The sequence below is a fragment of the Pongo pygmaeus genome, chromosome 5 (assembly GCF_028885625.2).
Source record: "Pongo pygmaeus isolate AG05252 chromosome 5, NHGRI_mPonPyg2-v2.0_pri, whole genome shotgun sequence".
In the NCBI taxonomy this organism is placed as follows: domain Eukaryota; kingdom Metazoa; phylum Chordata; class Mammalia; order Primates; family Hominidae; genus Pongo; species Pongo pygmaeus.
In genome coordinates, this window is record NC_072378.2 from 148499286 (window position 1) to 149028019 (window position 528734).

At 42.3% G+C, this 528734-nt stretch overlaps 2 protein-coding genes, 1 long non-coding RNA gene, 1 other non-coding gene and 1 pseudogene across 9 annotated transcripts; 3 read left to right on the plus strand and 2 right to left on the minus strand.

The window, feature by feature from the left end:
- Positions 1-45922: 45922 nt before the first annotated feature.
- On the plus strand, positions 45923-46965 carry LOC129039592 (small ribosomal subunit protein uS2-like). Its single transcript, XM_054493510.2, has one exon. The coding sequence runs from the start codon at positions 45999-46001 to the stop codon at positions 46884-46886; it is 888 nt and encodes a 295-aa protein (XP_054349485.2). The 5' UTR covers positions 45923-45998; the 3' UTR covers positions 46887-46965.
- A 38877-nt stretch (positions 46966-85842) lies between these two features.
- LOC134739664 (uncharacterized) lies at positions 85843-91084 on the minus strand. Its single transcript, XR_010126534.1, has 2 exons — positions 90983-91084; positions 85843-87432 (listed from the first exon to the last, which is right to left on the minus strand). It is a non-coding gene; the product is annotated as an uncharacterized LOC134739664 (long non-coding RNA).
- A 114000-nt stretch (positions 91085-205084) lies between these two features.
- SASH1 (SAM and SH3 domain containing 1) lies at positions 205085-486744 on the plus strand. 6 transcript variants are annotated; one of them, XM_063667098.1, is made up of 20 exons: positions 205085-205303; positions 325208-325336; positions 374788-374838; positions 374967-375016; positions 403408-403448; positions 406243-406329; positions 408945-409057; positions 422376-422477; positions 449227-449359; positions 454433-454779; positions 460164-460238; positions 462320-462460; positions 466381-466516; positions 467668-467837; positions 468639-468848; positions 469611-469761; positions 475135-475248; positions 478379-479526; positions 480723-480854; positions 482998-486744. In XM_063667098.1, exons 1-20 carry the CDS (start codon positions 205283-205285, stop codon positions 483259-483261), a joined length of 3615 nt encoding a protein of 1204 aa, XP_063523168.1. In that variant the 5' UTR covers positions 205085-205282; the 3' UTR covers positions 483262-486744. The 6 variants fall into 6 exon arrangements, with proteins under 6 accessions (XP_063523168.1, XP_063523169.1, XP_063523167.1 ...); XM_054493512.2 differs by lacking the exon at positions 205085-205303 and adding an exon at positions 276894-277573; XM_063667099.1 differs by lacking the exon at positions 374788-374838 and having other exon boundaries at positions 205221-205303.
- Positions 211545-211651, plus strand: LOC129039673 (U6 spliceosomal RNA). Its single transcript, XR_008503396.1, has one exon. It is a non-coding gene; the product is annotated as a U6 spliceosomal RNA (small nuclear RNA).
- A 15299-nt stretch (positions 486745-502043) lies between the features above and the next one.
- Positions 502044-502346, minus strand: LOC129039170 (small nuclear ribonucleoprotein E-like; annotated as a pseudogene).
- Between the last annotated feature and the right edge of the window lie 26388 nt (positions 502347-528734).

The following is a 528734-nucleotide window of genomic DNA, read 5'->3' on the forward strand; positions in this document are numbered from 1 at the left end:
CCTACATGTGGTGTCTCCATGTGGCCTGGGCTTCCTCACAGCATGACAGGTGGATTCTAAGAGCAGGAGTCCCAAGAGAGACACCAGGTGCAAGATGCATCACCTTTTAAAATCTGTTTTAGAAGTCACCTGACATTTCTTCCTCTGTAGTCACAAGCCCACCCAGAATCAAGGAGCAGGAACACAGAAGTCACTTCTTATTGAGAAAAGTGGCAATTCAACATTGTGAGAAAATCATGCAGGATGGGTGATCTTGTTGCAGCCATCTTGGAAAATCCAGTCTGGCCATAATAATTCTTGAGCTGAAATTACCGAATCACTCTAAGAAGTTGGTGTTTATCTATAATCATATAGCAGTTTGTCAGTGGAATCCAAAATAAAATTCATATTTTTCCTGTTCTCAATCTGTAAGACCAAGCTCTAGGCTAAAGAGCTTATGCCCAAATATCAGAATTAACAAAGAGATGTATGAAACTGAAGAAATTTATTTTTCTTATTGTGTTTTAAGGTCTGAAAGACACATCACAGTGGATAAATCCAGTGAAACCTTACCATGTGGTTAACTTGATAAGACAGGCGGGATAGAAGCTTGCTTAATACAATTGGATTCTCTATACCTTCCCCAAATCACCCATGATGAACTCAACCTGCATCAGAGAAAGCACTCCAATCTCTTGCATGTAAATACTGATGCAAGTCCTTGAAGTGGAAATGTGGATCACAATATCACAGTCAATATGTGTGCTTTAAGTGTTCATAATTTTCAAGTGTGAAAATTTTATTTATTTGAAGCCTATTCCAGAAGAACTAGTTATAAGAGAGAAAACCACTGTTGCAGGTACCTGTTCTGTGAATTACCAGACACTCAGACACATCTACAAGCCCACAGGGCTCCATAGGCACCAGGCTGGGGGAGGCTTGAAGTCTCCAGTGTCTTCAGGTTCAATTCTTACTAAGCCGCTGGCATCGTTACTGAAATAACTTCTCCCACTTCCAAGCAAGCAAAGCTTAGTGTTTCAAAAAGGTTTCATTCATTTTGAAGCCTCCCTGGGGCACATGTGCTGATGAAAACCCCTTGGAATCTTACACTTGTGGCCTGAACCAAGAAAAGAGTCTAGTTGGGCAGAGAAGGGAATATTCAGTATTCTACATTAATTCTCCCAAATATTAAGACTACTACCATCATTCTTTTTTTAATTGAATTAGTTCTTTCATGTCCAGTATCATTCAATTTCTATCAATACCTCTTTTAAAAAGAGAACTTGTTTGAACTAAGTTCCAACGTTAAAATTATCTTTATTGAATTTCTACATTTCTTCCATCTTGATTGTGCTCCAGGCACTTAAATCTGCATTCCAGCCCCTAACCCCACCCAAGCTTCAGTGGGCACACATGACAGATAGACCTTGCCCCGAGAGAATTTATAATCTAAAGAGGGAAGTAGGTGTAAGGAGGAACGGGGAAGATGTAAGACACATACGTGACCATTAACAGAGCATTGGACACAAAGTCAGAAGAACCCTGTTTTAGCCACTGTTTAGGTCTGCCATTAAGTAGTATATAACTTAAGGCAAATCCCTACATCCCCTTTACCCTAAGTTGCTCCATAATTAATAAATACTAATTATTAACACAGTGATAATATCTTCCTCATAGATATTTTTGTTAAAAATGCCTGAATTGGCTCATGTAAAATGCTTAGCACGGTTCCTGATACACAAAATGCACTCAGTAAATGTTAATTTCATCATGGTGTAGTAGTAGTGGTGATAGGAGTACTTGGAAATACTTTGTAAATTGTGAAGTCATATCAACATAAATATTTCCATTCGTAAAAGGCAGAATACGTAACATCCTATTGAAATCTATCATTCTCTGCTCACCTTCCAGCTCTCCCAAATACTACCTTGTCATTACTGACATTTTAGACTGGGTAATTGGGATAGTCCTTTCTGGCAGCAGGCCATCCTGCACATTGCAGGATGTGTAGCAGCATCCGTGGTCTCTGCCTACTAGATACAAGTAGCATCACGCCCTCAGTCATGGCAATCCAAAATGTCTCCGGATATTGCCAAATGTCCCCTGGGGGGAAAGTCCCCTCACCTCCCAGTTTCCCCATTCCCATTTGGAAATCACTGAACTAAGCTGAATAGTACGTGGGCTGAACTTCATTATTATTATGGACTGAATGTTTGCATCCTTGCCCCATGCCCAACAAAATTTATATGTTCAAATTCTAACCCCCAGGTGATGGTATTAGGGACCTTCTGGAAACAATGAGGTCATGAGGGTGGTGCCCTTATGAACAGCACTAATCCTCTTCGTAAGGGCACCAGCCTCATGACCTAGTTATTTCCAGAAGGTCCCTCTCTCTCTCATTGCTCTCCACCATGTGGGGATACAACCAGCTGTGTGCAAACCAGGAAGCATAGTGAGCCTTCATCCAACACAGATCTGTTGGCACCTTGATCTTGGACTTCCCAGCCTCCAGAACTGTGAGAAGTAAATGCCTGTTGTTTAAGCCATCCAGTCTATGATAATTTGTTATAGCAGCCTGAGATAAGACTATTACTTTACAGAATACAGTTTTGAATCAAAGAAATGTTTACCTAATGAAGTTAGAAAGTAATATATCAATTGTGAAAGATTCTTTTTCTCCCTGGGTGAGTCCTCTGTCCCTTAAGCTCACCCTGACTGGAACACAATCATCTAAGGCTTTGTCTTAGGACTGGGATAGATGATCATTAAAATGTCAGAGCAGGAAATGTAATATTATGGTTGTGTTACACGGGTGTTCCTGAAATTCAGAGCTACATGTTCATCAAGATGTATTCCCCCGTCACCATGGCCACCTCGTGTTGCTTTGGACTGCAAAGAAAAGACAAGGAATGATTGAATGGATTTTTTTTCTGTTCATGTATTGTACCTGAGTTCTGTCTTAGTCTGCTTCCTAAATAGAATAATCAATGCCATTATCTCTTCCTCCCTCATCTAAATCACATCAGGACTCTACAGTAGATCAATAGTTACAACAAAGAAGGCCGGAGCTTTCATTCCAGGGGGACTCATTACTCTGCCGCCCAGTATCTGGATATAGATTCCACATAAGGTTATCTACTCTTCAGTAGGAGTTAACAACAGCTGTCAGTTATTAATCCTGTGCCATGACCCGGCCTTCCACCACTATGTGTGTGCAGAGAACACGTCCAGAACAAAATAAGCCTGCTTCCTTCTTTCCCTCTTCTTTTGGCTTCCTTTTCCTCTTCGTATTATTAAAAAATTATCTTGTCTAGCAATCTAAAAGGTTTGGGACTTCATTGAGATTCTTAGCAAGTACAGGTTGCATTTAAGCAGACTCACATCTGCTGCAATATTACAAAGACTCATTAAAATAAATTTAGATCTTAAATTAGTCCTTTCAGTAACATTTATTGCCTAAGCTGCTGGGGTGATAAAGTATATAATTCAGTTAAGTTGAAGAGAAAAGTGATATTTGGATTATGTTTCCTGACCAGCCCCCAAAAGAAGGGTAAGATAAGAGAATAATTATAATCTCAGTTGCTAGTTTTCCCAGTGGCAATTATTTCCCCCTAATGATTCTTCTTAGCCAGGGAGCCCTCTTATTTGGCTGCCAGGAGGAACTAGCATATCTGTGGTGTGAGCTAAACAATGCTGTGGTCAGATCAGAGGGCAAACCTCTCAGTAGACAGGCTGGTCACTACTTTCTCCAAATCCTCTCGCCACCCCAAGATTCTGCAATGGCCACTGTTCAGGCCAGAGCCCTCACAGATGGATATGTTGTTAGAAAAGGCCTGAAGCCGGGCACGTGGCTCACACCTGTAATCCCAGGACTTTGGGAGGCTGAGGAGGGCAGATCACGAGGTCAAGAGACCGAGACCCTCCTGGCCAACATAGTGAAACCCCATCACTACTAAAAATACAAAAACCAACTGGGTGTGGGGGTGTGTGCCTGTAGGCCCAGCTACTTGGGAGGCTGAGGCAGGAGAATCACTTGAACCCAGGAGGTGGAGGTTGCAGTGAGCCGAGATTGTGCCACTACACTCCAGCCAGGCAACAGAATGAGACTCCATCTCAAAAAAAAAAGAAAAGGAAAAGAAAAGAAAAAAGAAAGCGCCTGTAAATCAGGGAGAACCAAAATTATGTTTACTTGTCCCCCAGTCTTCAAACCCTTCATATGGAATTTTTTTTTTTTTTTTTTTTTTTGAGACAGAGTCTCGCTCAGTCGCCTAGGCTGGAGTGCAGTGGCGCGATCTTGGCTCACTGCAAGCTCCGCCTCCCGGGTTCATGCCATTCTCCTGCTTCAGCCTCCCGAGTAGCTGGGATTACAGGTGCCCACCATCATGCCCGGCTAATTTTTTTTTTTTGTATTTTTAGTAGAGACGGGGTTTCACCGTGTTAGCCAGGGTGGCCTGGATCTCCTGACCTCATGATCCGCCCATCTCAGCCTCCCAAAGTGCTGGGATTACAGGCGTGAGCCACTGGGCCCGGCCTCATATGGATTTTTTTAACCAATTGCCAAAGTGATATTTTAGTAATTTAACTCTACAGCTGGAATTGAGTACTGCTGTGGCCGGCTCTATGAATCCCATTGCGTGAAAGTGAGTTTCCCATAGACTTCAAAGAACTAATCTTTGCTTTATCAAGTAAGATTCATTTTTGAGTTCAAGCAACTGTTACTGGGAGTTTGCAGAGTCCTCAAATTCTGGCCTATGTATATTTATTGCTCTTTGGGGGGATCGTTTTAAAGAAAAATATAGCAAAGAACAGAAGTGCCATGGTATTTTTATAACTCCATACAACTATCCACATAGTTTCTTTTTAATACTTACCAGCCAAATGTCCTTGACATGCTCTGAAATACCCTGGCATAGGCGGCCAGAAAGCAGGTCCATTCGATCTATTATGAGTTGGGCTGTGTTGCTGTTACTGTTGCCACTGGAGCCCAGGGCCTATCATGATATCCCCCTCTCTGACACCTCAGGAAGACATGGAGCAGTGAAGCTTGAGCCAGGTGCGGTTCCCAAATGTACAGTGATCAGAGCGGTTGGTAGATCTACCATCACAAGCATGCCTTGGAAATGGGACCAGAAAGCTCTAGATCCCTGGAACTTCAAACTGTTTGAGTCCCTTGAATAGACAGACACCTTCGTCTCCAGGGCTCTGGCTGATAACTGGGCAAACTTGGCTAACTGGAATTCAGGCCATTCAGAAATGTATTAGGTTGTAAGAGTTCCTCTGAAAATGTTGCCTCTTATGAATTATATATTTTTTTAAATTCCCTCCATTCCCTCTTACAGTATTGTTTAAATTAAACTTTTTTCTGTTTTCCTTTTTTTGTTTTAATTTTACTTTAAGTTCTGGGATACATGTGCAGAACTTGCAGGTTTGTTACATAGGTATACGTGTGCCATGGTGGTTTGCTATACCTATCGACCCATCATCTAGGTTTTAAGCCCCACATGCATTAGCTATTTGTCCTGATGCTCTCCCTCCCCTTATCCCCACGTCACCTGACAGGCTCCAGTGTGTGATGTTCCCCTCCCTGTGTCCATGTGTTCTCATTTTTCAACTCCCACTTATGAGTGAGAACATGTGGTGTTTAGTTTTCTGTTCCTGTGTCAGTTTGCTGAGGATAATGGCTTCCAGCTGCATCCATGTCCCTGAAAAGGACATGATCTCATTCCTTTTTATGGCTGCGTAGTATTCCATGGATCTCATTCCTTTTTATGGCTGCATAGTATTCCATGGTGTATTATGTACCACATTTTCTTTATCCAGGCTATCATTGATGGTCATTTGGGTTGGTTCCATGTCTTTGCTATTGTAAATATTGATGCAATAAACGTATGTATGCATGTGTCTTTATAATAGAATGATTTATATTCCTTTGGATATATACCCAGTAATGGGATTGCTGGGTCAAATGGTATTTCTGGTTCCAGATCCTTAAGAATCACCACACTGTCCTCCACATTGGTTGATCTAATTTACATTCCCACAAACAGTGTAAAAGTGTTCCTATTTCTCCACAGCCTCACCAGCATCTACTGTTTCTTGAGTTTTTAATAATCACCATTCTGACTGGTGTGAAATTGCATCTTATGGTGGTTTTGATTTGCATTTCTGTAATGATAAGTGATGTTGAAGTGTTTTTCATATGTTTGTTGGCCACATAAAGGTCTTCTTTTGAGAAGTGTCTGTTTATATCCTTTGCCCACTTTTTGATGGGGTTGTTGGTTTTTTTCTTGTAAATTTGTTTAACTTCCTTGTAGACTCTGGATATTAGCCCTTTGTCAGATGGATAGATTGCAGAAATTTTCTCCCATCCTGTAGGTTGCCTGTTCACTCTGATGATAGTTTCTCTTGCTGTGCAGAAGCTCTTTAGTTTAATTAGATCCCATTTGTCAATTTTTGCTTTTGTTGCAATTTCTTTTGGTGTTTTAGTCATGAAGTCTTTGTCCATGCCTGTGTCCTGAATGGTATTGCTTAGGTTTTCTCCTAGGGTTTTTATGGTTTGGAATTTTACATTTAAGTCTTTAATCCATCTTGAGTTAGTGTTTGTATAAGGTGTAAGGAAGGGGTCTAGTTTCAGTTTTCTGCATATGGCTAGCCAGTTTTTCCAGTACCATTTATTAAATAGGGCATCCTTTCCCCATTGCTTGTTTTTGTCAGGTTGTTGAAGATGAGATGGTTGTAGATGTGTGGTGTAATTTCTGAGGTCTCTTTTCTGTTGCATTGGTCTATATGTCTGTTTCGGTACCAATACCATGCTGTTTTGGTTACTGTAGCCTTGTAGTATAGTTTGAAGTCAGGTAGCCTGACTTCAGTAATGCCTCCAGCTTTGTTCTTTTTGCTTAGGATTGTCTTGGCTATATTGACTCTTTTTTGGCTCCATATGAAGTTTAAAGTAGTTTTTTCTAATTCTGTGAAGAATGTTAATGATAGTTTGATGAGAATAGCATTGAATCTATACATTACTTTGGGCCGTATAGCCAGTTTAAATTAAATTTTTTAAAATTATATTTTTTAACAGTTCCTTCTAAACAGCATTGCACGCATGTGTATTAACTTAATATGTCATTATATTTCCCTTGAAAATGATTAGCATTATACTTATTTATTCCATTTATCCTTGGCCTTAATTATTCAACAGCAATTCTTGCTATACATTCTTAATGTTTCTCTCCATTCCTTTGGTGTTTCCACTCTACCTGTTTAAAGTTGAAAGATAGAACTTTGTGCTATAATGTTTTCCTTTGTGATTCAACTCAGCCTTCTTCCCATCCCCCGAGAAACAAAGGAAGTAACAAGAGTAGACTTCCCATGTGTCTTCTTACCTATTTCTTGGAATGCCTCCATTAGTAACACCTCTGGCTTCTCTCCACTAGCTGCCCCACCCAAGGGATCATGGCATGAATGCACTGCCACACTCACTTTTAGTCTTTGCAGATATAAAATATTTTCATTAGACATTTTTCCACACATTTCTCTGAGGCCTTTTCTAATTAATCACCTGCCACCTGTCTCCAGCACTTTGGGAGGCTGAGGTGGGCAGATCACGAGGCCAGGAGATTGAGACCATCCTGGCTAACACAGTGAAACCCCATCTCTACTAAAAATACAAAAAATTAGCCAGGCGTGGCGGCGGGCACCTGTAGTCCCAGCTACTCCGGAGGCTGAGGCAGGAGAATGGCGTGAACCCGGGAGGCGGAGCTTGCAGTGAGCCGAGATTGCACCACTGTACTCCAGCCTGGGCGAGAGCGAGACTCCTTCTCAAAAAAAAAAAAAAAAAATGCTACCTGCCTTCCTGTGGTGAGAAAGTAGAAAGTAGATTAATGGGGAAAGTCTTGCTTTTCTGGGTATTTATTTGATTCCTGTGTTAGCATTTTATTTCAAAAGTGATTTATATCCATTTCTAATTTCTCCTGTAGTTTTCTGCTTAGAACTTATTCTTCCTAAGCTGCAATTAGAGGAAATAGTGTGAGCGTATATGTATGTGTAAACACACACACTCACACACATTAAACCGAATGCATTCGGAAGCATTTTGGGATAAGAATATGGTCCCTGATACTCTGCTCTATCTTGCTTTAGGATAACAACCACTAAGGGAAGTGCTGGCAACTCCCTCATGACCCTTTTGGAAGTCTTAATTAGAGTTAATTTTTAAAAATAGACCTTGTCAACATTATTTGTTTAGAAAATGTCCAAAAAGCTGAAAGACTGAGAAATATTTTAATTTCAGTAAAACCACTGGCCTGAATTGACCACAAAGACATCCTCCCTCCATAAAGTATTTCCCAACCCTAAGATCTTGCAGGTCTCTGGGGGTAGAGTTTGGCATGAAGGGGTTCCTTTTTTCGTTCCTATTTTTTGTAACTTTTTCTGATTATGGGATTCCAGTGTTAGATAGTGACTGACCAATGCCTGTGTGCATTTTCACCAGACCCCTCCAATTAGAGGCTGTTTAATAAATTGGGACTGTGTGCTGCCTGCAGCTTTTTACTTTTGCTCCCCGAATGTCTCCCATTAATCCCCTTGCTCTCTGGTGTTGAAACCTTTCAACTTTGGGAATTCACCAATTCTGGTTCAATTTGTGGACCTTCTGAGCTTCCTCGAGCCCTTTAGGAGGTTTCCTTGTGCTAATAACCATCTGTCACTGCCCATGTTTCACGGATGCAGCCGTTACTGCTAGAGACCAAGTCAGGGCCATAAGCAAACGCTTGTACCTTTAAATCAAAGGGTGATCATTAAGTCACAGCCCCCGCCACCAGCATCTTGTCGTATAAAACTGCAAAGTTACATTAGGTGTAGCACTTTAACCTTTGCCATATTGAAGAGGTAATAGTATCAAAATTTAGCTTCCATCCCTCAAGGGCCCATAAACACACTGTATGGAGGCCAGGTGATAGATCACAGGCTTGTAATATGTACAGTTCTCCCGGTTTCTGTACCTCTATTACTTTTAAAACAAGACAACTGGTAAATTACACCACATCATGGACAATCTGCTTCTGCAATGCACCTCTTCAGGTTCATCTGACAGTGTTTAGCATTCGAAGGAAGGATAGCTGCCAGCATGCTTGTCTGGCACTGCTCAGCACTGCCTGAGATATTGACCTTCTTCCCCAACATGGCCTGCGGGCTGGAGGTGTGTTCTGAGTTCTCAGGAAGTATTGAGTGCCATTCAACTACTTCACTGTGTCAGAGTTCCCCTTTTCAAGGTTTATGAAAGGGAAAGAGAAAAAACAAACATAAAAAACAAACTCCTTTTTTTTTTTTTTTTTTGAGATGGAGTCTCGCTCTGTCACCAGGCTGGGGGAGTGCAGTGGCGCGATCTTAGGTCACTGCAATCTCCACCTCCCAGGTTCAAGCAATTCTCCCGCCTCAGCCTCCCGAGTAGCTGGGATTACAGGTGTGTGCCACCACACCCAGCTAATTTTTTTTTTTTTTTTGTATTTTTAGTAGAGATAGGATTTCACCATGTTGGCCAGGATGGTCTTGATCTCCTGACCTCATGATCCACCGGCCTCAGCCTCCCTAAAGTGCTTTTGCATACAATGTTTTTAGGAAAATTTAAATAATTCAAGTCATTTTAATTAGAGAGATTGGGACAATGAGGGTTGGGAGAATACATTAACTGCAGAAAGATCCTATGTTCAATTCTACTCTAAGTCATCATAGCCCCAGGGCAAATATCTCATGAGATTTCAGAAACATAAGCAAAAAAGTCTCTTATAAATATCAAAATCTGTTATAAAGGTCAACGCATACTATGCATTTCTCCCTCCCTCCCTTATTTTTCTTTCCTTTCCCTCCCTCCCTGCCTTCCTGCCTGCCTCCCTCCCTCCCTCCCTCCTTCCTTCCTTCCTTTATTCCTTCCTTCCTTTCTTCTTCCCTTCAGTTTCTCTTCCTTCTAATGCCCCCTGTCCTTAAAAATGTCTCCATGCAGGCACTATGCAATTTGTTAACTCCACTTCTCAAAGATAAATTTCTGGTCAGAGTGTTCTATTCTTGCTGTTTTCATTTTCCCACCTCCTATTTACTCTTGAATCCACAGGAATCTGGGTTCTACTCCCAACAATTTGCAAAAGCTTCTTTTACTAAAATCACAAATGGTACTGCTCCTAATTAGGAAATCCAGTAGACAGTTTTGAGTTCTTATCTTATTGTTCTCCTCCACATTGTTTGAACTTCTGAATTATTTCCTCCATTGTAGACCTCTCTATTTCTTCAGAGTTCAAAGCTTCACATTCTCCTTACAGCTCACTACCCACACTCCTTCTGTTTCCTACATGGCCTCTGCCTGTGTCAAAAATGGGAAAGAATAGAGCTGTGCTACTTCCATAGAAACATGAGGGAGTATATTCATAAATTCTGCAAGACGTGTACACATAAAAAATTAAACAACAACAAGAGGAATGTGCTCAAGAGAGTACATGACAGGAACTGTGGTTCAGAAGAAGAGCAGATGGAGAGTGTGGGTAAGAATAGTTCTGTAAGCATCATGTTGATATGGGATGAGTGTGGCATTGGGGCTGCAAATGCCACTGCAGTGGGATCCCAGCACTGACAGCCATAGGGCCTTGGGCAAGTTACTTCGGCACAATGAACACTCTATGGGAATAGTAATAGTTATGTCCTGGGACTGTTGAGAAAATTAAACAAAATCCTTAAGTCATTATTTGCAGTAGTACCTAGTATGTGCTTCATGAATATATGCTCATTTTCATAAAGAAAGGGAGTCTTGAGAACACTTTTTTCTCCTCTCTCCTCCATCCAAGCCTGAAGAGGCAGAAGGAGCTCCAGGAGCTGAATGGAAGAGCACAGAAGGGAAACAGTGAGCATCATTACTACTGCACCCTCATCCCAGCTATGATCTGCTAATCCTCAGACAGCCTGAGCCGGGGTACGGAAAGTGTTAGACGACCAGCAGGTTAGACAAGACCTTTGACCAGTGTCAGAAAGGTGCCTGGAAAAGGTGTGGAACCTGGCGGAGATTTCATCTGGGTACAGAGAATAATTTAAAAAGCTTGCTGGAAGGCAGTGGTATGATGAAACCATGCAATTCTTGTTTAATTTTACCTATATCAGGTCTGTCTTGTTCAATAAATGAGTTATATGTACTTACAAATCATTAACAGGTAGTACTATCAAACCATACTTAAAATATTTGTGAGTTTTCAGTTATTTCCTTTTCTAGATAAAGAAATAGCAATAGAGGCACCCCAGTGGATGTCCCTGCACACCTCCACTTCGGGGCCTATTCTAAGAGCAGGACCCCAATGGAGGCTGCAAATGCCACTGGAGGGCAGGTGATCCATGACCAGTGAAGACAGAAAAAGAGGAGAATGTGGTAGTGATGGAGGTTGATATTGCTGTGGTAGAACATGTGGAAGGAAAATGAAGATACGCAAAAATTGAGGCTCTTCAGATTCATTCCATGTAGGGGAAGGAGGGGGCAAAAGTAAGAACATTGTTCAAGAACAACCAGGTAGAAACAAAAGGAACAGAGAATGTGTTGGCCTCCAAGGGAAGGAAGGAAAGCAAAGACATTTGTATTACAGTCCAAAGAAGAGGAGAGTCCAGAGTAACAAGGGTGGAGTATTTGAGTATCTCCAAGAGGCTTACAAAAAGGAACTTTACTTATAGATAAGCAATGATAGGGTAAAATTGAAAAGAACAAAAGAGAAATAAACTAAGACAGTTGACACCCTGGAGAAAAAGTGTATGAGCCCCTACTACAGTCATGCATTCTCAAAAGAACTGCTAAACAAATTAGCCATCTCAGTAAAGCAAGACTGGGTAAGAATTTAAGAATATCTCCATCCTGGGTTGGCAAGTGATGGGCAGAATAATTGGCCAGACCTCCTCCAGCTCAGTTCCTGGGATGCAGAGATGCTGGTGGAAGCACTTTGCATCACAGCAAGGTGAGAGTTTGAAGGGGCTTCACTTTCTGAAAAATCTCTCTTCATAATCCTGTTTTTCCATTTCAGAAAGAATTTAAATCAAAAACCTTAATGTTCTTGTCATCTCTGAACACATGCTGAATGCAGGGGAAACACCCTGCAGTAGGAATTTCTGATCTCCCTCTTCCTTTGTTGTCATTCAAGAATACCAACTCAGCTTTTACAATTTGATGTCCTTCTAACTTGAGGAAACCATGCCATTACGAACACTCCCCTTCCCTTAGAAGAAGATATGTGAGTTGGGTCTTAGGTAGACTAAGGAAAGAAAACTCTCCTTACTGGGGACAAAGAGTATCCTAGAACACTGGATTCTCTATCAGTAGCTTCTGACCCCCGGGGTGTCACACAGAGCTTTGGACTTAGGAAAAGTCACATAGCATCTTTGAGCATGGAGTCCCAATTGGTAATTATGATGTATGTTGCTGCCTGATGGTTCAGGATATTTCCTTGAAAGACTCCTTTCCATAGCGCTCTGATTATGCTGTTTGGGATTAACAGAACAGGCATAGCGATTTAGACAGGAAATTTTAAGAATGACAAATTAAAGAATCCTGGGAAATACACAGTACATTCTGCCAAGGTTTGTCAATATGGATGCTGGCATAGTAATGAGAATAAATCAGTAAATTCTTTTCACAAAATGAAAGAAATAAGTTACTATGTACCCTTTAAAATGTGTTGCATCAGTGCATGATTTGATTGTAAGGGTCACATCTTCAAGACATGTGATACCACCCTTTATACCACATTATAGCATTGTATAATGTTGTAAAGTTTATAAATTGCTTTCACTCAGTCTTCATCTGATTCTCAGAATGACCCTATCCAATTGGGAATATGGGTTTCATTAGTCTTACATTACTAAGGAGATTCAGAGAGTCTCAACTGGCCAACATCATGCAGTTAAAAATGACAAATGGGGATTTTGAACCCAAGTCTTCCTGACCCCAGAGCCCGTGATCTTTGTACTACATCATGCTTCCTGAGAAATTAAATGGACCTGTCTTGCAGAACTGTTCTTCTTCTAACTAGGGATCTAGAGGAGTCTCAAGTAAATAGGCAGATGGCCTTAGGGGGGGATGTCTGGAGGCACCTGTTTGGAGTCCCAGCAGGTTGGCGGTGCTCTGTCCATAGGTCTGGCAGCTGGGCATGGTAACTTAGCCATGGCAAAGGGGCTGCAGGAGGAGGTCCTCAGTGCTCAGACCCAGTGCAGAGGACTGTGTGGCTCCTGTTTGTTTCTCCAGATCTACTCTCTACACGCCTTCACCCTGCTCTCTGTTTGGGATGGAATCAAAGGACCCCTTTGCCTCCTGGCTTATGGTTGCCTTTTGCCAATGGAAGCAGTGACAGAGGATCAGATCAGAGGTAGAAGGGGAGTGAGGAAGGAGAGTGAAGAGGGATAAATTCTCCTTCTGCATCTGATCCTCTGTCGCTGCTTCCACGCCACCTCCTGCTTCCATTGGCAAAAGGAAGGATGCCGTGAGGTTGCCATGAGCGTGCTGCAGCCCTCCAGTCTCCTATAAGACAGGCTTCCCCATGGGGTCCTTTTCCTATTCCTCCTCTTGCCCCTTCTGACCTAGCCCCAGGTACGGTACTGTATTACTTATCTTCTCTTGTACCTTTTCCATACCTTTGTCGATGGTCTCCTTGTTGGACTCCTCACATTACCCAGTTTAAGTGTGCTTTCTATTTCCTGTTGGTCTCCTGGCTGATCAGACCTGACCCCAGAGGACCTAGGTACCAGAATCTAATATCTGGATTAAGGCACATGAGCAAGACACAGACCCTGCGAATGGAATTGAAATTACAATGACCTAGAACAAGGGAGACAGGGCCAAGCATGCCCTAGTGAACGAGGGACCCAAATGGGGTAGGACTGGGAAGAAATCTGACTTGAGACTGATGGGCCAGGACTCTGCTAGAAGGGCCCTTCTGGTCTTCCAGGAGACAAGACTATTCGCAGACACTGCAAATAGGTGGTGCAAGGAAGGCAGCAGGAGCTCAATAGGGTACAGAGTCTAAGGAGAGCCGGAGGCATGAACCAAGAAGAGTGGCTGGGTGTTTGAATCCTTGCCTCTAGTGGCAGAGACTGACTGGCTATTCATCGAACCCATTTTTATTTCCTCCTTGGCACATGGACTATGGTCCTCGTGTTCTTGAGTTCTGGCCAATGGAATGTGGGCAGAAGGGATGTGCTAGCCTTTAACACTCCTTACTCTCTCCCACCTCTTGCCAGCTGTAATGAAGAGTCACAATAACATCTGTTATTTACTTATTCATTCATTCATTTATTTTATTCATTCCTGGAAACAAGAGCCAAGGGTACAGCCTCTCTAGGAGGTGACTCTCATGCCCTTTTATTATGCTGGCTTAATACGAATGGTGATGCGGTTGACCATTGCTAAAACCCCTGTTGAGACACAGCAGAGCTGGCCAGCGTTCTCGTGGTACTTCGGATGTGGATCCTGTGATGGCTACAGCATAAAACACTGCAATAGCCTCCATCTTCTATCCTTTTTCCCTTCAAAAATGATGATCATTTCATTGAGTGCCCACCCTGCACCAGGTGCTTCTGACACTTTATGAAATATGGTGTTTTAAATATGAAAATGGAGGCTTACATAATGCTGTGACTAATTTGAGCCTTGCTCAGCAGTTAGGCAGCTGCAATCTTCTTCTTAATATACAGGGAGTGGTTGCTGATAATAGGCACCTTTTCAAGCCCAAAGGCATCTTGACAGTGCATGCTGAGGATTGGGAGAAATAGGAAACCTCCAAGGAATACTCCTGATATCTTTGCATCTGTATACACATATGAGTTGTCTTAGTGTTTTTACCATAGAAGATCCTTAAAAGTTGACACAGGCAGGCTCTGGGTATGTGCATCAAGAGATATTTCCCAGAGTCTGCTTTTTTGACATCCTTTCACCATTATTTTATCTCTCAGCAGGAATCAGTTGCCCAACAACTCCTGTGATCATCTGCAAGCCTCTTTACAGTTTTCAGTGTCTCAGGGTAATATATAAAGAAGGAAGAAACAAAAGATTATGAGTATCACTATTCATGGATACTAATTACCAAATGTATTTTTTTGAATTAAATCCTTGTTTGAATGGAGGTTGCACAGAGATGGATGTTTTGTTAGCAGACTTCCTGAGGCCATGGCAGGTTTAAATAATTTTGCGCCACAGGAGACAAATTTTCCTGATGTTGGAATCCTAATGTGGGTGAACCATGTGAAATGCTGCTTTCAACAAGGAGCTGACTTCCCAGGCTCCCTTTTCTGAGGGAGTTGGGCAGAGTTGGGGTGGTGACAGTATGGTGGAGGCAGAAGCTTCTATGTCCTGATTCCCTTGTACTAGAAATTTCATTACAGATACTTTTGCACATCAGATGCATTGTTGGATCAGAGTGTCACATGTTCATTCCTTCACAGATGTTATTTCAGATTAAGCCACAGACAGCGGGGAGTGGACGTGGCATGCATTTTCCTCTTCACTTGGTAGCATCTCATCTCCCAGCAGTCATTTGCAGAGCAACATTACTTGCATAACAATTGAGCCGATCTGATATTTTAGGTTATGATGTCAAGATATATTATACTGCAGCCTACTGACTTTATAAAAAAGTGGCCAAAGAAAGAAAACGATTAGGGCCGAGTTGGGATTGAAAGGGACCTGAGGGAATGTCATATGTTATGAGAATCTTAAAAGCTTCTAATGACCTGTTATTCCCCAAGGGCGCTTGCTACTGTGACGATTGAATTTATTTTGTACTAAACAAGCTTTGCATTTAATGCCATCTTTTTTTATGGTCTGAGACCCACAAGAATGTGTTTTACTATTTTCTGAATAAAATACTGGTCAACAGTTTATCATGCAATCATCTTTCTTTATGCTTCCATGACTATATTTAGTAACACTATATTTAGTATTATTAAATGTATTTATGAATTCTTCTGTTACAATACTTTTCTGTTTAAGAATGTTTGACAGTGTATATCTTAAAGGCCAAGTGTCATCTTTGCTTTTGTAAATATATTTTATAGTCTTAAACTGAAGATGTTGTTTGTGGGCATTTTCATGGCATAGAATGCATGCACAAAGCTTAGGATTAAAGTAAGCCTTTTAAAAACAGCAACAGTGATTATCACCAAATCACAGTGTTTTTAGGGTAACATGGACTATGGTCCTCATGTGCTTCATATGAATAATCCCACCTCCCTTCTGCCTCGTAAGCTCTATGACAGAAGATGCTGTACATAATAGGTATTCAATAAATATTTGTTGGATGGATAGATGCATTAATGGATGGATGGATGGAGGAAGTAGATATGTGTGTGATTTGGGCTTGAGGGCTGTGCTTTTTCTGTGAGTCCAGACTTAAGTCAGGCTGTTTTGCATCACTGAGCTTCACAAACATTTACTGGAAGTCAATGTCCTGCTGTTCATGTGAAGAAACAAAAGTGCAGAGGGCTAATGAACTCTTAGGAGGATGGCACTGCTTTCCATTAAGCAAAGCCAGTTTATTTTTGGCTTAGAAAATGAGTTCAAATTTGAACTTGTTTTCTCCAAAATGATTGCAGTCTTTCAAATTACAGAACCCTCCTGGAAACTGGAGAGTAAATAAAAATGCAAGGATCCTTGCTTTGGTGAGTAAGCTCACAAGGATGGAAATAGGCACAAAAAGTGGCAGTGCCCCTGAATTATCACTGAATGTGAGTTTCTAAGAGAACAAATCACTTTCATGCAGCCTTGACAATCACTTGGTTAGCTCAGCCCCAAGAAAGGCTATGAACAGGGCTGGGAAGCAGAAATAATATATTATTTTGTTGAGCTTATTAACATTTGGGCAGAAAGGATAGATTCCTTTTACATAGTTAGGCATCATTTTAACATGTGCATTATAGGTGGTGGCTTTTTTGTAACAGAAATAAGTGTAGTTATCCCTTAACAGGAGCAATTTCCCTTCATATTTTTTGCAGCTCTTGTCCCATGAGGCGACAGATGAGTATGTGATAGCAATACCGATTCCAGTGCTGAGATGCCGTCTGATCCACTGGGAGAGCTGGTGGATTCAAATCAATGTCAGCTCATGCCTTCTGGGCAGCAGTCTTTCAGTGCAGGATTTGCTCTATGGATCAGAAAAACAGCTGGTGACTTGCAATATGTTATACAAAAGACCTTTAAAATGTTTTGTTGTTTCCAGCTATGATGTAGTGTGAGTCACTTCAATTTTTTTTATTTGTGTGCCTTTCTGATGGAACAAAATTCCGTTAAGCAACTGGTGAAAACATAATAGTAATTTAAACTGGTGTCTGTAGAATATTGAGGCTGAAGAGTGATTAGAAATAAGGTTTTGCTTTAATGTGCATTTTTAATGTAAAAATTTTACCCATGGAAAGCATTTATTGGAAATCCTCTCCTGAGATTCCCTGTAAAATATAAGCATATGCCAAAGCCAATAATCCTTGTAGGTTACTTGGAATTCTTGGAAAAGAATAATTTTTACCGAGTTATTTTGCTAAGTTGTGGGTTACAGTTATTTGTTTCCAGGGTAATATTGTTTGTATATGACAGAATTTTGGACTTTCTTCTTTCCTTTAGGTCAAGTTTTTTCCCCATAAAAGATGTATAGTAATTCATATTAACATTAAAACATTTATTTTGGGAGGAAATACTCAATGCTTTTAGTCCCAGAACTAGTCTTCTTTCCCTCACTGAGTCGTTTTTGGTTTTTATACTTTCGTTTTTCACGGGTTTCTTTAGATGAGGTTTCTTTCTCACTTTAAAAACAAATTTATTTTCTGTCTCTGTAGTCCAAGTTTCTGGTAACAATTAGGATCACTAGTACAGAAATACAATATATGTTTAGAAAAAGGGACAAAAATAAACTAGCAAGATTCTTGGATGGTCTGGATACCTAAAAGACAAGGGATTTGAAATTTTCTGAGTGTTTGGTGAGTCCAGTTAGTGGCTATTTGGTATCAAGTGGGCATCCCAAATCTGATGTGATTAGCCAAATTTCCACACCAATCATCCAGAGCCGATGCCAGAATGACGACCTCACATGCATCAATTCAATGGCTATGGTTTCCCACTTGCTTTCTATAGTTCTCAGTTGAATACTTTAATGAAATAACTGAATAGATGCCAGCCATCTTGGGCATCTCTGTGGATGAAGAGCTGTGTGAAATACTATCATACTCAATATTTATAGGGGGTGAGTCTTAAGTCTGTGGTCCTGTCAAGGAGTTCCTCACTACATTTGACTGCAAGCATAATTAGCAATTGGTGTTCAGGGTGCAAGGAACTTTGATTGATTGGGCTGTGTTTTAGGCCTTGTCAACATGAACAAAACATATCATCAAGTTCATCCATCTTGCTTAGCTGCTTTTATATGTACTTGAATATTCCAGCAATACTAATTTCCACTGATCAATTAAGGAAGCAATCCTAAAGGAAGATGAGATTAAAAGAAGGAAAAAGAATCACAAACCAAAAGAGCATTTCCTGAAGTGTGTCCAAGAACACTAATTATTGGAGAAGTTATTAAGATTTGGGTTGAGGGGAGGTGGGTAACCCAGTGAAATAAGTTTGAGAAATGCTGAGATAAGCCAAGTTAGCATTTTTTTCCTATATTTTAGGGCTCATCAGAGCTTTTAACATGCCATGAACATTATAAATCTCAAAAAGGGAGACCTAGCTTCCCCAACTTAATGGAACACCTCCTCTGCATCCCACCATCTGATTTTTTTCCCCAAAGAATATTTTGAAAAACAACCTTTTGGGCTGTTTGCTTAATACATGTGGACTTACAATTAAATAATAATTACAAATAATTACATTCAGTTGTTTTCTTGGTGTCATAAATTTATTTGACTTATCATTTATTGAAAGCCTGCTATGTGCCAGACACTGAGCTAAGTAATTTTACATATATTAAAATTGTGATAGCCCCATGAAGTAGGTGCTATTTTACCATTTTAATGAATAAGGCACTGAAGCTTAGAGAAGCCTGGTGATTTTCCCAAGTTTGCAGAAGTAGGAAGTAGTGAAGGTAGAATCCAAACTTAGGCCAGAACTGAAAACCATGATACTATAACAAATAGTCTAAATAAAATAATAAAAATTGTGTGTTTATGTCTGTAAGAGAAAGCTGGACCACAGCTTTTTAGATCCAGAGAAAGGTGGACCTAAAAATTTTCAGGAATTATTAAATCCAATTCTCAATGTTTAGAGACCCAGAACAGTGATGTCATTTTCTAATGATACACCACTAATTGATGAACAGAAAGGAGCTGGAACCGTACTCTTTTTGACTCTTTGATGATAAGATGCTACATCATTCTTGATGGCTTTTTAATTAGTTGACTTCAGGAAATGAAGCAAGATAATATTGCTTTTAAAAGTTTAGATCTGTTTTGTTAGTGGATTATAGGAATTTGCTATTAGGTTCGTTGTTTCATGATGAAACATTGGAAATGTTCACTGGAAATATTTCACATCAAAAAACAGACTATAAATAAAAGGTTATTTAAAATATTTAAAATCATGTGAGTGTGAAGGTGAGTGAGGAAATATAGTGTCCAGGAAAAGTAATATCAAACAATAGCATTTGAATAATAAATGACTCAACTGAAGTAGAATATAGGCTTTTTTTTTTCTTGAGGATCAAAGCATAACCTCAGCTTTATTTATAGGGGTAATAGTCATCTCTGTAGTGTGAGATGAAATGGGGCACTATTATGTTGCTGCACAGTCTAAATTTCTGCTCTTACATACATTATATTACATTAAGGCAATATGTTTCAGTAGCCATCTGTTTAAATGAAAATAACTCTGGAGCAGAAATACATAAAGCAGTTTCTCAAATATTAAACCCAGTCTGAGCTTGGGCTTGGCATATCTCTTTTTATTGGTGTCAGGAAATATAAAAGATAAATTTTGATGGGAGGAGGCTCATATGGAAATGGTCAGAAAATGAAAGAATGGCTGGGGCAGGCAGTCTAAGTACAGGCAGCAATTTATCCCAGAAGAAAGGAATGTAGGAAGTGAGGCACCCAGAGGAAAGATGATCCTAGGAGATGCTGGATGGTGCTAAAGACAGTATTCAATATTGTAACTTTCAACAGTATAATCCAATCTTAGGGATTGACTCTTTACCATAGAGAAACATATATTTACAAGCCTCTCAGCTTTTGTAAATTGTTACACTTTTTTTAAATGGTTGGATAAAGGAAAGTCTGGAGGAATCTAACTCTAGCACTGTCCTTGAGCAGCTCTCATCGAGTATAACAGCTGCTGTGTATGTAGGAGAAGTGGGGGATGACTGGGAAAGTTGTTCCAGTGTGATCTCCTGAAATAGATAGAAGACTTGCAATTTCACACCGAGATCCACAGCCTGGCCTTGTTTTCTGGTTGCAAATCTGAAGTAGTAGTAATCCATCTGTCAGCCTGACATCATTTTATGCTCCCTTTCAATCACTCCCAGAGGAAAAAAAAATATTTTAGATTGATTCTGATTTTGGCAGCTTTCTTATTGCCTATCACTTTAAAGACATTAGAAGATAGTAGCAGATTTCATTTTCTCTCATCCTGCAGGTTTTTAGAGTTGGAATTTTACCCATTCTATTTGGGTCCTGGGAATAGTAATATAACTGACAGACAACTGACTAATAAATGAACTGGAGAACAACTATTCTGTTTGTCTTTACATAAATTCTTTAAAAAACGATAGAATTGGTTTATTCATTCACTAAACAGACATGAACCAAGCACATAACGGAACACTGGAAAGTTAAATTCCTATGAGGGAGATGTCATTCTGGGCTAAACAAGGCTGTGCAAGAAGAAACGGGACCAAGAATCTGACTAAGAACGAAGATGATGATGGGCACCCTGTGTGGATGCAAAGATCAGTAGAATAGGTGTCTTGTGCCAGATAGATTCAAGTGGAAAGAGTGGTGGGTGATTCAGGAAAATCCTCAAGGGCCAGGAGACTAATTAAGGTCAAGTCCTATGGAGAACAAAATCCAGGAGATGTATCATCATTTGCCATATGAGGAAGTGGGGATTTGCGACCTCAGATCCCAAAAAAAGAAACTCTTTGCTTTCCATCTCACTTTGTTTTCTCTATTGTGTTAGGATGATCCTTATACATGAAAAAGCTCAAAAACTGGCTCAAGATTCCAGGTTTTGGAAGAGAGCCATTCATGCAATGCCAAAGTACACATCAAAATGTGCAACAGAGTGCGGAGTGACACCATCAACTAAAGAACTAGTCAAAGTTCCTATGAGCATGGCGCCATAGAGCCCAGCTTCCTTCTTGGTTCTCAGTGTCTTTGAGGGTAGCTCAAAGGGTCACTGTCACAGGGTCACTGTCACAGTGACCATGAACTGTACAGGAATCCTGTAGACAGTGAGAAGATCAAGCCTTAAGAAACACCACATTTATCTATTTGGAGGTAGAGTATTGTTTGTTTTGGTTTGATTTGGGTTTTATTTGATTTGGAGGTTTTGGCTATAAAAGAGTTTCATTTTGTGATTCAGAAATAGTCACTCTTTAAAATGTTGGTTTCATTTTTAGCATCCTCACATTCTTTTGGTTCCTTTTATTAGAATCCCATCTTATAACCTAATCCTATTAATATTTATAGGGTCCACATGAATATGAAATTAACTAGTAGGTTCCATTTATGAAAAGGGTTCAACTATTAAGTCCTACACTTTGTTCTTTAACTTTGGAATTTGATTCATGGTATCTTGTACAGCTTTGAAGTCAACTGACAGTATGACAGATTTACAAACATCTGTTTGAAGTTGGAGGCCTTTCCATCTCTTCTGATTGAAAGTAATTATACTCCCCTTCTGCACCTGTTGCATTGTTTTATGTTGTCATATACTCGTTGAGTGCACGTACACATATCTGTCACTTCACTTAGATTGAAAGCTTCTTCCAGCCAGAAATTTGGGTCATTCATCTTTGGATCCTCAGTGGTAATCAGAGTCTGGCATATAGTTTATGTTCAGTGTATTTCTAAGGAGGGTAGATTCAAGGAGGGTAGAGATGACATCATCATAGTAATAAATAAGAGTAACTTTTCTTAAAGACCGGATTTTAATACTTGGGAAATGGATATTACTTTGAAGGGGAGAAGAGAGTGAGAGCAAGAGTGAGAAAAGAAGAAAATGAATGGAGTTCATGAGCACCTAGGAGTTGTTTGGCTAGAATAAAACAAGTGTTTCATTACAGGAAATGAAGATAATATAAAGAGCAGCTTAAACTTTTTTTTAGTGGACTAAGTTGAGAATCCTGTGGAGTGTAGAGTTTTCGTCTCTGGGTAGTCATGGCTTCCTTATAGTTATGGAGGGTTAGGTATGAACAGGGAACAGTTAACCATCTGAGTTGACCATATTAACCGAAAATGGCAGTAAAGTAACCATAAATGGCAGTGAAGTAACCGTGCCTACCTAGGACACATCAGTGATAAGAAAATGCTTCTTTCAACTTTTTAACAGATTTATTGAACTATAATCTACATACCATAAAGTTCACCTTTTTAAAGTGTACAATTCAAAGGTTTTTAGAATATTCGCAAAGTTGCATACCTGTCACTGTAACCTAATTTTAGAACAATTTCATCATCCTCTCCCCAAAATAATCACTGCCCATTCTCCCCCTCACTTAGTCCCAAATCCTAGGTAACCACTAACCTACTTTTCTCTGTACATTTGCCTATTCCAGACATGTCATATAAATGGGGTCGTATAATATGTGATATTTTGTGACTGGCTTCTTTCTCTTTGCATAAGGTCTTTGAGTTTCATCTGTGTTGTAGCATGTATCAGTGCTGCGTTTCTTTTTGTTGTCAAAAAATTCCATTGTGTGGATATGTCACATTTTGTTTAATAAGTTGATGAACATTTGGATTTTTTCAATTTTTGGCTATTATAACCACTTTGTTGAAATCAATAAACCACAAATGTATGGGCTTATTTCTGGACTCTTAATTGTATTCTATTGATGTATATGCCTATCCTTATGTCAGTATCACAGAGTCTTAATTACTGTAGTTTTATAATGAGTTTTAAAATTTGGAAGTGTGAGTGCTTCATCTTTGTTCTTTTTCAAGATTATTTTGGCTATTTGGGTTCCTTGCATTTCTATACAAATCTTAGGATCAGGTTATTATTTTATGCAAAAAAAGGCAGTCAGTATTTTTATAAGGATTGCATTGAATCTGTAGAGGAATTTAGAGCACATTGCCATCTTTGTAATGTCAAGTGTTCCAGAAGAGTAATGTCAGCAAAATGGAGGAATATAGGAGCTTTCTACCCTCATCTCCCTACAGTGCACCAATTTAGACAGCCACCCATGAAAAAGATTAACTTTGTGGGAGTCTGAGAGTCCAGAGAAGCTTCAGCATGCTGTTGGAGCAAAAATCGAAGAATTGATGCATTGAAGAGGGTAAGAAGAACAGTTTCATTTTACCCACATTACTCCTCCCCCAATTTGGCATAGGTCAGTGACAAGAGACACCCACGTGGTCCACAAGTTTCTCCCATGAAGGGAAGTAAAAAGCATAGTGAATGAGCTCCTGGCCTTCCCAGCTGTGCAGAATGCTGCTCAAGAGGCCTATCTCTTTCTTGCCCCACCCAGAATACTGAAAAAAAATCAGCATAACTGAGTTGCTGGGGGAGCCTGGGAGCAGGGAAGAGAGGAAGGGATTCACAGCAACTAACCAGGAAACTCAGCAAAGGGCCATGTAACCTACTAACCGTCTTCTCAGATTCCATCAGGTAGTCCACTTAAAAGTCAGTTAGGATGCCTCAACAGCACACCCACCCCAAATGGCCCCATGAGGACTTCCAATGTTTGTCATGGCTCACCTTCACACACACTCTGTGACTGGATCCCTGCGCATTTCCCTCTCACCCTCTCCAGTCTTCCTCCCAGTGCACAGTGAGTATGAGCCTTTGCAGATGGCTCGGGAGCCTGCACAGTCAGCCAGCTTGCCTCTGCAAGACTGGGAGAAGGCACATAAACTTGAGCATTTTTTTCCCTAGGGCATCACCCTAAGGAAAAAAGCAGAGGCACTGAGCATCCACTGTGACTCAGTGAGACTGCGAGAAGGCATACAATCTTAAGATACGAAAGAGAAGATGAGAGTAGGATGGATGCAACCATAGCAAAGGTCTGAGACTATGTACAGTGGTTCATGCCTGTAATCTCGGTATTTTGGAAAGCCAAGGCAGGAGGATCACTTGAGCCCAAGGGTTTGAGACCAGCCTGAGCAACCTACTGAGACCCTGTATCTACAAAATAATGGTTTTTTTTCATTAACTGAGTGTGGTGGTGTGTGCCTATAGTTCCAGCTACTCCAGAGGCTGAGGCATGAGGATTGCTTGAGCCCAGGAGGTCAAGGCTGCAGTGAGCCATGATTACACCACTGCACTCCAGCCTGGGCAACAGTGCAAGGCCTTTTCACAAGAAAGAGAGAGAGAGAGAGAGGAAGAAAGAGAGAGAAAGGAAGAAAGAGAGAGACACAGAAAGGAAGGGAGAAAGAGAGAAGGAAGGAAGGGAGGGAGAGATCCAGAGAATACCTAGCTGGGCTGACTGACCAAGTTATTTCTCTCCCTAAGCCAGTCAGTAAGAATTAGAGGAAGCGACTGCTTATTTAAATGCAAAGACAGCAGTGCAAAACTTCAAGAAACATGAAAAACTAAGGAAACATGATATCATCAATGGAACACAATAAATTTCCCGTAACTAACCCCAAAGAAAGGAAGATTTATGAATTGCTTGACAATAGTATTCAAAAATCATTGTTTAAAGAAAGCTCAGTGAGCTATAAGAGAAGCACAGACAACTAAAAAAAAAATCAGAGAAAGTACGTAAGCAAAATGAGAAGTTTTGTTTTGTTTTGTTTTGTTTTTTCGGAGATAGAGTCTCACTCTGTAACCCAGGCCGGAATGCAGTAGCGTGATCTCAGCTCACTGCAACCTCCTTCTCCCAGGTTCAAGCGATTCTCCTGCCTCAGCCTCCCAAGTAGCTGGGATTACAGGTGCCCACCACCACGCTCGGCTAATTTTTGTATTTTTAGTAGAGACAGGGTTTCACCATGTTGGTCAGGCTGGTTGCAAACTCCACACCTCAAGTGATCCACCCGCCTTGGCCTCCCAAAGTGCTGGGATTACAGGCATGAGCCACCATACCCAGCCAAGAAGTTTAACAAAGAAACAGAAATAATTAACTAAACAAACTCTTGGATACAATGAATGAAATAAAAAATGCAATAGAGAGGCAACAACAGACTTGATGAAACAAAAGAAAGAATTTGTGGACTCAAAGACAGGTCATTTGAAATTATGCAGTCAAAGGAGAAAAGAAGAAAAAAGAATTGAACAAAGAAAGCTTATGGGATTTATAGGTCACCACCAAACAAAAGAATATATGCATTATAGGAGTCTCCAAATGAGAATAAAGAAAGGAAGGAAAATAAATTTATTTAAAGAAATCATAGCTAAAATTTTTCCAAGTGGAGTGAAATAGGGACATCCAGATACATGAGGCTCAAAGGTTCCCAAACAGGTTCAAGCCAAAGAAAACTTCACCAAGACACATTATAATCGAATGTCAAAAAGCAAAGATGATGGATTTTGAAAGTAGTATGAAAAGAGACCTATCACATGCAAGGAGACCTTCATTAGACTGTCAGAAGGTTTCTTAGCAGAAACCCCAGCAGACCAGGAAAGAGTGGGATGATATAGTCAAAGTGCTAAAAGAAAAAAAAAAAATGTCAACCAGAAATACTTTATCTAGCAAAGCTGTCCTTCAGAAATGAAGGAAAAATAAACATTTTTCCAGACAAACAGAAGCTGAAGGAGTTCATCACCACTAGACTTGACTTACAAAAAATGATAAAGGGAGTTCTTCAAGCTGAAATGAGAAGACACTAATTAATAACATCATTGGTCAAGGTAAGTAAGAGTAAGTAAGTACAGTCAAATTCAGAATACTCTAATACTGTAATGATGATGTATAAATCACTTTTAGCTCTAGTATAACAGTTAAAATACAAAAGTATTAAAAATAACTATAGCTATTTGTTAATGGATACACAATATAAAAAGAAGTAAATTCTGACATTAAAAACATAAAATGAAAAAGTAAAAGTGGAGAGTTGTTGTATGCAATTGAAGTTAAGTTGTTATAAGCTTAAAATACACTGTTATAACTATAATATGTTATATGCAAGCCCCATGGTAACCACAAAACAAAAACCTATAGTAGACCACAAAATATCAAGATAATCAAAACATACACTATTTTTTTTAAAAATCATCAAATCACAAAGGAAAATAGCAGGAGAAGAAGAAAGGAATATAAGAACTACAAAACAGTCAGAAAAGAATTACTAAAATGTCAGTAGTAAGTCCTTTCATATCAATAATTACTTTAAATGTAAATGAGCTAAATTCTCCATTTGAAAGACAAAGAATGGCTAAATGGATTTTTTTTTAAATCTGCTGCCTAGAAGAGACTCACTCTAACTTCAAGTTACACCTAGGTTTATGTGAAGGGATAGGAAAAGATACTCCATGCAAATGGAAACCAAAAGAGAACAGGGGTAACTATACTAATATCAGACAAAAAAGAGCTTAAGTCAAAAATTGAAACAAGAAACCAAGAAGGTCGATATATAATAATAAAGGGATAATTTCATCAAGAGGATATAATAAGTTTATATACATCTAACATGAGAGCATCTAAATATAAAAGCAGTTTTAATGTATCTGAAGGGAGAAATAGAAAGCAATACAGTAACAGTAGGGGACTTCAATACCCCACTTTCAACAATGGGAAGATCATTCAGTCAAAAAAATTAATAAGGAAACATTGGACTTCAACTATACTTTAGACCAAATGGACTTAACATACATATACAGAACATTTCATCTAACAGCAGCAGAGTACACATGCATGTCAAGCACACATAGAACATTCTCCAGGATCCTTATATGTGTCTTAGCCCTTTTGGGCTGCTATAACAAAATGCCATAAACTAAATGGCTTTTAAACAACAGAAATGTATTTCTCACAGTTCTGGAGGATGGGAAGTTCAAGATAAAGGTGGCAGAAGATTTACTGTCTAGTGAGGGTCCACTTATTGGCTCATGGACAGCTGTCCTCACTAATGGAAGGGGCAAGAGCTTCTTATATAAGGACACTAATCCCATTCATGAGGGCTCCACCCTCATGATCTAGTCTCCTCCCAAAGGCCCTGGCTCCTAATTATCATATCATCACACTGATTATTACATTTTAACATGTGAAATGTAGGGAGGCATAAACTTTCAGTTTATAGCAATATATTAGTCTACAAAAGAAGCCTTAACAAACTCAAAAAGATTGAAATCATAACAATTATCTCTTCCAACCACAAAAGTAAGAAACTAGAAACCAATAACAGGAGGAAAACTGGAAAATTCACAAATACAAGGAAAGTAAACAACATACTTCTGAACAAACAATGAGTCAAAGAAGAAATTGAAAGAAATTTTTTTTAAAATTGAACCAAATGAAAATAGAAACTTAACATACCAAAACTTACGAGATGAGGCAAAAGCAGTTCTAAGAGGGAAGATTATTGTAATAAACACCTACATTAAGCAAAAAGAAAGATCTCAAATAAACAACCAAACTTTAAGAAACCAAAAAAAGAAGAACAAACTAAGCCCAAAGTTAGCAGAAAGAAGAAAATAACAAAGATTGGAGCAGAAATAAATAAAGACTAGAAAAACAATAGAAAAGGTCAACAAAACTAACAGTTGGTATTTTGAAAAACAGAATTGACAAGCCTTTAGCTAGACTAAGAAAAAAATAAGAAAAGTCTCAAATACATAAAGTAAGAAATTGAAGAGGAGAGATTACAACTGATATCACAGAAATACAAAGGATAAGAGACTACTATGAACAACTATATGTAAGCAAATTGGATAACCTAGAAGAAATGAATGAATTCCTAGACACATACATCCTATCAAGAATGAATCATGAAGAAATAGAAAATCTGAAGGTACTACTAATAAGGAGGTTAAATCACTAATCAAAAATCTCTCAAAAAAGAAAAAGTGAGGACCAGATGGCTTCGCTACTGAATTCTACCAAGCATTTAAAGAATAAGTAATACCAAGTCTTCTCAAACTCTTCAAAAAAATTGAAGAGAATGGGAACACTTCCAAATGCATTTTACAAGGTCTGCATTACCAAAGACAGACAAGAATACTACAAAAAAAGAAAACTGCAGGCCAATATCCCTGATGAACATGGATGCAAAAATCCTTAACAAAATAGTAGCAAGCCAAATTCAACAGTATATGAAAGAATCATACACCATAATCAATTGAGGTTTGTCCCTGGGATGCAAGCATGGTTCAACATAGACATGTCAATAAATGTGATACACAACATAAACAGTGTGAAGAATAAAAATCGTATGTCCATCTTAATAGCCACAGAAAAATCATTTGACAAAATTTAACACTCTTTCCTGATAAAAACTCTCAACAAACTAGGTATAAAAAGGAATAGACCCCAACATAATAAAGGCCATGTATGTTAAACCCACAGCTACCATCATCCTCAATAGTGAAAAGTTGAAACCTTTTCTTCTAACATCAGGAACAAGACAAGGATGGCCACTCTCATCATGTCTATTCAACAGAGCACTGAAAAGTCCTAGCCAGAGCAATTAGATAGGAAAGAAATAAAAGGCATTCAGATTAGAAATGAAGAAGTAAAATTATCCGTTTGCAGATGACATGATCTTATATATAGAAAACCCTAAAGATGCCCCAAAAACGGTTAGAACTAACAGACCAGGGCTAGGCCCTGGAAACATAAGGAGGAAGAGAACACTAGTCCCTGCTCTCTAGGTGCTCATGGCCTAGTGGGGAAAGCATGGATCCAAATGAAAATCACATCATGCAAGAAATGCCATCAATGGCATTACCAGGTGTGATAAAATTACTGTTAAGAGAGTGATTGGGCTGACTCAGATAGTTAGAAGAGATAACGTTTGCATTGATCAGAATTTAGTTCAATTTTTAAGAATGTGAGAAATAGGCATGGGCATACTGTAATTGGGGACCATTCTGTTGCCAAGGCACAGGCACTATGGGGGTAGGAAAGTTGGAGAGGTGGAGAAAGAGTGGCAAGAAATGAGTCTAAAACGATAGCTTCCGGCTAGAATGCCATCCCAAGGAATTTGGAGCCAATCCAGGGGGCAATAAAGAGCATTGCAGGTCTATAAACCAGAAGACTAGTAAGTTCATATTTTGTTTTAGGGAACTGACTCTAGCAGACCCATGTGGGAAAGATTGGAGGAAAGAGATGAAAATGGGAGATGGTGAAGGCCTGAGTTAAGACAATGGCAGCAGGGCTCAAAGAGGAGGGGGTGAAACTGAGACAATATTGTTGATGTAGCTGGGATGAAAACTGAAATGTGTCAAAGATGGAGTCAGAAATTAGAAGATAACATAGTTTGATGGGAAGAACAGTACATGAAGTCTGCAAATCTGAGCTCAAGTTCCAGCTTAGCTGTTAACTAGCTGCATGTCCTTAATTAAATATTTATTTTATTTTATTTTATTTTGATTTTGATTTTTTTGAGATGGAGTCTCGCTCTGTCACCCAGGCTGGAGTGCAGTGGCGCGATCTCGGTTTGCTACAAACTCCGCCTCCCAGGTTCAAGTGATTCTCCTGCCTTAGCCTCCCGAGTAGCTGGGACTACAGACACACAACACCACACCTGGCTAATTTTTTTGTATTTTTAGTAGAAACAGGGTTTCACCATGTTGGCCAGGCTGGTTTTGAACTCCTGACCTCAGGTTATCCACCTGCCCTCAGCCTCCCAAAGTGCTGAGATTACAGGCTAATTAAATATTTAACCACTCTGTTCCTGTTTCCTCAGCTACAGAGAGACTGAGTAGATTATCTCACAGATTGGCTTCCAGAACTAAAATACAAAACTAAAAGGAAGAGGAGGAGGAGAAGGAGGAGAGAAATTGAGACAATTTATGTAGATATCGTCCAGGATAAAGATGACTAAAGAAACAGAGCAATTGGAGGATTATAATTTAAGAGAGTTTTGTTTTTAGGAGATAAAATGTCTTGTAGAAAACGTTTACATAACACATTTTTAGGTGTTCAGGATATGCAAATCCTGGCACTTGTTCTTCTTACCTACAGGGTTCTCTGCCAAAGAACACCTACAAAAGGATCAATAATCAAATAAGAAATCCAATGTAAATTTTATCAATATCTGAATAGCTCCCTGAAAATCCAAGGGAAGGCCGGATGGCAGGTGTAATTTGGGACAAAGAAGGAATGGAGTCTCTTATGTCCCATCCAAAATCTAGACCTTGGGATCCTATGCTCATGTGTGGGAGAAGGTGTATATGCACATGCACTCTCATGTTCAGAGAGTTGGTGGGTGGAGGGAGAGGGAAAAGGTGAGCCCAAGGACAGCAGAGAGAAAGAAAAAGAACCTAAGTATATGGGCATGCTCACCTGTCCAATATCAGGCTGAACTGAGCCCAGAGATACCCATTACATTTCTGTGCAGCATTACTGATCACTAGGGGAAACATGGCCCCATAAATAACAGATTTAATCAGATAAGCAGCTCCTCTCCCATGAGAACTAGTTCAGAACTAATGTAAAGAGCTGGCTGTGAGGGATTCATCCAAGAATCCACTGAGCCATGCAAGGATGGATGTTTTCTCTTATGAGCTGAGATAGAAAGCTGGGAAGAGAAGGGAAGTGTCTCATCCTTACCCAACAGTATTATTTTGATTCTTCAATTTTTATAATATGATATCCTTTGATGGTGGGAAGTGTGTCTTACCCATCACTGCTCCTAGCTTACTGAACTACAGTGAATGTTAATTGAATCAGTAAATGTATTAATAATCAGGATTGATTGGATTTAAATAAGATTATTGCAACTCAAAGAATCCTCAAGAGGGCATCATCCATCTTCACCATTTGTTATGAACTCTTCATGTGTATTAATTCATTTAATGCAATAACATTATAAGGTGGGAACTATCATCATTCCCCCATTTTACAAATGAAGAAGCTGGGGTCTGGAGGACCCATCTCGCCCCATCACACAGTTAGCAAGTGGCAGAACAGGAATGGGAAGCCAGATATTAGATACAGAATTTATGCATTTGCAACCACACACACTGCCAGCCACAAACACGCTTTTCCTCTCCAAGAGCACAACCGCTAGCTTTCCTTATTGGCTTACGAAAACTGGAAACCCAGTTTTTAAAAGACTGTGAAAAAAAATTGAGCCAATATGCTTATCATTTTAAAAGGTACTCTATTTAATTGAGGATATATGTTTTCATACTTTTATTCCCAAATGTTTATCACTTCCTTAATTAAATAATGCCTCAATTATATTTGTCTATAAATATGTATGTGTATATATATGTGTGTGTGTGTCTGTGTGTGTCTGTGTGTGTGTGTGTGTGTGTGTGTACCAGGCCCTCAATAAGTATTTGCTGAATGTTTCTTTTCTGCAAAATCAGTGTTTGCTAAATTAGTATACACAGTCTTTCTACTGTTGTTTAGAGGGAAGGTGAGATGATTTCCCATGTTTTTAAAATCAGATGGTTCAATATGTTCATGCCACATTTAGAGAAGAAAGCAATTCACGGTAGAGTATGAACTCTCAAAGACTTTAAGTCTCAATGTAATTTATCAACTTTATATATCAACAAACTTTTATTTAGTCCTCTCTGTATATAAAAAGCTTATTAGCGATCACATTCTAAAGCAGCTTTTTAAATGGCTAGAGCCTTAAAATGCCCACAGTATAGTCCAGAAAGAAGACATGAATAAAATTGGATTATGTAGCATAGCATTTAAGGGCTTATTCACACTTTATGCTCTCCCTCTTCTATTCCTACCTATTCTTCTAGCACACAGGGTCAGGTCCTTTCCAGCTGCCTGTCTTTCCTCATGTTACCTTGGCACACTTGACCAATGTTGGTGCCATGAAGAGGTTACTCATGCAGATAGGAAACTGAGGAGGAGGTTTTAGAAAGAAGCTGATGAGTTGAGTGATGGACATGTTGAGTTTAGGTGCCAATGGGAAAGTACAAGTAAATGTATTGAAGCACAATTGAATAATAATGCTTTAACAATTTGATAACTATGTGTGGATTAAGGGAGAGGGAAAGCTTTAAGCCTAGGATATTGGAAGAAGGATGATAAAAAAGTAGGAAGTCAGTGGGAAAGTTGATTTGCAGAGAAAGATGCTGATGTTAGTTTTGGATTTGTTGCACTTCAGAAGATGATGAGACATTAAAACTGATATTGATAATGTAATCTTCGCGATGAAAATAAAGTAGAGATTGAGGAACTGATCTAGACTGAAGGAGACTAGAGAGACCTGGAATTGGGTGCAACCCAGGATCCTGGAGCACTGCTTTTGCTATGAAGGACGGGATTGAGCCAATTGGCAAAACTTGATTGCATCTTTGGGCAAAGGGTATCCAGGTTTTTTAAATGAGATGATTAAATAGTATCCATTGTACTATTCTTATCATTTTTCTATAATTTAGAAATCATTTTAAAATGAAAAGCAGGAAAAAACAAATGTCACCACTTTGGCAACAAAAAGTTGGCATTGTCAATATATCTTAAGATCTACATTAGATATGTAAGAGGTCTGTATCTTAATCTAGATGTGTGTGTTCACAAACTTTAACCTAGTAATTCTACTTTGAGACACTATCATAAAGAACTGATAATTTATGGGCATACTTCATTTTATTGTGCTTCACTTTACCGTGCTTAGCAGATATTGAGGGTTTGTTTTTTTTTTTACAAATTGATGGTTTGTGGCAACCCTGCATTGGGCAAGTCTTTTGGTACCATTTTTCCAACAGTATGTGCTCACTTCACATCTCTGTCACATTTTGGGAATTCTTCCAATATTTAACACTTTTTCATTATATCTGTGATCTATGATCAGTGATCTTTGATGTTACTATTGTAATTGTTTTGGGGTACCACAAACCATGCCCATATAAGACAGCAAACTTAATCCATGAATGTTGTGTGTTCTCCTACTTCTCCAGTGACCAGTCATTCTCCTGCCTCTTTCCCTTTCTCCAGGCCTTCTTATTCCCTGAGACACAATAACATTGAAATTAGGCCAATTAATAACCCTACAATGGCCTCTAAGTGTTCAAGTGAAAGAAAGAGTAGCATATCTCTCACTTTAAATCTAAAAGCTAGAGAGGATTAAGTTTAGTGAGGAAGGCATCTCAAAAGCCAAGATAGGCTAAAAGCTAGGCCTCTTGTACCAAACAACCAAATTGTGAATGCAAAAGGAAGAGTTTTTGAAGAAAGTTAAAAGTACTACTCCAGTGAACACACAAATGATTAAAAAGTGGAACAGCCTTTTTGCGGATACAGAAGAAGTTTTAGTTGTCTGGGTAGAAGATCAAACCAGCCACAACATTCCCTTAAGCCAAAGCCCAATCCAGAGCAAGACCTTAACTCTCTTTAGCTCTGTAAAGGCTGAGAGAGGTAAGGAAGCTGTAGAAGAACAGTTTGAGGCTAAAAGAGGTTGGTTCATGAGGTTTAAGGAAAGAAGTCATCTTCATAACATAAAAGTGCAAGGTGAAGCAGCAAGTGCTGATGTAGAAGCTGCAGCAAGTTCTCCAGAAAATCTAGCTAAGATCATTGATGAAGGTGGCTATGCAAAACAGCAGATTTTCCCTGTGATGAAACAGGCTGCTGCTGCTTCTTTTTTTTTTTTTTTTTTTTTTTTGAGAGGCAGTCTCCCTCTGTCGCCCAGGCTGGAGTGCAGTGGCACAATCTCAGCTCACTGCAAGCCCCGCCTCCTGGGTTCACGCCATTTTCCTGCCTCAGCCTCCCAAGTAGCTGGGGCTACAGGTGCCTGCAATGAAACAGGCTTCTCTTGGGAAAAGATACCATGTAAGACTTGCATAGCTAGAGAGAAGAAGTCAATGTCTGGCTTCAAAGCTTGGAAGGACAGGCTGCCTGTCTTGTTAGGGGCTAACGCGGTTGGTGTCTTGAAGTTGAAGCCAATGCCCACTGACTATTCCAAAAATCCTAGAACCTTTCAGGATGATGCCAAATCTACTCTGCCTGTGCTCCACAAAAAGAACAACAAAGCCTGGATGACAGCACATCTGTTTACAGCATGGCTTACTGAATATTTTAAGCCTACTATTGAGACCATTTCTCAGAAAAAAAAAAAAAATGATTCCTTTCAAATGTTACTCCTTATTGACAATGCACCTGGTCACCCAAGAGCTCTGATGGAGATGTACAAGGAGATGAATGTTGTTTTCATGCCTGCTAACACAACATCCATTCTACAGCCCATGGATCGAGGAATAATTTTAACTTTCAAGCTCTGTTATTTAAGAAATACATTTGATAAGGCTAACCTACCATAGATAGTGATTCCTCTGATGGATCAAGGCAAAGTACACTGAAAACCTTCTGGAAAGGATTTATCATTCCAGATGCCATTAAGAACATTTGTGATTTATGAAAGAAGGTCAAAATATCAACATTGACAGGAATTTGGAAGAAGTTGATACCAACCCACCTGGATGACTTTGAGGGGTCAAGACTTCACTGGAGGAAGTAACTGCAGATGTGGTGGAAACAGCAAAGAGAACTAGAATTAGAAGTGGAGTCTAAAGACAAGACTGAGTTGCGGCAATCTCACCATCGAACTTGAATGGATAAGTTGTTTCTTATGGAAGAGCAAAGAAAGTGTTTTTTGGTTTTGTTTTGTTTTTTTAAGACAGTGTCTCAATCTGTCGCCCAGGCTGGAGTGCAATGGTGTGATCACAGCTCACTGCAGCCTCAACTTCCCCAGGCTCAGGTGATCCTTCCACCTCAGCCTCCTGAGTAACTGGTACAGGCATGTGCCACCACACCCAGCTAATTTTTGTATTTTTTGTAGAGACGGGGGTTTCACCATGTTGCCCAGGCTGGACTTGAACTCCTGGGCTCAAGTGATCCTCCCGTCTCAGCCTCCCAAAGTGCTGGGATAACAGCTGTGAGCTACCATGCCTGGCCAGAAAGTGTTTTCTTGAGATGGAATCTCCTCTTGGTGAAGATGCTGTGAACATTGTTGAGATGACAACAAAGGATTTAGAACATTCCATAAACTTAGTTTAAAAGCAGGAGCAAGGTTTCAGAAGATTGACTCCAATTTCAAGAGAAGTTCTATCGGGAGTAAAATGCTATCAAACAGCATCAGATGCCACAGAGAGATCTTCTGTGAAAGGAAGAGTCCATCAATGCAGCAACTTCATTGCTGTCTTACTTTAAGAAATTGTCGGCCGGGCGCAGTGGCTCATGCCTGTAATCCCAGCACTTTGGGAGGCCGAGGCATGTGGATCACTTGAAGTCAGGAGTTCAAGACCAGCCTGGCCAACATGGTGAAACCTCATCTCTACAAAAATAGAAAAATTAGCTGGGCATGGTGGCGCATGCCTGTAGTCCCAGCTACTCAGGAGGCTGAGGCAGAAGAATCACTTGAGCCCAGGAGGAGGAGGTTGCAGTGAGCCGAGATCATGCCACTGCACTCCAGCCTGGGTGACAGGGACTCATCGAAGCAAGATCACCAGCTAAAAGATTATGACTCACTGAAGGCACAGATGATCATTAGCATTTTTAGCAATAATGCATTTTAATTAAGGTCTGTATATTGCCTTTTTAGATATAATGCTATTGCACAATTTTAGACTATAGTATAGTGTAAACATAACTTTTTTTTTTTTTGAGACAGAGTCTAGCTCTGTCACCCAGGCTGGAGTGCAGTGGCATGATCTCAGCTCACAGCAACCTCCACCTCCTAGGTTCAAGTGACTCTCCTGTCTCAGCCTCCTGAGTAGCTGGGATCACAGGTGCACACCACCACGCCTGGCTTTTTTTTTTTTTTTTTTTTTTTGTATTTTTAGTAGAGATGGGGTTTCACCATGTTGGTCAGGCTGGTCTCAAACTGCTGACCTCAACTGATCTGCCCACCTCAGCCTCCCAAGGTGCTGGGATTACAGGCCTGAGCCACCACGCCCAGCCTTGCTTTCATGATTTTAAAGGTATTTTAAATCAAAAGGTCAAGAAGTGCACAAACTCAGGATTAATGATTTGTATTTAGGATTATTTGCCATAGCATTGACCAAATAATCATTTGTGGCCAAAGTCTTTGAAGAATAGACTATAGAGAGAGGAGATCAGAGTGGGCCAATATGGAGCCATGCAGTGACCCACATTTGGAAATGGAGAGGAATGTGCTGAGCGGAGTTGATGGATGATTAACTAGAAATGACTGCATTGAAAAGTGTGTGTCTGCTGGTGTTGCTGAAAAAGGCTGGAGTGTGGGTTTATCACATCCCGAAAAAGGCTAAGGAGAAGAGGAACTGAAGAAAAGACCTACCGATTCACTAAGGATTTCCCACCAAGAGGCCTCAATAAAGACAAACTGGCTTTTATAATTCAATTTAAACACAAATTATTTTTTAAATTAATTCCTATGGTTTGCATTGATATTTTAACATGAGAAATGGAGTTCAGAAACTGCAACAAAAGGGATTTGAGCAGTGATAAAATATTTGTAAGCCTCTCCTGATGACCTTGGTACTGAAAGAGACGGTTCTCCTGTATCAGGGAAGGTTCTGGACTGCCTTTCCAGCAGCATTTTATCATCAGAAAACGGCTCACTTCATAAGGTTTATAACCTTCCATAAAACTGCAGAACATTTTATTCTTTTTTCATTAAGCCACCTTTGGAATCATTTTAGTCCCTTTATAGTCTCTTATTTAATCTGTTTTTTCATAGACTAAAGGGAGAAAAGATTCTATCAGTGGTCAAAATAGTAATTAGATAGTGTAAATCACAGCCTAATGGCTTCAAGGCATACATACTTACTACTTATCTCCTCCATCTGCCTTCATCAGTGAATTCTGTTACTCCCAAGCACATCTTTACCTTTTTCTTAAACAATGGAAAAAAGAAACTACCAAACTGTGCATTTTCCCAATTATAACAGTTACTAATGTTTATATTCTTTTCTATTAAAGCATCATTCCCATGGTGTAAAAGCTCTTTTACCAAACCCTAAGGAAATCATGAATTAATAAAACATCAAGAGATTTTATTTCCTATATTGAAAACTGCTATAGTTGCATAAAAACAACTGAATCTTTTGGAAATACATGTAATCACAAGGAGAGGAACATTAAAAGAGAGAAACTCACTACAAAATAAATCTTAAAACCACTTTCATGTTTAAAAAGAAGAAAATATCAGTTCTTCTTATTCCTGAAGGATTTTTTTTTTAATCTTTTAATTAATGACAGCCCTCAGGGCACTGAGCAATTGTTAATTAAAACAAGGAGAAAAGGAAGAGGAAGTAGGCAAAAATGCTAAGATGAACACGTTTCCTTTTCTCTGCAGGGGAATAACATTACCAAATGAACATTAATAAATATGAATACTATTGAGAAGAAATACATTTAAAAAAAATTTTTAACTCCCACCTCAGCTTGACACACACTAGCAGCTACATAAATTAATTGGGGCGCCTCGAGAATTATAAACCCCTGGGTGTCACCTTTTGTCTAATTGAGTATTGGTAGCCATCACCCCTACCCTCATCAGGATGGATTGTTTCTTTCTCGGTGCAAGCTGACTTCTGTCAGGGAATAGCACCTGATCAAAGGTCTTCTAAGGGATTTCATTCGCTTTCATTCCCTTTCATTCTTGCAGTGGGCGGGCATTCACGCAGGCAACCGCCATCATTATGAAACATTTCTTAAATGTGAGTTAGGGAGCTAGACTCACTGCCCATTCAATTCATTGGTCTTTCCCTTTGCAGCCATTAAATTTTTACTTAGAAAAAAATAATTATCAGATCTTTTCGTTCACCCCCTGTGCTTACCTAATTTGGGCAGGTTACTAGTAATAACATTTTCCTGGTCCTTCCCTACCACTTTCCCCTCTACCTCACATGAAAAAGGCTTTTATCTTTCTCATAAGCTCAGAAGTTCACTCAACAAGCAGAGCTTTAGAAGCTAAGAACAAGCGGAAAAAAAAAAAAAGGTAAGAGAATCCATTTTCTACTTTATTTGGAGGGAGACAGAAACCCAGAATCCCAAAGGCTGTATGTTTAGCATGAAAAAAAAAGTCATTATTTGAAATTAGGACAACCAGGGATAGTTTTTCCCAACTTTTAAATGACCCCAGTTTTACGTAATTTTATGGGCTTTTCATCAAAGTTGTTTTTCAAAAATAGAACTCAACCCCTTAGGGTTTCAGAGTTTTTTCCCCTTTAGTGTGCATGCACGCACCCCTCTGATGTTCCGCATGCTAGCATATCAGGGTCAGCGCATGGGGGCCAGTGTCATTTACAGAATTTCTCAGATGCCAGCTAAGATCAGTAGCTAGGAGACAACTTAGAATTTCATTTTGCTGTTTGTTCAGATACATTCTTCACCACAGATAAGATCTTACCTCCCCAGCAGTCTATCTCTAAAAGAACAAACTCTCGGTAATCAAAAAGCTATATTCTACCCACCCCCACACCAAAAAAAAAATTCTGCTTATTTTAGCTAATACCTAGTCAAGCATAAATGCCAGGGTAGAAAAAAATAACGTATCTTCTCTTTCCTTGCTATAATAATATATATCAGTTGAAAACTCTTGATTTTCCTCAGACGACCTGAAAAGCTTTGTCCATTGCTTGTGCTCATGTAGTAGCTAAAGGAGGTTATTTACAAGGCACAAAGGAAAAATACATAGCCTGTCTATACTGCATCACTTTTTTGTTCTCTTCACTTGTGCATGGTATCTACTAATGACTAGCTGGGGATAATAATTTACGTAACATTGAAATGGAAAAATCAAAGGAACACTTTTTGCTCCGTTTTTCAAAGTGGACTTACCTACGAAGCACTACCACGCTCCTTAAAAATGCTTTCTTGGTTCTCCCCGCTGACATCGCCAATCTGGGGGCAGGGCTCAGAAATCTGTTTTTTGTTTTTTAGAGCAAGGCAGGGTCTTGCTCCATAACCCAGGCTGGAGTGCAATGTTGCAATCTTGACTTACTGCAGCCTTGAATTCCTGGCCTCAAGCAATCCTCTCACCTCAGCCTCCCAAAGTGCTGGGATTACAGGCACAGGAATCTATTTTTTTTAACAAGTATGAGAGCCATTCATAGGCCAAATTTATTTATTTATTTATTTATTTATTTATTTATTTGAGATAGGGTCTCATTCTGTTGCCCAGGCTGGAATGCAGTGGTACAATCACAGCTCACTGCAGCCTCGACCTCCTGGGCTCAAGTGATCCTCCAACCTCAGCCTCCCAAGTAACTGGGACTACAGGCATGCACCACCACATCTGGCTAATTTTTTATTTTTTGTACAGATGGGATTTCACTATGTTACCCAGGTTGGTCTCAAACTCCTGGGCTCGAGCGATCCTCCCACCTTTGCCTCCCAAAGTGCTGGGATTACAAGAGTAAGCCACCTCAGCCAGCATGTTTTTTGTGGGATCTCATTATTTTTAACTGTCTTATGCAATATCTAATAATAAAATGTATATCTTCTTCATTTTATTTCTATATAGAGCGTGTTTTATTAATACAAGTTGTTACAACATCTAATTGCAAATACATATGAAACTCTATCCAAACTCCTATCCAATCTCTTGGTAGTGGCAAGTACATCAGTCACAGGAATAGAACCCAGAGTCAAGGTCCTGAAGTTTGGGCCTTGGCTGGAGAGCAGAGTAGACTCAGGTCACAACACCAAGATGGGATACCTGGAGGAGAAGGAGGAAGATGCGGGGAAAGGAAGATTCTAGGTCTGCCGAAAAAGATCAGGCAGGTAAAACTCAGAGACCTTCCAGGAAGGCCCAAAACACCACTAGCCACATGAGAGGTTTCAAGCAATTGACTCATCTGCCCCTAGTGGGATTTTTAAACTACAGACTGGTATTGGAGGTGACCTGTTTAGACTTACTCTCAAACCTTCTGTCTTGGGCCACTCCAATTTAGACTATACTTTGCTGAAGTTCTGAAATTCAAGAATTGCTTCTCACCTCCTTGTGACCTATGAAGAGATGTCATTATCTGGGTCCACCCACATTCACTTGGGAGTTCATTCAATAAAACTTTGCAGTAAAATGTAATGGGTGTCCCATAGGGATTCGGGGCAGAAATATTTTTAACTCTCATTTTGTTTCAAGTACAATAGACAGTAACTAAATTTTCCAGAAAACTTTAAAGATGCTTTTATCTCTGAAAGGTTTTTCTTTTTTAACCCACTTCAATCCCACTGATGTTTTCACTAGCTTGCCTCCAGGATAATGCATTTGATATCCGTGAATGTGAATACACACTTCCAAATGCTTTGTGCGGGCTGATCCACTAGCTCTCTTTAGACTTTTGCTAATCAGAAATTGCTCAAGAAGGAAATTTGTGAGCTGTTTCCAAATTGCCTACTGCCTTAGACTTATGTAACTATGACAGGTTTATTGATGCAGCTGGGAGCAAGTTTTTAATCTTAAAAGAAAATATTTATGTATAAATAGAGGTGCATATACTTTTCATAAAAGTATTTCTAGAGGCTTTTTAAAATGCTTTGATGGTTTAAACTAGTAGAAATAATAATCTTTAAATATGCTTATCAGTAGCATCCCCAGAATTCACTTCTTTAGTCTTTGTACGAATTAGATTTCCTGGCTAAACCTGTGAAAAATCTCATGGTATTAGGAAATTTGAATTTTGTTTCTTTGTATTATTCAGGAATTATATATTTTTAATTTTTAAAAAGTTAAATAGATGGAGATCATGTTGCAGTCTGAAAGGGCAGCCCTGAGAACTTATAATCAGTGCTATGGTGGCTGTCCTGCATTCTTTGGGGCAGAGCTTCCTGAGTTAGTCCCCACAGTTACTTCCTTTCCTTCCTCGCCTTTCCTCTCTTGCTGCTCTCTCCTTCCCATCTTTACTAATTTCTCTTCCCATGTCAACCCCTTAAATTCTGCTGCTCTTTCATAGAAATCACCTCATGGTCCCACTTCTCCACCACTCACATTCTAGGTTGGCAGATATAGACCATCGAGATAGTCTGCCATGGCTACCATCAAATATTTTTGTTCACTTCATTGTACGTAGTTCCTACTAGTTATTCATTGGGAGTAGTAATTTGCAAATCATTTAAAAGGAAAAATTAAAAGGAAAAACTCTGCTGTGCTGTAGTTTCTTTTTTTTTTTTTTTTTTTTTTTTGAGACAGTCTTGCTCTGTCGCCCAGGCTGGAGTGCCGTGGCGTGATCTCAGCTCACTGCAACCTCCGCCTCCTAGGTTCAAGCAGTTCTCCTGCCTCAGCCTCCCGAGTACCTGGGACTACAGGCATGTGCCACCACGCCCAGCTAATTTTTTGTATTTTTAGTAGAGATGGGATTTCACCATGTTAGCCAGGATGGTCTTGATCTCCTGGCCTCGTGATCCACCCGCCTCAGCCTCCCAAAGTGCTGGGATTACAGGCGTGTAATATACTGTGCCCGAGCCTGCTATAGTTTTCAAAGTAGACTTACATCAGAATCACCTGGAGTGCTCATAATGTGTTTCTGGTCCTTCTCCCCAACTTTATTAATCTGGGGCATGTCCCAGGAATCAAGATTTTTCACAAGGATTCCAATGATTCTCATGCATACTCAAGTGTGAGATCTACTGAGAGGTCAAATGTTTTCATAAGGTAACATTTTTAGGTTGTCATCACCACCTCCTCATTTTTTCTCAACCCAACCCCATATCCAGTAAGTCTCAAAGCCTTCTTGATTCTGAATCCTCCCCCTGTACCCCTCTTCTCTGTTCCATCCCCTGTTTTGCTCTTTTTGGATCCATCATTCATTCCATCTGGTACATGTGCCTCCAGATTACCCCTCCAACCTACATCCACAGTATCTGTGTGGTTTTGGTTAACACTGAAATCTGATCATGTTTCACCTGCTTAGAATACTCACTGACTCCAGATGTTCATAAGTTAAAACCCAAACTCCTTCATGTTAGCTTGTAAGGCTTTGTCACCTGCCCCCAAGCTCCCACTCATGCTCATATGATCCTGCTTGGCACCCTCTCTGCATAATCACACTGCATAGTCTTTCAGTTTCTGAAGACACACTCTCTCTCACCTGGATACCTTCACATATGTTTACATGCCAGAAATAACCACACTCACCCTCCCACCTCTCCACTGCCCTTGTCCACTTGGGGAAATTCCATTCAGCTCTACAGTTTCTGCTGTGGTTTGAATGGCTCACCTCCCGAATTCAGGTGTTGCCAATGTGACAGTTTTACAAGGTGGGCCTTTAAGATGTGATTACACTATAAGGGCTCCTCCCTCGTGAATGGGATCAGGTGTGGGAGGAGTTCACCCTCTCTTGACCTTCTGCCTTCCACCACATGAGGACACAGCATTGTCCCCTCCAGAGCGGGCACCAGATACCAAATGCCGGTGCCTTGATCTTAGACTTCCAGACTCCAGAACTATGAGAAATAAAACTCTGTTCTTTATAAACTACCCAGCCTTTGGTATTCTGTTATAGCAGCACAAAATGAACTAAGACATTCTCCTCCTCTTTGATACGTGACTCTACCAGACTGACTTGGGTGCATCTTCTGTGCACCTATAGGCCCTGTGTAGATGTGTAGACCTCAGACCTCAGCCCGAGCTCTTTCCACACCATGTTGCAGTTGTGCGCTTGTCTCCCTGTGGCCCATTTCCCATTCATAGGCTAAGGGAGCAAACAGGCATCTGGGACCTGGCCAGATGGGGTGCCAAGGGCCAGATAAGAAGAAAGGTATCGATCCTAGGCAGTCAGAAACAGCTTTAGTCCCAGAAGTGAGTGTTCATTGAAAGAAGGAAGAAAAATTTGGTCCAAGAGAGAATTGTTGTCTTTTAATTTAATGAAACAATGCCACGGAGTTATTCATTGTGTCCACTTGGGCTTAAATTAAAGCAGGGTGTATTTCAATTAGACATGTGAAAGATGGCTTTACTGCAAAGCTGATAAAAGACTGAAATAAAGTAGCAAGAAAAGTTATGGTGTAAGACTCTCTTCTAGTCTCTCTTTAAAATGAGACTAGGTAGATGTTTATCTGTTTGTGACCTTGGGAAAGGTATTATATTTTACATTTTCAAATCTTTCCATATATCTTGAACAATGTTGAATTTCATTGTTAAATGTGTCCACATTTTTTATTATTTCTGTAGGACAATTTCCTAGAAGTAGAATTAATATATCAAAAGATATAAACATTTTGAATGTTCTTGATATATATTGATAAGTTGTCAATATTTTCTCTTCTGATAAGTGAAAATGGTACTAATTATTATTTTATCTTTTATTTCTTGATTAATTGTTAAGTATTTATATGCTTATTAGCTACTTTTATATCTTAGTTTATAAATTAACAGGATATTTTGTTTTAGTTTTTGTCCATTCCTGTTCTGAGATCTTAGCATTTTTCTTATTTATTTGAAAGAGTTCTGTGTAAGTAAAAGCAATTAACCTTTTATCTCTGGCATTATTTCTTTATTTGTTATTGGACTTTTTTATTAATGTTGTTTTTGACATATGGAAACACACCAGGTTTACAAATTCAGGCAATGTAATCTTTCAGTGTGCAGATATGTGGTATGTTTATTTTACCTGTAATTATGCTGGTCTTCCTTATAAGCTCACAGTCACTTGGTAGAGAGGCAGAAATGAATGTTAGGCCTTTTTTATTTTTTAATTTAGTCTGAACTTATCCTGTAAATAGCCCTTGGTAGTAATGTTTGGTTTTTTGAGGTAATTGCTTAGTCTCTCTTGTTCCCAACTCCTTCCTGGCTGTGTTCCAAGGTGGAGTTAAGTGTCTTAAGTGGAAGGGACTCAGGTAACCTCTGAGTGCAGTGAAGAGCAACTTGGATTCACATGATCATTGGGCATGCTGCCAGCCCTTCCACCTAACATCTCTCCCTCCCTTCCTTCCTCTCTCTCTCCCTACTTTCCTCTCTCTCTCTCTCTCTCCCCCCATCTCCCTCCCTTTCTCTCCCTCCTCCTACTTTCCTTTCTCTCTCTCTCCCCATCTCCCTCCCTTTCTCTCCCTCCCCCTACTTTCCCAGCTGACTGGATTCTTCTTGAATGGCTGCTCTAGCACCCTCTGCCTCTCTGCCTCATTCTTCTGGAGATGAAGCTGTCCACCCCCATTCCCTGTGGAGAGGTCTCCTCACCTCACCATGGTAAGCCTGTGCTGGGCCGGCGGGCTCTTAATTCAGGTCCAAGACTCTCTAGTGGGCAGGTCCCCAACACATCATATGGGAACCAAAAGGTGCCCAGAAAAGCTACACGTCCCAGCCTCCCTGTGCCTAAGCAGCCCTACCACTTAGCATATCATGAGGCCATACCACGCAGCGGTACCTTGAAGCGGCTGCACCTGAGTAGGTAAAGGAGCAGCCAAGGGGCCATCTGTTTCTGAAGCACTAACTGGAAATTGAGACAGAGATCTCTCCACCCTCTGAATTCCTCATATCATTGGCCAAAGCAGGACACCCACTTCTAACCATTTCTCTTCTCCTATTCCTTGTTTCCCTTTTCCTCATACAACCCTCTGGCTGTTTATTTTTAACTTCCCCTGTGTTGGATCATCTTTCTAGCATAGAACAATAGGCCTCCTGGCCCCATGGGCAGAAGTACATCTTCTTCACGCCCTGGGAGAAGCAAAGGATCTGATGGGTCATGCCCATCCGATAGGTTCAACTGTGACTGAACAGATTTCAGCATCTAGCAATCCTCTTTCTCCTGACTTTCCAGCATTGCTCAAGACAGCAAATGAACATCCTCCCCTGCTCTGGGAAGTCATTCTTGCAGCTTGGCCTCGGAGGGGTGAGGCTAAAAATAGGACACAAATAAGGTGGGGCGGGGCGGGGGGGAGGGTATCAGGATGCACCTATTTAATCTTTACAAAATATTTTCCTGGTTATATAGATTTTTCAACTTTTATGTAGCCATATCTCACATTGTGTGATGATTAATTTCATGTGTCAACTTGACTGAGCTACGGGGTACCCAGATATTTGGTCAGACATTATTCAGGGTGTTTCATTTGAGGATTTTTTTCCAGATGAGATTACTGTTTAAACCAGTAGACTTAGTAAAGCAGATCACCTACTCTAATGTGGGTGGGCCTCACCCAAACAATTGAAGACCTCAGTAGAATGAAAAGACAGACCCTTCCCCAAGTAAAAGAGGATTCTTCCTGCCTGACTGCCTTCTGACTCAGACTGAAACATCAGCTCTTCATGGGTCTTGCGACAGGGACTACATCATTCATTCTAGTTCTCAAGCCTTTGAACTCAGACTGGAACTGCCCCATCAACTCTCCTGGGTCTCCAGCTTGCCAGCTCACCCTACAGATCTTGAGACTTGCATGCCTCCATAATCTCATAAGTCAATTATTTATAATAAACTTCATTATATGCGTGTACATATATAAATATCTTTATATATGTGTATGTATATATACATAATGTGTATATATATGTTTATATATGTATCTATATAAATATATAGAGAGATTTATTATAAGAAATTGATGTGAGATTATGCAGGTATGAAAGTCTCAGGATACATGTATATCTGTGTGCATATATATCTCTTATTTGCTCTGTTTCTCTGGAGAACCCTGACTAGTACACTTTGCTTTTACTCTTAGAAAGTTTTTTCTCATTCTAACATCAGATAAATATTTATCTGTAGCTTCTTTTAGTTTTTAAAATTTCTGTTTCTCTTTAAAAGTCTTTGGTCCGCTTTCCGCGCTATCTGCAGAGGGGTCCATACGGCATTGTTCTGGATTCCTGTCGTAACTTAAAGGGAAACTTTCACAATGTCCGGAGCCCTTGATGTCCTGCAAATGAAGGAGGAGGATGTCCTTAAGTTCCTTGCAGCAGGAACCCACTTAGGTGGCGCCAATCTTGACTTCCAGATGGAACAGTACATCTATAAAAGGAAAAGTGATAGCATCTATATCATAAATCTGAAGAGGACCTGGGAGAAGCTTCTGCTGGCAGCTCGTGCTATTGTTGCCATTGAAAACCCTGCTGATGTCAGTGTTATATCCTCCAGGAATACTGGCCAGAGGGCTGTGCTGAAGTTTGCTGCTGCCACTGGAGCCACTCCAATTGCTGGCCGCTTCACTCCTGGAACCTTCACTAACCAGATCCAGGCAGCCTTCCGGGAGCCACGGTTTCTTGTGGTTACTGACCCCAGGGCTGACCACCAGCCTCTCACGGAGGCATCTTATGTTAACCTACCTACCATTGCGCTGTGTAACACAGATTCTCCTCTGCGCTATGTGGACATTGCCAACCCATGCAACAACAAGGGAGCTCACTCAGTGGGTTTGATGTGGTGGATGCTGGCTCAGAAAGTTCTGCGCATGCGTGGCACCATTTCCCGTGAACACCCATGGGAGGTCATGCCTGATCTGTACTTGTACAGAGATCCTGAAGAGATTGAAAAAGAAGAGCAGGCTGCTGCTGAAAAGGCAGTGACCAAGGAGGAATTTCAGGGTGAATGGACTGCTCCAGCTCCTGAGTTCACTGCTACTCAGCCTGAGGTTGCAGACTGGTCTGAAGGTGTACAGGTGCCCTCTGTGCCTATTCAGCAGTTCCCTACTGAAAACTGGAGCGCTCAGCCTGCCACGGAAAATTGGTCTGCAGCTCCCACTGCTCAGGCCACTGAAGGGGTAGGAGCAACCACTGACTGGTCTTAAGCTGTTCTTGCACAGGCTGTTAAGCAACATGGAAAAATGGTTGTTGGAAAATAAACATCAGTTTCTAAAAAAAAAAAAAGTCTTTGGTCCATATGGGATGTATCTGAGCACATGTCGTAAGTTAAAAGTCAAAGCAGTTTTAATTTTTAAACATAAGTCAGTGTCCTCACAACCTTTAATATGTTCGCTTCCTTGGCATGCACATGCTACAATTTTCTAGGATTTTATTTTTTCTCCTTTCTTTCTGCTCCTAAATGTGAACATTCCATATGTCTCTCTCATTTTCCATTTTCTTCTCAGCCCTCTTTCCTTTAATATTATGCACATTCTATGTCAGCTATCTTCAATATGTAGGGACCGAAAATGATTCAAAAGGCTGGAGGCTGTGTTTTAATCTACCTATTGGACTTTTCCACTAGGATCTTGCCCGAGTCCTGTGACTTACATGTATTAAAGTTACAGGACTCTTGAATACAGCCTTTTTGCTGCCAAACTTCAGCCTGTCCCTGTCTCCCCTGCCCCATTCTTGTTGATGGCATTTGAACTCTTGAATTCTTTTGTCCCTTGAAATCCTGCGTGTTCTTTGTGGCCAATTTAAAAGGTATCTTCTTTCTAGCACTTTCACTTTTTGCTCCTCCCAAATCAGAGCAATCTCTATTTATCTAAATTATCACAACACTTCATACTTTTCTGACAGAACTTATCTCACTTGACCTTGTATGACAGTTATTTATACATGCCAATTCCTCATTCTATATTTATATTCTGTATCTTGTTTGTAAAATTTCTAAAAAGAATGATACTTTCTAAACAAAGCTGATATTTAGAAGTAGGAAACCTGTAGAATGAGTATGGGATAAACTGATCTTACAGAATTAATAAAACTGTTAATAATGTAGATGAAGTTCATGATCGGCTTTTGACCATGGCATGGATTCTCTCCATCGCCCCCTCTCCTCTCTGACTCCGCTTTCCGTGCTCAAACTAAAGGACAGAATCTACATCATACACTTTTGTCTAATCTGCATTATCAGAATGGTACCTTAGATGCAATAGAACCTGAACACATATTTGGGGAAGGAAGGAAGGAAGGAAGGAAGGAGGGAGGGAAGGGAGGGAAGGGAGGGAGGGAGGGAGGGAAGGAAGCAATGGTCATCTACAAATAATATGTGATGTGTTGATACAGGACAATATTAATACACATTTGTAAGTGTTCTCCCACCTCTGAAGATTCCTCCCTACTGACTCAGTGAGTTGGTATGGGCACCTCTGCCCTGCCTCTCAGCAGCCCAGGGTTACAAGCAAGGAGCCTGCCAGCCTAGGGCCCTTTTTCCCAGGTCCAGCCACACATATGTAACCAACCTTTATTCATGAGTTTCATACTACTCACCCTAGGCTCCAAAATATTACTTGTAAGAAATGACTAGAGCCATAAATAACAGAGAGTGGAGGAGTTCACTGGAGGTGTGGATAATGAAACATAAAACCAGCTTTCATATTCAATGAATAAAATAATTCCATATAATCAAAATTTACACGTAAGCCAAAGCCTCCCCCACAGTATGACAGAGTGACAGAGTGACTGGTGAGTCAGCTTGTGCTGCTTTTTTTTTTTTTTTTTTTTGAGACAGGGTCTTTCTCTGTCACCCAAGGCTGGAGTGCAGTGGCGCAATCATGGTTCACTGCAGCCTCAACCTCCTGGGCTCAAGGGATCCTCCTGTGTAGCTAGGACGACAGGCACACACCACCAAGCCCAGCTAAATTTTAAAAAATGTTTTATGGAGACTGGGTCTCGCTACATTGCTCAGGCTGGTCTTGAACTACTGGGCTCAAGCAATCCTCCCACCTCAGCCTCCCAAAGTGCTGGGATTACAGGCATGAGCCACCGCGCTTGGCTGACTGTTTTCCTTTGTTATGACCACTATTGGCATTTAAATGTCTGATGAACCTCAGTAGTAATTATGTGCCACCCAGATAGGCAGAAATGTTAGTAGACAAACAAACAGCCCCTCCCTAGTTAAGAGGGCCAGGCTTCCACAAAGTAATCCCTCCCGATTTAGCTGTAAATGGGTTGCTAATCAGAAAGGCCTCAGGACAAAGGTAAGTGGCATAAATTCCTATTTACTGAATTAATATGACTGGTTCCCTGGGTGCCCTTCTTCTACTTGGAAGCACTTCTGGCAGTCTGATTTGGGATTTTTATCTGGCACTGTTCTGAGACTGGGGCTTTGGGGCCTATATTAATTTTAGATCCTAGTCTGTGGAGATGAGTCAGTTCTATGAACTCTAATGTAGTGATTGAAATAGTTTTCAGGAGCAAAAGTGCTTGCTTATCCGATCCATACTCTTCTGTGTGGATTCCACCTTAACATTCTATGTTAAGGATGGGTATGATTAATTCATTACCCAAGATTACAGCAATATGCTAAAAGCTACCTGGAGGCATTTCTTTTGGTGTGAAATATTAAAGATTCAACATTTTTATCAGTGCACCTAATTCATATTCCAGAGTCTGTGGGTTGAGAAATGAACTTGGAAATATTCAGTCATTTTTTACCATCAGCGTGTTAAAATGTTGAAGAAGGTTATTGTTTTAACTACCTGTGGATAAAAACAAGGAGAATTCTCTTCAGGAAGGCTAAAATACAAAGACTAAAAGCTATAATGTCTTTTATTTCTTAAAACTGATATAGGCCAGGTGCAGTGACTCACACCTGTAATCCCAGCACTATAGGAGGTGAGGTGGGTGGACTACAAGGTCAAGGGATCGAGACCATCCTAGTCAACATGGTGAAACCCCGTCTCTACTAAAAATACAAAAATTAGCTGGGCGTGATGGCACGTGCCTATAGTCCCAGCTACTTGGGAGGTTCCTGAGGCAGGAGAATTGCTTGAACCAGGGAGTCGGAGGTTGCAGTGAGCCGAGATGGTGCCACTGCACTCCAGCCTGGCAACAGAGCGAGACTCCACTTCAAAAACAAAACAAAACTGATATAGATCAGGTTTTGACAATAGTGTACCTTGGAGTACTTGAACAATAATACTAATAAAGGCTTTCCTGACAAAGAGAATGGTTAATAACCTTATGATCTCTAATAAATACAAACTGAAATATAGAATCCCGTAGGGAGTAAATATGAGAATACATTGTCAGCCTTTTCCAGAGCAGGGAACAGGTGTCTGGATAATGTAAGTGAATTTCCAAATTCCTGTGAGGTGGCTTTAGAAATTTATTTTATTTTATGTATCTATTTTTGAGGCAGAGTCTTGCTCTGTTGCTAAGGCTGGAGTGCAGTGGCACGATCTCAGCTTACTGCCTCCCTTAAACCTCTGCCTCCCAGGTTTAAGCTATTCTCCTGCCCCAGCCTCCAGAGTAGCTGGGACTACAGGCATGAGCCATCACACCCAGCTAATTTTGGTCTTTATTGTAGAGCTGGGGATTTCACCATGTTGGCCAGGCTGGTCTTGAACTCCTGACCTCAAGTAATCTGCCACCTCAGCCTCCCAGAGTGCTGGGATTGCAGGCGTGAGCCACTGTGCCTGGCCAGAAATATATTTTAATGCTTACATTTGAATCCAAATGTGACAGAAATTCACCATCACTTCAGATATCATATTCTGAAGAATGAATTTAGCAGCTGGAAAAAGGACACAGCTTCCAAATTCTGCCCTTTTGCTCCAGGGTCTGCTAGAGAAGGCCAGGATGGTGGAGCTGACTTCAAGAAGAGCCACGCAGGTGATGGTCTCATTCTCACCTTTTGGTGGGTAAGCAGGGGTATCATTAGGCATATAGTTAGGTGATATTTTCTTTTCTTTTTAAAAATCAAAAAAGATGCACATAAAAAAGTGTAAAATATATTTGCCAAATTGTGAGAAAATTTTAATGCAAACACTTGTGTGGCTGCCACCTATTCAAGAAACAGAATCATGCCAATCTGCATGTGCCTCCTCTGTCCAGTTTAGGTCCCAACGGAGTCTAAACTAGAAATATTTTCTAGAAGCTCAAGTGGAATATTGACTTTCTCTGCTCTTTCAAATCATTCTCCCACTAAAAGTTTTCACTGAGCTAGAGATCTTGTATAAAAGGGTCATCATTGACTAAAAATAAAAACAACGTATTCTTCCCTGAATGGCAAACATTCAAAGACTTCTTGAAAATTAATCCCTTTAGAAGTAGTCTTTGGGAACAAATCATTGAAAGACCATGGAAAAATCTGAGTAAAGTACATGTATAGAAGTATTTTAAAGGAATTCATACAGCCAATGTGTACCAATTCAAATTATTAGGCAACTGTTGAGCATAGTATTAGGGTTCTCCAGAGAAACAGAACCAATAGGAGGTACATACATTTAAGAGGAGATTTATTACGGGAATTGGCTCACACAGCTGTGTGGGCCAAGAAGTGCCACAATCTGCTGTCTGCAAGCTAGAGAACTGGGAAAATCAGTGGTGTATGATTAAGTCCAAGCCTGAAGGCCTGAGAACCACGAGCGCTGATGCCAGAGGGCAGGAGAAGATGGATATCCCAGCTCAAACAGAAAGAGCAAATTCATCCTTCTTTCAACATTTTGTTCCATTGGGACCTTAATGGATTGGAGGAGGCCCACCCACACTGATGAGAGCACTGTTCTTTACTCAGCCTATCAATTCAAATGCTAATCTTCCAGAACTGCCTTCACAGACACACCCAGAAATAATGCTACTTGGGCATGCGTTGGCCCAGTCAAGTTGGCAGATAAAATTAACCATCACAAGCAACATGGAATGCAAGACAGTATGCTAGGTGTTCTAGAGCATGTGAATAGTTATTAAAACAACTGCCACACACACACAAAGTTTCTGTGGCCAAATGCATTTTCTAAAATTTTTCTTTAAAGAAAAATTTTTATTTCTGAAACAGGTATATAGCATAAAATGATTCCCCAAGTTTTCTGGCTAAACATGGCTAACATGGTTCTTTCTCTTTTTTTTTTTTTTTTTAAATAGTCAAAAATGCTGATGTTTTACAGAAATACAGGAAAAATCAAGGATAGCAATATATATTATCAATCAAGTGCTTACAGATCCCCAAATCCAACTTAAAGTAGACTAAGTGTCTCAGTCTGTTTGTGTTGCTATAAAGGAATATCTGAAGCTGGATAATTTATAATAAAAAAAGAGGTTTATTTGGCTCACAGCTCTGCAGGCTGTACAAGAAGTTTGGTGCTAGCATGTGCATCTGGTGAAGGCCTCAAGCTGCTTCCACTCACTGCAACGGGGGAAAGAGAGCCAGCACGTGCAGGGATTGCATGGTGAGAGAGGAAGCAAGGAGGCAGCGAGGGGCCAGGCTCTCGTTAACAACCAGCTCTCTCTAATAGAGTGAGAGCATTTCCCCTGCCCCCACCGAGGAAGGAGATTAATCTATTCATTAGGGATCCACCCCCACTGCCCAAATACCTCCCATTAGACCCCACATCCAACACTTCGGATAAAATTTCAACATAAGACTTGGAGACAACAAATAAACCAAACTATAGCCCTAGATCTTTAAAAATCATTAAAAAAAAAAAGTATAAAGATGATTTGAGCCATCAAAAGAAATCTGGAAAATGGTTGGGTCATTGTCTTTCCATTAGAGCTGGCCACTCCTATGAATGAGATGCCACTGGTGACGCAGTCTGGTGGAAAGAGCCCTGGCTTATGAGCCAAAAGTTAATGTTAACACCTCTGTCACCTTGTACAAGCCAACCGAACTTTCAGGGGCTCAGTTTTCTCATGGGTATAATAAAAAGATTTAGATGGGATTATTCTAAATTACCTAAATTAATGCCTTGATTATTTTTAAGAGTTGAAGTATCTCAAACAAACTGGCTTTTGTTTCAAAATAAATGATCCTGAACTGAAAGAAATCATGCAGCAAACCTATGGCATTTCAATGTTTTTAGTTTTACTTTTGTGGTGGTGGTATTTTTTTGTCCTACTGATTGTTTAATTAAATGTAAGCATCTTTTCCAAGCCTTAGGTAAATCAGCACATGGTGGATTTTCTTATAAGCCACTGTGTAGTTTTGCTGGTCATTCCTGGAAGGTGTGAGATGAATTGGAACCAGATTTCCACATGGCTTAGCGGGGATGATGTGCTTGTTTACCAGATTGCTCTTCACTGTACATAAATAATTAGTTAAGTCTTATCAGACTCTAAGGGTAATTTGTCAAAATAATGTGTGTTTTTCCATTTTAGTGTTAAATCCCATTACACATAATTAATAGATTATTAACTTAGTTTAAACAGTTTAGGGAAAACCATTCAGTTAGATTTATTTGTTTTCCAACATTTTAATGGGACAAGAAAAAGTGATCTTAAACTACTGAGCAATTATACACAGTTCACAAAATTTAGAGCAAAAATTAAAACATCTAGCTCATAACATAAGCTGGCCAGAGGGTATTATTTAATCAATCACAAATTGTGAACTCCAAGAAAAAAACATTCTAAGTCCAAGGCAATAGCAGTATCCCATGGAGAATAAAACCTGGAAAATATAAAAATGGAAATGGAAAATATATAGTTGAGTGCCTTCTTTAGTTAGAGCAAAGAAAATAGAACACCGTGTTTGATTTGCTTTGGGTTATTAGAAGACTTCTAGAAATGCTGGCCTTTCAGAAATCCTAGGCCAACCTTAGTTGGGAGAAGAATGGAAAGTGCAGTTTTGCATTTAACTGAAATATTCAATTACTATTTTTCTTTCTTCAGAATTGTGGTCAGAGCAGCACATGCTTTGGGGACAGGAAAAGACCAGATCGATTAGTAATAAAGATCTGCTTTTATGCTTGAGTCATGGCTTTGGGGAATAAGTAGGAGATCAAGATGCATTTTCACAGTTGAGCACAGACAAGCAAGACAGATTGCTCTGGAATGGTTGATGGCTCTGCAAACATTGATGTTAAAAAAAAAAAAGCAATGATATTACTGGAGAGGATATTTACAAATGTAAATGCATTCAGCTGTGCTTGTGAGCACAGGGCACCTGGCACTAATATATTTGCTTCTCTGGTGAAGATCACTAGAGTATACTATTAATGGGAAAATAGTAGAGAAATTACGTGAAATTTGTGATCTGATATGCATTAAGAAAATGTTTACAAAGATTTCAGCAAAGGATCTTTCAATACTTCAACAATAGGATTGTCCACAGGCTTTGGAAGGAGAAATGAACGCCAAGAGGTGAAATTCATGTTCCAGTAACAGTGTAACTGAAGAAAGTGGGGAATGGAATTTTGATCCTTCTCAGATTTGCTAACAGATTTCTCCTTCCACGTGGCATGGACAAGGAAATCAGTAGTTTCAGTTGTAGATTTTTAGCCACATCTCCTCCTGCGTTTTTTCCTAAGAAAAAGAGATGTGGTCTGTGTTGTGGATTGAGGTACAGTGTCACATAAGTAATTCATAAAGTTGCTCAGGGTTATATCTCTGTGTGATGGGGCCACAGGTGAGCTAGTCAGACTGAGGATAACACTGTGTCAGTCAGAAATACTTGGTCGTGGTATTAAGCTGGAAGATTTGCTACCTGGTTATTTTGTATCATTATTTCCTTATAGTATCTATTATAGTACATGTTTACCTTTTAATCGTTTGGTAAAGTAGGTTCTATGTTGAAGGCACAATATAGACCACCCAAGTGTTAAATCTGGGCTCTTTGGTAAAAAAGGGTCATTGATTTCCTGGGGATAATTCTTGGGGTTAAACCTGGATAACTTCTATTTGGTGGTGGGGGTGGGGAGTTGCTGGCCATTTGTCATCTCTCTTCTTCAAGTGGGATCATAGTAAGTTTGAGTGGGATCATAGTAAGTTTAGTGCTAGGTTTGCATTTTAGGAGATTCTGTAAACTTTTGTCGTATATTCTCAGTTCAGCATTGCATATGATTTCTATTATTGACAACAAAAGGAAAAATATCCCTTATTGTCTGGGATTTGTTTTGTTATATCTACAATTGAATATAGATGTAAGAAAAATATTATTTAAGATTTCTTTTATGGTTGTTGAAAATTTGATTGCCACCTTCATTGGAAAACAACAACAAATACAACAACAAATCTTGTGCAAAACTGTGCACCGATTTCAGAAAGTGAAAGTATCACATCCCCTTTGAAGAGGGAGGAAAATTGTTATTGGAAGTTAATCTAAAATGAATACCTTGGTTATAATGAAAGCCATCTGCTCTCAGAGTGAGGCAGACTTTATTGTCTTTTCAATCATACCTACTAATCAACGGGACCAAGATTTCCTGGAAATTTAACTGTAATGTTTAAAAATTGTATTTATCAATCTCTATTTTTTTCCAATTTGTATTCATAACAAAACTTGAGTAACTCAAGTCAAAAAACAATGGCCCCTGGATAACAAAATCACACCTGAGAATGAAACTAGATTATTAAAAACATATAAAGTTTTAAACACTCTAAATTGTAGATCTCACATTAAGAAATTTTTGAAAGGAAAAGAAAGAAGCTCTATAATGACATCTCTCAAAGATAATTGCTATTCACAGTTTAATTTTTATTATATTTATTTTTTATGTTTTTTATAGATATAATTAAATATATATGCTTAGCTACATATTTTTAACTTAACACTAAAACTTAAGTTTTTCTTTGTTGCAATATAATGTTCATAACCATTTGTTTACTGGCTACCCTGGGTGGATTAATACATTAAAATAATCATTTCTTTGTTGTTGAACTTATAGGTAAATATGACCAAACCTCTTAATATACATATTTAAATGAGACTCGATCATCATTGGAAAATGTATTGTATTTACTAAGTAATAAAATGAGTATACAGCAGCTGAGATACCAAGACAAGGGCTGGTCCTGGGTCAGGTGGGTCAGCACAAGCAAGCATCTTGCTCTGCTTCCCCAGGGCACCTAGTATTCTTGTTGGTTTGATTTGAATTGCATTTTCTTCTATCAGGCTCCGTTACCAGCTTAGGAGTAAAGAGAGAAGCTTCTTCTATCACTACACATCTTCAAATTTTATTTTTGCTTCTCTTCCCTTTTTGAAACTTTATTATAGTGCCCTATCATCTTACTCTACTATGAAACAGTGTAGTAAATGTCTCTCATCCAAAAACCTGTCTTTTTAATGGGGAAAAAGTTGAAGGTAAACTTGGCAGCGATACGTTCACCACACCCATGCATTCATCTTATAGAAAATTACAATGGTCTCGATCTCCTGACCTCGTGATCTGCCGGTCTTGGCCTCGAAAAGTGCTGAGATTACAGGCATGAGCCACCGCAGATTGAGACCATCCTGGTCAACACGGTGAAACCCCGTCTACTAAAACTACAAAAAAATTAGCTGGGCATGGTAGCACGTGCCTGTAGTCCCAGCTACTCAGGAGGCTGAGGCAGGAGAATCACTTGAACCTGGGAAGTGGAGGTTGCAGTGAGCCAAGATCGCACCACTGCACTCCAGTCTGGGTGATAGGGCAAGACTCCATCTCAAAAGAAAAGAAAATTAGAAATGGTGCATCTATTTCAACAAGGTAGTTATGCTTTCCTTCCTGGGGCACTGTTGCCATGTCAGTCCCACAAATACATGGAAGATCCAAAATTTCTGCTCTGGTCAGTTAGGGCGATAAATAGTTAATCCCTTCTGTGAGTTAAAGACTACTTAGCACAACCTTTTCCAAGTATCTTGCAGAAGAAACAAGTCCTGTGGCTAAACAAGTTTCAGAATCCCTGAATGCTCCAGCTGTCTTTCAAAAATTCAAGCTATGAGGGGTCCTGCAGTTTAAAAAATCCCTCACTTGGTTTAACCCAGTGCTTAGCAGATTTATTTCACCATGGAATCCTGTTTTCAAGTTAAAACCTTTTTTTTTTAATTTATAGTGTATCTAAAACCTACCACAAAAAGCATACGTGTAGTGCAAAGCCATATTTTGAGTTACACATTTTTGAAATGGCACATTCCTCCTCATTCCTTCATTTGTATTCCACAGTATTAAGCACTTATTGTTTACAAGGCCCTGGGATGCCCTTGACCTTCTTTCACAATCTCAACCTTGATGTGCTCTCCAGACAAAAGAGCACTCCCAGGAAGAAAAATGTTGTAACGACCTTGCAGGCACCTTTGACCGTGTGACTTATCTTTGGAAAAGCCACAGGAGATTTGTTTATGAGCAAAGGTGGTGCTCTAGGGAAGGAAGCTAGGAAAGAGAATCCTCCCCACTCACCTTCAAGGACTTTTGTCTGGCGATGTCCAGGGCTTGCGTCTCCTTGGGAGAATTTTAGACTATTAATCATGAAAAGGAGTTCCCTCTCCTTTCATTCATTCCCCCAGGGGATGGATACCAATGGGTACCAGACCTAGCATTCCTTTCAACACAGGGGATTAAGGGGCATGTGGTAAGAGGATCCATTTCAAAGAGCTGGTAGAAGATGATCAATGATCTAGGAAATCAGAGTTGAAGAAGGAACATCAGTGTCTTGAAATGTTCCCTAGAGCTCTGACCCCCACAAGGGTTTTAACTAAATGGCTACTTAGTTTATTGGATTTACCCACATAGCACATATTTAAATGAAATGGATGGAGGAAAGAATCTGTGCACTACATGGCAGAAAAATGACAAAAAGCTTTTGAAGGTCAGGGAACATAGCACAATCACTTTAGACTAGTGAGAAAATGAAATTCTTCTCAAGACCTTGTAGACCTGATGGTGCTATCAATTTTAAAACGAATATAGTGCTGTAGGAGGCGTGTGTTTCATACTAAGTGACTTGTACTGAATTGTAATAGCTTTGAGCATCCACTTGAGACCTTAATGAATGAGTTACATAAAATGTTAATATCATTAATGCCAGAGAAATTATTTATTTATTATTATCATCACATATTACAAAGCAGAGCTACCAAATCCTTGGCAAAAAAACAAAACAAAACAAAAAAACCCAAAACTCAATCTTATTTTAGTGATTGTCTTTAACAGAGGAACAATCCAGTAATATTCACCTAAAAGGAAAAGTTGACTAATTATAGAATTCATTTTTGCTCCCAAAATTCTTTGTTAGCCAATCTCATCTATGTATAACCCTGCACGTATAAAATATTATCTGAACTTTTTTAGCAAACTGAATAAACATGAAGGAGTTTGTATCTCTCGATGCATTTTTTTTTTTTTTTTTTTTTGAGACAGGGTCTCCTCTGTCACCCAGGCTGGAATGCAGTGGTGTGATCACAGCTCACTGCAACCTCGATCTCTCAGCCTCAAGCGATCCTCCTGTCTCAGCTTCCTGAGTAGCTGGGGCTACAGGTGCATACCACTACACCTGATACATTTTTTTTGTTGTTAGTAATGACATCTCACTATGTTGCCTTGGCTGGTCTTGAACTCCTGAGCTCAAGCAATCCTTCTGCCTCAGCCTCCCAAAGTGCTGGGATTACGGTATGAGCAACAACCCCCAGCTCAATTTTTTTTTTTATGTAGTATTTTCCAGGCTTAACCTACACATTTTAGTATGAGATGAAGACATCTATCATACATAATAACAGTGCACCAAATTCCAAAATAGTTTGGTGAAGGGCTATTTTCCATGTTTGGCAATGCTATTAAATATATGAAGAAGCTTTCAACTGAAGAAGATAATCATCCGTGAGGAGTGTGTGTGTGGATATGTAGATGAAAGCATCCTTTGCTAGAGTGTTTGTATATGTGTATATGTATGTGTAAGTAACGTTTACTAGGGCTACATTAATCAAATACCACAGACTGGGTGGCTTAAACAACAGAAACTTATTTTCTACTTACTCCAGAGGTTGGAAGTCCAAGATCAAGGTGTCGGCCTGTTTGATCCCTTCTGAGTTCTCTTCTTCCTGGGTCCTCACATGGCCTTTCCTCGGTGCACCAACCCCTGGTGCCTCGATTTTCCATCCAAGGTTTCTTTTCTTATAAGGATAACCAATACGACTGGATTAACACCCACCCTAAGAGTCTCGTTTTAAGCTAAGCACCTCTTCAAAGGCCTTGTCTCGAATACATTCACTGAGGTACCAGGCATTAGAGCTTCAACCTAGGAATTTGGGGAATACAGCAACTTAGCCCATAGCACGTAGTATATATAGAAATGCATAATTGGAAGGAAAATTATAAGTACTGTCACCACTGTTGATATTTTTCCTCCGTGTGTGCCATCATTTAGACTGCTCAAGTGAGATGCCAGTGTAAAAATTTTCACCTAAAATTAAGTGATGATCAATAGTTCATAAGGAAAACTTTAGTCTAAACAGTAGTTTACTTAAAACCATTACTCCAGGAAGCCTTTTGTATTCTTTCTTATTTAAATAATTATAAAAATAATTTGCGTCCATACATCGTTAGTTAGGAAATGGGGAAAAATGCAGAAATATGATTTCAAAGAAAATGTTGACTTCAGATGGAGCAGATGAGAAGAAATTCTAATAAGTATATTGATTTAGCTTTGGAATAGTATTTCAGCAGTTCCCCCATTATCCATGGTTTCACTTTTCACAGTTTCAGTTATTCGAGGTCAACTTAAGTCCAAAAAAATTAAATGGAAAGTTCTAGAAATAAACAATTTAAAAGTTTTCAATTGTGCACTGTTCTGAGTAGCACAATGAGACCTCACACCATCCTACTGCATCCTGCTGGGGATGTGAATCATCCCCTTGTCCAGTGAATCCATGCTGTCTACACTAGCCACCTGTGGTCATTTAGTAGCCATCTTGGTTGTCAGATTGACTAGAGGGGTATTTCAGTGCTGTGCTCAAATCACCCTTATTTTACTTCATAATGGTCCCAAAGTGCAAAAGTAGTGATACTGGCAATTCGGATATGCCAAAGAGACACCATAAAGTACTTCCTTTAAATGAAAATGTAAAAGTTCTCAATTTTAAAAGGAAAGAAAATATCATATGCTGAGGGTGCCAAGATCTACCATAAGAACCAATCTTCTGTCCTTGAACTTATGGCAAAGGAAAAAGAATTTCATGCTAGTTTTGCTGTTGTATCTCAGACTTCATCATAGGTATGTATGTATAGGAAAAAACAGAGTTTATATAGAGTCTGGTACTAGTCAATGTTTCGGATATCCACTGAAGGTCTGCAACTTATTTCCTGTGGATAAGAGGGGACTACTATATAGCTTTTTGTTTGAGGGTGGACCCTCTTTAAGAAATCAGAATATCACATAGAAATATTAATAATGTTTCAGCCGGGCACGGTGGCTCACGCCTGTAATCCCAGCACTTTGGGAGGCTGAGGCGGGCAGATCACGGCAGATCACAAGGTCAGGAAATCGAGACCATCCTGGATAACATGGTGAAACCCCGTCCCTACTAAAAATACAAAAAAATTAGCAGGGTGTGGTGGCGGGCGCCTGTGGTCCCAGCTACTCAGGAGGCTGAGGCAGGAGAATCGCTTGAACCCAGGAGGCGGAGGTTGCAGTGAGCCAAGATCGCACCACTGCACTCCAGGCTGGGCGACAGAATGAGACTCCATCTAAAAAAAAAAAAGAGAAAGAAAGAAATATTAATAATGTTTCATATGTGAAAAAAATTACATTTCTCAGTAGTTTTATAAATCAGTTTAACCTTAGATTTCTTTAGCCATGATACAGTCTTAGGATTTTAGGGTTGACAAATCTTCAGGAATTCCAGAGAAGGGATCCTAAAACCCTGTTGCTCCATAAAAGGCCTGAGAGGCCTGGGGGAGGGAGGGAGGGAAGGATGCTGAGCACTTGGGGTTCTTGCCTTTATTTCAACCAGAGTAGCTCCACGCTTATGTATATTATATATTGAAAATTCATGCAAGATTTCTTGTGAAATCAGTTTCTGCTGCTTTAAAACATGAAAGAAAACCTCTAACTTAGTGTATTTGCATGGCACAGCCAGAAAACTGAGGCTCAGACAAGTTAAATCACCTGCCCAGGGTTACACAGTTAGGTTCTTTGATTCTCAGGTCAATCTGTCTTCCCTGGACTATACCAGATTACTTAAATACTGTTCGATTCATTCTTTTTTGTTGTTTTTTTGAGACAGGCTGGAGTGCAGTGGTGTGATCTAGGCTCACTACGACCTCCACTTCCCGGGTTCAAGTGATTCTCCTGCCTCGGCCTCCGGAGTAGCAGGCACCAGCCACCATGCCTGGCTAGTTTTTGTATTCTTATAGAGAGGGATTTCGCCATGTTGGTCAGGGTGGTCTTAAACTCCTGACCCCAGGTGATCCACCTGCCTCAGCTTCCCAAAGTGCTGCAATTACAGGCATGAGCCACTGCACCTAGCCTGTTTGATTAATTCTTATACTATCCATACAAATGAGATTTTACTGTGGTTTTGCTTGACGGGTAAAAGCAAAGGTTGAGATTTTAACTTTACTATGATCTTTTGGGATATGGACGGAAAGCCAGGATAGGATGTGATCTCCTCATTTGTCATCCTTGGATGACGCTTTCTTTTTTTTTTTCAATTAATATGATTTTAAGTACTTTTACTAGTTCTGTATTACCCATTATTCAAGTGTTATTTCCTCTCCATTGGCAATTTTTTAAGTAGATTTGGGCTGAACTCGGATCCAGGAAATTGCTCTGATGGGACTTCTTGCTGAAGTTCAGCAGAGCTTGTGTCTGTTTTGTTTCGTTCAGCATTCTCTGAGACCTGTATTGCTTTGTCCCTGGTTCCAAAACAGGTACGTTTGATATTGTATGCAGGTTAATGTATGTAAACCTATACAATGAACCAAATATGCTTGAGTAAATGTATTTCCAGAAAAAAGACACCCCATGACCCTGCAAAGTAACTACATATTTTAGAATAATGTTTGTTTTAATTAAATGTTTCCAGAGAGCAGAGAGAAATCCTTACCTTGAGTTCTGCTACTATGGGATGCTTTCTGTCCTCCCTTCCTGTTTGGGTACCTCCTTTTACTGGGCAGTGGGAGGGAAACAGAACAGGAAAACCTGGAAAAGATTTGCTTATTCTGAAAAGGAAATCTCATAAGCCTCACCTTCTAACACTGAATTCAGAATATCTTTTTTTCTTCAGACAGTTTGAAAACTCTTCCCACTTTAAAAGCAAAGACAGTTTTATTGAAGGCAATTGTTGTTGAACAAATATTTTTAAGATCTACTCTTTGCTAGGTATTAGCCCTGTACCTGGAAACTATTTTATTTCTCAGTAACAATTAGAAATCAAAATAACTCAAGCAATGAAAATAATATTAACTTTGTAAAAAGGGGTTATGGATAGATGAAACAAGATTGGCGAAATTGATGATTGTCGAAGCTCAGTGATGAGCTCATGGAAATTTATTGTTTAATGAATCATTCACTGTGTAATGATTATTTTCCTTTATGCACATTTTAAAACTTGACTCATTGAAGGATTTTAAAATATATAAGCTTGGTGAAATATGGGTAGGTAAGAGCTCTATACCAAAGGTAGAAACTCTGGTGTCAGGACCAGAAAAACAAAACAAAACAATGAGACTTAAGAGGAAAGAGTCAGATCAAAGTAAGAAAAAGGAGGAAAAAAGGTTCAGAGCCCACACAGAAATGAGAGGGTTCTCAGTAGGGTTTTGCAGCCTTGTGCGAAGCAGAACCAGGCTAAAGCTGTGGCTGGATATCATCTCTAGTGCTCAGTGCGTATTTGTAAGTAGGGTAACTGCTCTGTAATTTATATCTAGTTCTCTTCAAAGTGTACAATACTTCTTTTCCTCGGGCCTTTTTTAATCTCCTGAAGGTCAGAAGCTGTATTTTGCTTACGATTTGAGCCTCAATAATTAGATCAATAATTGGCACATACTAGATAATAGTAGTCCCCCTTATTGGAGGGAAAACATTCTAAGACCCCCAGTGAATGCCTGAAACCACAGAAACTACTGAGCCGTACATACGTGTGTGTGTGTGTGTGTGTGTATATATATATACACACACACACACACACACACGTATGTATGTATATATAGGTGTATATATACATACGTGTGTGTGTGTGTGTGTGTGTATATATATATACACACACACACACACACACACGTATGTATGTATATATAGGTGTATATATACACATATAAAATATATTAAAAATATATTAAAATATATATATTATGTTTTTCCTGCACATACATACCTATGATAAAGCTTAATTTACAACTTACACACAGCAAGAGATTAACAGCAATAAGTAATAATAAAATAGGACTATAACAATATGCCAGCATCACTACTCTTGAGCTCTGGGGGCTTTACTATAATATGGGTTATTTGAACACTGCAATACCATGACAGTCGATCTGATCACCAGGTAAGCAACAGGCAGGTGATCCGTGTAAACAGCGTGGATCTGCTAAACAAATGGATGATTCATGTCCTGGGCAGGATACAGTGGGATGGCCCAAGATTTCATCACATTACTCAAAACTTTGTGCAATTTAAAACTTATGCATTGCTTATTTCTGGAATTTTCCATTTAATATTTTTGGACCTTGGTTGACTGGTGAGTAACTGAAACCTCAGAAATCCAAACTGCAAATAAGCAGGGACTGCTATATTTAACAATAGTTGTCGAATAAACGTTTTGAATGTCCCTGTTTAAAAGTTCTTGTCATTTTTCCCTGAGAGGAGCCTGAGCCAGTGACCTTATTAACAACATCTTTATGTGTAATTCTGGAAACCATGTGGGTAGGGCAGGTACACAAGTACTCCTAGGGAATGTGCCACAGTAGCTGTTCTCTTTGGACTAAAGCGTGCCTTGCATCTAACCACAGATTAATCTGTTTCTCATCATACCTTTTCCCTTTCTGGTTCTTGGACGGGTGGTGAATTACAATGTCCTCACGTTTGATTTTCAACAGCAAGCAAGATTTCCTCTGTGCAAATTTAGCAGCATTGATCCCTTTTTACTAGGTTGGTGAGCATGTCCAATTGTTGGCATCATTATTTGATGAGTTTATTATTACTGGCCAGGGAAAGCCTCATAGGATGTTCTAACCTGAAACTTGAGTTAAATGGCATTTTTATTATTTTTTAAGAGACTCTTACAAGTCAGTCTGCAGGATTTATGGAATACTCACTCTGCGGAGTCCTATTCAATGCCCTGAGTGCATGCAAAGAAATCAGAGAAGCGGTCCTTGCCATCTTGTTTGGAATTTTCAGCCTGTCTAGTGTGAGTTAAAATTACGCCCTCTCCTTGAATACTATTTTCTTGTATTAATTTAAACTGTGATTAAAATAGGTTGATAACTGGTTTATAGCCTTCTTTATAGAATTTTCATTGTAGCTCCAGGCCTGGAAATAGCAATTTAATTAGAGACTTACAACCATGCATTTCATCGTGATAAATGCCCTGTGAATTGTTTAGACTATTAGCAAAGGTAAAATATTTTTGGCTTTCCTTTAACTTATTTAATACTCTTCTTTCCTGTAATTTACTTCACAAGCGGATTTCAAACTGTTATTCCAGAGGAAAATAGTGCCAACAATGCTCTATTTTGAGGATACGTCTAACACTGCTACTTCCCAAAGAAACCCTATGTCAGGAAAGTTCATTGTTACATTTTTCCTATAGAAACATTAATAATAGAAATCTGTAGGCCGGGCGCGGTGGCTCAGGCCTGTAATCCCAATACTTTGGGAGGCCCAGGCAGGCAGATCACCTGAGGTCAGGAGTTCGAGACCAGCCTGACCAACATGGTGAAACCCCATCTCTACTAAAAAATACAAAAATTAGCCGGGCATGGTGGTGGGCTCCTGTAATCCCAGCTACTTGGGAGGCAGAGGCAGGAAAATTGCTTGAACCCGGGAGGCAGAGGTTGCAGTGAGCCGAGATCGTGCTATTGCACTCCAGCTAGGGCAACAGAGTGAGACTCTGTCTCAAAAAAATAAAATGAAATAAATCTGTAAAAAGAAACATTCTCTATGCTCTTTATTTAAAGGTTTACTTGCCATAAAACTCGTTATACACATACATATATGTAAATATATATAAATATATAAATATTTTTATAAATATACATTTATTTAAATAAAATAAATAAATATTTATTTAAATATTATATATAAATAATTTAATATAATTTTTTATATTTAAAGAATAAATAATTTAAATAAAAATTTATGTAAATATAATATTTATAAAAATATATTATATATTTATTGTATATTATATACTATATATTATATATTTATTATAGATTATATACTATATATTATATATTTATTATATATAAAATATAATATATAAATAATAAATATAAAAATATTTAAATATTATTTAAATAAAAAATATATTTAAATATTATTTAAATAAAAAATTTATTTAAATATATATAAATATATAAATATATAATATAAAAAATATATAAATATATAAATATATGTAAATATATGTACATATATGTATGCGCATATGTGTATATGCATATATGTATGTACATATATGTACATGTATGTAAATATATTTACATGTATGTACATGTATGTACATGTATGTGAATGTGTGTGCATATATGTAAATATATACATATATCTCATATATGTCCATTCTGTTTGAGAAAGACATGTTTAACAAATATCCAGCTATTATATGAATGTTTAGTTTTAAAATATTTCTATGACATAAATATATAGTGCTCCAGAGAGTATTTTTGCATATGTTATTTCAACTCTTTAATTAAAATAATTTCTGACCAGTAATATTTCAGCAAGAGCTGGTACCAGCCACACACAGCCATTCTCTGGTTTCCAGCAATGGAATAAAATCTGGGTCACAATTTTAGAAACAGGGGCTGTGCCTCTGTCTTTGTCACCACCAGAAATGGGAGCAACCCCAGGGCTACAAGTCTTCTTAGTTTATACACGTGTGTGTGTGTGTGTATGTGTGTGTGTTCAATATCTGGAGTGCCCATGTGGGATGCACATCTACCTGTACACGCAGACTTCCCTGCTACATTGCTTCATTTCCTTTTGCTTTCTTCCTCTCCACCTGCTGGTGAGCACCCTCATAGCCCTGAAGGTGTGTATGAGATGCTCTCAGTTCTGGGAAACCACCTCAGCCACTGCTGGAGCTCTGGCTGCCACCTCCTCGGCTATGCCGTGTGCACCATCTTCCTGTCAGCTGAGGAGACTGCCCACATCCTGGTCAAGGCATTCATCCTTCCTGCCTGCTCAGCTACAGGCTGTGTCTGCCCCATGTGCAAACCAATTGGAACAATCACCTTAAAACATTTGATCTCCCACATACTCTTCTTCCCATAAAAAACAAGACTACCTTCTATAATGGAGAAGCTACAAAACGCCAAAACGTTGGTTTTGCCAACATTTTTGTAAAACAACCATTTAGTGTTTACTTGCTGTTTTATTTTAGCTCCATTACCTTAAGATTCATGTATGAGTCCTGGGGGAGTTGAATCTGTAGTTTCTTGGCATCTGACTTGAACTGGACAGTACAGTAGTTCCTTTGTTTGAGACTTAAATTGAGAGCATATCAGTCTCAGAATTGTATCATCAGCCTTAGAAGCATATCCTTTATCTTCATTGTCTTATTATAACAGAAGCTCATGCACTGTGCATGAGTGTCCTTACTTACCCTCTGGGCCCCTCTAGGATGGTTGCCGCCCAAACACAAGAATGCGGGACTCATTATAAGTCATGGAGGACACAGTTCTGTGCAGCCTACCACTGCCCAACTAAGAAGCTGATCAGTCCAGCCCTGCATTCACACTAGTTTTATATAACAACCAGTCAACCCATAACTATGAGGAATGAGTAATATTTTTATTTCATACATGTACCATTCAAATGGTATTAACCATAGTGCTGTGTTCACCTGTTTATCAAATCTCCCAGCAGTAATCTGAATTAAGGACTACTCTGCAACCTTTTTTTTTTTTGAGATGGAGTCTCGCTCTGTTGCCCAGGCTGGAGTGCAGTGGTGCGATCTTGGCTCACTGCAACCTCCGCCTCCCAGGTTCAAGCAACTCTTCTGCCTCAGCCTCCCAAGTAGCTGGGATTACAGGCATGCACCAACATGCCCAGATAATTTTTATGTTTTTAGTAGAGATGGGGTTTCACCATGTTGGCCAGGCTGGTCTTGAACTCCTGACCTCAAGTGATCCACCAGCCTCAGCCTTCCAAAGTGCTGGGATTACAGGTGTGACTCACCACGCCCAGCCCTGCAACTTTATGAAAAAAAGGAAAAAATAAAACTGGCTATCTTAAATAAGGATTTTTAAATCCAAAATTTCCTTGAGGAAAACTCTGTCATTAAGTTTTTCAGAATAAAAATTATATTTACTTTACAAAAGAAGTATTTACCAAATTATGCAGACAGTATATCTATCTTTGGAACTCTGAATGTAAACATTTGAGGAATTCCACATGTCATTCCCTTAAAGGTTTGAATTTAGCTAGTTGTGAGCTTTTTTTTTTTTCTTTTGATGACTCTGGATATTTTCACCATGGAAAACACAGCTCCCTCTAAATCCTGTTTGTGGGAGAATAACTGGCCTGGTCATGTTCATATCCTTAAGAGGACAACATTTAAAGAAACAAAAATCTGCTGCTCTAAATATGTTACATTCTTTTTTTTGGAGACGGAGTTTTGCTCTTGTTGCCCAGGCTGGAGTGCAGTGGCGCGATCTCGGCTTACTGCAACTTCTGCCTCCTAGGTTCAAGCAATTCTCCTGCCTCAGCCTCCCAAGTAGCTGGGATTACAAACATGTGCCACCATGCCCAGCTAATTTTGTATTTTTAGTAGAGACAGGATTTCTCCGTGTCGGCCAGGCTGGTCTTGAACTCCCGACCTCAGGTGATCCGCCCACCTCAGCCTCCCAAAGTGTTGGGATTACAGCTGTGAGCCACCGTGCCCTACATTTATTTTCATGCTATTTCAACTTCAGTATGAATTGCCTGGGTAGAAAACATTTTTGTTTCATTAATAACCTCTGGATTTGTGGCTCCAATAAATAAATTTCTTAGATTTTTTCTAGTGTAGATTTCACTAGTTTTCAAGGAAGATAATTTTTGAAAAACAAAATATAGGTTTTTGCATAGCCCTACTATCACATGTGACGGTGACAGCATTGTATAGATTGCCATTGACAAATTTGCTGTACAACATGTAAGTACCATAGACAAAGTTATGACCATAGGCAAATCTTACCGGGTGTGACAGGCACCTTGCTATCCACGGAAGTAGTGTCCCTCACCAAGGGCCTCTTCTTGTGCATCTCCTTTTCCCTTCAATATTTTTGTCCAGGGGGCCTCTTGGTCACTCTCAAAAGGGGACCCTTTCCCAGCATCGCACAGTATTCGGAATACTAGTTTGAACACAACTCTGGTTCAAATGGAAATCCTGTATCTTAGTCCATTAGGGCTACTATAACAGAAATACTATAGACTGGGCTGCATATAAACAACAGAAATTTATTTCTTACAATTCTAGAGGCTGGGAAGTCCAAGGCCAGGCACCAACTGAATCAGTGTCTGGTGCGGCTTCCTGGTTCACAGGTGGCGCCTTCTTGTTGTATCCTCATATAGTGGAAGGGAGAGGACAATTCCTTGTCTCTTTTATAAGACACTAATCCCATGCCTGAGCCCTTGTGACCCAATCACCTTTCAAAGGCCTCACCTCCAAATACCATCACACTGGGGATTAAATTTCAACATGAGTTTTTGGGGTACACACACATTCAGTACATGGCTCCCTGCTACATATATTATACACATTATTCTGTCACCATATGCAGTGGAAATATGTACTAGGTGATTGAGTATGGGAGACCTGAGCTCTTAAAGAGCATCGGTAAGAATAGATTGCTGGCTTTGCTATTTCTCTGCAAATAGCAGTCTTTACAACCTTCTTGGTTATCTGTGTCCAGAGAGGCAGAAAGTGGTCTTGACCCTCTTTAGAAGGGTGGTTTCCCAGCATCAACCACTTATAATTGTAATGAGGCACTTAGTACCCCACCTGCAGTCTTAAATACTAAAGGTTTCCAGCTTCTTCCCTAGTAAACATGAATCATTATTTACTTTGTGTGACTAAAACATTCCTAATTCATTTCCTGTTGTACTAAGCTTGTTACCTTTTAATAACTACATTCAAACCCTCTGTGAAAGATAACCTTTTCCCTTTTGAAGATATGCGTTGAATTTTTACGGTAGACTCCCCTTTCATTAAAAAATGATCTGGGCTGGGTGCGGTGGCTCACGCCTGTAATCCCAGCACTTTGAGAGGCCAAGGCAGGTGGATCACCTGAGGTCAGGAGTTCGAGACCAGCCTGGCCAACATAGTGAAACCCCGTCTCTACTAAAAATACAAAAATTAGCCGGGTGTGGTGGCAGGCACATGTAATCCCAGCCACCCGGGAGGCTGAGGCAGGAGAATTGCTCAACCATGGGAGGCAGAGGTTGCAGTGAGCCAAGATCATGCCACTGCACTCCAGCCTGAGTAACAGAGCAAGACTCCATAGATCTGTCCCCACGCACAGCATCCCATGTTTGCATGCTTGGCTTGGCCATTCATGTCCGGTTGCAGACCGCAGCACTGTCTCCAGAATCACGTTGCTAGATGTGGCCATTGTGTCTTTAGTCAATGTTTAAGCAGAGGTTAAACAAGAGCCCTATTTGTAGGGGCATTACAGGTTACTTTTATCATGATTCATAATTCTTCAAGGAAAGTATACAGCAGGTTTGTCCTATAGCTTCAATGTTAAGGGCTTTGGGTTCCTCCTCGTCTTCCACATGCTTTAGACGAGGTTCATTCACACTACTACTCGCCCCCATCTACAAGGATATAAAGGAAAATGGATTCTGTAAGAGTTGGAATTCCTACAGAGATATGAGCCATCTAGATGTAAAATGTAGCATCTATTTTCCTAATAGCTGAAATAACAAAATAATGGTGAAATGGTTTGTGTGAGCTATTTCCCGGCATATTATCACTACCCCTGAACAGTAAAATGCCTCTTCTCCAGCCTAGAGAACAGCCTATGAGCCAAGCTGCTCCTAAAAGTAGCTGGGATGCATTAAGAGGTGCGGCTGAATCAGCTCTTCGCCTCCAGTCATCCCATCACCTGCTGCCTTAGTCCATTCATTGGCTGAGAAGGCTTTTGAGAGTAGTTTGAGTGAAAAAGGAATAGTATAGCTGCATAAAGACAATTTCTTTCCTAGTCTCCAACCCCGGTTTTTACTACTACATCAAATGCTACTTTTTGACCCATGTTCCTTTTATTATTTACATGCAAAAAAAAAAAAACCTAAACTAAAACTTGGCTGACCTTTGGGATCAGGGATGAGGACAGAGTGGAAGCAGTACTGAATTTAATTTAATGTTCTGTAACAAACAAGGGGGAAAGATATAGAGATACCGATTTTGAGGGAAATGTTAATTATCTAAAGCTTAATTACAGATAACATCATGAGGAGAATACATAAAAGGCTTGAAATGCAGCCAAAGTATTTCCCTAAGAACATTAAAAAATGATTGTTGTTTACAATTCACAAATCGCACAGACATAAAGTTGAGATGGGAAAAACAGAGTCAGGCTTGAAGTAAGAGCCCAGCCTGCCATTTTAAAAACCAGTTCCGGGGAGAAGCGATAGTATTTGGAGTTAGCTCATGCTTTAGATGTAAATGAGATTCTGTCCATGTTTCCCCTTTAAAATAAAAATTAGCAGAACACTGGCGAACACATTGAAGTAAAATCCTAGGAGACAACACAACCCAAATAAAAATAAAAATTTATGAGATCTTAGAATGGGAACTACAAATAAAGCAGAACACACAGACATTTATCTCCATGTATGTACAATAGAAATAAAGAAAAGCCAAGAATTTTTCGTGCCTGTCACTTCATTACCGAATCCAGTGATAAAAAAATATACACCTTTTCACTCAAACGTAATTTTTACTTGGCGTAGCAATGAATGGCTTACGCTTATCTAGTCTACTCTTTACTTATGCATTTCTGTCTTTTTGTTGTACGACTGGTATCTATTAATGTCCCATTACCTTTAAAGGTGAGTTTTGGGATAGTGGAATGTGGCATTTTGGAAGTTTGCTTTTAAGGGGGTTTGAAAAAATAAGTACCAGGCGGTTCTTATTTCCCTAAAGCCAGTGAGACACATGTTCTAGGGAAGGACATATTCCCAGATTCCAGAGTCTTGGGGGTGAAGACCAGAGCTCCAGATCCTGGCAGGCTGGGCCCTCAAGGTGCTGCATTAGAGTTACAGGACAGGTGTTGGGAAGCTTCGTAAAACAGAGTTGTAATTGGAGGTCTCAACACTTGATACTTTTATAAAAGAATGGGAATGGAGAGAATGTTTTTGTGTCAGAAGGATTTGTGTGTATATATTTGAGTGAGCGATCAGAGAGAACTGGGTTATCAAAGGGGAAGGACAGGCTGGGCACAGTGGCTTACGTCTGTAATCCCAGCACTTTGGGAGGCAGGCAGTTTGCTTGAGCTCTGGAGTTTGAGATCAGCCTAGGCAACATGGTGAAACCCCATCTCTACCAAAAAAAAATTAAAAAATTAACTGGGCAAAGTGGCACACACCCATGGTCCCAGCTACTTGGGAGGCTGAGGTGGGAGGATTGCTTGAGCCTCGGAGTTAAGGCTGCAGTGAGATCCAGCCACTGCACTCCAGCCTGGGCAACAGAGTGAGACCCTGTATCAAAAGCAAAAGGGGGTAGAGAGGAGGAGGGGAGGGAGGACAGTGACAACTATAAGATGAATTCACATGTTTTCTGAGATGACAGTTAGAGATACAGCAATGACAGTTCGCTGAGCTCAGAGAAAATGCACCAAAAACAATTTTTAAGCTCAATAGACATTTATTAAATGAATGAATGAATGACTAAAGAGATTGGAGGTCTCTATTTGATGACAGCTATTGAGAAAGAGTGTTTTTTTCTCTCCTCATTCCTCTCACTTTTTAAAACTGAGGTAAATTCATATAATTCGCTTTAAGCCATTTTAAAATGAACCATTCAGTGGCATTCACAGCGCTGGGTAACCACCACCTCTATTTAGCTCCAAAATATTTTGATCACACTAAAATATATCTCCTGCATCATAAATGACACAAGAAGTTTAAAATAATGAATTGATTGAAACTTATAAAAAACAGATTTTAAGAGAAATTGGACATTTTAATTTTTTAAAAAAAGGTTTCAGAGGAGGACATGTCCAGCTGGCTTAAGGGAGCTGCTGACAAGTTCTGACTGTCCTATGGCTCCTCCTGCGGTCCAGCTACAACCCCTCTTCACCACTGAGGCCCCTTTCCTCCTGTGGGGTCCCCAAACTGTGGCTTCACAAAAAAACAAAAAACCTTTTCCCCTGAGCTTAATGGCTAGGGTCGCGAGTGGTGTAAAGGGTCCATTTGGGTCCCTCGACTTGGCTGTGTCCCATGAGCACACACACACACACAAGCTGCACATCCCTCGGTTCACAGCTGGCTCATTTTACCATTCCCTCAGCAAAGGATTATTGAGAGTCTCATCCCTCAGGTCTTTCTTGGTTTGGTGATTAGTCACTCTGTCCCTGTGATTTTCCTGTCCAATTATAAATTTGAGGGATTATTTGTTTTGTTTACTTGCAAGGCTTTCTGGCTTTATAACAAAGAAACATGTTGCAGAAGGCTGGAGTCCCTTTGCTAATAGGTTAGAAATACAAGGAAAGGGGCACGAGCTAACTAGACGACTTTTTATTATGGAAATATGACTATTTGCAAATGTTAAAAAGAAGAAGCAATTTTTCATCAATTCTAAAATCAGACTGCTTTTGTCAAGAAATTGTTATTTAAGCCTGCGTTAGAATTACTGGAAAATGAACTATCAGTATCATACTTTCTGATTCAGAAATGTAAAACAGTTGGTGAATGATCCAACAGACACAGCAGTTTTGAGGTCTTACAACTGAGACAGATAGTGTTACTTGTCTTATGAAAATTGCTGATCGGTCTCCTCCAGAAAAATTGAATGAAACTGCATGGATATATTCAGAGCAGGTATCACAATGAAGACTACGTTCGTCTGTAATCTGGAAATCGGTTCAGATTGAGACCTGGTGACGGGACAACATTTGAGCCTTTGTTTTAAATAAGCCGCTGGTGGAAATAAAAGGAGACCAACCAAATGAGAACAAGCAAAGGCTATTTATTCAGAGCTTGCTATAGCAAGGGAGTCAGGCTCTGTGTCAGTTGCATTTGGCAAGGCTCACAGGCAGGCAGAGGAGTGGGAGAGCTTTACAGTGGAAAAAAAAGAAGGTTTCAAGTATGGTCTGATTGGAGGGTTTTGGCATGGGGAATCTGGAGGCAGATTCTATGCCTAGAAGCAGGACATCCTATGTGGCTGGTCAAGGCTTTCTCTAATTAGTCCTAAGTTGTAGGCAGTGACCAAAATTAAGGAAGCTGTCAGTTACTAATGAAATCCTGGCCATTTGGGGCAGATTGTTAGAGGAGTTATTGTTTGAGTTTCTGAATTGTTACTAGAGATAGTGGTCTGATTTCCCATGAGTCTGACCTGCAGAGAGCAGGCTGGCTTTCTGGCCTGGCTGCTCTAGATAATAGATTGGTTTCCTGGGCTGGTTGCTGCAGACTGTGGCCATTGTCCATTTGCAAATACAGTGTCTTACCATCAAACTGAGCTCCATGTGCTCATCTCCCCTTCTGAAGGTCACTTTCATCCAGGATTCATATGTATTTCCACCCTTGCCAGAAGCTGTGAGCAGATTCTACAGGGACCAGTAACACTGAAGGCATCTCTGCTGGTGTTGAGTGGGGTTACCAAGCAGGGGCTCCATCATGGAGCAGAACTGCTGCCCAGCTGCTCAGCCTGGTACAGTGCACTACACACCATGCTCCATAAAGAAACATCTTAGATATAAGAGGCCCAGACTTTTTAAAGAATTGCAACAAGTAGGATGTGATGAATTCTTACTGCATGCCAGCCATCGTAAGAAGTATTTACAGATATTTTCTCACTTATTCCTCCCAATAAAACTATGAAATAGATACTACCATTTCCAATTTATAAATGGTGAAACTGAGGCTGGGAGAGATTAAATAATTTGTCAATGATCACACAGCTAAGAAGTGGTGAGTCTGGTATTTGAACCCAAGTGGTTTTAATCCATGTTGCATCATTATGCTACTGTGGGAGAAAGAGAGGGAAAAATAAACCTCTTTCTGTACTAAGCACCTAAGAAGGAAAGCTCATCAGAGTGCTTTGCTTCAATAAGTAAAGGAAGTGGAAGCCTTGTGAAGTCTCCAGGAAGAGCTGGTGATAAAGATAGCTTGGCAGTCAGGGATCTCAGAGCTTCCTGTGGGGTCGGTCCTCTGAAGATACAAAGAGGTGTAAGAAATAATTCCTGCCTTCAAAGGTTTTATTTTCTGGTAGTGGAGCCCAAACTAGCACAAAGGAAGCTAGTCTTGAAAAATTAAGTGCTACCCTTTGTATGTATCACCAGTAAAAAGGAACTAGAAAGATGAAAAACAGATAAAGGCACAAAGTGGAGAGGATTTGATAAGAAGAGTGGTCTGAAGCTGAGCTCTAAAGGGCAAGCAGACTAGACAGGCCTGGCTGGGGATGAAGAACATTCCAGAAAGGGTCTTTTAGGTTTAGCACATGGATGTGAGACAAAATGTCCATATAGAAGGGGTTAGGAGAGTTCTCCATGGTGTAATGCTTTAGTCTCCTACGTAAATACTTTCTTTAACTACTGAAGTCATTTCCATTGTCATTATTTGAAACTGTGGCCTCTGAAGTTTTCTCACCTTCTTAGAAATTTCATGGCTGTTTTTTTCCTTTTTTCTTTCTGATCCAAAATAAACTTCTCTGCTGTCTTGAAAATTGTAGTTTCATAATGGAAAAAAAAATTGCTATTTCATTTTTGGAAAACTGAACCTTTTGTCAAGTGTAATTGAAGTGGCTCAACTGAGTTTTTATCTGAAAGTGCAGTTAATCCATGTTTGAACAGAGACAACTATGTTTTTCTCGTTGAGTTTAAAGTTTAGAAATGTTGTTCTCTTCTTGTGTAGTAAGCCACATTGTTCTACATCTCATCCATGCCACTGGGAGACCTTTGACCATTAACTTTTCTAGGCCTCCTTTTTTAGTCTTTGAAATAAAATATATAGTATGGATCAGCCAAGTGCTAAATGGAGCTACTTGCATTTATGAAAATACAATAAGAAAAGCAGTGGCATCAAAACATTTGAAATAAAAGCAGTAAAAATATCTATTTTACTTTATTTTAATTATTTTATTTTCTTCTACTATTAAATTAATTCATGTGTAGTGGAGAATTTTTAAGATTTTACTTACTTTACTCAAAATTGACAAAAAGACAAATTATATTATCCTGCTTTTAAAAATTCATAACATTGAGCTTTTATTTCATGAACTATTACATAAAATACAAACATGATGTGATTCTCTTGCCGACATTTGATAATCAAAGTGTGATGTGGTAAACCATTCTTCAAAGTGGCTTGTTGGCCCAGTGCAGTGGCTTATGTCTGTAATTCCAGCACTTCGGGAGGCTGAGGCAGGCAGATCCCTTGAGGTCAGGCATTCGAGACTAGCCTGGCCAACATGGTGAAATCCTGTCTCTACTAAAAATACAAAAATTAGCTGGGTGTGGTGGGGCACACCTGTAATCCCAGCTACTTGGGAGTCTGAGGCTCAAGAATCACTGGAACCCAGGAGTCAGAGGTTGCAGTGAGCCAAAATTGCACCACTGCACTCTAGCCTGGGCGACAGAGTGAGACTGCATCTCAAAAAAAAAAAAAAAAAAAAAGGCTATTTAATTTGCAGTAGTTCAAAGTGGCAGATCCTTAACAAAGGCACCAAAATGCCCATTTTAAATGCCACTATAGTTTATAACCAACTTTTTTATATTTAAATGTTCTTTTATTTAGTGAATATTCATAAAATGGATACAATTTTATACCATATGCCTTTTCCACATTGCTAACATTGTTTTTTATTGAGTTTTTGTATTTAACAAAGCAATGCATATAGATAGTTTTAACAGGTTAATAGTACAGCAAGCTTGATAAAGAAAAACAAGTATTCTCTCTCATCTCCTTGCTCCTAATTTCCCACTCTATAGAGACAATCAATTTCAAGTCCTTTAGTATTTACCCCCATATCAGTACATTACATGCTTAACTGGATGTATATTTATTTAATTTTTTTTTTTTTTGATTCGGAGTCTCACTCTTGTTACCCAGGTTGGAGTGCAGTGTCACAATCTTGGCTCACTGCAACCTCTACCTTCCAGGTTCCAGTGATTCTCCTGCCTCAGCCTCCCAAGTAGCTGGAATTACAGGCATCTGTCACCATGCCCAGCTAATTTTTTTTGTATTTTCAGTAGAGACGGGGTTTCACCGTGTTGGCCAGGCTGGTCTCAAATTCCTGACCTCAAGTGATTCACCTGCCTTGGCCTCCCGAAGTGCTGGTATTACAGGCATGAGCCACCACACTCGGCCAATGTATATTTATTTTTAAATTATACGCATTATTGACTTCCTTCTTACCCAGTCTCACCCTTCTTGCCCCATCCTCACACACACACTACTTTCCACCATACTTCAAATGAAACTTAATTACAGTTTTTATTTATATCAATGCTATATTGCTTATAATTATGTAAGTACTGTTCACAGCTGAGTCATGTAGTTTACTATCATTTTCTTTTTTTTTTTTCTTGCTCAAGGTTATGTTTTCTCTGGAGTTAATCATTTCTTTGGTCTCTTTACATGTTTGTTTGCTTCCTTTCCTTTTTATTCATCATGAATTCAGCCCTAACTTTTCTAAAAGAACTATAAAAATTTTTCCTAATGTTGTCAAACCATCAGATAATAAAATAACTTCCCTTTTTGTTTTTGGAAGCATTCCTTCTAAACCCCTTGCTCTTTTGCTGCACCCTACAAACAATATATGTTCTGGAAGCTACCATCACCATCATTCAGGGAACTCCCTTCCCTTTGCTCCCATATGGGATTTCCTGTTTCCCTGATTCCATCTCCTTCTGTCGTGTGACCTGCTCTTTCATTTTGGTGGTGCACGCTCACCAGCAACGTCCTGAGAATAAATACAACAGGGGCAAATTTTTGTGTTAGTATTACTATTCTGCCTGAATATGATTTGTTTTGAGTCCTACATTTGTTAGTTAGATCAATATTATATTCTAGATGGCACATCATTTTCTCTTAGAATCACTGAAATCTTTGCACTATTTTCAAGCTTCCTAGTGATACTATTGTTCAAAGATATTTTGATACCCAATTTCTTGTATGTGATTTAGTGTTCCCTGCCCCAAGAAAAAAACATTTAAAGAAGTTCTCTATAAACCGTAAAATTTCACAACGATATGCCTTGGTATGAATTTTTCTTATTTATTGTGCTACACATGTGTGGGCTCGTTCAATCTATAAATGCCTGTTCCTCATAAGTTTCTTCTCTTTTCTTTATCTGGCTTTTTGAAACTCCTGTTAGTTAGATATATGATCATATCTCATCTATGGTATTCTAGTTTTCTCATCTCTTCTCTTCTCCCCTATTTTTCATCTTTTTGGCTTTTTTTTTTTTTTTTTTTTTTTTTTTTGAGTCTTGCTCTGTCACCCAGGCTGGAGTGCAATGGTGCAATCTGGTTCACTGCAACCTCCACCTCCCAGGTTCAAGCTATTCCCCTGCCTCAGCCTCCCGAGTAGCTGGGATTACAAGCACCTGCCACCATGCCTGGCTAATTTTTGTATTTTTAGTAGAGACGAGGTTTCACCATGTTGGCCAGGCTGGTCTTGAACTCCTGACCTCAGGTGATCCACCCGCCTCGGCCTCCCTAAGTACTGGGATTACAGGCATGAGCCAAAGCGCCCAGCGTGACTTTTTTGTTTTACTTTCTAGAACATATACTAAACTGTGTCATCCAGCTTTTCTATTAAAGTTTTAAATTTTTTTATTATTATTAGTGTTTTCTTTTTTAAAAACTTAGTTGATATGTTACAATTGTACATATTTTGTGGGTGTCTGTGATATTTTGATACTTGGGTACAATGTACAATGATCAAATCAGGATAACCAGTTTATCCATTACCTTAAACATTTGTCTTTTTTTGTGTATTGGAATCATTACAATTCTTCTAGTTTCTTCTCTTTTTTTGAAATTTCTAAGAGCTCTTTCTTATTGTTGTGTGCTTTTTGTTTCTTTCTCCTTTTTGTTAATGAATGCTTTCCTCTTATAACTTCGTAAGGACACTAATGATAATCCTTTAGGAAATTTTTTTCTGCTCTCTGAATTAATCTGTTTCCTCTGAGTTCCATCTAATGTTTTGGAGTTTTCTCACAAGTCCCATGACCTTAATAGCCCATTAGTGTCTAAGAGAGAAGTGTTAAAATTCTGATCAGATGCTCTTTGTGCACAAATGAACTTCGTATCTTACCAGTGGACCTAGACATTGCTTTAGAGGACCCCAAGTATTAATCCCCCCCATCCCCTTGCTGATCCATTGCCCCTAAGTAAAACACTCTTAATCTCTCCTGAATAGAGGTTATCAACTCAGATTAGTAGTTGTCAGACAATGTTCTGAGATGCAAATGGGGCACAGAGGTGGGGAGGACATACCTTCTCCCAACTCCTGTGTTTGCATGACCTGTCTCCTTCCTATTTCCACAGCCTCTGTGATTCCTCCTCTCCAGCAAGTAAACCTGCTTCCTCTGGGAGCTGAAGGGACTGGCTGGGGAAGGAGGATGGAGGGTTCAACTGCATCAATTCAGCGAGTCCCATTTCAACTCCGGGTACCTGTGGCTTCCAATTCCTAGGACATGCTGGAGTTCTGTGGTGCAAAACACATAGTTTCTTGTTGGCACTCCACTACCAGCCTTGAGTTTTGGGTTTCTTCTCTCTGCTCTGTCTGTTACTCCCTGTGTTCAGCTGTCCATGTTTCAGAATTTAATCATCTTGTCTGCTCTCTCATTCTCTCTTATCCCTTGTGTGCTTGTATTATTTTTGTTACCTTTATTACCTTTTTAGAGAAATCTGGACAGAAGCAAAGATAAGCACAGGGGTTAACCTAGCATAGCTTAATTAAAAGTTTCTCCCTCTCTTGGATTTATACTACTTATTTTCCACACTCAAATATCCTCAAGTTTTCTTTCACGTCACAGTTGTGTTCCGAGTGATGTAAGATATTCCATGGGAAAAAGGGGGGTTCTGTGGTCAAGGAACAGGGTACACTATTCCCTCACCTCTTGCTTCTAGTTTCCTTTGTGACATCTGAAATATTATGCTCTTTATTCCGATTTAATTTTTGGTTGTTGACTATGTATCCCCAGCTATCGTGTAAGCCCCCTGAAGTTACAATGCAATGCTTGCTTGTGTTTTCCATTACACTTGCAGACCACCCTTTAGATAGATCTGTCACTCCTGCTTAGAATATGAGCCCGTTGGACAGGGACAGTTCCTTATCTGTCCTCTGTATCCCCAGCACCTGTCAGAGTAGCTGTAATATCACAGGGATCACTCAGCATCTGCTGATAAGTGAGTGGGGGCATGCTGTCTCCTACATTTCATAATCCCTTTCTCACCGCGTGTCTGGGGAGAGTCCCTGAAAGCACAGTAGATGCCGTGGCATCTTTCAGCTGAAGTATTTACGTGCTCCTAAATGCAAACTCATCTAATACTGAGCATTCTTCTCATACGGTAGGACAGGCGCAGGGTAGTGATTTGGGGAAATGATACGAATTCTGCCTTTTTCTCCTCACCCATGCACATGCCAGCCCTTAAAGAGTATCTGCCTGATCACTCCAGCCAGACCCCCTGCAGCGCCCCCAGTCGGAAGCTAGATGGTCTTTCTACTTCTCTGAAAGAGAGGAGTGTTTCTGGTAGTCCTAAGGTAAACCTCAGAATTCATTTTCCCAGACAAATAATTATATAAGTGGTTGGCCAACGTTAGTAGAAATGGTACTGTTAGTAAAATATTTCCAATTCAATCTGGGTTAAATTGATTTTAGGGGTTACCCTTGGAAACTAATTATCATATTTTAAATTTTTTTCTGTGGGAAAATGTATTTTGAGTTCCAAATGACTAAGTTATATATGCACTTTAGGAACACTGTTCATTCATATGTTAGGGACTGATTATATTGTATTTGTAGTCCATCTGGAGCTATGAGAACAAAAAGAAATCAAATCATCAACTGGATAATATCACCACTGGGAGCAACAAATCTAAAGTAACAAAATAGTCCATAATATGGAATATCACATCAGAATAAAAATGAACGTATTTGACACGGTTTGTGATATTTGTGGGCTGGCTTGGTGTCTGCAAGAAAGAATGTCTCATAAAATTGTACTGAGTGGGTCTAATGAGATTATGTTTGATTCTGTGCTAGGGCCTGAGATAGTATAACTTAGTTATGAGTCCAGAAAAAAGTGATGATGGGCACTGTGCCATTTACCACCTATATAGAGGCCTGAATCATTACACAGTGTATTTTTAAAAATCTTTTGAAGCCTTGTGAATGGACTGAAATTGACTTGGTGGTGGAAGATGGAGCTCAGAGGTTAAGGTCCTCTCTCAGTTTTGTTTTGTTGCTTTTTTATTTTGATCACATTAATATGGTCATATTAATAGTCAACTCAATGTTTCAAAGCAAAATGGAGATGGAATACTGGACATTCGGAGTTCTGGTAGAACAAACACTTCACACCAGGGGGCACAATAGAGCCATTGCTTTTTATACACACAAGCACATTGATGATGTCTAAGAGCAGCGACTGGGAGGAATAGAAGAAAAGGAAAAACGAAATAGGAGAGTGTTTCATAAGAATAAAGTCTACAGAGAGACTAATTTCTCCTAAAATTAAAATCATGCTACCACAGGCTTTATGTCCAATTATATGTCATTTGAGTGGCCTGAATACTTTTTACTTCATGATTTATAGATCCAAAAATAGGTACAGAATGAACATATGTTTATTTTGCTTAAAGCCTTTAAGAATTCCGTTACCGTTATTGTAAAATAATTCATAATCATGAAACAGATTCATTATAACACCAGCTCATTTAGTTATTATTTACAGACTATATATGTATAATATTTTAAAAGGTATAGATGACATAAAAATTCGATGTATTTATTAGGTACAACATGATTTCTCAATGTAAGTATACTTTGTGAAGTAGTTGAAGCAAGCTAATCAGGGAACATATATTAACTGAATACTTTATTTGGGCCAGACACTGTGCTAGCTGCAACCTTTAAATTAATTATTGGGGCTACAGCATTTAATAAAACCATTTCATAATCTGTTGCTGCTGGGGTACAAAAAGTTGAATGACCTTACAAATTCAGTATTTCTATATTTGTCACTTTTTGTATTGAATATGTTGTTTCCTGGGTAGTCCTAATATGTTATATGAGTTCTTTTATGCTTATATTGTGCCTGCATTTTTAATTGAAGAAACATTTGCCATCTTTCACTTTTTAAACTAAAGCCAAAATACAAGTATGCTTAGCAGTTTATTGTTTTCAAATTTTCAAATCAGGTAAATTTGATAATTTCATTTAATAAATGAAGAAGAGATTGGGTACGGTGGCTCACACCTGTAATCCCAACACTTTGGGAGGCTGAGGCAGGAGGATTGCTTGAGGCCAGGAGTTTGAGACCAGCCTGGGCAACATGGAGAGATGCTGTATCTCCAAAAAATAAAACAATTAGCCTGGTGGTGCACTGCTGTAGTCCCCGCTACTCAGGAGGCTGAAGTAGGAGGATTGCTTGAGCCCAGGAGTTCGAGGCTACAGTGAGCTATGATAGTACCACTGAAGTCCAATCAGAGTGGCAGAGCAAGACTGTCTCTTAAAAAAAAAATGAAGACAGTAAAACATTATGCAAAGTTACTAACCAGATACTTGCTAAAAGGTAAATGATAGATTTAAAAATATAAAAAGTCTTTGACTCTTAGTATCCCATGGAAGCACAAAAATTCACAGTGGTTTGTAGTTGGTGATAATAATTTTTTTTTCTTGGCATCTCTAAGAATATATTACCTACCATAAAGATTGTATACTGTCAGGAAATAAAACATTTTAAAATAATATTTTTTAAAAAAGCTAGTCTCATGAGAGGCAAAAGTTTTCAAGTATTAACTACAAAAAGTTCAATTGGAAATTTCCCCGTCTTCTGAGAGGTATCATGAGCTGAGTCAGTTCCTAGCTCTGACCTTCATGTGACCTCATACATCACCTTCATCTCTCTCAGAAAATCTATTTCTTCATTCTTAAAGGTAAGGACAATAATCTGCTTTGCATTGAGGAAGGGGTCAATTAAAAGATGAGATTACCTGTGTGTAAGCATTTTGTACAGAGGAAGCACTTTTTTTCTTCCTCTCATTATCATCATTGCCTTGACTCATTTCCTGTTGTGCCCGGAAGGCGGTGGCACCTGTGAAATTAGAATGCAGCAGGGCAGGGGGTTTTCACTGGCTCAGTTCCTGCTGGTGCTGCTGGGTAACTTTGCTCATATCCTGTCTGGAAGGACAGACAAGGGTCAGACTGGATGCAGGCTGGGACACCATCAGCTTCTCACAGTTGCTTTTTCTCTCCCCATCATGGGTCCGGCCTGCTCTTAGAACTGAGTCATCGCTGATTATTCTCCCAAACAGGAAAATCCAGGATAACCTAGTGTACCCACTTTTATGTGCTGACACATTGCAAGCCTCACACTTCATCCATAGTTTTAAGGATCCCCTTGAACCGTGGAAACGTGAGGGAAGCGAGAGGAAAGAGGCAGTGGGCGGCTCTGGCAGCAGGTGTTTTCATCAGGGGAGACCAGTTCTGCTGGGCCGCATCCCCATCACCCTTCAGACTGATGAGCTCTAAAGAAGGGATTTGCTCTACAGTGTGTCAGTTAAATGTAGTAATCATTTTTCTTCGAAGGAAAAAGAGGCAGTAAGCAGCACGTGCTCACTCACCAGCATTACAGCTTTTGCTCCCTGATCACAATAGATTTGGGCTGATTTCCTATTTTCAGCAATCAGTGATGGGAGGAGAGGGAGCCATTAGCAGGTGCCCTAGTTGACCTTCAGCTAAATTATCGTCCCTTTCCCCTCCTGCCTTTCTTTCAATACAAGGAGAAGGGGTGGGGGGTGGGGGGAGAGTAGCTCTCCATTAAAAAAAAAAAAAAAAAAAAAGGAAAAGGAAAAGGAAAGGAAACAGGTGCATGGTCAGAGCTGTCTAGCAAAGGGATATAATTGATGGTGACAACAGCATTCTTAATCTGACAGCTGTTTTGGTTGTTTCATCCCTTTGTGTCATAGAATAGGAAAATAATTTATTAGAGCTATTCATGTCAGAGATAGTCAATAAATATCAGTTGGACTATAAGTATATGGGATATTGCTTGAAAAAAAGGAGGATTTTTTGTTTTTTTAACTTTTTTTAAAATCTGTAATGTTAAAGGCAAAGGTGCAGTCTAGTCAGCTTTGGCATCCCAACACAGTTCCTGCAAGTAGTTTTTCCAAATAAAGCACTGCAACCAAATGACAATCAGCAGATTTCAAATACATCGTTTTTCACTCTTGCTCTGTCAGAGATGGTCTATCCAAAGAGAAGATGGAGATCAGAAATATTGAAAGCTCAGTTCAATGTCATCCCAAATAAATATCTCTCAGGCTGTGCAAATTAGTTACCAGTAAGTACAGTTTGAAACTTAGATAGAAGTACATTACTTTCCAACAATTGGTATTGAAAATAAAGCTACTGACAAATAGAGCCATTTATGGAGATTGGATGTTCTCTTGTTATAACTTTTGGTGCATTTTATATCACTTGGGGAAGACTTAGAAGTGTTTTTCAGTCGTGCTGTGTAAGATGAATTCTTCCTAATAGCCTACCTCATTGTTATTACACATGAGTTCAGCATGAGTAGTCAAGGAGGTAATATCACTGCTAATGGCACTCAGTGCTAATGGGTATTGGGGTAGCTTAGGTTAACATAAAAAGCAGTTAGGTAAAGTGTGGGGCAGGCCACAATTAATCTCAAGTAGAACCCAAATAAAGACAAAGACCATAAACATCAATAATTCTCTAGTAGTTCAAAGGAAGAAAAGTTGAGAATTCTTTTTTTGTTAAATAGTTTTAACTGCAATATGGAAAATCCCCATATCATTAAGTTCTTGATGTCAATTGACCTATAATAAGTCTACCTCCTGATGCTCATTACACATAATGATCATCTCTGTGAACTTTCTAAGTTGACTGCTAAAAGTTGAAATCAAGCTATAGATTAAAAGACGATCAATATTCTATAGGTTTTCATTAATGCATTTTATAAAGGCAACATCTTTTGTTTTCATAAAATGTTCGATACATATACATTTTATATATAGTATATATAAATTTATATATGCTCAAATTACAAAGCAGAATTATAAAAAAAAAAAACCATGAACCCATTACTCCACTTAAGAAGCAGAACATTACCAGTACTGTTGCAATTTTCTGAGAGTTCCCTCTCCATTCTTATCCCTCTGCCCCAGCTAATTGCTATCCTGATATTGTTGGTTTGCATGTTTTTTAAAAATTTCCATCCACTTTGTCATTCATTTCTTCATTACCTTTATGGTTTCCCATGCACGTATGTATGTGTCCCTAAACAATATACTGTTTGGCTTTATACTTTATAAAATATGTAATACTGTGTATATTCTTTTGTTACTTATTTTTAACTTAGTTGTTATTTTATCCAAGTTTCACAAACACATAAAGTAGCTAATAGCATCCCGTCTTGATATAAAAAACATCAGTTTCTACCCAACACTCACCACAATTTTCTGCTCCCTGGAGGCAATTGCATTCAACTTTCTCAATGGATTTTTTAAAATACTTACCTAAATATCTTTACATAGTATGCTTATTTTGGTACTAATTGGTTTTTTTCAAATTTAGAAAATACCTATTTTCTTCTCTCTTTGGAATACGAGAATTTCACTCTTTCATATATTTCCCACCTTCCCCCTCCTCTCAGCAGGGTTAGATCATATTTTGGGTAGATCATTAGCTGGAGTTTACATAATTATGACTGTATGAACACTATTCACAGCCTAGCCATGTGGTACAACATGATACTACAATTACTTTTTTTTTTTCAGTGCAACGTTGGGCTTTCCCTAACATTAACAATTAACTTTTGTTTGATTCATTTATTTTTCTATATGACCATCATGAATTTAATTCCCAAATGTTCCCCAGTTGTGTAAATCTCCTTTCACAATGTTCAAGCCTATTAAGCAGTCTGTTATCTTTACCATCTTGAAGAAATCTTCTGACCTGTTCCAATCTGGATGGCTGTGTTAGTCTGTTTTCATGCTGCTAATAAAGATACACCCAGGGTAATCTGTAAAGGAAAAGAGGCTTAATGGGCTCACAGTTCCACGTGGCTGGGGAGGCCTCACAATCATGACAGAATGTGAAAGGTACATCTTACATGGCGGCAGTCAAGAGAGAATGAGAGCTAAGTGAAAGGGGTTTCCCCTTATAAAACCACCAGCTCTTGTGAGACTAATTTACTACCATGAGGACAGTACGGTGGAAACTGCTCCCATGATTCAGTTGTCTCCCATGGGGTCCCATTCAAAACACATGGGAATTATGGGAGCTACAATTCAAGATGAGATTTGCATGGGGACACAGCCAAACCTTATCAACAGTCAACAGCTGTCATTAGGGATCTCCCTTCACAGTCACTCTAGGGACTCCCTTTGTGTTTTTGCTGCATTGGATATCCTGTTTCCTGGGTTCCAGGTTTTTCTTTCTCTTGTTTTACAACCTTGTCTTTCTGAAACACGTGCCAGTAGCTTTGTAGGAAAGGATGATAGATGATTAAATTTTTGATATGTGAATGTCTAAATGTGACTTTATTGGCTGGTTGTAGGATTGTAGGTCGAAAATTCTTTTTTTTTTTTTTTTAACAGCCACAATAGTTTATTTACAATTTAACTCTTTATAAGATATTTACAAGACAACCAATTTTACACATCAGAAATGGTATCAAAAGTTATGAATTACAACACAGACAACAATATGAAATGGGCATAAAACAAAGCTGAAGTAGATAGACAAGCAATTTTTTTAAATTTATTAACACTAGCTTAAACCTTGTTAAAGAAAAACAAACAACTATGTTTTGGGAGAACTGCAGGGCCTTAAGTTGAAGATTGAATTCACAGTGTTGTATCCCATGTAGGGAAAAATAAGACTAATTTTCCCCCCACACTCTAACACACTGTAATTTTTCACTTGGAACTTTGCTAATCTACTGTCCAACCTCCTTCTCAAAAAGTCAAATCAAAGGAGAATTAACCTAGAAGAGGGGACAACAAAATAAGAGGTCCTCAGGGAGAGGGAGAACCAAGGAAACAGAGTCTACTTAAGTCTGGCCAGATAGCACCTCGTGGATTCTTCTCAGTCTACTTCAAGTCAGAAACCGGGGAGTCCCCTGGGTAGGGCACAAACATAATGGTTACATTTGCTAACTCATACCCAAAATTAGGAATCCGGTAGGTCGAAAATTCTTTCCCTTGGGAATTTAGAAAACATCTACTTCCAGTCTTGCTATTGAAAAGTCCAATATTTCTGTACTTTGATTCTCTGTATGAAAGTTGTGTTTTCTTCTCTGTAAGTTTGTAGATCTTTGTTGCAAATGATCTGAAATTTCTGGCAATGTGCCATTCAAAAAGGGGCTATTTTCACCCATTCCGCTGGGTATTTGGTGAGCCTTTCAACCTGGAAAATCATGTTGTTCAGTTCTGAAGAATTTTCCTTCCACTATTTCATAAATATTTTTCTTCTGTTTGGTTTCTCTGATCTGCTTACGTTGGGCCTCCTGGTATAATTCCTGCATTTTCTTAGTTTTTTTATTTCCTAATTTCTAACCCTTTGTCATTTTTTTTCTATTTTCTGGGAGACTTTTTCAACTTAATCTTCTTATCCTTCAATTGAGCTTTTCATTTGTGCCATAAAAGCCTTTGCTTTTTCCAAGAGCTCCTTCTTTTCTTGGAGTATTTGTTTGTTATAGCATCTTGTTTTTATTTAACAGATGCAGCTCTACATGTTTCTAAAGATATGAATTATATTTTTTAAGTTTTTTTCTAGCATATTCTCTGCATGCTGTAAGTTTTCATTTTTCTTTTTGTTGCGTTGATCTTTGTCTTTCACATATAATGCTTTCCTCAAAGCCTAAAGATCTTTTTCTGCCTGCTCATCTTTGAAAGTGGTGTGCTAAATAGAATTACAATTAGAATTCTAGTTGAATGTGTTATAAATATATTTCCCAAATTTATGGTTTGTCTTTTTGCTTTCTTTATTCTGTCATTCCATGAACAGACTTTCTTAATTTTAATGTAGCATTTTTTTTCCTTTAGGTTTTTTGCCTTTCACTTCTTGTTTAACAAATGTCTCTTGATCTTCTCGTCATAAAGATGTTTTCCTGTGTGGTCTTTTAAAAGTCTCATACTAATAGTTGTGATTCTTTAATTCACCTGCAATTAAATATTTTATATGGTGAGAGATAGGCATCCAATTTCATCCTTTTCTCATATGGATAACCAGCTGCCCCTGCACCGTTTACTGAAAAGTCCATTCTTTCCTCTACTGGTTTCAGTGGCAAAAATGTCATAACTCAAGTTTGTAGTCGTGTCTGTTTCTGGGATATCTATTCTATTTCATCGTTCTAATTGACAATTTCTGTATCACCTTTATATAGTTGTATGAGACTTGATATTTAATAAGGACAGGTTTCCCCCACCTTATTCCTCACCTAGAATAGCATTCTGAAAATAAAGGGGAGAAAAATCTCCTAATGTGAAAGAAATGATGAGCTTAACTTCATTCATTCATTAAGAATGTATTAAGTACCTACCATATTTCAGACAAGGTCTAAGAATTGAAAAATCAATAAGAAAAAAATCCCTGCCCCAAAGGAACAAACAACCTAGGAGGGAAGGCTGATAAAGAATTACACTTTAATTCTATTATGAGCAAGAATAAAGGATACATAAGAAACTGCACAGAGAGAATGGAAATAATTATGCCCGGGGATCATTAGAAAAGTCTTTCCAGTAAGTTGTAGTTTCACCTTGGTCTGAAGACATAAACTGGCATTTTATAGGAGAGAAAGGGAAAGGAATTCCAGGCAGGGGAAGCTCCATAGAGATATGAAAGTGCATGATCTGTTTCCTAACAAAGGATCACACAAAGGAGATTAGGGTGGAAAGGAAGTTATGGCCAGACAGGGGTGGGCCTTGTCTGCCCCGCTGAGATGTTTGAACTTTATACTGAAGACAGAAGTAGACGCAGAGGATTTGCAGTCGAAAGGCAATGACACTCTTGTCCTGTATTTGATGATGTAAAAGCAGAGAAAAGCAGGGCCTAGGGAGGGCACTATGTACGGGAAGCCCAGTTTGGAGGCTGCTGCATTCTCCATGGGAGAGATGCTGAGGTCTGAGCTTATGCAGGAGTCAAGAGAAAGGAGAGACGTAACAACAGGTCAGAAGACATTAAAAGGGAAATAGAACAGGGCATGGTGAGAGTTGTCGTTAGATGTAAGGGAATGGGTAGAGTAAATGACAATAGTTGCTAGCTTGGGTAACTACACGGATGGGGACATGACTCACTGACCTTTGGAAGCGACAGGTGCTGTGCAGAAGGAATACCACAAGGTGTTTGGCAGAGACAAGGGACAATCCATGACTTCCAGTTTGATCAAGGCATGTGAATGGAGAGATAGGTAGGCAGTTGGAGGCATAGGTTTAGAGCTGAAGAGTTATCCACCACCCAAACCTAAATCTCCAGTGCCCTCTCGTTAGGCCATTTGGAATAACCTGGATCCTCAAATATGTTAAACTCTTTGTCCACATCCCACAGCTGTTAAGGACAGATTTTCCAGATGATTGTACTCCGGGTTTTAGAGTATTCATGCTTTGTGCATTTTCAGCTTTAAGACATATATAGGACAATACCTTACTCTGCTTTTCATGGGGAGGCTGGGGGAAAGGGGGGACCAGCTCAATGAAGTTCTAGGGACTTAGTAATGAAAGAGGTGCTACCGTGGAAAGAGTTGAGTATCAATTCCTCAACACTTAGAGTCTCCTCCGCAGTGAGAAGAAGAGAGGTGGCATTTACCTGTATACCTAGCCCTTCATCTCCTATAGATGCTTTACCAGCCTGCTTTAGAGGACCTTTGGGGGCCCTGAACGCATCATGGAGAGAATGATAGTGGGACGAGAAAAAGCACTTGGAGTGCATGAAGGCAAAGGGGTTTGTTTAGTTAAATCCTGGTTTATTAATAAAGGTTTCTATTGATCGCCATTATGCATTGAATTTTAAAAGGGCCTAGCCTGATCTGGGTTGAACTGCATCCCCTTCCCCAAATGCCCATTTTGAAGTAGCCCCCGGTACTTAGCGTGTAATCTTACTAGGAAATAGGTTGTTGCAGATGCAGTTACTTAAGGTGAGGTCATATGAGGAAGTAGGGTGGGCATCTAATCCAATATAGCTGGTGTCATTATAAAAAGGGGAAATTTGGACACAGCCAGGAAGGCAGGGAAAATGCCTGTGAGCACAGGCAGAGATGGGGTAATGCATATACTGGCCAAGAGATGCCAAAGGTTGCGAGCCAACCACAGGGAGCTTAGGAGAGAAGCATGGAACAGATTATCCCTCACATCCCTCAGCAGAAATCTGCCTTGCCAACACCTCCGTTTCAGACTTGAGACAATAGCTTTCTGTTATTTAAGCCACCCAATTTATGGTATTTTGTTAGGGGAGCCCTAGCAAACCAATATTTAGCCTATGTCCTAAAGAAGGAGGAAGGAAATGGTGAGGTTATTATTATCCATTCATAAAAGCAGAAATGACAACTTTCTAACAGAATAAAATTAATCATTCTTAGATTATCCACTTTATAGCCTTCTGATTCCTAAAATTGTAATTGCCATGTGTAGTAATAGAAATGGAGTGAAAAAAAGGTCTGATGGGAACATGTTCTTTCCATGAGTGATGTACATTACACTGATAGATGGTTGATGGATATATTTGAGAGAATGAGGCCCTGTTCTAGTAAAACAGACTCAGACCTGCATATAATCTAAACATATTGGTGCCAAGGGCCCAATACATAAAGCTTCTGCTTTGACATTAAACTGATGCATGTGTTTAAAATGTACTAAAGGCAAATGTTCAAAAATAATCTTAGACCAGTTTTCTATTCATAAAGAGGAGGAACCCGTGTATTTTGCCCCTGCATAGCTACAATCAGAATTGAATGTGAAATACCAACCATACTGGAAGGTGAAATTGACAATGAAATAACTATTCTCTATTCTCAAGGTTCAAGGGAGGGAATTGAAAGATCACAAGTTTTGGAGTCAGATGGAGCTGGGTTCTGTTCCACTTGTACTACCTTCTACTTATGTGACCTTAATCAAGTCATTTAACCTTCTAAGATTCTATCTGATTGCCTGGAAAATGGGGAAGATTTTCCATTTTCCATTTTCTCCCCTCAGAGAACTGGTCTAAGGATTAAATGAGATAATATTGGTAAAGTGACCGGCAATATGCCTGGTAATATACTCAATAATAATGTTCAATAAATGGTGGCTGCAAATTTCATATTTGTCTCAATTAGTATTGGATGCAATTGTTCTGCATTCGGGCACAAATCACTTTGGCAGTTCTGGACTAGGAGATCCACTTACTGGTATCTAAATGGGGATGACCATGGTGAAGCCTAGAAGAATCACTGAATTGCTACTAACATGTCCCCTTTTCTTTTCTTCCTTCTTTTCTTAACCGCAGTACATATCTAGATTGTGAACTGAAGCCCGAGTACAGCATACACTTGGGTTTGATTCAGCCTCTCTTAAAGTTCATCCAAGTGAATCTTCAGTCAAAAAAAACTCTTATTCTGAAGGACAAATTAAAATAAACTAGACCCTGTTCAAGAAAAGGTGATTCAGAGATAAAGTTTTGGAGAATGGAGACTGCACAGCAGGGTCTCCTTAGCTTGAAGGCAGTCTTTCTTTCACTCACCTGAATGTAAGCCATGCCTTTAAACTCGATTCCAATCAGTGTAGTCTCTGTGTGTAGTCTCTGAAAACGGTGGGCTGTGAAAACTGGAAATACAAAGTAGGCAAAAGGTTTGAAGGAGAAAAGCATGTCTCTCCTGATCATCTCCAGTACATCCCTGGGCAGACTTTTTCTGCAAGGAAAATAGCTATGCTCCATTCTGATTTCCAGTCAGCAGACTGGAAATTATGCCAGGTAGTTTGGGGTTTAAGATAACGATTTCATGGGGAAGGAACTAGCCAACCAACTCATTTGATGTCAAGGCACCACTTATTGTAGGGTTGTGCAGTGAAGCTTCTGATACAAGTGCCCTCTTGCCATCGGGCAGCTCCAGTTCTCAAATGCCCCTTTGGTGTTTGAACTCTGTCAATTCAGCGTTGCCATGTGTTTTCCTGTAAAGAGGTTAATACTTTCTTGTTTGAATCTAGTGAAATACTCCAGGTAACATCCATCCATCCCCTTCTGCCGACCCTCTCTACCCCCATGTCCCCTGCTGTAACTGCCCATTAATCAGCCCTGAGCTTGCCAATAGGAAAATGCATCCACGGGACTGTGAACTCAATGGAATTAGAACAAATTAGCCTGTGATGTGCAGGGACAGGCTCAGGTTGAGGGACAAGCCTGGAATGCACAACTGGGTGGACAGAACACCCTTTAGAAGGGGCTTCAGCAGAGCTGTGGATGTAGAGCATCCATTTGTCTCGTACAGAGACAAAACGAAATCAGAGCTGCTTAACGAATTAAATAAAATACAACTAGGATAGCTTTTACATTTAGCACTGCAAAACCAGAGGAACTTAGACAACTGAAGAGCTAGACGGGACCTTACTCATATCTTATCTACGTTACTTACTTTATAGATGAATAAACTGGAGTCCGCCCTGGGAAAGTTACCATGTATAAGGTCACACAGGACTAAAACCCCACTCTCCTCCTTCCTAACTAAGGAAATTGATCCAGGTTATCAGTATAGGAAAGAGTTCATTCCAAGCACAGCATGTCTAGATTCTAATGTTGCCTTGCAAGCAAGTTATCCATCTGCTTGTCCAGTGACAGAGGCCCTCCTTGCCACAGGAGGTACAGACTTAACAGAGCAGGTCAGGGCCCTGTCTTAGTTTCTCCCTTTCCTCTTCTGTAACAGGGCACTTATAGTACATGAAGAGCCGGGAAGTTCTTTCCTCCCCTACAGAGGGATTTCAGGTTCTGTCCTCATCTGCTAGAATCTGGGCTATACAACATCCCCAGCACCTAACACATCGTGAAGGGGCACATTTTAGACTCCCAGAAAACCAGCTGGTTGTCGTTTCTCTCATGTAATAACATGTGGTGGGCGAAATGGCCAGAAAGAAAGGTGACCTAATGACTCACAGTCAGGAAGGCAGTGGATGCGCTCTGCTGATAAGCAGCTTACTGGCGACACTGTGATCCTTCTTTCCTGTGGGTCTTCAAAAAGGCCACCATCACGGCCGGGCGCAGTGGCTTATGCCTGTAATCCCAGCACTTTGGGAGGCCGAGGTGGGCGGATCACTTGAGGCCAGGAGTTCAAGACCAACCTAGTCAACAAGGCGAAACCTCGTCTTTACTAAAAATACAAAAATTAGCCAAGCGTGGTGGTGCACACCTGTAATCCCAGCTACTCGGGAGGCTGAGGTAGAAGAATCGCTTGAACCCAGGAGGTGGAGGCTGCAGTGAGCCAAGATTGTGCCACTGCACTTCAGCCTGGGCAACAGAGCAAGAGTCTGTCTCACCAAAACAGAACAAAACAAAAAAGCCAGTATCACTAACACTTATTTGTCTTGATTATTAAAGCTCTATCTGGAGTTGGAGAGTGGAATGGATGGATGATACTATTAAGCTCCTGAGAAACTTGAGAATAAATTTCTTTTATGTTAAAGAGAGAGGTTATTAGGGGTGCAGTGACCTCCAGAGGGCCTCCGCAGCTGGAAAAGAAGGCACAAGGTCAGGCCCCTGGGGCTAGTGGACCACAATGCCAGCTCTGTGTCTCCCTGCCAGCCCTCTTTACCTGGCATTTCCAGCTGCCACTTTCAGATTTCTCAGAGGTTGGGGTAACCATTCTTAAATACATTTACTTGGAGTACAAAATCAAGAACATCCACATCTGTCCTTAGGACCCTCTCTCCTCTGTCACCACACGATTGGTGAGTAGCCCTGTTTCTGGACCTCTGCTTATTTCACTCTGTGATGTAGAATCACTTATTTACATGCTTGTCTCCTAGGAGACAGGAAAGCTTTTGAGGATAGAAATGATATGATAATAGTTCACTGTTCGCACCCGTTACTTATTATAGACTGCCGCACTTTGTGTAATTTTACTTCCTCTTAAAAAAGAAATTCAATTCTACTATGTGAAGGATTTGAATGGAATTTTAAAATCTACTCTTATTATATTTAAAATCTACTCTTAGATTTTAAGTATTTGTTAGAATACAACCCTGCTGTTTAACACTGCCCAAAATTACACAGAAAAAAACAGAAGTTTTTGGCAGGTGGTTTGTGACATTTATTACTGGAAGAGCCTTATTGTGACAACTTAGTTCTTTCATACAGGTAGCAACAACTTCCAGCAGTCACCAGGATGGTAAAGGAACTAGGGACTGTCTTATATGTCCATATGTGGGCTGAATCTTTGAGGATCAACATTCTACCTACCACCCAGCCACACTGCAGCTTGCAGTGTGGAAAACTATTCCAGCTAGCGGCTTGCTGGGCACAGGAGTCGTTGCCACTGGCTCTCACGTGCATGGCCCAGTGGGTGAGAGACTCCATAGAGTTTGCACCCCAGGCAGGCCCGTCACTTGTCTCACACTAGTCTCAGCCCTGATCCTATGTTAATTTTGAGCCCTCTATTCTCATCTTGTGCAGTCTCACCCTCATTACAACATCTAGTGCAGTGGTCAACATTGCCTGGGGACTTCTTATAAATGCAGATTCTCAGGTCTCAGCTCAGACTTGCTGAATCAGAAATTCTGAGGGTGGAGTCCAGCTATCTGTATTTCCCTCTAGGTGGTTTTGATGCAAGCTTGAGTTTCAAAGCCACAGGTCTAGAGATGGGGGAGGTGGGTATTGATTGTTGATACAGATTGGGGCCTGGCATGATGGCTCCTGCCTGTCATTCCAGTGCTTTGGGAGGCTGAGAACCAAGGATGGCTTGAGGCCAGGAATCTGAGGTTACAGTGAGCTATGATAGAGCCGCTGCAATTCAACCTGGGCAACAGAGCAAAACTCTGTCTCTAAAAAAAAAAGAAAGAAAATAAAAAGCAGCCTGTCCAGTTTTCTGACTGTGAATCTTCGGATTGCCTCTCACCTCATCAAGTAGTCCCCAAAGTGCAGCCTGAGAACAGCTGATACCTCTCACCCCCTGCCTGGCTCAGGTTTCTGGAGAATATGGTAACCCCCCATCACCGCCAGTTTCAGAGCCTTAAGCTCCCAGTTGTCCGGGAGGGAGGTCCGGATATGTAAAGAATATGAGAAAAACTGAAGTTTAGTCTAAGAAAGGAGAAGATTAAGGACGTGATACGTGACTTCGGATATTTTAAGGACCATTATGTAGAAGACTTAGAATTTTTCTGTATTTGTACGTTAGAAGCAGGACCAATAGATAGAAGTTATAGGAGCTCAGATTTACACCAAAGAATAAGGAAAATCATCCTGACAATCACAGGTCCGTACATAGAATGCATGGCCTATACAGATCATGGGTTCCCTCACTGCTCTAGTTCAGGCAAGGGGATAGGATTCTTGTCAAGGATATGGTAGAGAAACTTTACCATACGACCAGGGTTACCTTAGATTACCTTAAGATTTCTTCTGACATTCTGTAATTTTAGTACCTTACATTTAATAGATACTCAACATACATAGGAAGGAAGGAGAGAAGAGGAGGGACAGAAGAAAGGAAGAAGGGACAATGTGAATCATCCAAAAAGTATTGGTATCATGATTATTTGGTTTTCACTGGTATTCATTATGTAACATCACGCTCACCTTCCTACTATATGTTGAGTTTGTACAGTGTTACTTTTTATAATAAATATGCCTCTGTGAGCACGTATAAACTATGATTGGGAGAAGCAAAGGGGTGATTTATTGATTTATGCAACATATGCAGAGACACCTCTGGAGCCAGGCATTGGCAAAGTAGATGCTAGGGATGCAAAAAAGAGCAAGACACTGAGGCTCGGGCCTGTCTGAGACACGTCCACGTAGACAGCTCCCTAAAGAGGGAGGCCCCAAGTAGATGAGAATTAAGAAAAGGGCTGAGTTCAGAAAGATGTGATGGCTAATCTAAAAGCAAAAAATAAAATTCACTAATTCTAGATTCATTTTCTTCTTCTGACTTTTCCAAAATCACTTTTTGTATTAGTTCGTTCTCACATTGCTAATAAAGACATACTCAAGACTGGGTGGTTTATAAAGGAAAAAGGTTTAATTGACTCACAGTTCAGCATGACTGGGGAGGCCTCAGGAAACTTACAATTGTGGCAGAAGGGGAAGCAAACATGTCTTTCTTTACATGGTGGCAGCAAGGAGAATAGTGAGCAAAAGGGGAGAGAAAGGCCCTTATAAAACCATCAGATCTCATTAGAACTCACTATCACAAGAACAGCATGGAGGTAACTGCCCCCATGATTCAATTACCTCCCACCAGGTCCCTCCCATGACACATGGGGACAATGGGAATTACAATTCAAGATGAGATTTGGGTGGGGACACAGCCAAACCATATCACTTTTAGTCCTTGCTTCCTTGGGGAATTTCTTTTTCTTATGTCCTGTACCTTCAGTAACCTCATAGCCATATCTTCTACTAAATTCCCAGCACATTGTAGAAAATATTGCTTTTAACCATTACGTTAGTGTTTTTAAAATAAGAAAGAAAACTGGATTTGGCAAAAAAAAAAAAAAAAGAAGAAAGAGTTGTATAGTACTTCTATAATATTTGTAATAAAAGAATAGTTAATATTTTTGTTATTAGAAAATTGAAGTTACTGGTGGTTTCCCAAAGCTGTGATCTTACCTTTTATATTTGTCTTCAGACTCCCTACTTTTCCCCAATCCCTGATGTTTGAATCACTTCAGACTCTCAGGAAAAGGATTTTAGATGTTAGAAAGTTTGGAGACCAAATGCAGATTCATACGCAGTTCCAAATACAAACATGGAAGTGAAGATGGCCAGAGATTTTACTGTAAAATTAACCTACTTAGGAATGTTTTAGCTTCCTGTATTAAAGGGCATAAATTCCTGTCTTAACAAATACACATATATGTTCATTATATGGCAAATGCCTGTTGATGCAGAAAGGTTGGGGATGTGATATGCTGATAAACTGAACATTCTAGAAACGAATTCACTACATTCAGCACATGAAATGAAAATGTCCACGTTCAATGCAGAACACTGAGCAGTATCACAAAGACTTTAATCTCTGGCAATCTGAAGGCACATCAGGGTCCACCCTCCAACCCTAATCACCCCTCTCTGGGCAGCAGCTGTCATTGTCCAGTGTTGTGGTCCTGGAGATTAGCCTGAAACTGCCTGATCTTACCCTGTGACTGCTCTGGAAATTGCATCCACTCCCCAATAACTATTTTTTTGAATCCACTCCCCAATAACTATTTGTTCACTTCACATTTTTGAATCCACTCCCCAATAACTATTTGTTCACTTCACATTTTTCCTTTATGCACAATGATCTAGTCAGAAATGGGTGGAGAGAAACCCCCACCACTGTGTTGCTTTCGTTGCTGAGATGGCATTGGGACTGAGAACTGGGTCTTCAATGATGATCATGAAGCCTGTGCTACTTCCACACTCCCAGTGGCTGTGGCTCTGGGAGCACACGTGGTGGCCTGGGCCTCATAGGTCACCACCAGCGGGAAAGCAGCTGGGAGCCCAGCTCCTATGAGGCCCATAGTAGCCATCTTTGTATACAAAGACCTGCCTGTGTTGTGTCCATTCCAATACTGCATTTAAGAGCCTTTCTGCCTTCTCTGGCAACGTTATGTGTGCTGAATACTACATGTATCAAGAAGAAAGGAATGGAAACCTCCATGACAGTATTCAGCTACCTCTTCAGATAATTTACCCAAATCTTTCAGATACATTTAAACAATTCTTTTGTCTATGATTTAAATGTTACAAATAATGCCAGTGTTCAAATCTGAAAATATTCTTCACATAGCTGGCGTTGCCATTCTCTACTTACAATCCCACTGTCACTCTAGGCATATAATGTTCTTTTGCATAAAATGTTCTTCTGTCTTTATCTCTCTTCTCTGCTTCCTGCCAAGCTTCCATTCCAATGTCCCTCCATTCCCTTTCCAGTCAGAGACCAGGTGCTTCTCTGCCTGCCTTGCTAATCTCTCCTGTATCCATTCATCTGTCTCCATACCCCTGCTATTATCCTAGCCAGGCCTGTAAGTTTTAGAGCTGAAAAGAACCACCTGATCCAAGCCTTTGCTTTCGAATGAGGAAAATCACCTAAAGAAATGAAGTTAATGGTCCTTGCTTCAGGACCGTAGCTTGAATATGACCATAACACCACCTCTCTCTAGACCTATACACACCATCACACAGCCAGTGTCTCTCCACCTCAATACATCCTGCAGAGATTCCAGGCTGTTCTTTCTGAGCCACTGCCACTAGGCTCCTTCTCAGCTCAAAACCTTTAGTGATCCTCCATTGCCTCCAGAAAAAAATCCAAACTTCTAAACCTCGCATTCAACCATCAAGCTCACTCTCTTCCCAATCCTACCCTTTAGATACACTTTGCAACCAAGTAAACTGACCTATTCATCCCCAGGTATTCTTCACCTGTCCAGGTGAGCTTTTACACTCACACCTGTGTGCAGGCAACTCACAAGTCTGGGTCCCACTCCTAGGTCAGAGCAAATATTGAGTGCCCCACTTTCCAAGAATGTCTTCCTCGTTCCCGCCAATTAAAAATCATCTCTCCTCCACTACTAGTGACACAGTTTCTCATTCATATCTCCCTTATGTCACCCATTAGCTTGTATAACAATTTTGTGAACACACTCACTTGGATAGTCTCTGTAGGTCTAAAGCTTCTTACAGAGAAGATCCTAGTGTGTTTCACTTTTGCATATAGCACCCACCGCTCTTGCTTATAGCAGCTACTCACCTAGGATTCAGAAATGAACCAGTTTGTTCATATATTTTCAAGTTATTAGCCAGTAAAGTTAGAACTCTCTAATTTCTCATAATCAAATGTTAACTTTTTGTTCATCCTTTTTGTTATATGCAGTTGAGATGGAGACTATATTATTTTTGTTAGGATACACAGCTGAACTGTTAGGATAAACAGTGTAACTGTCACCCACTTGAAGGTATTTTAAATTAATTATATACTAGTAGACTTATTTGACATAAAGTGTAAAACAGTGTAAAACATCAAATAAATAAAATTTTTCTTCTAAAGGAAGTCTCACCCCCACCCCCTCCACACACACACATTTACACACAAAAGACTAAAGTTATCGTAGAAACTCATCAAACGTTTACTGCCATCTTGTGGACAGACAGACGTTAGCAAAATACCCGAACGAAATAACAGCCTTTTATTTGCCTAAGCAGCCTCTGCTTAAATGTTGTATGATTAAACCAAAGGAAGCAGCCTCTTCGTTAATTAAACCATTTGCCCAGAAAGTGGTTAGTCAATGCCAGGGAAGCCTTTGTTAATTGTTCTTTATCATTACAGAACCCTAAAATGGTTGTCAGAAATGTGCATACAAATTATCTTCGTGTTCTCATTCCTAATATCCAAGAAGGGGTGGGAGCAGGGGCAGGTCAGGAAAAGGTGACTGGGTGCATTTGTATAGGCTTTGCTTCCTGGAGCAAAAAAGCACAAGAAATCTTTTAATTAATGCATTAGCAATTAGCAGTTTGCACCCCAAAGTACACAATTTACTCTTGATGGTTCAACAGTCTCCTTGCTAAATTGCTCCCAAACAAGTAGATCTCGAAGATGAAGAAATGCCTGTTTCTCCACATTACTATAAAATCCGTGTTTCACAGAAGGGACTACCAATGGCCGTATTATTACCACTTGCATATTGGAATTTAAATTAATCCATAAGAAATGGGCATGAAATAGGGATAACAAAATAAAATATTACTCAGCCTCCCGAGTAACTGGGACTACAGGCATGCACCACCAAACCTGGCTAATTTTTGTGTTTTTAGTAGAGACCAGGTTTTACCATGTTGGTCAGGCTTGTCTCGAGCTCCTGACCTCAAGTGATCCTCCCGCCTTGGCCTCCCAAAGTGCTGAGATTATAGGCATGAGCCACCGCATCCGTCCTGGAAGGTTTTCTTTCTGTGTTAAATATAGTCCTTATTCAAATACAAAGCTGGACCGTAGCTCCACACGTTTTCATGCTATTACTTTGTCTCCAGGGTACTTTATTGCCTTCTGTTGGCCTATAATGAAACTCATATTTGGCACTGAATTTATCTCAAAGAAATGATTTCTTATATGAATAAAACTAGACCTCAAAGAGAACCAACCAAGGGGTGTAGAGCAAAGCTGACCCATGTAGCAGGTACTTTCCCTGCCGTGTCCCCACCCCTCTGCCCTTCCCTGCTTTGGCTCTCTGGGCCTCAGGATCACTGTGTTTTGCATTTCTTTCTTTCATCCTTGCCTGCTTGTGTTAATCACTCTAGGAAACTTGTTTGGACATTAGCTGTCAGATAAGGCCATCCCCAGCAGTCAGAAGAGAATCGAATATTCACTTATTTATTCATGGAGCCAAAGTGTATTGACCACTTAGTAGGTACCAGTTTCTCTGTAGACATAGGGATCTAAAGGTGCAGAATCACTCACCTGCATCTGCTCAGGCTGAGGGGAGTCAAATAGAAGACAGGACAGAACGACCTGGTAGGTGCAATGCCAGAGGTCTGTGCAAGGGGTTGGCAGCAGCTTGCTGTACTAGATTCAAGGTGCATGGGGAGGAAATCAGGGGTGGCTGTCCTGAAGAGGTCAAGGAAAGCCTCATGCTAAACTACCTTTGCTCCATGTCAGGGAGCTTGACTCTTATGCTCCCGGAGAGTGGTGGTTGATGGTAAGTGACATGGCCAGAGTTTCAGTTCACTTCTTTGGGAGCAATAGAAATTAAGAAGGGAGAGGATACATGCAAAGGGATCAAGACTGGAATCAAGAAGAGTCAGCCGGGCACAGTGGCTCACGCCTGTAATCCCAGCACTTTGGGAGGCCGAGGCGGGCAGATCACCTGAGGTCAGGAGTTCTCAAACACCAGCCTGGCCAACATGGTGAAACCCCATCTCTACTAAAAATAAAAAAATTAGGCAGGCATGGTGACGGGCATCTGTAACCCCAGCTACTTGGGAGGCTGAGGCAGGAGAATCACTTGAACCCAGGAGGCGGAGGTTGCAGTGAGCCAAGATTGTGCCACTGCAGTCCAGCTGGGCGACAGAGTAAGACTCTGTCTCAAAAAGAAAAAGAAAGAAAGAAAGAAAGGAAAAGAGTGGTTATGAAAGTCTTCCATAAATCCTGGCTACCGTGGTCATACCCTGAGGCAGGCAGTGGAAATGGAGAAGACGGATACTCAGCTCTTAAAGAGGTAGAAACAGCAAGGTTTAGTGACAGGTTGAATATGGAATCTGACTGCAAAGTGTTGACAATGACACTCTGGTTTCTGTCTTGGGTGACTATGTGAAGTGTGGCACTAGGAGGGAGAAAAAGTAATATCTTTTTCTCACTCATCACAGTTCATGGCTGAGACCCCTATCATAAAACACAAATTAACAAGAGGAAAGCATAGAGATTTATTTAACCTAACTTTTACCTGACACAGGAGCCTTCAAAAATGAAGACCCAAAGAAATGAGGATATCTGCGTATTTTTATGGACAGTCCTGCAGAAGTATGATTGGAGGACAAACGGGTATGATCTAATGATAACAAACTGGGGGAAGCGGAGCAAGGCCTGTTTGTTCAGATTCTTCTGGGCATCTCTGTGTGACAGCCTTTCCCACCAAATACAGGACAAGAAAGGGAATAATTAATGGTGAAAGCTCTAAGAGGAAGTGGGAGGAACAGGGGAGTATTTGAAATTAGCTTTGAATGGAAGGAAAGATATCTGGAAGTGAGGTTACAAGAAAAGATGAGTGTACATACAATTAAGTTTGTAGATGGGAGGGTGAGAAGACTCTTCATTATCAACATGACAGTAATTAAATGCATCCTCAAACAGATCAGTTTGAAATGCCTCCTACTGTGAATAAACAAACTTGTTACAAAAACATCTCAGGAGACTCCTTGCGGGAAGGATGGGTAGATAGATGCTCAGATTCCTCCCGGTTTCTGCTTTGCCTTTACTTCCCTAATTCTCACCCCACCCCCAGTGCTAACCTGTTTTCAACTCAAAGTGGATCTTGCCAAGATAGGTAGTGTTCTTTTTCTATATCCATTACTATGTTATCTTCTTCATCGCCTTCATCAGTACACATTTTCATGCGAATGCTTCCATGTTAGGTTTTGTGAGAAGCCATGGAGGCTGCATCCTGCCTTCTGTACAATGGTGATTTGACAAACAGCAGTGATCTAGATGGAGGAGCTAAATATTAAACATATGACGATGCCATCGAAGATTATCTCAATTCTGTGTCTGTGTGCAGGTTTTGGGGAGGGGCGGGGTAACCATTGCCTCCGTTTGCAAAGCTCAGTGCTTTCATTGGCGCTACCTTTTCATCCCAGGACAGTTTTGCTCACACGCACCAATTGTAGCTCCTTTTAAGGCACTGAACTCTGATGTGTCGGCTGCTAGTATTGCCTGGAAACCAGTAGCACTGTGGTCATTCTTCAAGCTCCCTTTATATTGTTCTAGTAATATCCCCTGCTGTGAAGATTTCTCTGGCTCCGTCTGCTACAAATGAAGGGAATAGATACGATGCTGTCTCAGTCATTGTCACCTTTCTGAGCAGTACAGGCAAGCTATGCAACACACGTGAAGTCAATTTAATAGACATGACCGCTCTAGAAACTTTGGAGAAACAGCCAGCCTGGCCTCCTCACAAACTGTCTTTATTGGCCAGATTTCCACACTCAGAACCATCTCTGATTGTTTCTGTCCTGTTAAATCTGAAATTGAGAAGTTCAAATGACAGCAAAGTGAAGCTTTTTGTACTTAAAGGTGTTGAAACTTACTCTTGACAAGGTCTATTTTAGGCTTTCATTTCATAAAAAAAAAAAAAACATGATCCACAATAAACTTTGATGACCCCACACATTGATCTGTTAACAAGATCATCACCTCATTTTCCTGCTAGAATCATCAAACACAATCTGTTCCTTTGGGGAGTGCTTTAAAAACATATAACCCTCATTGGAACTGTCTAGAGGTGTTTTGTTAGTTATCTTTCAGCCCCTTCTTTAAAAGCTGCATATTGCTACTGATAAGCACAGAAACTTTGGAATCAGAGAGACCTACTGACCCACCCAGACATGTCACTCCTGTCCCAAGCCTGTCTTCATCTATCAGAAGGCCAATACTATTTGCCACCCTGTCACAACTGTGTTATCATCATGTACTGAAACCCTATAGGGAAAGTAACTAACACAGTGCCTGCCTCATAGTGAGGGCTTGGTAAACATTAACTTAGGGAAAGACTTATTTATTTATTTATTTTTTTAACTTTAAGTTCTGGGATACATGTGCAGAATGTGCAGGTTTGTTACATAGTTATACATGTGCTGTGGTGGTGGTTTGCTGCACCTATCAACCCGTCGTCTAGGTTTTCAGCTCCACGTGCATTAGGTATTTGTCCTAATGCCCTCCTTCCCTTGCCTCCACTCCACAACAGGCCCCAGTGTGTGTTGTTCCCCTCCCTGTGTCCATGTGTTCTTATGTTCAACTCCCACTTAGGAGTGAGAATATGTGGTGTTTGGTTTTCTGCTTCCTGTGTTAGTTTGCTGAGACTCATGGCTTCCAACTTCATCCATGTCCCTGCAAAGGACATGATCTTATTCTTTCTTATGGCTGCATAGTATTCCATGGTGTATTTGGGCCACATTTTCTTTATCCAGTCTATCATTGATGGGCATTTGGGTTGGTTCCAAGTATTTGCTATTGTAAGTAGTGTTACAGTAAACATATGTGTGTGTGTATCTTTATAATAGAATGATTTATAATCCTTTGGGTATAGACCCAGTAATGGAATTGCTGGGTCAAATGGTATTTCTGGTTCTAGATCCTTGAGGACTTTTATTGAGGGAAGACAAGGGGGAGGAGAAAGTAGGATACAGGTCCTGCAAAAGGAAAGAGCCTAGGTCTTTGTTCTGCTATATCCCTTATGGGCTACTATAACAAGGAAAAATTCTTGTGTATAAAAAGTCTTGTGTCAGGCAGAGTTTTTTACTTGGACTATTGAAGATTTTTTTTCTTTCTTTCTTTGTTTTTACCATATAAATACTGTGACTCTTGCAACTGATCATGCTTTCCTCTTCATATTTTATGCCAGAAAGCCAACTACAAGCAAAACTCTTTTTTGATACTAATCTCACTTCTGGCACTATCTGATTTTCATGCACATTTTTTCCTTGCCTTACTTTTTGTTTTTATTTTAAATCTATGTGAGATAGCTATATTATGTGCAACCATGTAAGCTGCTCTAAATGACTTTTTGGATAAAGGATATCCTTGATAAAAGATAAATAATGGATAGCCATATTTTTCCCTTTGGGTTCTAGTTTGGAATAATCCATTATTTATCTCAGAACTCAGCAAGTCAGAATCTTGCTCCAAGCCAGCAAAATCATCTAAGAGAATGCCCCAGAATTACTGCAGAGGTCACCTTTAGGCGTGAATGGACAATGCATTTCAAATGGCCCATTCATTCTGTCCTTGGCACAGATGCTGTTGTGGATAATTATTTTGATGCTAATATATGTGTATATCTTTTTTAATGTGGATACTAGAATGAAAAATTGGACTGAGACCAATAATCAACAGATGGCAATCACTCGGGGTCATGACTATTCTGGGCCACATTTTCACTAGTGACTTTCAATTATATTGAGACTTATAGTCCCAATCTGGCCTAGCAGTATCTCCCCCATTGTCTGCATACTCACTCAGCACCATCCCACTGTGACAGTCTGTGAATACTCTCCTTACAAGAAAAAAGACTTTCCTGTATATGACCGCACAAGAGTCCCAAAGTAAAGATTGTAGAAATATTTCACCATCAGTGAACTTGAAATATCCCGTATTTTTATTTCTTAGTGTTATTACACTTAGTGTAAGTGATGCTTCAAAACCTATTCTTTTTAAAAAGCATCTGTCTCAAAGAGTATCATTTGGAAATAGCACAAAAAAAGTGTCGTATGTCATTGCAAAAATAGATTTGACCTCTGTCAGTCATATTTGAATGATTCGGTTTAATCTCACACTTTGCTATTGAACACATACTCTTTTCAAGCCACTCTGTGTGTGCTACAGGATGACAGCTCTGAAGGAGTCCATGATTCACGTGGGTACAACATTGTCTCATTATGATATGTAATACGGAGGACATAGTGATGAGGATTTCCCACCATGCCTCCCTTTACTGTTTAGAGCCATATTCATGCAATAATAGGAACCAGCTGAGGCAGCTGTCATCCCAGAGGCAGCTCAGTCATGCCCCAAATACCTTGGTTGGGACCTCTTGAACAAGAGTGATAGGATATCCAACTCAACCTAGATTAAGCAAAAATGGGCAATTTACTGGCCAATGTAATGGAAAACTCAGGGCCTGGAAGCTACTTCAAAATATTTTAATCTCGTGGCTCAAACAATGTCACCAGGATCCCATCTTCCTCTCTCAGAACCTGTAGCTCTGCCTGCCTGTGCTGGCTTCAGCCTCAAACACATCCTGGCCACTTGGCAGCCCCAGAAGCTCTATTGTTACTTCCTTACAACTATGAGGGAAAAGGCATCTTCTCTTTCCCAATTGCTTCAATACAAGTTCTGGGATTCATTCTGATTTGCTGAACTTGATCATCCCCATATTAGTTTGCTAGGGCTGTGCAACAAAGTGCCCCACACTGTGTGGCTTAAACATCAGAGATATATTGTCTCACAGATCTAGAGGCCTGAAGTTGATCAAGATGTCAGCAGAGTTGGTTCCTTCGGAGGCTCTGAGCCTCTGCTCCCTGCCTCTCTTCCAGCTTCTGGCAGCCCTGGCCTGTGGCTGGCTCTCTCTCTGTCTTCACATTATCCTCTTCTATGTGTGTCCAAGTTTCCCCTTTTATTAGGACACCGGTTATCCTGGATTAGGTCCCACTCAGTGACTTATTTCATTTAAACTTGATTACCTCTATAAAAATCCTATATTCAGCCAGATGCAGCGGCTCATGCTTATGATCCCAGCACTTTGGGAGGCCGAGACACGTGGATCACTTGAGGTCAGGAGTTTGAGGGCTCCAAACAAGAAGAAGGAGAAGGAGAAGAAGGGGAAGAAGGGGGGAGGAGGAGGAGGAGAAAGAAGAGGAGGGGGGAGGAGGGGGAGGAGGGGAAGGAGGAGGAGGAGGAGGAGGAGGAAAAAATGTATATCGAAATAAGGCCACAGTGTGAAGTACTAAGGGTTAAGACTCCAACCCATCCTTTTTAAGGAAGACACAATTCCCCATAACAACCCCTAAACCAAACACTACGCAAGAGGAACAAAAAGCACTTATTGGCTGGTTCCAGATCACTTGAGCAACCCCAGAGCTGACAGTGGTGTCACCTCCTTAAATATAAGGGGTAAGAGTGAAAAAGGATTGGTTCTCCCAGGAAAAATCAGACTAATCTACCCAAAGAAGGAGAACCAGATGCTGAGTAGGCAAAAGCAATATTAATTATAGTAAATATTTACATCAAAACAAAGGCCTAAATCTTATGCACATACCTATATCTGACCTACATCTGAGTAGCCAAATACATTACTGAGTGCATATACTGTATTATTTAAATAGAATCATAGCATTCACATTTCTCTCTACTACTCCACTGGTTAAGAGAAGTCTTGCATTTGAGCATCATTTTAATAGGATGAAATTGCATTGGGCTGCTTAGATGCCAACAATGGGGAGGGAAAACCTAACAAGAACAAGAAGACAATATTGATCGCCTGCTTCCATCAGTTACCAAAGAACAAAGCATCGATGGTTCAGGAGCTGAGGGATGGGCATGGCATCACCTTTGGCTGGTGTCTGGCCATGGATGAAAGCAGGAAGGAGCAGCTGTCAGGCAGGGATGTTGAATTTACAGCAGGGGGTCTTCCCATCCCCCTCTCATGTCACAGTCAGTGTTATGCATCAACCAAGGCATTTGTTTCCATTGAGCCTCCATAGAGCTCAGAACCAAGCATGTGTGTGGTCTCGGTGTCTGGCACACCCAGGAGTCATGCAGCGCACCTCTTCATTCCCACACCTAGCAGCCGCCAGTTTCTTCAGGCCAGGCTCCAGGTAATCTTTACTACCCAATCAGAATTGGCTCAAGAAATTCAAGCCGCTTGCCTTCTGGGCCTTAAAGCCTCCATCGGGCCTTCTAAGATTTCTTTTTTTTGGTGGGGGGAGGGGGTGGGGAGACAAGGTTTTGCTTCATTGCTCAGGCTGGAGTGCAGTGGCACAATCACAGCCAGGCACAGTGGCTCATGCCTGTAATCCCAGCACTTTAGAAGGCCAAGGTGAGAGGATCACTTGAGCCCAAGAGAGTTCAAGACTAACCTGGGCAATATAGTGAGATCCCTGTCTCTACAAAAAAAAAAAAAATTTTAATGAGCCAGGTATCGTAGCATGCACCTGTACTCCCAGTGACTCAGGAGGCTGAAGTGGGAGAAACCCTTCTGATATTTCTGCCCTAAGAGTGCTTCCTCTCCTGATCTCTTAGGCCCATCTTGTTCCTGGATGCTTATTTTATGTGCATCCAAATATGCACAAGACATATATTCAGTATCACCAAATAGTAGTTTTATTGTATGTAATAAATCCTTGGCTTGGTGCACTCTTATATAGATTAGAAACAGTATTCTTTATGTTAGCGAATGTCACCACTTCTGTCAAGTACTTCTAGTTTCTACAGGCTCAAGAATACCTTTTCTTGACAATGGTTCAGGATATAGGCTGGTATTCTGCCAGCCTTCTCACTGTTAGTTCATTTCTTTAATAGCATCTTGGTGAGAGTCTTTTCAGAACCCAGGGACTCCAGCCTCCACCCCTTCTATTAACTAAAAATCCCTCAATAACCCTCCATATGGTGCTGCCATGGCATTTGATAAATACCTTGCTGATTATTTATCTGACTTTACATTTATTTTGACAGATTGAGCACGTTAGTCTGTATTGAAACCAAGCTCTTGTTGTAAATGTCTTCCTACGGCTCTCTGGCGCTGTGTTAATCTACTGAACTTCTGCCACAGCAAACTTGGGGCAAATGAGGAAAAGGAAGGCACACTCTGAAACAAAAGCAGACAAAAGCAATTCTGAAAAGCAAGAAAAGGGACAGAACTCCATTGGAGGTCCTGGTGAATATATTTGTACCTTCTGTCAGCACATCTCGTGACTGTAAACTGCTTTAACTACCAGGATCAATAAAGGGCAAGGTCTTGAGATAGTAATTATGCTAATTGGTAGTGACTAGAAAACACACAGCCTGCAGGATAAGCAGACAGTGTCTCCGGAGAAACAGACACATTTGTTAAGAAGGGCAAGATCTGGTACCCTTCGTGAGACTTTTCCTATAATCAGTTTTCTAAGAAACACCACATGCATCAGCCAACATAGTTTGAGTTCTTCCCTCAGTAGAAGATTGTACCAGGCACTGCAAAAGAATATCCAAGAAAGAAAGACTCAGCACCTGCCTTCTGGAAGCTTACAGCTTAGCTCATTCTCCAGGCATGCCCAAGCACGTGCACACATGCACATACACACACACACACACACACAAATTGAAAGACATTTTTACTGTATAAAAAATTGTTACGAACTAAGAATCTGCCAGACATGGTGACTCATACCTATAATCCCAACTACTTAGGGATGCTGGGATGGGAGGATCACTTGAGGCCAGGAGTTCAAGACCAGGCTGCCCAATGTAGTAAGACTGTCTGTTAAAAAAACAATTAATTTTATATTAGCTGGGCTTGGTGATGCACACCTGTAGTCCCAGCTACCAGGGAGGCAGAGGCAGGAGGATCACTTGAACGCGGGAGTTGAAGGCTGCAGTGAGCTCTGATTGTACCACTGCACTGCAGCCTGGGCAACAGAGTAAGACTCTATGTTAAAAGATTTTAAAAAGAGAGAACTAAGAACATAAATACCAGAATGCTATCAAAATGAGAAGGGACCAAAGTCAAGCGGTTTGTAGGTACCATGTTTGAGATGGGGCTTTGACTAGAGACTGGATGAAGGCATCTCAAGGCAAGAGATTTTTGTTCTTGGTAAAGAAAGTTAAGAATCTCTGACACAGAAGCTTCCCAGTTGTCATTGTATTACAGTATCATATTTCAGTGTTTAAAGAAAATTCTGACAGTTCTGATTAAATAGCTCAGATCCGAAGGATAAGATTCACCATACAGCTCTGGACTCCAATGTATGTCTTTTAAAAGAATGTCCAAACAGCACTATCATGTGAATTTCGTGTATTGGGTGTTCCGTGATGTTGGGTAGTGTAGAAAGAGACCTGAGCTAAAACCTGTGATGATAAGTCATTTCCCCTCCAAGGGCTGGCTGCAGCTTCCACTCTGCAGAAGGGATGAAGTTGGGCAGGGAGAGTATGACCTGGATGATCCATGAGAGCTTTGGAGTTCCGAACAAATGTTGGAAACGGATTTAGGGAACATCTGTTTGCAGGGTTGCATAACTGCTACCAGCAGGGGGCAGCACGGCTCAGATAATTACCATTTCTTGCCCTTCCTCATTTAGGAAAAACCTATGGAAAATAGTGACTTACCCCTCAGCCTTCAGGAGTCCTGTAACATATAATGGACCAAAGCCACGGACTGCCCTTGCCTCCAAAGGGTTTGATTTTTTCAAGGCACAAACACCCGATAGGTGCACCGTCAACCACATTCCCCACGGACGCCTTCAGTGATGGTGTGACTTAGTGTTGACTTTCCTTTTTATCTTTGTCTTCTCTTTATTTCCTAGTTTCTAGTCAGACGAAGGATAGCTTTATACGGAAATAGCATTTTTTAAGTAAGAATTCTTTACCAATCCTTCTTTCTCCAACATAAAATCTCCTACTTGAAGTGGAGGTTGAGGTAGGGACTCGAGACGTAGTGCCTAAAGAAAGCCACACACTGTACAATGGAGAGCAGGGATGAAAACATTGTATAGAAGGAAATGACTCTTCCTTTTGTTAGGAAAGGAAAAAAGAAAAAGAAAAAAGCCATTAGCTGAGCAGTGCTGCCCCCTGCAGCTGAAAGGAAATGAGGAAAGAGGCTGAAATAATTGAGCTCCCTTGTTCTGTGAATTGTGTTTTCTTTGCAGGATCAAGTGTTTATTTAAAAATCCAACTTGCATTATAGCAGAATACTAAATTCTGTCTTCTAATTAATTTTTAAAGCTCAGATTTGATAGCAGGATTAATCTTAGCCTTATTTTCAAGACAATTTAAAAATTACTAGAGAACATTTGTTTCATTTAATAAAAACGTATTACCCTACAGTAAATTGCAATTCAGATTATACATTGAGCTTCCATTTGGCTGAAGTATGTACTCTTGAAATGCTTTGTCTAAAATTAGAGACCATTTTCCTATAAAACAAGAGTGCTTGAGGGCTTGAACATCCAAAAATGTTACCTAAAGAGTAACGGGCTGTGGTATAGAAGAAACTGCCATCATCAGATACTTACAGCCACTTAAATGAAAGCACCTCTATCCACCCTTTCTTTTCGTTCCATCTTCCTTTTCTATGGGTGCTGTTCACATGCTGTCATAATTCCAGGGAGAGTTGCACAATGAAAAAAAAATAATAATAACCCTGTGCTTTGAGCTAGGGATCCAGGGTTTAACACCCTACTCTGCACTTTACAGTTTGTTTGACCTTGAACTGGTCACACAAGTATTCTGAGCTTATTTTTGCCATCTCTAATATAGGAGAAATAATAAGACCTATCTCACCAGGCTTTTGTGACAATTGACTGAGAAAACAAAGAGCTCCTATCAACCACTGGATGATGGTAGCTGGGGGACTTCTCTTAAGATAGGAAGTCAGCAAGATGGCTGCCGCGGATTCATCTTCTCCATATGCGCATATCAAGAGACAGAGGCTAATTCTCCTCTTCTGAATCTGGGCTGGCCTGAGTGACTAGTTTAACTGATAGAACCAATGGCAGTGACATTCTGGGACTTCTAAGGCTGGGCCATAGAAGTCTTAACAGCTTCCACCTGAGTGCCTGCTCTTACAATGTTATAATCTTTCACAACCCAGCCACCAGGCTGTGAAAAGCCCAAAGCACATGGAGAGGCTATGTGTAGATATACCAGTTGGCAACCAAGCTGAGCTCCCAGTCAGCAGCTAGTGTCAACACAGGCCACAGGAGTGAGCCATCTTGGGCATCTATCCCACTTGGGCCTTTAGACCCTCAAGCTCTAGCTGTATGACAGATCCTGGACACAGACTACCCACTGAGCCCAGTCAACCCTCTGGCCTACAAGAGACGAGCATAAACTGTTACGTTAAGCCACTGAATTTTGTGGTGTCTGTTACATAGGCAATGAAAGATAATCGGAGAAAGCTACAGGGCAATTTTCTATTTTAAAGAACAAATAGAAAAAACCCAAAGAAACACCCGAGAGGCAGGGGGGTCTTACTATATGCATTTATCTGTATTTCATCATTTTGCCTCTCTAGTCATTGTTTCAAAACTTCTAGATAAGTTCGATTAGATTTGGAATGGACATAGTGGGAGTTGAACAAATGTTGGTTGGATGACTAAGAAAATGAGCCAATGTATAAATGTTTCCTACATTAGTCCTCTAGTAGAAAGTATCTAATGACCAACAATCAATCAAAAATTTCCTTAAGAATTTATTATTTATAGGCTATTTTAGAATATAACCCTGTCCCAAAGAAGTTCAAGTCTTATAAATATCAATTAAAAGGACATTCAAAATAATGACGTGGCCGGGCTTGGTGGCTCACACCTGTAATCCCAGCACTTTGGGAGGCTAAGGGGGCTGATCGCTTGAGCCCAGGAGTTCGAGACCAGCCTGAGCAATATGGGCAAACCCTGTCTCTACAAAAAATACAAAAATTAGCTGGGTGTGGTGTCACATGCCTGTAGTCCCAGCTACTCAGGAGGCTGAGTGGGGAGGATCACTTGAGCCCAGGGAGGTAGAGGCTGCAGTGAGCCATGATCACACCACTGCACTTTAGTCTGGGCAACAGAGTGAGACCCTGTGTCAGTACAGATAGATGGATGGATGGATAGATAGATAGATAGATAGATAGATAGATAGATAGATAATGTGCAGATTTGTTTGGTAGGAGTTACAGATGGAAGATGGATTGGGGATGAAGAAATGCACTCAGATTGCTAGAGCTAGGAAACACCTTTTCGGGGATATGGATCACGCTGCACTCAGAAGACTAGGTGAGATGACAGAAGGAGTACTCTGGAGGCTGGATGTGGTGGCTCACACCTGCAATCCCAACACTTTGGAAGGCTGAGGCAGAGGATCACTTGACACTTGAAATTCAAGAGTCTGGACAAGATAGCAAGATCCCATCTCTATTAAAAGAAAGAAAAAGAGGGAGGGAGGGAAGGAGGGAGGGAGGAGGGGAGGAAGGAAGGAAGGGAGGGTGTTCTGAGTGAGATGTTTGGGAACCAATAAGAAAGATTTTATGATGGGGATTAGTACTCAATATGAGTAGGTGCCCAACATATGCAATGAACACAGGATTACAAGAGGCATAAAGTTCAGCATAATCAGAGCCCTGTCAGAGCCATAACAGACCAAAATTCCCCTCTGTGGGGCATTCAGTACAATCTGGAGACAGGAAGAAGGGGAGAGAGTGAGCTGAGAAGCTTCAGTCCCTAGGGGTTGGAAGTGTGAAGGGTGACCCACACATTCCCCTGAACCAAAAACTCTGAGGGAATTGGAATGGAGGGGACACTTATTCATGCTAAGAGGAGCCTCATAGTGTAAGGATGGTGCATCACCACAGGTATATGATGCCATGGACATTTTCAGAAGATCTTTATTTTTACTGCAATCTCTCTGAATCCTGTGAAACAGGGACAATAGAAAACTGAAAGTAGGGGTGTGGCCCGCCCAAGGCCACCTGACTAGTTAGTAGACAGCCCAGACCCAGGTCTTCTGCCCTGTGGGTCAAGCTCGCACCAAACTGCTCCACCCTCTCCAGATTTTATTTTGTTCAGGGCCCACCAATGTCTCCAATGACCTTGTTTACAGCACAAAATAATGCGACCAGGCTTCTCTTTAAAGCCGTTTTGAGAAATGGCATATTACTCTCTGTTAGAAATAATGATTCTGATTGCTGGACCAAAATAGAGCATGTCTATCACCGAAATAATTCAAAAAGCTATTTTTGTGGGTCACATTCTATGTGATAAAAACTGTCATTTTAGTTGACTTTAAAGGACACGTCTCTGTAAATCCATAGAGCGTGCTGTAGTCTGTCGGCTGAATGTGACACCTTCCACAAAGAGTATATAAATGACTCTGATTCAGAACGGAGGTTGAGCAGATAAATAAAGTTGACAGTTCACAGAAGAGGTCTTCATTACTAAATTATTTGGGGAGGTTTTGTAAGTCAGGAAAACTAATCTGCAACTAATGCTCCTTTGGTGCCACTTATCCCGTAGCCATCTCCTCACACTGACTGCAAAGCAAGCGCATGGAATTTTACCTCCCCATCATCAATTACAAATATGTCCTTTTTTTACTCCTCTCTGTGAGATTGCATTTCTTATAAATTGCTCTGCACCGGGGCCTTGTGAAGCAAACATCCAAATTTCACAGGCATCTGTGTCCACCTTAGCCAGCAAGTGATGGCCACCTTCTTGGAGCAGCTGGAGCCAGGCTGGCCCCACGCGTGGTCAGACACAGCAGGAGGAGGATGGAAGCCACGTGCTAGGTCACAAAGCTGCGTGTCCACATCCCATGTGATAGATCTGCAGAGGCTGCTTGGCTTGTCAGAAGCTGATGACCACGGGCACAAATCAAGCTAGTACCCTTCTGCCAGAGAATCAGCAGAATCTTCCTACACCTGTTTGGTGGCAAGGGTCAGGGACCTTCTGCAGCATAGATGGCAGGAGAGCTGCTTATGGAAGCCACAAGAAGGTAGACATCATTGATGGATGTCCACTGGAGGCCAGTCCCCTACTGGAGGAGCTTCATGCTCAGTCCATCAGCTGGGGAAACCATCATTGCACACGGTTTAAAGACCTGAAAGGATCAACTCTGTGTGTTGCTGTCAGTCATTTGCTGGGTGAAACAAAGGGTTGAAGTGTGTGTAGGAGAAATCTTTATTTTGAAATCTAACAAGACCATCTAAGAATGTTCACAGGATGGTTACAACAAAATGGACTTAAATATAATGATTTACACTAATTTTTAGAATTTATACCTGCATAATTAGAGGATACAGGAGAAAATATAGTATATGAAGATAATCTATATTTTTTCTTTTGATTCTTTTTTTGATTTTTTTTTTCCAGACAGGGTCTGGCTCTGTCACCCAGGCTGGAGTGCAGTGGCACAGTCTCTGCTCACTGCAGCCTCCACCTCCAGGGCTCAAGTGATCCTCCCACCTCAGCCTCCTGAGTAGCTGAGACTATAGGCACAGACCACCATGCCCAGCTAATTTTTGTATTTTTGGTAGAGACGGGGTTTCACTATGTTGCCCAGGCTGGTTACAAACTCCAGAGCTCAGACGATCTGCCCACTTCAACCTCCCAAAGTGCTGGGATTATAGGCATGAGCCTATAAAAGGCTATACCTGGCCTTTTAAAAACTTCTTATGCTTGGCTCCACGTATGTGCTCCTATCGGAAAAACCTATTTGATTTGCTTCCCTTCATAAATATTGTGTGTGTAGTAGAAATGGCTTGATATGCTACACATCAGATTCTTTTTCCCTTCTAATTCAGTTTGGTTTCCTTGTGTTTCAATGGTTCTCAAAAGTAAGGGCACAGTCAACATTTGACTTATAACATGTTCAGGGAATGTTTGTGCTTCTTCAACCAAAATGTGCCCTTTGAAGTTACGAAGAATTAAAAAGATTATCAACTATTTTATCAGGTTCTGCTTGAAAGAACATGAATTGGTCCACAACTCAGCTCAAAGCCCTGGTTTTCTGGGAGGTATAAAGGTACTTTAGGCTGAGTTCATAGGAATGGCTTACTTTTTGGGCCTTTTCTAGGGTACCAGGAAACAATGTACTTGAACTTCTTGATGTTCTCTAAATTTGGAGTCCCTTTTTTTTTTTTTTTTTTTGAGATGGAATCTCACTCTGTCGCCAGGCTGGAGTGCAGTGGCACCATCTTGGCTCACAGCAACCTCCGCCTCCCAGGTTCTCCTGCCTCAGCCTCCCGAGTAGCTGGGACTACAGGCATGCACCAACATGCCCAGCTAAGTTTTGTATTTTTTAGTAGAGATGGGGTTTCACCATATTGGCCAGGCTGGTCTCGAACTCCTGACCTCGTGATCTGCCCATCTCAGCCTCCCAAATTGCTGGGATTACAGGCATGAGCCACCATACCCAGCCAACTAGAGGCTACTCTTAAGGTGACAGAGGATAAGTCTTGGCGGATATTGATTAGTACGGGTTTGAAAGAAGATTGTGGTTTCTCTTTGTGGGAGTTTAAATGATCAGGGCCAGATCTGGTATTCCGTTATTGATGTACCAAGCTAAGGAATGCTGGGCATCTCCCTGTCGGTGGCTGCGGGGGCCGCTGTCCCATTTCCAAATTAACTCCCAGCCTGACAAGAGAAGCAGAGACAGCAACCAAAGGCAGCATTAACCCCAGAATTATGGCACTTCCTCCTGGTCTTACAATGACTTTACGTGCCTTGTTCCAGTAAGCCATTCCCACTCTTCTCTTGCTCCAAATAGTACTGAATTCAGCACACCTTTTTAAATGGTCCTCTTGCACCTTTTATGAAAAGAGATGTGGATCTTTTTTTTAAGATAGCTTATTATTGTAATACCCACAAACTCATGCTTCCATGGAGAACAGCTGAGTTTACTAAACTGGGCTTAACAAGGTTGAAGACTGCTGGTCCTCTGACTGGCTTGCTGGACTTTTATTTCAATTACCAAAAAGCCATTTTTCCCCTTGGATATTACTAGCAGTTGGTTTCGGTTTTTGAATCAACATGTTTAAGAAATTTATACTAACTAGAATTTCCCAACAATGAACATTGACTTATAAAAGCAGTGTATTCCCCTTGGAGAATGCCCTTTGGTGATGGCAAGATAACCAAGGTAACGGGTTCTGTTTTTTAAGGCTGAACTCCTCTCCCTGTTCTAATTGCCTCTGCAATAAGTTCTTCTGTGCACATTTTCCTTCAGCACAAACGAGTCTGTAGAAGGCCAAACAGGAATCAGAGTAGAGCTCAAAGGAAAGGAGGCATTTGTCAGAATGTAGAAACTTGACTGGGCACAGTGGCTCATGCCTGTAATCCCAGCACTTTGGAAGGCTGAGGCAGGCGGATCACTTGAGGCCAGGAGTTTGAGACCAGCCTGACCAACACAGAGAAATCTCGTCTCTACTAAAAACACAAAAATTAGCCAGACGTGGTGGCACACGCCTGTAATCCCAGCTACTCAGGAGACTGAGGCAGGAGAATCGCTTGAACCCAGGAGGCAGAGGTTGCAGTGAGCTGAGATCCTGCAACTGCCCTCCAACCTGGGCGACAGAGCGAAAAAAAAAAAAAAAAAAAAAAAAGAACCCAGAATTCTGATTTTGTTGTAGACATAACTAGAGAGATAAACGATGTCTTTGTGGCTCAAAAACATTGAAACTTCATGTAATAGCCTAAGAAAATACACTGGGAATTGGGATGAAACTGATGGAACGTTCTTCTGCCTTAAATGTCCTGTAAGAGGTTTCCATGAAAGATGATATATACATTGCAAAGAGCTACAATGAGAATTGAGGATTCCGTATCCTGGCACACCCATCTTTGTCTATCAGAAACAGAGTTAGAATATAATGCAAAAGCAAGAAGATTGCATCAGTACAAAATGGGACCAAACTGTAGTACCCTTTAGGATTCTCTATCATCGCTAACAGTGGGTCACAAATCTGGTTTCAATCAACTTATCAGCTATTGCCGAGAAATTTAGACCCTGTCCCTATAGCACATTTTAGACTACATTTTCCTTGACTTTCTGTATGGGTAGATCTGATTCCAAAAATATATTTTAAGATCATCGGAAACAAAGAAGCTGTTTAAATAATAGGTGACTTGTTTTAATGATTAACTTCTCTTTCTTCAAGGAAAGGAATGAGCAGAGCAAACAAAACAGCAGAGAGATATTGCCAAATAACTGTGCCCTGATATGTCCACACCTGGCAGGAGGGGCGCAGGAGGCCAGCTCAGGGCTTCTGTTTCTGACAGAGAGCACCCTCAGCATCGAGAGCTGGGTTGTGATGTTCCAGAGATTTACTCTGTATCCAGCACTATGTCTGTACATAGTTAGGTTCCAAGATCCTGACACTGTTCTCGGAGAGGCATGAATAACAGACATTTTCTACTCAATTATCCCTTTCCAATTTTTAATAAACCTATCTCTAATATTTATATTTTAAGCTGTGAAATATAATTCAGAGTAAAATATAAAGAACTATGAATAAGTAAAGCAATATCGGCCAGATAGTATTGGATATCTGTTCTCCTGTGGTCTTCAACCATTGTCAATCACTATTTAATTTAACCTTGGCACAATTTCTGTGCTTATATGAAATAAATGAATCTGACTTTCTTAACCTAGAGATAGGTCTTTCCTGCATCTTTTCAGTGACTCTAGCACGCAACAACTTCTACCAACTTTTTATCCTAGGCCTTCTTAGACATCCTCTGGTTAGACTTTTACCTTTTCTTTAAAAGAACAATATCATTACTTACAACTTAGAGGGCAAGGAGCATCATGAGATAATGGAAAGGACATGAACTTTGAAGCAAATCAGCCTGGGTGTGGATCCTGGTTTAATATCTAAATGACCACAGTCATGTTATTGAAACAGTCTGAGATTCTCAAACTGTACAATTGGCATAGACCTTACTTGGTTATTGGACAATTAAATGAAATAGGTATTTAAAGCTCCCAGCACATATAGAAGTTGTGGTCTTCCTTACTACCGGCAGCTCAGCCACCTCCAATAAGTTCACTATTACAACTACTGCCAGCTGACTGACTGTGAGAAATCCAGGTAACTCTCTAAACCTCAGTTTCCTCTTCAGTAAAAGAAAGATAATGTCTGTTCACAGGGTTATGAAGACAATGAAATGCTAACACCTAAATGGTGCTAGGAACATGGCATGTACTCAACAAATTTTAGTTCAAAATCTTTTTCTCCTTTCCCGTCTTCTTAAAAATAGCAAGAACTCTTCAGACACTGTTGATATTCCCAGGCCAGTAGTTCATTCTGATCTTGAGATTCGATTACAGCCTGGAGGGGCATCTTAAATGCACTTTAAATTAGACCTGATACATGTCCAGAAAAGATTCACACACTACTACCAGGCTTGCTAGATCTGAATCCATCTTTAGGCTACAGAGAAAGCAAGAAATGTGTGTAGCACATGAATATTCTATCCATGAGCAGATCTTTCTCCTTTTCCTTCAGGGACTCTGCATAACCAATGTCCAATACCTGAAGGATAGGCAGAGATTGTATCTACACCTTTCCCCAGGCTCCTGCCTGTGCTCCGTGTTAAGAGGGTCTATCCTCCTCTAGATGTTTCCTGGCCTCACTCACCATCTTCTACTGACAGAGCCAAGAAATAGACCACCTTTTCACGCATACTGGGATCCCGTAGTGTCCACCAACAGCAACCTAATACAGGACAACATATAGCTGACCACAGCAACTTGACAATTGCCAGATTCTTACACTTTTTGTGGAAACAGTCGGTGAAAAGGAAGACACAGCCTTGGCATATACTTTATCTCACGCCCACACATAGGCCATCCATTCCCCTCCTCTTTTGCTCTTGTGCTCTGTGTATTAATACCTTCCTTCCATGAAGGGAGAAGGCTGGCTCTCCTTGTCTGTGCTTGTGTGGCTTCCTATAGGAGGGAGTTAAGGTTTAGCTCTTGGTACTCATGTAAGGCTTTGTAAGTTTCATCTGTTACACTTCTATGGATCACTTAAAGAAGGCTGAAGAAGATCCGTTTTGTGTTTGATAGGCTCAAACCATCATGGCAGGGCTTCTGTTTAGTTTTATTTTCTATTTATATCTGTCAGTGGTCCTGGAAACTACTTGGCAATGAACATAGGCAATACGTGCAATACATTTTCAGAAACCACTGTGCTTAACACTGGAAGAACAAGGCCAGGTTGACTTCTGGGGTGACAGTTCCATGCTTATGGGTCCTGTGGGGTACTTGGTCATTGAGATCTTAAATGGATCTATTTATTTATTTACTTATTTATTTATTTATTTTGAGATGGAGTCTCACTCTGTCACCCAGGCTGGAGTGCAGTGGCATGATCCCAGCTCACTGCAACCTTCGCCTCCCGGGTTCAAGTGACTGTCCTGCCTCAGCCTCCCAGGCGCCCACCATCATGCCTGGCTAATTTTTGTATTTTTAGTAGAGATGAGGTTTCGCTGTGTTGCCCAGGCTGGTCTCAAACTCCTGACATCAGGCGATCCACCCGCCTTGGCCTCCCAAAGTGCTGGGATTTACAGGCATGAGCCACCACATATGGACTAAATGGATCTTTTTTTCTGCCATAGAATTTTATTTAGTAAGGATGTGCTCTCTGTCATTTACAGTTCAAAAACCAGAATCAAAATTAACATGATAATCTCTTCTAATTCAGAAATTTCACAATCTGTTGTTTCATCCTCTGCCTCTTAACTCTTCAGGGTCAGGAAACAATAGCAGTAAACTCCACACCTTGGATCCCAGTGGTAGAGTCAAGGTGCTCCGCAAAGACTTCTGGATGACCTTGAGTCTGGGGGTAAAGTTACACACAGCACTATCTGGTAGGACACTCTGGTTCTCTAGTTATAATGCTAGGGACATGACTGCCTGCTTACTCCTCAAAAAACTGAGCAAAAAATTGGCCTCACCCCAGTGTTTGGCACCAGAATGAGTACCCAGTATGAATCTTTGTCCTCAAACATTTATATTTGTTTTAAAGCCACTGTGAGCCCCTAGCTGTTCTTCATTTTTGTCATTGTTGAGCTCTCCTTTCCTTCCCAGAGCTGCACCAGATTTAAGGAAGCTTATACAATACCCAGTAAGGCAAACGACCTTGACTATTGTCTTACCAGCACACCCCACTGTCCCAGACCACAGTGGCCCCTTTGATGCCCAGCAGCTCTCTGCTTCCTCCGTGCCCTCTGCAAGTAGGAGAATCTTTGTGGAGGCTGTGAATCCCAGTCCCATCACTTCTCTTCCTGCGACATCCCTCAAGTCTTCTTTCCTAGGGCCTTCTGCCTCCCAGAGGAAAGCCCGGGAGCCATGCTTCTCTACGACCTTTGCACCTTGCCCTCCTCCTAGACCAGGGGAAGCATTTTCCTACATGAAGGCACCACCACACCCCACCATGACTTGTTTCACAGAGACATTCTTTCCTCAAATTCCATCTCCCCTTTGGAAATCAGGCTTTTAGAAAACACTAGGAAGCCTTGCACTCTAGGTCTCTTTTCTACCATACTAAGGCACAGAGGCATGGAGAGACATAGGAAAAGGAGAAAAATACACAGAAGGAGAAAATGAGGGAAAAACTCTAAATTAAAACCTCTGAACCCTGTTGCTAATATGTATGGTAGTGATAAACATAGCACTTTGCATTCCTCAGGAGCATCTAGCCTGCTCTTCAAGAAATTGAATCAACATTGTGCAAAGAGAAGAAACTTTGGGTTTATTTTTTAACTTAATTTTATTTATTTATTTATTTTGAGACGGAGTCTCGCTCTGTTGCCAGGCTGGAGTGCAATGGCACGATCTCGGTTCAGTGCAACCTCTGCCTCCTGGTTCAAGCATTTACCCTGCCTCAGCCTCCCAAGTATCTGGGACTACAGGCATGGGCCACCACGCCCGGCTAATTTTTTTTTTTTTTGTATTTTAGTAGAGACGGGGTTTCACCATGTTGACCAGGATGGTCTCAATCTCCTGACCTTCTGATCCACCCGACTCAGCCTCCCAAAGTGCTGGGATTACAGGCATGAGCCACCACACCCAGCCAAACTTTGGGTTTTCAATGCCTTGGTTTTGTAAAAAAGGGGCGGAAGGGTTAAAGGTTCATTTTCAAGGCACCACTGACTCACCCTTTACAGATTGCTCTTAAAATCATTTTAATTTTTTAGAAAATGTAAATTGATTTTGCATCCTCTTTTTCTTGTAAATTGTCTGCACGCAAGTAAAAGTCACTAATACTCAAAAAGACTTTTTTTTTTTTTTTTTGAGATGAAGTCTTGCTCTGTTGCCCAGGCTAGAGTGCAAATGGCACGATCTCGGCTCACAGCAATCTCTGTCTCCTGGGTTCAAGCGATTCTCCTGTCTCAGCCTCCCAAGTAGCTGGGATTACAGGCGTGCGCCACCATGCCTGGCTATTTTTTTTTTTTGTATTTTTGTGGAGATGGGGTTTCACCACGTTGGCCAGGCTGGTTTTGAACTCCTGACCTCAAGTGATCCACCCGCCTTGGCCTCCCAAAGTGCTGGGATTACAAGCATAAGCCACAGTGCCAGGCCTAAAAAACTTCAATAACTCTCTCTGGAAAAGAATCAGTATTTACCTGTAGAGCCACTTTTGTGCTCCAATGACCTTAGCTGAGTTCGTCATAGGCCAAATGGGCTGAGCTGGTGTCCCTCAATTTAGTAAAACACAGTCTATAAAATCCCACACTTGTAAAACATTCATTTGGCAAGTGGTTTTGCAAAAGCTGTAAAACCTTACAAGTGGATATGCCAGGGATTCCTTTAAGTATCAAGATGTCCTTGAGCTTTCAATAAATATGACTCAATTTAGAATCATGGATTTATTGTAGCTTTTCAAAAGTATATCTTTGTAAAAGTACACGTACCTGTACTCAGTGAAATGAATGTTAGGCCAGATAGAACATGAGATTTCACCAATAGGAAAGAAGAAAACTCCCTGCCAGACCTAAATAGTTGTTTCACATATTTGGAAGAGTTGCAGAGTATGCAAAAGTGACTCACCAAGTCACAGACACCAGCACAGAGGTGGACTCGGTTATAAGGCAGGACTCGTACAACAGGTTCCGAAGGCCCAGTGGTTAATGAAGTGGTTAAGCTAAGGGTAGCCCTCCCCAGGCTCCTGAGGAAGGAAAGTCAACAAGGACTTTTAGATATCTCCCCAGCAAAATCATATATTTCCTCTTGAAAAGTTACTGTTTTTTGACCAGGTTTGCATTCTCCTTGGTCTCTTGGTTTGGAAATAATTGTTTTCATGCATTTAAGCAGTTAATCTGGCAAAGCTAATACTAATTTAACATAGCCAGAGAATAGAGCAAATGTAGCAGACATAATTGTTTTCCTGGGTAAAATTTTATAAAACTAAGCATTTTAGAAAGCCCTACTCAAGTGTAGATGTGGGAGGGATGGACTCTCCCTGCAGGAGAAAAACTGTCCAAGTGGTGAATTCCACATTGGAACAATATGATGTTGGCTTCTGATTTTCCACTCCAGGCTTTGGAGGTAAAGCTCAGCATTTGACCACAGTTATGTTGTGCTATAAAGGGCCACTACACAGTAAGGCCTGTGGAATTAGGAACTGGCAAAGGAAGGGAGATGTGGTTAGAACACTTGGGAGAAGGGTTATTAAAGGGTAAAAGCAGTTTCTGCATTTGAGTTTTGCTTTTCTTCATAACCTTTCCCAATTTCATTGGATCCAAATGTCCGAGAAATGTTCATTGAACGTGTAAAGTCCATAGAAAGAAAGGACCAGAATTCTTCCAAGTCTCTCCCATCAGGCTTCATCTGGGTTCTACCTTTCCTTTTTTGTTCCACTTGCAGGAATGGTGGGTAGGAGCGTTAGACTTCTCTGTTTATAAGAATGTTTCTTTTGAGTATCATTAATCAGCACGGATGAGGATGAGTTGTGCCTAAGATAATAACCACAGATCCAACTCTCAAGGATATTTTAAGGAAGTTCTATCTTCTCCTGCCTCTTTTCAGAAAAAAGTGAGAATATTATAAGCACCTATATTTTTATATGGCTGTTTAAAATCCTAATTGACCTGTTCTAACAAAGTAGCATGGAGGATGAATCACTTGGTAGCCAACTTTGGTTAATTTTGCCCATAGGATTGCCAAAAGTTGCCTTCCTGAGCTTGCACTTCTGCTCGCATTCCAGGTGTCCATTCTTGTGTACCGAACACACCTTAAAGTGAGCTGAGAGATTTGTAATTACTAGAGTCAAAAAAAAAATGCCAGAAGGAAACGTCACCACCCACTGAAGGATTATTGTTGGCATGATGACTGAGGCGTGGCGCCTGTGCACATGGCAGTGTCAGTTGCCTTGCCATAAGTGGCAGTAATGCTAGGGGATACTTTTCTTCTTTGACTTATATTATTATCTTCTTGAATTAGACATATCTCGATTTTGAATCATAACTGTGAGAAATGCCCACACCCATCTCACCTCCACATATGTAAATTCCATTTCTCCCAAGACTCCCAGCTATGAGAGAATGCAACAGTCAATATTATGAAAGTGGCTCAGCTGAAATGTTTGCTTCCCTGTGCTCAGTCACTTGAGCAGCACAAGTGACACATTTGACAAGGCAGAACAAGAAATTTATCCCTTCAATATGGAGCATTTTACAAGGGAAGCTGAGTTTTGGAGCAAACTAATGGTAAGTTGAATAAAGTGTTTAAATATCAAGGACATCATGCTGGGCATTTTCCTTGTGGCTTTTTATAAAATAAGATGAAAGGGAAATTTATAATCAAAGGATTGCATTCTTGCTTATTACTTTAAGTGAAACATGCCTTCTACATATCAAATTTTGTTAGTGATAAATGGCTTTGAATGAATTGTTTGGGAGGAACTTTTTCTAATTCTATTGATAACAAATACTAACAGCTATGGGCATGTAAGGCTTTATGACTTTGTGGAAGCAATATGGTTCGCTAGTGGAAAGGAATTCTAAGCTAGATTTTTAACATAAATGAAGCATTTCTTGGAACTCTGTGTTGGATTTTTACTTTTGGTTTTCTTTAACTGTACCTCTTTTAAGATTTTCTCTAAGATGTGTATACATAAACATGATCAGAAGGGCGTAATAAGGGAGGATTCTAATGTCTAAGACTAACCTTTATGATTTCTGAACTGAACGTATTCGTACCTGCCATTTTCCCTTTATGTGACCAAGAACTGCTGAGTTTACTTTAGATGACTTGGTACAGTCTTGAATGCATCAAAGAATGCAGAGATTCCCTGACTTTGGTGATTCTAGCTGATCATGTCATTTTATAGTTGAGTAAACTGAAGTCCCTCTATCCAAACAACCCATAGTCTGGCTACAAGATCACAGACCCCACCCCCAATTCCAGTAGGGTTTTTTTTGTTGTTTTTTTTTTTTTTAGTTATCTTTCACTGTCTCATAGCATAAAATTTTCATTTTGTTTTCTCCTTTCTAATGTAAATTTCAGCTTCATTGGAAATAGAAAATTCTGTTGCAAACAGGTAATTTTTAGGTTGGATGATATAACAAATTATCTTTTGGTGGCAACGATGTGACTCATCTGTCTTTTCCCTGGCAGTATGGCCTATACTACCATCTTTTATGACACTAAGTTTATTCTGTGAGCACACTGAAACATTGGTTTCTAGAGTAGTCACTTCTACTCATTAAAGAATTGTTCAGGGACAGGTGTGGTGGCTCACGCCTGTAATCTCAGCACTTTAGGAGGCCAAGGCGGGTGGATCACGAGGTCAGGAAATTGAGACCATCCTGGCTAACACGGTGAAACCCTGTCTACTAAAAATACTAAAAATTAGCCAGGTGTGGTGGCGGGCTTCTGTAGTCCCAGCTACTCGGGAGGCTGAGGCAGGAGAATGGCGTGAACCCGGGAGGCAGAGCTGGCAGTAAGCCGAGATCGTGCCACTGCACTCCAGCCTGGGTGACAGAGCGAGACTCTGTCTCAAAAAAAAAAAAGAACGTTCAGTATCTCTGATGTCTTAAATTATAATGCTATATCTGAGCTGGTAAGCAATTCTGTGTGATGTCTTTGGAGAAAGGAAGGTAAAAAAAATGTATTATTATTTCTAAACATAACTAAAAAGCACAATTTTTAGATCAATATTCAAACATTTAATACATTTACTTTTGTTTATCCAATTATTTCACTCATTTACCTAGCACGCATATCAATACATTGTATTCTGGAAGCTCAATCATTTCTATGCTCTTACAATACTTGGGTTTTTTTAAATGTCTTTATTTTTATTAAGAGTTCGTTTTGATGAACTATAGAAAAATTAAAAAGGTTTTTTCTGCATGTCCTCCAGGCAGAGAGGAGCATCTGTGCTCCAAGGAGCTGGGAGCTGATGTAACAGCAGGCTCTGACTGGCTCCACAGTCCTAAACCTGTGGGGACTGGGCAGAAGCCCATGCTCAGGAAATACACAAAGGACTGACATGTAGTCATTGGTCCTGTCCACCCAGAACTGCTCAAGGAGTTTTCCAAATCAGATAGTCACATGAGAGAACTATCGGACTTATAAGCAGCTACCATGCAAATTCAAGGTAGCCTGTTGCTTTGTTAAATCATGGTTGTCCAAACTGCCATTTTGAAAATTCTCCCCTCATTTTGAACCTCTCTTTCACCCCTGGCTCCAGCACTGCCACTACATGTTGTCACCAGTTCCCCTGGCAGGTGGGTGGTGGCTTCCCATGAGAGAGCTAAGTCAGCAGCCCCAGAAAGTGCCTCAGGGAGCTGGTGGCAACTCATTAGCCTCTCTTACGCTCCTTCCAGTCTGTGTCATGGACAGAACACCTGCCAGCACAGACACCCAGTGACAGGCACAGCCCAGGGCAGGAGGGACTGCAATTTACTGTGAACCAATGGCTACTCAACCTGTGTGAACCAACAGAAATGGATTTTGGAGGGCCTGGTATATTTCCACAGTGGCTTTCTATTATAATTAATGCACCCAACCTCTCCTGTGGTCAGCAGGTTGTTATCTGAACTGTGTAGATTGTGAGACATAGAGATTTAATAACAGGCTTGGCGCTCTCTGGTTAATGAGTGGGCTGGGAGTGAGAAATCTAAGGCTCTGGTGATTTCCTACAGAATGTTGGACATTGTCTCTCAGCCTTCTCCACCAGGAGGATCAGAGTGGTTCTTCCATCAAGAGTTCTCTCATCATTTTTTGCTCTTAGTGCATCTGAGTTCTTGAATGTCTTCACTCTTGCAGAATATTGGAGTCACTTAGAAGTTCACTTCCATGTCAGACATAACTGGATCATGCTTCTCTCAAAGAGGATAATAGTAACCCCTGGGAGCTCAAATTCAGAAGCTTGCCTCCAAGTGCAGCTTTAAGTCTCAAGGCTATGTGCTGGTCCAGGACAGTTGGTGGATCAGGTCTCCCCTTGCATACAACCCAGTGCAACAATTCAACCTAGCACAACTTCAACAAGCAAGAACCATATATGAAAGTGCAGGCAGGAAAGAGCATGATGGCCATGCATGATTATTTGGGAAAAGTGGACAGTAGTAACTCTCTGCATAGTCCTCTCTGATCATCTCCTCCCAAGAGACCCCAGCCATCTTTCTTTGCCACCATCCTCTTTCTCCCAGTGAGCTCATCTGAATACCTGCCTCATTGAAGCATCAGGCAAGTGCTCATCGAGCCCAGCCTCTATGACTAAATCCACTGTTTCTATGGAGAATACAGAGGAAGAAGACGTGATCTTGACTCAGGAAGGTCAAAATATAATTGTGAGACAACACAAACATCCATGAAACAATTAGAGAACAGAATAATATATAATTGAGTGGCAGAGGGCATGATTCAGAAATTAAGTGGAATAGCAAGTCTGAAGTCAGGGAAGTCTGGGAGGCCCAGAAGAGTCAAAGAAGGTTTCATGATGGAAACTGATGGATAGAATTTGAAAAGGAGAGGGATAGGCACCCAGATGAAGGGGATGGTGTCGAGTAAATGCCAGGAGGCAGAAACGCCTCTGGTGACAGGATACTACTGAGTGATTGAACAGGAAATGGGTGTGAGGGACTGGGGAAAGACAGAGAATTGAGCAGATCCTGGAGAGTCTTGAAGGCCAAGCAGAAGATCTTAGACTGGGTAGGACGTGGGCGCCATGGAAGGAGTCAGAACAGTAGAATGACTTGATAAAGGCAGCATTTAGGGAAAATGAGTCTGGCAAGGTAGACTGGATTCTGAAGATTCTAGAGGCTGGTCAGAAAGCTATTGTTACAGGACCTACACATGAGATGGCAATGGCCCCAGACCAGTGTGGTACAAGCGGAGTAAGGAGAAAAACATATCTTTGAGGAAAAACATGAAACACCAGTCGGCTGATAGGATTGTGTAGGATACAAACTACACCAAGTCAGCACCTTATGGATATCTTCTGCAGACAGCAGTCTATTGTTGCTCAGGATAAGAGAGGAGTCTAATTATTTTCCATAGATTTACTCCTAAGACCAGCAAACCTGTCTCATACTTCCCTCCCTGTCCCTTGAGTTAACCAAGCCCTTTCTAGAAAATTTTCCAGGTTATCAGTCCCCATCCTGAGAGTTCAGGCCAAAATTTCTCTTGGAGGCCACCCTCCTGCCACCTGGAGCATTCTGCTCCCTCAAAGCTTCTCCCTCCTCACAGCTGGACTCATGCTTCTGAGGGTCATTTTCCTAGGATCTGCTCCTCAGCTACCGTTTGATGAACAGGAAACATTTTTCCTCTTTCTTCCTCACTGACCAATACGGTTTGGCTCTGTGTCCCCACCTGAGTCTTATCTCTAATTGTAATCCTCAGGTATCGAGGGAGGTAGGTGATTGGATCATAGGGTGGTTTTCCTCATGCTGTTCCCCTGATAATGAGTGAGTTCTCACAAGATCTGGTGGGTTTTGTTTTTGTTTTGTTTTGAGATGAAGTCTCGCTCTGTCACCCAGGCTGGAGTGCAGTGGTGCGATCTCAGCTCACTGCAACCTCCGCCTCCCATGTTCTAGTGATTCTCCTGCCTCAGTCTCCAGAGTAGCTGGAATTACAGCTGCCCAACACCACACCTGGCTCATTGTTGTATTTTTAGTAGAAACAGGGTTTCACCAAGTTGGCCAAGCTGGTCTCACACTCCTAACCTCAAGTGATTGGCCCACCTCAGCCTCCCAAAGTGCTGCAATCACAGGCATGAGCCGCCGTGCCTGTCTGATGGTTTTATAGGGGATTCTTCCCCTTCACTCACTCCCCTCTCTTGTTGCCATGTGAAGAAGGTCTTTGCCTCTCCTTTGCCTTCCGCCATGATTGTAAGTTCCCTGAGGTCTCCCCAGCCATGTGAAACTGTGAGTCAATTAAACTTCTTTCCTTTATAAATGATCCAGTCTTGAGTATTTATTTCTAGCAGTGTGAAAATGGACTAATACCCTGACTTAGTTTTATTTCTAGTTTGTGGGCTTCTCCCATCTCTCCCTTCTGTCTTTATTCATATTAAGGTAGCTGCCCACTGATATTTGGCTACTTGGCAGCATACTTCAGGTCAAGATGATTAACTTTTCTAGGCATGTACATAGTTATATTTGACATAAATAAAGTGTGTGCTACATACAGGAAAAAGAGGTACACAGTCCATCTGATGTTTTGAAAGGGGAAGCAAGCCACCACATCTGGAACACAAATGATGAAAATCAAGATGTTGTATGTTTAGACTGACAGGTCTTAGACAGGCTTCAGGAGAAATTTTGAATCACTGAAGGCAAGAACTCTAAAACGTCATCAACATGTTCTGTTTGACCTACATATGGTTTTTATAATTGTTGTTGTTTTATTTACATTTTTAGCAAATATTTAAAATTAAGACATTTTCACATAACAATCCAGGGACAGTTTTTTTGTTGTTGTTTTGTTTTGTTTTGTTTGAAACAGAATCAAAAGATGACAATTATCAGCTAGTGCTGAGTATAGCTGTCCCCTGTAGACAGGGCAAGTGTTCTCCTCCTTACCTACATTTTGAGTACTTATTGGGGCCTGTGAATATTTCAGCTGTGACCCCTGATTTAACTAATCCCTCATTTTACAAAGAAGGGAGACTGAGGCACAGAGAAGTTAAGTAACTTTTTCAGTATTTCCCAAGAGGCTGCTATCAGTACGGGGATGAGAACTGAGCTTTGCTGGCGAGGCGTGGTGGCTCACACCTGTAATCCCAGCACTTTGGGAGGCCAAGGCAGGCGGATCACCTGAGGTCAGGAGTTCGAGACCAGCTTGGCCAACATGGTGAAACCCTGTCTCTACTAAAAATACGAAAATTAGCTGAGTATGGTGGTGGGTGCCCAGCTACTCAGGAGCCTGAGCAGGAGAATCACTTGAACCCGAGAGGCAAAGTTTGCAGTGAGTTGAGATCATGCCGTTGCACTCCAGCCTGGGCAACAGTGCAAGACTCCATCTCAAGAAAAAAAAAAAAAAAGAACTGAGCTTTGCTATAAGGCCTCCCTCCCTTTTCTCTCCTTTTGAGGACTGTAGTTGTTTCTCGAATACAGGATCCAAAAGGTTGATAATTGGGACCAGGGGTTTGAAACCAGCCCGAGCAACATAGTGAGACCCCATCTCTACAAAAAGTTTAAAAATTAACTAGATATGATGGTGCACACCTGTAGTTCCAGCTATTCAGCAGACGGAGGCAGGAGGACTGCTTGAGCCCGGGAGTTTGAGCTGTGATGAACTCTGAGCATACCACTGCACTCCAGCCTGGGTGACACAGCAAGACTTTGTCTTGGGAAAAAGAAAAGAGAAAGAAAGGAAGGGAGAGAGAGAGAGAGGAGAAAGAAAGAGAGAAAAAGGAAGAAAAAGGAAGAAAGAAAGAGAGAGAGAGAAAGAAGAAACAAAGAAGGAGGAAAGGAAGAAGGAAGGAAGGAGAAAAGAAAAGGCAACCTGGAGACAGGCAAAGACCAGCATGTGTGAAGATGCTCATCAGTCAAAATTGATATTCTGAATATCAACTGAGGGATATTGAATAGGTCACCCTGAGAGCCAGAATCTGAGAAAACCCAGAATAGTAGTATTTCTCATCTGCTACCCTTGATGGAATTGTATTTTAAGTGATTGCACTTGCTACTTACAATGCCAAGAAGGAACATACTTCAGAATTAGCTTTTTCCTTTGATTATACTTTATTGGGTTAAAAAATTTAAAAGTGGACTTGCAAATATGGCCTTTGTGATTATAGCATTTTAAGCATTTGTATTGAAGATGTCCCAAATTTCTAAATGAAAGTTACTTATAAAAAAATCCGTGTGTATTTTCCTGTTCACTTTCCTCTCCTAACCTCATTTTGTGTCTTTAGAACTCTAGCCTGAAACGTTGGTTCAGCCAGTCTGTCTTGAATACGTTAAAATGACATTGGCTGTTGGCTAGAAGCTCGAGGCTGCGCTGCCTCCCACAGACTCAGCGGTGCTCTGATCTCTGCAGCTCACAGGGCTAGCGGGAGGGGGCCGCGATCATCTGCTTATCATTATTGATGTGGCTTCGGCGACCTCTGCTGTGTTTCTGTCCAGTGTGATTCTGGATGCAATTCAGAAAACACCTGCTGAAATCCTGGCAAGAGATCCAAGTGCGTGCCAAGGCGAGGTGATTGGTGTGGCTCTTGAACAATGTGAAGGTCATTGGCTCTCCTTTAGTAGTTATTTTAATGAAAGTCTGAATTCTTTACTGAGTGAATTTTAACAGACCTCGCACAGGCTGGCATTTCTACTTTTTGCATTGTAACACTCAAGATAGCCTTTTGTCTAAAGTGGAAGAAGGATGGAGATTTTACAGGGCATTTACAATTGGAGGACAGACGTAGAAGAGAGATTCTCTGTGTTCTTTGAAATATAGGGAAGCTTTAAAATTAATTTTTGATCTTTCCTTTCACTACTCCACCCGTGTCCTCCTCAAAGAAATTATACCTCTGTGACTGCTTTCTTTTATTCTGGGGAAACTTTCTTCCTCCTCCTCAAGCTCTTAGAACTTCTGGCTGATGTGACAAGATCACTTCCTCTCCACTGGTGAGGAAGTTTCAGCCCTATCACTTATGCTGTGTATTCAATACAGATTCTGCATTTCCATCTACCACGTAAATATGTGAGCTGTAAATGAGAGATAAAAACACTGTAGAGATATTTGACTCTTAGAGTGATAGTAGAAGGTTACTGTACATAAAATGGTCATTTGACCTTGGACCACACTGATGTAATAATGTTAATGATGACACGATCATAAAAATTAACATGTATGGCAAATTTAGCATGTGCTAGAAACTGTGCTAGGTATTATCTAATTTTGTCTGCGTAATGCCCCTATGTTCCTCTAAAATGAATAAGGGGGTTAAGGTTTCGTTTTAGGGAGTGAAATTTAAGAGGGATACAGGCAAACCAAAGCTCATTGCCATCCAGGGTGGGACCAACTGAATAGAGCAGTGATTCTCAAACTTGTCCCTGCAGTGGAATCTCCTGGAAGGCCGATTAAAACACAGATTGCTGGGCCCACTACTGTGCATCTCCCCGCAGAGTTTCTGATTCAGTGGCCTAGGGTGGGACCCCCAAATTTGCATTTTTCTAAGTTGCCAGGCAATGCCGATACTGCTGATCTCGGAGGCACACTTTGAGAATTGCTGTCCTAGAGCTCAAAATTTATCACCCATGGAACAGCTGCAGAAATCCAGAATGCTTTCCTTAGAGAAGAGACTGCTCTGGGGTGCCCAGAAGGCTCCTGGGGCCTGTCGAAGGCCTAGAGGGTGTTCGTGATACCAAGGATCTGAACCAGGACCAGTGGAAGTGACATTGAGACAAACAGCCTGAGGATAATGGAGAACAGATGGAGTGGGTCCTGCCGGGGGAGGCCACAAAAATAAAAGAAATGGGGATGTGCTTGAACATAAAGGGTGGAGGGTTGCTGAGCCGGGATTGCGCACTAGTGGCCCTGAGGCTGGACACAGCCTGCGGATGTTCTCCGGTGGGAATGCACAAGGCTGTGAGGCATTTTAGCTTGAATGCTATTGAAGGTGTATATCCTCCAGTTCACCCAGCCCATATTATCTCTTAGCCCCCACGGAGTCACCCACTTATACTTACCAGCCTGACCACGTGTGGTCCTGGAGCTGAAGGGTGTACATGCAGCAGGGTGGTCAAGCAACAGACAAATGCTGGATTCAATTTTTTTTTTTAATTATCTGTTATTTGAACTCCAAAGAATGAAAGTCAGGATGCTAGGTGAATTGTTCGCTTGTAGGTAGTAAACCTGCAATTGTACGCCAAAAGAGAGGACCCACTAAAAACGACTCTACAATGGAAGCCAACTCTAACATTGCCTGCCAGGACAGAACTTCCTAGTGTGCCTTTCTCAGTAGGACACAGCGCTGGTTCCACGTTAGAAGAGCTGACCCACAGGGCCCACATAGCAAAAAGACATCCAAGGACTGCAGCTGGACTCACCCTTTCCATCTCCTCCTGCACACATCACCCCAGGTCTGCCCTCCCTGAGCCCTGGTGGGCTGGTCCACCCTGCTAGGAGACAGGAGGGCTGCCAGGAGGCTGGAAAACCAGGCAAGAAGTCTTAGAAGGCAATGACCAAGGCTTAGCAGGAAGAGAGATAAAGAAGGAGGGTTTAGGATTGATTACAAAATATCTGGCACCAAGAGTGGAAGATTCTTGTGAAGAAAAGCTTATCATAGGAATTTCTGGGGAAAGAAAGAATATAAGGCGAGGAGCAGTGGCTCATGCCTATAATCCCAGCACTTTGGGAGGCCGAGGCAGGCAGATCACCTGAGTCAGGAGTTCCAGAACAGCCTGGCCAACATGGCGAAATTCTGTCTCTACTAAAAATACAAGAACTAGGCAGGCATGGTGGCATGTGCCTGTAATCTCAGCTACTCAGGAGGCTGAGGCACAAGAATCGCTTGAACCCGGTAGGCAGAGGTTGCAGTGAGCAGAGATCGTGCTATTGTACTCCAGCCTATGCAACAGAGCAAGGCTCTGTCAAAAAAAACAAAACAAAACAAAAACAGAAAAGAAAGAAAGAATATAGAAAAATTGAAATGACAGGAAAAAGTAACAAGACCAAATTAAGAAAAATTAAGAAATGGGAAATATGGATACATTGTTATGAGAACTATATTGACTTGACTGTGATGGACTCTTTGTCCTTGAAACATTCCAAATAAAATCAGAGAAAGAGCTGGAAGTATGCTTCAGAAGAATCCTTCACTGTTGTGTCTAAATGGCCTGATTCCATCTTTTCCATCTTTGCCTTCTAGTTTTGGTCACCAGGTATTTGGTATTATAATCCCCAGGCCAACACACTGCTGTCACCATTATGAGAATTCTGGGGTGGAGGGACAGTGATTTTCCCCTTCCTTACCTCATGTCTTCATTCACTCTCTTCCTTTTCCTTCTTTTCCTTCCTCCCGTCTTCTCTCCCTCCCTTCCTTTCTGTTTCTCCTTTATCACATTAAATGCAGCTGACTACGAATAAGGAAAGGAAAACTTGGGGAACGCTGTGGTGTGGGTTTCTTCCAATAATAACCTTGGCAGGTAATTTTTGCACATACAGAGTGAGTCATTTTCTTATAACTGAGATCGGGGGCTGGATTTCTCCCAGGAGAAAAAACACTTATATTGACATGTTTATGTTTTGGAATAATAATATTTGTCCGTGTGAAAATATGTGTGAGTCCTTTCTGCCACACCATCTGGCTTATAACTATTCATAATCCAAACAGTAGCAGCTGCTGCAGAGCATGAGAATGAGTTTTCTTGAAGTAAAAATGGGCTAACTATTGGATGCCACACATAGCTTTCACAGCATCACCGGTTACTCACCAGAAACCTACATAGCAGTCCCTTCCATTAATCCATTAGGTTCTTTATTAATATCACAAAAGCTCACTTTGCTATCTTCTTCCATTCCATCCAGTAGAGAAACTCTATCGTTTAACCTTACCCTCAACCTGTGGCCCTTGTACATTGGGAACATGCGTGTGTTTTACCCAAAACTGTTGGCAACTGAAGGTGTCAGTTTGGGTTTTGTTGACTGATGACAGCTGCCAGAAAAATTGCCGGGAATTTTTGCTGCAGTTCTCCACCGCGGCTTCCTACACTGCAGAACCACATTCATTATGTATTTGTGGCTAATCAGACACATGGGGACATGGCAGCAGTTGATGAATCCCTCTTGAGCCGCTTGGCAAGGCTCTGATGTAATGGAAAGTGTAGGGTAACACTTTCTACAGATCATTTGAATGCGGTTTGAAGAAACCCTTGGGGTTTAAGAAGGAAGTGGTTTGCGGAATAGGTGCTAGATGCTGCTGTATAGAAACCGCCACAATCAACAGTACAAAAGAGACCAATTTCACAGGGAAGAATTATCTGCAAGACTTTTTTCATTACATAGCCATTCTGAGTCTCCCCCAAAAGTTGGAGGTTTTTGAAAAATAAAACTCTTGGCTGGGTGCAGTGGCTCACATCTGTAATCCCAGCACTTTGGGAGGCCGAGGCAGGCAGATCTCCTGAGGTCAGGAGTTCAAGACCAGCTTGGCCAATGTAGTGAAACCCCATTTCTACTAAAAATACAAAAATTAGCCAGGCATGGTGACAGGCACCTGTAATCCTATCTACTCAGGAGGCTGAGGCAGGAGAATCGCTTGAACCCAGGAGGTGGAGGTTGCAGTGAGCCAAGAACATGCCATTGCACTCCAGACTGGGCGACAAGAGTGAAACTCCTTCTGGAAAAAAAAAAAAAAACTGTTTATGCTGATTCTACACATCACTATAGTAAGTATCCAGACCATTTAGTAAAAAAAAAAAAAAAAGTCCTAACCAAATGCCCCAAAACTTGTGCCCCAAATGAAAGTATATAAAATTGCTTTAATTTTCAACACTTCAGTTGGTTGAATCATAATAATACCTTACATTTGCATGAGCTGTCATGGTCCTCAGGGTGTTTTCACATATGTTATTAGTAATTAAGACTTTTTTCTGAGAAGGTTGTCAGGTGACCCACATCAATGGGCATTCAGGAGATTGGGGTGTTATCTCTGTCCAGCATGCTTTGTCTTGTTCTCCTCACAATGGGTATCGCTGATTTCCAACTTGTATCAGTCGTCTTCAAGCAGTCATTTGTCTTTTCAGATGTCTATTGGTCAGTCCTTTAAGTACCTGCTGCTTTTATCACCAGTTATAATGGGGCAATTTATCAATGTCATTCACCTCGCTCGGCAACAAGAGAGCAACTATGAGATATTATAGAAGTGGTCCGCATACCTGGCCTTTAACCACTCTCCTTCGACTTGAAATGGCTCTTATACCTCTGTCGTCCCCGAACTTGTCAAGAGGTCTCAGGTCAGCCTTAACTGGGCCTTGCGCTTAGTTGCCCATCAGCCTTTGCCTTCAGGGTGCATTAGATAATTTTTTCATAAACTTCTTTTTTCCAAAAGCAATATCTGCCAGCATTCCCAAGTCCCTTTTTGTATTTAGGGGTTGCGTTATGTGTGTCTCTGGTTCTCACTTCTGTGTTTCTTATCATCATAATTGGCCTGACTCAGGCCAAGTAGGTGTTTGTCTCTATACCCCTGTAATGTCAGGGCTAAGTAGTCCTAATAGGTCTTCCTAATAGAGGATGCCCTAAGTCCTGCCTTTCCCATCCTTGCCTTTCCCTAGTCCCCAGAAGAACTTCACCTTGAAGACTCAGCTCTGACCACCACTCCCCCAACCAATTCTGACCAGCAGGTAGTCGTCACAAAAGTGGTGACTAATCCAACTATCCTAAGCCTGCTGTCTGGTGGGCCTAGACTAAGCCCTGGGCACCCTGTCTGCTGACCTGCCCTGAGCCTGTGCCATACTTAGCAGATGAGCACACATGGAGCATTGCTCTCTGATTGTATTGATGCCCTCCTGCTCAAATCCAGCATCTCCACCCCTACCCACTGTGGGTGCAGCTGAGCAAGCTCTATCTTTTTGCATTCCATTGCCTCAGAGGTTCCTTCCCGGTTTGCCTAGGAATAGGCTGCATTATGATTTTCATGGGCTTTAGGCACTTTTGCCTTCAAGAACCCCTTCCTTTGTAAAAATATACATATAGAAAGTTGCATTTTACAAATGTCAGCATAAAGATAAATAATTAAAACATTTTCTTTGCCATTTATTTTTTTCCTGACTTAATCTCTTTAAGAGAAAATTTATTAATATATTTTCATGGGCCTTTGCTGTATTGTCATTAACCTGCTAAGCCTAGAACATGCCAGCTGTCGGTGCTATGCCTAGAGCACCTGATGGAGAAGTCAGCCCCACCTAGAAACATACCTTCATAGCAGATCCTGTTGCCTTGAATCAGGGTTTCTCAAAGCTCAGTCTTTTGCAAACGATATGAAACTTTATCCCATATTGCATTTCACTAGTACTAGTTTTCATCTAATATTTTTCTTCAAATTTACTTCCTTTGAAATTTTGATAGCTGTATATTTAAGAAATTTAATGTCACTAGCATAAAACCAATATAACTTGCCATAAATAGAAAATTTACATTAATACAAATTAACAGGCCAGGTGCAGTGGCTCACGCCTGTAATCCCAGCACTTTAGGAGGCCAAGGCAGGCGGACCACCTGAGGCCAGGAGTTTGAGACCAACCTGGCCAACATGGTGAAACCCCATCTCTACTAAAAATACAAAAATTTGCCAGGCGTGATGGTAGGTGCCTGAAATACCAGCTACTTAGGAGGCTGAGATGGGAGAATCGCTTAAACCCGGGAGGTGGAGGTTGCAGTGAGCCAAGACCGTGCCACTCCACTCCAGCCTAAGCAACAGAGTGAGACTCCATCTCAAAACACACACACACACACACACACACACACACACACATTAACATAAATACATTATGCATTACAAAAAAATTCAGCTTGTTCATGTTCCACCAACTCCAGGCATTTTGCTGTCCTCAGCCTTGTCCTCTAGTGTTCCCTGTGGAGTTAATAATTGGGTCAATCCCTAGCACAAATGTGCCCCCTCTGTTCAAAGTTTTTTGTTTGCTCACTGTCCACCCACTGACACCCAGCCCCTCTCCAGGCTCCTGCTCCAAAATGGATGAGCCAACCAGAGCTTCCCAACCAAATTAAGCATTGGCAGAGCATCCCATTACATTGGGTTTTCCTGGGAACAGCACTATCTGTCCCACCCTGATTTTCCATGTCCTCCAGAGCAACACTGTCCCCTGGCTCCTCCCATGCTGATGGAAATGTCCGGTCTCTGCATTTGCCAGCTCAGTATACCCAATAGGAGCAGTAACTACTGAGCATTTGTAATGTGCCAATGTGACTTAGGAACTAAATTCTTCCTTTTATTTCATTTTAAATCATTTAAATGTAAACTCTATAGACTCATGTGGCTAGTGGCTACCAGACTGAACAGGGCAGCTCTGGATGCTGTGAGTTAGACTGATGACAGTCCTCTTAGGTTCTAGATCTCCATCCTGATCAGTTCTAAAATTATTTCCCTTTCCCTCAGTTCTATTATGCCACACAGCCAGGCTTATTAGTGAAATGATGATACTTTTAAGCTGCTATTAGTTGTTTATACCTTAGTGTGAAAGAAGGCTCTGGGAGGACGTATGACAGAAGGACACACAAAGAGAATACAGGAGCCCCGTGTGCTGCCTCGAGATGTTGGGGGGTGCGCGGGCACAGACAGAATGAAGAGATGGATTCATTTGCCCCTGCTTTTCAGTTATGGAAGAATACCCAACATCTAAACTGTATTAATATTTTATTTCCTGAACATTCTCCTCTTTGTCCCTTTTAAAACATTTGTGAGTCAGAGTCAAGATTCTGGTTCAGTGTAAGCCATCTGCTCAGTCATTTGTCATTTACCTGCTGAGCTCAGAAACTGTGCTTGAGCTGGCTTGAGTACCCAGACTTTAGTATTCAAGTCTGTGAACCTGATGGTATTGAATTAAATTCATGACAAAACCTGGCGCTCTCTCATCAGTCCAGTGAGGCCCCGGAGACCCATGACCGCATTTAAGTAGACCTTTAAGGATCACAGCAATGGCACACATTTGTGCAGCACACACGTGGATGACCATCCATCCATTCCTGCCGCACCTCTTCCTGCTTCCTCATCAGCTGAGCCCCCATTTGGTGTGGTGCCCAGCCTCTTCAGGGAGACCATAAGCTCAGGACGGCAACACAATATGGAGCTCGTGGGATGGGATGGTAAAACTCATTAAGCCAATCATGGAATTTCTCTTCTCTAGTCGCTTAATGATTTTGGAAGAAGAACGTGACCTAATGCTGGCCAGTGCGATGCTAAGGGAAGTCTACTAAAGGACTATTCGGAAAACATTCCTACTGATAAGAAGAGATGCACAGGACATGATCCTTCTCCCTCCGTTGGCATTGTTGGGTTCACAATGAAGTCAGAAACTACAGCAGCCATTTGTCACCCTTGAAGTACAGGCATGACCTCTGGATGGTGGATGGGAAGAGGGGACAGGGTCCTTAACAGCATAGCAGAACTGTTATTGTGAAATAATAAACCTCCTAGGAGGTTAAGCCATTTTGGATTTTTCTTTTCTTAGCAGCTGATATCATTATTATTGATAAAAGTGTAATAAATCGTGGCATTTCTGTTGCGTCTAATTTGACTTAAACTTTTGCTTCCCCACCCCCAGAAAATGAACGGGGGATAGGTTTAGCTTTTTCTTGTTTTGTGAATTGGAGAAATTGTCTTTTCTGACACTGTTTGTTATTTTACTTCTGGAATGCCTTTCTATATAAATCAAATAGGCCAAACTGTACCTATTTCTTCATGTTTGACATGGGAATAAAGGACTAAACGACTACTCTTTCAACTATATAGAAACTGACTGAATACGGTTACTAATAACAATAAATCCTAAATGACAAATTCTAAATAGCAGTAATAAGATGTGGACATTTGCCTTTAATTACAAATATAAAATACTGTTTTATTTGCATCTTTAAAAATAAGGCCTTTTTCTGCTGGGCATAGATATTGAACACTTATTCAACAGGCACAATTCTACTTCTATTGCACAAAAGGCACAAATAGTAGCTTTCGCCCCAAAGCAAAAACCCTTCAGGGAATCTGTCTCCACTAATGCATGTATTGATACACATGCATATTTCCCATTAATACTAACAGAACTTAATGTGCCTTTATAAATCACCTGAATTTTGATTCAGCGTGAATCTGATGCCAGATGATTCAAGATGAACTGACAAAATATATTTGTCTGGGAGCTATTCCGTAATACACCTTCATCTCATAGCCGAATTCCCGTCCTGTAACTGAAATATTAATCAAAAGCTGTTTCTTCTTGCTCTCATCTCCCACACACTGCCTCTTGCCATCAGAAGAGATGAAGCAGACTCATCTATGTGACTGCGCACCTCTACTCAGGCAAAATTTAACATTCTATTGAATAAAATAAAGAGGGAATGAACAGAGAAGAGAAATTCATAGGAGTTTTTCTTTTTGTGGGAAGAAGTATCTGGGGCCTGGTTAAATCAAGTGTACATGTGTTCTTGAGTCCTGGAAGAAGTGCTGGGCCACACAGGCCAGTGTGAGCAATTTACACATCTTTATTCCCCTCTTTGTCCTCACCCGTTGTCAGCCGTACCAAGCATCTTACCTCTCTATATCTCAAGCCTCTGGAATAGCAGATTTTGTATCCAGCATCCATGTACTCTCTGGGAGAAATGCATTTTAACACCTCTCAGAATGGTGAAGGGCTCCTCAACCCGTATGCCTCCCTCTTTCAAGCTTGGCTGTTCTGGTTGCATCTAACCTCAGCTTCTTTTCCTCTCTGATCTTTCCCCTGTCTTACTAGGATTCTAGTCATAGTGATCACCCTTGGAGACTGTCTTTGGTTTTACTCTGTTATAGGCAAAAAAGAAAGAGTGTGCTCTAAGAAAAATGAAACACATACACACAGTGTATTTTTTTCCCCAACGTGACTTTCAGAGATAGCAAAATTAAACATCAGACAGAAAGGAAAACGTAGATTGTAAGCAAAAGCCCTACATAATCTTCGTTTATGGCTTGACCACATATTGAAATTATGAAACATCAGCACTGAAAAGGGCCTTTGGCAGTATATTACAGTAATGCTCCACCCAAGAGCTATGACTTTTCACAGTGGCCAAGCCAACTGTGTCACCAGGATGTTTCACACAGCGTGGTAAAGACTGCTGATGCCCCTTTTACAGATAAAGGAACTGAGATTAATTGAAAATGCTGCAAAAACAGACCAGGCATGGTGGCTCACACCTGTAATTCCAGCACTTTGGGAGGCCAAGGTAGGCGGATTACCTGAGGTCAGGAGTTCAAGACCAGCCTGACTAACAACATGGGGAAACCCTGTCTCTACTAAAAAAATAGAAAAACTAGCCAGACATGGTGGCACATGCCTATAATCCCAGCTACTTGGGAGGCTGAGGCAGGAGAATTGCTTGAACCCAGGAGGTGGAGGTTGCAGTGAGCCGAGATCGCGCCATTGCACTCCAGCCTGGGCAACAGAGCAAGACTTTGTCTCAAATAAATAAATAAATACTGCAAAAACAATATCATTGCTGTCTATATTAATGAGTTAAAAGTCATTTGGTTTTTTCCTCTGTTCCAAGAGAGTTGGGGAATAATTAAATATAGAGCTCCTTGAATGGCTTTTAAATCCAAGGTGTCTTAATTCCCAAAACCTATGTGATACCCTGGATGAATCTTGAGGTCTACAAAACCTTTCAGAGTTGGTTTGGTCATTATAATCTGCTTGAACCCAAGGGAATGTTAGGATTAATTGAGCTCTAATTACTAGTAGTTGAAGATTTGTGACAAAGGTATAGAATTGTAGTAGATCTTTAAATATTGCTCTAAATGGACATTTTTTCTGAAATGGAACACTTTCATGTTGGTTATTGGGATTCGTTGCTCAGTATATAAAATATAAAGTTCTGTTAAAAAAGAAAACGTTGAGTGGAAGAGCTTGTAACAGTCTAACTCTGTTATCCATATCCAAGGGAAATATGGTTATTTGGATTATGAAACTATGGCCCAGCCATCCTCAACCTTGTGGCCTCTTATCAAATAGTGGATATCAGATTTAGGAGCAACTAAAGATGTGCTACCTACCTCAGAAACAATTACATTCATCCAGTGATTCATTCAACAGTTTATTACCTGTCCGCTGTGGACCAGACCCTGTGCTAGGAATAAATACAAAGAGAAGACAGGTTCCTACCCTTTGTGGGTCTCCAGGGCTGGCAAAGAAAAGCCTTTTGAAGGGCACTAAAAGAGGCTGGGCATGGTGGCTCATAGCTGTAATCCCAGCACTTTGGGAGGCCAAGGCGGGCAGATCACCTGAGGTCAGGAGTTCAAGACTAGCCTGGCCAACATTGTGAAACCCCATCTCTACTAATAATATAAAAATTAGCCAGGTGTGGTGGCACGTGCCTGTAATCCCAGCTACTTGGGAGGCTGAGACAGGAGAATTGCTGGAACGTGTGAGGTGGAGGTTACAGTGAGCCAAGATTGCGCCACTGCACTCCAGCCTGGGCTATACAGCAAGACACCATCTCAAAGAAAAAAAAAAAAAAAAAAGCACTAAAGGAAGGTACCAGTTATTTATTGGGGCATTTATATAGGTTAGTCCCTATTTCATAGCTGAGGCCCAGAAAATTTAAAGTAACGTGCCCAAGTTCACACAGTATGTGAGAGAGCTGGAATTGAAGCCCCTGTGTGTCTCATCGTGCTCTTTCCACTACACCAGTGATACACTGCATGATCCCCACAGCCAGGTGCTATGATGTGGGTGGCCTGTGATGGCTGCTCCCTGTCATGACTGCCACCATGCACTGGAAGCAGCTGTTATATGGATGCTGGAACCCCCACGTTCCTTCTTTCAGGACACTCTAGAATAGGGAAGAGAAGCCAGGAGTGCTGGCCTCAAGAGGATCTGCTGCGTCATCGTCAAGCCACCTGGAAGCCGCTCTCGGGCATACTTGGGTGGGACTGAGGAATGTCCCCTCTCAGCTTCAGGAAAAGAGTGTTCTTCTAGCCAGTGAACCAACCAGCGTCACTGGGAGACACTTTGATAGCTCCCCGAGGATACATTGGGCAGCAGACAGCCCTGGAATAGTGGAGCTGTCACCAGAAGGGTTGCCCAGGGAATTGGGAGTTTAGGAGAGCCGGGAGAAGAGGGAAATCATCTTCACCCAGAGCATCGGCAGGAAAAAGAAGCCACCAGATTAAGCAGGACACTGTGCAAAATGAGCATGAAGGTAGGAGAAATACACCCAGCAAGCAGGTACAGCCATGGGGCAGCGCTGATGCCAAGAGATAGGGAATATGGGGACAGGCCAAGGTTGGTGACTCAACAGTGATTAAGAATTAGGACCTTGGGGGCTGAAGAAAGTAGGATTCAACCAACAATTGTTGACAAAAGACATCTATAATTGCTTCTTCTCAAAGTCCAAGATGCTCTGAAAGCTGAATATTTTTAGTGGCAAAACCGGTCCCGAATTGACGTAAGGCTGTCTGTAATCTTCATTCCTCTCTCTTAATGTGACTATTCTTACCATTTTGCTACAGAAATATGCGTATATCTGATTATGGATGATGCAGGTGGTATTATATAATAGAGAAGATAAGAATAGAATTACATGTTTGAAACTCCAAAGCCTGAATTTCTAAACACATCTATTCTCAAGGGTTTCTGACAGTGGACTGTGTGTCACGCACTCACTTCCTCATTATCTCATTTAATCCCCACAAGAATCTTGAGAGGAAGGTTTATTTCCCTCATTTTGTAGATGAAAAAAGTAAGATAGAGGGGCGTTTATTTGACCCAGGTCCCACAACCAGTGGAAAGTAACAGAGTGAGGCTTGAACCCAGTTTCTGTGCCTGAGCCATGCAGTCCACTGATGGGGACAGTAGAGCAGCAAGCAAAGGCTTCAGGGGAGGGGACTCAGGGACATCACTAAGCTTCTCCTGGTAAGAACAAGATAGCTTGTGATCCTCCTTTTACATTCTCCTGCCCCTGCCTGTGACATCTCCCACAGTTATTTTGGGTTTTATTTAAAAAGAAACAACTGCTGGACTAGAGCCTCCTGTCAGCATGCAGTTCTAGCAATGCTGAGTTAGAGTGAAATCGAATTTTTGTAAAAACTCTAGTGTCTTTCAGATACATGAGAAGACCCCTAAGACCATAGTTTTAAAACTTTAAGCAGTCTCCAATTCCTTTGCAAACTTGATGAGAAGAACCCTCTCCGTGAGATATTGCACAGAGACCGCCCCAGACTAAATTTTTCACTCTATTTCAGAGGCTCCTACCCACGAACCCCAGATGAAGAATCTCTGTTCTCCATTTTTATGGAATACGTAAATTTTCCATGACAAAATTAATAGCAAAAAACAGTTCAACTGGAAAGAGTCAAGATTATTTCAATTAATATGTCAATGATTCTGTGGAGATGTAATTGCTGTAGAAGCCTGGAATTCCCTAGCCAAAGGGTGTGTGTGTGTGTGTGTGTGTGTGTGTGTGTGTGTTTAAAGTGTTGAGAAAAGCACGGGGAAGGGAGGCTCAGGTGATTATTCTCATTTCTCAAGAAAATTACCCATACAGGTATTATTAAATCCTTACAGTTCTTTTGACCTCTCTGCTCTTATAAACAACCAACTGGTCAGTCCTGAAAACAGGCAGTAGATTAGAGGTCACTTTCAGTCCAGGATCTCGTCATTATCTCTGGTCAGTATGTGCTTGGAGACTTTGGATCTCCTAGGCAGGTTCCTTTTCATCATCTGCAATACTAAACTTGCAAACCACTGTCAGGGCCCCACTATAAAAAATCTCCAGCTGGCATCTTAACTGTCTAGTTTATTTTCCCCTTGCTCTTTTGATTTACTAGGGTTCTAAGCCATTATTTTCTAAAACTAAATGTTTCCTAGTCTTTTATATCTCTGCTTGATAGTTATGATAACCTGCTCCCAAGAGTATAAAACTAGAAATGATGAATAGAAGAAGCGTGTTCGCCATTAGCCAACACAGAAAACAGCTTCTTCTCAGAAATTCAGAAAGTTGATAATGGCAGATTGGGGTTTTTACATGATTACCTTTATGACAGTTCTGTCACTCCGCACCAAGTGCAATATATTCAGGCTGGCTTTTTTCTGACAGGAGTATCCATCGCTCATGACACTGGACTAAGGTCTAATTCTGATTTGTGCATTTGGTAATTGACAGAAACTGATGGTGCGTGCATGTTGACGTGAAGTTAAAAAAATAGGCATGTTCGTACAAAATGCTTGTATGCCCCTCATTTTGCACGTGTTAATAATATAAGATGAAATGATACATGCAGTTGAGTGAAAATGGTTAGGTTCTTGAACTCTGTAGTTAATTTAACCTGGATTTGGATACTGAACCACTTTTCTGCTATATAACTACAGGTAAGTTACTCTATATCTCTATACTTCATTCTCTGACATTAAAATTAGTATTACCCCATAGAGGAGCTTTAAGGATTAATTGAGATAATGCATGTAAAGCACTTAGGACAGTGTCTAGTTCAATATGTGTTTTCTCTCATCAATATTACCTCTCAGAATAATAATGATTTCCCAGCTCTATTCTCCCACCAGATCCCTCTCCAGCATTGTTTGGGCCTAAATACAACTGAGCCCCAAAATGTGCCAAGCTGTATATTTGGTATTTCTCCCAGCTCTGATATATTAGAGAATTCGTGCTTGGATGAGGGAGCGGGGAGGCAAGTCTTATGTTGCCATAGTGCTTTGCATGACATGAGATTTCATGCCTTTATTACCAACAGCTTTTTTATACTGTATAGCAGTCTATAGGGGCTCAATGTGTTTCTGCTGAACTGAGCTGAAACAGGAGACAAAGAAAATGACTGTGTTCCTTGCACCTGCTTGCACTCTGGGGCCATCCCTGCCCTGGCATCACTGGTAGTCATCACTGGTAGATGGACGTAGAAGAGCTATTCCAGAACAAAACATTCTGAGGAGTCTGGCGGGCTCGTTCCTATCGCCCCGGTACCCAGGAGCCCAGAGATGCCTGGTTCATCTGGGATCATCATGGGAATTCTGCCATGCTGTCACTTGGCCCTGCAGAGAGTTGGACAGAAGACTGTGAGGGGTTCTGCCAGCACCTGGACAGGCTCCCTGTGAGAAGGGCCACTCACCTCGCTTTATGTTTTTGTCAGCTTTAAATTGCTTTCGGCCTAAAACCACCTGTCTTATTCCAACTGAAATTCAATAAGCATCTGGAAAAAAACAACCCCATTTGGAAACCGGTAGGAAACCCAGTCATTACCTTTCTTAGTTTGGCCAAAGTGTGCAAATGTTAGTTTCTTGTGAAACTTATAAAATTTCAAAATCTATGTCCCACTGAGGCAGTCATTCTAGAAAAGGAAAGGTTGATAAGACCTAATATGTTTAAATCACGCTAAATAAGTCTTGCACAACTTGGCTCAGCAAAAGCTAACACTCTGGGCTTCTTCTATTTGGGATGGGTGCCCTGGAGGGGGAAAAAGATTATCCTCATGAGGACAGATGCAGACATTTTGCCAGACTGCTAATGAGGGAACTTGTAATATTTTAAAACCTTTAAAAATGGGATTCTCAGTAATAAACAGCCCTGTACGAGGTATCATAGAAAGCAACATTGTAATGACTATCTTATTTCTGATGATAAATTGTGGTGTCGTTTCATCGCATCCCCAGACGTCAGGTTCAACTGTAAAATCAGTTAGAGTCAACTTGCTGTGCTTGCTGCAACTTTTCCACAGCACTAAAATTTTGCTATGGTGTATAGTGGGCAGAGCTGGCAGAAATATCTACTTTTTTATTTATTTTATTTTATTTATTTATTTATTTATTTTTGAGAAAGAGTCTTGCCCTATCACCCAGGCTGCAGTGCAGTGGTGAGATCTTGGCTCACTGCAACCTCCACCTCCCGAGTTCAAGTGATTCTCCTGCCTCAGCCTCCCAAGTAGCTGGGATTACAGGCTCCCACCACACCCAGCTAATTTTTGTATTTTTAGTAGAGACGAGGTTTCACCATGTTGGCCAGGCTGGTCTTGAACTCCTGACCTCAAGTGATCTGCCCACCTCGGCCTCCCAAAGTGTCCTAACTTCTTTTTATAAAAGAAAACCTTTTCCCTGGCAGAACTATACCAGCAATACCTTCTAATACGTAGCAGTAGACATTAAGTTTCTAGAATATGGACAACATGAAGGAATTTATAGTATTACTTTTCCACATCTACTTGTATCACATTTTAGCTTCTGTTCTTTTTCCTACTACTTTTATTGTCTAAAGAGAAATACTCGGATTTCTTGCTTACTTGGACTTCTGTACTTCGTTGTGCTTGTGCAAATTGGGTTTTTAATATTTATTTATTTTGGTAACTTTTTATTATGATAAGACTGGCTGGAGGCGGAAACAACATGAAGCATATTGAATTACTTACAGTGGCAAATGATATTGTTATTCTAATACCATGAACAAAAACAAAAAACAATGGGCTGGAGTCAGGACATGTTGGTTCTAACTCCTGTGTCTCCAGGAAGACCGCTGGCATCTGGGGACATTTGTGTGAGACGACCAGTCAGGTCCGTCCAGCCCTGAATGGTGGGGAGAGTGTCCCACAGTGCAGAGAAAGAGGTTGAGGTGCCAGTGCTGAAGCCAGCCTCTCTCAGCAGCATATTCCCTCCCTGACCTCATCTCTTTTTTCTTTTTCTTTTTCTTTTTTTTTTTTTTTTTTTTGAGACAGAGTCACACTCTGTCTCCCAGGCTGGAGTGCAATGGTGCGATCTCGGCTCACTGCAACCTCCACCTCCCGGGTTCAAGCAATTCTCATGCCTCAGCCTCCTGAGAAGCTGGAATTAGAGGTGCTCACCATGCCCGGCAAATTTTTGTGTTTTTAGTAGAGACGGGTTTCATTATGTTGGCCAGGCTGGTCTCGAACTCCTGACCTCAAATGATCATCCTGCCTCAGCCTCCCAAAATGCTGGGATTATAGGCATGAGCCACCATGCCCGGCCTAATGTCTCTCATCTCTATTAGGAAGATAGTAATAGCATCCCTCCAAGCACTGCTAGAGACTTAGGTTATGGAGTTAAATGAAATCCTGGGCTGTAAAGCGCTTACCGCTAGTCCCTGACGCTGAGTCCCTGAGTACACACTGCTTATTATGGACCACATGGCCCCACTTAATCCTGAATAGCAACCTAGACAGACTCTGGAGCCAGACTGGCTGTGCCACCTTGGGCAAGTTATTTAACCTCTCTGAGCCTTGTCCTTAACACAGTGATAATAATATGCATAGCATAGGATTGTTGTAAGGACTTTAAAAATCTTGATAGGAATATTGCTTATGTTTGGCACGTGCTGTGTGCTTGCTGAGTGACACTCCATAACCCAGTGGCAGTTATTGAAGCAAAGTGCTTTACCATGTTATCACTTTCCATCCTCACAGTAGCCTATGAGGTACTGTTTTGTTCTTATCCCCATTTTACAGACAGGAAAACTGAGAACATCATCCAGATCACACAGCCAGCCTGTGGTGGAGGCAGGGTTCAAACGCAGGTCCTCCTAATCTAAAGCCCACCAGCCTTACAGTCTGTGCTGGGCCTGTATCCCTCAGGAAACACCCAGGGCAGTCTAAACTGCTAAGATGCTTCCAGCGCAGGCCCAGGCACCAATATCCTGAAGAAGGATGTCAAGAATCTAGAACACTCAGGCCAGACGCACTGGCTCTCGCCTGTAAACCCAGCACTTTAGGAAGCTAAAGTGGGAGGTGGGAGGATCGTTTGAGGCCAGGAGCTTGAGACCAGCCTGGGCAACATAGTGAGATCCCATCTCTAAAAAAAAAAGAAAAAAAAAAAATCAGCCAGGTGTGGTGGTGTATGTCTTTAGTCCCAGCTACTGGAGAGGCTGAGGTAGGAGGATCACTTGAGCTCTGGAGTTTGAGGCTGCAGTGTGCTATGATGGCACCACTGCACTCCAGCCTGGGTAAAAGAATGAGACTCTGTCTCAAAAAAAAAAAAAAAAAAAAAAAAAAAAAAAAAAAAAAGAAAGAAAATCAATCTTGGGCACTTGTAGTTCAAGAAGCTCCCGTTCCCAGGCACCCCAGCACCCTCATTTGCAAACCAGATTCACGGCTGAGTGTAGCAACACTGCCAAGAGGGCACTGCATACACTCTGCTTAAAAGTCAAGCACTTTTGAAAACATCTGCTTGAAATTGTGAGCCACTGATTGAAATGAAATGAAAAAAAAAAAAAAAAAAAAAAACTTAGCTGCCAAGCAACCATGGAAAGTGGAAGAGCAGAAAAGAACCAGCGACAAACAGCTAGTAAACACATCGCCACAGATGGTCACACAATAAGACCCCAACCCAAAAACATAACCTATCATGTAAAGATGACAGAGGTTTTTGCCAAAAGTTATTTTACGCTTCAGTAAGGGGAATAGAAAACTGTTCTTTTTCTGTTGAATGGCACAAATCTACAGGGCTCATTTTCTTTAGTGAGACATTCCTCTAATTTGTTGGTTCTAACACAACACAGCTGCCCCAGTGCAACTAAGCTGGTGGGTATCTGACTTTTGCAGGAAAAAAGTTCCCTGGCCTTTGTCCTCACTGCTCTGGTGACAGAAGGAGAGCTAGTGCTGGGACCTTGGAGGGAGAGCTTCCTCCTCCCTCCCAGCTCCCACATCAGGACAGAAAACTGACTCCTGCTAGCAGTACTTTGGAAGAAGTTCTGCTCTGGACTTTGTAGGTCACGCAGTCAGAGGGATTTAAATCCAGGCAGTTCAGAGTCCACACCACCTTGTGAACCCTTCTGCTTCTCTGTGATGATAGTTTAACCTTATCCGACCTTGGCTAGTGTGCCTGCCTCAGAAAGGATTTGTTTATCCTTAATGAAAAGGATCTTGAATTTTTATAAACTCTGAAATATCCCTCTTCCAATCCAAAAAGAGCATAACTTAGAACTCAGAGCTGAAATTGCATGTTCATGCTAAGCCTGAAAGTGGATGGGGGTGCTGAGGTAAGGACGGGGCTTCCTTGGAAAGACCTTAAGGAGGACCACAGGCTCATGGGAGCCAGGATTGGCCTTGGTTATAGGAACAGTGTTCAAAATACGCCCACACAGCATCCTCACTTCTCAGAAAGAGAAGAGCCTTCCCAGGAATCAAACAGCCTGGCCACATTTTATCTTGCGAAACTATTTGGCCTAGGTTCTCCATCTCCCTCACCTCCTACATCTAATTGATTCTCTCCTCATTGTAGAAATTCCAAGAGCCCCTTTCTGCTTTCACTTCTTTTTACTTCATATCTTAAACTTTGCAGTAACCTTGCCAATCTCTTTGTTTTCTCTCCTATTTTCTCATCCACCCTGCACAGAAATGTCTGATTATCTCTTCCCCTATGCAAAAGAATTCAGACCTCCCCATTCCCACTATGATCAAAGTTCAAAGTCTTTATCCTCAAATTCTTCTGACGCTATGATGATTCCCACTCAGCTGCATGCATTATCTCCTCCAAACTCGTTTTTCCCTAGTCCCTGAACACGCCTCATGATTCTCACCTGTTACCCGTCACCTTTATCCTCCCAAACAACACAGATACAGGTGAGATGGGCCCTCACTCTGGCTCCACACTTAAAGGGACCCTCCTCTGGCCTTACTCCTCCTTTTCGGGCAAAAAATTGGCAGAGCTAAGGGAATGTACCCACTCTGAGCCCACATCCTGCTATCTGGTCCATGCTTGGGACAACTGAGACCCTGCTGCAATGGTTCAATGGCAGCTTTCATGGCCTGTGCAGGTGATGGGGAAATGGACTGAGTTTAGACTTACAGGCCTGGGTGTTTCCCCGTGTGCATAGGAGGCTCTTTACAGCACAAGTGGAACCTGAGGAGAGGGTTCGGGATGGGAGTGTGACGTACAAAATGGTGCATGGTATTGAGGAAGCCAAAAGAGTTTCAAGAAGAATGGAATGGTGGATAGTGGCAACTATAGCAAAGGTGAAATAGGACATGCACTGAAACATACATGTGGGTTTGGCAATTTGGAGGTCTCTTCATCTAAGCCTGGGAAAGCACCTCCAATAATTCTTCTCATTTTGAAGTCAAATCTATTTTTCTTAGTCTGTTTGTGCCACTGTAACAAAATACCACAGACTCAGTAATTTATAGAGGATAGAAATTTACTTCTCACAGCTCTGGAAGCTGGAAAGTGCAAGATCAGGCACAGACAGTTTCAGTGTCTGGTGAGGGCCCCGTCTCTGCTTCCTCAATGGCACCTTCAACTCTGTATCCTCATATGGCAGAAGGGATAGAAGAGCAAAAAGGGGGATAAACGCTATGTGCTCACATGCCGGAAGTGCAGAAGAGCAAAGAGGTCTGAACTTGTTCCCTCCAGGCACTAATCCATTCATGAGGGTGGTCTTAATCATCCATGACAATCACTTCCCAAAAGATCCTACCTCTTAATACAACCACAATGAGAATTAAGTTGCAACATTAATTCTAGAGGGACATATTCAAACCATAGCAGTACTCATATTATTACAACTACACTACTAGTTGAACTAGTAGTTGTGGTAATAGCAATGATTGGACAGGGAAAACAGGAGTGAATTACCCTAATGATGTCAGAAGGGATTATTCTAAGGAAAGTCTCTGAAGGTAGAGTTAGCATGAAAGACTGTGATGGACGCTTCACTCATCAGAACTACAGCAATCCACTCTATGAGCTGATTTCTTAAAAGTGGCCAATACCAACAGATACATGAAAAAATGCTCGGGCTGGACATGGTGGCTCATGCCTGTAATCCCAGCACTTTGGGAGGCTGAGGCAGGCAGATTGCTTGAGGCCAGGAGTTTCAGACCAGCCTGGCCAACATGGCGAAACCCCATCTCTACTAAAAATACAAAAATTACCAGGCATGGTGGCACACGCCTGTAGTCCCAGCTACTCGGGAGGCTGAGGCATGACAATCACTTGAACCCACGAGGCAGAAGTTGCAGTGAGCCGAGGTCGTGCCACTGCACTCCAATCTAGGCAACAGAGTGAGACTGTGTCTCAAAAAATAAAATAAAATAAAATATGACCAATAGACCCCATATCTAACAAATGATTTCTGTGTAGTTCATCATTAAAACAAAATCCCTCTTTTTTCCCTCCACTTATGTAAATTTAATTTATTCCCGTTTATTAAAGCTACTTTCTGGGACTTGAAAATGCTTTCTAAATGTTCATTCCATTTTTACATTCGCAATCCACTCCATTCAACACGTCTTACTGCAGATTGAATTGCTCGCTAAATTTGAAAGAGATCAATAAATAGCAGCAGAAACGATAGGAGGTCATTTATTATTATTTTTTTATTAACAGGCCCAATAAATCTGAGCCTATTTTCTTCAAATAAATCAGCTGGAAATAAAAAATTGCTTTTGGGCAATTTACAAGGTTAAACCTCAAAATAAAATTTTACTTTCATTTGTGACTGGTATCAACATGACAGAGCCTCAACAGAGCTTGCTTAGTACTGAATTTATGTCCACCATTTGCACAAATATCTTTTGCATAGCTGTATGCAAGGAAGTGAATAGATCTGAAACGGAACAGAGTGAGACTAAAAACACAGTCAATAGGCAGAAGTCCTCTGTATTTAAAGGGTTTGGGGACCATATGATAATTCTGATTTTTATACAACATTGCTCCGAGAAGTTTTCATTTTGAAAATGACCTGGATCCCATAGAATTTACAGTGGCTACTTTAAGGCAGGAGGAAGGCGCCTGTAACTTCCAAGGCTGATTTGATTTGAGTTCATCTAGACAAGGGGTGATATTGCTTTGGCTACAGCCCAGAGCATAATTTTCCCTTTGGTGAGCTGCGGTGGTTGTGAACAGTGATTAATTGGCTGATTAGAATTTCAAAGGGCACTGATAACAGTGGTGAACAGAAGGAAGTGACAGGAGAAGTTCAAGTCCATTAAAACACTTCGCAGTGACTGAGTCTTTCTCCCATTCTGCAAGATGCCTTTCCCTGAGGGTCTCTTAGCCTGTTCTTTACTTCTCACTCTTCCTCGTAGTAGCCTTCTTTATGTTTCTCTTTACCTCCTTTCTTCAGCCTCTTCCTTTGCATCTTTTTTCACTACCCTTAAAATAAAACTGAAAAACATTCCTCTCTTCCTTTATAAAGTTTTATTTTCCCTCTTCTTAAATTCAAAAGCAAGGTGAACTTCTTCTCCCCTTCTAACCTATGGTCTCCCTGGTCTATGTGTGGGACACCTTGAGTTTGCTTTTCCTCCTTCACATTAAGGGGCCACAATATCAAATGTATTCCCATGCAATGGAGCCCGTTAGGTAGCTGAGGAATAGTGTGAATTTGTTTGGGCAGATAAATCAACAATTAGGATTTTTCCCAGACACAATCCCTATCTATGTCTTTGATACCATAGCCACATAAAAATGTTTCACACATTTTCCTTCTTGCCTTAATTAAAACTATTTAGGCAAGTGAATGAAGCGATTCCTGAGGTGGGGAAGGTGCTAGCACAGAGGCTGGAGGTACTCCTCTCTCTACAGGCTCCTAAGCTGGAAAGGAGATTGGGGCTGCACCCTCAGGAAGAGATACCAAGATCGCTCAATGCCGTGTGCACTTCAAATCACTTCTGCCCCGTAGAGCTGCTGAGATTTTGCACCAAGAAGTGAACTACGTAAACCTCTGACTTGCAGAAAGATTTGCAACTTGTTTGTCAAGTTAGTACTGAAAACATTACGGTTATGACTACATATATAATACACATAAGGAAATGTTGAATAATTGCATAATAATTCCCCACATAAGGAAATGTTGAATAATTACATTGAATCATTTTGCTACCATTATCTTATAAATTTGATTATTGCAAAGGGTTTTGTGTTTTAGGTTTTTTCCCCTTCCTTCCTCTTCGATCTCTCTCTCTCTCTCTCTCTCTCTCAGTCCCTCCAAATATGTTTACTAAGCAACTCCTAGTAAACAAGGGAATGGAAACTTCTCTTATCATTACATCACAGGGCTGGGAGCTTCTGTTTCTGACTTTGTCTTAGTTACACCTACCGGACCTCTTGGTTCTTGCTCTCCTTATTTATATAATGAGGATAATAGTACTTCGCATGCGAACTGAGTCTCAGATGAACAGTAACTAAATGTTATTAAATATGATCATCATCCTGAAACATTCTGGGCACGGCCAAGGCAAACAAAGGATGATGCTGACAACTCTCTTAAAAAAGACCCAAGAATTGAAAATGTTCCTGGAGAGGCAGCAGAGCATGGTGGATAAGAGCCTAGACAGAGAGAGCCGAGCTGTCTGGATTTGAATGCCAGTCCTGCCTCTAACTAACTAGGTGGGCCTCCAATCTCAGTTTCCCCAAATGTGAAATATAGGTATATCTGTGACCCCCCTTAGAGGCCTGTAATTAGGATTACATGAGTTAATATTTATAAAGTTCTCAGAACAGTGCTTTGAATATCAAAGTGCTGTGTAAATAAAAATTTCACATTTCAGATTATGCTGGAATCAAGTCCCCGCTTTGTCCGAAAAGATGCAGTCATGATTGTTGTCACTCATAAACAAGTCTGAGTTCAACCAAGAGGCTTCCGCTGATGTGGGTAAGAAGTGACCACATGACAGAGGACACAGCAATCCATTGACTGTTGGTCTTTAAACTATTTGCTTCTCTGCCTCCTAACAATGTTTGCCCATGTAACCCACCCATTTTAAATGTGATGTCTCAGTTTATATTATAACTTCACGTGAGTTTATTTTTTTAACTAGGAGGTAGAATATATGCAATGAGATAAAACAAGGAGTGACTAATTACAGAACATATCTCACGACTCAATTTGAAAAAAATAGACTTTGCCTACTTTATTCAATAAAGCATGACCAAGCTCAAAGAAATGACATAAAATGCTGATGTGTAGATTTATCAATTATTTCACCAAAAACTTTGGTAGACCCACAAAACATTCTTGTTGCATTTGAAAAGATCAGCCTCAATAATCTATACTGCTTTGGCTCTTTGGAATTGAGAACATCCATCTCTCTATATATGTATAATCTAAATTATCACTTTACCAGCACCAAGATTTTACAGAATTTTGTATGTAACAGAGAAAAATAAAAAGTCTTACTTGGGCCAGGCACAGTGGCTTATGCCTGTAATCCCAACATTTTGGGAGGCCAAGGCAGGAGGATCACTTGAGGCCAGGAGTTTGAGCCCAGCCTGGGCAACATGGTGATAGCTTGTCTTTACCAAAAATTTTTAAAAATTAGCCAGGTTTGGTGTCTCACACCTATAATCCCAACACTTTGGGAGGCTGAGGCGGGAGGATCACTAGAGCCTAAGAGGTCCAGGCTACAGTGAGCTATGATCATGCAACTGCGCACTCCAGCCTGCCCCTCCAAGCAACAAAAAAAAGTAGAAGAAAGCCTTATGTGTTTAAGTTGCCTTGATGCCTTGATGAATCATTAAAGAGGCTTCCCCCCAACCTTTTTTTTGAGACAGATTCTTGCTCTGTTGCCCAGGCTGGAGTGCAGTGGTGCGATCTTGGCTCACTGCAATCTCTGCCTCAGGGGTTCAAGCAATTATCCTGCCTCAGCCTCCCAAATAGTTGGGATTACAGGTGCCTGACACCACACTTGGCTAATTTTTGTATTTTTAGTAGAGATGGGGTTTCACCATGTTGGCCAGGCTGGTCTCAAACTCCTAGTTTCAAGTGATCCGCTCTCCTGGGCCTCCCAAAGTGCTGAGATTGCCGGAGTGAGCCACTGCACTCGGCCTCCATTATTTTTATTTATACCTTTATTTAGCTCTCTAGCGGTTTGCACACCCCTGAGCAACGCACCATAGTAATATTGGGAATGAGTAATGAGATGGGAGAGGGGTATAGTTTTATTTTTTATAAATTGATAGAAAAAATGTTGCCTAAATGTTTTCTAAGCAATTATGAACCAACTTTTCCTGAAAGTAGATCATCTTAGGAAAAAATCATTAGGCAAGTTGAGAACATCAACACTGATTCCTTCCCAAAAAATCTGGCCCTTTGTATAGGTGACCCATCGTGGCTCCACAGCTTCCTTCTTGCAGACAGATGGGGGAGAAGTCGTTCCCAAGGACCGCTGGGGTGGTTAGTGGAAGTGAGTAGGAAGAAATATTATGGTTTCCTATTACAGGTGAAGATAGAACCAACTGGAAGGCAAACAGAGCAAGAGGAGCCCCTGGTTACAGGTGGAAAGAAGTCCTGTGATTGTCTTAAGCATTGGAGTGGCCACTGTTAACATGACTCCATCACTTCCTTCACCCTGCACACTTCAGATACCAGTCATAACTGTGTTCCTAATTGCAATACACCAAAGGTTATGGATAGAGTTACACTTACAGAAGTAATTTATGAAGAATACATATTTAGGTTTTTTACAAATCCAATTATTTATCATCTGTACTTTACAAATAAAGATTGAGAGTGGATAAAAAAATGTGGTATATGTACACCATGGAATACTACTCATCCATAAAAAGGAATGAAATAATGTTTTTTGCAGCAACTTGGATGGAGCTGGAGGCCATTATTCTAAGTAAAGTAACTCAGGAATGGAAACCCAAATATCGTATGTTCTCACTTATAAGTGGGAGCTAAGCTACGAGGATGCAAAGGCATAAGAATGATATAATGGACTTTGGAGACTGAAGGGGAAAGGGTGGGAGGGGAGTGAGGGATAAAAGAAGACACACTGGGTACAGCATACACTTCTCAGGTGACAGGTGCTCCAGAATACCAGAAATCACCACTAAAGAACTTGTCCATGTAACGAAAAACCACCTGTACCCCAACAACTATTGAAATTTTTAAAATAAAATAAAAATAAAGCTTGAATTGCTAGATAACAACCCAGTGAGGTTGTTACTGCCTTTCTGGTCTTTCTCCAAAAAATAAGAAATCTATAAATATTCAGAAGCTTTGTCTACATCAAAGTGACCAACAGAACTTTGCAAATGAGAAACAGCAAATATTTGCAAGATAATTGGCATTTCATTCTTAGAGAAAGCTGTTTTCTAACAATAGTTTAGCATTTTTGCTCTCATTTTATTTAAAAGTAGACCCAATGGAGAAACTGTAGTTTAGAAGAAAAGACAGTATGAAAAGGAAGCCACTTTCCCCTCTCATCTCCATACATAATGTATGCTTGTGGGAGAGCTCTCTGGGGAAACAAACAGGCAATTGATTGCAATGACTATTCTCTATTTATTCCAGTGATAAAAATGAAAGACTGGGCTCAACATCAGATTTTTTTTATTAAAGAACTTAAAGAAAAACGGTTTATTTGATGTCTTATTACATCATAAACACTTAACAAATTTCTAAGCATTCATTTTATTTTAGCTTAATACCACTACTTAATGAATTGATTTTTTAATTGTAGGAAATTCAGGTATTTGTTTTCAATCCTGATTGTTTTAAATTCTATAGTTGCTTTTCCCTGAAGTAAAAATAAATGTGACAATCATAAATGGAGTGGGGAGGTAATGCATGCCTACATACACATTTAATCAATCAGTCAGGATGCTCATTATATATGTGCATTTGTATCTACTTTTATCTGTCAAAATGCTTTAGGCTGCTGGTAATAGAAAACTCAGCTCAAAGTGGTTTAAACAGCAAGGAAAATGCATTATCTCCCACAACGCGAAGTGGGGCACCTCCGGGGTTGGACGATTCTGTGGCTCAACTGTGTCATCAAGAATATAGTTTTCTCTCGGGAGGCTGAGGCAGGAGAATGGCGTGAACCCGGGAGGTGGAGCTTGCAGTGAGCCGAGATTGCGCCACTGCACTCCAGCCTGGGCGACAGAGCGAGACTCCGTCTCAAAAAAAAAATAAAAAGAATATAGTTTTCTCTCTTCTTTCTTCTGTGCCTTCGAGGACATGTAGCCTGTGTACCCCCACTGGCTTCTTTATGGTTGCAAACTGGCTGTTGTAAGTACACTTGTGTCACTCAGGACACCATCTGATTTCCAGTGGTAGAAGAGTCCATCTCTTTTCCGGTATCTTTCTCTTTTTAGGAGCCAGGCAACCTCTCCGGAAGCTCGGGTCCTACCTCAAGTCTCATTAGCAAGGATTGGGTTATATGTCTCTGCCTGCAACAGCCACAATCAAAGACAGTAGGAATGCCCTGATTGGTTTAGAGAGTTCAGGTTAACCCTTAAGCTCCACTGGGGGTGGGGAAGTAGTATATTCAACAAAATTTTGGATTGATGAGCAGGGAAACTTGGAGTTGGGAAGTGATCTGAGGTGGCTGTTGGGGAGGCAACAATACCAAACATTTATTAGCATAAGTATAGCTCTATGAAGTATGAATGTTACTAATTCTGAAATGTTCCTTGTGGTTTTAGGCATCCTAGCCTTTAAAATGAGCAACCTAGAATTCGGACACCACGTTGCTCTATTTTCTTAATGACTATCAGAAAAGATTTATGTACAAAGTTGTTTTTTGTCTCTCTCCTCCATTAGTAGTAAATTCCTGGAGAGAAGAGATTGTATTTGTCTTGTCCATAGCTGCATCTCCAACATCTAAAACAGTTTAATCAGCACATGGTAGGCACTCAGGAATCTTTTTTTTTTTTTTTTTTTTTTGAGACAGAGTCTCACTCTGTTGCCCAGGCTAGAGTGCAGTGGCACAATCTCAGCTCACTGCAACCTCTTCCTCCCAGGTTCAAGCGATTCTTCTGCCTCAACCTCCCAAGTAGCTGAGATTGCAGACATGTACCACCACACCCAACTAATTTGTGTATTTTTAGTAGAGATGGAGGTTCACCATGGTGGCCAGGCTGGTCTCAAACTCCTGACCTCAGATGATGTGTCTGCTTTGGCCTCCCAAAGTGCTGGGATTACAGGTGTGAGCCATCATGCCCAGCCAGGAAATATTTATTGAATAAATGGCAAAAATTGCAATTAGAATGTTGTAATTCCTCTCTAATCACAGTATATGTTTTTATATTGCAAACTGAATATGTACATTCCTGTATCTTTTTGTACACACATGATTCCATTCCATCACCTGAAATGGGAGAAAACCACAATAGTTATTGTCCACTCTTTCATTAAGGTGGTTCTGTGACATGGTGCAGAGAAGAGGTTTGATCATGTCGTACTCCAATACAACCTCAGGATAGAAAAACACAGCTGGAAAAACACCTGTAAGCACCACAATAACATAAAAAAATTACCCAAGTATTGGGCCAAGACTGGCAGACACAAAGCAGGGAAAATTCAAGTGCAAGAAACATTACATTTCAAGCTAGTACAGACTGGTTTGAAAACTGTAAGATGATTCATCCTCTAACCTCTAAACATACAATTTTTGATGTGCCTGCAAAAATTATATCATGAATAATTGAAGTCAATTGGGAAGAGTTACCTACTCTAGCAGGGTTTTTGATATGGACATTTCAATTTATTTTAGAATTTATATACATACATATGATACATTTTTTCAGATACGTAACCCCTGGAGGTGTTGAGATTTAATAGTATTTTTAATAGCACTGAATATTATACTTATCCATTATTTCTAATACTTATTAAGCACCCTCACCCTTAAATTCTAAGAGACAAAACTGTCAAAGAAATCACAATTCCTCCTTTTAAGTATCTTATGGTCTAGAATAAATGCTGAGACACCCATGTGAGCAATTATAATTCAAGGTTGTATGGGATGTCTCAAGAGTAGTACAAACAAAATATTGTGGCAAATTCAATAGAAGATAGACATTCTGAGAAGATCAGAGAATAGCCCATGAAAGAAGTGGTGTTGGACCTGAGCTTGTCAGATGGATATGGGGAGGTGGATAGAAAGACTCCCCCAGAGGTTCCAGCCACAGGATTAGATCATGGTACAGTTAGCTGGAGCTATTACCAAGGCGTTCTTCAAGTGAGCGTTTTATGCTCCACCAGCATTTGACTTTAGCTCTTTTTCTCCATAAAAACATTGTTCTACAGTTTAATGTTTTTATGGAGAAAGACAGCATGCTTATTTAAATTGGTTTATAATACAAAGCAGGTAGAAATAGAGACTACACTTAATGACAGAGAAAAAAAATCCAAGAAAATCTTGGCTGGGTGCAGTGGCTCACACCTGTAATCCCAGCACCTTGGGAGGCGGGCAGATCACTTGAGGTCAGGAGTTCAAGACCAGCCTGGGCAATGTGGTGAAACCCCATCTCTACTGAATAATGCAAAAACTTGGGCAACATAATGCATACCTGTCGCCCCAGCTACTGGGGAGGCTAAGGCAGGAGAACCACTTGAACCTGGGAGGCAGAGGTTGCAGTGAGCCAAGATCGCACTACTGCACTCCAGCCTGGGCAAAACAGCAAGACTCCATCTCAAAAAAACAAACAAACAAACAAACAAACAAAAACTTAACTGGCTAAAATGACTGATGGGTTCTAACATGATAAAAATTTTGAAATAAATGTAAACTCTTAACTTTGATTTTTTTCAAGAAATTTCTGCCCAAGTACAGGATAGAATTGCCCTGGCTTAACAACAACTCACATAAAAGACTTGGGGAGGGTTAGTTGACTACATGTGACATGTCTACCCTAATGCTGATGCAAACCGTATTCATTTAGCCTAAAATATATCATTCAACAAACATTTTTAAATTAACACTCGGCAAAAAGTACTATACAAGGAAGTGGAGGTTTAACAATTGGTAAAAATGATCCCAGTCCTTAGAGACATACAGCTTATATAGCTTATGATAGAGGTGAACAAACAAATACTAAACGTATAACACCAGAGTTATATCTCAATAAAGCTGTTTAAAAAAAAAAAGTGATGTCCAAATTTAGCAAACAGCTATATTGAGATATAACTTGTATGCCTTATAATTTATTTATTGAAAGTATACAATTCCATGACTTCTCATATATTCACAAAGTTGTGCAACCAACACCATAATATAATGTCAGAGCACTTTTTTTTTTTTTTTTTGAGACAGAGTCTTGCTCTGTCGCCTAGGCTGGAATGCAATGGTGCGATCTCGGCTTACTGCCTCCAGGTTCAAGCGGTTCTCCTGTCTCGGTCTCCTGGATAGCTGGGATTACAGGTGCATGCCACCACGCCCAGCTAATTTTTGTATTTTTAGCAGAGACAGGGTTTTGCCATATTAGCCAGGCTGGTCTTGAACTCCTGATCTCAGGTAATCCACCCGCCTCGGCCTCCCAAAGTGCTGGGATTAAAGGCATGAGCCACCACGCCTGGCCAGCACTTTTATCATCTATAAAAAAGACACAGTAACCATCAGTAGTCATTTCCTGTTCACCCCTAACCCAGCCCCTAAGCAACCACTAATCTACTTTCCATCTCTATAGATTTGCCTATTCTGAATATTTTGTATAAACGAAATTATACGATATGTGGTCTTTTGTGACTGGATTCTTTCACGTACCACAATTCTTTGAGGCTCATCCATTTTCTATCTTGTGTCAGTGTTTCATTCATTTTTATTGCTGAATAATACCTCATTGTATGGATATACCACACTTAATATGAACCTTTGAATATTGATCAATATAAGAGATTTTTGTTTCTTTTTCTTTTCTTTCTTTTTTTTTTTTTTTTGGAAATGGAGTTTCACTATATAGCCCAGGCTAGTCTCCAATTTCTGGGCTCAGATGATCCTCCTGCCTCAGCCTCCCAAGTATTTGGGACTAGAGGTGGGTGCCACTGCTCCTAGCTATAAGTTTTTATTCCAATATATGTTTTATTTCTTTTAAGTATACATCTAAGCCATATAGTAACTCTGTGTTTAACATTGTTAGACATTGTCGAATACTGACAAACAGTTTTCCAAAGTGCACCCTTGCAGCACCCTTTTACATCCTCACCAGCACTGTGTAAACAGGTTTTGAATTTTTCCACAATCTTGTGAACACCTGAACACCTGTCAATTTCATCTCTTTTATTATAGCCACTCTAGTGGGTGTCAAGTGGTATCTCATTGTGGTTTTGATTTGAATTTCTCTAATGCACTTTGTCCATTTGTCTTCTTTGAAAAAAATATCTATTTGGATCTTTTGCCCATCTTAAATTGAGTTATTTATCTTATTATTAGTGATTTTTAAGAGTTCTTTATTTATTCTGAATACAAATTCTTTATCAAATATATGATTTTCAAATATTTTCTCCCATTCTGTAGGTTGTCTTTTCACATTCTATTTCGTACTGTTTGCTACACAAAAGTTTTTAATTGTATGAGATCTAACTTACCTATTTTTTCTTTTGTTGCTTGTGATTTGGTGCCATATCTAAGAAACCACTGCCTAACCTAAGATCATGAAGGTTTACTTCTATGTTTTCTTCTAGGAGCTTTATGGCTTTAGCTCATATACTTGTGTCTGTTATCCACGCGGAGTTAACTTTTCTGTGTGGTGTGAGAAAAGGGCTCAACTTTATTCTTTTGCATGTGGATATTCAGTTAATTCCAGCATTATTTGTTGAAATGTCTATTCTTTACTCACTTAATTGTTCTGACATCCTTGTTAGCAATCAATTGACCATACACGTTAAGGTTTATTTCTGGACCCTCAACTCTATTCCATTGATCTATGTCTCTTCTTATGCCAGTTCCATGCTGTCTTGATTATTGAAGCTGTGTACAAAGTTTTGGAATTGGGAAGTGTGACTCCTCCAACTTTGTTCTTCATTTTCAAGATGGTTTTTCCTAATCTGAGTCCATTGTATTTTCATGATCAGCTTAGGACAACATATTTTTAAAAGAATATTCATAAAGTGGAGTGGATCCAGAGGACATTAGAAGCAAGATTACAACAACTTGTGATGTTTAATCTGCAAGATGAAATATAAAAGTGGAATGCAAGAGATGACTTCACAGGCTTAAAATGTTGCTGTAATATAGAAAATGATTTCAGTGAATTCTTTATTGCCCCAGATAGTTAAAATGATAGAAAGGCGAACATCAGCTCAGTATAAGGACGACCTTTAATACAACTAAACTCATTCATAAATAACTCACATTTTCTCACACACTGGCCCACCCAACCTTGAAGAGATTCAAGTCTAGGCAAGATGACCTGTTCATCAGGAATGTTGTAGAAGAAATGTCATCATTGGAAGGAAGAAGATATAACTCTTTGATATGTAAGCATGGATAGCAGTGAGAAATGGATGCTGTCAGTGGCTGTTATGTAATTAATCGTCCAACCATACGAGATGGATACTATTATTATCCATTTTGCTAGATAAGGAAAAAGGCTAGCAACTTGTCTAGCAGCACACAGTTAAAAAGTGACAAAGCTTTTCCTTGAACCCAGTTCTGTTTGACACCAAAGTCCATGCTCTTACGCGGTATGATCTGGACAACAGTTGTAGTGGCAGATAGAGGAAAAGAAATTAATTGAAAGATCACATCAAGGAAAAGGGACAGGAGCCATTAAATTGGCTGAATGTTGTCATTGACTAAGAGTATGTTACCAAAGATGAGTTTGAGGTTTCAAGCTTTAGTAAGTAGGAGAGAGGGAGGATTTATTAATAAGAATATGGAAAGCAATAGGTAAAACAGGTTTTGGTGGATGTGAAAAACAAGCTCATCCATTCAACAGGCAACTGTCGGTATTCAGACTTGGGCTCGGGCCTACTGGCTCAAGAAGACATGGTTTCATCCTTCTTCTAGGTGAGTCAAGGATAACTGATTCTGAGGCTCTGAACCTGGAGTTCTAGGGAACAGAAGTAAGATTAACAGAAAGATAATCTGAAAGGAGACACTCTTTGGGGAAGAAACTGATACTCGGTGTTGTCGGGTATGTTAAATTTGAGCTGACAGTAAAACATGCAACTATGCAGACGACAATTAAGATGTGGGACAGAGCCTTAGATGAGTAGATGGGATTGGCCCTCAAGAGGTGGCTGAAGAGAAAGTATTAAATCTCTAAGCCAAAGATTGTGAGGAAGGAAAATCAGAGGACTTGGCACTTAGCTTTTCATCCTACAGCCCCACTGTGCATCACCTAAAACTTGCAACATGTACATCAAAGATTTCCTAAAGTCAGTGCCCACAAGAAACTAACTTTTAGTGTTTCTTTATTCAGAACTCTGAGCCTGGCACCTAGCAGAGAGCTTTTATATATAGTACATTATCTGGTATATGTAACAAAGATCGTATGCAGTTGGTATTCTCTCCAGTATATAGATGAGGAAACTGAAATTCAGAGAGGTTAAATAGTGAAGGAGGCCGAGGTGGGCGGATCACCTGAGATCGAGAGTTCAAGACCAGCCTGACCAACATGGAGAAACCCCGTCTCTACTAAAAATACACAATTAGCCGGCGTGGTGGTACATGCCTGTAGTCCCAGATACTCGGGAGGCTGAGGCAGGAGAATTGCTTGAACCCAGGAGGCGGAGGTTGCAGTGAGCCGAGATCGCGCCATTGCACTCCAGCCTGGGCAACAAGAGAGAAACTCCATCTTAAAAAAAAAAAAAAAAAAATAGTGAGGCACAGCCAAGGGTAGAGCGAAGATTGAAACCCAGTCTGTCTGACACTAAAGTTCATGCTCCTTTCAGTACTGCAAGGCACCATGCTGTAGGGCTCAGTTTCTTTGCCCTCTCATCTGCCAGAGAAAGAGGGGGAAACTTTCAAGCAGACCAGAACCTTTACCCACCCAGTGTCCACCTTTTTTCCTTTCTTCTTTCTCTCTTTTTATTCTTTCATACATTCATTATCGTTGAAAAATGTGTATTGTGTATGTACTATGTGCCAATCATTGGTGATACAGGTAGGAACAAGAATCAACTCCTGCTTTCATGGTGCTTACAGAGAAGAGAGAATTAAAGACATTAAGCAACAAACTACACATTAATTAAAACTATCTAAATCAGCCAGGCATAGGGGCTCACACCTGTAATCTCAGCATTTTGGGAGGCCAAAGAGGGAGGATTGCTTGAGTTCATGAGTTTGAGACCAGCTTAGGCAACACAGGGAGCTATGATGGCAGCTTCCTCTCTAAAAAAAAAAAAAAAAAAAAAAAACACAAAAAAAATTAGCTGGACATGGTGGCACACACCTGCATTCTTAGCTACACGGGAGGCTGAGATGAGAGGATCTCTTGAGCCCAGGAGTTTGAGGCTACAGTAAGCAATGATGGCACCACCGCACTCCAGACTGGGTGACAGAGTGAGACTCTGTTTCCAGAAAAAAAAAATCTAAATGTTCCTCCCTTTATGTGATCTGCAGAGAAAAAGAAAAAAATACTAGAAAAAGATGAAGTGAGCATTTGCTGTGAAATGAGTACCACTTAGGTTTTTTTTGGGTGGGGATAGGGGTACAATTTGAGACAGGGTCTCACTCTGTAGCCCAGGCTGGAGTGCAGTGGTGCCCTCATAGATCACTGCAGCTTTGAACTCCTGGGCTCAAGGAATCCTCTCACTTCAGCCTCCAGTGTAGCTGGGACCACGGGCACTCACTCCACCATGCCCGGCCTACCACTTAGGCTAATTGCAGTATCCTAAGCTTGCCTTAGAATTACTATTTCTGTTGAAAAGTACATTCTGAGTTGCAGTCCTTTTAAACCATTTCTTTAAAAAGCTAGCAAACTTAGCAAAGCTTTTTTTTTGTTAGTTGCTTCAAGTGGTAAGTTTGAATTTCATTGTGTGCATGTGCGTGTGTGTGTTTATACTGAATATCGTATTTGGCTTCTATCAGTGAGGTTTCTGCAAAGCATCTAGGGCTTGGCAGGATCCCTTCCTTCGCTTAGGGCATATCTGGGCTAGTCTGAGTTAACTTGGGGTGGGGAGGTGAGGATAAGAAGAAGGAGGAACTGGCTGGGCGCGATGGCTCACACCTGTAATGCCAGCACTTTGGGAGGCCAAGGCAGGTGGATCACCTGAGGTCAGGAGTTCGAGACCAGTCTGGCCAACATGAGGAAACCCCATCTCTATTAAAAATACTAACAATTAACCAGGTGTGGTGGCAGGCACCTGTCATCCCAGCTGTTCAGGAGGCTGAGACAGGAGAATCGCTTGAACCCGGGAGGCGGGGGTTGCGATGAGCCGAGATTGCGCCATTGCACTCCAGCCTGGGCAACAAGAGCGAAACTCCGTTTCAGAAAAAAAAAAAAAAAAAAAACAAAAGAAGAAGGAGGAGGAACTGAAAGATCAGGCCAAGAAGCTGGAGAACCTGGTGGGGTCTGAAAGTGCTTATTCTCTAACATCAGAAATATTATCTAAAATGTACCCGTAATGGGTCTGTGGGCTGTCTTTGGTCCCAGGTGAAGTAGAATAGTATCCATTTTGGGATAATCTGATAACAAGCACGGACAATACATGGATTCTCCCTCCTCCTCACTCAATACCGCCATTCTATGATTTTAGCTCAGAAGTTTAATAAAAACAATGGTCTACACCCCAGGGACATTTGCGTCATAACGTGTCAATGGTAATCACGTAACCAAACCCAATTCTGCAAAGAACGTAAGTTTTGAAAGACAATTGGTGTATGTGTATGGTGGAGGTGGATGGGGGTTGTACGGAAATTAACAGCCCCTGATTGCTGACCTTATCTTATCATGTCATCTTAATCATTTGGCGTTAATCTGGTCAAATGTATTTAACTCACTGAAAGAAAAGACAAACTCAGAAAAATAAAATATCTCTAATCAAAACGATATTTTCTGTTACCATCACTCTTTATTGTCCTTTTTAACCTACTCAATCATGGAGGGATAGCTAACACTATTATTTTTTCAGCATGATTATTTTCCACAGTATATGTTAAACTGATTAGAAACTGTATAATTTTTAAAATATGTATTTGTACGTGGTTTTACATGTCTAAATTATACATGAACTCAGCAGTTTCCAGGATATAATAACATGTCCAGGAGCTCTATGGTTGACTCTTACACATATATTTTGATGAGTCAAACCCGCAACTCCTTGTATTTCAGCCCACTTATTCACAGGGACCAGTACAAACATGTTTGTAGCAATGCTGTTCAGTAAATAATAGTAGATGCAAAGAGTTGGAGAAGACTTGTGAGTTAAGACCTTGAATCTCACAAGAACACCTACTCTTCCAAAATGGCCTTGAATTTTCCCCTTGGCTAGTTACATGTTATTTCTAGAACCTCTATTTTAAGTTTACTGGTGGACAAAGTCAATCAAACCTTATCATGTCTCTCACTATTAAGGAAAATGTAAAAGATACATGCAGAGACACTGTAGGCTAGTTTTCTTCTTATATTTTAAAATTTCTTCTTTGTGTTCAAGGACTCTGAAGGACCCTGTTCATCCATTATGAATATTAGGATTCAGAAAATAATAGTCTAACACAAGGACTCTTGGAGACTTCATAGCACTTTGGGCTTTGCTTTTGCATGGCAAGGAGGGGTGTGGGTAGGAAATGGTGGCACTCAGGAAACTATCCCAAGCTATTCCAGAGGTCAGGGAACAGGAAGGAACACAGACTAAATTGGGCTGCTTAAATCACACAGTTTATTAAATTAATTTTTTTTTTTTGAGATGGACTCTTGCTCTGTCACCCAGGCTGGAGTGCAACGGCACGATCTCGGCTCACTGCAAACTCTGCCTCTGAGTTCCAGTGATTCTCCTGCCTCAGCCTCCTGAGTAGCTGGGATTACAGTCACCCACATCATGCCTGGCTAATTTTTGTATTTTTGTAGAGACGGGGTTTCACCATGTTGGCCAGGCAGGTCTTGAATTCCTGACCTCAGTTGATCCGCCTGTCTCAGCCTACCAAAGTATTTCGATTACAGGCGTGAGCCACCGCACCCAGCCTCACACAGTTTATTAAATTAATTTAAAACACACAGGGAAAAGCAAGGGGAAGGAGATAGAGTCAGTTTGTAAGGATAGGTTGCAGGCAGATGACAGCAACTGCTACTTGACTTCTGGACTGTGCAAGCTCCAAACGTCCTGTCTTTCTCTACACTAACAGTGTGGTCAGGAGACCAGAGTTGAAGTTTGAGCAAGGGGGCCCACAGACAGAAGGCCTGCTGGGCCAATGACACACATTTTCTATGTCAGAGAGATGCAGGGATGCTATGGTTTGAAGGTGCTCCCCAAAAAGCATGTGCTGGAAACGCAATCCCTGATGCCACAGTGTTAGGAGGTGGGGCCTCTTGGGAGGTGTTTAGATCACGAGGGTTCCATCCTCATGAATGGATTAATGTGGATTATAAAAGGGCTGGGGGCTGTGAGTTCCATTCTCTCTCTCCAACTTTCTCTCTGGCCCTTCCACCATGCTATGACAGCAACAAGACCCTCACCAGAGCTGGGCCCCTTCCCAACCTCTGGAACTGTGAGAAATACATTTCTATTCTTTATCAATGATCCCATCTGAGGTTATTCTGTTATAGCAGCAGAAAATGGACTAAGATAAGAAACAAGGACCCCCTGGCCAGTTCGCTTACTGAACAGTGAAAGGTTTTATCTGCATTTTTTTTTTTAGCACAGTTCATGTGAAACTCAGAATGAGACCATATTGAGTTACCAATGAATGGCTAATCTAGAGATGACTGAGCTGTCAGCCTAGAGGGAGAATGATCAAGACATGTGACTTGACATTTCTATCTATCATATTCTTCTTTGTTCCAGCATATATTTCATGCATTCTGTTTGTCTGTAACATGCCTCAGTATATACTACATTACTCTCTATCTGTACTTAATACATCCTATAAGTTTTGCCTATATCACATAAGGTACCTGCTTACTTACCAGCTATGCCCAGGGTTTATGATGGATTTCATTTTTCCATTTTTTTTGCCCTCTACAGCAGAATTGAATATTCTCAAGTAATGTCATAAATTCACATTATAACCAGTGTCGATTCTGATAGAAATTTTTATTCCCACATTCATCAGGGAGCTAGAGAATTGAAAAAACCACCATGCAAAGACACATTACTTGTACATCTCCCTCATGGAGCTCACTTACCAACTATCAAACCCAAGAAGGCTAGACACAGCCTACCTGCTATTAGGGCATGTGGTACCAGCAGACATGGGCAAAGGGACTGTCTAAAAATTCCCTGGACAGTCAACTAGCTTTCCAGCAGAGCTAGTTGAAAGAGCCTGAAAGTACCTGGCCCTCCATTTTCTCTCTGGCCTCCCCCTACCCTTCCAGGCCTCCTTGCTGTTCCTGCTTTATGACAGGTCTGCCATGTTTTCCAATGCACATTGTTCATAACACAATTCCAGTGGACACCACTTACATAGGGTACCATGAGAATAGCACACCCTAAAAATGGGCATCAGGGTGACCCTAGCTAGAGCTTCTGCACTTGCTGTTTGGGGGCCTGGAATGCTCTTCCCCATATGACCTTACGGCTTGTTACTTTTTCTTCAAGTTTTTGCTCAAATGTAACCTTCTCACTGAGTTTTATCACTTTATTTAAATTACAGCTATCACCTTCCACCTCAAAGCCTCCTATCCCCTTTTTCTAGTTTCACCCCATAGTATTTATTTTATTTTATTTATTTATTTTTGAGATGGAGTCTGTCTCTGTTGCTCAGGCTGGAGTGCAGTGGCACAATCTCGGCTCACCACAACCTCTGCCTCCCGGGTTCAAGCAATGTTCCTACCTCAGTCTCCTGAGTAGCTGGAATTACAGGCATGCGCCACCATGCCTGGGTAATTTTTGTATTTTTAGTAGAGACAGAGTTTCATCATGTTGGCCATGCTGGTCTCAAACTCCTGGCCTCAGGTGATCCACCTGCCTCAGCCTCCCAAAGTGCTGGGATTACAGGTGTGAGCCACTGTGCCTGGCCTTTTATTTTCTTTTAATATACCAAATGAAGTTTTCCACATATTTTGGTGATTATATCTTATCCACCCTGTCCCTAATGTGTGTATGTGTCATACACACACACACACACACGCACACACACATCCCAAATTGTAAATTCTATGAGAGAAGGGATTTTTATGACTTTGCTCATTGCTGAGTTTCCTGGACCAGAAAAGGGCTTGGCGTACAGTGGGTTCTCATTGAATATTCATTTAATACATCTACCCCACTCTTTTGTCACATCTAGGCACGTTCCTCTGCTACTCACCCAGCCTCCATTCCAGGTGAGTTGGGGAACTACAAATATGGGTAAGCTCAAAAATAGCTCCCAAAAGTCATTCTGGGATACGCTGTCATTCTATGACCAAAAGAGCAGGCAGATTGCAGGGAGCTGGGCAGAGGTACGGTCGGATAGAAGCAGAGACAAAAACTGTGAATCTGCAAAGTACCGAGTATTCACTAACCCATGAGTTTGCCATGCCAGATGGTTAGCTCAACTAGGGACATTAGACTTACTGAAACTCTATCACAGGACCTCATTTTGAGGGGCTTCTGAACTTATTTGAGGTAGGGCTTTGCGCTCACTGATTCTAAGTATATTTGTTTGACTGAGAGACATATTTCTTTGGTCTAAGGTGAGGGTTGTTTGTTCTGTAGGGACTCATAATGACTAAGTAGTTTGGGGATGTGGGCATTTCCTAAAGGAAATGATAACATAACAGTGTGATCCTTCCAATAGGAATATAATAATCCTGTCCCATTGTCACCATGATATGGCCTTAGGATGTTTTTCTAGAGGGAGTGTTGGCTCAGGGCTGCCCTCCCACACGCTCCTAGCACCGTGCTCTCCCGTAACAGGGCGTGGATTTGAAAGAAGCCTGACCAGCTGAACCTCTGTGAAAGGGAAGCTGGCTTAGCTTTTGAAACCTTCTTCATTCTCAAAATCTGGACTCCTTTTCATTGTCAGAGTTCTGGAGCATGCACCAGACATGTTGAATTCTACTCCAGGTCTGGCTCACACTTGCCAATCAATCTCCAGCAAATCACTGTGCGCGAATCATTGTCTTTCTTTTTTTTAGTTCTTTCATCTGTAAAAGTAGCACCTTGCTAATCAATGTCTCAGCCATGACATATAGATTGGCTTTTTTTTTTTTTAAGAACCAAAAATGGTTCATAAAATGACTTTAGGAAATGTTGTCATTCTATCATAGTGCTTCTTTTTTATTTCTACTTGCAAAACGTGTCTTCATTCCCTCCTCTGCCTAGCTAGGACGCCTAGGGAACGCCTAAACTTCCAGCAAATATTGTCCCTGCCTTGAGCTACACTCGAGTGCTCACACACAAGCCAGATGGGAGCTGATGAGTGTCAGTGTTGACCAGTGCTCATGCCCCAGCCCTGGCCCTGTCACCTCTTCGGCATCACCTGCATCTGGTTCATCTCCCAGGACACTGACGTGTGGCAGTAAGACAGAAAGCTTGTACCATGTGTCATTCTGTCCTGTAAAAAAATGCAGAGTTATATCAGATCTATCATTCAAAGGTTCTAAACAAAACAATTCCTATGCCTAAGAGGAAGAACATTTCTGTTGTTTTGTTTGCTTTTTTTTTTTTAACCTGAACCAGTGTCTCACTGGAGAAAGGAAACACTCAAATGCTCAAAGCCTAGGTCTAAACATTGTCCCCACACAGTGTTGACCAACACTTGGCTCGAGGTTGCACTGCAGTTTTAGTTGTCTGGGTTAAGTGTAGGGTAAATTCAAATTCTCACTGTTTTCATGGAATAATTGCTAATGAATATAATCATCTTTCAATGTCATCTGTTTCATTTGAAAGTTGGCAGGAATGAAGAAGGCAGCTTTCTTTAGAAATGATTAGAACATGGTTATTAGGGTGAGGTCATTGGTTTACAATTAAGTCATTTTTTTCCCCCTACAGTTATAATAACAGTGATGGAACCCAGAATCTTGTTGCTGGCTCTTTGGCAAAAGAAGGAGATCAAATTTTCAGAGTCTGGGCTGCCTTCCCTTAGTTGAAGGAATATTTTCCCACACCCGAGGCTGCTGGTGGGTGGCTGTCCCTCATACCACGTGCATTTCTCTGTGCGTCAGGGCTCTGCGGGCCAAGACGACTCCCAGTATTCGCCAACTTGGAGCTGAAGGCTTTTCAACATGATAAAGAGGAAGATATTTTAAATTAAATTCCCGTTTGGCATTATTGTCATTTGATCTGTCCTGGGCTAATAAAGGGAAGAGCTATTCTTTAAAGAAAAAGAAAAGGCGCAGCCAGTGATTTTGTGCTCCCCATGAAAGAAAAATATCTTCTTGCTGGGTTTAGGAAAAGTTATCAGCTTCAGACCTCTAGGCAGAATTTAATTTCCCACATCATTATTTTTGCCTGCATTGTCACCATTTTTTTAAAGTTATGTTTTTATCTCTTTTCCTCTCTTACAAACAAAACATGTCAAAGTCTTCACAGACCTATTTTTGGCAAGCTCTGAAAAATCTGTAAAATATTTAAAGACCATCAAGGGGAAAAAAATATCCACTGGAATTAGAACCATCAGATTCTAGGTACTCATTGAAATAAATACAATTTCAAATTCTGTTGCCCCATTAAAGATTGCTTTTATTTGTTTGCGGGTTTGAGATGAAGAAATAGTTGGAAGAGTCTGGAAACAGGAACTGAGACTCGCCTTCTCATCCAGGCTATGTAGCTAACTAGTTGTCAGGCCCTGAGCAAGTCACTCAGCCTACCTGAAAACCTGGATTATATACATATTAAGAACTCTAACAACCCAAATGCCTCCAAGCAAGTGGGCACATACAAGTGCTGAAGTCATACATTTTGCAGTTGCACATCTAGAATTGTCTTAAAATACATGCTTTGAGATGAGAACTAGGCAAATGGCATCTCCTCTTGCTTTTAAAACTTGAGATTTATAGACCCCTTGAATTGTGTCTAAGAAATTCATAGCAATATGCCCATTGTAAAGTCTCAGGGTACACATTTATATTCTGTATAAATATTTAAACAGAGAATTTGAACACAGATAGTCATCAGAAATGAAGCGAGCTGCAATATCATATAGCTGCATAAAGCAGTAAAACTTCATGGTTAAGAGGGTAGGTTCTGGAGCCACGCAGTTGGGGTTCAAATCTCTGTTCTGACATTTATTAGCTCTGTGATCTTGGGAAGTTGACTTAACTCCTTCATGCCTCAATCTTCTTATCTGGACATGGGGCTAATTCCAGTACCTACCTCGTATGACTGTAGATCATACATTTGTATCAGTTACCTCTATTACTGGCACAACAGCAAGCTTTCACTAAATGTCAAATGTTATTTTTATAACCTGAGAATTGGGTCAAAAATGAAGAGCATGAGACCCTCATCCATGAATTATTACTTTCATCTTCTTATGATTTCATATGATAGAAAGAGTTAAACAAACTGGTCATGAATGATCTTTGTTAGTTTCTTGGTGCCTTAGTTGTTTCCACACACAGACGTTGTAAGATAATGTAGGACTATTCAGGTTTAACTATAGTCAACCAGTCTCTTGCTATTTACATGCAACTAACAAGCAAATGGTGAGGACTTGACTAGTAGTGCTAAGGGACCATTTTCCTTGTGTAAGTAACAAGCTAAAATAAAGTCATTGTGATTCAGAGAAACAGAAAGGGTGGGAAAATATGTGAACGACTTCTCCATTCCAGTGGGAACCTGGATGGAAACCCTCTTTTTGGAAGCCAAGAAGGCAAAGTTCCATTTTTTCTTGGCAAGGCACTTTACGAGACTCTGAGTGTCTTTGGACTCTGTATTTTGGTAGCTTGGAATTAGCCTGGGAACACTTTCATGCCCAAGTGATTTGAGAATCTGTCCCTTAATAACAAAGACTCCGATTTCTAGTGTTCAGTCTTTCTCAAGGCCAAGGAAAGCGTCCATTTGCATCTATTTCCAGTCCCCTTTCACTTGCTTTTCACACCCCAATGTTTATCACAGCTTTCAAAGAAAGCACGTTTATCATTCACAAGGTTATTTACAAGTTAAGAGATGACCTCAATATTCCATTGTAATTCTTTCAAAAAGGGTAGCTGCCACTATAACAAATACATATTGCAATTTATTCTGATCGCTGGTGGAATATACTCTGGGGGCCTTGAGGTCCCTTATGCCATTGGTTCATCTACAGATAGACACCATTTTTTTAGGATTCTTTTTCTGTATGAACTAGCCCAAGCCAAAAGAGGGAAAATCATTTCTTCCTTAAGGACCATGGGCTCTGGCTCTATGCTGGGTAAATCTGTGTTCTCCAGTTTGTTGGCACTCAATATGTGATTTTTTTTTTAACTCTTACTAATGGTATAAATCCCATAGGTTGGCTACCTCTAAAAACAGGATGTTTTGGCTGGCTGTAAGGGAGAATTAGAATTCCATGTTGGGTAGGTACAGTGGCTCATGCCTGTACTCCCAGCACTTTGGGAGGCTGAGGCGGGTGGGTCACTTGAGGTCAGGCGTTTAAAACCAGCCTCGCCAACATGGTGAAACCCCATCTCTACTAATAATACAAAAATTGGCCGGGCACGGTGGCTCATGCCTGTAATCCCAGCACTTTGGGAGGCCAAGGCAGACGGATCACCTGAGGTCGGGAGTTCGAGACCAGCCTGACCAGCATGGAGAAACCCCGTCTCTACTAAAGATACAAAATTAACTGGATGTAGTGGCTTATGCCTGTAATCCCAGCTACTCGGGAGGCTGAGGCAGGAGAATCGCTTGAACCTGGGAGGTGGAGGTTGAGGTGAGCCAAGATAGTGCCATTGCACTCCAGCCTGGGAAAACAAGAGCAAAATTCCATCTCAAAAATAATAATAATAATAGTAAAACAAAAATTAGCCAGGCATGGTGGCATGTGCCTGTAATCCCAGCTACTCAGGAGACTGAGGCAGAAGAATCGCTTGAACCCAGGAGGTGGAGGTTGCAGAGAGCCAAGATCACGCTCCAGTCTGGGCAACAGAGTAAAACTGTGAAACCGTGTCTCAAAAAAAAAAAAAAAAAAAAAAAATTCAATATGATCAGGAAACTTGAAATCCTGCTTTAAAGCTGGACTTTCACGTTTAGCTCCCTAAACAAATGTGACAGCCATTATTGAGCTTTATAAACATGTTAGTAATTGGGAGACTATGGAAATGAGGAATGGCCAGTTTTATGTTTTAGAGAAACGATGCCAGGAAGACCACACTTTCATTAAATCAAATCTGATCCTCCACATGAGGCTATGCAGGGATGCTTGCCATGTGGGAAGCCCCTGGCCCACCTGGCCAGGATTTGGAGTCTCTCCTCTGACAACTACACCAGCCTCAGGGGACATTGCCTGCCTCAACTCTATTGGCAACCGCTGATGAGATTGGTTTCTGAATTCCCCAAAGCACTCTGAGACTAGGCTGGAACATGTAAAGAAAACCCCATTAAATGACTAGGAATAGCAAAAAAGAATAAAATAACCCACGATTTTGTTCTTTGCTCTCAACACAGCACTTGACCAACTTCCCCCTTTCCCAGCTCTAAGCCTGCATCCATGTGGCAAGACCATTATTCCCCTCCACCCGGCAGGACCCAAAAGTATGCTTAGACTCCTGGGAGCCTAGACCTTACCACCTACTAAGTTTTGGTATCCTGTCTTCAAACATGTATTTTCCCTGCATATTTACACTGGAAAATGTATCCCTATCATGCAGAGGAGACCGGCTTTATTCACAAGCCTTGGTCTTTCCCATGGCCTCAATAAGACAACCACATCAGAACACTACATTCACATATTGATGGATGAACATGCCCAGCAGTAGGACGTTGTTTTATTATAAAGGGTTATTATGATGATACAAATGTCACAGACATTTAGAGAGTGGGCCAGTGTTCCTGGCTGCTGAGGCGTCGTTTGCAGCTCTAGTGGGAGGCAGAGGAAGGTACACATTGTAGGCCTCCATTTCTCTAATAGGGAAGACCCTCTTAAAGAGGGTGCAGCAGTCTGGGGAAGAAGCTGCTGCTGTTGTTGTTGCTTCTGTTGTTTCTCCTGGGGCCACGTGTCTGACTGCTGCTATTTCAGAGCAACTGGGTCACAGCTGTGCTGCTGGCCACAGGGCTTCTGTAAGCGTAGGCCCCAAGGGCGACATGAGAAAGGCCACCTGACAGAGTGGATTCTTGCTTTGCCTGGCTGTAAGGAAGAAAGAACTTCAGTTGCCCTGAGCTGTTCACAGGTTCTGGGGCCTGGGGCCTGAGGCCTGGGGCGGGCGTGTGTGTGTGTGTGTGTGTGTGTGTGTGTGTGTGTGTGTGTGTGTGAGAGAGAGAGAGATTACAAGCTGTATCTTGGTATTCCTTTTTCAAATCCACATTCCATTACCCCATGTTCAACTCAGTTGGTTTCCAGGAGCCCTCCCAAGAGAAACAGCTGCTTGATGCCTTAAAGAGGAAATGTTAAAAGCTCTTGAGATTTAGAATTTTAGAATCTGCACGGTTGATAACTTCCTCTCTGCTTATGAAAACAAATAGCACTAACTCCTCTTTCTCGACACAAACACGGTTCCCAAATGATTGTTTTCCTCTTTCAAATACAGTTCTATCAAGGAAGAGCAGATAACACCAGGTAGCCTGCAATTAAGTTGTAGATGCTAATAATAAAATCAGTTCTTGGTATTATAGCATGGATACTGTTCATCATTATGCTGCAATTGAAAAGTGATACAAAGATAGAGACCAGAGAACTTCCGCTTGAGGCTAGATGGTTTCCCACCTTTGAGATACAAAGGGTCAATCTAACACAAGTGATTACTGATTTGGGAACATTAAGTTAGAACAATTAATTATCCCATAGTAAATGCATTACTGGTTGTCTCTCCTGGGGTTCTTTAGTAAGGTGAGTTATAGAACTGGCAGTGTAGCTCTTAATAACTGAAGGGACTTTTTTCTTTCAGAAGACATGTTAGTGAGAAGGAGATAGTGTTTTGGTACGGTTTGGGTTGGGTTGAGTTTGCTTGCCAAGTTTGAGAAAACAAGAATTAAGCTGGGGGCCAGGTGCGGTGGCTCACGCCTGTAATCCCAGCACTTTAGGAGGCCAAGGTGGGTGGATCACAAGGTCAGGAGATCGAGACCATCCTGGCTAACACAGTGAAACCCCGTCTCCACTAAAAAATACAAAAAAATTAGCCGGGCATGGTGGCGGGCGCCTGTAGTCCCAGCTACTCAGGAGGCTGAGGCAGGAGAATGGCATGAACCCGGGAGGCGGAGGTGAGCCCAGGTCGCGCCACTGCACTCCAGCCTGGGCGACAGAGCCAGACTCCATCTAAAAAAAAAAAAAAAAAGGATTAAGCTGGGAAACATCTGTTTATCTGTAACACATAGACAAACACACACGTACACATACATGCATACTCGGACTTTATATTTTTCTCTTCTCTTTTCTTTCTCTGTCTCTCTCTCCTCTCTCTCTCTCTCTCTCATAGATTACCCATATTCTTGAGAGCTGACAGAACGGTAGATTCAGAAACAAGAGCTAACAGGAATAAGTAGAAGTCTTTTCATTGTCATTTATCTTATCGTCATTCAGTTCATGTATTTTCCTCTGGCAATTCTTTTTAAACAGAATATTTCCTTTAGAATTGTTTCTTTCTCTCAACTTCAGCCTGAAAATTTTAAGGTAGTGGGGTAATGTTTATGTGTGTGTGCTTTAAAACAAACAGTAGACTTTTCTGGGTGTTGAGAATGATTTGCGACAGCATCAATACCATTCATTTGTGTTATTTCACACATTTTTCCATAAAGGGATTCATCCCAGGACTCATTTATTCTTGATTCAACTTGTTTCTCATCACTAGCTTTTGGTGCCAAGTATAAAAAGAGTTTCAATCCTCCTAAATATTTGCAGATCAGATAAACATAAAATAATAGAGAGACTATTCTGTAGTAAAAAAGAAAATATTTTAAGGAAGGGATTACTTTGTATCAACCACGGTCAGGTTCGTAATTTATCTGACATGCTTGTAAACAAACAGCTGAAAGATCTTCAGCCTCCAAAGTATTAGGAATACTTTTGCAATGAAAAAGTAAATGTGTTCAAAAACAAAATGATTTGTAAATTTAACTAAAAGTTTGCATCGCTACGAGTTTACTGGTATCCAAAGAATATCACACACTTTTTGTTTCCATTTACTGATTCATCAAATATTTATTGAGTCCTTAACCTATGCTATGTACTTGTACTAAGTGTTTGGAATGCAGATGGCCCCGCTCTCAAGGAGTTTACAATCTAGTGGGGAGACAAATAAACAGTTCCAATAAAGTGCTGCTGAAAATAAGGGAAGAAGGCCAAGGGCGATGCAATGGACTGTCTATCCCTGAGGTCACAATGTTTATTTTAGTCAATTTGCCATGGTCCATGGACTAGCTTCACAGACTTAGAAACCTTAGCATAGGTGAATATTGTCTCTCAGAAGTGAATTCCCATTGGCCAAGTAATTAGAATAACTAATAGTAAACTAGAATGCGAATTTATTAATTTGCCCTGAGAAATAGAACTGCCCAAGAAACGAGATCCTTAAGTTTCAAGGTTCAGCACACCATAGGCAGCCACAGTGCAGCTAAATTGCAATAAGAAGGCTTCTTGGTAAGCATGAAATAGAAGAAATTAACGTTTGATGAAAGATCCTGAGAAATTATAATGACACCAAGCTAAGATAGCCTGGTACATCCATCTCCTAAAATGGGGAGACCTGACGCTGTGATGGCAGAAGTCAAAGCTGGGGACAAGAGCACCTCCTCTAGCAGACAGTGAGCACCTTCAGGCCACAGCCGGAGTTGGCCCATCCTGAACCCCTTATGGAGACACCTTTAACAGTTGCCATCCACCTTTATTGGCTGGGTTGATACTCAGCTGGAATGCACTTATGGTCATATCAGGGGTCTAAAATCTGGTTTTATCGGGGCCTAAACCTTATGCAAGTTTGTGGGGCCTCTTAAAGAAACAATAAGCCTTTATGAGTAAAAATTAATTATGAAAGTAAATATTTATTTGGAAAGTTCCCATGCAAGTGGGGACTCATTTATTTCATTGAAAATAAAACCGACTGTTAAGTTATGGAAATACTTTCATGCTACTGTAGTTGATAAAGCGCTGCCACCCTGGCCACTCTGGCCCCTCCCTGGGAAACCCTAGACCTCCTCAAATTCCAGCAATTAAAGGATTAAAGGCTGAGAGTATACCATCTGTTCTGAGCATAGTAATTGGTAAATATGTTTAATGAGTATCTCTTTTTTAGACATTGGCATATATTTATGATGTAATGCATTATGTATTGATTTTGCCATTTAATTCTCAATGCTGAGCCCTTATTTCAAGTTCTTGGAAACCTCACAGTCACCCCTGAATGCTAACAATTCATACAATTCCGAAATATTTAACATTTCTTTTACAATCCTCCAAACTGCCAAAGAATGGAGCTGAGTGAAAGCTTTATCTCTTAAGCAGTACTGGTTTCTAGGGCATTCCCAACAAGATCTCCTAAGAAAGAAGCTTGGTGAGGGTGGTAATTGGTGATAGCACAGCCTAGGGTCCTGAAAGACTAGGAGAGAAGGCAGTAAGGGCATTTTCCTGTTTGTTTATTTTAATCCAAGAGCCGGTACAAAGCTTTCCCCAGGGGAAATTTGATATGTTATTAAAAGAAGAAAGAATGGGTGTTCAGTGAACAACAAACAGCAAACACATCCTCAATATTTCTAACTCTTTGCGGCATAACATGCAGAATTCTGCCATAAGAGTACAAGTCCTCCAAATCTACCCTCTACCTGATATAGGTACATTTGTCAGGGGGTAGGTGGAACATTTTTCTTGTATCTTTATAAAGAAGCAATTACCATATTTGACTGTGGTACTTAATTTCCCACAAATTTCCCATCAGCTTGGTGTAATGTTGCTCTTTGGAACATTTGCAACATTTTCAACTTCATCAAGTCAAAAAGAACAGTTTATGAAAGCAGTCACTTCCCCCCACAAGCCTCAGAAGGAGCTTCATTTGGTGTTAAAGCATCTCTATATGATTTGTAGCTGTGTTTCCCAAGGGGAAGATATACAAAGGACACTGTGAGAAAATCTGCTCTTTATTTAAACTGTGGAGTGTTGATACAACTATCTTCTTCTGACAATCAGTGAGGACTACTGGGGATGTTAAATTCAAACAAGCAAACATTGTAATTTTTTTGTATTCTATCCTTTTAAAACTAATTTATACAAAATCTACAATTCAGATTCAATATTTTACATACTGAGAAAACATAGTGTGTGGTTCATAGACATTTAACAGTTTACATAGTATAGAACCTGGCTCACAGTGAATGTTTGATGAATAACTGATGAATGAATGAATGAATGAGTGACTAAAGAAGCAGGCCAGCAAAATGGCTTTCTCCCTGAGAAGGCTCACAGATTAAAAAAAAAATTTACATTTTTTACTTATTGTCTAACAAAGAATACACAGGTCCCAGAGCAGTGGATGATAATTTTGCTAAACGAATGAATGACAGCATAATTTCCCTGAGGAGAGAAGCTGCTTATCAGAATGAATACTCCTGCAGAGACTGTAGATGTGAGTGCATGTGCACGTGTGTGTGTGTGTGTGCACGTGCATGCGCACACACACATGCACACGTGGGCTGATAGGGGAGACTTGGAGGAATTGGGAAGTGGCATTTCAGAGCTACAAAAAGGCTCATGTGTAAACATTCTGTGTGATCAAGCCAGGTGTTCAATGCTTCTAGGAGCCAGGGTACCAAGGTACACTGAGAAAAACATAAGCTTTCGGTCTAGACAGATAGGGGTACGAATCTGCAACTTACCAGCCGTTTGACCTTGACCGATTTACCTTACCTCCCTACGCCTCAGTTAACTCATCTTAAAGCAGTGATAATAACATTTACCTCTCCAGGTCATGTCTGAGAAACAGAGGTAATGATGGCAAACTCTATTACATGCCAGGCACTGTTCTAAGCACTTTATGTACATTACCCCGTTTAAACCTCACAAGAGCCATCTGAGACAAGACACTGTCTTTGCAAATGAGGCAAACTGAGACAAAGAAGGGTTAAGTAATTGCCTAAAATATATAGCCTAGGGCCTGTGCACGGCGGATTCTCAATAGACAGTAATGGTCATTATTTATGTTCACGGTTGTAAGTGCTTTACATTCATTGTCTCATCTGATCCTCGAAGAAAACATATGTGCTTAGAATGGTGCCTGGCATAACGCAGGTGCTTGATAAATATTTAAGTGAGTGAATGAATCTTCACTTTACAGCAGAATTAACTGAGAGTTAAATACTTGCCCAAAGCCACACAGGCTGAATGTGAAGCCTGCAGATGAACTCCAGGGCCTGTGCTCTTAGCATTGCCAGTCATTTACAGTCTCTGCCCTCATCCCTCTGGCATCAGAGACAAGAAAGGTGCAGATAGGGGGAGGGGCACAACACCTGGGCATATCAGAATCATCTCAAGAAACCAAGACAGACCGTCTTCAGGGTTGTTTAGAAAACACGGAAGCATTCATCTTTTCCTTCCTCTTGTTCTGTCTTTTACATCTCACCCTGGATATCTGCCTCGGCTCCTAAAAATCTTTGCTCTGCAACCTCCAGTTTCTAATTCTGGCTAACAGAGAGAAAAATATTAGAAATCGTACTCTCAGCTATCCATCATTCAGCTAAGACTTCTTAAGGGTTCTTAAGTAATCAGCCATTTGAGGTTTAGGATTATATTTGAGAGAAGAGTGCTGTGATGAGTGAAGAAGTATGCGATCCATTTGAATACACAATTCTCACAGGCTGCAAATAACCAGGACTAAAAAAGCCTCAGTTTTAAAAAAAAAAAAACTGTATTTAAAAAAAAAGAATGAAACATTACTGAAAATATGATACAGTGGCTGTAATTGAACATTCCTGTTGAATTAATTATTTTGACATGCATTATTTCTATAGTATTGATAGGTGGACAGAGCTTCCAAAAACTATTTATTTGATTTAGAATTAGAAACCATCATGGGTATTTGCTTCTAGCTTGGTGGACAAATTGTTAAATTCTATCATCCCTAGTGTTTCAGTAACTTGGTGTGATTAAGCATGGATAAAAGCTAAAATTTTAAAAACAAAGAAAAGCTCATTACCAAATCCTGAACAGCTTCAGTAACTTTGTGCCGGTCTCTGAAGGACATTCGTGCCTTGTTATGACAAGGAATTATTCATAATGTGTGCCTAGCATATAGATTGCATCCTTTATTTGAAACAATAAAAGAGTCATCCTTAGTAGCTGATGGAAATAAACAGGCAGGCAAAATTTAAAAGGAAGAAAAAAAGACCAACCAATAGGCCCCTATAATAATTGCTTGTCAGTGTAACATCAAGTAGTTCATCCTTTTAGGAACTCGTTATGTGGCTAGCCCATTATGTTCTCCGGATAGAAAAGAAAAAATGCAGTAATTCACAGAAAAGCAATGACAGGATTCTGCCAGTTTACCTAATAGTATTGACTAGACAGGAGAATTATGGCTTACAAAGAGTGATTCTGTATTTGGAATTGTTTTGCTCCCTTTTTGTCCAATCAGAATTTTTTTCATTTAAAAAATATCAATACCCCTGAAAAATATCAAATATACCACCGACAGCTTTTTGATCTGACTATAAGAGTGCACAGTTTCTAGATTCTTGCTCAATTACTTGCTTACCGAAACCTCTGCTGTGGCTAGGAGAAAATAGATGCTATACTTTAGTGCCCCTTGCTGGTCAACCTGAAGAAAATTGGAGCATAATGACTCCAAGAACCCAGGTTTCAATAAATGGAGTGTGGCAAGTTCTATTCAGACAGGTAAGAAGCCAAACTGATGTGGCCAAAACATCTGCAGTTAGTATGAAGAATCATTACGGTGAGATGAGGCATTTGGAAATGCACATATTTTCTTACAGAGGAAAAAGTGCAATAGACAGAAAAGCTACATGTTAAGTCTTAGCCTAACTTAAATCCGGGAAATGCATTCCTATGAATGCACCCATATGAAGTAAACTCTTTCTAGGCTTGAAGTATGACTTTGCTTGATTATGTCTCCAAAAACGTATCTGGCCTCTCGAAAACCACAAGGGAAATGATAGATACCCACAAATCCCTAGTGGAATTCTCAGTTCAGATTAAATTCCAAAAATAATGCAAAAACTTCTTTCTACAGAGGAAAAAGAGTATATCTACAGTAATGCATTAGATAATTGAAAATGACATTATAACCTATAACAAGTGAATTCTGATTACGGTGAATTTTCTTCCCTGTTTGCCATTTTTTTAGGATGTGATTATATTACTTTAATAATTCAAAAACAACAGCTACATCGCGGCTATACTGACACCATCAAAGCTAATTATTTGTTTTTTATTGTTGTTGTTGTTGTTTTGTGTGGGTTTTTTTTGTTGTTGTTGTTGTTTTTGAGACGGAGTCTCGCTCTGTCGCCCAGGCTGGAGTGCAGTGGCACAATCTCGGCTCACTGCAACCACCACCTTCCAGGTTCAAGCGATTCTCCTGCCTTAGCCTCCCAAGTAGCTGGGATTATAGGCGTTTGCCACCACGCCCGGCTAATTTTTGTAGTTTTAGTAGAGACAGGGTTTCGCCGTGTTGGCCAGGCTGGTCTCAAACTCCCGGCCTCAGGTGATCCACCCGCCTCGGCCTCCCAAAGTGCTGGGATTACAGGCATGAGCCACCGTGCCCAGCCCAAAGCTAATTACTAATAACTCTTAGGATTCCAGAGTAAGCCATCAGACCTAACACATCAACCCTATTTGGAACACTGTGAGAGCTGGACTTAGAATTCCATCTCCTCCCTCACAAGGTACCCATCAGGAATTTGGATTCACAAGATCCAGCTCTAGGGCCCAGAAAAAGTCTATTCAGGCAGACTGAATAATTCAGTGGCACAGGGGGACTAGCCCATGGGGCAGCCTCGGCACACGTGCAAGCCAACCTCAGATGCTCAGCCTGCAGATAGACTCTGGAACCAGGCACCAAAGATAGATGGTCCTTCAAAAGCCTTGCAAGCTTCATGGGACCTAGAATAGCCAAAACAGTCCTAAAAAAGAAGACCAAAACTAGAGAACTTTCATTTTCTTATTTCAAAACTTACTACAATGCTACAATGTTGTGCTGGCATAACAACAGATATATAGATCAGTGGAATCAAATTGGGAGTCCATAAATAAACCCGCATGTTTATGGTCATTTGATTTTCACCTAGAGGGCCAAAACAATTCAACTGGGAAATGAATAGTCTTTTCAACAAATAATGCTAGGTAACTGAATGCAAAAGAATAAAGCTGGATCCCTACCTTACACTATATACAAAAAGTTAACTCAATATTAAAGACCTAAATATAAGAAAACTATAGAACTATTAAGAGAAAATATAGGAGTAGATCTTACCTTAGATTTGGCAATGATTTCTTAGAGATGACACGAAAAGCAGAAGAAACGAAAGAATGTGATTTGACTTCATCAAAACTAAAACTTTTGTACTTTAAAAGACTCATCGGCCGGGTGTGGTGGCTCATGCCTGTAATCCCAGCACCTTGGGAGGCCAAGGAGGGTGGATCACAAGGTCAGGAGTTCGAGACCATCCTGGCCAGCATGGTGAAACCCCATCTCTACTAAAAATACAAAAAATTAGCTGGGCGTGGTGGCACACGCCTGTAGTCCCAGCTACTTGTGAGGCTGAGGCAGGAGAATCACTTGAATCTGGAAGGCAGAGGTTGCAGGGAACTGAGATTGCACCACTGCACTCCAGCCTGGTGACAGAGTGAGACTCTGTCTCAAAAATAAATAAATAAATAAATTTAATTAAAAAATAAATAAATAAAAAGACACCACCAAGAAATAAAATATAGGCCAGGCACGGTGGTTTATGCTTGTAATCCTAGCACTTTGGCAGGTCGAGGTGGGCGGATCACCTGAAGTCAGGAGTTCAAGACCAGCCTGGACAACATGGTGGAACCCCATCTCTACTAAAAATACAAAAATTAGCCAGGCATTGGTGGCGTGCACCTGTAATCCCAGCTACTTGGGAGGCTGAGGCACAAGAATCGCTTGAAACTGGCAAGTGGAGGTTGCAGTGGGCCGAGATCATGACACTGTACTCCAGCCTGGCCTACAAGCGTGAAACTCTGTCTCAAAAAAAAAAAAAGAAAGAAAGAAAAGAAAATATAACCCATTAGATGCAACAAAGTTTTTGCAAGTCATATATCTGATTAAGAAACTGGAACTAGAATATACAAAGAATGATAACAACTCAATAATAAGACAAGGTAAAAATTAATTGCCACCAGGCACAATGGCATGCACCTGTAGTCCCAGCTGCTTGAGAGGCTGAGGCAGAAGGATTGGGAGGTAGTGCATTATGGTCACACCTGTGAATAACCATACTCCAGCTTGGGCAATGTAGCAAGACTCTATCATTAAAAACAAAACAAAACAAAATGCCAATTAAAAAATAAGCCAAAGATCTGAATAGATATTTCTCCAAAGAAGGACATATGAATGGCCAATAAGTACATGAAAAGATGCTTAACATCACTAGTTATTGGGGAAGCAAAAAATCAAAACCACAGTGATTTGCCATGCCACACTTGATAGGATGGCTATAATAATAATTTTTTAAAAAGATAGTGACAAGTGTTAGCAAGAGTGTGGAGAAATTGCAACCTCATTCATTGCTGGTGAGAATGTAAAATGGTGCAGCCATTTCAGAAAACAGTGTGGCAGTTCTTCAAAGTTATACCCAGAGTTTTCATGTGATCTAGAAATTCTACTTCTAGATACATACTCAAGACAAATGAAAACATATGTCCATACAAAAATTTGTGCATGAATGTTCATAGTAACATTATTCATAATAACCAAAATGTGGAAATAACCCAAATGTCCATTAAATGATGAATGGATAAACCAAATGAGATGTATTTATACAATGGAATATTATTTATCAATAAAAAGGAATGAAGTACTAATCCATGTTACAACATGGATTAAACTTTGAAAAAAATGTGCTAAGTGAAAGACGCCAGACACAAAGGGCCACATATTGCATGAGTCCACTGTGTTAGTGTGCTAGGGCCGCCATAACAAAATACCACAGTCCGGGTGGCTTTAGCAACAGAGGTTTATTTTCTCACTGTTCTGAAAGCTGGAAGTCCAAGACCAAGGTGTTGGTAGCTTTGGTTTCTCCTGAGGCCTCTCTCCTTGGCTTGCAGACAGCTTCTTCTCCCTGTGTCCTCACGTGGCCTTTTCTCTGTATGCACACATTCCTTGGGTCTCTTCCTCTTTGTAATGGACACCAATCCTACTGGATTAGGGCTCCCAACCCTTAGGAAGCTCATTTAGCCTTAAATACCTCCTTAAAGACCCTATCTCAAAATATAGTCATATTGAGGTTTCAGCCTTCAAAATACGAATTTGGGGGAAATGCAAGTCAGTCTCTAACATCGTCTTATAAACAGGCAAATCTCCTTTTCAGTTGTGGCACATGACTGGACTTGGTTGAGTTTTGAGATGCTGATGAGCTTAAGGTCTGAGGCTTGAAAGAATCAGTGAAGCTTTTTTTTATTTGTTTTTTTTCTTTTGAGACAGGGTCTTTCCCCATTGCCCAGGCTGGAGTGCAGTGGCGTGGTGCCATCTCTGCTCACTACAATCTCCATATCCTAGGCTCAGGTGATTCTCCCACCTCAGCCTCCTGAGTAGCTGGGACTACAGGTGTGTGCCACCATGCCCAGCTAATTTTTGCATTTTTGTAGAGAGGGGATTTCACCCTGCTGCCCAGGCTAATCTCGAACTCCTGGACTCAAGCAATCTAGCCGCCTCGGCCTCCCAAAGTGCTGGGATTACAAGCGTGAGACACCATGCTTGGCCAAAGCTTTTCAAGTAGATAAGATATATTTAAACAAGTAATCTTTAGTATCTACAGAATAGACATTTTTGCTTCTTTTGTGCCTTTCGTAGTGGTAGTAAGGGTGAATTTGTCATGGCCTCAATTATCTATAGGAATATTTACTTGACAATTTTGTGCCTCTGCCCTATAGCTGAGTTGGTCCCATAGAAAATTTCTACGGAATTCAATTCCATTATTTAAAGTAGTTTTTCTATGAACCAGCCATGGTCTGTAACTTGACAGTGTTAACACCAAATAGCAAGACCTTAATCATGGTTCACATACTCAACAAAGATATGACTCATCTTAGTTTTTCAAGTAGATCAGTTTTAGAACACATTAATTCTAACTAGACTATTTTACAACTATCTAAGACAACTTTATAAAGTGCTTTAATTTATAAAGTTTGTTTTAAAATCACATTCTTTTGACTCTTCTAAAGATTGTTATCTTACAGTATCTTCTTAAATATGTGTATTCTTAAATACAGTATATTCTTAAATATTCTTACATGGTAGACTTTGATGAATGCACATCTGTAGTACAATGTTAAGCTGCCTTCATTTCGTTGGTATGCTAAAGAAACTTTTCAAAGTGTCTCATGTTAAAAATTGGTTTGTGTGTTTTGTATGCTTACAAATTTTTCCATAGTACCATAGATCATTTTAGTGACAAAATTTGACCCTTTTGATAGAAAAACAGGTCAGTGAGTTCCTTGGGATCCAAAAGGAGTTGACTGCAAAGAGGCAGAAGGGAATTGTTAGAGTGATTCTATAATTGTTCTGCATCTTGATTATGGTATGACTATGCATTTGTCAAATCTTATACTTAACAGGGTGAATTTTACTGAATGTAAATTCAGATTTCAATAAACATGACTTTAAAAACTTACAAAATAAATAAATAGGCAAATCTATAGAAATGAAAAGTAGATTAGATCTGGGGTGATGAGAGCTTTGGGGGTGACAGATAAGGGGTGTGGAGGCTTTTTTTGCATAGTATTCTGAGGTTAACTGTGATAATAGGTGCACATCTCTGGAATATATTAAAGCCATTAAATTTTACACTTTAAATGAGTGAATCGTATACTATGTGAATTAAATATCAATATGGCTGTTAACAAAAAATACAAGCTTAAGGGCAAAAGAAGTCATCGGCGAAGTCTCTAAGAGGTAGCAGGATTCTACCCAGAAGCACGGAGTTCAGGGCCAGGACTAGAGTCTTTACCCACATATAAGGAAGAGCCCAGTTCCGATCTTAAACCTTATGGATTAAGGAATCCCAGGTAGAAGGGCAGGCATCGGATCTCTGGCCCATGTTTAGGGCTTCCCTGGTAGCAAATGTGGCTTGAACCTGAGTCACATAGGGTTGGCCTAGGGCTTTTTTAAGGAATTTTAAAATTCCTATCCAAGGCTGGCATTCATCTTAGAGACCAAAGTTGACATCTGCCTGGGAAGAAGAGAGTTCCCGAGGCCAGGCCTCAAGTAGTCTCTCATGTGTTCCTGGCTTCCGTCGCCAATTCCTTTGGAATTTGAATACTAGACTTTAGTGAGCATGTAATCCTTTCAGTATGCTTCTCCCACAAGCTCTGGGTTTTCAAAGCGTAAGTCTGCCAAACTGCATTTATTAAGTACACACGCTATATTGTCATTGTCAGTTTACTTTTTTTTTTTTGAGACGGAGTCTCACTCTGTCACCAGGCTAGAGTGCAGTGGTGCGACCTTAGCTCACTGCAAACTCCGCCTCCTGGGTTCAAGCAGTTCTCCTGCCTCAGCCTCCTGAGTAGCTGAGACTACAGGCACGTGTCACCACACCCAGCTAATTTTTGTATTCTTAGTAGAGACGGGGTTTCAACATGTTGCCCACGATGGTCTCGATCTCTTGACCCTGTGATCTGCCCACCTTGGCCTCCCAAAGTGCTGGGATTACAGGCTGAGCCACCACACCTGGCCGTCACTTTACTTTTGGATCTGCTCCACTAGTCTTTAAGATCCTGGAAGATGGGAACTGTTACTTTTATACCTGCACTCCCACTGCTTTGCCCACTGGCAAGCACATAAAAATGTTCCATGTTGTTTGATGAGTAAATGAATAGATGAGTACTTGGCTTTCCCTTTTTTTTAAGAGATGGGGATCTCACTATGTTGCCCAAGCTGGCCTTGAACTCCTGGGCTCAAGAGATCCTCCTACCTCAGGCTCCCGAGTAGCTGGAATTACAGGCACACCATCATACTCAGCTTTCCATTTATTATGTGTTAGAATGCTCGTACCATCTTGCTAGATTGAGCCATTTTCAAAACTAGCAAACTAAAGAATCCTAAATCATTGATTTTTCCAGAGTTGACATAATTTTCCATAATAATAGCTTAACATTCATTGAACATTTTTGGACCAGGCTGCACTAAGCAATTTAGATTCATAATTCCTTTGTAGTCCTTATGATAAACCCCTGAATAGATATTTTTATTACCCCCATTTTACAGATGTGAAACTCAGGATCACAGAGATTAAGTAATCTGCCCAAAGCTGCAGAGGTAATATCAGTGGAACCAGGATTCAAAGCTGCCTCAAACTCACACAGGAATGTTCTGAGATTACCTTACTCCATATGTAAAAATTACTGTCTAAGCAGCCCCTTATACTGAAAAGGTTACCACAGAAATAAGGCACACGTGGAAAGAATGGGTGGGCTTCTTTCCCTGGGTCATAGATTCAGGCTGTAACCAACCAAAAGCAGAAAGCCTTCTCAGATAGTTTTCACTGCCTACTGACTCACGGCTTCCACAGTTTTCATTTTATCCTCTTTCATTCCCCTTATACATTTTAGCTGCACTTCACAGAGTTCTGCACAAAGGGAAAACTCAATACAAGTTGAATGCTTACCAGAATGGAACATCCTGACATTTCAGAACAACAGGCTCAGCTTGAGGTGTTTCAAAACGGCATGCACCAAGTGTCCTGAAAGTTGTTATAAGAGATTCAGCAGCTTTCACGTTGACCTCAATGAACAAAATTAAATGTTTGCTCATTTCATGGTTACCATGTTCCAATGCAAACAGCCTAGTATTTTTCCTGTTTTCTATTTACCTCCGTTACCTTGGCCATGTCTATGTTATGACTGGATGGTACTCAAAGATGGTTGTCTGTGAGGGATGAGGGAGAGATATTTATGCCCAGAGTGGGGGCACCTCCTGTTCCAGGAGAGCTTGGAATCACTCCAGGCCAATGCCTACAGATTCAGAAAGTTAAAACAGAACCATCAGAGTTAATCCTCACACTCAAGGCGTTCAGTGTGTCTAGGACTAAGCCAAAATTCTATGAAGGGACAGGGTTGCCAAAGCCCATGGTGTAAACTATTCCCAAACTGTTCCCAGTTTGTTCTACTGAACTGCACGGCTGAAGAGAGAGGAAGTCCAGATAGCACTCTTGAATTTTTTCAAAGCAAGGGCAAAATGCCCCCACTCCCCTACCATCCTCACCAATATACAAAAGTAGGTGAGCCACTCCTGTTGAAGGCGCCACGAAGAGCATTCGGTCCTTCACCCATCCTGGCCCTGGTTTATGGCTGTGCTTGTATCGCTGCCTGTCGCTGGGTGCTCCGGGAAGGCAGGGCTAGGTCTGTCCTGCTCATGATTGTACCTCCAGAACCCAGCACACGCCTAACTTAATACGCTTTCATTCATTGCATAAATGAAATATAAGGTCAATGGAGAAGAAATGCCTGGGAAATATATGGCTGGGAACTGACTCTGCTTTCATAGAGACTTTTGGATCCCACAGAGGGTGTCCCTTATACTAAGAAGGGAGTACTTCTGTTGGGATCATAACCTCTTTTTAAAACTAAGGTTATTTTCATCATTTTAACACCATTTGAAAGCACTGTAAAGCTTGGCTTTTTACTGGTTTATTTATTTACTTTTTAAGAGACAGGATCTCACTCAGGCTGGAGTGCAGTGGTGGAAACACAGCTCACTGCAGCTTCGAACTCGTAGACTCAAGTGATTCTCCTGCCTCAGCCTCCTGAGTAGCTAGGACTATAAGGCATGTACCACTGCACCTGGCCAAGTTCGGCTTTTTAAATGATTCTTACCCAGTTTTTATTTCAGAACAAAATGGCATATTTAAAAACCAACATTTTTCCTTCATATAAATTTGAATATAATATGCATATATATTTGAAATATATAATCTTTTGAAAATACTAAAAGAACAGAGATCAGAGGATACCATTTTCATAATGTTTTTCTCAATTTTCATGAAATTTGAAGAAGCTTAATTTTTATATTATGAAATATTTGTTGGAAAGTGTTTCTATTTTAAATCAAGATTATTTTTAAAGCTGGGTGCCATGGCTCATGCCTGTAATCTCAGTGCTTTGGAGGCCAAGGAGGGAGGATCATTTGAGCCCAGGAGTTTGAGATCAGCCTAGGCAATATAGCAAGAATTCGTCTCTACAAAAAAATCAAAAAATTAGCCAGGTATGGTAGAACAGCCTGTAGTCCCAGTTCTTGGGAGGCTGAGGCAGGAGGATCACTTAAGTCTGGGAGTTTGAGACTGCAATAAACTATGATCATGCCACTACACTCCAACCTGGACAACAAAGCAAGACCCTGTCTTTAAAAAAAAAAAAAAAGATTATTTTAAAATATTGCTTAAATTATCACGTAAATCATCTTATAGTTGCTCCCCCCAAAAAATCTTATGATACAGTTTATGCATGTGATATATAAATATAATAACATTAATCAGTTTCTCATGTGTCTTGTTTAGAATCTGCATAATGTTTGGTAAATCTCCTATAAGGGCTTTTTTTTTTTTTTGAGACAGGGTCTTGGTCTGTGGCCCAGGCTGGAGTGCAGTGGTGCAATCTTGGCTCACTGCAACCTCTTCTGCCTCCTGGGTTCAAGCAATTCTCCTGCCTCAGCCTCCCGAGTAGCTGGGACTACCAGCGCGTGCCACCACACCCGGCTAATTTTTGTATTTTTAGTAGAGACGGGGTTTCACTATGTTGGCCAGGCTGGTCTCGAACTCCTGACCTCAGGTGATCTGCCGGCCTCAGCCTCCAAAAGTGCTGGGATTACAGGCGTGAGCCACTGCGCCCGGCATAAGGGCTTTTTAAATACTAATATATTGTCCAAATTTTCTACTATTGAGTTAATCACCATGAAGATTTCCACCTGGTATTTGACAAAAGAAAGTCCATGGCAAATCCCTAGATAGAATAGTCAATCCTCACTCCTCTGCATTGTATCCAAACAGCCTCTCCTCATTGGAGGGAGTGGCTGTACCGCCCAAGCTTCCTGAGTCGGAAGTGTGTCGGTTTGACTCTTTCTATTATCTGCTGGGTCTCCATGTCCTTGCCTTTCTCCTACTTATAAAACATGTGCCTCTCTCCCTGTGAGAAAGGAGAGGTGATCAGAATATTTCAAGGGCCGAGTGGAAATGCAAACAGGGCAATCTATGTGGTAAGCGGAAGTGGAACACGTCATGAAAGCTACACCTGGGAGGAGAGATCGGAAGCATCTCTCAGCCTTAGCAAAGGATTTCTAGATACAGGTGGCGGACACAAATTGCCTGTCAAGAGATTCACTTCATAACGAGGCCAGCCATGTAGAACAGTCCCAGCGCCACCAGCGGACTGCCGCCACCAGCCCATATCTTTGGGGCTCCAAGGCAGGCTGCAGGAATGACAGTCCTGCATTCTGCCGCAACAGCCACATCCCTGGAGGGTATGGGGGACAGAAAACGGGGTTAGTGCCATCAGCCCCTTCATGCTGCCCCTGCCAAACCATCAGTCAAACAAGGAGTAGAAAAGGCATGGGAATAAGAGAAAGGAGGAAGTGATCTGAAATTAGGCATGGTGGGGGATGGGCTTGGGTAGGCAGAAAGGAAATGGAAAAGGACATCCATTTGTCTTCGGGATCTTTCTGTCATCTTTGGTTAACAGTTGAGGGGCATGCAACAAGCAAAAGGATGGAAGAATTGAATCACACTCTATCTTGACCGTGCCTTTTTCATGTTTTCCCCCAGCTTCGTGCACTCAGATGCCCATGAAAACACTGCACTCTTCTCCAGGCCCACACACAAACTGCACACATACACACACACGCACAGGCTCGCACACATTTCCCAGTGTCTTATTCGCGTCTTTTCACCTCTGTGCTTAAAACTGAACTGACAGTAGGGAGGCTGTGCTGTGGACAGTGCGGTGATCTCCTTTCCCACTATTTAGTTCCTGTATAAGATATCAGTTTTCCTGAACAGCACGGCAATATCACTCTCAAAGTCAAGATCGGTTCTAAATGTCTCCCCTGTGCAGAGGAGAACCCATTTTTCCTCCTGAGTCATCATGCTCTCCCTAACAAACTTCTAGGACCTCTCATTGAGGACACAGACAGGTGTGATGTTGCATCCAATGTGGCATTTCCAAGCCAGTTCTCAGCATCTAAGCTCCCTGTTGGCTTGACAGTGTCAAGCCAGGCCACTAGGCTAACTTCAGGACCTGCAGCTACTAGCTTTACGAAAAATCTGGCTTCAAGTCAGACTCAGATAAATCCCAGGGAGCAAGTTGAATAAGAAAAAGTTCAATGAAGGCCGGGCAAAATGGTTCACACCTGTAATCCCAGCACTTTGGGAGGCCGAGGCAGGCAGATCACCTGAGATCAGGAGTTTGAGACCAGCCTGGCCAACATAGGAAACCCCATCTCTAGTAAAAATACAAAAATCAGCCAGGCATGGTGGCAGGCACCTGTAATCCCAACTACTCGGGAGGCTGAGACAGGAGAATCGCTTGAACTCGGGAGGCGGAGGTTGCAGTGAGCCAAGGGCAGAGTAAGACTCTGTCTCAAAAGAAAAAAGAAAAGGCTCTCCCTCTCCCCCTCCGCCTCCCCCTCCCTCTCCCCCTCCCCCTCCCTCTCCCTCTCCCCTTTCTTCAGTCTCCCTCTCCTTTTTTCGGTCTCCCTCTGTTTCCGAAGCTGGACTGTGCTGCCGTGATCTCGGCTCGCAGCAACCTCCCTGCCTCGGGCTCCTGTGATTCTCCTGCCTCGGCCTGCCGAGTGCCTGGGATTGCAGGCGCGCGCCGCCACGCCTGACTGGTTTTTGTATTTTTGGTGGAGACGGGGTTTCGCCGTGTTGACCGGGCTGGTCTCCAGCTCCTGGCCTCGAGTGATCTGCCCGCCTCAGCCTCCCGAGGCGCTGGGATTGCAGACGGAGTCTCGCTCACTCAATGCTCAATGTTGCTCAGGCTGGAGTGCAGTGGCGTGATCTGGGCTGGCTACAACCTCCACCTCCCAACCGCCTGCCTTGGCCTCCTAAAGTGCTAAGATTACAGCCTCTGCCCCGCCGACACCCCGTCTAGGAAGTGAGGAGCGCCTCTGCCTGGCCGCCCCGTCTGGGAAGTGAGGAGCACCTCTGCCCGGCCGCCACCCCGTCTGGGGGGAAGTGAGGAGCGCCTCTGCCCGGCCGCCCCGTCTGGGAAGTGAGGAGCGCCTCTGCCTGGCCGCCCCGTCTGGGAAGTGAGGAGCACCTCTGCCCGGCCGCCATCCCGTCTGGGGGGAAGTGAGGAGCGCCTCTGCCCGGCCGCCCCGTCTGGGAGATGAGGAGCGCCTCTGCCTGGCCGCCACCCCGTCTGGGAGGTGAGGAGCACCTCTGCCCGGCCGCCCCATCTGGGAAGTGAGGAGCGCCTCTGCCCCGCCGCCACCCCGTATGGGAAGTGAGGAGCGCCTCTGCCCGGCCACCCCGTCTGGGAGGTGAGGAGCATCTCTGCCCGGCCACCCCGTCTGGGAGGTGAGGAGCATCTCTGCCCGGCCGCCCCGTCTGGGAAGTGAGGAGCGCCTCTGCCCGGCCGCCCCTTCTGGGAGGTGAGGAGCGCCTCTGCCCAGCCGCCCCATCTGGGAAGTGAGGAGGGCCTCTGCCCGGCCGCCCATCGTCTGGGAGGTGAGGAGAGCATCTGCCCGGCCGCCCCATCTGGGAAGTGAGGAGGACCTCTGCCCGGCCACCCCATCTGAGATGTGAGGAGCGCCTCTGCCCGGCCGCCCCATCTGGGAAGTGAGGAGCACCTCTGCCCGGCCTCCCCGTCTGGGAAGTGAGGAGCGCCTCTGCCCGGCCGCCACCCCATCTGGGAGGAAGTGAGGAGCGCCTCTGCCCAGCCGCCCCGTCTGGGAGGTGAGGAGCGCCTGTGCCTGGCCGCCCTGTCTGGGAGGAGAGGAGCGCCTCTGCCCGGCTGCCCTGTCTGGGAGGTGTACCCAACAGCTCTGAAGAGTCAGCGACCATCGGGAGCGGGCCATGAGGACGATGGCAGTTTTGTTGAAAAGAAGGGGGGGAAGTGTGGGGAAAGGAAGGAGAGATCAGATTGTTGCTGTGTCTGTGTAGAAAGAGGTGGGCATAGGAGACTCCATTTTGTTCTGACTAGGAGAAATTCTTCTGCCTTGGGATGCTGTTGATCTATGGCCTTTCCCCCAGCCCCCTGCTCTCTGAAACATGTGCTGTGTCAACTCAGGGTTAAATGGATTAAGGGCGGTGCAAGATGTGCTTTGTTAAACAGATGCTTGAAGGCAGCATGCTCTTTAAGAGTCATCACCACTCCCTAATCTCAAGTACCCAGGGGCACAAACACTGCAGAAGGCCGCAGGGACCTCTGCCTAGGAAAACCAGAGACCTTTGTTCATGTGTTTATCTGCTGACCTTCTCTCCGCTATTATCCTATGACCCTGCCATATCCCCCTCTCCGAGAAACACCCAAGAATCATCAATAAATACTTCATTAAAAAAATTTAAAAAAAAAAAAGATATACCCATTACCAGGATGGGTATATCTCACAAATCCAAGATTAATATTAGAAAAAAAACGTGTCGGCCTGGCGCGGTGGCTCACGCCTGTAGTCCCAGCACTTTGGGAGGCCAAGGCGGGTGGATCACGAGGTCAGGAGATCGAGACCATTCTGGCTAATACGGTGAAACCCTGTCTCTACTAAAAATACAAAAAATTGGCTGGGTGCAGTGGCGGGTGCCTGTAGTCCCAGCTGCTCGGGAGGCTGAGGCAGGAGAATGGCATGAACCCAGGAGGTGGAGCTTGCAGTGAGCCAAGATCGCGCCACTGCACTCCAGCCTGGGCAAAAGAGCAAGACTCCATCTCAAAAAAAAAAAAAAAGAAACAAAACATGTGTCTTAGTCAATTTTCTGTTGCTATAGCTGAATACTACAGATCGGGTAATTTATAAAGAATAAAGGTTTATTTAGCTTACAGTTCTGAAGACTGAGAAGTCCAAGAACATGGCATTGGCATCTGGTGAGGGCCTTCCTGACATGGCAGAAGGCATCACATGGTGAGACAGAGAATGCTTCTAGCTCAAGTCTCTCTTCTACTCCTTATAAGCCACTAATTCCATCATGGAGGCCCCACTCTGATGACTTCATCTAATCTTAATCACCTCCCAAAGGCCTCACCTCCAAATACCATCAACATATTAATTTGGGGTGTTTCCAACACATGAACTTTTGGGGGACACATGCAAACCTTAGCAATATGTTTGATAAAATCTAACACATTAGGATTAAAACAAGAAAAAAAACTCCACAAATAAGGAATAGAAAAGACTTTTCTAACCAGATAAAGGTTATATACCAAAATACCAGAGCTAACATCCTTATTGTTATTATTATTATTATCATTATTATTATTATTTTGAGGCAAGATCTCACTCTGTGTCCCAGGCTAGAGTGCAGTGGCATAATCATGGCTTACTGCAGCCTTGAGTTCCCAGGCTCAAGCAATCTTCCTACCCCAGCACCCCCTAGTAGCTGGGGATACCATACAAACATGCACCACCACATCCAACTAATTTTTAAATTTTTTGTAGAGACAGGGCCTCACTATGTTATCCAGGCTGGTCTCGAACTCCTGGGCTCAAGTGACCTTCCTACCTTAGCTTCTCAAAGTGCTGGAGTTACAGGCATGAGCCACCATGCCCAGCCTATATGTGTGTGTATGTATATATATACGTATATATATATATACTTTTTTTTTTGAGACAGTTTCACTGTTTCCCCCAGGCTGAGGTGCAGTGGTGAGATCTCAACTCACTGCAACATGCGCCCCCAGGGTTCAGGCGATTCTCCTGCCTCAGCCTCCTGAGTGGCTGGGATTATAGGTACCCGCCGCCACACCTGGCTAATTTTTGTATTTTTAGTAGAGACAGGGTTTCACCGTGTTGGCCAGGCTCGTCTCGAACTTCTGACCTCAGGTGATCCATCTGCCTGGGCCTCCCAAGTGCTGGGATTGCAGGCGTGAGCCACCATGCCCAGCCAATATATTTTTTAAAGCCAATTCTTCTCAAATTGATCTACAGATTCAATGTAATTTCAATCAAAATCCAAAAAAAAAAAAGAAAAAAGAAAAGAAAAGAAAGAAAGAAAGAAAAAGAAAAAGCCCAATTAATGGGGGTTTCAAGCTTAGAGGAATGGAGCTGCTGGGGTTGTAAATTCAGGCAAACATTCAACACTAGAAAAACACCATAATGTTAGCACTGGAACCTCTGGGGGAGGCAATGGAGATGCAAGTTTTGAGAGATGATTCTGAAGAAGTTGAAAGAGGAGAGAAACAGCAGACAGCATTGCAGAGAGACTGCAGGCAGACTCCTTGGCAGGATCACCCTTAACTCCTTCAGGGTACCTGGCACAGGACAGGTGCCCAAGAAAAACCTGATGAGTCAATGAATGAATATGCAGTAACTGAAGCCTTCCCCGAAGAAGCAGAAGGTGGCAGGACAAGTTTCATGTTCTTGAGAAAGCCTGTGCCTGCCTGTGGAGAGCCCATCCTTCTTGCATTCTTAGGTGGGTTTTCTGAACTCGTGTCCTGGGGAAGCAGAAGGCAGTTCTGAGGTTCACTGAGCTAGAACAGCGTTTTGATACAAACAGACCTGGGCCCACTGAAAGAGTTATGCACTTGGCCAGAACACCACCTTGAGTTCAGTCAGAAAGCACATCTGTGCCTCATTGATAATGTAATAACCTATATTACATTCTCGGCCGAGAGCACCTGTGCACAGGCCAGAAAGTCAGCCCAGGGCAACCATTCTGATGGAGGTGATATTAACAGCTCTCATTAAAACTGATGACTCTAGCAGTGCCCAGAAGCGCAGCTACAGTGAAGCGTCTGTCTGCATTTCCATTACAAGCCCCCATTTTTGGAGTTCATAACTCAACCATGGAAATATGCTTTGCATTGAACTGAAACCTGAAAAGAAAACTGTCACAGGGAAAAGAGAGTTGGACTTTTAGAGCCGTGAAATGTGTCAGTTGTCCACTACCATCTGTACACGTCCAACTCCATGTTAGAAGGAATGTTACTGTTTTCCTGCTCCTGTCTGGATGGTGGAAATGGAAGACTGAGGGTGGAGGACTCATTTCTGAGCTGGTCCAGAGGAAATCTGAATGTCTTAACTTTTATGTATATTGGGGATGCTAAGAGCTCTATCGTAATGAAAGTAACACTTGTATGACAATCATTTATCCTAGGTATTGTTTTGTTTATTGTTACCTGTACAAAACCAGCAAGCAAAGAACCCCTAGGGCTCAACCTGAGGCTTAAGGAGGTTACATAGGGCTGGATGTAACTTTCAACACCTTTCTCTGATGAAAGGGAGACCTGAAGGTATGCATTTCAATGCGTTTCAATGACGTGATTTGAAAGGACTCTGTTATCTTTTATTTTGACCAAAAAAAAAAAAAAGGTCTTGTGAAATGCATTCCTGTCATGGTTGGGCAGGTTAAAGCTCAATGGCCTATATATCTATATCTCTGTCCCAGCTGGGAATGTAGAACAACTCTTACCCATACAAAAATATGAAGGATTAGGTTCATAGAAGACTGCTTTAAAAATCTGAGCAGATTATAACTTCTGCTTTTTCTAATAAGTATTGTTTGGGAAGAAAAAGTCATTATTGTCTTCAGTATCTTCCAGTCCTTTCTCTAAACACCACAAGAATTACATGAAGACTGGAATCAGATCATGCTGTTTCTCTGCTTAAAATTCTTCAATGGTTTCTTATTGGGTTTCACATAGAATTCACACTCTTCACCATTGCCCATGAGGGCTATACAACCTGGCCTCTCAAGAGCCTTGTGGCCTCTTGTCATGTTGTCCACACCCAGTGATACTTGACTTTTTCCAGTTTCTCAGCTACATCAACCTTTTTTCTCCCGCCTCAGGGACTTTTCATTTACGAATCTCTTTGCCAGTTATGTTTCTCTTCCCACACTCAGAGCAGCTGGCCTCTTCATATCCTTTGAGCTTAAATGTCACCTCTGCCTGCCTGCTCCATCACCTCTCCTAACAACCTCCATCTCAACCCCCTGTTGGCTTCTTTTGAAAAATTGAGCACAGCTATTGTTTTACTAATCTGTTTTTGTACTTGTCCTTTATCTATGGCCATCTAGAAAGCATGCTTCATGAAAGTAGGGGCCTTGGCCATTATTGTATTCCCAGTGTCTAGTACAGACCATGTGCTCACTATTTGCTGAATAAATTGAGATTTATATATTACATAATGCATTATAAGTTTAAGCTTTAGTAGTCATTATTCTCTTTGTAGTATACATAATAGAATAATTTCTCCTTGATTTTTATATAACCTCCACTTTGCAAAGAGGAACTAGAATTCCCACACCAAATGACAGTCTTTGAAATTGGATGGATAAGGCAGACATGATGGCACACACCTGTAGTCCCAGTTGCTTCAGAGGCCAAAACAGGAGGACTGCTTGAGCCCAGGAGTTCAAGGCTACAGTGAGCTAAGCAGGTTCCACTGCATTCCAGCCTAGGTGATAAAACAAGACCCTGCCAAGAAAGAAAAAGGAGGGAGGGAAGGAGGGAGGGAGGGAAGGAGGGAGGGAGGGAGGAAGGAAGGAAGGAAGGAAGGAAGGAAGGAAGGAAGGAAGGAAGGAAGGAAGGAAGGAAAATAAATACATAGGATGGATAAAGAAATTCTGTTCTTTTACATCTTTCACTCTCTTTTTAGCATCATAAAATTGTGCTGAACTTCTGCAAAGAGTTTGTGTACCTAACCAAGGTGCTCCCCATGCCTCTTGAACTTGTAGATTCCAGGTTCTTCACTTGATGTACTTTGACCTCTGAATACTGAGACCACAAAAATATGTTCAGCGTTTTGCAAACCTTAGAAAAGTAGATATAAGAGCATTGATTAATGTTCCAACTTGGCCTGATTCACTCAGAACATAAAACTTTGTCCTGGATAGGACTGGCTCAAGACCCCACAGCTAAAAAACGCCATCTGAGACCTGTGCCCAAGCCTTCTGATGCCAGATCTAGGCCTTAATTCAGGGAACTACTGCTGTCTCTGGAAAGGCAGGGTTAGTTAAGAATTAACAACCCATGATTCTCCAATTGAACCCTTCAAGCACTAGATCCTCATGCTTTTGCATGACTGGCTCCAGAAGTTTCTTTAAAAATCCAGTGCCCATATTAGAAGTGGTAATACAATTCAAGGAAGCTGTCATTGTCAATCATCGTATATTGAGCAATTCTTTTTTTTTTTTTTTTTAAGACAGAGCTTTGCTCTCGTTGCCCAGGCTAGAGTGCAATGGCATAATCTCAGCTCACTGCAGCCTCCACCTCCCAGATTCAAGCGATTCTCCTGCCTCAGCCTCCTGAGTAGCTGGGATTGCAGGTGCCCGCCACCACGCCCAGCTAATTTTTTGTATTTTTAATAAAGACGGGGTTTCACCATGTAGGCCAGGCTGGTCTCAAACTCCTAACCTCAGGTGATCCACCCAGCCTCCCAAAGTGCTGAGATTACAGGCGTTAGCCGCCATGCCCAGCTCAGAAATACTTTACCTGATTCTTTTCCTCTCTGCCACTTGCTAAAATTTGGTTGACTGAAAGGAAAATAAGAAAAGGCTTAGATAAAATAAGAAGAATGTTTGCATAGGAATATGACCTTTAGCAAGTCGGTTACTCTCTAAGACTCGGTTTCCTAAGCTATAAAATGGGGATATAACCTATATGACCTACCTCACAGAGTCTTATTAAGACAATTAAGATAATTCATGTAGAGCTCTTAGCACAATGTATACAAAGGGCCCAATGTTAGCTCCTACTGCTGTTGTATTATTAATAATAACAATTCCAATGTAAGAGAAGCTCTAGAAACAAGAGAGCTTTTCTTTTCTTTTTGGACAGGGTCTTGCTCTATTGCTCAGGCTGGAGTTCAGTGCATAATCATGGCTCACTGCAGCCTCAACTTCTTGGGCTCAAGTGATCCTCCCACCTCAGCTTCCCAAGTAGCTGGGACTACAGGTGTGCTCCACCATGCCCAGCCAATTTTTTTTAATTTTTTTTTTTTGTAGAGATGATGTCTCACTGTGTTGCCCCAGCTAGTCTTGAACTCCTAGGCTCAAGCGATCCTCCCACCTCAGCCTCCAAAGTGCTGGGATTACAGATGTGAGCCACCATGCCTGGCCTCTTTTCTTTTCTTTTAAAGGGAGGCTGGGAAAGCCGGAGAGCTAGTAGGAGCCAAGGCACATAGAGAGTGAGGTAGTAGCATGCCTAAGGTACACCGCAGCAGTTTCAGAATTCTGCTCCGAGTGGCCCTCCATCAAACTACTTCACCTCTCTGAAGTCTAGTTTGCTTACCCGTAAAGGAAAGATAATACCAACTCTAACCTACTTCACCAGGTTGTCAAGGATTCAAATAAGACACACATCTGTAAAAGCACTTTGTATCTCTTAATGGAAATGTTAGATATTGCTTTCACATATGTTACAGATAACTGGCTGTTGTTTCAATCAAGTCAGTGGTTCTAAACTTTGGCTGCAAATTAGAAGCACCTGGAAGCTTCAAAAAATCCAAATGCCCAGGCCACACCATAAACTAAGCCAGAACCTCTTCCGTGGGACCCAGGCCCAGTACTACTTTGTGTGTGTGTGTGTGTGTGTGTGTGTGTGTGTGTGTGTGTGTGTGTGATGGAGTCTCACTCTATCGCCCAGGCTGGAGTGCACTGGCGAAATCTCGGCTCACTGCAAGCTCCGCCTCCCGGGTTCAAGCAATTCTCCTGCCTCAGCCTCCCCAGTAGCTGGGACTACAGGTGCCCACCACCACGCCTGGCTAATTTTTTGTATTTTTAGTAGAGACAGGGTTTCGCTGTGTTAGCCAGGATGGTCTCAATCTCCTGACCTCATGATCTGCCTGTCTAGGCTTCCCAAAGTGCTGGGATTACAGGCATGAGTCACCGTGCCCGGCCCCAGTGCTACTTTTGTAAAGCTCCCCAAGTGATTCCAATATCCAACCAACATTAAGAGTCAAGAAATAAAATGTTTCTTAAACCTTCCCAATGATAAGGACCCCCAGAGTCCCACCATACCTACAGAATCAGCCTTTGAAGGGAAGGGGGCGTGGAGTCTATTTTCAACGGGCATCCTTAGCTGACTCTTAACAGCAGGCAATTATGAGAAACAATGTGTTGAATCATAGTCTGAGAGTTGGAAGGGATATTGTTTAAAGTCTTCACCCTTGAATCATCTCAAAACCATGTGAAACTTTATGAATCCCACGAACGAAAGGCCAATGTGTGTTAACCCACTACATGAACAATAAATAATACGACTGTTAGCTATTTCTCTGTGCTGGAATCATCACCAGCCTCTCAGTTCCATTTAGTTCCTGAACTTTCTAGTTCAGGAAATTTTGACTGACTGAAGAGATTTGCAACGATAAGAAACTTTTCTGAATCAAACAATTTGGGATGCCAGGAAACGCATAGAAAGAATCATTTAAAAAGAAATATTCAAATATTGTGAAATAAAATAATAAGTTGAGCTTTTTGATGTGCAGAAAGAGAACTGACCTCCAGATGGTACAGACACAACTAAATTTTTGTTATTTTTCTTTCAAAAGGAAATATTGCACAGTTCTATAAAGCTTACCCTATTGAAGCTCACATGGGAAAGATAGGCAGATCACATTTAATGTAAATAACATACAAACAAGCTACTATGTCGCAGAAAAGTGGAAAATATCGTGGAAAAAAATATAATCAACCGCTGATATGCAAGTTGTAAAACTCTGCTCAACTCTGTGCAATTTCCCTCATCTACCATTTTGAAAGCATCAAACTGCCAGAACGGTTGGTCTATCAGCTTCTGCTGAACATTCTAATGTTGTCATTGAAAAGTTAAGCTTTGTGGAATTCTATTCCCTCTGGGGTCACATTTACCTGCATGGCCTAAGAAGTTAACCTTAAAATATTTTCTCCTTTCTATTTCTTGCACTGTTTTGAGTCCAGCCTTCATCTCAGCTTTGTTTGAGCCATAAATACTGTCAATATTAAGAGACTATATTTATTTCTAAGCTTTTTAAGAAGAAAGATAATGGAGATTGATTTTAATAAATAGATGAGTTTCAGATATTTGCATTTCCTTTATAATGGCTTCATATCGGTTACTCAGTTCTAAACTTTGTCAGATAAGGCATTGGGGAATAACAATGCTGGATCCAGTTTGAATTATGTCTTTGGAAATTATAGCCACTTGTTCCATGTAATAAGTGCTTGTTTTAATGTGCATTCACCATGCCCATTTCTTAGTATCTCTTTTTATTTTTGATAAAGTGTTTTAATAGAGAATATCACTGTAGCCTACCTTTTAATAGTATGAAATAACAAGACATTATTGCCAGGTTTGTTTACATTTGGAGAAAGTCCTTATCATTAATAAGAGGGTATACTATAAATGCTTGGAGTCCCATGCCCCAGGGAGGTGTGGCAGCTAACAGCTGAAATCTGACTTGTGAGGAGCTAGTGCACATGATACCTTGAGCAAGAGTAGAACTATGGGCACTCCCAGTTGTGTGCCCTCCCTCTCAATTGGTTTTTGTCTTTTTTTATTTCTATTTTTTCTGGGATACGGTCTTGCTTTGCTGCCCAGGTTGGAGTGTAGTGGCACAAGCCTCCTAGGCTCAAGCAGTCTTCCCACCACCACTTCTCAAGTAGCTAAGGCCACAAGCACACACCATTATGCCCAGCAAAGTTTTCAAATATTTTATAGAGACAAGGTCTCACCATGTTGCCAGGCTCAAGCAATCCTCTCACCTCAGCCTCCCAAAGTGCTGGGATTATAGTTGTGAGCCACCACCCCCAACCTAGTTTCTTTAGGTTTGTAATTTTTTGTACTTTCCTGTTCTTTGTTGAGTCATTTCATTGTTAAATTGCATGTTTGATTGCATTGTTAGATTGCGTGTTTGGATGCCCACCCTGATGTCCTCATTTTAATTTAATTACCTCTGTAAAGATCCTATCTTCAAATAAGGTCATATTCTGAAATATTCAGTATATGAATCTGAGGGGTGTGGTGGGGCACAATTCAACCCTCAACAGTACTATTATACATGATTATTTTAAAGATTGTTCCTATATCCTCAAATCATAGCTGATAAATGAAAATAAATTTTGGAAAGAAAACGTTAATTGTGACGATGTTCTTTGGAACAGGACTTTACTGGTATTTGGCAGGTGAGTGGGTACCTCCCACAACTGTGAAAATGATCATCTCCCAGTCAGCTGTCTCCCAGTGTACAATTATTTTCTGTGGTACACCATAGACCGATATACACTTATGTTATAGATTTGGCTTCTGTGCTCCTAAGAGCCAAACTCTATAGCAAAAGCTGTATTCAACAGGGCAGAATTTCTCTTTTGGTTGCCGGGACAGCAAGAGGATGGACAGACTAAGACCTTCCTGGTATAGACAAGGAAACAGGCCAGAAACAGGGAAGAGGGTGGCTAAGGTCACAGGGCTAGTTAGTGGCAGCCCTGGAACTAGATCTTGGGTCTCCCAACTCATAAGCCGGTGCTCTTTTACCAAACCACACTATCCTCCACCCCAGGTATCCCTCACCTTACCTGCCAGCTATCAAAACCACCCACTGCTCGCTGGCAATATATGCTTTTCCTTACTGACTTTAATATTTTTAAAGATTTTTTTTGTATTCAACTGATCCTAATTGCTAAGTAAGTACATTACTGATACCCATGAGCAGAATTAAAATTGGGGAGTTATACCTTTGGTGATTGTTTCCCTAAAAACCTGTCAACTCCCACCCCAAAAAATCTAGGCATCTAATTTACATAAGGTAGTGGGTTTCTTGACCCTTCGGATCCAATTTTTTGGCTAAAACTTGCTTTATCAGCCAGAATTGTAGATATATGCTCCAAAGTGGAGAAAAAAATTTGTCTGAGATGTCAAACTAGTGGCAGTTAGTGATTACTTTTGAAAACAAAAAAACCAAAAGGCTCTTACCTTCTGTTTTACCAGTTCTTGGTTAATACACCATCACTGATATTAGAGGTTTGGATTTTAGATATCTTCAACCTAATTCAGCCACTTTACAAGTAAGGAAATGGTAGCCTGGGCAATGGCATGTCCGAGGCCATTCAGTTAAAGAGAAATCTAGGGACAGGTCTTTGTCTCTGGGTCTCTGGACATCTCATCCACAGCTTTTTTTTTTTTTTTTTTTTTTTGAGACAGAGTCTCACTCTTGTTCACCCACACTGGAGTGCAGTGGTGCAATCTTGGCTCACTGCAACCTCTGCCTCTTGGGTTCAAGTGATTCTCCTGTCTCAGCCTCCCAAGTAGCTGGGATTACAGGTGCCTGCCACCACGCCCAGCTAATTTTTGTACTTTTAGTAGAGACAGGGTTTCACCATGTTGGTCAGGCTGGTCTCGAACTCCTGACCTCAGGTGATCCACCTGCCTTGGCCTCCCAAAGTGCTGGGATTACAGGTATGAGCCACTGCGCCCGGCTCACCCACAACTCCTAATACCACTTCTACTGCTGCCTAATGGTTATGTTAGCACATTCCTAAGCTACAGGAAGTTTATTTTTCCCCATGAAGATAGAAGAAATACTAACCCTAATGTTCCTTAGTTACTTGATGCTTTACCATGTAGCTCTGTTACGTCACACTCACAATATTAGTTTTAAAGAACAGACTGTTTTCCAAATATATGTATTTAATGTGACTATCTTCTGACTATTCACTGATGTTACCAACACCTAAACTTACTTGTGTAGGGAAATGCCATGCACATTAACTTTTAATATTTTTTAAAACTCTATAAAACTTTTGTTTTATTTTATTAGAAGGGAAATGTTTTTATGTTTCCTTTAGATGTCTTCAAAATTCATGTTTTTGTAACTTCTTTTCAGGGTTATTAAATCAGGTTAAACTAAGCCCCAGCGAAGGTGTTTCAGAGTTTGAAGCCTGGCATATCAGCCAACTCTACAAAGTGGTCTCAGAATAGAGGATATTCTGAGATGTAGAGTCCATGCATGAACACTAATCCTAGAACATTAAACTTACCGTGTTAAATGGATTTCCGGAAGTTTCTCTGTGGAAGTCTTGGAATAGTCCTCCCTTCCTTTTCTTGAGCCAAGAAAACTCTGAACTAGAACAATTTGATTTCAATTTGTGGAAAAACTATATTCAATGAGCCAAACACCGTGCTGAGAGTTTTGTAGGGGGCGGGAGAAAGGGGCATTTGGATCACTGTTGTGTGTTAGTTACTAAAATATCTGGATTTCTATTTAAATGTTCTGAGATATATTTTCAAGCTTTGTTTCTGAGGGGTATTTGCAAGCTTCATTTTAAAGTCCGAGAACCCGAAGAATGAAACTCGCTTTTGTGTCATAGTTATTGTGTTATATGTTAAGCATTTGGAAGGGACCCCAGTGAGGCCTCACTCAGGAAGCAGTTACTGCCTCTCTTATCGTCCTGAAGGCGATTTGTTTCAAAGTTGATAATCCCTAGGGCTGTGAGAGTGTCCCACATCTGCCCTGAATTGAAAACAGATTCCCATTTAGAGCCTTACATCAGTGCTGCGGATTCATGCGATCTCAGTCAGAGAGGAAGTCAGAGACCATTTGGACGTATGGCCAGCAGCTCACTTCATGGAGGAACAAGATTGCAGGGTATGTAGGCTGTCTGTTTTCAAATTTTAAGACTGTTTTTGGTGTCCTTCTGACATTTAGACTGATATATTCAGGAAAGGACTATTGTGGGAAACAGGTATAAAGTAACTGTCAGTATCTAGGGATTTTCAGTGCTACTGATGAATTCATCAAAATTCCGAGGGCACTAGGCAGCGACTGCTTCAGAATTCCTTCACCGGGCTTTGCCATTTTTGTGACTTACCATTCATTATATAAGATATATTTATATAATTATGTAGATATTTATTTTCCCCCAAGACTCTAAAAAAGGTTTTGTAAGCCAAGAAAAGTTTTTCCTGTTAAAGACCAGAGCTTTTCCAGCCTCTGCTTATCTATGAAAACTTTTTTAAAGATTTGCACACACGCTAAGAATGAAGGATGTAACGATATATTTCATATTGCAACCCCCAGGGGATCGGGACCATCCGATTAACCATTTAGTATCTAATATTCTACTGAAGGAGTTTTCTTCTCAGGTTGCTGAACAACTTTGTTTCCGTCTTCGTCTTCTCTGTGGAAATTGTATTCTATAGATTGTGAAGGTCTTTTCCTTTTTAATTAAAAAAGCGGTTTAGATTTGGGCTGAACGTGGGGGCTCATGCCTATAATCCCAGAACTTTGAGAGACCGGGGCGGGAAGGTTCCTTGAGCCCAGGAATTGGAGATCAGCCTGGGCAACATGGCGAAACACTGTCTCTACAAAAATTACAAAAATTAGCTGGGCATGGTGGCATGCAACTGTAGTCTCAGCTACTTGGGAGGCTGAGGCAGGAGGATCTCTTGAGCCCAGGATTTCTGGGCTGCAGTAAACTATGATCACACCACTGCACTCTAGCCTTGGTGACAGAGTGAGATCTTGTCTCTTCTTTTTTAAATTTTTCTTTTTTTTTTTTTTTTTTTTTTGAGACAGAGTCTCCCTCTGTCATCCAGGCTGGAGTGCTGTGGTGCGATCTCAGCTCACTGCAACCTCTGCCTCCTGAGTTCAAGCAATTCTCCTGCCTTGGCCTCCTGAGTAGCTGGGATTACAGGCACCCACCCCCACGCCCGGCTAATTTTTGTATTTTTCATGGAGACAGGGTTTCACCATGTTGGCCAGGCTGGTCTTGAACTCCTGACCCCAGGTGATCCACCTGCCTCAGCCTCCCAAAGTGCTGGGATTACAGGCGTGAGCCACCACGCCCAGCCTGACCCTGTCTCTTAAGAAAAAAAAAAAGAAAATAGATTTTTTTCGTGAAAAATAATTAAAGAGTACAGAGGTCATGAGGTAGAGTCTGAGAGCCCAACCACTCGTTGCATGGATGCTGACCCCAGCCTGGCCTGAGGGCCCCTCCTGCCCCTTCTGTGCTTCTGGCCTCGGCTTTGGTGAGTTGAGGCCTCTCAGGTGGGCTTCTGGAAGGCTGCTTTGCTCACTACTGTCTCTGAGGAGCTGAGAACACTGCCTGGTACTGTTGGTGCCCAGTCAATACTTGTTGAATGAAAGTAGAATTAGGGAAGGGAACTCTAGAAGAAATGTCAGTTTGGGCATTTAACCTAGTGAGGCTTTGCTTGGGCAAATTTCTCCTCGCCATCTTGGTAGGATTGCAACCAGAAGGAGAGACTGGGTCATTGAGAGAAAAGTGCTAGACTGCCAGTCAAAGCAACTATGTATGAAACATAGAATTCCACGGTCATGGGATGAACGAAGCAAAAAATGTCCGAAATATGAGTTGTGAGAGGTAACAGTCATGCCCTAGAGGGTGCTCAGGAGTCCAAGGGAGGCTGGTAAATGGGAGAAAGCGAACAGACACGGCTGGCAGGTTCTCCTTTCAACTTGGGACAGATGGGCTCATCAAAAATGTTCCAACAGAACAAAGCCTCCTCTTGTTACATGCGCTTCCCCTGGTTTCAGAAACAATACGTTCAGAGCAGCCTAGTTGGCAGGTAATGTTTTCAGTCCAAATGCCAAAACTCTGGTCCCTCTTGACTGGTTGCCCGCAGTTCTTTAAAGAGGGAAGGTTTTTTCAGGTGCCAAAATTTGACTGCAAACTCTGTCATGGGACTATGCCCTCTTAATCCCAGCGAGACAGAGGCTTTCTTTCAGAAAAGGAGGCAAGCACATTTGGGTTTTTGTGCTGAAGATGCAAAAAGATGTATTGATGAACTCAGACAGAAAGGGGAATTATCAGCCTTAGGAATATCGTTCCTGCCCTAAAGAGACAAGTGAATGAGCCTTGAAATCTATAGAAACAGTTCCAGTTCAGACAAGCTTCCTTTGTGGGAGATGATTGTGCATATATCTTATTTTAACTAACCTAATTAATCTACCTGATTAATTTATCAACCTCAGAAGTTTGGGGAGAAAATAAAATCAGTGTGGCAGAGACTTCCACAGTGATACCTGGATTATAAATTTACTGTTACCTCAAAGAAAATCCAGATCCAAAATCTCTCCGCCTCTTTTCCAGTAACAAACCCAGCACATCTTCATTTAGGGCAATATCCTCTTGCCCTGCCCCTCGTCTAATTTACATCCCCATATTTGGACACCAGGGATTCAATGACCTACCACCAAGGCACCAATGGGTGGTGCCACCATGCCAATTCACAGAACTCGTGGCTCTTCAGAGGTTTTGTAAGCCATTGTTTAGAATTCAGAACACATTATCCCCCAGAAACAAGGTTAGGCTCCAGCTCTACTCCTGAATGCAAATTTATCCTAAAATACAGAGAATCTGCTACAAGCATCTGGAAAGGGGAAGAAAGAACTTCCATCATACTGTTTAATGGCATTGGAGAATATATTTTACAATGAACGGTAATAATGTTCTCGAGAGCATTTTTAATATCCTTGAGAATTCATTCTTGGCCCTGGACATCATTTGTTTCTTGGTCTGGACCCTAACCACCTATTCTAGGTGCTTTGTCTCCTGCTGCTTCCTTGAATGGTACCCTAGGCTGAAGTCCAAGAAAATTATTTGCATATACTTTTCCACTTGTGGTTTCTTTTGCCTAGACTGTCTTATTCCTCTTCTAATTCCTGGCAAACTCTTCATCAGCTCAAACATTCACAAGTTAATATACTCCTCTGTGATGCCCCAGTCAAACTTCCACCTCTCTACTCCCTTGGCCACAAACCCCTCTAAGAAAATTTTGCAGACAACTTCAAGTGGTTCCTCCATTGACCTTCCAAAATTCCAAGGACCCCAGTTCAAAACTCTGCCTAGGAAATATTAGAAATTCCCCTCCCTAGCTCGCTTGCATTTCCATAAGATCTTAAAAGTACCACTATGTATTTACATTAATCACATTATATTGCAATTATTTTGGGGCGTGTGGTCTCACTCTGTCACCCAAGCTGGAATGCAGTGGCATGATCATGGCCCATGGCAGCCTTGAACTCCTGGGCTAAAGCAATCCTCCTGCCATAGCCTCCCATGTAGCAGGGACTTTAGGCATGCATGATCACAACCAGCTGATTTTTTATTATTTGTAGAGACAGGGTTTCACCATGTTGCCCAGGCTTATCTCAAACTCCTGGTCTTAAGCAATCCTCCTGCCTCAGCCTCTCAAAGTGTTGGGATTTCAGGCATGAGCCACTGTGCCTAGCCTACTTCTACTTTTTTGTGTGGGAGGAATTATGAGTAGTGGGAAAAGACTGGAGTTTAGAGTTAGAGCGTATAGGCACCAACACTGGCTCTCTGATTTCCAGCTGTGTGGCCTTGGATAAGTTAATTATCTCTCCATTTTTGCTTTTCTTCATTTGTAAGATGAGAGTAATACCTGCCTGTAAGGAGTTGTTGTAAGGATTAAATAATAATCCATCTAAAAGCCCTAGCCTAGTGCTTAAACCATACAAAGTGAAAGATAAATGTTAATAAAATATGAATCTAAATTTGAAATGGTGGACATAGAACTCTGAAGCCAGAAGGAACTTGCGTCTCTTCCGTCCAGCCTTGGACTGTCTCCTTTTGCGACTCACCCCCTTCAGTTTGAGGCAGCATGTCAGTAGGCTGGCATTACCTTTTTACAGCCACTTCTCAGATCACTTCGGTGACTAAAATAAAATAAAACTTAGAAGAGTAAGAGAAAAGAGGAACAGTGCCCAGTCAATTTGTAAGTGTGAGAATGAAAAAGTAAGCTAGGATGGAGGAAGAGGGAACAAAGTACATGCAAAGGGAAAAGGGAAAGGATGATGAGAAAGCTGAGAGCCGGTAGTAGCAAAGGGAGACGGAGAGAAGAGAAACTGCACCGCTGGGAAATTGCACTTCCAGGATCATAGAAGAAGCAATTGTTCATTTAAATATATACACCTGCAAGTGCACTCCTGTGCATTTTTTACCCAAGAAGTGCCTTGTATAGTTCCAAGTACTTCACATAAATAATCATGGTAGCCTGACACAGTGGCTTGCACCTGTAATCCAAGCTACTTGGGAGGCTGAGGCAGGAGGATCACTTGAAGCCAGGAGTTAGAGACAAGCCTGGGCAACGTAGCAAGACCCCCATCTCTAAAAAATAATAATAATGATGATAATTATGTGTTACTAAAACTTACATACCATTTACTACATTCCAGGCACTGTTCTAAGCTCTTTAGACATATTAACTCATTTAATCCTCACAACAACACAGTGTGGTAGACGCATAAAAATCCCTAGTTTACTGATAAAGAAAGGGGACACACGAATAGTCCCATAACTAGGATATATGGGAGCCAGTATTTGAACCCAGAGAGTCTGCCCCCAGAGACTTGCACTCTTAATGGAAATGACAACCATCACGCAGAAATGCACCTGCAGCTGAGGTGGCTCCTGGCATGGTCAGGTGGCCAGTGTGGCCACTACAGCCAACAGCACAGTAAAGTCCAGCCTGGTGGACATTCCCACTGCTATACTTTCCAAAATACCATGCTAACACCTGAGAAGTTAGAATGGTAGCATTGTATGGCATGGAGAGACACTGGGTTCACTGTGCTCAGACCAGCCAGCTGCTTCTATTGAGAGTGCCAGGAAAAGTTGGACCCGGGGTCACTGGGCAAACTCTCTGGGGACAGACACAGGGCAGAAGTGGGTTGATCTCAGCCTCCCGTATAACTGCAGCGTTAGAAGGACATTATCCTTATTCCAGGTAATGTCCAGGAAATTCTACAAAAATTCTTTCCGAAAGTTTGCAGACATTATTGACACTCCAATAGTCTTCCAAATATGAAAATAAAGACAATTGTGCTTTATTTTTAAGAACATCTATTTTGACCTTCTTTTAAAAGAGACAAAATATGCGGGGTTTTGTTATGTTTTGTTTTTTGAGACAGAGTCTTGCTCTGTCACCCAGACTGGAGTACAGTGGTGTGATCTCAGCTCACTGGAAGCTCTGCCTCGCGGGTTCAAGCGATTCTTCTGCCTCAGCCTCCTGAGTAGCTGGGACTACAGGCGCGTGCCACCAAGCCTAGCTAATTTTTGTATTTTTAGTAGAGACGGGGTTTCATCATATTGGCCAGGCTGGTCTCAAACTCCTGACCTCGTGATTCGCCTGCCTCACCCTCCCAAAGTGCTGGGATTACAGGCATGAGCCGCCGCCTCTCCCGGACTTGTTTTGTTTTTGTTTTTGTTTTTGTTTGTTTTCTTGTTTTGTTTTTTGAGACGGAGTCTTGCTCTGTCACCCAGGCTGGAGTGCAGTGCATGATCTCAGCTCACTTCAATCTCTGCCTCCCGGGTTCAAGTGATTTTCCTGCCTCAGCCTCTTGAGAAGCATTATAGGCACCCATGCCCGGCTAATTTTTTGTATTTTATTAATAGAGACAGGGTTTCACAATGTTGACCAGGCTGGTCTCAAACTCCTGACCTCAGGTGATCCACCAGCCTCGGCCTCCCAAAGTGCTGGGATTACAGCCGTGAGCCACCGCACCCAGCCGGGAGAGGCTTATTAAATGTCTGCCCACATCTTGGTCTCAATTTTTTTTTCTCATTACAGCCTGGCTGGGGAACATCTTACCTAAAAACTCATTCGTGTAAAATTCTATCTCCTTTGGAGCATTTTTAGGTCTTTTCACATGTCCTCAAAAGAAATACTGAATTAAATTAAATTTTAATTTTAATTTAATTTACTTTTAAATTTAATTTAAATTCTGAATAAAAGGCCTTACATAAACTGACTAAAAAGAGCTTAACTATGCAAAAGTAGGTTAAATAGAACAAGGCACTTTCAAGTATATGAAACAATCCCATCATTAGAAAAAAGTAAATTCTGGGCTCACTTCAGCAGCACATATACTAAAATTGGAACGATACAGAGAACACTAGCATGGCCCCTGTGCAAGGATGATGTGCAAATTTGTGAAATGTTCCATATATTTTTTAAATAGTTAAAAAAATCTGCAGGTGCAATAAATACATAATATAAACACTAAATTAAGTTAGGTATGCCCTTGGAGGAACTAATTATTTTCATCATTAAACTGCTCCCAAATGCCAAGAAAATATAGAACACTAAAATGAAACCTAGACTCTCGAAGGTCTAGAGGTTGAATTTTAAGCAAACTCTTCATTGAGCAAATGAATCTTTTTTTTTTTTAATAGAGACAGAGTCTCGCTCTGTTGCCCAGGCTGAGAGCAGTGGTGCAATCTCAGCTCACTGCCACCTCCGCCTCCTGAGTTCAAGCAATTTTCCTATCTCAGCCTCCCAAGTAGCTGCCATGCCCGGCTTATTTTTTGTATTTTAGTAGAAACGGGTTTCACCATGTTACCCAGGCTGGTCTTGAACTCCTGAGCTCATGCAATCCTCCTGCCTCGGCCCCCAAAAGTGCTAGGATTACAGAGGTGAGCCACCGCACCCAGCCAAGCAAATGAATCTTTAAGAAACTGTATTTAGGCCACCTGGCTACTTGGCAGGGCTGTTGTGAGGATAACATGAGATTTAATGAATGTAAATCTCCCAGCCTAATGCCTAGCACGTAGTGGACACTCACTCAATAATACTTTGTTGAAAAAATGTTCAATCACTTGGCCAAGCCAACTCAGCTATCCCATTAGGTTCTGGTTGCCATGGGGTAGCATGGGTTATCATCATGGATAATTCTAAGATTACACAAAAACACTTCCTAGAAACAGCAATTTGCTGGGAAACAAAAATCCCAGAATGTTGGGATTTGCTTTCTAACCTTTTACAAAAGGATAAATTAGAGTTATGACTGAGTTGATCTGAGAATTCAATGAAATTATGTTCATCTATCCATCCATTCATCATCCTTTTAAAAAATATTGATTGTCAGAAGCGGTGGCTCATACCTGTAATCCTAGCACTTTGGGAGGCTGAGGTAGGCAGATCACTTGAGTTTGAGGCCAGGTTGGCCAACATGATGAAACCCCGTCTCTACTAAAAAGACAAAAATTAGCTGAGTGTGGTGGCGCATGCCTGTAGTCCCAGTTACTCGGGAGGCTGAGACAGGAGAATTGCTTGAACCTGGGAGGCAGAGGCTGCAGTGAGCCAAGATCACGCCACTGCACTCCAGCCTGGGTGACAGTGAGACCATGTCTCAAAAAAAAAAAATATCCTCCCCCTGCATCACTCCCCACTCCGACATTCCCCGCAACATTCCCCCCTAACATCATTACCCCACAACATTCCCCCCCGACATATAAAAAAAAAAGATTGTGTATTTTCAACACGGCGAGGATTGTTCTTGTACTTGGTTGATGGTGGTGAACAGACCAGCCAAGGTCTCAGCCCCATGGAACTTACATCCTCCCATGAAGCATTTGACATGCAAGTCCTCCCATCACCTAGCACTAGGAGCCGCCTCTTGGTGGTTGCCCTGGAAAGAGCAGTTAGCTTGGAAGTCAGACTGATGCCCACTGCAGGCCAACCTCCACCACTTGGCAGCTATTCACCTGTCAGAGTTCAGTGTCCTGGAAAAAGCTTCTGAGCCGCAGTCCTGGTCCACAAGTGGATATAATAACACTCACCTTGCAGGGATTCTGTGAAGGTGAAATGAGACATACTGAGTAGGAAGTACAGTATGTGGCAAATACAAGGTGTTCAATCCATGGTAGCCCTTCATTACCTTGAAGAACAAATAGATCAAAAGAGGATCTAAGGACCCTCACAGGGGTGAGCCACTGTACCCATCCCTAGGATCTCTTGAGCTCAAGAGTTTGAGATCAGCCTGGGAAATAGAGAGACCCCGTCTCTACAAAAAGAAAAAAAAAGTAGCTGAGTGTGGTTGCACATGCCTATAGTCCCGGCTAGTCGGGAGGCTGCGGCCGGAGATTCGCTTGAGCCTGGGTGGTCGAGGCTATGGTGAGCCATGATGGCACCACTGCATTCCAGCCTAGGTGACAGGGTAAGACCTTATCTCACAACAACAACAGCAAAAGAGACAGAGAGAGAGAAAGAGAGAGAAAAAGACCTAGTGCCAGCATAGAGAATATGGCATGTCATTGTGAAATTTCAGAAGAGTAGGGTTAAATAGGAGAGTGTTGTTTTGTTTTGTTTTGTTGTTTTGTTTTGAGACAGAGTCTTGCTCTGTCACCCAGGCTGGAATGCAGTGTCATGATCTTGGCTCACTGAACCTCCGCCTCCCAGGTTCAAGCAATTCTCCTGCCTCAGCCTCCCAAGTAGCTGGAATTACAGGCATGCACCACCATGCCTGGCTTTTTTTTTTTTTTTCTTTTTTTTTTTGCATTTTTAGTAGAGACAGGGTTTCGCCGTGTTGGCCAGGCTGGTCTGGATCTCTTGACCTCAAGTGATCCTCCTGCCTCGGCCTCCCAAAGTGCTGGGATTACAGGTGTGAGCCACCACGCCTGGCTGGCATTGACTTTTCAACAGGAACAGCAGCATCCAGGAAACAACAGCCTGGAGATTCTGAGGGCAAACGATTTCCGACCTAGAACCCTCAATTAAGGGTCGGATGGACTAGAAACATAGAAGGAGTCAAAGCATTTATATCACCTACACCCCTTATCAGCAAGCTCCTGGAGGACATGCTCCATTAAAACAAGGGAATGTGCAAAGCACAACCAAGTCAGACAGGGCTCCAAGAGGCATGTCTCAAGGAAGAAATGGGACCGACTCATGAGCCTGATGACTTCAGCCTCCTGTGAGGTGTGTCATGGTTCTGTCAGAGCTTGGAGCAGAATAATGGACAGGGACATAGAGAAGTGACCAAATTTTAAAAAGAAAACTCCAGGCCGGGTGCGGTGGCTCACGCCTGTAATCCCAGCACTTTGGGAGGCTGAGGCGGGCGGATCATGAGGTCAGGAAATCGAGACCATCCTGGCTAACACAGTGAAACTCCGTCTCTACTAAAAATACAAAAAAATTAGCTGGGCGTGGTGGCGGGCGCCTGTAGTCCCAGCTACTCAGGAGGCAGAGGCAGGAGAATCGCTTGAACCGGGAGGTGGAGGTTGCAGTGAGCCAAGATTGCGCCACTGCACTCCAGCCTGGGAGACAGAGTGAGACTCCGTCTCAAAAAAAAAAAAAAGGAAAAAGAAAAGAAAGAAAACTCCAAGAAAGAAAAAATAATGAGAAAAGAAATGTGACTATAGTACACAATCATGTCAGCACTGGTATAAATGAAACCATAAATTAGAATATAACTGTGGTGGCCATGGATGTAGACCACGAAGACCTCCTTTGGAAGGACAATCTTGAGGGAAGTATCCCCACTTCAGGGTCCACAGCTATCTTCACAGAAAGGTCCCCGCCCCGGGCTACAGTCAGCCAATGGCTGAGCGGGGCAGGAAACTGGTGTGGCCAGTCCTGCACACTGCAGGACTTCTCCAGTGGGCACTCTTTACTCTGGGTCTCCCCATGGGCCTGGCAGTGAAATTCTCAGGACTACACTGAAGTCTAAAGCTCTTCCCATTCAACCTCCTCCCTTGCTGCTCTCCTTCTCAGGCTCCATCCTTCACAGGCATCCTGCCCAGGAGATTTTTTTTTTCTTTTTTGAGGTGGAGTCTCGCTCTGTCGCCCAGGCTGGAGTGCAATGGCGTGATCTTTGCACCTCTGCCTCCTGGGTTCAAGCGATTCTCCTGCCTCAGCCTCCCAAGTAGCTGGGATTACAGGCGCCTGCCACCATGCCCAGCTAATTTTTGTATTTTCAGTAGAGACGGTGTTTCACTGTGTTGGCCAGGCTGGTCTTGAACTCCTGACCTTGTGATCCACCCGCCTCGGCCTCCCAAAGTGCTGGGGTTACAGACGTGAGCCACCGCGCCCAGCCTCAGGAGATCTTACGCATTTCTAATTCTGTCTTGGGGAATCAAACTGTCAGAGGAACCGAACTAACACAATCACTATATTAGGAGGAGAGAAGGAGAATTGGGGGCTAGAGGCAGAATACAGTGTTAGGTTCTTTTATTTTAGATGCGGTATCCTTTCACCAATCCACAGCCCAACCCTAGTCCCCCTCCCCAAACTCATTTCTCCCTGTCATCAGAACTGAGCTGCAGCCACTGGTTCTAAGCATAGCTCATTTGTCTGCCAGAGAAGACACACCTAAAGATGTATCCAGAGAGCACCTGGAGTCAGGAATACATCCACGTATCCCAAGGAGGAGACCTGAAGTGATCCCAAGCCAACTGCTTCCCAATTTCATCTGGGGACTTCCTGCTAGAAAGCTTAGAATGTGCTTGCAGTGAAGTAATACTAGAAGATTTACTTATTCCTTCTTGGGAGACATCAGCAGCTGGTCAAACTAGTGACATACTGTCCTCCCATATAGCTGAGTGCGCCAAATGAAGAGGACAGGGACAAAGAGCAGAAAGAGATGATTGCAAGTCATCTCCTTCCTCCTCCTCTCCCCCACCTCCCCCACAGCTGCGACCACTGGTCTGCAGCCACTTGGGTCTTGAGACAGCTGCCCCAGAGGCCCCCAGACTCCTGCTACATACCTTCCTTCCAGAGCAGTCAGGCTGGGTGGAATGTAAGCAGGGAGGTAGGGGGTGTGTGCATGAGTGTGCCTGTGTGTGTGTACATGACAGAAACCACACAGCATCACAGCACATGGTCATAGGAAGAACAAGAGTATTCCGGCTGGGCGCGGTGGGTCACGCCTGTAATCCCAGCACTTTGGGAGGCGGAGGAGGGTGGATCACCGACGTCAGGAGATCGAGACCATCCTGGCTAACAAGGTGAAACCCCTGTCTCTACTAAAAATGCAAAAAATTAGCTGGGCATGGTGGCATGCACCTGTAATCCCAGCTATTTGGGAGACTGAGGCAGGAGAATTATTTGAACCCGAGAGGCGGAGGTTGCAGGGAGCCGAGATCGCAACACTACACCCCAGCCTGGGTGAAGATCGAGCCTCTGTCTCAAAAAAAAAAAAAAAGAGTGTTCCTCACTTGTGTGTATCTGTCTACCTAGCTCTGATACAAAGCCAGTGAAGAGCTTTCCTCATCTACATCTGGTCTTACAATAGATGGAGCAATACAGGAACACACTGAATTGTTTAGGGGGAAATATCATGTCTATGTAATTTTTTTTTTTAATGAATAACCAGGAAGAACCAGAAATTCCAAAATGCCTTCCCTTAACCCTATGAGTTAGCTATAGTCCATTAGCAGGAATAGCACATTATCCACTTCAGGCCAAGGATATAATCATTCCAATGACCACTATAGGAACCTACCTGAAGATTTTTGATGACAAGAACTAATAGGCAGGCTAAATTTTACAATTTTTTTATTACATGAAAGTAATACATGGCCAGGCATGTTGGCGCATGCCTGTAATCCCAGCAATTTAGGAGGCCAAGGTGGGCAGATCACCTGAGGTCAGGAGTTCGAGACCAGCCTGGCCAACATAGTGAAACCCCGTCTCTACTAAAAATACAAAAACTAGCCAGGCGTGGTGGCACACGCCTATAGTCCCAGCTACTCAGGAGGCTGAGGCATGAGAATCGCTTGAACCCAGGAGGCAGAGGTTGCAGTGAGCTGAGATCATGCCATTGCACTCCAGCCCGGGTGACAGAGTAAGACTCCATCCCAAAAAAAATAAAGTAATACATTCTCTACTGTATGAAAATTAAAATTTATAAACAAAAACAAAATAACCGTAATTGCATAACCTAACCTAGAGGTACCCATTGCTTTGTTTCCTGTTAGTCTTGTTTCAAAGTATTTTCCAGAGCTTTGAAATCTTATCTTATACATAATTTCATATCCTAATTTTCCACTTAAAATGTTATCAAATGAATTTCCTCGAACCATTACAAACTCTTCGAGAGCATCTTGATTTGAAGTCTGTATAATATTCCAACTCATAGAAGTAGCTTAATTTGTCCAATCATTCTTCTTTGTTGGACTTTTAATGTTATTTCAAGATTTTCAAATTTAAACAAATGCTATAATGAACTTTTGGCATATAAATCTTTATCCTCATTTCAGATAATTTTCTCCCGATAGAGTCCCAATAGAAATGGCACTCCTTGGCCAAAGGGTATGAACATTTTTTAAGGCCAAATAAATATTTTTAAAGACAGATTTTGAACATTTTGTTTAATATTTAATACTTTTTCAAACAAAACGAACAAACCAACAAGTACATGCCCATTACCCATTATTTGGCTTAAGATAACATCTTACCTCCACAGCTAATGCCACTCCGGACCTCTCCCATATCCACTCTCTCAACTCCAAAGATAGCCATTATTCTGCATTTGTGTTCTTTAGATTATTTAAAGGAGCAGAACTTCAAGGATATATGGTCTTCCTGTTAGAGAATAAGAGAGAACAAGAGAAAGGGAGGGAGGCTTCCGACGGAAATGTTGAGCCCCATAGAAAGACTGGTTTGAGGTAGGGCTGCCTGCCCTGGAGTCCAACATCCAATACTTGCCATCTCTGACCTTAGAAAAGTTGCCTTGCCATTTCCAAAGTCCTGTTTGTTTCCCTGGAAAAGAGGTCCTATCTCCTTGCTATGGTTGTGGCGTGTGTTACTCGAGATAAGCATCTAGCATCCTCCAAGGATAGAACATTACTTTACAGAGTGGCCTCTGGCTATTGGGGGCCCAGGGAACGCCACTTTCTAGGATAGTAGCTAGAGAACACTTTACAGGTTTTGTCCAGTATTGATGCTGCCCTTGCTATTTTTCCCAAAGCAGTGACAGGCTGTTTTGTTTTTTTTCCTCTCTCTCTTTTCCATAATTTTCCTTAGGTTCTAAAACAGACATTGATCAGATCTTTAAGTGGGGTTTCCTACAGGTAATTCCAGTAGAAGATGTTTTTCCCCTTTCTTTACTTTTCAAGTGAAAAGTGAAATGCTCTGAGCATATATCAGTCCTGCAACCCTGGACTTATTTCACTATGTTCTAACCAAATGAGAAAGGAAGCGCCAACAGTTTTCAATGCAAACACATAATTAAGGTAGTAAGATGTCTGAATTATAGATTTGGTGATCTACAATCAGCAGGTGCCTCAGATTCTTTCTGTATTACTGAAGTCTCTGGTTGCTTGCATGGGTTGGAAATTAAAGGAATTATAAGCATTAAATATTGAAGTTTAGTTCTATAAGGAACTTTAGCAATAATCTAGTGATAGTCAATGGATGTTAACTTTCTTTTTTAGGAGCATCTCTAAAATTATGATTCTCCTCTAAAGAATGTACCTTTCTCTAAAAAGTGCCCACATGCACATCCACATAAAATCTTTACAAACATCAAGGGATTTGAGACCTCCCTGAAGCTGATTCATGGACCCTCCATTAAGAGTCCTGTATTAGATCATGCCACTGCACTCCAGCCTGGGCAACATAAAAGACTTTGTCTCTAAAAAAAAATCAAATAAGTTTTAAAATAATTCCATTAGCTGGGCGTGGTGGCATATGCTTGTAGTCCCAGCTACTCGGGAGGCGGAGGCAGGAGAATCACTTGAACCTGGGAGGCGGAGGTTGCTGTGAGCCGAGATGGTGCCACTGCACTCCAGCCTGGGTGACAGAGCTTGACTCCATCTCAAAAAAAAAAATAATTCTGTATTAGTTTGCCTAGGGCTGCCATAACAGAGAATCACAAACTGGGGTGGTGGAGTGGGGAGCTTAAACAACAGAAATTAGTTTTCTCATTGTCCCAGAGGCTTGAAGTTGGAGATCCAAGTGTCAGAAATGAAGGTGTCCACAGGATTGGTGTCTCCGGAGGCCTCACTCCTTGACTTGAGGCTCGCTGTCTTCTTCCAGTGTCCTCTCATAGCCATCTCTGTGTGTGTCTGTGTCCTAAACCCCTCCTCTTCTAGAAGGACACCAGTCATATGGATTAGAGCCCACCCTAGTGACTCATTTTAACTTAATTACCTCTTTTAAAACTCTGTCTCCAATTACAGTCATATTCTCAGGTCCTGGGGAGTAGGGTTACAGCATATAAATTTGGGGGGATGGGACACAAATCAGCCCATAACAAATCTCTAAGCTACTTAGGGAACTGTAACCCAGAGAGGTCCAGAGACTCAACCATGCACTCACATGAATGTTTAGCAGCAGAGGCAGAACCACAGCCCGGGGGTCCCATCACCCAGGCTTCCATACCACCCTGTACCCTCTCCATACACTTTGTCAGACCACAGTGTGCTGCTCCAGGAGCCTATGGGTGGAGTCCAGAGGGTCAGATTTGAGGGATGAGACGTGAGTGGAGGTGCTGTTCTTGCCCCAGGTCTCTGAGGGCATTAGGAGGAGACTTCAGCTCCAGAATGCTCTCCTTCCTCCAGATGCTTGGGCAATACCCAGGACAATACCCCAAGAAGTCAGCTCCTAATGATGGCTTCTTGAGGATCAGTAGGGCAATTATGGGGTGCTGATGTGAACCAATGTGCTCTTTCCTCTACTATCAGTATTCAGCGTCCTCTGGGCCAATAGTCCCTACGCCTTGGAAAATTAAGTATTTTAGTAACAAATATTTAGAATCTATCGGCATGTTAACATTTAGTGTTCTTCAGTCTTGGTGTCCAGTGGCCCCTGCTCTCTCTCCTTCAAGGTGTGTGTCACATCTTTTCCAGGATCCTTTGAGGATGGTCACACCCCCTGCCACCGTAGCCACAGTCTGTCTCCCTGGTAACATCCATCAGAGATGGCAACTTGCTGCTCTGGAGCTGTTGCCTCAATTCTGTATTAAATCTATTCTAATGCTCTCTTTGAATGTCTGTATTTAAGATTATTTTATTATGGGTCTGTTTTTTGAGCAGATTGTTACTTCACACTTCACTTTCTGCTCCGTGTATGTGTGTGTACATGCCTGTAATCAGTGCGTGTGTGTGTGTGTGTGTATGTGTGGTATTCCTCTGTTGTTTGCAACACCTCCCAGTTGGGGATCATTTGTAAATTTAGTTAATGAGCATTTAACACATTCCCTTTGATGAAGCTGTTAAATCTGAGTGCACACTGGCATCCTCCCAGACATCTCCCGTCTCCCAAGCTATTTGTGTTTCCCTCTTCTTAGCTGCTTATTGATGGTTTCTTGTTTGTTGGCACAGTATGGAACTAACCTTTAGTCCTCTCTGGAAAAAGTAGGGCTTGAGTTTTGTAAGAAATGCTTACATCTGTATTCAAAGAAAGTCCGCTTTTCTGGTGGGCTTTCGTTCTCACCAAACAAAATAAACTGCAGACAGAAAAGACATTTCATCATCGCCCTAACTGGCCGTGCTTGTGGCAGTGGGACATAAGCTATGGCTGTCGGCTTTTGCAAGAACAAGCACCAAGCTGAAAACCTGCGGGCCCCAGCTGTCAGGGAGCTTCCCTGGATTTAATTATAACTTGATCTCTGAAGAGGGAGTGTATGTCAAGTGTGCTTTTCAATCACTTAGAGAAATCAGAGTAAATGACAGAGCGGCCCTGGGATTCGCCTGTGCGATGAGCCCTCATTACCATCTCCTACAGTAGAGGCATCACGGGAATCAGCCCAACCCTGTGACAGTGACAGAAACACGGGCTGTCTCCAAAGATGTAGATTTGAAAAGAAACAGCACCCAGATGTCTGTAAAAATCAATTATCTAAAATTCAATATAATTAAAAATATAGTAATAAACCAGAGGAAGGGGTTGAACTACCTATGCATCTGTACATGAACCAGGAAGCCATCTCTCAACATAAACAATCCTGCCACTGCTTTACTTCTTATCTACCACATGTGTGGTCCTTGCTTGCTATTCCTGACTTCAAGAATATGTGACTTCTATCATTTCCTACACCTCAGCAAATCCCACGCCAGCACTAGAGCCATCAGAGACACACACGGAATACACACGTGTATGTACACACACACACACACACACACTTTCCAGGCTGAGGCCACTCTAAGATCAGAAAAATGCCCTGGTAGTAATTAGATTGACACTTCCAACCTGGTTCTCAGCAGCTAGCCCCAGTGTCTGTGTTTCTAAATGTGAACACCGCATGCTGCTCAAATTATTGACATCAAAGCCTGGTTACCAGACAAGACTGGCCAGAGAGATTTCACCTCCTACCCTTTAGGTTACTAGAGAGGCAGTAAAGTCGGAAACAGCTGAATCCCACACGGTGCACAATTTAGGGCATGCCTGTGCCCTTTTTCTTTTTTTTTTTTTTTGTGATGGAGTTTCACTCTTGTTGCCCAGGCTGGAGTGCAATGGCATGATCTTGGCTCACCACAACCTCTGCCTCCCAGGTTCAAGCAAGTCTCCTGCCTCAGCCTCCCGAGTAGCTGGAACCCCTTTTTCTTTTTTACCGTGCAAAACAAAACAAAGCACTAAAACACAACATCAGTTTCAAGGGATTGTTTGTTTTCATTCCCAGCCCAGGTCACCTCATGATCCATAACTGAGAAGCATTTTATACTTTGAGTTGATGGAAGGCAAGAAAAGAGAAGGGAGGGATGGCCGGTGTTGACTCAGGGCAGGGCGAATGGCACACTTGGTGCCAACACCCCACTGGTCCCTTCCTGTGGAAAGGCGTGAGCCTACCTAACTTCACATGCCTCACGATCTCCAGCCTACAGCCTCTAACCTCATTTTGTCACTATTTTCCTTTCCTGTTGACTTCGGGGTAAAAGGCAGTGAAGTGGTCAGAGGAAGGTCTGCCCCTTACACATCTCTGGTGGATTTGTCTGGATTTTTCTTCACGGTAACCAATGCCTTTGCCATGGTAAAGTAAGTTAGAGCTGGCTTTTAGGAAAAGGTTTCTTTTTAAGCCTGATTAGCCTTAGAGGCATAGACAATTGTTACTGATAAGGCTGTCAGACTTGGAGAACATGTGAAATACAGGAATCTAAAAAGAAGTGCAATGAGTTTTGTGTGTTGAGGGAAAGGGGCAGGGGATGCAGTCCCCTTTGATAAATAACCAGACAGTGATTGCATTTATATCCTGATAGCACACTCATGTTATATAGCCATTGTGAACACAAATGACAGCCATGAGTTCTGTGAGGAAAATGGTTTTTTTTGGTTGTTGTTGTTTTTTTTTTTGAGACAGAGTCACACTCTGTAGCCCAGGCTGGAGTGCAGTGGCACAATCTCAGCTCACTGCAACCTCTGCCTCCCAGGTTCAAGCAATACTCCTGTCTCAGCCTCCTGAGTAGCTGGTATTACAGGCATACGCCACCATGCCCGGTTAATTTTTGTATTTCTAGTAGAGACGGGTTTCACTATGTTGGCCAGGCTGGTCTCAAACTCCTGACCTCAGTTGATCCGCCCACCTTGGCCTCCCAAAGTGCTGGGATTACAGGCGTGAGCCACCGTACCCAGCCTTCTGTGAGGGAAATCTCAGTGTTAATGAAATATTTAGTTTTTATCAGTGATTACAACCAACACCCTTTAGCCTTTACGTCTTTGATTCCCAAATATATGAGGAAAATTTCTCTTCTCTTTCCCAGTTGAGAACTAGGAATTAATGAAAAGGTTCTTGGCCGGGCGCGGTGGCTCATGCCTGTAATCCCAGCACTTTGGGAGGCCAAGGCAGGCAGATCACAAGGTCAGGAAATCAAGACCATCCTGTTTAACACAATGAAACCCCGTCTCTATTAAAAATACAAAAAATTAGCCGTGCGTGGTGGCAGGCGCCTGTAGTCCCAGCTACTCGGGAGGCTGAGGCAGGAGAATGGTGTGAACCTGGGAGGCGGAGCTTGCAGTGAGCCAAGATCGCGCCACTGCACTCCAGCCTGGGCAACAGAGTGAGATTCCGTCTCAAAAAAAAATGGAAAAAAAAAAAGAAAAGTTTCTTTAAAATTTCAGTATGTTTTATGAAAGAGATAAAAGGCATCTTTTCTTCCAGTTTATCTTTTTTTTTTTTTTTTTATGAGAAAATATTGCTCTGTTGGCCAGGCTGGAGTGCAGTGGCTCACTGCAGCCTCAACCGCCCCTGCTCAAGCGATCCTCCTGCCTCAGCCTCCAGAGTAGCTGGGACTATAGACACACACCCCCATGCCTGGCTAATTTTTTGTTTTGTTTTGTTTTGTACAGACAGGGTTTCACCATTTGCCTAGGCTGGTCCTGAATTCCCGGGCTCCACCAATCCTCCCTCCTCAGCCTCTCAAAGCACTGGGATTACAGGTGTGAGCCACCTTACCTAACTCACTTTATTTTTCGCATTATTTCGTCTCACACTGTTTCCAACATTTTCCTTTCTACCTGTGATTTCCAAGCCAAATGAACCAGAAATAACCACAATATCACCATTTTTAATAAGGTACAAGGTGATTAGGACTTTTTGTGGTGCTGATTCTCTTTATTGGTGTATTTAGAATATTGTTTGATCCATGTCCATGTCCTTTTGAATATTTTTCATGTTGAAGAGTGACTATCATAAAGAGTACATTGTGACTACAGGCTGCTTTTTGATGCTTACGTTACCGGCCCCCATTGGAAAATCTTCAGAGTATCTTGAAATTAGTGGTCCAACCCATGTGGTCAGGTCTGGGAGCCAGGAGGCCATGAGGCTAAGCCTCCCCAACACACTTGCATTCCCTGATAGGCAGCTCAGGTGCTGTCACACTGAGGGGAGCACAGTGTGACTTGTCTCGGTGTGTCCTTGATATTGGATAAACCCGAATTTCTGCAACTTAAGAACCATGAAGTAATATCATTGCTTGGACGGTTTCCCTCACTTTTTTGGAATAAAGTTCAAGATAGTTTAATTCCTATTTAGCAAAACACAGATTATATCACAAAAGAGAAAAATGTTTAACTTTATTAAGAAATGCCAAGACTCTTGATATGGCTGAGAGCCAATGGATTTCTCCTGTGGTGTACTTTATCTGAATTCTTCTTGCTCACTTCAATTGGGGGGAAAAAAAGACTTCTGCTGAAACTATTGGAAAAGAGGTGCTTCGTTTTATTATTTCTAAGATGATTGATTTAAGCCCAGAGCTGCTGATGGCCATCTCCCGCCATACAAAAAAGCCTGCCTAAGATAAAATCAGCACAGAGAAAAGCAGGGCTTAGGTAGACAGACGCAGATCCTCAGTGACAGCCCAAGCACCTGGCCCCACTCCTGATAATTCAGTGATGGGAACCAATCAATTCCCCATAGGGGCCGGGCGTGTTGTCTCATGCCTGTAATCCCAGCACTTTGGGAGGCCGAAGCGGGTGGATTGCCTGAGGTCAGGAGTCCTAGGCCAACCTGGCCAACATGGTAAAATCCTGTCTCTACTAAAAATACAAAAAATTAGCCAGGTGTGGTGGCGGGTGCCTGTAATCCCAGCTGCTCAGGAGGCTGAGGCAGGAGAATCGCTTGAACCTGGGGGACAGAGGTTGCAGTGAGCCCAGATCACACCATTGCACTCCAGCCTGGGCAACAAGAGCGAAACTCAGAAAGAGAGAAAGAGAGCGAGAGAGGGAGGGAGGGAGGAAGGAAGGAAGGAAGGAGAGAAGGACGGAAGGAAGGAGAAGGACGGAAAGAAGGAAGGAAGGAAGGAGGGAAGGAAGGAAGGAGAAGGAAGGAAGGGAGGGAGGGAAGGAAGGAAGGAAGGCGAAGGGAGGAAGGAAGGCGAAGGGAGGAAGGAAGGAGAAGGAAGAAAGGAAGGAAGGAAGGGAGTGACTCCCAATATGACTAGGGTCACTTGCTAAAAGAGATCCCACACTCACCAGCAACCTAGGCCCAAGCCTTTCCTTCTCCATCCCACAGTTGCATTTCATCCTTTTTAATGTAACTTCAGCACAGTTCCCATTCACAATGTCAGAGCCCAGAAATCAATCCCTTCAGGCCTTCAGCATCCAGGACGTCTAAGGAGAGGGAAAAGCACAGCTTCAGCAGCTTCTCAAGGACCACTTCAGGGTGTGAGTTTGGGGCTGGAAGGTGCAAATACAATGGACAGAATCCAAGACGTGGCTATGCTAGGCTGGGGACTGGGAGAAAGATGGGACAAGGAAATTCTAACTGTTGAGGGAATGGGTGGAGGAGCCTTGTGTCAGTCAGCATGTGTAATGATGATGACATATGTAGTCAGAGGACACCGTCCACATTGGTACCCACTGTAGATCTTAGGAAACTAAACATGATCAGAGGAAACCTCACAATTTGACTGTGTAAAGTCATGCCAATTATGTTTATGATGACTGCTTCCCATTTATGCCTAATTGCTGTGCAACATAATAATGATTATGTACTTTGTTAAGTATGTGTCAGATGAATTTAATTTCTTAGATTTTATTTGATGGTATCTGTAAACACAACACGTGTGTGCTCTGGCTTCCCACTTTGTTCATAATACATATGAATTGGTCATTTGCCTACAACTTTTTAAAAAGTTTATAATGTTAAAGCATTTGTACTTAAGGAAATGAGGGGCCACAGACTGATAAATAAGTGGCATTGTTCCTACAGTTTTTTTATCCACAGGGAGGCATCACCATCATATCTTGGGCAATTTTTTTTTTTTTTTTTTTGAGACAGAGTAGAGTCTCGCTCTGTTGCCCAGGCTGGTATGCAGTGGCACAGCCTCAGCTCACTGCAACCTCCGCCTCCTAGCTTCAAACGATTCTTCTGCCTCAGCCTCCTGAGTAGCTGGGACTACCGGCGCACGCCACCATGCCCAGCTAATTTTTGTATTTTTAGTAGAGACGGGGTTTCACCATATTGGCCAGTCTGGTCTCGAACTCCTGACCTTGTTATCTGCCCGCCTCGGCCTCCCAAAGTGCTGGGATTACAGGCATGAGCCACCGCGCCTGGCCATCTTGGGTAATTAGGACATGGCAAAAATCAGGCAGTTGATTGTTTGCTCATTCTTGCTTCAGACAAAATACATTAAGAAGGAATATCAAGAATAACTTTGAAATGATAAAGGTTTGAGGTGACAGATATACTAATTGCCCTGATTTGATCATTATACATAGTATGCAGGTATTGAAATATCACATGTATCCCATAAATATGTTCAATTATTATGCGTCAATTTAAAATTTTTAAAAGAATAGCTTTTAAAAAGTGCGGGATGGCTAGTCACAGTGGCTCATGCCTGTAATCCCAGGACTTTGAGATGCCAAGGTGGGCAGATCACTTGAGGTCAGGAGTTCAAGACCTGCCTGGCCAATGTGACGAAACTCTGTCTCTACAAAAAATACACAAAAAATTAGCTGGACCTGGTGACATGGTGCCTGTAGTCCCAGCTCCTTGGGAGTCTGAAGTGGGTGGATTGCTTGAGCCTGTGAAGTCAATGCTGCATTGATTTGTGATCACACCGCTGCACTCTAGCCTGGGTGACAGAGTATCAAAAAACAAATAAACAACAGCAACAACAACAACAACAACAAAAAAAAAACAGTGTATTTATGACTCGGGGACTTTTTTTTAAAAAAAAGAAGTGCTCTTTTAAGTCAAATGAAAGCCAAAAATAAAAAATAAGAATAAGAAAGCCATAACTTGGGGTATAAAGTATTTATTGTCATTGTTATTCTTGTTGTTGCTGGTTTCCCAGCAGGTACTGGGGATAAGGTTAAAGAAAAAGAACCCAGAAATCCAGACTTGGAAAAGAAGAAGAAAGAGCTTAGAGCCAAGAAAAATAGATACTAGTACTTAAAAGAATTCGGTTATTTTAAGATTCTCCTGAGAAAGAGTGGCTAGCATCTTTAACACTGGTAGCAAAATCAGGCAAAGGAATTCAGGAAAAAAATGCCCGAATATAGAACAGGAAGGAACTAACTTTGTCAAATGTACTTAATGAAGTGTTTTTCAGGGTTACTTGAGATTAGAAAGTAGACAGAGTTGTCTTCTGTGATGATCTTTTCGTAGAATCATGCAGCTGGGAGAAATAGTTGTGTTATTTCCTGCCTCAGGGAGCTGTATGACTAAACCATCCCATTTGGATGGTTATCCAATTCATTTTTTTTAAGCACTTAAACCACTGTCTGCCCTGAGCTCTGAGCTTGCCTGCTATCCACATGGGCAGAAGGTGACATATTTGCCTAGGGGCTCCTGACAATCCCAGGCCCTACCTGCTTTATCCTGGGATATGGGCTAATGGAGCCTTCCGCAGAAATGAGATTGTTTTGGGGATATGGCTATTATTACAGATATTAGCAACACTCTGCCTTCAGTCTCTTCTACGTGCTTATAGAAATGCACTGGCCTGTGGGGCTCTACACCTCAAAAAATAGCCTTGAGAAGGCTCTGCCCTAGGAAGAGGGGTGTAAAGGGCATGTTACTCAAACACTGACTTTCATGGGGACTCAGATGCTCCACATGTGGCTAGAGCCAGAGCTGTACCCTGGCAACTCAGTTCCCTTCTCCAGCAAACTAGCATCAGGGCAGAGCAAGGGAAGTGACATGTGAATTCCATTGATCATAGGTTCAATGCCAGGCTTTAAAAGGTCTATGTGAATCAGGGCCGGGCACGGTGGCTCACGCCTATAATCCCAGTACTTTGGGAGCCCGAGTTGGGCAGATCACCTGAGGTCAGGAGTTTGAGACCAGCCTGGCCAACATGACGAAACCCTGTCTCTACTAAAAATACCAAAAATTAGCCGGGCGTGGTGGCGTGTGCCTGTAATCCCAGCTACTCAGGAGGCCGAAGCAGGAGAATCACTTGAACCCGGGAGTTGGAGGTTGCAATGGCCGAGATTGCGCCACTGCACTCCAGCCTGGGCGACAGAGTGATACTCCATCTCAAAAAAAAGGTCTATGCGAATCAACAGCAGCCCAGAAAGGTGTATAAGATCTACCATGATCTGTGATAATCCCAAGGGCTCATTTCACCTGGAAATAGTGGCCACAGAACCACCTGCACACCCTAAATAATCCAAACCCTGTAGGTGCTCAGTGCTGCTGGGAATGCCCCTCTAGATGTTCTCAGGACCAGAGCACTCCAGACCAGCACTGAGCAAAGATGTTGCCCTTTTTCTCCTCAGGCTTGGCTCCTTGCATGCAGCCAGGAATCAGCAGCCAGTGAAACATCTCCGAATGGTTTGCAGTTCTATCAGATACATGCCTGGGGTGAGGAGGTGTCCTTGAACTGTTTGCTTATTCTTCCTTTCTGAATGGAAGTGGAGTGATTGCATCCCACAGGTTTCGGAGATGGCACTGGATTGGCACCACTTGCTTGGCCCTGGACACTGGGCAGCACTGTGTGTGGAGGCTTTCCACCTGCCTTCTTGACAGCTGTACTTTCCCAGGCAGCGTGGGCAGAGTCGGAGCCAGAGACTCAGCTAGTCTGGAAGGGGAGGGGAAGGGGAATTGGAGAAATCTTGTTTATGCCACTGATGCCAGGATCTAAATTTTCTACAACCCACATGCCAGCGCCCTTTAAGCCTGCTCAAGAGGTGCTGTGAGTTGGAATCCTAGGAGAAGCCATTAGCTAGAGCTTTCCCCAAGGGACAACAGTGTTCCAGATTCTGTCTAGGATGCTGTTATAGTCCTTACCTTAGACCAACTATGCCAGCTGTCCCGGGAGGAGGAAAAGCAAAGGTTCTAGTCTCTCACTGGAACTTAGGACATATTTCTTATTCAAATACACTCTTTGAGCATTAGCATTTCTCAAGGGAGCAAGAGAAATCTAAGAAATAGTCATTGGCCTAATTTGGATGGCTGAAGTGTTTCATGAAAAAGCCTGTGAATTGCAATTAAGATCTTGGCATGGATCTGGGGAGGCAAAGGGAATCTATTCTCTGAAAAGCACCATATGACTATGCCTGCCACACCTGGGCTGGCCCTGCCATCCAAAGATGCCCAAGTGGCACTGGTCATTTGCAAATTTCTGAAGTAGTATGCTTGGATTTTGCACAAAAAAATTTGGTTTCATGGCCACAGGTGGCTTTGCAGATGTGTTACTGGCCACAAGAGAAGGCAGACAAGAATTCAAATGAGGCTACACAGCCAACAAACTGTCACAGGATCAGCGGTCGAAATGGAGACCAGTGGCAGAATCCAGGAACGGTTGAGAACACAGACTTCAGGGTCAGAGTGGTACAAATCCTGGACTTACTAGCTCTGAGACTTTCCTTACTAGCTCTGAGACTCTGGACAAATGACTGAACCTCTCAGTAGGGATGGATGATATAGATCATTTCTCACCATAATGAAGTCCAAATAGGAATGATAGCAATAGGCCCTTTCTCACCAGGAGGTAGGAAGATTAAGCAGCAACTCCTGAAACACTTGCTTAGCACCCTGCCTAGAACGTAACTAAGTACGTGATACATAGTTGCTACTGTTCTATTTATTATTTTTCCTGCACAGAAAAGCCTGCTTGAGGCCTGGAATTGCTAATGCCCCACGTTTTAAACAACACCTGATAAATGGCAGTGTGGAGTTGTGACCCTCAGCCTGTGTGATCAGATCCCAAGGTCTTAATCATAAGGAGGAATGAGAGGGGAGCAAAAATGTCTTAAAATTTTGAGTTACCCTTATATCTTATTGGATGGAAAAAAGAACTTGGAAAAAGTGCTGAGTTTCTTTCTAAAGGGGTTCCACAGCTCAGTAGGGTATTCTCGTCTCCACCACTCCCTGTGCTCTATATTGACATCTGCCTTTTCCAAAGAATGGGAATGAAAAACCACTGGCACAGCCATTTTGTGAAAATGCATAGAATGGAATCTGGTTCCCACTTTTGAAATAGGCAAAGAAAAATTAATGGATGCCTAGTAAGTCTTTTGTACTAATAAGACCTATTCTTATTTTCTTTCTCTTTCTCTCTCTCTCACACACACACACATACACACCCATACACACACCAGTCTAATACAATGTCCTCATTTTATAGATGAGTAAACTGAGGCCCTGATAATGAAGTAAATGAGTACTGGCATTCCTGGCTACCCACTTTTAGGTGGTTTAAATGTAGCTTTGGGGGGAAAATAACCCCAGTCTTGATGCTGCAGTTGGGTGGGCAGGCTCATTACAGAGGCATTTTCAACACTTAGAGAAAGGAGTTCTCTGTTTGCACACACACGTGCATACTTTATCTCTCTCTCTTCCAATTTTTGCTTTGTCCCCAAAATTCTGATACTCTCCTTCAGAGAAGGAGCTGAAGTAAACAAATCAACAATCAAGGCATTTTCTGAACAGAATGGATGCATTATTCTTTGGGTGAGCAGAACCCAGATTCTGATTTCTGTTCTTAACTCAGCTTCTTCTCCCTTGGAGAGAGGGAGTAATGGAGAAAAACAGAAACAAGTGATATTACTAATAAGAACCCTTCCAGCTCTCTTTTGATTACTGATCAACTGGGTGACAATCCCACAGGGCAGAGAGTTATCTCGGCAGCCTGTGATACATTCAGTTTAAGCTAACGGCGGCGTATGGCAGCACAGCTCCAGCAGAAAAGCACTGTCCCCTGTCTGAGGAAGTGCAGTTGGGCTGAAGAACAGTGCAGAATTGTTCCCGCCATGCCTCTCTCCTTCAGACCCCAGCACAAAGAAGGGCTGTGTGTTGACAGGAGCCAGCACTTCACCTGGTGGGTGGGGACAACTGCTGTATTGCCCACACCTTGCCCCTTAGTGAAATTGTTAATTTTCAATATTCTGACAGTCTGTATTCTATCCTTTGCACTAGTCCAATAGAGAGTTAGCATTTTTCCAAACAATGAAACAAAGTTTCATATTATTCTAATACCACTTCTTACATGTATTGACTTTTATTACGCCTTTTGTTAGTTACCATAAAAACTTGTTGGAAATCATTGTTACTTTAAAGGAGGGAATACTTGTTAAAAAGCAAATTTCTATGGGATATTTGTGGGTTTTGTTTTTTGTTGTTTTTGTTTTTGTTGTTGTTGTCGTTTTGAGACAGAGTCTCACTCTGATACCCAGGTTGGAGTGCAGTGGTGCGATCTCGGCTCACTGCAACCTTGGCCTCCCAGGTTCAAGCAATTCTCCTGCCTCAGCATCCCGAGTAGCTGGCATTACAGGAGCATGCCACCACGCCCAGCTAATTTTTGTATTTTTAGTAGAGACGGGGTTTCGCCATGTTGGCCAGGCTGGTCTCAAACTCTTGACCTCAAGTGATCCACCTGCCTCAACCTCCCAAAGTGCTGGGATTACAAGCATGAGCCACCACACCAGGCCCTTGTGTATTATTAAGTATATATTTTATTTTTTATATTTAAAGTAGTAGCACGTACTTAGCAGTTACTATGTTCCTGGAGATAATTACAACAATATCTCATGTAACTCTATGGGATTCATTGTATTCATTGCCCCATTTTATAGATGAGAAAACTGAGGCTCAATAGGATTGAGTGATTGACCCAAGGACAGTTGGTTCTAAACGCTGCTCTGTCCAACTCAAAAGGCAGCCTGCTGGGACCTACAGTCTCCCTAAACTTGTTTATCTAGAGTGTTACACATATGTGGGCACATGTCCAAAATCCCTTTGGTGCGGCAGTTTGGAGAAAGGGATCAAGGACAAGGGCTTCTCCCCCTAGAGCATTTAATGAGAAGGAGCTGGCATGGAGGATACCCAAGTCTGATGTAGTTTACTACTCTGCCCTGACTGTTGCTCCTTGTTTAAAGGATTTGGGGAATTTAGCAAAATATTGAAAGCACACATTTTCATGCTTGTGAAAGCAAAGGCCAAGAGCCAAAGGGTTGCAGCTGTGGATGCTTTTCCTCGGCATGAGGTTAACCTAAGGAAAGAAAGGCCTTCGGGGAAGAGAATCTCTTTACTGTTGCATTCTTAAAATTTCTAGTATTTCCATATGGACAGGACTGCTGCTCTTCCAGAAAACTTCTGGAAGAGCACCCTGAAGAGAGTCTGTCATGTGAACTATGGTTCATTCAGCACAGAGAGTAGGACTCTGGGCATGGTGCACGCTGTCGCGGGGAGCAGCCAACCTTCCAGAACTACAAAGGAGAGGCCCTGTGGAGAGGGTCGCACCAGGGCCGTCACTGGGGAAGTCATTTTCCTCTTTCATTTGTTTATTTTCCTGAAGAAAGAGGATGGTAAAATAGCTTAGACTAAAGACATTGTGTATAAAGACAGTGACAGGTTTATGTATTAAGCAACCTTTATTTGATTGTGACAACACTTTAACATGAGAACAGTGATACTAACTTTGAAACTAGGATTGTAAAAAAAAATATGGGACATCTAGTTAAATTTAGATTTTATGTAAATAATGAATATTTTTTAACATCCATCCATCCTATGCAGTATTTGGGATATATACGTATACTAAAAAATTATTGTCCGGGTGTGGCAGCTTACGCCTGTAGCACTTTGGGAGGCCAAGGCGGGCGGATTGCCTCAGCTCAGGAGTTCAAGACCAGCCTGGGCAACACGATGAAACACTGTCTCCACTGAAATACAAAAGAAATTAGCTGGGTCTGGCAGCGTGCACCTGTAGTCTCAGCTACTCAGGAGGCTGAGGCAGGAGAATTGCTTGAACCTGGGAGGCAGAGGTTGCAGTGAGCCGAGATCGTGCCACTGCCCTCCAGCCTGGGTGACAAAGCGAGACTCCATCTCTTAAAAAAAAAATTATTAATATTTTATCTGGTGGACCCTATTGAAGTATTGATGTTTCATTATGCTTCAATGAATTGATGTTTCAATACCACCACTCTTGGTAAAAATTAGTACATGGCTATAATTTGCAAGTTTTAAGGGAAATAACATTCATTAAAATAGAATAGAATGAATTATTGATTTGCAACTAATTTTATTATAATTTTTTTCTTTTTTTTGAGATGGAGTCTCGCTGTGTCGCCCAGGCTGGAGTCCAGTGGCGCGATCTTGGCTCACTGCAACCTCTGCCTCCTGGGTTCAAGCGATTCTCCTGCCTCAGCCTCCCTAGTAGCTGGAATTATAGGCACCCATCATTATGCCCAGCTAATTTTTGTATTTTTTTTTCAGTGGAGACGGGGTGTCACCATGTTGGCCAGGCTGGTCTTGAACTCCTGACCTTGGGTGATCTGCCCACCATGGCCTCCCAAAGTTCTGGGATTATAGGCGTGAGCCACCATGCTCGGCCTTATTATAATTTCTTACGTGGCAATTTCTGACTTTAATTAGGTGCAATAGCTCACACCTGTAATCCCAGCACTTTGGGAGGCTGAGGCAGGAGGATTGCTTGAGCCCAGGAGTTGGAGACCAGCCTGGGCAACATGGCGAGACCCTGTGTCTACCAAAAAATGTTTTTTAAAAATTAGTGTGGCCTGACATGGTAGCATGCATCTGTGGTCCCAGCTACCCAGGAGTCTAAGGTGGGAGGATCACTTGAGCCTGGGAGGTAGAGGCTACAGTGAACTATGATCATTCCAGTGCATTCCAGCCTGAACAGAAAGAGAGAGATGGAAGGAAGGAAGGGAGGGAGGGAGGGAGGGAGGGAGGGAAAGAAAGGGAGGGAGGGAAAGAAAGGGAGAAAGAGAAAGAAAAAAGAAAGAAAGAGAAAAAGAGAGGGAGGGAAGGAAGGAAGGAAGGGAGGGAGGGAGGGAAAGAAAGAGAGAAAGAGAAAGAAAAAAGAAAGAAAGAGAGAAAGAGAAGGAGGGAGGGAAGGAAGGAAGGAAGGAAAAAAGGGAAGAAGGGGAGGAAGGAGGGAGGGAGGGAAGGAAGGAAGGAAGAAAGGAAGGAAGGAAAAGAAAAACTCACTTTGAATGAGTCTGTAAGTTTGTTAGCAGAGAGCCATTAGGTTATGTTTTCTCTTGAGTCAAAATATCATTAAGTAATTCAAAAATAAAAGCATACAAACAATTTTGCAAGCATTTAAAAATACTTTAAACTGTATATAAATGTTTTTGAATTAAAGGAGGGAATTCATTCAACAAATACCTACTGAGCACTCACTCTATGCCCAGCATAGTTGAAGGTGTTTGGGAAACAGCGGGAACAAAATGAACTTCTCTGTCCTCTTAGGCTTTATATTCTAGAGAACGGTGAAGTTTAAACTATAGCCAGTTGCAGGAGATGTAATAAAATAGGGGAGGGGCCACTCTAACATTACAAAGATTTTTTTTGTAATGATTTTAGACAAGAATTTTTTTTAAGCATTTATTGGTGCTACGAGAATTAAGATATTCTAATATCATTAAAAGACTTTCATCGGGTGCGGTGGCTCACGCCTGTAGTCCCAACACTTTGGGAGGCCGAGGTGGGTGGATCACTTGTGGTCAGGAGTTAGAGACCAGCCTGGCCAACATGGTAAAACCTCATGTCTACTAAAAATACAAAAATTAGCCGGGCATAGTGGCGCACGCCTGTAATCCCAGCTACTCGGGAGGCTGAGGAAGGAGAATCTCTTGAACCTGGGAGGTGGCGGTTGCAGTGAGCCAAGATCGTGCCACTGCACTCCAGCCTGCAAGATGGGAGCAAGACTCCACCTCAAAAAAAAAAAAAAAAAAGACCTTTCAGGGTTCTCTGGGGTTTGATGGCTGAAAATGACATAAACATAAGAAGCCTTTGAGTATCAGGTCAACCTGTATTAGGAGAGCCTGAGAAGCAAACATTAATTCAGGATACTATCTTCAGTTAAAAGGTCTCAACTTTTAAATCAGAATAAATTTACAGGGTGCCTGTGAGCACTAGCCACCCCTAACCCGCCCCACCAACAAATAATTTGGTGGAGATTTTTAGGAGCAGATAATGTTGTCAAGATGTTGGGGAGGAAAGGAAACTTTCAGTGCCTAGGGCCTGTTTCCATTGATGCATGGGTATCAGTTTAGCAACGCACTGCAGCTCCCATTCTACACTTGAGAGGCAGTAAATTGCTTTTGGGTAGAAATGAATTAACTCTTTTCTATGACTACATTATCATAACATGCTGTCAGAAGTGATTTAGTAAACTGAATATGGAAGGCTAAAAACCTGAATATACTACCAAGAAATAAATTGATTAATGTGTCCTTTCATTAGTATGATCAGATTCACAAGATGATTTTATGCTAATACTCATTTTCATAGCCTCTATTGTCCGCCTTGGTAAACTCAGGGTTGGAAGGATGTTAAAAGTTAATCGACTCCGACCTTTCTGTGCCCATCAGATGCTCTTTCCCCTCTGTAATATCCTCATCAGGTGGTCCAATCTTTTTAGGTGCACTAGAATAAGCTTTAGGGACCTGGTCAAACAAACAACAACTTTACGTCTCAGAAATAAGAATTTTTTTTTTTTTGAGATGGGGTCTTGCTCTGTCAGCCAGGCTGGAGTGTGGTAGCAAGATGTCAGCTCACTGCAGCCTCTGCCTCCCGGGTTCCAGTGATTCTCTCACCTCAGCCTCCCCAGTAGCTGGGATTACAGGCGTGAGTAATCCTGGCTAATTTTTTATATTTTTATATTTATATTTTTACTGGCTAATTTTTTGTATTTTTAGTAGAGACAGGGTTTCACCCTGTTGGCTAGGCTGGTCTCGAACTCCTGACCTCAGGGGATCCACCCGCCTCGGCCTCCCAAAATGCTGGAATTACAAATGTAAGCCACTGCACCTGGCTGGTATTAAGACACTCTGTTCCTTTCATTTAGACCAAGGAAGCAACATGAAGTCACAGTTTCAAAAACCCTACAGCACTGTGAAAAAGAATTCCCTATTTCTTTTACTGTAGAGAAGAAAAGGACTGGTAAAACCCTTCTTTATTAGTAGTCATTGCAGTTCTATATCTTTGTTTTTTGTTTGTTTTTTGGGTTTGTTGTTGTTGAGACAGAGTCTTGCTCTGTCTTCCAGGCTGGAGTGCACTGGCACAATCTCAGCTCACTGAAACCTCCGCCTCCGCCGGGCGCGGTGGCTCATGCCTGTAATCCTAGCACTTGGGAGGCCAAGGCCAGTGGATAACCTGCAGTTCGAGTCCAGCCTGACCAACATGGAGAAACCCTGTCTCTACTAAAAATACAAAATTAGCCAGGCGTGGTGGTGCATGCCTGTAATCCCAGCTACTTGGGAGGCTGAAGCAGGAGAATCACTTGAACCTGGGAGGCAGAGGTTGCGGTGAGCCGAGATCATGCCATTGCACTCCAGCCTGGGCAACAAGAGCAAAGCTCCGTCTCAAAAAAAAAAAAAGTCCGCCTCCTGGGTTCAAGCGATTCTCCTGCCTCCGCTTCCCGAGTTGCTGGGATTACAGATGCCCACCACCATGCCCAGGTAATTTTTGTATTTTTTGGTAGAGACAGGGTTTCGTCATGTTGGCCAGGCTGGTCTCGAACTCCTGACCTCAGGTGGTTCACCTGCCTTGGCCTCCCAAAGTGCTGGGATTACAGGCGTGAGCCACTGTGCCCAACCTGGGGTTTTTCTTTTCCTTTCTTTTCTTTTCTTTTGAGGCAGGATCTTGCTCTGTGGCCCAGGCTGGAGTGCAGTGCTGTGATCATGGCTCACTACAGCCTCAGCCTCCCGGGCTGAAGCATTACTTTCACCTCCGTCCCCCAAGTAGCTGGGACTACAGAAACACACCACCCCATCTTGGTGATTTTTTTTTTTTTTTGCATTTTTTGTAGAGATGGGGTCTTGCTACGTTGCCATGTAGCCCAGGCTGAACTGGTGGGCTCAAGCAATCCTCCCACCTCGGCCTCCCAAAGTGCTGGGATTACAGGCATGAGCCACCGTGCCCGACCTGCAGTTCTATATTAAAAACAACTGATATTCACTAAATGATCAGTATGTGCCAAACACTGTGCTAAATAATTTTCATGTTATTTCTTATTTAATCAAAAAATTCATCATTTACAAGACCCTTAAGAAGCTAGTAATATTATGACCTTGGTTAATAGAGACTAAGTGAGAGGTAGAGAAGGTAAGTAATTGCCTACCATTTTAACATTAGAAGGGATCTTTGGAATCCAAAACCACTCTTCTGATTTTCTAGGATTTGCCATGATACTTGTGTTAAAGAGTTAGAGCTGGAAATTTTAAATCTCTGCTGTTTCTGTTACTTCATGCTGCTTTATTCTCAAACTCATATAAAATGTCTCCATGCTGCAGAAATTATACACACATACACATACACACACACAGAAATCATATATATATAGGGTACATTAGATGTGTGTGTATATATATATATATACACACACACAGAAATATATATATACACACAGAAATATATATATATACACACTGTATATATATATATATAATTTCTGTGTTCATATATTTCTATGTGTATATATTTATATACTATGTGTGTGTGTATATATATGTGTATGTGTGTATATATATAATGTGTATATATATGTGTGTGTATATATATGTGTGTGTGTATATATATATATATATACTCGAGTATATATATACACACACACACACACACACACACACACACAGAGAAAGAAAGAGATGATGGCAACTGTTCTTCTCCCAGTTCAACAATGGGTAAGGTAAAGGAGATGAGAATGTGTTTGATTCCAGGCACCTCTGTACTTTAAAATTAGTTTGTTTAATTATTTATTTATTTTTGAGACAGAGTTTTGCTCTTGTTGCCCACGCTGGAGTGCAATGGCACGATCTCAGCTCACTGCAACCTCTGCCTCCCAGGTTCAAGCAATTCTCCTGCCTCAGCCTCCCAAATAGCTGGGATTACAAGCACACACCACCGTGCCAGGCTAATTTTGTATTTTTAGTAGAAACGGGGTTTCACCATGTTGGTCAGGCTGGTCTCAAACTCCTGACCTCAGGTGATCCACCCAGCTCAACCTCCCAAAGTGCTGCAATTACAGGTATAAGCCACCACGCCCGGCCTAAAATTGATTTAAAAATAAATCTGTGACTCCATCCAACAGAAGCCGAGTACATATTCATCTCAAGCACAAATGGAACATTCTTCAGGATAGACCATATGCTAAGCTATAAAATAAGACTCAAGATAAAGGAATCAAAATCATAGAGTATGCTTTCTGACTATAATAGAATTAAATTAGAAATCAATAACAGAAGGAAATTTGAGAAATTCACAAATATGTAAAAATATGTAAAATTTACTCCTAGGCTGGGCGCAGTGGCTCACACCTGTAATCCCAGAACTTTTGGAGGCTGAGGCAGGCAGATCACTTGAGGTCAGGAGTTCGAGACCAGCCTAACTAACATGGTGAAACCCCGTCTCTACTAAAAATACAGAACTTAGCTGGGTGGTGGCGGGCACCCATAATCCCAGCTACTCAGGAGGCTGAAGCAGGAGAATCGCTTGAACTCAGGAGGTGGAGGTTCCAGTGAGCCAAGATTGTGCCACAGCACTCCAGTGACTCTGTCGCAACTAAATAAACAAATAAACAAACAAATAAATAAATAAATAAATAAATATACTCCTAAATAACCAGTGGATCAGAGAAGAAATAACAAGGAAAATTAGAAAGTGCTTTAAGATGGAAAAATGCAGTATACCAAAACTTATAACATGCAGCTAAAACAATGCTCAGAGGGCAATGTATGGCTCTAAATGCCTATATTTAAAAGGAAGAAAGATCTCAAATTAATAACCAAATCGGGGGCCGGGTGCGGTGGCTCATGCCTGTAATCCCAACACTTCGAGAGGCCGAGGTGGGTGAATCACGAGGTCAGGAGTTCAAGACCAGCCTGGCCAAGATGGTGAAACCCTGTCTCTACTAAAAATACAAAAAAACAGCTGGGCGCAGTGGCTTACGCCTGTAATCCCAGCACTTTGGGAGGCCGAGGCGGGCAGATCACGAGATCAGGAGATCAAGACCATCCTGAGTAACACAGTGAAACCCTGTCTCTACTAAAAAAAATACAAAAAATTAGCGTGGTGGTGGGCGCCTGTAGTCCCAGCTACTCAGGAGGCTGAGGCAGGAGAATGGTGTGAACCCGGGAGGCGGAGCTTGCAGTGAGCCGAGATCGCGCCACTGCACTCCAGCCTGGGCGACAGAGTGAGACTCCGTCTCAACAAAAAAAAAAAAAAAAAAAAAAATTAGCTGGGCGTGGTGGCGGGGGCCTATAATCCTAGCTACTCGGAAGGCTGAGGCAGAGAATTGCTTGAACCCGGGAGGTGGAGGTTGCAGTGAGCCGAGATCACGCCACTGCACTCCAGCATGGGGGACAGAGTGAGACTCCGTCTCAAATAAAATAAAAATAAAAATTAAAAATAACCAAATCTTCCACCTTAAAAAAAGAGAAGAAAAAGAACTTTTTAAAGACCTAGCATTAAAATTTTACAACTTCTAGAAAAGCTTATTAAAATAACTTCTACATTCTGGCCAGGTGCCATGGCTCACGCCAGTAGTCCCAACACTTTGGGAGGCCGAGGCAGGCGGATCACTTGAGGTCAGGAGTTCGAGATCAGCCTGGCCAACACGGTAAAATCCCGTTTCTATTAAAAATACAAAAATTAGCTGGACGTGGTGATGGCGGGTGCCTGTAATCCCAGCCACTTGGGAGACTGAGGCACCAGAATCTCTTGAACCCAGGAGGTGGAGGTTGCAGTGAGCCAAGATTGTGCCACTGCACTCTAGCCTGGGCGATAGAGCGAGACTCAATCTCAAATGAATAAATAACTTATACATTCTATACTACTCAGTTCCTGAATACACATTTCTTTAGAATGTATTCAGCAGTTTATCCTCTATTTATACACTTTTGGTCATTGTTCCAGAGTTTCTTTCTCATTAACATTCCTGGGCTGAGGCTTATTTCCTCAAGTTCTTTGCCTCTTTTGTCTACTGCTGCATGGGTTCCTGAGGAAAGTTAAAGGTTCTATTTGTTCCTGAGTTTACAGTCAGAAGCTCACCAAAGCTCTTGCTCTGTGGAAACCTTGAAACTGATCTTTTGACAAGGCGCGGTGGCTCACGCCTGTTATCTCAGCACTTCGGGAAGCTGAGGCAGGGGGATCAGGAGGTCAGGAGTTCGAGATCACTCTGGCCAAGAGACCAGCCAGCTCCATATGGTGAAACCCCATCTCTACTAAAAATAAAAAAAATAGCTGGGCGTGGTGACAGGAGCCTGTAATCCCAGCTACTCGAAAGGCTGAGGCAGGAGAATTGCTTGAACCTGAGAAGCAGAGATTGCAGGGAGCCGAAGATCATGCCATTACACTCCAGCCTGGGCGACAGAGCGAGACTCTGACTCAAAAAAAAAAAAAAAAAAAGGAAGAAAAGACGAAAATAAAAGGATCTCTCTTTTAGTCAGGATTCAGCATTTAAACAGCTGGCAGACCCAATGAGTTTGACAAGCGTGAAATAAGGGCACTAGTTAACAGAGCTGTGGGCAGGATTAAAGAACAACCAAAGATGGTGATGCACTAGAAACTAGCAACATCAGAAAGCCTTTCCTATGCTTAAGTCTGAAGGGGAAATTCGAGGAAACAGTTGTTAAATCAGGTACCAGAACATTTATGTTTTAGAATAACTCAGGGAGTACAATGGGAATGTCCATGGCACAAAGAAATGATGAGTGCTTGAGGTGATGAGCCCCATTTATCCTGGTGTGATTATTATATGCTTGTATCAAAATATCTCATGTGCCCCATAAATATATACACCTACTATGTATCCATAAAAATTCAAAATTAAAACAATTTAAAAAAAGAAAACAGAACCCTGGAAGAAGGAGTTACCTCTACTGATCCCTGACCTTAGAGGAATGTAGCAATTGCTAAAACTTTGGCAGGTGTGGGGCACAGGTAAGAATAGCCATAAATACCCTACCTACTTCTTTCTCTTTCCACTCGCTTGTTCTCTCTGCCATTGACCCAACCCAAAAGAAGCCAGGGAACCAGGAAGTCAGGACGCCATCTATAGCTGTCCACCTCTAAGGGGACAGATGGCAGAGAAAGCAGAGATAGATCTGAGGGGAAGATGGAAATGAACCAGCACAAGTCCTCCAGCCAGGGACATAGGCCTCTGAGCCCCAAGGTTCCAGGCCTCAGCTGGGTCCCAGGAAAACTTGTTGATTGGCAAGACTCTTCACCCACTGCCACTTCCTCTGTTGCTGAGGTTGCTTTCTGCTTCTGATATTTTGTGTTCTCAAAGCAGCTGCTACTTCAACCCACACTAAGATTCTCCAGGGAGTCTTCAGTCTTGCTGCGGTAGGGGAGGCATCCGTCCACACTCCTACTTACAGTCCCTCTTTTGTTTTATTGAAGCAGTCTTTCCCTCCTATTCTTACAGTCTCCTCTCCCTAGAAACACGCACAGATTCTCCCGAGCTGAGACAGGGTCAGGTTTTCTTCTTCATCCCTCCTTTACCCCTGAGAAAGAGGCTATAGAACACATCACCCAACAGCCCATGCAGAACCACTGTGTCTCAGAAACCAGCTGCCCTCAAGAACTGGGAGAGCTTCATCCTGGCCACAGGAATGGGAATGTACCTCTAGGAACTCACTCTGTGCAATGTGCTCAAGCAGAGGTGGGTCAGATGACCAGGCCTTGGTATTTGTAAACATATAGGGTGACAGTTCCTCTTAGTCATCCTTGAGTGACCCAGAGAACTGGCTGCTTGTCACATCCTCAGCACAACCTAACTTTCTTTCTTTCTTTCTTTCTTTCTTTCTTTCTTTCTTTCTTTCTTTCTTTCTCTTTCTCTCTCTCTCTGTCTCTTTCTTTCTTTTCTTTCTTATTTTTTGAGACGGAGTCTCGCTCTGTCATCCAGCCTGGAGTGCAGTGGCTCCATCTTAGCTCACTGCAACCTCCGCCTCCCAGGTTCAAGCGATTCTCCTCCCTCAGCCTCCTGAGTAGCTGGGATTACAGGTATGTGCCACCGTGCCTGGCTAATTTTGTATTTTTAGTGGAGACAGGGTTTCACCACGTTGGTCAGGATGGTCTCGAACCCCTGACCTCATGATCTGCCTGCCTCGGCCTCCCGAAGTGCTGGGATTACAGACGTGAGCCACCGCACCTGGCCAGCACAACCTTTATAGGCAACTGGAGAGGAAGCTGGGAGCCCTACCCTAAAAGATCTTACAGTATAATGAGGTGCCAAGCCCATTAAATAATAGCATCCTCCTGGAACAAGATATTTATGAAACAGGTTCCGTAGCTGCCCTAAGGCTCCATGCATCTGATTGTATTTACTGTTATTCCACCCCTTGCTGATCCCAGGCTTCAAAGGTTGATGTATGACTGATCCTAAGAATCCAGCTCTACCAGAATGACCTGTCATCTCCCTCCTGCTGCTTGTTGAATTAGGCAGCTGCTTGTTGAATTAGGTTATTAAAATGTCTGCTTAGCCTCTTAGTCAACTTAACTTGGCTTTATTTTGGTGGAAAGCAAATCACTTAGAATTTTACTTAATTGGTCACTTGGCTCAGGGTTTGATGACTTTTCCAGTAATATTTGCACGACAAATATATTTTATTTAATTCTTTTCTGAAATAACTCAGCTGACTCTGAATGTTCAAGATGTGCAAAGCACTGAAGAGGCGCCATGATCCTAGCAGGAGATCTGTGGTAATATGAGGGCAGAAAATACGGAGGAGAGACAGCCTGAACACTCACAGATTTACCATGGAGATAAGCAAGAAGTATAACCAGCCACAGTGTCCTCACTATCTTTTTGATCTCTTTCTTGGGTATCTCTGGATCCATCTTTTTCTCTGGATTCCTAACCTCCATGTCCCTCTTTCACTTCTTCTGTGGTGTCTCACATGTGTTTGTGTACGTGTGTGTATGCATGCACACATGCAAGTGTATGTATGTATCTTACCTTGGGCAAAATTTAATAATGGTATTTTGCCACAGTTAAAAAGATACTAAATCCGCCCCCCCCAAAAAAATGTATAATAATGGGTAACAATATGGCATTTTAAAGAACTTGCTCTGTAATGGGTCCCAGGCAAAGAACCCTTCAGGTATCATATCAGTTTTTCATCAAAAACTTAGGAGCTTTTTTTTTTTTTGAGACGGAGTTTCACTCTTGTTGCCCGGGCTGGAGTGCAATGAATGGCGCTGCCTTGGCTCACTGCAACCTCTGCCTCCCAGGCTCAAGCAATTCTCCTGCCTCAGCCTCCCAAGTAGCTGGGATTACAGGCATGTGCCACCACACCCGGCTAATTTTTGTATTTTTAGTAGAGACAGGGTTTCACCATGTTGGTCAGGCTGGTCTCAAACTCCTGATGTCAGGTGATCCACCCACCTCGGCCTCCCAAAGTGCTGGGATTACAGGTGTGAGCCACCGCACCTGGCAACTTAGGAGCTTTTTAAAGTATTTTCTGCTTTACTGTCTTGTGTTGTAGTTTCTCATGTCTAGAAAATAGAATTGTTCCTTGTCAGTCCATAAGATTCTCTTTCTCTGCCAGACGCAGTGGCTCATGCCTGTAATCCCAGCACTTTGGGAGGCCGAGGTGGGTGAATCACCTGAGGTCAGGAGTTTGAGACCAGCCTGGCCAACATGGCAAAACCCCACCTCTACTAAGAATACAAAAATTAGCCAGGTGTGGTGGCACATGCCTGTAGTCCCAGCTACTCAGGAGGCTGAGGCAGGAGACTCGCTTGAACTCAGGAGGTGGAGGTTGCAGTGAGCCAAGATTGCACCATTGCACTCCAATCTGGGCGACAGAGCAAGACTGTCTCCAAAAAAAAAAAAAAAAGATTCTCTTTCTCTAAGTGGTCCCATCAGGAATGGCTTGATGCTTGTAGTTATGCTGCCTGGGGGAAAAAGAGTACGGAATATTCAGTGATTCAGTGAGAACTGAAGGTTATTATAACCCAAAAAGAGTGATGGAGTATAAAGACAACATCTTTTCGAATAGACTTTGCAAGCCTTTCTGCCTTTTCAGTGGTAAAGGCTAAGCAGTGGTTTGCTGGCTTTGCCCTCTGTCAGTTACAGAAAGGCCTTTGCTTATAAATCCATGGAGCTGAAGGGCTTGCCTGCACTAGCTAATTTACTCTAGGATCAGAATCAAGACCTCAGTTAATCTCAGTTACACTAGTGTGGCATATTTCCCACCTCCACCCATATCCACCCACTAGTTCTGGCCCCAGATTGTCTCTGAGCTGGCCCTGCCCACTGGTCAGAACAGATTGGCAAATGATCATTCCTTAGGACAGCCACGGCTTGTACAACAGGCAGGAATGTGGTCAGAAGAAAGGCTATTGTCCTCATATCCTTGGTAGATGGAGGCTCATGTTACCTTCTCATGTTGCTTTAAAAAAAAAAAAAAAAAGGCTAGTTCCTCTCTCTTTGTATTAAAAGACTTAGGGTATGAAGGTCAATTATAAACATTAGACAGGTGACCTTTGCCAGCATGTTGGGTGGGTCAGAGCTCTAAACACATACACACCATGTACGAGGGTATCATTCATTTCTTGGGCAAAGGAGAACAAAAACTGGCGAGTTTTGAGTAATTAATATCCCATCTTCCATTTAAATGTCAACCTAGGAGAGTATTCAGTGAGGACATATGATGTTCAAGGCACCATGTGGGGGAATGTAGGGAAGTCTGGCAGAGTTTAGAATCCAGCAGAAAATTAAAAATATAAACAAGCATAGTACAGGAAGTACATGGTAAAACTTAGCCTCTAGGCTGGGCATGGTGGCTCAGGCCTGTAATCCCAGCGCTTTGGGAGGCCGAGGAGAGTGGATCACCTGAGATCAGGAGTTTGAGACCAGCCTGGCTAACATGGTGAAACCCCGTTTCTACTAAAAATACAAAAATTAGCCGGGTGTGGTGGTGCATGCCTGTAGTCCCAGCTACTTGGGAGGCTGAGGTAGGAGAATCTCTTGAACCCAGGAGACGGAGGTTGCAGTAAGCCAAGATTGCGACACTGCACTCCAGCTGGGCGACAAGAGTGAAACGTTGTCTCGAAACAAAACAAAACAAACTTAGCCTCTAGAATCAGAAAAGCCTGAGTTCAAATCTGTGCTCTATCTATTTAACAACTGGTGCTGGAACAATGGGACATCCATATGTGAAAAAAAATAAAATAGATCATAGACCTCAATGTAAAATTGCTGTGACTTTGGTAAATAAGATTTTGTCACTAAAACAAGATATGATTCATAAAAGAAAACATGGATAAATTGAATTTAGTCAAAATTCAAAATTCTCCTTGAAAGATGCTATAAAATGAAAAGGCAACCACGCACTGAGAGAAAATATTTGCAAAGTATGTATTTGATAAAGGACTTGTATCCAGAATATATATTCACTTATCTCAAAACTCAATAATAAGAAAATAGCATAATTTTTAAAACGGGCAAAAGATTTAACAGAACACATGAAAAGATACTCAACATAATTAGTCATCAGGAAAATGCAAATTTAATAAACAACAAAATAACTATTAGAATGACTTTTTTTAAAAAAAAGGCTGGTAATGGCAAGTGCTGGCAAGGATGCGGAGCAAAGGAAACTCTCAAGCGTTGCCTATTGGAATAGAAAATGGTGTAGAAAGTCAGTCTGACAGGTTTTTGTTTGTTTGTTTGTTTTGTTTTGTTTTTTGAGCTAGGGTCTCATTATGTTGCCCAGGCTGGTCTCAAATTCCTGGGCTCAAGTGATCCTCCAGCCTCAGCCTCCTGAATAGCTGGGATTACGGACATGCACCACCACACCTAAGCTTCTTTTTTTCTTTTCTCTTTTTTTTTTCTTTCTTCCACCCCCCACCCCAAGACGGAGTGTCACTCTGTCACCCGGGCTGGAGTGCAGTGGCATGGTCTCAGCTCACTGCAACATCTGCCTCCCAGGTTCAAGCAATTCTGCTGCCTCAGCCTCCCAAGTAGCTGGGATTACAGGTGCCTGCCACCACACCCAGCTAATTTTTTTATTTTTAATAGAGACAGGGTTTCACCATGTTGGCCAGGCTCATCTCAAACTCCTGACCTTGTGATTCACCTGCCTTGGCCTCCCAAAGTGCTGGGATTGCAGGCATGAGCCACTGTGCCTGCCACCCACCACACCTAAGTTTCTAATAAAATTAAACATACATGCGAACTTTCCCTATGACCCACCAATCCCACTTCTAGGTATGAAAAAGTGAAATGAAAACCTATTTTCAAATAAAACCTGTCAGCCAGATGCGGTGGCTAATGCCTATAATCCCAACACTTTGGGAGGCCGAGGCAGGAGGATTGCTGGAGCCCAGGAGTTTGAGACCGGCCTGGTCAACACGGTGAAACCCCATCTCTACTGAAAATAGAAAAATTAGCTGAATGTGGCAGCATGCACCTGTAATTGCAGCTACTCGGGAGGCTGAGGTAGGAGGATCCCCTGAACCTGGGACAGGGAGGTTGCAGGGAGCCAAGATGGCACAATACCACTGCACTCCAGCCTGGGCAACAGGGCAAGACCCTGTCTCAGAAAAAAAATAAAGAAATAAAACCTTTCCTTGAATGTTTATCATGGCTTTGTTCATAATCAAGAAAAACTAAACAATTTTCAAACCTGCTTCAACTGGTAAACAGGTAAACTCTGGTACATCCACACAGTGGAATACGGCTCAGCAATAAAAAGCAAGAAACTTCTGATACACTGAGTCACCTGGACGCATCTCAAATGCTTCTTGCTAAGTGAAAGGATCCAGACTCAAAAAGCTGCATACTGTATGATTCCATGTGTATGACATTTTAGAAAAAGTCAAACAATAAGGATAGAAATCAGATCAGTGTTTTCTGGAGTTTGGTGGTCGGGGGACGAGTTGACTGTTAAATAGCATGAGGGCATCTGTGGGGTGATGGAACTGTTCTATATCTTGACTGTCATGCTGGTTACATGACTGTAATACTCATAGTGTTGTGCAATAAAAAGCATGATTTTTAGTGGGTAAATTATACCTCCATAAACCTGATCAGGAAGAAAAAAGAAACAATACTCTAGATAGTACTTAGTCATCAAAAACCATGAAGGTGGTCAGGCATGGCGGCTCATGCGTGTAATCTCAGCACTTTGGAAGGCTGAGGTGGGAGGATTGCTTGAGCCTAGGAGTTTGAGGCTGCACAGAGCTATAAATCATGTCACTGTACTCCAGCCTGGGTGACAGAGTGAGATCCTGTCTATTAATAACAACAACAACAACCAAAAAGCATGAAGGCAATATTTTAAAAATTGTGCTCTGGCACTTAAAGCTGAGTGAATGACCATAGGCAAGCTTCTTAACCTTTAGAAATACCCATTTCCTCATCTCTAAAGTGAAAACAAAATTAGTAGTAGCACTGAATAAAAATATGCTCTGCGAATTAAACTACCTAATGCATAAAGTAAAATTTGCTAAAGTTTATTGACCATTTACTCTATGCTAGGTTTTAGATGTGCCTTTATATTCATTATATAGTTAATTCTAGCCTTAGGAGATAGGTTCTATTATCCTATAGGGATAAGAAGAGGAGGAGAAGGAGGCTGTGGCTCTTGCTAGATGAGAAGAGACAGTCAAGAAAAGCTTCCTGGGGAGGTGGCATCAGATTGTGTTTTGAAGGACAGGTAGAAGTGTCAATAGAGATTCAGTGGGATGTGGAGGGATTGAGGAGGGAGATTCACTAAATGACACCAGCAAAACAAAACAACACCCCTTCCCAACAAAAAAGAAATTTTAGGAGTTAGTGGCAGAGAGAGGAGAAACCAATTGAGTCAAACCTCAAACTTGGGCACAGATATTGTAGAAGGGGGAAACTACATTAGCAGATACTAGGAGGGAAGCTTACGGAAGCTGACATGATGTCCTGATTTGGACATACTATTCCTAATGTCCAGATCTTTGGAAAAGAGCTTTCATAATCTCCTGTATACCTATTCCGGTGTCTTAGTATTCACCCGGAGAAAATTCATTAAGCGCAAATCCTCTTGGCTGCACTTTTCCTTCATGTTTATTTGTGAATGCAAGTGGTGGATGGCTCAAGAGTAGCTTCAAGCTATTACTTTCCCTACTAATTGGGGTACATCACATGTTTTTCAATGTCCTGTGATTCCTGGGGCATGGTATTTAAATGTTCTTCTGGGTAGAAAATACTGCTGCAAAACTATTCAAAAAGATTTCTGGCAAAGAAGGGTAGGAGAGGGTGGTGGGAGAGGGAGGACGTTGAATCAAATGGCTCTTTGTTTGTATAAATACACAAACCTATGTCGAGACTTTTTACCCTTCCACTGCCCCCACAACCCCTCAACAGGTGGCACAAGCTCGATGACATTTGTAGAGCAGATGGCATGTCATTTTAATGCTGTTTCTAATTGACAGGGGCCTCGGTGGCTGTGGCACGTGCGGCTGCATGCTGGGTGTAGGGTGGGGAATGGAATTAGATACTGCTACCTGCTCCTTCTGGCAGAGAAGTGGGAGCTGTAATTGTGTCAACTGGCTTGAACACATTGCATTAATTCCTCATCGAAGGACTTATTTTGCTGGTTTTATTTCCCTTAACTTGCTAATCCTTCCCTCCCCCTTGCATAGCTCTGAATTTTGGACAACTTCAACAAGGAAACCTTGTTCCTCTGAGAATCACCTTTAGCATAAGCTCAGTGTTTTCCTGTCCAGATTTTCATAAGCAACTCAGGTTGCATTCAGTTTACACCAGAAACAGGCTTTTGCATCTCAGAAATGGTCTAGAGAGAAAACAAAAAAGAGTGGGATGTAGCCCAAGTGACATTGGGAGCCTTACCAGGTATTCTAATCAGAGGATAAACAACATGGAGTCAGAAGTCCTGTCCCGGAGCAGCCATAATTTTTGTAATTCTCATTTTAAAAGCCATATGGTGAGTGGATGCAGCCCCACTTCCTGTGGTGAACTCATGCAACTCCAAGGCCACAGCTACACACTTCCCCACTCAGTATCCACAAGGAGCTCATTCTAATTCTAATCAGAATACTTTTGTTTATACAAAACAAAAACTACTTGATCAATTTAGAAATGGTCCTTTAAACTGTATCAGGTTCCCTTCAATCATTCAGCTTCTTGAAGAAAACAAATCCCAATTATTAATCATATCCTATTAGATCAGATTTGAAAACAATTTATATGGTAATGAGGAATTTACTGAGCCCGCTGAATGCATTATGTTGTGCCTGAATCTAGGAGTTATTTCTAAGACATTCACGGTCATTTCCCTCTAATCTACAGCATAAGTTTTCATTTTAGGCCCTCAAACAAAAGTTTGGAAATAGGCATTCTTTGTATTTTCTTTCTTGCGTCTCCACCCAACATCATTACTGTCTTTAGATCAAGAGGAGGGACAAGAACGAGAGGGTGGGTTTAGAATTCCTTTTGCTCTCCTAAGTTTCAAGTCTATTAATGAAAAATGGTATAAATGATTTTTTTTTTTTTTTTTGAGACAGAGCCCAGGCTGTCGAGCCCAGGCTGGAGTGCAGTGGCACGATCTTGGCTCACTGCAACCTCTACCTCCTGGGTTCAAGTGATTCTTCTGCCTCAGCCTCCCGAATAGCTGGGATTACAGGCGCCTGCCATCACTCCCGGCTAATTTTTTGTATTTTTAGTAGAGCTGGTGTTTCACCATGTTGATCAGGCTGGTCTCGAACTCCTGACCTCAGGTGATCTGCCCAACTCGGCCTCCCAAAGTGCTGGGATTACAGGCGTGAGCCACTGTGCTCAGCCCTGTATAAATGATTTTTAAAACAGTTAATGATCTGTAAGAATTTAAGGGATTAAATGAGCTACTATTTATTACTGTTATTAAATAGAATTTAAATGAAAAATTGAATAACAACTATGATCATATATTGACTGTGACTGCTCCCTTTATGCCAGATAGAGATTATAGTAAGTACTTTTCCACATAATAATTTTTAAAGTAGCTAATATGTTTTTATTGATCATTTGCTATGTGACACTCATGGTGTTCAGTTCTTTGCAAACTAACTTTTTTATTTGTCTTATCAACACTATGTCATAGGCACTGTTATTGACCCCATTTAATAACCGAGAAAATGAACCTTAGAGAGTAACTTGCTGGGAGTTGAAGTTTGTCTGAAGCCAAAGCCCATCTGTTCAACCACTACCTTAGATTCCTTGATGAATCTTTAAAAGACCGTACTTTTTTATGATGCAGGTAACCCCATTAGTTGATCAGTTTTATATAAATTCAACCTATTTTAAATTTAAGAGATTTCCTCACTTCAGTTATGGGAGCTTTCTTACTCTGTCAAAATCTCAAAACTAGGCCAGGCACAGTGGCTCCTGCCTGTAATCTCACTACTTTGGGAGGCCCAGGCGAGAGGATTGCTTGAGCCCAGGAATTCGAGACCTGCCTGGGCAACATAGTGAGACCCCATCTCTACAGAAAAATTAAAAATTAGCTGGGTGTGGTGGCGCACGCTTGTAGTCCCAGCTGTTCAGGAGGCTGAGATAGAAGGATCACTTGAGCCTGGGAGGTCGAGGCTTCAGTGAGCCATGATTGTGCCACTACACTCCAGCCTGAGCCATAGATCAGGACCCTGTGTCAAGGAAAAAATAAAAGCCTCAAAACTAAGACTAGCCTGCCACACCCATGGGCATTTCAACCTTCCTAAATCCCTGTACTATGACCAATAGATTCTTCCCCTCACAGCCTTGAGATACAGTCCTGCTTTTGTTCACTGATTTCCTGGAGCACCAGTATTTTCAAAATAGAATCAAAACATAGTCCAAACATTACTTCTGCCTAGCTTGATGTAAAACCTTTATTATTTTTCCAAATGATTTACTGAGAATATAATATTACTGGAGTCAGAGTGCAATGTTTACAATTTCTTGTCAAGTTTTACCCTTATCTAGGTGTTTCCAGTTGGCAGCATCTTCCACGGGCTTCTGTTTCTGCTGTTTTTAATGAGAGAGGCTGAGAGGGAACCCACCAGAGTCCCAAGCGTAGGCAGCGTGGGGCAGACTGGCCTCTTTATCTGTAGTGCACTGAATGTGAAGGGAGACACTCTGAAGCTGTTTTCTGTCCAGACAGGATATGATGATAATAGCACAAATAAAAGTTCGTGTATTCCAGCCAGGGACAAATTAAGTGGGTACAGAGCATAGATATATGTCACACTGTTACTGACCTTCAAACAGCACACGGCCCACTTCGGGGCATCATGCCCAGATTAATTGGCTTGCCCAGAATGCATCTATGATTAGAAGAAAGCTCTCAGGAAATGCTGGGCAGTGCATTATCTGGAGTCTCCATTTTTCTCCTCCTAGGCACTGAAAGTTAGACATTTTGTTTTATATACCAAAAGAGTAGTGGCATTTGACACCATTGGTTTATGAAATGTTTTGCTGTTTTTTCTTCATAGATAATAAATGTTTTTGAGAAAACTCAGTCACCATATGTTGAGATGATACAGGTAGTATTTATGATTGCTTTACAGAGATGCCTCAGCTCTGGTATGTCAGGGGTTATAGAATTATGAGAAAAGGTGTGTATCTTGGGTATAAATGTGCACGAAAGATCAAAATGAAGCTCTTTGTCATATATGAGCTACTGAAATAGAAGAACCTCTGAGATTGCTGTGCTTAAAAATACTGCCATTTCTGCCTTGAGGAATATAATGGTGATCAGACATGGCACCTGGCTGACTTTGCACTCTGCTCTGAGTTAGCTGGAAAGAGAAGGAATCAGGAGAAATAGTCAACGGCACAGAACAACTTCAAAAATAGTGGCTTTCATTGGAAAATCTAGAGATGAATAGCAAAGAAGGTAGACTCTGTATCCAAGAAAAATCAAGGGTGAAATTGCTTATATTACTGACCAAAGGCTAAATACTTCTCTTGGATGAAGACAAGAAATTCCAATGGTCTCTACAGAAGCCTTGCATGCATAAGCCAGTGATAAAATTTGGTCCGATAAAGAGCTCTTGTTCATCTGTGACATCATGTTTATCATGAAACCTGGAAAACCAGGAAAGTTAAACACTATGGGTGGATCAAAAGAAGTGGTTCCTGAATATTTGTTATTATTTAAGAGGTTTGAGAAAATATTGAGGAAAAAAAAAATTTTTTTTTTTTTTTTTGAGATGGAGTTTCACTCTTGTTGCCAAGGCTGGAGTGCAATGGCACAATCTCAGCTCACCACAACCTCCGCCTCCCGGATTCAAGCGATTCTCCTGCCTCAGCCTCCCGAGTAGCTGGGATTACAGGCATGTGCCACCACATCCGGCTAATTTTTTTGTATTTTTAGTAGAGACGGGGTTTCACCATGTTAGCCATGATGGTCTTGATCTCCTGACCTCTTGATCCGCCTGCCTCGGCCTCCCAAAGTGCTGGGATTACAGGCATGAGCCACTGCGCCCAGCCGAGGAAAAAAATTTTTAGTGGGACTCCCAACATCTGCTTGCTTTTGTTGGATACTGGATCCATTCAGGTTCCATTCATGAAATATTTGCCATAGTGCATTCCTGCCTTTTTGGAAATGCTATAATATCTCAACCTTTAGCAATGCATTCCATTATTTAACAGTGAGGCATTCAGGAACTATCTTAAGTTATGTAAAAGGTTGTGCTTTCTGAAACTGTTTAGAAAAGAACCCTTTGTCTCTCAGCTTCAGGAACTCAGTCATTCTAATACTAGCAATTATTTACATAAAGAATCTAAAAGCACAGGACTTAGACTGAGAATTCATCCCCATGCATCACACAGAGACCTTTTGGTCTAAGGCACCAGTATCATGGCCCTCAGTTTCTGCCACTGTCATTCATGGAGGCATTCATTCATTCATTCATTCACCAGACCAATTTTTAGGGCACTTCTATGTCTGGCTGGCATTGAATTTGTCTCCATGAATGCTTGAGTCTGGAAATAGACAAACAGCAGGCATGTTTTGCCAGGCAATGAATAGGTAGCATTACAAAATATTTAATATACAGGGCAGTACCTGTATACAGCAAATAATCAATGTTCATTATTAACATTATGCTTATCATTAAACAGCATAGTAACAGTATAGAAAAATTTTCAGATAGTTTAGTTCAAAATCATACCATCTGAATGCATCAACAGCTTTCATTTGACATTCATTTATTTGTTTGTTCAAAAAATATTTACTGAGCTCCTTACTGTACTGCAAACATGGCCATAGAACATTGGCAGCTTCTTTTCTCACCTTTTGTGGGCATATATACTACTAATTTCTTTTTTTTTTTTTTTTTTTTTTGAGATGGCGTCTCACTCTGTCGCCCAGGCTGGAATGCAATGGCATGATCTCGGCTCACTGTAACCTCCGCCTCCCGGGTTCAAGTGATTCTCCTGCCTCAGCCTCCTGAGTAGCTGGGACTACAGGTGCCCGCCACCACGCTCAGCTAATTTTTATACTTTTAATAGAGACAGGGTTTCACCATGTTGACCAGGATGGTCTCGATCTCTTGACCTTGTGATCCGCCCGCCTCAGCCTCCCAAAGTGCTGGGATTACAGGCATGAGCCACCGCGTCCAGCTATACTACTAATTTCTTAAAGTTTTTCACACAGAGAATATTTTCCCATGCTGTTACATATTTTATACAGTATTAACAATTTAATCTATAGATATTATTCCTTCAAGACATCATATCATCATTTATTTGACCATTCTTCTGTTATGGAATATGGAAGAAGCCCCATTTATCTTTTTTTACCCCCTTCAATTTGGAGTTAAGGAACCTGGGAGATTGTGAATTACTGTAGTCCCCCCTTATTCATGGTTTCTTTTTCCTCAATTTTAGTTACCCACATTTTAGTCCTAAAATATTAAATGGAAAAGTCAATAAATAAATGATGTATAAGATTTTTGTTTGTTTTTTGTTTTTTTGTTTTTTTGTTTTTTTTGTTTTTTGAGATGGAGTTTCACTCTTGTTGCCCAGGCTGGAGTGCAATGGCATGATCTTGGCTCACCACAACCTCCCCTCCCGGGTTCAAGCAATTCCCAGCCTCAGGCTCCCGAGTAGCTGGGATTGCAGGCATGCGCCACCACACCCGACTAATTTTGTATTTTTGGTAGAGACAGGGTTTCTCCATGTTGATCAGGCTGGTCTCGAATTCCCGATCTCAGGTGATCCACCCATCTTGGCCTCCCAAAGTGCTGGGATTACAGGCATGAGCCACCGCACCTGGCCCGATGTATAAGTTGTAAATTGCACGCCATTCTGAGGAACACAATGAAATCTTGTGCTGTCCAGCAACATCCCTCACAGGATGTGACTCCTCCCTCTGTCCATTGTACCCACGTGGTCTACACAGTAGTTGTTTAGTAGCTGACTCAGTTATCAGATTGACTATCACCATATTGCTGTTGAAGTCACCCTTATTTTGCCTCATAATGGCCCCGAAGTACGAGAGCAGTGATGCTGGCATATGGTTATAATTGTTCTATTTTATCGTTAGTTGTTAATGTATTACTGCACCTAAGTTATAAATTAAACTTTATCATAAGTATGTATGTATGAGAAAAAACATAATATCTATAGGGTTCAGTACTACCCATGGTTTCAGGAATTCAATGGGGGTCGGGGAATCTATCCCCTAAGGATAAAGGGAGAATACTTCAGATCGCAGAGCCGGTGGAAAGATCTGGACAAGACCCTCTGAAAAGAGCTGATTGGTGCTGCTGCTAAAAAATATCAAGGTACATTATTGGTATATGGGCCACCCCCCTTGATAGCGGCACCGCTTCTGGCTGGCCTTTGGGCAGGTGTGACCTGCGCATTAGTGAAGTGTTCCAAATTTTACTCCCTCTCTCCCTAATGTGTGTATTCTGTTACAGCAGGCTTTGGAATCATCTACTCAGCAAAGGGACTGTCCCTGGTACATGGTGCTCTTCAAAATAAAGTGAAGATTACCACCCCAGAGAGGAAATTAGGAAGCACCAAAAAACAAAGGGTGGGCTCTTTCAGGTCTTTAAGACCAGCCTCCTTCACTTACAGCCTACAAGGTGGAAAGTGTTTGACCATCCACTGGCCTTGAGCTTTGGGTCCAGCCATTCTCTCACTTGTATTGGTCTGGAACTCCTGGGCTCAAGGGATTCTCCTCCTCCAGCCTCCCAAAGTGTTGGTATTACAGGCGTGAGCCACCGTACCCAGACTTCACTTGTGTTTTTTAAAACAGAGAGCTTCAAGTCCCTCCAACACATAATGTCATTTTATGTCTTTGTGCCTTTGCTCCTGTTGTTCTCATAGTCTGAGTCCAGTTTAGCCACCACATGGCTGGGTAATTTTGATTCTTCCTTCAGTACTTCTTACTAACTCAGATGAAGCCTCTTACAAGAAGTCTTCCATGATGCCTCGAGGCTGCACTAACTGTCCAGTCTTTTTGTTCATAAAGCACCTTGTGCATTCCTTTATCACACAGGATTGATAGTATTAGGTTGGTATAAACATAATCACGGTTTTTACCATTGAAAGTAATGGCAGGCCAGGTGCAGTGGCTCACATCTGTAATCCCATGCCTTGTGAGGCCAAGGCGGGCGGATCACTTGAGGTCAGGAGTTCAAGACCAGCCTAGCCAACGTGGTGAAACACCATCTCTACTAAATACAAAAAATGATCCGGGCGTGGTGGCGCATGCCTGTAATCCCAGCTACTTGGGAAGCTGAGGCATGAGAATCTCTTGAACCCAGAGACGGAGGTTGCAGTGAGCTGAGATTGCACCATTGCACTCCAGCCTGGGTAACAAGAGTAAAACTCTGTCTTGAAAAAAAAAAAAAAGTCATGGCAAATGGGTATATGTGCATGAAAGATCAAAATGAAGCTCTTTGTCCTATGAGCTACTGAAATAGAGGAACCCCTGAGATTGCTGTGCTTAAAAATACTGCCATTTCTGCCTTCAGGAATATAATGGTGATCAAACATGGCACCTGGCTGACTGCACTCTTTGAAAGTAATGGAAAAAACTGTGATTATGTTTATACCAACCTACTTATGTGTCTGTCTCCCTCACTAGACTAAGCTCATCAAAATCAGGATTTACAACTTATTTTCACATTCCCAATGCTTAGTACAAAATAGTAAGTATTTATTGAACTGAAATCCTTTGAAGATGGTCTGGGCATAGCATCAGGGAAATGTAATTAGAATGCAGTTCTTACCTCCTTACTTAGAAGGTCTGATCAATTCTGTTGTTATGATTGGGTAAGAAAAATGTGTTAATAGGAAAGGAGGAGTCTATTTGACCTTTAAAAGAGAAAAGTCCTACAGTGATAATTTCTTCTATGTGTAAATTTTTAACTTTCATATATAAATGGTATACTTATGCATTTATTAAAATATATGTATAAATGATGGTGATAATAATATTACCACCTTCATCTCTTCTGGAATCTTGGTCTAACAGTAGCATCTCTTAAATCTTCCATCTCTCAGCCGGGCACAGTGGCCCATGCCTGTAATCCTAGCACTTTGGGAGGCCGAGGCAAGTGGATCACCTGAGGTCAGGAGTTCGAGACCAGCCTGGCCAACATGGTGAAACTCCATCTTTACTGAAAATACAACAATTAGCCAGGCATGGTGGTGGGTGCCTGTAATCCCAGCTACTTGGGAGGCTGAGGGCATGAGAATCACTTGAACCTGGGAAGTGGAGATTGCAGTGAGCCGAGACTGTGCCACTGCACTCCAGCCTGGGCAATAGAGCAAGACTCAGTCTCAAATAAAATAAAATAAAAAATAAAATGAAATAGTCCATCTCTCCTTCTCTACATAGTTCTTTTCGGCTTGATTTATAAATTTGCTCAACTCTTTCACATTCTTAACCATCTTCTTCAAACTTCTTCACATTTGTTTACCTATTTTTCTCCCAGTCATCCTTCAGTCTGCTGCAATCCAGTTTCTACTCCTTCCCCTGACCCTGAAATTGCAGAGGCTGCATAGGGTTACCATTGACTCCAAAATGCATGTTCAGCTGACATTTCTTGCTGCTGTGACTCTTCTCTTGCTTTGGACGCTGCGGATCCCTTACTCCTTGCTATCATTCTCACCTCCCTTGGCATCATGCCATGATAATTGCCCTACTTCTAAAACCAGTCTCTCTCTCTCAGACATTGTGTCATTTTTCTTCATTCTCTTGAATCTGATGTTCTCCATCTTTTGCTTTTCACAGTTTTCCATTCTCACTTACACAGATGGATTTCATCCCTGACCACCCATCCAAATCAACTTTCTTTCTTTCTCTCTCTTTTTTCTCTTTCTTTTCCTTCCTTCTTTCCTTCCTGCCTTCCTCCCTCCCTCCCTCCTTCCCTCCCTCCCTCTCTCTCTCTCTCTTTCTCTCTTCTTTCCTTTTCTTTCTTCCTCTTTTTTTTGAGACAGGGGTCTAGCTCTGTCACCCAGGATCTCAGCTCATTGCAACCTCTGCCTCCGGGGTTTAAGTGATTCTCCTGCCCTAGCCTCCCAAGTAGCTGGGATTACAGGCATGTACCACCATGCCCAGCTAATTTTTATACTTTTAGTAGAGGTGGAGTTTCACCGCATTGGCCAGGCTGGTCTCGAACTCCTGACCTCAAGTGATCTGCCCGCCTCGGCCTCCCAAAGTGCTGAGATTACAGGCGTGAGCCCCATGCCTGGCCAACGGTGGCTCTTTCAAAAAATAAAAAATAAACATACCTGAGTCCCATCTCCAATGATTCTGACATAGTTCTAGCTAGGGCCTGGACACCTGTACTTTTTTAAAGTGTCACAATGATTCTAATGTGTACCCTCACTTGATAGTCACTGCTCTGTCTTGTCTCCATTGGTGATTTCCTTTATCAAATACATAACATATGAATCTGTACTATGGGCCAGGCTGATGCTAGTCACTGGAGTATTAGCAGTGAGTAAGACTCCATGGCCCCTCCCTTCACAGAGCTTGCAATTAAACATGAGAGATCCAACTCAGTAAGCAATTACAAAGAAGCAGGATAACTGCTGTGATAGGAAAATAGCTGGGTGTTACAGAGATGCAGAGAAGGCTGAGAAAGTCCAGGGAAAGCTTCCTGGATGACATGCATGCAAGTTGATACCAATTAAAGGGAGGCACTGCTCAGGCATACATGAGCCACATGTGTGGAGGCTACATGTGTGACCCACATGAATAGAAGCCTGAGGCTCTCCATTAAAAACAAGCATGGCAGGGCGTGGTAGCTCATGCCTGTAATGCCAGCACTTTGGGAGGCCGAGGCAGGAGGATCACGAGGTCAGGAGATCGAGACTATCCTGGCCAACATGACGAAACTCTGTCTCTACTAAAAATACAAAAATTAGCTGGGCGGAACACGCCTGTAGTCCCAGCTACTCAGGAGGCTGAGGCAGGAGAATCGCTTGAACCCGGGAGGCAGAGGTTGCAGGGAGCCGAGATCATGTCACTGCACGCCAGCCTGGTGACAGAGCAAGACTCCGTCTCAAAAAGACAAACAAACAAACAAACAAAAAACAAGCATAAGTGAGGTATAACTCAAGAATGGCAAATGGGAGGGCAGCAGGCTGGAAGGATCAGGTGATGAAGAACTGAGGAGAAAAGTGGTAGAAAATCATTTAAGGATTCATTTGTAGTCAGGACACATCTCTGGCCCAAACTGCTCTCCTGAGTTCTAGATTATCCATGAGCTGTGGACATGGTTATTCCAAAAACAGTTAAAATTCCACACAAGTCAAACTGGACTCATTCTTTTCCCTCTCAAACCTGCTCCCACATCTGTGTTCCCTGCCTCAGTGAGTAGCACTGTCCCCTGCCTGGTTGCACAAGCCAGAAACCTGACATTGGCCTTGATTCCTTCCCTTTCTCCAACTCTGCCATCCAATGAATTACTCAGTCCTTCCAATTCAGCTTGGGAATGTTCTCAGATTCTTCTTCTCCACTCCAGCCTTATAGCCATTGCTCTTGCTGTCTTCCTCCAAGTTCTTAGCTGCAGAAAAAAGTAGATTATTTAGTGTTTTTTTTTAAGGTATTTGTTAAGATACATAGATGGCTTGAATTGTTGGGAAGACTAAAGAAATAGACTCTGGGCTGAGCTTTCAGGAATAATGCAATTTTATAGGATGACTAACAGTCCTAGTTAGCCTGAGTATGAGGGCTTTTCAGAATGCGGGATTTCCAGTGCTAAAACTGTGGTAGTTCTTGTCAAAGTAGGATGGCTGGGCACCCTAAGTCTGCTAACTCACCCGGAACTGGGCCACCGATGCCTCTGCCGCCATCAGGCAGCCTCCAAATCCAGAAGCCAGTGCTGTGGGATGATGGTGTTTCTGCTTCCATCTGTGCCAGCCACATGTGCACTGAGCTACTCCCCATTTACCAATAAAAGCCTTAGGCAATTGTGTTAACTTGGTAGAACCTCAATTCCATCCTTGACCTCTGTATTAGTCCGTTCTCACTCTGCTATAAAGAACTACCCTAGACTGGGTAATTTATAAAGAAAAGAGGTTTAATTGGCTCACAGTTCTGCATGGCTGGGGAGGCCTCAGGAAACTTACAATCATGGCGGAAAGGGAAGGAAACACGTCGTTGTTCACATGATACCAGGAATGAGAAGTGCAGAGTGAAATAGGGGAAAAGCCTCTTTTGTTGTTGTTGTTGTTATTGTTGTTTTTGGTTTTTTTTTTTTTTTTTTTTTTTTGAGACAGAGTCTTGCTCTGTTGCCCAGGCTGGAGTGCAAGTGGCGCGATTTTGGCTCACTGCAACCTCCGCCTCCTGGGTTCAAGTGATTCTCCTGCCTCAGCCTCCCAAGTAACTGGGTTTACAGGTGCATGCCACCACGCCCAGCTAATTTTAAAAATATTTTTAGCAGGGTTTCACCAAGCTGGCCAGGCGACTCTTGAACTCCTGACCTCAGGTGATCCACCCACCTCAGCCTCCCAAAGTGCTGGGATTACAGGCGTAAGCCACCGTGCCTGGCTGGAAAAGCCTCTTATAAAACCATCAGATCTTATGAGAACTCACCATCACGAGAATAGCATGGAGGTAACCACCCCCATGATTCAATTATCTCCCACTGGGTCCCTCACACGACACGTGGGGATTATGGGAACTACAATTCAAGATGAGATTTGGGTGGGGACACAGTCAAACCATATCAACCTCAGTTGCAAGGAAACACTGAAAAATGTACTTTTTAGCCCCTACATGCTAGACAGGAGTCAGAATGGGTGTTAGGTGAGCCAATCCACAGTATTTGCCCCGATGCCATGGTAACCTCTTGCCTGGATTAGTAGCATGACTCTTGCAAATTGTCTTGTCTCAAATTTCATCTTCTTCTAGGTTAGGCTCCTCATGGCCATTAATTTTTAAATGAACCTACATGAGGCAGGTTAGCATTTCCCCATTTACAATCCTCAGTGACTCCATATTGCTCTTGAACTTTTTTTTTTTTTTTGAGACAGTCTCACTCTGTCACCCAGGCTGGAGTGTAATGGCACGATCTCCACTCACTGCAATCTCCACTTCCTGGGTTCAAGCAATTCTCCTACCTCAGCCTCCCAAGTAGCTGGGATTACAGGTGCCCACCACCATGCCCAGCTAATTTTTGTATTTTTAGTAGAGGTGGGGTTTCACCATGCTGACCAGGCTGGTCTCGAACTCCTGACCTCAGGTGATCCACTTGCCTCAGCCTCCCAAAGTGCTGGGATTACAGGAGTGAGCCACTGCATATATGTGTATATATATATATATATATATATATATATATATATATATATATATATTTTTTTTTTTTTTTTTTTTTTTTTTTCTTTTCTTTTCTTTTTTCTTTTTTTTGAGACAGAGTCTCACTCTGTTGCCCAGGCTAGAGTGCAATGGTGTGATCTCGGCTCACTGCAACCACTGCCTCCCCGGTTCAAGCAATTCTCGTGCCTTGGTCTTCTGAGTAGCTGGGATTACAGCCATGCGCCACCATGGCCAGCTAATTGTTGTATTTTTAATAGAGATGGGGTTTCACCATGTTGGCCAGGCTGGTCTTGAACTCCTGACCTCAGGTGATCTGCCTGCCTCGGCCTTCCAAAGTGCTGGGATTACAGGCATGAGCCACCGCGCCTGCCCGCCATATTGCTTTTATCACAGTAACTGTTAAACATAATGAGATTTTATCATTCACTCGGATTACTACTCAGCTTTCCTTGCTTGAAAGATAAAAGGGGGTGGAGTTAGAGCAATGCATGCCACTAAACGGGGCATACATAATAAAATCCTCCCTCCAAGCTTGGCATACGGGGCCACACTCATTACTGCTTCCTACCTCCACCGTCACATCCTGACCTCCACACTAGGACTTTACAATCTTTAACATCTCCAGACTTTTCCTTTTGCCTTGAAAATCTTTCCTTTCACTTCCCCTACTGGCTGGTGAATCTTGTGCTCCTCAGTCCCTTCGTAGGGGGCTCAACCCCTTCATGAACAATTCTTGCTCCTCACCAATATTGGCCATTCTCTCCTCTGAGCACCTCTTTATGGGGTATATATGCCTATTATTTACTTTTCTATCTCCCTTACTAGACTAAGTGATCCTGAACTCCAGGATCACCTTCTAAGTAAGGAGGTAAGAACTGCATTCTAATTACATTTCCCTGAATGAATGAATGAATGACACATACAATAGAAATTTCTATAATGTACACTGGTAGAAGAAAGATTAGTCAAAATTATGGAATATGTTCAAAGCACACAAAAAGTGGCCGGGTGCAGTGGCTCACGCCTGTAATCCCAACACTTTGGGAGGCTGAGGTGGGCAGATCACCTGAGGTCAGGAGTTCGAGACCAGCCTGGCCAACATGGCAAAACCCCGTCTCTACTAAAAATACAAAAATTAGCTGGGGGTGGTGACACATGCCTGTAATCCCAGCTACTCTGGAGGCTGAAACAGAAGAATCACTTGAATCCAGGAGGTGGAGGTTGCAGTGAGCCAAGATCGCACCACTGCACTCCAGCCTGGGTGACAGAGCAAGACCCTGTCTCAAAAAAAAAAGAAAAAGAAAAAGAAAAAAGAACACAAAAAGTAAACTGAGTGGCAAATTAGAGAATTACACATGAAGTGTTTTATGGCACTTTTTTGTTTAAGGGATGGGGTCTCACTTTGTTGCCTAGGCTGAAGTGCAGTGACTACTCACACATGCAATAAGAGCACACTGCAGCCTTGAACTGTTGGCCTCAAGTGATTCTCCACCCTTAACTCCCAAGTAGTTGGGACTACAGGCATGCTGTGCCTGGCTATTTTATGGCACTTTTAAACAGCTTTTAAAAATTACTTTCTTATGTAGGTTAAACACCTTCTCAGTACTCTTCAAGTTATATCCTATTAATTAAATTATTAGTTAAAAATAGTGAGGCCGGGCCGGACACGGTGGCTCACGCCTGTAATCCCAGCACTTTGGGAGGCTGAGGCGGGTGGATCATGAGGTCAGGAGATCAAGACTATCCTGGCTAACACAGTGAAACCCCGCCTCCACTAAAAATACAAAAAATTAGCCAGGCATGGTGGTGGGCACCTGTAGTCCCAGCTACTCAGGAGGCTGAGGTAGGAGAATTGCTTGAACCCAGGAGGCAGAGGTTGCAGTGAGTGGAGATTGTGCCACTGTACTCCAGCCTGGGTGCCAGAGCGACACTTCATCTCAAAAAAAAAAAAAAAAAAAAAAAAAATAGTGAGGCCAGGCGCGGTGGCTCACGCCTGTAATCCCAGCACTTTGGCAGAGGCAGGCAGATCACAAGGTCAGGAGTTCGAGACCAGCCTGGCCAACATGGTGAAACCCCATCTCTACTAAAAATACAAAAATTAGCCAGGCGCAGTGGTGGGCACCTGTAATCCCAGATACTCAGGAAGCTGAGGCAGGAGAATTGCTTGAACCTGGGAGGCGGAGGTTGCAGTGAGTCAAGATCATGCCACTGCACTCCAGCCTGGGTGACAGAGCAAGACTCTGTCTCAAAAAAAAAAAAAAAAAAAAAATAGTGGCAAGACCTGTGATTACTTTTGCACCTAGTAAGCTTCCTCCTGCTCCCGTTTCTCAGCACAAAAGTAAAACTTACCCAGCCTGGGATAAATCACCATAAATTGTGATTAGTTGGTCTAAATTAAAGTAGATTTATTTTTTGATTTACCAGTGAATGATTGATTTATCCCCTTGCTGTCATTTATCTTTACATTATTACAGAAGAAAATATTTCATACAAGCATTTTACTGTTTTTATTGTTTTTGATCACTAAAAAGTAGCTCTTTTTTGGAGAATCTTTATCTATGCTGCTGCTGAAGAATTCTTCAGCCCATGAGCATCTGTATTTTTTTCTTTCATGTGTGTTCCATTCAGATCAGGAAATTGACATTTCAGCTTAGAAGACTTAGGCCAGATGTTAGTTCACTGGCTGAAAGATGGATTTCCTGCCCCAATAGGTGACCTCTGAAAGCAAAATAGGCTTTTTCTTAATGGATAGACTGTCCAAATGACCTCATTTCTAGAACAAGGCTTCTTTGTTAAGTGTCTCTTTGCTATTGGAATCAACATCATCTGATTTTTGAGAACATTCATTAGATAGCTAGCACCTAGTTGTTTCATTTATAAGGCATAGGAAAAAAATTATGCCTAGACAATCCATTTAAAAAAGAATTGTGTTCATTGAGAGGGAAATGGTGCAGAAAATCCGGTGCCTGCTCACCCATATTAATACGTCTTTTAGATTTCAAACCTCATTCAGGCCAGCACTAACCATAGGAGCAGAGCATGCTATGTACTTCCCTTAACAGGGAATTGTTTCACTAAGCTTGACCAAGGCACTATTTAAAGAAGTAACCATGACCCCAATGTCCTGTCACTTGAAGCTTCTCTCTCCATATGTGAGAAACTCATTGAAGACATTGCCACGGTGCCACCTCTTTTGATGAGTTCTTCATAGAGTTCATTTATTTATATCTTCAATTGTATAAGGCAGCTCAGAAAAACTGAGATAACTAAGCCTTTGTGTGTGTGAGTGTGTGTGTCTGTGCATCTGTGTGTGTCACAAAAAATGCAATTAGAAGGAAAGTACTCTAGAGAGGAACATGGCCTTCAACAACAGGGGCGAGTCCCTATGACTTACTATACTTGGTAAGGAGAAGAGTTAGATGGCGTGAGAAGAAAGATGTATGTTTCTGAGATTCTGAAACAATGGAATTTTACAGCTGAGGGAAAAGTTGAGTTTTCTTTCTTTTTTTTTTTTCAGGAACAGGAATGCGAGTGTCTCTTTGTAAGGGCTGGCAGATGAATTTTACTAGTATAAAAATCATGCTACTCTGATACAAAAATGTTGGCATTTCCATGAAAGACAGAGAACAGACACAAAGAGGGTTAACCTCAGGGCTCCACCATGCATCTGGCACTCATGCGTCTTCCTCAAGTAATTATCTGGTAGATCTGTGACTTAAACAATGAGTAGTAAAAAAGGATATCGAACTTTGCTTTATAATGACTCAACACATACTTTTCCCAGAATGTTATATTCAGCTCACTGCCTTTTTTTAAAATACTCATGCAAATGTCATTAATCATACATGTGGTGGTGGTGTTCACCCAAAGTATTGTGCGAGCATACATCAACTCTGGATAAGACTGTAACGATCCTCTGTTTCCTGGGATTAATTATGTGAGTGAGAATCTTTTGTTCTATGCACACAAAATGATGGCACCTCAAAGAAGCAGAGCAAGAGTTTTAACTGGAGTTTTAAAATTTATTGGAAAAAAATATTTTCCATAACCATGTTTAAGAGCAAGAGAGACAGCCAAGTGGACATTCTCTTAGGGTAAAGCTTATTAGAAGACAAGATTGATAAATCAATTTGGTTGATGGATACTTCCCAGCTGCACTTTTAAGTCTTTTCTTACATAACTTGGAAACAGTTAACAGTCTCTGGTCTCTTATTAACACATTCCTTTTTATTTTTACTTTTTTATTTTTTCTGAGATGGAGTTTCCCTCTTGTCGCCCAGTCTGGAGTGCAATGGCACAATCTCTGCTCACTGCAACCTCCACTTCCCCGGTTCAAGCGATTCTCCTGCCTCAGCCTCCCAAGTAGCTAGGATTAGAGGCGCCTGCCACCACGACCGGCTACTTTTTTTATTTTTAGCAGAGACGGGGTTTCGCCATGTTGGCCAGGCTGGTCTCGAACTCCTGACCTCAGATGATCTGCCAGCCTCGGCCTCCCAAAGTGCTGGGATTACAGGCGTGAGCTACCACGCCTGGCCCCTTTTTTATTTTTTGTATCTCCTAAGCAAAAAAGAGAAATAGCAGGAAGTGTGATTCTAAAGATCATTTCCCTCCGTGTTTCCTTTTTCTCTTCTCCTAAGTGTCAGGTGGCTTTCATATAATCTTACGGTTCTCTGTAGGAGAGGCTGTTCTCATCTTAATTCAGAAGTAACTTGATGGTGAGTTGAAGTCTCTTGGTTCCTGCCTTAAACAGTATGGGATGCAATTCACATGGCCCACATTTTTGATCCTCATGGGCATCTGTATACATCTTGCCAGAAATTTGCTTCTTGTCTATAATGTGTTACCAAATTTTTCCGAATCTTCATAGTTCAGAATTACAAGTGGCTTTAGAATTCATCTAGTCTGAACCCGCTGTGTATAATAAAATACCTGTTCTGATATTATTGATGAAATAATTCCCAGGCAGAACTTAAACAAGTCTCGCTCTGTCACCCAGGCTGGGGTGCAATGGCACGGTCTTGGCTCACTGCAACCTCCGCCTCCCGGGTTCAAGTGATTCTCCTGCCTCAGCCTCCCAAGTAGCTGGGATTACAGGTGCCTGCCACCACACCCCGCTAAGTTTTTGTATTTTCAGTAGAGACAGGGTTTCACCATGTTGGCCAGGTTGGTCTCTAACTCCTGACCTCGTGATCTGCCCACCTCAGCCTCTCAAAGTGCCGGGATTACAGGTGTCAGCCACCGCACCCGGCCAGAACTTGGTCTTTACATAGCATCATCACGGATGAAAACCTAACTGGCTATTGCCTATCAGAGTAGAATAAAAAATTTCAGAGAAAAATTTTCTTGCTTTGTGGCCCAACTTGAATTGCAGTGGTACAATCATGGCTCATTGCAGCCTTGACCTCTCAGGCTCAGGTGATCCTCCCACCTCAGCCTCCCCAGTAGCTAGGACTCCAGGGACATGCTATCGTGCCTGGTTAATTTTTTGTAGAGACGGGATCTCACTTTGTTGCCCAGGCTGGTCTAGAACTCCCAGGCTCAAGTGATCCTCCTGCCTCAGCCTCCCAAAGTGCTGGGATTACAGGTGTGCGCCCCCCTGCCCTACCCAGCCCAGAGAAAAGGATTTACATCCCTACAGCCTCACTTTGTTTATTTCCCTTCTCTCCCTAGCCTGTTCTGCTGTCTGCACTTTGTTTTAATTTCTCTTTAGTTTGCTCTTAGCTCTTCTCCCACTTCTTTCACCAAACACTCCCTGATGAAGGGCTTTTTAACAGGTAATGCTTTAGCATGGGTTTGGCTCACCTGTAAGGCATTTGTGGGGAAAAAAAATGGTGTGGATTTGTGATGCGGAAAATGTTTTAACATATCAGTCTTTCCTTGAAGTCAGTTCCCCCAAGGCATTGTGGAATGCCCCACGTAGGAGTGCCAGAAAGGATTGCTGACTGTAGGCAAAAATTAAATGAGCTTATCTACTTTCATTGCTCTATTTCAGCAGCAGGCAGTATGGTAAAAAATAAATTGGACTATTTATAATCTTTCAGATTTAATCTCTACTATAAGCAGAAAATGTGTTGTTGTCGTCTGTAACAAATAACAAGTATTTAAATGAATCTGTGTTCCTAAAACATATGCTATTCTTAGGGAGAATGCATTTTAATTTCAATATTTAATTGTCTGCCCTTCAAAACCAAGTATCTCGAATTCAACAGAGCTTTAAAAAAAAAAAAAAGATACAACCAAATATCTCCAAATACCTGATTTCTTCATTCACTTCTCTCATGATAAGTTAGTTATTTTGCCAGTGAGTTTTAAAAAATAATCTACTGGCCAGGTGCGGTGGCTCATGCATGTAATTCCAGCGCTTTGGGAGGCTGAGGCGGGCGGATCACCGAGGTCAGGAGCTCGAGACCAGCCAGATCAACATGGTAAAACCCTGTCTGTACTAAAAATACAAAAAATTAGCTGGGCTTGGTGGCATGCACCTGTAATCCCAACTACTTAAGACACTGAGGCAGGAGAATCCCTTGAACCTGGGAGGTGGAGGTTGCAGTGAGCCGAGATCGTGGCACTGCACTCCAGGCTAGGTGACAGAGTGAGATTCCATCTCAAAAAATACATGAAGAAATAAAAATATAAACAATCTGCTGGTATAGATTTTTAATACACTGTATTCTATTTTAAAACTTCACATTTCCTCAGCTCCTCTTCCTTACTCTGACATACTTATAGTCTGCAGGGGCTTTCAAATTTGAGCACTAGTCACTATCCTCTGGGGAACTTGTTAAAAAACAGATTGCTTGCTTTAGCCCAAGGAGTTCGAGACCAGCCTGGGCGACATAGGGAGACTCTGTGTCTACAAAAAAAAAAAAAAAATAATAATAAAATTAGCCAGGCATGGTGGTGCATGCCTGTAGTTCCAGCTACTTGGGAGGCTAAGGTGGGAGGATCCCTTGAGCCCAGGTGTTCAAGCCACTGCACTCCAGACAGGGTGACAGAGGGAGACCCTGTCTGAAACAAACAAAAAATCAAAAAACAAATTGGTGGTACCACTCCCAGAGTGACTCAGTAGAAGGCTTGAGGTGGGGCCAGGAAATTTGCATTTGTAACAAATTCCTTGGTGATGCTAATGATTGAGTTGTGGGTGTGTACCTTGAGAAGCACTGCTCTAGATAAAATATCATTGTCGCTGTTGTTGTTGTTGAGATGGAGTCTTACTCTGTCGCCCAGGCTGGAGTGCAATGGCGCGATCTCGGCTCACCACAACCTCTGCCTCCCGGGTTTAAGCGATTCTTCTGCCTCAGCCTCCCAAGTAGCTGGGATTACAGGCATGCGCCACCACACCTGGCTAATTTTGTATTTTTAGTAGAGACGGTGTTTCTCCATGTTGGTCAGGCTGGTCTCAAACTCCCGACCTCAGATGATCTGCCACTGCACCCGGCTAGATAAAATATCCTTTTTTTTTTTTTTTTTTTTTTTTTTAAAGACAGAGTCACACTCTGTCGCCCAGGCTGGAGTGCAGTGGCGTGATCTCGGCTCACTGCAAGCTCTGCCTTTTGGGTTCAAGCAATTCTCCTGCCTCAGCCTCTCGAGTAGCTGGGACTATATAGGTGCCCACCACCACGACCGGCTAATTTTTTGTATTTTTAGTAGAGACGGGGGTTCACCGTGTTAGCCAGGATGGTCTCAATCTGCTGACCTCGTGATCCGCCCGCCTCGGCCTCCCGAAGTGCTGGGATTACGGGTGTGAGCCACCTGCAATAAAATATCTTAAGAGATGATAGCAGTGTGGTCTCCAGTGGTGGTAATGGAGGTGAAAGGAAGTGGATGACTTTGGCCTAATTTAAGAATTCGAGGCCAGGTGCAGTGGCTCACACCTGTAATCCCAGCACTTCAGGAGGCCGAGGCGGGCGGATCACCTGAGGTCAGGAGTTCAAGACCAGCCTGGCCAACATAGTGAAACTCCATCTCTACTAAAAAAAACAAAAATTAGCCAGGTGTGGTGGCACACGCCTGTAATCCTAGCTACTCGGGAGGCTGACGCAGGAGAATCACTTGAACCCAGGAAGCAGAGGTTGCAGTGAGCCGAGATCGCACCACTGCACTCCAGCCTGGGCAACAGAGCAACACTCCATCTCAGGAAAAAAAAAAATTAGCCAGGTATGGTAGCGTGCACCTGTAATTCCAGCTACTCGGGAGGCTGAGGTAGGGAGAATCACTTGAACCCGGGAGGCAGAGTTGCAGTGAGCTGAGATCACACCACTGCACTCCAGCCTGGGCAACAGAGTGAGACTCCATCTCAAAAAAAAAAAAAAAAAAGAAAAGAAAAAAAGAATTTGAGGCCGGGCGTGGTGGCTCACACTTGTAATCCCAGCACTTTCGGAGGCCGAGGCAGGTAGATCACCTGAGGTCGGGAGTTTGAGACCAGCCTGGCCAACATGGTGAAACCCTGTCTGTACTAAGAATACAAACATTAGCCAGGTGTGGTGGCATGTGCCTGTAATCCTAGCTACTTGCGAGGCTGAGGCAGGAGAATCATTTGAACCTGGGAAGCAGAGGTTGCAGTGAGCTGAGATTGCACCACTGCACTCCAGCTTGGACAACAGAGTGAGACTCCGTCTCAGAAAAAAAAAAAAAAAAAATTAGCCGGGCATGGTAGCGGTCACCTGTAATTCCTGCTACTCAGGAGGCTGAGGCAGGGGGAACTGCTTGAACCCGGGAGGTGGAGGTTGCAGTGAGCCAAGATCGCGCCATTGCACTCCAGCCTGGGCAACAGGGTGAGACTCTGTCTCAAAAAAAAAAAAAAAAAAAAAGAATTCAAATCAGCAGGGCTTATCTGTGGTTTAGATCACAGTGATGGTGAGGGAAGGGAAGGATGAAGTTGGTAGTTTGAATAAATGAATGGATATATCCGAAAACTGAAGCAAGAAAGGAGCAGGGAGGGAGGGTTGGATCATGGTGGGAAATCATAAATTCCATTTGTGGAATGTTAAAGTTTCACTGAAATACATCTGAACCTCAGCTCAATGCCTGGCAGAGAGTAGGTTTTCCATAAATGATGACAGCGATGGTTATTGCTGCTATTACTACCTTTACTATGAAAACTGAAGCATCCTAATCACCCCGCCCCACCCGAGGTAAACTCCCAGCTCCATTACTCAGCAATGGCATTCCAGAGCTAGAGTTGACTCCTCTTCATGATTACAGAGACGTAGGTATGAACAAGGAAACTTCCTATTTATAGATACAGCCTCATTGGATGAGTGGTAGGGGAAGGAAAAGCAAAAAGGGTAAAAAGAGAAAGGTTATAATGATGAATTATAATTTATCAAGGTGCCTGTGTTATCACAGATAACTTCACAACTGTATCAAACAGGTGGAATTTTCCCATTTCACAGATAAGATAAATAACTCACCCAATGTCTTACAGAAACTTGAGTAAAAATGGAAAACCTAGCTTTGTCTTGACTTCATTACATTTGTGCTTTCTATTATGAAACTGTATCTTTTTTTTTTTGATACGGAGTCTCGCCCAGGCTGGAGTGCAGTGGCGCCATCTCGGCTCACTGCGAGCTCTACCTCCCTGGTTCAAGAGATTCTCCTGCCTCAGCCTCCCAAGTAGCTGGGATTACACGTGCCTGCCACCACGCCCATTAAATTTTTTTGTATTTTTAGTAGAAATGGGGTTTTACCATGTTGGCCAGGCTGGTCTCAAACTCCTGACCTCAGGTGATACGCCTGCCTCGGCCTCCCAAAGTGCTGGGATTACAGGTGTGAGCCACCATGCCTGGCCCTGAAACTATATCTTTACTGCTGCTAAAGAGGTAAATGGAAGCACAATAAACATTTTAATAGAGTTTATTTGAGCAAACAACATTTCATGGACTTGACAGCTCTAAACCAGAAGTGGTTCAGGAACTCCACCAAGGGAATCTATGGGGAGGCTTTTATAGGACAGAAACAGAAGTAAAGCAAAGAAAACATTTGATTGGATATAATTACACAATTGCCTTATTTGATTGATCTCCTATGAAAGTTCCTAGTTATGAAAGTTTGTTGGCTACTTCTGATTGGTTGAGCTTAAGTTCTGTTTTTCTTTAATACAGGCATTTGTAAGAGTTAGCTCAAGTTAAGTTGTCCTTAGGTTTGCAAATCAAGAAAGGTTGAGTTCACTTATGAGGCCTAAGTGGTTTTGTCTTCGCAGGGATTCTTCAGGCCTGATCTCTATTTTACCTTACATTAACCCTGCCCAGCGGTAAACTAATTACGTTTCGTATGTTGACATAATGACCTAAATAGGCTGTACCTATACTCTAAATACCCCACAACTTGTAGACTAATGGCTTTTAAACTTTTGTAATTCTGGCCCACAGTTAAGAACAAGTTTTTGTTTTGTTTTGTTTTGTTCTGTTTTGTTTGGGACAGAGTCTCGCTCTCTTGCCAGGCTACAGTGCATGGCGCAATCTCGGCTCACTGCAACCTCCGCCTCTCGGGCTCAAGTGATCCTCCTGCCTCAGCCTCCCGCAGCTGGGACCACAGGTGCCCACCACTACAAACAGCTAATTTTTTTTTTTTTTTTTTTGAGATGGAGTCTCGCTCTGTCACCCAGGCTGCAGTGCAATGGCGCAATCTCAGCTCACTACAAGCTCCGCCTCCCAGGTTCATGCCATTCTCCTGCCTCAGCCTCCGGAATAGCTGGGACTACAGGCGCCCGCCACCACGCCTGGCAAATTTTTTTGTATTTTTAGTAGAGACGGGGTTTCACCGTGTTAGCCAGGATGGTCTCGATCTCCTGACCTCGTGATCCACCCACCTTGGCCTCCCAAAGTGCTGGTATTACAGGCGTGAACCACCATGCCTGGCCCCTAATTTTTGTATTTTTTATAGAGACGAGGTTTCACCATGTTGGCCAGACTGGTCTTGAACTCCTGACCTCAGGTGATCCGCCTGCCTGGGCCTCTCAAAGTGCCGGGATTACAGACGTGAGCCACTGTGCCTGGCCCTAAGAACAAGTTTTTACAAAGCAAGCCAGTGTAAACATTTATCTGTATATACATGTGTATATGTATATATGTGTTGTACATTTATCTGTGCAACAATATGATGGAGACTAATTTCCAATAAATAGCAGAGATTGCTACATTATCAATATTCTCAATGAATGCATTATGGTGATAGTTTTCACTCATTTGTGACAATAAATGTTTATTATGAGCCACAGAATTGATTCTGTAATCAACTTTTGGGTCTCTACTAGAAGTCTAGAAAAATCTTCTACGTCACTTTCCTTGGAATTCACTCACCCACAGCAGGACGATTTCAATGAGTTGGATGAGATTCCTGATGGTAAGAGAAAAAGGGGAGTAGGATTCCGGTATACCCATCTTCAATGGAGTATCTACACTTCCCTGCCTTGAAGAACTTTGTGGGAATCAAATGGAGAATGACACAGATGAGAAGACTTTTAAAATAATCAGTTTGGGTCTAATGCAGTGGCTCACGCCTGTAATCCCACCACTTTGGGAGGCCAAGGTGGGCGGATCACTTGGGGTCAGGAGTTCGAGACCAGCCTGGCCAACATGGTGAAATCCCGTCTCTACTAAAAATACAAAAATTAGCCTGGTGTGGTGGCACACGCCTGTAATCCTAGCTACTGGGGAGACTGAGGCACGAGAATCACTTGAACCCGGGAGACAGAGGTTGCAGTGAGCCAAGATCATGCCACTACACTACATCCTGGGCAACAGAGTGAGACTCCCTCTCAAAAAAAAAAAAAAGATGATAATATAAATCAGTTTGTTCTTACTTTGATTCTGCCCCATGTAGCTCTGTTCACTTGGACTCATCATTCAAGTTCTCTGGAGCCCACTTCCTCATCTGTAACATGAAGGATTTGACCTAGATCTTTTTCCAGGCCCTTTTCCATTTCCATGAGGTAGAATTCTAATATAAAATGTTCTTGGTAAATGATACCCTATATGACTCTGAAGTTGTGATGATGATGATGATGGTGATTTCTTTATAAGGAAAGGACAACTTTGTTAAAAAGCCCCTGAAGGGCCAGGAGCCTTGGCTCAAGTCTGTAATCCCAGCACTTTGGGAGGCCGAGGCAAGTGGATCACCTGAGGTCAGGAGTTTGAGGCCAGCCTGGCCAACATGGTGAAACCCCGTTTCTACTAAATATCCAAAAATTAGCCGGGCGTGGTGGCAGGTGCTGTAGTCCCAGCTACTTGGGAGGCTGAGGCAGGAGAATTGCTTGAACCCGGGAGGCGGAGATTGCAGTGAGCCGAAATCAGGCCACTGCACTCCAGCCTGGGTAACAGAGTGAGACTCTGTCTTAAAAAAAAAAAAAAAAAAAAAAAAGAGAGAGAGAGATAAAAAGCCCCTGAAGGAAATTTTAGAAGAAAGGAGTGACAAGTGACATTAACTAAAAGAGAAAAGAGTCATCAATCTTGGGAGTGGTAATCGATCATGTTGAGTTAACACGTGGAAATTGATAAGTAGAAAGTAGCTGGGACTACAGGCCACATGCTGCCATGCCCAGCTAATTTCTGTATTTTTAGTAGAGACAAGGTTTCACCATGTTGGCCAGGATGGTCTCAAACTGCTGACCTCAGATGATCCTTCTGCCTCGGCCTCCCAAAGTGCTGGGATTACAGGAATGAGCAACCATGCCTGGCCTCAAATTTCACATTCTATGTATAGGCATCAACATTTCTCCCAAAACATTCTCTCATTTCCCTATCCATTGATTAAGAAGCACCAGGAAAAACAGCTTAAATATCTAGAATAGGTTGATTTCTATAAGTGCCAAAATGCTGGCTAAGGTTTAATTATATGTGTGTATATATATAGAGATATAATTATAAATATAGATATCTATATAAATATCTATATAGATGTATTTTTTGAGATGGAGTCTCGCTCTGTCATCCAGGCTGAGTGCAGTGGCACAATCTCGGCTCACTGCAACCTCCACTTCCCAGGTTTAAGCGATTTTCCTGCCTCAGCCTCCCAAGTAGCTGGGACTACAGGTGTGTGCCACCATGCCTGGCTAAGTTTTGTATTTTTAGTAGAGACGGGGTTTTGTGATGTTGGCCAGGCTGGTCTCGAACTCCTGGCCTAAAGTGATGTGCCCACCTCGGTCTCCCAAAGTGCTGAGATTACAGGCATGAGCCACCATGCCTGGCCAGTTTAATTACACTGATGCGGGTATGTGTTGTCACTAAACTGTACGTGCCTTTAGATGACCCTGAAACATACTATAACCTGTGAAGAAGCAGGTGGCAATTAGTATGGCCTTGCCTAAACTAGCACCAGGTCAAATGCTTTGCCCCAGGTCATCTGATGAGTCAAGAAGAAAATGATTCTGGATTGGTGCTGGAGAGTCAGGCTTCATCCTAACCCCAGCCCCCACTGCCTGGCTTGCCTGGCTCCTTGCTGAGTTATTTGCTGGAAAGTGTTTATGCAGAGAACTGTCTGCCCCTTGGAAGCAGCACAGTCCTCTGCATCTTCTTAAATTTAAGAAAGTACCAGGCCAGGCACGGTGGCTCATGCTTGTAATCCCAGCACTTTGGGAGGCCGAGGCGGGTGGATCATGAGGTCAGGAGTTCAAGACCAGCCTGACCAATATGGTGAAACCCCGTCTCTACTAAAAATACAAAAATTAGCCAGGCGTGGTGGTGCGTGCCTGTAATCCCAGCTACTCAGGAGGCTGAGGCAGGAGAATCACTTGAATCTGGGAGGCAGAGGTTGCAGTGAACCAAGATCATGCCACTGCACTCCAGCCTGGGCGACAGGGTGACAGAGCAAGACTCTGTCTCAAAAAAAAAAAAAAAAAAAGTATCATGTGGTGAATAAATTCAAATTCTTAAATATACCAATACAGTCAACTGTAAAGGTTATTTATCTTTTCCTATCATTTACTTATATTTAGCTCTTTATAGAAATGACAATTTAAAAAAACCTCATCAGCCTTAACTGAATTTATTTTTATTCAAAGTATCACAGAGCATGAGGGAGCTTTGAAAACCCATCTGGCCTAACTCCGGCATCAGCCTAGGAGAGCACAAGACCTGGCTATATTGACTCATAGTTCAGTGCTCTTTCTACTTCAGCACAATGCCTCAATGTTATTAAGGAGAAATTTAATAATTCTTTTGGTTTCCTTTCACAAACATCATCAGGGACTGTGCGCAGTGGCTCATGCCTATAATCCCAGCACTTGAGGAGACCAAGGAGGGAGGATCCCTTGAGTCCAGGAGTTTGAGACCACCTTGGGCAACAGCAAGAGATCCTGTCTCTATAAAACATTTAAAAAATTAGTCTGGTGCAGCAGTGTGCCTGTAGTCCCTGCTACTCAGGTGGTTGAGGCAGGAGGATTGCTTGAGCCCAGGAGTTCAAGGCTGCAGTGAACTATGATTGCACCACTGCACTGCCTGGGTGAGAGAGCAGGACCTTGTCTCTAAAAAAATTTTTTAAGCACACTTTTTTTTTCTTTTTTTTTTTTTGGAAACAGAGAGTCTTCCTCTGTCACCCAGGCTGGAGTGCAGTGGCAGGACCTCACTGTAACCTTCGCCTCCTGGGTTCAAGCTATTCTTGTGCCTCAGCCTCCTGAGTGGCTGGGATTACAGGCATGCTCCAACACTCTTGCTATTTTTTTTTTTTTTTTTGTATTTTTGGTAGAGACAGGGTTTTGCTGTGTTGACCAGGCTGGTCTCAAAATCCTGGCCTCAAGTGATTCGCCCGCTTCAGCCTCCCAAAGTGCTGAGATTACAGGCGGCAGCCCCGCACCCGCCAAAAACACACAAAAATTATCAGGGATTGTGTGTGTAAATTTAGTTACTTTTGAAAATGTTTTTACATTTTGAACTTTCCTGTAAGGACTATTCACCCATTGCATTGATTGGTGCTCACATCACTTAATGCTTGAGCAAGGGGAATTCAAGGACATGCTCTTATCCCCTTTCAAGTGGACTCAGAAGGAAAACAAAACAAAACAACAAACAAAAAAAAACCCCACAATCAACAAGAAACAGGAGAGGCATCAAAACAAGCAGGGCTCTCTCCCTGGAGCATCTCACTTTTTTTTTTTTTTTTTTTTCCTTTTAAACCACAAGGCCCTAACAGAGGAGCAAACTCCATGTGGTTTCTTAACTGTTTCAAAAGTGATCAATCACCAAATCGAATGTGACGTGCATTGTCACCTTCCTAGGAAAACTCTGAGTGGTTTTGAAAAATAGAATCACAAAAGGGAAAATCACCTCTCCAGGGCTAGTTCCCTTATAAAATGAATCCGTCCTGGAGCTTCCTCTTGGAAAAACACACACAAGGCCCCAAGTGTGTGTAGGCTGACTGGCTACACAATCATTTGAATTTAGTTTCGAAAATAGCCCTTCCCTGTGTCCCTAATGTAAAGGAATAATTAAAACCCAAAGCGCATTTCCCTTAATTAGCCGAAAGCCCTAGCAATGCATGGCATTGTGGGCATTCAGGAGCCAAAATGCCCCCACTCCTAAAAAATCATCCAAACAATGGCTCGTGCCCAAGCTTTCACACTCGTTTTGCAGAGAAGTCTTGGCTGGCAGAGGCAGGATTGTAATTCCTTGGGTCGCTTGACTTCACGAGGGGCGAGGTATGCATTGTAGCGACACGGACTACTTGTGAAGCCTTTGGGCGGGAGTCGCTTAAAGATTAACTTTCTCGGGTTTCCGTGACCAAAAGCGTTTCCGTGAATAGCGTGATTGGAAACTTGTGCGGGCCGGAGACCGCGGCGCGGCTGCTCTTTCAACAGGCGATTTGTTCTCCTGTCCGAGGCTCATTTCCATGCAAAGAGCCTGACATCAGAGCACCTTTTGTTGCTAAACGCTTTCTTTAGCCTCGAGGGGAGAGAGTCATGTGGAGCTGGAAGAGCTCATTTTGAAGAGAGGGGTCCCCGGGAGCTCCCTCCAAGATCTAGAGGCGCCGCGGCCACCCCTGCCGGGTCCTGCCAAGACTTGCTAGAAGGAACGAGTCGCGTGCCTTAGTTAGTTGGTTCCCGTCACAGGAAGAAAGGCCTTTGCAGTGGGTTTAATTGCTTCTGGGCCGAGCGAATTCCCCGCCATACAACTCAGTGGTGCGGACTTTGCCTCCTGCTACCCTGTTGCTGCGCCGAGCGGGGTGGGAAAGTTTCTGGAGTTGTCAGTCGCGCAGCCCGTGGCCACCTAGACCCGAGGTGCGGGCGCCTGCGAAGGGCCCCCGCGGGGTGGCCGGGGCCGCCGGGGCATGCAGCGCGGGGGCGCGGCTCGGTGACGCCGCGGGCGGGGACCCGGCATCCGGGCAGGCTGCGCGCGGGTGCGGGGCGAGGGCGCCGTGGGGACTGGGACGCACGGCCCGCGCGCGGGACACGGCCATGGAGGACGCGGGAGCAGCTGGCCCGGGGCCCGAGCCGGAGGCCGAGCCCGAGCCCGAGCCCGAGCCCGCGCCGGAGCCGGAACCGGAGCCCGAGCCGTGTGCTGGCACATCCGAGGCGTTCTCCCGACTCTGGACCGACGTGATGGGTATCCTGGTGAGTTACCTGGGGAGGGGGCGGTGCAGGAAGTACAGTTCGCAGCAGCCCCTCTGAAACCGGGGGCTCCCTTCTCGCCCACCCACTGGGCAACGCACTCCGCAGAGGCGTCCTTCTCTGGCTCTAGTTCTTAGGGGGCTAAATACACACAGTATAGGATTTCAAACCCTAATTAAAAAATAACCAGCCGCAGGTGCCGTCAAAAGGTGTTTTTTAAACAATCGGGTATGATATTCAACAGTTTAATCTGGGACACCTGCTGAGATGTTGTTGTGGAAAAGGCGAGAAAGAGGCCTTCAAAAAGTAGATGTAAATAAATATTTGGTTGATGCTGGATTAGGGAAAAGGCTGATGTTACTGATGTTTATCTCTTTACCATTTGTTGTGTGACCACAACAGGGAAAACAAACATTTCCTTACTCAGAACTGCCAAAATGTTCGCCTACCTTTTTTTGCAGTTTTTCAATTTGTGGAGTTACAGGATATTTGTTTTATATGTTTGGGGCTAAAACAATAGGACTTATTTTGCTAAATCTGTGCTGTCATGTATTTTGAAATGTCCAGTGACTAAAAGCGCCCCTGGATTTGGCATAGTTTCTGGGAAGCAGTTCTTCTGTATGGAGGATGAAGTTTTAACCTGCTCAGGATTGAATACCTTGGGGAAGTAATAGATTTGCTTTGGTGGAGCTGTAGTTAGGCAGGTAGACTGGAATCGGATGGGCAAGGGTTATTACAGTCAGACATCTTAATCCATACATAAAAGACAACTTTAGTTTAAAGACTTGGAATGGCCAGATGTTCAGATTATCAGAAAAGGCTCTAGATTTGCTTTGAGATCTTATATTTTTTGAATGGGAGGAGATGGAGTGAAAGAAGTTCTTCTTTGGGAATGATAAACCATGTACAGTGTTTAGCACAGTGATTAAACTCTTGGGCTTCAAAGTAAGTTATACTAGGTCAAATGCCAGCTCTCCAATTTACTGTTTACATGATCTTGGCCAAGTTATTCAACCTCTCTGATCCTCAGTTTCATCACCTGAAAATTGAAGAAAAGAAGACTTGCTTCTTGGGGTTTCTGAGATTTAGCTGGGTTGACGTGTGTATGAAGTGCTCAGCAGACTGTCTAGCATATAGTAGAGGCTCAGTAAGTGTAGCTGTCTTTCAGGTTTTATTTGTTTCCTGCAAACAGTCTCCTGTCTCTTCCTTCTAGACATCCTAAAAGCCCAGTTACTCCATTTTCAGGTGACCATTGGTATTTATGATTCTTACTATACAGAGAACCAGCGAGCGTTGGTTGAAGATTTCTATCTGCTCTTGTCACTCTCCAGTATTGAAAAATGTATATAAATATCCATACAATGTACATTTACATACTATATATAGCACATGTATATAATATACCTAAATCTAATATATATTTTAGATTTCAAAGGTTTTGTTTTTGCATTTTCTGAAGTACACAGATGAATATGATCCTTCACTGAAGTTCCAGAAAACCTAATGGACATTTTAAAGTTGTGATAAACTTTTTCTTTTTCTTTTTTTTTTTTTTTTTGAGACGAAGTCTTGCTCCGTCGCCCAGGCTGGGATGCAGTGGCACGAGCTCAGCTCACTGCAACCTCCGTCTCCTGGGTTCAAGCAATTTTTCTGCCTCAGCCTCCTGAGTAGCTGGGATTACAGGCGCGCGACACCACACCCGGCTGATTTTTGTATTTTTAGTAGAGACGGGGTTTCACCATGTTAGTCAGGCTGGTCTCGAACTCCTGACCTTGTGATCCGCCCACCTCGGCCTCCCAAAGTGCTGGGATTACAGGCGTGAGCCACCGCGCCTGGCCGATAGACTGTTTTTAAGTTATCCTGTTATTTCTTGTCTAGATCCAGTTCTAAGTTTTCAGTCACTGAGGAAATTGGTTTGGTAATATCCCATTGTATCCCTTACTCTAGGGCGTTGGGCTGGGGGCAGGGAGGGTTGGGGGCCTGCTGAAATGAAACTTGGGCTGAGGGTTCTTTTGGGGAAGAGGGTTGGCCAGTGGCATTTTCTGCAGATTTGCTTTCCCTTCCGTGGCAGATTCCAGCACTGTTGGGTCAGTTGTAGTCGAGTGTTCTTTGGCTGAGTTAAAAGATGGGGTGGGGCTTCAGAAGCTCAAACCTGCTATGGAAAGGGCAGATGCAGGAGCAAAGAAAATATGTACTTCAGCTAATCATTCAGTATCAGGCTGGGAAGAACGTAAAGCCTGTCCCAGACAGGTTGTGTTTGCTCATGTTTTCCCCTTGTTTATCTGGGGTAAACAGGCATGGAGATTGTTCCTTAATAAAATTCAGAGGAAGACATGGCTTACTGCTCCTTTGTAGATGCCTTGCAGGGAGACACCAGGCTAAAAGGGAGGGAAAGCTGTCATCCAAGTGTTTATACAAACTGAGTCTTCGGGGAAACACATCAAGACACAAAATTAACAGTTGACTTTATTCTCACTGAAACAAGAGACACCATTTCCTTCCTTTTTTATTTAAAATATGAGATTTTGCAATCATCTATCAATCTAGACAGGTGAAGTGACTTGGCCAATGGCACATACCATGTTAGTGATATGTTAGACTTGTCCCCGGTCGCTGGCCCCACCAGTAGGGATCCTGATGTCATGACGCTCCATAGTTAACTCACAGATGAATTCAGTAGAAATGTAATTCAGTACATTTAGAAATCCTGTCTGTTTTAGGTAAAATGTGACTTACAAGATTCTTTTTCCATACTGAACTTGAAGAGGAGAGTGGAGGTAGTCGGGAAATTACACATCTGAACATTATCCTTAACAGATTTCAGACACAGTTCTACTTTACTTTTTCAGATTATTCTAATTGTGGAAATCAAACCACCAGCTTATCAATACTGTGTGTGGAAATTTGAAATGACAAAACTCACAGCTTAGTAAGTGAAAACATTTTTAGGTGAATGAGCACTATTGAGCAGTTGTCCCCCAGGGGATTTTATTGGTTATAACCCAGTGAAAGTATTGCCCCAGAGTCATGGATCTCAGTAAATACAGGATGGTTGTTTGAGTTCATTAGGACACATTTTGCATTTAGATTAATTCAGTCCATGCACAGTTAAGCACCAAATAGTTGCTTTCAGATAATTGTTAACAAAGTGCTCATTTAGAAAAGAAATAATAGTATAATTTACAGCATGAAAATGTTTGAGCAATGCTAGAATAAATAAATGCTAATAAGTGAATATATAAATGGATATAGAATTAAGAGAAAACAAGCTTGCAAAAAAAAAAAAAAAATTACTAGATTGTGAGTGCCTGGAGGGTAGGGTCAGTGTCTTACTCATTTTTCTATCTCCAGTACTCCTGACTTAACTGGGTGCTGAGAACATGGCTTTGTTGAAAGAAAAAGGGGGAAAAAAGTATGTATTTCTTAAATGCAGGAGTCACATCAAAACATTGTTCTGTCAAGACACATGTGCCTGCTATAATATAATGGGGTACATTTATAAAGATGTGAATAAATTCTGCTCTGGCTGAAACTACATTTTGGGCAGTTTCATCATGCAAATTAAAATCCCGGTGCTTCCACTGGAAACTAATGGTAAATGGCAACATGTTTGTAAGCCCTGAGCTATTATTAAACCTTGGCGTTCTTGTGAAATGTGCCATTCTGTTCACTAACAATACGACATGTGGTAGGCCAGGGGTTTCAAAGCATGTCACCTCTCCCTATGACATGTGTAGACTTCTGTTGAGAAGTGCAGAACTGAGTTAGAATCCTGTGGAATTTTTACCCTTTTTTCTTTACTCCATAGTTGGCAGACACAGCATTCCTTTTTTTAGGTATGGGAGGGAAGTTGTTTTTAAGAGCGGGAATTGCTAAGGTTGTTGATACAGTTAGGTGTGGTAGATCCTTTTTGCAGGACTGATTTATCCATTTGGTAAATTGTGATGGTTCTTCAGCTTCTGCCTACAGGATTTGAGGACTTCTAAGGCGAAACCCAGCCTTTAAATCTACTTGTTAACTGGGAAGGGGATTAGTAAGTGCCTATTGTTTTCAGGATCCTGCAAGATGCACCTCCCCCAAACCTGAAATTTCCTCTGTTTTTGCTCTGTTTCTACAATTTACAACCATTTCCCAGCATGCTTAAAAAATATCCATTGTATAGACATACTCCGAACCTTCCCCTACTCTAATTCCTGTGCAAGCTACGGAAAGGCAGGCATCAGTCCACAGAACTGTTATAGTCATCCTATCTTACTATTTACTCCATTCCTAAAAAATTAACAAGAAAACCCCTAATACAAACGAACAAAATGTCTCCCTCTTTTCCTTTGTTGTTTTAGGCCAAGTGTGGGGGAGGGGAGATGTTAGTGAGATCCTGAGGGGGCTTTTAAAATGCTAACTCCTTTGAAAGCAGTTAACTACATGTTCTCTTGGGAGGTGTCTTGAGTTGTGCCTATCAGCTAATGACTTAATTAATTTTACGTCTTGGAATTTGAGAGTCAAGCCCATTTCAAATATTCTGACTTTATCTTAATTTTATGATGTTCCTTTTAGCCCACTGAAGAAAGCCTTGTGGCCTTTCTACGTGGAGAAGTTGCAGGGTTATGTAGTGGTAGGGACTGAAGCGCCCTTGGAAATGCACCCTCAACTCTCATTTAGAGAGGAGTGTTGGGAGGGCTTCCGGGTGTAAAAGACTTGCTCAAGGTAACAGAGAGGAGGCAGAACTCAGGCGTCTGGATGTTCACTTCTTTGCCAAAGACTAAGTCAATGGCTTTCATAATTTTATTTATTTATTTATTTATTTATTTATTTATTTATTTATTTATTTATTTTTGAGAAGGAATCTCACTCTGTCTCCCAGGCTGGAGTGCAGTGATGCAATCTCCGGTCACTGCAACCTCTGCCTCCCAAGTTAAAGCTATTCTCCTGCCTCAGCCTCCCAAGTAGCTGGGATTACAGGTGTCCGCCACCTGGCTAATTTTTGTATTTTTAGTAGAGACAGGGTTTAGGCTGGTCTCGAATCCCTGGTCATAGGTGATCCACCCACCTCGGTCTCCCAAAGTGCTGGGATTACAGGCATGAGCCACTGCGCCTGGCCGGCTTTGATAATTTTGGTTGGGGTTGCCAAATCTTTTCCTGCTAAAGGAAACCCCTTAAGCTTAAGTGACTTTCTTCCATGATTCCCTTCTCCTGCCTTTCTGCCTTTATTTGCTGTTCTCTACCTTGTCTTTCTTTTGCTGAGCCATACAACCCTTCCCTCTGCCATCTGGCTTCTTACTGAGGTCCTTTGCATGCAGCTCTATGGGGACGCAGTGGGAGGCAGTGCTCCTGTGGAGAGTCCTGGGGCTGTGCTGGATCTTGCGCATACATTTCCTTACTTGATCCTCGTAGGAGATGTGGTCAGTGAGTATTCTTGTCCTCATTTTACATTTTACAGTTCAGATGTAAACGTCTGTGTCCTAAGTCATGCAGATTGTAGATGGGGAAGCTGAGAGTTTGATCACGTATTTCCCTGAAACTGACTTCCATTTGCAACTGTATATAGTTCATTCTTTCACACATCTTATTCAGACGTTTATTGACTGCTAATTTTTGTTTGTTTAAGCTATTGAGCTATTAGCGATACTTGCCCTTGACTTCTACAAAGGGTTAGTTTTGCTGCAAAAGCCTCAGCCTTAGTTGCTGAGTATATACCCAACCTCATAGGGCGGTGGGCAGAGCGCCCCGAAGGCGGTAGGATCCCTTCACTCAGGATCAGCAACCCAGGAGCGTCTGGGCGGCCCCTACCAGATATACCTTTGGATTTGGGTCCTGAGGGATAAGTAGGAGTTCCCAGAGACGTCTTTTTTAGTGAGAGGGATAAAAAGGAAGGTGCAAGGTGGGCCCTTCCCCGCAGAGCAAAGAGGGACAAAGGTGGAAGGGCACAGATCTCCCAGATCTGGGTGCTGATGTGGCTGGATAAGGTTTGTGGGCACCGGTGAAAGAGGCCATCGGGCATGGGACCTAATTGCTTCGGTGTTTAGGAAAAGTAACTTGTTTCTTTCTTTCTTTCTTTTTTTTTTTTTTTTGAGTGAGTCAAACTCTGTTGCCCAGGCTGGAGTTACAGTGGTGCGATCTCGGCTCACTGCAACCTCCATCTTCCAGGTTCAAGCGATTCTCCTGCCTCAGCCTCCCAAGTGGCTGGGATTACAGGCATCCACCACCACGCCCAGCTAATTTTTGTGTTTTTAGTAGAGATGGGTTTTCACCATGTTGTCCAGGCTGGTCTTGAACTCCTGACCTAAGGTGATCTGCCAGCCTTGGCCTCCCAAAGTGCTGGGATTATAGGCGTGAGCCACCACGCCCGCCCGGCCGGAAAAGTAACTTTTGTAGGCGATGGGGTGGCAATGAGGTTGGAGGGAAGGAGACAACTTTAGTGACCCAGGCAGGGATAGTGAGAGCCCCAACCAGATGTTTATGCATCACGTCATTACCTGTCCTCTGGCTTCCTGAGGCCCAACACTTTGTACAGTCTCTAAAGTAATCAAGACTGCTCCATGGTAACTTTCTTTTGATAATTCTTTTATGCTCAAGATTGGGCTGAGTTAATGCAAGACATTTTAGAGATGTCGTATGCCTTGTGATTTTCTTTCTTTCTTTTTTTTTTTTTTGAGACAGAGTCTCACTCTGTCGCCCAGGCTGGAGTGCAGTGGCATGATCTCGACTCACTGCAATTAGAATGAGTTCACCCGGGTTCACGCCATTCTCCTGCCTCAGCCTCCCGCACAGCTGGGACTACAGGCGCCTGCCACCACGCCCGGCTAATTTTTTGTATTTTTAGTAGTGACGGAGTTTCATCGTGTTAGTCAGGATGGTCTCGATCTCCTGACCTCGTGATCCACTCACCTCGGCCTCCCAAAGTGTTGGGATTACAGGTGTGAGCCACCGCGCCTGGCTGATTTTCTTTCTTTCTAAAGGAAAGGCGGCCAGGCACAGCGCCTCACACCTGTAATCCCACCGCTTTGGGAGGCCAAGGCTGGAGGATTGCTTGAGGCCAGGAGTTAGACCAGCCTGGGTAACATAGTGAGACCTCATCTGTAATTCTTATTAAAGAAAAAAGAAAAAAGTATCTGTCCATGTATGTATGTACAAATATTTATATACCTGTCTCTCTATACTGATAGAATGTGGTTCCTTAAAAGGGGGAATTATTATTTATAACAATATGCACACCACTGAAAGATCTTTAAATCATTCTTTTAAAAGCTAATTGTAGAGTACAGTGAAATAGTGGGAAATACGTAGTTCAATGCAAATTGATTCATTTGCAAATCCGTAGCTCAATTTTACAAAGGATGTAAGAGGAAAAACTATTGTTTATCTAATGTATCCTTTTTAAGAGTGCTGTGGTTCTACCTGATTGTTTCCTGTCTAAGACTTGACTGTCATAATCCCACTGTAATAGATGATGTGCCTACCCGTGGTTGACACACATTCTTGTCATTAGTAAAAATGAAATTGGTCTCAAAAGAGTGAATCTAAATGGATAGAGACTGACTCTCATTATCAGTGATACCATTTAATACCTGTGAGTACAGACTGAGACTACAAGAATTAACTAAACCTTCAGACTAATTTTGAGATAAAATGTATTTTTGTGACTACATAAATTGTCATTTTTCAAATGATATGCTCATCTATTTATTAATTCACTTTTGTAAGAAGACCTGAAAATGGTAGGTCTGTTCCTCATTAGCTTTGCTCCTAGCCAGATGTCGAATGTTCCTTCTTTTGTTCTCTGAAGTGTTTCACTGGGCAGCATTAATTCTTTATGAGGAGAGATGCTTCATAGAGATAACCTATCTTGTATCTTTCCTGCCATGTCAAGTCATGTAATACAGACATCTCCATCCTGGAGACTGGGTATCCAGGCATTATGGTAACTCTGAGACTCAGAAGACAAACGCTTGAGAAAGGGCTAGTATTTCCTTTCTGCAATAGTAGTTTTTTCTTTTCTGAAAGGCTCTTCTATGGCTTTCAAGATGATTGGTGAAAATGGAAATATATTTGTATTTATGTTTGTTTTTCAAGATGATTAGTGAAAACGGAAATATATTTGTATTTATGTTTCCTCTTCAGACTAAGGTTCTCTGTGTTCACAGAGATACGTTGCAGTTCTCCTTGGGTGTCTGATGCAAGTTCCATTCATGGTTGATTTTGATGTTTCATTCACTATTTGCTAGTTTCGTTTTGCAGCAAGTAGTGAGTGAGGATGTTTCCATGTGTCCACCCATCACTGCCTGTTTGTGGCTTCCTTCTTTCTCCTAGCATGAGGTAGTAAGAAAGAAAATAAAAGCATTATAAGAATCACATGATTTTTAAGTAAAGAGCCATTGAGGAGCAGAATAAAAAAATCTTGGGATATGCCCTGGGCCCTAGTTACCCCCTCCCCCCCCACCGCTTTTTTTTTTGAACTGCCCTTAATCTAGTAGGACCTAGTTTCCTTTAAAATGTATCCTAAGCACCCTTGACTTTGTTGACTTTAATGGTAATTTTGTATTGGTCTTGCTGTCAGCCAACAATTGTTTTTAACCTAGAGCTAAAGCATGTTTATGTGTTTGTGTGTGTGTGTGTGCTTTAAAAATACAGTGTTTCAACATTAAATTATTTGTAGAGGAAAGGAATATTCTAGTTCAAAAATATGTATCTTTGCTATACGAGTTCGTCTTTGTCTGTTCTCATAGGATTTTTAAAAACTCCTTTGTAAAATAAACCATTAACAACTTTGTAGCATTCCTTGTTTGGAAATGCTCAGTCTTTAAAAAAAAAAAGTTTTGAAAGAGAAGAGTAACAACCTTAATCTGTGAGTTAAAACATTTAGAAACAAACAAACAAAAGTTAATTGAACACCTCTTAGAAAACTGATAGGTAGAATAGTAAAGTAGTTAAGAGCAAAGGAACTATTTTAGGTTGTTTGAGTTCAAATTGTGGCTTTAACGCTTACCGGACATGTGACCTGGGTGAGTTATTTAATTATTCTTTACCTCAGTTTCCTTATCTGTAAAATGAGGTTGACAGTCACCAACATCATTGGGTTCTCATGAGGATTATTTAAATAATGAGAACAAAGGCCAGGCTTGGTGGCTCACGCCTGTAATCCCAGCATTTTGGGAGGCCAAGGCGGTGGATCACCTGAAGTCAGGAGTTCGAGACCACCCTGGCCAACATAGTGAAACCCCATCTTTACCAAAAATACAAAAATTAGCCAGGCATAGTGGCAGGCGCCTGTAATCCCAGCTACTTAAGAGGCTGAGGCAGGAGAATTGCTTGAACCCAGGAGGTGGAGGTTGCAGTGAGCCAAGATCGCACCACCATACTCCAGCCTGGGAGACAGAGTGAGACTCCTTCTCATAAATAAATAAATAAATAAATAAATAAATAAAGAGAACTGTGCATGACATAGGATGAGCAATTCATAAATGTGAGTTATTGGCTGGGTGCAGTGGCTCACGCCTGTAATTCCAGCACTTTGGGAGGCCGAGGCAGGTGGATCACCTGTCAGGAGTTCAAGACCGGCCTGGCCAACATGGTGAAACCCCGTCTCTACTAAAAATACAAAAATTAGCCAGGCGTGGTAGTGGGCACTTGTAATCCCAGCTACTTGGGAGGCTGAGGCAGGGAGAATTGCTTGAACCTGGGGGGTGGAGGTTGCAGTGAGCTGAGATAGGGCCACTGTACGCCAGCCTGGGCGACAGAGCGAGTCTGTGTCTCAAAAGAAAAAAAAAAGTGAGTTATTATTAACTATTAACAATAGTTGAATCTCTTTATTTAGAATATGAATTAATATATCTTTATTTTAATCTTTTTAATTTTTTATTTTTTGTTTTTCAGAGGCAGGGTCTCCCTGTGTCACGCAGGCTGGAGTGCAGTGGTGTAATCAAGACTCACTGCTGCCTCGCCTCCCTGTGTTCAAGGGATTCACCTGCCTCAGCCTCCCAGTAGCTGAGACTATAGGCACGCATTACCACGCTCAGCTTATTATATTTTTCTTATTTTTTCTAACATTGGGGGGGGGTCACTTTTTGTTGCACAGGCTGGTCTTGAACTCTTGGCCTCAAGCAGTCTTCCCAACTTAACTTCCTAAAGTGATGGGATTACAAGTGTGAACCACTGCATTACTAATTTTTCATTTTTAAATGAAGGGATGATGTTCTGATTCTACATGTTCAGTTTAAGATTGATTGTTTTTTTTTTTTGACAGAGTCTTGCTGTCTCCCAGGCTGGAGTGCAGTGGCGCCATCTCGGCTCATTGCAACCTCTGCCTCCCAGGTTCAAATGATTCTCCTGCGTCAGCCTCCCGAGTAGCTGGGATTACAGGCATGCACCACCACACCTGGCTAATTTTTGTATTTTTAGTAGAGATGGGGTTTTGCCATGTTGGCCAGGCTGGTCTTGAACTCCTGACCTCAGGTGATCCACCCGCCTTGGCCTCCCAAAGTGCTGGGATTACAGGCGTGAGCCACCGCACCTGGCCAATTGATCTTAACTATTGATTTGATTGAGGTAATATGCCCTTTTTAATATGTAGCTTAAAAATAAGTACATAAATTGCTTCAAGGTATTAACCTTCAGATTACATATTGAGAAATATGTGTTTAAAATATTTCCTATACTCACAAGAGAAAAAGGCTGGGTACAGTGGTTCACTCCTGTAATCCCAGTGCTTTGGGAGGCCAAGGCAGGAGAATTGCTTGAGGCCAGGAGTTCAAGACTGGCCTGAACAAGATGGAGAGCCACACCTCTACAAAAAAAATTTAAAAGATTAACCAGGCATGGACCTGTAGTCCCAGGTACTTGGGAGGCTGAGTCAGGAGAATCCCTTGAGCCCATGAGGTTGAGGCTGCAGTGAGCTGTGATGGCACCATTGCACTCCAGCCTGGGTGATGGAGCAAGACATTGTGTCAAAACAAAACAAAATAGAACAAAAAAGAAAGAAAAAAAGAGAGAAAATATGAATGCTTTTGAATAGCCAAGATTTTCTGAAAACAAGAAAATGCTTGTAATAAAAATATATTTTCTGTCTAAATGGTACCCACATTGCTATTTTTAGTTTTTTTGTGTATCTAAGTGGCACAATAATATGAGAGCTTTTGAATAGTTTACTTATTTAGAAACATGTAAAATATTAAAAGCATTCACTTCACTTATGATTTCATTTTTTGAGTGATGGATTCATGAATGTACTAAATCGGTTTTTATAATCCTGATTTTTTTGTTTTATTATTTTTTTTGTTTTGTAGACTGTTTTCCCAGGGTTTCATTCAGTTAGCAGCTATTTTTTGTGAGCTATTTTCTGCAAATCACTCATTCTGCATCTTTGAGCTTTAATTAAGAGTCTTAGGTTTCCAGTCAAGAATTTATAAAAGCCATCATATAACGATGGCCCCACCAGACTTATGAAAAACTTGACCACACATTTCAGTGTGAATATGGCAGAAAGTGGGACTCATTGTGGTTTGAGGAAGAACTATAAGCCTGTAATGAATAAACCTGCCACTTATTATATTTTATTTTATTTTCCCCTGAGATGGAGTCTTGCTCTGTCACCCAGACTGGAGTGCAGTGGCGCAATCTCGGCTCACTGCAACCTCCGCCTCCCGCGTTCAAGCAATTCTCCTGCTTCAGCCTCCCAAGTAGCTGGGATTAGGGGCATATGCCACTACCCCCGTCTGATTTTTGTATTTTTAGTAAAGATGGGGTTTCACCATGTTGGCCAGGCTGGTCTCGAACTCCTGACCTCAGGTGATCCACCCACCTCTGCCTCCCAAAGTGCTGGGATTACAGGCGTGAGCCACCGCGCCTGGCCAAACTTGCCACTTACATAAATTGTTATTTTGGGATAATTTAGTTTTGAATCTAAAGAGACCCTACAGGAATTTGAAATCTTTGGGAAAGTCTGTGAAGACCATAAACATTTATTCTGAAAAGGTAAAACATTTCATTTTTAAGGCTCATTTTATTGTGAATTACAGTTTTTGAAAAAAACCTTCTCAGAATGTATGGCATTAAGACATAGTCTACTGGGGTATGGTCATCACTGTCTTCTGCAACATGTTGATGTAACTCACCTAACATGTGACGCCCAGGTGGTGATTTACTGGAAGAGCGTCATAACATTGATGTGTAGCAGCAGTTTGCCTTGATTAGAGGATTGTGAAACTGAGACTTCATCATGAGCATTAAATAGGCGTCAAATGATTCCTAAATGATATGTAGAAGATATTATAAAATCTTCATGATGTAACTTTAGCATTATCAAAGAACTGGCTCCTTTTTCAACAGAAGAAAATGTCAGCTAGTTACCCCACATTAATATTTTGTATCAAGAACTCTTTGGTTTGTCATGCCCCTGAGTGGCTGCATATTCTGAGTCTGGGTCTTTAGAAAGCAGGATGCTTTCTATAGTGGAAGAGCTTCCATAGAGACCAGGAGAGGAGATGAATAGAGTGAACACATTCCTTAAACCTCAAGAGAAGGTTACCAGGTCACATCTCTTAATCTAAGAAGTGCTGCTCTAGAGATTAGAATGATCATATTTACATTGGTATGATTTCTTGCACTTCATATGTATTTTTACATATGCTGATTGGTTTTATTTTATTTTATTTTCGAATACAGGTTAAAAAAACTTCAATAGTTTTTGGGGAACAGGTCAGGTAGTATTTGGTTACATGAATAAGTTCTTTAGTGGTAATTTCTGAGATTTTGGTCAAGCCATCACTTGAGTAGTGTACACAGCATTCAGCGTGCAGTCTTTTATACCTCACCCTCTCTTCCACGCTTCCCCCCAAGTCCCCAAAGTCCATTGTATCATTCTGTTTTTTTTCTTTTCTTTTCTTTTCTTTTTTGAGATGGAGTCTTACTCTATCCCCCAGGCTGGAGTGCAGTGGTGTGATCTCTGCTCACTGCAGCCTCTGCCTTCCAGGTTCCAGTGATCCTCCTGCCTCAGCCTCCTGGGTAGCTGGGATTACAGGCACACACCACCATACCCGGCTAATTTTTGTATTTTTAGTGGAGACAGAGTTTCACCGTGTTGGCCAGGCTGGTCTCAAACTCCTGATCTTAAGTGATCCGCCTGCCTCAGCTTCCTAAAGTGCTGGGATTACAGGCATAGCCACCACACACAGCCCATGAGGATGCCTGTGCAAGTGTCTTTTTCATATAATGACTTCTTTTCCTCTGGGTAGATACCCAGGAGTGGAATTGCGGCATCAAATGGTAGATCTACTTTTAGTTCTTTTTTTTTTGAGACTGAGTTTTACTCTTGTCTTGGCTCATCTCAAACTCTGCGTCCCGGGTTCAAGTGATTCTCCTGCCTCAACCTCCCAAGTAGCTGGGATTACAGGCACCTGCCACCACACCCAGCTAAGTTATGTATTTTTAGTAGAGACAGGCCAGGCTGGTCTCGAGCTCTTGACCTCAGGTGATCCTCCCGCCTTGGCCTCCCAAAGTGCTAGGATTACAGTGTGAGCCACCATGCCTGGCCTTCTTTTAGTTGTTTAAGGAATCTCCATAGTGGTTGTACTAGTTTACATTCCCACCAGCAGTGTAAAAGTGTTTTCTCTTTTCACCACATCCATACCCACATCTATTATTTTTTGATTATGGCCATTCTTGCAGGAGTAAGGTAGTATTACATTGGGGTTTTGATTTGTATTTCCCTGATAGTGATGTTGAGCATTTTTTTCCTTTGTTTGTTGGCCGTTTGTGTATCTTCTTTTGAGAATTGTCTATTCATGTTCTTAGCCCATTTTTTGATGGGATTATTTGTTTTTCTTGCTGATTTGTTTGAGTTCCTTGTAGATTCTGGATATTAGTTCTTTGTTGGGTGCCTAGTTTGTGAAAATTTTCTCCCACTCTGTGGGTTGTCTGTTTACTCTGCTGATTATTTCTTTTGCTGTGCACATATGCTGATTGGTTTTATGCCCTCAGAGCTACTAGAAACTTCCTGTTGTTGGCATCCTTTGGTCGTGTAAATAATCTAGGGTTCCTGGTTTCCTTTTAAACACACCCAGATTTTATTCAATACCCATAATTCAACAATTGCTGGCTGACTTTGGCTTCTGGCAGAAAAACGACTTAGCAAAACGAATGAGGGGAGGGAATAGTGACACACTACCTTCTGGGGTCCCAGGAGGGTCTGTTTCAAAACAAGTTTCATGAAGGCAGAGAGAAGCACACTGATATTGTACCAGTGCCTTGGTTGTGACAGATAGTCACTGTTGTACGACTAGGGATATGTCCAGACTCTTAAATATCTTTTAAAACTAGAGGTAATTACCTTTGTTGTTTTGCTTTAAATTTAAGTCACCCCTCCTTAGATGCTTGGTTGGTTCTTTGTTTTCCTGTTTTCTAATGCCATGTTTTTTTTTGAGATGGAGTCTTGCTCTGTTGCCCAGGCTGGAGTGCAGTGGCGCGATCTTGGCTCACTGCAAGCTCTGCCTCCGGGTTCACGCCATTCTCCTGCCTCAGCCTCCCGAGTAGCTGGGACTACAGGCGCCTGTCACCACGCCCGGCTAATTTTTTGTATTTTTAGTAGAGACGGGGTTTCACCATGTTAGCCAGGATGGTCTTGATCTCCTGACCTTGTGATCCCCCCGCCTCGGCCTCCCAAAGTGCAGGGATTACAGGTGTGAGCTACCGCGCCTGGCCCTAATGCCATGTTTAAACATCTATGGTCCTTGGAATTTTTATTTAAAAATAAAAAAAATATACAAGTATGTATATATAGGCATACTTCATTTTATGCACTTTGCAGTTATGGCTTGTTTCTGTTTTTGTTTTTCTTGAGACGATGTCTCGCTCTGTCGTCCAAGCCGGAGTGCAGCTGCGCCATCTTAGCTCACCACAACCTCCGCCTCCCGGGCTCAAGTGATTCTCCTGCCTCAGCCTCCGGAGTAGCTGGGATTACAGGCATGAGCCATCATGCCTGGCCTATTTTTTTTTTTTTTAAACAAATTAAAGGTTTGTGGCAACCCTGTGTTGAGCAAGATTTTTGGTGCCATTTTTCCAATACCATGCACTCATTTTGAGTCCCTGTGTCACATTTTGAGGCTGAATTGCTGCAATCTCATGATTAAACCTGAAGAGATGTGGAGTTGCTTCTTATGAATGAGTAAAGAAAGTGGTTTCTTGAGCTGGAAACTACTCCTGGTGAAGATGCTGTGAACATTATTAAAATGACAAAGGATTTTGGATATTCCATAAACTTAGTTGATAAAGCAGCATCAGGGTTTGAAGAGGATTCATTCCAATTTTGAAAGACAGTCTGCTGTGGGTAAAGTGCTATCACACAGTATGGTATGCTAAGGAGAAATCTTTCGTGAAAGGCAGAGTCCGCTGATGCAGCAGATTTCTTTATTGTCTTTATTTTATTTTATTTTTCTGAGATGGAGTCTCACTTTGTCGCCAAGGCTGGAGTGCAGTGGTGCAATCTCAGCTCACTGCAACCTTTGCCTCCCAGATTCAAGTGAATCTCCTGCCTCAGTCTCCCAAGTAGCTGGGATTACAGGCTCCCGCCACCACACCCAGATAATTTTTGTATTTTTAGTAGAGACAGGGTTTCACCATGTTGGTCAGGCTGGTCTTGAACTCCTGACTACAAGTGATCTGCCCGCCTCGGCCTTCCAAAATGCTGGGATTACAGGCATGAGCCACGGCTCCCAGCCTGTCTTATTTTTTAAAACTACCACAGCCACCCCAGCCTTCAGCAGCCACTGCCATGATCAGTCAACAGCCATCAACATTGAGGCAACCCCCTCCACCAGCAAAAAGATTCCAACTTGCTGAGGGCTCAGATAATTGTTAGCCTTTTTTTTTTTTTTTTTTTTTTGAGACAGAGTCTCACTCTGTCACCCAGGCTGGAGTACAGTGGCATGATCTCAGCTCACTGCAACCTCCACCTCCCAGGTTTCAAGCGATTCTCCTGCCTCAGCCTCCTGAGTGGCTGGGATTACAGGCATGTGCCACCACACCTGGCTAATTTTTGTATTTTTACTAGAGAGGTTTTGCCATGTTGACCAGGCTGGTTTCGACCTCCTGAGCTCATGTAAGCCATCTGCCTTGGCCTCCCAAAGTGCTGGGATTATAGGCATGAACCACTGCACTTGGCCAATTGTTAGCATTTTTTAGCAATATTTTAAAATTAAGGTCTGTGTGTGTGTATGTGTGTGTGTGTGTGTATATATATATATTAGACATAGTGTTATTAGACACTTAATAGACTACAGTATAGTGTAAACATAACTCTTACATATACTGGGAAACCAAAAAACGTATGTGACTGGCTTTATTGTGATATTTGCCTTTTGGGAGTGGTCTGGAACTAACCCCACAATATCACCAAGGTTTGTCTCTATTCCTTTTGGTACTGTGGGGAGAGTGTGCAAGGCAGAACTGAATTTTTATTTTCTTTCTTTCTTTACAAACCAAAGGAACTAGAAATTTTGTTGTCACCTGCTTCTTTGGAGGACTTCCTTTACTGATTCCTACATAGCTCTGCATTCCATGCTTCCTTGATGCCTCAGAGCTCAGTGGACAGAACAAGGGACATCCTTCTTTTTTTTTTTTTTAATCTAGTCAATCATTGTAATTGATTTTTTTCCCAAGGAGTTGGATTGGAGGTTGTATTTTTGTGTGATAGCTGGAATATTCTTTGAAACGTGGCTGCCACAGGACTTGCTTTTAAAGCCTTTTTTTTTTTTTTTTTTTCGAGATGGAGTCTTGCTCTGTTGCTCTGGCTGGAGTGCAGTGGCATGATCTTGGCTCACTGCAACCTCCACCTCCTGGGTTCAAGCGATTCTCTCGCCTCAATCTCCTGAATAGCTGGGATTACAGGCGTGTGCTACCACGTCCAGTTAATTTTTGTATTTTTAGTAGAGACAGGGTTTCACCATTTTGGTTGACCAGGCTGGTCTCAAACTCCTGACCGCAAGTGATCTGCCACCTTGGCCCCCCAGTGTTGGGATTACAGGCATAAGCCACCACCCCCAGGCTTTAAAGCCTTTTTAACAAAGATGCTGTGGGGCAGAAAGAATGGATGACCTAGTAATATGAGTAAGGATAATATTGATATTAGCTGCAGTTATTTATGGAGCATGGACTATGTGTTAAACACTATACTAAGCTCTCTCCATACCTTAACTCGTTTAATTGTTACAGTGACCATGTGAGGTGTGGTTGTGGGTTGATTTTTTTCTCACAAAAAAGGATACCTTGAAGTCCTAATCCTTGGTATCTGAGTGTGACTTTGTTTGGAAATGGCTTCTTTTCAGATTTAGCCAAGTTAAGCTGAGGTCATTAGGGTGGGCCCTAGTCCAACATGATTGATGTCCTTATTGGGACACAGACACAGATGTGCACAGAGGGAAGATGAAGTAAGGACACCCAGGGAGAACAGCATGTGATGGTAGAGAATTGCAGTGATGCACCTGCAGGCCAAGGAATGCCAAAGATCGCTGGCAGCCCCCAGCAGCTAGGAAGTGGCGAGGACCTCCAACCTCTAGAACTGGGAGACAATACATTTCTATAGTTTTAAGCCACCCAATTGTTGGTGCTTTGTTATGGCAGCCCCTAGGAAACTAATACAGATGGCTTCTCTGTTACCACAGGGTAGCAGCTTTGAGCTGTTGGGGGAAAGAGGAAAGTATAAAGACAGCAAGGCCAGACGTGGTGGCTCATGCCTGTAATCCCAGCACTTTGGGAGGGCAAGGCGGGCGGATCACCTGAGGTCGGGAGTTTGAGAGCAGCCTGACCAACATGGAGAAACCCTGTCTCTATTAAAAATACAAAATTAGCCAGGTGTGGTGGTGCATGCCTGTAGTCCCAGCTACTCGGGAGGCCAAGGCTGGAGAATCGCTTGAACCCGGGGGGCAGTGGTTGCGGTGAGCTGAGATCGCACCATTGCACTCCAGCCTGGGCAACAAGAGTGAAACTCTGTCTCAAAAAAAAAGAAAGAAAGAAAGAAAAAGGAAAAAAAAGGACAGCAGAACTTTTTCCAGGTTTTCTACCTTGCACAGCCTTACACCTTGGCCAGTAGAAAAAGAATATTGAGAAGACAGATAAGTAGAGAGCCTCAATAAGACCCTGGCCATGGCAGCATAGAAACCTGCTCAGGAAACATTTATCAGGTATGGGTTGGACCACTGTGGATGAAGACAGGTGCCTCCTCCAAGGTACTTAGTGAGCAACAAGAGAGACAGAGGGAAGCATGGTTTCCTTGATGAATGTCTAGCATTTCTTTTTTCTTTTCTTTTTTTTTTTTGAGACAGAGTCTCACTCTGTCGCTCAGGATGGAGGGCAGTGGAGCGATCTCGGCTCACTGCAACCTCCGCCTCCTGGATTCATGCCATTCTCCTGCCTCAGCCTCCTGAATAGCTGGGACTACAGGCGCCCGTGACCACGCCCGGCTACTTTTTTGTATTTTTAATAGAACGGGGTTTCACTGTATTAGCCAGGATGGTCTCGATCTCCTGACCTCATGATCCGCCCGCCTCGGCCTCCCAAATTGCTGGGATTACAGGCGTGAGCCACCGTGCCTGGCCTCTTTTTTTTTTTTTTTTTTGAGATGGAGTCTTGCTTTGTTGCTCAGGCTGGAGTGCAGCGGCGCCATCTCAGCTCACTGCAACCTCTGCCTCCCTGGTTCAAGAGATTCTCCTGCCTCAGCCTCCCGAGTAGCTGGGATTACAGGCATGTGCCACCACACCTGGCCAAATGTCCAGCATTTCTTACTAGGTTCTATGAGATAAGCAGTGACATGGACTGAGCAGTGAGGAAGAGGTTGCAATGTGCCCCATCTTGCCTCCCATACAAGGCCTCAGTCTAATGCCCCTGGTTTTCTCCCCTTTCCTGCTTGCTGTTTTTACTATTATATGCCTTTTTTTTTTTTTTGAAAGTGAGGTGAGGGTGAGGGTGTGGTGGTTATGAGGAAATGGAGGCTTAGGAATGCTTTCCATCTTTGTTTTAAAATAGTGGAATTGAGCCTGGGTAACATAGTGAGACCCATTCTCTACAAAAAATAAAAAATTAGTCAGGTGCGGTGGCGTGTGCCTGTAGTCCCAGCTACTTGGAAGGATGAAGCAGGAGGATCACCTTAGCCCAGGAGGTCAAGGCTGCAGTGAGCCGAGATCGCGCCACTGCACTCCAGCCCGGGAAACAGAGCAAGACCTTGCCTCAAAAATACATACATACATACAAGTAGTGGAATTGAATTAAAGTTTCCCAAAGAAGATAATACCTCTTTGTTTTCCTCTTCGAATCTCAACTGCTACCTATCCCAACTGCCACCCAGGACAGAGCTGGGAGAGAGGGTGTGGAGAGAAAGTTGTAGTGCAGCATAGAAGTCTTATTGGTGCAGGGATTCCTGAAGCGGCTTCTTAGGTCTGGGCAGATATGCTGATGTGGGGCAGGGACCCTGGCCAAGGGTTTTGGGCGTGGGCTGCATGGCTGCAAAGAAACCTTGGTGGTGATATCCATAAACACAGGGCTGCCCGGCCTCACCCCGTGGCCTCACCCTTTGAATTCACTGTCCTCAATCCTTTGAATGCAACATCAGATGAATCACGGTGTTCTGGAGGACATGGCGGTGGACGGTGTTAGGGATGGAGTGATTGAGGGTCTTCTTTGTATTTTTTTTTTTTTTTTTTGTAGAGACAGAGTTTCACCATGTTCCCCAGACTGGCCTCAAACTCCTGGGCTCCAATGATGCGACTGCCTGGGCCTCCCAACACTTCTTTTTTTTTGAGACGGAGACTTGGTCTGTTGCCCAGGCTGGAGTGTAGTGGCACGATCTTCGCTCACTGCAATCTGCACCTCTCGGATTCAAGCAATTCTCTGCCTCAGCCTCCCTGTATCTGGGATTACAGGCGCCCGCCACCACGCCTGGCTAATTTTTTGTATTTTTTAGTAGAGATGGGGTTTCACCATCTTGGCCAGGCTGGTCTTGAACTCCTGACCTCGTGATCCACCCACCTCGGCCTCCCAAAGTGCTGGGATTACAGGCGTGAGCCACTGCGCCTGGCCGATTGAGGCTCTTCTTAACCTCTGCTTGAGACCCCTCCTGGTACCACTTCACTCCCTGGTCTTTGAGGCTGTGTAAGATGTGCAGGCATCTTACAAGATTTGGAGAGTCAGAAATCACTCCTTACTGGATTGTTGAGGGTTAGCAATGAAAGTAAAAGAGGATATGGAGAAAATGGAAACCGCTTATAGGATATTTTATTCCCTGTGGATTCTATACTGGACATTTTAATTAAACTCTAATGGGACATACATTCTAAAAAGTTCTGATCCCTGAATAAATTAATTTTAATGCCCACCGTTCATTGAGAGTAAATGCGTTGAGAGAAATGTCCTCACCAAGTAATATAAAAATGGAGAGTTAGAAAAATAAAATTTCCCAGCTCATCGGCAGCCCATCCTGTTGGTAAAGGACTGCTCCCTCTGGTCCATTACTGCCGATTACTTCCTCCAGCTCCACGTCAATGACTCATGCCAAAACCTCCATCACTTCCCTTTGGAGATTATTACACAGCCCAGCAGACATCCTATTAAGAAACTTCTCATTAGCAGAGGAAAAGGAAAGTTTTCACGTTGAGATCGAGAAGGAAGATGATTCACGGTCATGAAGGGAAAGGTCCCCTGAAGTCTTGAGAGATGGCTCACTACTGCTCCGCTTTCCTTTGGGGACACACACACTCACCATTAGCTGTGGGAAGTCGATGGGGTGTGTGGAGAGGACCATACTCACTTAAAAGAATGACAGCGGAATCAGTAATTTTGAATCAAGCTCAGCGATGGATTACAAAAGCAAGAGTGTAGACTCCTAACTAATGTAGAGTGGAAGTTGAAACGTGAAAGTTGCCTGTCCTGAGCACATTTAGAGTTCACAATTCAATATTCAAGAAGAACATAAGGCTAGCAGTTGCTATAGTTGGGACAGGAAATGACTCAAGTCCAAAAGGAAGGTTTCTGTAGATACAAGGTCAAGATGAGAATAAGTTCTGCCACGGGAAATGGGAAGAACACAAGGATAGAGTCTGCATCATCCCCAAGAGTTCTGACCATAGGAAGCATTGCAAAATAGTACAAATGAAGCATGGAGTCAAAGGTACAAATATTAAAAAATTAAGAACATTCCACGATTAACAAAAATTTTCCCTCCGGCCGGGCACAGTGCTTCATGCCTGTAATCTCAGCACTTTGGGAGGCTGAGGCAGACAGATCACCTGAGGTCAGGAGTCGGAGACCAGCCTGGCCAACATGGTGATACCCACTCTCTACCAAAAATACAAAAATTAGCCAGGCATGGTGGTATGTGCCTGTAATCCCAGCTACTTGAGAGGCTGAGGCAGGAGAATCGCTTGAACCTGGGAGGCGGAGGTTGCAGTGAGCTGAGATCGTGCCACTGCACTCCAGCCTGGGCACCAAAGTGAGACTCTGTCTCAAAAAAAAAAAAGAAAGAAAAGGAAAAAGAAAATTTTCCCTTCAAGTATTTTACTGTGTCAGGTACTTTGTGATCAAGCTAGCTCCCAGCTGTCATGCCTCATTATCATATGATTTACAACCCATGATTGCTTTTTTAAATTGTATGGTCTGTTGACATTGCAAAATCAGTATTTCTCTTCTTTGCACATTCTTTAGCACCTACTATTTGTATCAGTCATTTGACATTTACAGTCTTTAGGAAGCCTGATGGCCATTTTTTGTTTTGTTGGATCAAACTCTTACTATCTTTTTTTTTTTTTTTTTTAACTGAGAATCTTGCAGGGCACAGAGTTCTCTGCAAAGATATTGTTGGTTCTCCTGGTAGAGGTGATGAGGAGGGGGTCATACTGAAGTACGTCTCATTCTTGCCCACCTCATGACCATATTTCCCTTTAAGAATTCAAATGATGCATCTTCCATGATCGATCCTTAAGCACCTTTGATGTCTTGCTCTCCCTTGCTGAAATGGCTCACATAATGGGAGCTTTAACTGAAGGAGAGATGGAGCTAGGAATATAAAGATCATTTTTGCCTGGGTGTAGTGGCTCATCCCTATAATCCCAGCCCTTTGGGAGGCTGAGGTGGATGGATCGTTGAGCTCAGGAGTTCGAGACCAGCTTGGACAACATGATGAAACCCCATGTCTACAAAAAAAAAATACAAAAATTAGCCGGGCAGGATAGCTCGTGCCTGTAATGCCAGCACTTTGGGAGGCCAAGGCAGACAAATCACCTGAGGTCAGGAGTTTGAGACCAGCAGGGCCAAAATGGTGAAACCTCGTCTCTACTAAAAACACAAAAATTAGCCAGGCGTGGTGGCGTGCGCCTGTAATCCCAGCTACTCGGGAGGCTGAGACAGGAGAATTGCTTGAACCCGGGAGGCGGAGGTTGCAGTGAGCCGAGATGGGCACCACTGCACTCCAGCCTGGGGGATAGAGCAAAACTCTGTCTCAAAAAAGAAAAGAAAAAAAAAAAATTAGCCAGGCATGGTAGCGCTGCCTGTATTTCCAACTACTTGGAGGGCTGAGGTGGGAAGATTGCTTGAGCCTGGGACATTGTGGCTGCAGTGAGCTGTGTTGGCGCCACTGCAGTCCAGTCTGGGCAAAAGAGGGAGAGCCTGTCTCAAAAACACAAACCAAAAAAAACCCATAGAGATCATTTTTGAGAAGAAGTTTAAGAAAGGTAGACACTGTGCTGAGGAACTTAGTTGCTAAGATATAGACACAAGAAAATATTGGATACTTGGAAGGACAAACAGACGACAGAACAAGAAGAACTTCATTTAAAGTCTTGTCTGGACTTGGTGGGGCGATGGTGCATTTCTGGTGTCTGACTTGCAATGTCTGGATCCTGAGTATAAGCTTGGCAAGTATTTAGGTTTGGGCCTGAATTTTGTCATTTGTAAAACTAAAAGAAAATAGGGATCCCATTTGTTTTGTTTGTTTGTTTGTTTGAGATGGAGTATTGTTCTTGTTGCCCAGGCTGGAGTGCAATGGTGCGATCTCAGCTCACTGCAACCTCTGCCTCCCAGGTTCAAGCGATTCTCCTGCCTCAGCCTCCTGAGTAGCTGGGATTACAGGTACGGGCCACCATGCCCGCGTAATTTTTGTATTTTTGACAGAGACGGGGTTTCACCATATTGGTCAGGCTGGTCTCGAACTCCTGACCTCCTGATCTGCCCGTCGGCCTCCCAAAGTGCTGGGATTACAGGCGTAAGCCAAGGATTCCATTTGGATACACTTCTGCAAGTAATTTCCCTTCCTTCTCATCATCTTTGGGTTCTGATGAATTCTATAACTAGTGGGTAGCTTTTTTTTTTTTTTTTTTTTTTAAGACCGAGTCTTGCTCTGTCGCCCAGGCTGGAGTGCAATGGCGTGATCTCTGCTCACTGCAACCTCCGCCTCCCAGGCGCCTGCCACCATACCTGGCTAATTTTTGTATTTTTAGTGGAGGCAGGGTTTCACCACATTGGCCAGGCTGGTCTCGAACTCCTGACCTCAGGTGATCCACCCTCCTCAGCCTCCCAAAGTGCAGGGATTACAGGCGTGAGCCACCGCACCTGGCTTTTTGTTATTGTATTAGGTTGTGCAAAAGTATCTTTTTGTTATTGTATTACGTTGGTGCAAAAGTCATCGCGGTTTATAATTATGCTTCCTTAAGCTAAAAACTTAGGTGAGAACACACCTCAGTCCTTTTAGCAATCCTCAGTTGAGTCTGACCATGCACCTTCTTACTTATAAGTTGTAGTTGAGCCACCGCTTAGCTTGGTTTTTTAGTTGCATGGCTGCCAAAGAATTGTTTAGCCAGAGGCCCTGCACAGGTCTGCAGGGAAACAGAACAAAACACATTGCTCCTGTTTATGTCCTCGGGCTGAACCACCCATTTCTCTGTAGCAGTCAGGATTTCCTCAGGAAGCTTTCCTTGGGGAGGGTGGACCAGGGTGAAGCAGGATGTGATGACACGCAGCCCTCCTGCCCTCTGCAGCCAGCTGAGGTGAAGCCTCTATCTGTATCTGGCCTATGTTTCCCAGTCTGTGAGTTACAAGTCCAGGTCTTCTGCCCCAGATTGGGGTGATGGAGTTGGTGGGGATGGACCCGGCTGCTGCTCCCTTCCCCCTGGCTCCGTGCTTCCATTTCATTTTCTTATCTGCAGTGCTGGGGTGAAAAGCCCGGGAGGGGGACACCCCTCGGAGGCCTCGTGCCTGGGTGGCAGTGGCTGTGCCAGCATTTCAGTCACAGTTTTTCCCATGGGGCCTGTGGGTGGGGTCATTCAGGGCTGCGGGGTCTACCGCAAGCCTAGCCTCAGGAAGAAATGATGGAGTGGAGGATGTGGCAATTTGGCCTGGCCAAGCACCCAGCCATATGTTTCCTCAATTTAGGTTAAGTGAATTATTCAACTGTACACTGTAGGCATCTCAGGAGTACCGTTAACTAACACTAAGTTTTATTTTAAAATATTATGGGGTGGGGATTACTTTCTGTGGAAGGCCTCAGTAGATGGCTTTATAGTTTAAATAAGCAGTAAGGTTAGCTTAAGCTTGTTGTGTGCCCAACTGCAGTAAGCCCGTACTTTTGTGGTGGTGAAGCCAGATTTTGGAGTAGACAGGAATGGATTTGAAGCCAGGATCTGCTCTCTTTTTTCTTTTTTGTTTTTTAGACGGAGTCTGTTGCCCAGGGTGGGGTGCAGTGGCACGATCTCGACTCACTGTAACCTCTGCCTCCCAGATTCAAGTGATTCTCCCTCCTCAGCCTCCTGAGTAGCTGGTATTACAGGCGCAAGCCACCACACTCAGCTAATTTTTGTATTTTTAGTAGAGATGGGTTTTCACCATGTTGGCCAGGCTGGTCTCAAACTCCTGACCTCAAGTGATCCACCTGCCTCAGCCTCCCAAAGTGTTGGGATTACGGGTGTGAGCCACTGCTCCCAGCTAGGACCAGCTCTTTGTTAGCCATGTGGCAGTGGACATGGAACCTCCCTGCTTTGATGTCCTCACTGGTGTTGTGCATTAATTGAAATGATGTACAAGAATACCAACAGTGTAGTATAGGTATACAGATGCTCAATAAATGGAAATTTTTCCCTTAATTCTCATCCTTCCAACCTCCCCCACATGCACACACACACACACGGGGTTCTATTTGTTGTCTGATATGGATACAAGAATCTTCCTGGGCTCTGAATCCACAAATATCAGGAAGTCAATAGAAGGCATTTAGCTTGTTTTACAAACTTGATCAAATGGAACAAAAACAAATAATTTTCAAGACATCCATATGATGTAGGAAGTTGCATGCTGTCTCTTACTCTGGAAGATACGGATCCATTCACTTATGAAGCTTTTAGTAAATGCCTGCCTTGTGTAACATTGTGGTGGAGCTGCAAAGAGTTATGAAGGAAACAGACATGTGCGTTGGCCTGGCAGAGCTGTACGTGTTGGGGAGAGTACCTGGATGTGCTTAAGTGAAACAACTAGAAATCAACGTGTGCAAGGTAGAGAGACTGGCTGCTCGTTCCGGGAATGCAGCACAGAGGGAAAATCTGTCTTTAGTGGCACACCCTGCTATGAGAGGGGAAAAAGCTGTTTTGGAAGTTGGGTTTGTCATGAGTCTCTGGGACTTCTGCAGACTGTTTTCATCTGTAGTCACATCTGCTTCACATGTTGAAACTGTTTCTACTCAGGCAAAGGTGATTTCATTATGATGCAGGAAAGTTTTTTGAAGATAGTTGAAGAGTTGGTCATCATAGTCTATTAAAATGGTAAGCAACAGTGGCCATTGTTAATGATAAGAGTAATCATTATGGAGTTCTGGGTATCAGACACTGTTCTGAGCGTTCTACATGGATTATGTCTTTATTTGGCAGCAATGCAAATAATACCTGAGGCAGATACGTCTCTCCAAAACACAAAAAAATTTAATAACTTTCTTAAGGTCAGAGCCTGGCATCTTAACCACTCCACCATACTGGCTGTTCCCTTTCCATGACGAAAAACCCAACCTGGCTGGACGTGGTGACTCATGCCTGCAATCCCAGCACTTTGGGAGGCCAAGGCGGGCGGATCATTTGAGGTCAGGAGTTTGAGACCAGCCTGGCCAGCATGGCGAAACCCCGTCTCTACTAAAAATACAAAAATTAGCTGGGTGTGGTGGTATGTGCCTGTAATGCCAGCTACTCAGGAGGCTGAGGCATATGAGAATCGCTTGAACTGGAGAGGCAGAGGCTGCAACGAGCCGAGATCATGCCACTGCACTCCAGCCTGAGCAACACAGCGAGAGTGTCTCAAAAAAAAAGAAAAACAAAAAAAAGGAAAGAAAAACCCAACCCAAACCAACAAAAACAAAAATCCAACCACCTCCTCAAAAAAAATTCTCAAAATAGATAATTTGTTAATAACAAATAGCATTTTTCTCTTTTGTAAGTGGAAGGCAGAGGTGAGGAAAGATAGAAGGATAGATCAAGTGACCTCTCGAATGTCCCTGTCTACACAAAGTATTCTGCGGCCTTTTAAGTCTATCTGTACATCTTTTATTAAAAAACAAATTGTGATGTGTAGACAAAACCCAAGACAACTCTAAAAAACAAGTAGGTGATTAACTATCATTGGAGATTTAAAGATGGTTGGCAAGATTTGGAATCAGGAGGCAATTTACACAGAACTGGTGTGTGGAAAGTTTTGAAATACTGGTCCCAGCATCTAGTCCTTGAGTCATATGTTAACACACTAGGTTGAAATATCTCAATTTCAGGTTTTTCCTTTTCTTGTCTCTTAACAGTGCCATCTTGGTTTTCTCCTATTAAATTCTCTCTTTGCTTTGGAGTCTCATGCTTTTTCAAAAATATGTTCTGACCTGGCCAGACGCGGTGGCTCATGCCTGTAATCCCAGCACTTTGGGAAGCCAAGGCGGGCAGATCATGAGGTCAGGAGATCGAGACCATCCTGGCTAACACAGTGAAACCCCGTGTCTACTAAAAATACAAAAAACTAGCTGGGCATGGTGGCGGGCACCTATAGTCCCAGCTACTCGGGAGGCTGAGGCAGGAGAGTGGCGTGAACCCGGGAGGGGGAGCTTGCAGTGAGCCGAGATCACGCCACTGTACTTCAGCCTGGGCGACCGAGTGAGACTCTGTCTCAAAAAAAGCAAAAGACAAAACAAAAAAAACCCACAAAAATATATTCTGACCTAATAAGGGTCTCATATTTTTTCAAAAATATGTACTGACTTTATAAGGTATTCTCAGATGAGGACTAATACATGTTTTTTTCTATAAGAAGTGAAACTCTGTCATGAAAACACAATTGGTGAAGGATCTTACCCAGTGCCTTGTGCTTACTGTCGTTCTCTTGGCGATCTCCTTGAATGTTGCTGTCAGAATACCAGCCTCACAGAAGTGTGTTTCAGGAGTGGCCAATCTCCCCTCCTTCCTCTGTGTTTTACCTTCTAAGGTCTTTGTTGCCACAAAGGAGGATGGGGAGAGAAGAGACCAATGTCACTGGGCTAATATTTAAGAGAAAATGAAGTTAAGTTGAAATTAACTGACTGATCTCTTCTTGGGCATTTTCTGAATTATACCTATGGCGCACCTAGTTGGCTATTCTTCTTCTTTTTTTTTTTTTTTAATCCAACTGGAGTGCAGTGGCGCAATCTCAGCTCACTGCAACCTCTGCCTCCTAGGTTCAAGTGATTCTCCTGCCTCAGCCTCCTGAGTAGCTGGGATTACAGGCGCCCGCCAGTATGCCTAGCTAAATTTTTTTTTTTTTTTTTTTTTGTATTTTTAGTGGAGATGGGATTTCATCATGTTGGCCAGGCTGATCTCAAACTCCAGACCTCAGGTGATCCACCTGTCTTGGCCTCCTAAAGTGCTGGGATTACAGGCGTGAGCCACTGCACTCAGCTGCCTAGTTGGCTTTTCTGCGGTTTAGCATGAGAGTCATGTCAGGTCCCCACTGCCACTCTTGTCTGTAGGGAGGTGGGTACAGATCTGACTTGAGTTTAGGTCAGAACCAGGATGTCCTCTGGGTTCATGGTGGGGGGCAGGGTTCAGAGTGGGGGCAGGGAACCTCCTGCACTCAGGCCCCTCCGTGCACCTGCCTCCCCGTGACCCAGGAGGATGGTGAAGTACCTGCCAGTTCTTGGAGGACAATTAATTCTAATGGCCTACTGAGAATCTTTATGTCCTGTATTTGTGGCCTGAGTTTGCTCCTGGAGGTCATGGGCCTTATTCTGGGATGTTTACTATCAGAACCATTTCCCCCAGTAGTAGTTATTCACTTATAAATTGCAAAAAATTATCCGGAGTTCTCAATGTAGATCATTTATGACCTGGCTATGCAAAATGCCTGGAAAAGGTCTTCACTCATTTTTATAAAATGGGATAATGTGAACACTTATTTTCTGATTATGTAAAATTGTTTAGATTGCAGTTACATAAGGAAGCACAGTACCACCCTCCCATGAATCCAGAAACACTAGCATGTAAAAACCTGTTTCTGCTGCCACGCTCTTTCCCTTTCAGACTTACACTAGAGCTAGTTCTTTATAAGGCTTGTTTATGGAATGAAATAATTTTCCTTTGGTAGTGGCTGTTTTGCAATATTATGCTTCTACATTTTACTTTCTCACATATATAAAACTAATAAACTACATAAACATAGACGTGCCAAGTGTTAGAACTGACGCCTCTTAGGAGTTTGTTTTTAATAAGCTTATGTAATTAACACCTTGAACTATATTCCATTTGTTTCTTTTGAAATCATACAAAGAGAACAGGATGATATACATACATAAGGCACCAGCATAGTGTCTTACTGGCTTTAAAAATTATAATGAAGTCATGGATGTTTTACAAGTTAAAACTTGCTAGTTACTTTTAAGGTCTGAGGACTGAAAAGTTGATATGCTACTTAGAAGGGAAAAAAATTAAAGCATAAAGCAGTATATAAATTGTTTATATTCATCTCCCCAAGGACCTGCGCTTAGTGCCTGGCATGGTACGTGTTGATTGATCGTTTCATTTATTCCATTTGTTTATTCATTCATTCATTAATTCAGTGCATTTATATTGAGAGCCTGCTAGACACTGTCCTAAGCACAAAAAAGAAAACTTAGAAAAATCTTTGCCCTCCTGGACTTGACACCTTAGTTGGGGGAGGGAAACAATAAAAACCTACACGAATAATATGCAAACTATTTCAGATGGTGAAAAAACGATAAGAAGAAATATGAGGGGCCGGGTGCGGTGGCTCAAGCCTGTAATCCCAGCACTTTGGGAGGACGAGGTGGGCGGATCATCTGAGGTCAGGAGTTCGAGACCAGCCTCAACATGGAGAAACCCTGTCTCTACTAAAAATATAAAATTAACCAGGCATGGTGGTGCATGCCTGTAATCCCAGCTACTCGGGAGGCTGAGGTAGTAGAATTGCTTGAACCTGGGAGGCGGAGGTTGCGGTGAGCCGAGATCGCGCCATTGCACTCCAGCCTGGGCAACAAGAGCGAAACTCCATCTCAAAAAAAAAAGAATATAAGGCAGAGGCAATGTGGACAGGTCAGGGAGCTGCAATTTTCGACATGATATTCTTGAGAAGAGGGTATTTGAGTAATATCTGCAGAGGATGAGGGTAGGTAATTGTGGGAAGAGCTGAGCAGGCCAAGAGAGGAGCAAGTTCAAAGGCCTGGCCAAAGTGGAGTGGCTCTGGTGTGTTGGAGGAGTAGCAAGGTGGCCAGTGTGGCTGGGGCAGTGAGGCTGGGAGAGGCACACATTGAAGGAGGAAAGATGTAGGGGTGTATAGTTGTGAGGAGACTTCTGTGTCATCCTGGGGGCTGTGGCCTTTTCTCTGAAAGAAACAGGAGCCCGAGTAAGGTTTCTGAGCAGAGGCACGTGATCTGACTTAGTTTCCAGCAGGATAGCAGGATCTTTCCAACTGTTGTGTTTAGAGGGTGCTTGAGGGTACGGTACAGTGGGGAGCCCAGAATTTGATTTCCCAGTATAAAATATGGTTGAACTGGGCTGGGCACAGTGGGCTCACACCTGTAATCCCAGCACTTTGGGAGGCCAAGGTGGGGGGATCACTTGAGGTCAGGAATTTGAGACCAGCCTAGCCAACATGGTGAAACCCCATCTCCACTAAAAATACAAAAAAATTAGTTGAGCATGATGGTGTGCACCTGTAATTGCAGCTACCTGGGTGGCTGAGGCAGGAGAATTGCTTGAACCTGGGAGGCGGAGGTTGCACTAAGCTGAGATCGTGCTGTTGTACTCTGCACTGCAGCCTGGGTGACAGAGTGAGACTCCGTCTCAAAAACAACAACAACAACAACAACAACAAAAAACAGTTGAACTGCTGTGCTCTGAGAATGGAAACACACAGTCCATCCTGACAGAATCAACAGTTTTTCCTTTAAAACTAGGTGTCTTGATAGTACGTTGGACTTTTTGCAGGCTTTCTTCCCATGATGTGTCAAACAATTAAAATAAAAATACTTGTATCTAGATCCCAGAGAAGAAAGTGAAATTACCCCTTTTTATAGGGCAGTCGAGAAGCATAAACAAGTTTGGATAGATGGTAGGCATGCCTTAACTAGTTCATTTCCTTTTAAGGGATTGTTTCATTGTAAATCCAGGAATATGAATGGGAAGGAGGGGAGTTTGAATGTCCAAGCAAACATTGACCAGTAAAACTGTTAACCAAGATGAACTGATAAAAATGTTAATTCTTCAATGAAATGAATTGCTCTTTGAAAAAATTATATATTAGATGTCAGTGAAAAAGCCAGTGGTGATGTTAATAAATTCTTACCTTGTGAGCAAACTGAGAAAATGGGTATTTTCATTCTCACAGTAATTGGCTTAGGAGAATGATGTGAATTCGTTGCAGCTTTTTTAGTTCTCTTAGGCAGAAATGACTGTCAAGTTTACATTGTAACCCTGTGTAGAATGTGACACAAAGCAAATAATCTCCACTCTCACTCTTAACTTCCAAGATATTGTTCTTCTCAAACATAAATTTTATTGTGTGTATTTCAGGTTTGCAACATTTTTTTTTTTTTTTTAGAAGATGGAGTCTCACTCTTGTCACCCAGGCTGGAGTGCAGTGGTGCGATCTCAGCTCACTGCAACCCCCGTTTCCTGGGTTCAAGCGATCTCCTGCCTCAGCCTCCTGAGTACCTGGGATTACAGGTGCTTGCCACTACGCCTGGCTAATTTTTGTATTTTTAGTCGAGACGGGGTTTCGCCATGTTGGCCAGGCTGGTCTCAAACACATGGCCTCAAGTGATCTGCCTGCCTTGTCCTCCCAAAGTGCTGGGATTACAGGCGTGAGCCACCACGCCTGACCTTTTTTTTTTTTTTGAGACAGGGTCTCACTGTCTCTCAGGCTGGAGTGCAGTGGCTCAATGATAGCTCACTGCAGCCTCAACCTCCTGGGCTCAGGTCATCCTCCCTCCTCAGCCTCCCAAATAGCTAAAACTACAGGCATGTACCACTACACACATCTAATTTTTTGCATTTTTTTAGAGATAGGGTTTCACCATGTTGCCCAGGCTGGTCTCGAATTCCTGAGCTCAAATGATCCACCCGCCTCAGCCTCCTAAAGTGCTGGAATTACAGGCATGAGCCACCACACCTGGCCACAACATGTTGTTGTGGGATACACAGAGACATAGAGATACATTTAGATAGTGTAGTGAAGAGGTTAACACACCTATTATCTCACATAGTTAACTTTTTCGTTGGTGGTGACAGGAACAGCTAAAATCTACTTACTTAACAGAAATCCCTAACGGAAGACAATTTCATTAACTTCCAAGATGTTTTGAATCTACGAATAAGAACAGATTAATGTGCTTCAGATGCTTTTTCAGAGTACTTTCACATTATTTTCTTGGCAAAAGTAAAAGCCTTTTATGATGAAAATTGAGATCATCTTGAAGGGAAATGATGTAGTTAGGAAATAACTTTTCTCCCCCACAAAACGGAAATGAAAGTATGGCCATCATGTCATATATAATATTTTATACAGTTACCTGGATAGATGGGCAGATGCATACATATGGATACAGATACTACACATGTGCCGGAACAAGAAAAGTTCCTTTGTAGGGCTGACATTCTCTAAATCGGATTTTTCCTGTATGTTACAGATCAGAGTGTGGTACAGGATGAACGCAACAGAGTTCCCCTATACCTGACATTCACAAGCTGGCCTCTGAGTACCTGAATGGCATCCTTAGTGCACTGAGCTGTGTGGTGTGATTGGCCTGGAGTTCAAGGAGCCGTCAGAAGGGTAGATGCCAGAAGCTAACTCATGCACTGTGCTTGGAGAGGGTTAGGTGTGTTGTGAAGAGTTGTTTGTGGATTGCATGGCATTTTTCCAGACAGTGGGGGTAAACTGGTTTCTTTCTGATTTTGTTTTTGTTTTTGTTTTGAGACAGTCTTGCTCTGTCACCCAGGCTGGAGTGCAGTGGCGCAATCTCCAACCTCACTGCAACCTCTGCCTCCTGGATTCAAGCAATCCTCCCACCTCAGCCTCCCAAGTAGCTAGGATTACAGGCATGTGCCACCATGCCTAGCTAATTTTTTTGTATTTTTAGTAGAGATGGGGTTTCACCATGTTGGCCAGGCTGGTCTTGAACTCCTGACCTCAAGTGATTCACCCACCTGGGCCTCTCAAAGCGCTGGGATTAGAGGAGTGAGCCACAGTGCCTCCTGCGTCTTTCTGACTTTGGAAAGACACTATCCAATTGGTGTCACATGAATGAAGGGCTCTAAAATAGTTTCTAGTAAATAGAAACAAACAGGTTTTCCTTTAGCTTCTGGGTGGGGCTTATTGTAAGTGCTCATCACCACAAAGGGAATATATGCATGTTTTCCGTGGCTACAGCATTGCTCTTGTATTTGTTTTCTTACAACACCCGAACCAGGCCATGTATGGTGCCTCATGCCTGTAATCCTAGCACTTTGGGAGGCTGAGGCAAGAGCATCACGTTGAGCCCAGGAGTTCAAGACCACCCTGGGCAACATGGTGAAACTCCCATCTCTACAAAAAATACAAAAAATTAGCTGGGCCTGGTGGCGTGACCTGTAGTCCCAGCTACTCAGGAGGCTGCCTTAGGAGGGAGGATCACTTGAGCCCAGGAATTCGAGGTTACAGTGAACTGTGGTTGCAGCATTGCATTCCAGCCTGGGTGACAGAGTGAGATCCTGTTTTTAAAAACATCTTTATGAAACTCAAACCTGTGGAGGGAACCATTGGCATTCCTCCTGTTCTCCCTGATGGTGGTAAAATGCTGAGGATTTTCTGGATAAGCTCCTTGTGTATTCAGTGTCCTTCTAGATGGGCTATCTTTATTTCAAAATCTTAGTTGTTTTTTTTCTGTCAGGAGATGAAAAGATTGTGAGACTTTAATTAAGCCCATTGAACCAAGGAACTTTCCCTTTATTCCTTTTGGTGTGGGAAATATCTTTGGATTCAGGAAGATCTTTGACCCTCAACATGTTAAAAATTATCAGCAATAAATGTAAATAATTACAAATCAATAATTCCTGTACTCTGATTTAGGAGGCTTGGTTTCTTGTCTTTTGGGACAAGTCACTCAAAACCCTGTGGTCTTTGGTTACTCTTAATTCATCTTTGAAATAAAGTTATCAAATGAGATCATATTTAAGTGCTGTCCCTGTATTGAAATTCTAGATCTTTATGTTTATAATAGGTTGGAATTCTGTGCCACTCATGTGATATAACTTGGTCCCATCAAATAATAGAAATTTTAACCTTCCTGTTGGAGGAGTGAGGACTTCTATTTCATGAGTGCTTATTGAATGCCAGATGATCTGTCAAGGGTTCACAAGTATTTTATTTAATCCTATTACAGCCTATGGGGTAGCTTTGTAATTACCATCTTACAGATGAGGAAAATGAGGCTGTACACATTTAACTACCTTACTCTGGGTCAGTAAGTAGCAGAGAAAGAGAGAAGGGTTCAGGTGCCAAACTTCCTGATCCATTGACTGGAGTTCTCAGTCACCCCCCATTTTTTTTTTTTTTTCACGGAGTTTTGCTCTTGTCATCCAGGCTGGAGTGCAGTGGTGCAATCCTGGCTCACTGCAACCTTTGCCTACCAGGTTCAAGCAATTCTCCTGCCTCAGCCTCCCGAGTAGCTGGGATTACAGGCATGTGCCACCATGCCTGGCTAATTTTTTTGTATTTTTAGTAAAGGCGGGGTTTCACCATGTTGGCCAGGCTAGTCTCAAACTCCCGACTTCAGCTGGTCCACCCGCCTCAGCCTCCCAAAGTCCTGGGATTACAGGCGTGAGCCACCGAGCCCGGCCACAATTTTTTTTTTTTTTTTTTTGAGACGGGGTCTCACTCTGTCGCCCAGGCTGGAGTGCAGTGGCACGATGTTGGCTCACTGCCGCCTCTGCCTCCCTGGCTTAATTGAACCTCCCACCTCAGCTTCCTGAGTAGCTGGGGCCACAGGCGTGTACCATCATGCCCCGCTAATTTTTATATATTTTTCTTGGTAGAAGTGGGGTTTGACCATGATGCTTAGGTTGGTCTCAAACTCCTGGGCTCAAGTGATCCGCCTGCCTTAAAGTGCTGTGATTATCAGCGTGAGCCAACATGCCTGGTTGATGATTCTTTCTCATGTAGGCCACCCTTATTCTGTGAAGCTTTTCTCTCCCTGTTGGGCTGTAGCCATACCTGAAAAGAGGAATAACATCCCAGTGGATTTAGATCTTGTCTTCACTGTTCAGCCTCTTCCATGACAGAGGTGGGACTGGGTCTGCTGCCAAGGATCACAGAGGCAGACACCATGCTAATGGTTCACTTTATTGGTGTCAGCAGCATTAAGATTCACAGCTGGACAAAAATATAATGAAACAGAGCTGGCCAAGGGCTGGTTGAGCTTCTAGGATTATATCCCCATTTGTTAGTTTGGTTTTCTAGCTAGTGAGGGACAAGGCACTATCAATTCACAGGTGCCAACTCTATGTTCTGTTGAGAGGTTTTTGTGTGGATGCAAAGTTGATGAAATCAGGGTCACAGTTTTCAAAATCTCTGTGGTTTGGTTTTCATTGAAGTGTATGACAGCGAATTCCGTACTTTATTTAAAGCAAACTGCATGCCCTCTATATTCCTGCTTAAATATCTATGGCTATTGAATTCACGAGGAATCACCAAACCTGGGTTTCTTCCTGTCTCTGCAGTCCCCTGTCCTGCCACACCTCTGCATTCTGACCTTTTAGTCACCCAGGGTAGCTTTACCTCTTGGAACATGTTAAGCTCTCTCTCTGGACTCAGAGGAATTACATTTGATATTCCCTCTGTCTGGAACTTCTTCCTACCCCCTTCCCTCAGATCTTCGTTTGTTATTGTTTCTAATGATATATTTCATGTATCAATGTCTCATTAGACTATATTACTCTTGTGAGGTCAGTGGGGACAAGAATTGTGACTAGAAGCTCACCATTATATATAAAAATGCTGGTTTAGCGGGCAGTCTGTCAATTCCTAGTTACTGAGTGAATTTTATGGCACTCTCAGGAAAGAGAGGGATCAACTCTACTGCCATCCATCCATCCATCCATCCATCCATCCATCTGTTCATTCATTTGATAAGTATTTATTACGTAACTGCTAAGTGTTGGGCGTTGCAATAATGTTAGATATTGAGGTTATAAAAATGAATAAGATCCATTCCCAGTTTTCATAAACTCTAAAGTTGCCTGGTAACAACAAACATGTAAACAAATAAGCCACCTTTTAAAAACTCCTCACAGTGGGAAATTTCAGATGTATACCAAGCAGGGAGCATATGTTAAAGAGCTGCCATGTTGCATCACCACTGATCTTGTTCCATCTATATCTACACTCGCCACCCCTCCCAGCCCCAGGATTTTAAAGCAAGTCCTGGATATCGTGTGCAGCCATTTGTGAGATGCGGAACGTAGGTGCCATGCAAAGAGTATTTTTCAGTTGTTACCTGTCAGTTCTTAAAAATGTGGAATTTTGGCAATAGCACCAAGAAACGGTTGCTTCAACTTTAGTTGTATAAAAGCAAATGGTTACCAGCGTGATGCCTGTTGTCAGTCAGTTTTGATCGAGTTGTCTGGACTCCTGTGTCTCACTTACCAGTTGCACCGAGGAGCTATGTGAGGAAATCAGCCAGAGTCAAGCTGAGTCTCATACCACAGACGGTCACACCGCAAGGCTTTCTAGTCAAGCTGTGGCAGATTGTAATTTTTCTAAAACCCAAAAACTCAAATATTGTACATCATTTAACCACAGTACTAGAAATTTCAGATTGTTCTGAGATCAATATTTTCATTTCTAAAATTCTGGTCATATCACATTCGGATCTTGTTGGTCAAATGCTTGAAAATGTTCACATCCTCACGTTTGTGTGCCAAAAAGGCGGCCAGAGAAAACTCAGTGTGATTCATGCTCATCAAGATGTATGAACGTCTAAGATTGTGACTTCATTCCCACCCAATTAGCTGTGCTGCTCTTCAAATCTGTGATTCTATTAAGCTCAGGGCAGATTAAAAATGGAAAATGAGTTCGGTCTAAAACTGCCATCTGCTAAATCCAAATGTCCATTTTGAGCCTGAATCTAGGCTTGTATTTTTTAAAAACCAATGATCAATGTTCCCATTCTTTTCTCCAAATTTTCAAGTTCTTAGGGTCTTTGTGTAATACTCTTTTGAGCCACTGATAGCCAGCAGATTGGATTTTTCAGAGCCTTTCATTCCAAAGAGATCTAATATTAAGCACACAGCTTAGTAAATCCCTTCAAGAAGTTCTCATGACTTAACCATATGACTGCATTAAAATAAACTAATGGCCGCACTTTGCTCTTCTGTGCAGTAGAAATAAACATTCATGTTTTTTGATTTTCTACTGCATACTTAATACCTAGCACAACACTCGGAATATAGTAGATGTTTAGTAAATATTATTTGAATTAATGAAATATCCTGTAAACTGTTGATGATTGAAGGGCATAAACACAGGCAAATATTACAGCTTTCCTCAGTTTCTTCATCATACGTGACAATCAATGTGCTGTGCAGAGGTGCTAGCATATACTCTGCATGAGGGATGTGGAGTAGGCCTTCTTCTTCATCTCTTTTATTAGAGCTGCTCCTCTGCCTGGCCAGGAAACTGAGTTTGTTCATATTTAGACTAAACTTTTCAGATTTCTTCCCAGTAGGTAGTTGGGGATGACTAGTTCATGCATAAGATTTTGGTAATAACATTTTTACTACCAGTCTCAAGCCTGCTGAATCCTAGGGTCAAGCAGGCTGCACTGGGCCTGTTGGAAGTACAGGAGAGGGGAAGTGTTTCTGCCGAGACTTTAACTCCGTCCTACCACAGATGACATTTCCCCAAGGGAGCAGGGAGTGTAAGAAGAGAAAAATGCAGAGGGCCTTGGGGAATCATTGCATTTAAGGGTGTGCTGAGGGGGAGGGGTGGATGGTGACAGGGAAACTCACAGGCAGTGGGGTTCTAAAATAGAGACAGTGTGGGCCCCCATGGCTGTTGCCTAGGAAGCAAACTCCATCAGTGCCTTTCTTACTTACTTTCTTTTTGTTTTTTTTGTTTTTTTTTGAGACAGAGTATTGCTCTGCTGCCCAGGCTGGAGTGCAGTGATGCAATCTTGGCTCACTGCAGCCTCTACCTCCTGGGCTCAAGTGATTCTCCTGACTCAGCCTCCTAAATAGCTGGGATTACAGGCGTGTGCCACCACAGCTGGCTAATTTTTGTAATTTTAGTAGAGATGGAGTTTCACTGTGTTGCCCAGGTTGGTCTCAAACTCCTGGCCTCAAGCTATCCACCCGCCTTGGCCTCCTAAAGTCTCGGGATCATAGGTGTGAGGTACCGGGCCTGGCCTTCCATCAGTGGCTTTCAAACTTTTGTCAGAGATTCACTGGAAGGAATATATTTTACATTGTGATCAAATGCAGTACTATATACACAAAGCTTCATGAGATGTGCTTCAACATTTTCCATTCTGTTCTGTGCTTTTTTTTTTTTTTTTTTTTTTTTTTTTTTTTGAGACAAGAGTCTCACTCTATCACCCAAGCTGGAGTGCAGTGGCACGAACTCGGCTCACTGCAACTTCCGCCTCCCAGGTTCAAGTGATTCTCCTTCCTCATCTTCCTGAGTAGCTGGGATTACAGGCACCCGCCACCATGCTCGGCTAATTTTTGTATTTTTAGTAGACACAGGGTTGGTTTTTTTGGTTTTGTTTTTTGAGACAGAGTCTTGCCCTGTCGCCCAGGCTAGAGTGCAATGGCACGATCTCGGCTCACTGCAGTCTCTGCCTCCTGGGTTCAAGTGATTCTCTCGCCTCAGCTTCCTGAGTAGCTGGGATTACAGGCATGCACCACCACGCCCAGCTAAGTTTTGTAATTTTTTTAGTAGAGATGAGGTTTCACCATTTTGGTTGGCCAGGCTGGTCTCAAACTCCTGACCTCAAGTGATCCACCCACCTCGGCCTCCCCAAAGTGCTGGAATTACAGGTGTGAGCCACTGTGCCCAGCCTCTTCTGTGCTCTTCTGATATGCTATGTGATATCCTTTAAACAAATGCAAGTCTCAAATGTTTAAATTTATCCAAAGACTCTGTGGGGGATTGTACTGTGTTCACCCTTTCTGGTATGGTTCTGGGTTAGTGACCTTTACAAAAGACACCTTGTGTGAGATTTGGGAGCTGGAAGTGAATCAGCAGCATATTTTTTAGACTCTGAAGGTTGGTGTAGGATGCCAGGCATTGTGGCAGCTTCCACATGGTGTCACTGATCTGCTGACTTACCTTGCTGCCATGAGACAGCATTTGAACCCACAAGAGCTCCAGAGCCCGCCAGATCTCCGCCTTCTGTGTCCTCGGCCATGTGTGCAGGTCCATTGTGAAGAGTGTGACAGTCTTGCTCTGTCACCCAGGCTGGAGTGCGATGGTGCCATCTCGGCCCACTGCAACCTCCGCCTCCTGGGTTCAAGTGATTCTCCAGCCTCAGCCTCCTGAATAGCTGGGATTACAGGCACCCACCAGCACGCCTGGCTAATTTTTGTATTTTTAGTAGAGATGGGGTTTCTCCATGTTGGTCAGGCTGGTCTCGAATTCCCGACCTCAGGTGATCCACCCGCCTTGGCCTCCCAAAGTGCTGGGATTACAGGCATGAGCCACCGTGCCCGGCCCCTCAATTTTTTTTTCTGGTATTTTTTTCCTTAGACATTTGGAGACCTAGAAGCAGGTGCTGAGAGAGCTCTGAGGAGGAGGCTTTGTCAATCCTGCCTTCTGGGAGGCTATTTATTCTTCAGGAGGGGATCTGTGGTAACCGGGATCCACCTGTGTGCAATAGCATCACCATGACTATATATGCCAAAGCCAGGATTCGACATGGGTGCTGGCAGGTTCTAGGTGTTTTTGGAGAGAGGGGATGGAAGGTATGAAATAAGCCCCACTCCAGCCACATGCCCTATGGGTGTGCCCCCGGGGGCTTCACTTGCCATTTGCATGACCTAATACATCCCTCTGGCATATGTTGTTACACGTTAAAACTTTTTCCTGAGACAAACTATACTTCCAGCTCAACCCATCTGTAGAAACACTGGGAATGATACCTCAGAAAAGTATTTGAGATCAGTTATTACACTTAGTGAATGTCTCCAGCACGACGACGATGACGTGGCAGGAAGTGATGACAGAGCTGGTGAGAACAGTAACATTACAGGGATTCAATGAGGCCAAACAAGAAAACCAGAATTAAAGGCATTTTTATGGTTGTAGCAATTTCACCTGAAAGGTTGCTAAAAGTGTTTATCGCCTTAAAAATCTTTAAACAAGCTAATTAAGAGTGAAAACACCTTGTGAAGTCATTCAAAAAATCAGTTAGGTTTCATTGTACCATAGTGACTTCTTTTTTCAATGGATTTAGCTTAGAGGGGATGTGTATATCTCCATCCATCCCTCTTCAAACAAGGAGCAATGTAAATATAACAGAATTTATATTATATAAAATATATATGTACTTATTATTAAGGACAGAAAAGGCAAAGAAACAATAAAGGAGTCAACCGTCTGTCTTCCTCTCAACTTTGGGGAGTTAGAGCAACACACGTGAGTTTTCCCATGGGGAAAACTTTATAGATACATAAAATAGGAGGATCACACATTCGTTTGCATACAATCTGCATGCAACAGATCACATTGTATCTCCTGATGTTTTCAGATGCTTTTTTTTCTTTTTATTTTTTTCCTCTCCCCAGTCTGTCAACTTATTCTAAACTGGAAGTGACATCTGGGGAAAGAAGAGCAGAAATAACAAAAGTAATCATACAAATGCCTTTTGTTTTCGTAGTAGTTTTAGGTTTTCCATTTTCCAGAGACAGAAGTGAATTGGGATAAATCTCAGAAATACTGTGAAACCGATTGTTGAGGGAACAGTGCTTTGTGTCTTTTCTCCTTAATTGCAACAGCAGTCCACCCGATCTGAACTGCTCGGTACAATGCCCCTTATCTCTGTATTTTTATGTTGGTTGTATGAAAGACGGGTGTTTGGGACAAAGGTGCTCTGTGGCTTTGGGGGAAGATTATACAAGTTTGTTGTCCATTGAGCTGACACGGGTGATGACTCCACAGATTTAATTTAAATCTGCAGCAAGTGAAATGGATTGTCATATATATGGACAGATGCTGTGACCAGGTTCTATGAGAAGAAAAAGAAAGAGAACTTGAATCTGCATGTATCTCTTTTCCTGTTTTCAAAGACAGGGGTGGGAAAATTCTTATAAAAAGATCGCGTGACTCAAAATTTCACAATTTTCTCAAAAAATTATTTTGAGGAAGTAAAGTTTTCCCATGTTCCTAAACTTGAACTAATATTGCTTAAGTTTAATGCCAGAGAACCAAAGAGGGAAAATAAGAAAGAAGTGAAACAGATGAGGCAAGCAATAAACTCCAGAGCAGAAACTTTTGAACACCTTAAAAGAAAAGGTTTATAAAAGAATCCGTTTCAGTGTTTTAATCATGATATTTATTATAATAAATGTAGAGATGATTTAAAGTCTTATTAAAGAATCCGTTTCAGTGTTTTAATCATGATATTTGTTATAATAAATGTAGAGATGATTTAAAGTCTTATTATAGTTACAAGTTTATTTTGCAACATCAGTGCTTGACATTAACATGGTGGGGTGTTGAGTCAGACATAGATTTTGTGTTTCCGTAAAGATGGCAGCATGCGGTCCTATGGAAACCTCATCTGCATTATTTAAATTTCCTGCAGACTCATGTTGCAAGTATTTTTAGTAAAATTAAATATTTTTATGGAGTAGGTCTGTAGCTATCTCAAGGAACAAGCTGAATAAAAATAATGCAAACACTGTCAGTTCTGAAAGAGCATGGCTTTTTAAAAACTGCTTTATTGAGGTATGCTTGATAAGTAAAAAGCTGTGCATTTTGAATGTATACAATTCGGTGAGTTTGGGAATAAGTATATGGTACTACCATCAATGTCATAAACATATCCATCATTCCCAGAGTTTCCTCCCACCCCCATATAACATAGAAATGATGATGATTCTTATTATTTCATTTTTTAAAGCCTGAATTTTGAGTGGGCAAAGAAAATCATCAGGTAGTTGGTTGGTTTCATTGACTGGAATGTAAAAGATTCTTTTTGTGGGATGGCAGACAAGACCCACTCTTAAAAACACACACATACATTCTTCTATTCTGTTGCCTTTCTTGGCATTTAAATCATCAGGACTGATGAAAGTGGTAATTATGGGGACTTACTGCACATCTGGAAAGTAATTTGGGAAGATGTAAAAGCAGCTGTGCCACCGTGTTCTAATTATTATCTGTAGTGAGGAGTGGCTATTACGGCATGTTGTAGGGTGTGAAATGCTGGCTTTCTTTGGCCTGAGTTGAGTTGAACAGCTGCTCTTTTCCTCAGGAGCAACAAATATATTTTTCAGGTCCCCAAGTTATTGGGGGAGTTTCGAGTGATTGGGAATGGGATAGAGAATTTCACTCGTAGGGAAAACAGAACTGAAGTGAAGAGTTGGCTTGTTGTTGGTTTTATGATATTGTGAAATACATATTTGGTCTTAATCTTGTTTTCTGGCAAACTCCTAAAACTCTTGGAACCTCCAAAGTGATAAGTGTATTTTTTGTATGTTAATGAGTTGACTGATGGCTGGCCACTCTAGGTAGCTTCAGAATGGAAGCTGGTCACAGGAAAGACCCAGGCTGGATTAGAGGGTTGGGACGTTTAGCCCCACCTCCCAACCTCTGGGGAGGGAAGAGGGGCTGAAGGTTGAGCTGCTAGTCAATGGCCTTTGATTTAATCAATCATGCCTGCATAATGAAGCTTCCATAAAAACCCCCAAAGACTGGGTTCTGGAGCTTCTGGATAGCTGAACATGTAGAAGTTTGTGTAGGGTGGAGCATCTGGAAAGGGCAGGGAAGCTCCGACACCCTTCCTCAATACTCCATCCTGTGCATCTCTTCATCTGGTATTCATTGGTATCCTTTGTGAATTCTTTCAAAATAAGTCAGTAAATGTAAGTATAGTGTTTCCCCAAGTTTTCCGAGCCACTCTAGCAAATTAATTGAGCCCCAAAAGGGGGTCGTGGGAACCCTAATTTGTAGTGGGTAAAACAACCTGGAGCTTGCTTCTGGCATCAGAAGTGAAGAGCAGTCTTGTGGAACTGAGCCTTCAGCCTGTGGGTTATGAGGCTGTCTCCAGTTTGGTAGTGTTGGATTTGAACTGGAAAACACCCAGCTAGTGTCCACTGCAGAACCTGCTGCTTCTTTGGAGTGTGGAGGAAGGGGAACCACCTCCCCTGCCCAACCATGTGTGGTGTCAGAAGTGATCTCTGTGTTGAGGCTGTAGAAGACATTGAGTTTGGTTTTTCTACATCATCAGAATATTCTTAGGATATATGAGAGAGAAGAGAAAAAGGGGAAGAAAGTAGTTTGGACAAAGCTATATTAATAATTACATAAATAATATATAAATAATTTTTTTCCCAGTGGTCTTGGTTAGTCCAAGACGACGGTTGGTTGTGATAAGTTGGACAGTTCACAAACGTGAAAGCTGGTTGTTTTAGAGAGAAACCGGTATTCCATGTTGGAATACCTCAGTGTGGACCTCTGTGTATAAGAGACAGAGAGAGTGATGGATTTCTATTCCAGACCAGAAAGCCCCAGGGTAGTGTGTAAGCTGTAACCCCCTTAACAAGTGCACTTGGCTGTTGGGAGACATGGACTTTCTATTTGGTCAAAGTGGCAGATGTGTTTTGTTTCCTGGCTGGATGAAGGCAGAAGTTTCTGGATGAGGATAGCATCACGTTCCTGAGACCAAGACAACTCCAAAAAGCCTAGGATCTTCCAGGGGCCCTGGTTGTGATAGGGATCAGGTCTATAACTCATAAAAATGGACTTTCAGGTTAAGTTGCTCCCCTTTGCCCTCAAACTCACACACAAAAGGGATCTCCTTTGTCTTTCTCAATATAGGCTGGGGAAAGGAGCTAAGAAACTAGGAGAGGCTTCATGGTGAACAGGGATGGTGAGCACTTTGTTTCTTTGAAGTATCAGCAAACAAACATCCCTAGGTAAATCAAGGAGGATGCCCTGGTGCTGAAGATAGCCCAGCTCCCTCCATCCTGGGAACTACCTGGGTGCTTGCTTGCTTTCTCTCTCTCTCTCTCTTTCTTGCTTGCTTTCTCTCTTTCTCTCTCTCCTTTCTTTCTTTTCTTTTTTTTTTGAGATGGAATTTTGCTCTTGTTGCCCAGGCTAGAGTGCAGTGGCGCAATCTTGGCTCACTGCGACCTCTGCCTTCCGGTTTCAAGCAATTCTTCTGCCTCAGGCTCCAAAGTAGCTGGGACTACCGGCACCCGCCAGCATGCCCAGCTAATTTTTTTGTATTTTTAGTAGAGACGGGGTTTCACCATGTTGGTCAGGCTGGTCTCGAACTGCTGAACTCATGATCCACCTGCCTCCCAAAGTGCTGGGATTACAGGTGTGAGCCACCGCACCTGGACCTCCTTTTCTTTCTTTCTTTCTTTGACAGAGTTTCACTCTGCTGCCCCAGCCAGGTTGGAGTGCAATAGTGCGATCTCTGCTCACTGCAACCTTTGCCTCCCAGGCTCAGGTGATTCTCCTGCTTCAGCCTCCTGAGTAGCTGGGATTACAGATGCCCACTAACACGCCCTGCTAATTTTTTTTTCTTTTTCTTTTTTTTTTGAGACAGAGTTTCACTCTTGTTGCCCAGGCTGGAGTGCAATGGCTCAATCTTGGCTCACCACAACCTCCAACTCCCGGGTTCAAGTGATTCTCCTGCCTCAGCCTCCTGAGTAGCTGGGATTACAGGCATGCACCACCACACCCAGCTAATTTTGTATTTTTAGTAGAGACGGGGTTTCTCCATGTTGGTGAGGCTGGTCTCGAACTCCCGACCGCAGGTGATCCGCCCGCCTCGGCCTCCCAAAGTACTGGGATTACAGGCGTGAGCCACTGCGCCTGGCTCTGTTTTTAGTAGGGGTGGGGTTTCACCATGTTGGCCAGGCTGGTTTTGAATTCCTGACCTCAAATGATCTGCATGCCTTGGCCTACAAGAGTGCTGGCATTACAGGCGTGAGCCAGGCACCTGGCCCCAGGTGCTTGAATAGCTGAGGCAGCTGTGGCATTGAGCCCTTGCCTCCCAGGGGCTGGCGCTTTGCTCTCCTAGTCACAGCTGTCAGGAGCTGGTAGTCAGAACCCGTGCCCCCATGGGAGCTGCTCTTCTGCCCTCCTTCTCTCTTAAAGTTTCCTCCAGGAGTTCCCTCAGTTCTCTTGGGGGTGTGTGTCGATGGGGTTACTGGGGATGCGTGGGAGAAGGTCTGCTTCGTGCCCCCAGGAGGAACTGCTTGTTGCTCTCTGGGTCCTCTCAGGCCCCTACTGCATGGAGGATGTGGGGACCGCAGGTGAAGGGGACTGAAAGGCTGGTACATTTGGGGTTTATACTGTAAGATGGGTGATGGGCTATGGAAGGATCTCAGCGGGGGAGACTCCGTCAGATCTTTTAGCAAGGTCATTTGGGTGGCAGGTTGGGCAAGGCTGGGCCATCGGGAGGCTGTGGATGGAATTGGTCAAGTTGTGACCCTGGGGCATGCGTGATTGAGTTGTGATGAGTCGGAGGATCCTCAGGATCCTAATATCAGTTTATCATGCTGTATTTCAGGAACCCCACCTTAAGATACTCTGTCCTGGCTCCCTCTTCTTCCAAGACAGATTCTGGGTTTTTGTTTTGTGTTTGAGATGGAGTCTCACCCTGTCATCCAGGCTGAAGTACAGTGGTGCGATCTCAGCCCACTGTAACCACCGCCTCCTGATTTCAGGCGATTCTTGTGCTTCGGCCTCCAGAGTAGTTGGGTTTACAGGCGTGCTCCACCAAGCCCAGCTTATTTTTCTGTTTTTAGTAGAGATGGGGTTTCACCATGTTGGCCAGGCTGGTCTCAAACTCCTGACCTCAGGTGATCCATGCCCGACCCTTGGCCTCCCAAAGTGTTGGGATTACAGGCGTGAGCCACCGCGCCTGGCCCAGGTTCTGTTTTCAGGCAGTTTCCTTTCCTGGAGGCAGTACAGCAGAGGCCAGGAGGCTCAGCACCATGGTGCATGTCCTCAGAGGGGCAGCAGCAGATTCCGTCTTGACCTTTGTTATTTTTCTACTGGACACTTGACAATAGATGACGTTTTGAAGAGGAGAGGGTCTCCCACCTTGCCTGCTGTGTCAGTCCAGGCTGTGGGCTCAGACAGACAAGACTGATTGTAGTGAAGGAGTGACTTTTGTCCAGACACATTAAAAGATCTTACTGGCCTTAGAAGAGTCCTTCTTGTCTCCACACTGTGCTAGGAACTTCGAGGCAATCAGCTCAAATGCAGAACATGTTATTGGTGGGGAAGCAAGGAGTTTTTCTGAAGCGTCATTTTTTCCCGTTTCTGTTTCTCCTCTCCCTTGGTTCTATAAAATCAGTGAATGCAGAAGTAGGGTAGAGATGATCCTTGCTCTGCCCCAGGCCTCCTGACCAGGGTGTAGGTCTTTAGCAGAAAGGCTTTGGGAGAAATCCAACTTCCAAGCCCCGCTTGCATCTAAGCCTGCTTTGCAGTGTTAGGCGTGTGTTGCTATGGGCAGTGCACCAACATTAAATAACTGAAGGGGTTGGCTAGCAGTCTGTAAAATGGAAAATGTGTGTGTGGCTTTAGGTGGTCTAAAAGTCGTATTTTCCTTGGTTGTCTTGGTAAAGTCATTTATTTATACCAAAGAGCAGAATGTTGGGAGGTTAAAAAAAAAAAAAAGAAAAAAAAAGAACTGGAGGAGAGGAGAGGTCTTTCTGAATGAGATTTGTCCCAGATGCAATTCTCTGTCGGTTCCTGAATTCTCAGGCTCCCATCAGAATCCCTGGGAGGGGTCCTGATAGAAGAAATGGCATAACTTACAAATGTACAAGGCATTTCTGTCATCCTCCCTGTATGTATTCAGGTATGTTTTTAGGAATCCATTGCTCTAAAGGAAGACTATAGTGTGGAACATAATCTTGCAGTGAGTATTACATTGCGAGAAATTTTTAGCATTTACTACATGCCGGGTGGACTACATGAGCCGGCTAAGGTCTAAGTGCTTCACACGTGTTACTCCAGTAGTCCTCACTGAAGTAGGTGCTGTGATTATTCAGTGTTCCTCGGAGGTTAAGAGACATGCCTAAGGCCACTTAACCAGTACCAGGCGCTATGGAGCTGGGTGGAAACTCAGAATGAGCTCTAGAGCAATTACGTGGCACTTGCCTTGGGGAAGAAACAAGTAACATGTTTACTTATTTATGCAGGTGAATTTATAACATGTACTCTTGCACCTGGACTTGGAATGCCTAGTGAATAATGAGTCTAATGAATAATATGAATATTAATAACCATAATAATGAATATTAATGACCATAATAATGAATATTAATGAACACTAATGACTAATGAATAAAAAGATTTTCCAGTTTTCTGAGGGTCTCCTGAGAGGCGCAGTGAGATTTGTCCCAGATGCAATTCTCTGTCGGTTCCTGAATTCTCAGGCTCCCATCAGAATCCCTGGGAGGGGTCCTGACATCTCTCTCTTCTATGAGCTTCCCAGAAGGTGGTGGTGCAGGCCAGGGGCCACACCGGGCATTAGGAGCCTCTTCCTCACACGGTATCTTTGCTGAAGATGCTTCCCTGGTGTTTCCTCTCTTAGCCCTGCTAGGCAGGCAGAGAGATGGGGGTTGAAAACCCTGGCGTTGGCACCAGACTGTCCCAGGTTGGAGAGCTGGCCTCTGTGCTTCTTAGTCCTGGGATTTGTGGGCAGTCGCTCAACTTCTTTGAGCTCCTGTTTACCCATCAATATAAGTGGGGAAAAAACAGGCCCCTGTCAGAGGGCTGTCCTGAGGAGTAAGAGATGCTGCATGTAAAACAACCTGGCACTTGATGTTTCCCACTTAAATACCGGCCTTTATTACTATAAACTCTGCACAGAGGGAGGTCCAATGGCTGTGGGCTTTTCCAGGGTGGACTGACCTGACCGCCTTTGTTTTTCCACCCCTTCAGGACGGTTCACTGGGAAACATCGATGACCTGGCGCAGCAGTATGCAGATTATTACAACACCTGTTTCTCTGATGTGTGCGAGAGGATGGAGGAGCTGCGGAAACGGCGGGTTTCCCAGGACCTGGAATTGGTGAGTGGGGGTCCTGGGAATATGCTTCTGTGAGCAGAGCTGCTCCAGTTTGGGCTTCTCCTTGGTCCTTGTCCCAGTGCTAGCTGTTCCTGGGGTATCAATCTGTAGGCTGCTGCACTAGCATGGGGTAAAAAGTTCAGATCCCTAAAGGACTGGCCCAGTTCTGCCGCAGATATCAAACTGAGTGAGTGTTGGCTGGAGCAATAGGATCGAACCTTTGCATTCATTAAAAGAATAGATTTTTATTTTTATTTTTTTACTTAAGGGAAAAGTATGTTTTTACTATTCACCAGTGTATACTACATTTTTTATTGACTCTAAGCCCAAAGGGTGTCTGGGCTAATTTTTTTTTTCATTTCTTCTCTTTTTCTTTTCTTCTTTTGGAAAGCAACATAAAATTTAAAGGAACAATAAATCACCTGTAGTCTCTCACCTAGCAATAATCACATTGGTGTTTTAGCAGGTAGCCTTCCAGTGTTTTTGTGGGCATTTAAAAATCAGCAAAACTAGTCCACCACTAAAGACACTCTTTTTTTTTTGAGACGGAGTTTCGCTCTTGTCCCCGAGGCTGGAGTGCAATGGCGTGATCTTGGCTCACCGCAACTTCCACCTCCCGGGTTCAAGTGATTCTCCTGCCTCAGCCTCCCGAGTGGCTGGGATTACAAGCATGTGCCACCACGCCCGGCTAATTTTGTATTTTTAGTAGAGACAGGGTTTCTCCATGTTGGTCAGGCCGGTCTCAAACTCCCGACCTCAGGTGATCTGCCCACGTTGGCCTCCCAAAGTGTTGGGATTACAGGCGTGAGCTACCGCGCCCGGCCTAAAGACACTTTTATAAAAAAAAAAATCAGTGAAACAATGCTGTATCTATATATTAAAAAAAAAACTTCTTCCTTTATTACTTAACATTTTATTGTAGCTCATATTCCCCGTCCTTGAGACTTGCAATCACCGTCTTTCATGGCTGTATTCTCCTCTCACTCAGGTGCACTGAAATAAATTTGGCTGTTTGTGAAAACCTTTATGTGTATAATCAGTGGCACATTTGGACTTGTATGTGATAAACAGTAACTAGCATAGGTGCCATATATATAATTTATATGTATACTAGTAGTTCAAAATTGTATATTTGCTGTAAAATATCATAAAAGCATCTGCATTTCTCAGTTTAAATATCTTACTATTGGATTCACTTTAGTTCCATGCCTTTCAAATAGTTTTGTTTCATTATGCCAACCTCAGGACCTCCTCAAGAAGTGGGGTTGAGGCAGAAGAAAATGTTCAACCCTCTGTATCTCCTCATCCAGATCTGTTCCTTTTGAGCCATCTCATATAGTAGGGGCTGCATGGATATGTTTTAAGTAATAGAGTTCCTCTGCCTTTAAATTAAGTAACAGAGTTCCTCTGCCTTTAAAAAAATGTTTGAAAACTCAGCCGGGAGTGGTGGCTCATGCCTGTAATCCCAGCACTTTGGGAGGCCGAGGCGGGCAGATCACTTGAGGTCGGGAGTTCGAGACCAGCCTGACCAACATGGAGAAACCCTGTCTCTACTAAAAAAATATAAAAGTAGCCGGGCGTGGTGGCGCATGCCTCTAATCCCAGCTACTCGGGAGGCTGAGGCAGGAGAATCACTTGAAACTGGGAGGCGGAGGTTGTGGTGAGCCGAGATCGCGCCATTGTGCTCCAGCCCGGACAACAAGAGTGAAACTCTGTCTCAAAAAAAAAAATGTTTGAAAACTGCTGATTCAATTGAATCCTTATTTATCCTCCTCCTACCTCCTATTTATCTACTTAGGGTGAGCACACACAAAAAAATAATAATTAAGTAACTAATTTAGAACTAATTAGGAACAGGGAATTCTTTTGTTAATAATTATTTTTATGTTACATACAAGGGTTCTGTGATTCCTCTCATATAAGGGACCCAGTAAGTGGTTGGGTACCACTGCCCTATAATCTGTTTCCACGGTAAGACTAGGGTGTTCTTATGTACTATTATTTCTTTTCTTAACCAAGTAAAGATTCCTTGGATCAGGAGTAACATTATATCATGACTGCCAAATATTAATTGATTCTCTTTCTTTTATGTTCACCAATTTAGTAGTTGCAGGGATGGGAGTTAGTTTAAAGTTGACTGAGGCTGAGAAGTGTCATCCAGGGGCTGACAGCCATCACCACGGGAGCCTGACGCCTTGGCCCAGGTGGGCTGCAGCATTGTCAAGGGCTTCTTTCTTTTAACTTTGTTCCTTGACATGTGTGAATGCTGGGGTTATTTCCTCCTTTTGAAGAAAGTAACTTTATGTGTCAGAAGACTCCCACACTCTTAAAATTCATTAGGCTTTCCTGTTGGAGCATAGTTAATGAAAAAACACTTTCATTTTGGCAAGATTACCACAGGACAACTTAAATATTGCATAATGCCCTGAATTCTTGAATGTTTCAATTCTTTTTTTTTTTTTTTTTGAGATGGAGTTTCCCTCCTGTTGCCCAGGCTGGAGTGCAGTGGCGTGATCTCGGCTCACTGCAGCCTCCGCCTCCTGGGTTCAAGTGATTCTCCTGCCTCAGCCTCCCGAGTAGCTGGGATTACAGGCGCCCACCACCATGACCGGCTAATTTTGTATTTTTTTTTTTTTTTTTTTTAGTAGAGACAGGGTTTCTCCATGTTGGTCAGGCTGGTCTCAAACTCCTGACCTCAGGTGATCTGCCCGCCTCGGCCTCTGAAAGTGCTGGGATTACAGGTGTGAGCCACCGCACCTGGCCAGAATGTTGCAATTCTTGCCTCGAATGATAGTCTGGTAGGACTCCGTGGCCTCCTCAGACATTTTACCGTGCTTGAGGAAATGATTGCTGTGAACTGGCGGAAGACAGATCACTGACACAACACTAAACTGCTCTTCTCAGGATTCTAGCTGGTTAGGAGTTGGGGTTACCATCATCATCCCATGGTGTTTGGGAACTTTGGAAGGCAGCTTCTAGGTAGGAGAGAAAGTCTGCCCATCAGTGGGATAAATAACCTCCTTCTCATTCAAACAGATGGGGCTAATTTGGCGTGCTCTGTTCCAAAACCACAGAAGACAGTCTGGGGGGAAAAAGACACCACATGAGCTTAATTAGTTCCCATCAAAGGTGCAAGAATTTGGTGGTGGGTAAAATTGATGGGAGCTGATTCAAGCCAGGCTGGAAGCATGACTGTTCATTCTTTAAATTGTAGTTAACAAGTAAGACCCCAAATTGGCATATTCAGATTCTCTCTCTCTTTTTTTTTTTTTTTGAGACAGAGTTTTGCTCTTGTTGCCCAGGGTGGAGTGCAATGTCATGGTCTCTGCTCACTGTAACCTCTGCCTCCTGGGTTTAAGCAGTTCTCTTGCCTCATCCTCCCAAGTAGCTGGGATTACAGGTGCCCGCTACCACGCCTGGCTAATTTTTGTATTTTTAGTAGAGATAGGGTTTTACCGTGTTGGCTAGGGTGGCCTCGAACTCCCGACCTTAGATGATCCTCCCGCCTTGGCCTCCCAAAGTGCTGGGATTACAGGCATGAGTCACTGCGCTCAGCCTTCAGATTCTCTTTCTATGAAATTCCAGACAAGTTGCAGTGGAAAAGGGAAATTCTAAAACTGGCAAGGATCGGGTTTAGGTGCTGGATGTTTCCTGTGTCACTCCCATGGCTCCAAAGTCTAGATGTCCATGTTAGATGTGTTTTGAGGCTAGTCATCATTTAGGCTATGACACAACACTGTTAACCTACTGAAAGTTCCCTCTCACAGTGCTTAACAGTTTGATTCCTGATGGGAACTCATTTCCTTGAAAAGCTGTGACTTCCAGTCTGTCATGTTCTCTTTTATTGCATCAGAATTTTACATATATTTCTAATCTTTCAATTCTGCCTTCAGACAAGTAAACAATATGCCTTCCCTCCTGGCTGCTTGGTTGGCACAACTTCAGGTCTGAGGACCTGCAGCTTAATAATTTTTTTCTTTCTTTCTCTCTTTCTCTGTCTCTCTTTCTTTCTTTTTTCCCTTTTTGAGATGGAGTTTCGCTTTTGTTGCCCAGGCTGGTGTGCATTGGCGCAATCTCAGCTCACCGCAACTTCTACCTCCTGGGTTCAAGTGATTCTCTTGCATTAGCCTCCCAGGTAGCTAGAATTACAGGTGTGTGCCACCACTCCCGGCTAATTTTTTGTATTTAGTAGAGTCGGGGTTTCACCATGTTGGTCAGGCTGGTCTCAAACTCCTGATCTCAGGTGATCTACCCGCCTCAGCCTCCCAAAGAGCTGGGATTATAGGCATGAGCCACTGCGACTGGCCAGTTTCTTTCTATGTTTGTCAGCAGCCCTGTCAAAGCTGAATGCGAGATGGCTTTGAGATGAAATAATCTGTTAAAAGCAGGAGAGGAAATATGCAGTAACATATTAGAAGCCTCAAACATTTTATAGGGAAAAAGTAGCATTAGATTTGTTGTGTCTGCTCTAGAAAATGTCATTTTAGAAGACAGCCTTGAGGACAGAGAATTTTGGGTGATGGGTTGAATTGGCTTATGGCTTTGTTTCATTCTAAATCTTCTGGGTGAATTTTGGAGATTGAAGAAATAGTCTATAGATAGAATACTTAGATATTTGTGTTTGGCTTTAAAAAGTCAAAAAATGCATTGTCCTTAAGAGCTAATTATGTATCAACTGGAGAACAAACAAAACAAAAGGACACTCAGCCCACAGAGTTGCTTGACTTAACCCTGAAAAATAAAAGGTTTTGATAATTATGTTAGTAATTAACTTTCTGGACTGGATGTCAAGCTCTTTCTCTAGGACTTAATCACCCAGATCTGACTGGAATAATGCATTTGATAAAGTGTCTTTGGGGCCCGTTAGTTTTGGTGAAGACAACAGAGAGTACAGATGGGTAAAAATTCAACAATATAAACAGAGATTATGATTCACATTTATAACTATGGTGAGAGCTTTTATTTAGCACCAAATGGGCCCTGCAGGAATGGTGTGTTTGGACCACAGCCTTTCCCTCTGCTGGGGATTGGGACATTAGTGCTTGTGAACAGCCGGGAAGTTGCCCATATCTCTCCACATTTGGCACAATCCCTGGGCACCATGTGTTTTTTTTGGCTGGGAGAAGCCACAATCAGAAATGCTACTAGCTTTCCAAGCCCATAATGGTCCAACTCGAATGATGCTAAGTCTGACATCTGTCAAAGTGACACCGTGGTCAGGAAAGGAACACACTCAAGGTGGCTTCTTATTACTGGCAGTATCAGCTTCTTCAGCATCTTTGAGGTGGAATCTGTGTGGGTATTGGCAGAAAACAAGTTTGTGCAGTTGTTGATGTGGCACGGAGCTGACAGAGAAGTCCCTACCCCCAGCAGCACTCTGTTGATGATGACATACTCATCAGCAACTGAAGCCTGGCCCAGCTTCTGTGCCAATTTGTTGTCATGACTGTGTGAATACAAGGAAAAGAGAGCCCAGGTGGAGATGCACTGAGGTCTTTAAGGACTGGGAATGTCAATAAAAATATTGCATATTATAACTGTGAAAGGTCATAGCAGGACCATTGTTGGACGGGTGCAGTGGCTCACACCTGTAATCCCAGCACTTTGGGAGGCCAAGGTGAGAAGATCACTTGAGGTCAGGAGTTCAAGACTAGCCTGGCTAACATGGTGAAACCCCATCTCTACCAAAAATACAAAATTAGCCAGGTGTGGTGGTGCGCACCTATAATCCCAGCTACTTGGGAGGCTGAGAAAGGAGAATCGCTTGAACCCGGGAGGCGAGGTTGCAGTGAGCCGAAATCATGCCACTTTACTCCAGCCTGGGTGCCAGAGTGAGACTGCATCTCAAAAAAAAAAAAGAAAGAAAGAGAACCATGGTTAATGGCGTAGGAATGACTTATCATTCCTTGCAATTTTAATAACTTAAACCTTCCAAATATAGTTCTGGATTAAGACAGAGGCAGTAAGAGTAGTGTCCATTGTGACCACTGCTAGTTGTCGGAGCCTCCTTTGGCTGTACCACCCCCTCTTCAGGCTGGAGCAAGAGCCATTACCCGGGCTTGCTGCAGTGAGCAAGAGGGTGTAAGAAACATTGATGGAAAGAGGCTGAGGGAGTCACAAACTTGGTTCAAATTCTGGCTCTTTTACTTACCTGGCAAGCGGGATGACCTCTCCTGGCCTCAGTTTCCCAATTTATAAAATGAGAGTAAAGTATCTCAGAGTTATTAGAGGCTTAAATGAAAAAAATTGCTGTCATCATAAGTGACTGTAACTGTTGATTTCTTTCCGTTCCTTTCTATTCTGAGTTGAAAAATCCCTGCAGTAATGCTGAAGAGTATCCATTACTTGTACTTCATTAATATTTATTCAAGTGAGTGCAGGGATTTTTTTTATAGCTTTTTATGTTGGAAATGTGAACATCTATAAAGATCATAATACCGTGAACGTCCTGTGCCTGTTTCCTGGCATCCACAGCTAGCAGCATCCTGCCATCGTTTCATCTTCACACCCCACTCACACTTCATGATTACTATGTTTTTTAAAAGTTTGTTTTGGCCGGGCACGGTGGCTCGTGCCTGTAATCCCAGCACTTTGAGAGGCTGAGGCACGTGGATCACCTGAGGTCAGGAGTTTGAAACCAGCTTGTCCAACATGGTGAAATCCCGTCTTCACTAAAAATACAAAAAAAATTAGTCAGGTATGGTGGCTGGCACCTGTAGTCCCAGCTACTCGGGAGGCTGAAGCAGGTGAATCGCTTGAACACTGGAGGTGGAGGTTGTAGTGAGCTGAGATCGCACCACTGCACTCCAGCCTGGGTGACAGAGTGAGACTCTGTCTCAAAAAAAAAAAAATTTGTTTTGAGGTATAACTTATATACATCTAAATGCACAAATGTCAGTTGTATAACTTCATCAAATAAATATACCCACGTCACCCACAGCCCAGCATGATAGAGAACACATCCAACACATCCAGAGTTGCTTCCTGTCCTTTCCAGTGGGTCCTGCCTGGTTTGAGGGCAGGGATTTTTGTTGGTCTATTTTGGTCACTACTGTACCCTTGCATAGAGAACAGTGCATGGCACATAATAGGTGCCCAATAAGTATTTGTTGAATTCATTCATGTGTGTAAATATTCAACTGAGCATTTAAATATATTGGAAATATTTAATGAGCATTGAGTCTGTTATGTGGGATACAGACAAAATATGTATTCCCTGCCCACAGAGGCCACAGTTTAGTCGGGGTGTGAGGCAAGTAACATACTCTTACCGTGCTGTGCAGGAGTACAGAAGAGGGTCCCTGATGACTCCTTAGAGGGAGTAATAACCCAGGCTTCCCAATCAGAAGGGACAGGGAAGACTGACCTGGTTGAGGGAGGTGTGGACCGTGGGGAGTAACTTCAGGGAGAGGTCACAGTTTCATCCAAGGCCAAAAATTGGAGGGAGGGGTAAATGTGGCTAGAAACTATGGTATAAACGATGTGAGGGGAAAAAAGAGGCAGGCTGTTCTTTCACTGGTCCTTGGATTATTAATGATATAAAAGATAAAGTAGAATATTCCGATTCATTACTATTCACAGGGCGAAACCGAATAAATTGCCATTTTGCAATCGTTGACCGCCGGGCCAAGGTGAACTTGTTCTTGCTTTGCCTGTGGCTTCACGCAGACATGTGCACATAGTCCGGTCTGTGTGGGTTTTTGTTTGGTTTCATTGACTGCTCTTTTGTTATTTGCTACAGACAGCAAAGCGTGTGAGAAACAGGTTTCCTGTTGTACCTTCGAGCTTCCTGAATATTCAAGAAAATGATCAGGAAAGTGAGATTCTGCCCAGCTCAGTCTACAAAGTCACCATTGTTTTGAAGGAACACAGGTCTGCCCCCAGAGCATAGAAACACAGAAGACTTATGTCGTCCCTGAATTCTTATTCTCATCCCCATAGGATAAGAATGAGAACGGTGCCGCACACTATCCTGAGTTATCCTGCTGAAGCCCCGTTTTTTCTCTAAATGGCATTTGTTTTTGTTCAGTTTCCTTTTGTCTTCACTTACATTATTTGCTAACTTTAGGCTACAGTTGATTTGAAGATTGTGATCAGTATCTGTGGGCATTAGATGGTGAGTCTGAACTCCATTCTGCTATGGGATTCACACACTTGATGTCAAATACACTGAGGCATTATATCTTAAGCCAGATGGTAATACAGTTCTGTGCTCCGGCCTCTCTCAGACAAAGTCACGTTTGTAATCAAATGCCCTGTTCCAATGTAGTCAGCATTTTTTGCACATGGCACTATGTGAACGTGGACATCAACAGATCTCTTGGTGCCAGATTTGATCTTGGCATTCTATACCTTTGGTAATTAAGAAGGTTTTTTTTATTAACCCTGCAGTCAGTTCAGGTGTTTCCAACCTTACACTTAGGCACTAGACACCTTTGCAGACTGTTTGTACACTTACGGAAACTGCCGGCTTGGATGTGTTGTGCATGACAGTCTAAGAGTAGAGAGGGCTTCAGATTTTTCAAATGTGCATCAACAATTTCAGCTTCTTTTTTTTCTTTTTTTCTTTTTTTTTTGAGTTTCACTCTTGTCTGCCAGGCTGGGGTTCAATGGCGTGATCTCGGCTCACTGGAACTTCCACCTCCTGGGTTCAAGTGATTCTCCTGCCTCAGTCTCCCAAGTAGTTGGGATTACAGGTGCCCACCACCACACCTGGCTAATTTTTGTATTTTTAGTAGAGATGAGGTTTCACCATGTTGTCTAGGCTGGTCTCGAACTCCTGACCTCAGGTGAACCACCCGCCTCAGCCTCCCAAAGTGCTAGGATTACAGAATTTCAGCTTCTTTTTCTCTTGCTCTTGAACATTTAGAAATGGTTTTTGTTTGCTTGCTTTAATAAAAAGTAGTACACCTGAGGGATTAAACACCAAACTAGCATACTACTTCAATACTAGTACTTGCCAAAAAGGAAGAAGTCTGAGCTTTGTTGTTTCCATTTGCATACAACAGACAGCATTCCTAAATGTTAAGGAAATTGACACTAACTGGGGAGAAGAGTTAGGAACTCAGGTAAAAGTGGCCACTTTGATGGCAGAACCTAGCAGGTAGCCAGGGCTTGGCCAGGGCTTGGGAGGGAAAGGAGCATCCCTGTTTTTGGAGTCAGGACCATTCAGGGGGTGAACGAGGCCCAGGCCAGGTGCCTTTTTGGATCCTGGAATATTAAAACCAGGATGCCAAAATTGTAGTGTGATCTCAGTCTTTACATTTAACAATTATATACATTTTTAACATGGAAGATTACAGTATAATTTATTTAGGCTAATCAGAAGCTAATTATAGACTATTTAAAAATGTTAATTTGTAGCACACTAGAGGCAGTATGATCTTGAAGTGAGACAAAATGTAAAGGAGTGCAGTGAATGTTTGCTTATTTCCAGGCCCTCAGAGTGGGTTTCTGTAGCTGGATCTATGTCATTTAGCGATGATGTCAACAGTCCACATTTGAGACTGTAGGAAATGACTGAGTGGTCCAAGCCAAGTGGCCCACCTATTCTGCAGAACCCTGCGTGGGGCCTGAGGCAGGTTGGCATCTGGAATGGAATTAGGCAGACACCTGCAGGGCCCAGCCTGGAAGTCAGCTGAGGCAGGGCCCCCGAGCCTATGCTGGTGTTGTCACACACCACACCTGACATTGTCCTCCTGACGCACGCAGTCCATGTTTTAGACTGATCTCTCACCACAGCTCCTGTGCACCGAAATGACTAACAGTAGAGAGAACTGAGCTCTGGGCTGGGCCTGGTGGCTCATCCTGTAATCCCAGCACTTTGGGAGGCAGAGACAGGTGGATCCTTTGAGCCTAGGAGTTTGAGACCAGCCTGGGTAACATGGCAAAACCCTGTCTCTACAAAAAAATACAAAAATAAACAGGGCGTGGTGGCACACACCTATTGTCCCACCCACTGGGAAGGCTGAAGTGGGAGGATCACTTAAACCCAGGAAGTTGAGGCTGCAGTGAGCCATGATAGCACCACTACACTGCAGCCGGGGCAACAGAGTGAGACTTTGTCTGGGGAAAAAAAAAAGAGAATTAAGCTCTGAGCTCTGGATCACCATGTATATCAGTGGGAGGTTTCTCTTGCTCCCTCTCATTAGAAGACCATTGCCCCCATTCCAGCAGTATGTTTGCATTTGGGATTGTTTTTTCTTTCGGTTTGGAAGTTTTAAGAATTTTAAGTTGAAGAAAACAAGATGGTAAAATGTTGAGCAAATTTGTTTGGTGCTGGCCAGGCGTGGTGGCTCATGACTGTAATCCCAGCACTTTGGGAGGCCAAGGCTGGTGGATCGCTTGAGCTTAGGAGTTTGAGACTGGCCTGGGCAACATGGTGAAATCCCACCTCTACCAAAAACACCCAAAAAAACAAAAACGAGCTGGGAATGGTGGCGCATGCCTGTAGTCACAGCTACTTCGGAGGTTAAGGTGGGAGGACGGCTTGAGCTTAGGAGGCAGAGGTTGCAGTGAGCCGAGATTGCACCACTGCAATTCAACCTGGGCAACAGAGTGAGACCCTGTCTCAAAAAAAAAAAAAAAAAAAAATGGATGCGGTCACATCAGTTATCCTGACTTTTCAACTATTCACTATCAGGAAGGACACAAACTAGCTCATGGGGTAACTTTGGAAAATACATCTCAATACACCCCAGAGCACAGCTCATGCCTTTCCCTTAGTGTTTCACTGTACTTCTCAAAAAAGAAAATTAGGTTGTTGCTTTTTTTTCTCCCTTGACAGGTCAATCTGTGTATTAGAAATGGAGACTTAATTTACCAACTCTAGAATGGTATTAAGAATCTAGGTTCAGGAGTAAGCCACTGCTCCTATCTCTGGCCATTCTGAGACCTGTGCATAAGTAATTTATGTATAAGGGATAGTTTGAGAGACTGGAGCAATTATTTAGAATATGAAGATATTCTAAATTTGTGCTACAGCAATGCCATCCATCTCATGGGCCCCAGCAGAAGCTGATGAAACTTAATCAAAAATAAATCAAGAGCAAGTCCAAACCAAATTGGAAGCACACCATGAATATTCGTGAACATCTGGATGTGTGTGGAGGGGTGTATGTTATTTTCTTAATGTGTGCAACAGCAGAAACATAATTTCTTAACAAAGATGCCAAAAGGAAGACAGATTTTCATCTGTGATTTCAAAGGGTATCTTTGTTTGTATGTGTATGTCCTTTCTCCTTAGGGTGTGGGTTTCTTTTCTCCAAGATATTCCTTTGATCTCTTTCATCTTTCGGGATCTGTTTGGGTATTTTATCTGAATTCTTCATTGGAGTCAGTCACTTGATTCATGAAGATTAAACATTTCCTTCTAAAGGAGAATTTCAACTTAAGGAAAGTTTTACTATTTAATATTTTTGATGAATCTTTTCAATGCCAGTGATGTGATAATTATCAATTAAGCTATTCTGCATCATTGATCATCAGTTTCACTTCACATGTCTAAACCTCAGGGTACTTTATCTGCCTTGCTACCTAAATTACTGCCAAGAACTAAAGAGGAAAAAACAAAGTATGGGAAGGTGGTAATAACAACCCTGCAGATAATTATCACAAAAATCACTTTTTTTTTGTTTGTTTTTTTGTTTAAGAGTCTTGCTCTGTCACCCAGGCTGGAGTGCAGTGGTGCGATCTCAGCTCACTGCAACCTCTGCATCCTGGGTTTAAGTGATTCTCCTGCCTCAGCCTCCCAAGTAGCTAGGATTACAGGCGTGTGCCACCATGCCCGACTTTTTTTGTATTTTTAGTGGAGACAGGGTTTTGTCATTTTGGCCAGGCTGGTCTCAAACATCTGACCTCAAATGATCCGCCTGCCTTGGCCTCCCAAAGTGCTGGGATTACAGGAGTGAGCCACTGCAAAATGACTTTTTTTTTTTTTTTTTTTTTTTGGAGACACAGTCTTGCTCTGTTGCCCAGGCTGGAATGCAGTGGCATGATCTTGGCTCACTGCAAGCTCCACCTCCCGAGTTCACACCATTCCCCTTCCTCCAGAGTAGCTGGGACTACAGGCGCCCGCCACCACGCCCGGCTAATTTTTTCTATTTTTTAGTAGAGACAGGGTTTCACCATGTTAGCCAGGATGGTCTAGATCTCCTGACCTCGTGATCTGCCTGTCTCAGCCTCCCAAGGTGCTGGGATTACAGGCATGAGCCACAGCACTCGGCCCAAAAATGACATTTTTAAAAGCACATTAGAGTTGACGAGACATCTACATCTATTACCCTGTTTAGTTGTTGTTAATAACCCTATGAGGTGGATATTAGTTATCTGATGATTAGGTTGGACAGAGGCAGAAACCAGTGCTCTGAAAGTACCACCTGGTGGGGAAGACCCAGGCTGCGCCACACACCAGCCTGGACCCCACTGAGAGGTGCCACAGTTCCAAGACTGACCGACGGGGAAGACAATGCCCTCTTCGTCCAGTTGTTGTCTAGGCTAAATAAGATAACGTTCATATATATGGCACTTGGCGTAGTTCCTGGGTACATGCTAGAGCTCAATGAATACTTATCATAGATATTATTATTTATAGTAGAGATATTCATTATAAAGTTAGCACTTGTTAAAAGTTGAACAGCTAGTAAGTATCAGAGATGAGATTTGAAACCAGGAGGCCAATGCCAAATCTTCCCCGGCCACTCCCGAACTTTGCATTTTCTTCTCTAGAGTCTCCTCAGAGCCTTCTGGAAGAATCAGTTTGTGTTGACTTGATTTACAGATTAGTTTATGTCCTTGGGTAATATATCAAAATGCAATATTATAAAGCATGAAATAATATAGAATATTTATATATATATATATATTTTAAGAGATGGGGGTCTCACTATGTTGCCTGGTCTGGCCTTGAACTCTTGGCCTCAAGCGATCCTCCCACCTAGGCCTCCCAAAGTGCTGGGATTACAGGCATGAGCCACTGTGCCCAGCCAAAAGTAATTTTTGCTATACAATTACAACATACATTCATTGTAAAAAAAATTGAATAAAAATTCCAAAGTAGAATTGTAACGTCTCTTAATACCCAGTTCCCAAAGATAACAATTGTTAACAGCTGGGTTTTTGTTTGTTTTGAAACGAAGTTTTGCTCTTTTTGCCTAGGCTGGAGTGCAATGGCTCAATCTCGGCTCACCGCAACCTCTTCCTCCCGGGTGCAAGTGATTCTCCCTGCCTCAGCCTCCTAAGTAGCTGGGATTCCAGGTGCCTGCCACCACGCCTGGCTGATTTTTGTATTTTTAGTAGAGATGGGGTTTTGCTATGTTGGCCAGGCTGGTCTTGAACTCCTGACCACAGGTGATCCACCCGCCTCGACCTCCCAAAGTGCTGGGATTACAGACGCAAGCCACCATACCCCACCTTCCCATAGTGTTTTTTAAAATGAGTTTTTTAATTGGGATATAATTCATATACCATAACACTCACCCTTTTAAGTGTACGATTCAGTGATTTTTAGTACCTTTATTCCTAATTCCAAAATTCCATAGTACTTTGAATGCTGTTTCACCTTTCTATAGTGAGTATGTTGTCCATTACTGTATCTCTATGGCCAGAACAATCCGCTGAATATAGTAGATGAGGAATAAATTTTTGTGGGATGAATGAATGACAATAGCTGTGCATTCTGGAGATATTTGCATTCCTAGACTCATAAAGTGAAGCTTTCTTATTACACTCTTGGGTTTTAAAAATAAGCATAAATATTTAATAAGAAAAATCTTTCAAGCAAGAAAGTTTTGAAAGTATAATTCTGGAAAAGAAATGCCTTTATTACAGAATGAACCTGCTGGCTAATAAAAACGTAAAATATGTTTACAAGTTCAGAACTTCTAATTAGAGGAGGAAAGGCTCCCAATTAAAGTGTATTTGATAAGACAAAAGTCTTTCATGCTGTAAAGTTTGCTTATGTAAACCTATTTTTTAAATATGGTTCTAAGGGATAGGCTGTTGTCTTCAAATGGGTATACAAATGTAAATGTCCAGGATCCACTGAGGATAAACGACCTAAAAACCAGTACAATAGAAAAAAAATGTGCTTAGCACTTCAGTCCTTTCTAAATTGACTTACTACCCACCCCCAGCCCAGCCCATCCCTGCTCTGCCCCAACCCCCACCACCTGCCCCACCCCCAGCCCAGCACCACCAGCCTCCCACATCCTCACTCCTGTCCCAGTTCCATCCCAGCCCTTTCGTACCCTCATCCCAACCCCAGCCCCACCCCCACCACCTGCCCTCCAAGCCCAGCCCCCTGCCCCAGCCCCACCATTCCCCTCTCCCAGCCCATGCCCCACCCCAGCCTTGCCCCCATCCCAGTCCCCAGTCCCCCTCCAACACCCCTCCCCCAGCCCCAGCCCAGGCTATGGTTGCTGGCGCCTTCTGCCTGGTTGGCCTTTCTGTTCATCTGATAGGGAACTGTCCAAGACAGCAGCAACTTTTGTGTTTTTGTTTAACACAGCTGAGTGTATTGTGTAGTCACAAGGAGCTGCAGAATAGCAGAGAGGAAAAAATAATAATGCAGTGTTGGAAGTGGAGTGGAACCAAGCTAGCTCATCACAGTCTGGGAAGAGATTGTTGATTCTGCTCACAGGGCGGCTTGACTGAAAGCTTGCAGAACTTACTGCTCAAACCTTCTGCCTCTTGCCTCTGCTTCCCTCTTCCATTTCCTCTTCCTACTGCACACCCTGGACATGGGGTGATGCTGTGCCTTTCTTAGGCCTGACTGTCTCCCAGCTCTGCCTACCTAGGCATCCCCTCCTGCCTGTGATCATCTCTGTGTGCATGTATGTGTGTGCCAGTGAGAATATTAGCAAATAATAGTTGCCAGGAGAAGTGGAAAAGAGAGAGAAGGAGGAGCAAGGAAGAAAGGAGAATAGAAAGCTCCCCTCCGACCCTTGTCCCTTCTTCCTTCCTGCCTTGACTAGGGGGGTTTTGTTGAAAGGCACAGAGGAAAACAGAAAGTTCTGCCCTGTTCCTACTGCATTCTGCTCCAGGCTCAGGTTAGCAGGGCTAAGAATGAAGATACCAAGGAACTACGCTGGCAGCCTGCTCCTTCTCCCTTTCCATCTGTTCCTCTGCACAGCCCCACCTCACTCCTGTGAGCCTTCTTCCTTGCTACCTCTGGCCTTTGTTCCCTCCTCATATTGCCTGGCTCTCCATCCACCTAGAGCCCATCCTCACTTCTGGGTCCTCACCGCCTCTACTGCCCAGATGAAAGTGGCCACTAGTAACGACTCTAGGCTGAGGCCGTATGCACTCACTCTTTCCCTCTGTGGAGTGGATTCATCTTAGAAACCTCAGCTGGACCCCTGACTCCATTTTCCCATAGAAACTTGTTATGCCTGGGGGGTAAGTTCTGTAATTCTGTATCCCAGCACATCATGAGAAAAGCTGCACTTACTGGTTTGACCTGGGAATGTGTCTTCTTTTGCTAACTTTAAAGTGCAACTTGTTACTTAGAAAAAAAAAAAATCAGAAATCGACAGTGTAATCTTTGGACTCCAATTCTTGTGCTGAAAGTGGCCTCCAAGGTAAAAGAAAACTTAGAGACATTTTCTGCAGGCAGAGATGTGCCCTCTGCCTATGCCACACTGATTTCAGAATGGGGCAGGGCAGGGCAGGGCTGTAGAACAGGTCAGATGGGCATTCTTCTCATTGCTGGGTGCCAGTCACCTGCCCTGACCCCAGGAGATGACAATTTTGAACACAAGCCAGCATTTTAGTCAGATTTGAATGTATTCAGCAATCTGCTTGTTTTTGTTTTTGCTTGTTTGTTTTGGCTGGTCACAGGAATCTCAAAGAATACCTCTGAAGGACTTCATTTGGGGGCCCAGTGTGAACATTGCTGATACGAGTGAAATCTATTTCTGAGCTGCAAGAGATAGAAAAAAAGAAGTCATAGATAAAAGCACTTGGCATATGTTTAATGTTATTTTAATCTGTTGCATTATGTGAAATAGTGTTACAGTTTGCATACAGATTCCTACTTGCCAGTGGTCAAACTTAGAACAGTGTCCTCTCCATCAGCACCCAGCAGAAAAGGCAGCTGACATATGCCTATCACCTTCTACAACAGCTTGTGGGGGATCATGGAGCATAGATGCAGAATGCTGGGCTTGGGGATCCAGGTAAGCAAGACAGGGTCTGGCCCCAAGAGACAGGTGAAGCAAGGTGCCAAGTCCAGAGATGACAGAGAAGGCAGAGAGGAGCAGAGAGAATCAGGCGCTCCAAGGGAGGAGCAGAGAGAATCAGGTGCTCCAAGGGAGGAGGAGAGAGAATCAGGCGCTCCAAGGGAGGAGGAGAGAGAATCAGGCGCTCCAAGGGAGGAGCAGAGAGAATCAGGTGCTCTAAGGGAGGAGCAGAGAGAATTAGGCTCTCCAAGAGAGGAGCAGAGAGAATCAGGCTCTCCAAGGGAGGAGCAGAGAGAATCAGGCGCTCCAAGGATCTAGGAAGGCCTAGTCCATGGCAAGAGTGGTATAGAGGAGGGTGGAACTTTTTAAGTTGAGTTTATCTTATATTATTTTAGTTTTTTAAAAAAAAATCTTTAAAAATTATAGTAAAATATACATAACATAAAATTTACCATCCTAACTGATTTTGAGTTGCAGTTCAGTGAGAGTATAATCACATGTTGTTCCACCATCACCACCAACCATCCACAGAACTCTGTCCGTCCTGCAAAGCTGAAACCCTGTACCTATTAAACAACTCCCTATTTCCCCTCCTCACATCTCCCGGCAGCCACTATTCTGCTTTTGTTTCTATGAATTTGACCATTTGCAATACCTCCTGTATGTGGAATTATATATTATTTGTCCTTTTGTGACTGTTTTTTTTCACTTAGCATTATGCCCTCAGCGTTCATCTGTCTTGTAGCATGTGTCAGAATTTTCTTCCCTTTTGAGGCTGAATAATATTTCCTTGTCCCATATACCACATTTTGTTTATTTATCCACCAACAGCCAGTTGGGTTGCTTCCATCATTTTTCTATTGTGAGTAATGCTGCTATGAACATGAGTGTACAAATATCTCTTCAAATCCCTGCTTTCATTTCTTTTGGGAATATGCCTAGAGGTGGAACTGCTGGATGATCTGGCAGTTCTACTTTTAATTTTTTTGTTTTTGTTTTTGTTTTGAGATGGAGTCTTGCTCTGTCACTCTGGCTGGAGTGCAGTGGTGCAGTTTCGGCTGACTGCAACCTCTGCCGCCCGAGTTGAAGCAATTCTCTTGTCTCAGCCTCCCGAGTAGCTGGGACTACAGGCACGCACCACCACACCTGGCTAATTTTTGTATTTTTGGTAGAGATGGGGTTTCACCATGTTAGCCAGGCTGGTCTCAAACTCCTGACCTCAGGTGATCCACCGCCTTGGCCTCCCAAAGTGCTGGGATTACAGGCGTGAGCCACCGCACCCAGCTACTTTTAATTTTTTGAGGAACCTCCATACTGGGTATGCCATTTTACATTCCTACCAGCAGGGAGGGAACAGGGGTTCTAATTTCTCATCATCCTTGCTAACACTTTTTTTTCCTTTTTGATAATAACTATCCTAATGGACATAAAATGGTATCTCATTATGGTTTTGATTTGCATTTTCCTAATGTTAGTGATGTTGGGCATCTTTTCTTTTTTCTTTTTTTTTTTTTGAGACAGAATCTTGCTGTGTCGCTGCAACCTCCGACTCCTGGGTTCAAGCGATTCTCCTGCCTCAACCTCCCAAGTAGCAGGGACTACAGGTGCCTGTACCACGCCCGGCTAATTTTTGTATTTTTAGTAGAGATGGGGTTTCACTGTGTTGGCCAGGTTGGTCTTGAACTCCTGACCTTGTGATCTGCCCGCCTCAGCCTCCCAGAGTGCTGGGATTACAGGCGTGAGCCACCACGCCCAGCGCATCTTTTCATATACTTATTAGCCAGTTGTGTATTTTCTTTGGAGAAATGTCTACACAAGTCTTTCCCCATTTATGAGTTGGATTATTTCAATCCAACCAATGTATAAAAGAAGTTTATTTCAATCCAACTCCATGTATAAAGTTCTTTATACATTCTGGATATGAATCCCTTATCAGATATATGATTTGCAAATATTTTCTTCGCTTCTCTGGGTTGCCTTTCACTCTTGATCGTGTCCTTTGATGCACAAACGTTTTCATAATTCTGATGGAGTTCAGTTTATTCTTTCTTTTGTTGCCTGTGCTTTTGGTGTCATATCCACTGAAATCATTGCCAAATCCAGTGTTGCGAGCCTTTCTCACTATGTTGTCTTCTAAGAGTTTTATACTTTTACGTCTTACGTTTAGGCCTTTGATCCATTTTGAGTTACTATCTGCATATGGTGTAAGGTGCCCCCTTATTTTCATTATCTTGAAGTTTACACATAGTCGCATAAATTGAAGTGATTTGCTATGGAGAAAAACAGACCCTGCCTCCCTCCCACCACCTTTTTTGCCCGCTACACTTGTCACTCGGCTACATTCACCTGCTATGCTTGTCACTCCACCCTGCTCTAATGTCACTTTCTCTGCAGGCTCTTCTTGGTTCCCCAAGCTAAGTGGCTCTTGTCCTTGTGTATCTGCATTGCAGTTTTATGATACTTCTCATGTCATGTCTGTGCTTTCCTACCATGTATTGTTATTCATGTGCTTGTCTCATCTCTTCTGCCAAATTCTAAGCATCTGGATGGCTGGGTTTAAGTTGCATCTTTGTGTCCTTCAGACCATATGCCATAGTGCCTTGTGCCTCACGGTGACTTGTATTTTGCAGAAGCTCAACAGATATTAACTGGATATCCAATTATAAAGAGTCGTAAATAGATGGTATTATATGATTAACAATATTAAACGTAGACATTTATTCAGTTCCTGCGTAAATCAACTCTCAAATTCAGTTTTGTTTTCTTGACAGTGTCTGAAATACTCTGAAAGCTGCCATCCATATTGCTAAGGCAAGAGAGGAGAGGCTGTCTTATACCAGTACCACCTCAGGGCTATGTAAGAAATTTCTTACCTGAGTGACTTCAAGATTGTCATTAAAAACTGCAATCCGTATTTTAAGTCAGACAACAGAAAGAGATTTTCTTGTGTTTTTAACAAATGTGAATGGCTGGAAGCAGTCACGAAGCATGTATCAAGTGACCAGTTCTGGGCGTGGTGGCTCATGCCTGTAATCCCAGCATTCTGGGAGGCCTAGGTGGGCGGATCACGAGGTCAGGAGTTTGAGACCAGCCTGGCCAACAGGGTGAAACCCCATCTGTACTAAAAATACAAATATTAGCTGAGCGTGGTGGCACGTGTCTGTAATCCCAGCTACTCGGAAGGCTGAGTCAGGCGAATCACTTGAACTGGGGAGGCAGAGGCGAGGCTGCGGTGAGCCGAGATTGCACCACTGCACTCCAGCCTGGGCAACAGAGCAAGACTCCATCTCAAACAAACAAACAACAAAAAAGGAGAATAACTTTCACCCCAGACTGTAAGGGAACATGCTCTTATCTTGACACAAATTTGAATTCTTCTTAAAATAGAAGGTGTGAGGATACCTGTGCAAGAGGGACATTGAACTAGGTAGGGTGTTTTCCAGAGCAGTCCTTTTTTTTTTTTTTCTGAGACAGAGTCTTACTCTGTTGCCCAGGCTGGAGTGCAGTGGCGCGATCTTGGCTCACGGCAACCTCCGCCTCCCGGGTTCAAGCAATTCTCCTGCCTCAGCCTCCTGAGTAGCTGGGATTACAGGCGCCTGCCACCACGCCCAGCTTATTTTTGTATTTTTAGTAGAGACGGGATTTCGCCATATTGGTCAGGCTGGTCTCGAACCCCTGACCTCATGATCCGCCTGCCTCGGCCTCCCAACAGAGCAGTCCTGATGAGCCCTCCCCGTAAGAAACTGCTGAAATGTTGGGGCGGCTGTATGTTTTTGTTATAAGGAAAAGGTAACGTTTGTGGAAGGCAGTACTTCACAGCGATACATTTAATGGTTGCATATTGAAATCTCAAAAGAGATTACTAGTAATCTAGAGCTGATGTTTCTTATCCCAGAAAGTTCTTAAAGTTCTCAGAATTAGTTCTCTTGAGGCAAGAGCCATATTTTCCTGTAAACCAATGAATCATAACTTTTAGGATTACATTTTCTCTATAGGACAAGCCTAATTATAAGTTGCACTTAAAGTGACATTCCGTAGTAAACAGAAACTTCATAAGGAAATAAACAACCATGTTGCATTAGATATGAGCGTTCAGTGTAAGGTGGGTTAGTTGTAAGGAGGACCTCACTGTGAACTAACACACTGTAGTGCCACAAGCTACCCAGTAGTGAAATATAAAAGCTTTGCTCACACATCTGTCACAGACATAAAAGGCGGCCGGGTACAGTGGCTCACGCCTGTAATCCCAGCACTTTGGGGGACTGAGACGGGCGGATCACCTGAAGTCAGGAGTTTGAGACCAGCCTGACCAACATGATGAAACCCTATCTCTATTAAAAATACAAAATTAGCTGGGCATGGTGGCGCATGCCTGTAGTCCTAGCTACGCGGGAGGCTGAGGCAGGAGAATTGCTTGAACCCAGGAGGTGGAGGTTGCGGAGCTGAGATCGTGCCACTGCACTCCAGCCTGAGTGCCTACAACAAGAGCGAAACTCCATCTCCAAAAAAAAAAAAAAAGGCCTTCCAGGTCTGTATTTTTGTATTTTTGTTTTATCTACTTCATTAGTTCTAGTTACATATATAATTCTGTGATTCAGTCAGTCACTAAATATTGATTGAGCCTTACAGGTACCCTAGGGACCAAGAGAAATACAATATAAAAATATTTCCCCAGTAAACATATGCACATAACATAGAAGACAAGATTTATGGAGTTCAGTCTTATGCAATTATATCCAGTCAACATGTATTGAATCCTCAGCATGTACAAGGCTGTATCTAAACTTTATAAAAGAAAACAGAAATGCCATTTGGCCTTTTAGTAATTGTCTTTGTAAAACTTGATGAATTTTTATTTTTATTTTATTTATTAGTATTTTTTTTTTTTTGAGATGGAGTTTTACTCTGTTGCCCAGGCTGGAGTGCAATGGTGTGATACTGGCTCACTGCAACCTTTGCCTCCCGGGTTTAAGCGATTCTTGTGCCTTGGCCTCCCAAGTAGCTGGGATTATAGGCATACACCACTACTTCCAAATAATTTTTGTACTTTTAGTAGAGACGCAGTTTCACCATGTTGTCCGGGCTGGTCTTGAACTCCTGGCCTCAAGTGATCTGCCTGCCTCGGCCTCCCAAAGTGCTGAGATTACAGGCGTGAGCCACTGTGCTTAGCCAACTTGATGAAATTAATATGAATCATAAAATCCCCCTTGAAATTCTCAGTTGTTTGAAAATTTATTCCCAAAAATCATAATGGGAATATTCACCCAAGTCTCTATGGAGGTTTCACTCTTGATAGATTTTTCATCAGTTTTTCAAATACTGAATCTCTGTTTTGATATAATTTATGTTGTTGCATAACCCTTTCATGGCCTGAAGCCACACTGAATGTTGCCACTCATGACTCGTTGTAACTTGTAGTTCAGATGTTGAAGGAATATATATATATATGTATTTGAAGATATTTAAGATGGTTCCATTTTTTTGCAAATCAGAAGCATTATTTTGGCTAGATTTTGATAAAAGGATTGAGAAATTTACAGTTCACTTAAGAAATCATTTTTGTTTTTATTTTATTTTACATTTATTTAGCACTTAGTGTTTGTTTTTCACATAAATTTCAATTTGTATCTCATTCTATTCCTGGTAATAGTAGCAGGTATGTAAATGGGCAGTGGGGTTTTGAGAGAATAATTATTTAATAAATTATAGTTACACCTACAGCATCCATGAATGAAAGAAAAAGTTGCTTTAAAAATGATGTAAAGTGATTTGATGAAGCATTTAGTGTTTCGTTTTTCACCTTAGAATTTGTACCATAGTTACTTCAGTTTGCAATGAGTTCCCTGAAAGCTATGCATATCAGTTCACCTCACATTGCTATAAAGGAATACCTGAGGCTGGATAATTTCTAAAGAAAAGTGTATTTGGCTCAGGGTTCTTCAGGCCGTACAAGCACAACACCAGCATCTGCTTGGCTTCTAGTGAACTAATAGAGCAAGAACCCAGTCATTACCGTGGGGAGGCACCAAGTTCTTCATGAGGGATCCGCCCCCATGACCCAAACACCCCCGACCAGGCCCCACCTCCACCACTGGGGATCACATTTCAATATGAGATTTGGAGGGGACAGACATCCAAACTATATCACTAGGATGCTAAGTCATAAAGAATACAGAGAAAGGGTCATAGGAAAATCATTACTGTTGAAGAAAGAAAAGTAGTGTTCCTTAAAGCAACTCAGTGTATCAGAATATTGCTGAAGTTTTAATGATGAGACTCTGTAGGGAAATATTTACCATTTTGGAAACTGTAAACCTGTTGTTTGTGTTGATTTCTTGTCGAATGCACAGTTCTTCACTTTCAATTTAGTAATTTGAGCTACTTTGGTATTTGATTAGTTTGAATCTTGTTTAGGATGCTCAAGGGAACTTAGAGAAGTTCAGTTTCAGTTACATTACTGAGACTAAGTGACTTGGAGAATAGGTTCCATCCATAATGTGGAAGCTTTAAATGCCAGTTTAATAGTTTGACATTGTTCTGTTGTTAAGAGGGGACATAGGAAAACTTTTGATTGGGAGAATGACCCAAGGATTATGCTCTTGGGAGGAGGAAGAGCAGTCCGAAGGGTATTGCTGCTGGCTGAGCAAAGACACTAAGTGTAGAAATGGAAATGAGGAAATGAACAGAAGGAATATTTTGTTGGAGGAATTTAGGTCTGGATTGACCTAAATTGGAATGGATAGGGCTAATTGAAGATGCTGGGAGGGGACTGTGGCTGTTAACAGGGGAGAGAGAGGAGGAGGAAGGAGAATGTGTGGGAAAGATAAGGAGCTCACTTTATGATATGTAGTTGAGGTGCTGCTGGGACATTCTTGTGGAATGGGGGCTCAAGAGAAGCAGTGGGAGCGAGAGAAATGCATCCAAGGCTCACTAGTCATTGTGCTCTTAGCACCTAGCTTGATGAGTGGCCTGAAATAATCAATGCCAGGTGAATGGAGGCCGTAGATGTAGAACATTTATTCAAGAAGTTTGCACGTTTGGCTCTGAAGGAATGGAAGCAATGATAAGAGAATGAACCACCCTACCTTCCTTCCTCTCTCTTCTCCCCTTACCGCTCTCCCATTCCTTCTCCAGGCCTCTCCTTCTGCTCCCCTCTTCTGTCTATGGGGAGAGTTGAACCTGGTTGTATGAACATGCCAAAGGGAAGAGAAAAGAATGATGACGAAGCATAAAAAGAAAATAAAGAGAAAGAATAAATATATGGGGAATCGCTCCCCCCTTTTGTGAAGTCTGTGTAAAAACCATTGAAGAATGGTAACCGTCCCTCTTTGGAGAATGGAAAACACTGGAAGCTTGGGTCACTTCTGGGACCCTCCTTAGCCAGGAGCACATCAGTAATATTTACAGCAGGGGCAAGTTGTCCTACAAAATTTGTGTCTGTACTTTTGTCAGTACGATATTTACTAAAAACAAAAATTATTATGTAAGGAAATAAAAGAAGCACTAAAATAATTAGGTTCTAGAACCAAGGCATGCTGAGTATTAGGGCTTAAGGCACAGTCAGAAAGAATATAATGGGAAGAATTTCTAGCGTGTTCCTATATGTATATTCATGTGGACACTTTTGTGGATGCAAATGTCTTTAGCAGAGAATTGAATGTAAGAGACTCAGGCGGTCAAGCAGAATGGTTCAGGGCGAGGGCTAGGGTGAATGGAGGAAGATGGTAGACTGGGGTAGAAATCCTGGCTTTGCCACTTATTAGCTATGTGATTATGAGCAAGTGATTTAGTCTCTCTGAGCTTCAGGTTCTCTTCCTGTGAGGAGATAAACACCATACCTACCTTTGGAGGCTGCAGTGAGAACTATGGGAAATAATATTTAAAAGTTTATCCAACACATACTTATTGAATGCCTACAATGTGCCAGGCACTGGTCTAAGTCCTGGAGCTGCAGCAGTGAGGGAAGTGGGTAAAGTGTCTGCTCTTGTGGAGCTTACATTCTTTTTATTTATTTATTTATTTTTTTGAGACAGGGTCTTGTTTTGTCACCCAGGCTGGAGTGCAGTGGTGCGATTTTGGCATACCGCAACCTCCGCCTCCTGGGTTCAAGCTATTCTCTTGCCTCAGCCTCCCGAGTAACTGGGTTTACAGATGCCTGCCACCATGCCAGGCTAATTTTTTGTATTTTCTTGGCCAGGCTGGTCTTGAACTCCTGACCTTAAGTGATCCACCCGCCTCGGCCTCCCAAAGTGCTGGGAGTACAGGCATCAGCCACTGCGTCCAGCCTCTTGGAGCTTACATTCTACTGAGCCCAGGAAGAGTTAATACATTTCTCAAGAGGGAATATTTTTAAAGTGCCAAGTATAATGCCTGACTGTGCATTTAATCAACGTGAGTCACCACCATCGACTTCACAGAGTGCACCGTATTTTCTTATTTTTATGATGACAAATGAGTAGGGCTTCCATTGACAAATGAGTTTAGAACTTTGTATTGAGTATTTTTAATTTGAGAGAAAAAATTAATTAGTGCTATTGGTGTGTGCATGCCAGCCGAACAATTTACATACTGACATTAGTGATAATTATTTGTTTGTCTAGGAAGTTCTGATTACTCTAAAGGTGCCTGGGCACTGATTTTCATGTATTTGTGCCAATTCCTTTCCTTCCTATTAAATGGTAAGCACGAGGAAATAATATCACTTTTCTGACATTTGCTTGACACAACCTTTTCTTTAAAGGGTCCCTGGGTTGTGTCACACATCTGGGGTGAAGACAAGATTGATAAAGCAATACTTAATATTAATTTTGTAGGAAATATACATAAATTAATTTTGTAGGACCGTTTTCTTTAAAAAATGAAAACCACTTAAATCAGAGGAAGATCACTCTTCAGGTTTGGCTAAGTAACTTGGTATGATCATTAATGTTGTCTGGGAGCACAGATATCTGAAAGATAAAATCAAGTAAGTTTGAACACATGCTAGCACCTGCCCTTGCAAACTTCAAGAATTTAAAGATTGATAGCAATCACCTGAAAGCCAGCAGGACAAAGGTCACCGCAGAACCATCATGATACGGAGTGCCGTAGAAGAGGAAGCCCACATCCATGGCTCTGTCACTGGAGTTTAACTCTTTGGGGAAACTACCCGCAAACCTCTTAGCCAAAGGCAGTCCATTAAACCTACCCACTCATTCAGAGGATTCCCTTTGGCAAAAGGAAGCTCTTTTAAAGAGAGAATTAGGGACCTGCCCTCATTAATTAAAAATAAACCTTTTATTTTTCCCTAAGCCAGAAAAGCTTTGTGTAATTATAGTGTGGGGAGGTAAAGGAGATCCCACACTTCAAGCCTACATCCATCAAGGCATTTGGTTAACTGCCCAAGCAAGTCAGGCCAGGGCTTCAGAAAAGCTGGCCTTTGTCTTAGCAGGTTACAGGCATCACAGATGCCTCTTCAGTGTACCCTCAGATGGCCCACCAGTGCCGTGACTCACTCACCTATATGGACATGACATCTGGGCAGACAAGATGCAATTTGTTCCCTCCTGTTCCTCTTGAATTGCTTGTTTTCAAAAGAATAGATGAAACAAAAGCAAAGTCTTTGAGGTTTCCCTGAAAACTTGGCATGGATTGCAACAAGGTTTTTTTTTTTTCTTTTCTTTTTTTCCTAAAGTGTCCTTTGTATCCTATTTAATAATCCCCACCAGTTGTATGCTCTTTTCGAGGAATTTTCAGTGGAAGAGTAATGAGTTTAAATATTGCAGATATTGAGTATCTGCAATAGGAGATACTCAAGTTTTGCTCAACTGTTAGATAGAGTTTAAAAATAGCTCTTGAGTTTTGCAACGTGGAGCACCATGTGTGAGATCCTGGACGACATGTGTGCTATTATGTGTCGCAAAACCCTTCACAAGTGTTACCTAATTAACTGCACAATGTCTGACAGGTGGCAGACCCCTCAGAGGCCTGCAGGAAGAGGGGGCTCCTGCACACACGCCACCAGCTCAGAACAGTGGCTCTGTGTCTTGGGGTTGTGTTGCCTCTAGAGAGAATGTGATTTCGTTGGATTGCAACAGAAACAGATAAATAACCCAGGATCCGCCAGGGAATCGTTAAGTGAGGTTCATTACCATTCTTAGCAACTTTGGGTTTTTGCCACACAAGGCCAGTTATGGTTAGTTGAGCAGAAATTTGCAGGAGAAACCAGCCTGAATTTAGACCCAGCCATTGAGGGAGACCTCATTGTGGAGATTTACTGGAGAGACTCAGTCCTCCAGTAGGTAGTTGAAGTCTGGGCAAGCAGCAGATGATGGGGACCCTCAAGACAAGATAATGGGGTAGGGGTGGCCCTGGGAAACTGAGAACAGTCCATATTTGTGTGTCTGCTCATAGCTAGGTCTGTGAGTAGGTGGAAGAGACTCAGTCACTGAACATGGATGGGGCGGAACCCCTGCCCTGGGAGAAGGCGAGGGTTATTGTGCAGTTACCAGAACAAGGCCTTGCAAGGAAGAAATGAAAACACACTTGGGTACAGGCTAGAGAGTAGGGGAGGAGGGCAGAGACTCAGGAAGCTAAAGGAAGCCTGTTGTCAGCCCTGGAGCACTGACCCGGAGGGCCAGTAGATCTTAGGGTAGCAGTTAAGAGTGTGTATCCCTGGTCGGTGGTAGCTCACGCCTGTAATCCCAGCGCTTTGGGAGGCTGAGGCGGGCGGATCACAAGGTCAAGAGATTGAGACCATCCTGACCAACAGGGTGAAACCCCGTCTCTACTAAAAATACAAAAAATAGCTGGGTGTGGTGGCATGCACCTGTAGTCCCAGCTACTCAGGAGGCTGAGGCAGGAGAATTGCTTGAATTGCCTCTGCCAGGAGGCGGAGGTTGCAGTGAGCCAAGATTGCACCACTGCGCTCCAGCCTGGCAATAGAGCGAGACTCTGTCAAAAAAAAAAAAAAAAAAAAAAAAAAAGAGTGTGTATCCCGTAGTCAAATCAGACAGACTCCACAGAGCCTGCCACCTTCAGACATGGTCTTGGGCAAGATAACTTAATCTCTCCATGCCTCAGTTTCCTCATTGGTTTAAAAAAAAAAAACTGGAAATAGGCAAAGTTCCTACCTTATAAGTTTTTTTTTCAGATTACATGGAACAAAAAAGTGCTTAGAATGGTGTGTGGCACCCAGTTAGCATTAGATAAATGTTGGCAATGATGGGAATGAAGCAAAGAAGAAGATGAAGATGGTGATAATCACGTTGATGATGATCACTTTGATGATGATGATGGTTATGATGAACCAGACAGCGCTACAGAAGCACCTGAAGCTCCAGGATTGGCCCTGGCACATGTACTCAATTTATAGGTGGAGATGTTGTGATTGACAAAAGGTGGGGAAGTGGGATGCAATCTGAAAACAAACCCAGTGGTCCTAGTGGGCACCTGGTGAATACTTGGGGCTTATGAGGTATGTAGATGTTTGGTAGCTCCAAAGGTGTTTGTCATTGTTCTTTCTATAGTTAATTTTGACAACATCTAGGTGTAAATAACCGAATCAGCCATCATTTCAATTTTTTGTTTACCACTTGCATATAGTTATTTAAGAGGGAATTTTCAAGAAAATAGTTAATTTACTTTTATGTATTTCCTTACCACGCCACTCAGCTTTTCCCTGGCTGCCTACTCGGGATAAACAAGGACAAATGGCAGTCTATGTGATCCCTGACAAAACCCTTGACACATGTGGTAGAAGTTATATATAGTGCTTAACATGGTTTGTGTCCTTCCGTGAACATGTTTCTGTCATTGTTTTGCTTCACTGTTGAACATACTGTCTTTCTCATGCTTTGTCAGTCAACTTATACAATGTTACTAACCAGCAACTAAAAACACAGTAGAACTTTAAATGACTTCCATAGTAAGGCACTGGGCTTTATGTGTGATGGCGTCTCCGCTTCCAGTCTTCTCTACTCTATTCCTTTTTGAATTCACGATACAGATATTTATTAGATACTTAGTCTGAACCAAGCACTTCGCTAGGTCTTGAGATGTTAATGGTGAGCGACCCATAGCCTGTGCCCAGGGTACACTGAAGTCTGAGTACACAGATAGCGTGGTGCAGTATTCCGATGGAAGCACCTGATCCAGTCTTAGGGGATCAGGGAAGGCCCAGGAGGAGGCAGCATCTTTAATTTCTCTAAAGTTCTGTGAAGAACTTTATCTCCAGACCCCAAATCATAACCCTTCTTCCACCCTCAGATCATAAGTTTGAAAGCCCCCTGCAGTTGCGATGCAGCCAGTCCTTTCCCCAACATTGAATCTTCCTTGAAACTTACTCCCCTCCTCTCTCCTGTGCATGCTGGCATTGTCATGTGGCATATTGCTTATTCCAACTTTATAATATTTTTGGTGAAATTTGAGAGGTTTTCTTGTTGCTCTCTGAATAATTTATGGCAAAAACAAACAAATCCTCTCCATTTCCAAAGATCATTTTCTCTTTCAGGTAATAAGCATTTACATGTGAAGGCCATTTGTCTGGTGATTAAAATTTGGAATATTCAAAGAGAGTCTTCATAGCAACTTTCAAAATGTATAGGTAAAATATTTAAAATCTGTACTGGGATGCTAATGGTTTCTCATTCTAGCTTGGGGTTTTGTGGCAAAGGTAAGCACCCTCTTTGGATTCTCTTTATGTTTTATAGAATGAACGAAAAATTCAACTGTTAGTGCTTTGAATTTGCATACATTGTTTTAGGGCTTGACAGAGAAAATGTGGATGACTTTGAGGTTGATGCCATATCACTATAGGGATTATGGCTCTTCAAAAAACAGATCTGATGGTACTCATGTAAGACTGTTGTCTCTATTCTTTAAATAGCAATCATATCTCTAGGTTCACGTCATCCTTTTTAGATGACCATGTAGTATTGGGGATGCAGTCCGCCCTCCTGTCCTGTTTCTCAGCCACATCAGTCATTGTGTTCAGACTCACTGCTTTTATCTGCTCTGCTACAGACCATCCATCTGTTTTCTGCCCTTGGAGATCAGGTCCTAATAGGTTTCCTGTTTGTACTCTTCTGAGTTTTTGCTTGTTTGCTTTTCCTGAGAAAAAGACATGCTATGTGCTGGGGGGAAATTGGCTTAGTTTGTGTACATGGAGATTTTCTGTGCAGTAATATGCATAACCTTATATGAAATAACTGTTTTGTAATTAACACCCTGGTGGTATTTAGCTGATTGAGGCCAGTTAAGAGACAACAAGAAAATACTTTAGTTCTTCCTTTTCATGCTACAGGAAAGGAGAGTTCAACAAGGTGTCTTAAGAAAAAGGGAAAGTAAAGCAAAATTTCTGTGAGAAAAATTCTGCATATTGATGCTTCAAAAATCCTTATTAATATAATACAGTAAAAAAAAAAAGTGTGTATTGAATAACGTATCTTTAAATGACAAGTGCCCCACAAAGGTCTATGTGTAGAAAAGAAGTTTGTTATATATGATTTTAAAAAGTTAACATAGATCTTCTATTGTCATGGACCTTCTATATCCCAGTTGTAGTATAGAATCTTGATAGTGTGCGTGTGTGTATGTAAATTTTAGATCAAATCTGACTCTGGGTCTGTAGAAGGAATAACATTAAGAAAAACCGATTTTAAGCAGAAACATTTTTGTTCTGCTTTCGACTGTAAAATTTGTATATATACATTGTAGAAAATTCGGAAGGCCTAAAAAAAATAAGGATGATACTTAAGTCCTCTATTCACACTTGCAACTCAGATATAACCACATATATATCTGTTCTGTAAATATTGAGTATCTGTTCAGTGCCAGACACTCTGCTGGGTCCTGAGGATACACCAGTGAAGAAAACACACAAAATTTCCTTCCCCAGGGAGTTTACATGCCACTGTTTATATATGTACACCATATACTAAAATATACAATGACTTCAAGCTGTGTATATGGTTGCTTGTTCATATTCCTTAGCCTTCACTAAGGAATACCTTTCCCTTATGAATTATTGTTCCATATTTTTTTAATCATTATGTACCCTTTGTCTTTGAGTATAACATACTTTGTGTCCCCCAGTTTGAACTATTAAGGCAATTTCCAATTTTTTGTTATGATAGAAATAAGTGAGCACAGTGGCTTACACCTGTAATCCCAGCACTTTGGGAGGCTGAGGCAGGTGGTTCATTTGAGGTCAGGAGTTTGAGACCAGCCTGGCCAACATGGCAAAACCCCATCTCTACTAAAAATACAAAAAAATTAGCTGGGCGTGTTGGCGTGTGCCTGTAATCCCAGCTACTCAGGGTGGCTGAGGCAGGAGAATCACTTGAACCTGGGAGGTGGAGGTTGTGATGAGCCAAGATTCCACCACTGCACTCCAGTCTGGGTGACAGAGTGAGACCCTGTCTCCAAAAAAAAAAAAAAGAAAAGAAAGAAATAAATAAGTGACTATGAACATCTTTAAATGTGTATCTTTACTTTAAGAGTTCACTGTCTCCCTAGGGCCAATTATTTTTATTTATTTATTATTATTATTTTTTCTGAGACAGAGTCTCGCTGTTACCTGGGCTGGAGTGCAGTGGTGCGATCTCAGCTCACTGCATCCTCCGCCTCCCGGGTTCAAGCAATTCTCCTGCCTCGGCCTCCCAAGTAGCTGGGACTATGGGCGCGTGCCACCACACCCAGCTAATTTTTGTATTTTTAGTAGAGATGGGGTTTGACCATGTTGGCCAGGCTGGTCTCGGACTCCTGACCTCAGCTGATCCGCCCACCTCGGCCTCCCAAAGTGCTGGGATTACAGGCATGAGCCACCACGCCCAGCCAGGGCCAATTATTAGATATGAGTGTAGCAGGCTGAAAAGTAAGAACATTTGAAAGACTCTTGACACACTGTTGGCCACCTGGAAATATTCTACATTCTGCACTCCCACCAGCAGCACTCCTGTACTTCCCAGTATTTAGGGAGAAAAAGTTACCAGTTTGAAAAGTAATCTTATTGTGCTTTTAAACTATATTTCTCTCGTTATTTATAAGAACACACATATTTTTCTATCCTTATTTGTCTGACTCATCGCTTAAAGTCATTTGCTCATTTTTCTATTTAAAGTAATGTCTTTCTTGTTTATTTATCAGCACTTTTGATATAGTGAGCCATTTAGTCCATTATCATGAATGTGGCACTTTTCTCCCAGGTGGAGAATATGCATTTTTGCCCAACTTCTCTACCAGGCAAATGACGAGGAGGGAAAGGAGAGGGCCCTCCTCTTGGTATAGAGGAAAGGTTGGCTTTTCAACCAGGATCTCTCTTCCTAGGCACAGCAGCAGTGACTCAGTCACTGTGATGGCAGTGCCCACAAGCACCAATGCCCAAGAATCCCATTTGTTTTGCAGGCAGGGCTGCTTTTATAGTGCCAATCTATGCTTTCTGCCTGAGCTGCCCGAACCATGCGGGGTCCAAGTAGGCATGTGAGCATGGAGATGAACTCTGTTCTGGATAAACAGTACTCCACCTTGTCCCCTCCTCCTATATTAGTAGTCAGTGATCCGTGTGAATTTAATTGGTTTCCAGAAAGTGAGTGTTATGTGTATACGTCAGTGTGCCACTTTAGAGTTGTAGAAAGAAAAAGTTGGGCCTTGTGGCTGTGGATGAATGAACACGACCCTGACAAACAGCTGCTGTTCTGAACAGCGGGATAAATTTATGTTTAAACCAGAGTAAACTATGCCACCAGGTAATAATTTTGAGCAATGAAGTATGTTTGCTATAGTAACCATTACAGACACAGATAAATCACAGTAATTTCAACATGGCACTTTTGCCATTCAATAAATGGGTATTTTAAATTTCATTTGCTTTTGAACTAAGTTTCATAATTTATAGAGTAAGTCATTCAAAGATTAATGCTCAGAAGGGAGGAAAATCACTATACAAGAACAGAAACATGTCATTTATGTATATTACATTGGGACTTTGTCTGCCTGTGTTTCCATTATAAACCTGATTTTGTAAACATTTATAATAGACCAATAAAAAGTTTGCCCTGGGCTAAAGTTTGCCACTTGTTTCTGAGATTCCAATTTTTATATAATTCTTTTCTTTCTCAAATAATGTGATATCTATCCGTGTGTGTGTGGTGTTTTTTGTTGTTGTTGTTGTTGTTGTTGTTTTTAAGATGGAGTCTCGCTCTGTCTCCAGGCTGGAGTGCAGAGGCGTGATCTCGGCTCACTGCAACCTCTGCCTCCCGGGTTCAAGCGATTCTGCTGCTGCAGCCTCCCGAGTAGCTGGGACTACAGGCGCACGCCACCACGCCCAGCTAATTTTTGTATTTTTATTAGAGACAGGGTTTCACCATGTTGGCCAGGATGGTCTCTATCTCTTGACCTTGTGATCCGCCTGCCTCGGCCTCCCAAAGTGTTGGGATTACAGGCGTGAGCCACTGCGCCCAGTCCCATGTGTTTTTTAATGTGTTACATCATCATACAACATGACTAATTCAAAAGTTTATTTATTTTAAAAGCAAATTTGTGGCTGATGATTTCAGAATGTATTGGCTTGCAATTGATTCTGGAGCTTTTTAAAGATGGTTACACAATATTTAAAGGTGGTTAGAAAATATGGTTCAGAGAATGAGAAAGGAAAGTGGTTAAATGTCATGATAGCACCACATGATTTTACAATAGCAAAGACCACAATAATAGTGACACTTCATTAGGACAAAATGTGAGCTGATCTATTAGAGGAACCATTCAAATTTAGCACCTCCTGTTTGATCAGGCTACATAATTTTGTAAATCCCCTATTCAGTCACCCAATCTGCATACTAATCAGTTCCGACGTTATTTATATGATCACATGAAAGCCTTTAGTTTTTTATATTCTCAGTGACTGTTTCTCTTACTTAACTGTGAGCTCCTGGAGGTCAGTGACTATTTTTTTATACTGCCAGTACCCAGCACGTCAACTGAGTACAAACTGGTCAGGAAACACTCGTTGAATAGATGAAGACATAAATGTTTGTTCAGTTGTAGGCTGTTGCCAACTTCTGAAGGTCGTCTGTTTCAAATGTTTGAGTCATTGGGCTAGAACTTGTAGTTCCTTCTCCCATTAAAAAAAATCATGTAAAATATAAATTATACCACAATAACTTAATTTCATTTCCAATGATTACACTCCAATCAAGGAGTGGAATTATAGTAGTCAGTCAGAGGTCTGACCAGTTTCTGGGAAAAAAAAAAAAAAAAAAAAAATCCCCATCCCAGACAGCAGACAGTCCTGCAGTCAAGCTTGAATTCTCCATTGATGTGGTTTCCACATGTTGTAAGTAATTTATTCTATTGTTGGACACCTGGCTCTGCTTGCCCTCCTCCCCCATCCTTTTTAATAAAATGGTGGTGAGTCCATCTTTGTCTTTAAAAATTTTTTTTTCTTTTAGAGACGGTGTCTTGTTCTTCTGCAGGGTTCAAGTGATTCTCCTGCCTCAGCCTCCCAAGTACTTAGTATTACAGGCATGTGCTACCATACCTGATTAATTTTTATATTTTTAGTAGAGACGGGGTTTCACCATGTTGGCATGCTGGTCTCAAACTCCTGACCTCAAGTTGTCCACCCTCCTCGGCCTCCCAAAGTTCTGGGGTTACAGGCGTGAGCCACCATATCCGGCCAGACGAGGCTTGTTCTGTTTGCCCAGGCTGGAGTGTGGTGGTACAATCATAACTCACTGTAACCTCTAACTCCTGGCCTCTAAGGATCTTCCTGCCTGGGCCTCCCAAAGCACTGGGATTACTGGTGTGAGCCACTGAGTCCAGCCTCCTCTTAACTTTAAAATCCTTGGTCTTGATCATCCCTGTTAGAGCACTGAAAATCAGGCCAGACTTCAGGTGGGGCTCCGGGTATACCTACCCCTTCACCTGCAGGCCACTCAATCTGACTAGAAGCAGCTCTGAGCAGCCTTCTTTGGACCAGCAGTTCTCGTAGCATGGTTCCCCAGCCTGTAGCATCAGCGTCACCTGGGAACTTGGTAAAAATGCAGATGAAACTCTCGGGTAGGACCCAGCAATCTGTGTTTAAGAAGACCTCCAGGGATTGCAAGGCACTAAGTTTGAGAACCACTGACAGGGCTTATTGGAGCATGGTCCCAGGGCAGAGCGGTGTAAGTGATCCCCATGAGAGTACACAGGATGGGTGATATGCACTTCAGCGGCATACTTGGTCATCATGGTCAAGGGTCCCTGAAGCTCATGGAAGAGATGAATTGAAGCTTCAGGCATGGAGTCCAAGGTGCAGTGGTCAGATGTGGTGGGAGGCAGCTCTGGACCAGCGCAGCCAAGCTAGCTTCAGGATGAACACTGCATGCACAAGGCTGCACGCAAGAACTTTGTCAGTATATTGTAGTACCTAATTGAAAAATTAAACTAGATTTAAAATCTGTTATGTTTTCATAAGAGATCTCACTATGTCTGTTAATGAAATAAGGGCTGTTATGTTCTTGAAATAGAAATGGCCATATTTCTGTTGGCTGTAAAATGCTTAATAAATTTAAAATGGTTGTAAAAATGGTTAAAACAATTTTTACCTCTTAGTTTGAGTAAAACTTCTTGTTACTAATGACCAACAAGAACATCAAGAGATCATCATTAAACATCTTGATCTGGAATGGTGTATAGTTCTTTCAATCATATAGACAGTTATTTCAAAGACAGTTATTTTCAAAGAAGTAAGCTCAAGGTTCTTGAAAAAATTGGAAAGTATTTTATTTGAAAGTATTATGTCAATTCAGTATTTAATATCTTCACTAATATTCTGATTTTTTTCTCTTTTCCCTCCCCTCCCCTCCCCCCTCCCATCCCCCTCTCCCCTCCCCTCCCCCTCCTTTTTTTTTTTTTCCCCTGTCCCCCTGTGTCCCCCAGACTGGACTGCAATGGCACAATCTTGGCTCACTGCAACCTCTGCCTCCTAGGTTCAAGTGATTCTTCTGCCTCAGCCTCCGTGAGCCACCGTGTCTGGCCTGATTTTATTTTCTCAGTGGTCATTAGGTATTACTTTAAAAGAATACTTCTGGCCAGGCGTGGTAGCGCATACCTGTAATCCCATCACTTTGAGATGCCGAGGCGGGCAGATCACCTGAGTTCAGGAGTTCAAGACTAGCCTGGCCAACGTGGTGAAACCCAGTCTCTATTAAAAATACAAAAATTAGCCGGGTGTGGTGGCACGCACCTGTAATCCCAGCTACTGGGGAGGCTGAGGCAGGAGAATGGCTTGAACCCGGGAGGCGGAGGCTGCAGTGAGCCGAGATCGTGCCACTGCACTCTTTTAGGCTGGGCAACAAGAGTGAAACTCCATCTCAAAATAAATAAATAAATAAAAATAATAATACTTTTTTTTCCATTTAAAATGTTCTCAGTTTCTCCTAGTGTGCAGTGTGCTCTCATTGTCAGGGGACCGCTGTGGGGAAAGGGGTCGGGCAGCTCTGCACTGGGTAGTTCCCTGCTCCCTGGAAGGCTTTCCCATGTTTATATTTTTCTTCCCTTCTCTGTGTAAACAGCCCTGCTTCCTCCAATTGATCCTGAGTATTTGATACCATTTCCAGACACCATTCTAGTGAAGGTGCTCTGGTTTCCATTGTCCCTGGGAAATGTGGCATCCAGAGCTGAGCAGAGTTACCCAGATGTCATGTACCTGGTGCCAGAACAGAAGGAGTGTTGTACCTGTGGCTTAGAGTTGAAATGCAAAGTGAGTGACTTAAGAATTCACTAGATGGAAACCCCACTGAAGTGGTGTGTGTCTCTTTCACTGTTTTATCCTCGTTGACTTATGGGCTCAGTAACTATTTTTAAAAGTATGGAATGATTAGATGAAAGAGGAGATGGAAAAAAACAGAGAAAGCAAAAGGAAATGAGCTTACGTAGTGCTTCCTGTCACTTTTGTCTTATGTTAGTTAATCCCAGTGAGCAACCGGATGTACTCAGAAGATCACGTAGTGGTCGGGCACGGTGGCTCACGCAGGTAATCCCAGCACTTTGGGAGGCCGAGGCGGGCTGGTCACTTGAGGCCAGGAGTTTGAGATCAGCCTGGTCAGCATGGCAAAACCCCATCTCTATTAAAAATACAATATATATATACATGCTCAGTGTGGGTGGCGCATGCCTATAATCTCAGCTACTCGGGTGGCTGAGGCAGGAGAATCATTTGAACCCAGGAGGCAGAGGTTGCAGTGAGCTGAGATTGTGCCACTGCACACTGCTCTCCAGCTTGGGCAACAGAGTGAGACTCTGTCTCAAAAAAGCAAAGAAGATCACTTAGTGAGCACGGGATGAGAACAGGGAGGGTGAGAGGATTCTGGGGATGGCCACTACCATCTAGAATGGCCAGATATCATGGTCTCTACCCCTGGGAAATTCACCCAGGGGGTGGGTTATAGTGTGGATATGCCAAGTCCTGCTAGTAGAATGAAAAATTGAATTATAGAACTTGTTGGATTTGTTTTTTAGGATAACTAAAATGTCTTCATGGACACTGTGTCTTTTAATGATTACATTTATATAACATGACACTCTGGTGTTTTATACACTGTAAAAGGTGCATTCTTCTAACACAACACTCACATCTTATTGAAGTGATCCCTTGCCACATTGTGGTGTGTAGATCTTATTCTTATCTCCATGCAAAATGCTTGGTATGTGGTATGCACTCAACATTGGTAAAGTTGTGGCTTAAACGATCTAGTACATAGTTTTAAACAAAGACAGTTTAGACATTAAAGAAGTATACGCCTTGTTTGACATGAGGTGTGGGAGCACCAAGCTTGACCCTCTTAGATTCAAATTACTCCTGAATTTAACCAATTCAACTCTGACGTATTTTAGCACAGCCATGCTTCAAGATGGTGGAACTTACCCTCCTGTCCTCCCAGACTGATTTCTGCTCCTGCCCTGGGTACTTCTTGACTCCTCCGAATGAGTACGGGAGTGTGGACCTCAGGGAGGCCCCCTTGGTATGCTCCTCCGCTTTCACTCGGGGATCTCAGACCTGATTCAGCTTTGCCCAGTGTGAAAGCATTTCCAGAGCAAGGTGACTTCTTCAGGAATTTTCCATGTGGTATCTTTCAGAATAATAGTGTGTTACCTCTGCCAGAAGCCAGAGGAGAAATTTTTACTCGGAGAAAGAGCCATTTTCCTATGGCTACCTTAAGACATAAAAGTATAGTAACATCCGTCTCATAACTGATCAAGTGGTCTGTCTGTACTGTAGCATCCCATGGCTCACCTTTTATGAACAAACCGAATCCCTGGGCCTACTCTACTTTATAGTCTTGTTCCCTCTGCTATTTGTATCATATAAATTAATTAGCTCTTTAGGTTTTTACTTTTATCATGTAACACTGAACTAAGTTACTTAGCCATCTTAAGTCATTTTTTGGAACGTGGTGAGGCCTAAATAAATAAGTAACTAATAACTGCAGAATGTAAACCATCAGGCCGGGTGTGGTGGCTCATGCCTGTAATCCCAGCACTTTGGGAGGCCGAGGCAGGCGGATCTTAACTTGAGATTAAGAGTTTGCGACAGCCTGGCCAACATGGTGAAACCGTCTCTACTAAAAATACAAAAATTAGCCGGGTGTGGTGGTACACATCTGTAATCCCAGCTACTCGGGAGGCTGAGGCAGGAGAATTGCTTGAACCTGAGAGGCGGAGGTTGCAGTGAGCTAAGATGGCGCCACTGCACTCCAGCCGGAGCTATAAGAGTGAAACTTTATCTCAAAAAAAAAAAAGAATATAAACGAATACAGCAAAAGACTCAATTATTTTAACAGAAAGCGTTAATGGCTGGGTGGAAATTGCCACTTCAGGTTTCTTTCTTATGAAAGCTTGCAGAAATTCACTGATCCCTTAATTATGGTGAGACTTAAAGGTTGCAGTTAGTGGAATAGAATTCTTCAGCTGTGAAATAAAAATTTCCCCCTTAGAACCTTTCTTCTTTGATATGATGGGATGAGAGTACTTTTCCGTCAGTTTCACTCGGAAGAAGATTTCTTATACCAGGCCAAGAGCTTATGGGGGTCCAGAACAATGACTAACATCTTCTGCTATACCTCTAGCAATATGGGTGAAATGAGACATGAAAAGCTGAAGAGTTAGGTATGGATGAAGAAACTGACAGGCCACTACTGATTTTTACCTAAAAGTGATTAAACATTACAACATTCTGTTTTAAGTTCTTATGTATCTAAGTAGTAGATCTTAAATATTTGTTGAATTATTTTTACATCCTAGTGTAACTCTGCAATCCAAAAGTAAATCTTAAATAAAAACATGAAAATACACGTCCCATGCATTATAATTGCAAACACAAATTAAAAGAAGGAAGCTGGGCATGGTAGCACATACCTGTAGTCCCAGCTATCCAGGAGGCTGAGGCAAGAGGATTGCTTGAGCCTGGGAGGTCAAGGCTGCAGTGAACTATGACTGCACTCCAACCTAGGCCTGGGTGACAGAGCAAGACCCTGTCTCTTAAAAAAAAAAAAAAAGAGGAAGGAAAAAAGAGTCAGGCTTATTGGCAAAGTGATCCAATTTAAACAAACCAGGCCTAGGACAGTTGTTCACACTTCTAATCCCATCACTTTGGGAGGCTGAGGTGGGAGGTTTGCTTGAGGCCAGGAGTTTGAGACCAGCCTGGCCAACATAGCAAGACTCCATCTCTAAAAAAAATAAATTAGGCGTGGTGGTGTATACCCACAGCCCCAGCTGCTTGGGAGCCTCAGGCAAGGAGGATCACTTGAGTTTAGCAGGTCAAGGCTGTAGTGAGCTATGGTCACACCACTGTACTCCAGCCTGGGCGACAGAGCAAGATCCCATCTCTTTAAAAAAAAAACAAAAACAAACAAAAAAACCCAATAGATTCCCAATAGTACTCCCTTGTACAGGGAGCCTGTGCAAGGCTGTAGAAAGTAGCATTCTCAAGGGGATGTCCTGGCAGATAGTAAATGCTAAGTAAATAGGTTTTGATGGATTGTGGCGGCACACAATGAATTTCAACAGGAATTTATTGGAAGGCCATTTACAGTCTAGTTGAGGAAAACCAGTAAGTGAGGAGAAGAGTTGCTACCCATAGGTACATTTAATGAATACGTGATGTGGCTAGTCATTGGTGTGCCCATACTCAGGGATATCATTTAAGGCACAAGTGGGCAGAGAAGGTTAAATAGGAGAGCGTATTGGAATTGGAGGTAAAGGATGAGTAGGATTTGGATGGATAGAAAGGAGAAACATTCTAGGTAGCATAAGCAGAAGCGAGACACCAGGCTCAGTCTACACTCAGGGAGCAGAGGACATGGTAACTGTTCACTAAGAGGGTTTATGATCAGGCTATTTGGTGAAGGGGCTTCTTCTTCTGAAACGTGGACTTCATCCTGTCAGTATTGTGTTTCCATGAAAGATTTTGTGGATTTTGCTTTGTTTTGTTTTGTTTTGTTTTAGTCAGAGTCTCGCTCTGTCACCCAGGCTGGAGTGCAGTGGCGCCATCTCAGCTCGCTGCAGCCTTCGCCTCCTGGGTTCAAGCAATTCTCCTGCCTCGGCCTCCCAAGTAGCTGGGATTATAGGCGCATGCCACCATTCCCGGCTAATATTTGTATTTTTAGTAGAGATGAGGTTTCACCCTGTTGGCCAGGCTGGTCTCGAACTCCTGACCTCAAGCGATCCACCCGCCTCGGCCTCCCAGAGTGTTAGGATTACAGGCTTGAGCCACTGCAGCCGGCCTCCATGAAAGATTTTGGAAGAGAGAAGTGACACAGAAGCAGTGAGTTTCTCAAACAGTACACATCACTGGGGAATTTTGGCAAATTGCAGGTTTTGATTCAGGAGGTCTGGGATGGGACCATGACTGGATGTATAGCAGGTTCCCAGGTGATGCTGATGCAGATGGTCCACAAATCACATTTTGAATAGCAGAGACACAGAGTACTACTTCCAGAAGATGGAGTTGACAATAGTGATTAGAGGGGCATGACACCACTTATCATAGCCCTTTTAGAGGAAAAAAGGACACTAAAGATTATCAAGTGGTCCATTTGCCTTTTGTTGCCATTGGAAAAACCAAACCAAACAAAATAAAACAGGTTCTAAAGGTTGCACTACAGCGGGGAGCAGAACTGGACTCCAGTCTCCCAGCTGACAGTACTTACCATGCAACCATATGCTGGTAGCCCATGTAGCTGTGAGGCAAAGGACTGCAAGTGGAATGGATTCACTGGATGGATGCAAGAAACCTTGGGAAGAGAAAAGCAGTAGCTTTGGGCAGCTGATTTAGTGGGGAGTGAGAAGACTCCTAAGACAATAGATTTTTTTTTTTTTTGAGATGGAGTCACTCTGTCGCCCAGGCTGGGGTGCAGTGGCGTGATCTCGGCTCACTGCAACCTCCTCCTCCCGGGTTCAAGCCATTCTCCTGCCTTAGTCTCCCTAGTGGCTGGGACTACAGATGCCCGCTTCCACGCCTGGCTAATTATTGTATTTTTAGTAGAGACAGGGTTTCACCATGTTGGCCAGGCTGGTCTCAAACTCATGACCTCAGATGATCCACCCACCTCAACCTCCCAAAGTGCTGGATTATAGGTATGAGCCATCACGCCTGGCTGACAATGTTGAATTTTGAGTCCTGGTAAAATCGACACATGTTCCGTGAATTGACTGGAATAGAGAAGTCAGACAAGAGTGGAATGATTTCCTGGCAAAGGTGAGAATGTTGACTTTCAGGTTGCCCTGGGATCTACGTGCCTGACCGCCCTGCACTAGTCCATGTGTTGACTGCTGGAGCTCATCTAGTGGGACGGCTGGTTCGTCTGAGACAGGTCAGCCAGGACTGAGAGGTTAAACAGCAGCCAGCAGGTCATGGAGTCAAGGCTTGGACTCCCAGAACTTTGCAAATAGTTAGAGTCTCTTTGATTTTTCAATAAAAATAAAGATGTGATGGTATTTTTAGGTTTAAAACATGGAGAAAGGGGCCTCCTTTAAAAGGTGAGAAATAACCTACTTGAATCTGATCATGTGGACCCATTTGTAATAAGCAGGGAAACCAAATAAAAGCCAAGACTAGATAGTGTACAAGGTAATATAATTTTTTTTTTTTTTTGAGACTGAGTTTCGCTCTTGTTGCCCAGGTGGAGTGCAGTGACGCAATCTCGGCTCACTGCAATGTTTGCCTCATGGGTTCAAGCGATTCTCATGCCTCAGCCTCCCAAGCAGCTGAGATTACAGGCCTGTGCCACCACGCTGGGCTAATTTTGTGTTTTTAGTAGAGATGGGGTTTCTCCATGTTGGTTAGGCTGGTCTCAAACTCCCGACCTCGGGTGATCTGCCTGCCTCAGCCTCCCAAAGTGCTGGGATTACAGGCGTGAGCCCCCACGCCTGGCCGATATTTACATTTTTAAGTAGAGTTTACCTGGAAGTTTCTGTTCATCTAGTTTATCTGTTACTTGGTAAGGATCTCTCCTGTAAAGAACACATATGATATAGTTTGCCAACTGGGAGATACCACAGCTCTACAGCCTTCTTGTAAAGTGATAAAAACCATGTAAATCCATGACTGGCAGCAACTTTCCACAGCAGTTCAGAGCTTGGGTCCCTCCATTAATTGCATGCATCAGTAGTAGCATGTGGCATTTTACTTTTAGCTGCATATGGCTAAGCATCCGATCGCCTCTGGCTTTTTCCACCTCCTCCTTCCTGTACCTAGTGTGGAGGAGGAGAACTTGGCACTGAGCTGAGCTGGTGGGCGCCTGGTATTCTTCCTCTCCATTTTTGGAACAGAAGGGGGATTTGTCCCTCCTGCTTTTCCAGCTGTGAAGTTCATTTGGCTTGGAGCCTGGGCAGCATTAAGGGAGGAGGAACGTGTGGATTTCCACAAGAAGGTGGAGACAAAGTGGGAGTGGGGATGAGGGCATGATATTTGTTTTCCAGGATCTAATTCTGCCCTGGGTGGGTTTTTGAGTCTGGTATTTGGCACAATGGGACGTAGCTCCTAAAGCCAGAATGTCATCATTTAGGGTCAGAGACTTAGTTTTGTATTTGACCTAGTCCCTTTTAGTGTGGCTGTAGACGTGTGTGTGTATACATACACAAGCAGGTGAAAGCACACACAGGTACACATTTGTTTTGGTTTTGGTTTTGGCAAACTACTGATTTCATCTTGCAATACTTGGGTTTTGCTTTTGTTGTTGGATTGATTTATTTATTTAGCTTCTGTATTAGATACAATAAATGTTAGCGGAACTATTTTTTCTACAAATTGTCCAATCTGACAATAAATGCGTTTGAGGTTTTTCTCCCCAGTAAAATTTTTGATCACCTGATTCATTTCTCTTTTTAACTATACCATACTATAGTGGAGCCTCTTTTAGTCAAACTATGAATATGAAATCGTTTTAGCATGGTCCTTCTCTATTAATAATAAAATATACAAATTTTAACACATCAAGAAAATATTTTAATACTAGCCATGACCTAACTAGAGAAATAAAGTATTAATACTTTTGTTTCTTTTTTTTTTGAGACGGAGTCTCTCTTTGTCGCCCAGGCTGGAGTGCAGTGGCGTGATCTCTGCTCACTGCAACCCCTGCCTCCCAGTTCAAGCCATTCTCATGCCTCAGTCTCCTGAGTAGCTGGGACTACAGGTTCGTGCCTTCACACCTGGCTTATTTTTGTATTTTTAGTAGAGACAGGGTTTCAGTATGTTGGCCAGGCTGGTCTCGAACTACTGATCTTGTGATCCGCCCGCCTCAGCTTCCCAAAGTGCTGGTGAGCCACCATGCCCGGCCTGTTTTAACATTTCTTAGGTAGCTTTTTAGCTTAATTGTTGGACTTAATTGTTACACTTAACTTGGGAGGGTTTCTTTAAGAGTTTGTAATGTTAGTGAGACTTGTCATTCTTAAATTGTTATCAAAGTTAACTTTGGGGACTTTTATTAAGTTTTAAAAAATATATGAATAATTTGTATATGTATACTTTTTATTACAAAAGGAATTCGTTATATTCATCTTTTATTGTGTTTTAAAAATATATTAAAGTAATTGAAAAAGGTTACAAATTGAGAAGTAACCATTGGCGTGTAGAATTCTTTTAGATATTTTCTCCTGCGTTTATAGACATACATATGTAGATAATTTAAAAACATAGGGGAACTGGAGATTTTTTTTTTTTTTTTTTTGAGATGGAGCCTTGCACTGCCCCCCCAGGCTGGAGTGCAGTGGTGCAATCTTGGCTCACTGCAAGCTCTGCCTCCTGAGTTCATGCCATTCTCCTCCCTCAGCCTCCTGAGTAGCTGGGACTACAGGTGCCTGCCACCACGCTGGGCTAATTTTTTGTATTTTTAGTAGAGACGGGGTTTCACCGTGTTAGCCAGGATGGTCTCAATCTCCTAACCTCCTGATCTGCCCGCCTCAGCCTCCCAAAGTGCTGGGATTACGGGCGTGAGCCACCGCTCACGGCCTGGAGATCGTATTTTTAAGCTAATCTTTCATCTTTAGAAAAAAGTAATGCAAGATTACATGCTTGTAAAAAAATTCAGTGAGATATACTCTCAGTGTTTTTTTTTTCCTCTGTGTGCACACATTCATATATGAACAAACATGCATGCGTTCATGTTGGGATATATTTATATTTGTGTTTAGTTTTCACTGTTACACTTAACTTGGGAGGGTTTCTTTAAGAGTTTGTAATGTTAATGAGATTTGTCATTCTTAACTAAAGTATCCATATGTGACTTAATGATGAACAATTCAATCTATAGGTCAAATTTCAAAGTCTTCTCACCTCACCAGCCACAGAAAAAATTCACAATTCACTTTCTTTTTTAAAAGTATTTAAAACATTTCAAACTAAGTTATAATGCCCTAACTTAAGGTTCAAGTTCAGCCACCAGTGTTGTGTGGCTCTCCCAGGTCATTCTGAGGAGTAACTTCTCATTAAATTCTGCTTAGAATATGCTTTTTCCAAGCAAAGTTTATGAGCATATCATATTCGGAAATTTTAAAGGATGTAGCCAGGTGCTGTGGCTCATGCCTGTAATCCCAGCACTTTTAGAGGCTGAGGTGGAAGGATTGCTTGAGGCCAGGAGTTCAAGATCAGCCTGGCCAACATAATGAGACTTGTCTCTATTGGAGGGGAGAGGAAATAAGAAAAAAATATTAAAAGCATTGCCAGGTGTGTTGGCTCATGCCTGTAATCCTAGCACTTTGGGAGGCCGAAGTGGATGGATCACGAGGTCGGGAGTTGGAGACCAGTCTGGCCAAGAGACCAGCGTGGCCAATATGGTAAAACCCCATCTCTACTAAAAATACAAAAATTATCCGGGCATGGTGGTGGGTACCTGTAATCCCAGCTACTCGGGAGGCTGAGGCAGGAGGATCGCTTGAACCTGGGAGGCGGAGGTTGCAGTGAGCTGAAGATCGCGCCATTGCACTCCAGCCTGGGAGACAGAGCCAGACTCTGACTCAAAAGAAAAAAAAAAAAAAAGGATAGTATATTTCACTTAGGAAACAATAGTGAATACTTTTCTAATAAACTCTAAAGTGACATTCAACTTCAGAATGCATTTCTTCACGTCCCTTTGCAACATTTAGATGGAGTATCTAAATTTCATAAATATGATTTTTCCTTATGACCAAAGAAAGTCCTCCAGTGTCAGGAAGGAGTAAAATTCTTGGTGGTTGAGCCACGTGCTCAAGATTGAGCAACAGTTAAGGAACTCTGATAGCTAATTCTTAACTTAGAAATGGTGATATTTCATGATTTGATATCTGGGATTTTCTTCAAAGTAAAATGAGATGAACATGAAGTAAGGGTAAAGGTATAGAGGAAACAAAATCAACTCTGAACTGCTGATTGTTGGAGCTGGGTAGTAGGAATTGGGGAGTTTATTATCCTCTTCTCTTTACTTTTGTATATTTAAAATTTTCTATAATCATAGGTTTGAAATGAGAGACATGATCATTGCAGCCTAATACAGTGCAATATTTTGACCTTAAGTGATAATTCAGGCTGACTATTGCCAAGATATACTTGAGTAAATGTTGTAAAAGCCACAAGATAATCCTTCCAGATATTGTCATGGGGTTGCACCCCATTCCTCATTTTGAAAACTCATGAGCAGGCCCATTTCCTTGGCAGTCAGCACGGCGGACTGTAGTTCCCAAAGCTGGCCACAGCGATGTCTGCCATCCAGTGTTGCTCTCACGGTGTGGCTTTGGCACTCCCCCAGCTGAGAGAGGTGGCGGTGAACCCGGGAGGGCTGGTGACTCTGGCAGATATCTTACCACAGGAGGCTGTTATAGGAAGCAATACAAATCTCAGCACTTTGGGAGGCCAAGGTGGGCGGATTGCTTGAGCCCAGGAGTTCGAGACCAGCCTGGGCAACATGGTGAAACCCCATCTCTACACAAAGTACAAAAAAAGTAGCCGGGCATGGTGGCATGTGCCACCTAGAGGCATGTGCCTCCCAGCTACCTGGGAGGCTGAGGTGGAAGGATCCTTTGAGCCTGGAAGGTCAAGGCTGCAGTGAGCCATGATCTCGCCACTGAATTCCAGCCTGGGCAACAGAATGAGACCTTGTCTCAAAAATAAAAATAAAAATAAAAAAAACCCCAAAACCAAAGCGGCAATACAGCTGCTGCCTGCCTTTCTCCATATGCTTACTCTTGCAACCCAGCATCCTGCTGTGAGGAAGCCTCAGCAACCCATGCAGCCCTAGCATCAGCTTCCAGACATGGGAGTGAGCAAGCTTTCCAGTGATTACAGCCCACCCATCAAGTCATCCCCAGCTTTTGCATGTTCCCAGCTGAGGCTCCAAACACTGTGGAGCAGAGCAAGCCTTTTCTGCTATTGCCTTTCTGAATTCCTATTCACAGAACCTGTGAACATCATAAGATGCTTGTTGGTTTATGCCACTACATTTGGGATGATTTGTTACACGGCAGTAGTAAATGAGGCAGTCGGCGTATGTTAGGGGAGGAGAGAAGGGTCTTATTTCTCAGTGTACAACATGCCCAAAAGTGATACATATTTACACATATACTCAATGATTGTTTTGATGAGGTTCACAATGTTTACTATTTCTGTCTACATTATGACATCCAGATCAGGAGCTGTAGTGTAAACCATCAGCTATTCTCTGAATAAAGGGATCGTGGCTGAGCAGTCAGGTGCATAACACATGGCACATTATAGTAATTACTCTTCTGCTCTTTTGTCATTGACATCATGTGACACTCATAAGTGTTATAATAATGGAATTTTGCCAATAGTTTATTCCATTTTTCTCTCTCCAAGCATTTATAGGTCCTTAACTTAGTGGATAACTTTACAAGCTTCTCCTCAGTTGTGCAATATTTTTACTTTAGAATGTGTTTGCTGTAAGACATGCGTCTAAATGATGACTGTAATCTCTTATCCTTGGGGGATAAAATTAATAAGACATCCTGAAAAAATTATTCTCTTGCTTGGTCTTAAAAAAAACAAGTCACTAGAAATATCACTATACAAGATCTCCTGCTCAACATCAGTAAGCTGCCCTTGATAAAACAAACGTTCTGCATGAAAACGTTACCTGTCTCCATGATTTTAACACTATGTGTCAAACTATAGCCCCAATCAATTTTCTGAAAAGTAGCTAAACAAGCTGGGCGTGATCATGAACTATAGTTCTAGGTACTTGGGAGGCTGAGGAATGGCTTGAGCTCTGGGCACAAGACGGCATTGCGTGATGATCACGCCCGTGAATAGCCACTACACTCCAGTGTGGGTAACAGAGCAAGACCCTATTTCTTTAAAAAAAAAAAAAATTTTCTTTAAATAGCTAAAAGAATCAAATGCCTATTATAAGTAACGAACATGCTAAGATGAAATGATTAAAATTTTCCTTCCTTATCATCAAACATTTAATATGGTTGTTAATAAGCAACTACTTTGTGTGCAGGGACAGGTACATTTTGCATAATGTACCATATATGTTACATTTGTGATATGACATGGCAAATGATGCACTTAGCAAATAAAATCTATTCAAAAAATGCAGATAAACAGATATAACAAAAGAAGATCATTTCCTAGCATGACTATTACTATTACTAGTGAGGTAGAAACTTAGAGCTTGAAGAAAAGGTAAAAATGGAGGAGGGGAGGTGAATTGAACCAGTCACTTTTGCTGATGGTTATAGAAAGTCATGGGCTGCAATTGGGCGTTAAAGGGGCAATTTCAGAGAAAATTTCAGAGGAACTAACAGTTTAGTTTCATCATCACTCTGAGTTCTCTGTACCAACTCCTGAATAGGAAGGAAGATTTGGGATTAAAAAATTGCAAATGATACTTTTGCTTACCTCCTGCTATTTAAGTTTGTAAATTTCTCTATGTGAGGCTGAAAGGTTAGCTCCTGGGAAATTGTGATTGGTCTGTGAGCACCAGAAATGTCCAAAAGTATATATCCCCTTTGTTAACTGCACCTGAGCCTGACATCCTACCATTCACGCTTGGAATATGTAACTCAAAACATTGTCCATATACTGTTTGGTAAAATGGTGTATCAAGTTTGGTACAGAAATATGTCTCTCATGAACAACGGCAGCAATAAAAACCAGGAGGATGTTAATGAGAGTTCTATGGAGCTTTTACGCCACTGTGATAACTTTTTATAACAAACAAGGGCCTGAGATTAGGGGATGAGTGAGTTGCCAGTTCATTAAATTCTTGTCCATTAAAACCCATTTCTCCTTGTGGCCGCTTGTCTACAGTCATCCCATTCTCAGATGTACTCATCCCAGCACATTCTTTTTTTTTCATTGTGGCAAAAAACAAAACAAAACAAAACAAAACAAACAAAAAAACCACATAACATAAAATTCACACTCCCAACAGCTTCCCCAAGTGTGCGGTGCAGTGTTGTCAGCCACATGCTCATTGCTGAGCAACAGATTTCCAGAACACTCCCCCACAATCCTGCATGAAAGTGCATTCATTCTGATACTCTATATTCGTACTGGATTCCTGTTCCTTATTTAAAAGTATAACTTTGCCCTGAGTTATACTTATTTTAATACTTTATTGCTACTTTTATACTTCAACAAAAGTTTTTCGGTATTGATGTAGTTTTATAATTGTGTTCATGATGAAGAGGGCAATTGAACAATTAGATGCATGTGAAAATGCATAATTTACATAATTTATTTTTATCACAGGTAATTTGTTTATCTAAATATTCTTCATTTTCTTTTACTTTCAAAGGAGATACAGCCTCCCTGAACTATGAAATGAGGGTGTTATACTATATGGTTTTATCTGTAATGTTCTTTGATTCTTCTGCCTCTGACAATTTAATGATATTTCAGTGCCTTCTTAATATCAAGTATTTATATTTCATTTATCAACTCGATACCGAGAGTGTTTGTTTTTAAATTTCCAGATAGGTCAGTTCATTTGTGTTAGGGAAGTATAGTGATTTTTAAGGCTGCAAGATAACATTCAGTTAGCTTCCCAACTTCCTAAAGACATTAGCAACTTCTCCTAAGCTATTAAGTACTCTGAATACATTTAGAACTTTAAAATTGGATTGGGGCTGGGCGCAGTGGCTCATGCCTGTAATCCCAGCACTTTGGGAAGCCGAGGCGGGCGGATCACGAGGTCAAGAGATCGAGACCACCCTGGCCAACGTAGTGAAATCCCATCTCTACTAAAAATACAAAAATCAGCTGGGCGTGGTGGCGCATGCCTGTAATCCCAGCTACTTGGGAGGCTGACGCAGGAGAATCACTTGAACCCAGAAGGCGGAGGTTGCAGTGAGCCGAGGTCATGCCACTGCACTCCAGCCTGGTGACAGAGCTAGACTCTGTCTCAAAAAAAAAAAAAAAAAAATTGGATTGGAACTCTAGTGTCATTGGAAAACAGCTAAACTCAAATGGGTTGCAGTAAATTCAGTGTCTTAGTGACCAACTAAGTATATCCACAGAATTATTTCACCATGAACTGTCAGTCCCCTTGACTGAAATTGTGCTTTTTTTCTTCTGCAATGAAATTGTCAGCAGAGTCTGGCAACAAAGTTTGGAAAATAGTTCAATCTTAGGGGGCCAGAGCTCTCATTTTAAAAGTATTTTAGTTTTCCCAGAAAATCTGTTTATCTCTGCCATCTCCTCCCACTCTATACCCTAACCTTTCCCGAATCCTCCCCTCTCTTCTTACATGTCTATTTGTCTTTCTCGCGTGTGACATGTTTGGAAGTCCCGTTAAACCGGCATCTGTTCTGTTTTAGGAGAAACCCGATGCTAGCCCCACGTCACTTCAGCTGCGGTCCCAGATCGAAGTAAGCACAATGACTTTAATCATCTAGTTTTGCTTCTGCCTTTTTTTTTTTTTTTAAGTGACACTCTATACAAATCAGATGAAGCCTGCTGCTCTGACCACACTGACTATACGAATCTTCTCTCGTAGGAGTCGCTTGGCTTCTGTAGCGCCGTGTCAACACCAGAAGTGGAAAGAAAGTAAGTCTTTCTCCCTCTGTCCAGGACCACTTTCCAAGAAGGTGTCTTTTAGGTCCATGCTGACGGAAATCAAACAGGCGATCGTGTGCGTATGTACTATGGAGTTTGATGTCATTTTCCTTAACATGTTACATGCATGTGTGTGTATCTAGGTGGCTAAGAGTGTGTTTTGTAATGCAGTTGGTGATGTCTAAGGATTTTGTGAAGAGTTACTGATTTTACACTTATTGTGAATAAACCCTAAATAAATCTCCGGAAATAGAAAGGGAAAGGATAGGTGCATTAACCAAGATGGATTTTCATCTTTTACATTAATTTTTAATATAGGATGAAAGTTATCAAGAAGCAAGATACAAATATAAAATATACTATATTCCAGAATAAACCAATGATTAAAAACCCGTCTTCTGCACCTCATTTTGGTAGGTGACCTTAAAACAACAGTGAATCTGTGTGTAAAAAAATGGCAAATGATCCCTAGCGTTTCCTGTTAAAGGTAATATTTTTGCTTCCTTGACCCAACTTGGACCCTGTAATTTCTGCTCTCATGGAAGCTAATTTTATGTTTCATGTTATATTTTCAGTATTTCTTTTAGGCAACATAAATAAGACAAAAACAAGAGAATCTTTTTTCTAAAACCTTTTCTTTTTCTACTTTATTGCATCATCATTATACTAGAATGTTCTATTTGTGATCTTTCATGGTAAAAAAATTTAAAGAAAGTCCACATCTCTAAACAGACGCTTCCTTTGGCACGGAGCCACTTGTACGTTCATGCCAAGGGAGGCATAGAAGTGGTTTAGGCATCAAGTATTTCTGGAATGCAAAGCACACGTTGGGGAGAGCGTGTGTGTGCTTTAGAGCACAGCTTTGCCTAATCCATCCACGTGTGTGTGCTGCTGGCACAGGCGGTTCTGGGAGGAGGGCTGCTTTGCCAGAAAGCTATAATTCTAAACTTAAGAGGCTTTGTGGGTTTTGTTCTGGTCTGAGGAACGTTGTGGGTGATGTGCCATAGCAAACAAAGGCCACTGCCCACTCAGGGTGAGAAGATAACTGTGCACGTCCCATCAACTTTTTTTGTTTTGCTTGCCTTGCCTCCTCCCAGGAACCTAGTAATATGGAGGCTGAAATAGACAAAAAAGGCTCAAGTTGACATTGACTTCGAACTGGGAGGTACTGTGGTGGGGTAGAAGCATCGAGTGAATGGGCCGTAGCTTTTCCTGCCCTAGTTTATTACTTATGTAGCATGATTCAGGCTGAGAGCTCAGGTGTTCCCTCAGAATCTCTGAATCCTTCAGGAAACGAGAAATGTTTGCTCTTCCTCCTAAGAGGAAGTGACTCACCAAATTTGTATTAACCTTAGTTAGGCTGGGTAGTACTTCTTCCTCTCAATTGTGGAGAGTCATTCTTTCCGTGTTTATATCCTTTACTTAGTAAAATGTGGCATGGCTCTTGTGGCCGAGAGAGACTGATGGCCTCTTCTGAGGTTAACAAAAAATTTTAAACACACGCCCACTGTCTCCATTTGTAATATTGTCATTTTGCCTCTGTAATTTTAAGTGGTTCAAACTTAATGTGTTTCTAAACAATTTGAAAGTTTAAAAACATTTTGTCCTTTATTTCTCTGTTAATGGCTTTTGAAAACTATTCTACCCTTTGCTTTTAACTTAAAAACACTTTCTTTTGAAAACTTTTATGGCTGGGTGCAGTGGCTCAGGCCTGTAATTCCAGCACTTTGGGAGGCAGAGGTGGGAGGATCACTTGAGGCCAGGAATTTGAGATCAGCCTGGGCAACATAGTAAGACCCTGTCTGATCCAGCACCACCCCCCGCCCCCAGCCCCCGCAAAATTAGCCAGGTGTGGTGGTACCCACGTGTAGTCCCAGCTACTCGTGAGGCTGAGACAGGTGGGTCCCCTGAGCCCAGGAAGTTAAGGCTGCAGTGAGCTGTGATCATGCTTGGGTGATAGAACAAGACCCCATCTCAAAAGAAAAAAATAATAAAATAAATTTAAACTTACAGTAAAGTTTCAAGAATTGAGAATTGTGCAGTGAATGTTCATGTAATCTTCACGTAGGCCACCAGTTGTTGACATTTGCACACTCCTGAGCTTTCTCTCTCTCTCTCTCACACACCCGCCCCCCCCCCCACACACACCACCACTAATTATTATTACTGCTGGCCTGTTTGAGAATAAATGGTAGACATCATGACTGTCACCCCTAAATGCTTAAGCAAATATTTCCTAAGGACAATGACATTCTGTTACAGAATAATATAGTATAATGACCAAATACAGGAAACTTAATAACTTTTTCTAATACACAGTTTCTATTCAAGTTTTTCTTTTTTATTTATTTTTTTATTTTTGAGAGGGAGTATCGCTCTGTCACCCAGGCTGGAGTGCAGTGGTGTCATCTGGGCTCACTGCAACCTCCACCTCTTGGGTTCAAGCTATTCTCCTGCCTTAGCCTCTTGAGTAGCTGAGATTACAGGCACCCGCCACCATACCCAGCTACTTTTTTTTGTATTTTAGTAGGGACAGGGTTTCACCATGTTGGTCAGACTGTTCTCGAACTCCTGACCTCAAATGATCTGCCTGCCTCGGCCTCCCAGAGTGCTGGGATTACAGGGATGAGCCACCCTGCCGGCTGTATTTGTTTTACTAATTGTCCCAATAATGTCTCTTATAGCACTGTTTTTCCAATCCAGCACTTTTTAGGAAAAAAAAAAAAAATCACTCACAGCATGTTGGTGTCATGTCTTTTGTCACATTTAATCTGAAAGGGTTTCTTAGCCTTACTTTATCTTTGCAATGATGACATTTTTCAGAGTGTAAGCTAGTTGTTTGATGAAGTATTTATTGTTTAGGGTTTATTTGTTTTTGTTTTTTGTGTGTTTTTTTGCTCCACAGTGCATTACATCAGGGGCCCGTGATGTCCGTTTATTTTATTATTAGTAATATTAATTTTGGTCATTCACTTAAGGTGGTATCTGCCAGGTTTTCTCTGAGAAGTTACAATTTCTTCTTTGTAGTGAATATATATATATATGTGTGTGTGTATATATATATATGTGTGTATATATATATGTGTGTGTATATATATATGTGTGTGTGTGTATATATATATATATATAGTGAGGTGATCATCTGATCATCTGAGACCGTGAAACTGTCATGTTTCTCATCAAACTTTTACCTATTGGTTTTAGATTCTTTCCATGATTCTTGCCCGAATCAGTGTTGCTGTGATGGTTGCAAAAGGGTGATACTTATTCTTGCATTGATGATTATCTTGTATAAGATCTCCCAAGAGGTTTTGTGTTTAAATTTCATTTGCTTTTAAAGATGTATCACTCTGAAAATCCTAAGTCAGTTTATAATTTGAATAGGTTTGATGCATTGTCACTATAGAATAATTTATAAATTGTATTTGAAGATGCAAATAGACAATCTCACTATTCCCTTACATCAAAATGCTTGCTGGGAGCCTTGCTGTTGAGTACAGGATCCTCAAAGGGTGACCTAGCGAACCAGTTGGCTATGTCTGGTTGGTGTCTGCAAAAGTCTCTGCCAATCAAAATATCATTCTGCGTCAGAGTGGTGTTCTATGGGCAGAAGTTTTCCCTGCTTTTTATTCCAAAAACAAGAGAACTTAGAAAACACATGTGGGCAAGACCTGCAGGGGCCCACCCTTAGAAGCAGAAATGCGGAGAAGGAGGCAGCGTGGAAGCTGAGCACTGCTTCTGTGACTCCTGCCTCACAGATCCAGTCTCCCAACTTGTCTCAGGGACCCCCTGTGTGCGCGCCTCTGTCCTCCTCGCCCAGCTAAAACCTATTCCAAGGGAGGTATCTGGCCTTAATTATGCTTCAAATGTCTGTTTCTAACATCACTTCTGTCAGTAGTATTTGCATTTAACAGGGTTTAAAGTCTCAAGTCACAGGAAGTTAGCTCTGACCAGAAGAGGGGGAGGGAGAGAGGCAAGCAGTGAGATTTCCGACATACCTGGCATCTCAGCATCTATTGTGGATGCCCCTTCCAAATGGGGCTGCTGGCCTCCAGATGTGCTTGACCTACATATACAAGAGGTAGGTTGATAGGTAGGTGATAGGTAAGTAGGTGTGTGAAAAGAAAGAACAGACCCTCCCTACCCTGTCATGAGTTTGGTGGGGTCCCCATTCATCCTTATTTTCTTACACTATCTGGTCTCTCCAGATGCTTTCACTGGAAGTTTAATAAAGAAGGCCAAGGGAGCTTTCATTTGAGCCTCTTCTGTTTATATCTGTCTACATTGCTTATTGATGAGACTGTCTGTTACTGGAAAGGAGTCCTGATCTAGACCCCAAGAGAGGGTTCTTGGACCTCATGCAAGAAAGAATTCAGGGCAAGTCCATAGAGTAAAGTGAAAGCAAGTTTATTAGAGAAGTAAAGAAACCGAAGAATGGCTACTCCATAGGCAGAGCAGTGGCATGGGCTGCGCAACTGAATAGACTTACAGTTGATTTTTGATTATGTGCTAAACAAGGGGTGAATTATATATGAGTTTTCTGGGCAAGGGGCAGGCAGTTCCCAGAACTCAGGGTCCCTCCCTTTTTAGGCCACATAGGGTAACTTCCAGATGTTGCCACGGGACCTGTAAACTGTCATGGTGCTGGTAGGAGTGTCTTTTGGCGTGCTATTGCATTATAATTCACATATAATGAGCAGCGAGGATGACCAGAGGTCACTTTCGTCGCCATCTTGGATTTGGTGGGTTTTGGCAATCTTCTTTACTGCATCCTGTTTTATCAGCAGGATCTTTGACCTGTATCTTGTGATACCAGTCCTGCCAACCTCCTGTCTCATCCTGTCACTAAGAATGCCTAGCCTTCTGGGAATGCAGCCCAGCAGGTCTCAGCCTTATTTTACCCAGCCCCAGTTCAAGGTGGAGACGCTCTGGTTCAAATGCCGCTGACATACCTGCTTTATTGCTCAATCTCGGATTTGTGTCAACTGGCTGAAGAGGTGAAATTAACTAATTTTCTATTACCAGACACTTTCAAGAATATTTAGAGGGTAAGGCTTTTCTTGAGAGGGCTGGGAAATAGCTTTACAACTACGACAAATGAGTTTAGCTATGAGTCGCAGAAAACCTGACAAATAGTGATTCCTTAGACACATCCGAGTTCCATGAATGGGTCCAGGGCTGGCTCCATGACTCAAGTCGGCCTTCAGAAACCCAGATGGCTGGACTGCTTTCTTTTTTCTTCTTTCTTTTTCTTTCCCATCATAGCCTCAAAGTCGCTGCTGCATCTTCTAAGTGGGAAGAAAAAGCAGGGCGAAGGGAGGGAAGAAGGCAATAGGTCCCAAGGCTAAACCTTGTACTTTGCAGAGCTTTCATAGAAACCATGTCCACCACATTCCAGTGTATGCCGCTCATTTCCTCATGCAGCAGCTGTTTGCTGACCAGCTACCTGTTATGGAAGGCTCCCTTCAGGGCGCCCAGGATATAGTGATGGACAAGCTGTCACGAGCTTACGTGCAGCTTACGTTTGAAGGCAGGGGCATATACTAGAACAAAAATTACGTATTTAAAGTCATGGTATGGACAAAAATAAAGCAAAGAAAGGGGACCCAGAATTGGGTCACTTGACCACCATAGCTATAAGGGAGTTTAGAGAAGTGAGCATTTTTAATGGAGCACATTGCTATCCTGAACAACATAGGGTTATTTTTTTGTTTGTTTTTTGTTTTCTTTGAGATGGAGCCTCACTCTGTCGCCCAGGCTGGAGTGCAGTGGCGTGATCTCGGCTCACTGCAAGCTCCGCCTCCCAGGTCCACGTCATTCTCCTGCCTCAGCCTCCCCAGTAGCTGGGACTACAGGCACCCGCCACCACGCCCGGCTAATTTTTTGTATTTTTAGTAGAGATGGGGTTTCACTGTGTTAGCCAGGATGGTCTTGATCTCCTGACCTCATGATCTGCCCGCCTTGGCCTCCCAAAGTGCTGGGATGACAGGCGTGAGCCACCGTGCCCGGCCAGGGTTCTTTTCTTAAGGAAAGAGGGTGAATAGACATTGCGTAGGAAACTAGCAGTGTTTTCTATGAAAAGTTTAACTTTTATTTGTATGCATGTAAACAAAGGAATCTGAAAATTACCTAGATGTCTGACAAATAAGCTGTGTCAAGATTCTTTAGTGTCATTACATTCAAGGAAGCCAACTGTAGGGAGGGCCACCTGGCTATTTTGTAATATGTTTATGGAGGAAATCTTCATGGGGTGGTTTATATAGACTAAAAATTGAAAAGGCATAAACAGGTAATAATAGGTGATGTTTATTGAGTTCTTATTATGTGCCAGGAACTGAGCTAAGCACTTAACATTGACTCACTTAATACAAAAACCCTACGAGATGACAAATGGTATGATTCCCATTTACAAATGCAAAACTAAAGGACAGAGGTAAGTTGCCCAGGGCCACACACTTACTAAGGAGCAGTACACAGATTTGATCCCAGTTAAGAACCCATAACCCTAACCACAAAGCTATAATTCCAGAGTCCTTAGAATGCATTGCTTATGCAAATACAGAGGCTAGTGGCAAATGGTGCTCGTTAGCATCAAATAAATAGCAGCAGTTAAAACCTACACTTCAGGGCTCCCTTGAAAATAGGAGCAAATTCTACCCTCATCCAGATATAAGCTAGGTCCCAGTTATTTATTTGTAGAGGCAGGAAGGTCCAAAATAAATCTCAAAACTTCACCTAAGCCAATATTTATAACTTCTTTTCTACTAAGTCTTTCACTGGAGTTGAACATTCACTGATTTAGTTTCACTTTTTTTCATTATCTGTGGCTACACTTGAACTATTTTATGGTGAAAAAGTCCAAAAATATATAGCATGATGGAAAAGGAAGGTAAATAAAAGTAGAGAAGGCCAATAGAACAGTGTTCTGTGGTTAAATAAAGAGGATCGAATATAGTTTATAAATGTTCTCTGCGGACACTTACTCTCCTTGGACAATGCTTCGCTCTCAGGTATGTTTTATCTGGTGAGCTGATTACTCTTTTGATTATGTCAGCTTTCCTTTTCTCCCTCTCAAAGATCTTTGTCTTCACCCTCTTTCCTCTGACTGCAGGGAAGAAGCCCCAGCACACACATGCCTGTTGCAGTCCCTCCAACTCCCTGCTTTGGATCATCTGCTGCTCTCTGGATTGCTTGCACCACTGATCTGATCTTGTCGTCCTCCTCCTTCCCTTCCTCCTCCTCCTCCTCCTCCTTTTCCTCCTCCTACTCCTCTTCTTCCTCTTCTTCTTCCTCCTCTTCTTCTTCCTCTTCTCCTCTTCCTCCTTCTCCTCCTCCTCTTCCTCCTCCTCCTCCTCTTCCTCCTCCTCCTCCTCTTCCTCCTCCTCCTCCTCTTCCTCCTCCTCTTCCTCCTCCTCCTCCTCCTCCTCTTCCTCCTCCTCCTCCTCCTCCTCATCCTCCTCCTCCTCTTCCTCCTCCTCCTCCTCTTCCTCCTCTTCGTCCTCCTCCTCCTCCTCCTCCTCGTCCTCCTCCTCCTCATCCTCCTCCTCCTCTTCCTCCTCCTCCTCTTCCTCCTCTTCGTCCTCCTCCTCCTCCTCGTCCTCGTCCTCCTCCTCCTCCTCCTCCTCCTCCTCCTCCTCCTCCTCCTCCTCTTCCTCTGTGGTCTGCCGCCCACCTACCTGACCACCTTAACCCTTGCTATGTGCTCCCTAGGCAGAGCAAAAGCTGCTGCAGTTTCTCAGACAGGCCCTATCTTCCCAAGGCGTGCTGAGCTTCGGAAATGCTGCTCCTTCAGCGGGATACTCTGTCTCCCACTCTCACCATTACCCCCTGCCACCCACCCCCCGACCTTTCCCTGGGCAAGCTCCATTCAATCTTAAAACCTCAGCTCTGGGGTTGGCCCCTCCCAGAATTCTCCCCTAATCCACAAACTTGAGGTGAAGTGGCCTGCTACTTGGCCTGTATACCCCCTGGATTCTCCTGCTCCTGTTGAGGTGGAGTGTGTGCGTATGTGTGTATGTGTGTATGTGTTTGTTGTCACCTTCCACCCTGAACTCCTTGAGCCCTAGATCTTTCGCTTCTCTCCTGGCACACAGAAGATATTCCGTAATGTTGAATAAATCGATTGAGTGAGTGAGCATGCACAAACATGCTTAGGTCTTCTTTACTCTAGAAAAATCTTCTTGCCATTCTTCCAGACTATATTTCTTTTTCTCTCTTTCCCTAGTTGCTAAACTTTTCCCATGAAGCCTGGCTCCTGTCTTCATTCCCTGATGAAATGTTATTTCGGAGGTCAGTGGCTTCATAGGAACCTAACCAGAGGCCTCTCCCCACATGAGTCCCTGTTGCATTGGGTCCTGCTGACTTTTCCTCGGGTCACGCTTCTCTCATCTCCCTTGGTGGCTGCGACTTTGCCACCAAGTTTCGAGTTTCTTCTCCTTTATGTGCACTCTGCAGCTCTGCCCACCCCTTACTGTGAGTGCACCCCGGGCTTTTTACCCAGCCTGTGAGCTCTCCCAAGGCTCTTACCTGCGCCCGTGGCTTTGAGCTCTTTAGGTACTCATTGTAGATTTAACTCTTTCGCTCTGACCTTTGCAATCTGGTGGCCTGCCCGTTACAGCCTCTTGCTGAAAAATGCCTGCTCACTAATATCTCAGCCACCCAAACTGCCCATTCATATAACATAATTCACCACTTCCTCTTGACCCTTCTCTAACTACCTGCTCTTTGTCCACACTTCCCTCTCTCTATTCTTGAGAAACTTTTCTGCCCTTCACCCAGGCTTTTTCATCATGATGTCCTGCTTTTTTTCCTTGACCCCTGATTGTCAATTGCCAAATCCTGTTTTTCAACTTCAATAATTTTTCCTTTGTTTCCCTCTGTTTTAGTCCATTTTGTGTTGCTATAATAGAATACCTGAGATTGGCTCATTTCATTTCATTCCTTTTTTTTTTGGGAGACAGAGTCTCACCCAGGCTGGAGTGCAGTGGTGCAATCTCGGCTCACTGCAACCTCCGCCTTCTGGGTTCAAGTGATTCTCCTGCCTCAGTCTCTTGAGTAGCTGGGACTACAGGCATGTGCCACCACGCCCAACTAATTTTTGTATTTTTAGTAGAGACAGGGTTTCACCATGTTGGCCAGGCTTGTTATGAACTCCTGATCTCAAGTGATCCACCTGCCTCAGCTCCCCGAAGTGCTAGGATTACAGGTGTGAGCCACCGTGCCTGGCCGAGACTGGCTAATTTCTTTCTTTTTTTTTTCTAAGATGGAGCTTCGCTCTTATTGCCCAGGCTGGAGTGCAATAGTGCTATCTCGGCTCACTGCAACCTTCACCCACTGGGTTTAAGTGATTCTCCGGCCTCAGCCTCCCGAGTAGCTGGGATTACAGGCATGCACCACCACTCCCAGCTAATTTTGTATTTTTAGCAGAGACAGAGTTTCTCCATGTTGGTTAGCCTGGTCTCGAACTCCCGACCTCAGGTGATCCACCCACCTTGGCCTCCCAAAGTGCTGGGATTACAGGTGTGAGCCACTGCACCCGGTCTGAGACTGGCTAATTTCTAAAGAAAAAATGTTTATTTAGCTCAGGGTTCTGCAGCCTGGGAAGTTCAAGAGCAAAGCCCTGGCTTCTGGGGAGGGCCTTCCTGTGGGGTCATAACATGGTGAAAAAGGCCAAAGAGGAAGTGAACACATGTGAAGAGCCAGGACCAAACAAGAGAGTAACCTCACTTTATAACAGCCCACTATCTCAGGAACTGATCCATTTCCATGAAAATTAATCCAGGCCCTCGAGAGGGAGAACTCACTCACTACCACAAGCATGGCAGCAAACCATTCATGAGGGATCTGCTCCCGTGACCCAACACCTCCTGCTAGGCCCCACCTCCCAACATCACCACACTGGAACTCAAATTTCATCATGAGTTTCATTGGGGTCAGAAAGACCATACCCAAACTATAGCACTCTCTGTTTATTTTTAATCTTTATTGTTCCAAGTGAGACCGTTAATGCTCTTTTCATGAACTGAAGAGCATTCAAGAAATTGCTTTTGGATTTATCTCCCTAAAATACACTCAGGCCACATCTCATTGAGGGGATGCTCAGCTCTCCCCAGTGACATCTATGAATTAGGACCTGTCTAGGTTTTCACCTTGGTAATCAGTGGCCCCTACATACATCCCTGGCCCTTCTTTATTGCTCAGTCTCCCCAGCAATAACCTCATACCTCCATATAACCCCAACTCCAGCCCAACTGGATATTACGATTACCCAAATGCCCCCTTGGCTGTCTGAATTTCATGCTTTGGAAGCATTTCCTTCCTTCGAGTCCTATTTGAAGGACTGCTTCTCCTTGAGTGCTTTCTCAGTCTCTTCACTGTCTGTATCCTCTCCTCTCCTTGGACTCTAGTAGCATTTTCCATGGATCTGATGTCTCTTAATGCACTTTAACACGTATCATATCATCATTGTTGTCAACATCATCATAACATGGCTTCTCGGGTGATGTCTATATACTGGGTACTGTGTGAATCCCTTATTATATGTTATTTATTTATTTTTTTGTATAAACTCATTGAAGTATATATTATATTTGAGACTCATTAGCTTGCTTTAATTTCCAGAGCTAGAGACAAACATCCCAATCCATTCTGAGTGTCATTATATCCTTGGAATTAAGATGCCCTACCTGATACCAGACTCTCTGGGTTCAAATCCAGGTTGTCTTTCTTACCAGCTCTGCAACTCTTGGGCAAGTCACTTGACCTTTCTATCTATAGTTTCCACAACTATAAAATGAAGATGATCATTATAGTGCTTACCTCACTTAGTAAGCTGTCAAGAGCATAGTAAGTGCTTGATAATCTTGTCTGTTATCTGTCTTGTCTGGCCCACGTTCATGCCTTTGCCTGTGGCTTGAGCCACTTGTATACTTCCCTAATCCCAGAAGAACCAACATAGTCATGAGCCCTGAGGCTGAGAGCTCACTCTTCTGATTTTCTTCAGCATCCAGAATAATGGTTTGCACAGAGCAAGTGCTCATTTAGTACTTGCATTGAATTCATTGAATGCCCCTAGTTATTTGAAATAGGGCTACAAATGGATTGTTCCCAGGACTGGAATTTCAGAGAAGCTACCTTGGGCTTACTTGTTACCCAACATGTGTCAGTGTCTCCCCAGACTGATGGCGTGAATAAAAAGTGCTTTCTGCTTGTAAATATTAACATTATAAAGACACCTGTAAATAAACATTTAACATAGTAGCTTCCATAAATTGCCAAATCTTTTTCTAAGGGTTGCCCCCCTTTTCTTACCGGATTCTATTTCATAGTCTGGTTCAAGTCTCCCTAGATTTTCCTCTTCTAAAATAGAAACAACTGCTGGGCATGGTGACATGCGCCTGTAGTCCTAGCTACTCGGGAGGCTGAGGCAGGAAGATTGCTTGAGCTCAGGAGTTCGAGACTAGCCTGGGCAACACAGCAAGACCCAGTCTCTTAAAAGAAAAAAAGAAAGAAAGGAAGAAAGATACAACAGACTACATAATACTTTCAGATGAAGGTACAATACCAAGAAACTCATACATAATATTGTGATTTAGAAAATCATGCTGTGGAATTATTAGTCCTCCTTTGGAAGTAGACCAGATTCAGTGAAAAGGGCTGATGAGGTCTGTGAGTTTGCTAGGAAATCCAGGTCAAGCCACGTCCCCTGGTGCTGACATGAATGCATCCTGTCTCCACATCCTGTTTGTGGCGGGGCTGTGGTATAGGGTGGGGACACCCATGTTTTCCCCTAGGGAGCATGTGTGTGTGCCCTGCGCCTGGGGCCTGTGTGTATGGGAGTGAGGACGTCACACAGAGGCATGCCCTTCAGAGTGGATCACAGGGCGCTTCTGCCCCACACAGGTGGATGTGCCCTTCTGTGCCCAGCATCTTCTTGGTCCCCTTGGGCTGTTAGAGCATCTCTAAGATAACCAAAGGCAACTGGAGCCACCATTATTTGTTTTTTCAGGCGCACTAGGGTGGGAAGCATAGGCAAAATGGCAAACTTAGGTTTCAGAAAATAAATGGACTGGCCCAAGAGCCAGGTGCTATTATGATATTAGGTACTCTTCTGCCTTAATCAGTAGAGGCTGAGGGCATGAGGGCCAGGTCACTGGCCAGGAGGCTTGTCCATCTGTGACTTGTCCTCTTTGCCACTTCATCCTCCGGGCTTCAGCTCCCTCGTGGGCATGGTGAGGAGTGTGAGTCAGGTGGTCTCCAGGGTCCTTCTAGCTCAGGCCATCTCTCGTTTTCTGCTCCAGTCTAAAGCATGCCCTGCACCGATCAGTTTAGCTTGGACTCTGCATATCCCACTATGTTGTAGCTGGCGTAGGCTCTGGAGCTGGACAGAATCTGATCGTGAGTTTAAGCTCCGCTAGTTGTGGGACTGGGAACAAGTTATTCGAATTCTTTACGCCTCAGGTTTCTATTCAATAAAGCATGCACAAAAACAGCTCTTTTCAAGGGTGGTGCTGTGAAATGCCCAGCACGCTGCCTGGCACGTGATAGGTGCTCACATTCTGCTGTTCCCTCCCTCACCCCCTCTGTAATGTGCAGTGCTGCCCCTGGTGAGGGCAGTGAGTCTGTGGTGTCTCTTCTCAGGCTCATTAGACGGTGCCATACACACAGAGCTTATCACTGGCCATGGCCCCCTAAAATATGCCCTTTCCACATGACCTTTAGTTTCTTTAGTGATGCCTGCAATGGGGGTGGCTAGGAAACAACAGCTATCTTCATAGAGCCTGTGCGGTAGCAATGCGCTGAAGTATGTGTTTGTGCAGGCATAACTGTGTCCACATGTGTGTGTGCACGCGTGCACCATTGCACAGCATATTTGAAGGGCTCAGCATTCCAGAATGCAGGAGCTTGGAGTAGGAGCAGCTGGTCCAGAATCCTCCTCCTCAGCTGTTCCCAACTAGAAACTCCGTTGCCCTTCCCTCTGTCCGGCGAGTGAGCCACCAGCCGACCCGGACACAGCTTGAGTCTGCACGTCTGCCCTGTGTCCTTTGCCGGTGGCAGGCTGTGTGTGTTCTTGCTGGGATGGCTGGGGACAGGTGCTGCTGCCAGGAATTGTTTAATGTATGGAGGTGGCTGCTGTTTATTCTCTCTCCTGCATAAGAAGAAACAGAATATTAAGCCAAGGATAGGGTGATGGTGGGAGCCTATCAGTAAATAAATATCATTCCTATACTCGCAGGAAGATGGGGAGACTTACACCTACAGCTTAGTGAGTGCTCTCTGCATATCTTATTAATTCTCCTACCAAATCTATAATGCAGATGGTATTCTACAGTTAAGGAAACCAAGGTTTAGAAAGGTCAGTGACTTAGCAAGATCACAGACCTTGGGTAAGGCGGAGCTGGATTCTGAATCCAGCTCTGTTTATCTGCAAGGGCCAGACTGCTTCTCATCCACCCAACTACAGGTACAATCAAAGACTGGGGTGCTCGGAGAGACCAGTGAAGGGCCAGGCAGCTCAGGAAGTTTAATTTAATAAGCATTTATCCAGCAGTAAGCCCTGGAAAGATGAGTAAGATAGGAAGGGTACCTGTCCTCTTACAATCTGAAGACATGGAAAGATGCTTATAATGCAATGCGAAAACCATCAGGACAGGGGAACTGCAGAAGGAGGGATGGTGAACCCCGCTTGGGGGATAGGCATGGTGCTGAGGACCCTGTATTTTGGCATCAGTCAGGGTTCTATTTGAGAAGTAGAATGTTAAGATAGAATAAGGACTTTGTTATGTGCTTTTGACCTCATGCATCACAGCCCGTGCTGGCTGCACAGGCCAGGTGAGGCTGTTACTTCTGTGTCAGGTGGTACAGCCTGAAGTCAGCAGGGCAGGCAGTTCAGCAAAAACAATGCCTGCAAAGTGAAGAGAGCAAGGACAAAGTCTACCCTGCCAGGGCGGGCTGACACCCATGCCATCAGTCACTGTCTCCAAGCGAGGCTTCAGCTTTGCGGGTGCAGAGGGCCTGCAGGTGTTGTTGACATCTTTCCTCAGGAGCTCCACACATCGCAGGCCCAGGACTGAGGAGCTGAGGAGGAGACCCAGCAGCAGTGTGAGTGCTGTAGGCCCAGCTGCTGCCCCATGCCACCCCCTGACCCAGAGGACCAACAATAACAGCTATAGCAGGGCCCCATGCCCACACTGACCGTGAAGCATGGAAAGAAAAGAGCTACTTTCTGCATTTCATGTAAAATCTCTCTTGCGGTCCAGGCTAACCTGGAACTATGCAGGAAAGAGAATTCTGAGAAATGCAATCCGGCTGTTCTAAATTGTCAAGACTCCAAATCGCCACAGGTTCCCATAGGAGTGAGCACCTGAGGGCTGACTGGGGGTTCTCTTAGGCAAAAGCAGAGAGGAAGGAAGTTCCTGGTGGAAGAAAGGGTGTGCAAAACCATGGGAGCACAGCATCTTGGGGGACTGGGTGGTGGAGCCCCAGGCCTGGCTGATGGAAGGCTTTCAGAGCCAGCTCAGACATTTCCTGGTGATGGGCTTCGTATTGTAGACGGGTCACTGTCAGCGTGAGGAGGTGGGCTGTGTGCATCCCAGGAGGCAGGGAGAACTGTGAAGGGAGGGAGAGATCTGGAGGGTCTAAAGGCCTTGTCAAGCCTTTCTTTATTCTGCTTCTACTTTCTAAATTCTTTTATCCACCAGCTGATTCATTACTCGTTGAATCTTTAGGGAGTGTCTCCTTCATGTCAGGAATGCTTGGTGGTCGAGACAATGCAATCCCCAACCTCTCATCTAAAAGCTTTGCCCAAATAAAACCTTACAAGTCAGGCTAATGCTTGAAAAGTATTGGCCAATTGTTTTATCGTATTACTCTGTATTCTTTTCTGAACATCTCACTTGCAGTATTGCTTATTTTATTTTGGAGGTGTTGGATACAGGGAGGGAATGGAGAATGAAGATGGGCTCTGTGATCCCTGGCCTTTGCTAGGCTAAGCCAGTGGTTCCAAGCATATCTGCACATCACAATTACCTGGAGAGCTTGTTGGAGAGACAGATCCTCAGGCCTTGCCCAGACCTAATGCATTCAGTCTCCAGATGTGGAACCCTGGAGGCTTCTAGGAAGTTTCCCAGGAGACTCTTAAGCAGCCAGCTTGGCTTTATTCATCGCCACCCAGATCAGTGTCTTGTCAGCTTTAAGCTCTTGGCTTCTACTCCGCATCATAAGCACAGGTTGAGTTGGGGGCTGTTCAGCTGATGTCGATAGAGGTCATTTCATCATTACGGTGACCTTGGAAAGCTTCCTGGTGTCTGAATCATTTCCAGCAGGTGCTGGTGCGCTCACAGTATCAGCAGGGGAAGGACGTGAAGTAATCTGAGGGCAGGGTGAGATCAGCGTGCGGAGTGATCAAGAATGAGAGGACAGGGTCCATTTGGAGTGAGTCCAGGTGTGGAGGGCTCATGGAAGTGACAGAGATGCTTGGGAATTTAAAAATGAGATCTGAGAAGACAGGAAAACTTGAGTTTCCATTTTCATAGTATTTATAACATATAAAAATTTTCCATCAGCCATGTCTGTGAATGAATTAGAAGTGGAGCAGGGGAAGGCTCAAGTGGTTGCTGCTGGCTGGATGCAGATTCAGGGCTGCTGTGTGTCCATGCTGCCCGTTGGGAGAAGTAGGGCAGGTGGGCGGCTCCCACGGCAGTGGTCTGGAGGGGTTGCTGGTCACTGTGCTCTGGCAGCGAGAGGAAGGGCCCTCCATGCCTGCAGTGCCTCCAGCCTTGGCCTTCAGTGTTGCTTCCCCTGGACTCCCCTGCTGCCCCCAGGGCAGCTGGCAGAAGAAAAGCGGCAGCCCCAGGCCCCACATCCCTCCGGGGTCCTCTGTGTCCAGGCTGCACAACGGCCTGCGTGGCCAGCAGGCCTTGGGGATGGTGAATGGGAGCCACTGTTTGTTTCCACTGAGAAAGTCCTGACCTGCTTCCGGAGCCATTGCCATGGAAACGCAAGGAGGAGGTTCTTGAATGGAGCCTCTTTCCTCCCCATCTGCCCCACTCCCTTCGCCACCCCAGGCCGAGGCTGGTAACGGCCAGCCCCCTGCTGCCTCGCTTTCCCCCTAGGTTCCTGCACATTTGGTAAAAATACTCAAAGCCGGGGGGCCTCCCTGCCCATCTATATGGGGATCAGTGACCCCATCTCCACGCCGCCCCAGCGTGTGGCAGCCCATTCTCACAGCAGCTCTTAACTTGGGGCTGCCTCACACAAACAGAGAGCCAGAGAGGGCCTTCCAGAGGGGCCCCTGCCGGCCTCAGCCACATTTCCCCGCAGAAAAGCCTCTCTTGGACCCCATATTTATTACACATATGCAGGAAATTTTAATAAAGGAAATAGAGCAAACGAATAATTTTGTCCCATTTACAAAATAATTGGGAGCCATTTAATAATGTAAATAGTCCAGGCGCAGTGGCTCACGCCTGTAATCCAAGCACTTTGGGAGGCAGAGGCTGGTGGATTGCTTCAGCCCAGGAGTTCGAGACCAGCCTGGGAAACATGGCGAAATCCTGTCTCTACAAAAACAAACAAAAATTAGCTGGACATGGTGGTGCGCGCCTGTAGTCCCAGCTATTTGCGGGCTGAGGAGGTGGGAGGATCACCTGAGCCTGGGGAAGTTGAGGCTGCAGTGAGCTGTAATCACATCACTTCATTCCAGCGTGGCCAACAGAGTGAGACCCAGAGTGTCTCATAACAATAATAATAATAATAATAATAATAATAATAATAATAATAATATAAACAAAGGTACTTTCTTTTTAGTAGGCTGCTTAAGCTCATAAGAAATTACTTTTTGCTCATTTTTTAATAACTAGCTTTTGTGGTGAAAATAATGTGCTACAGCCCTGTTTTATTTTATTTTGCTTTTGACAATAATTTAGTAATTCTTAAGATGAAAAAAAAAGCTAAGTAAAATTTAAAATTCACAGTGAGGCCATTAAATGAAGGCATTTGTTTTTACTGGTTAGATCAAAACCAGAATAAAAAGCAGAATTTCAAGGCCCCCTCCCCCCACCCTTTTTTTACACCTTAATGTGTATGCCTACTGAAGAATCATCAAAAGTCAGAATTTGACCTGAAGCCACAGACTCCAGGGGCAGCATTACAAACTTAAATTGCACTTTCAATACCGGTAATTAGAGACAATGTGGTTTTGGCTTTCGGCTCACAGTATTGCACCAGGTACTGTGAATGCTGTGATCAGTAAGACTAGTGAACCCCTGACTCCATGAAGCTCAAGTTTTAGTGGGAAAAACATTGGTTTGGGTGTGGGAAGAGCTGAGTTTAATCTCCAGCTCTGTGACTTACAGTGACTAATTGTGTGACCTTGGACAAGTCACTTACATAAAGACTCTAGGCCAGAATCTCTTCATACATACAGCAAGGCTAGTTTTTTTGAGGGTTTCTATGAGCCTGAAATACGATGAGATTTATGAATCTACTTTGGTAAGCCAGACCAATGCTTTGTGGAAGTTAGTCATTTTCGTTTCTTAGCCACTAACTGTGTATTCATCCATCCTCACGCTACTAATAAAGACATATCCAAGACTGAGTAATTTATAAAGGAAAGAAGTTTAATTGACTCACAGTTCAACATGGCTGGGGAGACCTCAGGAAACTTGCAATCATGGCTGAAGAGGAAACAAACACGTCCTTCTTCACGTGATGACAAGAAGGAGAAGAATGAGTGCCAGCGAAGGGGGAAGCCCCTTATAAAACCATCAGCTCTCATGAGAACTCACTCACTATCACGAGAACAGCATGAGGGTAACCGCCCCCATGATTAAATTACCTCCAACCAGGTCCCACCCCTGTTGGGGACATAGAGCCAAATGATATGAAACTGTTATGATTATATTCTCCTGCATGTAACTGACACCCGACTTCAGTGTTTAGACAATGGGGACATCTTCTCATATAGCAGGGAGTCTGGAGTTAGGCTTTCCAAGGCTTGAGCAGCTGCTCAGGAAATTATTCCCTCTCCTACTCTACCATCCTTAGTATGGAACTTTCTTCCTTATGATAAAATGATGCCTGTTCCAGGAGGGATAATGGGAAGAGCCAGGCAAAAGGCATGTAGATGGAGTAAATCCTTTTTGTCATAGAAACACTAGCTTTCTTAGAAACATCTCACCATAAAGTTCTAGTATTTCTTCTCTGCCAGACACTGACACTTGGCCTCAACTAACTTCAAGGGAGTCTGGGGAAGTGATTTTTTAACAAGATATACTGCTACCCCAAACAAAATCAGGACTCTGTAAGTAAGAAAGAAAATGAACTGGATATTGACATGGGAGGCAACTACCTTGACTATTTTTATGTTACAGTAAGATCTCCTTGAGTTTTGTAAACTCCTGGAAGGTATGCGCCATGTTGTGTGCAGTTTACTCATCCAGTGGCATAGAGCTTTATTGTCTATACCAAGCAAACAACAAATCATTGATTGTATATGAAACTGGTCAGTTGCTGATTCCTTTTTATATGACCTCTCATTGTGAAAAATACTATGTGGGCTGGGGCATGGGGGCTCACGCCTGTAATCCCAGCACTTAGGGAGGCCAAGGTGGGAGACTTGCTTGAGGCCAGGAGTTCAAGACCAGCCTGGGCTACATAATGAGATGTCTGTACAAAAAACAAAAAATCAAAAGATTAGTCAGGCATGATGGCATGCGACTGAAGTCCCAGCTATGTGGAAGGCCAAAGCAGGAAGATTGCTTGACTCCAAGAGGTAGAGGCTGCAGTGAGCCATGATTGTGCCACTGTACTCTAGCCTGGGTGATAGAGCAAGAACCTGTCTCAAAAAAAAAAAAAAATTATACACACACACACACACCCTCTAGCATATGTCATGGGGATATTCTGAACATTAGTTATTAACTTTGAAGGAATTGAGAAGGCATTTATAACTTTACAGTGCTGGGATAGATGCTGTTACTGTCCATAGTGGTGTTAGTATCAAAGCTGGCATTCATGGAGCAATTTTATCTCAACTTCTTATGCAGTTCAGACCCATGAAGCCACAAATGAAGAAAAATATGGCCCAGATGGAAAAGAGAAGACCCACTGAGGGGTTTTTGGAAACCTCAGAGGATGACTGAATCCCATCCCAGATCTGATTCTCCCCCTTCGAGCCCACATCGCTCCTGCACTTGGATAGTCCTGCCCTTAGTGAGGCCGTGGCCCAGATACAACCAGGCCATGGGCCTCCCCTGTGGAGAGGTGGCATTTGGCTGCTTTTCAGACGTGAAACTCTTTAAGTTTCTGCCAGTGACCCACATCGTTAACTTTCGGTACAAGTCACCAGTTGGTGAATGAAAGGACACAAATCTCTTTCACTGCACTTTTGTGAGGGATTTTTAGAGTCAACAGGAGTGGGACCTGTCCTTGGCCTGGAAAGCCTGTTGGCCATTCCCGAGGTGCCAGAGAACCAGCCCCTTACAAGTTAAGAAATGGAAGTACATTTGAAGAAGAACTGAGGATGACTTGGTTCATAGGTAGAGCAGTTGAAAAAAAAGACCGCTAATAATATCTAGCTTATTTTATTAAATTTTTTTAGTACTTAGCATGTGCATGCGTGTAGTAAGTACAGTAAAAGTCACAACTCACTGAAAACTCTAAAAATTCTATGTGATCGGTAACATTTTGTCTCTATTTTGCATAGCAGGAAACTGGGAATCAGTGGGACTAAGTAACGTGCCAGAGTTAGTAATCAGTAGCGGGTAGAGCTTGGACTCCTGAACCCACGTTCTGAGCCATTCATTGTGCAGTGCTGCTTCCTGGGTGGTGGCCTGATGACAGCATTTGAGACATCCTTCACATGGAGGTACCAGTCAGCTGCTCATGACCTCTACCACAGACAGAACAAAAGGAGGCAAGCTTGATTTACAGCAGGAAAGATAATGTTTAGTTACCTACAACTTCCATATGTCTAATACAGTTAGCAGGGGATTGAAGGATAACAAAGGTGATTGTCATTAGAACTAACGCTGCATGTCTAAATTAGCTGTATCTTTCTCCTTATTTTTCTGAGCAAGATGCCCTTTTGAGACATCTTATATAGAAGGAATAGGCTGACTTAAAGTGGTTCTGATGGCAGTTGTAAATCAAAGATATACAAAGAGGGTGGGGTAGAAAAATTAAAAATTCTACAACTCACAGTTGGAAAATTTAGATCTTTTAATGTCCTTTTAGCACCTCCAAGTGTGAGAATTTGGATTATGGGGCAAAAAGTCCTCTTTGAACCAGAATTAAAGGTTAGATGGTATTACTGTTTAGAGACAACATCCACACTTCATACCTGAAAATCCTGCCATTTCTTTCAGAGAGTTAATGTTTTGGAGAGTTAATGATAATTGAGGTAATTGATGGACCCAAGCCATTTCCCTTGATATAAGTGCCTATATTTGAAAAGCTGTGCAACATCAATGAAAAATTGTTTAGTAGACAATGTGCCATACACAATAAGCTAAATACTGCTTAAGGAAGACAATAGGATATAATAACATGGGAATAATGGAAATAATATGCTGAAAATCTGTTGGATAAAGAGATTTTGACGTCATGCTCAATCATGTGTTGTTTTTTGTAATTCTAAAAAACATACAAATTGCTTTTATAAAGTGGGACGTAGAAGAGAAATCCTTGTGTCCATCTCAATTATTTGAGAGAGGTTAATGATAAAATAATTTACAAGGAGGATCCTTAGTGATTTGGAAGCTTAGAATCTAGAATAGGAGGTACGTCATGGCAATACTTGGTGGAATGAGAACAATGAGTCCGCTGGAGAAGACTAAGATAGTTCGTCAATTTGGGACTGCTCTGTGAATAGTTACAAGAAGTAACATTTCCTTGGAGCTTCCCCAGTGCCAGACACTGTGCAAAACTCTTAACATTCAGTGTCTCATGTGATCCTCTTAACAATCCATTAAGGCGTACTGTTTTTATCTTCACAACTGCACTTGGAAAGACAGTCAAGGTTTAGATTGGTGGCAGCGCTGTCATTTACCCCTAGTTCTGCCTGACTCCTGAATGTGTGTGCTGGGTCAGGCCATTGTCTTGGTTTTGGTACTGCAGACACCTGCCTTGTTCATTTATAAAGGTGACCTTGTAACAAAAAGCCAGCAAGTCCAGGCTGGGAATAGACTGTGAAATGAAAGAAAAAAACCTGTATGGGATTGTTTTTACCGGCTTGACAAAATGTCACCCATGTTGTCATTGATACTGAATATTCCTGGAGTTTTAACAATATGCCAGATTTTGGCAATAGAATTGCTTTTCTGTCTTAGCCAGTGAATTCACAAGCTAAATCATGGGGCCAAGCAAGAGAGGTGCGTAGGGCTTGGAATTTAAGGAGGCAACTCACTCCCTGCACCTGCTGGATTCTGAGAGTGAATCTTACACCAAATCAACACCAAATCTGTAAGAGGTGACCTCTTACAGCTTGGGCTATCTGTGTCTCTCTGGCATCATCCAAGTCCTGGCCCTGTGGCTGGAGAAAGGGTGACTCTTGAGTTTTTATGGCAACTAGTGGATAGTGTGAATTGAATTTTGTTTCATATCTATTTCTCTTAAACAGAGGAGATAGGTTTGTATGATAAAAGTATCTTTGATACCAAAAGGATAGAAAGAAATATTAAATTGAGGAATTACTTCTTTAATATGAAATGATTTGTCATGAAAGGAGCAAAATATGAAGGTACAGAGTTATCCATACTTAAGTAGGACATAAAGAAAATGAAAATCTTAACTACTTATTAATGTAAGCCCTTCAACCTTTTAACCTTCCCCTGCCTCCCTGTGTACACGCACAATTCAGTAGCACAGATGTATCCGGCTTTTTTTTTTAAATGGTGGAGAAAAGGCTGCTACTGGCTTTCGGGACTGCCTTGGCAGGCCTGGGATGATGCAGGAAAAGACCCAGACACAGCAAAAGCCCAGATTTCAAATTCAGCAGGAAATCAACTAATGGAGAAGTTGATTTCCTGAGACTCAAGATTAAGGAACTTTGAAAATCCCTTAAGTACGGGTTTTCCAGTAACATATAGCATATGTTCCTTTCTTGGAAATTAGGTTAGAACCACTTTTCTTTCCTTTTCTTTTCTTTTTTTTTTTTTTTCTTGGTTATAATGAAGTTTCTGGACCGCTCACCAAAGCCAAAACATGAAGTGTATTTTAGGAATTTCTTTATGCTTGGCCATTCATTGCACTTTTCTGGTGTGCTGGACTCAGTATGCAGAAACGAGATAGAGTTGTCTTTGTCTGGATGTGGCTTAGACTATTTGTATATAAACAGAAGAAGAAAAATGAGTTTGAGCCATAGTATTTGGCCTCCTTTCCTTCTAGAAGCAGATAGGGGGGTCTTGCAATAGCCAGATAGTCAATTCCTCAAAAGTGTTCTTGGAATATTTAGTTCTGATACTTCCATAGACCATGGTCAGATTTGGTGTTGAAAACTTTCTGTTTTTGCAGGTTCTTCTGAGTATCATTTTAGCAGTTTACTCAAGAGCTGGGCCAGTATATAATGGTATCCCCTTTCTGTCTATCCCTTAAATAATAGAAAAGAGGCACCCTGTTAAAGAATGTATACAATTTGGAATTCTGTTATACAAATGAGGAGGAGTCTGGGGAAGAGGGTGAGGTGTTGAACTCAGGAGTCAGAGACGTGGCCACCAAGCCCAGTTATGCCCTTGCCCAGCACGATTCGACCTCAGGGATGTCATCACTCCCATCTCAGTGATAGTCCTATTCTGTGATGGGGGGTAAAGAGAGTATTGCATTTGAGAGGTGGAATTCTATACAAGTGTAAAGAATTTCATGTTGACCTGTGTGTGTTCCTCCTCCTACTCTATGGTCTTACGAGGATCTCCACTGTAAAGCAGTAGACTCACTGGAAAAGAAACTATGGCAACCTAGAGTTTCCACTGTGTGGAGTGTGAGACTGCAATATAATTATTATTATTTTTTTTAAGATGGAGTCTCACTTTGTCACCCAGGCTGGAGTGCAGTGGCGCAATCTCGGCTCACTGCAACCTCCACCTCCCGGGTTCAAGCGATTCTCCTGCCTCAGCCTCCTGAGTAGCTGTGATTACAGGTGCTCTCCACCACGCCCAGCTAATTATTGTATTTTTAGTAGACATGGGGTTTCACCGTGTTGTCCAGGCTGGACTCGAACTCCTGACCTCAGGTGATCCGCCCGTCTTGGCCTCAAAGTGCTGGGATTACAGGCGTGAGCCACCGCACCCAGCTGCAATATAATTTTTGTAAAATGGAGTTTAATAATATTCTAGCCAGAAAGGTAAAGGAGCACTCTGCCTGCTTTTCCTTCTCCCACTGGCCGCTCGTCCTAAGTCTCATTGTTGGGCCTCACTTTCTCTTTCTGACCCCTAAAAATTGGGTTGCCCTGGAGCTCAGTCTTCATAATGTTTCTCTTCGTAGTGTTCAGCCAGTCTCAGAGCTTAGAGTGTGCAAGTCACTTACAAATTCTTATCTGCAGCTGTAGACTCACATATCCAACTGTTTCTTTACTGTCTCCACAGGGATGTTTAATAAGCACCGCACACTTAGCATGTCCAAAGGGGACCTCTTGTTCCCTCCCCTGCTGTTCCCCTGCCCAGCTTTCCCCATCTGGGGAAGTGCATGTTATTCCATTATTTAGGTTTCTGCTCAGAGAAGCCTTCTCTGTCCCATCACCTCAACTTCTCCTCACTCCTTGACTCTGCAATTGCCCTCCTTGAATCTGTCTTGTTTATTGCTATGTTCTCAGGACCTCAGAGGATGCCTGACTCCTACTGAGAGGTGAATAAATAAATACTGAATGAAAGAATGAGTGAAAACGAATACACAAAGCAAGTTAGCAAAGAATTTGTTAAAGGCAGAGGTAGGAGGAAAGAAACTAGTTCAGTTCTGGGGATAGTGTCTCTTAAATTATTATTTTTTTAATGGGATTGATAAATTCCTTAATGTAGGAATTTTCTTAAGTGAATTTTGCCTTCAGGAACAGCAAAAGCAGTTTAGGGATCTTGAGGAAAAATGTTGACACTTTAGCAGATTTGGGGGCTTAATAGTAGGAGTTATTGATGAACAAATATTTGCTAAGTTTCAGTTCTGAGACCTTAAATCCAATACTTGATGATAATTAAATGTTTAAATGGATTTTTAAAGCGCAGCAGAATATTAATTATTGCTTCCTGGTCATCAAAATCCATGCTGAAGTTACGATACTTTTTACCCATTGACAATGAAAAAGATGAGTCCAAAGAGCAGATCCACCTCCAGCACCCACCATCCTCAGACCTGGGGCTTTTGGCTGGAGGAAGGAGGTACTACTACCAGGAGGCCTCTTTGGAGCTGACGTCTGAGCATTAATTTCTTCCACCAGGAGATTAGTAAATGACCCCTTCCACCTGCTGCCATCCACATTTGGACTTGGGTTATATCATTGATTTTTGCTCCTGCTGGATGAATTTTAATAATCATTCTCAAGGAGAAAGGAGATGGCATTTTGCACTGCTTCTATGCCAGCTTCTGTTTGCAGGGAGAAAGTCACTGCGTCCAAATTCATACATTGTCATTTTCCTCCTTTGTAAATTTGATGAGTTGGGGAGCCTCACGCTTGTGAAACATGGGCTTGTTATTCTTTGGCCAGCATCTAGGTGGTGAACTTGTGAAATTTTAAAAACAAAAGCCCACCCACCACAGCAAGATGAATAAAGAAACTACAGTGCCATCTGCTGGCATCCTGGGGAAATTCAAGCAATGCCTGGGCCAAGTCCAAACCGGAGGATAAAATTATTCAAAGTGTGCGATAGTTTGAAGATAGTAGATTAAAAATAATGAAAATATTGTCAGTCATCATTTCAGAGAGGAAAATGCAATCACATTTTGTGATAATGGTGTAGCAGTGGGAGCGTACATTTTTCTGCAGTGTACTTTTTGAAGTATTTTGATGACTTTTAGGGAAAGTAAAAATTCTCAATTTATGTTTTCACTTATTACATAATCAGTTTTATCCTGAGGTGGGGATATTTGGTCCATAGCAGTTAGGTCAAGACTTCTCTAGTTCTGGCCGGGCATGGTGGCTCATGCCTGCAATCCCCAGCACTTTGGGAGGCCGAGGCGGGCAAATCACCTGAGGTCAGGAGTTCAAGTCCAGCCTGGCCAACATGGTGAAACCCCGTGTCTACTAAAGCTACAAAAATTAGCCGGGCATAGTGTCATATGCCTGTAGTCCCAGGAGGCTGAGGCAGGAGAATCGCTTGAACCTGGGGGTGGAGGTTGCAGTAAGCCAAGATCGCACCACTGCACTCCAGCCTGGGCAACAGAGTGAGACTCTGTCTCTTAAAAAAAAAAAAAAAAAAAAAAAAAAAAGACATCCCTAGTCCTTAGGGTGAGGACAAATATACATATGGGGCTCCCTGTGCCTCTGGTGGCCCCTTACAGAAAACATGTTTAACCAGCTGCAGATCCCAGCCCGCTGAAGTAAGGTGGGCAGCTGCATAGTCCCATGACTTGAAGTGCAAAGTACAGCACAGTAAGATTTTTTTAAAAAATTAAGAATCTAAACTTAGCAGAAACGCGTCTTTCTTTCTGAAGGATTTCCTGCCTCAGTCCCTAGCCAACTAGCTCGCTCTTATTTTGCTCCTACTTCTCCCGTGGGCCTGAGCATGTTACGTTTGCTGCTTCTCTTCCTCATTCTTCTCCTCCCCTCCCCCCTCATCATCTCTTATGCTTTTCTGTTCCCGTCTCCCTCCATCCCTAACCTGTAGCTCCCCTTTCTTCGTGTTCATCCATGTACCTTCCTTGTGCTGTTGTTCAGTACATTTTGGCTGAATGATTTAAATTTTGAAATGGCTACCTCCTAAAAGCCTTGCAGGTAAATACAGGTATTTTCATTTTTGTGTGGATAGGAGGAAGGAGAGTAGGTCCTAGCCATGTTCTGGCACAATTTGGTGATAAGTGAGATTTTCCTTACATGTTCTGTATTCACAGCACAGGAGTAAGGGGAAATAACTAGAATTCATTACTAGCTCTTGTCCTCTGCAGCGGTTTCTCCCCTGATTCTGTTCTTAGCTCCGACTCTCCCTTAGTTTACAATCGAAAGCTTTCAGATTTTTGTGCTGGTCATCAACAGTTCTCTGCACTCAGACGTGGAGAATGGTGGTGCTTGCAGGGCATGGGCCCGCCACTCAGAAATGGCACCCAGTGGTCAGTCCACACCAGTGCAGCTACACCAAAGGGTGGTGGCTTATTAAGGGCGGCTCTGCATGAAAAAGCCTCCCTCCCCTCTCTCTGGTCACCTTAGATTCTCAAGGTCCTTTTATCCAAAGCGTAGGCAGAAAATCACTTTAGGTGATCAGGATATTCAATTCTTCTTCCTCTGAATGAGACAGAGTCTCATTCAGTCACCCAGTTTGGAGGTCAGTGGTGTGATCATAGCTCACTACAACCTCGGACTCCTGAGCTCAAGTAGTCCTCCTGCTGCAGCCTCCTGAGTAGCTAGAACTAGAACTATAGATGTATGTCACCATGCCCAGTTAAACTTTTTTAAAGTTTTTTTTTTTTTTTTTTAAAGAGACGGTGTCTCACTATGTTGCCCAGGCTGCTCTCCTCCTGCCTCAGCCTTTGCTCTAATTTTTTCAGTGTAACTCATACCTGGCCTCCCACTTTCTTCTCTTGCCTAGCCTTCAGATGCAAAAATCACCTCTTCCATCTTCCTTCCTGGTGGTGAACTTGTAGTGAAGATTCAGGTTTAAATCCCCCAAGTGTCTGTGTCTGTTCTGATGCAGGTGCCTTCTTTCTGGTTTCCCTTGTTGCAAGCCCAAGGATACTGTATTTTCCTTCTGGGATTTGGACACACCTAATGAAAGATTTTGCTCCACACTCTACTGTTCCTTTTTTTTTTTTTGAGATACAGTTTCACTCTGTTGCCCAGTCTAGAGTGCAATGGTGCGATCTTGGCTCACTTCAACCTCTGCCTCCCATATTCAAGCAATTCTCCTGCTTCAGCCTCCCGAGTAGCTGGGATTACAGGCCTGTGCCACCACGCCTAGCTAATTTTTGTATTTTTAGTAGAGACGGGGCTTTGCCATGTTGTCCAGTCTGGTCTCAAACTCCCGACCTCAAGTGATCCGCCCACCTCGTTCCCTTTTTGATACAACCAATTTTAACTTTCTTTCGTTTTCTCGCTTTCTTTCTTTAAATTTTGTTTGTGTAAGTTTTTTTCTGGAGAAATGCTTAATGAACTGGTTTTGGGCTGTGTACACTTTTCAGATTATTTGGGTTAATCTGTATCTGCCTTCACAAACTGGCAGCCAAAGGTGTTGGGGTGGGGGGCAAATTCGATGCCCAGACATGTATTGATTAATTTGGACATATTTTTAAAAACATCGGTTTATTTGCCATCACTTAAAAATGTTAGAGCTCTTGTATAAAAATACAGATTTCTGGCTGGGCACAGTGGCTCACGCCTGTAATCCCAGCACTTTGGGGGGCCGTGGCAGGAGGATTGCATGAGGTCAGGAGTTCCAGACCAGCCTGGCCAACATGGTGAAACCCCATCTCTACTAAAAATACAAACATTAGCCAGGCGTGATGGCGCATACCTGTAATCTCAGCTACTTGGGAGGCTGAGACAGGAGAATCGCTTGAACCCAGGAGGTGCAGGTTGCAGTGAGCCGAGATCATGCCACTGTACTCCAGCCTGGGCAACAGAGCAAGAATGTGTCTCAAAAAAAAAAAAAATGCAGATTTCTGTCTTCTCTTTGAACATTGGAAGATTCAGCAGGATGGACATTGCACTTGCCAACTGGCAGCAACCAACTGGAGGAACTACATACTGGCTGCCCCCTCTATTAAGGACACTCAGTATCCTGTTGTGGGTCTCTCACCCACCTCCCTGCCCCTTTTGTTTTCCTAGAGCCGACCACTGTATTCATCTGCGGGCCCAAGTGGCATTTGTGGTGCTGAGTTTATGTTTTCATTATTATTTGCTTTCTCTTTTCCTCTTACACAAGAGACTTCCCAATGGCAGTAACTTCACTTGTATTAATAGTTCACAGAATGAAAGGTACTTCAGCAATCGTCTAGTGAAGTCTGTCTTCTTCATTTAATATTACAGATCTCACCTTCGAGTGAGTCTTTAATAAATGTCGACAAATGGCACACGAGTCTATTTCTAGGAAGTCAGCAGATGGGTAGAAAAAGCCAGTGGTAAACAGCCTATAACAATTTCCCTGGCTGTATTAAGTAGTATTGATGCTGGGTCAAACTAGTTAGGAGGATTTTCAGTTCTCCCATGAAAGCAAGGCTCTCTGGTAATCTGATTTGTTTTTCTTTTCTAGGAACCCTCTTCATAAATCAAACTCAGAAGACAGCTCTGTAGGTCAGTACCACTTTTCTTGGTTTACCTCTTTAATTATTTTAATACTTTATAGAAAACACAAACGTGAAAATACAAAACTCACAGTAATCCTTCTACTCAGAAATAAACACTGTTGAGATTTTGATGTACAACCTTATTCTCCTTTTACTAGGGGGTTTTAAAAAAACGTAATTGTGATCATATTCTGCATACTGTTTTATAGTTTTTAAGTTGAATATGTTATGAGCATTTTCCCATGACTGAATATTCTCTACGTTAATAGAGAAAAATTAGAAGCAACCTAAATATCCAGCAAAGAACGAATTGGTTAATTAGCTTATGGCACATCCAATATGGTGGAATATTATGCAGACTTAAAAATTTACTGCTGCTTTAAAAATCCTGGGATCTGTGTCCCTAATAATGTCCTTAGGATAAATCCTTCAATTTGGAATTTTTTGGATCCAAGATTATGCATAATTAAGGCATTGTATGTTTTATATATTCTTGATTATAAAATTCACTCTTGGTTTAGTAACAGCTATTCTGTTTGGGTCAGAGGGTGGGTGGCTGATAGTGATTAGGAACATAAATACTCTATCAAACCTGACTGCCTGGCTTTGAATCTGCCAACTCAATAGCTATCACCTTGTGCAGCTCACTTGCACCAAGCCTCAGTTTTCTCATCTGCTAGGTGGGAACAATGATGTGTCATATAATTGAGTATTAAATGAAATTTGCCATTAGATAGCAAAGTGCCTGGATATAGTAGCTGAATAAATGTTAGCTATTACTGTTATTAGGCTGCATCTCTGTTTCAGAAACATGAAAATGGGAGAAGGGAGAAGGGAGTATAGCTTATAGTCAAAGAAATATGTTCTCAGCCTGTGCAGTGGCTCACTTCTCTTATCCCAGCAATTTGGGAGGCCAAGGAGGGAGAATTACTTGGGCCCAGGAGTTCGAGACTGACCTGGGCAACATAGCAAGATGCTCTCTCTACGAAAAATTTAAAAATTAGGTGGGCATGGCACCATGCACCTGTAGTCCCAGCTACTTGGGAGGCTGAGGTGGGCGGATCCCTTGAGCCCAAGAGTTTGAGGCTACAGTGAGCTGTGATTGTACCACTGCACTCCAGCTTGGACGAAGAGACCATGTCTCTTAAAAAGAAAATAAATAGGCCGAATGTGGTGGCTCACATCTGTAATCCCAGCACTTTGGGAGGCTGAGGTGGGTGGATCACGAGGTCAGCAGTTCAAGACCAGTCTGGCCAATATGTTGAAATCCCATCTCTACTAAAAATACAAAAATTAGCCAGGCGTGGTGGCTCATGCCTGTAATCCCAGCTACTCAGGAGGCTGAGGCAGGAGAATCACCTGAATCCAGGAAGCAGAGGTTGTAGTGAGCCAAGATTGCACCGCTGCACTCCAGCCTAGGCAACAGAGCAAGACTGTCTCACAAAAAAAAAAAAGAAAGAAAGAAAATAAATATTCCCGAACTGTCCAAGAGCAAGGTTGAGTTAATAATAACTAGTCTGCTTTAACCCTGCATGTCTGACATTTGCTTCAGTGTTAAGCCCAAAGGCAGTGGGTGATACAAAACTTGCCATGAAGCTCTGTCTTTGGCGGAAAGGCTCCGGTTTCATTCCCACAGCTCTGGGGGCTGTCAAAACTTAAATGTGTGGTCATCCTGTTTTGACAGACGACGCCCTTTCTAGCCTGGGAGCACCATAGACATGGTTCCCACACGTCTGCTTCATTGCTTGGCACCACCAGTCTAGACTGGGGAAACCCATCACTTCGCTGGGCCCTATTTCCAGTGGCCGTGGAGCAACCAGACAGACTACAAGTGGTGACAGAGCTGCTATTTTGAATGTGCCACATCAGCACGATGGCAGACACCGCTGCTGCTGCTTTTTATTTGTAAAGAATAAAGGACTGCTCTACCCACTCATTTTACTTACTCTCCTCTTTCGCTTTGCTTTTAAAAAGGTATTACATATTATTGATGATCGGAACCCTACCACATATTAAAAATGCCTAGCTATAGCGGCGAATTTGTTTTCACTTGAAAGTCGCCGAAGTCATCTGGAAAGGATGGGGGGTGGGGTGGGTAGAGGGAGACCCATTTGGGAGGTGACACAGCCGGATTGCAGTCTTGCTTGTCTTTGTGCCCTGGGTAAGCTGTAGGTGGGTCACCAGGTAACCTGAATGCCAGGGAGTGCCGTATGCATGCCACAGCGAGACCCATGCAGACCACACTTCTGAGAGTAACACTGGGGGCCAGACCCAGAGACCCAGGGGACCAGCTCCCCTGACCTGTGGGCCCAGGACATACCAACCATTCTCTTCTTGTCGTTAAATCTGGAATAACAGAAATAAACCAAGGGTAGATCAGCAACAGAAATAACAACAAAACAAAGTGAACTTCTTAAAATACCCTATTTGTGGTGTAGTTGAAATAATTGTGGCTAAGACCAAAGGGGGGAAATATACTGCAAGACGAGGCCAAATTAGGCATACTAGTTAAACAAACATCAAAGTAAACACAAGAATGCATGTTTTGCCTTCCTTTTTGATGTTTCTGTTTCTCGTCTTAACCTCACTGCACCGTTTCTTGCTACTAGGAAATTTGCATTTCTTTTAAACAACTTTATAGGCATCTCCCATTCTTTCAGTAACTGAAAGAAAAAACTGTCCTTTTGTGAAATCAAAATATTCTTACCAGCTTTGAATTATAAGGAAGAGGCTACTTTTGTTATTAATGATGAATTTATTGCTTGTGCTTTTTGTTCCTTTTTTTTTTTTTCTTTTTTAAGGAAAAGGAGACTGGAAGAAAAAAAATAAGTATTTCTGGCAGAACTTCCGAAAGAACCAGAAAGGAATAATGAGACAGACTTCAAAAGGTACTGCAATGCAGCTGGCGGACAGTAGGTCCTTTTAGCTCTGACGTGTGAAGAATCCTGTGCTGCTAATCTCAGTGGATGCTTGCTATAAGTTAGCGTAACTCACCGCATGTGCTCCTAAAATGTTCAACTTTTCTGACATTCCTGTTATTACTTTAAGACTTTGTCCCAGTGATTTTCTTTTTTTTTTTTGAGTCAAAGAAAACAAAAGGGGACAAGTTCACAGTTCTTTCCTTTCATAGATCTGACAGCAGAGGCCGAATCTTTCGTTTTCTCAGTCGCACCAACCTCAGAAAGATCTTTACTCTTCTCTCATCAAGATCTAGCCTGAAAGGGCCTAGAGAGCCCTAGCATGTGTTGGTTTGGGACTCTCCTGTCCGCGTTCCCACTGAGATCCTTTGCATTCTTCTGAACTTCTGATGCTCTTCTGCAGCGGGACGGTTATGGGGTGTTGCCCCTGGAAACTCCAGTGGTCTGACATCATGGGAATTTGCCTGGGCGGCTTTGTGAAGGGAGTTCTGCCCTACTCTCGGCTGTGTCTTTTGTTGTTGTTTATATAGTAAGTAAATATATCATCCCTTTGAGGCTCAGTTACATAATTTATGTTTCCCCAGTATTCAAAGAAGAAACCAGAACAAATCCACTTCCAGATTCCAGTCCAGCTGAATGAGGTTATCAGTAGATTAAAAAGTTCTCCTTGATCACCAGTGACACTGCTTGTTTTCCTTTACAAAATCTTAGTGTCCTGTGCTGTGTGGAACGTCTGTTTAATTATCAGTACACATGGAAATGAGAAAAACGGATGTGAACAGCAGACACGTCAGAGCACACCTGGGTTCCTTGGCAACATTCCACTTGGTTCTTTTTTCAAGTTGTCCTACTTTTAAGCATTCCCAGTTTTTTGTATTCACCCAGCATCGCTTGTGATTCAAAATAAACCTTGGAGTCTAAAAAAAAAAAAAGTCTAAAGCTAAGGAGAAAGGGAGAGGTACAGAGGGAGAGGGAGGGAAGGAGGAAGGCAACAGTTTACCAGCTAACGTGGATTTTTAAAGAACCCAACCAACTCCCCATCACCCTCTCTGCCATTTGAGGTGACACAGATAGTAAAATGAATCAACCCAGCAGGCTTGTCTCTTCACCCAGCACACACTATTATTCTCCCTGTGCAAGTAGCAAAGGGAACCTGAGGAGTATTTTTGGATTGATTGATTACAAAATGGAAATGGGATGGAAATACAGGGCAACATAAATTCCAAAGTCAGCCATGCCTGAAATGGTTTCCTACAAGTCTACAGGCAGACTCTTTCCCTCTGTCTCTTACACCAAAGGCAAATTAAGCCACAGCCGGGGGCATCCTAACGATATTGGAAGCTGGTAAAAAGTATGAATGAGAAAGATGGGGAGGAGAGGAGGGTGTGGGACTGGAGTGGGGATGTTAAAGCTCACGTTCAGTAACATGTCCTTCCCCACACGCTGACCAGAGGCACCATTGCCCAATGTGGCTCAGATATACCAGAGGCAATAGCAGTCTGTTTGCTCTGTAGGAAAATCTTTGGAATCTAATGGGACATTCTCTTCTCTGCAGTTCTAGCTGCCTTCAGGTGTGAGTTGGAAGTTGATTTTGCCTCAGTTTGGAAACCAATTTATGACAATAATACTTTCAGATACAGACCTATATGGCACCCTTCTTCTGATTAACTCAACATGCTTCATGTCTGTGATTTGCACTTAGCATTTTTTTTTTTTTTTTTTTTTTTTTTTTGGGTCTTCAGATGGAGTCTTGCTCTGTCACCTAGGCTGGAGTGCAGTGGTGTGATCTTGGCTCACTGCAACCTTCACCTCCCGGGTTCAAAGCAATTCTCCTGCTTCAATCTCCTGAGTATCTGGGATTACAGGTGCCTGCCACCATGCCCGGCTAATTTCTGTATTTTTAGTGGAGATGGGGTTTCACCTTGTTGGCCAGGCTGGTCTCGAACTCCTGACCTCAAGTGATCCACCTGCCTTGGCCTCCCAAAGTGCTGGGATTACAGGCATGAGCCACTGTGCCCAGTGCACTTAGTTTTGAGGAATAATAATAGTGAAATAGCTTAGTAGGAATGGAAGGTTTTGCCAGGCTGTGGGTCTGGACTCTTTGACCTTCCTTCCTCTGTCGTGACCTAGGATTCTTTCCCACTTCTTTGCAAAAATGTTTTCTTCTCATTTGTATTTCTAATGGAAGGACACAGAGAACCCACAGCTGAAGGAGCCTTGGAATGCTTGTATGATCCAGTTGGGTGTGTAAATTAGATCTTTACTCCACCTATAGCAAGGAGCTCTCTCTCACTTTCCTCCACAACCCGTCCACTGGGTACTCTATCTCCAAGGCTCTGATCATCTTGAAGGATTTGTTTCTATGGTGACACCCACGTGTTCTGCAAGCCTGTTTCTCAATCAGAGGTGCTTATTGGCTTCTTAAAAAGCAGCATAGTTTTGCCATCCTTTGCTTCATCAGTAACGTTCAACATACATAGTGTCCTGAGCAACATTCTTCCCTAGCCCGAGACAGCAGATGTTCAGCATTGACATTCTGTTTTGCCATTCTTGTCACTCCGTTATTCTTTGTCCTCAATCTCCAGGAGAAGACGTTGGTTATGTTGCCAGTGAAATAACAATGAGCGATGAGGAGCGGATTCAGCTAATGATGATGGTCAAAGAAAAGATGATCACAATTGAGGAAGCACTTGCTAGGGTAAGCATGCAGATACCTGGTTTATATTTGTGAGGATTTGACTTTCTGAAGTGTAAAAATGTTTGCGGCCAACAAGGGGTATAGGAATCAGGTACCCATGTTGTCAGATAAAATATTTATTCTGTTTACTTGATACAAACATTCTACTTTGTGAGGTGAAACTTCTATAGTCAATGAAAACACGAATGAATGAATGAATGGCAGATATTTTTGATCTGTGGACCACATTAATGAGGAAAATGGCCTTCTGAATGCAGCTGCAAAATTCACAAGCCTTTTGAAAAGAATGTAATCAGTAGTAAAAGATTAATTATTAAATAAAAATCAAATGTACTAAAAACATTGTAAACATCAGGATTTCTTTTTTTTTTTTTTTTGAGATAGGGTCTCACTATGTTGCCCAGACTATAGTGCAGTGATGCAATCACAACTCACCGCAGCCTCAACCTCCTGGGCCCAAGCAATCCTCCCATGTCAGCCTCCTGAGTAGCTGGGACCACAGGTGTGTGACACCACACCTAGCTAATTTTTAAATTTTTTACAGAGACAGGGTCTCCTCATGTTGCCCAGGCTGGTCTCAAACCCGTGGGCTCAAGTGATTCTCTCACCTCGGCCTCCCAACATGTTGGAATTACAGGCATAAGCAAGCGAACCTGGCCTATAAATATCAGTTCTATAAGATGCCTTCACAAACTGAATTTTGAATAATCTAAAGGTTATACTTACTTTCATATCTAAGTAAATATTAATTGCAATTTATTGTGTTTGTTTTTTGTTTTTAGTATTTCCCCCTGAGTTAAGTTAGGCACTACAAGAAGCCTAATTAACCTTTAGGATACTAGAGCAGCATTTATGATAGGCAGCAATTTATTAAGAGATTCCCTGCTTTGTTGTTGAACAACGAACCCGTTGATTCTTGAATTTTCACTTTGAACAGTTGGTTCAGTACTGTGCAGATAAGTCCCAAATAAACAGGTTTAGAAATTGACAAAAACCTTCAAATCACCAAGGAACCATTGAATGAGTTAAGACTTTACCATTGTCTTGGTCCATTTTGTGCTGCTGTAACAGAATACCACAGACTGGGTAATTCATCAAGAACAGGAATTTATTGGTGCACAGTTCTGGAGGCTGGGAAATCTAATGTCAAGGGGCCCCAGCAGGTTTGGTGTCTGGTGAGACTGTGCTCTTCTAAGATGACACCTTGTACACCACATCATCTGCAGGGGAGGAAGGCTAGATGCTTATAAGCCAGAAGGAGGAATGCCAAGAAGCTAAAGGGAGCAAACTTACCCTTTGATAATGACAGTAATACTACCCTATCACCTCCCAAAGTTTCACCTCTTAACACTGCCACAACAGCTACCAAATTCTCACCATGAACTTGGGGAGAGACAAACATTCAACACACAGAAACCATAACACTCAACCTATAGCAACCATTGAGTGGAATCTTAAAGGTCTGAAACCTTGAAACAGTGGCACACATATACTCAGTTTAGTTTAATATACAGTAGTTCCCTCTTACATGCAAGGGATATGTTCTGAGACCCTCAGTGGATGCCTGAAACTGCAGATGGTACCAAACCCTATACATACTATGTATGTTTTTTCTTATGTTCCTATGCATACATATCCATGGTAGAGTTTAATCTATAAATTAGATATAATAAGAAATTAACAACAATAAAAATAAAATAGAACAATTATAACAATATTCTGTAATAAAACTTATGCGACAAAGATGTCCATTTTCACTACTGTTACTCCACATAGTACTGAAAGTCCTAGCTATAGCAATCAGGCAAGAGAAAGAAATAAAAGAGAACCAAAGATTCCACTGAAAAACTATTAGAACTGATAAATTAAGTAAAGTTGCAGGCTATAAAGTCAACACATACAAATCAGTAGCATTTCTATATGCCAGCAACAAATAGTCTGAAAAGAAATCAAGAAAGTAATCCCATTTATAGTAGCTACAAATAAAATACCTAAGAATAAACTCAACCAAAGAAGTGAAAGCTCTCTATAATGAAAACAATAAAACATTGATGCAAGAAAAGGACACCAAAAAAAAAAGGAAAGCTATTCCATGTTCATGGATTAGAAGAATCAACATCATTAAAATGGCTGTACTACCCGAAGCAATCTACAGATTCAGTGCAATCCATATCAAAATACCAATGACATCTTCACAGAATTAGAAGAAACAATCTTACACTTTGGGAGGCCGAGGCGGATAGATCACTTGAGATCAGGAGTTCGGTGCCAACCTGGCCAACATGGTGAAACCCCATCTCCACTAAAAATACAAAAATTAGCCAGGCGTGGTGGCACGTGTCTGTAGCAAGCTACTTGGGAGGCTGAAGCAGAAGAATAGCTTGAATCGGGGAGGCGGAGTTTGCAGTAAGCCGAGGTCGTGCCATTGAACTCCAGCCTGGGTGAGAGTGAGAATCCATCCCCCCCACCCCCAAAAAAAGGAAAGAAGAAAAAATAATCTTAAAATTTGTATTGAACCACAGAATACCTAGAATAGCCAAAGCCACCCTGAGCAAAAAGAACAAAACTGGGGGAATGACATTAACTGACTTCAAATCTATACTACGGAGCTGTAGTAACCAAAACAGCATGCTACTGGCATAAAAACAGACATGTAGACCAATGGAATAGAATAGACAGCCTGGAAATAAACCCATACATCTGCAGTGAACTTACTTTCAACAAAGGTGCCAAGAATATACAATGGGGAAAGAACAATCTCTTCAATAAATGGTGCTGGGAAAATTGGATATTCATATGCAGAAGAATGAAACTAGAACCCTCTCTCTTGCCATATAGAAAAATCTAATCAAAATGGATTAAAGACAAATCTTTAAGACTCAACTATGAAACTAGTAAAAGAAAACATTGAGGAAATTCTCCAGGACATTGGACTGGGCAAAAATTTCTCGAGTGATATCCTAAAAGTACAGGTAGCTAAAACAAAAATGGACAAATGGGATTACATCATGTTAAAATGCTTCTGCACAGCAAACAAAGCAATCAGCAAAGTGAAAAGACAACCCACATGCTGGAAGAAAATATTTGCAAACTAACCCTCTAAAAAAGGATTAATAAACAATATATGTGGAACTCAAACAACTCAATAGGAAAAAAATCCAATAATCTAATTTAAAAAATGGAGAAAATATCTGAATAGACATTTCTCAGAAGAAGACATACAAAGGGAAAACAGACATGTGAAAAGGTGTTCAACATTATTGGTCGTCAGAGAAATGCAAATCAAAACTGCAGTAAGATATCATCTCACCCCAATTAAAATGGCTTTGTGGGATGGAGTCTCACTCTGTTGCCCAGGCTGGAATGCAGTGGCGAGATCTCGGCTCACTGTGACCGCCACCTCCTGGGTTCAAGCGATTCTCCTGCATCAGCCTCCCGAATAGCTGGGATCACAGGTGCCTGCCACCACAACTGGCTAATTTTTTTTTTTTTTTTTTTTTTTTTTTTTTTTTTGAGATGGAGTCTCACTCTATCGCCCAGGTTGGAGTGTAGTGGTGCAATCTTGGCTCAGTGCAACCTCCACCTCCCAGGTTCCAGCAATTCTCCTGCCTCAGCCTCCCGAGTAGCTGGGATTACAGGTGCCCACCACCACGCCTGGCTAATTTTTGTATTTTTAGTAGAGACAGTGTTTCACCATGTTGACCAGGCTGGTCTCGAACTCCTGACCTCAGGTGATCCACCTGCCTCGGCCTCCCAAAGTGTTGTGATTACAGGCATGAATCACTGTGCCTGGCCTAAAATGGCTTTTATCCAAAAGACAGGCAATAACATGCTGTTAAGGATATGGAGAAAGGGGGACCCTCATATATTGTTGATGGGAATGTAAATTATTACAGCCACTATGGAGAACAGTATGGAGGTTCCTCACAATACAAAAAAATAGAACTACCATATGATGCAGCAATCCCGCTGCTAGTATCTACCCAAAAGAAGGGAAGTAAGCATAGAGCTATCTGCACTCTAATGTTTATTGCAGTGCTGTTGACAATAGCCAAGACTTGGAAGCAACCTAAGTGTCCATCAACAGATGAATGGATAAAGAAAATGTGGTACATATACACAGTGGAACACTACCCAGCCATAAAAAAGAGTGAGTTTCTGTCATTTACAACAACATGGATGGAACTGGAGGACATTATATTAAGTGAAATAATCCAGGCAAACAGAAAGTCAAACTGCACAAGTTCTCACTCATTTGTGGAAGGTAAAAGTTAAAACAATTGAACCGATGGAGATAGAGAGTAGAATGATGGTTACCAGAGCCTGGGGATGGTAGTGAGGAGGTGAGGGGAAGTATGGATGGTTAATGGGTACGAAAGTATAGTTAGAAAGAATGAATAACATCTAGGATTTGCTAGCACAACAGGGTGACTACAGTCAACAATAATATATTGTACATTTAAAAATAACGAAAAGATTATAATTGGAATGCTGGGCTTAGTGCAGATGAGCAGGTCGGTGCTGGGGCAGGTGGTGGAGTGAGTGGCAGGTGAAAGTGACAGCCTCCTGTCCATGCTGCTCATCTCCTGCGCCTTCATTCTCAGCCTGGTCTGCTTTGCCACAATAGTAACCACCTGGCCCAGCTGCCGGCTGGTGCAAAATGCTCATCATATGTTTTCTCTCTCATTCCATTCCTTGGGCATGCCATACATTTGGAAAAAGTTCAACTGAGTTTCTAGAAAGTGCATATGAGAAGTATGGGCATATGAAGAGTATGGACCTGTATTTAGTTTTCCTATGGTGAGCAAGACATTTACTCCTGGAGAGAGATGAGACTGCACCACTTTTTTTTTTTTTTTTTTTTTTTTTGAGATGGAGTTTTGCCCTTTCGGCCAGGCTGGAGTGAAGTAGCATGATCTCGGCTCGCTGCAACCTCCACCTCCTGGGTTCAAGTGATTCTCCTGCCTCAGCCTCCCGAGTAGCTGGGATTATAGGCGCCTACCACCACGCCAGGCTAATTTTTGTATATTTAGTAGAGACGGGGTTTTACCATGTTGGCCAGGGTGGTCTCAAACTCCTGACCTCATGTGATCCACCTGCCTTGGTCTCCCAAAGTGCTAGGATTATTGGCCTGAGCCACTGCGTCCAGCCGACTGCACCACTTTTTAATAGTAAAATCAAAGATGCAGAAGATGTCTACAGTCATCTCAGGACACCTGTGTTTGGGAAGGGAGTTGAATATGACATGCCTAATCCAGTGTTGGGGCAAGAGAAAATGTTAAAAAGTAGCCTAATGTAGCCCACTTTAGACAGCAAGTTTCTATAACTGAAATAGAAAGGAATACTTTCAAGCTGGGGAGAAAGCAGAGAAAAAAATTGTGTGAAGCTCTTTCTGAGCTCATCATTTGATAGCTAGCCATGGTTTACATGGAAAGGAAATCAGAAGTCAGTTCAGTAAGAGGTGGCACAGCTGTGCACAGATGTGAGTGGCGGCTTCAAGCCTTTGGCCTGGCTGCGGCCACCTTGGCCGCCTCTGCGTGGCTGCAGAAGCAGCTACAAAGCTCATTGAGAGCACAACTATTGTCTGTAAGGTAACCCAGAAACACAGAAACCAGAAGAAAAAGTCCAAGGCATTCTCCAAACTTTACTGGATACTACAGACAAGGGTGAGCACCTGTTGGCAGATGAGGAAGTCACAGGGCTGCTTATTAGACTGTTCTCAGGGCAGCATACATCCTCAACTGCTGGTGCCTAAATGAGCTGCTTTATAGCCAGAGATGAAACACTTCATGAAAAATGTTATTTGAAGCAGAAAACTGTCCGTGGAGAGGATCTACCTTCTTTAACTTATGACCTGCTCAAGATTGAAACTCCCCAGCACTTTAGGAGGCTGAGGCAGGCAGATCACCTGATGAGGTCAGGAGTTCAAGACCAGTCTGGCCAACATGATGAAACCCCTAATAAAAATACAAAATTAGCCAGGCGTGGTGGCACGCACGTGTAATCCCAGCTACATGGGAGGCTGAGGCAGGAGAATCGTGGAGGCAGAGGTTGCAGTGAGCCGAGATCACACCATTGCACTCCAGCCTGGGCAAAAAAAGCAAAACTCCATCTTAAAAAAAAAAAAAAAAAAGATTGAAACTTATTTAATCACTGTACAGAGAAAGTTAAGACTTAGACTTCCTGTATCGACTATGCTGAGAATGGCTAAACTGCCTCAGAGGGTGTGATAGGACGTACCATTCCTCCAGGCCACCAAATGGGTTTATCTCCCACTGTCAATCAAGGAATTCAAGACACTTGGGTGGAGCTTGTGGATCCTGATCAGTGATTACAGGACATCTCAACAGGAGAGAAGATTGTCTATGTGCCATTTGGAGGTGGGCCTCATCATATTGGGAAAAATTTTGCCCATGTTCAGATCAAGACAGTTTGGTCCACTCTGTTTCATTTGTATGAATTTGATTTCATTGATGGATATTTTCCCACTATAAATTATAAAACCATGATTTATCACACCCCTAAAAACCCAGTTATCACATACAAATGAAGATCAAAATGAAAAAGGCTACAGAGAACTAATATGTGAAACATTACTGTAAGCTCAAAAATCACTGGAAAAGAATGAAATTTACAAAACAAACCTCAGTGTACTGTCTTTTTTAGTGTAATTTTAAAAGATAGCTTAACTTAGGATTTCAATATTTTATTTACTGAATGCTTTCATCCCGTCTAATGGCATTAACAGACATTTTCTAATAGCTTTATGATGGATAATTAACACATATGCTTAAGGAAGTCAAGCTCATTAGTGAAAATGTTGCTTAGGTAGATCTAGGTCATCGGCAGATTTTAAATAACAATTTCTGTGTACCGGGATACCTCAGAGGTATTGCAGGTTTGGCATCAGACCACTGCAGTAAAGGGAATATTGCAGTAAAGTGAGTCACATAAATTTGTTGGTGTTCTCAAAAAAATAGTTTCTGGATTTAATATAAGACGCACCTCCTTTATCTCTTCATAGAACTGAAAAGAGTTAGGGCCTTGCTCTGGATTTGGCGTTGGCTTACGAGAGTGTGGTGGCTGTTCTGATCTACCCAGGCCACTCAAACTTTCTCCATGTCAGCAATAAAGCTGTTCCATTTTCTTATCATTTGTGTGTTCAGTGGAGTAGCACTTTTCATTTCCTTCGAGAACTTTTCCTTTGCATTCCCAACTTAACTGTTTGATGCAAAGACCTCGCTTTTAGCTTACCCTGGCTTTCAACATGCCTTCCTCACTAAGCTTAATCATTCCTAGCTTTTGATTTAAAGTGAGAAGCATGCTACTCTTCCTTACAATTAAAGGCACAGAGGCAATTGCAGGGTTATTAATTGGCCTAATTTAAATATGTTGTGTCTCAGGAAATAGGGAGGCTTGAGCAGGAGGGAGAGAGATGGGAGAATGACTGGTCAGTGGAACCATCAGAACACACACATTTATCCATTAAGTTCACTATCTTATATGTTTAGGTTCGTGGCTCCCCCAAACAATTACAATATTAACATCCAAGGTCACGGATCACAGGTCACCATAACAGACGTAATAAGAATGAAAAAGTTTGAAATACTGTAGGAAGTGCCAAAATGTGACAACAGGGACTCAGAGTGAGCCCATGCTGTTAGAAAAGTGGCACTGATAAACTCGTTCGATGCAGGGCTGCCACAAACCTTCGATTTGTAAAACACAGTTTCTGTGATGTGCAGTGAAGTCAAGCTCAGTAAAATGAGGTGTGCCTGTACCAATTTTAAAGGCTTACATAGCTCTTGGCAAGTAAGTTCAGGACATTCAAATCTTTTACTAATTCCATAAGATGTAGAAAGCCCATACTTGGAAGCTATAGGTTATTCATAATTTATGTGAGTAATTTGTTTGTTGGGGGGTGAAGATAAGAGGGAAGGGAACACACTCACATTTAAAGCCTTGGATAAAAGAGAATCGTAGTAAATTTATTGGAATGATAATACTCAGCATTGATGAGCGATATTGTAGAAAAATATGTCCTTTGCCATTTTAACTGGAAGCACTGTCTATATGAAATTGAGAGAGATCTATGACCGTGATTTAAGAATCAGATTTCCTTAAAAATAAGTATTTATACTAAAGACTGCTCAAGTCAATGTGATCTAATCATTAAGTATTACACATTGATCTGATAATGTATGTATGTGATTCCAACAAGACCATATCTGTGTGAAAGTCAGAAATAAAGTCCTTTGGAGATTAAGCAAAGAACACTTAATGTTTGTCATTGACTGTCACTGATGTTTTGGCATGGTGAACTTTTTTTTTTTTTTTTTTTTTAGATAGGGTCTTGCTCTGTAGCCAAGGCTAGAGTGCAGTGGCGTGATAATGGTTCACTGCAGCCTCGACCTTCCAGGCTCAATCAGTTCTCATGCCTCAGCTTCCTTAGTAGCTGAGACTCTAGGCATGTGCCACCACACCTGGCTAATTTTTTTTTGAGACAGAGTCTCGCTCTGTCACCCAGGCTAGAGTGCAGTGGCACGATCTTGGCTCACTGCAACCTCCACCTCCCAGGTTCAAGCAGTTCTCCTGCCTCAGCCTCCCAAGTAGCTGGAACTACAGGCACGCGCCACCACACCCAGCTAATTTTTGTGTTTTTAGTAGAGACAGGGTTTCACCATGTTGGCCAGGCTGGTCTCGAACTCCTGACCTCAAGTGATCCACCTGCCTCAGCCTCCCAAAGTGGTGGGATTACAGGCGTGAGCCACCGTGCCTGGTTCAAACTTTTCTTAATTCAGGTGTCATACATCTGATTCCCTGGAAGCACAGCCTGAGATAGGGACTCTTGTGTGTCTTAGTCTATTTAGTGTTGCTATAAAGGAATACCTGAGACAGGGTAACTTACAAAGAAAGGAGGTTTATTTGGCTCATGATTCTACTGCCGAGGGATTGGTCATCTAGTGAAAACCTCAGGCTGCTTCCACTTATGGTGGAAGGCAGTGTGTGTGCAGAGATCACTTGGTGAGAAGAAACAAGAGGGAGAGGGGAGGTGCCTGGCTCTTTTATAACTACTGCTCTTTGGGGAACAAATAGAGTGAGAAATCACCTTCCCCACCCCTCCCCAGGGTATTAAACTATTCTTATGGCCTAAACACCTCTCTTTAGGCCCCCATCCCCAATATTGGAATTCAATTTCAGTATAAGGTTTGGGGAAAGAGACATCCAAACTATATATAGCATTGTGCAAGTGGCTTATTGAAAGAAGGCTTTTAAGAGAAACCTCTTAAAAGTGAGGGAGAAAGATGAAGTTGGACAGAGATGTGATTTCAGGAGGAGTCTAGCCTCACTCAGCCTGATTCCAAAGGGAGTGGGGAGCCCTGGAGGGTGAATGGCATTGTAGAGTTTGTCATGCCAGGGATGAGATGTCTGAAAGCTGATTGGGGATGGGGAGCAGCCATCTAGATATCTTTGTGGAGACAGCTTCTTTTAGTCATGTTCTCTAGAGCAGGGTATGTGAATTTATACCTATAGGACATTCTTGTAAAGTCATTAAGGTAATCTGGGCATCTGGTATACCAGAGCACAAGATTATGAACCAGGAACCTAGATGTATTGTTGAGTAATTTCCTTATAAAAGCGACTGTGCATCAAATCACAGAGATTTGGACACATATAGAGTCCATAGGAGATTTTTAAAAAATTGATCCCATGGGGAGAAGTTGGAAAGGATTTATCTCAAAAGAAGCAGAAAAGAACTTAATCACAGTCTTCAAGTGCCTGAGGGTTGTTAAAGAGTACATCTTTCAGATGTCCTGGAGAATGTTTGATTGTTTGTTTTTAAAATCTCTACTGAGGATAGATTAGAAAGAAATGAATTTAAAAAGCAGCTGGAGTGGATTTCAGTTTAATATAATGTAAATGCTCTTTATAGTAAGCACTAGTAGAAATTGGAACATTATGATATATCTCTCCCTAAAGGTCTCCAAGATGGAATGAGCATTACTCTTTTAAAGATGGCCATCACTCTAAAAAATCATGTCCTGGACTTCAACTGTGAGAAAACAATGAGATTTGGGAACACAGGATGTGAGGGAATGTTTTTGCTTAAGACACACACACACACCTTAAAATGTCATTATTTTATAACTCCTGGAATTAATGTAAAACACTACAGATTTGCTTTAAAAGGTATACATCCTTTAATGAAATTACAAATGGTCGTGCCTTCATGAAATTATAATTAAACCAAAACTTCTCGAACCAAAGTGGAATATAAAAATGTAATTATAACAGGTAATTATCCATGTAATAACTGTGCAATTACATGCTTTTTTTTTTTTTTCCTGTGCAGTGCACTTAAAAAAAAATAGAGAGATTGTTTTGTAACTTTAAAACACTTAGAGTTGTGTAATTAGGATAATTAAAAAAAACAGTTGCTAGGTGCAGTGGCTCACGCCTCCAATCTCAGCACTTTGAGAGGCCAAGGCAGGTGGATCACTTGAGCCTAGGACATCGACACCAACCTGGGCATCATGATGAAACCTCATCTCTACAAAAAATACAAAAAAATTAGCTGGATGTGGTGCCATGCCCCTGTAGTCCCAGCTACTCGGGAGGCTGAGATGGGAGGATTGCTTGAGTCAGGGAGATCAAGGTTGCAATGAGCCGTGATTGCACTACTGCACTCCAGCCTGGGCAACAGAGCGAGACCCTGTTACAGAAAACAAACCGAAAAACCAGTTAAGTAGCAAAGTTTGGGTAGGGCACAGAATTAAAATCTCTATCAGAAGAGCACACATAGTTTTAGGCTCCAAAGTAGAGAGCAGAGATGAGCATACAGCAGGGAAAAAAAAATCATCATATATGATTGACTAGTTAGAAATTTGTACCTGTTTTCCTTAAAGCTGAAAGGTATTTAGTGGCTCCTAGGAGATGCAGCTAAGGTTGGGTATAAACATGGACTAGAGACCTGGAGACCTGATAATCTCATGATAATCCCATTTTCCAATGGACAGATACTCTCAATCATACAGGGAGAATGTAGCATTTCACAAGCCAATATATCAAAATGGAGAGAACATCCTAGTGTATAACATAATGTAAAGACTGGAACAATCTAAGTGTCCCTAATGTAATGGAAAGATTAAAATGATTAATACCCCTAATACCCAAAAGTTTAAACATGTCAAGTTAATGTGAACTTTGAGCTTTCTTTTCTCTGAAAGCACAATGGTAATAATAATAGTATTATGCTAACTCTATTGCTTTGATACAGTGTGCTGAGAGTTTTGCTGCATTATCATAGTTAATTCTGGTAACAGCTCTGTAAGACAGATTTATTGTCATGCCTGTTGTCCAGGTGGAGGAACCGAAACATAGAGGGGTTAAATAATTTGTCCTCAGGCCTCCCAGCTGGTATTTGGTTCTGCATTCAAGCTCTTACTCAATAATCAATACTGCCTACCTCCTCCCACATATATGCAGAAAAGAATTTCGCAGGTTGAAATCACAGTTGTGAAAGTGGCTTTTTCCTAGAGGAATAACTGTCATTGTCGTGGCGTTACCACATCCTCAAGCTCCAGGGCTTCGGGATTGTCCAGTCACCATCACGTGGGCTAGCAGGTTCAATTATTTCTGTTTTTAAGTTGCTTGGCACATGGAACATGATTTGATCACTGTCTTAAATTCATATGTGCACACTGCTTTGTAATAGGGTTTGAATGCAGTGACAATTGTTTTGAACCCCAGAGCTCAGTTTCTGTGTAACACTCTCTCACATATGCCATTCTGAAAGATCTCATCTTGCTAAGTTAAATTTGCTCACTTATTTGGGAAGTATAGTAAAAGACGTTATAAAAAATTTTTTAAAGTAAATCTGCTCACTTTGCTATAGCCTTCTTTCTTTCTTTCCTTTCTTTCCTCGGAGTTTCGCTCTTGTCGCCCAGGCTGGAGTGCAATGGCGCGATCTCGGCTCACTACCACCTCCGCCTCCCAGGTTCAAGCGATTCTCCTGCCTCAGCCTCCTGAGTAGCTGGGATTACAGGCATATGCCACCACGCCCAGCTAATTTTTGTGTTTTTAGTAGAGATGAAGTTTCACTATCTTGGCCAGGCTGGTCTCGAACTCCTGACCTCAGGTGATCCACCTGTCTTGGCCTCCCAAAGTTCTGGGATTACAGGTGTGAGCTACTGCGCCTGGCCTGCTATAGGATTTCAATTGTCTTTCTGTGTTTTTCAAAAACTAGAAACCTTGTTTCTGAACATAAACTTTTAATATCTCTAAGATCTCAATAGAGAGACCATCCTCAAAGGTCTCCAATAACCCCATAACATTTGTTAGGTGATAGCATGGGACTAGCAACTTGAAGCCATTTTGAACAAGACAAACGTGATTTTTAAAAATCTGTTTCAGGGTTGGGTGTGGTGGCTCACACCTGTAACCCCAGCATTTTGGGAGGCTGAAGGGGTGGAACACTTGAGCTCAGGATTTTGAGACCAGCCTGGGCAACATGGCGAAACCACATCTCTACCAAAAAAAAAAAAATACAAAAATTAGGTGGGCATGGTGGTGCATGCCTGTAGTCCAGGCTAGCTGGGATGCTGGGGTGGGATCACTTGAGCCTGGGAGGTCAAATCTTCAGTGAGCCATGATTGCACCACTGCACTGTAGCCTGGGTGACAGAGTGAGACCCTGTCTCAACAACAACAACAAATATATATATGTATGTTTTATATATATATATATATATCTGTAAAACAACAAATATATATATACACACAGATATATAAATATATACACACACACATATGTATATATGTACACACACACACACATATATATGTTTCAGGATTTGACCCCATTTCACTAAAATGTCTGTAGTCCATCATTTTCTCTTCCTAAAAAGGACATGCATGTTTTTGACTTACACACTTGGAAAGGTAATTCAGAGGCCAAACTACAGACAATTTCTTTATAATCAAGCTGAGGAAACAGAAGTTTTGATGTTGGAGGGGGAAAGTGAAAATTCTTTCTGGAACACAGGATACGAAGAGTCCATTTTGCTTGTTGATTTGACTTAGATGAAAACCCATAGGGCAGGGTACTTATCTTCCTCTTGGTTTTGGGAGAGGTGTCTGGCTGGTACTTAGTTACCAAAACTGGCATGAAATAGGTACCCAAAGTGATCTCTCTGCTGCTTGAGCACAAGATTATGAAACAGGAACTTAGATGTATTATTTGAGTCATTTCCCTGTAAAAGGTCTGGCCAGGGTCTGGCCATTCTTTCCATTTCAGTATCCATTTCTTCTTGTTACAGCTCAAGGAATACGAGGCCCAGCACCGGCAGTCGGCTGCCCTGGATCCTGCTGACTGGCCAGATGGTTCTTACCCAACATTTGATGGCTCATCAAACTGCAATGTGAGTTTATCACGTCTTTGACATCTTGATCACCTACGCTGATAAGGGACAGTCTTCACCATTTTAGTCTTTGGATTTCTTTTTGCAACTTCCGACTCGCACCTGGGTCTGCAAAGAGGTGTCTGTTCATATAGATTGCTTATTTTCTCTACCTGACAGAGACTCATCTACAGTCAAAATAGTGTTATCATGCTGGGGTTTTGTTTTTTATTTTTTTATTGCAGTAAAGTACACATAACATGACATTTACCATATCAGCAATTTTAAAGTGTTCGGTGATACTGATACTGTTAATGATATTGATCATTAAGTACATTCACATCGCTGTCCAACCAGCATCATAATTTACTTTCAGAAGTTTTTCATCATTTCAAACCAAAACTCTGTTCCAATTAAACAATAACTCTCCCTACGCCCCCGCCTCACCCACCTCCACACACACCCTGCCCCTGGAAGCCACCATTCTACTTTCTGCCCCTGTGAATTTGACTACTCTCAGTAGCTCATATAAGTGGAATTATACAATATTTGTCTTGTGTGTCTGGTTTATTTCACCTAGCATAATTCTTTCAAGGTTCATCCACGCTGCAGCATGTATCAGAACTTCATCACTTTTTACGGATAAATAATATTCCACTATATGTGTATACCACATTTTTTTATCCATTCATCTGTTAATGGACACTTAGGTTGCTTCCAGCTTTTAGCCATTATGAGCAACGCTGCTCTGAACACTGGTGTACAAATATCTCTGAGTCTCTGCTTTCAATTCTTTTGCACATACCTAGCACATATCTAGGGGTAGAGTTTCTGGATCATATAGTAATTCTGTATTTACCTTTTTGAGGAACTGCCATATTTTTTTTTCACAGTAGCTGTTTTACCTTCCTGCCCACAATGTACAAAACTTCCAAATTCTCGCCTTTCTCATCAACACTTGTTATTGTACTTTTTTGATAATAATTATCCTAATGGTGTGAAATGGTATCTCATCGTGATTTTGATTTGCATTTCCCTCAAGCATCTTTCATATGTTCATTGGCCATTTGTGTATCATCTTTGTAGAAATGTCTAAGTCTTTTGCCTGGTCTTCAGTTATGTTGTTTTGCTGCTGTTGTTAGCTTGCAGGGGTTCTTCCTATTTTCTGGATATTAATCCCTTATCAGATACATGATTTGTAAATATTTCCTCCCACTCTGTGGGTTGCCTTTTAACTCTCTTGATAGTGTCCTTGATGCACACACTTTTAAATTTTGAAATCTAGTGTGTCTATTTGTTTTTTTGTTGCCTGTGCTTTTGGTGTCATATCCAAAAAATCATTGCCAAATCTAATATCTTGAAGACGTTGCCCTCTGTTTTTTTCTGAGGGTTTCATAGTTTTAGCCTTTAAGTTTAGGTTTTTGACCTGTTTTGAGTTAATATTTGTATATGATGAAATGTATGGGTCCAACTTCATTCATTTGCATGTGGATATCCAGTTTTCCCAGAACCATTTGTTGAAAAGACTATCCTTTCCTCATTTTATGGTCATGGCATAGTTTTTGAAAATTAATTGATCATATATGTGATGATATATTTCTGGGCTCTCTATTTTATTCCATTGGACTATCTGTGTCATTTTGCTAGTACCATGCTGTTTTGATTACCATAGCTTTATAGTAAGTTTTGAAATTAGGAAGTATGACACCTCCAATTTTGTTCTTGTTTTTTAAGGTTGTTTTGGCTATTTAAAGGTTCCTTGAGATTGCACATTAATCTTAGTTTGAGTTTTTCTATTTTTGAAAAATATATCGTTGGGATATTGATAGGGATTGCATTGAATCTTTAGATTGACTCGGGTAATATCATTTTAACTATATGAAATCTTCCAGTCAATGAACATAGGGTATCTTTCCATTTATTTATGTCTTCATTAATTTCTTTCAGCAGTGTTTTGCAGTTTTCAGTATATAAGTCTTGCTTCCTTAATTAAGTTTATTTCTAAGTATTTTATTCTTTTTGATGTTATTGTAAATGACAATGCTTTTTACATTTTTTTCAAATTGTTCATTGCTAGTGTATAAAAATGCAGTGGATTTTCATGCATTGATATTCTATCCTGTCACTTTGCTGAATTTATTAGCTATATAGGCTGTGTGTGTGTGTGTGTGTGTGTGTGTGTGTGTGTATAGTGTTACGGTTTTCTGTATATAAGATCGTGTCTTCAGGAGGCTGAGGTGGGAGGATTGCTTGAGCCCAGAAGGCCAAGGCTGCAGTAAGCTGTGATTGTACCACTGCCCTCCATCCCATCTTAAAAACAAACAAACAAACAAACAAAAACCAAGAAAACAAGATCATGTCTTCTGCAAGATAATAATAATAATAATAATTATTATTATTATTATTATTTAACTTTTTCCTTTCCATCTTACGTACCTTGTATTATTCACACTGTTTCAATATGACCAAAACACTACTTCTTATTCTACAAGTTCCACAGGGATGATAGGAATGAAGGCTCCAGAATTTCATATAGGCTTTTTTTTTTTTGATGGAGTCTTGCTCTGTCACCTAGGCTGGAGTGCAGTGGCGCGATCTCGGCTCATTGCAACCTCCACCTCCCAGGTTCCAGCGATTCTCCTGCCTCAGCCTCCCGAGTAGTTAGGACTACAGGTGCGCACTCCCACACTCAGCTAAGTTTTGTATTTTTTAGTAGAGACAGGGTTTCACCATATTGGCCAGGCTGGTCTCAAACTCCTGACCTTGTGATCCACCCACCTCAGGCTCCCAAAGTGCTGGGATTACAGGTGTGAGCCACTGCACCCGGCCTCATACAAACATTTTAGGGTGCCTTCTTCACAATCTGTGGAGCAGAAACAGAAGGAATTACCTCTTTTCATGTATTACATAGTTGTGTTTTGTTTTTTAGGTTATCTCATCCTTAAAATTTGGAAACAACCCCATCTCCCTGTCTTCAGTCTCTTGTCTTTTCGTATCTATGTTCCATACAACCAGTCATCTTTCTAAAACATCCCTCTTTTCTTGCAGTTATGTTTTGAAAAGGCTGATGGTTTTCCATTTCTATAAGATAAATTCCACCCTTCTTGGCACACTTAAAATTCTGTGTGATCTCGCTTTAATCGATTTCTTAAATCTCATATTCTATCTCCACACCCAATACCCTATACACCAGACATATTGGACCCCATATGCATGACTGGACAAACCTTGTACTTTTCATTCTTCTGCACTTTAACTCATGTAATTTTCTTTATCTAAAATGTTTTCCTCCAAAATTTTCCTGGTAAAAATCTGAGTTTTTCAAGGTGGAGTCCAACTGTTCCTTCCTCTCTGAAACTTTCCTTCCCGTCCTCAAGCGTATTTATTGCTTCCTATTATGTGCTTTTGTTAAACTGGCTTTATAGATCAAACCTAAACAATTATCCTAGCATATCGAAATTGGTTGTACATATTTCAGCCTCCTTGGAAATAGTGACCCCCTTGGGCAAGAAAGACTGTATTCTTTGTCTCTCCAATGTCCAGCTCCTATAGAAATGTTTCAAGAAGAGCATTGTATTTGAACATTCATTCTTTTTTGTTGTTGTGCTTGAGATGGAGTCTCACTCTGTTGCTCAGGCTGGAGTGCAGCGGCATGATCTCGGCTCACTGCAACTTCTCAGCTCATTGCAACTTCTCAGCTCATTGCAACTTCCGCCTCCTGGGTTCAAGCAATTGTCCTGCCGCAGTGTCCCGATGAACTGGGATTATAGGCATGTGCCACAACGCCAAACTAATTTTTCTATTTTTAGTAGAGATGGGGTTTCGCCATGTTGACCAGGTTGGTCTCGAACCTCTGACCTCAGGTGATTTACCCGCCTCGGCCTACCAAAGTACTGGGATTACAGGCGTGAGCCACCGTACCTGGCCTGAACATTCATTCTTCCTGGTTGCCTTAAGAGCTTGTTTTATGTCTTGCAACTACAGATTCAGTCTTTACCTTTTTTTGTATCTAAGCAACAAATGGCAGTTTATCAGAAATAAATATAATCCTCCCATCATCTCCCAATTTCCTGAATCAAGCACCAGATTTCCACTGCAGCTAAAAAACAAACAAAGGATTATGAACTTGAAAGCCCTGCCTGGTTTACTTTTGTGTGAAAGTGACTGAGACATTACCGTTTATAATAATAAATGTGTCATAGGCCAGCCAGGAGTGTGTCCCGGGACGATGAGGTAATCAAAAGAGCCATGTCCATGGTTATCAATGTGCCTTTTTGGGTCTCTAATCCTCAAGTCCTAAATTCTAACATAATATAGATGTAAATCATGAACCCAAAGGATCATGAGGAATAAATACAATAACTCAGAACTGATTCAAACCCAACTTGGGGGAGAAAACAAAGACCCAATTGTCCATACTGGGTCCCTTAGTATCAGACCCACTGTATACTGTCCTGATTAATAGCATCTGAGTCAGGGGAGAGGTTAGAAGACTTTGTCCATTCAGAGAAACAGGACTGTAGTAAAACCTCACACACTTAGACTTCAAAGAGAGAAGCTTGTTTTGTTTAGGAAAAAGTTAATGTAAGTATTATCAAGCATTTAGAACAAGCTGCTGAGAAAGCATTATTAAGCATTGGTTTATGAGACCCCTTTCAGAGGGCTGGTCAGAACTATTACCTAGATATAAATTGTGAGAATGAAATGGGTTCTTCTTAATAGGTGGAACATTTCATTCTCTTCAGCATTTCTTTATTCATTTGGGAGGCATTTATGGAGCCCTTGCTATATAGCAGGCATTGTGCTAGATGTTTGAGTTATAAAAGTAAAGGAGAAAGAGAAAGGTCCTTTTCTGACAGTTTATGCTTTAGAGCAGAGGTTAAAATCACACCCATGTGGCCGGGCACAGTGGCTCACGCCTGTAATCCCAGCACTTTGGGAGGCTGAGGCAGGTGGATTATCTGAGGTCAGGAGTTTGAGACCATCCAGGCCAACATGGTGAAACCCTGTCTCTACAAAAATACAATCAAAAATTAGCCGGATATGGTGGCCTGTGCCTATAGTCCCAGCTACTTGGGAGGCTGAGGCAAGAAAATCTTTTGAACCCAGGAGGCAGAGGTTGCAGTGAGCCAAGATCGCAAGACTGCACTCCAGCCTGGGCAATAGAGCGAGACTCTGTCTCATAAAATGTATATAAATAAATATATAAAAAAAAAATCATACTCGTGTGCACACAGATTTGAGATGCCATATACACATTTGCATTACTAACTTCTTACCAAACGATTTCTTCATAGATGGCTCGCAAATAAATTCAGCCTGTCTTAGTTAGACCTAGGGCCAGAAATACCATATGCTTCCTCCTCTCAGAGCACAGTCTTCCAGAAGTTCTGAAGAGTGACTTCTCTTTTGGCTGAGAGGCGTAGGTGATGATAGGCTAGTCAGCAATGCAGTTTTTTGAAGCAGTTGATTTACTCTGTGTATTTTGCTAGCTGACTTTCTGCCAACACCCATGCCCCCCTCTGGTCATGCTGTTCAGAGCTACAACCCACCACCATCACCACTGAAGTTTGCTTGAACTTGATTGTAATCCTAAGGTATATATATGACCCTTGCCCCTCTTACTCTGGCTTTAGCCTGTTCTGCATTTTTATGAAGAGTTGGCCAGAAACCCCATCCAAAATATTCATTCTCATTATTTTAGATTTTCCTCTATGGCAGAGCAGTTAATTTCAGAATTCAGCCACCACGGGTTATAGGCGCTTTGAGTATTTTTTGTGCAAGAGCCGGAGCTTTTCTGTTTTCTATCGATTCCTTTCTAGAATACAGAGATGTGAATAGCCCACTGGCTCGAATCAGGAATGCCCAGGCCATGAAAGTTTTAGGGATCACAAGGCCTTTGTCACCAGACCTCAATGCCTATATTGATGCCTGTCATGCCTTAGGATTTCATTTGCATTGATTTCATAGGCTTCCCCACCCCCATCGCTGAAATTAGATAATCGCGTGTTGCCTCACAGTAAATCCATATGCACATTCCTAGTTTCCAAGAGTGTAAAGTACTAAAGATAGTTACCAGGGGAAGTGAAAAATAGCTTTCCCTTTGCCAGAGAAGAATCTGTTTTGTGCTGTTTTCCATTAATAATAAACTTCTGTTGGGAGTGCTAAAAGTTTTAAAAGAGATTTTTGAAAAAAAAAAAAAAGATATTTTTGGTTGAGAGCTTAGCTCGATTTCTTATTAAATGTCTGCACATTTATTTATTATCTTTCATTTTAATTTAGTTTGGTAAGTTTATTTTCTCCTTTGCCTCCTGCAAGGAGGGATGATTGTAAGAGTTCTCAAGCTTTGTGCCTTAAGGTTCAGTTTATTTTCTAGTTAAGAAGACATTTAAAGAAATTATGATCTCTGTTTTACCGGGTTTTCTAGCTTTTTGCTAACGTAAGTTGTAAATCATGTTTTTTCTGTTTTTAGAAAGCTGGTGGGTAAGAGTTAGTGATCTATACCTGGTACTTGAATATTAATAAAAATGTTTTTTGTGAAAGATCTTTCCAAATCAAAAGTCATTTGACGGCAATCTTATTTAAAATGTTTTAACAATATATATAATGTATGAAGAAAAATGAAAGCAACAACCATGACAACAAAGCACAAGATGGGCTAGAGTCATCTTTATCGTTCAGTAGATTTTTCACTTCATAGCAAAATGTGTTCCAGGAAAAGCTGGAATTGTGTTTCTGTAACTGGAGTTCCTTACAAGGATGGAGGACCTCTAGGGAAATGTTGTTCTGAGTGAGTAAAGCAAGTCATCGTTTCATAACTGATCACTTTTGCTTTTGGGGAGTTTTAGAGTTGGGAAATATTTGTGCAAAGAATGTTATACAGGAGGCTGAGGCAGGAGAATCGCTGGAATCCTGGAGGTGGAGGTTGCAGTGAGCCGAGATCATGCCACTGCTCTCCAGCCTGGCGACAGAGCCAGACTCCGTCTCAAAAAAACAAAAAACAAAAACAAAAAAAAGAATGTTATAACTGTGGGCTTGTGGCCTTATAACACCACCTTACCTCCATGTGTGCACTCTTCATAGCCTTCCATTCAACCATATGTACGTTTTTGTCACTAATTTGGTTTGAGGCAGAGAGAGCCATGTGGTTGAACTGTGTCCAAAACTTTGGGCAACAGACAAAGAACATCGTGGAGCTATTTTCAATGTTTCCTCGATTGAGGACTTCCAAGGTCTCAACTAAAATATCCCCAGATTATAAGATCTTTTAGTTGGCACCTTTTAAATCTTTTTGGGACTTTCTAAAATTGTAAACCATAAACATGTGCCTCTCCAGTGGCCAGGTTTTACTTAGAGTTTTCAATGTCCTTTCACCTGCCTCAATAACAGACATTGTCTTCAAGCCAGAGGATTCAGTTTCGAAGTTTTGGAAGGAAAGGTAGTCACAGCCCTAGTCGAAATAGAACATTCTGAAAGATAATTTATTAATAACAATTCTGGTATGTGCTGAAAGCCAGGGCACCGGCAGGAGTTCCTTTTAAGTGGTTCTTGTGGTAAATGGCTTAATTTCCATTATGACACAAGAAAAGGTTAACACTGTAATCCCTTTTTATAGAATATGGCGGAAGAACAGTGCACACACTCATAAGGTGGCCTGAGCAGTTGTGATTTCACTGCTTTCTGGAGCAGAGTGGCAGCATCCTTCTACTTGTATAACCACTGTCCTCCTTTATAGAATCTGCTATTCTGAGCTCAACTCAAAATTTTAAAGGTTGACTATTCTTGCTTTGTTTATTTTGAATGTTTTTTTTTTTTTTAACTAGAGTAACTTTTAGACACTATCTTTAGGTTAAAATTTACCAGATGTTTTGTTTTTACATTTCAAAGTTGTTAACATATAAACCTATATCATTAGCTTCATCATATGGAAAAGTCTGACCGCAAAGAAGATTTCTTTAATGGCAGCATATGATGAATTTACAAAATCTGCTCCCACCTATAAATATTCCCAGCAACCTAAAAAAATGTGTACAATTTTTATAGTTTTGCTGACTTGGATGACAGTGAATATTGATTAGATGCATAAATTATGTGAAGAGTGACACATTCCGTTGTACTTGAGTCGGCATTGTAGGTACAGTGAAAGTATCCCCAAGAAAATGATGGATTTTATTTCTACTGTCTTTCTCTTCTTGTAATTAATTCATTTATTTTTTGAGAAGGAGTCTTGCTCTGTCACCCAGGCTGGAGTGCAGTGGCGCGATCTCGGCCCTCTGCAACCTCTACCTCCCGGCTTCAAGTGATTCTTCTGCCTCAGCCTCCGGAGTAGCTGGGATTACAGGTGCATGCCATCACGCCTGGCTAATTTTTTTTTTTTTTTTTTGTATTTTTTAGTAGAGACAGGGTTTCACCATGTTGGCCAGGCTGTTCTCGAACTCCTGACCTCAGGTGATCCGCCTGCCTCGGCCTCCCAAAGTGCTGGAATTACAGACGTGTTTGATAAGGAAGTTTAAGAGAGGATAGATTCCAAGTATAAAAATAACTGTCATTTCTGAGTAAGCATTTTGCTTTGTAATGGTGTTTACTTTTTTTTTCCACTGCATCTCTTTTCCTAAGGGATCTTTTCATAACTCTGAGTGTGTGGGTTTAAATTTAAAAGGGTTCTAATTGGCAAGATGCTTTTTGGTTTTTACAGCTAGAAAATGGTTCTACTTATTGAAGCTCTAATGGTTGTCTTAGGATCATGTTCTTCAGTTCTTTATTTCTCACATGGAAGAAAAGTTTACTTGTTTGACTTGTAATATGACCAGGAGAAAGAAGAAACAAAACATAGTAATAATTTATCAGAAGGGATTTATGCCCTGTATCCTTGGGACAGGTATCAGCAATTCTGTATACCATGCATGCAGTATTACCTTGTGTAGATGAACCCTTTCCAAAAATCTTTCTATATGTAACTATGTTAAAATTAACTTTTATTGGCTGGGTGTGGTAGCCCATGCCTGTAATGCCAGCACTTTGGGAGGCTGAGGCAGGAGGATCACTTGAGGCCAGAAGTTCAAGACCAGCATGGGCTCTACATAAAATAAAAAAGTTAGCTGGGCATGGTGGCACACGCCTATAGTCCCAGCTACTCAAAGGGCTGAGTCAGGAGGATTTCGTGAGCCCAGGAGGCCAAAACTGCAGTGAGCTGTGATTGTACCACTGCACTCCAGCCTAGGTGAGAGAGCGAGACCCTGTCTCAAAAAAAAAAAAAAAAAAAAAGTAAAAAAATTTTTAAAAATATAAAATAATGTATACTAATGTGTTTGAGACCTTCATATGATTATTCTGATTTTTATGGATAATTCTTACAAATTTTCATTTTATTTCACTGGGTAGGAGATTATAGGAGGAAGTATTACTCTGTATTTTAGTAAAACCATGATTCTGAAACTAAAAATGATAGTAAAATAAGAATATATTAAAGTTGTTATTAAAAGAGTAAAAGTAATAATTCCTTTAATCTACAACTTAGGATGAGACTAAAGGAAAAATCAATCCATTGGAAAAATATACATAGTGAGAGGTTTTGAGAAATGCCCATTTTGTTCCGTCTGGTTATAAGCTGCCCAGAAGCCATTGCTTAGGTGGCTTCTTGTCACTTCTTCTCTTCTGCCCTCCCATTCCCAGTCTTTTCTCTGGGACAGGGGCCAAAGTTTTCAGGCATGTATTTGTTCAGTCCCTAAGAGCACCATGTTTCCACAAAGTTACACAAGAAGAAAGCTGTTGCCTCTACTAGTCCCTGGAAACCAGGCCTTCGCCCTGCGTGGGCAAGAGAGGAGACTGGTTAAGCTCAGACTTGAGTCAGAGCTTGAGCTCAGATCCAAATCTCCCACCTATTAGCTCTGCATCTGTGGCCAGGCACTACATCTCTTTGTTATTTGATGTGAAGATCTTCTGCCCTTCCCGTCAACTGCCATTCTTAAAATACTTGAGTTCCCATAAAAGTGCTATTTTTGTACATGCCATTAACATGGTAGTAATGGCTTATATTCATGTATCAGCAGATAGGCTAGAATTGTCAGAACAAGCTTAATGTAAAAGTGCGTGTTTACTTGGTTACACTTTTACCAAACACATAAACAATTTGTTTCCTATTTCAGAAGGTATTATTGTATAAGTGGGTTTAAGGGTGGGTCTGGTATGATTTTAGTAAGCATGTTTGGACTTGGGAGTACTGTCTGTGAAGTGTGAGTAGTTATTGTACTGAAATAATCTAGGGCCCTACAGTGCTGATGACGTGGTCTCATGGAGTGTGTGGGTGTGCGTTCCATACCTGTTATGTCAGAAGGCACTCTCATGGCAGGCCCATTTGGCTGTTTGACTTTGGGAACTAACCAGGCACATCTTTATCATTACTGATTTCTACAGTTTCAGGAAGTTGAGGGTGCTTGCTGCTTGGAGGCCTTCCTCGACATATCAAGGGTTGGCCGGGCATGGTGGCTCACGCCTGTAATCCCAGCTTTTTGGGAGGCCAAGGTGGGCGGATTGTCTGAGCTCAGGAGTTCTAGACCAGCCCGGGCAACATGGTGAAACCTCATCTCTACAAACAAACAAACAAACAAACACCAAATTTAGCTGGGTGTGGTAGTGTGCACCTGTAGTCCCCGCTACTTGGGGGGCTGAGGCAGGAGGATTGCCTGAACGAGGCTGTAGTGAGCTGTGTTCATGCCACTGCACTCCAGCCTGGGTGGCAGAGCAAGAACCTGTCTCTAAAAAAGAAAAAAAAAGAAAGAAAGAAAAAGAAAAACATATCAAGGGCCACATTGATAAAAACAAATGACAAAATAACCCAGATACTATATAACCTGAGGATACCTATTTTAAAAAAATTAATTTAAGATAGATTATGGATACAATTTGGTCTGTTGTTTCTTTCATTTGGTTGAACCTTGTGGAACTAGAGATACCAGACAGCTTTTGACCTTTAAAAGTGGTGATTTCCTTTGTTCAACCTAATAGATACATACCAAAGAGGATATGCCACATTTCCCCTGCTAGCTGATTATATTTCAGTACAGATATTTGTAATCTAATTTGGTTTAGAGATTGGCATTTCAGTTTGCAATCCCAGTTTCTTATTGTGCTCTTGGGAACAATGCTGGGGAAGTTGGGGATAAGAGGATTTCCATTACTTGTTCAATGTTATTGATTCATTACATGTCAATTCCTTGTTAAATCATTTGCCGTAGTGCCAGTCCTCATTTAATGGATGGGTTGGGGAGATACCCAGGCACTATTGTTGTTCATAAGTAGAATTTAGACTGCGGGCCATCTCCAACCTAAGCCTGCTTATTAGAATCATAGGTTGCCCATCACTTGTTTTGAGTCCATTTGAATGTTGTCACAATTACCCATTGTATCAAAATTCTTTTTTTTTTGTTTTTTTTTTTTTTTGAGATGGTGTCTCACTCTGTCGCCCAAGCTGGAGTGCAGTGGCACTATCTCGGCTCACTGCAACAAAATTCTTATAACGATAGTCAGTCATCAGACAAATCATTTGGAAAGCAATATTTTAACACAACCAAATATTTTTACAGTATAATTTCTATCAAAATATCCTTTTATTCTCTTCTCTATCCCATTCATCTCCCTCTTTGTACCACACCACACTCCTAACTTTCTAATGTTCACTCTAATATTTATTATTAGTATTATGCTAATAGCATCACATAATTAGTTTATAAAAGGATGCAAATCTCTTCTTACACTGAGCATTTGACCCAAAGTGTAGGTTGAAAGAATGCCATCTTGAGCATTCTTTCATTTATTTATGTGCAAGCATTTATTGAGTACCCACTATGTGCCAGTCCTTGTACACAGGGAGCTTGGGTTTGAGAAAAAGATTAGATTAATAGATGGCATGGTTGTGGACTTCATTGAGATTTTCCTGCCTATTGTGATAGGTGCACACAGAAAGCCCAGCAAGCCCCAGCAAGAAGGGTCTGGGAAGCCTTCCCAGAGAAGGTGGTTGACACTGAGGAAGAGCTTTCCAGGAGAAGGAGAAATGTGTGTCAGGAGAGGGAGCAGCAAAGTCAGAGGTCTAGATGAAGAGCTGAGTAAATCGGAAAACTTGGGTAATATGAGAAAATTGGGTCAAGTAATATGAAGCATTTCTCTCTCTCAGTATTTTGACTTCTAGGGTATAGATTCTATTCTTTCCTTATTTTTATTTATAAATTGGTTCTGTAATAGGTTGTTTCCTTATTTCTGCAAACTTTGAATTTATATCATTTATGTTTTTTATCTTGTCTTTGAGGTCTCATTTAATTGAATTCATGTTCTTATTAAATTATTTTATAGAGAGAAGCAACTATTAGGAATTTCTTCCTGTTCCTTGAGTTGAGATGATGAAGTGATGAGAGCAAAAGATTGGCTTTTTGTTTTTAATCTATGCTGCTTCTTTTCCCTGCCTCTCTTTGCCATAGTTTGTTTGTATAGTTGTCATGCATTTTTTTTTTTCACCTTCGTCCTGTTTGGGTGGCTCTGATCACATTCTCTCTTTGTGCTGATATTGAAGGTTATGTTTTGACCTGTTCGCCATGCTATCTGACAATAGATTTTTTTTCTCCTTTCAGGATACAGTTGAGGACTTCATTTTGTGGTCCATTTATGTTTGTTGTTGCTACAACCTGGCCGTGATATATGGTGAAATGTGGTCTTCACTGGGATAGCTGGACTCTGCCTTTTCTCTCCTGAAACTGTGTTGAATGTGCCATATCATAGTTTATGCCCCCTGGTTCATAGCTGGGGTAATTGGTAGAATATAGCCATTCTGCCTTTCATTCATTTTTTGAATTTTAGAGACTGTATTTCAATCAAGAACAGCCTCATTTGACTTTCCATCGTTTCACTCATTGCTCTTCTGTAGCCATTTCCACTGCTTTTAGGTCAGAAAAAGATAAAGAGGTCACACAGTTTCCTTCCAGATTTGGAGTCACATGAAAGGATCCTGTGGATTCCTGCCAGCCTGGCCTTTGTGGAAGTTGTGGGCCTTTTCCAGTGGGCCTCAGAAATATGTTTCTTACCTTGTTCATGGAGTTTAGTACATTAGATTATGTAGCTTTCTCTCTTTGGTTGCTCTTGGCGCAATATTTTTGATAGTTTTTAGTGTTTTATTGTTTGTTTGTTTTTTCTTCTTGGGGGGCTTTTGCTTATTTCGTTAGTCGTTGTGAGAAAAATATTCTGTGGTTCAGTGTTCAGCAGAGTTCGTGACCTGACAGTTTTGCCAATTGGATGACCACAAACAACCTTTCTAGCTCGGAATAATTCCTCTCTGAAGGTATTGAGTCTAGATTTCTTCGGTTTGGAACTTGAAGTAAATTTGCTTATTTATTCTGCAAACATAAGGAGATTAACGTTAAGGTTGTAGATCGTCAGTCTAGGAGGTGACATTGGACCCTCCCGCCTCCAGCTTCGACAGATGACCACTGACCTGGTGGCATAAGTTTGGCTTGGAGGAATGGTCTTGGTGGTCCCACCTTCCCTCCATTGCCATTTGGCTCCATCAGTTCTCTGTATTTCTGCATTGCCATTTGCCTAGACAAGGTTGTTTGGCAGCCCTGTCGGAGAAGTCATCATGCCTGATCCATGAGTCATTCAGCCTAAGATGCCATAAAAGTAATGTGACTTTGCAAACACCACCCAATCCCTTAGGAGACTTACGGCTTCTGGGATGAACACTTTCATCGGCTCCAGAAACTAGCGCCTTAAACGCATATGTAATTGCCCTACTTGGCAGTCCCATTCTGAATCATCCTTTTTCCATGGCATGTGAGAATTGGATGCCCTTGGGAATGAGTGGGTTTGGTGTTTTGCTTTAGTCTTCAGTGTGTCTGATCCCACAGATTTGCTCTGGATAGCACTACCCCACTCTAAACAGAGGGACCTGTAGAGCTGTGGATTACCTTCCCCAACACTTTGTTTCCTAACTCACTTATTTAATATGAAACAACGCGTTTCTCTGACCTATGGTCAGGGTGACAAAGCCCCAGGCAGAAATGTCTTCCAAAGGTTTACAGAGTGAAGGAGAAGCCAGTCCTCTCGCCTCTACTTACCTCTCTCTCCCCCCACCCATTCGGGAGGAAAGGCATTCTCTGCTCTGTGGCAACCTGCAGAATTGGGGTGGGAGGATTCACTTTTGCTTTATGTCTCCCTAGATCTGGCTGTAGGACTCCTGAGATTTTGTATTTTTCTCCCTTCTCCTCATGGGGGCGATTAAAAACGATTCAAAGTTCATGAGTTTAAGAAATAGATTACAGTTGATTAGGGAACATAACATCCATTTGCTGCTCCTTTGGTTTTATGGTTAAATTTTAATGCAATTTCTTGAGTGAATTAAGTGCTGACAAGGCTTTGCCCCTAAGGAATGGTAATATTACCTCAAATTCTCACATACTTTTTCCAAATAAAACTATCATGTAATTATCTTCTTCTCTCCGCCGCCGCCTCCTCCTCCGTCTCTTTCTTCAAATCTGGCAACAACTAGTTAATTTTGAAACTTCCAGGGAGATTATTTCAGTGTTCTGCTGCACCTCTGGGAGAAGAATGGAATCTCATCTTTTTTTTTCCGTATGCTAACCAAAATCTCCTAATTTCAGAGGGCAATGATGTCACCAGCTAATGAGCAAAATATTTCTTACTAAACAGATGAGTCCTCCCCTGACTCCTTTGTGATAAAAGAAAAAAAAAACTTACCCACAATGTGTTTCATATTTTCTACTGTTACTTCTAGCAACTCATAAACACACTTTTAAGTAACTCTAACTTTTTCGAACAGTGAGACTAATTTTTTTCTAAATACGAAGAAGAACACATTAACCTGATGACTGTGACCAAAAGGCCTCTGCCACGGCCCCAGAGTCAGTGCGGTGCCCCTGAGGTAGGGAGGGACTTTCAGTGCTTCACTTTTTGAACCGTGGAGGGAGATCAGGCAGTTGGAGAGATTATGAAATCAAGCTTGGGGAAGAGGAGGGCCGGGAAGCTCCTGTTGACTGATGTCACATGCTGTTTATAAAAGCAACAACATCAGCTGAGCTCTTCTTTGTCTAGATAGGAGGGCATCTAAGGTTGGGCTGGGGTGGGTGGGAGAAGTAGGGCCCCAGGACCACGTAAATACTGGACTAGGCTCATGTAGGGACATGGAAATGTCCCTAAACCCGTGTCAGGTTCCTCTTCCCCTCACGGAAGTGTGCCTCAATTTCCTTAACCAGAGATGAGTCCTCCCACATCGAAATTTCTGTATCTCTGTGTTTTTCTCATGTGGTTGTCACGGTTGACCTTAACATTAATCATATTTCTGAACTTCTCTTGGGGCTCTCCCTACCCTCAGACTTCTAGATGATAACCTTTATAAACCCAGGGAATGCTGGCTTCCTCCTATTGCTATTCCTTGCCTTTCCTAATGCCTTGAATCAGTGCATTCATTCATTCATTCATTCATTTCAATCAGGAAATACCTGTTTAGCACAAACATAGATATTTATTTATCTAAATGGAAAAGAATATTGTAATTCTCAGTGTTGGTAACTGCTCCTGAGATTTTAAAACCATACAACATTTCTTCAGAGCAAGTTGTTAATATGTATCAAAAGTCTTAAAGACACACCCTTTTCCCCATCAATTCTACAATCGAATCATCTTTCTAAAAAAAAAAAAGAATGTGTTAGACATGTTAGAAATTTTACCACAAAGTGTGCATCCAAGGATTATTTGAAAAATTGGAAACAGGCAAATGTCTAATTATGGGGGCCATGATATCAGTAAATTATGGTATACTTTGATGGCTAAATACTACTGTATCATTAATACATTGTATTGTATTGAACATTTGTTGACATGCGAAAATGTTCAAAACATACAGCTTTAAAAAATGGGCTATGAAACAGTGTGGCTACGGTATACACCAGGGGCCTGGGGTTTCTCTAAAGGAAAATCTTTTGAGGCAGCCGTGGCCCAGAGAGGGTCCCCACTTACAGGCAGATGTGTTATTTCTACTTAGACTGTGCGTGTGCATTTGAGGGAGGATTTGGGGACACTGATAGTGACTAGAGGAGTTGGAGAAGGTAAAGATCAAAGATCACCCTTTCTTGTAAAAAAAAAAAAAAAAAAAAGAAACATACAGAAACATCAGGGTATATTTTGTGTGTGCATGTGCATATGTGTGTATGGGGAAAAAGTGGGAAGGCATAAACCAAAATCTCTTACTACTTTGTGCATTTTTGCATTCTCCAAATTTTTAATGATACATGTCATGTGTAGTCAGAAACAATAAATGCTACTAACATGCAGATGTGGAAATGAATATGGTCAGGTACATTGTCTGCATGACAGTTAGTGATGGGCTAGGGAATCTAGCAATGCCAATATATGTGCGAAGTCCTTGGATAAAGTATATTTAGTCTAAGGTAGATGAGGAGCAAAGCCAGGAGGGCTTTCCAGAGGAGGCAATATGCAGACTGAAACTTGAAGGATTCATGGGAGTTAGGGGTGTGGATGCAATCAGCAGAGCTGTTTGCGGAAGAGGAGCCATCAGGGCAGTGATGGGCATGGAGTGTTTGAGATGCTGCGAGGAAGCAGGGGGTGAGGACCAGGTGCTCTGATGCCCTTTCTACCACATGGGATCTGAAGAGTGGAGCACAATGTACCAGAAACTGAATCTGACCACACACAGTCACATATTCCACTATAAGGCCTTTGGACCTTGTTCCAAGGAGCTAATGAGGAACAATTCCTCACCATAGGAGTCAAATACTGAAATCCCTTCTCAGCAAATTTGCACATCTACTGTGTTCAAGCCCGCCACCCAGAGAACAGGACCCGCAGTGGCCTTCCCTCACAAAGTCTATCCCCCAATCCGTCCCTCACCAGGAAGCTTCCTAGGGTGGCCTGGCTCAGTCTAGTCTTTCAAATATCCCACAGTTTACTCTGACACATGGCCAGGGCTGAGAGCTACAGGGCTGCGGAGTCTTAACTTCTTCATTCCACAGTGATCGCACCAATATTTATGGGGAGTCTACTATGGGTGGGCACTAGGAATGCAAGGAGCAGGAGATCAGACAAGGCTCCTGGCCCAGGGAGCCTCCTGTTTTCTGAAAGTCAAGCCATGGTACGTCCTCACAAAGGGTCCGACATCGAGTATCTTGATAAATACCTGAATGACTCCCTGAGAGGTGTGGCAGTGAGGTTAAAAAGGGGTGGACAAGGTCAGCTCTCTCTCCCATCCTCTTAGGACGCTCTCCAAGTCCTGAGCTGTGAGGAGAGGCTGCTCGAGGGAAATACTGGGGATGTATCCTTCCCGCCACCCTTCCCAAAGTATCTGGATAAATCAGTGCACGAACTTCATGTGTATTTCACATGGAACGAGGACTTCCTTACCTGCCAAGCTCTAGGCTTCACATTCAAGGTCTCGTTTTATCCTCTAGAGAGCCCTAGGAGGCTTCTCACTGCCTATCTTAGAAATGAGAGAAGAAACATGCCCACAGCCACATGCTCTTCCCATGTGGCACAGAGGGGATCTGAGTCTTCTCAGAGTTGTCTCAGAGTCTTCTCTATATCTGAACAGCCTGTCCAGAACCAGCCTCAGATGCTGGCCATATGACGAGCTTTCACATGTAAAAAGTTGTTGGTTTTTTCTGTTTTTGTTTTTTGAGACGGAATCTTGCTCTGTCACCCAGGCTAGAGTGCAGTGGCACGATTTTGGCTCACTACAGCCACTGCCTCCCAGGTTCAAGTGATTCTTGTGCCTCAGCCTCCTGAGTAGCTGGGATTACAGATGTGCACTATGCCTGACTAATTTTTGTATTTTTCGTAGAGACAGGGTTTCACCATGTTGGCCAGGCTGGTCTTGAACTCCTGGCCTCAAGTGATCTGCCTGCCTCGGCCTCCCAAAGTGCTGGGATTACAGGCATGAGCCACTGTGCCTGGCTGGTTGTTTTTTTTTTTTTTTGCTTTTTTTTGTTTTTCTTCTTTTCTTTTTGGAGACAGAGTGTCGCTCTGTCACCCAGGCCGGAGTGCAGTGGCATGATCTCAGCTCACTGCAACCTCTGCCTCCCAGGTTCAAGCAATTCTCCTGCTTCAGCCCCCTGAGTATCTGGGATTACAGGCATGTGCCACCACGCCCGGCTAATTTCTGTATTTTTAGTAGATACGGTGTTTCACCATGTTGTTCAGGCTGGTCTCAAACTCTTGACCTCGTGATCTGCCCACCTCGGCCTCCCAAAGTGCTGGGATTACAGGTGTGAGCCACCGTGCCCAGGTAATTTTTGTATTTTTAGTAGAGACGGGGTTTCACTGTGTTAGCCAGGATGGTCTCGATCTCCTGACCTCGTGATCCGCCCGCTTCAGCCTCCCAAAGTGCTGGGATTACAGGTGTGAGCCACCGCGCCCGGCCTGGTTGTTGGGTTTTTAAGTGGTCTTTGCTATTTACACAGCACCTAAAAGAGCAGTTCGTGAAAATTAGGTGTTGTTTGAACTCCAGTGAGTTATGAATAGAAGACTGCAGAGTTAATAATAAGGCTGGGCGTGGTGGATCACTCCTGTAGTCCCAGCACTTTGGGAGGCCAAGGCGGGCAGATCATCTGAGGTCAGGAGTTTGAGACTAGCCTGGCCAACATGGTGAAACCCCGTCTCTACTAAAAATACAAAAATTAACTGGGCATAGTGGTAGGTGCCTATAATCCCAGCTACTTGGGAGACTGAGGCAGGAGGATTGCTTGAACCCGGGAGGTAGAGGTTGCAGTGAGCTGAGACCAAGCCATTGCACTCCAGCCTGGGCAACAGAGCAAAACTCCATCTCAAATAATAATATTAATAATAATAGTAATAATAATAGTAAAAATATTAAGTCCTTATTGAACTCCAGTTCAGTAAGGATTTCATGTACGCAGTATTTAATACAACCACACTGTAAGAAAAATGTTACTGTACCGAATTTATGTGCGGGAATATTAAGACCCATAAAAGTAAAGTGATTTGCTAGAGAACTTGGTAATTAAACCCAGGTTGTTCTAACCCCTGAGGCCTTGGGCTAATCCTCTTCCCTTTACCCCAGTCTCACTGGGGCACTCTCATTTTCTTCGTTTTTATCCTGTAATGAAGGAATTTGGTGGAAAATGTCTACACTCAATTTTAAGGAACTGTGAGCATAACTTTGCAGCATAGTTGTCAGTCTTGGATGAAGAAAGGTCTTGTTGAGGTAGAGTAGTGGTACAGGAGCAAAACTATACAGTCTCAGATTCTGCCCCTGCCATTGCTGTGAAATGGGATCTTATATGCAAATGTTTAGCACAGTGCCTGGGAATGGTAAGCTTTGGACAAATACAAGTGTTGGAAGTACAACATCGCAAAAGCACCTGGTCCATCAGGTGGTGACAGGGGAGGGGGAGTTTGTGGGAGAATCAGTTTGTGAAATGGGGAACTGGGCAGTGTAGGGAAGGTGTGGTGAGCCCTTGCAGGAGAAAGAAGAGGAAATTCAATAAAGGTTGGGAGGAGATACTTCTGAGCAGAAGACAGAGTGGGAGAAGGGAGTTTAATTCTTGGCAAGGACTGAGAGACGCCAGCCCGCCCAGGGAAGAAGAGCAGGACAAGAGCCGAGGAAAAGGGGATGGAGCTCTGGTGATCTGATGCAGAACCTGCAACGTGTGCATGTTAAAACATGACCCTCCACTTGGGAGCTTCGTATTCCAATTCTCTTTTGTTGTTGTTGTTGTTGTTTGAGATGGAGTCTCGCTCTGTCACCCAAGCTGGAGTGCAGTCGGGCGATCTTGGCTCACTGCAGCCTCTGCCTCCCGGACTCAACCTATCCTCCTATCCCAGCCTCCTGAGTAGCTGGGATTACCGGTGTATGCCACCACGCCTGACTAAGTTTTGTAGTTTTAGTAGAGACGGGTTTTCACCATGTTGCCCAGGCTGGTCTCGAACTCCTGGCCTCAAGTGATCTGCCCACCTCAGTTGGAATTACAGGTGTGAGCCACTGTGCCTGGCCGTTTTTAGTTTAGGTAACCTCTGAATCCTGTCCAACTCTAAATTTCTGTCATTTTAAGGAGGGACAGTGGTTCCTACGCATCTCTGAGTCCTGTGTAGCTAGGTATTTTATGTCGTGTGATGTCCTATAAAGAGATGGGCTCAAGCATTATACATAAAGACTCACCCAATAGGAGGGACATCTAGAAACAAGCAGCTCAAACTGTGCTGTGAGAATAAATGACTTACCCAAGTGAATGAACTTAGCCCTGAAAAGACAAACGTGACTTGCAGCCCACGTCATGGAGACTTTGTATGGGTTTTTAGTCCTGTGTTGTTTAGATGATGTTCTGTTTAAGTAACAGCATGTGCCTAGTGGCTCCCCTGAGATCCTTGAGAAAATTAAATGATCATCTTGTGACACGGTCCTCATGCTCACATTTCTAGAATGCAGGAGAACTCAGATGCTCTGAAATGGGCATTAAAACAGTTTGTTAAGAGAGTTTTAGAAGCACCAATGAAGGGGAAATATCCTACATTTACTCTGGTTGTTAAAATTTTAAAAAGGAATGGGGAGAGAGAGAAAAAGTGACAACTCTAGGAGAAAACCACAATCATAAGTTTTAATTCGGTAATTTCAAAAATAGCCATTGGAAGGTGTCTATTTTCAATTGAGACTACTCCCTTAAGGGGGTGTTCAGAAGAACGTCTGCAAAAGAGATCTTTTTTTAAGTTCAGTCACTTTTAAGGGTTAGTCCTTGTCCTCCTTGTCCTGGATTTGCTCAGATTCTCGTGTTCTTTTTTCTGTCTCTGGAATTCCATAGACAGTAATTAAGGAACTGGAGGCCAGCAGGAGGTCAGGGAGCCTTCCTCAGTGAAAACAGGGATTGTTGGCCATGCACAACACTCCCTTTTTTCCTTGTGGTGAATAGGAGATTTGCTTAGAGCTGATGACTTATGCCTTTCTTGCAAGTTATGCAGTTAGCAAGCGACTGGGGAATCAGTCAGCAAGCAGAAAGAAGCTAATTGAATCCAGTGTCTTCCCCTTTCTCCTTCGGATACTGAGCTGTGACGGTGGAGCCTGCCTGATCATGTAACTCCAGAGAGACATGTTCCAGGAGTGCCTAATCTTAATTTTGAGATTGCGGAGTTGATGCCACAAGAGTGAAGACGCTCTCCGAGTGGGGAGGGGGGTGGGAGGTACCGGACGTCTTCAGAATTGCCCCTTAGGCTTGCTAAATGCCGAAGCCGGTAAGTTACTGAATGCGTTCAATGGGAAAGAAAGAATGTGTTTTCTGTTGCTTCAAGTAAAAGTTTTTGCTGCTCCTGCCTATGATGTTTCTCTCTCTTTTCTTCTTAAATTCCTCTTGATTTGTCCTTCTTCCCCTGTTTACTTCCCTACCTGGTAACTCTGAGCATTTTTGCCCGGCATTTTCACCAGTGAAAATGCGTAACTTTTAGAGAATAGTGAATATTATTTTGAGAATCTGAGACATGAGCATATATGGCTCAGCTGTGAATTGTGGAGGCTTTTCCTGGGGAGGACTTGAATTCAGACAGTGTTGCACATTGCTTTTCATAAGCTTATATCTGATTGGCTTCCTTCTCTTAACTTTAAGATTAATGCTGTGACTACAGCCGACCTAGAAAGCTGAAGCATGTATGTCTGATCATGTGCTAGGTTAGAGAGACCAGTGTGTGAATTTCACAGGCAAGTACATTTCCAGTTTCAAATTGCTTTTCAGAAATGTTTAAATATCTCTCGGTGTTATGTGGCGCTGGGGGAGATGAGTGGGCTTAGTCTGGGTGTTGATTGTGACAGCGTGTCGTGTGTTTCGAGCTAGGGAAGCAAGCTGAGTGAAAGTGCTTCTGCAAAGGGCACAGTTGTAATCCTGTGATCAGCGTGGTGGTCTCAAGCGGTCCTCCAAAGGGTCTAGTTGCTCCTTGCAAGTTTGTTTCAGCCTTTATTACGGCATATTGCCATTGTGCCTGCACAACTGTGCCATATGGCTTTTGGAAAGGATTTGCTGTGCACGCTGCAGTCCCAAGAACTGTTTGTTACAGGGTCCGGTGAAGTATCTGTTACCTACCAGCAGTGACAGGTTTACTTGGAGCAGGGAGGGGATGCATTTAGTGAGCTCCAGCACACAAATGTTTGTACTTACAGATGCTATTCATTTTGTTCCTTTTTTCTGATCTTCCAGCGTGTAGCTGTGTTATAAAAAGTTCTCCACGCTGGCTCCATGTCTTTCCTATTAGAACATTGCAGATGTGTCAAGGATGCACTTGTTCCAAAAGAAGCGGGGAAGGAAGGAGGCTCCACCCTCCTCCGGGTGCCAAACGGGCCCCATAGGTTCCTCATTCAGCAGCCTGGCCGGCGAATGGTGTGCTATCTCTTTAAAGCAGCTATAGTTTTGTGTCTTGGCTTGGTCAATTTGTTATGGTTTAAAACTGTGGAGCCAGCTGTCTGCAATCTGATGTAATGTTGCTATGGAAACCAGAAATGAAACACTTAAGCATTCACCACAGAATTACTACATATAGCATTAGCCAAAGTAATTAAAAGTTGAGCCATATGGGCTTTCTGCTGGAAAAAATCTGCAGAGGAGAGGCTGGAAATCAAATGTTTCTGTTTACAATATTGGAAATCCACTTTTCCACAATTTTTGGTGGGATAAGTTGCCTTTTTCTCTTGAAGGTTTTCTGGTGAGGAGCTGTCATACAGATGATTGAGTTCACCTTTTCACTGAGAAGATGATCTGTTTAACTCTGACCCAGGGTGGGACAAGGGAGGGGAGGCCACACCATCTCATGTTTGAATGTGTGTAAATATATACTTTTATTTTTTAACTTTAGTTTAAAACCTGTTCTATAATAGTGCTGAGCCTATTTCTTAGAATCAATCATTTATTTTACATACAATGCAGATTTCCTCTATTTTCTACGAAGTTCTTCACATAGGAAGATTTCTTTTAAAATATACATAGTATTTGAATTTAAAAATTATATATTTTTTGTGTTTATAAATATAAAAATTCTCAAGCCCCCATCCCTGGTGGTGTATTTCCTGAATAAAAAGACATGCTGGCCAGCCATGGTGGTTCACGCCTGTAATCCCAGCACTTTGAGAGGCTGAGGTGGGCAGATCACCTGAGGGTCAGGAGTTCAAGACCAGCCTGGCCAACAGGGCGAAACGCCATCTCTACAAAAATACAAAAATTAGCTGGGTATGGTGGTGTGTGCCTGTGATCCCAGCTACTCAGGAGGCTGAGGCTGGAGAATCACTTGAACTCAGGAGGCGGAGGTTGCAGTGAGCTGAGATCGCGCCACTGCACTCCAGCCTGGGAGACAGAGCGAGACTCTGTCTCAAAAAAAAAAGACATGCTATGTTATTTTCAGCATTTGGGAAGTGGAATATACTTAAAAAGAGAAATATGACATGAGGAATTCAAGATTTACTCTCCAGTTTAGAAGAAATGCAAGCCTTTTACAGCATTTTTGTGTTAAAACAGCTGGAGAGAATTTTTTAAAGGCAAATATTTCACAACCCTTTTTTCCTCTGGACTCAGTAGGAAGTGAGAAGTCAGCACCTCTCCATCAATATCATGGATGCAGCAATACATTCTTGGGATAGGTTGTTGAACTCAAGTAACTTCTAGGCTGACTTCTAGGTAATTTTCTATTTAACACACATACACACACACACACACGCACTAGGTAATTTTCTATTTAACACACACACACACACACACACACACACACACACACACACACACACACACACACACACACACACACACACACACACACACACACACACACACCCCCTTGGATGACCTGGGTTTTATGTTGCATTTTTCTTCATATAAATTGTGCCGCATCTATCTTGTCTAATGTCCAAAAAATGATCATGGAAAAGAAGGACTTGGTTGCCATGGTTTGTGATTTGTCAATGACAAACACCTCCAAATCTTGATTTTTCTAGAAAAATAAAAATAGCATTAATTCAAAGGTACAAAGAAGTATAATTCAAAGGTATAATTCAAAGGTATGTTTCTCAAAAATAAATGGAACATGTGAAAACAATTAAATAAGTACCTGGAATATGTTACTTTTTGCCACAGTGAATCTGGGCAGAGGAAAGTAGAATTTTATGAGGAAGGCATTGCCTTTAAATCTACTGTCCTGGTTTAACTATTTTGATTTCTTCTTGGAAAGTTCACTCTAGTACATATAATGATTTGTGTCTTTGTGGACTAAAATTTTGTATTAGTTTTTTCTATACCCCATTTCTTTTCTTACTGCCCACTGTCCCATGCGTACACACACCCACACCACCACCAACAACCAGCAAACTAGGTATGAGGTGTACACATCAGTAATTTTCATCCTATAACACAGCTTCTTGTATTTTGATTACAAACAATCTGTACCTATTTCATTTTCATTTGATTTCAACATTTTTATTTTTATTTTTATTTTTATTTTTTTGAGACAGAGTCTCGCTCTGTCGCCCAGGCTGGAGTGCAGTGGCATGATCTCGGCTCACTGCAAGCTCCGCCTCCTGGGTTCACACCATTCTCCTGCCTCAGCCTCCCGAGTAGCTGGGACTACAGGCACCCACCACCACGCCTGGCTAATTTTTTGTATTTTTAGTAGAGATGGGGTTTCACCGTGTTAGCCAGGATGGTTTCAATCACCTGACCTTGTGATCTTCCCACCTCGGCCTCCCAAAGTGCTGATTTCAACATTTTTAAATGTGAGGGTTAGAGACATATTCTAGGTTTGTCCCATTGATAGTTATAGAGACTTTCTATAACATAATGTTGATTCTTCTTCTATTAGAATTGCTTGGCTTTTGAGCTACATCAAGAGAGCAGAATGTTTTTAAATGTTTATATGTAATTCCATGAACTGTGGGTTTTTCAGGTGCTGGTTACCCAGAATGAGGGTTAACCAAGTTCTCATTCCTCTGGTTGACCGCTCCAACCATTTCATCACATGTCAACAATCCAACCAAGTAGAAATGAAACTCAAACCAGACAATACCATTCTGTATTATGAACTACACTTATTATTCTATTTTAATTTTTTATATTTTTAGTTTTAAGCCTAATTGCCAGCATCCAGTGTAGCCTCTCCCCACTGTTACCTGGGAGTCTAGTTCCCATTCTTTATTACCAGGTAACCAGTACTTAGCTTTAATTCTGACACTTGCAGGCAACATTTTATCTAGTAATTTTAGAGAAATTGGACATAGATATTGATACACTTTACAGAAGAGAAGTCTGAGAAACACTTCTGTCCTGATGACTTGCTGATGTTAGGTTTATAGTTAACCATAAGTGGGTAAACGGTTTGCTGATAGTCATACAGGGAGAAAGTACCATGGCTCCATGCCTTGAGTTCCAGGGTGAGGACAGAGGCCAGGACATTAGTTGTTTATATCCCTTACTATCCTTGTACTAACGTTTGTGCCATAGTGCAAAGAGGACTCACAACGTGCACCATTTTTATGCCTAAATAATGCGTAGAAACTCTACTTCTTCTTCTCTTGAGGTATTCTCTGCAACTCTTGCTTATCTGTTTTATTGTCTGTAACACTGGGATTAGTGAGAGCTTTTCTTTGGGAGAAAAGTCTCTACATTAGACTCGTGTTCAGAGATGAGGCTTGTTTTTGTTTTGTGTGTTCATTTGAGGCATTTGTCTTCCTACTATTCCATGAACTGAGTTGGAGAAAATGGAGAGAAGGTTGTTGTCAGGGCGTGCGATGTGAGCTGGAATTGCTCACCTGCTGCACAGGGTGTGCCGAGGCGGCTGCTCCCAGGCATGCCCACGCACCCGTACTGCACGCTTATTTAGCCAGAGATCTCTTCTGCTGTTTTACATTTTGAACAGATACAACAGAGGAAGCTGCATATTGGATGTTGGAGCTGACTTAGAAATGAAACCCTCATTTTGTTCACAAGGAAAGGATTGTTTTTTAGCCTGGGTCACTGCTGCAGAGAGAGATTTTTTTTCCCTCTCTCTGTAATGTTTGATACTTGAGGGAAAACAGCTGGGCCTGAGCATGCTGACTCCCTGTAAAGTGCAATGGGCTGCTGGGGAATATGGACTGTACTGTATGGCTGAAAGGTCAGCTTTTTCCCTTGTCTCTCTTGGAGGAATGCAGGGTCTGTCCTCACATTCGCCTTGTAAGCCCTTAGAAGGAGCCGGGAGAGGCGGAAGGGCTGGCTGCAATGTGGCAGACAGTCTTAGCCAATGGGATGGAAGAGGCTGTTTGCATCTCTTTCCCTTTCCTGCCCTGCTGTTTTTGATTTTTGGGGGAGGGCTGGAAAAAGCCAACAGAATTTTGGTTTGGAGAAGTAGTTGATGACCACGTTAAACAGCAAGCCCCGATGGGCCAGACAGATGAGAGCCTGGCCCAAACCACAGCAGTGAAACTGGAATTACAGGGCCAGCATCGGAGGGAGAGTCCTGCCGGAGTCCTCCTAAAAGAGGACAAGGAAGTAGTTGAGACAGATGTCCCCACAGGCCAGTTGAGGGCAAGAATGTGTGTTTCCATGCCTAGGACCTAATTCTACGCCGATTTAGATCTTAAGATGGTATGTGGCACTTTGTAAACCTCTTGGGCAAATTTGTTGGTTCCCAAGTTCAGCGACAGAGCTGCCGAGGTTCAGACTGGCAGCAAGGCCGGCTACATCCAGCCGCACGGGCAAAGCTTGGAGCAATTATCTGATTAACTTTTCCTTTGTTTCTTTGCCAGTCAAGAGAACAATCGGATGATGAGACTGAGGAGTCGGTGAAGTTTAAGAGGTTACACAAGCTGGTAAACTCCACTCGCAGAGTCAGAAAGAAACTAATTAGGGTGGAAGAAATGAAAAAACCCAGCACTGAAGGTAAAAAAAAAAAAAAAAAAAAAAAGGCAAACTCCACCCTGGTTATTCCAAAAGAAATCATTTGGGGTCAGTTTCTCAGTAGAAAAGGGATACGATTTCAAGTGGAAAATGCATTGAGCTCTGGCTGAATCTGGCAGGACTGTGCCTGCCAGCAGAGTGATGCTCAGATGCGATGATGTGATGGAATGAAGGGTCCTGGTGTCAGGCGTTTGGGGTGCTTAGTCATTTAAATTTAAAAGACGGGAAATGGAAATTTTCTCGAGGTGTAGTATAGCTTTATGTATGAGCTTATACCATTTTATATAAACTTTCTAACTTTTTCACGTGAGCCTCCAATCCCAAAAAGGACTATGGTTCTTGCTCAGTGAATTTAGTTCAAATTTGATATACATACATTTTGAAGAAATGCCTAACAATCAAGGCACCTAATATCCCTTTAAATTTCTCGGGGATGATTTGTTCTTCCTGTACAGAGTCTGAAGTCTCAATTCAAATGGGGGCTTTAAGGACCTAGGATTCGAAGAGAATCTTTTAAGAGTTGTATTGCTGGGGTTAGCCAGGTGAATCAGTAATGTCAAAAGACATCAGCTTGGATTTATTGAAATGGATAGTTAGCCTTTGACATATAATTATGACAGTTCAAATCTCAACCGTATTCATCTCTCTTGCTAGTGATGTGCATTTGCAGCATCTTATAAATTCTCCCCAAAAAGGTAAAATAAAAGAATAAGATTTTTCTGTTAGAAAAATGAAAATAATTGAATTGGATAAAAATATTGGAAAGACTATGCTTTTTAAAAAACACCTTACTTGTTAAAATGTCATATCTACATTGTGAGGAATTTCAAAATTTTAACATGTAGGTTTTAAAATTATTTTTGTAGAGGCGTTTTTGTTATATAGAAATAAAATCAAGCCATGTAAAGAAATGAATTTCCCCTTATTTGCAAAGATAAGGGTTTTTTGTTTTTATTGCTGCTTTTAATTGTGTTTGTTATTATTTGTGGGTTTAAATCCCTTAGAATAATACTGAAGCTAAGTGGGTAACTGTGAGAAAATGGGGATTAGAAGGGGAAAAAAAAAACATGGGGAGAGAAATCAGCTTTATGGCCAATTTCATAAACTAGGGTTGTTTTCAATTCTGGGGTTTCATTAGGGTATCTTTTTGCGTGGTAATTCTGTTTACATTTGGATGCAATGCTGATTTTACATTTGAGTGTTTTAATACCTGCCCGCCAGTTGTGAATTCCACAGTATTGAATGTACCCTGTGGCGGCCCTTACTGAAATCACAGATAGGGTCAGTTGGTACTGTTAGGGGGAGCCATATGGGATTGCCAACATTCAACTTTAAGGACACATTTGGTAACAAATCTCATGAACACTCGGCCAAAATCAAGCCTCAAATATAACAAATAGATGGGTGGGGTTCATCCATAACTGAGATAACGTGGGCAAAGTACCTAGTCCTGGGCCTGTTCCCCAGTGGGCCCTTCACACATGATAGTGGTGTGTTAAAGCAGCCTTTCCACTAGAATAACATGATTAAAAATACAGACATTGTAATTTGCATATTTATTTTAGAATAAATCAATCCAACTATCTTTGAGAGGCATCAATTGAAAAGGAAAAATATACCAAAAGGGATAACTCTAGAGTAAAAAGTAATAACCATATGGAATTCTGGCTCTGAACTTTAATTTATCTGGGCACAAATCAGGCTTCACAGATGGAAGATTGATTTAGTGAGCTCAGATCCTAAGGTACACTCTGGCATCTGATGAGTCAGGGTGCTGAGTTGCTGTTGGCCAAGCTCACCCATCTTCTCAGGAGAGGTCCCAGGTCTGTGTGTAGCTCAAGGCGCCTGCTTTGGGCTGCCCCCCATTTCCCTGCTAAACTGGAACTTCCTCCAACCCCTGCACAATAGAGAACTCTCTGAGGGGCTTCACTGGCAGTGGTACTTGGGACAGGCTACCTTGGCCCCTGTCCATCTTGCAGAGCAGGAAGGATTCATACTCCAGTAGGCCCCCCCTCCCCCCTCCCCCACCCTTGGACTTACAAAGGGTTGATCCTTTGACTTCCTATGCCTGTGCTAATACCAAGTTGTCTGCATGATAATTATCATGTATTGAGGGCACAGCATGTGCCAGGCACTTTCCTTAACACTTTAGATTTTATGTTCTCTTTAATGTCATCCTCAGAATAGCTACCAGAAGTAAGCACTTACACCATCCTCATTTCACAAACGAGGAAACTGAGACTCAAAGAGGCTAAGTAATTGACTCCTGGCCACTCAGCTAGCCAGCAGAAGGCCCAGCACGGTGTCCAGGCAGCCTGCTCCCTGACAGCAGCCTGTTCTCACTCCGCTGCCACCCCCTCCCCCACCAGCTCTGGAGTCCTCGGAAAGCTAGGAGAGAGATCAGTTCTTCACTCATTCTCACCCTTGCACCCTGGGTTTCAAGTCCTTATCCTGTCACGGACAACCCTGGCCAATCTTTAATCTAGGCTACATCGGTGCCCTTTATCTGCCCATTTCTGTGTCTTTGCCACAGAATGGACACCCTTCCTTCCCTCATTGCTCCCACTCAGTTCTCTCTAGTAATGAATCGCCAGTTTTGTAGAAAGCCTTTCAGTTCATACAGCACTTTCACGTAACTCTTTTATGAGGATAATGTTTACTGTTATCATCACAACAGCCTTGCCAGGGATATTATGGAAAGATAGATAGGTAGGCAATATTACAGATGAGGAAACAGAGGCTCAGAGCCAGGAAGTAATTGCCCAAGGTCATGGAGCTGTGAGTGGCAGAGCCGGGCTGGATGCAGAGCATACCCCTGAGTTCCTGGCATTAAGTCAGCCCACAGCCTGCCTCTCTCCTCCTGCCAAAATCACCTTGCCTTTGATAAGCCGGTCTCAGCTGAATAAGACAGATGGAGGCCTTCATGTGAAGGAAATCATAGCAAATGTGATGGAGTGAGCTCATCTGGATGGTCACTCTTCCAGTAGGAGAGTTGTACGCTCAAGTCAGAGAAGGATGGGAGAAGCGATGCTCCAAGTTCAAGCCGTCCAGGTCAAGGTTGGGATTCCAAGCCACTGGTCAGGCTCAGACGGAAAAGCCCGCACTACAGGAGGCCTGCCCTCGGCACCGGCAGATGCAGCCTCCTGGGAAGCGTTTGCTACATTTCCCTCACAACCCCTTACCAGATGCTGACTTTCCTGAACCCGAGAATAGAGCTACATTTGTCATGGACATGCGTGCACCAGCTGGTTCCAGACTCAGATGTGATACCAAAGTATTGGAATCTCTGACAACAATCCTAAGCACAGAGCCCAGAAAATGTCCAAAACAACTGCTGAGTGACAGATCCTTAGGATACGCAGGGTGGACTCACCTGACTTCCCTGAAACCCCTTAGGACTGTGGGTGGAGAAGGGCCTTTGCACATCTGCGTGGACACCTGGGTGGATGGTGAAGCCACAACCACTCTCGACTTCTTTAATAGAGAAGTCCATGGTTGGGCTGCCCCTGCCACAGGTTGTGCCTGTAGTCTTGGCTCAGTCGCTTCTTCTTGGAAGTGGAGGGTAGACTATAACTAGAAGAGGTTGCCATTTTTATTTCCAACAGCATAAGAACCCTTGGTCTCCACACCTTGTCAGTCAGGTGTCCTGAGGAAGGAGCGGGAAACTTCCAGGATATTTGTACCCTGCCTCTGGGCTGGTGAATTTCTGTGAGAACCCCAAATCCTGCCTTTAAACTCCTTCTGAAAGATCCCTGAACAATTCTTCAGGGGACTGTGGGCTAGGCAGAGTTTTACATCTTCTTTCCCACTTACCACCTTCCCCACCACCGTCTGCTGGACGTGAATGTAAAGTTGACCTTGGGTTGTATTTAATAGCAGCTGTTCTTTTTTGTTGTTGTTGTTAGATTTGTACCTATAAATCCCGTCAATTGGGAAAGTAAGCCATTTTTAGAATTTTAAAGGACGGCTGCCGTTCTTTTCCCCTATGAGTTTTGCTCTGAACTGAGCATAGCTCCCCTTTTTCTCTGACATTTAACCACACACTGGCGCCCTCGTCCCAGCTGGTATATTTAGTGCCATCCTTCTGTTCCAAGGAAATTTTCCTTTTTTCCTCTTCACAATTCAGCGGGTGGAAAGCTGCAGAGCTCAAAGTTTCCCTATAATTAAAGGGACACAGCCAGTTGGGATCGCTACACCCACAGTTTGACCTACTTCTTTTCTCACATCTGTTCACATAACACATGCGGAAAAGAACTCGGTTTTCCTGCCAGCAAGTCCAAACCTTTCCACTGGGCTCTGGAGGGCTTGGCTTGCCACCTGGCTCCAGTGAGGGCTTCAAGAGCTGGAATCCCTGAGACCAGTGGGACCCTGGAGCTGCCTGCGTGTCAGGGCCCTTAAACGCCCTTGCTGCTTCCTAGCGAGGCCTGAGTTGATGGGAGTATCTGGCCGGGATCACTGAGTTTCCTAACTTTTTGCATTTGGCCTGTCAGCTGGAGACGATTTGTCAGTCACATTTGCAAGATACAACCCTTTATAGTTTTTCTCCCCACCAAAACTTCCTTGGAGATTTAGTCACTCAAATGGCATATGTACCAATAAAACAATCACTGTCAGCCACATGACATTTATCACACTCCAACTATAAAAAGCGACCAGAGCCAACATAAAGGAGTGCCTTTCAGAAGGGGTAAAGATCCTGATTCCTAGTTTCAGAGGGTTGCATTTACAAACTGCGGAGGGCATTATCTCGAAATGCTAAGGCATATTGTGATTATGGCTAGCTTAGGTTTTGCAAACGGCATTTTAAATACGCCTGTGAAGGTGTTAGGTCTACAGAAATTTTTAAAGAAGCAGAAAACACATCTGAAACCTTTTAACATTAAGCTCGTGTGAAACCATATATTTGCACAGTACATTTTCATTTTTCTGTACATATGTAAGTGGGAGCTGGGTTTATAAAGAGGGTCATGATACGGAGAAAGGTGGTGAATATAAAGAAAGATGTATGCAAGAATGCAAAGGTGTGTTCACAAGAGACTGTTGGTTTCCCTCCAGGTGGGGAGGAGCACGTGTTTGAGAATTCTCCCGTCCTGGATGAACGGTCCGCCCTCTACTCTGGCGTGCACAAGAAGCCCCTTTTCTTTGATGGCTCTCCTGAGAAACCTCCCGAAGATGACTCAGACTCTCTCACGGCGTCTCCATCCTCCAGCAGCCTGGACACCTGGGGGGCTGGCCGGAAGTTGGTCAAAACCTTCAGCAAAGGAGAGAGTCGGGGCCTGATTAAGCCCCCCAAGAAGATGGGGACATTCTTCTCCTACCCAGAAGAAGAAAAGGCCCAGAAAGTGTCCCGCTCCCTCACCGAGGGGGAGATGAAGAAGGGTCTCGGGTCCCTAAGCCACGGGGTAAGTACGGATGGTGTTTGCTTCTATGACAACCACCGTCGCAGGCACCACCTTCTGGTGTCCCTGGAGGAGTTTCAGAGTGTCCGGAAGCAAATCCGCTTGAAGAAAACGGATACTAATTATTCCTGTTCCAGAGCTTTTCTCTGCCAGCGTCCCTCCAGAAAAGGCGTCACCAGCACCACCTGTGACCTGCAGCTGCTCCGGCAGAAAGGCAAAGGGGGCGGGAGCTGCGGCTTCCCTGGCAGGAGGGTGCGCGGGCGCACCTCGGTCAGCGAGTTCAATATCACCTACGTGGTGGAGCGGAGCCTGTACAGCCACCTGAACCTGACCCAGCTAGTGCGGCCTGCCTCAGACAGGACCCTGAGCAAGGCTGAGAGACAGGACCTGAGGCGGTGCCTGCTGGAGGAGGATGAGGAGGCAAAGAGGAAGTGGGCCGCCACGGTCGACCGCTGTACTAAAAGGGTTCTCTTGAGAATCCACCAGAAGTCTGTGAGTCACAAAGATGGTCCTGAGGACGGCCTTGTCATTTCTGTGATGTGCAGTCAAGCATTATGGCCTTTCTTCTGCGGGGACCGGCTTCCTCCCCTCTCTCCTGCTCATGACGTCAGGGCACATCCCACCATCACCTTCAATTTCAAATCCTGCTTTCTCTTCCAGGCAGCTTTCACCTTCTCTTCCATTTCTCCTCTTGTCAGATGAAGCTGAGTGCCCATTAAAATAAGCATTGAAGCTAACCCAGAGAGGGGCTTCCAGGGTACAGGGGTGGGGTTTGGCCGCCTCCAGGAGTGGCTGTCTTGATTCTCGGCCATTATGTCACTTGACCTCAAAGAAGCTGATTCAAAACAGAAGGGCATTTCACCCTTGAAAGAGATGCTTGCTCTTGGTTTTAAAATTAAAACAATAGGAGCAGGCTCATGGAAAAACTGCCATCATCACAGTCACCAATTCGGTGATTTGAAAACATTATAAAGCACATTTATTTTATTAGTAGAGGCAAGCAGAAAGTTCGTAAATCTAACAACAAAAATGGGAGCTTTTTTGTTTTACTTAAGTCTATTCCATGTTCTTATCTTTATAAACAAATCAACATTTGGAAATGCCTTCCCCTAGCCTATAGATTCTTCTGTACTCAGCAAGGAATAAAGTACTCACTTTCAAAGAGTAGGATGTTTTTCATTTTTAACACTGGATGATCAGAGAGACCTAGTAAGATTTATTTTCAAGGCATGACTTACTTTGAACTTCAGAATATAGATATTTTTCCTTCTGAAATTCCCACCTAACTTTTAGTTTGCACAGTGGCGCATATAAAATGGTGCAAAATGAGGAAGTAGATTTCTTGGCCCTCTGTCACCTGGCACCTTGCTTGATCTGCTCAGGACGGTTGGCTGTGGGCCCTTTTAAAGACCTGAAAGAATAGAGTGTCCTTCAATAGTGGTTTTCCCAGGGGGCCTTCCCGTTCATGAGCAGGATGTTCTTCCCCAGACAATTAGTGTAATTTAAATTCATTCAGTCAGGTTCTGCTTTTGTGAAAGTGAAGACGGATTGGTCAATGCCATTCTTAAAACGACCTTCTCTGTTGTAAAAGAATCCTTAGGTCCTTCCTAGCCCCTGGGTTTTCCACATATTACCACATGTTGACTTTCTTCCTAGATCTTATTTTCTGTCCTTTCATATTCACGTAATTCTTGCAGCACTTTTAATACTACTAGTATGTAGCAGGAACTTTGCTTCTGGCTCTTTCTGTATCATGGCAACAGTTTTTCAATGGTTTTTGTTTTAAAATAACAATTCTCTTTCTCACTCATTCAGCCTCTGGTTTGCTCTGACTCACAGATATTTTGAAAAATAACCAGTCTTAGTTTTATGTATTTATTTTTTACTTTCAGAAGTGTTCTACCCAGTTCATCCGCTCTTGTACATTTTGACATGACCTTGATAGAACAGACGCACTTCTTCTGTTAATTGATGACTCACCTCTGTGAGTTTACATCATGTAATACTGAGAATTTTCCCAGTCTGAGCACCTTGAATTGTTGATGTGCCTCTCATGTTAGTTACTGTCAGATTAATACTATAACTCCATGAGGGCTTTGTCTCTAGAAGTTATATTTCTGGGATTTGTGCTAGTTAGTGTTGTGGGCCGGTGATTAATTCTTCATTGACATTGAGTATGGACATTTGGGCAAGCTCATCTCCAGGCACCGCCCCCACCTAACGTGCTCCTGTGTAATCCCTATCCCAAGTATCAGTCTGAGGCTGAGTATTTTTAAAATACTGTGAGCTTGAGACACTAATGGACAGTTTCAACACTTGCAAAAATATGTGTTCAGTAGGAAGTTATATATTTGCATATTCCTTTTCTTGTAGTACAGTTGTACAATCAAACAAATTTAACTTTCTAAGTATCCAGAGAATGTAAATAAGTGTTTTATCTTACAATAGAAAGAACTTTTTTAAAAAGGGATTAGTCTTATTTCTTTGCTAGATTTATTTAAAAGGTTATTTTCCATTCTCCTTGTCAAATTTCTTTCATTTTATCTAAAAGTTTCCTTTATTCTTCAACCTCAATCTCTTTGTCTTTCAAAAATGCCATATTTGCTTGATGAAGCCTCAGGGAAATGATAATGCTTTGTATCCACTGGAAGTGGTCACTTGTCTCGTATTTTATTTGGTCATTCAATTTTTGTTTGAGAGAACAGACATGCATGACATTTTGCAATTTTGTCCATTTTTGAATTCAACCCCAAAACATGTGTTTCCAACTGCATGGCCATTCCATTGACTAGCCCTCCTCATCCCAAGCATCTGTCTAAAGTGTTTTTATAATTTTCAGTACAGGAGGTGTATGAACTAAAAAAACTTCATTTAGGCTTCATTTATTTAGGTCATCAACGTCAAAGGCTGGTTGATGTATTGATTTATTTTTTATGAGTCTCTTTACAGTCCATTTTCTCTTTTGAAGGAATGCTGTTTAAAGAACTACTTGATCTTATAGAAAAAGTTAGAAATTAATTCAAGCAATCTTTATTGTTATATTCTTTGTCACTCCTCCACTGTAAAAAAGAATCAATTCCAGATATCTTAGCCTATCACTGAAAGACGTTTTAGTTGGTAGTTAAGAAAACTGGTCCATTCTTTAAGTTTTTCATTTTAGAAATAAATGCATATAATAGGCATGTGAAAACTTAAATGAGATTCTAATTTATTGCAGTCATAATTTCCACATAAATTCTTTGTCAGTTATTTCATAGGTATCAGAAATAACTTCAGCACCAACATTGCAGTTGATGCTGTAGTTTAAAGCAGGGACATGCAAAAGCTATACAATGATGAGGCATCTGGGCGCCATACCATGTCTGTGAAGCCCTGAGTCACGGGAAAGGAACTAGAATAAAATCACTGCTTTTGCAAGAAGGAGGAAATGTACATGGCATTATAAGCTGGAAAGAGAAGGTTAACGTTAAAAATTAGCCTTGAGAGGTGGTCATAACATTGCTTACCCAGTTAGGTGATTTGGTGAATATATTTATGTAGAAAGGTTTTTCTCTTTCTATAGAATAGATATAGGTCCAGTTAAGCTGATGATAAAAGAAATCAGATTGCCCATTGATATTTAATACAGAATTAGGATAATGTCTATTAGAAAACAAGTCGGTAGTAGCAACAGCAGCAGCAGCATTGGTGAATAAGAACAGCTCTGAGACATCCTGATGTCAGTTGTCATGAAATGCTTTCCTTAACTCCTAGCCCTCCCCAGACCCCAATGGCTATCTCTCACTTTGTGGCCCATTCCTGGTATGCTCTGATTTTATAGTTGAACTCCAAGATTAGATTGTAAGGCCCAGAACAAAGCTCCAGCCCTGCATTTGCATATTTGTAATGTTAACTAAGCCTCAACTTCAGTATAACAGCTGTCAGGATGACTACCACATTCTCAGTACAGCCTTAATGAAAAGTAGTGGAAGAAACCAGCATTCACAGAGTGTCTGTCTTGTGCCAGGCAGTGCGCTAGAAGGCTTCAAATATGATATAAGTATTATTTTAATAATGAAGACTCTAAAGCTCAGAGAGTGTAAGTACTTACCTGAGATCACACAGCAAGTAAGTGGCAGAACCAGGATTTGCGTCTAGATTTCTGTGACTTCAAAAACATAGGCATTTTCCTTCTAGGATGTTTCTACTTTATCAATTCAGTTAATTTTATATATATATATATTTTTTAATGAATAAGCAATGCTTATAGTATATTAGGTTGGTGCAAAAGTAATCGCAGTTTTTGCCATTGAAAATAATGGCAAAACTGCGATTACTTTCGCACCAACCTAATACATTGTACTTTTCTGTTCATTTCTTCCATTTAATAGCTGTTCATTAGACTTCTCTGAGAAGCTGGTAATACAAAATATTGAAGCCCAAATCTACAATTAAACTTTTATTACTGATTTTTAAAAAAGATAATTAGCTGTAACATTAATGTGGGTTGCGGGGCGCGGAGCAGTCACTCAGTGGCTTTTACTAGAAAAACAACAGTGAATTTGAACCAAGTTCTGCAAATACAAAAATCACTAAGATATAAGCAGTTCCGTGAAGTTTGTAACCACCTAAAAGGATAATAAAGTTTTCATTCTTTATAACACCAGCATTTTTCCTATTGAAATTAAAGAGTGTGGTCAAAGACAGTCACTGAATCAACCGTTTTCTTTCTGGGCAAATGTGGCATCTTCATTCACTGAGAGAAAAGGGTCACCATGAATTAACTTGGGCAGTTCGATGGGAAAGTTACCAGCGCTTTTGGCTAGGATGGGGAAGCAGTGAGTGAGTAATTCTCTTGGCCTGATTGGACAACTGTAAACATAACCTTTTCCCCCCCTCTTCTCAGCGATTTAAAGCTAAACAAAACGAAAGTCTGTTTGAAAAGCTTGCTGTTGGTGTCAGAGCCATGGGATTTCAAACCTGGGTTTTCAGGATGCCTGAGTACATGGATCCTCTAACACATATCCCTTCATTATCTCTACTGAATGTAGCTGATGTTAGGGGAAGTTCTGTGCTAGAGACAGGGAATCTCACAGCACTGGACTCATGGAGGGTTTTTCTTTTGTTTTTCAGGCTTTTTAAAAAAATGGTTGGTTTTTGCATGTTAAGGGGATTCTAGACCTCTGGGGTAGGCAGAGTTCCAGTGGCCTGTGAAAGGGAAAAATGAGTGAAGTTTCCTTACGACATGACTCATGTGTCTTTTTCTCATCATTTCTCGTTTTCTACTTTCATCCTGTCCGCATATTTGTGATTCAGAGATGTCCTGCAAACGGGGACTGCTGGGTTGGTGCACTGCCGGCTGGCTTAAGCATAACTGGATTTTTTCTGCCCTGCCCTCTTTTCCACAGAGAACCTGCAGTTTTGGAGGATTTGACTTGACGAATCGCTCTCTGCACGTTGGCAGTAATAATTCTGACCCAATGGTGAGTAGCGTCAGAGGAAAGCAAAAAATATGGATTCAGGCGATGAGGTTGACAATAGTTGACCATTGAGCATCTTTGAGAATTGATACTGGGTACTGTTTCCCTTGGTAATCCTGAGTAACGTTTGGAAAAATGCTCTATTTCACTCACCTTACAGACTCCACTGTTCCACATGGAAGGAGATGACCACTCTCACTGCCATCTCCTTCCTTGAGTAGCACAGTTCCTTTAATGCCTTCGCTTCCGGTTTTCTTCAAGTAACAAATCCAGATAAGTCTGGCCTCTGTGGTCTGAGTCATTTTGCACGCGGCCTTTTCTTCTTGCTAGTTGCAAGCATGTAACTACTACACACACATAGTGCCATGAAGTGGAGCCCTGTGATTTGGTCCCCAAGAGTATGTGCTGGCATTTTGGAACACCAGTCTTATTACGGGCCCAGTACCTGGCCCCGCATGGCCTATACTAAGCCTAGGGTTTTGTGGTCTGGGGTGTCCTGGAATGAACCCAGTCCCTGTGGGACCAAAGCAGACCAGATCCCTCAGGGGTCTGGTGTCAGGCCCAGGTGTCTGCCCTCTCAGACCTGCTTTGGGGTCATAGTCTAGGGATAGGCCACCACAGTGGCACACAAGTTTTGTTTCCTGAAATTTGCTTTCTCAGACCCCAAGGGTGAAGGTGAGTCTTTTTTTTTTTTTTTTTTTTTGAGACGGAGTCTCGCTCTGTAACCCAGACTGGAGTGCAGTGGCACAATCTTGCCTCTCTGCAACTTCCGCCTCCCAGGTCCCAGTTAAGCAATTCTCCTGCCTCAGCCTCCCGACTGGCCAGGATTACAGGTGCACGCCACCATGCCCAGATAATTTCTGTATTTTTAGTAGAGATGGGGTTTCTTCATGTTGGCCAGGCTGGTCTTGAACTCCTGACCTTGTGATCTGCCTGTCTTGGCCTCCCAAAGTGCTGGGATTACAGGTGTGAGCCACCGGGCCCGGCCTTTGGTGAGTCTTATATGTAGTTTAGCTTGTCCTTTGCATTGTGTCATAAAACTGTAAAATGAAGATTTCATGTTTCATATTTGTTATGATCATGGGTCAGCTAAAATACTCACCTGGGATATATATGAAATGTTTTGAAAATTTCCTGGAAGAGAATTAAACTATTTTATTTGGCTATCAAATTATATTGATTCTTAAGTCAATAGTTTTCTGCTGTCAATCTTTTTTAGAAATGAGAGAAAATATGATTTTTTTTCTTTCTCAGGGAAAAGTTTGTGTTTTAAAAAAATGCGAACTAGAATGAGAGATGACCACAATCTAGCTCTTTAAGAGAGAGAAATTTACACACTGAGTGCTATAGTGATGGAAATCCAATCAGATGTTGCTCTTCTAACAACTGAGCTTTCACCATTTGTTCTAACCTCTTTCTCAGGGCAACTCCGCAGTATTATCCCTCTCTTCTCCCCCATTGCTGGGATTACATGAACATTGGTTCATGTAAATCACTTTTTTTTTTTTTTTTTTCCTGAGAGGGAGTCTCGCTCTGTCGCCCAGGCTGGAGTGCAGTGGCGCGATCTTGGCTCACTGCAAGCTCCACCTCCCAGGTTCACGCCATTCTCCTGCCTCAGCCTCCTGAGTAGCTAGGACTACAGGCGCTCGCCACCACGCCCAGCTAATTTTTTGTATTTTTAGTAGAGATGGGGTTTCACCGTGTTAGTCAGGATGGTCTCGATCTCCTGACCTCATGATCCACCTGCCTTGGCCTCCCAAAGGTAAATCAGTCTTTACTGATGAAATGCAGTCCCCTTGGGTGTTAAAAATAGCGGAAAAAATGTAACCTGATAAGAATGTACTAAAAGTAAGTAAAATAAAAAGCGACTCACATCCCACTTTAAGCAAACAAAAAGCCCTATAGTCAATAAGCTTTAATTTTTAATCAAAGAGATAAATAATAGCACTGAGTTAACACAAGAAAAACTTCAAGATCCTGAGGAGTGCCAATATTTCTGAGAGCTAGGATGTCAATGGTTTAAATAATAAAAACTATTCTTCATTTTCTGCGACCAACAATACTTGCAACATTTTGTTTTACAGGGTAAAGAAGACTTTGTGTACAAGGAAGTCATCAAATCACCTACTGCCTCTCGCATCTCTCTTGGGAAAAAGGTGAAATCAGTGAAAGAGACGATGAGAAAGAGAATGTCTAAAAAATACAGCAGCTCTGTCTCTGAGCAGGTAGGCAGCTACCTGGTAGAATGTTCCCTTGGTTCTTCCCGACAAGAAAAGCTGAGGATGGCCCTTCTGACATTTTAAATGGTGCTAAATACACATATTCGTTGGCATTAACCTGCTCCAAGTCCGTGCTTTATTTTCGTAGAGAAACACTGACTTCAACACACGTTTATTAAGCACTTTGGGCTGTTCAGCACCATGCTTGGTGCTGGGAATACAAAATATAGGACTTGCCTTCTGTGTACAGACAAGAGAGACAGACATGTAAAGAAATGGTTATTCTTCAGTGCACTAAGCGTTGTAAATTTGAATACAAAGGACGAATTTTATTTTCTAAACTATGCCTTGCTACAAAATGGATGTTACCTGAATCACACCTAAAACTTTTTTTTTTTTGGACAGTGGACTTGTCGATCATAGCATAAGTTGTTCTAAAAGCACATAGCCAGTCTAAGAAATAAACTCAAAGTTCTTCCTGGGTACCAGGCTTTGGTAATAATGTTTCAGAGAGGGGTGTTTTCCCTCATTTGCCCTATCTGTGTGATACCATGAAGGAAGGTATCACACAATTGATTTTTCCCCCCGGATCTATAATTTCATTGCTAGAGAAATGACTGTTTCTGTCTTAATGGCATGGGTGGAGGGAGTAAAGATAGTTGGAGAGCTGGGCCTCAAGGTAATTATGACCATTCAATTTTCAAGACACTATCCGGCACGTGTATAGCACTCATTTTGTAGCCTGTTGAAGTTCCTGTGTATGAGCTGGTTGTCTGCTTGAAATATGTAGGTAATGCGCTTTATCTACCGAATAAAAACAGCAGGGAAAGCAGACGTTTTTGCTCAGCTGCTGCTCTCTGGTGGGCACAGTGAGCTAAAACCAAGCATCGCCCCTATGCGAATGACTGAACACCACCAGCCTGCCACCCACCTCACTTGATTCAAACAAAGCCTGCACAGCAGCTTCAGTTGATTACAGTGGTTCTCACGGGGAAGGGGTGAGAGGCTATCGTTTTGCTCCCCCATGGACTTCAGGGCAATGTCTTTCAATGGTCAGACTGGGTTGAGGTGAAGTGGAGTGGATATTTCTGGCATCTAGAGCAGCAGTGCCCAATCTTTTTGCACCAGGGACTGGTTTCGTGGAAGGCAATTTTTCCACAGAGCTGGGGTGGGTGGTGGTTTCAGGATGATTCACGTGCATTACATTTATTGTTCACTTCATTTCTATTGTTATTACATTGTAATATATAATGAAATAATTATACAACTCACCATAATATAGAATCAGTGGGAGCCCTGAGCTTGTTTTCCTGCAACTAGATGATCCCCTCTGGGGATGATGGGAGACAGTGACAGATCATCAGGCATTAGATTCTCATAAACAGCGTGCAACCTAGATGCCTCGTATACACAATTCACAATAGGATTCGTGCTCCTATGAGAATCTAATGCCCCCGCTGATCTGACAGGAGGTGGAGCTCAGACAGTAATGTGAGTAATGGAGAGCAGCTGTAGAAACAGATGAAGCTTGGCCTGCTCACCCACCACTCACCTCCTGCTATACGGCCCACTTCTTAACAGGCCACAGACGGGTTCTGGTCCGTGGCCCGGGAGTTGGAGAATGCTGATCTAGAGGATAGAGGCCAGGGACGCTGCCAAACATCTTAGCATGCACAGGACGGTCCCCACAGCAAAGAACTGTCCATCAAAATGATCAGTGCTCAGGCTGAGAAACCGTGGCTTGTTAGACCTGCAGGAGATGTCTGGACTGCCTTCAGTATGTCTTATCCATGATTTTTTTTCTTTATTCTTTTCATTCTCTTGTCCCTGTGGGTGACGGAGTGATAGTGATTCTATATTTCTTCCCAGCAATGAAGCAGTCAGCATGCTAGTGAGAGCATGCTACTAATTTAAAGCATTTTATTAAGTTTGCTTTTCCCCAAAATTGAAACAGCCACTAAAACTCTTAAGCTTGTGTTCAAAGAGGTTTTCTGCTTTATGAATCATAAGCATAGAATTTTAATGTCATTTTGGCATTTTTCAATAATTTTACTACCATATAGCAATCTTATGTGCTTAGTTCTATTTTTTTAAAGCAGCCATTTCACATAAGTTAAGGAATAAAAGGAATAACTGATCATTATAAATTTTCTGTAAAGCAAAAATAATGGAAGGTTTTGTGTGGTTGGTTTTTTTGTTTTTGTTTTTGTTTTGAGACGGAGTGTCACTCTGTCACCCAGGCTGGAGTGCAATGGTGTGGTCTCGGCTTACTGCAACCTCCGCCTCCTGGGTTCAAGCGATTCTCCCACCTCAGCCTCTCAAGTAGCTGGGACTACAGGCACGTGCCACCATAGCCAGCTAATTATTGTATTTTTAGTAGAGATGGGGTTTCACTACGTTGGCCAGGCTGGTCTCGAACTCCTGACCTCGTGATCCACCCACCTCAGCCTCCCAAAGTGCTGGGATTACAGGCATGAGCCACTGCGCCCACCTTGTGTGTTTTTTTAAAAAAACTTTTTAGTAAATATACCAACCATTATGGTAGGGATATTTGTTTTCTCTGTTACTGCTATATGCCCAATACCTGGATTAGTGCCTGTTATTGTAGGTAATTAATAAACATGTGATGAATGAATTAATAATTTTTTAAAGCATTTGAAAATATATCAGAGACCCACATTTACTATTGCTGTTTTTCAAACTGCGTGCTTTTTTCAGAAGCATTACAGAAGATGTTAATGGGAAAAAAAAATCACTTATTTTATGACACAGAAAGGAGGAATGAATTTTTTTTTTTTAAGGAATTCATACTTTGGAGCTTCAGTAACTTCCTAATAATGTCAGCTCTAGTTTTCTTTGTTGTTTTTGAGGTCTCTTGCTCACTTTCCTCACATTGAAAGCATTAATGTGTGTTGGATCAGAAGCTGCTGTTGCTGATGTCCTTAGATGTTTGCAGGGCCTGCGGAGCTGTGTTAAGGCCCTTCTGATGATTCGGCAGCATGCAAATAGCAGGTTTCATTTAGCTGGTTTTGTGCTCACGTGGCTGTGGCCATATGTAATATGCCAGAGACTTTTCTATTTTGACAAGTAAACAATGCTCACTGCAAACTTTCTGAAGTGTGATATCATCTATTGATATAGCACCACGAATCAAATAAGCATGCTATACTCAAATGTGCAAATGAGGAGCCGCTGAGAGAATAATACTTAGCTACTCAAAATGCAGAAAGTACTGCTGAGTCACTCCCATCAGGATTCTGGTGTGAAAGAGACTTCCCAGCTTTTTACTGACAACACTTTAGAAAAGTGAAAGAAGCTAAAACTTTAGAGTGACATATGGAAATTTTATTGTAGACTGGAAAATAGTATGTTTGCTGTATATGTGGGTTTTAAATTCATGTTTCTTTAGCCAGTGCCAATAATTTGTATAAATAGAAATATAAGAATCTAGCCAATTTTTTTTTTCAAGGAATACACTTTTTTAAAAGTGCACATGTTTCCTATCCAAGTAGATTAAATATCCTCTGACTACACTTCCAGGTATTCCATTAATCATGTATTGGATTGTACTTGATCTACATTTGAAGTCCAGCCTTGCTACTGGGCTTTTGTGTATGCTGAGTCTCTAAACCTTTAAGTATTTTGTCTGTGTGGTAGACAGATTTTTTTTTTCTTGGAGATTCCAAGAATATCTATTCGAGAATGAGAAATAATATTTGAGTGCTTAATAAATAGTAACATTGGCCACGACTTTAAAAGTAAGTGAGGATGTAAGTTTAAAAGGAGGAGAATATTGGTTGTAGAATCAAATATGGGTATAGATTGATTGATTTGATTGATTTCATTGAAGGCCAAGTCACTGAGAATTACAAAACAACACCTGTCCACTCTGATGAACTTCTTCATTTTGTTGAAACCCATGGCAGGACTCGGGCCTTGATGGAATGCCTGGCTCCCCTCCGCCCTCACAGCCTGACCCCGAACACTTGGACAAGCCCAAGCTCAAGGCCGGGGGTTCTGTAGAAAGTCTTCGCAGTTCTCTGAGTGGGCAGAGCTCCATGAGTAAGTCTAGTTTGTCATTGTAGATTATTTTCTTTGGTGTTAATATCTGACATATACTGAACACTAGGTTCAGGCAATTTCAAGGTGAATAAGACCAAGTCCTGCCCTTCAGGTGCTATTAGAGAATCAGACCAGCAGACTCTCTGGACTCAGAGTCGTGTTTGTTTATTAGTAGACATGCAGCAGCAGCAGCCCAAAAGAGGAGGTGATGAATTTTGATCGGAGACAACAGGGAAAGCATCTCAGAAGAAGGATCTAGAGAGCAGGGGGAATAAGCCAGGGAGACAAGCTCATGAAGATGACCAGCAAAATAAAGGGAGTGGGGAAGGGAGGGGAATTTTATATGTGACTGATAAATTTGGGCCAATGGTAGTTGGAGTTGGCTGAATGGTATGAAGGAAAAGATTAACTTTTTATATTATTTTTATTTTTATTTTTATTTTGAGATGGAGTCTCACTGTCTCCCAGGCTGGAGTGCAGTGTTGTGACCTCAGCTCACTGCAACCTTCGCCTCCCTGGCTCAAGGGGTCCTCCTGCCTCAGCCTCTCGAGTAGCTGTACTACAGGGTCATGCCACCACACCCGGCTAATTTTGTTGTAGAGACGGGGTTTTGCCATGTAGCCCAGGCTGATGGAACTCCTGGGCTCAAGCAATCTGCCCACCTCGGCCTCCTAAAGTGCTGGGATTATAGGTGTGAGCCACTGTGCCCTGAGATCAAGTTTAAACCTACCACTTTAAGTTCTTACCCTTTTGGGCAAATGACATGACTGCTCTGAATTTGTTTCCTCTTCTGTAAAATGGTTAGAGAGAGTGTGAATTACCACTGAGAGGTCACGAATGTTAAGAGCAGAGTCTAGTGCCTGGTCCTGCAGTGTCCTCCACGCGGGATCCTCCGTGCCACGTGGGTTCCCAGGTCATGAGGGTAACTTGCTGTGAGTCCCCTGTCCAGTGAGGAGCTGAGGGATAACACTCGGAGAATTCATAACTGGGCCCTGCCCTGGTCCTGACAGAGGGTTGTGGCTCAAGGCTTCCTTTCTCTGGGCCTTCATTTCGTAATCTGCCATACCTTCAATACCTTTCTGCTTTGCTGGGTGGGAAATCTGTATCTACCCTTGTTCTTCCTTGTTCTTCCTATGTTCTTCCCTGTACAGGTGGTCAAACAGTGAGCACCACCGATTCCTCAACCAGCAACCGGGAAAGCGTCAAGTCGGAAGATGGGGATGACGAAGAGCCGCCTTACCGAGGCCCGTTCTGTGGGCGTGCCAGGGTGCACACCGACTTCACCCCCAGTCCCTATGACACAGACTCGCTCAAGCTCAAGGTATCTCTCTCCCTGGCCTCAGAGCAGCTAACTGGGCTCTTCCATTTCTCTAGGAGGCTTTCTTTCCTCCTTACTGTTGAATGCTGGGCTACTATGGTACAGACTGGACAGTATCTTGGTTACCTCGATCACTGGTCTCCTCTGTAGTGAAAAACAGAACAAGAACCAGCCAGCCCTCGAGGCAGAGGGAGGGTCTCGTGTTAATCCCTGGGTTATTATCACTTCACCCCTCTGACCTCAGCTTCCCTCTAGAATTCCTGTTGCACACCCTCCCTCTCCCCACCTGGATCCTGCTCCACACACCTGGTTTCTGTGTTTTCTCCATCTGAAGACAGATTTCTGCCTTCTGTGTGCTCAGAGATACCTTTATGGGACAGATGGGGTTCCACAAAGTGTGTGCAGCCATGACAGGGCCGGGATTGCCACTGGTTAGGACAGGTGGGAAGTGCCTTCTCTAAGAAGTGGGAGCCCTCTGAGGAGGGAAGGCATTCAGAGTGCTGTGCGGGCAGCCTGGCTGACAGCACCAGGGGCAACCCAGGCACCCCTGGTTCTGCAGGGCAGGAGGGTGGAGGGGCTGTAACCGGGGGCCTGCGTGGAATTCCGTACAGTCAGAGACACCTGTCTGGCCTCTGCGGAGCTCACAGACCCCTATGCAGGTCACTCAGAGGGGTGACTTGTGGGACTCCGATTCTGGCCTTTGTGGCGTCTTCACTTCTGCATGACCTGTGTATCTGACAGACTCATGATTTGTACATTCATGGAATGTACCTAATGGAAAGATCTTTGCTCCCTGGGCCACAGAAAGGAGATATCATTGATATAATCAGCAAGCCACCCATGGGGACCTGGATGGGCCTGCTGAACAACAAAGTCGGCACGTTCAAGTTCATCTACGTGGACGTGCTCAGTGAGGACGAGGAGAAACCCAAACGCCCCACCAGGAGGCGGCGGAAAGGACGACCACCCCAGCCCAAGTCTGTGGAGGATCTCCTGGATCGGATTAACCTAAAAGTCAGTCACTTCTGATTCTTGTCACACGCTACTCCCTCACTGCCTTTTTCTCTCCTACACTAAGCAAGTGAGGGCATTTTTAGGGTAGGGTTGGGGCTGATCTGTGTGATCCAATAAGGGCAGCTCGTTACTATGATGAGCATTCATTATTCTACAGAAAGAGTTACCAGTTTTCCAGCACTGCCCTTGACCTCAGCTATGGGTGATAGCGTAAGCCCCGGGTCAAACCTTGCTGCTGGAAGAGCTGTAGGCAGAAACTCCTGGCACCTTGATCGCAGCTAGCTCCACAGGGGCCACGAGGAAACTCTGTACCCACCTGTCTCCCACCATCACTCCAAGCATCTACTAGCGTGAGTCTGCAATGAGAGATTATGTTTCCTCTTTGCAAAACTCTTGATCCTGAGGAATTAAAAGCTGGATTTTAATAGCTCTGTAAATGGAGGAGGAGTCTCCTCTGTTGTGGGCTCTGTGGAGGTAAAGCAATTAGCTCTTATCAAGAGTACAATTATAGTGCAAGCCAGCAGAATCCATCACAGCCTGCAATGTACATCTTCCTAACCCATGATTAATAAAACACGCTGCTTGCCTACTAAGCCAGAGGACTGGGATGTACAGGATCCATTGCAAATGATACTTACTAATCTTTTGATTAGCCTGAAGATGACTATGGGAACAGCATGTGGGTTGCAGGCTAGTTGGTGGTGGTGTTATCATGTGTCTGGGCTGGCTGACTCCCTTCTGTCTTCCTTCTCCCTCTCACAGGAGCACATGCCCACTTTCCTTTTCAATGGCTATGAAGATTTGGACACCTTTAAGCTGCTGGAGGAGGAAGACTTGGATGAGTTAAATATCAGGGACCCGGAACACAGAGCTGTTCTCTTGACAGCAGTGGAGCTGTTACAAGAGTATGACAGTAAGTCCCTGTACGCACAGAGGTGTTCCCTGTGAGGTTGGCCACAGCAGGCCCCACATACGCTGCCAGTATGTGCTTAGGTCCCTGGAGTCACTTATTCTGTCCTGTTCTTTCCCAAGCCAAGATCAAACAGCACAAAATCATAAATTCCCAGTGCAGACATGGGAACAAAAGAAAACCTTATGTGCCGCCGCCACCTTTCCGGGCGTGTTTCTAGGTGATAGTTGAAGAGGATTCTGCACCAAGTGTCTGCAAGCATGGAATTAGTTTTCCCAAAAAAATGAGTAGACTCTACTTTTGGCACTTTTGAGATGTGCAGCATCCAGCAGGCCATTGGGACAGCTGAGCACAAAAGTGACTGACCAGCTGGGAGGTTTTCGCTCAGCTAAGGCTTGATTACTTCTCAGAGCACACGAGGAGTTGTGTTCTTATTGAATAGACTGGTTAGTGAATAAATGAAATTCATCAGCTTTCGTTAAAGGAGGAGACGTCTCTCCGCAGTGAATGTGTAGAGCAGAGAATTCCGTATCGATTGGCTTGCAAATTCCCAACCTAAATGACAGCTTATTTTTACAGCCTGTGAGCAGAATCATCAGTGAGCTCACAGCTTTTATGAAGTCTGTTTGAATACACCATATCCTTTGCTCCATTAACTCAGTCTTATCTTGCTCTGTATTCTTCAATCTGCCATCAGAAATATTCCTGAAATCATTCATCTTAAAGGAGTATCCTTTCCAGTTACTGAATTCAAATGCATTTTCCTTCAAGGACTCTGCTTCAGGGCTATCAGTAGCTAATAGCATATCTATTTGTTGCGAAAAGACACACTAAAACCGTGGTTGATGGTGGAAAAAAGAATTATACATTACTGAAATGTATCAGGCCTGAGAAACATGGAAGCAAGTGTCATCAGGTGAAATTCACTTCTGCTAAATAGGCAGTCCCTCTAAGTGAACTGATAAGCTAGAGAAACACACACCATCAGATAGATGTCTGAGCCTAAGATAAACAGGCTGCCTTTAGGGATAGATTTGGAGGCAATTGTGATTCATAGTTAATATCACTTTATAACGAGGTCTTTTAAATATTTGATTGCCCAAGAAACACGCTGGGGTCTGTGGCCAGGTTGTGTGTAAAGAGCCTGCACAATAACTGGTGTAGCCTATCAGCTCAATTAGTATGAATCAGTATTAAATCATGTATTGTCCTGAACCACATCTGTCCAGAAACAGCTCACTTGCTCTTCCCCAGTCACCGAGAACAGCTGGGGTTTTGTTTTGTTTTGTTTTATTTTGTTTTGTTTTAGAGACAGAATTTCACTCTCGTTGCCCAAGCTGGAGTGCAGTGGTGCGATCTTGGTTCACCGCAACCTCCGCCTCCCAGTTCAAGCAATTCTCCTGCCTCAGCCTCCCGAGTAGCTGGGATTACAGGCATGCACCACTACGCATGGCTAATTTGTGTATTTTTAGTAGAGACAGGGTTTTACCATGATGGCCAGGCTGGCCTCAAACTCCTGACCTCAGGTGATCCACCCACCTTGGCCTCCCAAAGTGCTGAGATTACCGCATCCAACCAACAGCTGGTTTATATATACTCTCCATTACATTTCCTTTATCATCCACAGCTTTGGAGGAGAAAAGCTAACTCCTGAGTGTAAGGCAGGAATCTGTGCTTAGACTGTTCCATGCCATGTTGGCTGAGACCCATCATTCCTCCTGGGATCACATCCTGAGATTTTTTTGTACCGAGGAGCATTTTGTAGGAGGGTATCGCTATCCATCAGGTTGCTAACCTGGAAGGTGAAGGAGACCTCTTTGCCTCTTCAAACATTCCATTGTGGATCTATTCTGTTCTGGTGTTTGGAACTTCCCTGATATATAAAGTTGTACTTCCTTTTATTGGTTCTAAAACAAAGGCTTCAGGGTCCCAGAGGTACCCATTAGTGCCAAGAGTCAGGGTCCAGACTTTTCCTAGCATTATAGGATTTTACATCGAATACAGTTAAAAGGTCATCATGGCTAGGAAGTAGTGCCTCTAACTGATAACTTAGATCATGATAGGTTTCTGTCAAACCAGATTTCTATACGCTAGGGAGATGCAGAGGTCTATTGAGATCTTTGAAGATATGTAGGGATCTTGAAAGGTTTCTAGCTTAGCCATCACTGAGAGCAAAAAGTACATTTCCAGCACTACTTGGAAGTCAGACCCGTCCAGCCTCCCTCGAAGCGTGGGAAAATGCCAGCCTTCATATAGGGTTCCACTGGGAAAAGACTCTAATTGTCAGATGGCTATTCCTTACACCAAGCCCAGACCCACTATCTTAGGTCTGGCAAATGAAAGCCTCTTACAGATTGCTAAAAGAATTTTTACTTGTGGTAAAATACAGATAATCTAAAGTTTACTGTCTTAGCCATTTCTAAGTATAAACAATAACTTGTATAAGAATTCTAATTAGGAATTATTTCAAACATGCAGAAAAGTACAGAGGAAAAGAAAGCAAACATATGCATGCACATGCTGAAGTTAATGTTTTGCCATATTTTCTTCATTTCTTACATTTTAAGAAATACGGCGTAAGCTCATGGAAAGTCCTGCTTTCAGAGAATCCCATTCCCTTCTCTTCTTTCCCAAGGTAACTGCTCCCCAGGCAATGCTATGTGCCTTTGGGTACCACTACCTTTTGAGGTTGGAATATTCATAGGTGTCTTAGCATATTCTATATATGTGTGTGTGTGTGGGGGGGGGGGGGTTGGTGAGGCTGGAGGCAGAGAGAGCTTAGCCCGAGCAGAGTCCCTTCAGGTCAAAGTTCAGGTCATGCTCAAATGGTGTTACAGCCTCACAACCTAGCACTTTGCTGTGATTTGACTGTGAGAATTTTCAGGGTTCTAGCTCGTCTTCTTTCTTGTCTTTTGTACCTTGGCACCCATGCTAACAATTGTGGGAAAAGGTCATGGTCTTGATTCTGCACTACAGAGGAGAGGCACCTCACCTCTTTTTCTCTTCTCCCTAATGAAGACAGCGATTCTAGCCCCCTTCCTTATGCCTCATGAGTCTATAAATAGAACTGTGGTTTTCAGGTGACACAATGGCTCCCCTCCTTCTCCAAAGTAATTTCAGGTATTCTGCTGTGTCTGGTGAGGCTGGGGTCCCCAAAGATGCAGTCACAGCACATATTTCCATGCTGCAGCAGGAGCAGGTCTTCTGTGTTACTCCCACCCAGCTCTCTGGAGTCTGTTTTGGCCACTGTGGTGCACTGAACCGTGTCACCAGGGACAGAGTACACCGACTCCTCTCCCTGGGTTGTAATGGATAGCACAAAGCCCTCATTTTATAAGTATCATTTTTCTAAATAACATGCTAGGCTAGAACAAAGGCCACTGCAAAGCCACAGGCTCTTCCACACAGTGAGGACACCGCTCTAGAATGTTCCACTTTTAGGTGGTCAGGGGGACAGTATTTGCTCTTGTGCTTCCAATTAGTTAATTTTTCATTAGTCATTTTGAAAGTAGCACTCTTAATTTGGGATTCTAATTGAAGGACTTACGCTGCCACGAGCTCTGCTGTAGTTGGGACTGTAAAATGCTTTCCCCGTGAGAAATGCAAGCAGGAAGTGGTGGACAGCCGGAGAGCTGCCAGAGCCTTCCGCCTCCCCGCATTTTTGATGACCTGAGAAAAGGCATCACATTTCTGGCTTATTGATTTCTTTTTTTCTTTGTGTATGTGGTTGGAGTGGGGAAGTTGGTGGGGGATGAAAAGAAAGGAAAATAAAGCCATTCATCATTGCAACTAGCTATTTTGTGTAGAAAATGTTTTCTTGGTTTCTGTTTTATGTGACCAAGCACTTACTCTGCATAATAATGCAAAGATGTTCTGCGTGTAACCTCAGTGTCCCATGTAAGGCTCCACGTGCCCTTTCTACAACATGCCGGGTGATGCTGCTGGGGTGTTGAAGGCCCTCGTGGCTTTCCACGTGATTTTCTTGGGGCAGATTCACTCAACAGAAGCGTCTGATGCTGCTCTTTTTTTTTTTTTTCCCCCTCCAGCTTTGTTGAGGCACAGTTAACAAATAATGATGCTTCTCTTTAAAAGCCTTCCTCAAAATGAGGTCTTCCTTTTTTTTTCTTTGTTTTATTTTATTTTTTATTTATTTCAATGGCTTTGGGAGTATAAGTGATTTTGGGTTACATGGATGAATTAATTATATAGTGGTGAATTCTGAGATTTTAGTGCACCCGTCATCTGAGTAGTATACATTGTACCTAATGTGTAGATTTTTTATCCCTAGACTCCCCTCCCCCTTCCTCTTCTGACTCTCTGAAGTTCATTATATTGCTTTGTATGCCTTTATGTGCTTATAGCTTAGCTCCTACTTACAAGTGAGACCGTGTGGATTTTGGCTTTCTACTCCTGTGTTACTTCACTTAGAATAATGGCCTCCAGGTCCATCCAAATTGCTGCAAAGACATTATTTGTTTCCTTTACATGGCCGAGTAGTATTCCGTGGTGTATAGGTACTGCATTTTCTTTATCCACTCAGAATGAGGACATTCAGTTTTCAGTCATCCATTTATCTATACCAGCAAGCGTGTATCTGTTACTCAGCTTCCAAGTTCGAGGGTTTCCTAAGCTTTCCCCAGCTTTTACTTATATGCAGGAGACAAAAATGTGCTGGCACAAGACAAAGGGAGAAGCAGAAAAGAAAGAACAACCTCTAACTCATCCCAAACAACAAAAACAAAAGAAGATTTGCCACTGGCCTGTCCTGTTTTGGGGTTTGTGCCTCGTCTTGCCAGCCTTACTCTTGCTGAGCTAATACAAGAGCCCTCAGCACGTGTCCCTGAGGGCTAAGAATGCTCCTAAATGCTAATAAAATTTATTTCATTTGACACTTTAATATTAGCTCCCAAATTTGGAAAGTTGGCAACATAACTGTCTTCAAGCACAAGTCTTACAGATCTCGGAAAAACATATGACCCAATCACACCTTGTGAATGGGGCGTTTATTCTTTCTTTGCTTCTCCTTGATGGTGCCATCACTCAGAAGGGACTGGGAGCCCCACTGCCAAAACAACACTCTACCTTTCTCCTTTCCTCATAGCCCCAAGGCCGGAGTCAGCTTCTGTTCGCATAACTTAAAAAGTGTCAACATATTCCAACTGTGTGCTCTCTCCAAACTTATCTTCGTGCGATGAATACCTTATTGGAAGAAAAGTTGTGATCACACTAGTTCATTTTGATCTCATCTATTTTAAGATAAACTGTTCTCTTCCAAAAGCTCAGGGCAGTAACTGAGGATAAAGTCGAGATCTGTTGACTCTGAAACCTCTGCTTTTCACTCCCCTTGTTGATTTCATGCCGTGTTCTCTCCTCTAGGTAACAGCGACCAGTCAGGATCCCAGGAGAAGCTGCTCGTTGACAGCCAGGGCCTGAGTGGATGCTCACCCCGAGACTCAGGATGCTACGAAAGCAGTGAGAACCTGGAAAACGGTAATGTCAGCATGAGTCGCTGGGAACCTGCTTTGACAAGTACTGATTTCAAAGCACAGTTTTCTGCAAAAGGACGATTCTATTCCTATCATGAACTCAGCAATCATCGTTTCCTTTCTGACCTCTACACTATTCTAGTCCAAGTTAGCCTCCCTATCTATTCTCCTGGCTGCTGGGTGAGGTTAATAAATTGTGTAAAATACCTGCAGCTGGAAAACCTAAATTGTGTGTGTCCTATGCCCTTTTCTTTACTCAATAAAAACCAACATTTGAGTGTTGGGAGCTATTAGATCCATAAGGAAAACAATTTACCAGGTAGACCATCCATCAGGGTCACACCAGCAGCAGTGTCTTAAATGCCTCGGCTGCACGGCCTGAGTGTCGAGGCAGTTACTGCAGGAGAGAAGGATTGGATGGCCACATCTCTTGTTTGTGGCCTCTCTGTACAGCCAGTCAGGAAGTGATCAGTATGAAATTTCAGAAAACGTACTTGTCTCAAACAGAAGAGGAGTCTTAAGTGGTATGGGGTCAGGTGGGCTAAACGTTACCATGGATGGCTTTGTGGTTTCCTGTCGTGACCCCAGAATTCCCATTGTAGCAAGATGAGAAACAATGGTAAGAGGCTCATGCTGCCACAGTGACCTAAATCTCTGTCAAACTCTTGAAGGCCGTCATAAAAAATGCCAAGGTTTGATAGTTTTTAGCAGCCATTGGAATCCTATCTAGTAGCCCATGTGTTAAGATATTTACTAAGCACCTACTAAAGCAAACTTTTTTAAAACTGCAGGTTGTACTTTATTAGTGGGTCATGAAAGCAGTTTAGTGGGTCATGGACAGCAGTTTTGTAAGACAAAATAGAATACAAAATATCAGAGAGCATCCCCTAAGATAAAGGTTAGTATTGTTAGCACTGTCACTTGTAGTCCTTGTTTCAGTTATGTCTGTGTGTGTGCTTGCGCTTGTGTACATGCATGTGTGTCTCTGTGTACTACATGTTGAGTGTAAAATGTATTTCTTACTGGGAATCATGGGAAAAAATAGTTTGAGAGCCATTGTTGGCACCAAAACCAGGGCTAAGGACAGGAAAGTGGGTGTCCAGGATGCAAACCCTAAGCAGGTGCTCACTCTTGGGTACCAGCCCTGCACTCACGTGACTCGGCATTCACCTCCTTAGAGTTTGTCCTCTGGGCACCTCGTTTGCCTCACTCTAATTCCAATTCTAAGAAGCATCTTGGGGACCTCAGAATTTGAGCCATGACGTCCTGCTATTCAAGGTTTTCTATCAACTTGGGAAGATAGTAGTTCTCCCCAAACTATATATAATATTCAGACAGCCTCGGTCAAGACAGGATGCAAAACCCACCTAGTATCCCAGTACATCCTCAGTTTCAGTAAACATCAGAATCCTTATGTAGCTCATGTAGGTTCTGAAGAATTTTTTTTTCTCTTAATAACCTTTTCATATCCAAAACTTTTCAGGAAATTAATTCCCCCAACTGTTGGTGATTGGTAAGGATCTCACAGATATCACTGGCAGAATTTTTCATGCCCAAATGAATTCAGATGTACCTGCTGAAGAACTAGATTGCTAGCGAACCATACTTTGAACTCAAAGTAAGTTCAGGGATCTTTCTAATGTAATGCAGAATGCAAAAATGGAACTTATATATATAGTTTTATATTGGGAGTTAAGGGAAAAGAAAGTCATATTTCTAAAATTTATGCTAAAGAGGTTCTAATAATTTTCTATTTCAACCTACTTTTAAAATCTGATGCGATTTTTTTTTCTGAAGAGGTATTTCTTCATTTATCTGTGATGATTTTTCTTTTCTTTTTTTTTTTTTTTTTTTTTTTGAGACGGGAGTCTCACTCTGTCGCCATGCTGGAGTGCAGTGGCACGATCTTGGCTCACTACAAGCTCCACCTCCCGGGTTCACGCCATTCTCCTGCCTCAGCCTCCTGAGTAGCTGGGACTACAGGCACCTGCCACCATGCCCGGCTAATTTTTTGTATTTTTTAGTAGAGACGGGGTTTCGCCATGTTAGCCAGGATGGTCTCAATCTCCTGACCTTGTGATCCACCTCCTTGGCCTCCTAAAGTTGTGATGATTTTTCTAATAATGAAAAGTAGGACCATGGTCCGCATCTTCAGTAGCAGCACTAGACTGATGATCTTTATGTAACAACAATAATATCCTACAAATGCATAGCATGTTGGTGTTTATCAGTGTGGAACATACAGGTGGACAGGGTCAAAGCACACAACAAACATGTTATCAACCAAAAATGTAACAAGGGACAGTTAATCTGTGTGTGTGTGTGTGTGTGTGTGTGTGCATGTAAGTACTGATGAGAACAAAGCATTCAGCACATTGCCTGGCCCATGAATTGTAAGTAAGTTCTTGGCAAAGCTTATCCATCAGCAGCAGTTTAGTATCAATTACCAGTCATCAGATAAGTAGATTATGTCTGGTTGATAGTTCAGTTATCAGTCTGACAGTTGTAACTAGGACTGTTGCTTTGCTGGGACCTAAAACTTTATCAGTATTTTGTAGATTTTCTTTGGCAAAGTACTCACATAAGTTTACCTGTCTGTGTCCAGGTTGGTTGATTGTTTCTAGGATAAATTTATTAAAAGGAGGGGCTTCAAGGAAGGTGGGATTTGAGTATTCACTGATCACTCTGTAGGGGATACCATTTATAGAACCTGTTCTGAAATTCAGTCCAGCTCTCCTTTTCCATCTTGACCTTGAGAAATTGTACTCACCCAACAAATCCCATCAATATGCGGTATGATGATCAGCCTCTTTCCACGTCGATTGCAGAGGGGCACAGACTTAAGCCAAGATTTATTTTACTGCTTGACACAGCATATTTCTTTCCCATGTAACCCAATTAATTTCAGTCTTCATGATTCCTTTAATAAGACTAAGAATTCTTTCTAAAAATAAAAATGGAACCATAATAACCCTCTATCACCCGATGTCATAAATGGTGATTTTATGTTTTTAGTGTAATTGAACAATAGGATGTGGGAGTTGGAGATTTCAATTATGTTAGCACACTTTTATGCATCCGTTTGATTGATTTGCTTTTAAAATGTGATTGTAAAATATTCCCTTGTCTCACAGGCAAGACTCGGAAAGCTAGCCTCCTATCTGCCAAGTCATCCACCGAGCCCAACTTGAAGTCTTTTAGCAGAAACCAGTTGGGCAATTACCCAACATTGCCTTTAATGAAATCAGGGGATGCACTGAAGCAGGGACAGGAGGAGGGCAGGCTGGGTGGTGGCCTCACCCCAGACACGTCCAAGAGCTGTGACCCACCTGGTGTGACTGGTTTGAATAAAAACCGAAGAAGCCTCCCAGTTTCCATCTGCCGGAGCTGTGAGACCCTGGAGGGCCCCCAGACTGTGGACACTTGGCCCCGATCCCATTCCCTGGATGACCTTCAAGCGGAGCCTGGTGCTGAGCAAGACGTGCCTACCGAGGTGACAGAACCGCCCCCTCAGATTGTACCCGAAGTGCCACAGAAGACGACTGCCTCTTCCACGAAGGCCCAGCCCCTGGAGCGAGACTCTGCTGTCGACAATGCATTGCTACTGACCCAAAGCAAGAGATTTTCTGAACCTCAGAAATTGACAACTAAGAAACTGGAGGGCTCAATCGCAGCCTCCGGTCGCGGCCTGTCACCCCCTCAGTGTTTGCCCAGCAACTATGATGCTCAGCCTCCTGGGGCTAAACACGGTTTAGCAAGGACACCTCTGGAGGGCCACAGAAAAGGACACGAATTTGAAGGAACACATCATCCCCTGGGCACCAAAGAAGGGGTAGATGCTGAGCAGAGAACGCAGCCCAAAATTCCATCACAGCCTCCACCTGTTCCTGCCAAAAAGAGCAGAGAACGCCTTGCTAACGGACTCCACCCTGTTCCCGTGGGCCCCGGTGGGACCCTCCCCAGTCCCGATGCACCATGCCTGCCAGTGAAAAAGGGCAGCCCCGCCAGCCCCGCCAGCCCCGCCAGCCCGAGCGACTGTCCCCCAGCACTGGCTCCCAGGCCTCTCTCAGGGCAGGCGCCTGGCAGCCCACCAAGCACAAGGCCACCCCCCTGGCTCTCAGAGCTCCCCGAGAACACAAGCCTCCAGGAGCACGGTGTGAAGCTGGGCCCGGCTTTGACCAGGAAGGTCTCCTGTGCCCGGGGAGTGGATCTAGAAACGCTCACTGAAAACAAGCTGCACGCTGAAGGCATCGATCTCACGGAGGAGCCGTATTCTGATAAGGTATCAAAGGTCCTGGGCCCACCACGTTCACAGGCCTTTGTTTGTAGAAGTCAGGCAGCCAGGTGAGATGAACCCACATCTGAAGCTAGCCCGGTAGCCAGCCCAGTGGACAGGAGACACCTGAATCCATGTGTCCACACCTTACTTGAAAGTACATGTGTTCAGATATTGACACCTCCCCATTTCATCTCTCCGTAGGTAAACCAAGGTTAAAAATAACCTGCCTGAAGACCTCTTAGAGGAATTACTAGGAGCAAATAAAATAAATGTGGACAAAAGAACCCTATTCAGATATAATAATTGTATTATACAGTTATCTGTATGGGTAATGGGAAAAAGATAATATAAAATCCCCCATTGTACCAAAAACATTTAGCTCTATAATGAAAAATTATTTCTCATTCAAAAAAAATGAGATCTACCAATACCAAGTGACTCCAAAGACAAAGCAATGCTAACAGATACAGCAGTACTTTACTCCTGGAAATAAGGTCCTATTAGGATGCATTCCTGAGATTCCTTTATTACAAAATTCTCATGACAATGCATGCCTTAGAATCAGATCCTCCTCCACCTCCCTGACCCTCGTTGATATTTCCTGAGTGAATGTCTTTAAATAAAAAGTAGTGAGAATGACCATACAGTAAATGCTGGCCTAGTGAGCTGGTGGTATCACTTGTAGCAGGTAAAGTGCAAACAGTTGAATATCTGTGAAGCAGAAGTTAGTCCTTCCCTCCTGCCATTTAGAAGACTCTCTTCAATAACATCAGAGGAGTTGTATTTTGCAAAATGATCCGATTGAGGTGAAGGCATTGGCCTGAAAAATGTAGAATAATTGTGTTCTGCCTTAACTATGCTTTAGAACATTTTCCTAGAGCTCATCAGTACTTTAAGATAAAGATGTAAAAGTATTCCCTCTAAAGCATTCATCCTGACCAATAAAGAAAATATGTTCATTTCAAATTAAAACTTTAGGGTTGGGCGTGGTGGCCTATGCCTGGAATCCCAACGCTTTGGAAGGCCAAGGCGAGAAGATCGCTTGAGCCCAGGAGTTTGAGGCTGCAGTGAGCCATGATCACACCACTGCACTCCAGTCTAAGTGACAGTGAGACCCTACGTTATATGTGGTGTATCTTAGGGAAAGAAAAACAAAATCCTTATAACTCTTGATATCACATTCCTGTTCTCCCTGGCAGCATGGCCGCTGTGGGATTCCTGAAGCCCTGGTGCAGAGATACGCAGAGGACTTGGATCAGCCCGAGAGGGACGTCGCCACCAACATGGACCAGATCCGGGTGAAGCAGCTTCGGAAGCAGCACCGCATGGCGGTGAGCAGCCCACAGTTCTCCAGCTTCCTGAGTCACATTTAGTGATCACGCTTAGTGATGAGCATACTAACAACTGCCAAGTAGGCAAGGGCTTGCGTAGCTATGGAAAGGAGACAGCTGGGGAGAAAGTAATACATGGTCAGCCTAGAAATGTTTGAAAATACACTTTCAGAAAGAAAAAAAAAAATGAAAATTATCCGTAATCCCAACACTGTGAAAAACTTTTTAAAGATCCGTCTAGTGCTGTGCATGATGGTGCACACCTGTAATCCTAGTTACTTGGGAGGCAGAAGCAGGAGGATTGCTTGAGCCCAGAATTTTGATGGTGGCCTGGGCAACATAGTGGGACCCCATCTCTTAAGAAACAAAATAAAATCCGTCTGAATGACACAGTTTCAGTTAGAAGCATAACTTCAAGAGATCTATTGTTCAACATGGTGACTACAGTTAATAACAATGTATACTTGAAAATTGCTAGGACAGCAGATCTCAAGTGTTCTCACCACAAAATATAGTATGTGAGGTAATGCATATGTTAAATAGCTTGATTTAGCCATTCCACAATGTGTACATTTATCAAAACACCACGTTTTACACCATAAATATACACAATTTTTACTTGTCCATTAAAACTCTGTCTAATCATTTCTCTGCACATGCATAATAGTAAATGTATAGCACCGAAACCTGATTGTTGGCTATTATCAGATCATGAATCTGTTTCCCTGTTACTTAAAAAAAAAAAATTGATATTATCAATACAGTAGTCTCCCCATATCCATGAGGGATACGGTCCAAGACCTCCAAGTGGATCTCTTGAAAGCTTGCTGAGAACCAAACCCTGTAGATATCATACACAAATTTCTTTTTCCTTCACAATTTCATGGATAGAAGATTCATTTTCACTGTAGATCTTAGGAACCTCAGCATACAATTTTTTTCCTCTTCTTATTAAGTCAAGAACTCTCACCTTTTTACTTAAAGGAAGCACTTCATGGCTTCTCTTTGCCGCATCCAAATGGCCAGCATCATTATTACTCTTGCACTTGGGGGCCATTATAAGGTCAAATAAGAGTGACTTGAATGCAAGTACTGCAGTACTGCAACAGTTGATCTGATGACTGTGGGCTACTAAGTGACTGCAGGGCCAGTAGTGTAGACAGCATGGATTTGTTAGACAAAGGGATGATTGTCAGGTGGGACAGAGCTGGGTGGTGTGAGATTTCTTCAGACTACTCAGAATGGCATGCAATATAAGACTTATGAATTGGTTATTTCTGGACTTTCCCATTTAATATTTTCAGGCTGTAGAAAGCAAAACCATGGATAAGGGGGGGTGGCTATTGTATTTCAAAGTATTCTAGTAGGTCAGTGTACTCTAGTAGTGAGTCTCATAGTTAAAACATTTAGATTTTTCTAACGTTTTATTTTAAATAATGTAATGAAGAACATCCTTGTTAGTAAATCTTTGTAGACTTTAAAGGTTAATTTCTGAGTATATATTCCTGGAAGACGGTTTGCTTCATCAAAATTGTATAAAATCCCAAAGATTTTCACACTCGTTAGCAAATCACCTTTCTGAAAGGTGCAGGCCCTTTCTATACCCAGTAGTCAAGGTTAAACGTACATTTCCCTGTTCCAGCCAACCCTTGATATTATTGTATTTTAAATGCTTCATAACCGTATTGACTAAATATGTAATTTTCCGCTTGTTAACATAGATTCAAAATACAGTGGAAAGTCTCCTTTATAAAAACCCTACCCACTGAGTGCTACTTTTCACACCATCACCCAGATTTGTCCCTTCAGACTACCTTAGGGCTCTTGTCAAGAGCATGTCCACAGTGAAACAAAATAGCAGAATATGTAAATGCTTATAGTTTGGAGACTTGGACACATAAATGGGATTTGACCTCATTCCAACACCTTCGAGAACCTTGTGGAACACTTCCTTAAAGATTTGTTTCATCTTAGAGAAGAATTTTTCCTGCTAGTCTTGATCTCTGACACTCATTGCATTGTCGCTTTCTGATAATAGTCTAGCGATGCAGTATTTCAGTGCTGTTCCTTTTAGACATACGCGAAGTAGTCCTCCGATGACACATGGAGCGTTTCTATCATGTTGCTTTCTTAATTTATCCAGATTCCAAGTGGTGGACTCACGGAAATCTGCCGAAAGCCCGTCTCTCCTGGATGCATTTCGTCTGTGTCAGATTGGCTCATTTCCATTGGTCTGCCCATGTATGCCAGCACCCTCTCCACCGCAGGCTTCAGCACACTGAGCCAAGTGCCTTCTCTGTCCCACACTTGCCTTCAGGAGGCCGGCATCACAGAGGAGAGACACATAAGAAAGCTCCTATCTGCAGCCAGACTCTTCAAACTGCCGCCAGGCCCTGAGGCCATGTAACCAGGCCTGGAATGGGCCTCTCTGGACAAAAGCCACCCTTTCACTGTGCATATGATGCTGATGCAATTCCTCCATCTCTGGACGTGCAGACCAGATCCAGAAGAAAGGCCTGGTGTGTGGCCAAACAGCATGAAACCTTGGCACAGGACTGAGGATCCTCTCCTCCAGAAAAGCCCCCTCGAGGAAGTTAGTTAGTGCGGTTCTCTTTGACCTCCAAAGACAAGACAAGCACTTACTTTTATTTTCAGAAGACAAAAGAACCAAGATGCCAGCTGGCTGCGAATGCTCTGTCTCCAGTCTGTCTCTGTGCACTGGTAGAGGCTGGGAGGAGTAGGGGGCAGCCTGTTCCATTTCTGATAGTGCCCTTGCCCTTCTGTCTGTCATCTTGCAGGATGCCCAAGGGCCAGACGGGCTTAGCTAGGCCAAAGTAACAGACTCAAGAGTTATTGTACATTACTGACCACGCTCCTTTGTTCAAAAGTTAGAACATCTGGCTGCATCAGGAAAAAAAAAAAAAAAAAAAAAAATCCTGTTCTTCTTTAGATAAACGAGACATTTTCATAATTGCTTTCTAGCAATCAGCTTTTATTTGCCTTAATATAAGCTTTTAAGCAGTTATCTAACTAGTGTCCACAACCCTGTAACCATAGTTCCACATCTTCAGCTTAGGCGGACATCTAACCTCTCTGGGATGTTTTCAGCAAAAGTGAGCTTTTCTAATCGTCTTATTGTAACATGGCTTATTTTGTAGAGGTATTCATCAGCCACACACTTCATGTTGGTTTTTGGTTTTTCAGCTAACTACAAATCTAGTGACAAGCTATCTGAAATTCACAAAGATATCGTGTGTGTGCGTGCGTGCGCATGCGTGCGTGCACGTGTGTGTCTATAGTCATAGTAAGTGCTTTTGGTTTTAACCAGTTTAGTGTTGTTACTGTGTGGGTCGTCGCACTGCAGTATTGACTTGGAATCCTGACCATGTCCATCCCAAAATTCAGTCCTCAGTTAACGGATCATCTTTGCAAAAGGTCACTGTGAGGTTGCATATTTCAGAAAGATGTCCTTAAAAAGGGAAGTCACGTATAAGATGTTTTCTAAAAGTCTTTTCAGTATTACAACTAATACCATTATCCTTCTTTTTTAATTTAGATAATTCTTTTAATTTAAACAAAGGTTCAATATGGAGCCAGACAAACCACATTAGCCATGTGTTAAGTATTTGCTACTTTAAATTGTTTTACAACTGATTTCAGCACATTCTATCCTCTTTTTTTTTGGAGATGATGGAGTTTTGCTCTTGTCACCCAGGCCGGAGTGCAATGGCACGATCTTGGCTCACTGCAACCTCAGTCTTCCAGGTTCAAGTGATTCTCCTGCCTTAGCCTCCCAAGTAGCTGGGATTACAGGCACCCACCACCACGCCCAGCTAATTTTTGTATTATTAGTAGAGATGGGGTTTCACCATGTTGGCCAGGCTGGTCTCAAACTCCTGACCTCAGGTGGTCCACCCGCCTCGGCCTCCCAAAGTGCTGGGATTACAGGTGTGAGCCACCACACCTGGCCTCTATCCTCTTTTAGTCTAGTGTCTGGTTTTCTAGCAAACAGTAAATTTAAACAAGTAAACTATTATGGTTTCCATTGCTTACAAAATGATTTTCCTTTACATTCTCATCATGAACACTATTTTAAGCATCAAATGCAATCATCTAAAATATAAAGGGCAATCATTTATAACAGAAACACCTTGACCACAAGCTCTTGATTGAAAGTTTTATAATATTTCATCTACTTATTAAAACAAATAATTTCCCTTGGGTTGGAGGGGAAGTGATTTCATAAATTAGAAAGCCATCTTTAGCATATTGCTTATGTCTGGATCCATGTTTCTGAGGAAAAAGACATTCTCAGGTGATGTATTTTTTTCATGCGTTAGTATGCATTTTTAAAAAATAATGCATGTTTCTTTAATAATTTTCATCTTCTATAAGATGCCATGTGAAGAAGTTGTGGAAATGTAGAATAAAAAGCTAAAGCTGCCAAATTTCTATTGAACTCTTAAAAACAGCTCATGTTTGTCCTCTCGGGTTGTGGCCTAGCCTATTTGCAATGTAATGAAGCTGCAGGGTTCTTGTATAGCTAAAGCGTTCAATGCATTTCACGTGCTGTGGTGGATGTGGGTGCTGTAGACAGGCTTCTTCTCTTCCTGCTCTCAAAATACCTCGGCTTGACATTTGGACAGATCCTGTCATTGTTTAAGCTGAGCAAAAAACACAAAAGTTGTGTAAGAGATAACAAAGGAGAGAGAGAAATCTCATGTGAATTTCCAAGTTTTAATTTGTTCTCCATGAAGGATTTTCATTTAAGTGAAAGTCGCAGCAGAAGAGAGAACTTTCTGGAGTTTCTGAGAATGCCAAACCACATTTTTATCACACTTCTTTGGAAATCACTGCCTTTGCATAAAAAATCAAATTCAGGGACCACAAAGAATTTTCAGTGGGAATGTCTAGTCTGAGGGGTCTGAGGTTGTTTTTACTTTATTGTGTTGTTTAAATATTTTAAAAATATCTTTCTTTAGTGTTTGGTCTTTTTTTTTTTTCTTTAAACATTTAATTTGGTCTGAGAAAAGCTGAATGTTTGGGTGTGACGTTTGACTGAGGTGGATTGGGGCTGCCTGTGGACATTAGTGAACAGGTGGTAGGCTTCAGCAATATCCAGTTTTAATCAGTTGCATTTGGTACAGAATTTTGAGTAATGGTGAAAATTGTTGTCTTTGGGAAGCACAAAAGAAACCTGGAAAGGCAGTTCGGCTCAGGTAGCTACACATAACATTGTGTATGATTTTCACTTCAAAGCTGTCTGGAAGGAAATGCAGTCGGCTCCAACTCGTACTATTTATGTACCCAGATAACTAAGATATTGTTTCATGGCCTTGCCTTCGTCAGAGGCCCTTTTCTCTGTCCTGAACCCCCAGGTATGGGTGAAATTGGAAATTACTAATCTATTGGAAATCAGTTCCTGACATAGTAAAATTTGCTTTCATAACTGCAGTGAAAAAGGTCAACTTGCCAAGTCACTGCTGCCATGTGTGTACTGTATTATTTTCAGAAAAAAATATAATAGTCTGAGTCCAAGTTATCTTGATTTAAAATTGATTGATAGAGAAAAGAAACTGTCGAGCAAGTTATATAACAACTAACAACATTGCACTTTCTGTATATGAAATCAATATTTAAATAACTTATTTTTCTCCATTGCTGTTCTTAAAAACATTGTAAGTAGCTGTAATATACCAGTACCCATATGTTCTTGCAATTGCTTCAGCCCAAGAAAGCTGTGTATTGTTTTAAAAATTGTAAAAATTATTGTGATGATTCATTTAGCATAAAGAGAGGTGGACGGAAGGGTTTTCCTATGTATCAAAACTTGTCTATAATTATGTCATCTATGTACCTAGAAAAAAGTAAATAAATTTCTTCAGTTGAATATGCCTTTTTTGTTGTTTCTTGGGTATTTTAAAGATGAATGGAGTAGAAATGAAAAAGAATTTATAAAGTGGTCAAATAATGAAATATATTGGGAAAATTGTAGTTGTCTGCAATTCTGCCATCACCAGAACTCACCCTCTGACATCCACCCAGATTCTCTTTGCCACTTTATTGCTTTAGTTTCAAATATGCATAATCGAGTCATATAATGATAGCACCTTAGACCAGCAAGATATTTTTTGGAAGTCATCTTGAGTCTAAGATTATCATTTTCAAATGAAGAATCTGAGTCCACATGGATGATTCACTTGCTCAATATTATACAGCTAAATGACAACACCACCCATATCTTCTACTGAGAAAGAGAGAAAAAACCAGTCTAGGTCTGGATAGTCTAGAAATTAATCAACTTGACAATAATGCGTTTTTAATTTCAGTGTACCACAATTGATACAAAGACACATTTTTAATAGGGAGAAGAGGGTGTTTGTAATAAACTTTGAGAGGTAATGTATGCATTTGAGAAACTATTTAAAAAATTACCATCTTTTCAGAGAAATTCTTCTGTATTTATAAATATAATTGCATATGTATTTCTCCATATAGAAATGAGAGCAGATTTTTCATGCTATTCACCATACTTTTAAATTAATACATCTTGGAGGTCCTCCCATGTCAACATTCTCCCATTTCCTTAAAGGCTGCATAGTATTCTATTATGCAGGTTTAACCAGTACTCTATGAAAGTGCAACCTTCTGCTGTTATAGAAGAAAAAGCTATTGTGGATATCCCTATACCTATATCACTTCTTAGCATGTGGAATTGCTGTATTAAAGTTATGTGTGTGTTTTAAATTTTGATAGAATAAGGTGGGTTTCATTGAAGCTTAATGTAGGTTTCACCTTTTTTTTTTTTCTTTCTTTCTTTGAGGTGGAATGTTGCTCTTATTGCCCAGGCTGGAGTGCAATGGCGTGATCTCAGCTCACTGCAACCTCCGCCTCCTGGGTTCAAGTGATTCTCCTGCCTCAGCCTCCCGAGTAGCTGCTATTACAGGCATGCACCACCACACCCGGCTAATTTTGTATTTTTAGCAGAGACGGGGTTTCTCCATGTTGGTCAGGCTGGTCTCGAACTCCCGACCTCAGGTGATCTGCCTGCCTTGGCCTCCCAAAGTGCTGGGATTACAGGCGTGAGCCACTGTGCCTGGCCCACTTTTAAATCATCTTACTCCCAACTCCTCCAATCCATTTCGTGAACGGGGATATTTCATGTCTTCTAGGAGTGGGTGTTCTCCTGACTGCTGCATCATTTTAAAGAACTAACCATAAACCTCAAATCTTCCCAATCCCCTGCTAACTCCTAAGATTCAATAGTTCAAAGAAGATGCTCTTTTTCTTACGATTTCTAGGAAACCCTTGCCAGAGTCTTGGTGTTTCCTGTAATCTCTCTTCGTATGTAGATACCTATGATGTATTCACTTAAAAAGAACATTAATTTGATTAGGGAAAGAAGAAAAGAGAAGGGGGTTGGTTGTCACTGTTCAACCACACAATTCATTTTCGAACCCTTAGAATTGTGACTGTCTTTACTCTTAGCTATGAGGACCCTCTCAGAGCAAACTATGTACGTTGTACTTCCTAGAACTTAGAGTGTGTGTGAGTGTGTCCGTGTCTGTGAGAGACAGAGAAAGGGAGGAGGGAGAGAGGAAGAGAAGATGAATGCTCATTCAGGTCTAGGGCTGGACCACTCATCAGAGAACCATAGGAACCATTATTTGGAAATATTCTAATTTCCAATACAGCACCCCTCCCACATGACCTCAGAGAATAATGCTCTGAAAAGGGTATTAGCTGTCACCTTCTGCATACTGTAACAAAAACACTGGAAGACCCTGACCAAACTGAGTTTGAGTTCAATCTGGAAGGATCCCAGGGTACTTGTGTGACAGCCACAGCAGTTAAGACTAATCTGGTTGGATTTTACCACCATCCCCATTCATCCTCGATGGACTTTCCCCAAAACTTGGGTAATGAATATGGTTGGAACCATAAGAGAGATGTGTACAAATTGCTGTGGGAACTAGAGGGAGGATGGATTTGGCCTGGGGAGAGAGAGGGCCAGAGGAGGTGGTTCTATGGATAACAGTGTGCCATGTTCTAAGCATCAGACTTGATTAGAAATACAAACAAATGGAAGAACATTCCATGCTCATGGGTAGGAAGAATCAATATCGTGAAAATGGCCATACTGCCCGAGGCAATTTATAGATTCAATGCCATCCCCATCAAGCTACCAATGACTTTCTTCACAGAATTGGAAAAAACTACTTTAAAGTTCATATGGAACCAAAAAAGAGCTCGCATCGCCAAGTCAATCCTAAGCCAAAAGAACAAAGCTGGAGGCACCATGCTACCTGACTTCAAACTATACTACAAGGCTACAGTAACCAAAACAGCATGGTACTGGTACCAAAACAGAGATACAGATCAATGGAACAGAACAGAGCCCTCAGAAATAATGCCGCATATCTACAACTATCTGATCTTTGACAAACCTGAGAAAAACAAGAAATGGGGAACGGATTCCCTATTTAATAAATGGTGCTGAGAAAACTGGCTAGCCATATGTAGAAAGCTGAAACTGGATCCCTTCCTTACACCTTATACAAAAATTCATTCAAGATGGATTAAAGACTTAAACGTTAGACCTAAAACCATAAAAACCCTAGAAGAAAACCTAGGCATTACCATTCAGGACATAGGCATGGGCAAGGACTTCATGTCTAAAACACCAAAAGCAATGGCAACAAAAGCCAAAATTGACAAATGGGATCTAATTAAACTAAAGAGCTTCTGCACAGCAAAAGAAACTACCATCAGAGTGAACAGGCAACCTACAAAATGGGAGAAAATTTTCACAACCTACTCATCTGACAAAGGGCTAATATCCAGAATCTACAATGAACTCCAACAAATTTACAAGAAAAAAACAAACAACCCCATCAAAAAGTGGGCAAAGGACATGAACAGACACTTCTCAAAAGAAGACATTTACGCAGCCAAAAAACACATGAAAAAATGCTCACCATCACTGGCCATCAGAGAAATGCAAATCAAAACCACAATGAGATACCATCTCACACCAGTTAGAATGGCGATCATTAAAAAGTCAGGAAACAACAGGTGCTGGAGAGGATGTGGAGAAATAGGAACACTTTTACACTGTTGGTGGGACTGTAAACTAGTTCAACCATTGTGGAAGTCAGTGTGACGATTCCTCAGGGATCTAGAACTAGAAATACCATTTGACCCAGCCATCCCATTACTGGGTATATACCCAAAGGACTATAAATCACGCTGCTATAAAGACACATGCACACATATGTTTATTGTGGCACTATTCACAATAGCAAAGACTTGGAACCAACCCAAATGTCCAACAATGATAGATTGGATTAAGAAAATGTGGCACATATACACCATGGAATACTATGCAGCCATAAAAATGATGAGTTCATGTCCTTTGTAGGGACATGGATGAAATTGGAAATCATCATTCTCAGTAAACTATCGCAAGAACAAAAAACCAAACACTGCATAATCTCACTCATAGGTGGGAATTGAACAATGAGAACACATGGACACAGGAAGGGGAACATCACACTCTGGGGACTGTTGTGGGGTGGGGGGAGGGGGGAGGGATAGCTTTAGGAGATATACCTAATGCTAAATGACGAGTTAATGGGTGCAGCACACCAGCATGGCACATGTATACACATGTAACTAACCTGCACATTGTGCACATGTACCCTAAAACTTTAAGTATAATAATAAAATAAAAAAAATAAAAAATAAAAAATAAAGAAATACAAAAGTCTTGGAAATAAGAAGAAAATAATTAAGGAATATCCTGTGTGTCTCCAAACTCCTGATCCACCTGGCCCTCAGCCTGACTGAGTCTCTTCCCACTTCATAGAACAATGGAAATCATCCATCGGGCCTCACTTGCAAACCCCCCGGCATCCTCTTCTCATCTTTCCTCGTGGCTCCTGCCATGACCAAGGAAGTGTTTCTCCATTCATCTAACCCTACTTGAGCTCAGGATGCTGTCCCGGGACTCCCAGCCCCTTATTCACTCCCTCGCTTCTCTGTACCTTCTCCTGGGCACGTGCTTGTGGCAAGTGGTGCTGTGCTCTTCAGGCCAGCCTGTAGTCCTCTATTTTGATATTTGCACTCTGCCTTGGGGAAGACTGCACTCTCCACATCTCAAGTTGTTCCTGGCACCACTTTCCCGTCATGTGTCCCCATCCTCCTCCAAGTAGAGCACAACGCATGCCAGGCTAGAACAGGGTTCACCATTCTTTCCTTTGAAAAACTCTCTCTCAAACTCCCATTTTCCTTGTCTAGATAATCCAGTCTCTTGCTTTTCACAGCCAAATATCTTGAATTATGTTTCTGTCCATTGTCTCTTCCTTATCCTCCATATATTCCTCAGCCCACTGCTCCCTGGATGCAACTAAGGCCACGGACGGAAGCAACATTGCTAAATCCAGTGCAACCTCCCCGGCTTCCACTTCCTTGTCTTCTCTGCAGCATTGTATGGGGCTGCCCTTTGCTCCCACCTCCCATTCTTGATCTTCCCCAGTCCCCTCTTGCCCTCTCCCATCTCAACAGCCACTGCCTCTTAGCACCCTTGGCAGCTTCTTTATCTGCCCGCCCTTCTCGCCTCTTCTCGCCCTTGGTGATCTCTCTGTGGTTGACTTTTCATCTCCAAGAGTTAGCTTAGAGTAAAAGAAGCAATCCCAGAAATTTGTCACTTAAGAAGAAATGTAATGCTTCTATCTAAGAGGATGCTGATTACAATGAGAACAACCCTCATGGTAAGATGCTTCCCCAGCTATTTGCTTGTTAGACTGCCCATGCATCCTCAAGCACCAGCTCAATGTTGGTCATTGTTGCAATGTCCCTGAGCTGGGTTTAGTATCTGGTCTCTAGAATAATTCCAAAGAAGGAAAATCAGAGGCTGTATTCTGTTGTGCAGACAACATATGATTCTGTAATTTCTGGTATTTGGGGCCACCTTCTAGTCTTGGCGAATCAGTTCTATAGTTTCCGTGGCACCCAAAATGTCCTCTAGATCTTTACTTGTCAGTCCGCGTATGCAACACAAATTGTCCTCCAATGGGTAGAAAGCAAGGAAAGGGTGGTGAGATCAGCTATTTACTGGGCAAATCACTATACTGAGTGCCTGAGGCAATTTATACCCTTTATTCATTCGATGAACACTAAGTGGACATTTATTCTCATCCCTGTTTGACCAGTGTAGAGTCCATGAGTACAGGGACTTTGCTTGGCTTATTTTTTCAATCCCAGTACCCGGTACAGTGCCTGACACATGAGGAGCTGAAAATATAAATATTGAATAACAAGGTTCAGAGAAGCTAAGACATTGTTTCAGGCTGACATAGACAGTAAGTAACAGGACTGAGATTTGAACACAAATCCGCCTGACTCTAGAACCCACGTTCTTTATAGGATGAAAATTATCTCTAGCAACAACTCTCCCCTGAATCTCCTGAACTTTGCACATTCACTTCTCTCTCTTCACAAACAGATGTCTTAAAGTTTATCAACGTGTCCCAAATGAAATATCTGGCCCCCCTGCAGATCTCTGCCCCACCCATGTCAATTTCACCTCTCAATAACAGCTTCCAGTTACTTCATTCAGACTTAATCATCCTTTACTTCTTTTTCCTTTCACATTCTGCATTCAACCTGTTGGGAAATCCTGTGGTCTCTGCTTTCAAAGTCTCTCCAGAATCTAACTATTCCTCACCATCTCCACTACTACCAAACCAGTCCAAGCCACAGCCACCACCCTCGCCTCGATGCTCACTGTGGTTTCCTGCTTTTCCTGCCCCCATCTCCGCCCACGCTTGTGATCTACAGTAGCTCATACAGTAGCCTGGGTGACCTTGTTAAGGGCTGAACACTTGAATCTCCCCCAAATTCGTATGTTGAAGCCCCAACCTCCAATGTGATGGTATTTGGAGGTGGGGCCTGTGGGAGATTATTAGATTTGGATGAGGTCACACAGGTGGAGCCGCATGATGGGATTAGTGCCCTTATGGGAAGAGGAAGAAGACACTAGGCATTGCTTCCTCTCTCTACTATGTGAAGACGCAGTGGGCAGGTGGCCAGCTGTGTGCAAGCCAGAAAGAGGACCCTCACCGGACTTTTTTTTTTTTTTTTTTTTTTTTTTTAAGTTGTTGTTTTTGAGATGGAGGCCTTTTTGATTTTTCTTTTCTCCGAGATGGAGTCTCGCTCTGTCGCCAGGCTAGAGTGCAATGGCATGATCTCGGCACACTGCAACTTCCACCTCCTGGGTTCAAGTGATTTTCCCGCCTCAGCCTCCCGAGTAGCTGGGACTACAGGCACGTGCCACCACACCCAGCTAATTTTTCTAATTTTAGTAGAGATGAGGTTTCACTATATTGGCCAGACTGGTCTCGAACTCCTGACCTAGTGATCCACCTGCCTCAGCCTCCGAAAGTGCTGGGGTTACAGGCGTGAGTCACAGCGCCCAGCCTCCTCACCGGACTTTCTTGGACTTTCTAGCCTCCAGAGCTGTGAGGAAATGTTTGCTGTGTAAGTTACCCAGTCTATGGCATTTTGTTATGTATGGCAGCCCGAGCAGGCTAAGACAGACCATGTGAAAACATCAGGCAGATCGTGCCACTCCTCTGCTCAAAACCTCCAATGGCCCCGTTTCTTTCAGAGTCAAGGGCAAATCCTTTGCAGTGGCCCAGCAGGTTCTGTGTAACCATCTCTCGTGACCTCCTAGCCTCCCCAGCCATCGCTACTCTTCAGCCACTCTGATTCAGCCACACAGGCTTTCTCCTTGGTCCGCAAGTTTACCGGACCGCTCTCAACTCGGGCCTCTGCTGGCTTCTCTCCGCCTGGAAGGCTCTCTTCAGAAAGACCCTGTGGTTTTCTCATGCTCTTCTCCTACAGGTCTTTGCTCAAAGGACACTTTTCAGAGTCCTGGCCTGATTCCGTCATCTGAAACTGCCCCTCCCTCAGCCTTTCCCTGAGCGACCACTCTCAAGTCCCACACCTGTGCCAGTTTCCACCTGGCGTTCATTCTCACCTTCTAACACACTGTGTCATCTTTAGGTTTATTGCTTAGTACCTTTCTCCCTTGCTACAATTTAAGATCCAGGAACGCACAGGTTTGCTCCCTGGTGAACCTGAACCCTCTCCACTTGACACATGGTATTTGCTGAATGAATGACTATCCCAGAATAACTAGCCCTTGGATCCTAAATGCGAAAGCTGAAGAGGCTCTATTTTAACCCTCTTCTTCCCTAGGTTAGGAGACGGAGACCCAGAGGGGTGACACGAGGGGCTGAGGTCCATACGCGGATGGCTAGCGACAGAGTAAATAGACAAAGAGGCGGCTCCTCTCTGCCCATCCAAGGCTTAACTTTGATCCACAGATTATTACTTTAAACCTGCTGGAGTGACCAGTTCTCAGGACTGGAAGTTGTGGAAATGACTAACAAGGGTGGTTTTGTGCACGTGTAGCTCATCACCGAAATCCACACGGAGTTTCCCTACTTTTAATGTCGGGTCACCTTCACATGTGCAGGTGCTAAATGTATCCATCCTCACATTGTGCACTACCAGGAATAGAAACATCTAATTTATTGTCTGTGGAACATACAAAAATTCTTTCATAAAAAAAGAGAAAAACATACAATTTTGGATTTCTTATGGATTTCCAAGTCAAAAAACTGTGGCTTAGAAAGAAATCAGGGCCCAGAGCCGGTTTCAGGTTTCGGCCTCCGTCTTGCCGAGCGAGCAGCTGCTGCAGAGCGCGGCCGCCAGAGGGCACTGCTTCGCCAGGCTGGGGGCCGAGCCGGCGGGAGGCGCGGGAGCCCCCGGGAGGAGCGCGTCCACGCCGCGCTGCGTGGAGCTGAGCTGCAGCCCCGAAACCGAGTGCGGCGGCAGCAGGGCCGGCAGGACCGCCACGACTCACCAAGTGAGCAGCGAGACCTGGAGTCCTGTAACCAAAACAACTATTAAAACTCCCAGGAGAGTGATGATGGGTGACCGATGGAACTCCTGGCTGCTTTCATGACCGGAGCTGGGTGGCCGCCTCGGTGTCCTGCACCTGCTGGGATGCAGCGTCCACGTGTCTGTGTGTGCGCAGGCACCCTCTTGCCTACTGCGGGAGCAAGCTGGGGGAAGCCGGATTAGGTCACTCCAAGGCCCTAAACTTTAGATGTCAAGCAATGGTGAGGAAACACCAGCCGCCTTTTTTGTCTGAACATTTATTTGCTCATGGCCCAGAATAGCCCAGCAGTATAAGAGCAGCGGCCATCACTCAGTTCTGATGTGTAGTGAACGTACACACGCCTGAGAGCAGTTACCCTTCACAGGATGCCTGTGCACCGAACACCGAGATCCCCACTTTACAGCTGAAGGAACTGCAGCCACGGAGGTCGCAGGGAGAAGAGATGAGATTTGACCTTGTGTTATTTTATTCTGATGCCCTTTGGCTTAACAACTACTGAATAACTCCCTGGTTCTCAGCAGAACCCGTGAGAGATGTATAATTCGAGATTTTTTGCATGGAATTGGCTTAATTGTGAGGTGTGACGAGGCAAGTCTGAAATCCATAGGGCAGGCTGATCATCAGGAAGGACAGGCTGGAACTCACGGACACCAGCTGACGCTGCTGTCCACCATGACATTTCTTCTTCATCAAGGACGCCTCAGCTTTGCTTCTAAGGCCTTCTGATGCACTGAATCAGGCCCATCTAGATTATCTAGGACAGGGGTCCCCAGCCCCTGGGCCACAGACTGGTACCAGTCCATGGCCTGTTAGGATCTGATTGCCTGGGAGATCAGTGGCATTGGATTCTCACAGGAGCACAAACCCTACTGTGAACTACACATACAAGGGATCTAGGCTTCATGCTCCTTATGAGAATCTAATGCCTGATGATCTGTCGCTGCCTCCCATTACCCCCAGAAGGGACCATCTGGTTGCAGGAAGACAAGCTCAGGGCTCCCACTGATTCTACATTATGGTGAGTATGTAATAATAATAGAAAGATGCACAATAAATGAAATGTGCTTGAATCATCCTGAAACCATCCCCCTGCACCCCGCCCCATCTATGGAAAAATTTTCTTGCATGGAACTGGTGACCAGTGCCAAAACGGTTGGGGACTGCTGGTCTAGGATACTCTCCCTTACTTAAAGTCAACTGATTTGGGGCTTTACTCTCATCTACAAAATACCTTCATAGAAACACCTAAGTTTGTGTTTCATTGAATAACTGGGGAGAGTAGAACACCATTATACCTGGGAAGCTTTGCAAAGGAGGCTGCCTGGGACCTACTGCAGACCAACTGAATCTGAACTTCAGGGAATGAAGTCTGGACATTCATGAGTTTTTGCAAGTTCTGCAGGTTATTCTGATGCACAGTAAGGGTTAAAAACTATGAGTATCTTCAGTGCAGGAGTTCCTGGGGCCTTGAAATTTATATTGAGCCACCAGCACTTGGTCCACTGTGCTGGGATCACAGGAGAAAAGACAGCGCCCAGCCTGGAGGCAGTGTGCTCTGGAGTTGTGCTTGCTTTGTGACCCCAGGCAGGTCCTTTCACTGCTCAGCCTCATTGTCATTATTTGTGCACATAGCGGGTGCTGGGAAAAGACCTGCCTGCCCCCACTGACCTTTCTCCGAAAGCCACCCCTCTGCTATCTGATGGCAGAATCTCTGCTTTGTTTGGCCTCATTATTTCCAGTCCCAGGACATGAATCGTAATTGGCTCAAACCAGTGGCAGCTGCGTCAGCCCCTCCCTCCCAAGCCCCCCCTTTGCCAGCTTCCCTTGCAGCCAGCAGTGGCCACAGGACCCAATTGTATCCAATAAGGCACAGGCGAAGGGTGATATTTCCCTCACTCATAGAAGACTCTCCTGCCACCTCCCAGGCAACAGTAAAGATGAGGGTAGGGCAGCAGCCACATGGACCACATCAATGACTCAAGCCCACCCAACACGGAGGAAAATCAGAAACTAGACATAGCTTGGGTCCTCAATGCCACTTTGGAGCCAGGGCACTGTTTTCCTCCTTCAATTATAAAGTATTTGCAAGAACGCCTGCCCTGATTGCAGTAGTCAAGGCAGGCAAAGGGAGAGAAAGATTCTGTAGCTGTCTCATTTCAGAGCTTTGGAATGTGTGGAGCTAACAGGGATTTTGGAGAGGGAAGATTCAGAACTCAGGGATCTAGCTGAACGTGGATTCCCCTGGCTCTAGTGCCTCCGCATAGAGAAAAACCTCTTATTTACCACAGGCTCCTTCAGTAAATAACGATTCATCCTGAATATCTCAATGTCCCCTCAATGTCTCCTGAATATCGCATAGTGACTCCTATTTCATCCGTGCTTGAATTTTCTTCCCATCCTAGAGTCCTCCCCACATTCTTCTTTCTCTGTCTGAATTTTACCATCTGAAGTCAAGCCTGCTTCAGCAAGAGTCAAGTAACTCCAGTCAACACCACCCCTTCCTGACAGCTCAGAACGCCCTTAGCTAAGACATCGGATCTCAGAATCACAGAAGATCCCGGAGGAGGGGGGACCACTAGCAGTTTAAACCTGCAAAGCATCTCATTTCTTCTTTTGCCTTTTCCTAAACCATCAATTCCTAACAAATCAATGTAAAACCACATTTGAAAGTGACACAGATTGGCTGAAATTCTGTTGGAGGACATGTTGCTATCTCTCATACATGCTCCTGTTTAATTAAATATGTCATTAGTCTAAAGGTCCTGTAATAGAGGTAAGAGAATGCCGAGAGCTTCCAGTTTGTCCCATCTCTGAAAACAACTAACCTCTTTGATCTGCTTGACCAACAATGTCCCCGGGTAATTAGTGACTACTTGCCTTAAAAGGGAGTCACTAGGAGGGGCCCCTGAAACTGCACGGGGGTGACTGGGTATCCACCTAGGTGGAGAACTGGCAGGTCTTTTTCATTTGGCAGCTACTTCAAGTCCTGCTTAGCCAGGCTGGTTAGAGTTCACACTCTAAGCTCAGAAAGGGCTCAAGCTCCCCCCACCGCAGGAACTCTGGTCAGAACTCAGCGAAGCCATGCAGGGGAAGTCAGGGACTTTGCACTGGTCCTGGCCTCTCCCCTCCCTTCCATCATAGCCTGGATGCCATCTGTCTCATGCAGCTGCCTGGGAGGGCAGACCTGGGAATGTCTCCCTCAGGAAGACAAGGCCTATCTCTCTGAAGACCATGTAGGCACCGGGGCAGGCCCAGGACAGCTGAGGCAGGCTGGAGGCTGACCTCTCTCTTTTCTTGACAGGTGGAGGGATAGGGTTTGGGGTTTCCACACCGAGGTCATTAGGGCACATCAGAAGATGGGACCTCACTGTCCCTTTGTCCTCTGGAATAGCTCTTCTGAGATTCATTTCACCCACTTCCCCATTGGCTAATTCCAGTCCTCTTCTAGCTCCAATAAGCCTCCTCTTGGCTTCTATCCCATGTGCCAAGGTGAAAATCTATTTCAAGGGATTGTTTTAGAAACAGTGGGTATTGGTGGGAGTGTAAATTAGTTCAACTATTGTGGAAGACAGTGTGGCAATTCCTCAAAGATCTAGAGGCAGAAACACCATTTGACCAAGCAATCCCATTATTGAGCATATACCCAAAGGAATATACATCATTCTGTTATAAAGATGCATGCATGCGTATGTTCATGGCAGCACTATTCACAATAGAAAAGATGTGGAATCAACCCAAATGCTCATCAACGATAGACTGAGTAAAGAAAATATGATACATATACACCATGGAATACTATGCAGCCATAAAAAGAATGAGATAATGTCCTTTGCAGGGACATGGATGGAGTTGAAAACCATTATCATCCTCAGCAAACTAATGCAGGAACAGAAAACCAAACACCACATGTTATCGCTTAGAAGTGGGAGCTAAATGATGAGAACACATGGACACATGGTGGGGAGGAACACACACTAAAGCCCGTCAGAGTGGGGAATGGGGGGAGGGAGAGCATCAGGAAGAATAACTAATGGATGCTGGGCTTAATACTGAGGTGATGGGCAACCTGTGCAGGAAACAACCATGGCACACGTTTACCTATGTAACAAAACTGCACATCCTGCACATGTACCCCTGAACTTAAAAGTTGAAGAAAAAAAAAGAAGCAGTGGGTAATGGTAGGTTTGGAGGAAAGGTGGATAAAGAGGGAGACATTCTAAGTTGCCCCAGATCTGGGACCTGAAGCTTGGACCAAAAACAAGTTATCCTTTCTCTTGGTTTGAGTTCATCTCTGCAGAATGGTTCACTACATCTGCAAGGGCCCCAGTGGCTGCCAGAGTCCACCTAGGGACCAGAAGAAGGCTCCACATGAGACGGCTGCAGCTCTTGCAATACCCTGCAGTGATTTGCAGAGCAGATTCAGTGCTGGACACAGAGACAGTGTGTGCATTTCTTCCATCTTCCTAGGGGAGCTTTCCACAAGTTTTCCAAGGGCCCTTTCAGCTGTGGTCTAAATTCAGGGCCTTGGCACCACCCCAGGGAGGAAGCTCATTTACTTTGGCACCTAGGCACTTCCTAGTTAGTCCCAGCTCCAAACGTATGGAATTGGGCTTTGCTGAGTCCCGTGGTAGTATTTCTCTACACTGTTAGGACAGATGGAGACTGTGTTTGCGCGAGCCATCGGGGACCTCCCATTCTCCCTCCCTAGGGTTCCTCCCCTGCTGGCTTTGAGGTTTAAGGAGTAGCCCACAAAAGAACGTTTGATGAGGGGTTCATGCTGGTCGGATCGTGGAGGATGTTACAAATACTCAAACTTTCCTTGCAGATATTTTTCCCCTCCAAAATTGGAGAAAATGCATAGCGTTCCTTGCGGGAATCTTTTCAAAAGGTATGTAAAGAATGATTTTCACAAACCAAGAAATCAAATTTTTTCTTCAGGCACTCCCAGGTGAGACCAAATATATGCCCAATGGTGGAAAAATGGATGGACTGGTTTCTATCATAACACTCTCTAAAAATGTGCAAATTGGACAATTAATTTACTCTCATATTTGGCAGAGAAAGGAGAGGTGGCGTTGCTAGCACCCGTTACTTTCCCAAAGCTGCCCTCAGAAATGTGTTAACTACTTGGTTGCCATGCAGGTGGCCACTTGTGCTAGCGTCCAGGTTATCACCTCGAGCTTCCCTCTCCTATTTTTCCACCCAGAAAAACAGTGGGTGGCCACGGAGAAGACATGTCAGAGGCTGTCCCTCCATCAACATTAGTGGAAAGATCTCCACGTTTCACCCAAACGCTGAGCCCTGCGATCTCTCTCGGCCTGATTTCCCCAGGGAGCAGAATGCTAACCCACACTGGCCTTGGCCCTGCTTCTAGCACTTGCTAAACCATGCTGGCAGAGGCTGTGCTGAGTGCTGTCTCAGAAGTCTGAGCTTCTGTCACGGTTTCCTTCATTCATCGCCAGATACTAACTCACTCACTTCTAAGGGATGGCAACCAGAATTTGTCTTCAAATTTAGTTGCTTTATGGAATTTTATAGACTGTTTTATCCTTATTTTTGACTTCCTGGTGTTTTTATTGACTTTGGCAGAGAGTGGGGCTGGACAAAAAGGTGTCTTGGAAGTGAGAGGTGGTGGAAACTGAGTGCTTTCTCCAGGGTGATGACAAGTCATTCCGTATCTCCTTTCTTTCTTCCTGGGTAAATATTTGTTGGTTTTGTTTCTGTACAAGATAAAATGCCTACAAAGGAAAATAACTCAAAGTTCAGACACGGTTTCATTTTAATATTAAAGCATTTTGCATATCATTTTTTAAAAAGTGGAGTCCTTATTTAATGGGAGGAATGGACTCTCCTGCCTCCCTACTTCCATAGCCCCAGGATAGACTTCGCAGTCTATGGAGTCATCACACCACACTGTCATTACTGCCCACGTCGATGTTCTCCTCCCTGGACTGAGCTCCCAGGGAGAAAGAATTGGCATGCTGCATCATTTCTACCCCACCAACCAGCGCAGCACCTCCTCCGTGCCAGGGCTCCACAGGTATTTGTTGGATGAAGAGTACACAACAACAAAGTTAATGCCAGCACCTTTTTTTTTTTTCTTCCCTTTTTCAGGAGGCTACCCCAATGGAGAGTGGAATTGAGCAAAAAAGGAGTGTGCAGCCTGGGGACTTTAGGTCTGTGCTCCAGCCTGTGCCTGCCAGCCTAGGCCACTCTGCCCTAACTTCTAGTTCTGTCTTCTGGGACGTTGCTTTACAAGCTGTGCAACACAATGAAGGAAGTCAGTCATGTCTTTATCCTCACCAGTGGTCAGTGGGTCAGTTATCCTGCCCAGCACCACCCATGCAAATACACAAGCATTTCCTCTTTGACTGACTCATTTGGAGAAGGCGTGGGCAGAACCATACGACCCTTCCACCAAGAATTATGAAGTACATGATTGTGTTTTCATGTGAGCAAGCATTGTGAAGCCAGGAACTTTCCTCTTCCTCACATTTCAGACCACAAGCATTTGTGTCTTGTTTGCTTCCTCATGCAGGAGGCAGCAATTATGGCAGGGGAGAAACAAGAGGAGTAGCAGAAGCCTTTCAGTGGGTCATCCAGAGAGGCATCTAAAGGTGCCTCTGTTCCAGAACAGTATTTGATGCATAGAAAGGACATGGAAATGGCTGACACTTGCGTTTAGGTAATTAGTTTCCCCGGTGCGAACCTCAAAAATACCGGCCTGATATGTGGTGAAATCTTGGTCAACCTCAATGCTAATGCTGGAACTGCCTCTTGCACAGAGATTCTTAACTCAGGGGTCCACAAACGTGAATAGAAGAATTTTATCATTTTTTTCCTTCCAACTAACTTCTGACTGCAATTTAGCATTTTCTTCAATTCTGAATGTAAGCAACAATTGCCAGTATTAGCACTATCTGTGATATCACCCATACAAACCACAGATATTTTTTCTTTTCTTTTTTAATTTCTTTCTTTCTTTTTCTCTTTCTTTCTTTCTTCTTTCTTCTCTTTCTTTCTTCTTCTCTTTCTTTCTTTCCTTCCTCCTTTCTTCCTTTCCTTCTTTCTCTCTCTTTCTTCTTTCTTTCTTTTAATTCAAACAATCCTACAGCATTTATTGTCATCTTGTAATGACAAAAGGGTAATCAAACAATGTGAATAAACGTTCATATTAGATAAAGGACATCTAAAAAACGAAGTGTATCTTTCTCAACAATTTCTCACTTAATTGATCATCTCAAGTTGGAGACACTTTGTAGCAGAGTAATAGTATCTCCTTTTAGCATGATCCGACCCAGTTGTTTTCTTGACTTTGTTTTAGAATGAATCTCTTCTGCATCATCTAATACAAGGTTCTTATACTCATCAAAACCAATGATAAAGCTTCCTGTCCACAGATTCACTTGCTCGTAGACCCACACCTGAATCCAGGGTCTATTTTGTAAGTATCTGAAGATGAGGTTGATGGGCTGCACCATAACCTTCTAAACTTTCTGGCCCTGGCCGTGGTACACCATGGTGGAATCCCACAGAAAGCACACTGACCCACACGCTACCTCAGCCAGCAACTTCTGGAATAAAGAACCAAAAATGGGCTGGGCCTGGTGGCTCACACCTGTAATCTCAGCACTATGGGAGGCCAAGGCAGGCAGATGGCTTGAGGCCAGGAGTTCGAGACCTGCCTGGCCAACATGGCGAAACCCCCTCTCTACTAAAATACAAACAAATAGCTGGTTGTGATGGTTCATGCCTGTAATCCCAGCTACCCAGCTACTTGAGAGGCTGAGGTAGGAGGATAGTTTGAACCCAGGAGGCAGAGTCTGCAGTGAGCTGAGATCACGCCACGGCACTCCAACCTGAGCAACAGAGTGAGACTCTGTCTCAAAAATAAATAAATAAACCAGAAGCGGAAGTGTTCAAAACACAGATATTTTCATATCACTTCAGAGTGGCTACAAATAGCCCATGATGTTATTTGTACTCATCACTACTTAGAAATGATGTAGCTATTGAACCCACTGCTAGATCTTGGTTTTTAGTGCGGTAATAAAGAAGCACTTGTGTATTACAGTTCTCCAGAGGGGGTAAAAAAATATGTATGTGTATATATATGTGTATATACGTGTATATATTATATATACGTATGTACACATATATGCATATATACACACATATTTTATGTGTATATATAAAATTTTATGTTATATATAATTATATTACCTATAATATACTTATATTTTATATTTTATATGCATGTGTGCATATATAATATATACAATGTGAATATAATATATATTAATTATATAATAATTATTTTATATATTATATAATACAATAATTCTTTTATAATTATATTATATATTATATGATATAACATTTATATATCATATAATATATATTACTATATGTGTCTGTGTGTGTGTATATATATATACCTGCCCTATCCTGCTTATGTAAAGCAACATCCCAGAAGGCAGAACTAGAAGTTAGGGCAGAGTGGCCTAGGCTGGCAGGCACAGGCTGGAGCACAGACCTAAAGTCCCCAGGCTGCACACTCCTTTTTTGCTCAATTCCACTCTCCCTTGGGGTAGCCTCCTGAAAAAGGAAAAAAAAAAAGGTGTTGGCGTACTTTCTTGTTGTGTACTCTTCATCCAACAAATACCTGTGGAGCCCTGGCACGGAGGAGGCGCTGCGCTGGTTGGTGGGGTAGAAATGATGCAGCATGCCAATTCTTTCTCCCTGGGAGCTCAGTCCAGGGAGGAGAACATCGACATGGGCACTAATGACAGTGTGGTGTGATGACTCCATAGACTGCGAAGTCTATCCCGGGGCTGTGGAAGCAGGGAGGCAGGAGAGCCCATTCCTCCCGTTAAATAAGGACTCCACTTAAAAAAAAACACGCAAAATGCTTTAATATTAAAATGAAACCCTGTTTAAACTTCAGGCTACTTTCCTTTTTAGGAATTTTATCCTGTATACATATATATGTGCGTGTGTATTTGCGTTTGTGTGTGTCTGTGTCTGTGTATAAATAAAATAAGGTATTGTCTATCACAATCACGGAGGTCAAGAAGTCCCACAACCTGCCATCTTCAAGCTAGAGACTTGGGGAGCCTGGTGGTACAGTTCTGAGAACCAGGGGACCAATGGTGTAAGTTTCCACTGAAGGGTGAAGACGGATGTCTGTGCTCAACAGTCAGGCACAGCGAGCAAATTCCCCTTTCCTCTAGCTTTTTGTTGTATTCAGTCCCTCAACAGATTGGCTGATGCCCATCCACAATGCTTTACCGAGGCTCCCATTCAATTCTAACCTCATCTGGAAACACCCTCACAGACATACCCAGAAATCATGTTTAGCCAGCTCTCTGGGCTCCCCATGATGCCATAAAGTTCACGCATAGCATTAATCATCAAACTATATCACAAATTTGGTTTTGCTTTTTGTTTGTTTTGGTTTGGTTTGGTTTTTTGAGACAGGGTCTCACTCTGCCACCCAGGCTGGAGTGCAGTGGCGTAATCATAGCTCACTGCAGCCTCAAACTTCTGGGCTGAAGTGATCCTACCGTCTCAGCCTCCCAAGCAGCTAGGACTACAGGTGTGCACACCTTGCCTGGCTAATTTTTTAAAAAATTTTGTAGAGACGAGGTCTTGCGATGTTGTCGAGGACGGTCTTGAACTCCTGGCCTCAAGCAATCCTCCTGCCGTGGCTTCCCAAAGTGCTGAGATAACAGGCGTGAGCCACAGCAACTGGCCACAAATTTGTTTTTTTAAAAAAATATCTATATTACTTTGTTTTGATTTCATTGGTTTCTTTGTAATTCTATGTATTTTAGATTATGCATATTAAAAACATTATTTTGAGAAAAGATACACAGGCTTCACCAGACAGTCAAAGAAGCTTATGGCACCAAAAAAATCTTAAGAACCCCCGTGGAGAGCAGCTTTGCCATGTGACCCCCCCAGCCCTTGTTTGGCCACTTCCTTGGTGGAAACAAATCCTTCTCAAAATCATACATTCTGTTTTATATTCTTTAAATACACTGAAGGGAAGAAGGGGTGAGCTGGCTACCAATTTATTGCCCCTCTGCTCTAAATGGACTCTTTGTCGCTTACCCACCCTGAAGCCGAGCACTGTGAGTTTCTCCTTTGCGTGTGCATACAGGGCACTGGGGGGACCAATGCAGGAGGAAGGGGCTTCTCTTCCTAGCACCCAGCATGCTTCCTTTCCTTTCTCATTGCTCCTCCTGCATGGCTACCAGTGATATAGGAGATGGGCATCCACCGGTACTCCCCCAACCGAGCTTCAGTGGCACCCTACAGTTCTTAGTGAGTTCCTGCCCACCAGCCACAGCCCACGGGCACCAGCAGGAGGTTTTTGGAAGCTCCCTCTGCCGACCTGAGAGAGGCAGTGGCTGTTTCCTGCCAGCTCAGCCCTGTGACTTGGACCAATTCTGACCTGGGCCAGTTCAGGAAACTAATCTATCATCCATCAGGCAGCAGCCACACCTTCCCAGTGAGGCCTGACTAGTAGTTTTGGGGAAGGAGGCTTCTGCAGTTGTTTTGTAGGGCTGGTGTAACAGTACCATGGACTGGGTGGCTTAAACAACAAAAATGCATTGTCTTCCCATTCTGGAGCCTGCATAACTAAGGAGGAGGTATGGGCAGCGTCAGTTCCTTCAGAGGGCTGGCAGAGAGACTCTGCTCCTGCTTCTGGGGATTTGCTGTCAATCTTTGGCATTCCTTGGCTTGTAGAAACATCCCGATCACTGCCTTCATCTGCACATGGTGCTCTTCTCCCTGTGCGCACATCTGTGTCCACATTTCCTTCTTCCATAAGGGGACACGAGTCATATTGGATTAGGGGCACACCCTGTTCCCACATGACCTTATCCTAACTTAATTAATTATATCCGTGATGGCTTCACTTCCAAATAAGGTCACCTTCTCAGTAGGACTTCAGTGCATGTGTTCTGGGGGACACAAATCGGCCCCCCTTTGAAATGTGTTTCTTCCTTCAGGACTCTCAGCCTTAGGCTATTCTTTAGCGGTGTGTTTGACCCTTTCATCATTGACACCCTGGCAGTAGGTGTTGTGTTTTACTCTACTCTGGTCTTGTAGTCTCAGGAGAGTGGCCACAAACTTTAGCCCTGCCCTTGAGGCGCTCCAGGGAACTTCATCATGGATGTTACCAGTGAGCCTTTCATGGGGTACCTCTTTATCCTGGCAGACAGCTTAATGTTTAAATGTGTGACCCACGGCCAGGCGTCACTCTCACAGAACACCTGTTGATACTGGCAGGTCCCCTTGTGGCTCTTGTCTGACCTGCGTGCAGTTTATTCCCACCAAGATGGCCGCGCTCTAGGAGAGCCCTGAGCAGGAGCGCAGTCAGGGGAGACACAGAAGACGCAGTTCCACAGAGCCCACGAAGAAACAGAAGCAGTTCGTCACATACAGATCCCAGACAAAACAGGTCAGTGGCACGCTGCCCTGCAGGGCACACTGCAAGGCCAACGGGAAGAAGGGGGCTCCATCCATGACATGCAAGCTCAACCAGTGGGTGGGGCATGAGAAAGACAGATTGGGATGTGTGGGATGAAGGCTTTATGAGGGTCCAGGGTGGTACCCACGCAGGTTCTATATGTTCAGGGGCATAGTGATGGCTGAGGTCCCCTCTCTAAGAGCTGAAAGTGTGATAGTGGACACTGAGAGGGGAGAAACATGTTAGTTAAGTGCTGTGGGACTGCTTTACTGAGAAGGTGACTCTTTTTTTTTTTTTTTGAGACAAAGTCTCACTCTGTCGTCCAAGCTGTAGTGCAGTGGCACAATCTCAACTCACTGCAGCCTCTGCCTTGAGGGCTCAAGAAATCCTCCCACATCAGCCTCCCCAGTAACTGGGACTACAGGCTCACAGCACCACACTCAGCTAATTTTTTAATTTTTGGGGGGTCAGATGCGATGTCTCACCCCCAGCACTTTGAGAGGCTGAGGTGGGTAGATTGCTTGAGTCTAGGAGTTTGAGAGCATCCTGGGCAACATGGTGAGACCTTGTCTCTACTAAAAATTTAAAAAATTAGCTGAGTGTGGTGACGTGCACCTGTGATCCCAGCTACTTCAGAGGCTGAGATAGGAGGATTGCTTGAGCCCAGCAGGGTTGAAGCCACAGTGAGCCATGATTGCACCACTGCACTCCAGCCTGGGCGACAGAGTGAGACCCTGTCTCAAAAAAAAAGTTTGTCAAGACAAGGTCTCATTATATTGCGCAGGGTGGTCTCAAACTCCTGGATTCAAGCTCATGAGCCACCGTGCCCAGTGCGAAGGTAACTCTTAAATCTGACTCTTGAACTCTGAGTCTTGGAGGAGAACAAACCAAGAATAGAATGAGGGAAGAACATTCTAGACAGATGAAAGAAATGGAACAAAGACATGAAATAACCTGGGCATGGTTTGTTAGGAAAACCCTGTTAGGAATGGTTAAAGGAAGCAACAGTGTTAAACGCAGAAAAAATATCATGTTTCTCAACACGCCGGATTCCCACGTCCTTAAATTGCTTGTGGGCTGAAACCATGTGCAGTTACAGTAGACCGTTCACGCTCCCAGAATGTCAGAAAGTGTGCACAGTTCATGTGTATAGACAGCAACTCCTGCATTAGGACTGCCACTTGGGCAGGAGCAGGGCTGAGACCCCCTCAGTTATAAGATGCAGCCTGACTTCTGAGATTTTCAAGTGTCAAAAAACCATACATCTTAGGGATAGTAAAGCAGAATATGCATGGAATGAAAAATTGAGTTGTAAGAAGGCCTACTCTTATGGAAACTCAAGGCAGGGTAATATTAAGAACATATGCTTTGGAGTCAGTATGACCTGGGTTCACTTATAGTTAAATATAGCCGCAGTTACTAAACCTAGAGACTCTCAATTTTCTCATCTCTAAAACACAGCTAATTATTATCTCATGGAACTAAAGGAGATAAAGTGTGTAAAGTTCACATTTGATATTAAGACCATAGCTGTGAACAAGGAGGAGCAGTAAGGCTACAATGTGGCTCCTTCTAGGCCATCCTAGACAGAGCAATCCCTAGTCCAAGAATTTCCTATGCAAACACTGAAAAGTGGCTGGGCGTGGTGGCTCACAATTGTAATCCCCGCAATTTGGAAGACTGAGGCAGGAGGATCACTTGAGCTCAGGAATTCGAGACCAGCCTGGACAACATGGTGTGACCTCATCTCAGTAATGCAGTCCTCATCTCTACTAAAAAGAAAAAAAAATTAAATACCTGGGTATGGTGGTGTGTGCCTGTAGTCCCAGCTACTTGAGAAGCTGTGGCAGGAGGGTCGCTTGAGTTTGGGAGTTTGAGGCTACAGTGAGCTATGATTGCACCACTGCATTTTAGCATCAGCAACAGAGCGAGACCCTGTCTAAAAAAACCCCTGAAAAAATGATAGCTTATAATCTCAGTGCTCCCCAAACTTTTTTGACCTTACATGCATTACAGAAAGCTTTGAATACATACCACAGATACAGATGCATTTATTTACTGACAAATTTTGTTTAAGTGTATTACTATACTAATACCTATTATGAAACAAACAAGATTTAAAAGTATGAGATGAAGACAAAATAAACAATAATGAAAATATATTGTTTTACTTTATTAATGGTACCAAAAGCCCTTGATGTGTTACCAAATAAAAATGCCATTTTTCTTGACAGGGCTCTAATTATATATGGATGCATTGTTTCTGAAAATCTTGATTTACATTTTGTGATTCTGTGATCAAGGGTTTATTTGTGTTTTAATGGTTTTAATGGCATTAGCGGCGGAAGTTGATCCCTCACAAAGATGCAAATAGAAGCGCACCATTGGCTGGGCTTCCCATATTATGATCACAAGGACTTAGCAGGGCCTAATGGTGCCTGAGGGCAATACAATGATATCCTATGTCCCTAGACTCGCCAAGAAATGAATAAATACATACAAAATTAGGGTGCATTCATGTGTTCAATGTTCATCCAATCTAATGGTATTAACTCAGTGCCAAGTGGAAATTAAAACTTCTCTGGTGGGTGTCTTTGCATCTCCCAAATAGATTGACAAATGCGGATATATGAACCTTTGTACTCCCTTAGCCATCAAATATTCTGTTTCACTTCCACAGAGTAAGCAAGTTATTGGAAGAAGCAGGCAGGTACTGCAGTGCCCCTCACGGCCTCACCTCTGCAGTTACGCATCATCACCTTCCCGGTATTCAATGCATCACCCAGGGCAGCCCTGGCTCAGTATGGGAGGGGTCTGAGCAAGGCACGGACATCCAGGATTGAGGATCTTTGGGGTCCATGGGAGGCTGACTACCACAGGAAGCTCCTGACGAAGGTGCCAGAAAAATGGGAGAATAGGCTGAGGGCAAAGAAAATGTAAGAAACTGCCACACTGTGATTCAAATAAAAAATATTTCCTGGAGAACATTTGAATGAATTTGGTCAATAGCTGGCTTTCCTTAGTGATCATTTCAAATCACCCTTATTCCTTTATCCTACAGATATGCTTCAAAAATGAGATACTAGAACAATAAGCAGGCTTCTGCCTGAGTTATCACTTTGAGTTTGATGCAAATGTGTTTGCTTAATGCATGCATAGGTATAATGTTCTTAAATAGAAAAGAAACTGCATAAAATTTTAAGGTAAAGCAAAAGAACTCAAGGAAATGACTCCCTTGCTCCATCCTGGCCAAAGCTCCTTTTTTCCTTTAGAGACCTCAGTGGCCCATGCTCCCTCCCTTCTGACTCAGGGACATTTTGGAAAATGCTGAGAAGCAGAGCCTGGAGGTTGGCCCTTTAAAGACACACCTTGCAATCCAGAGTGGGGTATGAAAGGCAATTCACTAGAATGAAGGGTGAAAATAGAGAACTTCTGTGCATATTTAATCTTTATATTAAAAATAAACGAATCGTGACTCCTGTTATATGTAGAGGTCACCACTGACACTATCATTAGGACAGTTGCCATGTCACTGCCAACCCCAAGGAAAGAGTTCCATAACATCGCAGGGCAGGGGATGACAGTGTCCCTCATTCATTTGTTCTCTGGTGAGTTTCCAAGACATTGCTGTTTCTGTGTGACCACGGAAGTCGTTTTCAAGATTATATTGCCGAATTTCACTGAAAGGATCCTCATGGAATAGACAAGTCAACACTAATCATGCAAGCCCAATGAACAACCAACCAGAAAGTGACACCATGGACAAGCGGTCCCAGAGTGATTTGTCAACTCTATAATGATATGGTAGGAAAAAAACCATTTATATTTTATAAGAAGTTGGTCCAAAGAATTCAAAATTATCAAGAAAAGACTCAAAATAGGCACTCAGATCCATTTTCTGAAACAAAGAACCTTAACCTAAGTGTATAGGGTGCCTTGAGAAATTGGCAATTGGCTATGTAAAGCTTCCTGGAAAAGCAAGACATTTTCAAATTGAGTATCTAGAATATGAAAATAGACCTTTATAACCGGTATAATGAATGAGATGACATTTATTTCTAGATTTCTAAATAGTATACTTACAGAACTATCTTTGTTAACTGGAACATTATCTATTGATTTTCTGTTGTGCTAGATGGAAATTTAGTACTTCTCTATTCCCTACCCTTCTTCCTTTCTTTCCAATCCCACAGTAGTTATATCCCACTTTTAGCCAAATCAATAAAGGTACAGGTATTGACATTAGTATGTTCCTGTAAATAACATTCATTGCAGAACCTAAGTAATCCACTATTATCATGTTTTCATTCTTGCAAAATGTTTTGTTTTCCTGAAATTATTGTGGTTTACCTTTCTATACACTGACACTTAATTTTTTTTCTGTTTTGGATTATTTATCTATCAATGGATTTTTTTAAATGCTGAAGAATATCAGATGGTCTATCATTTTCTTATTGTTTATATTTCTCTAAAGACCCCCCTGTCGTGCCCATTCTCCACATACAATCTAAACCGTTTGCTTTCTGGGCTGCTATACAGTGTTATCCTGTATTATCCTAGGCTGATTGCAGAACTAGATGGAAAAGTGGATTGGAGCAAGACCGTCAAGAGGTTGGTTTGCCACAAAGAGTTTGGATTCCTTTAAGTCACTGGAGAACCATAAGAAGTGATAAGATGAAATTAGTGTTTGACAGTGTCATTGTACCAGAGTAACTGTGGGTCAAGGAGGCTGTGTCTACCCTGAAGTTCATGGTTTCAGGCTGCTTTTACCTACACACTGTTCTTCCTTAGAACTGCCATACATACATTTAAGCTATACAAGCAATGAGGTAGAGTAACTAAGCAAATGCTGATCCTGAATCTAACTCTTAGGCACTTATAATGGGAGGAAAACAATCTCTGATAAAAAGTAATGGATAAGGAATCTTCGATGTCACAGAAATTCAAAGTTCAGGTCAATATAAATGTCTAAATTTCTTCATACATGTAACACTTTTCAACACTCCATGTCAGAACAAGCATTATTTAAAATGTCAACTTTGGACCAGGGGCAGTGGTGCACACCTGTAATCCCAGCACTTTGGAGGGCTGAAGCGGGTGGATCATTTGAGCTTGATTTTGAAAACAGCCTGGAAAACATAGTGAGACCTCATCTCTACAAAAAAATTAGTAAATTAGCCAAGCGTGGTGGCGTGCGCCTGTAGTCCCAGCTACTCGGCAGGCAGAGGTGGGAGGATCACTTAAGCCCAGCAGGTGGAGGCTGCAGTGAGCTGTGATCACACCACTGTACTCCAGCCTGGGCAACAGAGTGAGACTCAGAAAAACAAAAGTAAAATGTAAACTATAAAGTCGGAAATAAAGCTGATCAGGACCATTCAAAAGACTACTGAGACTACTTGAATTTTACAGGCAAGAGAGAGCTGGAGAAAATTTGTTCTGATGGCCACATCACAGCAGGCAGAACCAGAAGAGCCACCCACCCAACTCTTTGGCCCCCTCAACCTGCTTTTGCCTTCTTCTGTGTTTTTTTCCATGTATATTATTAAAGTCATATTATCGTAAATACCATACTGTCTTATATACTTTATAATTTTCCAATGCTTTCACAAAAATCCTATTAAGCCTTTTGACAGCATATTTGGTTGATAGATAGGGTCAGCTATGTAATTCCCGTTTTTGTAGAAAAGGAAGCTGGGACTAAGAGAGGCTTCATGGCTCGCTGAGAATTCCATCTAGTTGGCAGCTTCAACAGCTTGGAGGAGTGGAATCTCTAACCATAGACAGTTTTATCTTTGTCCCCCAAAACTCCTTGTCTTTCTTTCCCATTTCCCCCCAGTTCCTTTGTTCCCCCTCTTCTTGAACACATCTATACAATGATCTATATTATTATAGAAGAAATCTGTTGTTTTTGATATTTATGAAGTTTGTTTTCTGTTGTTATTCAAACAATTAAACAATATTTTAATAATTATAAAAATTGATACATATAATCATTTAATATTTTAATTAATTTAAACAGAAATTAAGATATATCATAATTTATATTTTAAACATATGTAATATTTAATAATTTTAATCAAATGATTTTAAATAATTTAAAATAATCATTTTTAAAGTTATTTTTTTCCTTAATAAGCTCATTCTTTTTATTTGTATATGGTTCTTAACTTTCTTCCCCCAACTCTGCCCTAAGATTCATGCGGTTATTGGTGAGGGGAATTCCCACTCCTGAAGCAAAGCCTAAATGGGTGCCCTCGGACCTCCTGCTCCCATGTTCAGCTTTGTGATTCAGAAAACCTGGTACTCATCATTCTGAATGTATACAAGAATTTAGAAATTCAGGCTGGGGCATGGGTTACCTACTTCCCCAAAAGATTCTTTGAATCTACAAAAGGGTTTCCCACCGAATTTGTATACATATCAAGCTAATTGTATTTTTAATTCAATTCAATTCAGTTGTCATCAATGCAACTTAAGAAAATCACATTTTCTGGGTTCTGGTTTATTCCAGCAGCCTGTGCGGAGCTATGAAGCCTGACCACACAGTGGTGCTGACGCCCTTCGAGTGACACGGGGCAGCTCCGCAGCGCTGCTCCTGGGGACAGTGTGAAGGAGGCAGCAGCCCTCCAAGCAGCAAGGAGTTCTGTGAAAATGAGGCAGCGACTTTGTTTGAGCTCTGCCTGCCTTAGGGAAGAATGAGGACGTCATCTCATGATGAAGACAGTCCCAGCAGTAATCCATCACCATGTCACCTTCATCTGTTTTGGTTAATGTTTGTTGAGATCCAGGGCATCAGCCCTCCCAGGCCACAAGTAAAGAATATCTGTCCATGCATAGAAAAGTGTCCTGAGTGGCGGCTGCCAGCCTCCGATTTGACATAGACAATTCTCTGTAGGTGACTGTGCCATGTGGACCTAATCCGGAGTCATAGATTGTCCACCTGGGGTCAATTTGGCACATGCACATGTTTTGTTTCACTTGTAGTGTTACATTTTGTAAACATTAAGTATCAACATTCTAGAATGAAAAGAGGCTGGTGTTTCCATTTCTATTGAAAAATAGGTAAATCTGGCAACAGCCACCCCAGATTCTTGCAGGGCAGCTGTGGGGCTGGACTGGACATGTGTTCCTCAGTTTCTGTGGACCCCACTGGCCAGCCTGGCATATTCGGGTCCTGCTTGGACACCACAGGATTAGAGTAAGTGGCTCTTGTCCCAGCATCTTCCATTAGGGACCTCGTCCCCTTCTCTGCCCAGGCTGTGTGCTTTGGTCTGCCTTGGAGTGCCTGTATGTGTGCTTTTTGGGGGAGGAGTTCAACCACTTCTCTATGATTTGCTTATCCCTTTAGTAAAAATAAAGTGTATTTGGTATATTTGAGGTTTACAACATGATGTTATGAGACACGTATAGATAGTATAGTGGTTACTTTCCACTGATATACATATGCCACATTTTCTTTATCCATTTATCTTCCAACGGACACTTCAGTTGTTTCCATCTCTTAATTATGATGAATAATGCTGCAATTAACATGGGAGTGTAGATATCTTTACAAGGCGGTGATTTCATCTCTTTTGGGTACATCCCCAGAAGAGGAACTGCTGGATCATGTCATAGTTTTATTTTTAATGTTTTTAGGAACTTCCATGCTGTTTTTTTATAATGTTCCAATCTTCATTCCCACCAGCAATGTATGAGGGTTTTCTTTTCTCCACACTCCCATCAACATTTGTTGTCTCTCATCTATTTGATAATGGCCACCCTAACAGGTGTGAGGCATTATCTCATAGTGGTTTTAATTTGCATTTCCCTGATAGTTTGTGATGTTGAGCACTTTTTCATATACCTGTTGGCCATTTTTATGTCTTCTTTGGAGAAAATTCTGTTCAAGTCCTTTGTCCATTTTTAATTGGATTATTTGTTTTCCTGCTATTGAGTTGTAAGAGTTCCTTATACATTTTGGGCATTAACCCCTTATTAGATATGTGGTTGGCAAATATTTTTTCCCAGTCTGTAGGTTGCCTTTTCATTTTGTTGGTTGTTTCCTTTGTTGTGCAGGAGCCTTTCAGTTTGATGTAGTCCCATTTATTTATTTATTTTTGCTTTAGTAGCCTGAGCTTTTGGTGTAATATTTAAAAAATCATGGGAGGCTGAGGCGGGTGGATCACGAGGTCAGGAGATCGAGACCATCCTGGCTAACACGGTGAAACCCCATCTCTACTAAAAAAGTACAAAAAATTAGCTGGGCGTGGCGGCAGGTGCCTGTAGTCCCAGCTACTCAGGAGGCTGAGGCAGAAGAATGGCGTGAACTCGGAGGCGGAGCTTGCAGTGAGCCAAGATCGCACCACTGCACTCCAGCCTGGCGACAGAGCAAGACTCCATCTCAAAAAAAAAAATCATTTCCAAAACCAATGTCTAGGAGCTTGTCTCCTATATTTTCTTCTAAAAATTTTATGGCTTCAGGTCTTACATGCAGGTATTTTATATGTTTTGAGTTAATTTATATGTATGGTGTAAGATAAAGTCCCAGTTTTATTTATTTGCATGTAGAAATCCAGTTTCCTTAGCACCATTTATTGAAGAGGCAAATATCCTCTTGGTGCCTTTGTGGAAAATTAGTAGACCATATATGTTGGATTGATTTCTGGCCTCTCTATTCTGTTCCACTGGTCTGTGTGTCTGTTTTTATGCCAGCACCATTAATATTTCCTTATCCTTAAGTCCTCACTTCCTTCTGGCAACTTCCTGAATGATGCAGGCTCTTAAAAACCATGTGTACTGTGTTTGGTTTTTATCCCCTAGTCCTTTGAAATAGCTTGTAACCCTCCACGTGTGGTTCCCTGACTAAGCCAGGGAGCTCACTCCTCAAACTTGATAAGATCATCAAGGACAGGCATACCTCATTTTATTGCTCTCTGCTTTGTTGTACTTTACACATACTGCATTTTTTACGAATTGAAGGCTTGGGGCAACCCTGCATCCAGCAAGTCTATTGGCACCATTTTTCCAACAGCATGTTCTCACTTCATGTATTCGTGTCACATTTTAAGAATTCTCACATATTTCTTTTTTTTGGCGGGCGGGGAGAGGATCATACTTAAATTTTTTTCCCCCAACTATTATTTTAAGTTCAGGGGTACATTTGCAGGATGTGCAGGTTTTTTACACAGGTAAATGTGTGCCATGGTAGTTTGCTGCACAGATCATCCCATCGTTACTGGTGGAAGGTATCCGAGTTACCAGAAGTGAATCCGTATGGGTCTGCAGCAACCTCAATTCTTGCCTCCTCAGAAGAAAGAATTAGACAGAGAGGCATAAGGCAGAAAAAGAAACCAAGGCGAGTTTCAGAGCAAGAGTGGAAGTTTATTTTAAAAGGCTTTAGAACAGGAAAGAGAGAAATAAAACTATGCTTGGAAGAGACCCAAGTGGGCACTCAGATCAAGTGCTCTTTTTAACCTTGATCCTAGGACTTTCTAGGCTGGCCCCTTTCCCATGATTCTTCCCTTCGGGTGGGCTGCCAGCATGCACAGTGCTCTCCTTACCCTTGGGAGGAGAGCACATACAGTGTGGTCAGGAAGTTCTATGCATGACCATCTGAGACTTTCTTCCCTTTGCTGGCAGTATGCCCTTGGAAGGTCATACTCCACCATTTTGTCTTAATGCATGTGCTGGGAAGTTGTTTCTCCCTGGCTTATGAATCCAATTAGCACTTTAGTTGGGCAGGTGTTGACCACCAGGAAATGGCTCCTTCCTGGCACTGGCTTCCAATTCATTGCTTTTAGAAAGGCAATGTGATAACTGCCAAACCATCACTCGACATTCCTAGTGGGTGGAAAAGAGCCCTCTCCTGTTCCACTCATGCCTGTCTAACTACCAGAAATACCATCACCTAGGTATTAAGCCCAGCATCCATTAGCAAGTCTTCCTGATGCTCTTCTTCCTCCCACCTCACACCCTCTGACAAGCTCCAGTTGTGTTTTGTTCCTCACCATGTATCCGTGTGTTCTCATCATTCAGCTCCCACTTATAAGTGAGAACATGAAATATTTGGTTTTCTGTTCCTGCATTAGTTCGCTGAGGATAATGGCTTCCAATTCCATTCACGTCCCTGCAAAAACCAAGATCTCATTCCTTTTTATGGCGGCATGGTATTCCATGGTGTATATGTGCCACATTTTCTTTATCTAGTCTATCATTAATGGGCATTTTGTTGATTCCATGTCTTTGCTATTGTGAATAGTGCTGCAATGAACATACAGTTATTGCATGTATCTTTATAATATAATAATTTATATTCCTTTGGGTATATGCCCCGTAATGGAATTGCTGGGTCAGATGGTATTTCTGCCTCTAGGTCTTTGAGGAATCACCACACTGTCTTCCACAAAGGCTGAATTAATTTACACTCTCACCAAAAGTGTAAAAGTGTTCCTTTTTCTCCACAATCTTGTCAGCATCTGTTGTTTTTTGACTTTTTAATAATCTTCATTCTGACTTGCTTGAGATGGTATCACATTGGGGTTTTGATTTGCATTTCTCTAATGATCAGTGATGTTGAGCTTTTTTTCACATGTTTTGCATGTATGTCTTCTTTTGAGAAGTGTCTGTTTATGTCCTTTTTAATGGGATCGTTTGTTTTTTTCTTGTAAATTTGTTTAAGTGCCTTGTAGACGCTGGATGTTAGACCTTTGTCAGATGGATAGATTGCAGAAATTTTCCCCCATTCTGTAGGTTGTCTGTTCACTCTGATGATAGTTTCTTTTGCTGTGCAGAAGCTCTTTAGTTTAATTAGATCCCATTGTCAATTTTTGCTTTGTTGCAATTGCTTTTGGTGTCTTTGTTATGAAATCTTTGCCTATACCTATGTCCTGAATGGTATTATCTAGATTTTCTTCTAGGGTTTTTATAATTCTAGGTTGTTTGTTTGTTTGTTTTTGAGATGGAGTTTTACTCTTATTGCCCAGGCTGGAGGGCAGTGGCACGATCTTGGCTCACTGCAACCTCCACCTCCCGGGTTCAAGTGATTCTCCTGCCTCAGCCTCCCGAGTAGCTGGGATTACAGGCATGCACCACCATGCCCAGCTAATTTTGTATTTTTAGTAGAGACAGGGTTTCTCCATGTTGGTCAGGCTGGTCTTGAACTCCCAACCTCAGGTGATCCACCAACCTCTGCCTCCCAAAGCGCTGGGATTACTGGTGTGAGCCACCGTGCCCGGCTAGTTTTATGTTTTATATTTAAGTCTTTAATCCATCTTGAGTTCATTTTTGTATATGGTATAAAGAAGGGGTCCAGTTTCAATATTCTGCATATGGTTAGCCAGTTCTCCCAACACCACTTATTAAATAGGGAATTCTCTCCTCATTGCTTGTTTTGATCAGATTTGTCAAAGATCAGATGGTTGTAGGTGTGCAGTCTTATTTCTGGGTTCTCTATTATGTTCCATTGGTCTATGTGTCTATTCTATTCCATTGGTCTTCTTGTACCAGTACCATGCTGTTTTGGTTATTGTAGCCCTGTAGTATAGTTTGAAATTAGGTAGTGTGATGCCTCCAGCTTTGTTATGTTTGCTTACAATTGTCTTGGCTATTTGGGAGCTTTTTGGGTCTCATATAAATTTTAAGATAGTTTTCTCTAATTCTGTGAAGAATGTCAATGGCAATTTAAAGGGAACGGCATTGAATGTATAAATTGCTTTGGGTAGTATGGCCATTTTCACGATATTGATTCTTTCTTCCCATGAGCATGGACTGTTTTCCCATTTGTTTGTGTCGTCCCTGATTACTTTGAGCAGTGGTTTGTAGTTCTCCTTGAAGAGGAGAACTTCACTTCCCTTGTTAGCTGTATTCTTAGGTATTTTATTCTTTTTGTGTCAATTGTAAATGGGAGATTATTCATGATTTGGCTCTCTACTTTGCCAAAGTTGCTTATCAGCTTAAGAAGCTTTTGAGCTGAGATAATGGGGTTTTCTAGATACAGGATTATGTCATCTGCAAAAAAAGATAGTTTGACTTTCTGTCCTCTGATTTGAATACCCTTTATTTATTATGTCATCTGCAAAGAAAGATAGTTTGACTTTCTGTCTTCTGATTTGAATACCCTTTATTTATTTATTTTGCCTGATTTTCCTGGCCAGAACTTCCAATACTACATTGAAAAGGAGTTGTGAGAGACAGCATCTGTGTCTTGTGCTGGTTTTCAAGAGGAATGCTTCCAGCTTTTGCCCATTCAGTATGATATTGGCTGTGGGTTTGTCATATATGGCTCTAATTATATTGAGGTATGTTCCTTCAATACCTAGTTTATTGAGAGTTTTTAACATGAAGGGATGTTGAATTTTATCAAAGATCTTTTTTGCATCTATTGAGATAATCATGTGTTTTTTGTCTTCAGTTCTGTTTATGTGATGAATCACGTTTATTGATTTCTGTAGGTTGGACCAAACTTGCATCCTGGGAATGAAGCCTACTTGATTGTTATGGATAAGTTTTTTGATGTGCTGCTGGATTCAGTTTGCCAGTATTTTATTGAGGATTTTTGCATTGATGTTCATCAGAACACTGGCCTGAAGTTTTCTTTTCTTTTCTTTGGTTTTAAATCTGCCAGGTTTTGGTATCAGGATGATGCTGGCCTCATAGAGTTAGGGAGGAGTCCCTCCTTTTCAATTTTTTGGAATAGTTTCAGTAGAAATGGTACCAGCTCTTCTTTGTACCTCTGGTAGAGTCCTTCTTTGTACCTCCTGGGCTTTCTTTGGTTGGTAGACTATTTATTATTGCCTCAATTTCAGAACTCATTATTGTTTCTATTCAGTGATTCAGTTTCTCCCTGGCTCAGTCCTGGGAGGGTGTATGTGTCCAGGAATTTATCCATTTCTTCCAGATATTCTAGTTTATGTGCATAGAGGTGTTTACAATATTCTCTGATGGTTGTTTGTATTTCTGTGGGGTCAGTGATGTTATCCCCCATATCATTTCTGGTTGTGTTATTTGAATATTCTCTCTTCTTTATTAGTGTAGCTAGTGGGCTATCTATTTTATTAATTTTTTCAAAAAACCAGCTCCTGGATTCCTTGATTTTTTGAAGGGTTTTTCGGGTCTCTATCTCCTTCAGTTCAGCTCTGATCTTGGTATTTCTTGTCCTCTGCTAGTTTTGGTGTTTGTTTGCTCTTGGTTCTCTAGTTCCTTTAGTTGAGATGTTAGGTTGTCAATTTGAGATCTTTCCAGCTTTTTGATGCGGGTATTTAGTGCTATAAATTGCCCTCTTAACACTGCTTTAGCTATGTCCCAGAGATTCTCATATGTTATCTTTGTTCTCATTAGTTTTAAATAACTTCTTGGTTTCTGCCTTAATTTCATTATTTACCCAAGAGTCATTCAGGAGCAGGTTGTTCCATTTCCATGTAGTTGTGTGATTTTGAATGAATTTCTTAATCTTGCATTCTAATTTGATGGTGCTGTGGTCTGAGAGACTATTTGTTATGATTTCAGTTCTTTTGCATTTGCTGAAGAGTGTTTTACTTCTGATTATGTGACCAATTTTAAAGTAAGTGTCATGTGGTAATGAGAATGTTTACTCTGTTGGTTTTGGGTGGAGAGTTCTATAGATATCTATGAGGTTTACTTGATCCAGAGCTGAATTCAGGTCCTGAATATCTTTGTTAATTTTCTGCCTTGATAATCTGTCTAATATTGTCAATGGGGTGTTGAAGTCTCCCACTATTCTTGTGTGGGTGTCTAAGTCTCTTTGAAGGTATCTAAGAACTTGCTTTATAAATCTGGGTGCTCCTGTATTGGATGCATATATATTTAGGATAGTTGGCTCTTCTTATTGAATTCAACCCTTTACCATTATGTAATGCCCTTCTTTGTCTTTTTTTATCTTTGTTGGTTTAAAGTCTGTTTTTTCAGAAACTAGGAGTGCAACTCCTGCTTTTTTCTGTTTTCCATTTGCTTTTTAAATTTTCCTCCATCCCTTTATATTGAGCCTATGTGTGTCTTTTCATGTGAGATGGGTCTCTTGAAGACAACATACTGATGGGTCTTGGTTCTTCATCCAGCTTGCCATTCTGTGTCTTTTAATTGGGGGATTTAGCCTATTTACATTTAAGGCTAGGACTCTCCAAAGCTGGCAGGCTGGAACCACTGAGTTGATTGAACCACAAAGATGGTGGCTGTCCCTCCTCAAAGGAGGCCCTGTCCCAGGGTGAGATCAGAGCTCTGACTGTAGACAACTGAATTCTCCCATATTTCAAACTTTTGAACTATTTTTATAGCTATTATGGTAATTTGTGGTCAGTGATCTTTGATGTTTCAATTGCAATTGTTTTGAGGTACCACCAACCATGCTCAGATAAGAGGGCAAACTTCAATAACTGTTGTATGTGTTCTGACTGCTCCACCAATCTGCTGTTCCCCCTTCTATCTCTTTTGCTGGGTTTCCCTATTCTCTGATACAACAATATTGAAATTAGGCCAATTCAGAACCCTATAATGTCTTTTAAGTGTTCAAGTGAAAGAAAGAGTTGCAAGTCTCACCCTTAAATCAAAAGCTAGGAATGATTAAGCTTAGTGAGGAAGGCATGTCAAAGTCTGAGACAGGCTGAAAGCTAGGCTTTTTGCATTAGTTAGCCAAGTTGTGAATGAAAAGGAAAAGTTCCTGAAGGAAATTAAAAGTGCAACTCCAGTGAATACACAAATGTTAAGAAAGTAAAGCAGTCTTATTGCTGACATGGAGAGTTTGTGTGGTTTGGATAGAAGATCAAACCAGCCCCAAGATTTTCTTAAGCCAAAGCCTAATCCAGAACAAGGCCCTAACTCTCTTCAATTCTATGAAGGCTGAGAGAGGTAATAAAGCTGAAGAAGAAAAGTTTGAAGCTAGCAGAGATTGGTTCATGAGGTTTAAGGAAAGATGCCATTTCCATTACATAAAAGTGAAAAGTAAAGCAGTAAATGCTGATGTAGAAGCTGCAGCAAGTTATCCAGGAGAGACAGCTAAGATCATTGATGAAAGTGGTTGCACTAAACCACAGATTTTTTTTTTCTTTTTTCTTTTTTTTTTTTTGAGACAGAGTCTCACTGTCTCACAGGCTGGAGTGCAGTGGCACGATCTCGGCTCACTGTAAGCTCCACCTCCTGGGTTCATGTCATTCTCCTGCCTCAGCCTCCTGAGGTGCCTGCCACCACACACAGCTAATTTTTTGTATTTTTAGTAGAGAAGGGGTTTCACCGTGTTAGCCAGGATGGTCTTGATCTCCTGACCTCGTGATCCGCCTGCCTCGGCCTCCCAAAGTGCTGGGATTACAGGCGTGAGCCACCGTGCCCGGCTAAATCACAGATTTTCTATGTAGATTAAACAGCCTTCTGTTGGAAGAAGATGGCATCCAGGAGTTTCATAGGAAGAGAAGCTAATGTCTGGCTTCAAAGCATTGAAGGACAGGCTGACTCTCTTGTTAGGGTCTAATGCAGCTGGTGACTTGAAGTTGAAACCAATGTTCATTGAGCATTCTGAAAATCCTAGGGCCCTTAAGAATTATGCTAAATCTACTCTGCCTGTGCTATGTAAAGAAACAACAGGGTCTGGATGACAGCATATCTGTTTACAGCATGATTTACTGAATATTTTAAGCCCACTGTTAAGACCTACTACTCAGAAAAACAGATGTCTTTCAAAATATTACCACCCATTGACAATGCAGCTAGTCACGCAACAGTTCTGATAGAGATGTGCAAGGAAATAAATGTTGTTTTAATACCTGTGAATACAACATTCATTCTGCAGCCCATGGATCAAGGAGTAATTTCGACTTTCAACTCTTATCATTTAAGAAACACATTTTATAAAGCTTATAGCTGCCATAAATAGTAATTTCTGTGATGGATTTGGGCAAAGCAAATTGAACCTCATGGAAAGCATTTCTCATTCTAGGTGCAATTAAGAACATTTGTGGTTCATGAGAAGTCAAAATATTGACATTAGCAGGAGTTTGAAAGAAGTTGATTCCAACCCTCATAGGTACCTTTGAGGGTCTCAAGACTTCAGTGGAGGAAGTCACTGCAGATATGGTAGAAACAGCAAGAGAACTAGAATCAGAAGTGGAACCTGAAGATGGGACTGAATTGCTGCAATCTCACGATCAAACTTGAATGAATAAGGAATTGTCTCTTATGGAGGAGCAAAGAAAGTTGTTTCTTGAGATGGAATCTACTTCTGGTGAAGATGCTGTGAAGACTGTTGAAATGACAATGAAGGATTTAGAATACTATGACAACTTAGTTTATAAAGAAGTGGCAGGGCTTGAGAGGATTTACTCAAATTTTGGAAGAAGTTCTACTGTTGGTAAAATGCTATCAAATGGCATCTCATGTTACAAAGAAATCTTTCATAAAAGGAAGAGAGAGTCTATGGATGCCTCAAATTCCATTGTTGTCTTACTTTAAGAAATTGCCTCACAGCCACCCAAACTTCAGCAACAATTACCACCATCAACACTGCGGCAAGACCCTCCACTGGCAAAGCTTACAATGTGTCAAAGGCTCGGATGATTGTTAGCATTTTTTAGCAATCAAGTATTTTTAAATTAAGGTATGTAAATTGTTTTCTTAGACATAATGATTTTGCACACGATAAACTGCGGTATAGTGTAAACATAACTTTTAGATATACTGGGAAAACAAAAAAAATTTTTGTGACGTGCATTTTTGTGACATTCCCTTTATTGCAGTGGTTTGAACAGGATCCACAATATCTCCAACGTATTCCTGTATACACCTGGACCTTAACTGGTGGGAAAAATGAGCAGCAAATTTGTCCTGGGTCAACTAGAGCTGGAAAGTGTTGGGACTGGGACAAACCAGGCACTATCTGTGCCCAGCCCCCTCTCAGCTCCACTAAACAGCTTTTTTTCCTCCTTCAGCTCAAGGGCCACCAAAGTGAGGGGGGCTGGTGATGTCTGTGGTGCCCCTGTCCATTCACGCCCAAAACAGGTGAGAATGGAACCACACAAAAGTGAAAATGAAACTGGTGGGGAGGAGGAAATGAGGTTCAGAGGGAAAGAATAGGGGTACACACAGGAAAAAGAAGAAAAACAAAGGGCAAACTTTCACAGATTGCCTAGCCATGGCACTGGCACAGGCAGTAAATGATGTGGATTCTGTCTTGGGACATGTGGCTACTCTATGCTGAAAATGCCATTTGCTAAAAAAAAAAAAAAAAAAAAAAAAAAAATTATCATCTATTGCCATTTAGCCCTCCTGGATATGTAATTTAAAAAAGTCAAATACAGAAATTGGGTTATTTTCCCCAAATAAATTGAGAATATTTTATATAACTTATTGTGTCTTTATAGTAGAAGACATCGCAAGTTGTTCACCTAACGTTTTCCTTTTTGTTATGGACGCACAACTGGATTGCATTTCCCAGCCTCTCTCACGGGTAGGTGTGGTCACATGACTGAGTTCTAGCCAATGGAATGTGAGAGGAAGCCAGAGCTGACGCATAAAACCTCTCACGTTATTTTCCCTTCCATGATGACATGGGAAGCATCCACTGAAGAAGGTGGAGCCATGGATGGGAAAGGAGTCTGATCCCTCAGTTACAGTCAGTCCTCCAAATCTGTGGGCTCCACATCCTCAGATCCAACCAATGCTGACTTGAAAATATTTGAAACAACAACAAAAATAACAATATAACAACAAAAAATAATACAAATAGGAAACAATATACAGTAACAACTATTTACACAGCATTTACATTATATTAGGTATTTACTTTAAATTTTTTTTAGAGTTGGGGTCTCACTATGTTGCCCAGGCTGGAGTGCAGTGGCAGAATCATAGCTTACTGCTACCTCAAACTCCCGGGCTCAGGCCATATTCCCACCTCAGCCTCCCATTGCGTTAGGATTACAGGTGTGAGCCATTGCACCTGGCCTGTGTTAAGTATTATAAGTAATCTAGAGATGATTTAAAGTATACAGAAGGATGTGCATAGGTTATATGCAAATACTACGCCATTTTGTATCAGGGACTTGAGCATCCAGGGATTTTGGTATCTGCAGAGTTCTGGAACCAATCCCCCAGGGCGTCTGAGGGATGATTATACTTTTTTTTTTCTGTGAAGTATTTGACAGGTTTACATCACTGCTCACCACTAGGGAACAAATTAATCATTTTTTCTGTGCCTCAGTTTTTTCCTTATCTGAAAATATTGATAGCAACTACCTCCTGGGGCTATTGGAGGTACTAAATGAGTCAATATTTTCACACTTAGAATAGGACTCTGCTTAGAGTAAGCACTACATAAGGATATATTAAATAGTGAAAGCTCTATAAGTGTCAGTATTGTATTAGCATTTATGGCTGTTAAGGACTGAATATTTGTGTATCCTCAAAATTCTTATGTTGAAATCTTAATCCTCAATGCGACAATACTTGGAGATAGCAACTATGAGAAGGTAATAAAATTAAATGAGGTCACACATATGGGTCCCTAATCTGATAGGTCTGGTACCATTTTTTTTTTTTTTTTTTTGAGATGGAGTCTCACTCTGTTGCCCAGGCTAGAGTGCAATGGCGCGATCTTGGCTCACTGCAACCTCCGCCTCCCAGGCTCAAGTGATTCTCCTGCCTCAGCCTCCCAAGTAGCTGGGACTACAGGCACGTGCCACCACACCCGGCTAATTTTGTATATTTTTTGTAGAGACGGGGTTTCACCATGTTAGCCAGGATGGTCTCCCTCTCCTGACCTCGTGATCCTCCCTCATTGGCCTCCCAAAGTGCTGGGATTACAGGCGTGAGCCACCGCACCTGGCCTGGTGCTCTTTTAAGAAGAGGAAAATATACCAGCACTCTCTCTCTGCACACGTGTGCACCAAGGAAGGTCATGAAAGGACATTGAGAGAAGGTGCCGTCTGCAATCCAGGAGGAGAGTCCTCACCAGACACGAAATCTGCCAGCACCTTGAGCTTGGACTTCTTAGCCTCTACAACTGTGAGAAAATAAATTTCTGTTGTTTAAGACATGCAGTCTGTGGTACTTTGTTCTGGCAGCCCAAGCAGATGAACACAATGGCTATTCTAAACATTTGAAGACATTTCCTTGAATGGTAATGAGAATAACCTTGGTTGATAGGTTTTCTTTTTTCAGGATGGCATGAAAGTTAGGAGTTGAGGTTGAGGTGTCAGATGAGTTGGCCTGGGTTCAAATCTTGGCTTTGCAGTACCTGTGAGACATGAAAAATTTACTTAACTCCACTAAGTCTTAATTTTCTCATTAATAGGACTATAATATCTACTTCATAGGGTTATTGGAGGATTAATGAGATAATGTTTGTAAAAAAAAATTCAGTGCAGTGCCTGGCACATAGTTAGTCCTAATTAATCTCTGAACCTGTTTTTTTTTGTTGTTGTTGTTGTTGTTGCTGTTTCCTTTTTGGCGCCAAAACTCTTCCTTGAAGCCAAATCTTAGATAAATAGCCAATCCAGCAAAGATGGAAGCAGAGGGTAGGGCTTGGAAGGGAGGAGACCCTCTGTCCACCCACGGGCTTCTCCTCACATCCAGTGACATTCTCCAGAGTGTCCCTGAGTCACCTCTGTGGAATCCTAGCACTGCTCAGCACAGTTTGATCATTTATAGGACTTGAAGTTCCCTAAACGATTATTTTGTTCCAGTTTTAACATTGTTATGACGACGAGAAGTGGCATGTGGCCGTGAATGGAAGTGGAAGTTGAAATTAGACTCACATGACCTTTTCCGTATGTTTGGGCCTCTTCTGACTTAGCCAATGACTTCCACCACTGCCTCTCACGCTCACGGGTTAAGCCCCCTCTCTACAGGAGTCACTGCCCTTTCTCCCATCTGCTTCTGCTGCATGGAGGGAGGTGGCAGGATGCTGACATGATGCTGTTGCCCTGCTGCCTCGGGCCCCATTGAAGGGTCCAGGCTCCAGATGAGGAGTGAGAGCTCATGAGATTTCATTTGTAAAGCCGAATGGCTAAGTTTCTGACAGATAAGGCCCTCAGCCAGTTAGAAGGCATGGTTGTGAAACTAAATTATCTAGGGAAAAAATGAGCCGTTCTGACACCCCTGTACCTTCATCCAGTCAAAAGTTAAATTATCGCCCAAATTTTCCCTCTGTACCTCTACTTAGCGGTACAAGTGTAAGCTGTACATAAAACTCCAGTTAAGTCTGACTGGGCAGGAGTGGCTCCATTTCCCTAGCGTTCAGAGGAGGCCACATGGCTACTGAAACCCTTAGGGGACTTTCACTCCCACTGAGATGAAATTTTAAGTCTTAACCATGGTCTTTGACCTCATATCCTCTCCGTCTCCTCCTGACCCTTGCTGCTCCAGTCACTCTTGTCTGGGGTTCCTCGGGCATGTGAAGTATTTTCCACTGTCTGAGCCTTTGCACATCTGTTCCGGTGACCTTCCTCCCAGAGAGCCATGGAGCTCCATTCTTCATCAACTTCCTCCTCAAAAAGGCCTTCCTTGATTGCCGTGTCTAAAACAGCATCACCGATCCCTTTCTAAAATTGTGCCCTGCCAACATACAGTTACGTAGAAGGAATAAATTCAATGTTTGATAGCAGAATAGGGTGACTATAGTTAAACAAAAATGTATTGCACCCAGGAGATGGACACCCTAATTTGATCACTATACATTATATACATGTAACAAAATTTCACATGTACCCCATAAATTTGCACAAATAATAAAAAGTCAACATGAGCCTTTCTTTGTATTTATGGCTCTTACCTCCATCCCACATAGAGTATGGACAAATATCGATGATTGCCTGTCTCCCATCCCCTTCACAGACATGGAGCAGAAACTGGGTCTGCTGTGTTCACTACCATATCTGTAGGTTCTGGAACAGTGCTTGGCACATGGATGCTCCATGAATCCATGCTGAATGAATGACTAGGTGACCTTAACTGTTACTCGTGCATCTGCACAGTTACAAACTTGCAGAGGCATGCAGAGAAGTGGTGGATAGTATTAGCTCTCAGCTGCTTGTATTGTGGCCAGGCCTATTGATGCCTGGATTTGTGGCCTTTAGAAAACCCACGTAGGCCCAATAAAAAGGTCCAAATAAGCCTGATTCACCTTAGCAGGAGAGTTCATATCTGCGTTAATTGTTTTAACCATGGAGTGACGGTTACACCTCTGGCCATTATTCTTGTTTGAGGAGAGTAGTTCCCATCTTATTCCTATTTCTTAACTTTACCTTATGCTACAGTGGCTTTATACTGTGTTAACTTAGGCTGGTTAGAATTATGTTTCACAGAATTCTCTTCCCAGTATGGTTCTGAGTTAGAATTGGCCAAAAGAAAGTTGGCCAAAGCATGCTCAGTGAAAATAGATGCTGAGGTGCCAGTTACTGCCAGTGGTCATCATGCTTCTCTGCTCTGCATTCAGCCCCTCCTCCTGCCAGCTGGCCCTGCTGACCAGCATCGACTGTGGTCCACCACCAGGTGTAGGAGCAACATCTTGCCTGGACTTCCCCACCAGCACTCCACTGTCCTTCCTCTCCAGCATCTGGATCTACTACTGGCTTCCTGAAATCCCTGCAAGTTCTGACTGGCCCATCTGTCCCAGTGCTTCAGGAGGGCTGCATAGGGCATTTTCCCAGAACCTCCAGCTCTCATGTCAGACCTTTACTTCCAGCTCCTCCCACACTTGTGTAAGGTTTAATCCCTGTAAGAAAGTCCTATTCCATCATCCTCATTGTCATTCCTCTTCCCTGATTGAACTTTCATTCATACACATGAAAAGTATCCTGTACTCAGCCTGCCAATTAATAATCATTTCTCCAGCATTATCAGCATTTTAAATACGGATATTTTCTTTCTAAATACTTAATACACTTGCCTTCCTCTACTTTATAGCATGATCTCAATAATTATCTAATATATAATGTAATTTGTTATTTCCCAAAATATGCTTTGATGCTTTTAGATGAGATATAGACTAAAGCTTCTTAAAAATTATTCAAAACAGTCATATGTCCTATATGATGTTTTGGCCAATGACGGATTGCCTACATGACCGTGGATGGAGCAATAGGCTAGGTGTGTACTAGGTTCTACCTTCTAGGTTTGCATAAGTACACTTAAGTATACGCTATGATGTTCACATGATGAGGAAATTGCATGAGAATGAAATCGCCCAGTGATGCATTTCTCAGAATATATCCCCATTACTAAGTGATGCATGACCGTACTGTGAAGTAGAAAATATAATTAACACTGAAACTCATTATTTCATGAATATTATAAGTCAAAACAGAGCCAAATTTATGGAGCTAAAAGAAATAAGTAAATTAGAGGATAGTATAAAGATACTATGAGAATGACTGGTATTTGGGGAACTTGGATACAGTCACCAATGTGAGATAAGCTCTGATTTGGGAGGCAGGAGACCTTGGTT

What these genes read in the sequence shown, in the direction of transcription:
- LOC129039592 (XM_054493510.2), top strand. Translation starts at nt 45,999, where the DNA reads ATGTCCGGAGCCCTTGATGTCCTGCAAATGAAGGAGGAGGATGTCCTT.
- SASH1 (XM_054493512.2), top strand. Translation starts at nt 277,418, where the DNA reads ATGGAGGACGCGGGAGCAGCTGGCCCGGGGCCCGAGCCGGAGGCCGAG. An exon ending in CCGACGTGATGGGTATCCTG is followed by an intron (nt 277,574 to 325,207) that starts GTGAGTTACCTG and finishes CCACCCCTTCAG; the next exon opens with GACGGTTCACTGGGAAACAT. An exon ending in GTAATAATTCTGACCCAATG is followed by an intron (nt 460,239 to 462,319) that starts GTGAGTAGCGTC and finishes TTTGTTTTACAG; the next exon opens with GGTAAAGAAGACTTTGTGTA.